This window comes from Ascaphus truei, chromosome 17 (assembly GCF_040206685.1).
Source record: "Ascaphus truei isolate aAscTru1 chromosome 17, aAscTru1.hap1, whole genome shotgun sequence".
NCBI classification, from domain to species: domain Eukaryota; kingdom Metazoa; phylum Chordata; class Amphibia; order Anura; family Ascaphidae; genus Ascaphus; species Ascaphus truei.
Genome location: NC_134499.1, coordinates 39,675,433 through 40,106,345, shown reverse-complemented (window position 1 = coordinate 40,106,345; position 430,913 = coordinate 39,675,433). Strand labels below are relative to the sequence as shown.

The window sequence follows — 430,913 nt, the reverse complement described above, 5'->3', positions numbered from 1 at the left end:
GGGAGTGGCGATAGGGAGAGAGGGGGGGGAGGGGGAGGGTGGAGGGGGAGGGGAGGGGGGGGAGGGGGAGGGGAGAGAGGGAGGAGGGGCGAGAGGGGAGAGGGGGGGAGAGAGGGGAGGGGGAGAGGGGGGGAGAGAGGGGGAGGGGGAGAGGGGGGGGAGAGAGGGGAGGGGGAGAGGGGGGGGAGAGAGAGGGGAGGGGGAGAGGGGGGAGGAGGGAGGGGGAGGGGAGAGGGGGGGGAGAGAGGGGAGGGGGAGAGGGGGGGAGAGAGGGTGAGGGGGAGAGGGGGGGAGAGAGGGGAGAGGGGGGAGGGGGGGAGAGAGAGGGGAAGGGGGGAGAGAGGGGAGGGGGGAGAGGGGGGGGAGGAGAGAGGGGGGAGAGAGGGAGGGGGAGAGAGGGGGGGGAGAGAGGGGGGAGAGAGGGAGAGGGGGGGAGAGAGGAGGGGGGAGAGGAGGGGGGAGAGAGGGGAGAGGGGGGGGAGAGAGGGGAGGGGAGAGAGGGGGGAGAGAGGGAGAGGGGGGGAGAGAGGGGGGAGGGGAGAGAGGGAGGAAGGGAGAGGGGAGGGGAGGGGGGGAGAGAGGGGAGGTGGGAGAGAGGGGAGGGGGGGAGGGAGGGGAGAGGGGGAGGAGGGGAGAGGGAGGAGGGGGAGGGAGGGGAGAGGGGGAGGGGGGAGGGAGGAGAGAGGGGGAGGGGGAGGTAGAGGAGAGGGGGAGGGGAGGGGGAGAGGAGGGGGGAGAGAGGAGAGGGGGAAGTGGGATAGGGGGGGAAGTGGGAGAGGGGGGGAGTGGGAGAGGGGGAGGAGGAGGGGCAGAGAAGGGGGGGGGAGAGAAGGAGGGGAGAGGAGGGGGGGAGGAGAAGGAGGGGGAGAGGGAGGGAGAGGGAGGGAGGAGGGAGAGGGAGGACTGGGGGGAGAGAAGGGGGAGAGGGAGGGAGAGGGAGGGGGGAGGGGGAGGGGAGAGAATGGGGAGAGGGAGGATGGGAGGGGGAGAGGGGTGGGAAGGAAGGGGGAGGGATAGGGGTGGGAGGAGAGGGGAGGAGGGGAGGGAGAGAAGGGGGAGGAGAGAGAGGGGGAGAGGGAGAGGGGAGGGGAGAGAAGGGGGAGAGGGAGGAGGGGGAGAGGGAGGAGGGGAGGGGAGAGAAGGGGGAGAGGGAGGAGGGGGAGGGGTGGGAAGGAGGGGGGAGGGTGGGAAGGAGGGGGAGGGGAGGAGAGGGGTGAGGGAGAGGAGGGGGTAGGGAAGAGGGAGAGGGGGGGAGGGGGTGGGGGAGGGGAGGAGATGGGGAGGGGAGGGGGGAGTAGGGAGAGGGGTGGAGAGAGGGGGGATGGGAGAGGGCGATGGAGAGGGGGGAGGGGGAGGGGAGAGGGAGGGAGGAGGGGAGGGGAGAGATGGGGAGAGGGAGGATGGGAGGGGGAGAGGGGGGAGGGAGAGGGGGGAGGGAGAGGGGTGGGAAGGAGGGGGGAGGAGAGGAGGGGGTAGGGAAGAGGGGAGGGGAGAGGGGGGAAGGGGAGAGGAGAGGGGGAGGGGAGAAGAGAGGAGATGGGGAGGGGAGGGGGGAGAGGGGTGGAGGGAGGGGGGATGGGAGAGGGTGATGGAGAGGAGAGGGGGATGGGAGAGGGAGGGAGGAGGGGAGGGGAGAGAATGGGGAGAGGGAGGATGGGAGTGGGAGAGGGGGGAGGGAGAGGGGGGAGGGAGACGGGTGGGATGGAGGGGGGAGGGAGAGGGGTGGGAAGGAGGGGGGAGAGAGAGGGGTGGGAAGGGGAGGAGAGGGGGAGGGGAGGAGAGGGGAGAGGGAGGGGAGGAGGGGAGGGGAGAGGGAGGAGGGGAGGGGAGAGAAGGGGGAGAGGGGGAGGGGTGGGAAGGAGGGGGGAGGGGAGGAGAGGGGGTGGAGGGAGAGAAGGGGGAGGGAAGAGGGAGAGGGGGGAGGGGAGGAGAGGGGGGGGAGGGAGGAGAGGGGGGGAGGAAGAGGGGGAAGGGAGAGAGGGGGAAGGGGAGAGGAGAGGGGGAGGAGAGAGGAGATGGGGAGGGGAGGGGGGAGTAGGGGAGAGGGGGTGGAGAGGAGGGGGTGGAGAGAGGGGGGATGGGAAAGGGCGATGGGAGAGGGAGAGGGGATGGGAGAGGGGAATGGGAGAGGGGAGGGGAGAGGGGAGAGGGGGAGGGCAGAGGGGAGGGGGGAAGGGAGGCGGGAGGATAGGGGGAAGGGAGGGGGGAGGAGGGGAGGAGAGGGGAAGGGAGGGGGGAGGTGAGGGGAGGAGAGGGGGAGGGAGGGGGGAGGAGAGGAGGGAGGGGGAGGAGGTGGGGGGTGAGTGGTGGAAGGGAGAGGAGGGAGGGGAGGAAGGGGGGAGGAGAGGAGGGAGAGGGGGAGGAGGTGGGGGGAGTGGTGGAAGGGAGAGGAGGAGGAGGAGGGGAGGGGGGAAGGGGGGAGGGGAGAGGAGAGGGAGGAGAGGGGAGAGAAGGGGGCGAGAAGGGGGAGGAATGGGAGGGGAGAGGGGGGAGGGGAGAAAAGGGGGTGAGAGGGTGGGTAGAGGGAGGAGGGGAGGGGAGAGAAGGGGGAGGGAGGGGGAGAGAGAGGGGAGGAGGAGGAGATAGGGGAGGGGGAGGAGGAGGGAGAGAGGGGGGAGGGGGAGGAGAGAGGAGGAGGAAGAGAGAGGGGGAGGGTAGAGGAGAGGGAGGAGGAGAGAGGGGAGGGAAGGAAGGATAGGGGGAGGAGGAGGGGGGAGGAGAGGTGGGGGAGGAGAGGGGTTGGAGGAGGGCGGGAAGACGAGGGGGGAGGAGGAGGGGGGGGAGGAGAGGGGGAGGAGGGGGATAGGAGGGGAGGAGGAGGGTGGGAGGAGGGGGATAGGAGGGAAGAGAGGAGGAGGAGGAGGGGGAGGGAGAGGAGGAGGAGGGGGAGAGGAGGGGAGATGGGGGAGGCGAGGGGAGGAGGAGGGGGGGAGGCGAGGGGGAGGAGGAGGGGGGAGGAGGAGATAGGGGGAAGGGGGGAAGGGGGGGGGTGGGAGGAGGGGAGAGGGGGGACTTGTGGGTATCTTTGGGGACTTTGAATCTATCGACCTTCTCTTCCCTCGACACATTACAGCATTCATGTACCGTTCCTTATCTTCTGCGGACAGGTTGGTACTAATGGGAACAGGGGCGCATATTTCCGGTTCACTCCGCTGGTGGAACCGGATGTGATGTCATCATCCACCGATGTCGCAGAGTCCCGGTACAGGTACAGGTCCTGCACCGGAAGTACATCGTCCACTGGACGCTGAACCGTAAGTTCGGCGTGATTCTCCATACGCAAGTGGTCACCGGACTGGGCCTCATCTGTGGACTCCTCCATCGTAGCCTGCCGGGAGCAAGGTGGTGGTTTCTCACCGCTCCGCTGACTTGCGATGATCTTTGGTTCCTACGGAGCAGTCTCAGGTCCCGTCTCCGCCACACTGGGAGTCGCCACGGCCGTGGGACTTCTACACGGCTCAGGCCGCACCAGCGCCTGCTGTCGGGGAATCTCCGGACTCATCTGCTCCACATTACATAAGTGACTCGTTTTTAGCAGCACCACTGTGGTGGTCCGCCGGTTGGCGCATCACCACCGACGAGATACTGGCACACTCGTCGTCCGACGAGGTAGGCAGGGACGTTTCTGCAGGGGAACGACAGCGGGGCTCCGCACTTTGACTGGAGACTTTGGGCATGAAACGGTCCCATTCCAGCACCACCATCAGCAGCGATCCCCTTTCCCCTGGGAAGTCACCTTCTCTTTAGCGAGTTCCGGCAGCACAGTCTCCACCACAATAACCGACTCTAGGACAACCGGTAGGGCTCACGAGCCAGAACTGGAATCCACCTCAAGGTTGTCCACCTCTGTCAACGTTGCTTGTGGGCCGTCCGGCTGGGCAACGACAGTAGGAAATGGATCTACCGGCCATATATACAGTCGATCCCACACTGCGGACACTGGGCAGTGGTACTTGGCTCAGCCCCAGGCAAGGCCTCCCACCTCCACCACCAGGAAGCCTCCTGGAAGTTGATAGGTGGTAACATGGCACATTGCCATACTGCTAGCTGTGGGAATAGTAGACAGCTCTGCAAGACTGAAGGTTATGCTTACATACATAGGGGCCAGATGAAAATACCCCGCTTTTGGTCCAAAATTGCCTTGATACATAGATCTTTTGAATTTGGTCATCAGAGTGTTCTTGTACATTACAAACAGCTAAGTACCTCCACCCCAGAAGATGAAGCGTGGTTCTTTAAATGAGGAATCCAGTGAAAAAGAATAAGAACGTTTTGCATGTGATATATTATTTATTAGGGAATGAAGGTAGTGCACACACTCAAACAAAAAGGGTGAAAGTGGGGAATTTAACCGCCGGTGCGCTGGTTCTGGGGAGCTCCTGATGTCCCAAACAGATCCAGTGAAGAAAAGGAATCAGGCGCACGGTCTTAATCATCAAATGAGAAGGGGTTTAATGTGCCAAGGAATCCAACGTTTCGGCAGTAATACGCTCTAATTCTAATTCTCTACACCTTGAGAAAGGCAGTATCACTGCCGAAACGTTGGATTCCTTGGCACATTAAACCGCTTTTCACTTGACAGGAAAAGTCCGAGTTATAATAATAAATGGTTGCATTAAATTAACAAAAGTGATACACATTCCATTTACAGATAATTTATGGACAGTCAAAGATATGCCCATAATCATTAGTAACATTTACAGACAGGATTAAATTGGTTTAAGAAGAGGCCCTGCATCAATGTGCTTACAATCTAGAGGCAGGGTAAGCAGTGGCAGACTTACCTATCTGCCGTTAGGGGCGGCCCCCCGCCCTAGCATAGTGACGTTATGTTAAGTTGCGGCATCATTTCACGTCGGGTTGCCATGATAATGCAACGCTACAGGAGGGGGACGCTACAGGAGGGGGGCGCTACAGGAGGGGGGCCCGCTCCAGAAAAGGTAAGGCTTCCTCACATTTTCTCCCCCAAAAATTCCGCTCCAGGCTGTAGCCTACACGGCCTAATAGGAAATCCCCACTGAGGATAAGTTGACATTGGGTACAGGAGATGGGAAGGTCATCATGGGACTGAAATCAAGTATGAAGTAGTGACGTTTCATTGTTCTGGTTTATAGATAAGAGTATACTTAGTAATGCTTATGATCCACTATATGCTAGTCAGTTTCATGTGATGGTATTGCGGTGTTTGTATGTACGTGATGGGTTTTGGTTTGTGTAATTCCTTTTTTCTGATACTAAACCATTTTCTATCAAAATAAATGCAGTCTAATGAGATTAGTAACAAGGCTTTGCTTCTTGCATCAGGTATTCCCTAATCACAGAAATCCTTTGCAACAGAAAATAATATACTTTCCAGAATTATTGGGCGGCGTCTAACACCATCAAGGGAAGCAGGTGCCCCACCCTCTCTATACCAGGATACATTTTAATACCGAGGTAGATATATGTATTAAGATTGCGCAAACATTTTTAATTCCCCATATGGATAAAGCCTTTTAATCTTGCTTCTTACATTTGGTGAGATTCTCGCAGGAGCAGAGATTAACCCTTACGGTACAGCACTTGGCACCCCAGAGGCCCTTATAACGTAGCAGGTACATCATGGAGAGCAGGTGAGTTTTGTGGGGGCTGATTGTTATGGAAACGGCGCCCCCTGGCAGGCGGGTGCGGAGATGACAGACAGCCTGCCCCGGAAAGATTAACTAGCGCTACAGTTGGTGGATTCATTTGATGCAAGGAGATAAAGTGCACCAGATACAGTGAAATATTATAAGATTATAATGTATCAGAATTTGCACCTTCCTCGTCCTATAACCACTCCTGGAAATGGTCACTGGCTCAAGTGAACAGACTTAGGGCCAGCACCTTGTTACATTGATACCCAGTGATGTCGAGTTTAGATCAGTGATCTCCAACCTTTTGCCGTAAGAGGACCGGCAAAAAATAAATACAAAAAATCGGAGAACCGGTTAATACTAGAGCTGGCATTTTAAACACACTTCTGTATATATAAATATAAAAAATTACAATCAAATAAACTTTTACATTTAGTTTTCTGATTAGTATTGCGAATTGGAACAAAATAATACTGTATATGTTTATAAGATGGCTTTCAGTTTCCCAAAGATATTTTTTTAGTAGGAGGCTGTGTATGTAAAGTTGGTCCCAAGTAAGTATATAGAATCTGTATATGAAAATAATTCCTATAGAAAGCAGGAGAATGCTCCGTAATACTGTGCCTGCCTGAGAGCAGGTCGTGGTCTGCAGTACAGCAGCTCTACTGATGATGTTACTGTAACAGAGATCACTGAGTATTGTAACTGCATACACCTTGGCTCTGACGCTCTGTGATAAACACAAGTAAGACTCCTGCAGGAAAGCCTTTGAAATGGGGGGAATAAATGGAGTTAACCCCTTCCCTACCAGAGGTCTGCAGCTCAATATCTCGCAGGCCCCTCAAGGGCTGATTAGTGTAATGCTTTTTTGAGACACCGTTACTAACAAGCAATAACAATGTTGTATTTTTAAGCAGATGTATCTAACACAGTGTTTTTCAATAGGCGTTCCCCATGCACCCCCAAAGGGTTCCCTGTAATAATCAGGTCATTTGAAAATTGTAGCAAATACAGAAGAATTTACAATGTATCTGATCTCAGACACGCTATTAGAGAGGGTTGGGGTTCCTTACAATGCATCTGATCTCAGACGCGCTATTAGAGAGGTTGGGGTTCCTTACAATGCATCTGATCTCAGACGCGCTATTAGAGATGGTTGGGGTTCCTTACAATACATCTGATCTCAGACGCGATATTAGAGAGGGTTGGGGTTTCTTACAATGCATCTGATCTCAGAGGCGCTATTAGAGAGGGTTGGGGTTCCTTACAATACATCTGATCTCAGACACGCTATTAGAGAGGGTTGGGGTTCCTTACAATGCATCTGATCTCAGACATGCTATTAGAGAGGGTTGGGGTTCCTTACAATGCATCTGACCTCAGACGCGCTATTAGAGAGGGTTGGGGTTCCTTACAATGCATCTGATCTCAGACACGCTATTAGAGAGGGTTGGGGTTCCTTACAATACATCTGATCTCAGACGCGCTATTAGAGAGGGTTGGGGTTTCTTACAATGCATCTGATCTCAGAGGCGCTATTAGAGAGGGTTGGGGTTCCTTACAATACATCTGATCTCAGACGCGCTATTAGAGAGGGTTGGGGTTCCTTACAATACATCTGATCTCAGACACGCTATTAGAGAGGGTCGGGGTTCCTTACAATGCATCTGATCTCAGACGCGCTATTAGAGAGGGTTGGGGTTACGCAGAATGTCACAATATAATAGGGTTTAAACCCACTGATCTAGGGCCTAGTAATACAACACGTTGCCCCTCCAGTAACAAAGTGCTTAAATGCAATGTCAGTCTGACAGGATCACGGTAACGCAGAGCATCTCATGCATATTAAACAAGTCATTTTATTTTCTTCTTCGGAGTCTTAAGCTGCACGATGTCAATCACTCGCGTATAAACCTTGGATGTCACACATTAGAATTCCAACTTTCATACGAACATTATTCAAATCACTCACCGTCGAATCTTATACAACAGGCTGACATTTCAACATTAAGTGCAGTTATATAAATGCAGACCCGGAATTTCCATTCGGTGAATACCGTAAAGGTGCAATCCATTATATGTGATAAACAAAACACATTTTCTGCTGCTGTCGCCTTTTAACAGAACTTTCTGTCTGTATACCATAATTGTTCCATCTGCTTTTCCTGATCGGTCCCCCGGGAGATACTGTAACTGCAGGTACTTTGTGGGTATTTAGGTACAAAAATGGCAACTTTTCCATAAACCAATGAGAAAAATGAAAAAACTAAATGGGTGTTGAGTATTTTTATATGTTTCTCACAAAAACATTTAAAGTAGTTTCACCTGTAATAATTTTAGACACTTATTCTGAACAGTGGATGTAGTCGTAAACAACCAGTAATAAATAATCATTAGTAAATATACATTATGAAATAATGGCTGAAATGATTACCATTGGGACAAATTAGCCATCTTATTTTCTATAATTAGGGAGGAATATTATTGTAAAATAATATTCTCTGTAGTCATTAATATGATTAACATTAATCACTGCAGCTTAATACTATGGATAAGTCACCAAGGTCCATTGTGGGTTAATGCAGGGTGCGCAAACTGGGGGCTGCGCAAACTGGGGGCTGCGCAAACTGGGGGCTGCGCAAACTGGAGTCTGCGCCCCCCTGAGATTTTTTAGGGGGGGGGGATAGGGCGCGGCACTTACATGAAATGCCGGGGGATTGCGTGAGGCCTCTGTAACTTCCCGTATCTTGTCTCCGGTGATGCGCCACCATGGCAACGCGGTGTCAAATGTCACCAAAATGACTTATAAAAAGTATTACGAAATCATATATAATGTAAGTGTGCCCTAGACAGGTGCTCTGTCAGGTGAGGGGAGTTTCAATCCGGGCCGAGTACTGTTTCTTGTGTTTTATAATACATCTCTTGGTCGTGTTTTTATTCTTTAAATCCAATCCTTGTGCAGGAGAGAGCAGCAGTTTAAATATTAAGTGTCCGGGAAGGTCAAAATGGAGCCGTGCTGCCTGAGGTTATCATGGTAACACAAGAACCTACACCAAGTGTTGGCAGCGCCAGTCCTCAAGGGCCACAAACAGGTCAAGTTTTCAGGATATCCCTGCTTCAGCACAGGTGGTGCAGTCTTCCACTGAGCAACTGATTGAGCCACCTGTGCTGAAGCTGGGATATGGAGGGCTGGAGTTGCCCACCCCTGCATTAGACATTATGAAACAGTGATTTTTTAACACTACAATAAAATAAAAAGCAAGACATACTCAGATACAAGACGCTAACATTACAAGAGGTCTCCTGCTCGTTCTGGGGGAGCTTTGGTGCTTCAATCTTCCCAGGTGAAGGGAAGTCGTCTTCACAGCCCATTACATAGAGTTGGGACAATAGGCGGGGAGTCATTAATGCGCCATTCGTGCTATCGCGCCCAAATCGGCGATATCTGCACTTGACTTGTACCAGCGCATCACGCTTTCATGGCTCCCGGGCCACGGAGTCTCACCACGTGGTCCTGATACTGTGAGCTCCCTGTTCTAACGCCACAAATCAGACGCTTAACGAATGCGAAGAAAAGAACCATAGAGAGCTTGTGATAGTCATTCCCAAACAGCAGGGGGAGAGGGGTCCAGGAGAAGATACCCAGATAAGTGGTAACCCCCTTCTTTCCAGCAGTACATGTCCTGCAGGCATGTGCATGTAACTTCATATTACCACGCTTTCCCCCCAAGCATAACCTTTGTATTTCCTGAATTCTTCCCTGGCAGAGTTATTGATGCCTCTTTTTGGTTTCCTTCTGTGGATTTTACTTGAACTCCTAGCAACCATTTTAATTTATCCCAGGGGGCCCAATTTTTCAGGGCCGTGTATCTCAGCAATGGGAAATAGCACAAACATACAGAAGCACCATTGGAGAGAGTGGGACCAGCAGCTACACAAGATATAAACATGATATAAACATGAATGCCCTGAGCAGTAAAGGGTGTTGCAGATCCCTTCAGTAGAGAGACAGCTTCTGTGTACAGTGTCACAATGAGACAGGCAGCATTGCTTTTGTAACACTGCTACTGAAATGCAATGCTCTATTTCAGGTCACTATCACAGGGGCGGGCAACTCCGGTCTTCAAGGGCCACCAAGGGGTCAGGTTTTCAGGATGTCCCTGCTTCAGCACAGGTGGTGCAGCCTTCGATTGAGCCACCTGTGCTGAAGCAGGGATATCCTTAAAACCTGATCTGTTGGTGGCCCTTGAGAACTGGAGTTGCCCGCCCCTGCCCTACTGAAGAAGCTTTCAATGAATTGATGCACCGTAATGTCTCGAATGAATATTACATGCCGAGTACAAGCTTTTACACACAAAGCGGAGTATTAAAATCACTCTGTTATTAATGGTGTCACTTTTGTTCTAAGAAACAAAAGATGACACTGCTTACACTGCGGTGAGATTTATCCTCTTAGGTCTTTTGAAATATGAAAGATAATGAAAAAAAAACAACTTTGCTAACAGTATTGTGCAGAGGGAATTCTGCATATTAACGGGGAAGTCTTGTAGTCCCTGATAACATTTGTGCATAAAAGCCAGTCTTTCCTGCCGGTCCGGTGTAAAGCATTGTGCAGTCTTTCCTGCCGCTCCCGTGTAAAGCATTGTGCAGTCTTTCCTGCCGCACCCGTGTAAAGCATTGTGCAGTCTTTCCTGCCGCTCCCGTGTAAAGCATTGTGCAGTCTTTCCTGCCGCACCCGTGTAAAGCATTGTGCAGTCTTTCCTGCCGCTCCCGTGTAAAGCATTGTGCAGTCTTTCCTGCCGCTCCCGTGTAAAGCATTGTGCAGTCTTTCCTGCCGCTCCCGTGTAAAGCATTGTGCAGTCTTTCCTGCCGCTCCCGTGTAAAGCATTGTGCAGTCTTTCCTGCCGCTCCGGTGTAAAGCATTGTGCAGTCTTTCCTGCCGCACCCGTGTAAAGCATTGTGCAGTTTTTCCTGCCGCTCCCGTGTAAAGCATTGTGCAGTCTTTCCTGCCGGTCCGGTGTAAAGCATTGTGCAGTCTTTCCTGCCGCTCCCGTGTAAAGCACTGTACAGTCTTTCCTGCCGCTCCCGTGTAAAGCACTGTGCAGTCTTTCCTGCCGCTCCGGTGTAAAGCACTGTGCAGTCTTTCCTGCCGCTCCGGTGTAAAGCATTGTGCAGTCTTTCCTGCCGCTCCGGTGTAAAGCATTGTGCAGTCTTTCCTGCCGCACCCGTGTAAAGCATTGTGCAGTCTTTCCTGCCGCTCCCGTGTAAAGCATTGTGCAGTCTTTCCTGCCGCTCCCGTGTAAAGCATTGTGCAGTCTTTCCTGCCACTCCCGTGTAAAGCATTGTGCAGTCTTTCCTGCCGCTCCCGTGTAAAGCATTGTGCAGTCTTTCCTGCCGCTCCCGTGTAAAGCATTGTGCAGTCTTTCCTGCCGCTCCCGTGTAAAGCACTGTGTATTCTTTCCTGCCGCTCCCGTGTAAAGCACTGTGTATTCTTTCCTGCCGCTCCCGTGTAAAGCATTGTGCAGTCTTTCCTGCCGCTCCGGTGTAAAGCATTGTGCAGTCTTTCCTGCCGCTCCCGTGTAAAGCACTGTGCAGTCTTTCCTGCCGCTCCCGTGTAAAGCATTGTGCAGTCTTTCCTGCCGCTCCCGTGTAAAGCATTGTGCTGGTTATATTTGTATTATGGAACGCTAATTCCTTCTGCAATGAGGCATCACAAATATCGAATTAATTAATGCGCATGGATGGAATGAAAAATACTAGTTAAAGATTTTAGATTGTATCAAATCAACCCAAATAACAACCCGCAATCAAATAAATAATAATGATGATGATCAGCTCCCGATCAATACTGATTTAACCCCTGCACTGCCAGGCTAGCCAGTTGCTGGCGGTAAAGGGGTTAATAATACATCAGATAATGCCTTGACCAAGATGTACCATTTCCCCATGAATATAGTCGCTATGCGATCCTTTTTATTGCCTAAAGGGAGGCGCATGTGGCTGACATTTTCACAGCCCCATCTTTATTCATGGTATTTGCATCAGTGATATTGGTAGACTGCAGTGAAGGGCACAGCGCATTTAAATAAGGATTTGTATAGTTATCTGTGCAGAGAAGGGCGGGCCGCTGTGCTGCCCTTTCTTCCATGTAGTAACGGAGAAGGGAGAGGGGGGTAAGGGGTATGAGGGTATGATAACTTTTATTGGACCAACAGGTAGTTGATATGTTACAAGCTTTCCAACCTCTCGGGGTCCTTCCTCTCTCCCCCCTTTGTTACTACAGTATATAGTTATCTGAAAGATAGTTGTTCAAATTTTCACCTCCTAACAAAATGAGCATTAACTAATATTTAACACTCAAAAGTAATTCGTCTGATACAGTATATGTGTATGTATTTGTATATTTCTATAAATATATATATTTTAAGTTATTGTGAGTGAAAAAGGCAACAAAAAACCTCCACCGTTAGCATATAGCCAATTAAGAATATCACTTGTGAGCACAGTCACATGTCTTAGACAGGTCTGCACCCTGCCTTTCAACCATTATCACCTAGCATACAGTGCTTCCACTGCAGCAAGGGATTCTGGGAAATGACATGCAAATGAGCTCCATGTGTTTGGATATTCCAGGCAAAAGGTGGCACATTGTGTGCTCATTTGCATGTCATTTCCCAGAATCCCATGCTGCAGTGGGAGCACTGTATGCTAGGTGATAATGGTTGAAATGCAGGGTGCAGACCTGACTCAGACATGTGAATGTGCTCACAAGTGATATTCTTTATTGGATATATATATATATATCTATATAGCCAATAAAGAATATCACTTGTGAGCACATTCACATGTTTAATTATATATATATATAATCTCAAATAGAAATATTACTGTGTGCTCATTTGCATGTCTTTGACAGGTCTGCAACCCTGCCATTCACCATTATCACCCAGCATACAGTGCTTCCACTACAGCAAGGGATTCTGGGATATGACATGCAAATGAGCACACAGTGCCACCTTTTGCTTCAAATCCATATGACATGGACCCCTATAAGTTTATGCTTGCTGCATTGCACACACATATATATATATATATATATATATATATATAGATAGATAGATAGATAGATAGATAGATAGATAGATAGATAGATAGATAGATAGATAGATAGATCTGTGTGTATGTATGTATATATTCCACATATGGTGCAGGAACCTGGCATCAAATACATAGTTTTTTTGTTTATCAAGGTAAAGTATAATATTACGCCCAGCTATGTGCGTTTGTAGGGACTGGCTTACTGCTTCGCGAAGAGTGAGAAGTTTCTTAACCTTTAGATCAGGGGTTGGCAACTCCAGTCCTCAAGGGCCATCAACAGGTCAGGTTTTCAGGATATCCCTGCTTCAGCACAGGTCGCTCAATCAGTGACTCAGTCGAAGGCTGCAACACCTGTGCTGAATCAGGGATATCCTGGAAACCTGGCCGGTTGGTGGCCCTAGAGAACTGAAGTTGCCCACCCCTGTCTTATGAGTGCCCTAATAATTTGCCAGTGATGTTTAAGCCATCGCAGAACTGCTTTTAATAAAGAGAAGAGAAAACAATAACTTACATAAATGCCACATTTTCCAAATTTTCTACATTTTCCACATTTTCTAAATTGTCTCCATTTTTACTACTATTCCATTAGTCTATTGAAAGACGCAATGCACCTTTAACTTCTTCAGTGCCAAAGAGGCCATTGCATTTTGGAGCAATGCGTTGTTGTCACCTCCAGCACTGCAGTGGTTAAGGAATGCGATGACATTATCCCACTGTCCCCAAAACACAAAGCCAGGAGCTGGATGCCTTCCACTGGTGACCCTGCCTCTGGCAGCTGAGGTCACTAGCGCCACCTAATGGCACATGTTTGTCTTCCGTTGTGTTTTATTTCTCTGCAATGCAGCTGTCCCAGGGAGCAGCTCGCTGAGCGCTATGCAGACAGCTACACAAACCCTTTATCTCCTGCATGTGCACTGACAATCAAATGGACGTATCTTTCCATTTGGGAAGAAGGCAAAAGTGATTCCATGTTCAATGCTTACTTCTTAATTGGTGCATTGAAACTTAAATGTACAGTTCCTCTAATACACAGATACACACACATTCAGTGTGTGTGTGTGTGTGTGTGTGTGTGTGTGTGTGTGTGTGTGTGTGTGTGTGTGTGTGTGTGTGTGTGTGTGTGTGTGTGTGTGTGTGTGTGTGTGTGTGTGTGTGTGTGTGTGTGTGCGCACACAAGAAAGCCTGCAACTAACTGAACTAAATGACTTAAATTGCTATAATCAAAAAGTAGGATCAAATAAATTATAATAATGACCTAATGACGGTGCTAGGGACACAGAAGTATATGAAAAAAAAGGAAGAGAATGAATCCCATCAAAAGCACTCTAGCAACAATAAATAATCATAGAATTTATTCAATAGAAAAATACATGAATTACGCAATATAAAATTAAAACAGTCCCCTCAGAACCCCAAAAAGGAAAATATGATTCCCTGGTGAATACACCCTTAATTGGATTGTGTACTGAATTAATACCAAGAAATTGGAGTAACCTGCTCATATAACCCAAGACCGGCCGGTCAAAAAAGGAGGGTTAGTAAAAATTGGACACTGGATCTATATATGAATAGTACCACTCAACAACCACGATACAATTGTGTATAAAATAAACACAATACAAGAATCAAGCTGTGTAGCTGTATACATACAATAGTCACCACTGAATGGTAAGTGTGGAAATCCTGTGAAGAGGATGGAGTGAAAATGAGATCTGTAGAGGTCAGTGTCCACTGAAAATCCTGAGTCTGGTTGGGGGGTTCCAGGGGAGTACAGACAACAGCCCCGACGTACGTTTCGCTACCCCTGCTTCGTCCGGGGGCTTAAATTCATGGCGTCCAGTCAGGCTTAAAAAGGACACCTAAATTATGTATAGTCCAATAGAGCTGCGAGCAGCAAAGCAGCTGACAGTTTGTGTCCAATAAACGCTACATCGTGGTGCAGTAGGTGGGTATCATGGAGTCTGATGACCATAATGACGTAACGAGGCGTCGGATTGGTTCCCTGAACGCCGTCTGACCAATTGAAATTGAGGAGCTTTGAAATCCCGCGAGAGTTCGAGTAACAGATATAAACACATTCGTATGGAGGTAGGAGCCACGATTCTTCACTGATGTCATCTCAGTAAGAATGGCTGTTATTGGTTACTACTCCGCTCAGAAGCCAATAGGGGAAAAGGAAAGGAGGATGTGTTATGGTCATCAGACGCCATGATACCCTTCCACTGCAGCAAGGGATTCTGGGAAATGACATGCAAATGAGCACACAGTGCCACCTTTTGCTTCAAAACCATTAACTTGGTTCCCTATAGGCTTAAGCTTGCTGCATTGTCACAGCTTTGAGCACAGCCAGGGTTAAGATACATAGCCAGTAAACCCACCCACAGACAGGCGTTTCGACCTTAATGGGTCTCCTCAGTGAATGGTGAAAGGCGGGGTTGCAGACCTGTCTAAGACATGCAAATGAGCATACAGTAATATTTCCATTTGCTATATGCTTTGCTGTGGAGGGTTTTTGTCACTTTTTTTTACCCACCATAACGTAACTAAGTGTGGTAAAACCTGTCCTTGCTTCATTTTTGCATAGCCAGTATAGCCAACCCCACACTGAGGAGACCCATTTAGGCCGAAACAGCTGTCTGTGGGTGATTATATACATGGCATTGCACATATCTTTTCCAGGGTGCTGGGTAGTGCAGGGCCGGCCAGGATGTTTGTGGGGCTCAGTGCAGAGACATGTGCGGGCGGGGCCGCCGACAGGGGGGGGGGGACAGGTGTTCCGGGCCTGGTGGCAGCGGGGGGGAGAGCAGCAGAATGTAGTTGCAACAAAGATTGTAAATAATTGATCTCAACTAATAATGCAACATTTTGTCAATTCAGAAATACACAATACTAGTTACCTCAGAAACCAACACCCACAGTATTACATATTAATATACTTAACCCAGCAATCCAGGGTGTATTGCGTATTTTGTGTGTGTTTTTCTTTGCTGTAGGATGGAAGCAGGGGGTCTATGGAGCTGAACCCCATTAATTTCAGCTCTGGAGACCCCCTGCTTAGAAAGATACTGACCTCCGTAGGAGGTGCTGGTATCTCTGTGAAGTTTAAATGTCCAGGTCACGCAGGTCAATAGGAAACCGCAAGGGAGGATGTCACTGTTTCCCACTGGCCCACGTGATGCTGGACACTTAAACACTGCTATTATGTTAGACCCACAAGTTCCCTGGCTGCAATTACCGGCGTCCACTTTGGAGGTAAGTATCTCTAGACGCAGGGGTCCCCGGAGCTGAAATGAATGGAGTTCATCTCCATAGACCCCCCGCTTCAATCTTATAACATCAACAAAAAATACACAAAAAAATAAACAATGCACCTGGATGTCTGCTTTTATAGAGAGAGAAAGAAAGAAAGAAAGAAAGAGAAACAAGCATAAGAACCTCCCTAGCATTGGAGTGAGAGCTACCAGGGGAAGAAGCACAGAGTAACTTTATGATTTGCCCCCAGTTAATATGTCTGATGGGAAGTGTCCTTGTATAGCGAGCCTTATAAACTGATGTAAATAAAGTTCTTCTTTGTACTATAAAAGTTCCTGGCTCCCATCTTTAATCTATCTGCATATCAACACCCAGCCTGCACCCACCCAGCACCCTGACCAGGTCTGTGAGACTGAGCCCAGCCTGCACTGACGCAACACCCTGACCAGGTATGAGAGACGGAGCCCAGCCTGCACTGACCCAGCACCCTGACCAGGTCTGAGAGACTGAGCCCAGCCTGCACTGACCCAGCACCCTGACCAGGTCTGAGAGACTGAGCCCAGCCTGCACTGACCCAGCACCCTGACCAGGTCTGAGAGACTGAGCGCAGCCTGCACTGACCCAGCACCCTGACCAGGTCTGAGAGACTGAGCCCAACCTGCACTGACCCAGCGCCCTGACCAGGTCTGAGAGACTGAGCCCAGCCTGCACTGACCCAGCACCCTGACCAGGTCTGAGAGACTGAGCGCAGCCTGCACTGACCCAGCACCCTGACCAGGTCTGAGAGACTGAGCCCAGACTGCACTGACCCAGCACCCTGACCAGGTCTGAGAGACTGAGCCCAGCCTGCACTGACCCAGCACCCTGACCAGGTCTGAGAGACTGAGCCCAGCCTGCACCTACCCAGCACCCTGACCAGGTCTGAGAGACTGAGCCCAGCCTGCACCTACCCAGCACCCTGACCAGGTCTGAGAGACTGAGCCCAGCCTGCACTGACCCAGCACCCTGACCAGGTCTGAGAGACTGAGCCCAACCTGCACTGACCCAGCACCCTGACCAGGTCTGAGAGACTGAGCCCAGCCTGCACCGACCCAGCACCCGGACCAGGTCTGAGAGACTGAGCCCAGCCTGCACTGACCCAGCACCCTGACCAGGTCTGAGAGACTGAGCCCAGCCTGCACTGACCCAGCACCCTGACCAGGTCAGAGACTGAGCCCAGCCTGCACTGACCCAGCACCCTGAGCAGGTATGAGAGACTGAGCCCAGCCTGCACCAACCCAGCACCCTGACCAGGTCTGAGAGACTGAGCCCAGCCTGCACCCAGCACCCTGACCAGGTATGAGAGACTGAGCCCAGCCTGCACTGACCCAGCACCCTGACCAGGTCTGAGAGACTGAGCCCAGCCTGCACCTACCCAGCACCCTGACCAGGTATGAGAGACTGAGCCCAGCCTGCACTGACCCAGCACCCTGACCAGGTCTGAGAGACTGAGCCCAGCCTGCACTGACCCAGCACCCTGACCAGGTCTGAGAGAATGAGCCCAGCCTGCACTGACCCAGCACCCTGACCAGGTCTGAGAGACTGAGCACAGCCTGCACTGACCCAGCACCCTGACCAGGTCTGAGAGACTGAGCCCAGCCTGCACTGACCCAGCACCCTGACCAGGTCTGAGAGACTGAGCCCAACCTGCACTGACCCAGCACCCTGACCAGGTCTGAGAGACTGAGCCCAACCTGCACCGACCCAGCACCCTGACCAGCTATGAGAGACTGAGCCCAGCCTGCACTGACCCAGCACCCTGAGCAGGTCTGAGACTGAGCCCAGCCTGCACCGACCCAGCACCCTGACAAGGTATGAGAGACTGAGCCCAGCCTGCACTGACCCAGCACCCTGACAAGGTATGAGAGACTGAGCCCAGCCTGCACCTCCCCAGCACCCTGACCAGGTCTGAGAGACTGAGCCCAGCCTGCACCTACCCAGCACCCTGACCAGGTATGAGAGACTGAGCCCAGCCTGCACCCAGCACACTGACCAGGTCTGAGAGACTGAGCCCAGCCTGTACTGACCCAGCACCCTGACCAGGTCGGAGAGACTGAGCCCAGCCTGCACTGACCCAGCACCCTGACAAGGTATGAGAGACTGAGCCCAGCCTGCACCTCCCCAGCACCCTGACAAGGTATGAGAGACTGAGCCCAGCCTGCACCTCCCCAGCACCCTGACCAGGTCTGAGAGACTGAGCCCAGCCTGCACCTACCCAGCACCCTGACCAGGTATGAGAGACTGAGCCCAGCCTGCACCGACCCAGCACCCTGACCAGGTATGAGAGACTGAGCCCAGCCTGCACCGACCCAGCACCCTGACCAGGTATGAGACACTGAGCCCAGCCTGCACCGACCCAGCATCCTGAGCAGGTATGAGACACTGAGCCCAGCCTGCACCGACCCAGTACCCTAACCAGGTATGAGACACTGAGCCCAGCCTGCACTGACCCAGCACCCTGACCAGGTATGAGACACTGAGCCCAGCCTGCACCGACCCAGCACCCTGAGCAGGTATGAGAGACTGAGCCCAGCCTGCACCGACCCAGCACCCTGACCAGGTATGAGAGACTGAGCCCAGCCTGCACTGACCCAGCATCCTGAGCAGGTACAGTATGAGACACTGAGCCCAGCCTGCACTGACCCAGCACCCTGCACAGGTGTGAGAGACTGAGCCCAGCCTGCACCGCCCCAGCACCCTGACCAGCTACGAGAGACTGAGCCCAGTCTGCACCGACCCAGCACCCTGAGCAAGTCTGAGACTGAGCCCAGCCTGCACCTCCCCAGCACCCTGCACAGGTGTGAGAGACTTCTACATTCCAGGTATATAGTTCCACTCGGTGTAAACTCCTTTAGAGCCGGGCAAGAAGAGTTACATGAAGAATGTAGCAAGCCCCCACAGTGTGCACACCTGTCCCAGGTGCATATAGTAGCACACCTCCTGCCATCCACTTCAACCAACTTTTCAACCGCCAAAATGTCCACTCAACGTTTTGAGTGGATATGTGCACCTCATTATATCTGTGCAGAGTATACTATACCAGGGTATTCCTCTCCCTATAATACCCTGGCCTGTCTTTTTTCATGTTGCCTCTCCATCTCTGCAGCTCTCCATCTCCCTTTGTCTTCCTCTGTCTCTCTCTTAATTTGCTACCACCCCTGCAGCCACTGCTCGAACAGCTCCATTGCCCCCAGCGTCAGAGAGTGCCTTTAACGCATATCTAATGGCTGCACAAAGCCGGAGCTGGTCATTTGCAATACTTGAATAGACAAATATCTTACCGCATCTCATTGACATTTGATTAATCACTTGTCTTTTCCATACTAAATGATTATTTATTACATTTAACTTTAAAATAATGCGTTGGTACAATGTGTTCTTTCATGCAATAACACATTAATAAAAAACCCAATAAAACTAACGCATTTTGTTATCCTTATCTGAGTTTAGGGCATTTAGACCTTTTCCTCTGTACATGAGTTAAAGATTCAACCAATTGTCACAACACGGTAATATTTTATGAGATATAACTATTTTTGTTTGGAAATGACTAGTACAATGCTTATAGGATACTAGGAGTTAAGGTAACTTACAACAAGCAGCTATGCTAATGGAAAATCTCATGCGAATTGCAGACATGAGTGGTTCACAGAGACCTTACACCTACAAGGCTTAAAGCACCACAATAAAGGTATATTCTAATGATAGGTAATAAGAAATGTAAGCATAGTTAATAGTTACCTAATACCATTAAAGTGATACAGCTGGTACTCTTGGGTGGGAATAATGAAATAAATGTATTCTCTCTAGCTATTTATTCTATGGAATAAACTAATTTCATTATTCCCACACTGACGTGCCAGCTATATTCATGCTTATTATACTACCATTTCTTGAAGGAGACATAAGCTGGGCACTCGTGGAGTTTAACACGTGGTTTGGGGTGCTGCCCTCTTGTCCTACTACCGTTTGGTTAAATATTATCCGGCAGCTTTTTTTCAAATCTTTACAGTGTCCTTATACCAGGTACGACATGGTCCCTAGCCCGCCTATACCTGATACATCATGGGCCCTAGCACGCCTATACCTGATCCATCATGGGCCCTAGTACGCCTATACCTGATACATCATGGGCCCTAGCACGCCTATACCTGATCCATCATGGGCCCTAGCACGCCTATACCTGATACATCATGGGCCCTAGCACGCCTATACCTGATCCATCATGGACCCTAGCACGCCTATTCCTGATCCATCATGGGCCCTAGCACACCTATACCTGATACATTATGGGCGCTAGCACCCCTATTTGGCGTTGTGCGCTGTTTCTTTTGTTTCCATTTCTTAGAGTGTGGGGGGTGCTGAGCCACCCCCTGTGTTTATAGCAGCAGACGCCTCTACAAATACACGGTTATGTGATATAATTTTCTTCATATATACACCCTCACTGTGGTTATTGTGATTTATTTCTTGGTCACTTATTTATGTGGTTTAGTCACTGCACTATATTTATATTCTAAATTCTGGGTTAGATAGTAGCGCACAGTATTTTCACTGTTTTTTACTAGCACCCCTATACCTGATACATTATGGGCCCTAGCACGCCTATACCTGATACATTATGGGCTCTAGCACGCCTATACCTGATACATTATGGGCCCTAGCCCGCCTATACCTGATCCATCATGGGACCTAGCACGCCTATACCTGATCCATCAGGGGCCCTAGCACGCCTATACCTGATACATTATGGGCCCTAGCACGCCTATACCTGATCCATCATGGGCCCTAGCACGCCTATACCTGATACATTATGGGCCCTAGCACGCCTATACCTGATCCATCATGGGCCCTAGCACGCCTATACCTGATACATTATGGGCCCTAGCACGCCTATACCTGATACATTATGGGCCCTAGCACACCTATACCTGATACATTATGGGCCCTAGCACGCCTATACCTGATACATTATGGGCCCTAGCACGCCTATACCTGATACATTATGGGCCCTAGCACGCCTATACCTGATACATTATGGGCTCTAGCACGCCTATACCTGATACATTATGGGCCCTAGCACGCCTATACCTGATCCATCATGGGCCCTAGCACGCCTATACCTGATCCATCAGGGGCCCTAGCACGCCTATACCTGATACATTATGGGCCCTAGCACGCCTATACCTGATCCATCAGGGGCCCTAGCACGCCTATACCTGATACATTATGGGCCCTAGCACGCCTATACCTGATCCATCATGGGCGCTAGCACCCCTATACCTGATCCATCATGGGACCTAGCACCCCTATACCTGATACATTATAGGCCGTAGCACCCCTATACCTGATCCATCATGGGACCTAGTACGCCTATATATGATACATTATGGGCCCTAGCACGCCTATACCTGATACATTATGGGCCCTAGCCCACCTATACCTGATCCATCAGGGGCCCTAGCACCCCTATACCTGATACATTATGGGCCCTAGCACGCCTATACCTGATCCATCATGGGCCCTAGCACGCCTATACCTGATCCATCATGGGCGCTAGCACCCCTATACCTGATCCATCAGGGGCCCTAGCACCCCTATACCTGATACATTATAGGCCCTAGCACCCCTATACCTGATCCATCATGGGACCTAGTACGCCTATATATGATACATTATGGGCCCTAGCACGCCTATACCTGATACATTATGGGCCCTAGCACGCCTATACCTGATACATTATGGGCCCTAGCACGCCTATACCTGATACATTATGGGCCCTAGCACGCCTATACCTGATACATCATGGGCCCTAGCACGCCTAGAACTGATACATTATGGGCCCTAGCACGCCTATACCTGATCCATCAGGGGCCCTAGCACGCCTATACCTGATACATTATGGGCCCTAGCACGCCTATACCTGATCCATCATGGGCCCTAGCACGCCTATACCTGATACATAAAGTAAGACTTGGAAAGATAATATTCAAACAAGATACCAGGTGGCGCCATTGATCTATGAGAAATACACCAACCCATAAGAAGTCTTTTAAATTATGAAAATGTCAGGTACAGATATAACTTATTAAACTTTGAAGCCATATGCGGAGAGTAGCTTATTTCCTGCATGGTTTTGAGAAAGGTTTTGTACAGTGCAATTTAAACCTTTCACACGATAGGCCCATACCCTATCTTAATGTACATACCAAGACAGGCCATGTGTGCAGCTTGGATGTCCCCTGCTCATATACACCAATGGGAACATGTTCAATATAATCAAAGTGATCAAGACAAGCATCAGATTTCAGAACAGTGCTTCCAAATTAGGGAACTTTCTCATTCAGACCTATAAAGTATTTTTTATGTAGTTAGCAAGTAGCTACAGTATGAAGGGAACATCAACAAAATGAATCACTAAAAGCAATGAACATCAATGAACTTTTGATGAACAACAGTTTGCTGGTTAGTTCTGAATTTGACTCCAGTGCTTTATGTTTGGAGAACAAGCGCACAGTGACCTTGAAAGGTGACATAATAATACATGATTTATGGTACTCATATTGGTCTTGGAGAAGTTTAGATTAATTGCAACCTGATACTTTTAAAGAACACGAGTAATCTTTATAGATTTACATGAGCTTTCAAGAACTTACAAGGTTTAGATTTGCCTACAAAAGGGTATAGGTGAAGGGTTAAAGACTGCAGTTTGGGGATACTTTCAGGACAACACCAAAGACTGTTATAAACTACCTGAAGGTAACTCGACTTGTGATGCAATGAAGTGTTTGTAAAAAGATATCCCTGAACTTTCGTAAAACTGTTAGAACGAAGTCTTTACATTAACCTGTCAAAAATGGGTTCTCATATTACTGTATTTGCGACAAACATTCTTCAGTGCAATTTCACTACATGTTGAATACAGCAATCCTAAAATATTGAGCAATAATAAGACATTTTTAATCCATTCCAATAATGTACGAAGCACACCCAGAAACTGTTCGATTCTTCTCTGTGTGGCCAGTTTTGAGACCATATTATGTTATTCTTTGTGTGTATTAGGTCTCAGGATTGAAGGACTAATGGGCCTGTTTTGGTAACTGGTTTGGTAGCTGTTTGTTCTGGCAAAAAAGAGCCTACAAAATGCTAAATAACAAGAGATTATTTTACCAAATGTCACAGAGGGAATATCATGTATACAGTACAGTATGTCCCTGTCTTGAAAGCAAACACCTAAACCCTTGTAAAGCATCCCAATACTTTACAATGGCCGGGTAAAGTAATTGTAAAGGTATTGTATGCTAAAAGATAATGGGGAAGGGCAGGGTTGCAGACCTGTCTGCGGCATGTGAATGTGCTCACACGTGGGGTTTTTACTTGCTGTACACTGTTCCGTGTAGGGTTTTTGTCATTTTTTTTACCCGCCATAACCTATTTAATATGTGGTTAGCACCAAAATGAAAACCAGAACGCTAAGCCAAGTGTTCAGAGTCCGAACAATGATACAATCTACCAAGTGTGCAATCAAGAGTGCTAAATTTACTAATTTTGGGGGTGAAGTGGAAATCTTGGGTTGTTTCTTGTCATATATTTTTTTAATTATTGTACGTTTTTCAGTTATATTATTATACCTTCCTAATTTTTTTTTATTATGATTGTATACTCATTTTAATTAGACTAATGCTTTATTATCCTATTTTAGCATTTTCCGGCCTATTTTGAGTTTTTATTTTACATCATTTGGTAAAAATCCAAAGCCACAACCAAAAGGAAAACACAAAACCGGCGTGAAAGTGCCCACCCTTATTTGTAAAGTTAGTGTGGACACGTGGTAGGGTGAAACTTGCGCGTAGTTTGATATTCGCTAGCTCAGGGGTTCTCAACTCTCATTCTCAAGATGCCCCAACAGGTCAGGTTTTCAGGATATCCCTGCTTCAGCACAGGTGGCTTAATCAGTGACTGAGTCTTGAGGACTGTAGTTGAGTATCACTGCTCTAGTTCTCTCTTTCGTATATCGCTGTGTGTTGTGCAAGAACTTGCACGGGCAATGTACCCGCCCTTTGTCCGTCTCTTCCCTGGACCTTTGGCAGAGACAGGGTGAACGATGGATAGATGAAACCCAACACAGAGACATGTTAAAAAAAAGAAAGATTTATTTTGCTGCCAGTATTACAGCGTCATCCGAATGCTACTGGATCTCTGGGATTGCTGCCACATGATCGCTTGGTGTAGGGATCACCGGGTCATCGGCAGACCACCAATGATGTGAATCAAATTGGATCCCCCTCTGATGGAAAGGTGAATGCAACTGCCCCTAAAAACAAGCGAATATTACACAACGGTCCCTATACGTCATAAGGCCAGCATAAGGCCGCGCTTATAGTGCCGGCGACAGCGACCGATGACGTCACCCGTCGCCATTGCGAAAGTTGCATTCCACATTTAGGCGACGTAGCTGGCTACAAGGCTGGTGATGTCAGAAAAGGGGGAGGGCAGAGGCACAGAGAAGATCCTGATCGGACGCAAGGGGAGACCGTCGCCGAAAAAATCAAATATCAGTGACTACCAGATTTTTGGTAGCTCTGTCGCTCCGTGGCGTTGACGCCGGCGCGTGCACTATAAGCGCGGCCTAAGGTTCATTTACAGGGAAATCAATACCAAAAGGTTTTCTTTAAACTTGATTGCGTTTGCTTAAGATGTAAGGTTTGAAAGAAGGAGGTGTGAGAGCTGAACAATATTGTACCCCCCTTTCCTTCCCTATAAATTACTTCCTTTTCCTGTACTCTTATTTTCTATTCCTCATTTTGTATCTTGTTACCTCTGGATAAAATGTTTTTTTTTTAAATTAAAAATATTTCCTCTATATAAAGTAGGATTTAAACGTTAAACATGTACTATTTTGTAATACTATTTTACCAGTGAGGTATTTGTACATTTGCTTAGAATAAATAAGTTGAAATAACCTAGTATAAGTATAGTTCTGCGATGTTTTTATCTTCTTCCTCTTGTCACTTTGCTACCCCCCATATAACTTGTGTTTGTGCCTGGTTGTACTGTATCTTCTTCCTGAAATACTGTATGCAACTTGTTCTTGGTTTCTTGGAATGTTCTCAGAAGATACGACTTCAACTATTTAAAATAGCACGGGAAATTCTGACTTCTGCATTAGTTCCTACGTGATAAGGATGCGGGACATGGAGGGGTGCAATTAAAACATTCTCTATCTTAACCTTTTCTCTGCCAGGAGGTAGCCACGTGGCGCCGGTCCATTTCTCCTGTATCCCACCACTTTTGCCTGGTTCCATAGTCCCTGGTGCGTTTTGGTAAAATATGTTTTATATGATATATGGGGTGACTTTAAAGCCTGTTAGCTAAAACTGTTTCTTTTTTTAAAAAGTTTGTCGTTCAGTTCTCTAAAAATGACGTTAATCGAGCAGTAGAAACGTATGGACAGCGCGGCCGAGATCCAGACCCTGGTTTGGAAAAGATTTGAAGCTATGACTTTAGGTGATTTAATCATTAAAAAGATGGAAGGAAATGACTCATATTTTGTTTTTTATTATAATTATTTTTAAACCTCTTTTTTTGCGATTTGACAACAATTATACAATGACGTGTGTTATATATGGAAGAGGAAAGGAAGGGGGGGGGCAACAAGTTATTGGGGAGTGACTCCATGCGCCCAGCAGCGCGGGGATCTTCTGCGTACATCACACATCGCACAGCACGAGCGCGGAGCCCGTAATCTTTATTCAACATACATCGATAGAGTTCGTGCCATTAAATTAGCGTAACGCCACGTTCAGTAACCGCTTTGCGAATCTTAAACTGAGCAGACAGAACATTTCTCAGAGTTCATGGGCTCTGTTTATCAGAGGGCAAATTCCGGTGTAAAGTCGTTATTTTGTCGCAACACTGAAATATATGACAGGCAGCGCACGCCTGTGCCTGCTTTGGTTAAGATAAGAGCGAGTGGGAGGAGTTAGGGGGCAAGTTACATTTGCATGTTGGCGCTTGTACAGTATATGTATTAAGGAATGTGTCTTACGTTGTGTTCCTTTATGTCAAAGCTGCTAAGTCCCCCCCCCCCCTTTAATATGTGGATCAATACAATCTACACAGTCTAAGTAATTAGCTAAGTTGCCGATCGATCCGTTCTCCAGTGATCGATTGGCGAAGATTCGGCTCGGGGGTTCATTAAATGGCTGCAGAGGAGTATTCTGCAACCAGTGGAATGCATTTGTATATTAATATGACAAAGTTCTGTGCGGAAGATCATGTGACCAGGCACTCACTAGATACAATTGGTGCACTGCTAGAGAGAGGGCAGGGCTCAAAGGGGTGTGCCAGAGCCTGTTTCAGAAGAGGAAGGGGATGTGACTTTGGAACTTGTTGCTATAGAAACAAAAAATGCTTGTTACATTATAATACATTAAAAATGTCATCTAGAGTTGTTGGGTTTTTTTAATTAAAAATGCTAAAAGTATTTTCTCATAGTGCAGAACTGATATTGATTGGGCTGCAGTTTTAAAAGGGTGGGGAGTCTTTTTTTTAGCGCAGAATACGTGCGCCGCATGCTAAAACAATAGAAATGCACTTAATTAATATGTTGCATTTGAGACAGAGTAAAAATATACATTTTTGGAAACGCCTGCACAGCAGACACCTCTTACAGCCCCATGTGTAAATCTGCAGTGTTAGGCCTCGGCCAGGGTTCCTGCTTGCTGGCGGAGGCGCGATGAGGAGCGCTTCTGCTCGGCACTGAGCCCCTACAGCCGCAATGAGAGCGGCTTTAGTAGGGGCTCGCCTACGCTTCCGCGCGCTTGCGGAAGCGTAGGTCTTAGGGAAATTTTACATTTCCCCGCTTGCCGGCGCGCAGGGCCGGTCATGTGAGCGGTTCGCCCAATGAGGGCGAACCAGCTCCGTAACATCACTGGCCCGCCCGCCGACACGCCCCCGGACGGCGCGCTGTCTAAGGCCAGGGAAAGCACCCGCTTTCCCTGAGCCTCAGCGCGCCTACGCCAGCGGGAACCCTGGCCGAGGCCTTACTTGTGGTCTTACAACAGCTTGCAAATATTATGGTCTCTTATGTTCTCTTAAACAGAAGCATTTAACAGAGTCTCTCTGTGTCTTTCTCTCTCTGTGTCTGTCTCTCTGACTCTCTCTGTCTGTCTATGTGTATCTCTCTATCTGTGTCTGTGTCTGCCTCTCTCTGTGTCTGTCTCTCTCAGTGTCGTCTCTCTCTGTCTGTCTCTGTGTATCTCTCTATCTTTGTCTGCCTCTCTCTGTGTCTGTCTCTCTCGGTGTCGTCTCTCTCTGTCTGTCACTGTGTATCTATCTGTGTCTGTCTCTGCCTCTGTGTCTGTCTCTGTGTCTCTGTGTCTGTCTCTCTGACTCTCTGTGTATCTCTCTATCTGTGTCTGTGTCTGCCTCTCTCTGTGTCTGTCTCTCTCTGTGTCTGTCTCTCTCTGTGTCTGTCTCTGTGTATCTCTCTATCTGTGTCTGTGTCTGCCTCTCTCTGTGTCTGTCTCTCTCAGTGTTGTCTCTCTCTGTCTGTCACTGTGTATCTCTCTGTGTCTGTCTCTGCCTCTGTGTCTGTCTCTGTGTCTCTGTCTCAGGAATTAAAGCCTTCATTTTGAAATCTCATATGGTACATCAATATGACCTTTCAATAAGCAGTTTGTAAAATAGAAAAAATAGTTCACGTTCCATCTTTAACATAATTGTTCCGCACACACCACATCCTTGGTGAATCTTCTCACTTTAAGATGCAGGAAACAGCTCAACACCCAGACTTATTTTGTTTTTTTGTTACCACAAAATATAAATTCATACATGACTTCAACAAATGTTTTCTTTGTTAATGTATCAATTCTTGTCATTATCAAACGCAAGATATTTATTCTCTTGAAAACATAATTATGTAAGCGCTGACGACATGTTTAGTTATCAGAGGATAATAAAAAAAACTGTCATAACTTTTATCAACATAAGGTTTAAAGCTGCAGTTCAGGCAATATTCTGCATGTGTGTTTTTTTAAATAAATCAGTTCTGTAGTAAGAAAAAATACCTTTAGCATTTTCTGTTTTAAAAAACAACAACTTTGAAAGACCAATTTTCTTGTATTCTATTTTAACAAGCATGCTTGTTCCTATAGCAACGATTTACATTCCCCATATTTAAAGATGTCGCCAAACTTTGCCGATCAATAGACGGAGAACGAATTAACGGCAGCTATGCAGTTTTTTAGGTAAGTAGAGATTGCCCCGATAAAACTATTGAAGTTAAAAAAAAAAAATTAAAAAGGGGAGCCTGAACTGCAGCTTTAAGCTCGCCCCTACCCACTTTCCAAGTTGGCAGGTCAGTTTCTTTTTATTTTTAGGCTCTTATAAGGTAAAATCCTAAAGTCAAAAATACCTTCTATTGTCTGAGTTGCAGGTAACTAAAATGTGCCGGAGTATAAGCATTAGCAGGAATATAGTATATAATATAATCACAGAAATAACAAAAAGGAAAATTACAATTTTATACCATTAGTGGCGATTTCATTCTCTATATACCAAATACTACTCAGCCCATAATTATCATAATAACCATGAAATTAAAATACAGAAGGGTGTAGTAAAAGAAAAAAGACCCCCCTAATTCTCTGTGCGTCCGTAGTATAAAGAACTACTAGGAACTCTTCAACAAAGCCGTCATTTAATCGCCAGGCACAGGGAGAGAAAAAAAGGGAAAAATATGGGCGTATGTAGAAAGCGTCGCAAAAGGCGTTTTGGCCGTAAATTTTAGTCAAATATTTGGCGCTCAGTAATATCATGCGCTTGGCGAACAGGGGCAAATGATATGATTAACGAAAAAGTCTGTTTATATTGTTAGCGCAGAACTACGTTGCTATGTATCAGGCAAAAATTGATTTTTGTTACTTTTATGTCTCAAGCACTTATTTTATTATTATTATACTTGTTATATTATTATGTCGCGTGTATTAGTTCTGTGACGTGCTATGTAAATAACAATATACACATACATGTTACTGATTTCCTACTGTATCTACAGCATCCCACCCCAAAAAAAATAGTTCCTGCCGATCCTAAACCTAAATGGAGGTGCACACAGAACCCAGACTCTGCAGCCACACACACACCCCTTTAGTTTCTGGGCTTCTGAACCCCTTAGCAGCTGAGGATGGGAAATAAAACACACCCAGGAGATAGAAGTATATATATAGGAGAGTATATAGTGCAATACTGTGTCATGTGAAACCCCAGCCTGCTGACTGACACACTTCGCAATGCTTTTGTTTCCTGTTATCCAATTATTTTTACTTTCACTTCTGGTCTCTGGGGGGAGACATGGGGATTATTCATCACTTCCCTCCTGCACTGAGCTGCAGGGAGAGACACTTCTTCCCTCCTGCACTGAGCTGCAGGGAGAGACACTTCTTCTGCACTGAGCTGCAGGGAGAGACACTTCTTCCCTCCTGCACTGAGCTGCAGGGAGAGACACTTCCCTTCTGCACTGAGCTGCAGGGAGAGACACTTCCCTTCTGCACTGAGCTGCAGGGAGAGACACCTCCCTTCTGCACTGAGCTGCAGGGAGAGACACCTCCCTTCTGCACTGAGCTGCAGGGAGAGACACTTCCCTTCTGCACTGAGCTGCAGGGAGAGACACTTCCCTTCTGCACTGAGCTGCAGGGAGAGACACTTCTTCCCTCCTGCACTGAGCTGCAGGGAGAGACACTTCTTCCCTCCTGCACTGAGCTGCAGGGAGAGACACTTCTTCTGCACTGAGCTGCAGGGAGAGACACTTCTTCCCTCCTGCACTGAGCTGCAGGGAGAGACACTTCTTCCCTCCTGCACTGAGCTGCAGGGAGAGACACTTCCCTTCTGCACTGAGCTGCAGGGAGAGACACTTCTTCCCTCCTGCACTGAGCTGCAGGGAGAGACACTTCCCTCCTGCACTGAGCTGCAGGGAGAGACACTTCCCTTCTGCCCTGAGCTGCAGGGAGTGGCATACTCCTGCGCACAGAGGTGGTTGGCAGTGAGTGCAGCTCCCTGCTCCCGGATCTCTGCCCCTGGCTATGGGAACTCACTCAGAAGCCGTGGAGCTGAACGGGAGGCCGGCCCGTGTGCAGGACGGGGAGGTAAGGGGGGGGGGGGGGGAGGTGGTACAAGGGGGTGTAATGGGGGGGGGGAGGGGCAGGCCCGGTCCCAGCCCCCCCTCCCCCCCCACCGGGCACCCCGCCGGGAGAGAGCCGCTTCTGGTGAAACTGTATCTCCCCGGGGTAACAAGGAATCCAGATCTGCAGCGCTATTAACCCATTCAGCACTGCATGTATACTCGGTGTATTTACTTAACCCTTGCACGGCTGTCCCGTATATCATTTTATGGGTTGTGGGAAAGTCCGCTGATATAATTTTATATAGGTGTGTGTGTGTGTGTGTGTGTGTGTGTGTGTGTGTGTGTGTGTGTGTGTGTATATATATATATATATATATATCATCCTTGTGTGTTATTCTGCAGCAATTAGATGGATTATACACAGCTAGTTCTGCTCCCGGGTTTGCATGGCAGTGACTTGCATTCTCTGACACCAGTATGCAGTATAGAGGGGGATTTCCACCCTCCTGCCCCAGCCCTGGCTCTGCTCTGTAGATATGTATGAAGCTGAGACCTAGTCACCGTGGCAGCAGCAGCAGCAGGGTAACGTGGCGGGTTACAGTGGCAGCAGCACAGGGTAACGTGGCGGGTTACAGTGGCAGGTTACAGTGGCAGCAGCACAGGGTAACGTGGCAGGTTACAGTGGCAGCAGCACAGGGTAACGTGGCGGGTTACAGTGGCAGCAGCAGCACAGGGTAACGTGGCAGGTTACAGTGGCAGCAGCACAGGGTAACGTGGCAGGTTACAGTGGCAGCAGCACAGGGTAACGTGGCGGGTTACAGTGGCAGCAGCACAGGGTAACGTGGCGGGTTACAGTGGCAGCAGCACAGGGTAACGTGTGTATGTCTTTATTTATATAGCGCCATTACTGTACATAGCGCTTCCCGGCAGTAATACACGTGACAATCATATAGATAACAAATAATACAAATAACACGTAATGAGAAGAAGCGATTCAGACATAAACAGTTAGGAAAAGGAGTCCCTGCTCCGAAGAACTTATATTAACAGTTACAGGTTACAGTGGCAGAAGCACAGTGTAACGTGGCAGCAGCAACACAGGGTAATGTGGCAGGGTAACATGGCAGGTTACAGTGGCAGCAGCAGCACAGGGTAACGTGGCAGGTTACAGTGGCAGAAGCACAGGGTAACATGGCAGCAGCAACACAGGGCAATGTGGCAGGGTAACATGGCAGGTTACAGTGGCAGCAGCAGCACAGGGTAACGTGGCAGGTTACAGTGGCAGCAGCACAGGGTAACGTGGCGGGTTACAGTGGCAGCAGCACAGATTAACGTGGCGGGTTACAGTGGCAGCAGCACAGGGTAACGTGTGTATGTCTTTATTTATATAGCGCCATTACTGTACATAGCGCTTCCCGGCAGTAATACACGTGACAATCATATACAGGCATACCCTGCATTAGCGTACGCAATAGGACCGGAGCATGTATGTAAAGTGAAAATGTACTTAAAGTGAAGCACTACCTTTTTCCCACGTATCGATGCATGTACTGTACTGCAATCGTCATATACGTGCATAACTGATGTAAATAATACATGTGTAACAGGCTCTATAGTCTCCCCGCTTGCGCACAGCTTCGGTACAGGTAGGGAGCTATTATTGCTGTGCAGGACGTGCTGACAGGCGCATGCGCGAACTACTGTTTGCCTATTGAGCGATATGTACTTACTCGCGAGTGTACTTAAAGTGAGTGTCCTTAAACCGGGGTATGCCTGTAGATAACAAATAATACAAATAACACGTAATGAGAAGAAGCGATTCAGACATAAACAGTTAGAAAAAGGAGTCCCTGCTCAGAAGAACTTATATTAACAGTTACAGGTTACAGTGGCAGCAGCACAGGGTAACGTGGCAGCAGCAACACAGGGTAATGTGGCAGGGTAACATGGCAGGTTACAGTGGCAGCAGCAGCACAGGGTAACGTGGAGGTTACAGTGGCAGCAGCACAGGGTAACATGGCAGCAGCAACACAGGGTAACGTGGCAGCAGCAACACAGGGTAATGTGGCAGGGTAACATGGCAGGTTACAGTGGCAGCAGCAGCACAGGGTAACGTGGCAGGTTACAGTGGCAGCAGCACAGGGCAACGTGGCAGGGTAATGTGGCAGCAGCAGCACAGGGTAACGTGGCAGGTTACAGTGGCAGCAGCAGCACAGGGTAATGTGGCAGGGTAACGTGGCAGTTTACAGGGGCAGCAGCACAGGGTAATGTGGCAGGGTAACATGGCAGGTTACAGTGGCAGCAGCAGCACAGGGTAAAGTGGCAGGTTACAGTGCCAGCAGCAGCACGGGGTAACGTGGCAGGTTACAGTGCCAGCAGCAGCACAGGGTAACGTGGCAGGTTACAGTGCCAGCAGCAGCACGGGGTAACGTGGCAGATTACAGTGGCAGCAGCAGCACGGGGTAACGTGGCAGGTACAGTGGCAGCAGCGTAGCTTTTTTCTGTTGTCCTGGTTTAATCCTCCAGCAGCAGCACTAATGCCACGGGGACTTCTATGAGTCGGTGCAATTGTTTTCTGAAGGTGAAAGGAAGTTGTATTCTCCCTGACACCTTCCAAGTAATCCAGCGGCTCCAGGATCATCTCTCCACAGGTGGCCTAAGATTTAGTAGGGCCAGGCTAGGTGACACCATTTCCCAGGTGTCCTTTTCAGTAGCGGCTTGATCCTGCGGCCTGCAGTGTTTTTCTCTCCCGTTGATACCTCGCCCCCATATTGTGAGGGTGCTGAGATACCGAGTGCAGCAAAACTGCATTCTCCAAGTTTAAAAATATAGCAAAAAAAAGCAACTTTCTCATTAGCACTATTTTGACGAGTGTTTCATTCACAAAGATGACAGACCAGGCGAAGATTTTGTTTTGTCTCGTAAAGGTTGCGCAGAAAATAATGTAAATAATCTTAGACTTGTCAATCAGCTACATGTAAAGTACATGTAACATACATGTAACCCTCACTGTTCCCTTTCATCCTAGCAGACACGGCTTCTTCTTGTATCACTTCCTGCATTACTGGCACTGCCTTGTCACGTGAAGGACTATCGCTCTTTAGGGCTTCATTCTATATACACCAAACTATCCTTTCACCAAAAATCCCAATAGACTCAATAGGAATGTTCGGCTGGAAATGGCCACTTCGTTGTATGTAAAAAAAAGGCCCTTAGTGTCAACTTTAAATGTGACACGCATAAAAAGAGACAATCTGTTTAGAAAGTGATGGCAATTTATGCTAAACTCAGAAATACCGCTCACACCGAAAACAAACACCGCGGAAACCATGCACTTCCTATAATAAAAGGCTAGTAATGCCTGCACAATCTTATGTCACTGCATTTCCTGCATTTCCCGCAGTTCATGAGACTCTTTTGATTAATGCGTCTCCAATAACTACAGTACATTATTGGTATATCGGCTGCATCCTTATATAGATTCTGTATGAGAGGTCACTCTTGACCCAAGTAAATTCTTGTTGATTCTTGCGTGGTTTTTTGGGGTGCTCAAGCAATTTGTCTGTTTTATCTAATGTTTGTTTCTAAGAGATTGTTGGACGCCCTCATTAAACTCAGCATCCCTTATTTCAAAGTAGTCACCATTCACCGATTCTTTCATGCATCCTGTGGACTTTTTCTATGAGTACATTGCTCTGAGTGTGCTCGGTGCTGTTTCCAATTGCTCCATAATCTTTTATTATAATTCTCGATATATAAATATTATACAATGGTCATATGAAAAATCACAGGACACCAAAAGATGTTCAAATAAAAGGCTGCACTCAAGATAAATAACACATTGTAATAAGATCGCAGTCACAAGTCCTAAAACGATGATTCCAATATACATGTAATGTGTAAATAGTAATTACCATGAAGAAAGACTAATGCAAAGTCTAAAACACTCGATATCAAAAATAGTACCTTTCCAAAAATGTGGGAGGTTAGCAGACTGACACCCTAGTGAAAGGAACTCGACGTTTCGGGCTACACATCACCCTCTATCAAGAGACTTGATAAAGGGCGATCATAGTTTGTATTTGTAATATACCACGCATCGGGTTCCTGATCTGCGTTAATTCCAGCACCCTGCTTCCGGAGATACTTAGCTCCTCCGTAGGGGGCGCCAGTATCGCCTTCATGTTTAAATGTCCCTCGTCACGAGAGCCAATAGGCAGTCGCAAGGGATGACATCACGGATTCCTATTGGCTGGCAAGACGTGGGACATTTAAAGCTGCCATTATGCTAGCCCGTTAGAGCTTCTACCTGCAGAGGTACCGGCACCCCATATGGAGGTAAGTATCCTGGGAAACAGGGGGGCCCCTGTGCGCTCACAAGAGACCTCTGCTCTCTCACAGGAGACCTCTCCGTGCTCTCACAGGACACCTCCGCCTCTCACGGGAGACCTCCACGCGCTCTCACAGGACACCTCCGCCTCTCACAGGAGACCGTCACTCTCTCACAGGAGACCTTCGCCTCTCACAGGAGACCTCCCCGCGCTCTCACAGGAGACCTCCCCGCTCTCTCACAGGAGACCTCCCCGCTCTCTCACAGGAGACCTCCCCGCTCTCTCACAGGAGACCTCCCCGCGCTCTCACAGGAGACCTCCCTGCTCCCTCACAGGAGACCTCCCCGCTCCCTCACAGGAGACCTCCCCGCTCCCTCACGGGAGACCTCCCCGCGCTCTCACGGGAGACCTCCCCGCTCTCTCACGGGAGACCTCCCTGCACTCTCACGGGAGACCTCCCCGCTCTCTCACGGGAGACCTCCCCGCGCTCTCACAGGAGACCTCCCCGCGCTCTCACAGAGACCTCCCCGCGCTCTCACAGGAGACCTCCCCGCGCTCTCACAGGAGACCTCTGCTTACATTGTAACTGATGGGAGATACATTAAGCTTACCTGGATGCACAATTTGTTTCTCCTGATTGTGATGTTACTGTATTACCTAATCTTGCATATATATAGGAAGGTGAGCATCACTTCAGACCTGGCTCAGCTTGTGTGTGTGATTACAATTAACCCTTTGAGTGCTGGGTGTGTCGCGGCACCAGAGATCACATGATCACGACATCACTATTTATGCGAAAGGAACATCACACAATTTACCCGCATCCTGCTAACTAGTGAGGGGGGTGACTGTGTCAGAGCCCGGCCCGCAAACGTTTCGACAAACTTTTTTTGTTCAAAAAATTGTGCAACTTCCCCTATGATCCTATTACCCTGTGTCCCGCGGAAGTACTATTTTTAAAGTTCACTTTTCCAAGTTTTTTTTATTTTTTTACTTTTAATGCGAATTTTAACTTTCGCTTAGTAAAATGTTCGCATTGCTTGGTAGCGCACATGTTTATATATTGGAGAAAGTACCTTCATACAAAGTCTAAAATAGCCACGAGATTACAGTGCAGCAGTGCTCAGAAATTGCACTGATACTGTGTATCTCACTGGGCCATAGTGCAGGTTCAGCAGGAGGGCAAGTCGTAGTCACTGGGGCGTTCAGCTCGTCAGCGCTGAAGCAGCACCATTGCGCTTTATCGGAAAAACCCCTTTTGTTTTTAGCTTCTTCTTAAATTCTGGACACAACTCTAACGCATGAAGTCTTACGCACGAGGCTCATGGAAGTCATAAGTGTTTCATTTCAACCCCGACTTCTAGGAACGTGTTGCACAATTTATATGTAGAGATAGCAGCCTGTGTGTAATGCTATGCTGTGGTCCTGCTGCTTCATTGCCTCTGCTTTTACCATTAACCGTTCTACGAAACCTGCATACTTCTCCTGGTATAGGAATTACTGTAGTAGACTGGACTCTGATCTAAATTAGGAGTGGCCAGTGCTGCTTGTAGACAACAGGCTTAGCAATAGTGCCCAATGTCATGCAGTAGCTGCAAAGGCAAATAAGATCTTATCTTGCATCAAACGGGCAATGGATGGAAGAGAAGTAAACATAATTATGCCCCTTTACAAAGCATTAGTAAGACCACACCTTGAATATGGAGTACAATTTTGGGCACCAATCCTAAGAAAAGACATTATGGAACTAGAGAGAGTGCAGAGAAGAGCCACCAAATTAATAAAGGGGATGGACACTCTAACTTATGAGGAGAGGCTAGCTAAATTAGATTTATTTACATTAGAAAAGAGGCGTCTAAGAGGGGATATGATAACTATATACAAATATATTCAGGGACAATACAAGGAGCTTTCAAAAGAACTATTCATCCCACGGGCAGTACTGTATAAAGGACTCGGGGCCATCCCTTAAGGTTGGAGGAAAGGAAATTTCACCAGCAACAAAGGAAAGGGTTCTTTACAGTAAGGGCAGGTAAAATGTGGAATTCATTACCCATGGAGACTGTGATGGCAGATACAATAGATTTGTTCAAAAAAAAGTTGGACATCTTTTTAGATGGGAAAGGTATACAGGGATATACCAAATAAGTATACATGGGAAGGATGTTGATCCCAGGATTAATCCGATTGCCAATTCTTGGAGTCAGGAAGGAATTAATTTTTCCCCTTAATGGGGTTTTTTGTTTGACTTCCTCTGGATCAATAAGTAAGTATAGATATAGGATAAAGTATCTGTTGTCTAAATTTAGCATAGGTTGAACTTGATGGACGTACGTCTTTTATCAACCTCATCTACTATGTAACTATGTAACTCCAGTCCTCAAGTGCCACCAGCAGTATTGAACCGGACTGTCCTATATTTGGACACTCTGTCCAGTGAAAAATGTATGTGTCCGGTATTACCTCTATGGACATAGTGACCTGACTGGCTTGGGGGCCCGCGGGATTTCCCCCAAGCACGGAGAGAGCAGGGCTGTAACTAGGAGGCTGGCCAGCTTTCTCCATTCTGATAGGCTGGTGCTGGGTAATGCAGCCAATCAGGAGGTGGTCCAGCCTGGAGGTGGGGCCAAGGAGACGAGGAAACAGCATGGAGTGTGTGTGTGCGTGCGCATGTGTCTCGAGCGCATGTGTGTTTGTGTCTTGAGCGTGAGTGTGTGTGTCTCAAACGTGTCACACCTTTCACCATTGTGTCCAGTATTTTTGGAGAAGCCACCTGGCAACCCTAAATGACACACATACACTTACACACAGACGTGTGTGTGTGTGTGTGTGTGTGTGTATATATATATTTATTTATACGGTACGATACTGTTTGTAATCTGGAATCAAGAGACAGCACACAAGGGGGTAGTTGAGAAAAAAAGTGTATTTAGTGAAAGTGTTACATCATAAACCAACGTTTCGGTCCTCGTGGAGGGACCTTCCTCAGGGTGATGTTGGCTGATCCCTGGTTGATGTTATGGCATTTTACACAAGGGCTTTTCGGCTTTGTAGTTCATCTATCTGTAAATACTATACAATTGGAAGAGGCGCAGGACTGCAACACCCAGAAGGCCCTGCAGGGAAGAGAGATCACATGACAGGCAGCAGCATGAAACACACGCACCAGGAGTGGATTTTTAGGCGCCTGGTCTGGGATTTTTGCAGCCAGCCCTACTCGTTTCGCTGATAGCAGCTTCATCAGGGAAGATAGAGATTAAATTATATAAATGTAGATTTTAAACTACTACACTGTATTTGCAATTCAATGTTTTTCTTCTAACTCCGGTTCAGTTGTGCTACCTTTCTATGGCATTTAATAAATAGACAGTAAAACAATTACTTCCTATTCCAGAAAATCGCAACATTTGATATACCTTGTGCACTGTGAGAGAGAGGGGGAAGAATGATTGTAGAATAGGTGTGGGCATTGTGTATTTTTAATTATATAGTAGCAATCATGTAGCCCGTGCTTCATAAAAGCGATATTGGAGTTCATGGCTATGAAACATTAAGTGCATATAACATAAAAGCAAATCAAAGGGAAAGGAATGCCTGCCCCAAAGAGCTTACAATCTAAGTGCTATGTTGGGAAACTTACGTAGAACGTACAGGGTGCCTTGCCAAGATGGTTAATAAATGAAGTGTGGGTATAGGGAGTATGAGTATTTTAGGGGTGTGTTTACAGATTGGATTTGAAGTTGGGGAGAGAAGGTGATTGGTGTATACCAAGGGTAAGGGAGTTCTGCAGGTAGGAAGCAGGGAGGGAACAATGTTTTATGTGTGAGAGAGGAGTAGAGACAAAAAGGGGGAAAAGGAGGCCGCCTTGAAAAGAGCAGAGGTGTAGCGAGGGGGTTACCATGGGTATAGCAAGGGGGTAACCAGGGGTATAGCGAGGGGGTAACCAGGGGTATAGCGAGGGGGTAACCAGGGGTATAGCGAGGGGGTAACCAGGGGTATAACGAGGGGGTAACCAGGGGTATAACGAGGGGGTGACCAGGGGTATAGCAAGGGGGTAACCAGGGGTATAGCGAGGGGGTAACCAGGGGTATAACGAGGGGGTAACCAGGGGTATAGCGAGGGGGTAACCAGGGGTATAACGAGGGGGTGACCAGGGGTATAGCAAGGGGGTAACCAGGGGTATAGCGAGGGGGTAACCAGGGGTATAGCGAGGGGGTAACCAGGGGTATAACGAGGGGGTAACCAGGGGTATAACGAGGGGGTGACCAGGGGTATAGCAAGGGGGTAACCAGGGGTATAGCGAGGGGGTAACCAGGGGTATAACGAGGGGGTAACCAGGGGTATAGCGAGGGGGTAACCAGGGGTATAACGAGGGGGTGACCAGGGGTATAGCGAGGGGGTTACCAGGGGTATAACGAGGGGGTGACCAGGGGTATAGCGAGGGGGTTACCAGGGGTATAGCAAGGGGGTAACCAGGGGTATAACGAGGGGGTAACCAGGGGTATAACGAGGGGGTAACCAGGGGTATAACGAGGGGGTAACCAGGGGTATAACGAGGGGGTTACCAGGGGTATAGCGAGAGGCAAAGGAATCTAGTGCTAGTGTTTACAAAAAGACTTGTTAACATACACAGCTGAAATATGTTTCCTAAAACTGAGCGTCACATTCTGTGCCTCTAAATACAGATATAGCGGCTTCATGGTTCTCTCTTGTGGTATTTTGGGGTATAGTGCCGTATTCTGTGGCAACATTATCATTGAATCCTAGAGTAACTGTGATATTGCGAAGGATGCCTGGGTATGTAGAGGTATGTCAGGGAGCAATGTCACTCTTCATTAAATCAAAGCACGATTAAAATATAAATTATAAATGATTATTACACTATTACAAATATCCAGCGTCAGCGTACACATAAGGTTAGCATTTGCCTTCTTGTCGGATAATTTATCCGCCATTTTTGTTATTCAGAAAAAAGAAAATAACGAAAATGTACAGACTTATTATAAAGAGAACTATTTAGAAATCTTGTTATTGTATGACACAAACCCCAACAATAATTATATTACTTTTTATTTGCAAGGAGTTTACTTCTGGACTGGACATTAATGAGGTTGAATGTTTTCTTTCCAATGCTCTCTTGCCCTTTGGTCAATTTATGACGTGTCCACTACCTGAGGTGAACCTAGCCGTGTCCTGGGATACTGATAGCTTACCCATTCCTGCCTGTGCCCTGCAGCTTAAAATAAACGCAGCAGGACAGATGCACTGGAGAGGCCTACGTAAATATTTTACACATTATAATATATTATGTATATCAGTCAGAGCGCCTGAAAAGCCTGCAGAATGACGAGGAATACATCATTCACCACACAGGCAGTGAGTAGGCAATTCAATGCACTGCTGTCCCACATTGCACAAAGGGGTTAAAAATGCTATAGAACAGGACTGGCCAACTCCAGTGCTCAAGTGCCGCTAACAGGTCAGCTTTTAAGGATATCTCTGCTTCAGTAAAGGTGGTTCAGTCGTTGACTGCACCACCTGTGCTGAAGCAGGGATATCCTTAAAACCTGACCTGTTGGTGGCCGTTGAGGACAGGAGTTGGCCAGGCCTGCTGTCGAAGATGTTAAGCTATTTATTGGCCTTTTTTCACTCAATGGGTTATACTGTAGCAGCATGGACATTGTTCGCTGACCAGCAGAGTAATTCCTACGCAGTCTTCAATGTGATAAGGAGTGATGGATCCCCAGTATATCAGCCTGTCAGGCATCTCATTCCCCTCTGTGAAATACAGAAAATCCGAAAACCCTAACATAAACCCACATCCTCGGTCCCCCGTCTCATAACCTGACGTTACCTAAAACAGGAATATTCTATGCAAACCAATGTCCGAACGGCATCTCATTTACATAGGCCTGACATCGCGTTATCTTCCAATAACGTGACGCTACGTACATCTTGGTGTTACGCGCTATTAGAGAGGTTGGGGTTCCTTACACTGCATCTGATCTCAGACGCGCTATTAGAGAGGGTTGGGGTTCCTTACAATGCGTCTGATCTCAGACACGCTATTAGAGAGGGTTGGGGTTCCTTACAATGCATCTGATCTCAGACGCGCTATTAGAGATGGTTGGGGTTCCTTACAATGCATCTGCTCTCAGACGCGCTATTAGAGAGGGTTGGGGTTCCTTACAATGCATCTGATCTGAGACGCGCTATTAGAGATGGTTGGGGTTCCTTACATGGCATCTGATCTCAGACGCGCTATTAGAGAGGGTTGGGGTTCCTTACAATGCATCTGATCTCAGACGCGCTATTAGAGAGGGTTGGGGTTCCTTACAGTGCATCTGATCTCAGACGCGCTATTAGAGAGGGTTGGGGTTCCTTACAATGCATCTGATCTGAGACGCGCTATTAGAGATGGTTGGGGTTCCTTACATGGCATCTGATCTCAGACGCGCTATTAGAGAGGGTTGGGGTTCCTTACAATGCATCTGATCTCAGACGCGCTATTAGAGAGGGTTGGGGTTCCGCAGAATTTCACAATATAATTATAAGGTTTCTTAACCAAAAATGGTTGGAAACCACTAGTCTAGGTTTATGTAAACATGTCTGATAACAGATCTGTGTCTCATGTATATATTTACTAAGCAAGTTACTTACGTTTAATATAAACACAAGTAGGAAAAAAACAACAAATTCACCCGGGATTTTAATATAGGACGGCCTAAAAGTTCATTTTATTCCCGTGACTGTCTAGGTTAGTTCTACCAGGTGTGCTTTATTTAGGAAGTTTTGCTTTTAATAACGGTTAGTTCTTCCCATAAAATGTTTGCATAGGGCTGGCCAGACTAACTGTATCACCTTCCAGATAAAGGGTGAGATCAGCTGCTTGCTAATGTATTTGGACCACACCTGTCTCATAAACCTCGTTAAAGATTACAGTACAGATGCTGCAGCATGTGTAATATAATACCCTGCGGCACTAATCTATTCAGTCTTGTTAGAAAGAAAAAAACCTGTAGTTTAAAATAAATGTGTATAGTAAAGAGGTTGTATGAGCACAACGTGATACATGCAGAAGCATTATAATATGCGGCGAGCTTAATATGAAAATAATAACCTGGAATGTAGTTCGCATTAACATTTACTACAATGAATATTATTTGAAAGCTGCATTCCAACCCTGCCCCCCCCCCCCCAAAAAAAATCGGTATGAAGCAGCGGGTGTTCAGAGTAAAACCGCGTGCATTTCAGCTCCTGGGTCACGCCGTTTCCAGAGATACTTACCTCTGTAGGTGCTGCAGGTACTTCCAGGAATTTTAATCTCCCGCTGCACATGGGGCATATACATTGTTTGCATGCAGTGTACGCAGCGCTGTACATATCGCGATATCATCATATTGGTATTTTACCAAACTCCCGTTCCTACTCTTCACCAACATACTCTGCCTCTGTTGGAAAAGGGGTCTGTGTGTTCTTGAAAGCGGCATCGATAAATATTTTGCAACCCAATACAAGTATCTTCTATATATATACGAGAACCAAATCCTTTTATTTGTGCACGGTAAAGATGTTGTGCGAAATACATTCAACACACGAAATGTGGGACCCTGATCCTCACGAGCCATATTGTATAGCAGTGGGGAACAAAGCATGGACTGTCTTCCTATGGGATGGGACATTGAGGTCATGTGAAATGAACTCATGTCTTTCCATCACAACACTCCCACAGTAGCTGTGGTTACAGGGGCAGATAGTTTGTGACCAGGCACTGTATGTGTTTAGCCTTCACATGTGTAGTGGAGATATTGATGTGTATACAATATGTTTGCAAGTCTTGCATTGCTTAGTCAGGTCATTCTGCCCCAGGGACCTTCTGTTTGTGTTCATCTTTTTGTTAATATTTATGTTGTGAGATTCTTTGTAGTCTGGCATAGATAGTGAATATTTTCCTGGGTGAAATGCCTAATAAGTTATATACAGAAACACACATAATAAATCCGCTCACAAGAACAATATTCGGGGATACCAAACGCAAATTGCAGCTTGAAGTGTTCCAGTCCAAATCTTTAATGAAGGTCGGGGGTCGTGTTTGGTGAAGGATTCTTCTGGGCTTCCTAAGAACAAATAGTTATGCAGAGAAACAGAGCGCAGGACCGGGGCACCTCAGTGAGACATTATTATCCTTTTAACTTTTATTTGTGAAAGGATTTGAGGTTCCTGTCTGGCGTTCTCTGTGTCCCTGCAGCCGTGTGTGTCTGTCCTCCAAGCCTCGCTTCCACCTACCTGTCCTGAGTGGTAGATGCTATGGGAGCAGTGAGGCCTCTCTCATTACCTGGGCTCGGAGACACTTCAGAGCACAATGTCATTGTGTGAGGCGCACTAAGCAGGCACCTTAATGATGCAATCCCACCTCCAGCAGGAAATTTTTACTTTTTTTGGTGCCTATTCTGGAAAGCTGATCAATCGTCTCTCTATTGGGGTTAGAAAAATAGCACATTTATTATATAGCAAAAACATATCAATGTTTAGGTCCCACCGCCCGACCTTTGTCAATATCTTGGTAATGGTCTGAAACGTTGATATTTTCTGCTATATAATATACATTTGCTATTTCTCTAAGCCCAGTGGAGAGCCGATTAATCTTTGGCAGTAATCTTCTCCCTGATGCTGCGCTTATGGTGCCGGCGACGGCGACGTCACCCTGCGGTCGCTGGAAAAATCAAGTTGAGATGACTGCCATCGATCGCAACCAAGCCATCGCTCCGTCTATAAGCGCACGGCGGCAATGCATTTGTTTTGACGCGACGTTGCTGCCACCGGCACTGTAAGCGCAGCCTTACCCGGCACCCGCCGTTATTGCGGGGGCTTCTTCTGTCTCTTTTGTTTCATATTCTGGAAAACATAAAGCTTAAAAATCACCTGTTCCCTCCAGCCGTGGCTTACTCTACCCCAGCCACATTAGGACATAAACGTAACCGTGGATTTCAGAGGACCACGCTAAAAGCTGGTTGAAATGCCCTTAATTACTTAATGTGTCATTGCTGTTTATTTTGGTGGAAGGAAGCACCGCACGGTTATCCGGTCTCAGTGCAGCGTTATCCGGTCTCACCGCACGGTTATCGGTCTCACCGCACGGTTATCCGGTCTCCCCGCGCGGTTATCCGGTCTCAGCTCAGCATTATCCAGTCTCACCGCGCGGTTATCCGATCTCACAGCGCGGTTATCGGTCTCACCACGCGGTTATCTGGTCTCAGCGTAGCGTTATCCGGTCTCACCGCACGGTTATCCAGTCTCAGCTCAGCATTATCCAGTCTCACCGCGCGGTTATCTGGTCTCACCGCGCGGTTATCCGGTCTCACCGCGCGGTTATCGGTCTCAGCGTGGTGTTATCCGGTCTCACCGCACGGTTATCCGGTCTCACCACACGGTTATCCGGTCTCAGCGTGGCGTTGCCTAGAAAATGCAATAGCTGCTAGTGTATTTTTTATCGTTTTCTTTTCCCTGTAGAAGAAAGTGAGAGCTAATAATAAAACTGTCGCACAGGAAATATCACAGCTCATGAAATGACACATTTCTTGTGAATAAACAAACAGTACAAATCGCTCAGAACTACAGCACTTACTTCCACACCTGCTGTCTCTGTAAGTTTCCCATTAAACCTCTTAGATTGTTAGCTCTTCGGGGAAGGGATTTCCTTTGTTATTGTCTGATTTTGCTGCACTTATTGTATAATTATAATTCCCTGTACTGTATTCTTTGTGAAGCGCTGAGTACACTTTTGGTGCTATATAAATAAAGACATACAATACAACTAACATAACACACGTATACTTATCTGTAACTATATATATATATACATACACACACGTATACTTATATGTATCTATATATATATATATATATATACATACACACACGTATACTTATCTGTATCTATATATATATATATATATATACTCTGACAGAAACCAGGGTATGGTAATAAATTCCATATATAGGTCTCCCAGGATACTGAACAGTTTCTATCCTGTTTAGGCTGGAAAGTGCAGCCTCAGAATGCATGCACTCCATCCCACAGTTTAGCAAGTGCTGGAACTGAGGGATGAGGGATCCAGACCAGAGTTTGTCTGCTGCCTGATTTCTGTCACCTGTCCTGCTAGTTAGAAATCAGGTATTTAAGGCTGATTTCCTGGTTCCTCTTCCCTCTCCCCAAGAGACTGGAGGCAGGAAGGCTGCTGGAAGCAGAGAGGGGAAAAGCCTCTCCCCAAACAGGTTAAATCATTTTGTACCTTTTATCAAATTGCAAAGTTCCTTATTTTTGTTTATTGGAAGCGGATAAGCCGCCCCAATTCTAGTCAGGAAAAACCTCAGTTAAGTTATTGCTCAGGTGAGCAGGCTTTTGTTTTGCTTGTGTTTCTTGTGGATGCAGTGTGGCAATCTCAGTGCCTGGGACTGAATAAACCAGGCAGTAGCCTGTTTAAAGGAACAGCACGTTACGCCTCGTCATTTAACCTACCCTAAAAGACCGTGTTCTAACAGTCCCGGACAGACGGTGGAGCCCCGGAGTAAGCCGTTTGTCACAATACACACACACACGTATACTTATCTGTATCTATATATATATATATATATATATATATATAATAATGCAAATATAACTGTATGCTCATCTGCATGTCTTAGGCAGGTCTGCAACCCCGCCTTTCCCCCATCATCACCCAGCATACAGCACTTCCACTGCAGCAAGGGATTCTGGGAAATGACATGCATGTGGAGGGTTATTGTCACTTTTTTTACTCACCATAACTTAACTCAGTATTATGGTTTTTATATATATATATATATATATATATATATATATATATACACACACACACGTATACTTATCTGTATCTATATACACACACACACGGGAGATCGCTCCGCACAGACACATGGTGTAAACCAGGACCTTTTCCAGTTACTGAACGGGGTCATGAGCCCTTATTAAATGTTGACATTTTGATGCTATATGTGTTAAAAAAAAATATATATATATATATATATAAATATATATATCTATATATATAAATTCGAAAGGTTAGTGCTAGATGCGGTGAATCTGATTGGTCCTCAGCCTCTGGCCAATCAGATTGGTGGCTCTATGACGTCACCCAACTGCCACTCTCTTCCCCCTCGGCCTCACCACACACACACACACACCTCTCTCCCCCCCCCCATCACACTCACCCTCACGTGCGCCGCCCTGCACCGCTCCCGGACGGAGGGGAAGCGCGGCGCGGCCCTCCTGCCCATGCCGCCAACTTCAGGCTCCTCCCCCCTCGCTCCCAACCGGCTCCCGGATGGAGGGGAAGCGCGGCGTGGCCCTCCTGCCCCAGCCGCCAACGCTAACTTCCCTCCCGGGCGCTCCCTTACCTCCGGTGGCCGCGCGGGCCGGGACATGGCCGCTGTGGAGCCAAGCAGCCTCCTCGGATCTGCGCCAGTCCCACTCTCCACCACCTCTCACTCCCGTCGTGTGTGTGTGTGGAGAGGGACATTTTGCTGCTGCCAACAATTTGTGCCTCAGCCGGTAAGATGGCGACGCCGAGTGGGCAGGCAGCCTCCGGAAGTACCCCCTTCCTCCTGCAGCTGCCCCCGGTAAGATGGTGGCGTCCAGCGGGCACGCGCAGGCGCAGGGGGGGTGGGAGTCAGGGGTGGGGAGTCAGGAGAGGGGTGGGGAGTCAGGAGAGGGGTGGGGAGTCAGGAGAGGGGTGGGGAGTCAGGAGAGGGGGGAGTGTCAGGAGAGGGGGAAGTGTCAGGAGAGGGGGGGAGTCAGGAGAGGGGGTGGAGAATCAGGAGAGGGGGGGGGAATCAGGAGACGGGGGGAGTCAGGAGAGGGGGCGGAGTCAGGAGAGGGGGGGGAATCAGGAGAGGGGGGGAGAGAGAGGGAGTCAGGAGAGGGGTGGGAGAGAGAGGGAGCCAGGAGAGGGGGGGGGGGAGAGAGGGTGTCAGGAAAGGGGGAAAGAGTCAGGAGAGGGGGGGGGGAATCAGGAGAGGGGGGGGAATCAGGAGAGGGGGGGGAATCAGGAGGGGGGGAATCAGGAGAGGGAGTCAGGAGAGGGGGGGAGAGAGAGGGAGCAAGGAGAGGGGGGGAGAGGGGGAGTCGGGAGAGAGGGGGAGTCGGGAGAGGGGGGGGGAGAGAGGGAGTCAGGAGAGAGGGGGGGGAGAGAGGGAGTCAGGAGGGGGGGAGAGAGGGAGTCAGGAGGAGTGGGGGGGTGTGAGGGAGTCAGGAGAGGGGGGAGAGGGAGTCAGGAGAGGGGGGGGAGAGAAGGAGTCAGGAGAGGGGGGGGGAGAGAGGGAGTCAGGAGAGGGGGGGGGAGAGAGGGAGCCAGGAGAGGGGGGGAGAGAGGGAGTCAGGAGAGGGGGGGAGAGAGGGAGTCAGAGAGGGGGGGGGGAGAGAGGGAGTCAGGAGAGGGGGGGGAGAGGGAGTCAGGAGAGAGGGGGAGATTCAGGAGAGGGGGGGGGGGGAAAGCCCACTGGCTGACAAACACTCACTCACTGACACACACTCACTGACTGACTGACACACACTTCCCCCCCCCCCCAGTCAGCTCAGCTGCCAAACACATGGGGGGCACGGAGCTGTGAACAGGGGGGGGGGGAACGGAGCTGTGAGCGGAGGGGGGGGGGATGGGGGAAACAAAGCATTGAATGGGGGGGGGGGGGGAATCCGAGCTGTGAACATTGGGGGGAGGGTGGGCGCAGCTCTGAACAGCTGTGAAGAGGGGGGGAAGGGAGTTGAGAGGGAGGATTGGGGAGCCAGAACATTACATCACGGGCAACGCCGGGTATATCAGCTAGTATATATATATATATATAAAAAAAACAAACAGGGGACAGCGTGGCTCCCTTAGCATAATACTGTTTTTTAATAGAGATATATGCTGGGGAATTAAGAACACTTACAATGTGTATGTTGATTAAAAGCAGTGGTTAGAAAGTTGTAGGCTTCACCCGTAGGACCCTCCGTGTGTGGATCCGTGGTGGCAAATCAATCCGGCTCCTGCTGCGGACGTCAGGGAGATGCGCGCGCACAATCTCCTCCTGGTGCTCAGATCCCGCGAGAGTTGGCAGCCGGGGACGCGACTGAATACCGACACGGCAGGCTCTGCAGAGATTGCTGATAGTATAGGGATACCGCAACGGACGGGCTCCCAAGTGTAACTTCAATAAATAAATGTACAGTTTAAAGTCCAGTAAGACACCTTCCCTACGCGTTTCGTCTGAGCAGCAGGAGGAGATTGTGCGCGCGCATCTCCCTGACGTGCACAGCAGGAGCCGGATTGATTTGCCACCACGGATCCACACATGGAGGGTCCTACGGGTGAAGCCTAAAACTTTCTAACCACTGCTTTTAATCAAAATACACATTGTAAGTGTTCTTAATTCACCAGCATATATCTCTATTATAAAACAGTATTATGCTATGGGAGCCACGCTGTCTAGATTGAGAGGAAGTTGGTTCATCCTGAGGACCAGCAGCTGGTTGCAGACACTTTCGTTTTTCTCTTTGGGGCACTCTTTTTCATTTTCCCCTTTCCCTCCTTTCCCTTTCCCCCCCCCTTCCCCCCCCCTGTTTTTTCCTTGTGTGTGTATGTTGTTGTTTTGTTTGTTAGTCCATTTTTGCATACTGTTATATTATTTAGTTTACACTGGTTCACCTGGTTAATAACGATTTTATTTGTGGATTCATCCATTTGTCCGGTTTCCAGGCAACGCAGCTGTTCTTTTCCCCCTTTTTTTAATATATATACTGTATATATATATATAGAGAGAGAGATATAAAGATACACACACACACACACACTTATCTGTATCTATATATACACACTAATGATTTATTTTTATATATATATAAAATATATAGCGCCTACCCAATTAAAAATGTAGGTAACAATGTTTATGTGCTTGGGCATGTCACATTCTTTCCTGTGAGCACGGGCATCCCAAATAAACACGTCTCATTTAACCACTGGAGAGATGTCTCATTTGTTGTTTTTTCTATGATGTCTAATAGGCAGAAAATACACTCTCACTGGGCTTTTCCAGAACTAGGGAAGAACCAACCCAATTCATCACATTCTTCGGCTATTCTTCCCGTTCCTGTGAGCGTTGCCCGTGAGCCAATGAATAAAGGCGCAGTGGCTCCTCTTAACCAGGCCCATCAAACTCGGAATAGATTGGCGGCAAGTCTTAATAACGACTACAAGACCCGCGCCGCATCATCAGAGGAGAGGGAGAAAGTAGCCTGCGGTCTGACACACAGTTACTATATAACACACTCTTCTCTCCCCTCAAATCTCCCCCTCCCCCTCCCCTTTCTCCCCCTCTCCTCACCTCTCTCCCCCCCAATCCCCTCACCTCTCTCACCTTCCCTCCTCCCCTCTTTCCCAGGCCCCTCTTCCCCCGTACCTCTCTCCCCCAGCCTCACCTCTCAACCCCCCTCACCACTCAACCCCCCTCCCGGCCTCACCTCTCAAACCCCCTCCCCTCACCTCTCAATCCCCCCTCCCCTCTCTCCTCACCCCCCCCCCCCTCACCTCACCCCCCCCCCCCCTCACCTCTCTCTCCTACGGATGAGCTGTTTCGTTTTTTGGGAGCCTCTCTGTGACAAGACAAAGAGCAAGCTTGCTCCGGCAGGCCTCCTTGGTTCAACTTAAACTAATTAAATACAGATTGGGCAATTACAGCTTTGCTTTGATATTAAACAATAAGGATCTATGTACTAACCTGTATATATTGCGTGTCTCTGTATAGTACTAACCTGTATCTATTGCGTGCCTCTGTATAGTACTAACCTGTATCTATTGCTTGCCTTAGGCTGAGCTTATAGCGCAGGCTACATTGATGGCGACGCGACCGGTGACGTCACCCGTCGCAAAACTTGTAATTCGGTGTTTCGATGTCGCTGGCTGCAAGGGGCGGTGACGTCAGGCTGAGGCTCTGTGATTGGCTTATTGCAGTCACGTGGTGCGGCCATCGCGGTAAATATCAAAATCTATAGTGTTGTGCGGTCGCGGCAACTATAGGCGCACGCGACAGATTACATCTATTTGTTTTGCCGCGGTGCGCCGTTGCTGTAGCCGGCACTATAAGCGCGTCCTTAGGCGTTGGAAATAATTGTTAGTCGGGCATGTTGGCGCAGGCGTGTAAATGGTAGGTACTAAGCAATTTTGATATATTTGCGTCAACAAAATCGTCGAAACTGCAGCAAAATCGTGTGATATGTTGATCCTGGAATAAGTCTGTTTATATTGTTAGTGCTAAATAATGCACAAAATAACGTGTACGTTATCTCCTAAACGCCTGTGTAATAACGCGCCAGCATTACCGCCACATCGCGTTACCGGGAGCGGTAACATCTACTACATCGGGACATTAGTGGATCCAAAATTAAAGCAGCCGTCCAAGCTGCAGTTTTTATTTTCCCCTTTAATATGCGCATCAATACAATCCACACAATGATGAATAATTAGCTAAGTTGCCGATCGATCCGTTCTCCTGTGATCGATCAGCGAAGATTCGGCTCCGGGGGTTCACTAAATGGCTGTCAGTGCAGCAGAAGAGGACCAAAGATGCAAAGTTCTGTGAGGAAGATCATGTGACCAGGCAGTCACTAGATACAATTGGTGCACTGCTAGAGAGAGGGCAGGGCTCAAGGGGTGTGCCAGAGCCTGTTTCAAAAGAGGAAGGGGATGTGACTTTGTAATCGGTTGCTATAGAAACAAAAATGCTTGTTACATTATTATACATACAAAATGCTACAAGTATTTTCTCATAGTACAGAACTTAGTTATTATAAAAACAAACACACATGTAGGATACAGGCATACCCCGGTTTAAGGACACTCACTTTAAGTACACTCGCGAGTAAGTACATATCGCCCAAAGGCAAACTGCATCTCACGCATGCGCCTGTCGTCACGTCTTGAACAGCAATACCAGCTCCCTACCTGGACCGAAGCTGTGCGCAAGTGGGGAGACTATAGAGCCTGTTACACATGTGTTATTCACATCAGTTATGCACGTAAAAGACGATTGCAGTACAGTACATGCATCGATAAGTGGGGAAAAAGGTAGTGCTTCACTTTAAGTACGTTTTCACTTTACATACATGCTCTGGTCCCATTGCGTACGCTAATGCGGGGTATGCCTGTATTGCTTGTTCTGCAGCTCTTAATGCAGCAATCCCCAGATTCCCTCCCCTAGATCTCCCCCCTCGATTATTGCGAGCTCTTCTTTACTGATCATCATTGAGCCACATGTGCTGAAGCAGGGATATCCTGAAAACCTGACCTGTTAGGTGGGCTGGAGGACTGGAGTTGAACCCCCCTGCCTTATACAAAGAAGTAATTTATTCTACTTGTCAATATCACTACATTCTATATTATCAAACACTTACTGGAAGCGGTTACATGCGTGAAGCGGTTACATGCGGGACGCAGTTACATGCGGGACGCGGTTACATGCGGGACGTGGTTACATGCGGGACGCGGTTACCTGTGTGAAATTGTTACATGCGTGAAGCGGTTACATGCGGGACGCGGTTACCTGTGTGAAATTGTTACATGCGTGAAGCGGTTACATACGTGAAGCGGTTACATGCGTGAAGCGGTTACATGCGTGAAGCGGTTACCTGTGTGAAATTGTTACATGCGTGAAGCGGTTACCTGTGTGAAATTGTTACATGCGTGAAGAGGTTACATGCGTGAAGCGGTTACATGCGTGAAGCGGTTACATGCGGGACGCGGTTACATGCGTGAAGCGGTTACATGCGGGACACGATTACATGCGGGACGCGGTGACATGCGTGAAGCGGTGACATGCGTGAAGCGGTGACATGCGTGACGCGGTTACATGCGTGAAGCGGTTACATGCGTGAAGCGGTTACATGCGTGAAGCGGTTACATGCGGGACGTGGTTACATGCGTGAAGCGGTTACATGCGGGATGCGGTTACATGCGTGAAGCGGTTACATGCGTGAAGCGGTTACATGCGTGAAGCGGTTACATGCGGGACGCGGTTACATGCGGGACGCGGTTACATGCGTGAAGCGGTTACATGCGTGAAGCGGTTACATGCGTGAAGCGGTTACCTGGGTGAAATTGTTACATGCGTGAAGCGGTTACCTGTGTGAAATTGTTACATGCGTGAAGAGGTTACATGCGTGAAGCGGTTACATGCGTGAAGCGGTTACATGCGTGAAGCGGTTACATGCGGGACGCGGTTACATGCGTGAAGCGGTTACATGCGGGACGCGGTTACATGCGGGACGCGGTGACATGCGTGAAGCGGTGACATGCGTGAAGCGGTTACATGCGTGACGCGGTTACATGCGTGAAGTGGTTACATGCGTGAAGCGGTTACATGCGTGAAGCGGTTACATGCGTGAAGCGGTTACATGCGGGACGTGGTTACATGCGTGAAGCGGTTACATGCGGGACGCGGTTACATGCGTGAAGCGGTTACATGCGTGAAGCGGTTACATGCGTGAAGCGGTTACATGCGGGAAGCGGTTACATGCGGGAAGCGGTTACATGCGGGAAGCGGTTACATGCATGAAGCGGTTACATGCGGGACGCGGTTACATGCGTGAAGCGGTTACATGCGTGAAGCGGTTACATGCGGGACGCGGTTACCTGTGTGAAGCGGTTACATGCGGGACGCGGTTATATGCGTGAAGCGGTTACATGCGTGAAGCGGTTACATGCGGGACGCGGTTACCTGTGTGAACCGGTTACATGAGTGAAGCGGTTACATGCGTGAAGCGGTTACATACGGGACGCGGTTACATGCGGGACGCGGTTATATGCGTGAAGCGGTTACATGAGTGAAGCGGTTACATGCGGGACGCGGTTACATGCGGGACGCGGTTACATGAGTGAAGCGGTTACATGCGTGAAGCGGTTACATGCGGGACGCGGTTACATGCGTGAAGCGGTTACATGCGTGAAGCGGTTACATGCGGGACGCGGTTACATGCGTGAAGCGGTTACATGCGTGAAGCGGTTACATGAGTGAAGCGGTTACATGCGGGACGCGGTTACATGCGGGAAGCGGTTACATGCGGGAAGCGGTTACATGCGGGAAGCGGTTACATGCGGGAAGCGGTTACATGCGGGACGCGGTTACATGCGTGAAGCGGTTACATGCGTGAAGCGGTTACATGAGTGAAGCGGTTACATGCGGGACGCGGTTACATGCGTGAAGCGGTTACATGCGTGAAGCGGTTACATGCGTGAAGCGGTTACATGCGCGAAGCGGTTACATGAGTGAAGCGGTTACATGCGGGACGCGGTTATATGCGTGAAGCGCTTACATGCGTGAAGCGGTTACATGCTTGAATCGTTTCCACCTTCTCCTTTGCCAAATATCTCTGTTTCTATTGCAGAATACATTCGACAGAGGGAGAGGAAACCTGAACATTAACCACTATGCGAACAAGAAGAGCGCGGCAGAGAGCATGCTGGACATTGCGCTGCTTATGGCTAACGCGTCTCAGTTGAAAGCGGTGATTGAGCAGGGACCAAGCTTCTCATTCTATGTCCCCCTTATCATTCTAATCACTATCTCACTTGCACTCCAAGTGATTGTCGGGGTGCTGCTCATATTCCTGGGTTAGTATCATATTCTGCTGTACTATAATGTTATATATGTATGTATATATGTATATATGTATGTATATATGTATATATATATATATATATATATATATATATATATATATATATATATATAGTTCCCTGTTCTGTAAGTTTGCAGATAAGCTGGAAATGTCATTTCGTGACAATTCACTCTGGACTGGTTACAGTAATTCAAACATTTTTTTTTACTCGCTGATTCTCTCCTCCTTTACTCACTGAGTCTCTCCTCCTGTACTCACTGAGTCCCTCCTCCTGTACTCACTGAGTCTCTCCTCCTGTGCTCACTGAGTTTCTCCTCCTTTACTAGCTGAGTCTCTCCTCCTGTACTCACTGAGTCTCTCCTCCTTTACTCACTGAGTCTCTCCTCCTGTACTCACTGAGTCTCTCCTCCTGTACTCACTGAGTCTCTCCTCCTTTACTCACTGAGTCTCTCCTCCTGTACTCACTGAGTCTCTCCTCCTGTACTCACTGAGTCTCTCCTCCTGTACTCACTGAGTCTCTCCTCCTGTACTCACTGAGTCTCTCCTCCTGTACTCACTGAGTTTCTCCTCCTTTACTCGCTGAGTCTCTCCTTCTGTACTCGCTGAGTCTCTCCTCCTTTACTCGCTGATTCTCTCCTCCTGTACTCACTGAGTCTCTCCTCCTTTACTCGCTGAGTGTCTCCTCCTTTACTCGCTGAGTCTCTCCTCCGGCCGGCATTGTTAGTAGGCTAACCTGTGAAGACTATTAACATTCAATAATATCCTTTTACCGGAAAAAACACTGAATCACTTCAATACGAATCTCACTGATAGTACTTACCTTTTTCCTTATAGTGAACATGTTCAAAAGACACCTACTGTAACAGCCCTTCCAGAAGACTGCTTAGTATATGTGGCCCTAATCCAATGCCCCTACAATATAACAAAGACTCAGCAGCGCACCTGCGATGTTCTACTCAAACCGCTGGTATTATTTTACATACAGAAATACGACGCTCGATGGTTGGCCAACGTCTCACTCTTTAAACGGGACCTTTCCTCGGAACCAGCACTGGTTTCCTTGGAAGGAGTTTTCACCAGTATTGGCTCCCTGAGGAAGGTCCAGTTTGGGTGTGAAACATAGTAATTACTGTGTGAACTTTTACTACGAGCTTTGTGGTTGGAACGCTGTGGAATTATTAACGTGAATAAGTTATGGTTTGTAAAAAAAAAAGGGACAGAAACCCTTCACCATCCAGTAAATACAAATAGCGCTGGCAGGGTATTCACGTCTCAGGCACGTCCACAACTGGTGGGGTCGCTTGTCTGGTTATACCCACGTACCAGCTTCACGCTGCAGAGCCAGCAACTAACCTCGCACTGAGGAGGCCCAATAGGTTGAAATAGCTATCTGTGAGTAGGGCTACTGGCTCTGTACTTCTTTAACCCCGGCTGTGCTGAAAAGCTGTGAAATACGGCAGGCATACGCTTATAGGGGTTCCATGTTAAAATGGATAAGAAGTAAAAGAGTGACACTGTGCTCATTTGCATGTCATTACCCAGAATCCCTGGCTGCAGTGGAAGCGCTGTTTGCTAAGCGATAATGGGGAAAGACAGAGTTGCAGAGCTGTCTGAGACGTGCAAACGCACCACAGGCGGTATTTGTACAGTATTTACTATACCATGTATAAGTAAAACCTGTTTAGAGCTGGATTGTTTAAGAATATAATAGCATGTGCTTGAATGTCCACGTTTGAGATATAATGTCCCCAAACCTCTTTTTATCCTCATTTCATTCTCAGCAGATCCGCGGCGTGGGTTTTGCTGAGAGACATGTTCTGGGTTAGGTTCCCTTTCAGGTCTCCTATTTATATAAAGCAGGATTTATTCATGTGAGAATGTAATAACAATGTTTGTTTCTCTTTCTAGTGAAGTACGACCTTAATAACCCTGCAAAGCACGCAAAGCTGGACCTCCTCAATAACATCGCAACGGGCCTGGTGTTCATCATTGTGGTGGTGAATATCTTCATCACGGCCTTCGGAGTTCAGAAACCAACAGACAGTTTATCTAAACAGTAAAACGAACCAAGGTAAGAGGCCAACCTCAGACTCAGACTCATCTCACACTGACAAAATGGCAGACTAGACCAGCGTGGGCAACTCCAGTCCTCACGGGCCACCAACAGGTCAGGTTTTCATGATATCCCTGCTTCTGCACAGGTGGCTCAGTCAATGACGACACACCCCCCTGTGCTTTAGATGGGATATCCTGAAAACCTGACCTGTTGGTGGCCCTTGCAGACTGGATTTGCCCGCGCCTGTACTAGACTAAGGCCCAGATACACTGCGCACCATTTAATGTGGCTTTAACATTAAGGTAATAGTAACGCTGCTCCAATACAGAGAAGAGCCGGCTGTTAACCCAGTTTTACTGATGTAAATAGCATTTTTATGGACGTTTACCCTAACAGCGCATACCCACCCAGGCCCGTGGAGGTTACCGCTGGGATTTAACATGACGTTAGTTAAGTCGTACCTAACTTGGCGTTATTCACACCCAGACCCTGAAAAAGAGCAGGTGGGTGGCAGAGGAGGAGTGAAAACACCTGAGAAAAAGGTCATTTGAATATGCAAAGTATAGTTAAATTATATCAATTCGCATATTTCCCAGGTGTTTTCAAAGGTGAAAGCAGTGCACGTAGGCCCATGTTTACCAAGCGGTGCTACTCCATAAGGCACCTCGGGTGTCAAAAAACACTGTATGGCCATTGAGGTGAGTAGGCTATACGGTGTCTTCCAGCGCAGGAAGGTTTCTCACGGCATAACACTGCGTGGTCAATCTGTTCATTTTTAAGTCTGAAGCACTTATTCCCATGACCTGTTATTTGTATTATTTGTTATTTATATGATTGTGACCTGTGTTACTGCTGTGACGCGCTATGTACATTAATGGCGCTATATAAATAAAGACATATATATAATATGCCCCTTAATCATCTAATACCGCTACTATTGTTCCATACTGCGCTGTGTGTATCCATAATGTGCTGTCTCCATACGGCGCTGTGTCTATCCATACTGCGCTGTGTCTATCCATACTGCGCTGTCTATCCATACTGCAGGGTTAACGGCCAGATCGCATTTTCTTTTAACCAGATTTTTTTAAAGATGTAATTGACAATTATCTTTTGTAATTACTCTTTAGGTGCTGAACCTATCTGGCAAGTGAAGGATTAAAAGACTCGCTATGTTTTCACAGTGTGTGATGTACAGGAAACAATACAGCATGGACAAACCCTATCGTTTTGACACATATAATGAAGCAATTGTAATCGCTGTTCTTTGATCCTTCTTCACATAAACGGAAAACGACACATGAAGAGTATAAGGATCGCAGCAGAAAACTTTCCGAAGTGGGCATTTCTATTGGAAAAAAGCGTTAAAGACAGATCCAGAAACGGCAAAATGTTCCATTGTTTCTTGTGCTTGGAACAGAACCCGGGAAATATAATGTGTCTCCCACTTCCATTTAAAAGAAGGATTGTTCGCGGCACTGAGCAGCAGTACTGAGACTTCGGCGATCGAGCACACAATGCCGTGAAGACGCAGCAGTGTGCAATCGGGATTCTTCGCTGAGCGGGGGCTATTTAATCAGACGCCCCTGTTGGGACAGAACTGAGGGTTTATTCTTCAGCATAGAAATTACTGTCAATGAACAATTAGGTTCAAGTAGTTTGTAAAGTGGTGTGATGGGCATTTCCCAGCAGTGGAAACAGAATCGGGACTCGCTCGCAGCACAGAGAATACAACGAGCAAAACAAGCAGTGCTGTGATACTCTGCAGTGCTGCACATTTCCTCCTCGCTGTCTCAATGTGCTGCGCGGGAATATTTAACTCCTTCACTGCTGAATGGGCTTACAGTGCACAAAGGCATTGTAATGGGTTAAAGCAGCAACAAGTCGGCCTCAAATGGTTAAAGCGGCAACAATACAATGCACTCACCATGCAGCACTTTCTGTGTTATTGTAAATGTGTTTTATAGCATGACTTAGGGTTATTATCTCTGCAAATATAGGCGCTGATATTGTTCCACGATTTGAAATATTGTCTTAATGATGTGAATGCTTTTATCCTGCCCCTGGTTGATTTTTACATGAATAGATAATGTGCACTTAGATAACAAGGTGGCCTTTAATACATTTCAGTGGGAAAACCTTCTCTTCCTTTCCGGCTTCTGCGTACTATTGGGCACATTATATTATATCGTCGGTTATGTTACAGTTCTAGAAGCAACATAACTACAATAAGGTTACAAAATCCCATCTTCAAGTGCCTATAATTTATCTATGGAGTTTGAACGTGTTTTCAGCATTTAATGGTGAGGAGAAGCAGGTAAGATCACTGTTTCTGTGTTAAACAAGACAGCCAACCTGGTGAGAAATACGGTATGTCCCTATTTTAACAATTATAATGAACATGGTTGATTCTTGATTCACTATAAGGACAGTAAATGTCATTGTGTGAAGGAAGAGACGTAGACTCCAGTCTCTCCGATGGTCTCAGTGAAGAAAAACAGGCTGGATCCGAAATGTCGATCCAATCTAGGAGCTTTGACAAAAGATCTGAATAAACTTTTTATTCTTCAGTAAGACAATAAAAGTGGCTGGATACTTATTTCCTTCCTTCACTCAATACACACGTTTCCTCCGTGGGTACTTGACCCGTGGCAGGACCACAGTACCATAATTACTCCCAAACTTGAACAGGGACTGAAGGAATACACACCAATTTTATATATAAAAAAGGCAAGAAAATATGATGCCATTGGCATAAGTCTCCTCTACTTAATGCAAAGTAAATATGATGTAGTACTTTTTATCGCACATAATATATCTGTAACCACTTGCAGTTTTTATATGCTCTGTATTCGAACGGCCATGTTGGTTTATTTTTTAAAAGCTTATTTTTCAGAAAACTGTATTGTTCATTCAGATTTTCAGCTACTTCAAAATAAATATACTATGTACAACAATATGTATAGCATGTGAGAGTTCTTACAGGTAAATCTCAATGCTTTGTGTGTGATTATAACTTCACCTTGGGTTGTGTGTATAAATTCCCAATCCAGGTAATGCAATTTAGCAGAATAAATTATATAATTGAAGCTACTACTAATTCTTGCAGAAATACCTGATGTACTATATACAGCGTTCACCTTTATTGTCACCGTTACACGGTTTGTGTTTTTGAACCTTTAATCCAGAGGTGGCCAACTCCAGTCTTTAAGGGCCACCAACAGGTCCGATTTTAAGGATATCCCTGCTTCAGCACAGGTGGCTCAATCAGTAGATCAGTAGAAGAGCCAGTCGTGCGAGAAGGTAATATATGATAGAAATATAATTATTTAGATACCAAGCTTTTCAATCCCCAAGGCAGAGTCCCGAGAAAGAGGGCATCCATATTGAAATAACCCAATCTCTAACATTTAATGGAATAGTTTCTCTTCTGTGAAAGATAATAAGGGGTTAGATTATGCGCCCTTATCTTTGCACATGTACAAACTTAGCTTTAATATTATTCCAAGTTTTCTTAATGAAAATAACTCTTGGCCTATCACAGTGTGTCACTGAGAGAAGGGATAGTAGGACACTGTGCTTTGTTCCCGATTGAGGGACGGGTATCAGCGGAAGAAAGTGCAAACAGAAGTTTATTTTCACACATTGCTCCATATTCTGCTCGCGTTTGGGTCACGTGAATGAAAGTGTTTCTTATATGATGCAAATTGTTGGGCAGAAATGTTTGTCTCCTTAAACCTAGCTGAGTATTTTTGACGCAAATACAAGATAGAAAAGTGACGCAGTTTGCTACATCTCATTATAATTTGTGTCATGTAACTCCTCCCTCACGCCTCCTACTGTCACTCCCCAAATCGCAAGCTGCTGTAAACTGGCGCAAAACACTGGAGAAAAGACCCTGCTACAGACGTGTAAAATGAAAATGACGCAATTTGCAACAATTTTGCTATGATACATCAGCCCCTTTGTGCCGGATTTGCAGCTATTTCCAGCTTCACAATACAGAGTCCGTGACCAAGACCAAAAGGATGCAAAAGCTGTCGTTCCGGGGTCCCACTGATTCTGTATCTTCCTTGTCCAAGACAGCTGTAAAAACAGTTTAATAACAGCAGGCAAATGCTATGGGGAATACACATAATAAAGTAGATCGGAAGCTGAAAGTGAGAAATCTATTTGGGGCTCATTTGCATGTCACTACCCAGAATTCTCAGCTGCAGCATAACAAGTGTATGACATTATCCTGGAACCAGGGTCACGTGTGGTGAATGAATGGCTCCAGTTAGCGTGTGGTGTATGAATGGCTCCAGTTAGCGTGTGGTGTATGAATGGCTCCAGTTAGCGTGTGGTGTATGAATGGCTCCAGTTAGCACGTGCTGTATGAATGGCTCCAGTTAGCGTGTGGTGTATGAATGGCTCCAGTTAGCGTGTGGTGTATGAATGGCTCCAGTTAGCGTGTGGTGTATGAATGGCTCCAGTTACCGTGTGGTGTATGAATGGCTCCAGTTAGTGTGTGGTGTATGAATGGCTCCAGTTAGCGTGTGGTGTATGAATGGCTCCAGTTAGCGTGTGGTGTATGAATGGCTCCAGTAAGCTTTAACTCATGTCTTCCCTCTTTCAAAGCAGGACAAGTCCTTTTGTCTTTCTTAACTTTATTGAAGGAAAGTCCTAGGATGAGAGGTACTTGCAGATGTAGTGTGGGTAGAGAGAGCGCTTCTCTATATGAAGTGCTAATATCAGGGTAAGACTGTGTATAAACAGAAAGGCCTTGCTGGGGCAAATAGCAGGCAGGCACTGTACTCACTCAGTGTCCTGGATGGAAAGGAAGTGAGGGCTGAGTGTCACACAGGAAAAGTATGGGGCTGAACTAACTGTTAGCAGGGACAGGGGGGGAAATAGATTAGCCCATTCTAGGAGAAAAGCTGAGGTTGCTATAGCAACTCACTAGCTAGGGCTGTGGAAGGAAACAATGAAACAATGTAGCCTTCTCACAGCTGCTAGCTGCTGGGACAGAAGAAATGACAGGCAGCTGAACTAAGGAGACAGCAACTGTCTGAGCTGCAAATGACACAGGAATAAAATAATCCTGTTCCAGGACAGACATGAAACAGCTTTGGGGACATGCAAACACACTCATGGCTATTCTAGCTTTCTAATACTCCAATTCAGCCTTCACAAACATATAGAAAAGTTATTTGTTTACTTATAGGGATATATTCACTAAATAGCGGAAGACAGTATTAATAATTAACGGCTATTTAAGCAAATTTAAGGAAAATTAACGATCAATAATGAATGTGCCTGATGAAGCTCCTATTTCGATTTTAATCAGAACAGTATATTTACAGACCTGCCAACGTTTTGTTCGTTTCCCTGTTATCTCCCCACCCACCCACGCAATGAGGCAATTACTGTACCGTCAGCACGCCCCGTCCACTCCAGAGAGATGACAGGCTTTGTATCAGCACGGCCCTCCCACCCCAGAGAGATGACATGCTTTGTATCAGCACGCCCCGCCTATCCTTGAAGAACTTAGCCCCACTTTGTAAAAGAACCCGTTTCATTGTCTTTCGTTCTGATTTTTAGTATCCACCAGAAGACTGTGAAAAGTCGTTAAAAACGGAGTGCATAGGTTTCTATTTATAGTGCGTAAATAATTAAAATTTTGCTTGACAACATTCAATGTGGGACAATTCCACAGATTTTATAACCACACAGCCAAATCAAGCATATTTGCCTATTCAAGAAGTTTACATTTTTAGAGAACCTCTTCTATTTCCCATTTATAAGGCATATTGAGCAAGGGTTGTGTGTCTTTTTCTGTACATTCGGTTGAAATGTATGTAACTAAAAACTCACTTTAAGGTCACTTTAAATACACAAGTGCAATTATTCATTCCTTTCAAATATACAACTGCTTCAATGGGCTACAAGACATTGAAAATTGTTAACAACTACAACTTTGCTGATGACACTAAATTGTGTAAGGTAGAAGGTAGAGCAGGGTGCAATATCTCTACAGAAGGACTTGGGTAAATGGTAACGTGTGCAGGTAAATGGTAGATAAGGTTTAATACAGATAAATGTAAGGTTATGCATTTGGGAAGCAAGAATAAACAGGCGTATAAAGCAAACAGAACAACATTAGGTCAATCCTTGATGGAGAAGGATTTAGGAGTGCAATAGTGCTCAATATCAGGCAGTAGCTGTAAAGGCAAATAAGATCTTATCTTGCATAAAATGGTGTTTGGTTAGTATGGCACACAGCATAATTTTATCACTGTATAAATTCTTGGTAAGACGGCACGTTGACATTTTGGTCATCACTCTATAAAACAAGACATTATGTAACTGGAAAAAGTGCAGAGAAGAGCCATCAATTGAATAAAGGTTATGAAAGGTCTGAGTAATGAGGGGAGGCTAGCTAAATTAGATTTGTTTACATTAGATAAGTGGCGTGTAAGAGCGGATTTCATAACTATTTACAAATATATTCAGGGTCAATGCAAGGGATTTGAAGAGAACTGTTCTTCCCAAGGACAGTACAAATGTCAGGGTGATCCCTTGAGATTGGAGGAAAGGCGATTTATCCAGCAGAAAAGGAACGAGTTCTCTGAAGTAAAGGCAGTTACAATATGGAATTAATTACCCATGGAGACTGTGATGGCAGATACAATAGATATCATTAACAAAGGGGCAGAAAGAAAAGGTATACAGGGTTATACCAAATAAGAAAAAATAGGAAAGATATTGATCCAGGGACAAATCTGATTGCCAGTACTGGAGTCAGGAAGGAATTTATTTTTTCCCCTTATGAGACATATTTATATAATTTGTCACTGGGTTTTTTTGTTTGCCTTCAGCTGGATCAATATACTATAAATACATATACCGGATGAGTATCTCAGTTGTCTAAATCTATCATAGGTTAAACATCTTTTTTTCAACCCCATCAACTATGTAATTATACAATACCTGATATATATATAATATATATATATATATATATATATATATATATATATATATATATATTTTACAGGCACTCAAGGGTTTTGTGAAATGCAAAGCTTGTGTTTTTATTCCGTAATATCAATGTTTCATGCCTATCCATCCTATTTATGTAACCCCCTTTGTCACGCAGAATGGTGACAGGCTAAATCTCCTTCTGCCTGTATATGTGAAGAGATTAAAGCGCCTGCGTTTGCGTCTCCGGTTTCTGACCAGATACTTTTCTTGTCCTCTGATGAGGAATTGACTGATACAATTGGCGCTATTGTGGTGCTGTCACCAAGTAGGGTTGTATGCACATAGGGTGCCTAGTATGTCCTTCCAGGAAATGAATGGGTTAAAGAATTATATAAACGCACAGTCACAGAACCCACAAACTGGTAAATAAAATAAACTTTAATGGAAACTGATTGGCAAGACAGAGAAATGTCAAACAGTAATAATAGCTTTGTCAGTTCACAAAACAGATAACATTCCCATGTACTGGTTACTACCTAACCATATATCCATATTCCCATATAGCTGCGGTAATGAATATACAGGCGATCGGTCTGAAATCTCACATCATTCATTTCCCCAGGTCTCTGCACATGTATTGCAATGAGAAATAGCTGCATCATTCAACAAAACAACATATAAAGTGATGGGTATTGTTAAGGTCATTCTTTCTTGGCCATGGAACCTGGAATACAAACTGTCCTTCATGTAAAGCTTGGCCCTGATCTGGAAGTCTATAGGGAGCACAGGGGGTGTGACCAGGTTTAATTTCCTTAAACAACATCAGCTGATCAACACGCTGATGGTGAGAGAGAAAGAACTGCCCCCAACTTTGTGATGTTGCATCATATTGGCTAATAGTGGAAATGCCACCTGTACAGTATATATTTCACTGACACAAAAGGTTCATGAGAACAGGGTCTATTTATAGACCTAATGCACCTGCTAGTCTTAGCAAATCACCAAAATGGGATCATTAACTCCCAGCTTCACATTGCATCGCCAGTAACTATCCTCACACTGGGCAGACCCAAATGTTTGAAAATAGCTGTCTGTGAGCAGGGTTACTGGCTCTGCACTTCTTTAACCCAGGCTGTGCTTAAAAGCTGTGCAATACGTCATGCAGAAGCTTATAGGGGTGTCCACGTTATACTGGATAATAAGTAAAGAGTGACACGCTATGCTCATTTGCATGTTATTACCCAGAATCCCTGGCTGCAGTTAAAGCATTGCTTGCTAAGAGATAATGGGGAGAGGCAGTTTTGTGAACCTGTTTGAGACGTGTGAATGTGCTCACAAGTCATAATTTGATTTTCTGTACATTGTACCCAAAGGGTTCCTGTTAGTGGTGCACCAGGTCCTACGTTTTCTGAAAACCGGGTAACGGTTAACCAGGGAAAATGAATCATTTTACCCCGCCGGGTACCCGGTTACCCAGATGGCACTTACCTGCAGGGTGAGGAAGAACGCGGCGACATCTGAGAGCAGCAGCAGACGTCCTGGTGGCGGTGACAGCGGCAGAAGTCCTTGTTCAGCCGGCGGGAGCAGCGGAACACAGCACACAGCTGATACCAGTGTGAGCCGGAGAACCATGTGACCGGAGCAGGAGCGTTCCTATTAGACAGCCGGGGAGGAGCAGGAGCGTTCCTATTAGACAGCCAGGGAGGAGCAGGAGCGTTCCTATTAGACAGCCGGGGAGGAGCAGGAGCGTTCCTATTAGACAGCCGGGGAGGAGCAGGAGCGTTCCTATTAGACAGCCGGGGAGGAGCAGGAGCGTCCTATTAGACAGCCGGGGAGGAGCAGGCGCGTTCCTATTAGACAGCCGGGGAGGAGCAGGAGCGTTCCTATTAGACAGCCGGGGAGGAGCAGGAGCGTTCCTATTAGACAGCCGGGGAGGAGCGGGAGCGTTCCTATTAGACAGCCGGGGAGGAGCGGGAGCGTTCCTATTAGACAGCCGGGGAGGAGCGGGAGCGTTCCTATTAGACAGTCGGGGAGGAGCAGGCGCGTTCCTATTAGACAGCTGGGGAGGAGCAGGAGCGTTCCTATTAGACAGTCGGGGAGGAGCAGGCGCGTTCCTATTAGACAGCCGGGGAGGAGCAGGCGCGTTCCTATTAGACAGCCGGGGAGGAGCTGGCGCGTTCCTATTAGACAGCCGGGGAGTAGCAGGAGCGTTCCTATTAGACAGCCGGGGAAGAGCAGGAGCATTCCTATTAGACAGCCGGGGAGGAGCAGGAGCGTTCCTATTAGACAGCCGGGGAGGAGCAGGAGCGTTCCTATTAGACAGCCGGGGAGGAGCAGGAGCGTTCCTATTAGACAGCCGGGGAGGAGCATTCCTATTAGACAGCCGGGAGGAGCAGGAGCGTTCCTATTAGACAGCCGGGGAGTAGCAGGAGCGTTCCTATTAGACAGCCGGGGAGTAGCAGGAGCGTTCCTATTAGACAGCCGGGGAGGAGCAGGAGCGTTCCTATTAGACAGCCGGGGAGGAACAGGAGCGTTCCTATTAGACAGCCGGGGAGGAACAGGAGCGTTCCTATTAGACAGCCGGGGAGGAGCAGGAGCGTTCCTATTAGACAGCCGGGGAGGAGCGGGAGCGTTCCTATTAGACAGCCGGGGAGGAGCGGGAGCGTTCCTATTAGACAGCCGGGGAGGAGCGGGAGCGTTCCTATTAGACAGCCGGGGAGGAGCGGGAGCGTTCCTATTAGACAGCCGGGGAGGAGCGGGAGCGTTCCTATTAGACAGCCGGGGAGGAGCGTCCTATTAGACAGCCGGGGAGGAGCAGGAGCGTTCCTATTAGACAGCCGGGGAGGAGCGGGAGCGTTCCTATTAGACAGCCGGGGAGGAGCGGGAGCGTTCTTATTAGACAGCCGGGGAGGAGCGGGAGCGTTCCTATTAGACAGCCGGGGAGGAGCAGGAGCGTTCCTATTAGACAGCCGGGGAGGAGCGGGAGCGTTCCTATTAGACAGCCGGGGAGGAGCAGGAGCGTTCCTATTAGACAGCCGGGGAGGAGCGGGAGCGTTCCTATTAGACAGCCGGGGAGGAGCGGGAGCGTTCCTATTAGACAGCCGGGGAGTAGCAGGAGCGTTCCTATTAGACAGCCGGGGAGGAGCAGGAGCGTTCCTATTAGACAGCCGGGGAGGAGCGGGAGCGTTCCTATTAGACAGCCGGGGAGGAGCAGGAGCGTTCCTATTAGACAGCCGGGGAGGAGCGTCCTATTAGACAGCCGGGGAGGAGCGGGAGCGTTCCTATTAGACAGCCGGGGAGGAGCGGGAGCGTTCCTATTAGACAGCCGGGGAGGAGCGGGAGTGTTCCTATTAGACAGCCGGGGAGGAGCAGGAGCGTTCCTATTAGACAGCCGGGGATGAGCAGGAGCGTTCCTATTAGACAGCCGGGGAGGAGCGGGAGCGTTCCTATTAGACAGCCGGGGAGGAGCGGGAGCGTTCCTATTAGACAGCCGGGGAGGAGCGGGAGCGTTCCTATTAGACAGCCGGGGAGGAGCAGGAGCGTTCCTATTAGACAGCCGGGGATGAGCAGGAGCGTTCCTATTAGACAGCCGGGGAGGAGCGGGAGCGTTCCTATTAGACAGCCGGGGATGAGCAGAAGCGTTCCTATTAGACAGCCGGGGAGGAGCGGGAGCGTTCCTATTAGACAGCCGGGGAGGAGCAGGAGCGTTCCTATTAGACAGCCGGGGAGGAGCGGGAGCGTTCCTATTAGACAGCCGGGGAGGAGCAGGAGCGTTCCTATTAGACAGCCGGGGATGAGCAGGAGCGTTCCTATTAGACAGCCGGGGAGGAGCAGGAGCGTTCCTATTAGACAGCCGGGGAGGAGCAGGAGCGTTCCTATTAGACAGCCGGGGAGTGTTGACGTATTTTCAGCTACTTTGAAATGACCCGACGCCGGTTCCGGTCCCAGCCCCCTGCTGCCGCGTCCGGGTAATTTACAGGTAGCTGAAAAAGCGCTGGGTAAGCCGGGTAATTACCCAGTGCTCAGTAAATCATTCGTTTCTGTCCCTTTTTTTACTCGCTGTATAATTAATTTGTAAACTCTTCAGGGCAGCGACTAGTTTGCTGAAATGCTATATATTATCAGAACGCGACACCACAATGCCCTACAAAGCCAATAACCATTTTGATGGGAATTTAACAAACAAGAATGCGGACCATGAACCCGCTTCATGAGGACATCAGGTGTATGCGTGTTGGTGATTTAATGTAGACCTCCAGGATTTCATAAAAGAGAAAACTCCTGAAGAAGTAGCAACCCCAATCCGACGGTCAGCCATGGAAACCATCACAGCTCTAAGGTACCTGGGAGAGGAAGTGGCTCAGTGACTGACACTGAGATTGCTGCAGGGGAGCCTGGTTCAATTCCCGGTGTCGGCTCCTTGTGACCTTGGGGGAAAGTCACTTTATCTCCTTGTGCCTCAGGCACCAAAAACATAGATTGTAAGCTCCATGGGGCAGGGATCTGTGCCTGCAAAATGTCTCTGTAAAGCGCTGCGTACAATTAGCAGCGCTATACAAGAACATGCTATTATTATTATTATTATCCCCAAGGTTATAAGGGTAGGCTTATCAAATCGTGTGCTGCACTGCCTGTCTTTTTATACACTCTCTGGAACACACAGGTGTTACTTGTGGTAACCATGTGCCAGTTTATACATAAAATGCTTTAATCTCTGATCACTTAACACTTTCTGGTGATACAATTTAGGCAATTATATGTGAACAGAGCTGTCGGATTTCTCACATACACGTCTGCTGTCATTGTGATGTGATTCATTGTAATGGTTTGGTCCACTAACTGACTAACAGGGCGATTATAAAGACATTATTGACATTTTACAAACTTACTACACTAGATATCCCTTTTCATCCCTTTTTTGTCTTGCCCATTTTTTAAAATCTTTTTTTTCTTCTGTGTATAAAGAATTGTCTTTTTAAACGAATTGAAAGTGTGTTGCATCAACAAATCAATCTCGTAGAAAAAAAAACGAGTGCTGTACAGCCAGGGAGCCAGGTGTGGAGTAAAATAACTTTTCTTTATTGCAGCATGGTGAGAGACAAATTCACCCCCTTGGGGGACACAGACAGGGACCTCCTACGCGTTTCAGACCAACTTTTTTTTTTCTACTGGATATCTTTGGACTCTGGATCCTTCTTGGCTTGCACGCCGGCAGAAAAAACCTGGAGATGACGTGAGTGGGGTTTATTGGCTTAGACTATTATAGTTGGGTTTGACAGCAAACAGTCAATATTATACCTACATGTCTTTATTCTGCCTACCCACTCCCATTGGTATCTCCAGGGGTTATCAATATTTATGCCTTTGGATGGAGTTACTGCGGGTCTGAGCACCCCAATTCCTTCACCTGTCTAACAAATCAATCTCACCTGAAATAATTAGAGGCGCATATTGTCATTATTCATGTTCTTATATTAGACGCACACTTTCTTATTCTGTGTATGGCGTGCGCCACGTTCATTCATATAAATGCATTAAGAATTGGTGGCGTATTCCTGCATGTCTTTCATGCCAAGAACAGACTGACTGATCATTTTGATGCATTTCATGCGTGCAACTTTTTATACAGATCAATTGCAGTTGCGCGCTACCAAATCAGAGCTGCGCGCCCGGATCTGTGTGAAGTTCTGCACAGATCTGCTCCGGGGGACAACTTTTTGTAGGTGTTTTTAGATGGATGATTCCTATGTTCTTGTCTTAGGGATATCCTTAAAACCTGGCCTGTTGCTGGCCCTCGAGCGCTGGCGTTGCCCACCCTTGCGCTGTAGGATGCATTTTTGATCGTGGCCCTGGTAATATATAGAGGGACAGCTGTAGCCAATGTTACACGTGGCACATACAGAACGCGCCAGCAGGAGAAGCAGCCATTGTTTTGAATCAGTCACATGTGAGATAAAGCATTTTTTTCAGACCTTTGAAATAATTTCAATACTCGGAAAACATGTCCCCAGGACAGGTTAATCGCACGGCAACATCACTAATGGTTTCCAGGCCAGGAAGCGGCCATATTGTCAATGGAGGGGAGAATATAAATGTTATTTCACTGCAAGCAAAGTCAATAACCAATCATGTGCTAGGAGACAGGATGCTCCTGAATAATTACAATAAATATAAAAGACTGGGCTGTAATATTTAATAAGCACTGATAAGTTTGCAGTTCTCACAATTGTTCCTTTAACCACATACCAATACATACAATATTTGTTCCACCTCATTCCAAGTTCCATAGGAAATCTGAAACTCACACATTATAAAACCATACAATATCTGTACAATGACCCATGAGAGCCCAATAAAAGCCACAGACTTGCTTCATTTTACATTTCCAAAACCCTGAGTGTGCTTAAATTTAACATGGTAACAAGCGCATATTTACACGCTGCGAAATCCTGAATGGGCGTGTTTTCCACGCTTATAATTACCGTCCTGGAAATGTGACTCTTATTTTATACTGTAGATCAAATGCCAACGTTTTGTACACTAAAAAAATAACATTATCTGCCAGATTTATTACGCTTATTTGAGCACAGGCAAATCTTAACACTGCAATCAACCGGAGTCAGTTCTGATAAAATCCTTAGTTATGGGTCAACAATTTTAAGAATATTAAACCTATTCGCTTTAGTACATTGCATTTAATGACAGAAAACACTGTTTTGTGCTATAAACAATTTCAAAGAGACTTATGGCGCACCTCATATCATGCATCCTAATGAAAATGAACATGCTGCAATATAAAGCAGTACTGTGTAGCTGTTCACGTCCATGGATTTAAAACATCTTTGGTTTACAAAATCCATATCCAAAAACACGACAGATTCACACACACCACACACACACACACACACACATACCCCCCCCCTAAAATACAGAATATGTTGGTTACAACTGTGATCTAATGAAGCAAAAAAATAACATTTTAGGCACATTAATGGTTGCCACTTTTTGCTTTAAGTTGCGTTTTTCTTCAGACTGGAGTAATTTAAGGCTTAACGTATATAGAGATTTTCAGCATCCTAGTGTATGGTAGATTCATATTCAGGCAAAGTCCGATGCAGCAGTTTAATGTAATCTGACATTGACTTATCTGTTCTCATGGGCAAATTATCCACACACTACATTATGTTTAAAAGGCCGGTTGAGCGTGATATATCGGGTAGTTATGACTTGAAGAATCAGATGTACTTATATCATCATATTTCAAGGCACACTCCATGTACACTGGATTTATCTTCATCATACTTTGAAAAAGACTAATCGCAGTCTTTAGATAGTAGTCTTCTGAAACAAGCCTTCATTTTTCCTCCCTTTTTTGCCAGCAACCAATGAAAATAGCGTCTGGATTCTTCTGGAAACAAACTATTCACACCAACTTTAATCCATTCTAACATGGCAACGTTTCAATGCCATCACGTGCCTTCATCAGGATCAAACCGACGCATTGATTTATAATAAACATTTTCTACCACTAGCCGGGGATGCCTACAGTTTATGTACTAATATGAAGGGTGGGTCGCGTCGGTCCATTCTTCCAGGCAGTAACACAGGAGGGAGCGGGAGGTGGGGTATGATACCTTTTATTGGACCAACAAGTAGTTGACATGTTACAAGCTTTCCAACCTCTCAGGGTAAGATCCGATGAAGGACCCCGAGAGGTTGGAAAGCTTGTAACATATCAACTACTTGCTGGTCCAATAAAAGGTATCATACCCCGTACTCCCGCTCCCTCCTGTGTTACTGCTAATATGAGAGAGACTGGCAATTTCTCTTCTTGTCCTGGGCTCTCAGCGACAGAACCCCTTTACTCAATTTAAAAGGATTTTTAAACTTAAGCGTTATCTTTGGTAAATAGAACCATCTTTATCAATATATGTCAAAAACAAACACTACTGACTGGATTACAACGTTAAGCATGCAATGTAAGGCCTCAGCCAAGCTTCCAGCTGGCGTGCTGAGGCGCGCTGAGGTTCAGGGACAGTGGGTGCTTTCCCTGGCCTTGCGGGTGCTTTCTCTGCGCGTCTTCAGGGGGCGGACCAGTGAGGTCACGGAGCTGGTTCGCCCTCATTGGCCGGCCCTGCGCACCGGCAAGCGGGGAAATTTTAAATTTCCCCAAGACCTACGCTTCCGCGCGCTTGCGGAAGCGTAGGCGAGCCCCTTCTAAAGCCGCTCTAATTGCGGCTGTAGGGGCTCAGTGCTGAGCGGGAGCGCGCCTCTGTCAGCAAGCAAGTAACATGGCCGAGGCCTTAGAATGAATACTGATTCAGTATGTGCGGGCGAATGTAAAAACATTACACTTTGTTTTTTCTAATTCAATTGTCACCATGGGCTGAGTAAAGACACTGACCGGCACTGAGTTTGGAACAGTGAAACCTGGTTCAATTCCGGTGTCGGCTCCTTGTGACCTTGGGCAGTCACTTTATCTCCCTGTGCCTCAGGCTCCAAAAATATAAATTGTAAGCTCTACGGGGCAGGGACCTGTGCCTGCAAAGTTTCTCTGTAAAGCGCTGCGTAAAACTAGCATCACTAGATAAGAACAAATACTGGTTAACCCAGGGTTTCTCAACTCCAGTCCTCAAGCCCCCCCAACAGGTCAGGTTTTCAGGATATCACTGCTTCAGCACAGATGACTGATTGAGCTACCTGTGCTGAAGCAGGGATATCCTTAAAATTTGCCCTGTTGAGAGGTCTTGAGAACCCGTGGGTTAACCCAACCAACAGTAATTAACATAATAAACCATATATCTGTCAAAACCTATTTCTAAAACTGTTAAAACTTAACACAGACTGTGACTAATAAGACAATTGTGCATTTAAAACATACGTGTAAAAGCATCTAGCTCCCCCCAAAAAGCAATGCAGAAGGTAAAAGGATGCAAGCTGACCCATGTTTGCTTTGCAGGAATATTTCTCGTATAGTTGCATCAAAAATGAAGATTCTTACAGTAATATGTGTAAAAGTGTGTGGATTTTTTGACCCTATTTTATCATATTGTTATAAAGACGTGGCTGAACGCTGACAGAATGGCTTTGCTGTATCAGTAAGTGCATAGCAAAACAAATGCATCAGTTTATCATCTGCAATGTTCTTTGGTCCTTGATAAATGTCTTTATGGGGCGGCAAATCTCATTAAATGCCCCATAGAAAACACAAGCCATCCCCCGATATATTAGCCCCATTAGCACGTTAGTGGTCAGAGAAGAGGCAAGACCGCCGGTCGCTGCACAAGTCCCGGGTTTCTCTTTGGCGTGAGTATGTAGTGCATATTCAATGTCTTGCAGTGCAGGGATCTGAAGGGCAGCTTTTATACACCCCTTGCCCCTTTCAATTCTTCTTTGATGTGTCCTCCACGTAGGAAATTAAAATATTTTTGATGTGCCGTCCGAACCCAATGGCCGTGAATCCCATCACCGTTTTGGCTGCATCAGTAGATTTCACCTCTAAAAGAAACATCAGTAAATAAAAGAAGCAAAACCCCCCGATGTCTCTGTTCATTTGTGTTTGCACCCGTGTAACGGGGGGAACGCCAAAGCTGAACAGGGCTACTTTACGCTGCTTTAAGGACGCCTTAAAGCGCCCTCGGTTTAGTTACCAGTGCTCCCGCATGGGCATTTAAGTAGGACGCCTAAGTCATCCCGCGATGACGCGGCTGTTTCCTGCTGGCACACGGACCCCACAAGACATGGTGGCCATTCTGAAATCCCCAAGGAAGAAGTCAGTGGCCACTAAACCAGTATCTCTGCAATCAGATGGTCCCGGAGCTACAAACAGCGCAGTAACCCAAAAAGTAAAAACAATGGCTCAGTACACAGGATTTCTGCTTTAAACAGAGGTCCAGTTAGTCTATTAAAAATTCAGCAACTACACAACTCCTTTTAAGTCCATTCTAACTTGTTCTGCACATTTTAACCTCTTTACTGTAATGCATTGCTGGCCCATCTAGCAGGTTTTCAGGAGATCCCAGCTTCAGCACAGGTGGCTCAACCATCAACTGAGCCACCTGTGCTGAAGCAGGGACTGATTGAAGCTCCTGTGCTAAAACGGAGATATCCTGAAAACCTGACCTGTTGGCGGGGCCTTGAGGCCTGGAGTTGAGCGCCCTGCTATAAGCCTACGATTATAGCAACACTTCTGGGTGAGCGAAACATTTTTTAGCCCGCTGGATATTTCCTTTCCCAGGAAACATGGACCGCTGAGTAGCCGCGGTGTGCAAGCCATCATCATATTTAATATATTTATTTTGTGCGGTATTTAAAAAAATATATCAACTCGGTGGTCTTGACTGTAAGATAAAAAGGAAGATAATGAAAGTTAAGTGCACCTTGTGACTATTTAACTACTATGCTAACCTTTCCAACGATCGATCATATTTCCCCCTTTAAGATGTCATGTACCAGCGGCTCAGTATCATTATAGTATATTAAGATTTCAACTGAAAACTCTCCTCTAGAGGAAACACTTAAGTACCATTTATCCTGACACTTAATCTGGTTCTACTTCTCCCTGCACCTACAGCACATTATCTCTATAATCCACTACAGCAATGCATCGAAACCTCTGCCCTTACTACAGTGTTTGCGTTCACACTAACACATCACGTACGCGTGTAATCCTACTGTACTGTATGTCTACAGAACATTTCCATTTAGGTCTGTGCACCTTACCTGGGTTATTGTAATGCATTAGGAACGCCAGCCCCGCAGCTACACTAAAGCAGGCCAGGAAAAAAACAGGTCCTGTAAAACATAGAACACGTTCTAATTATTATATAACGTATTATAATGAAGCGTTACAAAGAACAATGTAAATAAGACACCCCCCCCCCCCCGGCTATTTAAGCAGTCATTGTTTTCTGCTCTTACTTGTCACGTTTCTTCTCCTTTGTTTGTGAATTCTCTAAAGTAGAAGAACTATGCCTGTCCGATACTCTCCTTCCCTTCCCTGAGAGAGGATCTCTTAACAAATTAAAACAGACTTCCTCCTCTTGCTAGCATGGATTAAAAACCCAGGTAGTCTGTCTTTGTGACTGCAAGAGCATCCTCTGTCTCACTGCCGAAGTGAAATCTGTCTGCACACGCTCCCAATCACAGGTGTACGATAACCCCAGCGCTACAGCGGTGGGTGAGTATTGTGTCTCTCTGGGAGTCCTACCGGCTCGCACCGGCTTGTCCCGCTGGGGCAAGTCTCCCTGATGCAAAGTGATTTGCAAAGTGTGCACACATGTCCCAGTGATATACTGTACACACACAGTACAAGTGCGTGTTACACTGACACTGCACCGCCATACTCACCCTTGTCATTTAAAATATATTTCTCCAGGTCAGTGCTTATATCTGAGGGATCCGAGGTTTCTAGAACAAACAGAAACACGCGGTTAGTTTGTAGCATGTAGGAAAACAGCTGCAGACAAAGCAAAGTATTTCATATGGGCGACGTCCTCGGAGGAGCCTGAGAAAGCGCCGTGAGGTCGGAAATGTCGCCCATAGTATCTCTGTCCTGTTCTGTTTGATGTATTACATTTATACCTTTGATATCATACCACAGTGAGTGCTGCAGACCTTTTTGCTATACACACACACACACACACACACGCACGCACACACACATTTCCTTTCTAAAAAATGCAAGCGTTTTTGTTGAAGATATCTATTGTATCTGCCATCACAGCCTCCATGGGTAATGAATCCCACAGTGTAACTGCCCTTACTGTAAAGAACCCTTTCCTTTGTTGCTGGTGAAATCTCCTTTACTCCAACCTTAAGTAATGATTCCGTGTCATCGGTACTGCCCTTGGGATGAAAAGTTTTTTTGGAAGCTCCTTGCATTGTCCCTGAATATATTTGTATACAGTTATAATATCCCCTCTTAGATGCCTCTTTTCTAATGTAAACAAATCTAATTTAGCTAGCCTCTCCTCATAAATCAGATTATCCATCCCCTTTATTAATTTGGTGGCTCTTCTCTACACTTTGTCTAGTTCCATAATGTCTTTTCTTAGGATTGGTGCCCAAAATTGTACTCCATATTCAAGGTGTGGTCTTATTAATGCTTTATAAAAGGGGCATAATTATGTTTACTTCCCTTCCATCCATTGCCCGTTTGATGCAAGATAAGATCTTGTTTGCCTTTGCAGCTACTGCATGACATTGGGCACCATTGCTAAGCCTGTTATCTACAAGCACTCCTAAATCCTTCTCCATCAAGGATTCCCCCAATTTATCCCCATTTAATTTGTAAGTCGCCTGTTTATTCTTGCATCCCAAATGCATAACCTTACATTTATCTGTATTAAACCTCATCTGCCATTTACCTGCCCACGTTTCCAGTCTCTCAAAGTCCTTCTGGAGAGAAATTACATCCTGCTCTGATTCTATTACCTTACACAATTTAGTGTCATCAGCAAAGATGGAGACTTTGCTCTCGATGCCAACCTCAAGGTCATTAATAAACAAGATAAAAAGCATAACATAACTCCTCTTCTGAACAGATTAGCAGAAACATCACCCCGTGACATGGTGCAGTGTAGTTGTAGAGAAGCAAAAATGTGTAAAAAGTGACTGGATTTCTATTTCTGCCAAACACGTACGTGATACAATGACAAACAGTGCACAAAACAGAGATTGCAGATAAGGGTGGGGTCCGTGCTGGCCCTGTCTGCCATGCAGCCACAAAGGAGGGAGAGGGAGTGTGGGGTACCATACCTTTTATTGGACCAATAAGCTGGACTTGGTGGTCCAATTCAAGGTGTCATACCCCCCTGATCCCTCCCCCTCCTTTGTAACTATAAAACAAAGATTGTATCCAAGAGTGGATTCAAATTCTGTATGCTACGAAATAACTAGAAGGGTGTGAGCACCATCTAGTGGTGGGCAAGGCAAACAGTTTCCCTTATTGCTGTTCCGACAGCATCAACTTCCCATTCAGCCTGGTTTCAATGTTACTGCATTCAATCATATTCTATGGAGACATACCAATAATATTTTGTTCCTATGCTTATTACAGAGGGCCCTTTATTGTGATTTTCTAAAATCTTCTTTAAAACTTGACCCATGTGGCAGATACTGAGCATTTTTGCTGCAGTCCAATATTCGGGATATTTTTGCCGTTACGAGGTTAGACCTGAATTTGAAAAGTTAATAAATGTATCTTAAATTCTGGATCAACCATTAAAACTGATAAAGAATAAGTGATGTACATCACTTACTTTCTGGGCAAGCTACCTGCCCATCTGCACAAGCTCCTCACCCCTACCGCACACAGCACCGGTCCCCTGAGATCCGACTCCAAAAGACTGTTCATGGTCCAAAAGGTTCAACAAAGAATCCGCATGCTCCGCCTTCTCTTACCGTGCACCCCACAGCTCTCAAAGTTGCCTCCAGTAAAAGTAACTTCAAGACTTCAGCTGTCTCACATTTTAATCCGGTCTGTAACTGTTACATACGCCTATAACATATATTATCTTTAACTGTCCTGAAATGTCTGTAAATGTAATGTGTAACCATGTATTTTCATCTTAACGCTGTGCCCAGGACATACTTGAAGTGTCGCAAAGTGGAGCATTGCTCCTGAACAAGTATAAATTGCAGCCTTTTCAATTTACTCTGGGCTAACGCATGTAGCACAAACGCATTGCGTGGGCAAATAGCCAGTTTACCGCTCATAAAAATAAGAGCCAAATTTACATTTCGACAAAAATAGGAACAGAAGACAGTTTTTGAGGGGTCATTTACAGAACGTCTTAACAGTCAAAGTATAGGTGTGTTTATCATCAATGTATTTAAATTAGCTCACCATGGACATACACACATTTAATAGCACCTATCTTGTATTAGTGTCTAATTTACAGCTGACTTAATGGCTGTTCTTAATTGAGGACCCCTTCTTAATTATGCGCCTATAGGGTCCTGGTGCTAATTACATTATACTATAAAAACCCTGCACGTGCGACATACATTTTCTAGAGCCCTGGCCTCATTTGCTGCTCTATTGTTGGGCAGACACTATATGGCAATGCTTGCTATTCGTGAGAATAGAACAAGACCCCGGAGAAGGGCAAACAAATGGTAGGGCTCGAGTTAATATATTTGGCATGTCTGATTAGGAGTTACTCCAGAGGAACCGCCCAACACCTTATATCACCACGGGCATTTTGAAGCTGATTCAGGCTGATCTGGAGCCTAAAATACACATTAGAACAGCTATCTCCGCTGGCCGCAGTTCTGCTATGTTCTCAATCACATTAACTTCCTCTCTTAAATTTGAGTTTGCTTTTCCTCTCATCTTGTCTCCTTCCTGCTGTTAGGCTCCGTTGTCCCCCGGAGGCCCCGATATTAAGGGTGTGTGCTGATGTAATTAAGCACAAACATTACGCAGACTTAATTATTACATAATTGCAAAATATGTTAACATTACGCACAGCTAATAGTGCTAACCTAAGAACTTGGTATCATATTTAAAGACCAGCTGCAGCGTGTAACACTTAATCGGCTCATTTCAGGAATAGTGATAGCGTCAGCCTAGATTTAACTCTACAGCAATTACCTCTAAACTCTTAACGAGCGTCGATGTACCGAGTGCTTTGTTCCATGTTTGCACCTCTAGTCTCAAACATAAGCGCGCAAAAATCTTTTGTAGAATTAAAATGTTGATCCATTAAAAGGGACAGTATGAAGTATCTTTCTCTGCGATGTTTGCTCCAGTTGTTACTCCACTTGCCGCAGTGACTATTTTGGGGAGAAATTGTAGGGGGCGGCAGTTCATGGAACCGGCGTATATATCTCTACCTGCGTGCACACGAATTAGCGGCGCAAATACCGTGCTGGTGAGTAAGAAGTGAGTAAAACATAACAAGTCGATATAAAATAATGGAACTTAAAAAACAAATACAACTAAAAAAATGATGGTCACGGCGAAGGAAATGTGAGTATAGAATTACAGAATGGTAATCAATATCCCCTATAATAATAATATATACTGCAGATTCAGTCCTACAAATATTGTGGGTCAGTGTCACCCAATCTACTAGTGGTAATCTATCCTTGCAGTGGTCATCTTGGATTGAAGTAGAAAGATCAGTGTAGCTGCTTACAGATGGACTATGAATAGATGATCTTGCTGAGCATAATTGTTCACTCTGGATAGAAAACAAGACCTGGCAGATAATGTGTGTAACATATATCACAATTAAGCACTAGATACTGGGATAGCCTGTCTCACAATCAGATGTGGGTTATATCCAATTTAGGGTGGAATGGATTAACAGCTGCTGTTATACAGGATCAATCCCCGAGTGTACGAACACGTGTGTGCTCATGAAATCTTTATTGATAAGAATCGCAGCACTTCACTAATTAACTAGTTATAGCACCATAAAATCACACATTGAGATACAGTTTGCAGCATTACCATTGATTCAGTTCAACTCCAGTAGTTATTAAGCGTGTGTATTTGTACACTCAGGGATTGACCCTATATAACAGCAGCTGTTTAAAAGAAAATACGTAGGACGTTGAATGAAATGTGGCTTTCAGTTGGTGTTCACCTCTGCTGCCAAGGCCTCGGCCAAGCTTCCCGCTGGCGTGCTGAGGCTGAGGGAAAGCAGGTGCTTTCCCTGGCCTTAGACAGCTCGCCGTCAGGGGGCGTGTCGGGGGCGGGCCAGTGACGTCACGGAGCTGGTTCGCCCTCATTGGGCGAACCGCTCACGTGACCGACCCTGCGCTCCGGCAAGCGGGGAAATTTTAAATTTCCCTAAGACCTACGCTTCCGCGCGCTTGCGGAAGCGTAGGCGAGCCCCTACTAAAGCCGCTCTAATTGCAACTGTAGGGGCTCAGTGCTGAGCGGAAGCGCGCGTCAGCACACCTCCGCCAGCAAGCAACAACCCTGGACGAGGCCTAAGAGATCTGCAGGAAGTGTAAGAAGCAAGGTGAAGGTTTCCTGCATCTGCCACAGATAACAAACAAATGATGTTTAGGAACAAATTGCAATCTTTATACATATCCCCCAAAGTGTCATAGTGATAAGGTCCGGACATGTACTGGAATATCTGTACACGTGGGACTGCAGCGAGCACACGCAAACTTACTCGTGTTGGTCCTGCTGGGCAGGCTGGCATACAGTGTGTCCGCATTGTTCTGTACACGTGGTACTGCAGCGAGCACACGCAAACTTACTCGTGTTGGCCCTGCTGGGCAGGCTGGCATACAGTGTGTCCGCATTGTTCTGTACACGTGGTACTGCAGCGAGCACACGCAAACTTACTCGTGTTGGTCCTGCTGGGCAGGCTGGCATACAGTGTGTCCGCATTGTTCTGTACACGTGGGACTGCAGCGAGCACACGCAAACTTACTCGTGTTGGTCCTGCTGGGCAGGCTGGCATACAGTGTGTCCGCATTGTTCTGTACACGTGGTACTGCAGCGAGCACACGCAAACTTACTCGTGTTGGTCCTGCTGGGCAGGCTGGCATACAGTGTGTCCGCATTGTTCTGTACACGTGGTACTGCAGCGAGCACACGCAAACTTACTCGTGTTGGTCCTGCTGGGCAGGCTGGCATACAGTGTGTCCGCATTGTTCTGTAACGCCCGGTAGAACTCCTGACACTCTCGGTCCCCTTTCCTCTGTAGATGCTTCAGCAGGTCAGACAATCGCGTACGGAGAGAGGTTTTTGGATTCCTAAACTGTAAATGAAGAACCTTTTGTTAGAGATGTATTGTATGTCTTTATTCATATAGCGCCATAAATATACATAGTGCTTCACAGTAGTAATACATGTTGTAATCATATAAATAACAAATAATATAAATAACAGGTCATGGGAATAAGTGCTTCAGACATAAACATAACATTAAGGAAGAGGAGTCCCTGCCCCGAGGAGCTTACAATCTAATTGGTAGGTAGGGAGAACGTATAGACTCCAGTAGGAGGGAATTCTAGTAAGTGCGTCTGCAGGGTGCCAAGCTTTATGTATCATGTGTGCAGGATTATCCACAGTACAGTATATAGTACGGTATAACTTGATGGAAATCTCACTTTGGGGCTAATTCCATTAATACCAAAGCGGCCGTTTGGAACGGAAATCCCCAATGGGATTATCGGTCAAAAATGGGCCGCACGGTGACTCGGGCACTTATTTAATTATCCCGTTATCTCCGAGATACCCGCACCAACAACTCCAGTGGCAAAGAGACTCCAGGTACAGTGCACCCAGCAGCATTATACTGTACGAGAAAACATTCAGAATGGTTATTACTGCAATGACATATTCCTGAATTGGATGCTAAAAATCAATACAAAAACAACCATTTTCTTCAAACGTTATATTTTCTACAAGATTAATATAATTGACTGAGTGGCACAAAGTGGAATCCGCGCTGGTGAAACAGTGATAGAATGCCTGAACCCCTCGCAGCCGCCGGCAGCAGAAACGCCAAAATCTCCTAAGTGAGATCTCCCGGAACCAGGAAAGAAGAAAAACAGCGCACTGCGGGTCAGTGTGAAGTAAAAATGTGTTTTTAAAGAGTCCACCGAAATTGTGGACCTCACAATTTAATAACATACATATACATAAAATAATAATTATAGACAATATCATATCTACATAATATTAAAGATACAATATAAACTACAATAAACACCAATACATACATTATTGTTATTATCAGGTTATATTTAATTATACTGAAATGCAGTAAAAGAAGTGCAATAAGTAAGTGGGTGTGCTGAGCGGGCAGTGGTCAGCAGCTGCCCCACTGCCACTCCGTGTAATTTATATTGTCTCTAATATTATGTATATTTGATATCGTCTTTAATTGTTATTTCATGTATTTGTATATTTTTACAATGTGTGGTCCACAATTTCAGTGGACTCATATTAAGACCACAAAAACACCCTTTTAACTTCAAACTGTCCCGCAGGGCGCTGTTTGCATCCTTTTCTTCTTTCCATAATGGATTGAGTGTTTTGTTAGACAAAGCAAATCAAAGGGGTTAATATATCACATTTAAAAAAATTGAATTTGTTCACGATTGTTACTGTGGAAATAGAAAACTGTTTATACGTCAACGCATCAAGACGCTTCACATTGATTTGACATGTTTTAGCATCTTGTGCTTTACTGAGTGATTTACGGGACTTTTTTGGAGGAATTACTATACTTGACATAGTATAATAGGACACTTTGAATTTTGAGATATATATATATATATATATATAGATATATATATATATATATATATATATATCTATATATATATATATATATATATACACACACACCGTATTTCCTCTATTCTAAGACGCACCTTTTATCCCATTTTCACATGTGTGAGATTGGAATGCGTCTTAGAATCAAGCTTCAGGCGACCCTCTGACCGGGAAAGGGGTGGCTGGTGTGCGCACGGGACCTGCTAACTGCTCTCCCCTCACCCACACCACCAAACCCGTTAAACCCTTGAAGGATGCGGCCGCCATACTGTTGCCCGGGAGTCGATGGGCAGCAGCGGGAACTTGTCCTCACCCGTCGGAGGTGGTGGGGGGGAAGATAAGCGGTGCAAAGGGAGCGCAACATCGCGGAAAACCCGTGAATATCACATGATCTAATGAATGAATGTAGAAAAGAAGGGAAGCTGAGCACACCGAAAGAAATGCAATAATTATAAAAAGTTCATTTTATTGACTGATTACAGTTACAAACCATCCAACGTTTCGGTGTACATCATCCCTGAAGAAGGTGTTTGTACACCGAAACGTCGGATGGTTTGTGACTGTAAACAGTCAATAAAATGAACTTTTTATAATTATTGCATTTCTTTTGGTGCGCTCAGCTTCCCTTCTGTTCTACATGCAGTTACCCTGACTAGGTTTTTTCTGCTTGCAGCACCCACTACTATTCCTGTTTGTTGCTCTTGTTCCCATAGAGTTGGGGCATCCCAAATTGCATTTATCTTGACTCTTGTGTGTTTCGCTAATGAATGAATGACCATTTTTTCCCCCTCACATTTAATGGGGGTTTTCTTTCCAACCCCCCACCCCCCCTCAATTTGTTATTAAATTAATGGTACGTCTTAGAATTGAGGAAATACAGTATATCTTATCCCTGACCTACAGAAGCATAAATCTCTGACAAACATTCTGCCGCAGATGTATGTATGTATGTATGTATGTGTATGTATGTGTGTGTATGTATGTGTGTCACGTGGGCACACAGGGAATGATGTGACGGCTTCCTATTGGCCGGCAGGATGCGGGACTTTTAAACCATCATATTGATTGCCCTGTCATGCACCTAAGGAGGTATCTCGGGAAGGAGGGGGTCTCCGGAGCTGAAATCAACGCGGTTCAGCTCCGGAGACCCTCTGCTTCAAACAACATTTTAAAGAAGTGTTGCCAGGGGCACTGCTTTAAAGTATATGCATATCTTTTACTCTTTAAACAGAAGAATTGAAAGGAATTATTACATATTGTTAAATAAAAATCTTTGTGTAGGTCCAAGTTATATAATGTGGTGTTACTAGTGAGAAAGTGTATCCACGATCTTTAATATACATGTATGCTTCATGCACTTAAAAGCAATTATAATGCATAAATATAACGTAGACAGGCGTAATGATGCAAAAAGCATACCTTTTCTGCTTCTTTGTTAGAAAGAATCTGAGGATAAACTCGGTTTAGCTGCAAAATTATTTTATCGACTAGTTGCTCATCTAGCCTGCCGTTGCTTGTTAAAAATGGTGTGTCTTGTAGCAAACGATCATAGAACAGATGGTCTAAAAATAAAGAAAGTCATTGTATTAGCAAAAACCAAATGGTTCAGAAAAAGTATACAATTTATTTGCACTAAATATCTCAAAATGAAACAATACAATTGCTAGTTATGACAGACAGAAAGTGAAACATACATAGAAACCAGTAATTATTTAAAAGGTGCAATCCACCCCGATTTGTATTCTTTGTGTGTTATACTTTTGTTATGGGCCTCACTGAGACATTGGGTGGAAAGAACATGGTTTGCAGTGACAAAAACAGAAAAGCCAGCGCATCATACAAAATGACACAACATAGTTTCCAGTGACTTCCTAGGTCAACAATCCCACGAGTTTTAAGGTGGTGGAGAAACCAGGCAGTATCGCAGTGATACTTAGTACTTGTTTTCAAGAATCAGTAAATACTTTTCTAGATGTAAATGAGATCACATGGCAGCGCTTCTCATCCCTAATGTCAATGCCGCTCTGAATTGTCGCTACTCTCAGTTAACGTTATGAACAGGTTATAGAAAGGGGAAAAAAACTGAGGATACAAAGAAAGAACTCAAAAATAGTGAGAAAAGGGGAATAAACAGGTGTGTGAGTTTGAGAAAAGGGTTCCCACGAAAACCTAGAAAATCAAACAAATAAACTTTGGTGTGAAGGAAACGGTGGAGTGTATAATTCAAAAATCAAGAGGTAAAAGATCACCTGAAAATCACTGAAGTTACGTTTAGCAGGAGGTCTTGGTTTGAGACAAAAAATAGCTCGACTTACTTTGCAATCAGGGACTAAAGTAGCATGATGTATAGCTAAACACTATTTAGATCATGATTGAGCCACCTCTTCTGAAGCAGGGATATCCTGAAAACCTGACCTGTTTGTGGCCTTTGCGGACTTGAGTTGGCCACTCCGGATGTATAAAACATTTTAGTGAACATGAGAATCATTATAAAACATTGGCTAGATTCAAAATCCATTTTTGTTTCTTTCATGTCTTTATCATTCCCGGTAGGACCAGGACTTCCTCCAACATTCTGAATTCCTGTATCATACCCCAAAGACCAGCGTCATCGCAATTAAACTCCATTACATTCAAATCTGGCAAAAATATTGAATACTGTAGGGGTTTTGTGTAAAACGCAGGGTACTAATCACGTGTTCATTTACTATTCTGTCCTTGAGTCATGAAATGTCACTTTATACGCTTCACACGTTTTGCCGCAGACAATCTGCAGATGTTGCAGCCGCCCTTCCGCGTTGTAGCGGGACACGACACGCCAGCAGGAGCAGACGCCATTGTGTTTGAATTAGGGGCGGATGCGCATGCTAGGTGTGTCCACGGGAAAAATAACGCCTACTACATCTGTATATTTTTTTGGGAGGTTTGATCCAGAGGACCTTTTTATCTTACACTATGACTGACAAACAGAGATTTCATTATTATAAAATGTAGTTAGTGAGAACTCCCAGGTAAATGTCACGGATAGGCTTGATGTACAGTATATATATATATTTGTATAGTACCATCTATGTACATATCGCTCCACAGCAGCAAGAAACGCTGACTTAGTAATATGAGACATAATGGGAATAAGCGCTCCTCTGAGGAAGCCAAATTATTGGTGAAACGCGCAAGGTTTGGAACCTGCAGCGTTCCGTAGAGACTCTCTGGCGGTCTTTCTTCAAACCCTGCGTTGCACGGCTGAGACGCTGACCGCGGCCGTCCGTCTGACGCTCGAGGTCTGTGGAGCCAGCAGGGAGAAAAGACTGCAGTGACAAAGGAGAGCGCGGGGGTCCCTACATAACACCCAACGTCAATCTGATATCGGCATTCTGTACGTGCATTTCAGCTATTTGGGAGCGTGTCACTCTAGTAATCAGATTACACCATGTCTTTTTTATTCTCTTGTGATCTTTGTTTGTGATACCTGCACAATCCGGCCATCTCTGCAAAGCAGATTCATTGCTTTCTAGAACCTTCATTTCATATCGATTGTGAATGAACTTTGAGTCTTTTATTTCTTCTAACATTACTGTAAACATTAGGGAAGAGGAGTTCCTGTTCTGAAGAGCTTACAATCTAAGTTGTATGTAGGAAGGACTTGTGGGGAGAAGCAGAAGCTGGGAGGAGGCTTCAGTGTGCTCACACGTGGTCACTGTGGCAGGATCACGAGAAGTCAAACCGGGCACTACTGTTGGCCTGGCGAGCCTCACGATAGTTCCTGCTGCAGTTGAGCGTGGCAGCAACATGGGACGGCGTTGGAAGCAGCGCAGGACCCGGACAGTCCCCAACGCAGGACCCGGACAGTCCCCAACGCAGGACCTGGACAGTCCCCAACGCAGGACCCGGACAGTCCCCAACGCAGGACCTGGACAGTCCCCAACGCAGGACCCGGACAGTCCCCAACGTAGGATCCGGACAGTCCCCAACGCAGGACCTGGACAGTCCCCAACGCAGGACCCGGACAGTCCCCCAACGCAGGACCCGGACAGTCCCCAACGCAGGGCGCACCAAAAAGTTATTATGTGAACTGACGTTCCATGCCCTGCGGTCCTGCGCTGCGGGCCGAGCCCGGCAGCCAGCATGCGGGTTCCTGCTCAGCGGGCTGCATGCGACTCTGCAGGCTGAGTTCAGTGAGCTGCATGCGGCCCTGTGGTCCCGCTCGGCGGGCTGCATGCGGCCCTGTGGTCCCGCTCGGCGGGCTGCATGACGCCCTGGGGTCCCGCTCGGCTGGCTGCATGCGGCCCTGGGGTCCCGCACAGTGGGCTGCATGCGGCCCTAGGGTCCCGCTCGGCGGGCTGCGGGGGCTACATGCGGCCCTGTGGTCCCGCTCGGCGGGCTGCATGCGGCCCTGTGGTCCCGCTCGGCGGGCTGCATGCGGCCCTGTGGTCCCGCTCGGCGGGCTGCATGCGGCCCTGTGGTCCCGCTCGGCGGGCTGCATGCGGCCCTGTGGTCCCGCTCGGCGGGCTGCATGCGGCCCTGGGGTCCCGCTCGGCGGGCTGCATGCGGCCCTGTGGTCCCGCTCGGCGGGCTGCATGCGGCCCTGTGGTCCCGCTTGGTGGGCTGCACGACGCCCTGTGGTCCCGCTCGGCGGGCTGCATGACGCCTTGTGGTCCCGCTCGGCGGGCTGCATGCGGCCCTGTGGTCCCGCTCGGCGGGCTGCATGAGGCCCTGTGGTCCCGCTCGGCGGGCTGCACGACGCCCTGTGGTCCCGCTCGGCGGGCTGCATGCGGCCCTGTGGTCCCGCTCGGCGGGCTGCATGCGGCCCTGTGGTCCCGCTCGGCGGGCTGCATGCGGCCCTGTGGTCCCGCTCGGCGGGCTGCATGCGGCCCTGTGGTCCCGCTCGGCGGGCTGCATGCGGCCCTGTGGTCCTGCTCGGCGGGCTGCATGACGCCCTGTGGTCCCGCTCGGCGGGCTGCATGACGCCCAGTGGTCCCGCTCGGCGGGCTGCATGCGGCCCCGTGGTCCCGCTCGGCGGGCTGCATGACGCCCTGTGGTCCCGCTCGGCGGGCTGCATGCGGCCCTGTGGTCCCGCTCGGCGGGCTGCATGCGGCCCTGTGGTCCCGCTCGGCGGGCTGCATGCGGCCCTGTGGTCCCGCTCGGCGGGCTGCATGCGGCCCTGTGGTCCCGCTCGGCGGGCTGCATGCGGCCCTGTGGTCCCGCTCGGCGGGCTGCATGCGGCCCTGTGGTCCCGCTCGGCGGGCTGCATGCGGCCCTGTGGTCCTGCTCGGCGGGCTGCATGACGCCCTGTGGTCCCGCTCGGCGGGCTGCATGACGCCCAGTGGTCCCGCTCGGCGGGCTGCATGCGGCCCCGTGGTCCCGCTCGGCGGGCTGCATGACGCCCCGTGGTCCCGCTCGGCGGGCTGCATGACGCCCTGTGGTCCCGCTCGGCGGGCTGCATGCGGCCCTGTGGTCCCGCTCGGCGGGCTGCATGCGGCCCTGTGGTCCCGCTCGGCGGGCTGCATGCGGCCCTGTGGTCCCGCTCGGCGGGCTGCATGCGGCCCTGTGGTCCCGCTTGGCGGGCTGCACGACGACCTGTGGTCCCGCTCGGCGGGCTGCATGCGGCCTTGTGGTCCAGCTCGGCGGGCTGCACGACGCCCTGTGGTCCCGCTCGGCGGGCTGCACGACGCCCTGTGGTCCCGCTCGGCGGGCTGCACGACGCCCTGTGGTCCCGCTCGGCGGGCTGCATGCGGCCCTGTGGTCCCGCTCGGCGGGCTGCATGCGGCCCTGTGGTCCCGCTCGGCGGGCTGCATGCGGCCCTGTGGTCCCGCTCGGCGGGCTGCATGACGCCCTGTGGTCCCGCTCGGCGGGCTGCATGACGCCCTGTGGTCCCGCTCGGCGGGCTGCATGCGGCCCTGTGGTCCCGCTCGGCGGGCTGCATGCGGCCCTGTGGTCCCGCTCGGTGGGCTGCACGACGCCCCGTGGTCCCGCTCGGCGGGCTGCATGCAGCCCTGTGGTCCCGCTCGGCGGGCTGCATGCGGCCCTGTGGTCCCGCTCGGCGGGCTGCATGACGCCTTGTGGTCCCGCTCGGCGGGCTGCATGCGGCCCTGTGGTCCCGCTCGGCGGGCTGCACGAGGCCCTGTGGTCCCGCTCGGCGGGCTGCACGACGCCCTGTGGTCCCGCTCGGCGGGCTGCACGACGCCCTGTGGTCCCGCTCGGCGGGCTGCATGCGGCCCTGTGGTCCCGCTCGGCGGGCTGCATGCGGCCTTGTGGTCCCGCTCGGCGGGCTGCATGACGCCCTGTGGTCCCGCTCGGCGGGCTGCACGACGCCTTGTGGTCCCGCTCGGCGGGCTGCATGCGGCCCTGTGGTCCCGCTCGGCGGGCTGCACGACGCCCTGTGGTCCCGCTCGGCGGGCTGCATGCGGCCCTGTGGTCCCGCTCGGCGGGCTGCATGACGCCCTGTGGTCCCGCTCGGCGGGCTGCATGCGGCCCTGTGGTCCCGCTCGGCGGGCTGCATGACGCCCTGTGGCCTCCTGTTCGACACCCCTGCTTTACAGAATAATGGCCTTAATCCTCATTACACAAGTAACAGTTGTGTATATAAAATACTTCTCTAAGCTGTACAAATTCTACCGCCCTTTCTTTAAATGAGTCACACACATTAACTCATAAAACAGAGGTGACTCACTCAATGTAATCGTTTCAATATGAAGAGCAGAGATATTTTAAGGTGGATTTGATGCATAAATGTCAAAGAATTCTTCATGACCATTCAATCCCTGCATACGTATAGTGTATGTATATATATATATATATATATATATATATATATATATATATATATATATATATATATATATATATATATATATATATATATATATACTGTATCTATAGTACAGAGGCAATTAGTAACGCAACATACAACAGTTAAGAGTTTAAGATATGATGGTATAAAGACAGAATATTCCACGGGCCAAAATACATTTGAAAAAATAAAATAATTTATATATATATATATTTTGTATCGATTAAGGTTTATATTCACTAAAGCAGCGATGCGCAAACTGGGGGGCGCAGGGTTTACAGAGGCCCCGCGCGCTTCCGAACGCGCTTAAATTAAGTGCCGGGGAAGCGGCGAAGGCCTCTGCAACCCTCACTTACCTCGGCTCCGGTGGCTTCCTAGACATGTCGCCATGGCAACGCGGCTTCGTCATGTTGCTATGGCAACGTGACATCACGACCCAGGGCTCCCTTCTCCCTGCTCTCTCCTCACACAGACAGCTTGCTCTCTTCTCCCTGCCCCCTCCTCACACAGGCAGCCTGCTCTCTTCTCCCTGCCCCCTCCTCACACAGGTCACACAGGCAGCGTGCTCTCTTCTCCCTGCCCCCTCCTCACACAGGCAGCCTGCTCCCTTCTCCCTGTCCCCTCCTCACACAGGCTGCTTGCTCTCTTCTCCCTGCCCCCTCCTCACACAGGCAGCCTGCTCTCTTCTCCCTGCCCCCTCCTCACACAGGTAGCTTGCTCTCTTCTCCCTGCCCCCTCCTCACACAGGTCACACAGACAGCCTGCTCTCTTCTCCCTGCCCCCTCCTCACACAGGTCACACAGGCAGCCTGCTCCCTTCTCCCTGCCCCCTCCTCACACAGGTCACACAGATAGCTTGCTCTCTTCTCCCTGCCCCCTCCTCACACAGGCAGCGTGCTCCCTTCTCCCTGCCCCCTCCTCACACAGGTCACACAGGCAGCTTGCTCTCCTCCCTGCCCCCTCCTCACACAGGCTGCTTGCTCTCTTCTCCTTGCCCCCTCCTCACACAGATAGCTTGCTCTCTTCTCCCTGCCCCCTCCTCACACAGGTCACACAGACAGCCTGCTCTCTTCTCCCTGCCCCCTCCTCACACAGGTCACACAGGCAGCTGGCTCTCTTCTCCCTGCCCCCTCCTCACACAGACAGCCTGCTCTCTTCTCCCTGCCCCCTCCTCACACAGGTCACACAGGCAGCTGGCTCTCTTCTCCCTGCCCCCTCCTCACACAGGCAGCCTGCTCTCTTCTCCCTGCCCCCTCCTCACACAGGTCACACAGGCAGCGTGCTCTCTTCTCCCTGCCCCCTCCTCACACAGGCAGCGTGCTCCCTTCTCCCTGCCCCCTCCTCACACAGGCAGCCTGCTCTCTTCTCCCTGCCCCCTCCTCACACAGGCAGCTTGCTCTCTTCTCCCTGTCCCCTCCTCACACAGGCAGCGTGCTCTCTTCTCCCTGCCCCCTCCTCACACAGGCAGCTTGCTCTCTTCTCCCTGCCCCCTCCTCACACAGGCAGCCTGCTCTCTTCTCCCTGCCCCCTCCTCACACAGGCAGCCTGCTCTCTTCTCCCTGCCCCCTCCTCACACAGGTCACACAGGCAGCCTGCTCTCTTCTCCCTGCCCCCTCCTCACACAGGCAGCCTGCTCTCTCCTCCCTGCCCCCTCCTCACACAGGTCACACAGGCAGCCTGCTCTCTTCTCCCTGCCCCCTCCTCACACAGGTCACACAGGCAGCCTGCTCTCTTCTCCCTGCCCCCTCCTCACACAGGCAGCCTGCTCTCTTCTCCCTGCCCCCTCCTCACACAGGCTGCTTGCTCTCTTCTCCTTGCCCCCTCCTCACACAGGTCACACAGACAGCCTGCTCTCTTCTCCCTGCCCCCTCCTCACACAGGTCACACAGGCAGCTGGCTCTCTTCTCCCTGCCCCCTCCTCACACAGGTCACACAGGCAGCCTGCTCCCTTCTCCCTGCCCCCTGCTCTCTTCTCCCTGCCCCCTCCTCACACAGGCAGCCTGCTCTCTTCTCCCTGCCCCCTCCTCACACAGGCAGCCTGCTCTCTTCTCCCTGCCCCCTCCTCACACAGGTCACACAGGCAGCCTGCTCCCTTCTCCCTGCCCCCTCCTCACACAGGCAGCGTGCTCTCTTCTCCCTGCCCCCTCCTCACACAGGCAGCGTGCTCTCTTCTCCCTGCCCCCTCCTCACACAGGCAGCGTGCTCCCTTCTCCCTGCCCCCTCCTCACACAGGCAGCGTGCTCTCTTCTCCCTGCCCCCTCCTCACACAGGCAGCGTGCTCTCTTCTCCCTGCCCCCTCCTCACACAGGCAGCCTGCTCTCTTCTCCCTGCCCCCTCCTCACACAGGCAGCTTGCTCTCTTCTCCCTGCCCCCTCCTCACACAGGCAGCCTGCTCTCTTCTCCCTGCCCCCTCCTCACACAGGCAGCTTGCTCTCTTCTCTCTGCCCCCTCCTCACACAGGCAGCTTGCTCTCTTCTCTCTGCCCCCCTCCTCACACAGACAGCTTGCTCTCTTCTCTCTGCCCCCTCCTCACACAGGCAGCCTGCTCCCTTCTCCCTGCCCCCTCCTCACACAGGCAGCCTGCTCTCTTCTCCCTGCCCCCTCCTCACACAGGCAGCCTGCTCTCTTCTCCCTGCCCCCTCCTCACACAGGCAGCCTGCTCTCTTCTCCCTGCCCCCTCCTCACACAGGCAGCCTGCTCTCTTCTCCCTGCCCCCTCCTCACACAGGCAGCCTGCTCTCTTCTCCCTGCCCCCTCCTCACACAGGCAACCTGCTCTCTTCTCCCTGCCCCCTCCTCACACAGGCAGCCTGCTCTCTTCTCCCTGCCCCCTCCTCACACAGGCAGCCTGCTCTCTTCTCCCTGCCCCCTCCTCACACAGGTCACACAGGCAGCTTGCTCTCTTCTCCCTGCACCCTCCTCACACAGGTCACACAGGCAGCTTGCTCTCTTCTCCCTGCCCCATCCTCACACAGGTCACACAGGCAGCTTGCTCTCTTCTCTCTGCCCCCTCCTCACACAGGCAGCCTGCTCTCTTCTCCCTGCCCCCTCCTCACACAGGTCACACAGGCAGCGTGCTCTCTTCTCCCTGCCCCCTCCTCACACAGGCAGCTTGCTCTCTTCTCCCTGCCCCCTCCTCACACAGGTCACACAGGCAGCGTGCTCTCTTCTCCCTGCCCCCTCCTCACACAGGCAGCTTGCTCTCTTCTCCCTGCCCCCTCCTCACACAGGCAGCTTGCTCTCTTCTCCCTGCCCCCTCCTCACACAGGCAGCCTGCTCTCTTCTCCCTGCTCTCTCCTCACACAGGCAGCTTGCTCTCTTCTCCCTGCTCTCTCCTCACACAGGCAGCTTGCTCTCTTCTCCCTGCCCCCTCCTCACACAGGCAGCTTGCTCTCTTCTCCCTGCCCCCTCCTCACACGTCACACAGGCAGCTTGCTCTCTTCTCCCTGCCCCCTCCTCACACAGGTCACACAGGCAGCCTGCTCTCTCTCCCTGCCCCCTCCTCACACAGACAGCCTGCTCTCTTCTCCCTGCCCCCTCCTCACACAGGTCACACAGACAGCGTGCTCTCTTCTCCCTGCCCCCTGCTCTCTTCTCCCCGCTCCCTCCTCACACAGACAGCTTGCTCTCTTCTCCCTGCCACCTGCTCGCTTTCCCTGCCCCCTCCTCACACAGGTCACACAGGCAGCCTGCTCTCTTCTCCCTGCCCCTTCCTCACACAGGCAGCCTGCTCTCTTCTCCCTGCCCCCTCCTCACACAGGCAGCTTGCTCTCTTCTCCCTGCCCCCTCCTCACACAGACAGCCTGCTCTCCTCCCTGCCCCCTCCTCACACAGGCAGCCTGCTCTCTTCTCCCTGTCCCCTCCTCACACAGGTCACACAGGCGGCGTGCTCTCTTCTCCCTGCCCCCTGCTCTCTTCTCCCCGCTCCCTCCTCACACACAGCTTGCTCTCTTCTCCCTGCCCCCTGCTCTCTTCTCCCTGCCCCCTCCTCACACAGGTCACACTGGCAGCCTGCTCTCTTCTCCCTGCCCCCTCCTCACACAGGCAGCGTGCTCTCTTCTCCCTGCCCCCTCCTCACACAGGCAGCCTGCTCTCTTCTCCCTGTCCCCTCCTCACACAGGCTGCTTGCTCTCTTCTCCTTGCCCCCTCCTCACACAGGTCACACAGGCAGCTTGCTCTCTTCTCCCTGCTCCCTCCTCACACAGGTCACACAGGCAGCTTGCTCTCTTCTCCCTGCCCCCTCCTCACACAGGTAGCTTGCTCTCTTCTCCCTGCCCCCTCCTCACACAGGTCACACAGGCAGCTTGCTCTCTTCTCTCTGCCCCCTCCTCACACAGGTAGCTTGCTCTCTTCTCTCTGTCCCCTCCTCACACAGGTCACACAGGCAGCTGGCTCTCTTCTCCCTGCCCCCTCCTCACACAGGCAGCTTGCTCTCTTCTCTCTGTCCCCTCCTCACACAGGTCACACAGGCAGCCTGCTCTCTTCTCCCTGCCCCCTCCTCACACAGGCAGCCTGCTCTCTTCTCCCTGCTCCCTCCTCACACAGGTCACACAGGCAGCTTGCTCTCTTCTCTCTGCCCCCTCCTCACACAGGCAGCCTGCTCTCTTCTCCCTGCCCCCTCGTCTCCTCCAATACAGGCGTGGGGAGGCGGAGCCTGAGGACTGTGACATCAGGATGCAGGGAAATCTGCCGCCTTATGCCGTGCATATAGTGCCCGTGACGCGACTAACGTCACCCGTTGCCATCGCCAACCACAAAAGTTGAATTTTGCGATGCAGCGACCTGGCCATTGATTGGTTCAGAGGCGGTCACATGAGGCGACAGCCTCTGAAAAATCAAATTTGACCGGCTACCAAATTTTTGGTCGCGCCGTTGCTCCCGGCGCGTCGTGCTTACTATAAGCGTTAGCGACGATGCATTTGTTTTGGAGCGACGTTGCGTCACTGTCGCAAGGTACTCTAAGCGCAGACTTAGGCCGTGTTCAGGGTGCCAGCTACGCGACATGCGCACGTCCGTCGCAATTTCAGGTTGTTCGGTCGGAGAGTCCAAACTGAAAACTCCACCGGCGGCACAGTGCAGCGTTGACGCTGCTACATTTTGCCGCTACAACCAAAAATGATATTTGGGGCGGCAGTCGCGTCACGTGAGCTGGTTCAGCAAACCAGCTCTGTGACACGTTCGCCCCGCCCCCAAACGCCGCGACCCGTCTCCTGCAGCCTGAACACAGATCGCTGGGCTGCAGGAGCACGCGGGGGAGGCGCGCACTGACGCTCGCGTCCGTAGCAGCCACCCAGAACACGGCCTTAGGCCTGGGCAAATCTAACACTGGGCCTAAGACAAAGCCTGGAGAGACCCCAACAAAAAGTGAAGAGGAGGAAGCACCAGAGAAAGAAACACTGAAGAAGCAGATTGGCAGGACGTGAACCAGGGCTGGGGCACGGAAAGGAGCGCGCGCAGGAGACGCGCCGAGGAACAGTGTCAAATCCCGGAGAATAAGTCAGGATAATTAACCCTTAGGCTGCGCTGTAAGTCATCGGCCCCTTTTGTTAGCGCTGTCTGTGCGGAGGGTGCACCAGACTGCAGAGAGAGAGGGAGAGAGAGGGAGAGAGAGAGAGGGAGAGAGAGAGGTTGAGGGAGAGAGGTTTAGGGAGAGAGGTTTAGGGAGAGAGCATGAATCATACGGATGTACAAAACTGCTCGGGTAGCTTGGAGGCAAACGGAAGGAGAGAGATGGGGTGTTAGCTAGAGATGGGGTGTTAGCAATAGATGGGGTGTTAGCAATAGATGGGGTGTTAGCAATAGATGGGGTGTTAGCAATAGATGGGGCGTTAGCAATAGATGGGGCGTTAGCAATAGATGGGGCGTTAGCAATAGATGGGGCGTTAGCAATAGATGGGGCGTTAGCAATAGATGGGGCGTTAGCAATAGATGGGGCGTTAGCAATAGATGGGGCGTTAGCAATAGATGGGGCGTTAGCAATAGATGGGGCGTTAGCAATAGATGGGGCGTTAGCAATAGATGGGGCGTTAGCAATAGATGGGGCGTTAGCAATAGATGGGGCGTTAGCAAGAGATGGGGCGTTAGCTAGAGATGGGGCGTTAGCTAGAGATGGGGCGTTAGCTAGAGATGGGGCGTTAGCTAGAGATGGGGCGTTAGCTAGAGATGGGGCGTTAGCTAGAGATGGGGCGTTAGCTAGAGATGGGGCGTTAGCTAGAGATGGGGCGTTAGCTAGAGATGGGGCGTTAGCTAGAGATGGGGCGTTAGCTAGAGATGGGGCGTTAGCTAGAGATGGGGCGTTAGAGAGAGCTGCGCTAACAGCGGAAAGTTTAGAACAGCTTTATAAAGATTCATGGAAAGGTCAATTTTTTTAATGCGCAGAATCAAAAATATATGTTCATTATATATTAATAATCACAGATAACTATTCTTGTAGTTATATTTATAAGGCGTCAGTAATCTCTACTTCTGTTTTCCAGCGCCATATGTAAGAAAAGTCTGTTTCTTCAAGTTGATCCACTTTTAGGGGCGAGAAAGGCTGACACCATCTTTAACATATACGTGTACTATATGTGCATCAAGTAAACGCATCCTTAACCAATCTCTGCTGTTACACAACACGTCTTACATCTTGCACATGCAAGTGGAATAAAAAGCAAAGTACTGTATATTGTGCTGTAGTAAGTACTGTATATTGCGCTGTAGTAAGTACTGTATATTGTGCTGTAGTAAGTATATTGTTAAAGGATTATTAAAGACAGCTACGAAGCTTAGACATACACCTTTACAGCTGTATTTTATCAGTAAGTGACATGCAATGAATCCAAGTCACGGCGATGAATGGATAACGACGCGTTATGGAATTTGTTTACAAAGCTCAGGAATGTGATGACCAATAAACCTTCAAAGTAAAATATTGAGTTTTATGAACTTACATACTAAAAAAATAAATAAAACATGATTACTATAGCTGATAAAAAATGTTTTAATGCTGATTGGCCGTAACTGTTTAATGGTAAGAAAGGGTTCGTGTTGGAACTTGTTTGCTTGTAGAATGTATTTTCCACCAATGTTATGAAGTTGTTTTTGTACAAAAAAAAACCTATCAAACACTTCACAGACAGCCACTAAACGTGAATTACAGACGGGTGAAGGAAGCACTTTCTTAAAATGTAATGTCATATTTTGGGACTAAGGGCGTGGAAATAATTAATTAGGTCATTGAAGTAATTAGTTTTGTCTGCCATGTTGATTTTTGTTTTTAAACATTTAAGAACTCAATATGATTTTGATTTTATGATCATATTTGTCATTTCAAAATACGAAGCATTTTGTTGTGGAACTTTAAAAAACAAAAAAAAATTTTCTCTAAATATAATACAACCGCAAATTATTTTTGGAAATACTTGTTTTAATCATGTGATTTCCGACATGGAAAGTTGTGTTAATTCCACTTCAAAGCAAAAAAAAAAAGGACAATTGTACAATGTAAAATGAGGCAATTTGTGATACAGGATACGATTAGTTGTCAGATGTCACAGCGCTACTTGTGACCCCGTCACAGCGCGTGGTTCCACAAGGACAAACTCAGCGACTAGAATATCCCCATTGACGCTAAATTCTATTTTGGTTACTGGCTATAGTGTTACTATGCCCAGACAATGCATAGCTAACATCTGCGATGGACTGGGGACAGCCACACAGTTTGTAGGAAACACTCTTTCCCTTCTTTCTCTCAATTATACTGCAGAAAATACAAACATATTTTAAACAACTGCAAACAGCGAGGCACCTAAAGCAGCCGCAGGTTATTAAAAAAAAAAAAAAAAAAAAGTGAAATCTAGATAGAAAATAGGCCTACAATAAGCCTTAAATCGGAATATTACATAGACAAGAGGTGGCCAACTCCAGTCCTCAAGGGCCACCGACAGGTCAGGTTAAGGATATCCCTGCTTCAGCACAGGTGGTACAATCAGTGGCTCAGTCAAAGAAAAAAAAATGAGAGGTAATACTGGATGTGGATGTGTATTACCTCTCTGGGCGTGTACGTGTATACCGGTATTACCTCTCTGGGCGTGTCTGTGTATACCGGTATTACCTCTCTGGGCGTGTATGTGTATACCGGTATTATCTCTCTGGGCGTGTATGTGTATACCGGTATTACCTCTCCTTGGGCGTGTATGTGTATACCGGTATTACCTCTCCTTGGGCGTGTGTGTATACCAGTATTACCTCTCTGGGCGTGTATGTGTATACCGGTATTACCTCTCTGGGCGTGTATGTGTATACCGGTATTACCTCTCTGGGCGTGTATGTGTATACCGGTATTACCTCTCTGGGCGTGTATGTGTATACCGGTATTACCTCTCTGGGCGTGTATGTGTATACCGGTATTACCTCTCTGGGCGTGTATGTGTATACCGGTATTACCTCTCTGGGAGTGTATGTGTATACCGGTATTACCTCTCTGGGAGTGTATGTGTATACCGGTATTACCTCTCTGGGTGTGTATGTGTATAGTGGTATTACCTTTCTGGTCCTGTATGTGTATACCGGTATTACCTCTCTGGGCGTGTATGTGTATACCGGTATTACCTCTCTGGGTGTGTATGTGTATACCGGTATTACCTCTCTGGGCGTGTATGTGTATACCGGTATTATCTCTCTGGGCGTGTATGTGTATACCGGTATTACCTCTCTGGGCGTGTATGTGTATACCGGTATTACCTCTCTGGGCGTGTATGTGTATACCGGTATTACCTCTCTGGGCGTGTATGTGTATACCGGTATTACCTCTCTGGGTGTGTGTATGTGTATACCGGTATTATCTCTCTGGGCGTGTATGTGTATACCGGTATTACCTCTCTGGGTGTGTATGTGTACACCGGTATTACCTCTCTGGACGTGTATGTGTATACCGGTATTACCTCTCTGGACGTGTATGTGTATACCGATATTACCTCTCTGGACGTGTATGTGTATACCGGTATTACCTCTCTGGACGTGTATGTGTATACCGGTATTACCTCTCTGGGTGTGTATGTGTATACCGGTATTACCTCTCTGGACGTGTATGTGTATACCGGTATTACCTCTCTGGGTGTGTATGTGTATACCGGTATTACCTCTCTGGACGTGTATGTGTATACCGATATTACCTCTCTGGACGTGTATGTGTATACCGATATTACCTCTCTGGACGTGTATGTGTATACCGGTATTACCTCTCTGGGTGTGTATGTGTATACCGGTATTACCTCTCTGGACATAGTGACCTGACCGGCTTAGGGGGCTGCGAGATTTCCCCGAGCAGGGCTGGTGCTAGGCAGGTTCCTCCATCCTGATTAGCTGCATTACCCATCAGCAGCCAATCAGGAGGTGGTGTCTGGAGCCCATGGATGGAGAGGAGGAAACAGCATGGAGCAGAGAGCTGTGTGTGGCGCACTTGTCACCATTGTGCGCAGTATTTTTGGAGAAGCCCCCCCCCCGGTAAAATATATATAGTATGGTATTAAAGCTGCCAAAGTGACCCAGGCAAAAACGGTATGTAGTGATGCTCTGTAACACTATAGAGTGCTGCGTTTGCATTTTCATAGATAGAGATGCACTTTTCATATAAATGCAGCTGCCATTAGGCTAACTGACATAACATTTATAGTACATTATAAGACAAATAATAGTTCATTGAAACAGTAGTTTGGAAGCTACAAAATATTACTATCAAGACAGAATACATATTCTAAGAATGACTTGTTAATAAAAAAAGTGAACATTAATAAAGCTATGAAACAGCTGCCGTGAGCAGAAAGATACACACATTTATAAGAATAGTTCATAGAGAAAATGATAATGGCAGAAAAATGTATCAGCTAGAGCGGTATTAACACAGGGGGGCTCAAGCCCCCTCCCCCAGGTCAGGGTTTCCAAGATATCCCAGCTTCAGCACAGATGGCTCAATCAGAGACTCGGTGGAAACGGCATCACCTGTGCTGAAGCAGGTTATCCTGAAAACCTGACCTGTTTAGGGGGGGGGGGGGTTGAGGACTGGAGTTGAGAACTGGAGTTGAGAACCCTGTATTAACAAATTAACAGATCGACGGAAGCAAATTATTATTATGTAATCAACAAAACTTGTACAGTGCCGAGTAAAGATGAAGAAAGGCATTACTCCATAACCCGCAGTGAAAGGGTTACACTCTCCTGTGCATTGCACACTAGCTGCCCCTGCAGACAGCAGTGAAAGGGTTACACTCTCCTGTGCATTGCACACTAGCTGCCCCTGCAGACAGCAATGAAAGGGTTACACTCTCCTGTGCATTACACACTAGCTGCCCCTGCAGACAGCAATGAAAGGGTTACACTCTCCTGTGCATTACACACTAGCTGCCCCTGCAGACAGCAATGAAAGGGTTACACTCTCCTGTGCATTACACACTAGCTGCCCCTGCAGACAGCAGTGAAAGGGTTACACTCCTGTGCATTGCACGCTAGCTGCCCCTGCAGACAGCAGTGAAAGGGTTACACTCTCCTGTGCATTACACACTAGCTGCCCCTGCAGACAGCAGTGAAAGGGTTACACTCTCCTGTGCATTACACACTAGCTGCCCCTGCAGACGGCAATGAAAGGGTTACACTCCTGTGCATTACACACTAGCTGCCCCTGCAGACAGCAATGAAAGGGTTACACTCTCCTGTGCATTACACACTAGCTGCCCCTGCAGATGGCAATGAAAGGGTTACACTCCTGTGCATTGCACACTAGCTGCCCCTGCAGACAGCAGTGAAAGGGTTACACTCTCCTGTGCATTACACACTAGCTGCCCCTGCAGACAGCAGTGAAAGGGTTACACTCTCCTGTGCATTACACACTAGCTGCCCCTGCAGACAGCAGTGAAAGGGTTACACTCTCCTGTGCATTACACACTAGCTGCCCCTGCAGACAGCAATGAAAGGGTTACACTCTCCTGTGCATTGCACACTAGTTGCCCCTGCAGACAGCAGTGAAAGGGTTACACTCTCCTGTGCATTACACACTAGCTGCCCCTGCAGACAGCAATGAAAGGGTTACACTCTCCTGTGCATTACACACTAGCTGCCCCTGCAGACAGCAGTGAAAGGGTTACACTCTCCTGTGCATTACACGCTAGCTGCCCCTGCAGACAGCAATGAAAGGGTTACACTCTCCTGTGCATTACACGCTAGCTGCCCCTGCAGACAGCAATGAAAGGGTTACACTCCTGTGCATTGCACGCTAGCTGCCCCTGCAGACAGCAATGAAAGGGTTACACTCTCCTGTGCATTGCACACTAGCTGCCCCGGCAGACAGCAGTGAAAGGGTTACACTCTCCTGTGCATTACACGCTAGCTGCCCCTGCAGACAGCAATAGTATATCTCTCACACATCAATAATATCAGCCTCATAAACTCGGACCAGTGGCCGGAGATCTGTGTCCCATTCCTTGGCAGTTAGTCACTGATTTGCAATGCCTTGCTGGCCCAGCTGGAAGCCAAGGGGTTAATGGGGTTAGATGCCCAGACACCAGAAGGGTGCCCGGTGCCCTTCCCTGCAGATCTGCACAGGCACTTTCATTTGGGGGAAGAGAGTTACAGTAAAGTCTTATCTGGCTGCCCCTGATCCCCCCCCCCCCCCCTTATTCTGCACAATGCCTGGCGAGGAGTTAGGCTCAGGGGGTCACTGACCTGCCATGGTGGGGTGTGGGTGCTGTACAGCAGCACCTCCCGGACTCAGCACCCCTATCCAGTTTAAGCAGCTCCCCAGGAGACTTCCTTATTTGGCTGCCTGGCTGTCCCTCCCATGGCTGCTGAGTGGCAGCACAGCAAGTCCCAGAGCCGCCAGGCATCAGGTTACACCCAGAGCCGCAGCCTCCCTGTGCCAGGGCCACTTAAGGTGGAACTGCAATTAGAAGGTGACCCCCCCCCCCTGCAATTAGAAGGTGACCCCCCCTGCAATTAGAAGGTGACCCCCCCTGCAATTAGAAGGTGACCCCCCCCCTGCAATTAGAAGGTGACCCCCCCCCTGCAATTAGAAGGTGACCCCCCCCTGCAATTAGAAGGTGACCCCCCCTGCAATTAGAAGGTGACCCCCCCCCTGCAATTAGAAGGTGACCCCCCCCCTGCAATTAGAAGGTGACCCCCCCCTGCAATTAGAAGGTGACCCCCCCCCCTGCAATTAGAAGGTGACCCCCCCCCCTGCAATTAGAAGGTGACCCCCCCCCTGCAATGGAAGCTGCACTTGTACTGGGGAATTAACCCTGCAGCTGCCAGAGGAGCCCGCAATGCATGGCTGTAGAACTAGCACTGTAATTATGACACAACTCAGAACCTAATTTGCTTTTCTCTAAAACAAGAGTCACAAACCTGTGAATTGTCATTTTTAAACATTCTCCCTGCAAATCAGTGGGCATTGTATTATACTGTATTGTATCTCTTTATTTATATAGCGCCATTAATGTACATAGCGCTTCACAGCAGTACTACACGTGGTAATCATATAAATAACAATTAATACAAATAACAGGTCATGGGAATAAGTGCTTCAGACATAAACGTAACATTTAGGAAGAGGAGTCCCTGCTCCGAGGAGCTTACAATCTAATTGGCATGTAGGAGGAACGTACAGAGACAGGAGGGGGGAATTTTGGTACACTGAAAGCCCCCAAGGGGTGATTACCAGGAAAGGGGGGGGGTGACATGGGACTGGAGAAGCCCCCCCATCCCATCAGATGTATCTCTGTGACATTGAGTAAACCTGTCTGACCTGTTGCTGGGGAATGAAGGGTTTAACCAGGGATGTAATGTGATGGATTTCAGGGCATTGGCTGCTGGGTGAGCAGGGAGAGGTGAGCAGGGAGAGGTGAGCAGGCAGAGGTGAGCAGGCAGAGGTGAGCAGGGAGAGATGAGCAGGGAGAGGTGCCCATTACGTCATTTATTCTAAATTTCACTCCAAACATGCACCAATTTGCATTATTTCATATTCTATTTCCTAAACAAATCCTCGGAAGGGCGCTCCCTCCCGCTCCCTCCCGCTCCCACTCCCACACCCTCCCACTTCACGAAACAGAATATAAATTGGTGCAAATGGGTGAATACTTGGAGTGAAATTTAGAAAAAATAACAGTCAGGTCATTTATAAATAACATTCTTCCTCGCCAGCGCTTCTCGCGCGCGTCGCACCTGTCACCATTTTGCCCAGTATTTTTGGACAAGCCACCTGGCAACCCTAGCTGCGGCTTCCTATCGGCCCAAGTGTCGCGGGAGTTTTACAAAGCAGAGCGAAACCGGCACTTCCTTGTGAAATATCTGTGTAACAGGGGGTCCCGGAAGTGAAATTAGTGGGGTTCAGCCCCAGAGACACCCTGCTTCAATCCTATGTTAATCTCATGCTCCTTAAAAAAATAAAAATGAACAAAGTCCACGTGGTACCATCTGTCATTAATATATATATATATATATATATAGCAATGCTCATCTGCATGTCTTAGGCAGGTCTGCAACCCCGCCTTTCCCCATTATCACCCAGCACACAGCACTTCCACTGCAGCAAGGGATTCTGGGAAATGACATGCAAATGAGCACACAGTGCCACTTTTTGCTTCAAAAACCATTTTTAACATGGTTCCCTGCATACCCAGTTTACCAACCCCAGTGGGGACCACTGATGAGACCAATAAAGGTCGAAACAGCTGTGTGTGGGTGGGTTTTCTGGGTATGCATCTTAACCCTGGCTGTGCTAAAAGCTGTGACCATGCAGCAAGCTTAAGCCTATAGGGAACCATGTTAAAAATGGTTTTTGAAGCAAAAAATGGCACTGCGTGCTCATTTGCATGTCCTTTCCCAGGCTCCCTTGCTGCAGTGGAAGTGCTGTGTGCTGGGTGATAATGGTGAAAGGCGAGGTTGCAGACCTGCCTAAGATATGCAGATGAGCATACAGTTGTATTCACACACACACACACACACACACACACACACACACACACACACACACACACACACACACACACACACACACACACACACACACACACACACACACACACACACACACAAATAAATACTCTGTTGGTGAAATGTTAGTTGTGTAAAACGAAGGGACGTGTGTCATAAGAAAAAGACAAGGCATCATAACCACAACATATTTGCATTGGACATATACAGTATAATATCCAACAAATGTATAGCAGAAAATAATCTTTACTATACAGAATATAAACATATAATTTTTATTTTCCTGAGACACGTGTCCCTTCATTTTCTTTAATGTAAAGAAATAACATTTCACCAACAGAGCATTCATGTATATACACATTCAAATATTTCCCTTGGATGAAAACAATATTGGCTTTATTAAGTAGTAGACATACCATCAAAGAAAAAAAAGAACAGCGCACGACTCTGTGTTATCAACAAAAATATATTGACATAAGGTGATAAATGCACGTACAAGAAAAACGTAATTTCAGGCAATACATGAATTTTGGCACATGTTACCAACTGGAGCAGCGTTCACACAGATTCCCTCTCCAAACAGCACTGGGACCCGGTATCCGTTTGGTAGTCTGGACAGCCCGTCCTCTGCAGGCACCGTCTTTCCTCCCCGACACCGACTCGGCTCCCGAGATAAGTCCCACTCTCACTCCGGCATTGAGTCCCACACTGAGCCTCTCACTGGCGCCCGCTTGACGTCACTGAGTGCTCGTCGGGTGTAATCGGGCAGATAGAGTAAAAGTACCTGCGCTGCGGGGGGTGATCGCAGGCGCTGTCAGGGACGAGCGGCAGACCCGCTGGCACTTAGGAAGGTGGGGGCTGAGCAGGGAGCGTTCCTGAGGATCCGCGCGGCCCGATAGCATAGGGCGCCGCCATGTTGTGTCTAGCACATGCGCAGTACCATGTGCGACGGGAGGCACTGAGGAAGTTTGCGCATGCGCAGTGAATAGTGCGCGAAGGCTGGCCAATAGAACAGAGGCTCTGAGCTGGGACTACAATTCCCATGAGCCTCAGCAGGGACATGTGATGCCAGGGAGCGAATAGGAGAGGAGGATTTGCTGGCAGGAGGAAACGGAAGCGTGGGGGAGAGACCACGATAGCAGAGGGTCCTGGAGGAGCAAGGGGAGTGGAGGTGTGTGTTGCAGGGGGTCAGTGACCCACCTGCATAGGCCAGAGGTTCCCCTTAGGCCCCAGTGCAGACCCTGAGTCACCACCAGCTTGTGGTACTGCAGGGAACAGCCATATATATAGGGACAGCATACCCGTTACTGTACTAGCAGACAGGGACACAGTATTCTTCCTGCGCTGCTGTGCGGTCAGGGGTTTGGGATCAAGCTGTTGGAGACAAGCAACTACTCGTGGGAGACTACGCTGGATCGGCGGATCCTTTGCGCAGTACAGTTACCGGCTGCTGGAGCGGCCGGAAGGTATTATAATAAGTGCACCAACACCGGTACCTGCAGGCGCTGATCCCGCCTTGGGGGAGGGTTCTTTGGGGACACTGGGTTGAGTGACCAAGGGACTGGTCCAGTACATTGGACACTGTGTGGGGTACCCGCGGTGGTGGGAGAAGGGGACATTGCTCCAGGTGAAGTGTGGCAAGGCCACAGGTGTCTGATTGCTCAGTACCAGCTACTCATGCACTGTGATTATATGTGTTATATGTGTGATTATATGTGTTATATGTGTGATTATATGTGTTATATATGTGATTATATGTGTTATATGTGTGATAGGTGTATGTTTAGGTTTTGCATTCACTTACTAGTTAAAGGTTACAACGTTGAGGCTTATTATCATTATTCTTGCCTAGGGGGATCTTACTTATTGGGGATCCTGGGTAAGTGGAGGCGCTGCCAAGAACATATTGTTACCCCAGTATCCCAGTTAGCGGAGGCCCAGATCTCGCTGAGCCAGCAGGTATATACAGCATTAGTAATCTCTCTATATCAGCATTAAAGAGGGCTACACAGGTAACAGGCAAAACTAGGCCTACAAGATAGGAGACCGTATAGCCTTGTGCTGGATGGAAAATCGAATCTATATTAAAATCCCATGGCTAGCAGCCAACTATACGTAGCTTGTTAGTACATAGAGTAATAAATCATATTTAGCAGAACAATATCTTCTCCATCAGTATACGTCTGGGCGTAATGCCCACACTCCTATATGGCCTTTTGTACCCAAAATGTTCTGTAAATAATTCACTGGTTCTAACCTAGGAGTGGCCAACTCCAGTCCTCAAGGGCTACCAACAGGTCAGGTTTCCGGATATCTCTGCTTCAGCAACTTTCCGGATATATGTTAAGGTTACACATCTTAGCAAATAAATCCCATTGTACCTTTTGTGCAGTAACATGCTTTAAATGCTAGACAGAAAAAACACCTTTCAGCTTCATACATCAGTTTGCGCTTATCTGGAGCTGAGTGAGGTGTCCACAGATGCCATGGGACAGGGTACCCCACAGATGGCCAGGGAAAGAGGACCCCACAGATGGACAGAGAAAGAGGACCCCCCATCCCTGTCCCACAGATGGCAGGGACAGGGGACCCCACAGATGGCCAGGGAAAGAGCACCCCACACATGGCCAGGGACATGGGACCCCACAGATGGCCAGGGGACCCCACAGATGGCCAGGGACAGGGGACCCCACTGACAGGGACAGGGAACCCCACAGATGGCCACGGACAGGGGACCCCACAGATGGCCAGGGACAGGGGACCCCACAGATGGCCAGGGACAGGGGACCCACTGATGGCCAGGGCCAGGGGACCCCACTGACGGCAGGGACAGGGGACCCCACTGACGGCAGGGACAGGGGACCCCACTGACAGCAGGGACAGGGGACCCCACTGACGGCAAGGACAGGGGACCCCACAGATGGCCACGGACAGGGGACCCCACAGATGGCCAGGGTCAGGGGACCCCACAGATGGCCACGGACAGGGGACCCCACAGATGGCCACGGACAGATGTGCACAGACTTTGCAGTTACAAAAAAAGCCCTTTTATCAATATCTTAAAACGTAGTAAAAAGGATTTAGCGTTCCTGCTTTTAAAACTGTAACAAGTCTACTTTCTTAACATTTCAAGCACGGGGTGCATCTGATGCTGGGAAAGTTTACACTGATGTACTGTTTGTCCCACTTAATACACTGCGCTGTACAATGTCACCGGGAGGGTTAGAAATGAGAAACAGGAAACAAGATCACGTTACAAACTTGTATGGGAACAATGAGAGTTTAATCATCAGAGATACACGAAGAAACTGTTTAACTGACCAAGAGCCAGCTCTAAACCTCCCAGCACCCCCAAACTGGAAGGCTGGTCCCAGCACCCCCAAACTGGAAGGCTGGTCCCAGCACCCCCAAACTGGAAGGCTGGTCCCAGCACCCCCAAACTGGAAGGCTGGTCCCAGCACCCCCAAACTGGAAGGCTGGTCCGCAGTCATTGTCCCCTTGACCTTGGGATTTCCAGCCCTGTTCTGTAACCCCCCCCCCCCCACATTTCATATCACTTCCCCCCTCTGCCCTCATGCTGGATAGCACCCAGTACTCACAGTGCCTGGATCTGGGGATCATCATTCATTGCTCTGAAACCTGCTGCTGTCACATACACCAGCTCATGTCACATACATCAGCTCATGTCACATACATCAGCTCATGTCACATACACCAGCTCATGTCAGCAACTGGCTGTACAAAGCCGCTCACAGGGAAGGAAGTGAAAGTATGAGACATGTAAACACGGCAAGCTGGGTCCCACAAGTATGTCAAACTGCCACTAGTGATGTGTCCAGCAGAGGGCGCCTGGGAGGGATTGATACAAAGCAGTTACTGGAAAGAGTGCTGGGCTCAGACATTCTGTTACTGCCTGTCTTAAAGGCACACCTACCAAGTCTCCTATAGGCCCATGTTCTCTAAGGGGTGCTAGGCTTTAGTACATCTAACTCCTATTCAGATGTATTGGAGTAAAGAAATGCTAAAACTTAGCCCCCGTTAGTGAATATGGACCTTAGGGAGTAGAGATGTTCAAACTTGTCCCGTTTTGGTTCTCAAAATTGCCCCTCAAAACGTTAAAAAAATTTTTTTTTGACATTTTGCTGAACGTTTGCTGTATTATATAAAATAAAAATAAAAAACGGGGGATTGGTGCCACTCTCGTCCAACGGCGATAAGAACGTCATCAAAAAAGGACTAAGTGTAATGTTTTCAAAAGATGCGTTAAAAATACCAAGGTCACGTGATGTTGCGAGTTGTTTTTTTATGCGAATCTTTCCACAAATCGTTTAGCTAAAACAGTTTTCACACCTCTGTTAGGGAGGAAGTCAGGTCAACTGTCCAGGATCCCAAATTCTTCAGTAGTGCATTGTTTCTTGTCCATCAGATATATATAACCGAGACTGTAAGCTGTGCGGGGAAGGGACTTTCTTTCCTTTTATCTTTGTTCCAGTTATTGTATTCTCATGTTTTGCAATGTATTGTCTCTTTTGTACATTGCTGCGTCCATTGGTGGCGCAAGGGCCGGTTTAACCCCTAGTGTCCTGGAACAGAAATGTTTATTTTCTGTGTACTTTTCCAGCTCTCAGGCTGCCAGCTCTCCCCAGCTAAAGTTAGGCTGAGTCCCCGCTGGCGCTGAGCGTGCTCATGCTTGGAGAGCGCTCCAAGCAAGAGCGCCGGGTGTCCTGTCATTTACGCGCGGGGGGGTGGGGTATTGAGCGTGCTGGAAAGTTAGATTTTTTTTGTTTACATAAGGGCCGAGTGCCGGTGAGTGTGTGTGCCGGTGCGCGCACTGCATGAGCGGGGACTTACATATTTCTATATATGTAAGTAACCGCGGCAAGCGCCGCCCTCTCAGCGCTAGCGGGACACAGCCTAACATGTATTTCCCTGATCTGAAGCAGCCAGAGCTGTGTATATTGCAACATAGTCGTTACAAGTAATCCCCTTTTACACAGCCTCTAGTCAGTTGCCCTGGCAACCTACCAATACTCACAGTTTGGGATTGGTTTAGTCCTCTCCCCCTGCTAAATCTGCATATTGTTATGCCCCTTAGTGTGTTCCTGTCTGACAGGAAAGTGTGCTCTCTCTTTCCAACAAGCAGCCAAAGTGAGTAGACACTTCTTCCACTGCTCCCTCAGAAAGGGAATCCTTTTTACCTTCCCCTCAGAGAAGCACTCCCCCATAGCAGGACACCTTCCTCTCATAGGTTATTCTCCAGACAAGAGAAATCTGCTAGCACAATCCTCATATAGAACCTTTATATTTCTGTTAACTCCCCTCAATAAAGGTGAAGAAAATAGAAGGACTTTGTGTGCTTTAAAAGGGGACGAGTTAAGTTGCATGGACTTACGCGCATGCTATATATGAGCCTGGGTCCAGAATAACTAGACAAAGTAGGCGGTCCCATAGTGCAGCAACATTTGAAGATTTCATACAGTAGCAGGGGAGGGGGTGAGGCAGGGGGCCCGGGCACCCTACCGGCAACCCTAATGTGATAGAACCACAGAGTTGCCTCTCAGGGGGGCAAAAGAAAAGGCTGCACTCAGCATTTATAAAGGAATAGATAAATCTTCAAAATATGCTGTAACATTCAGCGTAGTCCTCTCCACGCGGCCCAGTGATATATAGTCGAGGAAGGCTGTATGCAACACTGAAATAATCAAGCACAATTTATGCTTCAAAAGTCATTTACTAGAAGCTTCGAACTGATAACGTTTCAGGGCAGCAGCCCTTTTGCCAGATCACCCCCTGCAGGAGGCCGGTGGTACTGACGGGCACCTCTGCAGTGCGGGCCCCCTCCATCCAGGTAACCTCACTATGCTCCCCCCTCCCTCGTGGCCCTCCCTGCCCCCAGGCCCATGCCTCCTCTTCCCAGGCACATAACGACCCTCCTCCCCCCCAGGGTACATAACTACCACCCCACCCCCCAGTAAATTGAGACTGTACGATTGCTATCATATTCCCCTTAATAATGTAAAATTAAACGGTCATTCTAAATGCAGACTTTATTCAATATTCATTTTCGCAAGTTAATTGTAAGGAGGGGGGAAGAGAGGGGGGAAGAGGGGGGGGGGGGGAGAGGGGGGTGCAAGGTTGAAGGTTCGCCCAGGGCAGCTAATACTCTTTAAACGTCCCGGCGCTATCTGAATAAAAATATACATACATAACATTTGGACTTCTTCATTTGGACAACTACATGAATCATAAAGGGACAGAGAGTATGGTTTAATCATCCTTAAAAAGTGACCATTTTACCTACTGTATTTGTGTCTTGTGACCAATGAATACTGCACATGTGTTTGGATTAAAGTGCTGTGTATATGGTTGGAGCTGTACAAATAAAAATACAAGTATTCATTTTTAATTAACAAGTCAGTGTAATTGTGGCTTAAACTCCAACTCACTGATAATTATTTTTTAAAACCTTTTATCCATGTGTAGCACATGTACCCCACCCTCTCGGAGATACGCGTTATTCATGTGTAGCACATGTACCCCGCCCTCTCGGAGATACGCGTTATCCATGTTTAGCACATGTACCCCGCCCTCTCGGAGATACGTGTTATTCATGTGTAGCACATGTACCCCGCCCTCTCGGAGATACGCGTTATCCATGTGTAGCACATGTACCCCGCCCTCTCGGAGATACGTGTTATCCATGTGTAGCACATGTACCCCCCCTCTCGGAGATACGTGTTATTCATGTGTAGCACATGTACCCCGCCCTCTCGGAGATACGCGTTATTCATGTGTAGCACATGTACCCCGCCCTCTCGGAGATACGCGTTATTCATGTGTAGCACATGTACCCCGCCCTCTCGGAGATACGCGTTGCGGCTGCTAGCTGTTGTGGTGCGGCGTACCTCTGAGGGTCCTGGAGAACTGAGCTGTCTGCGTTGTACTGGAGACCAGGACAGGCTTTTGATGTCATCTGAGATTCCTCGGGTGTTCAGAGCCTCCAGTTTTGTTGAGCTCCAGGGTACCCAGAGTCAGCCCCCACCAAAACACAGATCTTCCCCCCACCCCCCCTGCTCAAATGGACGTAACACCCAAGCAGGCGTATATAAAAGCAAAAGGGGTTATTGTTGTGGCAGTCGCTGCAGCTGATCTTATACAGCGGTGCATGATGGACAGAGGATCCCAGGCCTCTGGATGGTGCGTGCTCACTGAGTCCGGGGCTTAAGATCTTTCATGGCCAGTCAGCCATGAGGGCTGACTGGCCTCTCACACTCCCAGTTGGGAGGAGAGGGCACTCACATCCACCTCTTAGGAAGGAGTGAAACAGACTGACTAACCAATTTTCACTTCCTCCCTGAGGACCAGAAGGGGCGGGCACAGGATCTGTACCATGATAGGCTACACACAGATTCCTATGTCACCACCACTTATGTCACTCAGGGAGTCAGAATGAAGGGGGTCAAAAGCTCACAGGATTGCCTGCCACAGCCTGTAACTATCAGGGCTTACATGACAGGAGGCAGAGAGGCAACCTGGACCAGCCCTGTTACATATGTTTAATTATCTGAATCTCCGGCAATATAGGAAAACGCAGACATGTTAACTGTCACTTTCGCCATTTTTTTTCTCAGACTTCAGTGTAGTGTCTCTGATAAAAATCACTATTTTTCCATAGAGATTCGCTTCTTTTGATCTGGTGCCAACAAACCTTCTTGTGATTGGGAATCTGGGCTATACTACATTCTGACACTAGGTGGCACCTTTTCCCTTTCTAATTTTTTGTTTTTTTTTAAACAAACGTGTTTTTCCCTTTTTTTTATTATTCAGAAATGTTCCAATCAGAAAAAGTTGGGAAAAAAATTCTGTTTAAGGAATCCTATAATTTTATTGTGAAATTCTGCAGAGCCCTAAGGCCGTGTCCAGGGTGGTGCTGAGCGGGCGCGTGCGCTCACGCTGGAGACGTTGCAACAATGCACGTGGCCTGCTTGAGCGGGCGGGCGCGCCTACTCGGCGCTCAGCCGCTTGCCGAGCAAGTACAATTGATTTGCTGCTCGCCAGCGCATCATGTGAGCGGTTCGCATCCCAGGTGCCCCCGACTCCATCCACCCTGCACTGCGCCCCTCAAACATCCCAGCCACCCCGACTCCAGCCACCCTGAGCCCTGCACCCCGCAAACATCACAGCCACCCTGAGCCCTGCACCCCGCAAACATCCCAGCCACCCTGAGCCCTGCACCGCACCCCGCAAACATCCCAGCCCCCCCCCCCCGACTCCAGCCACCCTGAGCCCTGCATGTACATGTAATCTCCATTGTTGTTGGATTTACATGTTGTCCTTCTAGATGGGGAGGTACAGACATACAAAACGTTTATCTATTACCAACATGATATCTTTGTTTTGCGTTTTCTTATTGCGTCGTTTTATGGTTCTGATGAATCTAATGCATTGCGCTGCTTTGTGTGGCCGGAGTGTTATGATTGTTAATAAAGTTTCTAGATTCAAAATCTTTACTCAGGCGCGCTGACGTCATACGCTCCGCGTCATCAGGACGTTCCCCAATGGAGAGTGGAATGGTGGCGGCGGCGCGTCGTGAGGGTTTAAAAACACTCCGGTTAGTATGTTATTTTAACCTTGCTAAAGCGCCTCGGAGTGAAACGCGTAGGTGTGGGCTATGTATGTCAATATGATATATTAAACTTTGTTCATTTTTTTTTATCTATGGGAACGCTTCTCTCATCATTTCAAGCCTGCATATAGGGAGTGCTCTGCCTATTTTTATTGAAGGGTGATTTACATGAATTAGAGATAGGGATATCTAATAAATGTGTTAATGTTTAGTAATTATTTGTTTATATTAACAACTCCTACTTATTTCATGCATTTGCACTTTTTCATGTATGTTTTGTTTTGATGACATCATTTGATTTATTAAGAAAGGCTGAAAGTTATTGACATGTTATTGATTGGGGTATATAATACAGCGCAGAGAGTTACGTGGTAACCACCAGATGGAGTGAGTTACGTACCACACCTTGATCTCACAGGTACATTTTCTGTGTTGTCGTTGCTAGCACGTGACTCAGATCCGGTGTCCCGGAATGGTCCTATTTGCTGAGGTGTGTGAAAGCAGCTGACCCCGCATCCATGGACGCTGGTCTGTATCTCCCACCCCCTGGTCTGTATCTCCCACCCCCTGGTCTGTATCTCCCACCCCCTGGCCTGTATCTCCCACCCCCTGGTCTGTATCTCCCACCCCCTGGCCTGTATCTCCCACCCCCTGGTCTGTATCTCCCACCCCCTGGCCTGTATCTCCCACCCCCTGGTCTGTATCTCCCACCCCCTGGCCTGTATCTCCCACCCCCTGGTCATGAAGGAATATTAACTACTCCCCCGTTTGAGGTTGTGGAGAGACTCGTTTTGGAATACGTGAAAGCAGAAGCAGGGCCGGTTCTACCATTAGGCCAATTAGGCGGCAACCTAGAGCACAGAATTGTGGGGGGTGGGGTACAGAATTTGGGGGGTGGGGTGCATAATTTGGGGTGTGCAGATTTCTAACACCGCAGGGGGATTTCCCTGACCAGGGAGAGAGCTGGGCAGCTTCCTACATCCTTATTGGCTGCATTACCGTGTGTGTGTGTGTGTGTGTGTGTGTGTGTGTGTGTGTGTGTGTGTGTGTGTGTATGTTTTTGGTGTGGGTGTCACTGTGTTCTCTGTCTTGATGTGTGTGTGTGTGTGTGTGTGTGTGTGTGTGTGTGTGTGTGTGTGTGTGTGTGTGTGTGTGTGTGTGTGTGTGTGTGTGTGTGTGTTTTCTGTGACTGTCCTGTATGTGTGTGTGTGTCAGGGGGAGAGAGAATGACAGAGAGAGAGGGGTGATAATGATAGAGGGGGGGGGGGAGAGAACGAGGGAAGGGGCAGAGAGGGGAAGAGACAAGGGGAGAGTGACAGGAAGAGAGTGGGAGAGAGAATGACAGGGAGAGAGAATGACAGGGAGAGAGAATGACAGGGAGAGAGGGGGGGAGAGAACGAGGGAAGGGGCAGAGAGAATGAGAGAGGGGGAGAGACAAGGAGAGAGTGACAGGGAGAGAGTGGGAGAGAGAATAACAGGGAGAGAGAGAACAAGGGAAGGGGCAGAGAGAATGAGGGAAGGGGCAGAGAGAATGAGGGAAGGGGCAGAGAGAATGAGAGAGGGAGAGACAAGGAGAGAGTGACAGGGAGAGAGTGGGAGAGAGAGTGGGAGAGAGAGTGACAGGGAGAGAGGGAGGAATGTGTATGAATTTTAGGTATGACATTTACATTTTTCAGTTAAATAGAAAAAAATCTGAAAGTTAATTTGTGTGTGCGTGTGTGCGTGTGCGTGTGCGCGCGTGTGTGCGTGTGCGTGTGCGCGCGTGTGTGTGTGTGTGTGTGTGCGTGTGCGTGCGTGTGTGTGTGTGCGTGTGTGCGTGCGCTGGGGGAGGGGGGCGCACAAGCTGAAGGTTTGCCTAAGGCGCCAAATACCTTTGCGCCGGCCCATCGTGAAAGGTAACTAAATTATTGTTTATTGGAGCTGCGTTTTTACTATTTTTTTTTTTTTTTTTTGCTAAATCAAAATGTGTTTTGTTTACACCCCGTTCTGGCGCGCGTTCTTCTCACTTCAATCATTACCGCCATTGTTTGGGGCTTCCTATTGGACGGCCATTTAAATATCCAGGAAGTATCTCGGGAGCCGATGGGGGCCCTGGGGCTAAGAATAGCACCGTTAAACCCCGAAGAAAACCCGGCTCCAATGCGGAGAAATAAAAATAGTTATTTGGTGGGATTTCTGCTTTAACCCCTTAGTTACCAGGAGATAAAGTGTATTTTGCATTTTTAACAAAGAAAAGCAACAATCTTAGCACAATACTGTAACACAAAAGGAGCTCAGTACCACATTTCTTAGAGGCTCAACCACACTAGGTTAACTTGACCCTTCCCGCCCGGCATCTTGGGAGATTACATCGGCGTGTTATGTTTGGCGACTCCGCACGGGTCACCCTGACTCGGGCTGGTTTCAGGCGTCCGGGCGATGAGGTAGCGAGGTTCTACAATAATGGGCGCCAGGATAAACTCTCATTTATTTGTGCCCCTACACACAGGGACGCCCATACACACACAGGGACCGCTCACACACACACAGGGACCGCTCACACACACACAGGGACCGCTCACACACACACAGGGACCGCTCACACACACACAGGGACCGCTCACACACACACAGGGACCGCTCACACACACACAGGGACCGCTCACACACACACAGGGACCGCTCACACACACACAGGGACCGCTCACACACACACAGGGACCGCTCACACACACACAGGGACCGCTCACACACACACATGGACCGCTCACACACACACAGGGACCGCTCACACACACACAGGGACCGCTCACACACACACAGGGACCGCTCACACACACACAGGGACCGCTCACACACACACAGGGACCGCTCACACACACACAGGGACCGCTCACACACACACAGGGACCGCTCACACACACAGGGACGCTCACACACACAGGGGCCGCTCACACACACACAGGGACCGCTCACACACACACAGGGACCCTCACACACACAGGGACCGCTCACACACACAGGGATCGCTCACACACACACAGGGACCGCTCACACACACAGGGACGCTCACACACACAGGGAAGCTCACACACACAGGGACCGCTCACACACACACAGGGACCGCTCACACACACACAGGGGCCGCTCACACACACACAGGGACCGCTCACACACACACAGGGACCGCTCATACACACAGTGACCGCTCACACACACACAGAGACCGCTCATACACACAGTGACCGCTCACACACACAGGGACCGCTCACACACACACAGGGACCGCTCACACACACACACACAGGGACTGCTCACACACACACAGGGACTGCTCACACACACAGGGACCGCTCACACACACACAGGGACCACTCACACACACAGGGACCGCTCACACACACAGTGACCGCTCACACACGCAGGGACCGCTCACACACGCAGGGACCGCTCACACACACGCAGGGACCGCTCACACACACACAGGGACCGCTCACACACACACAGGGACCGCTCACACACACACAGGGACCGCTCACACACACACAGGGACCGCTCACACACACACAGGGACCGCTCACATATTAACAACGTTGTAGTGTATTTTATATCAGACCTACATGAATATGGTTCTTCCATTAGGCCCACTCTTAACACTCGAATGGAGGTACAGTTACATAGTTGCTCTACGTAGCTGTGGGACCCGACCCCCCTTGTTACTTCTCGATATCATCGGCATTAATCCGATTTCACTAGACCCCTGCGGGAGTGCTGACAGGTCTTTCGTACATGACCAAATACCTTTCGCCTGTTTGGGAACTGCCACTTCCATACAGACTGAGGAATATTAGCGCCGATCCGCGTTTAGAGCTGATCCGCCGGCACTCAAGAGCCATCTTTCCTGAGACCTTCTTTGCGTGCCGAATTGCTTTTTATTACTTATTCCGGATTCCATTCCTTCTTTCGGGCATTCTAACTTCACAGGTACTGTCCCTATCTACAACATAGATCTATAATATTACGTTATAAATATTACTGATCTGCTCTCCCCAAGGCTCCTCTCCTCTTGTCCTCCTGGAACCTAACCTTCTAGAATAGTCCCTCCTCCTTAAAATACCCCCCCCCCCCGCGTGACGTCTCTATCCCCATAGCAACCCAGGCTGGGGCCTAGCATACAACAGCCATGTTAGTCACCCTTTAGGAGGAGGTTACATAAACAAAATAGGTCATGTACAGCAGGGGGCGCTAACTGCAGTCCTCAAGCACCCCCCTACAGATCAGCTTTTAAGGATATCCCTGCTTCAGCTGTGGTGAAGCAGGGACTGATTGAGCCACCTGTGCTGAAGATGGGATATCCTTAAAACATTACCTGTTAGGGGGTCTTGAGGACTGCAGTTGAGCCCCCTGCTGTACAGTATCAGATTTAAGAACGTGCGAATATCGTTAGTTTGAAGTTGGCGCGTTGCTAAATTTTCTGTTTGCGTCTATTGTACAAAAAATGTTTCCTACATTTTGACGCATATTATTGGCCAGAAAAGTTTACGCCACTTCAAACTTGGTCGGTTTTTTTTGGGCGCTGTAATGTAGCTGGATATATCTTCAAAATAAATGGTTAGGTCTATTTAATTCTAACCGCACACGAGCATTTTATCTCTTACAGTTCTTCCTTATTACTATTCCTTCTTATCTGAAACATTTTCATTTTTTTCAAAATGCATTGAATTATTACGAATATTATGTATATTTTTTAAATATATATGTTAAATAATGCTAGATTTATTTTCGAGGTTCTCACCTATTATTGCATTTGGTTATTTATTCACAGGCTTTCACAGGCACATAATTCATGTTTTAGTACTAAGTGATTTCAGTAATAACAGCGCTAATTATACACTCTCATTGGGCTCATATAATTAATCTAGATATTTATATTATAATATCACCTTTATACTTGCACAGAATGATAATTATCTCATGATTTCCTTTGGAAAGATGACTAAATGTAGTAAAAAAAAAAAAAATGATAAACCTTGAAATCTTAAAGGACGTTATTCATTGCCTCACTGCTGCCACTGACGTGGCAGGCAGCCATTTTAATTTCCCAAAAAAGGCAGTTATGAATCCAGGTAAATATTTTCCAGACTGGGGGCTCCAAGAGTAAGTCCTCGGTCCCGCTGCGCTCGGTGGCGCGGGCGGCCACACGCGAGTTCCCCACCAGCAGGGGAATCCTGCGGAGCCGGTCCCGGTCCCCCCTGGCTGCACAGCTTACTACACGCTGTGGCGCGTCAGCCGCTATGTGATACAAGAGAATGGTGTTCCCTAGCGTTGACGCGTCAAGTGGTGTGGCTGTGAGCCAATGGGGAGGGGAGGCTTCGGGAGGAGGAGAGGCTTCGTGGAGCGGGGAGGAGTGTAGAGTGAAAGCAGCGTGAGTGTGTGTGTGTGTGTATGTGTGTGTGTGTTGCTTTACTTACCCGAGCCGTGGAGGGAGGGGGGGGAGAGTAGCGGGTCCCTCCGCTCAAGCCACGCCCCCCCTCCCGCTCAAACCTCCCACTCCCGCCCACCTCCGGCTCCTGCTCCCTACAGTCCGCATATCGCGGTCTGTGTATGTCAGCGCCCCGCCTGTCTGCAGTGCGGGCGCGCTGACTCTGGGAGCGGGGCCTTAGCCTAAGACGGGCAGGGAGGATTGTTACTTAAAGGAGAAATTCATGAAGCAGGGGGTCTCCAGTGATGAACCCCATTAATTCTAACCTCCGTAGGGGGTGCCGGCAGCCGCTCCGGCTGGGGTTTAAATCTCCTGTGTCCTGGGTTTAAATCTCCTGTGTCACGCGGGCCAATAGAAAGCTGAACCTGATGACGTCACGCCTTCCTATTGGCCAGCAGAGTGCGGGGCCTTTCAAACGTTGCCGTGACGCTAACCCTGGTAGCAGAGCAGCTACCGGCACCCCCTACGGAGGTCAGTATCTTTAGAAGTAGGGGGTCCCCGGAGATGAAATTAATGAGGTTCAGCTCCGGAGACCCCCTGATTCACTCCAATGGGTGATAAAATGGAAAAAAGACATGGGCTGCCACTTTAAACCTCATTTTTTGGGTTGGCGGGGTGATTTGTTTTTACTTACCTGAACCATTTGTAGTTTCATTGGAGAGAAACTAGACTACAAAATATGTAATGTTAAATGTACCGGCAGCTGAGGGTCCCTGGAGGTGGGAGCTGCTTTAAAGGGACAATCTGGAACCAAAGTGAAATAATAATGGTTGGATTATGTATTTTATAAGAGTAGATGATTGATGTATCTTTAAAAAAAATCTACTTGCTCTCTCTTGGGGTTTAGTGTTCGTTGAATGTTAAGGCCGCCAGCTACGGATCGCCTCTTCAGCAGGCGCATGCGACGCAAATCGCTCCATCGCGCTCGTTGAATGTTAAGGCCGCAGGCTGCGGATCGCCTCTTCAGCAGGCGCATGCGACGCAAATCGCTCCATCGCGCTCGTTGAATGTTAAGGCCGCAGGCTGCGGATCGCCTCTTCAGCAGGCGCATGCGAAGCAAATCGCTCCATCGCGTTCGTTGAATGTTAAGAGCTCAACCCAGTGGTGGAATTCAGCCGGTTTGCACCGGTTCGTGCGAATCTGTTACTAAAATGTCTTAAGTTTGCCGAACCGTTGCTTAGATCTCTTACCGCGGGGCGGCCTCTCCCAGCATCTTTCTGCTGTATATCTTCTCAATATGGCCGCGCGGCGTCAAATGGTGCCGCTTTGCCATGCCAACGGGTACGCCATGTTACACCCGTTGCTACGGCAATGAGACGTGACGTCACGACGTTACGCTGCGTCGCGTTGTCATGGCAATGCTGCGCAGCCATTTTGAGAAGATATGCAGGGAAAGGATGTTGGTAGACGCCGTACGCCAAGGTAAGAACCGGTTATTAAAAATGTTCAATCCCCCCACTGGACTGACCCCTTGAGGGCCGGAGTTGGCCAGCACTGCGCTCACATGTCTCCAGCCGCACCAGTACGGTTATTACAAATAATATTACACTAACAATGGATATTTACTGATACTTGTTTTAAATTTAAATACAGATAATTCTGTTCTAATTTAACTGGTATCAGACAGGTACTGTCGTGGCCGAGTTTATTCTAACTTTTTCCTGGTCTCGGCCGCGACAGAAACCGGACGCGTGCCGGGGTGTCCCGTGCGCGCCTCGGAGGATCGGTCCTCCGATCGAGGCACCCCCCTCCCTTCTCCAGGTCCACCGTGACACCCGGAGCCCCCCACCACCGTCCCACACATTAGAGGACACAGGGCTCCCTTCGGGGATTCGTTTTGAAAGCCGGGAAACCTCGCGGCTTGCGGCTCTAGCCGTTTTAGAATAAACTTGGCCGTTAGAGGCTTCCTATAGACCCGCCTGACATGGTGGATTTAAAGGTTCAGTTTGCTTCCCCTGGAGGGGACTGCACCTGCAGTTCTGGGGTGCTCCCCTCAGAACTAATGTGGAGATCTTTCTTTGCCAATTTAAATACATTATCATGGCCATCCGATTACTTCTAGTTCTTTACTGCTACATGAGAATGTAACTGGAACCTCAGTACTCGATAACACAGAAGCCAAAGTCGGTTTTGTTTCCAACAGATGTATCGTGTCACTGTGTATGAATCATTATTGTAGTGTGATCTGTGATTCAATAAGCATTATGCTATTGAAAAGCGAACGATTCATTTCTAAAGAGATGCAAAGCAGGCATCTCCTGAACAATTACAATCCATGCAATTTATATTTTGTGATTGTACACACACCATTCTGACTGCATGCTACGTTATGCCGCATCCAGAATAGCCATGCTCCAGGTAATGAAATAAAAGAAACTTCCAGAACACCAATCTGCATTGCATGTACACTCTGATTGCAATATGTACATGGGTAGGACCAGAAATGTTTTATCTTATCTTGGCTTTGAATAGTATCAAGAGTTCTCATCAAACTGTGGTCCGCAGACCACCAGCGTTCCCTCCCCAAATATTCAGTTCAGACGCCCCTCCTGTGGCATTGATGTCACTGTCTGGAAATCAGTGCTGAAGGTTACGAGTTTGCTTTATAAATAGAGGTCATCTCACAGTGTAAAGATACATCCACGCGATCTGTAACACACCCTTATAACCCATTATCTCACCTAATACTTATTGAACTGGGGGAGATCTGAGGGACTGGGGGAGATCTGAGGATGAGAGAGAGAAGCTAATCATGATGAGGGGGAGAAGCTGATGAGGGGGAGACCTGATGATGATGAGGGGGAGATCTGATGATGAGGGGGAGAGCTGATGATGATGAGGGGGAGAGCTGATGATGATGAGGGGGAGATCTGATGATGAGGGGGAGAGCTGATAATGATGAGGGGGAGAGCTGATAATGATGAGGGGGAGAGCTGATAATGATGAGGGGGAGAGCTGATGATGATGAGGGGGAGAGCTAAGGATGATGAGGGGGAGAGCTGAGGATGATGAGGGGGAGATCTGATGATAAGGGGGAGATCTGATGATGAGGGGGAGATCTGATGATGAGGGGGAGATCTGATGATGATGAGGGGGAGAGCTGATGATGATGAGGGGGAGAGCTGATGATGATGAGGGGGAGATCTGATGATGATGAGGGGGTGAGTTGATGATGATGAGGGGGAGAGCTGATGATAAGGGGGAGAGCTGATGATGATGAGGGGGAGATCTGATGATGATGAGGGGGTGAGTTGATGATGATGAGGGGGAGAGCTGATGATGATGAGGGGGAGAGCTGATGATGATGAGGGGGAGATCTGATGATGATGAGGGGGTGAGTTGATGATGATGAGGGGGAGAGCTGATGATGATGAGGGGGAGAGCTGATGATGATGAGGGGGAGATCTGATGATGAGGGGGAGAGCTGATGATGATGGGGGGGAGAGCTGATGATGATGAGGGGGAGATCTGATGATGATGAGGGGGAGATCTGATGATGAGGGGGGAGCTGATGATGATTTTTCACTATGAAAGGGCGGTAAGGTGACAGAATCGGTTGCTAATATTTCTGGTACATACATACAGTACATATGGTACATACATACAGTAAATACAGTACATACATACAGTACATACAGTACATACATACAGTAAATACAGTACATACTGTACATACAGTACATACATACATACAGTAAATACAGTACATACACACAGTACATACATACAGTACATACATACAGTACATACACAAGAGAGTTGAGTATTTGTGAGTGGAAAAATAAAGGCTTTTCACTCCAAATTTCCTTGCAATAAATTGAATTATCCCAGCGGGATAAGACCCATAAAATAAAAAAAAGCGCTGGCCCTTCCTGTTACCCAGCCTGGGGAATAAAGGGGGAGGGTAAAGGGAGAGGGTAAAGGGGGAGGGTAAAGGGGGTGCAGCGCAGACTCTTCTTCTTATCACACAAAAGGAGGACATTACATTCCCCCCAAGTCTCATCTCATCATGTTTATCAACTAACAACATGATTATTAAAAAACACTTACAAGTGTCAGACATTCATAAAGAAAAAATGCATTCATAACCCTGATGTAACCCATTGAACGTGTCAATCCATTAGTACATTTTTGTCCTAGGCATTGTCCCTTTAAACAATTATATTTTAATAGTTAGGCTTTTTTTTAAAAACAATAAGGGCTTCACATCTCAGGATCATAAATATTGACCATTTTTTGATTGACTCAGAAGCAGTCATCAAGATTAGATCAGTCAGAAGTACTCATTTAAAAAAAAATAATCTTTCTTTATTATGGTCATCAGTATTGCTGTCAGTAGCTGGGCTTATAATAACCATTGGGAACTGTGACAAATAATACACCTGGCAGAGTGACTGGCACATAACAAGGCATACATTCTGTGTTTGAGTACAGCCTGGTCTCCGGAGACAAGAGAAGCTTTCAAACACATCACAAGCCATTACTCTGCACTTCAACTACATTTAAACATAACGTTGACAACAGCTCTTTTGTTGCTCAGATTCACTACTTTATGTATTTCAGCAAACTCTAAGTACACTGTTCTCTCCGGTCCAGCTTTACTACACAGTGTGGGGGCATCTTCTAGCCCGTCCTCTTGAATTCAATGGACTTTTAAGATGTGCTAAGTTTTGCACCATTAATTAAATCTGATCCTCTGGGTTTTCCATAAATCCAGTAATAAAGTCAAATGAAGATTTTACAATGAGTTTGTGTAAACATGTTCTTGTAGTACATCCGTGTCATGATTGTATGTGGTGTGTTAAAGAGAGCAGACACTTTTTTGCGAATTTGATGAGACTTCTAAAAAAAAAAAGCCTTTTCCGCACGGTTTGGGGAGAAAAGCTTAGACTCAGAGAATAGCAAAACATGCAAATCCGATCGGAAAGGGCTGTTTCTGCACGGATTGGCATAGCTCGCAGTTACCAGAATATGCCCCGTTGTCCAGAAAGGGTTTTAAAACCAGACACACATACATTTAGTATAAGACCAGAATAGCAGGGGCCTACATACCATTTTTATATATTCGTAGTTATTGCTAAAGTTTAAAAATATATTTTTCTAAAGTTGTCAAGAATACACATGGTGCATTCTCCAATCTGGCAAGGGTTAATAGAACCATGTCAGTGTCCCAGTAACGTGACGTGGGACCCTGTCTCATGCATTTCTGTAACATATTCCATCTCAATGAGAATATGACCCAATCCACTAAACACACGCATGCATCCATCTTTACTTCAACACTAGTAGAATCACTCTTATATAATAATAGCAGGAGTGCTCAAATCCAGTCCTCAAGCCCGGCCAACAGGTCAGGTTCTAAGGATATCCCTGCTTCAGTACAGGTGGCTCAATGGGTTGCTAAGTCGAAGACTGCACCACCTGTGCTGAAGCAGGGACATCCTTAAAACCTGTCCTGTGGGGGGAGAGGGGGTCTTGAGGACTGGCGTTGAGCACCCTGGTCTATACCACGTGGCAGTTACTGAGTGAAGCAGAGACGGGTGGGGCCTCATTACTATTAAAGTGAAGATAGGCATGGGGGTGGGGACCGAGGCTTCTGGCAGGGCTTGTTCACAGAGGACTTTTCTGTGCTGCTGCGGCCAGTCGTTGCTGAGACAATTATAACAGCTCAAGCTGAGTAGAGCGAAGTTTCTGGAACTCTGTAGGCTTCCTGACATTCAATCTGCGGATTGATCTCTTCAGAGCCCTGACCCCATGTGGACAATTTCAAAAGATCTTACCCTGTAAATATTTTATCACTTCGCCAGCTCTTCCAGACTGGAAAAAAATGGCCACATTCTGTGGACCCCGAGACGGGAGGGGTTATTCATTAATCCGGGAGAGTGGCACTGCCTCACATAAACTCCCATTGGAGTTTGCATGCAATAGTGCCCTGATCAGCACTATCGCAGTTTAATGACTAATCCCCTGAGTGTCAGTGGATAAAGTGAGATTTAAATTCATAGCCTTGTAATATCATTTTAGATTATTGTGACATGCAGCATAAAATGCAAACAATACAACAATGCATTTAATCTAAACGAGAGAATGAGCTGTGAGCGTATATTCGGAACTGATCTTGCATGTGCAGGAAACCCCATTACAAACGCAGAGAAGCTTCGTTTCTTTAGGGGTTCACTGTCATTACTTAATCAGAGCCCTGCGGGGCCGAAGCCGTGGTCTCATAAAGCTGGAAGGGAAGGGTTTCTTCTCGCCCGCGATTTCTCGCTACCTGCTGCTGTTCCAGTTTGCTTGAATACGTGGCAGTAATGAAATGACTCAGCTGCTGCTGAGACTGGAGAACCATCTGCCACCTTCACTGATTCCTGCAGTCACCAGTGTCTGTAATGTCAAACTTTTACCCAATTTGCTGAGTGCAGGAAAATATCAAAGTTACACGATGAACAGAATATAATGTACTAGCTATGGAAGAAGATATAAGACTCCAAACGACACCCAGAATGATGAACCTGACTTAATATAGCACAAGGAGTACAGTGTTTAATCCCTACAATAAACAATGCATCTTAGGCTCAGGCGCACAGACGCCCGTTATTGACTTAGGCCTCGTTCAGGGTGCCAGAGGCAGGAGTTGGAGGGCGGGCGTTCGCGAGGGCGGGCGGCAGTCTGCTGGGCGATGTGTGTTCATCCTCCCAGCAGATTTTTTCAGGATTTGAGGAGGCGGGGAGGGGGCGGGGCTACAGACGTGAGGTTAGGGATCCAAGTTGCAGTCTTGAAATCATTCTCAAGAATGATTTCATTGGCTGCCGAGGTCCCAGTGACGCTGCTGCAGCTTCAAAAAACGATTTGGTTGTTTATTGAAACTGTAGCCAGCGTCAACTCCGGGCTTCGGAGACAGGGCAGCTGCTACCCTGACAACCAGTATTCGATTTGAATACTTTGTGTCCCACGGCAGCTTGCACGGCAGCACGCCCTCCCTCCGAAGCCTGCACCCTGAACGAGGCCTTAACAAGATGATAACCTCAGTTAACACCACATTCTGCTTCCATGTATCTTCAAATCTTAATTACGTCATCATGTTTGTGTCCGGAAAGGGCATATACAAAAGAGGCGTTCCCTCGGATATGCAAAGTTTATTCAAATGGTCCAAATTAGCATATTTCCCAGGTGTCTTTGGTGTGTTCAGTTTTGTTCACAGATATCTCTCCACGCGTTGTATGAAGGCGTGTGTGGGAAGGTATATAAGTCACTTGGTACTTTACACAAACAGGGCTATCGTTCTCTTCTCTCTAGCACAACTGATATTCCAGGGTCTGATTGGGAGTAACGCCACATCTTGGTAATACATGCCTAACGCCCCGTGTATTACATGAAATGATCACAAGGCGGTGCTAAGTGTGGGGTAAGGGTAAATAAAATACTTGGTGCACAAACACCTCCCTATTCAGAACCCCTAAGAAATTCTATTTTTAAATAAAATAAAAAAATGAAAGCAGGCAAATCTTTGCAATTAGCATGGCTAGATTAGAATCAGGAAGCCATTGCAACTGTTACATTCTTTACAAATGTTTTTCTTCTTCTCAGTTACACATAATTGCATCTTTAATTAGCTAAATTCCTCAGCCACAATCTAGTCAAAAGGGATCAAGCTCCGTTACAGGTTAACCCATCCAAACGGGTATTAACTCTCATTGTCTTGAACCGTTCCAGTGTGTTAATCCATAACAGAACTTGATAAATAAGCTCTGTAGAGCCAAATGAACAGAGGGGATGAGCCTGACTGCCCAATGGACCAAGCCCAGGTGGTACTGGAGTATTAGGTGTTCGAGAGGACAAATGAAAGACACAGGACTTCTTATTTCAGATCCATCTCCATTTAAAAAAAAATGTTGTTAAATATAAATATGTGATAGTCTTAAACACTAATAGGAAATTAGGACTAAGGGCAAAACCGGGTGTCTGAAATTATACCTACTACAACCTTACAAAATCAAAACCCTTAAGATTTTTAGAACCAAAACCCCACAATGACTTCGGACCAAAAGCAAACATTAAGTTATGGCAAATCCAGAACCAAATTCAAAACATAAAAACATTTTTTAGAACCAAATCCAAAACACGAGGAACTGTGCACACTGACAGCAAGGGGTCCAGGGACAAGTAAAATAAAGGTTAAGCCGGGCCGGGCCCCTGCCGTCCTTCCCTGGGGCTCATTTGGTCACCATACCCCTTGGATACCCCGCCTTTAGATGCCCGGAAGCCCCTTCAAATGATGTAAAAAATGTACTCTTTATCCCTGTGTGTAATGTAACTGCAAGTATAAAAATGTGTCCAGTGCACCAATAAAGTGGGGCCAAAGTCTCTGGCCATGCGGGGCTGAGAAACACTTAGTGCTGCCCACATGTCCAGAGAAAATGGTGCTGCTGGGACTGGAGGGGGAGGAGAGGTGCAGGGACAAAGGAGAAAGTGTCTAGGGGCGGAGATCAGCCAGCAGGGCTAACCGCCCGAAAAGTGGAGCAAATGGTTGCCTCCCTAGTCAGAGTGGCACCAGCCCAGCAGGGGAGAGCCTGTTGGCTGGGTGAAGCCATTGCCGAGTCCCTCAGGTAGGTGCTGCTCCCATTGGCCCGTTTGAATGTCCCTCCACAGCCCTTTAACTTTCTAAACACGCCCCTTCAGCCCTGATTGGCCAATGCAGACAAGCCCTCTGCTCCAGATTGGTCCGTGAATAGCATCCATGCTCTGATTGGTCGCCAGTCCCTCTGCCATGCTTTCCTATGGCACCGGGGAAGCTATATAAGGGGAAACCGATCAGAGCTCCAGCGCTCATTGTGACCCTGACGTGTAGGTGATCTAAGCGGTGTGCTCGAGGCTGTGCCGGAGACTCCTGAAAACAAGTGCTGTGCGCTACGGGACTGTGTATTGCCGGAGTAGCGGAGAGCGGGACTTTTCAGCGGGAGATGTGAAAATATTCTGCCGCAAATTGTACCACAGAGGTCTGGACGGTCCCTACCTCATCGGGGAGTGAAAGTAAGCCCTGGGCAAGCCTTCAATGGGACGCTCGGCACCTAGAACGCGAGGATTCCTCCCGTATACCCCGTTTTCTGAGGGTAGCTCGGATTGTGGTTTTTGTGCTGTGCTTGCTGGTTCCGGCTGGAATAAAAATGATTTATTGAACTGCTTTTTCCTGTGTGGTGCCCTGGTCCCTGGTTACGTTCTGGCCTTCCATGACACACACCCTTAATTATTAGGTTGATATAGAAGTGATTTTAACCAGGACTGTATCATGTACATCAGGGGTGACAAACACCAGACCACAAGGGCCACCAACAGGTCAGGTTTTAAGGATATCCGTGCTTCAGTACAGGTGGCTCAGGCGTTGACTGAGACACTGATTCAGCCACCTGTGCTGAAGCAAGGATATCCTAAAAACCTGACCTGTTGGTGGCCCTTAAGGACTGGCGTTGCCCATCCCCGATGTACATGATGATTTCTCCATTATAGTATTATAATTTTTGCTGGGACCTGCAGCACTGACACGGAATGGGGTTCGGCTTCTTGTTTGTTGTTACATGTTTCCTCCTTACTGCAGTCAGAACAATCTTCGCAGTTATAATATCATTCTGTTGCTACTTTCTATATTCTTTCTTCAGTCAATATGATATAGTGTAGATCATTTAAAATAATGAGATGAGCATAGTAATAAATCAGAATTTTATGACTTCGCCTTAGGTCTTTGCACCTACAAGTTACTGTAAATATTATATCAGACCTGTTTTCTCTTTCAGATAAATAAAATATGTATACATTGCTCCAATTTAAAAATAAATAAATAATAAGCTGTGCACTATTTTACCATTTACAAGTCAGAAAATTAATTGTCTACAAACCCAATACAACATACTGTCTATTTATGTTTTTTTTTTTTTTTTAAAGGTGCCAATTACCTAACATATTAGGCATGCCACGCTTCTTGGGAGATACCCTTCAAAAGTGTAGACAGTTAATAGAAAGATAGCTTCCAATCTCATGTAATTGTTTTTAATATACTACCATTAGAGTTTAATAATGATAAAAGCCTGAGGCCATTTTCACTGCCAGGCACAAGCTTTCATTAATCTTGGTGATCGTCATTTATTTAGCCATCACTGAGACATGACTACTCCCAATGACACTGCCTCACCTGCTCAACTATCCCATGGTGGCATCTCCTCCACTCATACCCCCAGATCTGGTGACAAACATTGCAGGGCAACCTTCTCTCTCCTTGGTGCACTTATGTCACATCTGTTTTGTTTTTGGAAGAAGAACAAGGATCTACTGTATGTGTTTTTCTGGCTGATGATAACAGAACAATAAGAAACGTTTAAAGGAAATATCGGTGGGGGTGGGGGGGGGGGGGGTGAATGCAAATATACAACTGTGCGTAAAAAGTTTTTTTATTTGGATCGCCCACTGAATATGTGCAAAAATATGTTTTTAATCATTTACAAAAAAAAGTACAGATATAAGAATTTTGCACCTTTTAGCATACATTGTTTGTTTTACGTGTTCATTTAAATGAAGCTCATGTTCAAAGTAAAGTGTGGTCCAATTGAAGCCGCTGGTTAGGATTCTGTACGGCCCCCTTGAAAATGATCCTGCTGCATTGTATACTGGTGGCCAACTCCAGTCCTCAAGAGCCAACTGGTCAGGTTTTGAGGATATCCCTGCTTCAGCACAGGTGACAATCAGTGACTCAGACCAAGACTGGCCAACTCCAGTCCTCAAATGTCACCAACAGATCAGGGTTTACGGATACCCCTGTTTCAGCACAGATGGCTCAATCAGTGGCTCAGTCTTTGACTGAGCCACTGATTGAGCCACCTTTGGTGAAACAGGGAAATCCTGGCCTGTTGGTAGCTCTTGAGGACTGGAGTTGGCCACCCCGGATCTAGAAGCTTCCAGTCTCCCCGGGCTCAAAGTCTTGGCAGTCCAAATTGAAATTAAAGATACCAGCAGTCTGCAGATGGTCGCTTTGCCCAAAGTACTGATCTTGTCCCTTTACCTGCCCGGAGACCCACATGGGAGTCTTGTACCCCGGACAAGCAGTGGGCTCAGCACTGGCAACCATTAGAAAGAGACCATGCTTTTTGGGTATTGCTCTCTAAAGGAAAAACAGAATGTAGATAGCTGGAAGTACATAGGTACGCACAGCATTACTATATAATGCAACAAGTCAATGTTCAGGTGGGGACACCACAATATGAACCGAAGCTTTAAAGCCTGGGAACGTGACCTCACCCTGACAATATATGTGGAGCAGATTGACGTGAATGAACCTTCTTGTGCAAACTCGCACATATTAATATCTCTTCCATCCTCCATTACTCTGCGAAATATTGTAGACTTCTTCCGAAGGGTTAAAACCTGTTGAGTATGTATCAAGTTCCTAAAAATTCTGGTTTTGGTGTTACATTGTTGCGAAGGCCGATATTCACTAAGCCGTGATGCGGTCTCCCCTTTTGCTCAGTAACATGGCAGCTTATTTTGTTGAGCATGGGCCTAAGAGATCAGTTTGCTCCCCCTGCATCAGTAAGCAATTTGGGGGATGTTAAAAGCGAGCCAATGGAATAGGGATGTTCAGAGAGGGAATTGTCTGACTCCGGGCCGGATTCAATGCATTCCCTAGCAGCAGAGCACAAGAGAGTCGCAGTTTTCAGAACATATGGAATCAGGCCCATAGTCTAACGCAGGGGTGGGCAACTCCAGTCCTCAAGGGCCACCAACAGGTCAGGTTTTCAGGATACCCCTGATTCAGCATAAGTGACTCAATCAGTCCCTGTTTCAGCACAGGTGGCTCAATCAGTGCTCAGTTTTTGACTGAGCCACTGATTGAGCCACCTGTGCTGAAGCAGGAATATCCGGAAAATCTAACCTGTTGGTGGCCCTTGAGGACTGGAGTTGCCCGCCCCTGGTCTAACAGGATGGAACAAGGTTAACGTCTCGAGCCCCCAGTATGAAGTGGTGTAAACCTGTTTGGCGAACAGAACTGTATCGAACACAAGGAACCTGATTAACACGTTTCTTATAGGGGACACGGATGCTCGCACTGGGAAAAAACAAAAAAAGGAAATATTGACACTTGTTGCACTTCTGAAACGTGACATAGAGCCCTCTTTGTATTTTAGTTCCACTAAAATCAGGTGAAACCTGAAAGTATATTATCATACAATGACATCTGAATGTGATCAGACCTACAGGATACTTCCAGTTGTTTTCTAAGGCACGTCGTTATCCCCAATAATATTCCATAGTGGTCCTATGCACGGTGTTTGGTTCTTCACCTTGTACTTATCCAGGTATATGGGATTCAGTTCTCCGTTGAATATCTTTATCTCGTCCATAAATTTCAACAACATGTATTCCACTCACTGTCTGTATTGCCACGCTGCCCCCCGCGACGCCATGTTTATCAGATCTTTCTTTGTGCGGGCAGACCCTTGGATCTTCTTCCCTTGAGCAAACAGTCGGCATATCCCTAGTCCATGGTTCATGACATCTGTGGGCAAAGAGAAATTGTCATTTGTATGCAGCTCGGCACATCAAAGGCTGGAATATTTCAACTTCATTTCATTTACTCGTCTACGGTTCAGCAAACAATTCCTACATTAACATATGGAGTCATTTCTCTCGTGTTTAAACAGTTGGTTGATGAGATGCAATTTTATTTATTGAAAACACGAGTAGTCCATACAATTGGTATTTTTATGGCTTAAACCTGTGCTCCTTTCACTCCAATTGTCATTTTCAATATAATCTTAACAATAGCTTTTCAAATAGGCTGTGCTGACTAAGGATTACTGTTGACAAATAATACTTAATAAATTGATACATTGAGACATACTTAGATACAGTCTTAGCTGTTGAATTAATTGTGGGATTTCCTTGGGATGGCACTTGGTCAGAGAGTAGATCATAGAGGCTTACAGGTTTAGGACACTTAAGAAATGGCCCGGCTTGTTATAATATGATTGGTTTTAAAGCTTGTTTGGCTGCGGTTTTGTTTTATATTAAGCAATTGGTAAAGTATGTTAAATTAAATCAATACACAGCAGTGCGTAATGTATCATACTGGGAACCTAAAATGTACAGTATGTTGGTACCATCATGCACAGAGTTTAAAAAAAAAAATCTACTATCCGTATTTAATGGAGAACGGGCTCTTATGTGACTCTACAACTGCAGGATTTTTAGCACAATCATGTTTGTCTTTCATTCTAATTAGAATATGTATGTGACTCTCCCCCCTCAAGTTGAAAGAGAATTATTCTAATTGTAGCTGTGCTCCATTTAAAGTATTGATATTGAAGTGGAACAAAGGATGTCATACTAAAGAGATTCTCTAATTGTACTCTGCAGACAACTGATGGTCCCTCAAACGCAGGACGCCTTCTCCTGCTGCGTCCGGGCTTCTGTGTCACTCTCGTTAGCGGATAGATATTGAATACTGTGACATAGTTACAGATGTTTCTACGCTGGCAAGGGACCCTCATCCGGGCTTTTTTATAAAACAACTTAAAGGTTTAATTATTTCCACTGCTTCTGTATCTCTGCCATCCTGTCAGTGCTAAGGGGCTATCGGTGCCGGCATCTTTATACATGCAGGTACAGTATGGTACTTCTCTGCACCATGAGTCACACCGACGTGGTCCACATTAAGGAAAAGTGTGGACACCCTTTCGTAGATGACATCATAAAAAAACAAGAAAAATGGCTACACGTATGTCATCTAGCGCAATGGGGCTCAACGCCAGTCCTCAAGATCCCCTCAACCGGTCAGGTTTCCAGGAAATCACAGCTTCAGCACCTGTTTAAGCACAGGTGGCTGAATCAGAGGCTCAGTTGTGCTGAAGCAGGGATATCCTCAAAACCTGACCTGTTGGGGTGTTTAGCACCCCTGATCTAGACTACGGTGAGCACAACATGTATTTTTCATAATGACAGCAATGTTTGCCGTCTTATGTATTGGCACTGATGAGGTTAACGTGTCTTTTTTCCATTAGTAGGTCAGCAATTTGAACAGCTGCACGTCAGATTACTCAAACCACAGAAGCTGTGTATTTCTGCTGAAGGAGAGTGAAAGGAGAAGTGTGCTCTGGATAATTATCGCAGCCCTTCCCTTTGCCGCTGTGCATCTGGTTGTGTAACGGAAATGCTGCCCATGCAAAGGCCCCCTTCAAGTTTGTAAATCTACACGATTGCTAGAATTGTGTGCAAATAACGTGCAAATGGTAGTTTCAATTTGAGGAGGTTCCCGGAACACCTGCAAGAATACTTTGAAACTTTCTTTGGTTTCCGGAACGAGAGCTTGTGGGTGGTTTTTTTTATTGCAAATGCAATTTTGCTGTTGTTTTGTCTGTTAAAAGCTGCGTTATGCGAGACATCTTTAACCTTTCCTCAATGAAAATATGGGATCATTTTGATCTATTCGATGAATCGTTGTTTCACTTATTCTAGCCCGTCTCTTCGGGATTCATGATACCCTTGTCAGAGCATAGTACTGTATATTAGAAGTGACCAACTGCAGTCCTGAAGGGCCCCCAAGCACAGGGTCCCCCAGAGCTGAAATGAATGCGGATCAGCTGGGGAGACCCCCTGCTTCTAATGTCGGCCCAAATCCAGAAAAGGGTAAGAAGCTTTAGCACGCTATTACTCCCATTCATATGAATAGGAGTAAAGGCGTGCAAACTTGGCACCCTTTTCTGGATCTGGGTCTTAGTACAAAAAATAAACCCCAAGGGACATATAATGAAAATGCCTCTTTCAGTATAAATGCAATGCTAACAGTTCCTTAACTCAATGCATAAACGTTTAAGCAAAGCAAAGATGAAAATAAAAAAACCAAAAACTATTGCCTGATCAGAGCGATGAGTGTTCTCTGCCCAATCAAGATGTTGGCGTGGGCTGTTCTTAAAAGCGAGTAGGGCAGTGTCCCTCTGGTTCACCGGTGCTTAGTGCAGTCTCGAGACATTTCAGGAACCGATGGTGCAGCTCTCTCCCCGTCCGCCACGCTGGTCCCACGCTTGTTCTCACTCGGGGGGTGTCGCATAATCTCCTGAAATCCCTCAGGGCGCAGCCGCTGGTATCCTGGCATCCTGGTTGGCGTCAGCTTCCTCTCCTCTGACGCGCTGCTCCTCACTTCTGGTGTTCCGATACAAAGAGTTTTATCTCTTGCATCTCAAGGAGAGTTTCTTTGCTTTTCCCCTGAGGGAACTGGACCTTCATCTACATACACTTGGTCTGCGCATACTCTTACCATTTGTCTTCTACCTACACCCCAGATACAATGCTAGCGTAGGTCAGGGTATACATTGCCCCTTCATTAGGCTTGGTCCATGTCATTTGACATACATATTTTGTTGTAGTGACATTGAGAGCTTGTTCACTTGGCAAACTATTGTAGTCCCTTTGGACATTGGTGTATACACTGATTTACTCACCTATAATAGCTGTGTCCTGTCTAGCGCACCCTTCCCGATATCCCCCTCCCCATTTGTTTATTTAGTTCCTTAACTCCCATAGATAAACTCCCAAGATATTATATTCAGAAGTGCTTTGGTAACCTTCTACTATACTTTAAAATAACCATCAATATCTTTTTTAAACCAACAAGATACCTAGAACAAACTCTACACTTTATACGGTAATCACTCATTTTAATCCTGAATATTACAGAAAACTATATCTCCATCCTACATCTTATTATTGAGGAATTCCTGACTTCTATTGTAAGGATTTGAAAGTCGTTTTTCAAACACGCTCTCCCATAACGCACAATCCACCCATAATAAATCTGGGTATAGCAGCAGGCTGATCTAATTAATGAATAAAATAAAGAAAAACAACAGCTTTTGCTAGATTAATTCCTGTCAGCTAACTTAACACTGTTTATATGTATGACTGTTTGACTAACATATTCGTACAGAAATATCCATGAAATGACAGCTTGAAATAACACACCTACATTTATACTTATAAATATATATATTAATCGACTGAGTGCCAACGAGCACAAAAGTAATTGGTGGTAATTGAGTCTGTGGGGACTATTCTAGTAGCTCCGATTTGTGTCAATCGGTGTCAAAAGAGCCCTTTGCTATGGGATTTGCAGGCTTTGTTATTCTCTATGCCCTTCTCGTATGTACAAGCCATGTGGAAAAGGCCTTTTTAGAAGCAGTTTCATTGCGGCTCTACTAATCCGAGCGCAATGTCCAAACGCGCATTTTTTGCAAACTAGCTGAATTCTAGTAACTCTGAAAGGTGCAAAAGGCTGAACTGCTTCAAACAACTCGCATTTTTGAAGTGAAACTTCTTTTGCGACGTTCATGTGTTGATTGGAGACGGAAGTCAGTGGTGACAGAGTGACAACACACACACACACACTCTCTCTCTGCTAAACACCCTCTCGCTGTACCTCCACTGCAGGGTGGGGGGGGGGGGGAGGGGAGAGGGGGGGCTGGCTCGGGGCTCACAGACTCTCCAGACCACTGTTGGGAGAGCCTGCTTCAGATCCTCCCCCCTCCCCCCCCAAACACACAGACACACACTGACACTGACACACACAGACACTGACACACACAGACACTGACACACACAGAAACTGACAGACACTGACACACACAGACACTGACACTGACACTGACACACACACTTACACACACAGACACTGACACACACAGACACTGACACACACAGACACTGACACACACAGACACTGACACCACAGTGGTGGTGGGGGTGGTAGTGGTGGGGGTGGTGGTGGTGGGGGTGGTGGTGGTGGTGGGGGTGGTAGTGGTAGTGGTAGTGGTGGGGGTGGTAGTGGTGGGGGTGGTAGTGGTGGGGGTGGTGGGGGTGGTAGTGGTGGGGGTGGTGGGGGTGGTGGTGGTAGTGGGGGTGGTAGTGGTGGTGGGGGTGGTAGTGGTGGTGGTGGTAGTGGTAGTGGTAGTGGTGGGGGTGGTGGTAGTGGTGGGGGTGGTAGTGGTGGTAGTGGTGGGGGTGGTGGTGGTAGTGGTGGTGGGGGTGGTAGTGGTGGGGGTGGTGGTGGTAGTGGTGGTAGTGGTGGTAGTGGTGGTGGTGGGGGTAGTGGTGGGGGTGGTGGTGCTGGTGGTGGTGGTGGTGGTGGTGGGGGTAGTGGTGGAGGTAGTGGTGGGGGTGGTAGTGGTAGTGGTGGGGGTGGTGGTGGGGGTAGTGGTGGGGGTGGTGGGGGTAGTGGTGGTAGTGTTGGGGGTGGGGGTGGTGGTGGTGGGGTTGGTAGTGGTGGGGGTGGTGGTGGTGGTGCGGGTGGTAGTGGTGGTTGGTGGTGGTGGTAGTGGTGGTGGGGGTGGTAGTGGTGGGGGTGGTGGTGGTAGTGGTGGGGGTGGTGGGGGTAATGGTGGTGGGGGTAGTGGTGGGGGTAGTGGTGGTGGGGGTGGTGGTGGGGGTAGTGGTGGGGGTGGTAGTGGTGGGGGTGGTGGTGGTGGGGGTAGTGGTGGTAGTGGTGGTAGTGGTGGGGGTGGTGGTGGTGGTGGTGGTGGGGGTAGTGGTGGGGGTGGTAGTGGTAGTGGTGGGGGTGGTGGTGTGGGTGGTAGTGGTAGTGGTGGGGGTAGTGGTGGGGGTGGTAGTGGTGGGGGTGGTGGTGGAGCACTAGAGATGGGGGAAACTGACAAGATTTGCTTTGCTGAAACTTTTCCAAAGTTCTAAAAATCTAATTGAATTTTTGATGCCAAAAGTTCTACTGAAATGGCCAAAATTGTTAAAAATGTAGTATTTCGTATTTTTTTAAGTTTTCTATTTCAATCTAAAAATGAAAGTAATTGAAGTTGCAATGCCCACTGACGTTTTAGCGTTAATCAAATTTGCCACAAATGGATGTATCGAAACAAACTTCTTCGTCGAATCGAAATAGGTCATAGTCGCCAAGTTCGGCTAAGCATGTGAAAAGTTTGCACCTCTCTGGTTATCCCCCAATAAGACCCCGATCAATGTTAATGTCTGTATTTATTGGGTAAACTAATATGGAGAATACAGAAACACTGATAAAGAACTGCTGTATGAATTGCTCCAAGTCTAGTCCTCCATAACAATCTACACTTGATCCACTCCAATCCTCAAAATCATGAGGAGCTGCAAATTTGGAGAATGGTCAACTTGCTTGAGAACAAACCTTCCAGTAAAGGTGGAAGATACCAATGTATGGAATGTTCAGTGCATTCCATTGGCCACATTGTGGTGACATCACCAAAAATGATTAACTTGCCAACAAAGGAAGATGGTTGCTGTTTTCAAAAAGTAAACCGGTCAAAAAAAGTCTTTAGAGCTTGGAAATCCCTATACTAATAGGATTATAAACATTCAGCCAAAGGATGTAGAGACACAGGTAATTATTGAGTGTCTACCGTGAAGCGATGTTGAGGTTATTCCTTAAAGAGCAGTAGTGCTAATTGGACACTACTGCACAGAAACATCCATGGATAACTCCCCTTATTTAAGTGTGTCTAAGCATCTGTTTTCCTACAGTCAGCAATCTGCAACCTCTTCCTGGAAAGTTGGATGGGTGAACAACCTTCCTGGCCCATCTCTCCTTGCTCCCCTTATCCTCTGTATACTGTATGAGACTGACATCGGCTTAATGGTGCCGTCCCACATAGCAACTAGAAAACAACCTATTGTAAAGAAACAGTTTAAATCCGGGGTGGCTGACTCAGCCACCTGTGCTGGAGCATGAATATCCTGAAAACCTGACCTGGTGGTGGCCCTTGAGGACTCGAGTTGGCCACCCCTGGTCTAAATGGTTTCCCAAGTTGTGGCTGCTTTCATTTATTTGATTTTTTTTAAGTTGAATTTCATGGGGCCTCTGACAGGGTGTTTGGCCAATCAAGTGTTGTCTTTAACCTTGGCCCACCCTGTCCTTACCAGAGAACTAACGTAGATGAAGGATGTGGGAGAGAGCAGGTAACACAGTAACATCAGACAGAAGGGAGCAGCCAGAGGAAATCAGTCCCCTCCCACCCAGCTCACCGTCTTTCCATAACAACTTTAAAATGATTTTAAAAATACGTATAAGATTTAGGTGAAAAAGGAACAATCACCTAGATTTAACCCCTTGTACATGTCACTGGCATTGGTACACGTTCGTCCTTGAAGGGTTTGCCCCTATAACCGCTTTGTTCGCAGGTCTCCCCAAAAACTCCTTTATTCAATACATGGAGATACCGGTGAACAAAATGGAAGACACCTCAGGTACCTGGGATGCAGCTAATTTGGATATGCAAAGTATAATAAAATTAAGATTAGAATATCTCGCAGGTACCTCAGGTGTGTTTAGTTTGGGGAAAACAAAAAGGCCATGATAATGTACCACAGATTCATCATGTCAGATATCAGTACACCAACTCCTGGGGCACAGCAATTTTCCTCAAGCAGGACACTGATTGTCTGACATGTATAAATGTATGTATGTCTTTATTTATATAGCGCCATTAATGTACATAGCGCTTCACAGTAGAAATACACGTGACACGTGACTTCCACATGTTAATTCTCAAAGGAAATGTGAAAAACACACAGGAGAGAAGGATATGGGGTGTAACTCTATTCAATGTCTGGATTCCAAATACAACTGGCTTAAATCAAGATACTCGATTCAGGAGACAGGAAGTCAACATTTAATCCACTTCCTGTTTCACATTTTAGAGAAGGTATGAGCATTACAACCTGACACTTCTTCACACCTCTACTATTCACCCACCTCTAAAACCTACTCTGTAGCATAATTAGCTCCTGCTAATTTATTGTAATCCTCTCTACGCTTCACTTGTAGACTCACTTCAGAGGTTATCGCCAACCCTACTCATCAATTTAGGATAAATATGTTTCCTTCTAACTATGCTGCACTTGTAGAAGAAACCTATTCGGTCCTGAAAGACCTATACAATTTAATTTATTCTAGGAGGAACGCTTATATTAAAAAGCATCACAAACTACATCGAATCTGCATGTCTCCAAGATCAATAAGCTACTACTCTTTTCTTGACCTAAAGTGCATCTAGACACTCTGTCAGGGACGGGGTTAGAAGTGTAATAATTCAAGTACTACCATTATTAAATGTATTTGTTCTTTTTTTAGAATAAGAGTGAATGCAGCTTTTAAGTGTCAGAAATATCCATTTGCAGTAGAATATGCCTAGCGAGGTTAATTTACAGTGTGTACCCGACGCACATAATTTTTTTGCTGCTTCACTTGTTTCAGATTTATTATAGCTTGTTCACGATTTGAAAAACAACCTCCGTCGGATGTAAAACATTTTTAATGGCACGTTCTATTTTGTGCTGCTGATCAGAATCTTTTGAAAAGGTCTTTGTGATGAATAAAAGTTTGTGCCTCTAATTTACACAGGCCCCGATTCGCTAAGCAGTGTTAGCCTATTCACTGTAACACGACGTTAGCCTACGTTAATGCATGTTAAAATGAACGTAGTACAGTATGCACTACAGCAAATAATGTGGCGTTAACTCATTTTTACTACTACCGTTATAAGATTGGTGTTATTTTTACTCCCGTTATTTTAAATGAGATACAAATGAGCTAAAGTGAATAAAGCCCTTTTTGTGCTTTAAAAGTTCCTGGCATCCGTCCTTTTTCTATCTGCATATCCACGGGCGGCCTGCACGGACCCAGCACCCTGGACAGCAGCCTGAATGAGAGACTGAGCATTGCGGTGTGTACAGTACAAGCAATTCTGTGACTGCCAGGTAAGGAGGGCTACATAATATATTACACAAACAGAATGACATACAAATAAGGACAAGCAGATACAGAAGGTAATGCCCTGATCCGGAGAGCTTACACTCTAGAACGAATAAGGGGCAATGTTGTAACAAAAGGTAAAGTGGCTGCCCATAGCGGGAGGGAGTATGCCTCAGGGTGGCATAGTATAATATAGTGTTATTTTTTACTGATTTAAAGCATCTTAGTGAATCTGGGCCACAGTTTATACCTTCTTTGCATCAATGAAATCCAGCAGGTGTACAGTGGGATCGTCCTCTGCACTTCCCCTGTTTGATCCCAATTAACTCATCTCGGTGTTAATGACCTATCGTATTGTAGTGTAATTGTGTGAGGAGGTGCTGAGACCCATTACCTTTTACATTCATACAGTACAGTACCTAAACCCGAACCCACATGTTGTTAAAAAAAAAATATGTCATCTGCTTTATAAATGTGCTTTCTGCTCTTATCACATGAATTTACCGAAACGAAAATGCTTTAAACACAGTGCATTTATATTTCAATGCCCCTTCAATCCATGATATGTAGCAGGGGTGGGCAACTTCAGTCCTCAAGGGCAACCAACAGTAGTCTTCTACTAAGCCAATGATTAAGCCACCTGTGCTGAAGCAGGGATATAGGGTAACCTGACCTCTCTGTGGCCCCTGAGGACTGAAGATGCCCACTCCGGCTCCATAGCTTCCTGGAAAATGCTTCCTCTTCTACAGAATACAAACTAATGAACCATTCTCTTTTATTTTTGTAGTGGATGTGTACTTGAAGCTTACCTACAAAATCCTTGGTTCTCATACGCCATATTAACCCACTCATCAAATACTGGCCTGTTCCCGAGTTTGTTGTTATTATTGTTTCTGCCTTTCATTCCAAAATACGCAGACTGCATATTTTCCAGTTCTTCACGTTCTAATTGATGCCACAGAACCTTGTCTCTGCAGAAAACAAGTGAACAAAAAATAATTACAGAGGAATGCACATTCGCAGAAAGACAAGTAGGAAAATGCATATTTTTCAATCTACTGTCTTTGTTAGAGATATCAAAATATGACATTTTTCAATTCCATATTACATTAAGAATGCATCGTATTTAATATTACATACTATTTATATGCAAAGAGCGATTCTGTGTATTAACATGAAGCTATTGTGAGCACATATAACCTTCTCTTTCAAGATTTATAGAATTATTCTTCGGAAGCCCAGAAATATTTTCACACAATGGAAGTCATCAAAATAAGGAGACATTAGACACACTGGTCAAGCTAAGTATAAACACAAAAAACGTCCAAGTTGAATGGACAGTCAAGGGAAAAGGAGGGTAATTCAAAGGTTGATTCACTCTTTGCTGTAACTCAAATTGCCTTTTCTGATAATATTCTTTCTTAAATGCCATCTGTATTGTAGCTGATGTACTTTCTTAAAATAAAAAACAACAACTTTGATTAAAATGAGAGCACAGAATGGAAATTACTGAGAATCATGCAACAATAACCCATCATAGATGGGGTATTAAAAGTAGCTTATTTGCATATTAAAATAATGTGTTCTCTCTCTCTACGTTCTAGCCATGGTAAGTTTGAAAGAAACACAGGTGAAAAACATTTGAGCAAGTCCGCACATCCCTAGTAAACCCCTCCAGCTTGGCTCACGGGTGGCACTTTAAGGTACAAGGGACATCATTATGCAGCAATCCAAAAATATAAAAACGGGGAAGATATGAATTGTCTACAAAAACATATGAAGTGCAAAGCCCCTGTTAGCTTTTTGGCTGCAGTATTGTCCAGGGGGCTCAACTCCAGGCCTAAAGCCCCCCCCCCACCCCCCCCCCCCCACCCCCCAACAGGTAAGGTTATCAGGATATTGCAGCTTCAGTACAGGTGGCTGAATCCGAGGCTCGGTCTCTGACTGAGCCTCAGATTCAGTCACCTGTTCTGAAGCAGGAGCTTATTGAGCTACCTGGGATATCCTGAAAACCTGACCTGTTGGGAGAGAGGGGAGGGGGGGGGTGTTGAGGACTGGAGTTGAGCACCTCTGCTATAGACCATATTTTCTAAGTGGTGCTATGCCATACAATAGCTTCCAGCGCCAGGAGACACTGCGTAGCCCATTCAAGAGAACAGATCATGGGGCGGTAGTGGAAGGTGATTTATGTAGCACTGCTCAGTAAACATGGCCATCTTTTGCCTGCATTTTGCAGCACAGAGCTGCTTAACACCCCAATTGTATTTTTTTATGAATTAAGCATATCACTGTAATTAGTTTAATCTGGCGCTATGTACCACTGCACCGTAATCAACTGGAGCGGACAGATTTAACTGTATAAGTGATCGCTGCTCAGTACTTTTAGAAACTCTTTAATTGTCATCTTATTGTCCAAGACACTGCACTGCACACACTCTAATGCAGGGGCGGCCAACGCCAGTCTTCGAGGGCCAATAACAGGTCAGGTTTTCAGGATATCCCTGCTTCAGCGCAGGTGGCTCAGCCAATGACCTGTGCTGAAGCAGGGATATCCAGAAAACCTGACCTGATGGTGGCCCTTCAGGACTGGAATTGGACACTCCTGCTCTAATGCAATCCCATCACGTACTAGGATTCGATTTAAAGGGGAGGACCAAAATAAATAGATACAATAGCAACATGTTTAAGGCATTCATTTAAGCAAATATTCCCTGAGACCACTGTTAGTGTTGGCAAATAGATACTTTAGAGAAGTGGTTCTCACACGTCTTCCCTGAGACTCGCAGCCAGGCTGCCCCCGCGGGGTGAGAAACAACAGTGCGCTGGTACACAGGCGAGTGCCCCTGATGTGCAAGGTTGGGGGATTGCATTAGAAACCTGGGCTGGCTAAAGGGTCCAGAAGAGGGAGTTGCTTTAGAGCACAGGTTCCCAACTCCGGTCCCCAAAGACCACTAACAGTGCAAGTTCTAAGCATGTCCCTGCTTCAGCACAGGTGGCTTGGTAAAAAATGAATGGGCCACCTGTGCTAATGAGAGGATAGACTTAAAACTTGGACTGTTAGTGCTCCTCGAGCACTGGATTTGGGCACCTCTGCTTTAGAAGGTTTGTATGATTTGTATCACACAACTCTGTGTGTAGCACTGTGTGTAGCTCTGTGTGTAGCTCTATGTGTAGCACTGTGTGTAGCACTGTGTGTAGCTCTGTGTGTAGCTCTGTGTGTAGCTCTGTGTGTAGCACTGTGTGTAGCTCTGTGTGTAGCTCTGTGTGTAGCTCTGTGTGTAGCTCTGTGTGTAGCACTGTGTGTAGCACTGTGTGTAGCACTGTGTGTAGCACTGTGTGTAGCACTGTGTGTAGCACTGTGTGTAGCTCTGTGTGTAGGTGCATCCCACTAGTTTTTTTTCTCTTCTTCTCCTCGGGTAGCAATTATGATACTGTTAGTTGCCAAACAACAAATGGTAATGAACGATAATACGATACACAATTACAGTATTCAATTCTATGTAGAGTAGAAAATCTGACGCATTTTTCATAGAACACAACAGTTTATGGTTTTCACTTTAAAGATGATTAAATCTTTTTAAGGAAGATAAACAAACAGGATTTGTTCTTTAAAGCAACAATCCAGCTTTCCTTTTTTATATAGTTATAGGATTGAAGCAGGGCAGCCCCTGACACCGTAGGGGGCGCCAGTAGCAGTTCCGACTGGGCTATTGAAATGGTGGATTTAAAGCTCCAGCGTCACGTGGGCCAATAGGAAGCCATGACATAATCCCTTGCGGCTTTCTCTTGGTCCGCGTAACCATGACATTTAAACCTGTGCAGCTTCTACCAGCATCACCTACAGAGGTAAGTATCTCCGGAAGCAGGGGGTCCCCGGAGCTGAAAGGAGGTAAGTATCTCCGGAAGCAGGGGGTCCCCAGAGCTGAAAGGAGGTATCACAGGAAGCAGGGGGTCCCCAGAGCTGAAAGGAGGTATCACAGGAAGCAGGGGGTCCCCAGAGCAGAAAGGAGGTATCACAGGAAGCAGGGGGTCCCCGGAGCTGAAAGGAGGTATCACAGGAAGCAGGGGGTCCCCAGAGCTGAAAGGAGGTATCACAGGAAGCAGGGGGTCCCCAGAGCAGAAATGAGGTATCACAGGAAGCAGGGGGTCCCCAGAGATGAAAGGAGGTATCACAGGATGCAGGGGGTCCCCAGAGATGAAAGGAGGTATCACAGGAAGCAGGGGGTTCCCAGAGCTGAAAGGAGGTAAGTATCACAGGAAGCAGGGGGTCCCCGGAGCTGAAAGGAGGTATCACAGGAAGCAGGGGGTCCCCGGAGCTGAAAGGAGGTATCACAGGAAGCAGGGGGTCCCCAGAGCTGAAAGGAGGTATCACAGGAAGCAGGGGGTCCCCAGAGCTGAAAGGAGGTATCACAGGAAGCAGGGGGTCCCCAGAGCTGAAAGGAGGTATCACAGGAAGCAGGGGATCCCCGGAGCTGAAAGGAGGTATCACAGGAAGCAGGGGGTCCCCAGAGCTGAAAGGAGGTAAGTATCTCCGGAAGCAGGGGGTCCCCGGAGCTGAAAGGAGGTAAGTATCACAGGAAGCAGGGGGTCCCCGGAGCTGAAAGGAGGTAAGTATCTCCGGGAGCAGGGGGTCCCAGGAGCTGAAAGGAGGTAAGTATCCAAAAGCAGGGGGTCCCCAGAGCTGAAAGGAGGTATCACAGAAAGCAGGGGGTCCCCGGAGTTGAAAGGAGGTATCACAGGAAGCAGGGGTCACCAGAGCTGAAAGGAGGTAAGTATCACCAGAAGCAGGGGGTCCCAGGAGCTGAAAGGAGGTATCACAGGAAGCAGTGGGTCCCCGGAGCTGAAAGGAGGTAAGTGTCCGGAAGCAGGGGTCCCCGGAGCTGAAAGGAGGTATCACAGGAAGCAGGGGGTCCCCAGAGCTGAAAGGAGGTAAGTATCACAGGAAGCAGGGGGTCCCCAGAGCTGAAAGGAGGTATCACAGGAAGCAGGGGGTCCCCGGAGCTGAAAGGAGGTAAGTGTCCGGAAGCAATGGGTCCCCGGAGTTGAAAGGAGGTAAGTATCACAGGAAGCAGGGGGTCCCCGGAGCTGAAAGGAGGTAAGTATCTCTGGAAGCAGGGGGTCCCAGGAGCTGAAAGGAGGTAAGTATCACCAGAAGCAGGGGGTCCCCGGAGCTGAAAGGAGGTAAGTATCTCCGGAAGCAGGGGGTCCCAGGAGCTGAAAGGAGGTAAGTATCACCAGAAGCAGGGGGTCCCAGGAGCTGAAAGGAGGTAAGTATCACCAGAAGCAGGGGGTCCCCGGAGCTGAAAGGAGGTAAGTATCTCCGGAAGCAGGGGGTCCCCGGAACTGAGATTAACACAGTTCAGCTCCAGAGACCCCCTGCTTTCCACCAAGGGAAAACATTTTTTGGGGGGGGGGGGGGGGTGGGGGAGGGGGGAAGCATCTGCTCCTTTTAAAGAAGAAAAAACTACAGGCCCTTGGAGAGCATCGTGACTCTAACTCACTTTCCCGTGGCTTCACTACCAATAGGAGGCCTTCGTTTTGTTTCCCGGATGAGATCTGTGATTGTTACAACCAAATGAAGACTATTTTGCTACCAGAGCCTTGTAAAGGAGTTTGGACAATTCAAATGTGCAAGGCAAGTTCTACTTATTAGCCTACTTATCCCAAAATGACCAAGTGGGTGCCATGCTGCTTAAATGAACCAAAAAATTACCGGAGGCTCAGAAAAAAAAGCACAAAACAACTCTACCTATTAATCCATTCGCAGGCACCGGAAGGTTCACAGCGTTAAGGGCCTGTTTCGGCACAGGGTTTTTTAGCTTCTGTTTTTCTTCTCTTCATTTATTTTTTAGCCGTAGTTTCCAGTTAATTAACTTTAATGCAATTTCAATTTAAGCCTACTGAAAACATAATGTTCTCTAGGCCAACTAAAGCAAAGTCTTAGCCACGGTCACTCTCTCAGGTGTCAGAAGCAAATTAATTGGCTGTGGAGATATTTAAACTCATACTTATCACACTTGGCAATAATTGAGAAAGGGTGCTCATTCTCAAATGATTCTCTAATGTTGCAAAGCATTTAGTTTCTATTCAGAACTATTTAAGGCAGGAGTCTGTGTTTGGCAGAGCTGACATGTGTAACCTATAGAATATGATGAACATTTTATATTCTTTTCTTATAGTGTCTGCACATTGCAAATAAAATGTCACAATCATATTGCCTGAGATAAAGTCCCCTGTTCAATATCATATACTGAGATCATATTTACATTTTTATTGTGTGTCAAAATGTTTGTGCTCAAAAATAAATTTAAACAGAATTGTGTATTTTCTTTATTTATAACTAGTATTATTTAATATATATTATTTATGTAATATTCTCTATAATGGCCATCGTTTGAAAATAAGACATTTTCTTATGCTACAATATGTTTACCAGGAAGTAAAACATTGAGAGTTACCTCTCGTTTTCATGTATATCCTGGGCACAGAGTTAAGATGACAAATAATACATGGTTACAAATACAGTTACATAAATGAACAGGGTATACATTATATACAATACATTGCATGCACAGTTAGAGATAATATATATACACTGGCGACACACTTTATTCGAGCTCTGCTAGTCCCACGAATTCGGGTATACCCGGGTGTATTGAGGTTTGTGACTGTTTTCTGCCCGAGTGCATTGGGTTATTTTCCAGGCAGGGATTGAAGCATTTTATTCCCGCTGGCTGCAATACTGCACAGTATATATATATATATTGCATTACAATTCATGAATTTATGCCATCTGGTAGACACGCGAAGCATTGCAGCCTATTAAATCCTAATCATTATCATTTAACAGATCAGCCGCCCGTCAGCCAGGCATGAACCCAGGCTGGGAAGGCAAATGCAACGGGGCTTGTCAGAGGTGAGGAGCGGCGCATTCCAGGTATCTGCCAGGTACATACTGGGTATTTGCTCGAATAAAGTGTGTCGGTGCAGTAACAATATGAAACATTCGTGCTGCGTCAAATGTAATTGAAACCTTGCAATTTACTGTAATTCTGCGCTGATACAAAACAGACTTTTAGGGTCAACGCCAAGTTAAATTTGGGGGACACTTTTGACTCACATTTACATTTTTGGGAACGGACATACATACTTCTTTAGTATGTACCCTTTGCATCTGTATGCCCAGCGCCGGCCATTTCTATTCAGGCAGATTGAGAAATGTCAGGTTAGTACAGAGGCACAATATAAAATGAGATTTTCGTGCGCCTATTTTGCGATAAGAAAGCCATTTGCGATGCTTCGTACACAGACTAATCACTCGTTCTTCTATAAACATCAATAGGCCATCAATGTTTTATCGTGTAACTAAGCTTCTATGATAACTAGTAAGATGAATCCATTGGAAATAACAACACAGACAGAAGGAAAGGAATGATCTTATTAGGACGGTGGATTTTGATCCGTAATAAAATTGATTGCGCCTGTAAGATTGATTTCTGCCTCCTTACCTTTCAGAACGCCTTCGCTCACTTTTCTTGACACATTTGACAAGACAGCACGTTAAAAAAGCCATTGACATCAGCAGGATGATAGCGCAGCTGACAATGGAGGCGATAACTGCCACTTTAAATCCAAATGTCTCATATTTTGATAGGGCTATAAAACAAAAGAGAAACAGCGGGTACATATTTAAGATGTAAAAGCTATTAAATTCATCCCTGACATTTTCATTAAACCATTGCTCAGTCTGCGTGCTGCCTAATTTTGCCGGCACCGCCGAGGAACCCGCTTTAGCTTTCGGAATGACACTTTGAATATTTTTGGTCTGAGTTCAAACCAGTGATGTCTTGAAGCCGACTATTAGTATGGTCCTATTTATATTAGTATGGTCCTATTTATATTAGTATGGTCCTATTTATATTAGTATGGTCCTATTTATATTAGTATGGTCCTATTTATAACATTGTATTGCAGAGTTCTCAACGCCGGGCCTGAAGAGTCCTCAACAGGTCAGGTGTTAAGGACATCCCTGCTTCTGCAGAGGTGGCTCAATGAATGGTTCAGTCGAAGAGCTTGCTTCAGCACAAGTGATTCAATCAGACTGAGCCACTGATTGAGCCACCTGTGCTGAAGCAGGGATATCCTTGAGGACTGGATTTGAGAACCCCTGTTGTAATGGATTGTTCACAAGCAGCTTGTGAGAGATATCAATCAGATACAGTGCTGCCAGCAATCGCACACCTGGGAGATGTAGTCATGCAGGTACTTTGCTGCAACACATGCACAGAAGGATCACTCCTTCACTGCAAGAGGAGCCAGCGACGTCTCTGGAATTAACTTACAATCCTCATGTTAATCACATCTTCCATATCAAATAAACTATGTTCATGGGGGCTAGAAGTGGGGTGGGGTAGGGACTGCAGCACCTCCCACCTGGATTTATACATTATGGTAATGTATGTATGTTACTAATTTTGAATGTACAGGATTCCCACCCAAAAACTAGTTCCTGCACTACTAGCTAAGTTAGTTATTTATCATATTCTCCACAATCCCAAATTCAGGCAATACTGGAATAAAGAAAATTCTACCAGATTTATTAATGTACCGCGCGAGAAGTTTGACAGCAAATATTGAATAGAACGGATTATGGAGTAATAGCCTGCAAAGTCAAAATTGATAATGGAATTATTTGTGGGGCTGGTATTGCTGTATAGTGCTGGCCTTAGCTTTTGCAGGGGCCCGAGGTGGCATGCTGGCAGCAGGGACCCTCCGGTGGAAGTGGTGGGGGCACTTACCTTGAAGAGCGGCCCTCCTCCTGCAGCGTCGCAGCGTCCCGGTGGCATGAGACGTTGCATTGTCATGGCAACATGTCGTCATTTGACATCACGTCATAGCAACACATCGCCATGTAACGTTGCGGCATCAGTTGATGTTTGGGTCGCCATGACAATGCGACGGTGAAGGTGGAGGTCCGCTCCGGAGAAGGTAAGACCCCACACGCGCACACACACACACACACACACACACACAGCACTCCCCTTGCGGTGAGGAGCGGTCCTGTGCCGGTCCAGGGATTTTCCAGCTCCCTCCTCCGGTCGGGTGGGAGCTGGATCCCGGAGCCGACAGGGGAAGGGAGATGGAGCCCGGGGCCCCAAAGATCCAAAGTCAACCACCTTGCCCTGGGGCTGGCCCTGGCCACTGTGTCCGAGTATATGCCCATGCAAACAGAATAGTCATTCTGTATAATGACTATAAATATATTTATAAGAAGTCTGGGGACATATTTTGTTGCAACGTTTTAGTTCGTGAGGATTTCTGCATTTAGCATTTAGTCGTGAGCTGTAGGCAGGAGAGACAGATGGAGAACAGTGTTACTGCCGGTGAATCTGCTTCTAGGACTGCGCTGATTCATTAAACACCTCATCCTTGATGATTAATTAAAAAACAGCTCTTTAGTATTATACACACTAAACCTTATTAAAGCAGCATAGCAGGTTTATATCTAAATTTAACAAACACTATATCTTAAGAAAGATGTATTTGCCAGGGACTGTCTAATTCAGTGTTTCTCTTCCACCCAGGAGTGCCACAATCCAACCTTAAGGGTGTCCTGTGGGAAAACTAATTACCATGGGCAGAGGAGGAACATTTACCGTGGGCAAGATCCACCAACTGCTCTCTCCCCTCCCCAATTTATAGAGCCATGGCAAAACAATTCTGTAATTGTTAACTGTATTTGTGAACAGTAGCAAAAATGATTATGGGATGATTGTCGCAGAGACTGCAAAAGTACCCCAAAATAACCCCTTATAGTGCACTCAACCTACATATGTCGATATAATATACAATCAAACAGTACTGTATGTACAGTGGTGTGAAAACTGTGTGTATACACACACACACACACACACACACACACACACACACACACACACACACACACACACACACACACACACACACACACACACACACACACACACACACACACAGTGTTGAGAAAAATCAGAACCCCCCTTTTATTTTTTGGCATATCTTGCAGAAAAATCAGTACATTTTCATGAAAATGTGCGCAATTATAGGTCTGTCACAGTAGATTATTACATTTATGAATTATTTGATAATGTAATAAATATTATTTGGAATTGGTGATGGCGTGATGACCTCATAACATGCGTAGTTACAAAATAGTGTTTAGCGAAGAAGATAAGCACATTATATTTCTCGTTTAATCAACACGAACCTCCCGCAGTGCATCTGTTAACATAATAGTGACATCAGTTTAGTTAACATCAGTTTATTGTCTACATCGTGCTTCTTATATACTGTTAATCTACATAACAGACCTACAATTGTGCGAGAAATATATAAGATTTGATGAAAAACGAATGGGGTCCCGTTCTTCCTAAACACGGTGCATATATAGCATGTATAAAAATAAACTTGCCTGGCTGCATTAGCATGAGCAAGCCATACTCATCGAAAATCGAAACTAAGCACTCACGGGTACTTTTAACGAAACAAAAGGGATTTATTTAGTCCATCGCCGTTTCGGTCCAATTACAGGACCAATGGAAAGATTTTCATTTTCTGAATTTTATTGCAACATGACGTTACAACTGCAAGCAAATAAGATCCATGAAAATATACAATTCCCTATAGGAAGCAATTTTGGGGGAAAAGACAGAAAATCGAAGAACTGTTAAGCAAAGGCCTTCTCAGAAATACCGTACGATAATAAGCACGCCGTCTGTCTGCACATATCCTTACGTTTGCATGTTGGGGTCCCTGCTGTCCACAAAGTAGTGTTTCCCTTCCAGACACAGGTGCTTAATCCTTCTCCAGTAAGTTGATGCTTGGAGGAACATTGAAACATTATGACTGTGCCAACAGAGGAACCATTTCCATGCACAATGTGGAAAGAGCCCGATTCAGGTGGTAGCAATCTTTTACACTGACCTGGAAATGAACACAGTAAAGGGAATGATGACTACATGGATTTGTTGCTTTAATAATCAATAAACAGGAGGTTATGCATTTAGGGCATAAATAAGAGATTATCACTGAGCAATCCTATAGAGTTTCGTGCTTCGTTGAGCAGAAAAAGTGTCTATACAGCACTCTGAAAAAGCACTACCCTATGTTCTGCGCGAGGGACCTGCAGTGCATTGCAAGCAAATGCTGGGGTGTACATGGCCCCGGTAACGCACGGATTATTGAGCGCAATACCGCTTAGCACGCAGCTGCTCCATTTCAAAACACAAGGTAATAACTTTTTCTGTTTGGGACTAGAAAGTCAAAATGCAGCACAACATGAAACCCCACAGAGTATACAGTGCGCGCTTCTTTCGGGGGGCTAGGTGCGAGCTTTCCATGAAGGTAAGAGACAGGCATCTTTTAGCATCGATGCATTATGGGAGGTTCTCTGGTGAGAAACTGGAGGAGTGGTTATACAGGGGAGGAGTTAGGGCAGGGTTGGGCAACTCCAGTCCTCAAGGTCCATCAACAGGTCAGGTTTCACTGCATCAGGCTGAGACTGAGCACTGATTGAGCCACCTGTGTGAAGCAGGGTATCCTAAAAACCTGGCCTTTGTGGACTGGAGTTGCCCATCCCTGCCCAAGAAGGCTGCGACGTTGCATTGAGCAGGAGTGAGTTCTAAGCAGATTCAGGGAACCTTCGCCTCTCTGGACGATCATTCCCAAAGTACAGAGAACGTGGTCTTTTTATTTTACATCAACATTTCTTCTCGGGATAAAAACGTGAATGGTGTTCTGTCATAAACAGAGTAATCTTCCAATAAACAAGTGTCACAGCATGAATAGGGGTCTATATATATATATCAGATCAGAGGTAGTTTAAACCTCTGTATCTAAAAGATCTGAGTCAATTAATGAGCCTGATTAACACCTTTTATACATAAGATAGACCTAAGCAGAAGAAATAATAAAAGTTTGATGTGTATCGAGGGGCACAATTTGGGAGTTTAATACAATGGTCCATTCAATCATCCAACCCTGACTCGCTGATACAAAGTGCGGTACTGCTACATAATGCAACAAACATGTTTTTAGATACTGTGCATCTCACAGAACTTAACACAGAACCACGTTAAAGCAGCTGGTCGTTCTTTTAGTCTTACCAACACTTGGGGGTCTCCTGACCAGGGCCGCTGAGTGGGGGGGACAGCTGGTGTCCCCCGACCTCTGGCCAAGCCCTGCTGCTGGTCGTGGCCAGACCCCGGCTCCCAGCTGCCTGCAGGACCTTTCCTCTCTCTATCCCACGCTGCCGAGCTTCCACAAATTGTTTGCATTGGGGGATGGGAAGGTTTTTTTTTCGGGGAGGGGTCAGAACTGTAGTCCTGGGCCCCGGAAAATCTGTCTGCGGCCCTGCTCCTGACACCCGAGGCCTCCTTGGTCCTGGAGATATTTGTAGTATTTTTGTGCCTGTTTTAATGCAACAAAACTACGAACATGGTCACCAAAAGAAAACCACAATATCATCTTCCAACGACGTTACCTCTTTCCTATCGGCCCAAGGAACAAACCCTGACCTGGAGGCCATATTGTTTCCCTAGTTTGCCTGGCGGACCGTGGTGGTACCGGCCTCAATGCTGTGGAACCAGGAGATACACAGACATCAGGGAAAGCACCGATGAGCCCGGTTCACGTAATATGTGTAAATATATAAAAACAAACATCGTATACAATGCAGGATTGCTGCTGTAACTTCAGTGTGCGGCAAGTAACTCAATTAAAATGGCTGCCCTCATAACGCTGAGGTAATCAGGTTATAAAGGATTGTCTAGTGCAGGGATGGCCTACTCCAGTCCTCAAGGGCCACCATCAGGTCAGGTTTTCAGGATATCCCTGCTTCAGCACAGGTGGCTCAATCATTGACTCAGCCACTGATTGAGCCACCTGTGCTGAAGCAGGGATATCCTGAAAACCTGACCTGTTGGAGGCCCTTGAGGACTGGAGTTGGCCACTTTTGATCCACTGACCGTGCCAGAGAAAACAGTGCAGAGAAAATATTTCCGGCCTGCGTCTCAAGGTCTCAGCGTCTTCTTTGTAAGGGAATCTTCCACCTTGTAGACTGCAGGACATTATGTATTTACTTACTGTGCTATATATACAGTATGAAACATCATGTGAGCCACTTAAACAATGACAAGAAAGTCAGTAACAGAGCAAGGATGTGATGTGTTACCCAGAGACCCTCTCCCGTCTCCCAGAGACCCTCTCCCGTCTCCCAGAGACCCTCTCCCGTCTCCCAGAGACCCTCTCCCGTCTCCCAGAGACCCTTTCCCGTCTCCCAGAGACCCTTTCATGTCTCCCAGAGACTCTCTCCCGTCTCCCAGAGACCCTCTCCGTCTCCCAGAGACCCTCTCCCGTCTCCCAGAGACCCTCTCCCGTCTCCCAGAGACCCTCTCCCGTCTCCCAGAGACCCTCTCCCGTCTCCCAGAGACCCTCTCCCGTCTCCCAGAGACCCTCTCCCGTCTCCCAGAGACCCTCTCCCGTCTCCCAGAAACCCTCTCTCCTGTCTCCCAGAGACCCTCTCCCGTCTCCCAGAGACCCTCTCCTGTCTCCCAGAGACTCTCTCCTGTCTCCCAGAGACTCTCTCCTGTCTCCCAGAGACCCTCTCCCGTCTCCCAGAGACCCTCTCCCGTCTCCCAGAGACCCTCTCCCGTCTCCCAGAGACCCTCTCCCGTCTCCCAGAGACCCTCTCCCGTCTCCCAGAGACCCTCTCCCGTCTCCCAGAGACCCTCTCTCCTGTCTCCCAGAGACCCTCTCCCGTCTCCCAGAGACCCTCTCCTGTCTCCCAGAGACTCTCTCCTGTCTCCCAGAGACCCTCTCTCGTCTCCCAGAGACCCTCTCCCGTCTCCCAGAGACCCTCTCCTGTCTCCCAGAGACTCTCTCCTGTCTCCCAGAGACCCTCTCCCATCTCCCAGAGACCCTCTCCCGTCTCCCAGAGACCCTCTCCTGTCTCCCAGAGACTCTCTCCTGTCTCCCAGAGACCCTCTCCCGTCTCCCAGAGACCCTCTCCCGTCTCCCAGAGACCCTCTCCTGTCTCCCAGAGACTCTCTCCTGTCTCCCAGAGACCCTCTCCCGTCTCCCAGAGACCCTCTCCTGTCTCTGCTGTGCCTGAGGTTTGTGTAATAGTTTCTTTCTGGTCTGACTGTCAGTAACGGTCAGAGCGCAGTGTTCCGTTGTCTTTCACTCAGTTCCTATTGGTGGAAATTCCGAGCCTTCAGCTAATGAGAGCACGTGTGTTACACACTTAGGCCCAGATTCACAGACCCTCTCTCCTGTCTCCCAGAGACCCTCTCCCGTCTCCCAGAGACCCTCTCCTGTCTCCCAGAGACTCTCTCCTGTCTCCCAGAGACCCTCTCCCGTCTCCCAGAGACCCTCTCCCGTCTCCCAGAGACCCTCTCCCGTCTCCCAGAGACTCTCTCCCGTCTCCCAGAGACCCTCTCTCCTGTCTCCCAGAGACCCTCTCCCGTCTCCCAGAGACCCTCTCCCGTCTCCCAGAGACCCTCTCCTGTCTCCCAGAGACTCTCTCCTGTCTCCCAGAGACCCTCTCCCATCTCCCAGAGACCCTCTCCCGTCTCCCAGAGACCCTCTCCTGTCTCCCAGAGACTCTCTCCCGTCTCCCAGAGACCCTCTCCCATCTCCCAGAGACCCTCTCCCGTCTCCCAGAGACCCTCTCCTGTCTCCCAGAGACTCTCTCCCGTCTCCCAGAGACCCTCTCCCGTCTCCCAGAGACCCTCTCCCGTCTCCCAGAGACCCTCTCCTGTCTCCCAGAGACTCTCTCCTGTCTCCCAGAGACCCTCTCCCGTCTCCCAGAGACCCTCTCCTGTCTCTGCTGTGCCTGAGGTTTGTGTAATAGTTTCTTTCTGGTCTGACTGTCAGTAACGGTCAGAGCGCAGTGTTCCGTTGTCTTTCACTCAGTTCCTATTGGTGGAAATTCCGAGCCTTCAGCTAATGAGAGCACGTGTGTTACACACTTAGGCCCAGATTCACAGAGCCCATGAAGTGATTTAACGTGGCGCTAACCTGGTGTAAATGTACATCATGTATGTTATTCCTCAATGTGTATCCTCAAATACCATCATGTTAAGTCATGTTTTCATCCGGAATCAGCATTGCGTTATCTATAACGGCCGTTCCCACTCACATCCCATGTCCACCAAGCTCTGCTAAGGTTAACGCGGGGACGTAACGCGGGGACGTAACATTACGTTAGTGATGTCACACCTAAAGGTGGTGAGGGAGATCATTTGAACCCCTTACTCTCCCAAAACCTATATTTCAGGTACTGGGTGGCTAATACTTAACACAAAGTTACTTATTGCCGGATAACACAATGTTGTGCTACAGTAGCGTAATGTTATGCTAATGAGGTGTGCAATGCCTGTTTTTGCGTATATATATATATATATATATATATATATCTTTGTGAGGAAATAACGGCTGTTAGGATTTACATTAGGTAACATGATATTGAGGCCGGACTTCGGGGTTCTGACCCTTAGGCCTCGGACATAGCACAGACACGCAAGCTCGCGACCGAGCGCGTGACATCACACACGCCTGTACTTGCCGAGATCTGTGTCCTGCAGGGTTGGGCGGTGGGGGGCGTGTTGAGGGCGTGGCGAGGGGCGTGCCCATGACATCACGTGAGCGGTTCGCCCTCTCTGGCTGGACCATGCACGTGACCCAGCCGTCACGCGGTAAAGACAAACCAGCACGTGTCCGCCACGCATCGGCCGCCTAGGCGCTCACGTGCACACACTATGGACATGCGCATTGGCCTCCACTGGTTTGGATTTGGCGCGATCGATGACGCTCGCGCCGTCTGATCCACTATGGACGCAGCCTTATGTGGATAAAACGCATGCAATGTTTTGCACATGTTCAGCAAATATCAGTCACCATGTTGTAACACAGCGGTGCGCAAACTGTGGGGCGCGCCCCCTTGGGGGGGCGCACGATTATGTAGGGGGGGCGCGGGCTGCATGCGGGGAAACCTGGGGGCGGGCAGAGCTGTGCACGGGCGGCCAGAAGCTCCGTGCAGAGGCTGCTTCTGTGTGATGTCTGCCTTGCTGTGGGGGCGGGGCTTCTCTCTGCACACAGACAGCCCCTCCTCCTCCTGTCCCAGTTTTCAGCGTACATGGGGGACTGAAGCAGGCTTAAAAGTGAAAGTAAGTATTTGTGTGTTGTGTTTGTAGAGGTGGGAGACATATTGGGGGGAGGGAGAGAGAAAGAGAGCCATGGAGAGGTGGGAGACATATTGGGGGGAGGGGGAGAGAGTCATGGAGAGATGGGAGACATATTGGGGGGAGGTGGAGAGAGACATGGAGAGGTGGGAGACATATTGGGGGGAGGGGGAGAGAGACATGGAGAGGTGGGAGAAATATTGGGGGGAGAGATATGGAGAGGTGGGAGACATGTTGGGGGGAGGGGGGAGGGGGAGAGAGACATGGAGAGGTGGGAGACATTGGGGGGAGGGGGATGGAGAGGTGGGAGAGAGACACTGGGGGGAAGGTGAGAGAGAGACACTGGGCAAGGGGAGGGAGAGACACTTGGGGGAGGGAGAGACTCAATGGCTAAACAGTGGGATGAAGGTCAGGCAGAGATGGCAGAATTGAGGGGCTTGGGAGGATGAGTTTTGGGGGGCTGAGGGTTCTTCTTTGGGTCAGAGGGGTCACTTCGGAGTATTGATCAGCAGGGGAGATTCATCAGTACCCCCCTTGAGTTTGGTTATGGGGTTCCCTGATCCCTGGGCAACGTTTAAAACAGGAATAAATAAATAATACATAAATCTGGTAGGTAGGAGTGGATGACACTGGGGAAAGCAAATGGGAGAGGGAAGGGATGTAGCTAAGAGGTGGATGAATGCCCCCTCAAATGGACTGCCTTTGTGCACCAGAAAAAAACATATTACCAGAGGCCAGCAAACAATAAAATAAACAGTGATCCAGTACTAGTATACTGCCTGCGCGCACGCCTGCAGCCCAAGCGATTTGTGAATTTGGCTGCAGGAGATTGTAGACGCGTGGCGGGGGCGTCACAAAGCGGGTTCGCCCTCATTGGCTGAACCAGCTCACGTGCGCTGACGTCATGTGATTTTGATTACATCAGGCAGGGGGGGCCCGAGAAATTTCATGGATGAAAAGGGGGGCTCGGCATAAAAAGTTTGCTCACCCCTGTTGTAACATATCACACAGTGATAAAGCTGCAGGTGAGAATTCCCGGTAATGAGCGCAGTAAGTGCATCACTTTTGGCTATCCATGTTCACAATGGGGAGGTAGCTAAACGACACTGTGCTTATTTGCAAGTTATCACCCAAATCCTTCTATGTGGTTGTATGACTGTCTGATAAAGCAGGGTGCTCAACTCCAGTCCTCAAGCCACCCTCACCCCCATCCTTCCCTCAACAGGTCAGGTTTTCAAAATATCCCAGCTTCAGCATAGGGGGTTCAATCAGAGGCTCAGTCAAAGACTGCACCACCTGTGCTGAAGCAGGGACTGATTGAGCCACCTGTGCTGAAGCAGGGACTGATTGAGCCACCTGTGCTAAAGCTGGGCTTGAACACCCCTGTAATACAGTATATGCAAGTGGGGCAAATCAGGTTTTAGGAAACTTGTGCAAGACACACAAATGCTTCCCGTGCAAACTGTACTTTGTGCTCTGCCGTTTGTCACCATGAAGTTACTCTATGCGTCACGCCCAGTGTATTTATGCACTAAAAGTGCATCACAATATTCCCTTTGATTAAACTAAAACGCTTCTTAGGAAGTATAAGGCTAAGCCCCCTCTGCACGCGCCCGCACAGCCGCCTTGCTTGCCGGCGGCACGTGCAATTCACTGTACCGCGATCTGCGGTCTGTAGTGAATTTTTTACGGCGCGGGGGGCGTGGCCAAAACGGGTGGGGGGCGCGTCCATGACGTGAGGGGGGTGGGACCATCACACAGCCCCACAGCACAGCGCAGCACTACAGCCCCTCAATCAGCCCCTCAGCAACTCACACACACACACACACGGGGGGGGGGGAAATCGGAGCTGGGGGGGAGATCGGAGCAGGGGGGGGAATCGGAACGGGGGGGGATCGGAAGGGGGGGATCGGAGCAGGGGGGGGGGGGAATTGGATTGGCTGCCTTGCGTGTCATGTGATGCAGCACTCGCCGAAACCACAAGCTCCTTGTAGCTCCGGCTGGCTGACGTGTCACAGCACGCAGTCAGCCACGCCGGAAGGAGCCAGCGGGCACATCCAGACCGGAGGCAGGCAGCTGGTGGACCGCGGCCGCAGCGGGACCAAAGCCTAACATGCTGTACAAAGCTTTGCAGGAGCACACGTCATGTTCAGCAGCCCCGATGGGACAAACTTGGAATATCTGTAGGATAACAACCCAAAAGTCGCTGATGATCCAAATGCTACAGCACCTCCGAGTCTGTTTGCTGAAAAAGAGGTTCTGCACAGGAATTTAAATTTGTATTTGTCAGATCTATAAAATCAAAGGCAATCTTCTTTAGGCATATACTCATTGCGATTCATACTCACGTGTGGGCAGCAATGTTCGAGGATACAAGTGGAATTAGAATTCCAAGCACAAGTTAAACTAATGCTTTGATTGCAATCATTATCAATTGCATATTAGTTGAGTGATACAATAACCAATAACCTATAATTACAGTATTATGATGTCTTCTTGAAGCAGCAATCCCCCTTATAAAGTATAGATTTGGAAGCTTGCAGGGCTGACCCCTGCTTGCCTGACACTCAGGGACCTCCGGGCCCCAGGATACTTGTACTTATTTGTGCATGGCACGTATAGCCAACAGGTCACCAGGGGAAAGCTGCACTGCTAATATTGCAGATAGCATATTGCCGCTACGGATCGAGGATAAGAAAGGAGATATATTCTGTCCAGTAGGAAATATTCTCCCCCTCCCCCCGGACAAAAGGAGCAGGGTCTCCCTTCTGCTGATATTTTTCACAGTGCCTTTTCTGGGGCATGAAACAGACAGATGTAATCTGGCTCAGCAGTTTACAGTACTTCACCTGCCTCCTTCATCTTACAAATGGTATCTTTGTTTGGCAGATGTCTGCTCGGACTGCAAGATTTCGGGATATCTGTTCTCACTAATTCACAGAAACAATGCGCCCTTCTACTGAAAGCCTTTATATAACAACCCTGGAGACACCTCCTGGAATTACACATAGAAGAAGAATCCTTTTTGCATTGAAGATCAACCTCTGAATGCAATCCCTTCAGGTGTTAATCTTATGTTACTATAGAACTGTCAGGCTGCGTCCAGGGTTGCAGCAGCCGTATGGAGGCGCGCTGAGGCTGAGGGAAAGCGGGTGCTTTCCCTGGCCTTGGTTAGCGCGCCGCCTGGGGGGGGGGGGGCGGGCCAGTGACGTCACGGAGCTGGTTTGTCCTCATTGGGCGAACCGCTCACGTGACCAGCCCTGCGCTCCCTTGAGCGCTTGAATCTAAAATTCTCCTAAGACCCACGCTTGCGGAAGCGTGCGCGAGCCCCTGCTAAAGCCGCTCTCATTGCGGCTGCAGGGGCTCACTGGTAAGCACCAGCGCGCCTCAGCACGGGTCAGCGCCTAAGCGCTGACCATGCCCGAGGCCTCATTGATTAAGCAACATAAGAGGAATGCTCAGCCCCCCTGCCGCATGTATCTACCGGTACTATACAGAGGTGGGTGTAGCAGAATCAGGGACAGCGCACGGCACAGAGACTGGTACTATACGGAGGTGGGTGTAGCAGAATCAGGGACAGCGCACGGCACAGAGACTGGTACTATACGGAGGTGGGTGTAGCAGAATCAGGGACAGTGCACGGCACAGAGACTGGTACTATACGGAGGTGGGTGTAGCAGAATCAGGGACAGCGCACGGCACAGAGACTGGTACTATACGGAGGTGGGTGTAGCAGAATCAGGGACAGCGCACGGCACAGAGACTGGTACTATACGGAGGTGGGTGTAGCAGAATCAGGGACAGCGCACGGCACAGAGACTGGTACTATACGGAGGTGGGTGTAGCAGAATCAGGAACAACACCCGGCACAGAGACGGCCGGGTACTAAACATTCTGCACTAAAGATGAGATTTCATATATGAAAAAACAAATGACTGTATAATTTCCTATATTTCAAATTCAGTATACAAAAAACAGCACTGTCACAATAAATAATACTCAATACAATATAGAGAACAAATTCATAAACATATTATCCCATAAATACATGGATACATAATGACATTCTCATACACTGCTATAGCTGCTCGCCAGGCTTTGTGTAAAGTTGAGACGCCTCAAACCCTCAGTATGTGGATTCTCAGGCCCCGGGAAGCAGCGACAAAATCCATTTGGTCTCCTCAGTAACTGGTGTATACTGTTAGGCCCAAACTATGAACGCGTACTAGAATAAAGTCTTTATAATTATGTAATCCACGGCTTAGTTAGCATTGTCTCTCTCTCTCGTGCCGGCATTGTCTCTCTCTCTCGTGCCGGCATTGTCTCTCTCTCTCGTGCCGGCATTGTCTCTCTCTCTCGTGCCGGCATTGTCTCTCTCACGTGCCGGCATTGTCTCTCTCGTGCCGGCATTGTCTCTCTCTCGTGCCGGCATTGTCTCTCTCTCTCGTGCCGGCATTGTCTCTCTCTCGTTCCGGCATTGTCTCTCTCTCTCGTGCCGGCATGGTCTCTCTCGTGCCGGCATTGTCTCTCTCTCTCTCGTGCCGGCATTGTCTCTCTCTCGTGCCGGCATTGTCTCTCTCTCTCGTGCCGGCATTGTCTCTCTCTCTCGTGCCGGCATTGTCTCTCTCTCTCGTGCCGGCATTGTCTCTCTCTCTCGTGCCGGCATTGTCTCTCTCTCGTGCCGGCATTGTCTCTCTCTCGTGCCGGCATTGTCTCTCTCTCGTGCCGACATTGTCTCTCTCTCGTGCCGGCATTGTCTCTCTCTCTCGTGCCGGCATTGTCTCTGTCTCGTGCCGGCATTGTCTCTCTCTCTCGTGCCGGCATTGTCTCTCTCTCGTGCCGGCATTGTCTCTCTCTCGTGCCGGCATTGTCTCTCTCTCGTGCCGGCATTGTCTCTCTCTCGTGCCGGCATTGTCTCTCTCTCGTGCCGGCATTGTCTCTCTCTCTCTCGTGCCGACATTGTCTCTCTCTCGTGCCGGCATTGTCTCTCTCTCTCGTGCCGGCATTGTCTCTCTCTCGTGCCGGCATTGTCTCTCTCTCTCGTGCCGGCATTGTGTCTCTCTCGTGCCGGCATTGTCTCTCTCTCGTGCCGGCATTGTCTCTCTCTCTCGTGCCGGCATTGTCTCTCTCTCGTGCCGGCATTGTCTCTCTCTCGTGCTGGCATTGTCTCTCTCTCGTGCCGGCATTGTCTCTCTCTCTCGTGCCGGCATTGTCTCTCTCACGTGCCGGCATTGTCTCTCTCTCGTGCCGACATTGTCTCTCTCTCGTGCCGGCATTGTCTCTCTCTCTCGTGCCGGCATTGTCTCTCTCTCGTGCCGGCATTGTCTCTCTCTCTCTCTCGTGCCGGCATTGTCTCTTTCTCTCGTGCCGGCATTGTCTCTCTCTCTCTCTCTCTCTCGTGCCGGCATTGTCTCTCTCTCGTGCCGGCATTGTCTCTCTCTCTCGTGCCGGCATTGTCTCTCTCTCTCGTGCCGGCATTGTCTCTCTCTCGTGCTGGCATTGTCTCTCTCTCGTGCCGGCATTGTCTCTCTCTCGTGCTGGCATTGTCTCTCTCTCGTGCTGGCATTGTCTCTCTCTCGTGCTGGCATTGTCTCTCTCTCGTGCTGGCATTGTCTCTCTCTCGTGCTGGCATTGTCTCTCTCTCGTGCCGGCATTGTCTCTCTCTCGTGCCAGCATTGTCTCTCTCACGTGCCGGCATTGTCTCTCTCTCATGCCGGCATTGTCTATCTCTCTCGTGCCGGCATTGTCTCTCTCTCGTGCCGGCATTGTCTCTCTCTTGTGATGGCATTGTCTCTTTCTCGTGCCGGCATTGTCTCTCTCTCATGCCGGCATGGTCTCTCTCTCGTGGCGGCATGGTCTCTCTCATGCCGGCATCGTCTCTCTCTCGTGCTGGCATTGTCTCTTTCTCATGCTGGCATTGTCTCTCTCTCGTGCCGGCATGGTCTCTCTCATGCCGGCATCGTCTCTCTCTCGTGCCGGCATTGTCTCTTTCTCGTGCCGGCATTGTCTCTCTCTCGTGCCGGCATGGTCTCTCTCTCGTGCCGGCTTTTTCTCTCTCTCGTGCTGGCATTGTCTCTCTCTCTCTCACGTGCCGGCATTGTCTCTCTCTCTCACGTGCCGGCATTGTCTCTCTCTCTCACGTGCCGGCATTGTCTCTCTCTCTCTCGTGCCGGCATTGTCTCTGTCATGGAACAGGTATACCCCTGTCTACACTTCTGTTTCACCCCCCCTTTTTCCTCGCAGCCCTGCTTGTCAGCTCTTTAGTGCCAGCTGTATGTGTTTGGCTCTGCACACAAATACAGTGCCATTTCCCCTCTCCCAGCAGCTTGCTGCATTAAAGATGCTACATTATTGGTACATGTTGTAGCTTCCCCAGACACTCCTTTGAGTTGCCATGGCAGTCCCAGCCTTTCTCTCTAATGGGCTAGTCTGCTTTCTCCCCCTCTGCTCTGCCCACAGATGGTCTGTCCCCAGACTATCTTACTACCCAGCATACATTGCTTTTTCCTTTTCCACCATTGCCCTGGACTCGTGAGTACCTCTCTGTAACCCCTGTAATGGTGCTGCAGGATTATCTTTTCACCTCCCTTTACTACTAAGCACACACAGAGATTTAGACCTACACCTCTACACAAGAGACTGTATTTCCCTGCTTTCTCCAAAATAAAGTAAGAAAAGAAACAGACCTTGTCGTGCTTGGAAAAGAGGGCGAGTTGACACTATCTGAGCTAAGTCATCACCACGTGACCCTCTGGCTTCCAGAATAATCTCTCTCTCTCTCGTGCTGACATTGTCTCTCTCTCGTGCCGGCATTGTCTCTCTCTCTCTCTCTCGTGCCGGCATTGTCTCTCTCTCTCTCTCGTGCTGACATTGTCTCTCTCTCGTGCCGGCATTGTCTCTCTCTCTCTCGTGCCGGCATTGTCTCTCTCTCTCTCGTGCTGACATTGTCTCTCTCGCTCTCTCTCTCTCGTGCCGGCATTGTCTCTCTCTCTCTCGTGCCGGCATTGTCTCTCTCTCGTGCCGGCATTGTCTCTCTCTCTCTCATGCCGGCATTGTCTCTCTCTCTCGTGCCGGCATTGTCTCTCTCTCGTGCCGGCATCGTCTCTCTCTCGTGCCGGCATTGTCTCGCTCTCGTGCTGGCATTGTCTCGCTCTCGTGCCGGCATTGTCTCTCTCTCTCTCATGCCGGCATTGTCTCTCTCTCGTGCCGGCATTGTCTCTCTCTCGTGCCGGCACTGTCTCTCTCTCTCTCTCTCTCATGCCGGCATTGTCTCTCTCTCGTGCCGGCATGGTCTCTCTCTTGTGCCGGCATTGTCTCTCTCTCTTGTGCCGGCATGGTCTCTCTCTCGTGCTGGCATTGTTTCTCTCTCGTGCCGGCATTGTCTCTCTCTCTCGTGCCGGCTTGGTGATGCACCTCTAGCAGCGTTACCGTCCTCCTCCTCGTGGGACTCAGAACCCCCAGCTGTAAGCCAAAGCACGTTTTGCCACGTTTGTTACAGACTTCTTCAGGGGTTTCACTGATTTTAAGTTAATCCCGTTGGTTTTTAGCACTAGCAGACCACTAGTCTTCAATGGAGTCTCACCGATGGAGATACATACTTTACCATTAAAATGTCATATTTTGGTACACTCAACCCTCATTGTTTGACCTTTTTGTTCCTTCCTCACTGAGTCAGGGATTCATTGGTATAAACCATTGGGATTAAAATATAAGACAACGTTTTCATTCCTTTTACATCAAAATTATAGGTTGCTACGGTAACAAGAAATACTGAGGTATTAATGTTTGTTGCTGCTAGCAACCTGTTGCGGGCTCAGTCACTCAAACACAGGGATTCCCGATTTCAGTGCTCTAAATCCCCCCCCCACACACACACACACACACCCTCCCCCCCCCCCCCCACACACACCCTCCGCCCCACACATCTCCCCACACACACCCTCTCCCCCCACACACACACACCCTCCCCCCCACATACACCCCCACACACACACCCTCCCCCCCCCACCCACCCACACCCCTATCTCCACACACACACACACACCCTCCCCCCCCCCACACACACCCTCCGCCCCACACATCTCCCCACACACACCCTCTCCCCCCACACACACACACCCTCCCCCCCACATACACCCCCACACACACACCCTCCCCCCCCCCCACCCACCCACACCCCTATCTCCACACACATATACACACCCCTCCCCCCACACAACACCCCACACACACCCTCTCCCCCCCCACACACCCACCCCACACACACACACCCTCCCCCCCCACACACGCAAACACACAATCAGGATTATAATGTAATATATTAATTTGTAATGATGATAAAATAGACTAATTATGTCATACCTTTAAATAATGTTTACCCCTTAAATGGACTACACTGTACAGTGCTTTTATTCAGTCAGTTACCTAGACAGAGGCACGATCACAATGCCTTGCGGCAATGATCGCAGCAATGGAACGCGCGGCCGACAGCGCGAGGGGGCGCGAGGAATCAAATACATTTGATTCCACGGCGCAACGGCCAGGTTACGTGAGCAGTTCGCCCAATGAGGCCGAACCAGCTCCGTGATGTCACGGCGACGCCCCCCGACACACCTCCCCGTATCCCCGCTGCAGCTAAAAAGCGGGTGACGTTACGCGCACGGACACGAGCGTGCGGTCACCATGGACCCAGCCTAACACCCACATTTTAGAATTTGGGAATTATACCCATATTGTGCAAGTAGAAGCGCTGCTCCTTGTAGAATAGTGCTAGATTTCTAACGCCTCTCTGCAAATAATGACATTGAGTATACCAGCAGCACGGCATACAAAAGAATAGTATTTTAAAATAAATAGACTACACTGCAAAATAATCAGAAGCGCTGCTGTGCGCTTTATTCAACAGAACGACGGAAGCAGAGTTTGCATAACGGAATAAAACGGGCATCAGAAAATGCGTTTCATTTGTGGTGATGACAGCTTTCGAATTGAAATCCAAGAGTTAACGCAGCAGTTTATAGGGCAGAAGAAGAAAAGAAATCCCATTTTAAGCAGTGAGATGAAGACGAAGCTACAATGCTCTGACTTTTTCATGTAGACTCAGCATTTTTCTGGTGGTTGGTGAGCAATGTGCAAAATTACAAATCCCGAAATGTCCCGAGAATTCATAACAATCTACATTGGAATTGTTAAAAATGAGTTTCAGGGATATTTAGGGCTCTATTTACTAAGCAGTCTTTTGCCATAAACCTTTTTATAGGGACTAGGTCACTAGGATGTACAGTACTGCAGGTCTGTTCCAGCGCTGGAAGGTGTTTAGCGGCAGAAGACTGCGTTGTCTTGCTAGAGACGGAGCGCTCCCCGCAGAAACGGAATTGCAACCGTAACCACCATAAAACATTTTTACATAATGACTCTCGTTCCACCAAAAAGCAGCTGTTCCTGATTAAAAACAAAATTGGTGCATTGACCTGTAACCTTGGTATATTAGCTTTGCAACTGGTGCACCCTTTATTTCCTCGGGCTTATCGTTACATCAATGCTGTTTAGAGCTGCCGACAAGAGGGGAACGCCGGGATAACTGTCCAGGGCCGATCGGTGGATGGGGGCCTAGGTGAGAGGGCCCCTACCTCTGCCGGGTTCACTCGCGCTGAGTCATTTGCGATGGACCTTCCTCAGGTAGCAACCTGGAAGGACTAAAACTAGCATAGCGTGTGGTCACGAGCGCAGTGCACAGCGCTGCCAGTCAGAATTAGCATCACACAAAGTGCAGCGCTACGCAAAGCGCGGTGTGCCGCAGCAAGACCTTCACATGGCACCAAAACCTCTCCCAGGGTCAGGATCCCCCGCCACCACGCTACACCGTGCTTACGCACCCTGCTTACACACCCTGCTTACACACCCTGACAGTGGCAGATACAAAGCTCACACTCTAATATATAGGTATATAGGCACCGAGCTTACACTCCAATGTATAGATACAGAACACTAACATTACACTTTATATGTATAGTGGCACATAAAGAGAGAACATTCCTACCTGGTGCAGCCTATGGGCGAGGGCTGAGGCTATATGAGGAGAGGGTGTAATGTGTGAGCCCAGGGGGTAATGGGGCGAGGGGGGCAGCCGAGTAAATGGAGAGGGTCAGTGGAGGGTGGATGGGGGGGACAGTGGAAGGTAAATGCAGAGGGGCAATAGAGAGTGGGCTCCTGCACCGCCCTAACTGTGCCTTTCTAACCCCCGCATGCCTGCTCTTCTGCCCGAGTAATTCCGGGCTCAGCAACCGCCGCTAAGCACTGACAAATTGCGCCACACCATTTAAATCATTAGGGCACTGCTGGCAGGGGTGAGTTCCGGTACCTGTCAGCGCTCACAAATTCCGAGGCAATCACAGCGCTCTCCTGTGAGGCTGGAGATCAGGGAGAGCGGACAGCTTACTCTTACTATCTCTGTACGACTCCAACACTCCTCAGCAGGGAAGAGACTCTCTTCTCCCTATCTCTCTATCTTTACAGGGTTTCTCCTCCATTCCTGCCCCCCGAGAGTGTTTCCGACTCACCGGAATGGCGTTTCCTATGAATATTAATTTGAGATATGAATGTATTGTCAATGAACAATTAATATACAGTAGACATTTAACATAGAGTAAGCACTAAATTAAGTGGGTTATTTATCAGGCGTTATTGTTAAGGTTTATGAGCCACGAAATGCAGATGAGGAAAAAGGGAAAATCAAAACAATAATATAGTGCAGTAGTTCCAGTGATTAAAGTGCTAAAATTTCTCTAGTGCTTTAACAGCCCATAAAAAAACTTTCAGTGGCTCAATGTCTTAGTCACCAAATCCGCTGTTTCATGAAAGAGAAGAGATAAGAGACATAGAGCAACAATCACGAAATCAGAGTTATAGATACATCGGGCTACATCCTGCTCGGTAAGTCAGCGTTCTCTTCTGCATCTCCAGCTCTCCCTTCTTCACAGCGGCGGACTTACCTTTCTGCCACTCTTAGACTCGGGAGCAGCCCAACGCCTTAGTGATGTCACGGCGTCATGGCAAAGAGGCATCATGTGACATTATGGCATCATTTGATGTCGTGTCGCCATGACATCGCGACATTACAGGAGGGGGCCACTCCGTAAAAGGGAAGGCTCTCTCTCACACACACATTTTCTCCCCAAAAATTGCCGCTCTAGGCTATAGCCTACTCAGCCAAATGGGAAAACCCCACTGCTCCTTCCGCTGCCCGAGCCTGAGGAAATCCCTTCCGGTCTGGCTATTTTTTTTGTGATACCATGGAGTAATTTACCCAACGCATTTCTCCCTGGGGACTTCGTCAGGGTCTCAGAGTTTATGTCTCTCACATAGATCAAAGGAGCAACTTACACAGGTGGGAAGCAAGGGGTCTCCAGAACTGAACCGTGTTATTTTCAGCTCTGGTGACTTGTTCTAGAGATACTAAGCGGGAATGGTGTAACCAGTTACTTGCTGGTATGTAAAACCTCGCCTCAGACAAGGACCGGGATTTAGTTTTACCTGGAGGAGATGCAGTACGTATCTCGGGAGTCAGGGAGTCTCGGGATCTGAAATGAACGCGGTTTAGCTCAGGAGAACCCCCGGCTACCCACCCATGTTAAAAAAAAAAAAGGGTGGGGGTAAAAATAAAAACAAATGAGTAGAAGGAAACACTCCTGTAAGAGCCCCATACTGCATATTACAGCTATCTGTTATTGTTCAGGAGTTGTAGATGTTTCTGCTAAAAAGCCTCCGCTTGTGCTGGTTGTCTTATCGCACATAGAGGCATCTCCACAAACTGTAATTCTGTACGCCCTCTAAAAATATGAATATAAAAACATTCCTCAGTCCAGATACTGCGGTATATATGCGGTATATATGCGGTACTGTATATATGCGGTACTGTATATATGCGGTGTATATTTACAGCTTCACTGTCACATCTTGTTATTTTATCCTAAATAAAAAGCGTAAAAACGATTCCCTTTGGATAAGGATCACCACCCGCCATGCTCAAGGTTCCCGATATTTCGTTTTCCTAAAATAGATTTTAAATTTGGTCAGTCTTTCGCAATTCCTGTTAACCAGTTCAGTGCTAGAAGGCCGGCTCCTCCGGCAGCAGGTGGAACTTTGCAGGTAGCATCTGAAAAGATTAACGCAGAATACGGAGCCGCAAAGTACTGCAGAGAAACATTAAACATTACAGCCGGAGGTGACACAGAAAATCACGGTGTATTCCTTCTCTGCCAGCTGGCACAGTCATCACAGGAGGAGTCTTCAAACCCCAGTCTGCTTCCTGCAGTGAAAACTCCGCTGAGTCGGGAGTTTGAGCAGAAAACCTTCGTTTTATACGTTTCACTGACTTTTCCCACTTAAAGGTCAGTAGCCCAGATTCCCATTGCACTTATCTGAGGCTTGTGCAGCGGCTTGGAGCGACTGCTCGGGCTTGCAAGCAAGTTTGGGGGGGGGGGGGGGGGACCATCATGCAATACGTTTTAGCATTGGGAAGCAGGGGGCTGGCTGGAAGGTCCATAGGTAAGAGGCTGAGCGGGATTTCCTTCTTTTTGAAGCTAGATGGGAGGGCGGACGCTACAAAAGCATTTACAGTCAAGCAGGCCATAGTGGGAATGCTGAGGGGGGCACCGACTAACGATAACAGGAGGCCTGTTACCCCGGCAATCTTGGAGGGGCTGGTCCAGGTGATGGAACAGGTCTGCTTTTCAGTCTTCGAGGCGCGGCTAATCAATGCGGCCTTCTTCTGGGAATTGCGAATATCGGAGCTAGTCTGCGCCACTAAGAAAGGGTGAGGAAGTTTCCAGTCGGGGGACCCGGCGCTCAGGTCAAGTTCGTTGCAGCTGCATATTCGCCGATCCAAAACCCACCAGTTGGGAAAGGGAGCATGGGTTACGCTGCTAAGGCTTCCCGGGGAGCAGGATTTTCCCAGTGCAAATGCTGGGGGCGTGTTTGGGCTTAGGACCTAGCTGGACGGGGTTTTCTGCTCGCGCACGCGGACGGGATACCATTATCTAGGTTTCAGTACCTGCGGGTGTTCCAGGCATGCATGGAGATATTGGGTTTAGAGGGTGCAGGAGGGGTTGGAGAGGGTCCTTGTCTGTCTGGAGGTACGGGCCTAGTTTAAGGGGGGTTAACTAGGCCCATTGATGGCGACTCTTGGGGGGTAGGTGCTTGTTCTTGCCAGACTGGGAGCTGGGCTGTTTGAGCCCGGGGGAGTGCGAGTGGGCAGGGTCATTTGTCTCCTGCTTACATGCAGGTGACGTCACTGCTCATGAGCGCCAGCCCGCTCGCTCCGCTCTTCCCTTCACCCTGGACGAGGCCTAAGTGGGATTACTGCAAAAAAAATAACACTACAACATGGTGTGAACACTTTGTCATTTACAAACCTATAGCCTTGGGATTTTTTTTATAATATTTTAAGGGCACCTCCTTCCAGAAAAAAACAACTTTGGATTCTTTGCTTAGTTTGTCCATTTATTCTCTTGGGTTACAGGAATCAGCAGGGTTTTAGCATCTGATTGTGCCTATCTTTGGTGCTCTGTAGCGAGCTCTCTAAACCAGTGAAACACCTACTGCTTTATAGTAAACCACACACACACACATCTCCCACGTACACATAGATCTCACATGTGCACACACACCTCTCACACGTGCACACACACCTCTCACACGTGCACACACACCTTCCACACGTGCGCACACACATCTCAAGCGTACACATACATCTCACACGTGCACACACACCTCTCACACATGCGCGCACACACACCTCACACATCTCACACGTGTACACACACATCTCACATATGCACACACACACCTCACACGTACACATACATCTCACACGTACACATACATCTCACACGTACACATACATCTCACACGTGCACACACACACATCTCGCACGTGCACACACATACACATCTCGCACGTGCACACACACACAACCTCGCACGTGCACACACACACACAACCTCACACGTACACACACACAAACCTCACACCGCACACGTGCACACACACATCTCACACATGAACACACACACACATCTTACACGTACACACACACATCTCACACGTGCACACACACGTGCACACACACATCTCACACGTGCACACACACATCTCACACGTGCACACACACATCGCACACACACATCTCACACGTGCTCACACACATCTCACACGTGCACACACACATCTCACATGTGCACACACACATCTCACACGTGCACACACACATCGCACACACATCGCACACACACATATCACACGTGCACACACACATCTCACACGTGCACACACACATCTTACACGTGCACACACACATCTCACACGTACACATACAAATTCCCTGCCTACCTTTCTCTTTCTTGATGCCTTTGTGGTCAATCGCCCCAAATGTTTTCTCAACCGTGAGGCCTAATGGCTATTCTTGACTTGGCTCTTCTTGCATCTCTTGGTCACTCAGGGACAGCTGGTCATTAGCTATTTCTTAGCCTTTGGATATTAACCATATCATCACCACTAACATGCAGACTTCATGGTATGTTTAGAAATCCAGATCTTGAGGGGTCTTTTACACGCTGTGGGGGCGCACATGTTTTTCCGAGGCTCATAATGTCATTATATTCTGCTCACCTTCTGCTATTTCTTTTTATATAGAAAAGGATACACCCTATATACTAAGCATGCTATGTCATAATACACATTACAGTGCCAAAAGGTGTCTTGTGGCATAGCAACACTTAGTAAATATGTCCCACAATGTAAATCTTAATACTTCAAGCCACTATGTATATGGTTGAATGTATTGTACGCTAATCCTTACAATTAGTCCTAGGAAAGAGTGAAGGCAATGAACGGGCCGCAATGAAGGAGGTGACTGCCCCCAGTGCTGCTTCTGTAAGTACAATAATAAGCCAAGAACCATTTGGAAGTTGATTTACAACCTGTCAGTCACTGCTATTGTACAGTAACCGCCGCTCCCTGTTTGACGGCAGAAATGGTGCTGACCAATTGAAGGCTCTCAGCACAAATATATAACAGGTCTGTATACCCAGTGTAGGCAAAGTACATGGTGACTTGGTTACCATCAGTGGTGTGGCTCGTACAGGGAACGATCAGGCAAGGTCCAATAAAAAAGTTCCTAAACTTCACCCTGCTACTACTACTGTCCTGCTGTCCCCAGAAAATAAAGGGCACAATTAGCAGGAGTTGGGTAGTGCCACGATGAACCTTGGGGAGTGACTTCCCTGGACCTCTTTGGTAAAGGCTATAACTGCCAAACCACCAAACCCTGGAACATCGTGCCCCAGAATGCATTGCAGCACTGTGAACCCCAGGACACCTGGTGCTTCTTCCCCCCTAGCACGTTAGGTTATCTTTGGGCTTGAGAAAGGGAAATATTGCGCCCCATTGGTGTCCAATGACTGGGCAAGTCACAGATGCGTCCTAGGCTAAAGCATGACAGCATGGCATTCCTGATACGGTATGTGTGAGGTCATTGGGTTTTATGGGGCATTCCTGTGACATCAATGGTATGGGCATATGCCAATGCTAATGTGCTCAGCCTTGAAGCTCTATGATGATGAGTTGTATCAAATTGGTTTTCAAATGTAAGGAGTGCGATTAGGATCTTCCTTTTATTTAACACAAACTGATGTGAGAATTCTTGCACTATAACTTCGTAAAAACATCTGCATCATCAAATGTAAAGGTTCTTACCACAATATACTATATAAGTATGTGTTCCAAGCGTTCCCAACACTGAAGGAGTTAAAGTTAATGGCGCCTGTCATGCAAGACACATTGTAATGCTAACATTCAAAACAAGACATGACTAAGCAAATTATTCCACACGTTGGGAACTGATAAATGTTACAATTATCTCAACTTACAGAAGTGTTTTCGGAGCAAAGTTCTTCTTGTTTCTTCTGGGGCTTGACAAATATAAATTATTTAAGGCTTTTAACTAATCATGGTTGCTACTGCTGGCGTCCTCTTTTTTTTAACTAACATTGTAAACAAGTTTTATAGAAGATTGATCAGCAAATATAGCAGCCTTCACGTTGTTCTTCTTGTTCTACCTACCCTGTTTCTATGCTTCACTGTCTTTCATATATAATTAGTAACACATTCATTTACTGTTAGTTAAAATAAAACCCCTCTCCTCTTTATGCAAAACCTCAGCTAAAACCACCACCAACAAAATACACGGAAATCTCACTTTATATTAATGAAGCTCGGGCTCTCATGCAATTTCTGTGCAAAAGTCCAAAATATGATCGGGCTATTGTTTTTCTCTCTCTCCTCTCATATTTAGTATATCTTTATTAGGTGCACCGCCCCAAGTTAGGGGTATTGGGTCTTTGCTATTATTGTGATTATTAGGGTTATAGTGCTTTTCTGTACGCGTCTGCAAAAGATCGCCATGGCAGAAACAAATAATGTAAATGAACTTGCAAAGAAACCTGAAATATATCTGAATACATTTGTGTGTGCAATAAATGCTTGCAAAGGAATAACAACCCAGTAAATAGGAAGGCGTCTCCTTTTAGAGCTTGTGTAAATTAGTTATTCAAAGCTTTTACTTTGATGTTAAGCGAGAGAACTAGTGAGGAACCTGCCTGCTGTGCGCCCAACCTCTCTCTCACGCTCCCGAAGAAGTGTGGATTACTAGGGTTCCATAGTTGGGGATTTTATGCAACTGTCATATCCTTATGATGAAAAATTAATTAACTTGGTAGAGGGGAAGCAGCATGAAGCAACGCCTTTTAAGTTGTACTCTTATCGATTGAGATGCAAGACGAGTGTACAGGGCTATCTTGCTGCTGGAAGGCATGTCCTCAGTTCAGTGTACTGCAATAGTGCAGATCAGGGCACTAACACATGTAAACTCCCACTGAAGTCAATGGGAGATTACCGGCGATAGTGCCACGATCGGCACTATTGCAGGTTAATATATAACCCCTATAGTGTTGGTTTCTAAGATATAATTATACTCTGTTAAATAATGTATTTCTCCCTTTACTAGTAAATCTTTTTTTTTAGGATACATATCTAACAGACGGTACTCAGGCATGAAATAAGCAGTCCCGATTGCTAATATATAACATAATGAATCTAATAAAGCACACCCATGTAGCCCTGAACATACTAGTGAGCAGCGAACAATAGGGGTCGACGCCCCTACAGGGGTCGACATTAACAATTGGGGCTACTTGAGGAGGGGCAGGTAACAGCCAGGCCTGTCCTCACGTAGCCACGGGTAAAGGGCGGGCTTAAGGGGTATATAGCAGGGGTCCCCAAAAGTAGCCAGGGTGCGGGCTTAAGGGATATATAGCAGGGGTCCCCAAAAGTAGAGAGGGTGCGGGATTAAGGGATATATAACAGGGGTCCCCAAAAGTAGAGATGGCTGGATTTGGATCCACCACAGATCGGACAGTTCCTTTGGTCCACGAATTTCCACGAATCTCAAAAATCACCGGCAATTCAATCCACGACTTTCAGAACCCGCTGGCGGATTGCGGAGTGCTTGGATTGGCCAAATCCAATGGCGGCTTGTAATCCGCACGGAACAATCCGGCGACGGCTTTTACACCGCAGAACGGATTTGGAAGGGAAAGCGCTGGAAATTCTGCGACACGAATTTAGACAGTTTCGCCCGTCTCTTCCCAAAAGGCGAGAAATAAGGGCTAGAAATGTACAATCTGCTCTTCTCCCCAAAGCAGCTACCAGGACTTTCTACTTGTACAATGAGGGCGGCGGAAGATGCGGAAGGAAGGTTTCCTTCGTCTGCTCTACACCAGAGAGCAGGCCGCTCACTCACGGCAGATTTCAGCTGAGCGAACAAAATGATCACAGACTGGCTGCTACGAGATAAACTGCCCGGGTGAAAGATCAGCGTCCCAGTTAGAAATGTAGCTATAACTTCCTTATCTTCCCTGATGCAAAACCTAAAAAGCTAGAGCTCTCAACGTTAGTGTTACAGTAATGATAAGGAGGATTATCTCACTTTAAATGTTGATGGTGCCGTACAAATAGTGCAATATCTCTTCTCCGCTTGAGATGCTCTGAGCACCTCCTATGGACATCTAACTGCTGAAATGTGTGAATTCGAATGATAAATGATGCCGTTTCTGCCTTATTTAGGGCGACCTCAATTCATAATAACATTATTGTAACTAGCAGAAAACAGTACTATTTCCATACTCTGAAATGGCTAAAAGTTGCAGAGTAAATGGGGCTTCAATCAATTCAGTGCCCAATGGTTCATAATACATAGTAAGTCCCTAAACCCTCGCACTAACAGAGGTTGCACAGACAATGTGATGCACAATTAATTGCAATCTCTTCTGAGAATAAAGATGTTAACCCTGAGCGTGCTGATGTAGCAGTGTTGTCCTGTATGAAGTATGAAGTTACTCACCACAAGTAGTAATCTTAACAAGTAACAAGTGTAATTTATGCTAACAAAATGATCCATGCACGCAGCCAAAAAAGGTCAATTTTACCATAATAAAATATTATGTTTTCCTGCCTCGTTTTCAGATTAATCTTAGTCTGGTAATGAATGTTTCGTACATAACACGAGATCACTATAAATAAGTATGCACGAGCGAGCAGATTGTACACAATGCTACATGCAAACCTCCGCCCCAGGAAGGACAAATGCGTGGAGACCCAAATAAGACACAATACCCGCAGCTGGTCAATGATGGCATATTATTACTGCCACGTGAACACATGCCACCCCATATTCTCTAGTCTCAGACCTGGCTGCACAAAACCAGGAAAGAAGAGGGAGCGAAATGGCAACAAGAAGTTCAAATGTATCCTGGAAGCTATTCGGGGCAGACATTGCTTTTAATACTGTACGTTTCATTCATGTATTGTATTATACTTAACATTATTAGAAGTGTAACATTAGTTGCCCTATTTCTGGAAAGCTGAAACTGGACAGGTGCAGCCAGCAATATATTGGAGACAGAGCAAGAAAGTGATCTAAAAATGTCCATATTAATGTAATATTATAAATAAAAATGTAAATACGTTATCTATATAATGGCTGCACTTGAGCAGACATGGGATCCTTTTAATGTATTTTAGCGGCCTAACCCCTTTCTATTAAACCCTCTCTGGGCTTATTGATAACTTCACCAAGGATTTGTATTCTTAATCTCTTGTAATAAAACTTCTCAAAGTAGAGTGAATTATAATACTCTTGCCCAGATTGAAGGAAGGAACATAAGAAAGGAATGACTGGAGACGTGTGTACGAACGCGTTTCCTTTCTGTAGAGTGGAACGTACAGGTCACGGTGCATCTGTATCCATTTCTATTACTCTACCAGCCAATGCGTAAACATGAGACTAGGTGGATATGAAGATACTTCCTCACTAGGTGGTGGATACATAGATACACGGTGGATATGAAGATACTTCCTCACTAGGTGGTGGATACATAGATACACGGTGGATATGAAGATACTTCCTCACTAGGTGGTGGATACATAGATACACGGTGGATTTGAAGATACTTCCTCACTAGGTGGTGGATACAGATACACGGTGGATATGAAGATACTTCCTCACTAGGTGGTGGATACAGATACACGGTGGATTTGAAGATACTTCCTCACTAGGTGGTGGATACATAGAAAGGTTTTCCAACAGATTTGTTGGGGCAAATATGGTAAACGAATGCTGAAAAACACAGGAAACCCGCAAGGAACAAGCGATGCAAAGACGATGGTTTTGCTGGATGTATGAAGTCTAACGGATTAATTCTATACCCACAGAAGGAGCGAGTTGGGAACGTTTGGAAGACAATGGGTATTTTTGGATGAACACGGCGCAAAAAGTAGCTTCGGTGGATGTAGATCGTGGTCATCTGTAATGTTTCCCAGAATCTGTTATGGGGATACAGGTACAGGAAGAAAAGGGCACCCTTGTAATTTTAAGTGTAATTTTTGTGTACTCTGAGGTCATTCTTGCAAACTTTTGAAAACAAGAAGGTACCTTTGTGACCTGAAAAAATAAGGTGTAACCTAATACAGTACTTCATTTTATATGGTGCAATAAGATATATTATTGCTAATAAACAATGCAATTGAATTTGTATGGGATCAATATTGCTGTCAGTTTTAGCTTCACGTAAATTAACTACTATGTGCACTAAGTTATATATTTTGCATATAATGTAGCCCCTATAGTGCTATTGCAATATGCAACCATATTATGCTATTAAACAATATTAAAAATGTGGATCCTTAAAATTACTTTAATCATTAAAATGACCAGAATCTGTGGAGATCATTTAATAATACATGCTTTTATCATTTTTGCTTTATAGCTTTATAATCCGGTGCTAACTGGGGGAACCTACAAGAAGGGATTGAAGCCTTTTAAAAAGATATGATAGAGAGTTAGAAGTTTTTGACTGTATGAAAGATTTACATTGTTTTAGTTTACAGCAGGGACTCTGGGTGTGACTGACAATCATGGTTACTCCAGTCAACGAATAAAATAATCAGATTTATTCACATCTCTTGCATGCCAGATAACCATCTAGAATCACACAGCGAAGGACAGGGGAGAGATAAGACTGTTTAACATGACCCAACCTTGAAAAAAAACTCACTTTAAACCAGGGGTGGCCAACTCCGGCCCTCAAGGGCACCAACAGGTCAAGTTTTCAGGATATCCCTGCTTCAGCACAGATGGTGCAGTAGAAGACTGAGCCACTGATTGGGCTACCTGTGCTGAAGCATGGATACCCTGAAACCCTTGCCTGTTGGTGGCCCTTAAGGACTGGCGTTGCTCACCCCTGGTATAACCGTTAAGTCACAGCGTTGGCAAACTTTGCCAAAAAAAACAAAAAAAAAAAACCTTTTCGAAACAACAACTTGATGACTCTAATCTAATATAAATGTATATTAATAAAGATATGTCGATTACCTGATTTTAACCTATTAATTATATTTCTGGCATAGTTCCACTTGTTCTGACATGGAACGGCACTTTATGTAACAATCAATTGTATCACATGTATTTTTTGCATGACTTATTAGAACATCCTCATTAAATAGAACATACATATGTTAATTTGCAATTGATGCATATCCTTTATAACCCTTGTGTTCTCCCAGCAGTTAAGCTTTTCAGGATCACTGTCCAGTCCACATGACAACCAGTTGTAGCTGCAAAACGTGAACTGAAAAGGTGCATCAAATGCTTCCCTTAAATTGTAACCCAGATCTACTTAGCAAAAACTTCACTCATTTTGCTCACTCATAATAATATTCAACATTCTTTGGACCCCAGTAACCTCCTCTATATTGCATTATTGTCTTTGGCGTTGATGTCATATTTAATAAATTAGTTGCTATGCAAAGAGACACACCAACAGAGCCACTGTTTCAAGCTGATGTCAACTATGTCTCTTTGCTTTAAGGTACAGTTCTTTGCATACGGACTGTTTTTGAGTCATTTGTCCTAAAAAGCAGCACGGTGAGACTGTATTTACATGGCGCGATTAATTAGATAAGGAATAAACATTGACAAAGTTGAAAAGAAGATACAAGCCTTATTATGAGTAGTAATTTTCAGCTTTTCAGTAGTAACCTCTTTCCTGCCTAAACGGACTCGGCCCGTTGCACCACAATGAGTTAAATAAGCGTATATTGTGGTATTCCAGGAAACGTTGCAAACGATATATTGTGTTAACAAAGGTGTTTGAGGGAAAAAACGACTTATGTGCACCAGTATGAGTATACTTCCCAGTATGAGTATACTTCCCAGTATGAGTATACTTCCCAGTATGAGTATACTTCCCAGTATAGGGTATACATCCCAGTATGAGTATACATCCCAGTATGAGCATACTTCCCAGTATGAATATAATTCCCAGTAAGAGTATACTTCCCAGTATGAGTATACTTCCCAGTATGAGTATACATCCCAGTATGATTATACTTCCCAGTATGAGTATACATCCCAGTATGAGTATACATCCCAGTATGAGTATACTTCCCAGTAAGAGTATACTTCCCAGTAAGAGTATACTTCCCAGTATGAGTATACTTCCCAGTATGAGTATACTTCCCAGTATGAGTATACATCCCAGTATGAGTATACTTCCCAGTAAGAGTATACTTCCCAGTAAGAGTATACTTCCCAGTATGAGTATACTTCCCAGTATGAGTATACATCCCAGTATGAGTATACTTCCCAGTATGAGTATACTTCCCAGTATGATTATACTTCCCAGTATGAGTATACATCCCAGTATGAGTATACATACCAGTATGAGTATACTTCCCAGTATGAGTATACATCCCAGTATGAGTATACATCCCAGTATGAATATACTTCCCAGTAAGAGTATACATCCCAGTATGAGTATACTTCCCAGTATGAGTATACTTCCCAGTATGAGTATACATCCCAGTATGAGTATACTTCCCAGTATGAGTATACTTCCCAGTATGATTATACTTCCCAGTATGAGTATACATCCCAGTATGAGTATACATACCAGTATGAGTATACTTCCCAGTATGAGTATACATCCCAGTATGAGTATACATCCCAGTATGAATATACTTCCCAGTAAGAGTATACTTCCCAGTATGAGTATACTTCCCAGTATGAGTATACATCCCAGTATGAGTATACTTCCCAGTATGAGTATACTTCTCAGTATGAGTATACTTCTCAGTATGAGTATACTTCCCAGTATGAGTATACATCCCAGTATGAGTATACATCCCAGTATGAGTATACTTCCCAGTATGAATATACTTCCCATCCAACATAGTGTCCTGATACGTGTGCAACAAGATGAATAAAGACTGAGAGATCCAGGCTGTTATTCAGTCATCACTCTGTATTGTGAAAACCAGCGCTGTGATTCCCCAAATCCCCAGGGGTATCTTCCTCTGGGCTAAATAGTACAGCACATGTAAATAAAACCCTCTGTGTGATCTTTGCCTTCATATTGCTATGCTCAGCAAAATCATTTAACAATGCATACTGACATCACCTCAGACAGCATAGGGGGTTAAAACTTAGATTGTAAGCTCTTCGGGGCAGGAACACCTTTTTCTTATTGTTACTTTTATGTCTGTAGCGCGTATTCCCAGCGAGTTATATTATTATTCTCCCATGTATTACTGCTGTGAAGCACTATGTACATAGACGGCGCAGTATAAATAAAAATATACGTACATTATGGAATCCTATGTATTTATTGGTGTCAAATATCTCCTTTTATATTGTCATTTAAAAGGCAAGAACTGAACTGATACAACCACCATTGTCTGCTTGAGAAACTTGAATAAATAGTATCAACCCAACAAAGAGATATAATACAATTGTATTGTTCCTGGATAAAACTATGTGGATAATGTTTCCAGGTTACAACATTGGGGCAAAGAAAGTGCACAGAATTCACCAAAGAAAAAAATCCAATAGAAAGTAGTGGGGTTTGTGCTGTGTTTATGACTTTGTAGATAATTATATACTATTTGATGAACCTACATCTAAGTTATTATAATCTAATTAACAGACTTGTCTAGTATTAAAAGCTCATTTATGAGCTACATGAACTGTCAAGTGATTAAAAGTTATCCCTATGTATTTATTTCAATATTTTCACATGCAATATATTTCACTAGATACATTTAGATCTACAGCTTGTTTTTCCAAGTAATGTTTTTTGGAAGTCATGCCATACAGTATGTTGGTAAAGAATGACATTTGGAAATATTTGTTTCGCCCCCGTTTTAGGCTGTGTAATCCCATTTCACAGCAAGGGACAGAAATAGGGCAGAAGACTTAGACACATGCTGGGGAATTAAATTCAGCAGGCTCAGCAGTCCTCACCCTGAGCCAGCCTGCTCCTTACCTGTGCGGTTGGACACGTTGTCTCGCTCCTCTGTGATCAAGACAGTCCTTGAGAGATCCAGTACGGAGGCTGTAACTGTTTGCATGGTTCGGTCCTACAGTGCTCTGTCTTCATTCAATGCCAATAACACATAGGAAGAGAAATGAGAGAGCCCTCCCAGCAGGTGAGAAGGAATCTGCAGGGGATACAGTATGTAGATGCCTGTCTGTCTTGATCTCCAGCTCTGTAAGAGGTTTAATGATCCATCAAGCTTCTTTCTGAATGCATAATGACTGGAGGGACAGGCTGCCCCAGATCACGTCCTTCTATCGCATTAATCTGTAATCTGAAATGGACAGAAACTGTTAAGGAGTAAAATATTTGCTTAAGTCTTTGCAGCTGTAAGCAGCAGCGCCGAGTGTGTGTGCTGCAGGGAGCCGGTGCTCAGGAGCGCCCTCTGCAGCCAACTAGGAAGAACTGATTATTTCTCTGTGTGAAGCTCATAACGACCTCAGGGACAGTGTGTAAATGAAGCATCCTCCATCTGAGATGCCAGGACTGAGCTTGCAGATGGACAAGATACTTTTTCTCATATTCTTTCATTACAGAAGTGGAAAGGGGGAACATGTATCAAGCTGTGTAGCATGGGTAATGCAGGGTTAATTGTGTCCGGCTGTGCTACAGTTTGAGTACAAACTATAAAGTGGCAATTTATTTTGCTCTAATTTTACAGTGTAAATGATGAAAGGCAAAAGTATCCAGCTGCGCTACTGTTTTGGAGGCTGAATGATACATTAGGAGTGTATACGGCGGGGCTCTAGTTGCTGCTGATATAATAAGGAAAGATTTATCAAGATACGCTATTCTTCGGTTTTGCGAAAAAGGTACAATTACAGATTGCTGTATCACTTACCGTTTAGCTTTGCCAAAGTAATGAGGCCGAACTGGAAAGTTTTTGCAGCTGGGGCAAAACATTGACAATAAAAACAGTAGTGATACCTATATAATGACTTTAGCATCATAACAAGAGTTAGCACGTTCTAGCAAGTATGAGCGCCCATCCATAGATAACCTGGCAGCTGGCGCTGGAGAACATTTCGTCTGCGTTGACCCTGCATGGACTGTAATGTTCTTCAGCATGGTGAGGTGACAGTATATTGAATTTATAGGCATTTTAAATAGAGATGGGTCAATGTGCTAAAATTTGTCCCGCAAATATTTCGCCACATATCTGTTCATATTCGCTGCACCCGACAAATATATTTCTGTTAACAAATGTGTGCGAGAGTATATTTTTGTTAAATAAATCATGACACGGTGTAATATGTCATGTGTTGTTCATCTGAGGTTGTATTTACCTAATTTTAAGACCTGCTAAGGAACAGATGATTGTTATTATCTCCTGATATGTAAAACCATGTAATTCAAAGAGAGGAATTCACACAACTGTACATTCTACATCTAAAGTGGCCTAAACTCCTCTGACTAACAATGTGCATGAAATGTAATAAGAGTCCTGGTTAGCAGGGTTCTGACATTAATGCAGATACTGGGGAAAAGTAAATATCTATATACAGAGCCAGCGTCATATTGTGGTTTATCCTTTCAGGCAGGGGTTCCGAACTCCAGTCCTCAAGACCCCCCAACAGGTCAGGTTTTCAGGGTATTCCAGCATAAGCATGGGTGGCTCAATCAGAGGCTGAGGCTCAGTCCAAGACTTCTGTTTCTGTCGCGTGACGGCCGCGTCACGTGTGCGGTTTGCCCAATGAGGGTGAACCAGCTCCGTGATGTCACAGCCACGCCCCCGACACGCCTCCCCATTGCGTCTATCCCTCGGCCACAAATCTCTCCTGCTACAGCCGCGTGAACTAACCATGGACGCGCCCTTACTCGGACGGAAACATACTGTACGCTAGAAAACTCAACAACAACAAATAACTTGATGGGGAAGTGGTTCGAGGTGACTTTAATAATAATACACAGTTTGCTGCTGTTTTTCCCATTACGAACTACTACAAATAATAAAATAAGCATTTAACCCCTGTTCTACGGAGGCTTTACTGGACTCTGACAGTAAAGAGGTTAATGACCCTCATCTGACATCTCTTTACTTGCAGCGGCGGTGTGAGCAGGAGTTAGCACAGGTTAACTCACCCTGCCCAACAGGTCAGGTTTTTAGGATATCCCTGCTCCAGCACAGGGGGCTCAATCAGTCCCTACTTCAGCACAGGTGGCTCAACCTCTGCTTTAGCACAGGTGGCTCTGATTGAGCCACCTGTGCTGAAGCAGGGAAATCCTAAAAACCTGACCTGTTGCGGGGTCTTGAGGACTGGAGTTGAGCCTCTCCCCCCCCCTGGTTAACTAAATAAAACATCAAATGACAGCTATGGATTGCTGAAAAAAACAAACAAGGGGTTAGAAAAATGGTATGTAGCAAAAAAGGTTATTGTTTTGTTATCTTTTTTATTTATTTTGAATGCAATATAATTAATAATATAAACACATATAAAAGATAAGTGTGTGTCTGTGTGTGTATAAACATACTGTATATATATATACACACACACACACACACACACACACACACACACACACTGAGCAAAAATACAGCATGCCGTCCAGGATTTGAATATGGGCAGAAACAGAAAAGCCCTAAAACCAATATATATATATTTTTAAGACTCAAATGCATTGAAATATTTTCCTAACTCGGAATAGTATCTAGTTGCTTTAATATTTTTTTTTGTTTCATTTTTTTTGTACCACCCATCTCTTTTCCCCCTAAATATAATTTTTATTGTAATTCATTCCCAAAAATGATTTGTTTACATTGACACACCTTAAAATATTTTATTAACATCCACCGTATAAATGTGTCAATAACTCCAAATACCAGAAAGTGGCTTTCACTGACTATATTGATTCATTGTATTTATTCATTCAGTGTTATTTTATCTAGAACTGATTACAGGGAAAATACTAAATTGAAGTAACGCCTGAATATAACAGAAACATATAAGAAAAAAGATTAAACATAGTCTTCATATCAAAACATTACAATGTAATAAAGCGTATGAGCAGCTCCTCTGGCTGATACTATACAGCTCATATGTACTCACCGTGGTCCCTTGCAGACACACTTACCTTCACATCCTCGTACTGTCTCTGTAAGTTCTCTCAACTTACCACGTAGATTGTGAGCTCTTCGGGGCAGGAACTCCGTTTCCTAATGTTACTTTCATGTTACTTTTTCCCATTATGTGTTACATAATTGTGTAACATGTATTACTGCTGTAACACACTATGTACATTAATGGCGCTATGTACATAAAGATATACAGACATGCGGTGGCAGGATATAGTTAAATACTGTATTATCCAGAGGTGACCCAAGAAAATGTCTCCACACAATGAACTGTTATCTCCATCCATTCTAACAGCTATATTACTATGCCATATACCAAGTAAATATATGACTGCTGCGCCTAAGTGGACAATTTATGCCACTTTAAAATGTATATTAATTGTGAATCCATAAATCCCCCTCTCATTTCCATGACAAATATGCCTACTCAGTCATAATGTCACGAATGGTGTTGCATGCAAGAACATTTTATTATGATATTTTATAAGAAAGCTGACCATTAATTGCATGGCTGCGTTCTTAATCACATTCCATGTCTGGCATTGTTTTTTGCAGACGGTGCTAACTACAATGTTCATTATAGCAGCAGAACAAACGTCAATCTAAAAAGGGTTATCTGTGTTGATAGATACAGATTTAAAAAAGTGGTTACATGTTCTGTATAAGGCCATTCATTCATTCATACGGGGGTTTCATTCCTGGGAGGGTGTAATGTGCTTTTCTCTGGTAAAGGAAAATGTGTTCAAAGTCAAAGAAAAAAACATAAACTGGAGCCAGTACCTTATAGAAGAACAGTATGCCATACTGTACTGTATGTGCCGCTGCTTATCACTGACCCAGGGACTATTTCAGCTGTCTAAGCGCGGACATAGTTGGAACACTATGATTTGTACAAGAACGGCGACCACTCAACTTAATATTATCTTCAAAATACCAAAGTCACAAGCTGTGAAATCCGGCAAAGACTTTCCACAGTAACAGACGTTATTTCCTTCGGAGGTTAACGTGCAAAGCGAATTCTCTGCAAATATAACCGTCGCGGTACAACGCGTTCACATAAGCTGAATATCCCGTTATCGTAGCACAGCGCGGCGTTAGCTTCCAATAATGTGGCGGTAATTCTGTCTTCATCAGGAGGAGGAGGATGACGTAGACTCCGCCCCAGCAAAGCCGAATTGCAGGGTCTGGATGGGACTGCGTTTAGGTGTGACTTCCCTGACCTACCTCTTACCCCACCCTGGGGGGATTTCCCATTAGGCTGGGTTGGCTACAGCCTCGAGTGGCAATTTTGGCGGGAGAAAATGTGTGAGAGCCTTATCTTTTCCGGAGCGCGGCTCCCTCCTGCAGCGTCACATTGTCGCAGAGTGAAATGACGTCACTACGCTAGGACAGAGGGCCGCCCCTGAGCGGCAGAAAGGTAAGTCCACCACCACTGACCCCACCCCGTCTCCGATTCCTTCATTATCATTTTCTCTCACACCCAGTGGTAAAATTAGTACAAAAAGTCTGCACTCAATGTACAATTTTCCCCAAAAATGTATTAGGAAGTAAGTACAAGTCAGATAAGTATACAAGCGGTGTTTTTCCCTGAGCAGTTGTGAGTCGGGCTGAAGGGTGAGGGGGGCTTCGTCATCGGATTTTGCACCTTATAATTACCTTGAAGGTTAGATTACTTATTTTGAGTGCATTATTGCCCTTTACTGAGTATAATGTTAAAATTTCTGACTTTAACCTTTTTTGCAAACTCTCGGGACTCGGTTACCAGCATCACAAACATACAAGGAGCCTCCAGGCTGCCATGTGCTGCTCGTTCTCTGCCTGTTTGGGAACCCTGGAGCTCATTTTCTATGTTATGAGTTCATCTTTGTGCTGTTAGGCTGAGGTTATACCCAAGTTCTGCGGGATGTCAGCGCTATTCTGTGACGTCACCCAGCGCTGACGCCGAGCTGCATCTTGATTATACCGGGGAGGGAGAGTAGAGCAATCTTGGAGGCGTGGCGGAGGCGTGGCGGAGGCGTGGCTGTTAGCGATTCGCCCTCATTGGCTGAACCGCTCACGTGACGCGGCCGTCGCCAGAAAAAAACTAATTTCAGAATCTCTTTCACAGTTGTCCGCTTTGCCGTACGGCGCGCTGCGGTCGTCGCTTGCGGTATGAGCACTTCAATTGGAAGTTACTTGTTTTGGCGCTGCGCGCGTTTCTGGGGTATAATCACTGCCGACGTGTACTGTACTTTACACCTATGCTATTTGCACAAGTTTACGAGTGCCCTCCAAAGATAACGTTTGCTCACTGCATTACTTCACGTATATTCGAATATAATATAATAAGGAGCTATGAATCAGAATATGACATTATTACACAATGAATGCAGCTTCATCTCAAAAATAGGGTTTCCCATACTGTATATGGAAAAGGCCAGCCACAGGTAAGAATAGCTACAGCAAAGCTTAGACGCAGTATCCACTGCAGTCTCGCAATCAATATTTACTATCCTGATGACATAAAAGCGGTTCTACTTTAGGTAGAACGTCTGAACTAGTTTCCCCACCTACTGCCTATCATATACATTAGTAGCAAGTACCTGCAGCATTCATAAGCAATTAAGGTCAAACAGAAAGCAGTTTAATGCAAAGAGAATAAATCTGATAAGTAAAACCTGCTAACAGGACATTGTGAGAAGGCAGGGGTGCGCAAACTTCCGTCTGCACCCCCCGGCCTACTCTCCCCCCCTGCTCGCCCCCTCATTACCGGATCTCCGGCATCAAATGACGACACGTTGCCATGGCGATGCGTCACCGAAGACAAGGTACGGGAAGTGCAGAGGCCTCACGCGATCCCCCGGCATGTCATTTAAATGCCTTGGGGAAGAGCACGGGGTCTCTATAACCGCCCGCGCCCCCCCTGGAAAATCTTGCGCCCCGCAGTTTGCGCTCCCCTGTCTTAGAGGACACACTCCTCTTACCTGCGGGGCACTTTGGAGACGCGATGCAGCTGATGAGACGATCTTTGGATCCTTCCTACAAATTTAGCATCTATATGTTACATTGTAGCTACGGGACTCTTTTTGCCTCTTGAAGGGAAGTGCCACATTTTTGTGGGAAAAGGCCAACTTGCCCGGGACGAAGACGCCTCCCTTGATTTCTGGCTGGGTAGCACCTTTTTGCACATTGTGTTGTTTGCATGTTTTATAGAATGTCCATCCGCCACTCCTAATGTGAACGTGCACGTTAAGCAGGACACTCAGAATGCCTGCTGGACCCTCGGACCCTCTCAGCATACCTGCTGGACCCTCGGATCCTCTCAGCATACCTGCTGGACCATCGGACCCTCCCAGCGTACCTGCTAGAACCTCGGACCCTCTCAGCATACCTGCTGTACCATGGGACCTTCTCAGCGTGCCTGCTGGACCCTCGGACATTCTCAGTATGCCTGTTGGACCCTCGGACCCTCCCAGCATGCCTGCTTGACCCTCGGACCCTCTCAGCATACCTGCTGGACCCTCGGACCCTCTCAGCATGCCTGTTGGACCCTCGGACCCTCTCAGCATACCTACTGGAACCTCGGACCCTCTCAGCGTGCCTGCTGGACCCTCGGACATTCTCAGCATGCCTGCTGGACCCTCGGACCCTCTCAGCATACCTGCTGGACCCTCGGACCCTCTCAGCATGCCTGTTGGACCCTCGGACCCTCTCAGCATACCTGCTGGACCCTCGGACCCTCTCAGCATACCTGCTTGACCCTCGGACCCTCCCAGCGTACCTGCTAGAACCTCGGACCCTCTCAGCATACCTGCTGTACCATGGGACCTTCTCAGCGTGCCTGCTGGACCCTCTGACCTTCTCAGCGTGCCTGCTGGACCCTCAGACATTCTCAGCGTGCCTGTTGGACCCTCGGACCCTCCCAGCATGCCTGCTAGAACCTCGGACCCTCTCAGCATGCCTGCTAGAACCTCGGACCCTCTCAGCATGCCGGCTTGACCCTCGGACCCTCTCAGCATGCCGGCTGTCCTGCTTCACAATATGAAGTGTGTCGTGCAATAACAACAGGCGCATTCACATTAGGAGAGGCGGCCGGGATATTTAAAGATGGTGGCAGAGAATAAACATGAAGAAGAAGCGGCGACGTGTCCAGCGGCGAGTTTTCCCCGGTGGTGACTAGCGATGCGGCGGAGCACATAAGGACAGGGCTCATTCAGAAGCACATCGCGGGATACAGGGAAAGAAAAAATTTCCCCCATTCAAAGGCCCTTAGAAATTCAACTTACAACAAACGTCCCCCAAAATGTAAGGAGCCAAATCTTTGCTATTAGCACTGCTGTCCTCTATACAGTCATACTGCATGCAGTAAGGAAACGATCCTAAGGAACCACATTCAGATCAAGCACAGCTGCTTGTGCCTGGGAATATTCCTATTTGTGTAACATGGGAACTACGGAAAATAAACAAGATAACTTTGTTTAACAAAGATATAAGTAGCGACGTGATACTGTTTCTAGTCTGTCTCTGGTGGCAGCATGTGGATTAATGGGCAGTGTTATAGTTAGACCATACCACGTAATGACCCCTCCGTGGCTTTCTTGTGGATGACACACTGTTCAGTGTTCTGTGTCTCTCTGCCTCTGCGAGAAGCATCATTTGGCAGCAGCACGGGTGGGTGTTTGAGAAGATTAAGTTTTCTCATGGGACGGAGCAATGAGATGTGCCAACTGGGCACAAAACTCTGCAAACTCTGCAAAATTCATAAACGTCATGAAAAAAAAGCAGATAACCCCAAAAAAGGTGCAGTGTCTGAACCCCGATGTGCAAAGTCACGTGATCAATGTGTAGGTTACATTAGTCACGTGACCTCGCTTTCTATTAAATTAACAGAAATGGGGTAAATTGTGAAATATTATTATTGCACCCTGTTTTAATTTTTTTAAAGAAACGGGGCGACATTTTAGAAAAATTGCAAAATGTATTTAAAATGTGAAAAATAAATTTGCGAATTTAAATAGGATAATTTCCGCTAATGATCTATGATCAGTTTTAGAGGACTAGATACTACTAGATAATTAAGTTACAATTCTAGTCATATAAGGATAGTTCAAAGTGAAATGACATCGATGTGCCTGATCCGCAGACATTCCTCGTGTGACTTCTCCACATCAGCTCCATATATAACTGCATAAAAAAGTTTAAAAAATAACACTTTTTTACACTGCAGTTTGCCTTTAAAATATTTTTTAACAAGAAAAAAATGACCAACATCAACGACTAATAAATAATGATCTAGTATGATGTGGTTATAATCACTCTCAGGTCTGTAATAATAATAACTTTATTTCATATAGCTTTTTCTCCCAATGGGAGCGCGTCACAATTACAGTATAGCGCGCAGTACGCGGCACTTAGGATTTTTAGACACCATCCATACCCAAATGAGCTTACAATCTATGTTTTTGGTGCCCGAGGCACAGGGAGATAAAGTGACTTTCCCAAGGTCACAAGGAGCCGACACCGGGAATTGAACCAGGTTCCCCTGCTTCACACTCAGTGTTGATTGTTTTGAGAGTCCGTGTCTTTACTCACTGAGCCGCTCCTTCACTGTAAAAGTGTCTGTCTGAAATGAATGTTAAGGGATATCTTAAAGCCATATAAATAAACGTGGGTAATAAAACAAACTTTACTTATTACTCCAGGATTACTGATGGTCTAAACATCAGTCATGGCTTCTGGTGTCTCTCTGGGGGAGTGAGACTTGGTGAGGGTAGTGAGAGAGGCTTGGTGAGGGAGGGAGAGAGAGAGAGACGTGGTGAGGGAGTGAGTGAGAAAGACTTGGGGGTGGGGTAGTGTAGAGACTTGGAGGGGGTAATGAGAGAGACGTGGTGTAGGAGGGAGAGAGAGAGACTTGGTGGAGAGGGAGTGAGACTTGGTGAGGGAGGGAGTGAGTCTTGGTGAGGGAGGGAGAGAGACTTGGTGGGGAGGGAGTGAGAGAGACTTGGTGAGGGAGGGAGTGAGAGAGACTTGGTGAGGGAGGGAGTGAGAGAGACTTGGTGGGGAGGGAGTGAAAGAGACTTGGTGAGGGAGGGAGTGAGAGAGACTTGGTGGGGAGGGAGAGAGACTTGGTGGGGAGGGAGAGAGACTTGGTGGGGAGGGGGAGAGAGACTTGGTGGGGAGGGGGAGAGAGACTTGGTGGGGAGGGGGAGAGAGACTTGGTGAGGGAGGGAGTGAGAGAGACTTGGTGGGGAGGGAGTGAGAGAGACTTGGTGGGGAGGGAGTGAAAGAGACTTGGTGAGGGAGGGAGTGAGAGAGACTTGGTGGGGAGGGAGAGAGACTTGGTGGGGAGGGAGAGAGACTTGGTGGGGAGGGGGAGAGAGACTTGGTGGGGAGGGGGAGAGAGACTTGGTGGGGAGGGGGAGAGAGACTTGGTGAGGGAGGGAGTGAGAGAGACTTGGGGGGGAGTGAGAGAGACTTGGGGGGAGTGAGAGAGACTTGGGGGGGGGGAGAGAGAGACTTGGGGGGGGGAGAGAGACTTGGGGGGAGTGAGAGAGACTTGGGGGGGAGTGAGAGAGACTTGGGGGGGGAGTGAGAGAGACTTGGGGGGGAGTGAGAGAGACTTGGGGGGGAGTGAGAGAGACTTGGGGGGGGAGTGAGAGACTTGGGGGGGGAGTGAGAGACTTGGGGGGGAGTGAGAGAGACTTGGGGGGGGGGAGTGAGAGACTTGGGGGGGGAGTGAGAGACTTGGGGGGGGGAGTGAGAGAGACTTGGGGGGGGAGTGAGAGAGACTTGGGGGGGGAGTGAGAGAGACTTGGGGGGAGTGAGAGAGACTTGGGAGTGAGAGAGACTTGGGGGGAGTGAGAGAGACTTGGGGGGAGTGAGAGAGACTTGGGGGGAGTGAGAGAGACTTGGGGTGGGGGAGTGAGAGAGACTTGGGGGGGGGAGTGAGAGAGACTTGGGGGGGAGTGAGAGAGACTTGGGGGGGGGAGTGAGAGAGACTTGGGGGGGAGTGAGAGAGACTTGGGGGGGAGTGAGAGACTTGGGGGGGGGAGTGAGAGAGACTTGGGGGGGGGAGTGAGAGAGACTTGGGGGGGAGTGAGAGAGACTTGGGAGGGAGTGAGAGAGACTTGGAGGGGGAGTGAGAGAGACTTGGGGTGGAGTGAGAGAGACTTGGGGGGGAGTGAGAGAGACTTGGGGGGGAGTGAGAGAGACTTGGGGGGGAGTGAGAGAGACTTGGGGGGGAGTGAGAGAGACTTGGGAGGGAGTGAGAGAGACTTGGAGGGGGAGTGAGAGAGACTTGGGGTGGAGTGAGAGAGACTTGGGGGGGAGTGAGAGAGACTTGGGGGGGGGGAGTGAGAGAGACTTGGGGGGGGGGGTGAGAGAGACATATCTTGGTGTAGCTATTTAGCAGTGCTGGTATATCTTGGACATTGTCTCCTTATATATACATGGGGTACTTAACATAGGTTCATACTAGCACCTCTAATCACCTTATCTTCCGTTTCGCCCACATGGGGATCTTTTTAGTTTATAGTATATTAGTTGTCATTTTATGCATTTCGTCGTGTTTTAGCATGTAATAAAATTGTTTATTTCTGTGTTGTGCTCTAGTTTGGGTTGTGTGGGTAATTTCCCATTGGTCTGCTTTATTTTCATATTAGTGGTACTGATTATCTAACTGGTACTTAATGTAGATTACATTACTATCTATAATGAGTGCAACCTCTAGGGACTTTTAGTGACAATCCATGGTCACTTATCTGTGTTGTTCTTATTATACACGGGGACGTTATTATACGCGGGGACGTTGTTATACGCGGGGACGTTATTGTACACGGGGACATTGTTATACGCGGGGACGTTGTTATACGCGGGGACGTTATTATACACGGGGACGTTGTTATACGCGGGGACGTTGTTATACGCGGGGACGTTGTTATACACGGGGACGTTGTTATACGCGGGGACGTTGTTATACGCGGGGACGTTGTTATACGCGGGGACGTTATTATACACGGGGACGTTATTATACACGGGGACGTTATTATACACGGGGACGTTATTAAACACGGGGACATTGTTATACACGGGATATTATTATACACGGGATATTATTATACACGGGGACGTTATTATACACGGGGACATTATTATACACAGTGACGTTATTATACACAGGGACATTATTATACACAGTGACGTTATTATACACAGTGACGTTATTATACACAGTGACGTTATTATACACAGTGACGTTATTATACACGGGGACGTTATTATACACGGGGACGTTATTATACACGGGGACGTTATTATACACGGGGACGTTATTAAACACGGGGACATTGTTATACACGGGATATTATTATACACGGGATATTATTATACACGGGGACGTTATTATACACGGGGACATTATTATACACAGTGACGTTATTATACACAGGGACATTATTATACACAGTGACGTTACTATACACAGTGACGTTATTATACACAGTGACGTTATTATACACAGTGACGTTATTATACACGGGGACGTTATTATACACGGGGACGTTATTATACACAGGGACGTTATTATACACAGGGATGTTATTATACACAGGGACATTATTATACACAGTGACGTTATTATACACAGTGACGTTATTATACACGGGGACATTATTTTATGAGTATCAACAACTTAGGGAATCACGTCTTTGTAAATCAGAACATAGTACTTTGCTACATTGACACAATAAACCAGTTTTGCCCCCAAATTGGCTTAATACAGGGGTTCTCAATTCCAGTCCTCAAGCCCCCCTCCCCCCAACAGCTCAGGTTTTAATTAAGGATATTCCAGCTTCAGCACAGGCGGCTCAGTCAGTCCCTGCTTCAGCACAGATGGCTCAGTCGAAGAACCTAGTGAAGCAAGTTCTATCTTGAAAATCTTCCCAAATGTTGGGTTGGAATCAGCGTTCCACTTTAAAGACCAGCATCAACTCCACTAGACTGCTGTATTGTAATGTATGTGCTTGTTTGTACACATGCTAATTATAGCGTCTTCTGGCTCTGACTGGGATGTTACAGGGACAATACGTCCCAATAGTATAATGGAAATAAGCAGTATACCAGAAGGTCATATACTGAATTGTAACATATCCAGCAGTGAAACCGGGACATGAAGACTACTAAATATGTACAGGTCATTGAGCTAGATCCGTTTCTGCTGCTTTCTTCAGATACAGTGTTTCAATGTGTATCCCTGTTGAGCAAAAGGGATTAAAAATGATTAAGCCATCTTTCCCAGAGATGTGGAGCCATTGCATAGCTTTAGGGGAAATATATTAAGCATAATTTGTGCTCATTAAATACCCATTTCCCTTATTCTACTGCATCTCAATAAGAACTATTCAAACAGCATGGGTGTCACTTTAAAAGGAATGTATGATAAATGTCTATAAATACATTTTATATAGATATATATAGCTTTTTATTTTTTGTGCGACAAAAAGGTGGGGATACTGTGGTCCCCCAACAATCTTTCTGTGAGAGCTCGCACGTGCGCAGACGGCTGTGTTAATCGCTTATACAGGAGCGGACGCCCGATTATAAGGCGAGTATGGAATTTTTAATATGACTTTATTGACAAAAACCTCGCCTTCTATTGGATCAAAACTGGTACTTACATTTTATTTTTGTAAGTATGAAAAAGGGGGGGATGCAGTGTATCCCTATATATATATATATATATATACACACACACACACACACACACACACACACACACACACACACACACACACACACGTATAGTGGCGCCAAAAACACAAATATATCAAATAATGTGACAATGTGAACCAATATCTGTAGTGATCAAACCATGGTTATATCAATAATTAATTAAATTGTGTATAAATGTGACAAATAAACAAAAACAAACAATAAATGAGGAATATAAGAACCAGTCCTTAAGTATAGCCCATCCAATGATGAGTATTATATTCCAGTAAGGGGGCTATATATTGCAGCTCTCTGGTGGATCAACCAAATCCAATCAAAACCTAGGGAAAGACAAGAGAGCGCACACCCCATAGCATAATAAAGTAAATGTAATATTGGGATAGGAACAAGGGGGAAGAATATCACTCAGAAGGGTAATATAAAAATAGGCAATTGTGAATCAAATTTCGCCACCAGTCTGATGTCTCCACGAAACCTCCACTGTTAGAGTCTCACTTTGTGGGTTCAAAGAACTACCACGATCCACTGGAGGGCTGGGAGCACCGGGAAATCCACAGGACGTCTGTCTGGATCCTCAGTATCGCTTCCAATGTAATGCAGCCACAGATCTCTTTGTTGTATTTCGTTGCTCACCACTTTGCCCTTCCCCTTGGTCACCTTTCTTTGTATTTTTCCGTTCCCTTTTAACAAGAGTCCTGTATCACGTTCCAAATCTCTTGTGTCTTGGTTATTGGAGTTGTGGAGTGCTTTAGTTTTTGCGTCCAGCCCATCCCACGTTGATCTCTTGGTTATTGGGGCCTGATAGAGGTTTTCTTGTTGGTGCTCCGCCGCTCACCTGAACGCAGAGGGTGCAGGAATAGGTAGGAGTAAGGTAGCGAGAACTCCACCCTCCTTCCTAACCACCATACACTACCCGCAGGGGGGCTCAACTCTAGTCCTCATACAGCATACACGTACATACAGTATACACGTACATACAGTATACACATACATACAGTATACACATACACTCTCTCTGTGTAATAGCCACTAAAACACCAAGAGGCCCCTTCAAAGTTTGATGATCAAGTTCTTGCAGAAGAATCTTGTTAGGGGAAACATGCAATATATAGGGCCATATCTACTAAGAGGTGTTAAGGCTTAAAACCATTTACCGCTCTTTCACTTAGCAATTGAAGGGGCAAAACCAGGGAGTGGGAAAGAATACTCAAAATATACAAGATGACCAACTTGGTGAAGTTACTGTATGGAACCAATGAAGGAATGTCAAATATTGATTGCCACCAATCTCTTCCAAATAATTGGTTGTGACATAACAGTTGATTTGAGTGGGTGTTCTAATCTGCACTAATCAATGTTTAACATGGATAGGAAACTTAGTAACACATGCAGTTTGCTCATTTGCATGTCACTTCCCAGAATCCTTGACTGCAGTTTGACCAATGTATGACCTGACACTGAGCCACAGCAGGCGTAGAGGACCAGGAGGTGACTTTATTGTATCAGGTCTGATGGGGTACATAGAATAAAACGATTTCACTTCTGACTCCATTTTCCAAAGAATCACTCACAAACATCCTTCTTTATAATATGGGAATAAATAAAACTAAGGGCACAATTGACTGGAAATACGTAGAGACGAAGAGAGAACCAAGGAACACAAATATTACCTAGACATATTAGGCAGCCTATAATTACATGCCCTGTCAATATTGTATACAGTATTTTAAATTAATGAAAGAACCAAGAGACAATTGAAGGAAACGATGAATAAATCAGACAAAAATCCAAATGGTAATTTTGAGGAGACATTTATAGGGTAGAAAGAAAAATGGGTCCTGATAGAACGAGCCCAATGTTTCTATTATGATTCAGCATGAACGATGCCATATTTCTTCCACGAGGAAAACCTGGTTGGTGCGTGACTAGTAAACATATTTAGGCTCATGGATGGAAACGGGCTTGTTTATGCAGAGCTGCGCAGGAATATTGAACATGGCAGCTTACATGAATAGTTATTGGCATTAGTGCAGTAGTCACTCGCATTCTCATGTAGAGAGGACGCAAAGAAAAGTGATTCTGGAAACATCAGTCTATCTCAGGGGTGCTCAGCTCCAGCCCCCAAGACCCCTCCCCCTCACGGGTCAGGGTTTAAGGATATCCCAGCTTCAGCACAGGTGGCTCAATCAGTGGCTCAGTCTAACTTCTGCCCTGACCTTTATTGTGCCCCACTGTCCCCAAGCCCTGCTTCCTATTCTTCTGCTGGTGGTTACTGCAAGTTATTTATTTTATTTATTTATAAAATATTTTATTAGGACGTAATACATTGAGAGTTACCTCTCGTTTTCAAGTATGTCCTGGCACTATGTTAGAGGCACTGACAGCGTAAAATCAACATTTCAGTTTTGGCAAAAGTATTTCTGAAGATATTTTATTTATAGACGCATTTTGGGAGTACTAGTCTTCACACTGTTTCCAATTAAGGTTGGGTTCATAAACATACTGGGGCCTCTGAACTGCTGCTCAACCCTGTTATAGCGCAATCTGATACAATGCAGATCCGCTTATAACGCGGTGTGAGCGTGGCTACCAATAAATTACACAGTCACATACATAAGTACATTTATTATACAGTACCATAAAACAAATACCTGTATACTGCGGTATACTGCTGCTCAGGAAGGTGTGCTCTTGCCCGGTCACATGGGTGGGGCTGAGCGCTCTGGTGACGTGTGGCAGGCTGTGCGACATCTGGTGGATGCTGGGGGTCGGACTCCAGGACATGGAGCCAGCTGGAGCGGAGCATGCTGCTGTTGCCCCATGTCCGTGGTGTCGGATCCCCAGCGCGCTGCAAAGCTGTTCCGGGTAAGACCTGCGTGGGGGAGAGTTATCCCAGCTCTCCCACTCCGGCGGAAGCCCTGATCGCAGCCATTTTTTTTTGCGATCCGCTTATAACCCGATTGCATTGTGTGGACCCCATGCACCGCGTTATAACGGGGTTCAGCCGTTGTATCAAATAGATTTTTTATTTTGTGTCAAAATTATAGTATTTAAAAGTAATACAAATCTTCAGAAAACATGTGTTGTATGTATGAAGGCTTCATACACATCATTTGCATTTTGACCCATTGCATCATTGTGTATACATGACTGTGCAATTTTAATTAAAACAGAATGATGTATTATTTACTAGTGTTAGCAAATATAAACGATTAGTGTAATATTATTTATAATAGCCGTACTGTGAGAATAATACATGGTGTTAACCTATTTAATGAAACATCCAGGTTGCGTCAAATACATGTTTGGTTCGTACAGAGCAACTTCCCTCGGTGCTAATACTATAAACAGACTTTTTCGGGATTATGCCAAGTTGAACTTGACAAACAATTTGGATGCACTCTGTACATTTTTTGGCGCACAGAAACGTTATTCTTATTGTACGCATGTATACTGTACGCCTAGTGCAGTCTATTTCTGTGTGCCAAAAAAACAAAAACAATTCGTGGTGATTGTGCCGATTGAGAAATGCCAGGTTAGAACAGCAGTGCGCACAAGCGCAATTTCAAATGAAACTTCCATATTTTGTGTAAAAAACAATGAGTTTGCAATGCTTAGTCCAAAGGCACAAAGACGAGTTTCTCAGTGACTGGCCTTTTACACGGGGGAAAGTTTGGGAAGTTCTGACATATGTGGGCTGAACTAGAGATATCTGTTCTATGTTTAGTAGCAATACTATATGTGGATGGTTTAAAGTGTGATTTTATACATTAAATCTGCAATTCTGTTATAATGAGATTTGTATTCTACTCTGCATCCGTTTCCAAGTCAATGGTCACAAATCATTGGAAAGACAAGAGACTAAACCAGGAATACAGATTGTTCTGCGATACAGGTATTACAGTCTTAGTAGTTAAAATAAAAATGAACATTGGTTAACATTTTTACAATGGCATAGAAACTACTAAAGCAATTATAGTAAAAAAATATGTAATACACCTGCAAAGAAAACACTGCGAAAATGGACGACAATTCAGCATGCTTTATTTATAGTGCATACTGGGAATATCACATTTACAGAACACAGCTACACTTAATAAAATACAGAGATAACAGTTGCACGGTAATGTGTTTCGTTGATGAAAACAGGAGAATGTATTATTTAAATAAATGTATTTGTTTTCCACAGAGCAATATACCAAATGTCCATACAGCATGTTAGAACGGTATGCTTTTATTATCAATTATTAATAATCATTGAACATATTGTATTACGATGATACACATCTAACCTTCCCAGCTTACTATAAAGGAATACACATCGAATTGATCGGCAACAGAATGATCAGATTATACATTATAAGATCTCCATGGTATGCCTGTCTGAGTTGTATTGATTAGGCACGAACCCTCCCTTCATTTGTATTGTCATGTGGTTTTGTTAGAGTATGTAAGTCAGTCTGTATTGGCTGTGTCATATAAAGTGTCTGTGGAGTTAAAATTGGAGTGGAATTGGAGGTGAAGAATACAAGAGGAACGGTGCTGCATCCTCACCCTGCACCTGTGAGAATGTGGCTTCCATAGCGCCCTGAATTTGTATTACCATATTCCCTCCATTCTAAGATGCACCTTTTTTCCCATTTTCACGTCTGAAATCAGGATGCATTCTATGAAATAATAATTCATACTATAAAACAGCCTTCTAACTGGGGTATCCTCCAAGTAACGGTACTCTGAGGTCAGGAAGAAGAACAGGATTAGTGCTTCCAACTACATAATGTAGGCATGGGGAGGGCAACGCCAGTCCTCAGGGGCCACCAACAGGTCAGGTTTTCAGTATATCCCCGCCTCAGCACAGGTGGCTCAGTATTTGACTGAGCCACTGATTGAGCCCCCTGTGCTGAAGCAGGGATACCCTTAAAACCTGACCTGTTGGTGGCCCTTGAGGACTGTAGTTGTGCGCCCCTGATGTAGACGCATGTGCTATCCCACAATGAGTTTATTCTTTGTCATTCCCTTGGTAAATCTACTGATACTAAGATTGTTTGCATGAGAAGACATTCCTTATTGCCAATCCAAGCCTTTCCTTCACCAGTTTTGTGTTATATTCACGTGTTTGTAGATTTCAGTCCTGTCCTAACAAACCCTCATTTGTTACTTTGTGTGCCCCATTTATATATTTTGTAGACTACAATCATATAATCACATCCCACTTAATCCTCATTTTCTTTGGTGAAAACAATCCTGCTTCCTTTAAAGACTTCTTTTGAGTCGTGTTTTCTAAACCACATTTTCATTCTGACTCTTAGGCGTAAGATAAGCATCCTTATTGGTAACATGTTTGTTTCCCCAAGTGTTCTAAAGCCAATAAGGCATTTAATCGTAGCACACTAGCTTTGTTTGAATTATTTGTATCTTTTTTTTTTATTTAGGTTAACTGGCAAATTAATTAAACAACATGCTATCCTACCAATAACCAATAACAAGCTCAATTGGACTGCTTGCTAGTTGGGTATCCAGTGAAAGAAACATGATCTGAGCTGGGTACATACCTGTGTTAGACTAGTGATGAAAGAAGCTTTTGTGCAAGGTATTCTCAGGGAAGCACAGTTTCTCTGTTGCTTTTCCAAGCTGCGATCATTCTGCTCTAGTTCAAGTAGGCTTTGGACATCTCATCTTACCCAGTTTCAAGAGCTGCATTTACATCAGAACTTCCACTGAAGCTCTTTATTCCTCACAGCCTCCGGCCAGCCCGGCAGATGCAAAGCAAGCTCGAGGAATTCATCACATTTATTAACATCCCTTTGGGACCTTTGGTTGGCCACAGCAGCAATACAATGGTCCATAAACCAACACAAAGAAATAATTAACTCATTAATAACGAGGTCGCAGTTCATAGTAACTAGAAAGGGTTCGCTGGTTGTTCAACAGAACCAATACCAAAATGGGATCTGTTCATGTTTGTGGTATGTAAGTAAATAGTTTTATTACAGGTGCTGGTGAACACTTGTAACGCTGCAAGCATGCGATATTTATTTACAGTATACAAAATGTGTTACCAGGAAGTAATACATTGAGAGTTACCTTTTGTTTTAAAGTATGTCCTGGGCACAGAGTTATGATGACAAATACATGGCTACATAAAGTGAACAGGGTTATACATTATATACAAGACATTGCATGAACAGTTAAAGATAATATTATATTCGTATGTAACAGTTACAGACCAGAATAAAATGTGAGACAGCTTTAGTTTTCAAAGAATTTAGACAGCTATAGACATATAGTTTCACAATACTGTATGATGTACAGCAATAATAATAATAATACCATATGACCATACAGTAATAATAATAATAATACAATATGACCATACAGTAATAATAATAATAATAATAATACCATATGACCATACAGTAAAAATAATAATAATAATACAATATGACCATACAGTAATAATAATACCATATGACCATACAGTAATAATAATAATACAATATGACCATACAGTAATAATAATAATAATACAATATGACCATATAGTAATAATAATAATTTTCTTCTACAGTATCAAAATAACCATGTCAGAGCGAGGATAAACATTACACCTTGACGTAATAAACAGTCATTGCAACTTTAACATGTTACAGATAATTAACACATGCATTGTCACTACGTATTGCTCCGCAATTTGTGTCCGACTCGCTTCGCATTTTTAGCAGGGCTAATGTCACTTCTTATTGTCTGGCGTGTGTGTATATATATATATATATATATATATATATATATATATATATATATATATATATATATATATATATATATATACAGCCAATAAAGAATATCACGTGTCTTAGACAGGTCTGCTACACTGCCTTTCAACAATATCAAGCAGCATACAGTGCTTCCACTGCAGCAAAGGATTCTGGGAAATGACATTCAAATGGGAACACTTGTCACCTTTTGCCTGAAACCCATTTTTACATAGAACCCTTTAAAGCAAATGGCAGTTGTTCACACAGCTTTTTAAGCACAGCTTTTAAGCACAGCATGGGATTACATGCAAAGCCAGTCAAACCACTCACAGACAGCTGTTTCGACCTTTTGGGTCTCACCAGTGGGAGGTTAGTTGTACTGGTGTTGGCATTTTCGAGCTGGGTAGGTTTACCATACACATTATTTAATTTATGGTGGGTGAAAAAGGCGACAAAAAAACTCCACCGTTAGCACATAGCCAATAAAGAATATCACATGTCCTAGACAGGTCTGCACCCCTGCATTTCACTATTATCACCTAGCATACAGGGGTGCAGACCTGTCTAAGACATGTGAATGTGCTCACACGTGATATTCTTTATTGGCTATATGCTAACGATGGAGTTTTTTGTCGGCTTTTTCCCCCACCATAACTTAAATAAGCGGTGCGCAAACGGTGGGGTGCAAGATTGTCTCCGGGGGGGCACAGGGTTTACAGAGGCCCCGCGCGCTTCCCGAAGGCGCGTAAATTAAGTGCCGGGGAAGCAGCAAAGGACACTGTAAACTGCACTTACCTTGGTTCCAGAGACGTGTCGCCATGACAAAGCGGCGTCAAATGACGTTGCAAGGTCATGTGACGTCGTGTTGCCATGGCAACGTGACTTCATAACGCCAGCTGAGGTAAGAGGGGGGAGGCACGGTGAGAGGGAACAGCCGGCAGGGGAGGCGTAGGGAAAAAAGTTTGTGCTCCCCTGACTTAAATAATGTATGGTTTTATATATATATATATATATATATATATATATATATATATATATATTCAGGCTCTTTTTAAATTAAGTGTTCTACTTATTTTCAATTATAATAAAACGGCGCTTTGCCATTTTCTTTCAAATCTGCTGCGCCAACAATAGCCAAGCTATGAAAGGTGGCGATGCATAGCAGGCGTCTGTGAACTTAAAGTGTGAACCTTCCAAACGATTTTTAAAACGAAACCTAGTAACGTTACTTGAGCTAAACTGAAGCGATAACGTATTCTGGCATGCACTTGTGCAATGACATTTTCCCCTTGTGGTTGGGAGTAAGTGTTGGAGTCACTGCACACGCTTCAGCGATAACTCATTCATGATGGAGAAGATATCAGCCCCATTCTCCAGCACTGGGGCGAGGCTTCACAGCATGCTGAATGGGGGGGGGGGGGGGGGGGGGGGCGGGGGAATTACTCCTTCAATGAGCTTTCTTGCTCATTCATGTCAAATTCCTATGTCAATCAATATCTGTATTATTGTTACTGCCCATAAAAGAATAACGTCATGGTGTTGAGGACCCCCCCCCCCCCCACCTTTTTCCCAATGTTTTCTCCCTTCCCCCGCTACATAATACCAAGTATCATTACCTCTATGAAATTGCAATGTATCAAGATGACTATTGTACTTATCCAGTTGCATCCCCCTTTTCTTTTCTGTACCCCACTAAATAGGCTGAAAAAGGATATCCCTGCTTCAGCACAGGAAGGTCAATTAGTGGCTTAGTCTTTTCATTTATTTATAAACCTGGAAGTAATGCTGTGAGAGTTTCCGCTCATTCTCACATATGTCCTCAGTACAGAGTTATAACAATACATGGTTACATTAAATGAACAGGATTATACAGTCACTTCACAGACATTTCATGGACAGATAGGGTTGGAAAATTGGGTACAGGGGATAACAGGCTGGTGAGTTTCAGATTGAAATAAAGAAGCTTTAACATAACCAAATATCAGCAAGCGGCTCACACCCTTTAGCTGCGCCAAAGGCTGTCCACCTTGGGGCGATGCAGATATACACTGAAGGGATTCAGATTGAATGAAGCTGCGAATTCAAAGTTCTTTGTCCTCCTGGCTCATTAACATTCCAGTGGGTGGGGTTGACGTTCCACAAAGTACAAGCAAATGTTAACCCTTAGCACGCTTGTCCTGTGCAGAAGGGAGCAGCTCTTGGGGAGCCCCATCAGGCTGTCTGCCTTTGGGGCAACGCAGATGTAGACTGAAAGGGTCAGTCATTGACTGAGCCACTGATTGAGCCTGAAGCCGGGATATCCTGAAAACCTGACCTGTTGGTGGCCCAAGAGGACTGGAGTTGGCCGCGCCTGCCTTAGTACAGTGTATTATTGTAGTCAATGTGTCAAAGTAAATGTTAATAACTGTCAGAAACCAACTGTGGCTCAGTGAGTACAGACACTGACTGGCACTGAGTTTCAGAACCTGGTTCAATTCCCGGTGTCGGCTCCTTGTGACCTTGGGGGAAAGTCACTTTATCTCCCTGTGCCTCAGGCACCAAAAACATAGATCGTAAGCTCTACGGGGCCGGGACCTGTGCCTGCAAAATGTCTCTGTAAAGTGCTACGTAAAACTGGCAGCGCTATACAAGAACATGCTATTATTATTGGTAACATTTGAAGCAATTCAAAATATTATGAGCAACATTACCAGCCTACTGTATGTCACATTATTCTGGCATGGACTAAATGCCATTTTCTGCTATGATTGTGTTACCCCGTGCTGGGCTCTGTGTTACCCCGTGCTGGGCTCTGTGTTACCCCGTGCTGGGCTCTGTGTTACCCCGTGCTGGGCTCTGTGTTACCCCGTGCTGGGCTCTGTGTTACCCCGTGCTGGGCTCTGTGTTACCCCGTGCTGGGCTCTGTGTTACCCCATGCTGGGCTCTGTGTTACCCCGTGCTGGGCTCTGTGCTACCCCGTGCTGGGCTCTGTGTTACCCCATGCTGGGCTCTGTGTTACCCCGTGCTGGGCTCTGTGCTACCCGAGCTGAGTGCTGTACTACCCCCGTGCTGAGTGCTGCGCTATCCCCGTGCTGAGTGCTGCGCTATCCCCGTGCTGGGCAATGTACTACCCTGTGCTTGGCACTGCGCTATCTCTGTGCTGGGCTCTGTGCTACCCGAGCCGAGTGCTGTACTACCCCCGAGCCTGGCGCTGTGCTACTCCGTGCTGGGCTCTGTGTTACCCCATGCTGGGTGCTGCACTACCCCTGTGCTACTCCATGTTGGGCACTGCGCTACCCCGTGCTGGGCACTGTGCTACTCCATGTTGGGCACTGCGCTACCCCGAGCTGGGCGCTGTACCAACCCCGTACTGAGCTATGTACTACCCCCTGCTGAGCGCTGTGCTTCCCTGTGCTGGGTGCTGAGTTACTCCGTGCGGGGCTCTGTGCTGCCCTGATGCTCGGCACTGCGCTATCCCAATACTCTGTGCTGCGCTACCCCCGTGCTCTGTATTGTGGATTACTACTCCCCACACTACACTCTTTAACCAGGTGTCCTTAACAAATCTCCAGTGAACCAGCCTCGCTGCTTTGTGTAGCAACTCTTTAAGGTTTTGCAAAGCGGTGTAACGGTTGAAGCGCTGTCATGTGATGCAAACGGACTCACTTAGAACAATTTGGTATTCATCACAAAACAAATTAGAATATAGACAGCCAAGAGTAATAATAAATGGAATACATATTTAATGGTGTAGGATGATTATTGGAGTCACACTGAGACACAGGAATGATGTTCCCAGCAGCTGTATACAGCATGCTAAATGCTAAGTGTTTCTTTTTATAACTTCAAAAAAAATGTTAAACTGTTAATTAATGAGAGGACGCCCTTAGAATTTTATTGCAACAAAGATTAGTGCTGTATTTGGGCAATATGTGGTGTGTGTGTGTGTGTGTGTGTGTGTGTGTGTGTGTGTGTGTGTGTGTGTGTGTGTGTGTGTGTGTGTGTGTGTGTGTGTGTGTACAGATGTATCAAGACTGCTGGATGATACTAAACAGACAGCACCTAGGGAAAAGGATTTTAGTAGCCAGGGGCTACATACTATAGGTATATGCAGATGTATCGAGACTTACTGTTTTTGGCACCGGGGCAAGCCACAGGACCCCTAATTGCCCCAGTCCCCGAGAATTATTGTTGCGGGGGTCCGATCCGGATGCATGGACCCTCCGCAGTGCGACCACATCTGAGCTATCTCAGAAACCCCAGCTTTAAGCTCTTTCTGGGGCTCCAGAGACCGTAAGTCTTGATACATCTGCATATACCTACAATATGTAGCCCTGGCTACTAAAATCCTTTCCCCTAGGGGCTGTGTGTTTAGTATCATCCAGCAGTGCTAGGGTTAGGTCTCTTGCACAGGGTTAGGGTTAGGTCTCTTGCACAGGGTTAGGGTTAGGTCTCTTGCACAGGGTTAGGGTTAGGTCTCTTGCACAGGGTTAGGGTTAGGTCTCTTGCACAGGGTTAGGGTTAGGTCTCTTGCACAGGGTTAGGGTTAGGTCTCTTGCACAGGGCCTGCATGTCAGATGACCAGAGAGACACTAAGTAGCCAAGTGCCGCCAGGGAAGAAATAATGGTAACTTCACTAGTACAGTAAGTATCTGAGCAACCAGAAGCTAAAGAGAGGGCCGTTTAGTAAAAACTCCCAGATAAAGGGTTAAAAGGCCTAATAATTCATCTGGGTTCATGTGTTTTCACAACAAAATGCATCTCACCCTAGTCAATAAACCGTTCCCGCGTGTCTAAACTGTGCGATAACGCCATTGTTTGATGCATTTCCCCCCCCCCCCCCCCCCCAGTAGACTAGCCTGGATTGCTAAATGAAAGATTAAGCATTGTTCACTGTGCATTAATGACTTCTCAATACAGTATATTACATAGGGAGTTAAATCCTACGGGTGATGGATGATCCTGCTAGGTTAATGGCACGAGTGCAAGATATGGAATCAGAGTCATTAACTCTGGTATTAAAGTATATGAAATAGCATATTGTGTACTGTTTTATTAACAAATATGGATTTGTTGTTATGGTTAGAGGCCTACAGATAATCAGCCCACACTTTTTGGGGATTACATTGACAAAACAGTTGAGCCAGAATTCCATCAAGGTTTACACCGTCAGGTTTGGGTCCTACTATAGGTCCCATGTAGGTAACATATGGCAAGTTCCAGTGTTACAAGCCTCACTATTTAATTAGTTCAATCCACAGTCAATCAATATATTTTCTTTAAAAACTAACTTGAATTGATGTCAAGACTTCATGATTTCTGTCCTTGCTCTGAAGCTCCATTTAAAAGTCGTGAGTCCTACTAAACGGTTTAATCCATGACTTGCTTCTGAAATACTATACAAGTGCCCTGCTGCTCCAATACTGCAGCCAGCTCTTTGAAAGGAAGAGGGTTAAGCACAAGAGTAATTATGCACCTATATAGATCTGACAACTACATGCCCTGTTCACAATTAATTAACTCCAGGTAGGTCACATTGCTAAGCAAATGGCAATACTCTCCAGTAGTTAATTAACTGACAAATCACTTGGCTAAATATTGGAGAAAGAAGTCTACATGTGTAAGCTCTTCCCTGCCACAGATGCCTATAAGACATTGCTAAAAATAATAACCCATATTTAATAAGCACAGTGGAGTTTCATGAGGCTGTTGATGCTGCTAATGACCGAGATGTGATGTGATTGGTATAAGGCAGAGGCTCCCTAACGTTTCATGGATCACCCATTAATAATTGTCTAGAGCAACACACATATTTAGATCATCAATATAATAATAAATACAATTGATGTTCTGTACCTACAGTACCCGAGTGTACGAAAATGCTTTTCATCCAACTCCTCCCCTTTTAATTTTCTGTATGCTATGCCCCTCCCCCCAAAAGTTTAAAAAAAAACAATAAAACTCACGTTTCAAATTTAAATAAATAATTTATATTTCAAAACAAAGAGACGGAACTTGAGAAGTTATCTGTAAAATATGTTATCTTACTTTCTGCTACTTAAGGTTAAAGCTATTACAGTATAAGCAAGAATTGAGATGTGAGAAATTATCCAAAATGCAGTCGTTCCATTTTTAGGGTTTTATCCCCAAAATTTTATTCTGTATTAAAAACATTTTGCCAAGCCTCAAAGAGCGAATGTCATCAAATTAGTAAACTTCGTTGAAATATTGCCAGACAGTGAGTGAAACGTGTGTGCCTTATTCATAATATCAGCATTAAGCAAATCTAGCAACTTTAAAGAATTTTGCAAGTGAATGCAGTGCTTTTAGAGAATTTCACAAATTAGCACATTAAGCAAGACTGCAATGCACATTGACCTGATTCTCTGCAAATTGCTTGCAAACTCTGACACGGTCGTGATTTATTTGTATTTTTTGTGGCTGAAAGAGGGCAAATTTCACCATCTGGGGCGAAGGTTTCTCACATCTCCTAACCAGGACTAGATACATTGCAAGGACCTCGTGAGGAGGTTGGCTACTGAAGGTCAAGCATAATCACACCTTCTACTAGAGGTGTCCAAGCGATAATACATCCTTGACCCAGAGTTCACATGTTATTTAGATGGATTATTCATTTAAATGAATAGTAAAATGTAAAACAGATTTTCAAATATGAAAGGTCTCCAGAGTGTGACCCTATTTAAGTGCTACAGTACATCATTTAAATAATCTCGCCAGGTTGGGAACAGTAGGCATTTTAATCTTATATTTTATTTCATGTAAAGTAGAATTTGATCATGGCTTCAACACCAAAAGGTCTGTTTTTATAGGAAAGGTTACCTGGTAACTAATACAGATCCAGCCAGCATCTCTAACAGCGCCAGTATTCTTTCTGCTTCATGTCAGTTTAATGCGCCAGTATTCTTTCTGCTTCATGTCAGTTTAATGCGCCAGTTTGAGGGATATTATTTGTGCTGCTGTTAACCTCTGTGCTGAGATCAGCAAAACTCAGATAATACATTTCATAGATTTGATGTTAGTGACAATGTACGAGCTGTGAGTAAGAAATGATAAGTTACTCTTCATCAGGAGTGGCCAACTCCAGTCCTTAAGGGCCACCAACAGGTCAGGTTTTCAGGATATCCCTGCTTCAGCACAGGTGGCTCAATCAGTTGCACGAGTGAGAGAGAGGAGGGGGGATTGAGTTGAGCGAGAGGAGAGGGGTGTGTGAAAGAGGAGGCTGTGTTGCATGAGTGCGAGAGGGGGGTGTGAGAGAGGAGAGGGGGTTGCGTGAGTGATAGAGAAGGGAGGGTTGTGTGAGTGAGAGAGGAGAGGGTGAGAGAGAGGGGGTGTTGCATGCGTGAGAGAGGGGTGTGTGAGAGAGGAGAGGTGGTTGCGTGAGTGAGAGAGGCGGGAGGGTTGTGTGAGTGAGAGAGGAGGGGGGTGTTGCATGAGTGAGAGGAGGGGGATTGAGTTGAGTGACAGGAGGGGGGGTGAGTGAGAGAGGAGGGGGGTGTTTAGTGAGTGAGAGGGGTGTGTGAAAGAGAGGAGGGGTGTTGCATGAGTGAGAAAGGAAGGGGCGGTTGAGTTGAGCGAGAGAGAATGGGGTGGCTGAGAGGGTGGATGGGAGAGAAAGAAAGAAGGGGGAGTGACAGCGAGAGGAGGAAGAGAGGGGGAAGAGAGATGGGGACAGTGAGTGGGGTAGTGTAAGAGAAAGGGAGGAAGGGCGTATGTGGAAACTCTCGCTCCGGGCCCCGGGAAAGCTGCCGGCGCCCCAGGGTGCCTATATCAAGATGATTTATATTTACGCACAATTAAATTCTCCTCCTGATACACGCCTCTAAAACTTAAATTCATTTGTTGTAAAGTACTCCAGCTCCTTATCAGAGTAATCCTTTTTGAAAACAATTAGATATAAATAAATGTTATCGGAATTTCACAGTAGGGCAAAATAATGTTGTGATAAATGACTCCCGGGGCACCGCGCCGGTCTCTGCGTTTATATTTATTTTCTCCTGAAGGATACATTCATATCTTTAAGTTATGAAGATAAATGTACTGTGTAATATGTAATGGCTTTATAATGAGTCCCAAGTGTATAACACAATACATTGTGAGAGGGCTTCATTAATGTCTGTGTACACTGATATCCAGAACTAGGAACAGAACATGTTTTACTGGATTCAATACTATTTGTAACATACGTTTCGCATTAGGAAGCAATACTGCACATTTCCAGCCATTTACCTTAGAATTGGTGGTGACCGTCACGTACCCGCTCCCACCACGGTCCCAAACATGGAGATGACCATGTACCTGAGAATGGCACCACCAGCCAAACGTCTTTGTCCTCAGACGGCAAGGGAACCCTGCACTCTCTCCACAGGCGCCACACGCATTACCGGGGTCACTTGGCCCCCACAAGATCTGTGACCAACCACGAAAATACACTGCTTTCTAGAGACGATAAGGCCAATTAACAACTTAAAGGCTTCCCAAAAGCGAAAAAGCTTACCATTAAAATGCAATGGTTAATGTACACAGGGCCTGTGAAGAAACAATCAGCGTAGCAAGAGACAAGGACACAATAAAGTACAATACAATACAAGATACGCAATGCAGGGAAACAGATAATAAAATAAATATAAAAAGTGACTATGGTTTAAGATAGCGGTGGGGGTCTTTATTGGGAAGGTCGGTTGTCTGCCATCAGTGATCAGTGCCACTACAGTGATTAAAGGGGTGAGTAGTGTGGTCATAGAGCATAGGAATCATTGTATGGCTCCTTTCCCAAACCCCCTACACATGAGATACTGTACTCTGTCCCAAACCCCCTACACATGAGATACTGTACTCTGACCCACACACCCTACACATGAGCTATTGTACTCTGACCTAGTTGTGAGTTAAACAGCCTCTGTGGCTAGTTCCCATACACATAAACATCGCAGAATAGAACATCTACATTGAGTTGTTATTTGTTTTTTTTTACACAGAAATAGGATTGATTGCTTTAATGATTGTTAATTGCTCTGTGCACCTATGACCAGAAGACATTGAAAGAATACAGATCAGGGCCTTGGGTTCTCACGTCCAGCAAAGAAAAACTACAGGAGCTAAAGGTACCAATAATTTAAGCACAAATCACAGAAAATACATTGGAGACCCATTATTGTCTACTGTAAGTATGTAACACACCAAAGGATCCACTCAGGTTAGAAAGTCAATGTGAAACCAAATGAAATAAGACTAGACGTACAACCCCTGCAGATTTCAGACTAGCCGTGCTGAACCCTTCTCCTGCAGAGATTCCTGGGGCTTAAAGCTGCAGCTCAGGCTCGCGTTTTTTTTTTTTTTAGGTTTTTTTTACTTTAATAGCTTCATGTGGGCAATCTCTACTTACCTAAAAAAAACTGCATAGCTGCCGGTCAATTCGTTCTCCGTCTATTGATCGGCAAAGTTTGGCGACATCTTTAAATATGGGGAATGTAAATGGTGGCTATAGGAACAAACATGCTTGTTAAAATAGAATACAAGAAAATTGGTCTTTCAAAGTTGTTGTTTTTTAAAACAGAAAATGCTAAAAGTATTTTTTCTTACTACAGAACTGATCTATTAAAAAAAACACACATGCAGGATATTGCTTGAACTGCAGCTTTAATTATCTTGCCAACATTTCCATAGCTGCTAATTTCTACCAAAGAGCAATTCGCTTTACCATGAGCTAAATATAAAATCGGTTTCCTGGGAATGCTGTTGGACGCTTAGCCCCCCTTAGACCTCTCATGTCCTGAGTGCCCGACATCTGTGTGTTGTCCCAAATATAGTACAGAATACAGTATGAAACAGCACAATACAATAAGCGCAGTGCTCCTGAGCACTGTCCAGCCTGACCCAAGCTGAAACTCTGCTTCACACTGACCAACACGAAGCCCCGGACTGCTATCTTTACGTCCGGATATGGAAGTATATTGCCACGTGAAGAAGCAAATTAAATCATCTCCGAACCTTTAAATTATTATATTGTCCCTGACTATCCCCCCCCCCCCCAAAAAAAAATGGTGGTCACGAGAAAACTGGCTTAAAAAGAAGACTTCATAATAATCTACTTTTAATCTAATTTTACTTTTAGCTAAAGAATCTTTGGTATTTTCTGACATTTTATACAAAATAATGTAGACATTGGTTAGGAAACTAAAAATATATGAGTCTAATCATATAAAACACTCATATTGAAATGCCTGAATGATTAAAGTGGAGCCATTAATTTTACTTTTCCTAAAGCATTATCATAAACATTGAATTCCGAATCTTCCCATACAATGCGTTTAAATGGTTCACATCCTCCTCTGATATGCAATTTTAGATGAATTCTCTGGCAATTTTCATTTTAGCCGCCAGGCTCATTATGCTGGCAATTAAATTGTTTGATTTGAATGCTTTTTGCCATTTTTGTTGTGTTTGTGTTATAACTTGGATGATTACTACAATAAATCGTTCAAATTTGTCTTTTGGACAAAATAACCTTTTTATTATCAAACTTCTCCAGATATTCTCTATTCCCGCAGTTTCAAAACTCATGAATCAAACTTTGTGTTTTCTGAAGACTTTTCAGAAGTAACTTTGATTTGTGTAGAATAAACTTGTGTTTGCATGCCAAAATACCTTTATTACACAGAAATGTATGCAACAGAAGGTTTACTGTAGAAAGAATAAGGATAATAAAAAGAATTAAGTGGACGATTGGTTTGGCAAAGACTTCCCGTGTTTTACAGCCACGACTGTCGGATGCATCCCACGGCTCAGAAACAACATTGTATAATAATCTATGTTGAAGCAATTTCAGAAGTGAACAAGTGAACTGTAACATAGCGCAGAACTGAGACGCCCTGCACAAGGCCATCTTTCTGCTTCCACTGTGATAGCCTGTAATAACCTTCAAATAATAGAATGAATTGCAGAGAAAACGTGTTATTACCAGGCTTTAACGTATTAAAACACTCAACGTTGGAGATTCACTAAACTATGTAGAAAAGAAGGAGCACACACAATGCTAATGGAGAGTTAAATAAACTTCAACCTGTATTAAATCATCAGAGCTAATACACAGGTAACGTTTCAGGACTCAAGGTCCTTTCCTGGAGGTGTTGGGTCTGAGGAAAGGACCTTGAGTCCTGAAATGTTACCTGTGTATTAGCTCTGATGATTTAATACAGGTTGAAGTTTATTTAACTCTCCATTAGCCTTGTGTGTGCTCCTTCTTTTCTACATTGTTTACCAGCCTTTGGATCCAGCTTTGGGACGCCAGGATCATCAAGGGGTAAGCACCACAAGCATAATAAGTTTTTCTTAATTTTATCAACAGTGGTGTGCCACTTATATATTTACTTTTAGGTTCACTAAACTCCAATACTATGTATTGCGATTCCATGTTATCTGCCATTCATGTCAATGGCACTCAGTATCTCACTGCATCTGAACTGCCCACCAGGGAATCGGATGGTGGTCACATCCACCCGACCAGGACCAAACCCCCAGCATCCCCTGCGAGCCCCCTGCCCCTAACTCTCTCCACCCGCTGCTTCCTCCATAACAATGTGTGGCCCGCCTGACACAGCCCCGCTCACCTACTCCATTCCTCTTTAACAATGCACGCAGGCCACAGAGAGAATGAGAATCCTCAAGTCCCACCAACAGGTCAGGTTTCAGGATATATCCCAGCTTCAGCACAGGTGGCTCAACCAGTCCCTGCTCCATCACAGGTGGCTCAATAAAAGGCTCAGACTTCAATGGAGCCACCTGTGCTGAAGCAGGGATATCCAAAAAACCTTACCTGTTGGAGGAGGGGGGAGGCTTGAGGACGGGAGTTGAGCCCCCCTGTTCTAATCAAACCTATTACCTTCCAAGTGACTTCTCAGAAATGCTTTACCCTCCAGTTTTCTAAATTGGGATAGATTAATCCTGGTGGTGGCAGCATAATTGGGGTGGCTGGAGGGTTTTGGGGTGTGAGTACTTATTTGTAGTGCCCTGCGGGTAGGTACCGTACGTATGACAATTGGTCGGACAGTTGTTAATCATTTTCAGGCACACCAGTGCATGATGTAAAGCAGGGGGCCCAACTCCAGTCCTCCAGCCCCCTCCCCTAACAGGTCAGGTTTTCGGGGTACCCCAGTTTCAGCACAGGTAGCTCAATCAGAGGCTCAGTCGAAGTCTGAGCCTCTGATTGAGCCACCTGTGCTGAAGCAGGGATTTCTAGAAAACCTGTCCTGTTGAGGCCGGCTTGAGGACTGGAGTCCGGCACCCTTGACGTAAAGTTTATATGTGGCCGAGTAGTAAAGCAAAGAGCAAGCACTGTTTTTATTTTTGCAGTTGGTAGAATGTCAACGTTTTAGGGGTTTGACTTCCTGAATTCTTTGTATCTATTTGGGATATCAAATAATATTTGTTTTTGATCAAATAACTGAGTGCTAAGTCTGATCTTCCCAAAATCATGTCTTCCACTTCTAATAAAGAATAATCGCTTGTGGTGGTGCACCCCTCAAAATATAATAATGCAAAATATAATAATGCAAAAGTTAGGTGCACGTTCCCCTGTTATGGGCTCCCAGAGACGAGCATCAAAGCAGAATTTATAGCAAACGGAAGAGAACAACTCAAAAAGAGTCGTCACATTAGAAAAATGTTGCAATTTAGCAAAATATTTGCGCGAATAAGTTCACAGAATATAATACATCGTATTACATTCAAATACAAAAAGTTATCAAATATATGAAGAAGAAAAAAAGTGCTAAGCGTAAAATTCAAAAATATTGACACAAAATGGCTGACACCCCGGAGAGCTTCTCAACGTTTTGGGGAATTACCCTTTTTTAAAGAGGATTTCCTTATTGCTTTAATTTCTAGAACTGTACTGAACTTATCTTTTCAGTGATATTTAGGAATTGTTAAAAAATGAAAAACGAAAGATGCTTTGAGGGAAATGTTCATTTTTCAACGTTGAAACAGATCAGCTGCACACTCGATGCATTAAAGTTATATTCAACTAAATATCAACACAAAGTAGCATGTTTTAAACCGCTTTACTGCCGGAGATACATTGCAAGGTAAAGCAATTGTAATGAATATATTACAAAGCCATAGTAACCAGCAGCAAACACCTCACATAGCAATTGAAGGGTTAATACCGGTACTGTTTGTAATCATTTACATTAAATACATAAACTGTTTCAATTTAAAAACTGTCTTTTTTTCCCATTATGAAATGCTCACTCGTGTTTACAAAATGTACCCCAAAGCCCAATAACAGAATCTAATGTGATATTAAAACAAATAAGCTATCAGAATGCCCTTTTTCTGGGTCCTCTTTCAGGCTGTCAGTTAAACATCCGCTTTTAAATGTGTTCATCATTTTTCCTGAAACTAGACTGGCGTGCAGAGATATTGCAGAGTGTATTAGACTGGAAACATGCCATTTACTGAAATCGTGTTGCCTGTCTGAAAGTAATAATTATTATTATTGTCGAGAAGCAATATTTTACATTTCCATTTCCAAGCTTGTCCACGTCGACTCTTGTTCATATCATATGGGCAAAACAATTTTGTGAAATATGCGGCATAATGTGTAGAACCTGCAAAAATCATTAGCTGAACGATGAAATGTATCCAACCCATCAAAACAATCGCACTTTTTAAATGCTTCCCCATTCCGTGTGTGTGACTGCATTATGGGACATTAGCATTGGAACATGCAGATACATAAAGACGTGACTTGATGCAACCAAGTGTCCATTTAAGTCAATTCTGCCGCAATCTAACCAATATTCCAGCAGAAATGTGAGTTTGGATTATGATATAAGAAAAGTTGTGTGTGCAAAACAATACATTTCACCAGGGGTGCTCAATTCCAGTTCCCAAGGGCCACCAACAGGTCAGGTTTTTTCCGGATATCCCTGTTTCAGTCTTCGATTGAGCCACTGATTGACCCACCTGTGCTGAAACAGGGATATCATGAAAACCTGACCTGTTGGTAGCCCTTGAGGACTGGTTTTGTGCACCCCTGATATTTACCGGGGAAAGTGCCACCAGTACTGTCCTGTCCAGGGGAAACAAAATGGAGGTGTAAATGTCCCATGTCACACGGGCCAATCGGAAGCATTACACAATGGATTTAAAGCTTTATGAAGTGCTGGCAGCACTTTCTCTGCTGCTGTAAGTATCTCAGGAAGCAGGGGGTCCCCGGAGCTGAAATGAATGCGTTTCCGCTCCGGAGACCCCCGATTCCCACCCGTGAACGGCTGCTTTAATATGGGAGCATGCAAAAATAATGCTCATTCATTCTGTACATCTATGTATTTTGCCGGTCAACTCATTACTCATCTGTTTTACTGCTGGCGGTGCAGTCAGTCTGCATGAAAGCTTATCACCACTGAGCCATATGAATGAGCTCTCAAAGTAGCAGCTAAAACACTTTGCAAATACTTTCATCGCTAAAGAGTGCGGTTTCATTTAGATTTGAGAGATTTGTAACAAATATGAGAATGAGAGTTAAGCAAGAGCACCTGAAAAAATATTTTAGGCTTTTGTCAAGATGTGAAATGACACCCTTGTTGTGTTATAACTTTGGTTGTGTGGATATAATTACCCATAACTGTATATGATATAAGGGCAATAATGTATCAAACATGTACTGTATCAATAGTCTGCATTAACCCGAAAACACAATAGTGGAAGGAGAACTCCTGTGGCGCTGAGGCAAGGATAGGGATATGGTTGGGGATAAAGTTCTTCTCTTAGGCTAATACCTCAAGATAGGAAGACAAGACGTACAGAAAACACTGCAATAGTGCATTACCCGGGGACAAAATTGTAAAGAGAGCAATTTAATATAAAACAATTAATTATAAAACAATTGAACCAAACATTGTATAATGCAATATAAAAAACTTTCATGTGCTTGTGCACTTGGAAGATGAAACTTGCTCCGTCTTGATAAAAATTGAAATCCTACTCACCAAAGGTGACTAGGACATGCACATGTGTTTTAGGGTCTTTTCGCCAGGTATACCGCTCGCCGTGGGGTGAAATAAGCCAGTCACTGGGGGAGGATCGCCTTCTATACTCGGAGTCTGCTTGCTGCCAGAGTCTGGTCGATAATTTTTTTATATATTGTAAATTGTATTAATTTGTTTGCACGAGCGCTATATTGCACTTATATTTTCACCAGTCTGAAACACAATAGCACTAACATTATTTTACCTGCTCAAATTCGTTTGGATCAGAGAGACAAATTCCTCATCGTTATCACGTGCATGATTTCATATCCTTATCGCTATCACGTGCATGATTTCATATCCTTATCGTTATCACGTGCATGATTTCATATCCTTATCGCTATCACGTGCATGATTTCATATCCTTATCGTTATCACATGCATGATTTCATATCCTTATCGTTATCACGTGCATGATTGCATATCCTTATCGTTATCACGTGCATGATTGCATATCCTTATCGTTATCACGTGCATGATTTCATATCCTTATCGTTATCACATGCATGATTTCATATCCTTATCGCTATCACGTGCATGATTTCATATCCTTATCGTTATCACGTGCATGATTTCATATCCTTATCGCTATCACGTGCATGATTTCATATCCTTATCGTTATCACATGCATGATTTCATATCCTTATCGCTATCACGTGCATGATTTCATATCCTTATCGTTATCACGTGCATGATTGCATATCCTTATCGTTATCACGTGCATGATTGCATATCCTTATCGTTATCACGTGCATGATTTCATATCCTTATCGTTATCACGTGCATGATTGCATATCCTTATCGTTATCACGTGCATGATTTCATATCCTTATCGTTATCACGTGCATGATTTCATATCCTTATCGTTATCACGTGCATGATTTCATATCCTTATCGTTATCACGTGCATGATTGCATATCCTTATCACGTGCATGATTGAATATCCTTATCGTTATCACGTGCATGATTTCATATCCTTATCGTTATCACGTGCATGATTGCATATCCTTATCGTTATCACGTGCATGATTTCATATCCTTCTCGTTATCACGTGCATGATTTCATATCCTTATCGTTATCACGTGCATGATTTCATATCCTTATCACGTGCATGATTTCATATCCTTATCGTTATCACATGCATGATTTCATATCCTTATCGTTATCACGTGCATGATTGCATATCCTTATCGTTATCACGTGCATGATTGCATATCCTTATCGTTATCACGTGCATGATTTCATATCCTTATCGTTATCACGTGCATGATTGCATATCCTTATCGTTATCACGTGCATGATTTCATATCCTTATCGTTATCACGTGCATGATTTCATACCTCCTGTGGAAAATGTCTGTCTGGAGCCCTTTTAATTACAGTACAGTAATGATATATTTTCTTACATACAGGCATACCCCGCCTTAACATACGCAATGGGACCGGAGCATGTATGTAAAGCGAAAATGTACTTAATGTGAAGCACAACCTTTTTTCCACTTATTGATGCATGTACTGTACTGCAATCGTCATATACGTGCATAACTGATGTAAATAACGAATGTGTAACAGGCTCTATAGCAGGGCTGCACAACTGTGCGGCCCGCTATGACTCCGGCCGGGCGCCACTTAATTAAATAAATAAATAATAATAAAAAAAAAATTTAAATTTTTTTTTAAACGGGCTGGTGGGGGGGTGGGCTGCTGACATGTGAGGGGGGGGGTGGGCTGCTGACATGTGAGGGGGGGGTGGGCTGCTGACATGTGAGGGGGGGTGGGCTGCTGACATGTGAGGGGGGGTGGGCTGCTGACATGTGAGGGGGGGGTGGGCTGCTGACATGTGAGGGGGGGTGGGCTGCTGACATGTGAGGGGGGGTGGGCAGCTGACATGTGAGGGGGGGTGGGCGGCTGACATGTGAGGGGGGGTGGGCGGCTGACATGTGAGGGGGGGTGGGCGGCTGACATGTGAGGGGGGGATGGGCTGCTGACATGTGAGAGGGGTGGGCTGCTGACGTGACGGGGGGGTGGGCTGCTGACATGTGAAGGGGGGTGGTCTGCTGACATGTGAGGGGGGGTGGGCTGCTGACATGAGAGGGGGGGTGGGCTGCTGACATGTGAGGGGGGGTGGGCTGCTGACATGTGAGGGGGGGTGGGCTGCTGACATGTATGGGGGGCTGCTGACATGTGAGGTGCAGGGGGGAGAGAGTGATGTGAGTTGCAGGGGGGGGGAGAGAGTGTCATATTGAGGGGGGGAGTGTGTCATATTGAGGGGAGGGGGAGAGTGTGTCATATTGAGGGAATTGGGAGAGAGAGTGTCATATTGAGGGGAGGGAGAGAGAGTGTCATATTTAGGGGAGGGGGAGAGAGTGTCATATTGTGGGAAGAGAGACATGGGGGGGATGCTGACTTGGGGTGGGGGCTGCTGACATGGAATGGGCTGGGGATGTAGAGGGGGTATTGTGTGTTTGATGTGGAGGGGGATATTGTGTGGGTGAGGGGGAGAGATGGGGGTATGAGAGATAGATGGGGAGTATCGTAAAGGTTGATAGTGAGGGGATCTGGAGGAGACATGATGATGATTTAACGCGTGCGGCCCAAATTTTTTTCCTTGGAGCAGTTCAGCCCTTCTCACTTTACGAGTTGGGCAGGCCTGCTCTATAGTCTCCCCGCTTGCGCACAGCTTCGGTACAGATAGGGAGCTGGTATTGCTGTTCAGGACGTGCTGACAGTCCTTAAACAGGGGTATGCCTGTAGTGCTGTAGTGTATTCGATGCTGAGCAGAAAATGTGTGCAATAAAGTGTACAAGTGTACAATATTATTTTTGGTGCCCGTAGCACAGAGACTAAAATAGGTCTCTCTCTCTCTCTCCAGCAAACCCCATATTATAGCACAGGGCCATCTTAAGGCATGGGCTGACTGCAATGTAGCCAAGGGCATTTGACCTTTCGTCCAAGGGTCCCCGTCATTCCAAGGGTCCCCGGCCTTCCAAGGGTCCCCGGCCTTCCTAGGGTCCCGGGCCTTCCAAGGGTCCCCGGCCTTCCAAGGGTCCCCGGCCTTCCAAGGGTTCCCAGACCTTCCAAGGGTCCCCGGCCTTCCAAGGGTTCCCAGCCTTCCAATGATCCCCGGCCTTCCAAGGGTCCCAGACCTTCCAAGGGTCCCAGACCTTCCAAGGGTCCCCGGCCTTCCAAGGGTCCCCGGCCTTCCAAGGGTCCCAGACCTTCCAAGGGTCCCCGGCCTTCCAAGGATCCCCGGCCTTCCAAGGGTCCCCGGCCTTCCAAGGGTCCCCGGCCTTCCAAGGGTCCCCAGCCTTCCACGGGTCCCGGGCCTTCCAAGAGTCCCGGGCCTTCCAAGGGTCCCAGACCTTCCAAGGGTCCCCGGCCTTCCAAGGGTCCCCGGCCTTCCAAGGGTCCCCAACTTTCCAAGGGTCCCGGGCCTTCCAAGGGTCCCCATCTTTCCAAGGGTTCCCGGCCTTTCAGAATCTCCACAAATACTAAGGCCCATTATTTTATTTTAAATTCATAGTTCTAACTGAACGCAGCAAAAGTTACTTATCATTTTTTTGGTGTGATAGCACAGTATATGGCTTATAGTTTTATATAGCATAACGTTTTATTTAAAAAAAAAAATATTCAAAGATAATGTTCCTACCATTTTTCATGGAATGGGTCATTTAGTTTTTTCGGATACAGATTTAAAAAAAACAACGCACAACCTAAAACTATAACAGCCTGACAAACTGGAGTCAGCGTCTCCTAACGGGGAAATGGCGGTAGGAATTTTCCTATCAATGATTTTATCACAAACTGCGACGGCGAAAGATCTTTTTCAAAGTTGAAACTTAAAAACGATCTCCGCAGTCGCAGCTTTACCCGGGATTGAACACTCTTTTCTTGATGACAATCACATCAGATATACGTCATGAAAGTTAATTTGATTATATTATTTGTGATTTAGCAAATAAAAAAAACCCAGAAAGACACATGTAGATAAATAAAATGTTTGTGTTTGTAGTAATATTTGCAGAACTTCAACAAACGTTTTGAACATTATTCAATAAAAAGCAAACTGTATTTCTATTAAATGTGACCATTGTGTGTGGGGTCCCCAATTTATACTTAGCCCAGGGCCCCCCCAAAATTCTTAAAATGGCTCTGCATACCCAACATTAAACGTCCAAATCCAATCCCACATAGTTACTGTACATGAATCTGAATTACATTATATTCAAACAACTCGGGTGTGACTAGCACCAATTATGTGAGCGTGATTAGTCAAACTTCCTTAGTGTTAACTAAAAATAGATGAATCTTGCAACAATGCTACAAATGATTTAGAAATTCTTTTTATCAGCCAAAAGTTATGTGAGGATCAGAATTAACATTTGTTGAACTTCGGAAATAAGTTAAAGCTTTTTACAGAGCCTTCAGAATTCATAGATTCAACGCGTCTCTAATTTGCATATTCATTGCGCGGCTGTAAAAGGCATCATAAAACAAGTAAATGAGGCTCTGCAATATAAAACTATAACACAACATTGCTTAGGACTGGAAAGAATTGTTTCAATTATTTGGAATGACAATGCATGCAAATGAAGACGGCATTCCAAAAACGACTATGTCCCCGGGTTTTATTACAGTTATTTTATCCAAACTGCACAGACAGAATGTCATTTGGAGACGATAACAATTCATAAGCAATGGCAAGCCTGAATCCATAACTTCAGAAAATAAAGCGCTCAGTAGCACTTTGCAGAAGAAATATTATCTTTGCAATGCCGACTTTAATATGTGTAGTGAAAGTCCTAGCACTGCCGAAGGAAGACAGCGTGCAGATACCAATGATTGCAACGATATCGCCGTGATCGTCTGGCCATCTAAAATACAGATACTCCTGTACAGTACACACCCAATTTAGTTGCATTTAAACATCATCACGAGTGTGTGTTTACAGGTGGAATTACACATACTGTGTTTGTGCTGGCAATAAAATGCAATCATTGACACATTATATAATTTAGGACCTTATTCTAAATACAGTACACAGAAATTGCCTTTTGGGGTGTTTTTGGACAAAAATCCCCATTAAAGTGTATGGGTTCTTTTCCCCAGAAATAGCCCGAATGGCTACTACAGCATATACAGAATTAGGCTCCAGTGCAGGGTTTCTAAACCTGTGCTACTAAAGGTGTATGTACTCCTGTCTCGTGGCTTCTAAACGTTGGGTTAATTGAGAGAGATGAAAACAGAAGAATGTATTTTCTATGTTAAACCCTTAACATTTACCTTAAAGTAAGGAGAATATAGCAGTTCTCGCTATCTATGTACAGACATTTCAGCACACATACAGTACAAGTACCTGGTGGTACAGGAAATGCTACTTTGTTATTATCGTACAGAGCATTAAAGTAATTGTTACTCCGAATCCCTTAGCAAAATGCAGAAACCTTTCACTAGTCGGAGATGATAAAAAGTGTCAGTGATATTTTTATATTTTCAAAATAAGTTATATTTATTGTAAAACGTTTGAGGTAGCGAAATTATTTAGACCTGGATTTACTAAATGGTGCTAACCCTTTATGCATCGGACTGCCTACTCACCTTACTGAATAATGCTCTTAGTGTCGGGTGGAGGCTCCCAAAGCTCTGATAACAGGTATTGGAGCGCGATCGGTGTTAACGTCGATGGAGCTTCGATATCTGAACTTTGTGAATCGCCCACTAAGTCTTGTGATATAAAACCTTCACATCTAACGGTTTAAACCGGCAGCGTTACCTGAATGCGGAATATGAGGTTTGTACGCACAGTATGCCCTGTGCGCGGAGCACCATTTCACCCGTTTAATTAATGTACACCAGCTGCAGGTATTCTCGCGGAGCTCAGGACTTTGCACACAGAAGATTATCTGCGTTAAAATGCGTGTTCTCACATCTGTTCCCCGTTTCTATTTATTCCTCAGTGTTGCTAACCTTACTGCCTGGCTGAGCACTGTGTTTTTAGTTAATCTTTTTCTCTAATCTATACGTTTGTTATCCTGCCAGTATTAATGGAAAAGGCCCAGAATTGAACATCAAGCAGTGACCAAACGCTAGCATATGTTACACACGTGACCACGTTGTGGTAACCATGGCAAGCAGAGGTGATGGGAAGTGTGTGGATGCTGAGGCAGAGCGGTCAGACATATGACAACCAATCATAGGAAATGCCAGGATAAACATGTTCAATTTACTGTAAGATTCCTGCTGGATTCAGCGAGTAGGGAACTGACATTGACAAGTCCCAGCTCTGAGCTTAGGCTGGAAATAACCCCTATTACACAGTGTGAACTTGATTTGTTGATAGCGTTAGCTGCTGCTCTTTCATGTTTAAGATCAATGTAATGCACAAGAACTGCGCTAATTCCCACCTGTGTTCAGTCAATGATCGTCAGTGTTAAAGTGGCGCCCTACTTCCTGTTCCGAGCAAGACTTGGTTGCTTTTAATAACGGGAGTTCAGTATTATTACAAGACCACTGAATAGAAGAGGCTCTATTTAATGGTGCCTTTTAAGTAGAGATGGGCGGATAATCCGTTTCTCGGATTTTCGTGGATGTTACGCCCAAAATCGCAGTGTAAAATCCGCAAACGGATTTGGTTGGTTTCAATCCTTGCGGATTCATCAAAGACCGCCATTGGATATAATCCGGTGACCGATTTGTACAATCGAATCAGCGGATTCAGCGATCCGTTGGCGGATTCTTAAAAATCCGCCAACGGATTTGTTCTGGCCAAAGCACACCCTGATAGATGCATAGGGACAGACGGGTTAACTCAATCAAGCAAGGGAACCTTCTTACTGGCTGAAGTGTTAATTTGGGGCAACAACATACAAATAAAAAGGGGGGGGAAGTACTGAGGGAACACTGGGACATAAGATTAATGGAGGGGAGGGGGAGCTATGAGGGCAGTGGGATAAATGCAGGATATAGGGATAGGTAAAAATCAGTAACTTTCCCAGGATAGGAGAGATGACTGCTCAGGGTGGCTGCTGGTACTAAGAGACAGCACGCTGGTCTGGGCTGATGGGAAATTTACTGACATAATACCACCTGGCAAGGGGAGGGGGCGTAAAATACAACATGTGAAGAAAGAAGTAACCCACAAGATCAAAGACACTATGAGACGGTTGGTACTAACATGACCTATATATCGCCCATTTGACTTAAAATGGTGAAGAATTTAATGGCCGAGATAATGTTGCATTTTTCTCATAGACCATAAGGATTGTGTTGCCCAATAATTACAGTTACACAATTTTTTCATACCACAGTTTTGTTCAAAAACATGTTGCCGGTAATGCACCATTAAAGTGTTGAATTCAAAAATCTAGATATGGCTAAAAATGGGAATTGTGTTAATGTTTGGGGACGTGTCCCTAAAAATAGACAGGCAAAGGGTACCGATGCAGGGTGCAATGAGGTTATCTGCTTTTTACATGCTTATAACAGGTTATTCTAAATATAGTGGGACATTGTTTATGTAAAGCACAAATAACAAAAGAGATTACATAAATGATATAGTCAACAAACGCTAATATCTGCTCATAACCCAAAAAGATAGCGTGAACTGGTCTAGGGACTGACATTCTTTTTTGTTTAAAAAGCATGTTTCTCATTTTCTAAATCGTCTTAGAAAGGGCCACAATTCAATGTGCAGTTTCACACACAACATTGCATTCTGTACATTTGACATGACCATTTCCTTTTTGGGGGGGAATTTAGAAATGTAACACTCACCCTGGATCCACGCTGTCTGCAAACCAGAAGTTTCTTAAAGGGCTACAAAATGTCAAGTAACTCCAGATTTCAAAATAAAATGGCCTGTCAGACTTGTCTCTGGACAATAAGTGATTTTGATCTTCTGTAAAAATTAAGCATTTTTATGGCCAGAGACTTGATTGCTAGTCCTCGTCATAACTCAATCTTTGAGAGCTTGGATGAAGGTCAGTAAATGAGAGGCAGATCTTAAATCTTCCAAGGCATGACATGAACAAAATGAATTCTTACGAGAGTCTAAGTAATTATATTACCTTTTAGACTCAAAATAAAAGTCGTGTCCTAGATAAGCACAGTGAAGGAGTCAAATGGTCGTATCTCCAATCTTAAATCTCAAAAATAAGTCCAAGAGTAACTGTCCTGATTAAACCATGAAGATATTCAGCATTTTATTATACTGGCGTACAAATAGTTGATTTGAATTGCACACGTACCTTAAAAATACAAATAATTGTTTTTATGGCAGATCAAGACCTAGCCTGGTTTTTATGTTTGTCCAGCATGTATTGGTATCTGAGAATGACCATCCTGGGATGATGTGGGTGGCGAAATATGGCGTCACAACGTCTTCTGATTGTTTCTTTGTGCAATGTATCTTAAAAGACATTCTTTGGTGTTCAGCAGAATACAGTGTGGCCAGAACAAGTCTAAAAGATTGTGTAAGTTTACTAAACATAAAATATCATGGGTCTAACAACGATTCACGAGAATTACAGATGAATCTTTGTAACCGTTGCGATTAAATTAATACTAAGAATGACAGGTTGGCCGATGTTATATCTCTGATATTGGTTTTCTCATGCAAAAGTAGAAGTTGCGTTGGCATATTTGATATCTACGGGTGTATTAATTACAGAAACACAACAGTGAAGATGGCATACTTCTAAATATGATAGAAATTAAGTTTAGTATTTAATATATTCCGACAGCTTTTGATTGAAAAAGTTATTTCTTCTCCTCTAGCCATAAAAATATCACTGGGTGCAGATTGATGAAAGGGCGGCTGAGGACACACCCGGAGGTCAGTCACACCCGGAGGTCAGTCACACCCTGAGGTCACTCACACCCTGAGGTCACACCCGGAGGTCAGTCACACCCTGAGGTCACACCCGAGAAGCGTCTGATGAAAAACAGAACACGTGAATTCTCATATTCCAATCTCCACAGCCTCTCGGGGTAAATCATATTGTTATGTTGCAACGCGCAGGATTTCTGTTTGTTTATCTTTTTATTTTGAGGAATTTTCTGCATTTATTGTACTGTAAGTTCTTGTAATAATCTTTTTCTGTAACCTGAGCACTGTATTATTTTTATATATTAAACCTAAAATGTAATGTCTTGGGCTCTAACTGAACTTTGCATGTTTTGAAGAGTAATTACTTTTTCGGACACATTTTGCTACAATAGATTTTTGTGTGCTAAATACATATTTAGGGACCAAGAACTCAAACAATTTTTCTGTATCCTTGGTGGTAGAAGCGATTAAAGATATACTGTATATTGCGACGGATTGAGGGGGGGATTTGACTAATTTGAGGGACCCTGCAGGGAGATAGCTGTGTGTATTATAAACGTTGTCACATATACAAGTTCCGTGCTCACAGGTGTACTGTGTGTGTGACCGTAACCAGGGGCGAGGACAAGGGGAGAAAGCCGGGACAAGCCCAGGCCCAGTGGCTGTAAGGGGCCCGGCTAGCCTCAGCTGGAATTTGGGCCTTGCCATGGCTCTCCCCAGCAGCTGTGGGCCTCTGTTCCCCTCCCCCCCCTGGCCTCCCTCTCTCCCACATTGGCACCTCTCTGTCCCGCTCTGGAAGTCATGCCCAGCCTCCGGCACACACCGACAGTACAGAGGCACCCAGCATGGGAGAGAGGCAGGTCCAGCAGGAGGCCCGGCGTGGGAGAGAGGCAGGTCCAGCAGGAGGCCCGGCGTGGGAGAGAGGCAGGTCCAGCAGGAGGCCTGGCGTGGGAGAGAGGCAGGTCCAGCAGGAGGCCCGGCGTGGGAGAGAGGCAGGTCCAGCAGGAGGCCCGGCGTGGGAGAGAGGCAGGTCCAGCAGGAGGCCCGGCGTGGGAGAGAGGCAGGTCCAGCAGACGGCCCGGCGTGGGAGAGAGGCAGGTCCAGCAGGAGGCCCGGCGTGGGAGAGAGGCAGGTCCAGCAGGAGGCCCGGCGTGGGAGAGAGGCAGGTCCAGCAGGAGGCCCGGCGTGGGAGAGAGGCAGGTCCAGCAGGAGGCCCGGCGTGGGAGAGAGGCAGGTCCAGCAGGAGGCCCGGCGTGGGAGAGAGGCAGGTCCAGCAGGAGGCCCGGCGTGTGAGAGAGGCAGGTCCAGCAGGAGGCCCGGCGTGGGAGAGAGGCAGGTCCAGCAGGAGGCCCTGGCGTGGAACAGCGCCCCGCAGTGTTTGGAGAATCGCGGCTGCGATCAGAGGAGGGAGGTTTACGGCACTGGTCTTAACCACCTAACACCAGCTCAGGAGGCGCAAGCCGTGGACGGCAATTTGTGTCGTGCGTTTCTAGCAGACACATTGTGTGTTTTTATATGTATCTTCATAAAGAAATGTTTTAGCAGTGTTACACCAGGCACTCTTATTTTTTCATTTATTGGCAACAACGTGCTTTGAAGTGTTGGATAAGAATACACAGTTACAGACGAGATCGAGGGAGGCCTAAAGAGGATTAAAGGTGCCCTTTATATGCCTGCAATGAATATCCTTTCCTGTAAGGATTTGTGGGGTTAAAGTGGGTACCCTATCACAGGTTTTCATCACCCAGCATCTATATGAAGATTATTCAGTGGAGGAAAAAGAACTTTCTAAACCATCTGTGTGGCCAATAGGACTGGCATTCATTGTTCCAGTTTTCCACATCCTTACGGGACTGGTATCGTTACTGTCCTGTTATTTTGCGCCAGGAATTATAATTCTGTTTTATTCCATCTTTTTCTTTATCTAATGATTTTGGCTTCTCTTCCATATGACAAGAAGCAAGGAAATGAAGCGTACTCTTCAATGGTTGTTCCTGCATCATTTACTATGCATTTGCTCTTCTGGCTTTAATTCTGAAGACTTACCCACCTATGGTATTTAATAAGGAACAAGCGTGTGCATGAAGTCAGCGGGATTAGGCCGCGTTTATAGTGGGGGCACGCGTGTCACTCGAGCAATTTGTGCTCATAGGGTTTTTTTAAAATTTTATTTTTTAAATAGGTCGTTTTAAACTTGTAAACGTGAGAGAGAATGGGTTACATGGAGAATCTGGTTCACTTTATTGCTAATTCAATATATTTAGCCGAGTGAGAAAGGAGTTTTTAAATCCCGAAAAGGGAGTCGTAAAAGTGCGCCTATCTGAAGTTCTAGCATTGGTGCAAGCAGCTCCATCTGGACAGCGAGATACTGTATACAAAAGGAAACCGTGTGCCATTAACCACAAATACTGTACAGTATGTGCACCAAGATATGACTTAATCTCGTGCTTTATTTTCAGAACACTTCTAACAAATTCAATACTTGAATTGCTCGTCTTTCATAACTTTGGAAACCCCACACACTTTAGTTTTTTAATATTATGCATCTTTCCTATTAAGCAAACACACTAATTTATTCAATATTATTATATTAACACTGGCTGAGGTGCTATAAAAGCAGGAATATTATTACCAATAGCTGGGACACCCAAACTCTTCAAAAGGTGCAAACCATACAAGCAAAAACAAAGGGGCAAAGTATGGTTTTAAATGTTTAATACAGTTCTTAATAGTCATTTAATCTGCATTATAGGAACCAGGACTCTTACTTATTAGAAAAATGTTTAGATCTTTTAAACAAACAATCTAGAGAAAAAAAATAGAATTAAAAAAAAATAAGGGACAAAGAAAATAAAAAGTCTAATTTGAAAGCACAAAAAGCTCAGAATGGCAAATTGAAGCTTCAGAACAATTAATTAATTAAAAGGGAATAGAACTATTTTTTTTAAACAATTATTGTATTAAATGCTTTAAGAAAAGAACAAATTATTATAATATTTAATCTGTTAAACAGAACATAACAGATGACAAAGCAGAAAAAAAAGAAAGCCCCAGCCGCCGTGTGTGCGTGGGTGTGCGCAGGCGTGCAAAGCGCGGTGACACGACAGCCGCCGTGTGTGCGTGGGTGTGCGCAGGCGTGCAAAGCGCAGTGACACGACAGGCAAGAAAAGAATGTTGTCTTTCTTTGCAGCGCAGTGACGTGGTGTGACGTGGTGTGCAGGCAGCCAATGACAGGGCAGATATTGTGGACCAATAGGAGTGCAGGTAGTGTAGACCAATGGCAGTGAAGTGCTGTGATGTCATGGCCACGCCCCCTGCACAACCCATCGCTCCACAGACCACGGCTTTTACCCATGCGCGCGCTGCCAGGCGCTCAGATGTGCGCGCTGCCATGGCCATACGTTGAATTGAGAGCTACAGTACAAGCCCCCAGAGTACCCAGCAGCCTGGGTTACAAAAACCCTAGGGACTGGAAGCCTGGTATACAGAGGTAATGGTATACAGAGGTAATGGTATACAGAGGTAATGGGATAAACATGTGAGGTTTGTTATACTTTCTAAACTGTGTCAGCCATGAAAGGATTTTCATGGTCCACCCACTTCTGAAGTTCTTCTGCCTTCAGAAGACGCAGGTTTTCCTATACAATGTAATAAATCCGGGCGGGATCACATCAGCAGCTGAAATCCTCCATTCCCCACCAGGAAGAGGCCTCCTCCATGAGAACATTCCCCACCAGGAAGAGGCCTCCTCCATGAGAACATTCCCCACCAGGAAGAGGCCTCCTCCATTCCCCACCAGGAAGAGGCCTCCTCCATGAGAACATTCCCCACCAGGAAGAGGCCTCCTCCATGAGAACATTCCCCACCAGGAAGAGGCCTCCTCCATGAGAACATTCCCCACCAGGAAGAGGCCTCCTCCATGAGAACGTTCCCCACCAGGAAGAGGCCTTCTCCATGAGAACATTCCCCACCAGGAAGAGGCCTCCTCCATGAGAACGTTAAGAGCAGCGTGCGCTGCAGGAACCCGGCATACTGTATGCACTATACGACTGATCCAGAGTTTCTCAATACAGGTTCAACAGAAAGTTCTAGTGTGGGGTGAAATGGTAACAAATTGGCCCAGATGTTTGCCTCATTTACTCCTCTTCCAATGATTAACATCTCGATGTTGCTCTCCATGCCAACCTCTCACTGCCCATCTGAAGAGGTTAATATGATCTGAAAGGTTCATCATGACCATTCTTTTTACAGTACATGCATTATTATATTATAAATAAATGTGGAATAATGGCTACATGAAGAAACGTTGCATGGATGAAATCCTGGGCAGGCTATGTCAATGGGATAAAGCAATGCCAGTTGATATGAATGCCACTATTATTATTAGAATCTGTATACAGTTTATAATGCAGAACCATTGCCAGAATGTGACAATGGAAGGGATAAGAACAATATGATGGTTGGCGTTATTTAAATGTGTAGTAAAGATTTTATTTATCAGTGTTGTTAAAAATATCTTAGAAGAATACCTTTGATGCGGACACCCCAGACTACAGCTGCCAAAATTAAATTAAGCTAAAGCATTGCAGAAACCCAACAATCTGACAACGTTTATTCGCTTTAAATTAGCAGTAAATGTGCTTGTTACCAATAAACACACAGTATTGTTGCACTGTTAAATGGCAAGAAGATACCCACAAAAAACGTATTGTTTAACTCGAGCATGAAACTGGGTTTAAAATGGCTTCACATCACAGTAAACATAAATTACATAACTTTACACATAACCTCAGATGCTCTGTGCTAAACATTTTATTAGCTTATTTTTTAGATGTCTGAAAATATGTATATAACATTATTTACAAATCATAAATAAATCACAAATTACATTGGTTTAACCACAAATAATAATAATAAAAAAAAAACATGTTCCCAGCAGTGCTAAAAATGTTCTTGGTTAATACACACTTTATAAAAACATATCTAGGCCCATTAATACATGCTGGAGGTTCTTGGTTTTTGTTCCTTTAGTTTGTGTGGCTGTGTATGTTCCTTTTATATAAAAAACAGCATTGATTAATGCTTAAAGAAGCAATCCAAGCCTGCAAATTATTATAACTATATATAATTTTTTTAAAGCAGGGGTCTCCGGAGCCAGACCCGGTTCATTTCAGTTCTGAATTAGGTTCTGGTAATGCTCTCCTCAGCTGCCAGGGGTCACAATACGTCTGCTGTTAAAAGATTCTATATCCTGCGGACCAATAGGAAGCTGTGACATCACCGGTGTGGCTTCCCATTGGCCCATATAACACAGGAGCTTTAAACTTTAAAGCTCTGCTTGCTCAGCCGGAGCAGCCACCGGCACGTACAGTTATTCGAAGGCACGTATCTCCGGAAGCAGGGGACCCCCGGAGCTGAAATTAATGGGGTTCAGCTACGGAAACCCCCTGCTTTAATCCCATATAAAAAAAATTGCAAACTTGGATTGCTCCTTTAAAATGGATCAACATTATACTAGGAGCCTCTTGCGGGTAATTTTTTACTTTATCAGGTGCCATTTCAAACTATCGGAGACAAATGAGTTTTAGGAGAGCAATACTCAATATACAGTAGGACATGCACCACAGAAAGGCAATCCTGTATGGGCAAAAGAATAATGGATACGGGTCAGTGGCCAGCCACGATCGTTTACATCTTCTAACCCCAACCTGTCCGAATCTGAAGGGCAGGCAACACATTGCAGAACAGAAGGTAATGCTGTGATGGCCGCTCTGGCTTGGAAAGATTGAAAAGGCCGCATTTATGTAACTAATCACATATACAGTCTGCATGGAACAGCAGTAGGGATGAATTTTTTAAATACACATATACAGAAAAGGAGACCTGGAAGCAGAATCCGGTCACTTCTAAGGTTCTGATCCTTGCAAAGAACGAAAATACTTTGTCTGCCTTCAGGCATAAAACACAGACTACAGCAAGTCTCAACTCATTGTACACAGCAGGGGCTCAACTCCAGTCCCCAAGACCCCCCAACAGGTCAGGTTTTCAGGATATCCCTGCTACAGCACAGGTGGCTCAATCAGTGGCCCTTGAGCCACCTGTGCTGAAGCAGGCTTTTCAACTGAGCCATTGATTGAGCAACCTATGCTGACGCAGGGATATCCTGAAAACCTTACCTGTTGGGGGTGGGGGGGGGGAAGGGCTTGAGGATTGGAGTTGGCCGCCCCAGGTAGACACAGGGTAACCAGGACCGATATGACAAACATACAATGAAGGACCGCACAGTTATTCATACGCAGACACAAGAATGAAGTTACACGGATGTCAAAGTGCCACGATTAAAAGGTCCAAGTGGATGCTTACAGTCTGTAATAAAAGGAGGGGGGACGTGTAAGCCATGGTATTTCTAAGGGTTTTCAGTTGCTTCTGTAATATCATAAGTCTCTCCTTTTGCTGCTTTGCTGAGTATTTCCTTCCATTTCATTTGCAAGTCTTCGTCCTCCGCACTGAACAATAGATGCTGCTGTGACTGGCACAGTTTAAACACATGCTTCAGCTCCACCTTGTCACTGGCACTTGGCAAACTCACTTCATACCCTGGCAGCGGGATGGCACGTAGCGTTCGCCCGTCCTACAATGAATCAGAACATGTAAAATATTAGACCAATGGGTTAAACCTAAAGTAAACTTCGTATAATAATAATAGTTTTTTTAATTTAGTCGCAACAATGCACTTAGCTAAAGAGATGGCGCTTGGAAAATGTTACGAGTCCCTATCCTGAAGAGCTTACAATCTATACTTTTGACAAGAAGAGTCACAAGGAGACCCTGGGCACATTCCTCAAGGTGCAGAGATGAACCAGACACAGTGCAGCAAATCTGCAGCTCTGTGTTTATTGATACAATAGCTACCTATAATAATCCTTATAATTAGAAAAATAACATTTCATTTTAATCATCAGTCTTTAAATCCCAGAAGATGCAAACATCTAAATATCTTTAGTCTGCTCTGTTTATATAATGAGCGCTTTATAACCTCTCAGAAGAAGTCTTTAAACTAGAAATAGGATTCCGCTAGGATCAAAAGGAAATGTGCATCTGTGCGGAGCTTTGCAGTCGTGGTATTTAAGAGACGGAGTTAAACGCACTACGTACAAACGTTATATTTTATTGGTTGAAGGTTTGTGCATCATTCGTGAGAGAATAGGCAATAATGTGGTAATGCATTTGTATTTCTCCCCTTAGAGGTTACAGTAACAACCGTCGGGTAAGGAAGTAATAAGTCACCAGCAGCACCAATTACTTCTACCCAGCACAAAATAGAAACATTCTTCCAAGAATTCAGTAACTGTAAAATTGTTACTATACCAGTTATATATTTAGCTTAGTACTTCATTACAATGGCAGCAGTTATCAACAGTAAATAAATAAAACAGAAACATGGAGTAATACATATTTAAAAAAAAAAAAACTGAACTAGGAAATTAAAAATTAAATGTTAATAAAAAATGCTACAAATGTGAATGGTCAATCTGAAAAATCAATACATGGAAATGACAAAGTGTGCGGACAAACTTCTCCACCCCTACCTATTAATGTTTCCACCATAATACATTGCAGTTGTTTTGCATTTAAAAAAATATTGATGTGAAAACTTTTTATTTTTTACAGGGCCAAAAAAAAAGGAAGAAATTTTCTAAATATGGTTTTGCAAGTGGGCTCTGATAACAGCATCTCTAGAATTGCGGCTTTGGTCTCACGTACATTAGTACTGAGACACTTGTTGCCCTAACCAAACAAGAAATCCCTTATTGCATATATCTTTTTTCTATTGGGATTTTTACAGTTAGGGTTTTGTCCTTAATATTTGTAAGCTATTAAGCAAATCATAGAAAAACAGCAAAAACACATCATTGGTAAACTGCAACAAGACCTTCAGTTTCTTGTAACGATGTCTATATCTTTATATATCTATATATACACACATCTACATCTACATATATATATATATATATATATATATATATATATATATATATATATATATATATATATATATATATATATATATATATATAGAACTAAATGGGACTGCATCTTTAAACGCTATGTGCATGCTACACTATGCTGGGCATTGTGAACGTGCCCTAATAAAGCAAAAGAAAAAAGTATGTCGGACGGAGTATTTAGCTTTTTGGTAAACAGCCGCCATAACGGTTTCGTTGGTGCAATCGCACTGAGCCCCGCGGTTACAGACGCCCTGCGCTGTTCCCCACAAATTGATTGCCGGGGGAAAGCGTGGGGCCTCTAAGTGCCCCTTACCTTTCACTCGGCTTTGCCTCATTTCTGCGACACCACGTTGCCATGATATGAGTAAGGCTGCGCTTATAGTGATGGAGACAGCGACGTCACGTCAAAACAAATGCATAGCCGCCGTCGCGTGTGCTTATAGTAAGTGCGATGCGACGGCTTGGTCGCGATCGCTGGAAGTCATCTCAATTTGATTTTTCCATCGACCGCATCCTGACGTCGCCGGCACTATAAGCGCAGCCTTAGGTGCCGCCATGAAGCCGCTGAGATGACGACATGCCGGAGCAGGCAAGAAGCCCCGCACTCTCGCCACCTCTATTTCATTAGCACACGCTTGTGGAGATCTGCCTGTTCTAGATCACAGCAGTGAGGCGTACGCATCCACATTCCCATCAGTACGCAGAGCTCCCCACTAACCCGCTGCTATTCAATGCATTATTCTCCCGTGCTCACAACAACGGGACATTGCCCATAAAGATGAATCGCTGAAGTCCTCACACGTTTGTGTATGTAGTGAATACAGGTCAGACAGTTTTATGGCTACAGGAGAAGACAGGAAAGGAAAATAATACCCAAGAAGATAAAAGGCATCATAAAAACTGGAAACAATATGACATTGGGAATATCTGCAGGTACTGATCCGTCAGGGCATAAATTATCTTTACTCTTCCTGTCAATGTACATAAATCAACAGCTGATTTTTGATGCCTTGTGTGACTAGACTTCAGAAATTATATATATATATATAGAGAGAGAGACATATATACTGTAAATATATTTTATATATAGAAAAGGGATGACCAGAACTACTCCAATTTAAATATGCAGTTCGGATGTTCCTCATTGAGACCTTGACAAAGATGTTGATGGGGATCGAAACATAGATAAAAGTGCTTGGCGTGCAGATGGCAGAATGGCACATTTGGTCATGGCCGTTTCACCGCGCCCAATGGACCGCCGGCATTCAGCCGCAGATGGACCTTCCGCCGCAACAAATCAACCCGCTAAAATTCCAGCCGCCGGCCGTTGTAAGGTAAGTTTTACTGGTTCGCATAAGGGGTAATTTAAGGGGTTTTATGGATAGAGTAGGGGTTTTAGGGTATGAGCTGAGGCATTGCCTTTGCACCGAGCCTCGCGCTCGTCCCCTCAACAATTAAACCGATTGCCAGGGAGAGCGCAGGGCCTCTGTATCTCTCTTACCTTCTCCTTCCCCATATCTTCCTGTAGGGGCCCTCATCATGGCGCCACGATGTCAAATGGCGTCACGTTGCAATGACAATGGGACATCAGTCACGGCGTTGCCATGATGAGGGACACTGAAGAGATGGCGAAGGAGATGGTAAGAGGCCTCGCACCGAGCCCGGCAATATTCCCAGCCGGCCGTGTGCTTAGGATAAGGGCTTCGGCACTTACCTTAGCAGCAAAGCGGCTGGCGGCAGTTATTTGCTCGCGGCAAATGGTCTTGACCAAATGTCCCAGACCGTCCCCTAATGTCTCTGCTCCCTGCTAGAATACCAGCAAGCAGTGTCAGAACCAAGCAAATCCAAAACATGGACTTTTCTGTACCAAACCCAATACCAAAACTAAAAACACCAACGTAAGTACCCAGTATATAAACACACACACACACACACACACACACACACACACACACACACACACACACACACACACACACACACACACACACACACACACACAGTCTAGGGCAGGGGTGTGCAAAATTGGGGGGGGGGGGGCGGCAGCGGTTACAGAGGCCCGGCGATGCTCTCTAAGGCAATTAAATGCCGGGGGATCGCGCCAGGCCTCTGCAACTTCCCTTACCTCGTCTTCGGCGACACATCGCCATTGCAACCACGTGACGTCACGTGACCCGCTGCGTCATTTGACACCAAAGACACGGTATGGACAGGGGCGCGAGCAGTGGGGGGAGAGCAGACAGGGGGGCGCAGACTGAAAAGTGATGTTCTATAAGAAAGTTGAACCACTGGATATGTTTATGCCAATTTGTTTAATAATGTGTTTAATAGAAGTATAAGATCTATATTGGGTGTGTCTGGGGTTGCTGGGAAAAGCATAATTTCCATGGCAACTAAATTCTGGGCTGGATGCCAACTACCTATGAGTTGCAACAAAGTATAACTCCATAGAGACAACCCATTAGCAGTTAAACTCTGTTACTTTATCATAATTGTCTGTAATTTCTGGTGTACTATCCCTGAAAAGGTGCTCAGGATCTAAGAGGTTATTAGTGACAGCCTGTGTAGCCTCAGTTATTGGGTTACAAAGTCCTATGTAAGCGCGTAACACTGTAGCAGTCTGCGCATGCGCACGCTCTCACGCATGCGCTCTTTTCGGTCCTGTGAAAGCAAGAAACACAGTGGCCGGCATTGTGGTGCTGTGATCGGGAGGAGACAATTAACAACAAAAAGCTTTTTCTTTCCAGCTACTGGAAGTAGGGGAGTCGCCTAATATTTAGGGTCACCTTGTAATCAGGCAATACGGTACATTTTACAGTATAATGTAAGTTAGTAGTCATTTAAAATAAAAGACAAAATTAATTAACTTAGATCAACTCTCAGCTGATCCAAGTAGCTTTCCTGCTTTTTGTTGCTCTTCACAGGTGTTGCTGCTTTTCAGGTACAGATGAAACTAGTTGGCAGCAAATTGTAAGGCCTCGGTCCCGCTGCGCTCAGTGGCGCGGGCGGCCACACGCAAGTTCCCCACCAGCAGGGGAATCCTGCGGAGCCGGTCCTGTTCCCCCCTGGCTGCACAGCTTACTACACGCTGTGGCGCGTCAGCCGCTATGGGATACAAGAGAATGGTGTTCCCTAGCGTTGACGCGTCACGTGGTGTGGCTGTGAGCCAATGGGGAGGGGAGGCTTCGGGAGGAGGAGAGGCTTCGGGAGCGGGGAGGAGTGTGGGGGGTAAGCAGCGTGAGTGCCTGTCTCTGTCTGTGTGTGTGTGTGTTGCTTTACTTACCCGAGCCGTGGAGGGAGGGGGGGGGGAAGAGTAGCGGGTCCCTCCGCTCAAGCCACGCCCCCCCTCCCGCTCAAACCTCCCACTCCCGCCCACCTCCCGCTCCGGCTCCCGCTCCCTACAGACCGCATATCGCGGTCTGTGTATGTCAGCGCCCCGCCTGTCTGCAGTGCGGGCGCGCTGACTCTGGGAGCGGGGCCTTAGCCTAAGGCTGCGGCCAGGGTGAAGCGGGCGCAAGCGCGAGCGCGCTCGTGCTTAGAGCGATCAGACTGATTATTCTGAATGTGCTTGTCCAGGGTGCGGGTGCGTGCGCACGTGCCTGTGATCTTGCTGCTTGCCGAGACAGTCGAATTTGATTTTGCTGCTCGCTGATGCGTCACGTGAGCGGATCGCCCAATGAGGACGAACCAGCTCCGTGACATCATGGCAACGCCCCCCGGGCGCAACCAACAGGACATAAATCGCCGGAGCAAAATGAGCACCAGCGCGTTCTCATCCACCTAAAATGCTTTCCGGAGAAGGCAGAATTGTCCGTCAAAAGCATCTTTGAATTTGCCGCCTCTCTATTATCCTTACGCCAGATCTTAACGGCACTGGGCAAGTAGTGATACTCGGTACGATTAGACAAAGCAGTACATTCATTCTGATAAAAAGATAAATCCCTGAGCACGCACTTCTGCTTCAATGCCTCCAGCAGTGAGGCGGTTAAGCAGTTATTTGGCTTTATTTCGGCTTTCAGTGTAGTAAGGTCCCCAGTAAACCTCGCAGTACCCATGTACTAGTTACATAATGACAGCCTTGTACTAGAGATGAAAGACTCCCTCGAATATGCCGCTCTTAAAATGTAATAATTTATTGAAAACCATTCCAAAAAAAAAAAAATAATGAAAGTAATGTTCAAAAACAACTACACGGTTTTATATTTCGGTATAAAAGCTGCAAACCGTGACTGCCCAATTGGAAATGACGGCAGTCATAAAATTAGCAGACACACACAAGGCGTCTTGTAATTTTCAGAACCAGTTATATAACAAACAGAATTGTGTACTTACACAGCGCTTTAATGGAAAGCGCATTACGTACAAGTTACACATTTTATATTTGCACCGTTAGCAGTGGCATTTATATGATCACCGAGGGAAGGGTGGAAACGTGACAAGAACAATCACCAGGCTTCCCTTGCTAAGGGCATTGCCTTGGGTTTATGACACAAAGTTTATGATTTGCATCTGCAATATGTTGGAGAGGCTCTCACGTGAAGATTTGAGCCACTGATTGATCTACCTATGCTGAAGCAGGGATATCCTGAAAACCTGAGCTGTTCCTGGCCCTTCAGGACTGGAGTTGGCCGCTCCTGCTTTAGAGGTACTCTAGTTGCGGGCCCATCTGTAGGAATAAGAATGCTGAATCTGGCGGCGAGCCGACAAGATGGCCGCTTGATTGAGGAGCTCCATCAGTCCCGGGCACTAAATAGGAGCAAAAATCCACAGCGTGCATCTTGGACCGGCGCCAAACCGCTGACATCAGCTGCGGACCACCCGGGGAGATGAGGCAGCGACCGGAGAAGAAACAGGCAGCGCTGGAAGCATCACAATTCTTCCTAAGAAGTACACAGTGGAGACACACAGGATTCCAAGATGGCGGTGGCACGAGACCACACGCAGAGGCAGAAGCTGATGCTGAAGCAGGAGCAGCAGGAGGAATTGATGACAGTGCCAGACCCACTACCAAAGGTGATCTAGACAACCTATTAAAAAACATGGTGCAGAAAATGAAAATAGAGATGACCAAGGTAGTGGATGAACTAAGACGTGATTTGCATGGACTGGGAGAAAGAACCGACTGTCTGGAAGGAGTAGCAGATGAACTGATCTCAGCCCAAAATGTCACTGACCATGAACTGGTAGCTTAAAAAGCACAAGTAAACACCTTTGACGGAAGCGCTGGAAGATTCAGAAAATCGCGTCAGGCGAAACTATCTGATGTAGCCAGGTATCCCCATGGCTTCTAATCTGCCCTACCAAACATGCAAGCCCTGGTACAAGCGCAGGCAGTGTTAGGGTCAAATCTATGTTCTTGCTGCTGCAGCAGTAAACAACTCCCTTGAGTGACAGGGGGTGGCCCTAAGGCCTGGGTACTGCCATATCAGGGTCTCAGACTTTGAACCCTCCCCTGGGAACAAAAGGGGCTTCAGATCCAAATTTAGACAGATCCCCTTTCTCAGGGAAGTGGGAGAGAATTCCCTCCCTCAGGAGAGTGGGCACAGCGACCCCATATTCCACCAGGGGATATAGGAGTCAGGGATAGACCTTTGGGGGCTCAAGCCCATCTGATGAATGAAGACCATCCCAGAAAAAGAAAACCAGCTTTACAGGATTTTAATAAGCAAATGTTGGATATTGTTTTTGTACAGGAGACTCATTAAAGGAAACAGGATCAGCCCAGATTTTTCGACCGAGTCTTCTCTTCGGTGTTCTTCACATCAGCACACGTGAAAATAGGAGTGGCCACATTAGTGAGAAGGTCGGTACCATTTGCCCTGGAGGAAAGTGGCTCAGACAAAGAAGGTTGTTTTTTGTTCCTCGAGGGCAAACTCAGAAACACAACTATCACCTTCGCCAACATTTACGCTCCAAATGAGAAATCAGGCAAATTTTTATGAGACGACTTTTCCTAGATTATTGAAATTTGCTGAAGGAAAAATAATTATGGCAGAAGATTTCAACGCAGTATATGATATAAAAATAGATAAATCAAACCCCCCCAAAAAAACTCTTGAGCACACAAGACTCAAAAGATACAGATTTGATGAGATGCATACAAGACATAGCACTATGGGACATATGGATATATGGAAGGGAAAAAAAAGGAGTAAAGGGGACAACACAGAAGGAATAATATCTGGATCGGAAGAGGTATAGTCAGAATTAAAGATGCTATGTTTCTGGGGAAATAATATACATTTGAAGAAATAAAAAAAATATATATAATTCCATGTTCAGAATATTTCAGATACACACAAATTGGCATTTTATTATCTCACAATGTTTTCCACAAGGCAATACACACCCAACTGTATAGGAAGAGATGCGCACAATACAAACACATCAGAAAGGGATGATTTCAAATATATATTCTGTTCTGAGTTCTGTAGATAAGAAAAGCACTCGCATACGACTGTGCGAGAAAGATATAGGAAAATACATTTCTGGGGAAGAATGGGCAGAGATATGGGAGGCGGTGGCGAGCTCGTCTGTTTGTACTATAATTAAGGAAAACAGATATAAGATTATGATGAGGTGGTATTTAACACCGGAAAGATTAGCACATATTTATAAAGGAGCGAGTGCTCTGTGCTGGAGAAATTGTGGATGTAGAGGTATATTATATCATATTTTCTGGACATGTTCAAAGGCTGGTCCTTTCTGGAGAAAAAATGAGAGCGAGATCACCAGAGAACTTGGTGTTGTTGTGCCAAAGGATCCTGTAATAATGATTTGGGGGAAACCTGTACCAAATGTATCATATGCTACGAATAAAATGAATTGCATATCTTCTGACAGCAGCAAGATGGAAGCAGACAATGTACCGTCCTATCAGATCTATCAGGAAAAGGTAGGCATGTTCTAGAAATGGGAAAACTCACGGCATTTATGAACAACTCTACGGAAAGATTTGAAAAGACCTGGAATCCTTGGATAAGGGCCTTTCCAGAAGACATATCGACAGTACAAGATATACAAATCTAAATACATTTACGCAGAACAATTACTAGGTTTAGTGCCACTCGTGTCTCTTGCCACCCCCTCCCCCATATTTTGTTATTAGTACTGTTAAATATTATTTATTCTGTTATTATTAATACTATTATTTCTGTGTTGTATTGTTGATCTAATTATGTTGGTTTTATTGTCCCGCTTCTGCCTTTTCCCTCTTTTGTTCTGTACCCCTTCCCCCCCCCCCCAATATGACTGAAAACCAAATAAAAATTGTTTGAAAAAATAAATAATAATAAAAATAAATAAAAATAAATAAATAAAAGTATGCTGAATCTATACCGGGTCTCTAGAGAATGATCTGCCGGAGTGCGGAGCGCGGTATTAACAGCGACTGGTTTTTGATGACGTTCTTATTGCCTCCCATGAAAAACTGAAATGATCGGTGAGCAATGCATAGTGGGACCCCCTGAAAGCAAAGCAGACAGCCCACTTCCGAGAACGTTTATCTTCTTGTGAATGGGCCCGCCGATCGCTCTTACCGGACTGCACCCTTGAAGATAGAGAACAAGTGGTTCGTTCTTGGGAATGGAGACCCACACTTTGTGCCACGTCTTCCCCCTTTCTAGGAACAGAAGATTGCCACAGAACACACTGTTTCCTGGCGACAAGGAATTTCGCTTCTGAAAAAAAGAGAGAAAGAGATAATTCTTTAGAGTTTGACAGCGCAATGATTTCCCAGCTCACAGATCTCAATACAATCTGAATCATTTAACCCAGGGGGGCTCAACACCACTCCTCAACCCCCCCCCCCCCCTCACAACAGGTCAGGTTGCCAGCATCAGCACAGGGACTGAGCCTCTGATTAAGCCACCTGTTCTGAACCTGGGATATACTGAAAACCTGACCTGTTTGGGGGGGAGAGGGGGTATGAGGGAGTGGAGCCCCCCTGGGTACAATAAGGCTATGAATGCGCCATAACAGAATGAACCATAAAGTAGCGTGTCGCTTACAAACGTCTAAACCTTACGGTTATAATGAAAGTTTACGGTGCAAATTCATCAAGCGCCGGTGCAGTTTTATACAACCTGATCCGGCCATAACGCCTATTGTCTTGCAAAGGCGTGAACACCAGATCTGGTGTGCCAACCTGTACCCGAGCTGGGGAATCAGCCGTTATCACAATGTTGGCAATGACAACTTAAAAGTACTTCACTAGTTATAACATAAAACGTCACGATTACACCAAATTCTGAACAACCCTTAAAAAAAATTCTCTCTTTTCTTTTTTAATATGCCATTTTTACTTTTAATGAAACTGGCAGTTTTTTTCTTACAAAATATTTTCAAAGGTAACATCATAGAATTTGGCCGCCTACGTTATAATAATATGCAACAACAAATAATGTGTTACAGGCCAGATTATATGCATCAGAGAAAGACAGGCTGTTTCCTAATCACAATACTGCACTAGCATTGGCTCATACAAATGTTGAAACCAATTTTTTTCAGGACTGCGTCGATATCTTTTCTTAGGCGCGACTGACAGACTAGAGTGAGCTAAAGAGCCCAAGAAACTATGAATTCACATTTTAAAGGTATTGGTAGAAATAGCAGTTGGGGATTAATAAAGCCGTTTTTTTTATTGAGGTCATTGTATTACTCTATTTTTTTTTACGGCTTGCGTGGCCCGGCTATCGGTGGTCACAGTGGCTTATAAATAAAGGCACGGTGTCGGATTTAATAGTAATCTATAGTTGTTAAACATCAGGGTAATGTTCGTTGGAATTATATTTTACAAAGATTTAAACAATTTGCTATAAAAATAAGTGCTGTGAAAATAAACACACAGATACCCAGCAAGCTCTAAGAAACCACACACACACACACACACACACACACACACACACACACACACACACACACACACACACACACACACACACACACACACACACACACACACACACACACACACACACACACACACACACACACACACACACACACCAATTGGAGTGCTACTGGGCGTGGCTAAATGTAGACAAAAAAAAAAGCTTGCCCCTCCCCACTTTCCAAGTATAAACAGTTCTCTTTTCATGTAGCTGGTTGTGACAGATTCAATGTGATCATTCTTCCTTTAAATATAGAGGTAAATAAGAATTGTAATCAGTTAGTGTTAGGACCTGCAATATTTGGTCATGCCTTGATGAGGCTAGCAGGCTTAAAATGCTTTGGCCAAAGGGTTTACTAAATTACCCTTTTTTCAAGAGATATATAGGTATTTCACTGTATATTTTTTGTCATATTTGGATGTAGCTTTGGGCTTCTTTGTTTTTTGCTGTTAAAATAAAGAGACTTTTGAAAATAAATCCCTCTTTCTAAATAAAATGGTTATACTCAAGGTGACAAAATAAAAAAAGTTGCAGTTCTGCGTAACACTGGAGTGGCCAACTCCAGTCCTCAAGAGCTACCAACAAGCCAGGTTTTCTGGATACCCCTGCTACAGAACACAATAATAGGGTAACCCCGCTACAGCTATAAGAGTGATGTATAACAGTGATGTTGGGAAAAGGTGCTATTGGGTATTGTGAAACATGTATACAAAAGAGAAGAAACCCAATTTTAGCACTCTAGATTCATATTCTGAGTGATAAGTGATATGCAAATAAAATAATACTTTATTGATCATCATTTGCATTTGCATTTGTTTTTACCACAACCTTATCTTGTTACACCCCTACTGTCCTAGAGACACCATTTTGTTAGGGTAAGTCTGCACATCAGATCCCTAGGGACTTTTGATTTAATACCACTCCATTGTTTCCTTTTTATTCTTGGATCCAGAGTACTTTATGTTCTCGACATTGGATTCGTGTGTGTGTCTACTGTCTACGATTTTAATCCCCCTTATTTTAATATTGATGATCAATAAAGTATTATTTTATTTGCATATCACTTATCACTCAGAATAGGGATCTAGAGTGCTAAAATTGGGTTTCTTGTTCTCTTTTGTATACATATCCCTGCTACAGGTTAGGTTTAAATGTCTCTGGATCTAAAGCTTCTACATGATTGTCCCTATCGCACCCTGTGCATTTAATAGCTTCTGTATAAGTGACTTGTGGAAGCATTGCATTTGAAGCTAACTCCAAGTTTTTGGAGTAGGCGCCTGCGTTCCTCTATGAGCTTAATTCTAAACCCAATACACTTGTAAAGTGGGTGTTTCTTGTGTATGAGACACTCCCTCTTTGGGTGCCCTGGTTTCTTGCTTGTAGCGATAGGATGGTTAGGACGTGTGCATGTTGTAGGAGACATATCTGTCCTGTGGACTGAGATAGGTGTTCTAGTTTGACCGTATATTGTGACTGATCTTTCCTTCTTTAAGTAGCTTGTACTAAATACAATTGATGTACCTAGGGAGAAGGCATGATTAATTTTCATTCTTGCTGTTTCACGAATGAAAAAGGAGGAGAGGTGACTTGCGTCTCCTTTTTGTATTTTGAACCTTGCGAGATCCATCTTCCTTGAAGGTTATGTGGCAGTTTCACCAAGATGGCTCTTACTCCACGAGCGGTGTCTAGAAAGTAGAGACCTGGTAGAAATGGATCAGCTTTTGCAGACTTATTCCCACAGCAGATCTCCGTGTTCTCCTAACCTTAGACTGTCTTTGCCTGAGATTTTGGGAAAGCTTTCAATACTCTTGAAGAGTGCGTCTTCAATTACTACTGGGTTGCCATTGCACTCCTCTAGTCTTTGCCATATTGAGCTAAGACATTCTTGAGGGCTGTTCATGTGTACTGCCCGAGTCTTCACATACTCTGAAGACTCTTTCCCCAACCACTTACTTAGCTGGCAGGTCAAGTTCTTCATTTGCGGTGATATACAGGTTTATTACGTTCCTGAACGTAGACCTCCACGTTCTTTAGTGCTCAGGATGGTCGTCAAACTTGGTACAGTGTCACGGGTTGACCAGTTCCCACCGGACCCAATACCTAGCTAAGTCTGTAAAACCTGATGCTTTAGTCAGAGTGTTGAGGAAGATATGGGTTGTTGTTGTATGGATCACAGCATTGAAGCATGTGGTAGAGTGGGGTTGGTTACATGCCTTTGGTGTGTGCAGGACATGTGTCACGTGCTTAGTGGAACCTTGCATTCGGGTCCTCCATGTGGTGGATGTGCAGTGACTGCATGTAAGTATGAGTTAGTACGTTTCTCTGTGCGATTGTACCTGGATTGTGAGCCCGGTGTCGTGCATCCGTACGCGCGTGAGCATGTGGATCACTGTGGTAGCTGTAGACATATGAAGCATAGGTTTTGAGAGGAGCAGCATCTACATCACATGGAGTCTCCATAGTTTCGGCATCTGTAATAACCTCCTAATCTGATAGAGATGGTAAATTGGCATACATACTGGCGTGACTTATTACAGAGTCTCTGGTGCGCTGCATCTTCTATAGCTATTTGATTGATACTCCCTGCCATTTTATCTTGCGGCTGCATCAAAGATTTTGGCTGGGGCTTCAGCAGCGGCCGCTTCCTTTTTTTCACAAAAGGCCTCAAAGATGGCTTCCAGCTCTGCCTTCCTACGTGTAGCAGCGGCGGCGGCGGCAGCGTCCCTTTGCTCCTTCTCTTCTATACGGACGCTCTCAAATTGCATGGCTACCTCTTTTTGACTAATCAGTCCTTGCACGTGTGGCCTCTGCGGCAGCTTGCCCCTTGGCGCATGTGCGTACGCTAAATATATTAGATTGCGCTGAGTTTGCTGACCTTGATTAATGACTGGATGCGCCAGAATGCTGTGATTCCGACTCCAGCAAGCGGTCCTTTTTCCGACTTCCGTGATTGCGCTCTGCACGCGGCTGTCTCATTCCAGATTCATTTCTTTTTGTAGCTTTCATTCTTGCAGGCGCTCTCTGGTATTGGTGCGCGTTGGGTAAGCCAGATAGGCCTCTGACAGCATTTGGTAACGTGTATGGCTGCACCTCTGGTGAGCTATAGACTGCTTAAGCTGCATTTCATGATCACTACACAATCTGGCGACACAGAGTTCTGCCATGCGGCAGGTGTTTGTAGGCCTTTGCCAATATGTGTGGCGTACGGTCTGTTACCTGTGTTAATGGTGAACGGCTGTCTCTGATAGTGGCGTTCAGTGTCCTGTAGCAGTCAGCGTAGTAATACCTGTACTTGTAGGTCTCGGTGGCTCTGATCCATGTCCTGGCTGGATGTCCGTATCGTAGCCCTTGATTGCCCTAGCTGTGGGAACGTAGCGCAGGGGTGGATCTGAGGGGCTTGTATCATGACTTGTGCACCTGGGCGGAGATGGCGTGTGTTTAATCACTTCTGCAGCGGTCTGTGCTGAAGCTGTGTGCAGCAAGGCAGTCCTTTACTGCAGCGGTCTGTGCTGAAGCTCTGTGTGCAGCAAGGCTGTCCTTTACGGCAGCGGTCTGTGCTGAAGCTGTGTGCAGCAGGGCTGTCCTTTACTGCAGCGGTCTGTGCTGAAGCTGTGTGCAGCAGGGCTGTCCTTTACTGCAGCGGTCTGTGCTGAAGCTGTGTGCAGCAAGGCTGTCCTTTACTGCAGCGGTCTCTGTGCAGCCTCTCTCTTGCAAAGCGGTTTTTTCACTGTTCTGTCCTGGGCCTCAGTAAGATTTTACAGACAGTTAAACTCATCACCTTCATGCAAAATAGAGTCCTCATTCAATTTCTGATAACATTTATTTACAAGCACAAATAGAAACTTTGGTGATGCATAAATTAGAAGGTGAAAAAACAATACTATCACAGGGGAGCCGTTTGGGGGAGACCAGTTAGCTGGCTGCAAGCTTTGCAAAGGAAGGCACTGCAGAGCTGGACAGACGGGAAACAGAGCTGGACTTTACAAAGTGCTAGGGAGGGAGGGTCATACCAAAACCCCAGGGGTCTGAACAGTTATAGCGAACTTTACATAGTATCAAGGAAGACAGAAACTAGGGTAAAGGTTAATGGAGAGACAACAGGAGAAAAAGCACACAGGCTGGAGACAGAACCCCCCAACATTAAAGGGTAAAGGTCCCAAAAGAAAGCAAAGGGGTATATGATCAAGAGGACACAAAGAGTTGCACAGAAATACAGGGGCAGTTCTGTTTTGTGCAAAACAAGTCTATAAATAAAAAAAACTATACCACCCAGGCCAAAAATCAGACTTATCAGAATCAATCCCAAGTTAAAAAACAAAAAAATCCCAGAATCCGTAATAGAAAAGACCAGCACCTGCTCAAAAGGACCGAGGTGTTCTCAATTCAACTGGGTGAAAATGACCAGAAAACTGGATTTTTTAACCTTTAGAGGGGTGACCATCTATGTCCGACCAAAATACTCAAATGGATAAATATTTAGATAAAAGCACGAAAGAAAGCAAAGGCGAAAGAGAAGCTATGGAGAATAAAGGTTCTGCATTTTTCTCAAGACACACTCATTGGTCCTAGTTGAAGAAGATATAACAAAGCAGGAGACAATCTTGCAGTAGAGACTGCTAGGTGCTGTATACACTGACAGAATATGACCAACAATTCTCCCCAGATCTAAATCTAATAAGCAAACTGCATATTCCACTGAAAAATATCCCCGGGGAATGAAGGAGAACCCAGTCACCGCTTCTACAGGGAGCCCGGCAACTGGAAAAGTAAAAGGACAAATTGGGATTGAATAAAATGATTTAGTTGCATCTTCCTTTGATGGGAAATATTTTGCTTTCTAAGAGGGAAAAGCTGGATTTCCACTTTCAATCTATGCAAAAAAAAAAGGCCTAAAACAAAAATCAGCAATTTCATAAATCAATTCGATCACTGTCAACTCGTTCCAATATTAAAGGGAAAATAGAAAGTGGAGTGCACACATTTTTATGCATATCTGCAGGCCGGGCATTATGTGCCAGATGTGCTGCTGGGTGTATCCAGGGCGATTTCAGAAACCCTTTGGATGACTTGAGATATTTGCCATTACAGCTTCGACTTCGAAATCTTTTCTGGTCCAGTTATACATTGTAGATTATACGAAAACAAAAAGGAGGGTTACAAAAATGGCAGGCAGATCTTCAGGACACAAGAATACAAGACAATACTTAAGTTGGTCAATAAAACGTTAAAATGAATCCCTGCCGCAATGTATCAAGAGATGATATATAAGCTGATGCGCAGAAGATACTGGATCTCACGCCCAAAGTAAGTCGTATGGCAAAAGTAACTGATAAGTGCAAAAAGTGCTCAGCTCTGGCTGCCGGGTTCCTGCGCCATTTATGGGATTGTGTGCGAACTTCTGCAAAGAAGAACTGCTCTGAGATGATAAAACTGAAATTTGGGCTTACTCTTAGCTGGGCTATTTTTGGGACTCTCCAAAACACTGAAGAAACAGAACATATAACAGACAAACGTATAATTACATTCTTAGCGATCATCTCTTTAGCTGCTAAGAAGGGAATATTACAATGGGGGATCAGTAACCCCACACCAGGACTAAATCTGGTCAAAGAACAGTTAATGTCCATCCTCATCAGATGGATCGGATAGAAAAACAGTGACAAACATAGACCGACAATCAGACAAATATTTAAATACATGGATCTATTTTATTAACACATTGCCAGAAAACACAAAACAACATATAATAAACAGGTTCAAATATACACATTGGTTCTCCTCCAGAAACCCGAGAGGGGAAAAGAGGGTTCAAAGTGTAGCAGAACTGTAGTAGGAACCACAGGTCTTTAACTCGAAGGCCGAGGTCAAGCGCAATTTCCTCAATATGAAGGACGCTGTATAGGAAAGCAGAATCTCTCTCTTCTTGTTTTGTGTTTTTAAATACTGTTAATGGGGGGGAAATGTGTACAATAAAAATGTGAAAAGAATGCTACATACACTGTATCACAATCAACATGCTGACTCTGTATCGTTTACCTTCCAATAAAAATAATAATATAGAAATAGGATGTTCCCAGAATTTAAGAGCCGATGGTGGCGCTGCGGTAATGTTACTGCCCTTGAAGCAGGTGAGCCCAGGGCACCTTCTCCTTGTGACTTTACGAGTCACTATCTCCCGGTGTCTCAGGCACCAAAATTAAATTGTAAACTCTATAAAGGGCAGGAGCGTTCCTTCATGGCGGGGGATTTAATGCCCTGGAGAAAGGACTACGTTCTAAAGTTAACACTCTTATATTGCAAATATGATGTTTTATCACCAATAATAAACCTGACCGTCATTTCTCCCTAGTGTAACACTCGAGTAGATTCTTAATGAATCTCTCCCCTCAAACCGACAGCTTTTTCATTTGGATCTCTGAATACTGGTACTGCTGCGGAGAAATAAGAAGCAGAAAAGAAATCCACCAACAGGCGAAGTATTCCTGCATTAGGTGGGTTTCAACACTACAAGCCCCTGTTTTTCCACCATTATTAATGCTCCTGGCTTAGTTATTGAGCATTTACTGTCCCCCTACGGACATCTGCCAATTATGAAAACAATTGCAACATAGAAAGTGGTCTCTCCCGAACAGGCACTTTTTTCTTAAACAAAAAATGCCAGTGTGAAAACATGGAAGTCGTGTACAAAAGTTTAGGTGGATTTCGAGATTATAAAGTGTTGCTGCATTTATGGTATAGGTCAGAGGTCGTAAACTCCAGTCCTCAAGGGCCACCAACAGGTCAGATTTTTAGGATATCCCTGCTTCAGCACAGGTGGCTCAGCGAAGACTCAGCCTCTAATTGAGTCACCTGTGCTGAAGCTGGGATATCTTGAAAACCTGACCTGTTGGTGGCCCTTGAGGACTGGAGTTAGCCTCCCCAGGTATAAGTGATACAGTTGCCTGTAACCAAATGTGAAGTTTCCCTCACTTGGACACGTGTGTGTATGTGCGTTTGTAACAGCATGTGTTGTATTTTGTGATTTGTGTTAGCTGTAAAGAGTTGGATTTCACAAGCAAAACATTTTTTTTAAAACTACCATTTATAAACACAAACTGCAAATCAGGCTTTCATGTTATAGAAGCTGCAAATTACATGTTTAATGTACCTTTAAAGCAGGATATGTCAGAAAACGACACGAGGTGATTAAAGGCATCTCACGAGTACACACTATAAATAAAACCTCGTCATCGGAAATGAAAAGTGGATTTATCAACTGTCCAACTGTCAAATCCAGTTTGTGTGTCATCCGTGGCATCCAAGATAAAGTGTGGTTATTAAGGGAGCAATCCAAGCACTAGCCCACGTGTGGTTTTATTTTTCTAATAAATCAGTTCTGTAGTTTTAGATAATACTACATTGTTTTATTTTAAAATTCAACTCTTAGTCCCATTTTTAATGAGTTTTAATATACTGAGCATCTTTTGATTTCTATACCAGGTTTTAACACACTTCCCCAGCAGCGCAAGAACTTTGTAACACTTTCCTGTTTGTGATAATTTGTTGCCAACGTTCCCAGCAGGTTGAGCTGTAAACTGTAACAATAGATCATTTAACCTTAGTATAATATAAGAATACATTGTAGCTGCTGAGTTACACTGACTGAAGGATTGATTTGAAACTGAAATGCAGCCATTTAGTGCATCCTGGGGAGCAGGATTTTGCTGATCAATCCCGGAAGAATGAATCGATCGGCAGCATAGCTAATTAGTTCTCAATAAAGGTAATCAAAGGCTGCATACTATATATATATATATATATATTTTTTTTTTTTTTTTTTTTTTAAAGCTGCTTGTATCGCCTTATTAAAGTTAATCCCACTGGTGTCCCTAATGAAGTGGCAAAAGGAAATTCTATTATTGTGTTGATGCCAATAATGGATTACACCGCTTAATTCATATCCTATTAAGAACTTCCTGAAATATTACCTCCAAGGTTGCTTTCTTCTTCACTTCACCAACAATCTCCGCTGCTCCTGCGTTACTCGGCGCTGCAGACGTCAGCTGGAAACACTCCTTACAGACTCGATTATGCCGACCGCTCTCTGCCAGCAGCTTGAATTCCGAACACTTTGCACAAATCACCTGCAGCAGAAAAACCACAATTATTATAACATACATGTATGATCAGACAGACAGACAGACAGGCAGACAGGCAGACAGGCAGACAGGCAGACAGGCAGACAGGCAGACAGGCAGACAGGCAGGCAGACAGGCAGACAGACAGACAGGCAGACAGACGAGCTACAGGATTTACAAAGTAACATTATTGTATCAAGAATCATTAAATATAATAAAGGAAAAAAACAAATATCAATTTAAGAGACGAACATATTAGTTAACATGAATTGCAACAATGTAATGGTTTTCTTACAGAGTACTGACAGTATATGCAGAGCACTGACGGTATATGCAGAGCACTGACGGTATATGCAGAGCACTGACGGTATATGCAGAGCACTGACGGTATATGCAGAGCACTGACGGTATATGCAGAGCACTGACGGTATATGCAGAGCACTGACGGTATATGCAGAGCACTGACGGTACATGCAGAGCACTGACGGTACATGCAGAGCACTGACGGTACATGCAGAGCACTGACGGTACATGCAGAGCACTGACGGTACATGCAGAGCACTGACAGTACATGCAGAGCACTGACAGTATATGCAGAGCACTGACAGTATATGCAGAGCACTGACAGTATATGCAGAGCACTGACAGTATATGCAGAGCTGTGTATGGTATTCTGCAGGTACAATGTGCACCTGTTCCCAAAACAAAAGTTGCATAATTGAAATATACCCCGTTCAATTTAGTCTTCACCCTCTTCCCATGTATACTTTCCCAAAACTGTACAGTTTAACATTATAAACCATACAGGATTTAATCAGAGACCCCAAAGTACAAGCCAACGCTTCAATCCTGAGGTCCCTACAAGCTTATTGAATGTGATCCATCTTTTTTTACATTAAAAGCAGTGACGGTAGCACCATTGTGACAGAAAGGTACTGTAAGTAATTAAGGGTTACAAAATACACAGTTTGAGTATTTGGGGGTTCCCTGAAAAGGTCTAGTACAACACAAATATATATTTCAATATATTCTAATTACCTTTTAACGTGAAACCCCAGCAAGCTCTTTTTGGGAACCCCTGAGCCCCCGCAAAATATATGTATGTATTTAAGTGTCAAAATGGAGTGCTATTGAGCGTGGCATATGTATACAACAGACGACAGAGAAGCCTAATGCTACATCCAACATGACAGAAATACACCGGAAAATACTTATATATTCTCTTGAAAAAGGGTCATTCAGTTTAACCCTTTGGCCAAAGCGTTGTAAGCCTGTGAGCCACGACAATGCAGACACCTGTTCACAAGTCCTAACACTACCAGATAAAATACTAATATACCTCTATTAGGATTAAAATTCTCATTTACCTCTATTAGGAGGGAGAAAGACCACATTGGATCTATATCCCTAGTTAGTAGGTCCTTTCATTCTACTGGATATAGATCCAATGTGGTCTTTCTCCCTCCTAATAGAGGTAAATGAGAATTTTAATCCTAATAGAGGTATATTAGTATTTTATCTGGTAGTGTTAGGACTTGCGAACAGGTGTCTGCCTTATCGTGGCTCGCAAGCTTACAATGCTTTGGCCAAAGGGTTAAACTAAATGACCCCTTTTCAAGAGAATATATAAGTATTTTACGGTGTATTTCTGTCATGTTGGATGTAGCATTGGGCTTCTCTGTCGTCTGTTGTACTGTATACCTTTTAACATGAAACCCTTTGCATTTGAACTGAAATGACAATGGTCAGAGTTCTGTATTTTTAGATAAATAATACATAAATTAAATGATAGATGTGAGTTTAAGTTAACGCAATGGCCAGTCAGGTTTCATTAGTGGCTTAGGGCCTATTCTGGTAGCTCAGCGGTCATTGCCAAACTTCCCGTTTTGGTAAGTACAGAAGAAGCAGAAGGAAGTGTGTGAAATAACAGTATTCTCTTTTGCAACACGCTTCTGTAATCTGCGGCTATAAAAAGTGACAAACTACACGGATTGTGCGCGCTTTAGAAGCGGAACACCCCAAGGTGCTAACTCCATCCCTGTCAGACTTATGGGGCTTATGCTCTCCCCATATTTCAGGCTCTGGACGTAACTCGCAATACCAATCTCGCCGCGCTTTAGGAGACGTTGACAAAATGCGAGTTTTTAGAAGCGGTTTGCATTGCGGAGCTACGAGAGTTGCAGTGGTGGGTAAAAAAAAAGGCAAGTTGGAGGCGTTTTTGACAAACTGGACACGGAGCGGCATCGGGACAGCTGGAGCCCAACCAGAGGTCAGGTCCAACTGTCAGCACCGGCAGGCTGGACCCCCCGAAGCCTCTGGGCATGAGACAACTGCCCCGGCTCTCCCCCCCCCTGTCGGCGGCACAGCCCACAATCTCCAAATAGCACCAGGATGAAGAAAAATAGCTTACCAAAAAGATTTGCATTACTCATACAACGAACGTCACATAATATACATTGTCTGTGTGGTACAATCCACTTAAATATCTTTCATAGTGAAGAGTTGGAGAAGCCCAACTAGTGCAGAAGAAACCCGAGTTCTTTTGCAGTTAAGTGATGACTTGTAACAGACGAGTTTTCTATTCATATAAATCAGTGATTCCCAACGCGGTTCGTGAGGCGTCTCCAGCGGTTTGTAAAAAATATGTAATAGTGGTTCCCAGGCAGTGCAGCGGGTTCCCAATCCGTGGGGGTCTTCGCACGAAGGCCCCAAACTGCACCTCAGTGTGTGTGGGTGGTATATTACAACAGGAGCTTCCAAAGTCGCTCCCCACAATGCTTTGCATTCACAGTGGCGAGGCTTTGTGGGGCTTTGGAAGCTCCAGAGCACCGATGTAATTGAAAGCTATACCCCCCACGCTGCCTGCGCACGCAGTTAGGAGCCTGATAAAGCGCGTGTTCCCCACACGAGCTCAGTGCACTATACTGCCTGGTAGAGATGGGGGAGAATCTTTTTGTCAGAATTGGATCCACAGCGGATCAGCCGGTCCCTTTGGTCCCCGGATTTCGCCGGATCAATTTCAAAAAGGGCAATTTGCATTTTGCGGCGTCTTTCATTATTATTACTACCAATAAACTCCAGATTCCGCCAACCGTGGCCGGAATTGTAGCATCCAATCCGCCGATTCAGCAACCTGTTTCCTGAATCCGCAGGTTGCATTCTACAAACCCGTCCACGGGTTGTATCCATCGGCTGTTTTTGATGAATCCAAGCGAATTGAACCCGACCGAATCTGTTTGTGGATTTTATACTGCAACACGGATTGGGGGGGGGAGGAGAGAAAATCTGTGACATGGAATTGGGCTGGCTCGCCCATCTTTACTGCCTGGGACCGGTCACAGTGTTCTGATAGCAACAGCCTGATGACTAAGCAATAAGATCTAGCAATTAGGGGGTTGGGGGGAGGGGGGCGAGAAGTGCACAGTGTAAAAAAGGTTGTGAACCGCTGATATGGATGTAGTTTATGCAACATTTACCATTCTCTTGTTTGGGCAGGACATCTAAAAACAATCATCGTGAGGCATCTGAAGTAGACTCATACAACACACAGTCTTAGCAACGAATGAAGGGGTATAAAATCCTATGACTTACTGCCGCACACTGCTTGCAGTGGTGTCGCCTCTTTGTAATGGAGTTGAAGCTTTCTCCACATCCTTTGCAACTCTGCTTTTCCTTGTCTCGTCTCGTTTTGGTCGATTTTCTCAATGTATCCGCCTATAATTTAGAACAACGTTTGCTGTAACTCATTACCAATGCCCCCAATATCGCCCAAACCTTTTCTTTTGTACAGTAAGTAACAGACAGACACTTACAGAAACTGCGGAAGGGAACTCCATTCAAAAAAATAACTCTTACAGACTGATCTGTCAATGTTTAAATGGGCAATCCCTCCCAGGACCAACGTGCAGGGGTGCCAGTGACATGTTTAGGGGTTTCCTCTTGGTAATTAATAATAGATACATTTTTTTATCCAAATTTCACACCTATAAGTATTTTAAATGTATTACTTAAAATGAGACTTGGGAGGGGTTTGATTTCCCCCCAACGAGACGTCACGTGACCACGCGGTGTCGTTTGACGCCGGGTTACCATGATGACGTATCGCTGGAAGCCAAGGTAACTTAGTTACAGAGGCCTCGAGCGGTCCCCCGGCATTTATTTTAAATGACTTGGGGGAGAGCGCGGCACCTCTGTAAGTGCCGCAACCCCCCCAAAAAATGTTGCACCTCCCCAGTATACAGTGTGAACGTGTAGATAAAACCGATGAAGCCAACTTTGCGCAAGGTACAGATAATGAAATCTCTCCCAAGAAAATATGAGCGGGGTGCGCTAAAGCACAGCCATGAGGTGTCTTATAGCATAGCACCGTTTGGCCTGTACATAAGGACATTTGACTATTTGAGTGCCAGAGGTTTGTCTGACTTTGTTTTTAAAGTATTTCATTTTCTGAGTGAGCTTTAATAAGCAGGTTACATGTCTGCTTATTACAGGAGTATAACTTTCCTTTAGCATGAAACCATTCTATCTTTAGGCCGAGTCCACGGTCCCTGCTGGCGTGCTGAGGCGCGCTGAGGCGCAGGGAAAGCGGGTGCTTTCCCTGGCCTTGCGGTTGCTTACCGCAAGCGCTCTCAGCAGCCGTCAGGGGGCGGTCCGGGGGCGGTCTGGGGGCGGGCGCGTCACTGGCCGGGGGCGGGCCAGTGACGTCACGGAGCTGGTTCGCCCTCATTGGGCGAACCGCTCACGTGACCGGCCTGTCTCGCCGGCAAGCGGGGGAATTTTAAATTCCCCCAAGACCTGCGCTTCCGCAAGCGCGCGTAAGCGCAGGTGAGCCCCTACTAAAGCCGCTCTAATTGCGGCTGTAGGGGCTCAGTGCTGAGCGGGAGCGCGCCTCAGCGCGCTTCCGCCAGCAAGCAAGTAACATGGCCGAGTCCTAAGTGTGTAATAACTCATGGGCACAACATAGAGTAGAACACAAGTAATGGATTTGCATAAGATTAATGCCTCTTCTTGGGATTCAAAGACCAAAAAACATTTTCTAGTATAATTTGGTGTAATACAACATTTCACATAAATCATAATAACACACACACACACACACACACACACACACACACACACACACACACACACACACACACACACACACACACACACACACACACACACACACACACACACACACACACACACACACACACACACCATCAGCGCTATGCAAGAAAAAAAAAACAATTATTATAAGAAACTTGCAGTGCATGGGGTTGTCTTCAAATTTAGACAATCACCACCTGTGTTAGATCGTATATTTCCTGGTAAACTTGTGGTCAAACACTAATACTACCAATCGCCCATTTCCATGATTAGTAATTGGTAACAATTAAACACTATTTATCAAATCTCCGGTAATCAGACACCAAATTAAACAGCTCTGAATTACATGTGCTGGAGTCAGCGGGAGACTTCCACATGCCATATTTGCTGTAAACTCATAAGCTGAATCATCTATATCAGATACATTTAATGTTCGCTGCCTTTGAGACCAGTACTAATGCACATTTAATGTTTGCTGCATTTTCAAACTATCTCACATGCATCAAACCTTCCAGGTATGTTCATTATCAGCATTGCACACCGCTTCCTTGCTACCCGGTTTAATCACAAAGTGTTTTATTTAACAAACCAGTTACCAAACTCACTGGTTACTATATACTCCAGAGGCCGTCACTGTACAGTAGGCCACACACAGAAAGCACCACAAAACGTTGTCCCGAGTGTGACAATGCTAATACGTTGCCTATATAAAATAAAAGGGATTAAGTAAAGTAGAAAGTTGCCCGTGTCAAACTCATGGCAAGTTTGTGTGAATTGCTTTCTTCGCAGGCACGTCGTGCAGAGGTTAAGGCAGGAAGGGTGGGGGGCCGGGTTGGTCCTCTCTTCCATGCAGTAACACAGGAGAGAGTAGGAATGGAGGGGGGGAGGGGGATGATACCTTTAATTGGACAACAAGTAGTTGATGTGTTACAAGCTTTCCAACCTCAGCTCCTTCATCCATCTGTGTGTGTGTGTGTGTGTGTGTGTGTGTGTGTGTGTGTGTGTGTGTGTGTGTGTGTGTGTGTGTGTGTGTGTGTGTGTGTGTGTGTGTGTGTGTGTGTGTGTGTGTGTGTGTGTGTGTGTGTGTGTGTGTGTGTGTGTGTGTGTGTGTGTGTGTGTGTGTGTGTGTGTGTGGCAAGTGGGGACATGTGGCCATTTGCAATATTTTTAAGAAAACTCCTGAAACAAAAACACTGAATGCTTCCTCCTGACTATGACTGCCACCAAGTGGTATACAGGGTACATGTAATAATAATGTGGAGAACTCTACATTTCGTTTACAGTATGTGATTCAATCTTACCCACCAGTAACAGCTCTCGCACGCCAGTGAATAAATCCCTTATTCTCAACCAGAGCCACAATCAATACACTTTGTTTGGAATTATTTTGAACCCCATGCAGTGGCCTAATAGAAGGCTTCAGAGCAGGGGGCTCAACTCCAGTCCTCAAGACTCCCCAACAGTTCAGGTTTTCAGGATTTCACTGCTTCAGCACAGGTGGCTCAATCGGCCCCTGCTTCAGCACAGATGGCTCAATCAATGGTTCATCCTTTGACTGAGCCACCTGTGCTGAAGCAGAGATATTCTTAAACGGACCGGTCATTGGTGGCCTTGAGGACTGGAGTTGCCCATCCCTGCTTTAGAGGAAATGAAATTAAATCATTACCCTTTTCAAAGGACAATAAATCCTTTGAACGTTAAATAAAGTAATTCCTGCATGGCCCATAGGACTAAATCGTACACATGGGCTTTCTTTTAAAAGTAACTCACTTCGGACAATAAGGGAGGAAATACGGGCTTTATAAATGAAAGCCTTAACCAGATGTACTTGTTAAAGACACCTTACTGCCCCGTTCCAGTGAACGGCCCATAAGATTTTTCCCAGAGCAAGAAGATAGAATTGCAACTCCTCCTGAACAAGAGCGGTTAGGTTTGCCCAACGTACGACATGTAATTACAGATAGAGATAGAGAAATCATGCAGAGCCTAAAGGGTTAAAATGTAAGGATCACTTAAAGTGCTATGTATGAGCTACCGGGCAGTTCAAACCGGGTAAAAAACAGAACTGCCCTAATAATAATAGCTAAAATATATATATATATATATATATATATATATATATATAATCAAAAAATAAATAGATGATACCGTTCTGTGGCTAACGAAATGCTTTTATTTGTGCGAGCTTTCGAGATATACTGATCTCTTCTTCCGGCGATCGCCGGAAGAAGAGATCAGTGTATCTCGAAAGCTCGCACAAATAAAAGCATTTCGTTAGCCACAGAACAGTATCATCTATTTATTTTTTGATTATTGAAGTTCGGCTAACACGGTACTGATACCTCTACATGTATATATATTTATATATATTTATATACATACATGCGCACACACACGCACAACACACGCACCTCCATGTTCCCTGGGGAAAGAGGTCTCTAAGTAAGCTTTTCATTTTCACGTGTCCCGGGTCCCACACAGTCATAATAACCACGTGGTGACTGATAACGAGCCCCACAGAAATCAGCGAGTGATAGACAAGCGCACGCCGATTATAAACAGAGTGAGAAATTAATAATATCCGCATGTATAGTGTGCACGCTGTGCGAACGTCGCCGGTTACACAAGTACAACTTACTTCTGTACCGCTGATCATTCTCTCACTTTATAACCAATTACCATAATATGGACTTTGCACAGAAACACACATTCTTACAGACTGAAGTTTGTAATGAAAAACTTACTCCTCCAGGAGAACTGCAGCCGTCTGATCCGGGTGCGGACTCGAATGAACTGGCGGCAGCTATCTGGGGCAGAAACAAATCACGGACAGGTTTAGTTTGTTTCCCCAAGATTCTCCGCTGGGTAAGAAAAACACACTATGAATTATTTACTATACAAAGCGGCATGGTTAGATTGCTACAAAAGTACAGATCACCAGAATGTCTCTGGATGGATGAACCTGGGATGTGTTTATTTAGCAGAGTTCAGCGGCAAATTTTCCATTAGCCTAGGACGGCAAAATGTTGGGACGGCAAATTTCCCTTTCTCCTCCCACCCATATACGGAGGCCCCGCTCCCTTCGACACGCATTGCCGAGGGAGCACGTGGGGCCTCTGTAACGTTCATACCTTCTCCTTCATGCTACCCTCTTCCTTCAGTGTAAAACGATGCTGCGATGTCACGTTACCGTGGCAACACACCGCGTGACGTTACGTTGTGTGGCAACGCCACGTGACGACGCAGCATCATTTGACACTGAAGGAGGCGCGCGACACCAGGTAAGTGCCTACGGTGGCAGTTTGGTGAGCCAGTCACTGGCAGAGTTGGAATATCAATGTGTATAGGCCGAGTTTGTCCATATACAGTAGTCCGGGAAGTGACGGAAGCTTAGAACAGGGCAGTCTATAGTGCTTTAGTAATACATCATTCGTCATCATATGCTTTGTATATTGTAATGTCTGTCATTTAACCACGAAGAATATGAGGCATACTGTAGATGAATCACTTTTTAGTTTTGAAGACCACAAATTATTTCTGAAGATCTGAACATTTATTTCACATTTCCAACCCTTGATGATCATTATGTAAAGTAAAACAAGTGTTGAATTCTTACACTTTCTCACACAACTTTGTGTCTAACAACTGACACACGTGTAGCTGCTTTTTGTGTCTTTTATACTTACGTTCAAGCAAACCAATTATAAACTGTAAATAAAATACTACTCATCTAAAAATAAATAACTCAATGTCTAAATGGTAAGAAAGGTGGAGATCTTTATCATTTTATAACATACATACTTTCAGATTACATCATACAAAGTCCTGTACAGAACAGTAATCTGAACCACGTAGTGTGAGAATGAAGAAGTTTTCCCCCTTGAGTGAAGCTAAAATGCTTCTCCTGCGTGGGGAACATGGGGAACGTATGTTTCCCACATACTTAGTAAGGGCCTTGGCTGTCCATTCCGCCAGTGAAGCAGACTGATTAACATGCGTGTGCATAACTGAAAGAACCAATCATGGAAAATATTGAAACACGACAGTCATTTAAGTTTTGTGTCTGATACTTACAGGCGAGTCTGGACAATGTTCATCCTCTCGGGAAAAGGAGCTGTTAAATGCCCTGAAAGTTTCACTGTTCTGCTTGTGTTTTTCAATTGTTGCTTGAATAACCTGAGAAAGTAGCAGAAATGGCCATCAACAAACTTACAATGTGGATTTTTCAAATGCATTTCCACTTCAGGAACCCAGAACTTGGAGAGCAATATTCTGCAGTGTGAGGACACACGTGGTATGGATTCACACGTCTAACCGTTGGCAATGACCTTCTGCAGTGTGAGGACACACGTGGTATGGATTCACACGTCTAACCTTTGGCAATGACCTTCTGCAGTGTGAGGACACACGTGGTATGGATTCACACGTCTAACCTTTGGCAATGACCTTCTGCAGTGTGAGGACACACGTGGTATGGATTCGCACGTCTAATCGTGGCAATTACCATCTGCAGTGTGAGGACACACGTGGTATGGATTCACACGTCTAATCGTGGCAATTACCTTCTGCAGTGTGAGGACACACGTGGTATGGATTCACACGTCTAACCGTTGGCAATGACCTTCTGCAGTGTGAGGACACACGTGTTATGGATTCACACGTCTAACCGTTGGCAATGACCTTACATTGAGGAATGCAGCGAATAGTCCTCCTACTCCCCAAATCATTTCCTCCTGACGTCTCAAACAAAGAAGCAACCCAAAATGTGGATAAAGGATATTTCCATTAGTTAGTACTCTGTACTGAAATACTCTGCATCGGTATACAATACAACATCATTGTCTGCATTCGTTTGAAAAAATAAGGGCATGCCACGCCTTTGACAGTGTCCACAGAGCGTTGTTCAAGTAATCTGGTAGTCGGAGGAATGTTTTTAGTTATCAGTGCTGTTCATCACTGTTCCCTGAGGCACTTCCAGAAGAAGCCTTAAATATACCAATTATTTGCTATATTTCATTCCATGGAAGCGATCACCGCCACCCTTCTTTTTCATAACGATTAGGAGTACCATGCAACTGGGAGGGGGGGGGGGGGGGGGGGATTCGTCTAAAATTAGATGCTCAGAAAGGTCTGATAAGAATAGTAAATTCTATGGACTAAATAAATTGCACAACATAGTTGCTCTTTTTGAAACCTTTGATTATACATAAGCTGATAATATTGGGAAAATAAGTAAATGGTGAATTTGGATGTTTACATCATTGCACGTTATTTATAATAATCTGATAGTTCGTTTTGCTTTTTCAAATTCAGTATAAATAGATAATACCTTAAAAATAAAATCAATAGTACAGAATAGAAAAGGTTTAGAATAGAAACATTTGGGGGTCTATACCAGGAGTGCTCAATCCCAGTCCTCAAGCCCCCCTCCCCCCACAAAGGTCAGGTTTTCAGGATATCCCGCTTCAGCACAGGTGGCTCAATCAGACCTGTTGGGGCAGGGGGGAGGGGGGTGGTGCTTGAGGACTGGAGTTGAGCAGCTCTGCATTATGTCAAATTTGGCAAAAAAACAGGGCATTTTATCCCATAAGGCAGCGTGCGCAAACTGGGGGGCACGAGATTAACTGCGGGGGCGCTGGGTTTACAGAGGCCCTGCGCGCTTCCGCGAAGGCACTTAAATTAAGTACCAGGGAAGTGGCAAAGGCCTCTGTAAACCTTACTTAACGTGGATCAGCCAGCATCTGGAGACGCGTGGACCATGGCAACGCGGCAATGTGACGCCATGTTGCTATGGCAACATGACGTCGTGACGCCCAGACGCCGGGAACCACGATAGGGAGGGGGCAGGTGGAGAGCAGGACAGCCGGCAGGGGGGCTGAGGGATTGCGCTCCCCTGTCATAAGGTGTCAATGTGTTTTGCACCAACTTTGGGGGGGGGGGGTTGATTTGTAGGAGGAGTTGAGGAAGTTCCATGGTGCACAGATTATAATGAGATGTGTCACATTCTGCGTCTCTGCCCCAGTTTGCACCTTGGGGAGAGTCAGTAGGAAGAGTTGGGGGGGGGGGGGAGTTACATGGTGCACAGATTATAATGAGATGTGTCACATTCTGCGTCTCTGTCCCAGTTTGCACCTTGGGGAGAGTCAGTAGGAGGAGTTGGGGGGGTGAGGGGAGTTACATGGTGCACAGATTATAATGAGATGTGTCACATTCTGCGTCTCTGCCCCAGTTTGCACCTTGGGGAGAGTCAGTAGGAAGAGTTGGGGAGAGTTACATGGTGCACAGATAATAATGACATTATAAATTACATTTTGCATCTCTGTGCGTCGTTCTTTTACCATTTTGTCCAAAAATGATCTACCATATCAGAAGTGGTGAAAGTGTAACATTCTGCACCAGTTGTAAGAAGCTGATCTCGCCTACAGTATGACGCAGCTCGCTCCAAAAATCAGCGCAGTGCGTTGCGTCTAAATGCATTGTATTCTGCATTGATGCATAGGCACCTTTACCTTCTTTGGCACCTGACGTTCTGAATATTCTAACTGCAAATTCCAATATAAACAATTGAAACTACTGACTCATTCTCTGAGCAAGACGCCTTCAAAATCAAAATCTGACATTAGCGATGAGGTAACAGAGCTGGGATATTTGACAAATTGAGTAGTCACTCATTCAGAAAGCCTGTCTACTTCAGCGGTAAAAGGTTTCAATCTCAATGGATACTTTTAGGTACACTGATGAATTCAGCCTAGAAGTAAAAATCAATTGTTTGCTTCACTAAATCGGATCCATTAGTGTTAGGTAGGAGACTTTGTGATAGACGGAGGTTTGTTCTCCTGCCATGAAGTCTTCTCAGCGGCGAGAGGCAGAATTGATTATTGAAAGTTCTTTCTTTGAAACGGAAATGGTAAATTCTAAGCAACCTTCCTTGGTTTATTTGCCAATGACCTAAACATCATCATGTTGCACTTTAGGCTGATGTAGAATGTTTGTTGCAGGTTGGGGCATATTTATATATGAAATTTTTTAGTCTATATAGTATATGCATTATTATCTACATCAGGTTTTCTATACCTCCCACGTTTCTTCCTTAGATCTGATTAAAATAACACTAGGTTATTGTTGTTCTAATACATAACCACATAATGCCGAAGGTTCTGTATGTAATCGATGTTGCGAGAATTGCTACATATTCTGCAACCAGACAGGACTGAGAAGTGTAATATACGTCTTATTCTGTATGCACTAGTGATGCCGTGTGTTGTGTGTAATGAAAACAACACACATTACAAGCAAGATCTTTGAAAAGAAGAAGAAAAAAAAAAAAAACTTATTAACCTGGATCCACTGTTTCTTTTCTTCTTCGGTTCTGCAAACAAACGAAAAACAATGCTATTTTTTAATATATGCAATCTACAAAAATAACCTGTTGATTTTAAATTAACATGTGCAGAAATACGAAAAATGAAGCAGCAGTAACATTCATGGACTGCTTTTTTATAAGAGTGGCCATGCATTTAGCATTGTAAGTCACTGTCTGCATTCATCAAATACTAAGTCATTGGGAGTTACCAGGGGTGATGTAATAATAATAATAATAATAGCATGTTCTTGTATACATGTATACAACGTATTCCTGTAGAGTGCCAACTGCAGACATCGTGGTCCTTATTTATTAAGCAGTAATATTCGATATGACAACCTCTGGCAGAGGGACACCTTCATTCAGGAGTGGCCAACTGCAATCTTCAGGTCAGAAGGATATCCCTGCTTCAGCACAGGTGGCACAGAGTGGCACAGTCAATGACTGCACCACCTGTGCTGAAGCAGAGATATCCTTAAACCCTGACCTGTTGGTGGCCCATGAGGACTGGAGTTGGCCACTCCTGCCTTAAATGAACCGGTGTCTTCCTGAGCCAGAAGCTATCTTCTAGAATCTGCCTTTTGTATCGTTCTGCGCTCGTTTGTCCTTATTTGGCCATTCCGCTGATGTAATCAACATCATTCCGTATCCCCAATTGTACTGCGCTGCGGAATAGGTTAGTGCTGTACAAGTAAATGAGAATAATAGAATAGCAATAGGTAGTAAGTATGGGCCGTATCTCTGGTTGATGAGCTGAAGTGACAGCCACGCTCTCGCCTCCCAATGTTTGATCGCCGGGGCTTGGGTTAGATGCTTTTTTGAGAGCAGGCTGTAGGCGGTGACTATTTATTTTTTTTAACCATAACAAAAATTATTGAATAATTGCAACATTTAATTATAACAAGGAGATCACACGTAAACAGAAACATATTGTGCAATAAATACCTTGCTTGCAGCTCCAATGATCTTTTTTTCCCTATTATCAAAAACGTACGAGAAGTATTTTGCTTGACAATTTCCTGGACCTAAAAAAAACACAACACATTTTTGGCCCAATCTGTATTACTTTTGTAATTTGTATGATCTTTCTACAAAGCTAAAACTCACCAAAATGAGTGGCGCGTTTTGTATAGTTTATAAACATGGCCAGTACCACACGAGCGGCGTAACAGAACTATTAAACAGTCATTAAACTGCGTCGTTATTAGGAAAATCAAATGACTTCAACGCACAAAGCCGCCCCCAAGCATAGGGCATAAATAACCAAATATAAAAACCTACGGTGTTCTGTAAATGAACAGAAGAAAGGTGCATGTTGGATACTCTGTATGGGGAAAGGTTTCTAAAACACAAGCTGGCTTCTTTGCTATCCATTAAAGCGGACGCACACAATGAGGTCACAATGAGGTCACAATGAGGTCACTGCTAAGGACAGATCACTGCACCTGACTCTTGCAACTTTGCATTACAATTCTGTACCCGGTGTTTCCCGGGGATGGACATCCGGATTGCACGTTTCTTCTTAGGGGCCACAATTGAAAGGCATCCTATCCTCTTTTATCCTCTCTATAATTAGGACGTACAGTAATCCAAGTTCCTATTTTCAGTCATACCAAAAGGGATCTATAGCAACAGTTCAAGTATCATATTTTGGGTGGTTTTGATAAGTGGTAGACAAAGTGGCACCGTTAAAAAAAAAAAAGTGTATAATGGTGTGGCAACTGTAGGTTGAATTTATTTGTTTGATGATTAATTTTGTGGTCTCTGAATTAGTTTATAGAATAGCAAATTTTTTTAATAATTTCCAAATAAATCAATATATTATTCTTTATTTCTAAGCAGATTTTTACTAGAAAACAAATTTCTAAAATACTTTAGCTCTAAATGTCTGGTCCTATAAATCATTTAAGCACATATACAAATTACAACGCTTCGAACTTGGGGGGGTGGGGGGGTGGGGAGAAAACAAATGATACTAACCTGAATGCCTGCTATGTCAATCTTTTCACGAACACTGAACTTCTGGCCCATAAGTCTCAATTTAGGCACACAGTATAGCAGCATACTATTAAACTGCAAGAAAACAAAAAGGCTTCTTATCATCATATCAAAATAACTAGCCTAACGCCCCCTCTAAAGAGCTCAGAAAGGTTCACTATAAGCAGTTCTGAACAGAGATCCGCCATTGTAAGAGTGGATTATCCAATGGCAGAGTTTTTAGTTTTCAGAGTAATAGGAACATAAAAACAAGGGGTCACCCTCAAAATGTTGAAGGTAGCCACATCAAGGTAAACATAAAATAGCACTGGGCGGCCCCCCAGCTGAAGTGGTGGGGGTTACATATGGTGAAAGAATGAAAATAATGTTTGGTACAACAAAAGTCAACTATATAGAATTAGTACATATAAAACAGTCTTTGGTGGACCAAATCGTGCCTTTCCCACTATCAATTTCTATATCTCATTATCTATGGATTAGATAATGACTCAAATGTGCTTTGGCAGCAGAAAGTATCCTACATTCTGCCTCCACCTCTAATTCAGCCCTAATTCAGCAGTGCTCAGTGCCACTGGCTCCATCATTTCTGTCCACATGCGCTTGTTCACAACTACTAAAAAAAGCTATCTAACTCTAAACCAGCATCTCCAACTTTTTCACATACTGTATATACATTTTGAAACCCCACTAACCACAATATCCTGTGGCATGGATTTAAATCATTGTTGGTTTTAAACAGTTGCATTACTACCTTCTTTGTCAAATATACCCAGTTACATTATTTGCGGTAACTGCAGCATTTACCAGGACTTAGAAAATCAATCGTTAATGTTCTCTTGTTTAATCTTGTATAATATAGAACGTTTGCTATGAAGGAAGCAGGCCGGACATCCCCGTCCCCTCCTGATGCCGGACATCCCCGTCCCCTCCTGACGCCGGACATCCCCGTCCCCTCCTGACGCCGGACATCCCCGTCCCCTCCTGATGCCGGACGTCCCCGTCCCCTCCTGACGCCGGACATCCCCGTCCCCTCCTGATGCCGGACGTCCCCGTCCCCTCCTGATGCCGGACGTCCCCGTCCCCTCCTGATGCCGGACGTCCCCGTCCCCTCCTGATGCCGGACATCCCCGTCCCCTCCTGATGCCGGACGTCCCCGTCCCCTCCTGATGCCGGACATCCCCGTCCCCTCCTGATGCCGGACATCCCCGTCCCCTCCTGATGCCGGACGTCCCCGTCCCCTCCTGATGCCCGACGTCCCGGTCCCCTCCTGATGCCCGACATCCCGGTCCCCTCCTGATGCCCGACATCCCCGTCCCCTCCTGATGCCCGACATCCCGGTGCCCTCCTGATGCCCGACGTCCCCGTCCCCTCCTGATGCCCGACATCCCCGTCCCCTCCTGATGCCCGACATCCCCGTCCCCTCCTGATGCCCGACATCCCCGTCCCCTCCTGATGCCCGACATCCCCGTCCCCTCCTGATGCCCGACGTCCCCGTCCCCTCCTGATGCCCGACATCCCTGTCCCCTCCTGATGCCCGACATCCCCGTCCCCTCCTGATGCCCGACATCCCGGTCCCCTCCTGATGCCCGACGTCCCCGTCCCCTCCTGATGCCCGACGTCCCCGTCCCCTCCTGATGCCCGACGTCCCCGTCCCCTCCTGATGCCCGACGTCCCCGTCCCCTCCTGATGCCCGACATCCCCGTCCCCTCCTGATGCCCGACATCCCCGTCCCCTCCTGATGCCCGACATCCCGGTCCCCTCCTGATGCCCGACGTCCCCGTCCCCTCCTGATGCCCGACGTCCCCGTCCCCTCCTGATGCCCGACGTCCCCGTCCCCTCCTGATGCCCGACGTCCCCGTCCCCTCCTGATGCCCGACGTCCCCGTCCCCTCCTGATGCCCGACGTCCCCGTCCCCTCCTGATGCCCGACATCCCCGTCCCCTCCTGATGCCCGACGTCCCCGTCCCCTCCTGATGCCGGACATCCCAGTCCCCTCCTGATGCCGGACATCCCCGTCCCCTCCTGATGCCGGACATCCCCATCCCCTCCTGATGCCGGACATCCCCGTCCCCTCCTGATGCCCGACATCCCAGTCCCCTCCTGATGCCGGACATCCCGGTCCCCTCCTGATGCCGGACATCCCCGTCCCCTCCTGATGGCCCGACGTCCCGGTCCCCTCCTGATGCCCGACGTCCCGGTCCCCTCCTGATGCCCGACGTCCCCGTCCCCTCCTGATGCCCGACGTCCCGGTACCCTCCTGATGCCCGACGTCCCGGTCCCCTCCTGATGCCCGACATCCCCGTCCCCTCCTGATGCCCGACATCCCCGTCCCCTCCTGATGCCCGACATCCCCGTCCCCTCCTGATGCCCGACATCCCCGTCCCCTCCTGATGCCCGACATCCCCGTCCCCTCCTGATGCCCGACATCCCCGTCCCCTCCTGATGCCCGACATCCCCGTCCCCTCCTGATGCCCGACATCCCCGTCCCCTCCTGATGCCCGACATCCCCGTCCCCTCCTGATGCCCGACATCCCCGTCCCCTCCTGATGCCCGACATCCCCGTCCCCTCCTGATGCCCGACATCCCCGTCCCCTCCTGATGCCCGACATCCCCGTCCCCTCCTGATGCCCGACATCCCCGTCCCCTCCTGATGCCCGACATCCCAGTCCCCTCCTGATGCCGGACATCCCCGTCCATCCCCATGCCGGACATCCCAGTCCCCTCCTGATGCCCGACATCCCCGTCCCCTCCTTGAAATGTGCCTGCTTTTTGTAGCCTGTTATCTGACTTTGACCTGAACTGACCCATAGAAATTATTGTGGAACGTTGTAATTAAACTATTTGAAAAAGGAACCATTTCAAACCGTTATCTCCTGCATCAATTAAACCCGTTGGTTATGGTCAGAGAAATTGATTTTCTCTATTCGGATATAACCTTTCCCTAAGGGACGGAAGTTTCTGTGGAGAATATTTGCATGTGAATGTTGCAGCTGTAGATGTTTTTTCAGAGGTTCGTTAATGTAGTGCTAAGGTTTGCAGAGAAAAATCTCTCCATATTTATACAAAAGAGAAATAAAGTACAATAAACTAGGTTTTCCAGTAAGCCAGAGACGTATTGTGTTTGTACAGGCTCATTGCCGGATTGGGTTTTGTTGCCAGGGTTCAGATGTGTAAAGCAGATTACCGCTTATGAAGATATGAATAAGTGTGACTTACTCATGGTAACATTTCCCACACCCCTAAATAAAAAAAAGAAGCCCCTAAATATTCTGTGGCTTTTCGTACATAACTGTGGATGCTTTTTATACAGATGAACCCAACGTGTGGAGAGGAATCTCTGTGGAATTAAGGCCCCGGTCTGGAACACTCAGGGTAACAGATGCACACAGCAGTTGATGACACAGCGCAACAATGTAGTCATTCTAGTCTGCCCATATCGATCATCTGACCAATTTCTTAGCCCCTTTATCTCGGGTTGTAGATGGAAATTCCACCAACAATGTGATCCGGGATAAATCCTTATATCACGGTTTGCCTCAATTTACTGTGCCCACCTGCAGATTAGCAACAAATGTAAGGCAAAGACGGGTGGGGGGCCGTGTTGTTCCTTTCTTCTATGTAGCAACACAGGAGGGAGTCGGAGTAAGGGGGTACGATACCTTTTATTGGACCAATAATTAGTTGATATGTTACAAGCTTACAACCTCTCATGGTCCTTCATTGGGTCCTACACTGAGAGGTTGGAAAGCTTGTAACATATCAACTACTTGTTGGTCCAATAAAAAGGTATCTTACCCCGTGTGTAACAATAAAATCATCTCTTTCCTCCTTTTATTCTAATGTGGTCATATTGCACTGCAATAGCAGCTGCACAGGCATGGCGATAACGGGGGAGCAATTACAGTGTTTCAGTATACACAGATTAACTTTCCGAGATTTCCTTTAGGTGAATGGACATTTCCATTTACAGAATGTCCCGCACTAATTAAAAACGCACTTACCAGATATAAGTAGCGATCCTGAGCGGTGCCGTTCTTTGCAGACAGTTTCTGGATGTGCCCTTCTTTAATCAGTTCATTTGCTGGGTTAACGATATCTTCTTCCCCTCCAAGCCGTTCATATACTTCCAGCAGCTTGTGCATCTTTTCCTTTTGATAAAACAAAAAATAATGCTATTGATCTTGAATAGCGTATTTGGACTTCCGTTTGGGCTGTTTGGTTCAGTATGTTAGTTAAATGACAAACTACTTATCTCAGGCTATTTCATATGCATCTCCCATCTATTCTAGCCGATTATCGTCCTTTGGTGTGTCTAGTGTAATTACTCAACAGCATGGTAATTACCGGCATTCGGTCTTTCTACTTATTCCATTAAAGCACCTGATTAAAACAAAAAACACTGACCATGTGGTTATAATATTTCCTGTCCTTCATTTTTTAATATCTATTTTTTCCCTGTTATAGGCATTTGGATGTGTTTCCCAATGTTTAAAATGTTTGGGAGTTCTACAAAAATACCTTCCAACTGATTGAGGAAATATATTTGAAATTACCTTAGGGAGGTGAGCAATAGTGAGTGTTTGGCTTTTGCGGACACACACACACGGACACACACACACGGACACAGAGATACACACACACACAATAAGGCCAGCCAGTTATAAAATAAAACACAGCATATACTTTATCAAATTAAGTAGTTCTGAAACAGAAACCTCAAATTATTTGGAATAGGTCACCCTCCAGGTGGTCATGGGTTGAAAATATTAGACACGAAAAAGTCTACCCCCCACCCCAAATTGTATTTAGTCTTGTGTACCTAACACACAAATTCGTATACAGTACCCCACAATCCTTTGCTCTGAGAGTAAACCCAGACAGGGCTGTATGGGTCACTCTCCCTGGACCAGGGCCTTATGGGTCACTCTCCCTGGACCAGGGCTGCATGGGTCACTCTCCCTGGACCAGGGCTGTATGGGTCACTTTCCCTGGACCAGGGCTGTATGGGTCACTCTCCCGAGAGCAGGGCTGTATGGGTCACTCTCCCTGGACCAGGGCTGTATGAGTCACTCTCCCTGGACCAGGGCTGTATGGGTCACTCTCCCTGGACCAGGGCCTTATGGGTCACTCTCCCTGGACCAGGGCTGTATGGGTCACTCTCCCTGGACCAGGGCTGTATGGGTCACTCTCCCTGGACCAGGTCTGTATGGGTCACTCTCCCTGGACCAGGGCCTTATGGGTCACTCTCCCTGGACCAGGGCTGTATGGGTCACTCTCCCTGGACCAGGGCTGTATGGGTCACTTTCCCCAGACAGGGCTGTATGGGTCACTTTCCCTGGACCAGGGCTGTATGGGTCACTCTCCCTGGACCAGGGCTGTATGAGTCACTCTCCCTGGACCAGGGCTGTATGGGTCACTCTCCCTGGACCAGGGCTGTATGGGTCACTCTCCCTGGACCAGGGCTGTATGAGTCACTCTCCCTGGACCAGGGCTGTATGGGTCACTCTCCCTGGACCAGAGCTGTATGGGTCACTCTCCCTGGACCAGGGCTGTATGGGTCACTCTCCCTGGACCAGGGCTGCATGGGTCACTCTCCCTGGACCAGGGCTGTATGGGTCACTTTCCCCGGACCAGGGCTGTATGGGTCACTCTCCCTGGACCAGGGCTGTATGGGTCACTCTCCCTGGACCAGGGCTGTATGGGTCACTCTCCCTGGACCAGGGCTGTATGGGTCACTCTCCCTGGACCAGGGCTGTATGGGTCACTCTCCCTGGACCAGGGCTGTATGGGTCACTCTCCCTGGACCAGGGCTGTATGGGTCACTCTCCCTGGACCAGGGCTGTATGGGTCACTTTCCCCGGACCAGGGCTGTATGGGTCACTTTCCCCGGACCAGGGCTGTATGGGTCACTCTCCCTGGACCAGGGCTGTTTGGGTCACTTTCCCTGGACCAGGGCTGTATGGGTCACTTTCCCTGGACCAGGGCTGTATGAGTCACTCTCCCTAGACCAGGGCTGTATGGGTCACTCTCCCTAGACCAGGGCTGTATGGGCCACTCTCCCTGGACCAGGGCTGTATAGGTCACTCTCCCTGGACCAGGGCTGTATGGGTCACTCTCCCTGGACCAGGGCTGTATGGGTCACTCTCCCTGGACCAGGGCTTTATGGGTCACTCTCCCTGGACCAGGGCTGTATGGGTCACTCTCCCTGGACCAGGGCTGTATGGGTCACTCTCCCTGGACCAGGGCTGTATGGGTCACTCTCCCTGGACCAGGGCTGTATGGGTCACTTTCCCCGGACCAGGGCTGTATGGGTCACTCTCCCAGGACCAGGGCTGTATGGGTCACTCTCCCTAGACCAGGGCTGTATGGGTCACTCTCCCTAGACCAGGGCTGTATGGGTCACTCTCCCTAGACCAGGGCTGTATGGGTCACTCTCCCTGGACCAGGGCTGTATGGGTCACTTTCCCAGGACCAGGGCTGTATGGGTCACTCTCCCTAGACCAGGGCTGTATGGGTCACTTTCCCTAGACCAGGGACACTTATGAATCCACGTCTGGAAGGAGGAGGATTTTTTAATTTCTGATTTAAATCAGGGAGTATAAAATACTTACTCTCTCCGAGCAGTTATGGACCCGTATCATACACAGGGGAGCCTTCCCGGCGTATAAAGAAAATAGACATTTTCTACTCTACGTGTAAGTGCCGTTCGCATCATTTTTACACTGACAATTGTGTAAAGTCCCAGAATACATACAGTATGACATTAGTGAGAGTTTGGACAGAACTATTTTAAATAATTATTGACTTTAGAGTAAATTATGGTACGTGATTGAAACCGGGGTGTCCCCCTGATCTGAACCACAGTATTTCAGCTCTGGTGACCCCCCCCCCCGTTTCCCGAAAGCCTTACTGGTGAAGTTACCAGTATTACTTCCTGGTATTTACAGGGGATTTAAAGGGCCGTCCCATAAGAAGCCACAACCGATGATGTTGCAATTTCCTAGTGGCTAGAGTTTTGATGCAGCCATTTTGTTTCCCCTGTGGGAGATGAAACTGCACTTTTTTCACCAGTAAGTATCTCAGGAACCTAGGGGTCCCAGAGGCTGAAAATAGTGACACTTGGCTCAGGGGGACCCCCAAATCCCACCGTGTAAAAAAAATGGAGGCAACCGCCTCCCCCCCCCCCTCCCCTTTAAAAAAGGACGAGTAGAAGGAACTGCTCTGTTAATTATAAAGATATACTAACCCCAAGTAACCACAAGTTTGGTTTTTGGAAATTTACAGAAGGGGCTTTGAGGCTTGCCCCCCAGATAACAGCACAACCTGTGGGTAAATACACGCCCTCACTGACCTTTTAATATAAGCAAGTTGGTCCCTGAGAAAATAAAATGCAGTGTCTTCATTATTTAATTACCTGGCCTGAAAATTAAACTATGAAACTGCAACATTTAAAGACAGAGACCCTCATTGATGGAAGCAGGATAGACATACATCTAGTAAAAAAGGTTAACCTCTTGGTTGCCATAAGGCATCTACCATCCAATCTTTATATGGCTATATTGTACCAACTTTTTTTTTAAAGGGATTTAAGATGCAGAAACCTACAAGCACTGACTGGCTCGAGAGGAGAAGATTATCTTGCTACAGTGATGCAGTGGAGCTAATCATTCTCCATTTGCACCACTAACCAGGACTTTATAAATAGGTCTATACTATACGCCTAACCATATACCTGGCTACTCACTTCAAATGACCTTACCTGTTTGATTTTCTTCAATCAAGATAAGCATTGATTATGTTACAAACTTTCTACCTATAGTCATTAGAGCACTATTTACTGGACTCTGTTCAATTACAGCTGTAACATTCCTCATATTTCAATTGTTCCAACCCAATTATTGTATCTGCTGCTGTGTTCCAGCCGAGTCTGTGTCTGACCTCTTCCTTCTACAAAAGGTATTTATACACCGGAGACATTGAGGAGAAAATATCAATGAAGCAGCGATGCGGCATATTACAGACAGTCACAGAATGCTACGTATGAATGCTAGGTGGTATTAATGCTCCCAATACAGAGATGGATCACGGAGGATAGCTCGGAACCATTATTACTTCAAGAAAAGTTGGTAAAAAGTGTGAAAGTTGCAGTCCTAGTTATTAACATATATAGAAGTTAAAAAAAAACTGAAAGACCCCAGAGATAAACTGTACACACTTTAATGATTGATTCATTTTGTAATTTAGGTTATGAAACCTGAAGCGATGTTGCAGTAATTATTTATACACATTGATTCAGAATGCCCCCATTAATATAACGAATATACTGGGTAATGCAAGGCATAAACAAAATGTACATAACGTATGTAATCAAGATGAAGACACTATATTTTAGTGCACTGCGCCCTTACGGAAGAATTTAATATCAAGTGGCTGGAATTGAGGGTTAGTCATAAACATGATATAGCAGCAAACAGATATCCTAATCAATATGAATAACCATGATGAAATGTCTACGGCAACTGCATGTCTGCAAAATAAGGAAGCAAGAAAACAATAGGGTCTGTGTTTGTAGGTTTCCACAAAGGCCTTTAACGTAAGGTGACCACACAAGTTTGGGGGACAGGAGGGAACAGCCTTGTTTTTCAGATTACTTTTCTTCAGTAGAGGGGAAAAATAAATAGGACTATAAAATCCCAGAAGGCTTTGCGGGATCTTTCCATTAATGTACAATAATCAATATGGTTTGTTAATGGCCATTTACCTGAGCGGCCTTTAGCATGCTATAATGCCTAGTGCATTTTAGTCAATATATCCCTCAGACCACAAACAGAACCTTTTCAGCCTGTTCTCTGAAGTTGGAACCAGTCCACTAAAGCACCTGATTGAAAACAAAAATGCTGTCCATGTGGTTTATAACCTTTCCTGTCCACTCCCCGCTCCAATCTCAATGGAGTTGAGTACTGTATGTGGTACCAGACATTGTTAAACCTGCATTATTATTGCTTGATGCCTCATATGTTGACAATGGGTTGAAGTATTGTAATGACAGAACATGGTGGTATTTGACCAATCATTATGCTGAAAGAGTACCTCTACTTTTCAATCGCACCCCAGTCAATAACTTTACTAGCTTTTATACATAAACGTTTTTGTTTAAACATGGACCTGATGAGTCTAGTGTAAATGCAGTTTTCATGAACTACAGCGAGTGGTCAACTTCAGTCCTCAAGGAACACGAACAGGCCATGTCTGGGGAATTCCCTGCTTCAGCAAAGGTGGTTGACCAAGCCACTGACTGAGCCACCTGTGCTGAACAGGGATATCCACCTTACCTGTTGGTGGTCATTGATTATTGGAGTTAGCCCCCCCCGAGCTACAGCATACCATAAACTCAATAACGTTATTCAAATATTCGAGATCGACATACAGAATCTAGAAAGCTTCACCTACCATCTTTCGAATGGCTGCATTTGAGTGATTTGCTGCCGTTGAAATTAGCTCCAGGGATTCTGCAATAGGGATGATCCAATTACACACATTAAACATTCAGTCAGCATGCAGCACGGGATTCATTGGCCTGGTTTGCAACGTTATGCCAAGTTAACTCCGACATTTAGAAAAACATTTCAATGCGCGTCATTTGGGTCAAAATGGGATAAAGTGAAATAGGTTCTTTAGCGAAGCAGGTAACTATGAACAGAAGATCTCTGAAACAGAACATTCTTATGATGAATGCGAGCTGTCCTCTCGTGTATCACCATTAACATGCAGTTTTTTTGCCGATCCATTTGAATGAATTCTTACTTTCTGAGTCCTTCCTATCTGGGGAGTCCTCGGGAAGTTTCTTCAGGTAATCCTTCAGCAGGAGTTCATAGCGCGGAATTCTCTGCACTGGTTCAAGCATGTGGTGCTGTAATGTAAGGTTACCACATACGTCTTCCTTCTGTATATAGAACACAGCAATCCGTTACAAAGTGGAACAGAATAGGAAGTTGCAATAGAACACAGAGTATCATCCGATCGCATCAAATATCAAACCAAAATGGAGCTCAATTAATATACGTCATGTTTTACGCACCAGTGTCCTTTCAATATTTTGACTTTCCTTTACTTCCTTTAATAAATGAAGCGAGACGATGAGAAGAAATCCGTGAGATTTGGAATGCTCTTTATACGGTCATTTCCTCTATGAAGAACTCTCCCGTTGGTGCATTGAACAGTATCATTATAGAACTAGAGCTTTGCATTACTACTGGAAAAATACAACTTCCAGGAAAGTTATAAATAAACCAGAATACGGTTAGACGTGTAGCTTTGTGTTTACAGAACCCAGCACCAAAAAGGTTTCTTTATCAAAAAACTAAATTGAGATTTCTTGCAAAGTCTCGAAAGTTATCTTATACTATATTAGTGAAAGCACTGTATGTTTGCCTGCCTGCCTGGATGTCCGGTGTCCCTAGGGGAAATCTCATTGGTCCCTTGGCCCGCCCCCGCACACTTCTCATTGGCCTGAGGCGGAGTGACGGGCCAAAGGACACACAGGGACACACACACACACACACAGGGACACACACACACAGGGACACACAGGGACACACACACACACACACACACACACACACACACACACACACACACACACACACACACACACACACACACACACAGTGACACACACACACACAGTGACAGACACACACACAATGACAGACACACACACACACAGTGACACACACACACACACACACACACACACACACACACACACACACACACACACACACACACACACACACACACACTGTTACATACATTAGCGGGGCTCACAGTTAGCAGCACCCGCGCGCACCTCCTCCTCTCCCCGTGTCTCCCGCGCTTTCACCCCGACCCCCCCCTCCCCCGGCGCAGCTACATTCAGCGGGACACACACACACACTATTATTACCCCTTCAGCGCCCCCCCCCCCCCCACCCACCCAGTGTCAGCGGCCGTGCGAGACCCCCCCTCTATATCTCCCACCTCTCCCCCCCCCACACATATACATGCCCCCCCCTCCCCGGCGCTACAACTCACCCCTCCCCGGCGGGGGAACAGCCAGTGGCCAGGCAGGCTGCCTCGCGGCGCCGAGTGCCCAAGATGGCGGCGCCCGGGACACAGCGGGGGAGCGGCCACAACACGCTGCCTCCCGCCTCAGATCCACGTGGGACCTGCCGGATGGGTGAGTGAGCGGCCTTCACCTCCCCCTCACCCCCCCCTTCACCTCCCCCTCCACCCCCCCCTTCACCTCCCCTCCACCCCCCCTCCCCTCCAGTGTCAGTGTCTCCCCGATACCCCCCCCTACCCCCCCCCCCCCCCGGCGCCGCTACAGTCAGCGGGGGAGCGAGCGAGCGCCCGGGACACAGCGGGGGAGCAGCCACAACACGCTGCCTCCCGCCTCAGATCCACGTGGGACCTGCCGGACGGGTGAGTGAGCGGCCTTCACCTCCCCTCACCCCCCCATCACCTCCCCTCACCCCCCTTTCACCTCCCCTCACTCCACTTCTCCCTTCCACCCCCCCCTCACCTCCCCATTTACCTCCACCTCCCCTCCACCCCCCCCCTTCACCACCTCCCCTCCACCCCCCCCTTCACCTCCCCTCCACCCCCCCCCCCTTCACCTCCCTTCCACTCCCCCCCCTTCACCTCCCCTCCACCCCCCCACCTTCACCTCCCCTCCACCCCCCCCACCTTCACCTCCCCTCCCACCCCCCCTTCCCACCGCCTCCCCCCCCCTTCCCACCGCCTCCCCATCACCTTCCCACCGCCCCCCCCCCCTTCCCACCGCCTCCCCCCCCTTCCCACCGCCTCCCCTCCACCTTCCCACCGCCCCCCCCCCCCTTCCCACCGCCTCCCCCCTTCCCCCCCCTTCCCACCGCCTCCCCCCTTCCCCCCCCTTCCCACGCCGCCCTCCCGCCTCCCCCCACCCCTTCCCACCGCCTCCCCCCACCCCTTCCCACCGCCTCCCCCCACCCCTTCCCACCGCCTCCCCCCCCTTCCCACCGCCTCCCCCCCCTTCCCACCGCCTCCCACCCCCCCTTCCCACCGCCTCCCCCCCTTCCCACCGCCTCCCACCCCCCCTTCCCACCGCCTCCCCCTTCCTTCCCACCGCCTCCCTCCCCCCCTTCCCACCACCTCCCCCCCCCTTCCCACCGCCTCCCACCCCCCGCCTTCCCACCTCCTCCCACCCCCCGCCTTCCCACCGCCTCCCACCCCCCGCCTTCCCACCTCCTCCCACCCCCCGCCTTCCCACCGCCTCCCCCTTCCCACCTCCTCCCCCTTCCCACCACCTCACCCCTCCCCCCCCTTCCCACCACCTCCCCCCTTCCCACCACCTCCACCCTCCCCCCCTTCCCACCACCTCCCCCCTCCTCCCCCTTCCCACCACCTTCCCCCTCCTCCCCCTTCCCACCACCTTCCCCCTCCTCCCCCTTCCCACCACATCCCCCCTTCTCTCCCTTTCCACCACCTTCCCCCTCCTCCTCCTTCCCACCACCTCCCCCCCTTCCCCACCACCTCCCCCCTTCTCCCCCTTCCCACCACCTCCCCCCTTCTCCCCCTTTCCACCACCTCCCCCCTCCTCCCCCTTCCCCCCCCCCGCTCCCCTTCCCCCCCCGCTCCCCTTCCCCCCCCTCCGCTCCCCTTCACCCCCCTCCGCTCCCCTTTCCACCCCCCCCCTCCGCTCCTCTTTCCACCCCCCCCCTCCGCTCCTCTCCCCCCCCCTCCGCTCCTCTTCCCCCCCCCCTCCGCTCCTCTTCCCCCCCCCCCTCCACCTCTTTTTCCCCTTTCCCCTCCCACCCCCTCCCACACTTCCACCCCCTCCTCTAACCCTTCCCCCCCCCTCCTCTAACCCTTCCCCCCCTCCTCTAACCCTTCCCCCTCCACTAACCCTTCCCCCCCTCCTCTAACCCTTCCCCCCCTCCTCTAACCCTTCCCCCCCCTCCTCTAACCCTTCCCCCCCCCTCCTCTAACCCTTCCCCCCCCCTCCTCTAACCCTTCCCCCCTCTCCTCTAACCCTTCCCCCCCTCTCCTCTAACCCTTCCCCCCTCTCCTCTAACCCTTCCCCCCTCTCCTCTAACCCTTCCCCCCTCTCCTCTAACCCTTCCCCCCTCTCCTCTAACCCTTCCCCCCCTCTCCTCTAACCCTTCCCCCCTCCTCCACCCCTTGCCCCCCTCCTCCACCCCCCTCCTCCCCTTCCCGCCGCCCTTCGCCTTCATGCCCGCCTTACCGCCTCCCCACCCCCGCCTCTGCCTTTCACCCCGCCCTTACTCCGGCCTCCTCTGCCTTTCACCCACCGCCTCACAGCCGCTGCACGCACTCAACAGACACCCGCCACACTCGACACATACCTGCCGCCACAACACACCTGCTGCCTCCCGCCCCTACGCACCGACATCACTGACCCACCGCCTCACACCCTAGCAGGACCCCCCACTCACAGACAGCACTCACAACCCACGCGCCAGCCGCCGCCTCACACCCTTGCAGGACCCCCACTCACAGACAGCACTCACAACCCACGCGCCACCCGCCGCCTCACACCCTAGCAGGACCCCCCATTCACAGACAGCACTCACAACCCCACGCACCACCCCGCCGCCTCACACCCTAGCAGGACCCCCCATTCACAGACAGCACTCACAACCCACGCACCACCCGCCGCCTCACACCCTAGCAGGACCCCCCACTCGCACACAGCACTCACAACCCACGCGCCACCCCGCCGCCTCACACCCTAGCAGGACACACGACTCAGATTTTTACATCACTTATGGCACCAAAATATACATTGTACTGTGGTGTGGTTACAATAAACCATTTTTATACAACATCGTATTACATTTTCTTCCATCTTTCTTTTCAATATTATTATCCAACCTTTACAACAAACAGTCACCTATTGTTCCACCATTTATAAATAATACTACCTATTACGCATTTACATCCCGGGCAACGCCGGGTCTCTCAGCTAGTTATGAATAAAAAATTGATAGTGAACCGTCATATTCATTCATTAAAAAGGGTATGACAATTTTCTATACTCCAGAACTAATACAGTCACTAGAAATATTACAAAGACGCTATAAAGTTCAAGCATAAGACTGGGTATGTTCCACCAACAGAAATGGTGTTAGAAAGCTTCCTAATAATAGTTGGCCTGAGGAGGGGAAATTATTGAATGCCAAAGCCTGACGTTATTTATCAGGAGTGGGCCGGATGTAAGTTTACTGTATGTTTTGCAACAAAATATATAAGACAAAAATAGAAAGCGCAGGCTCCATAGCGCAATACTGTAAAATAAGATTTATTGGTGAAACAGTATAAAATGCAACTCACAATGGTCACAAGACTTATTTGTTGAGGTGTGTGTGCGTATAAATACAATGAAGGGTAAAGGAACAGCGCTCCACGTATTTCTAAACAAACTAATTTATTGCCAACAAGATAACTTGGCACACATATATATACACACACACACACACAGTATATTAATTGTATCAGAACTATCGACTTTTACAAATGATTTGCAGTGTTTCATTTTCCCAGATTACATTGATTTGGATACTAGGGATTTCTTTTACATAAATAGGTCCTAGTTGACATGTTGTCCGTTCATAGTTAAATCGGCTGCAGTAAAACTTTATGGTTAAAGAGTACATAATAAAGCTGTAGGAAAGCCCGATGTATTTCTCAGTTCTCAGTGGGAATTACACGTTGGGCACTGCTCAAGTGAATGTATTTCACATAATCCACATCTCCCCAATCTCCATGAACCTGCTACTCTTCAGTATTACTACTGTAGTCATAAAAAGGATTGAGAATCATTATTTTTTATTTCCAAAATGCAGTAGCAATGATTTTATTTGTTTAAAATAATCTAGTAGACACCATGGGGGTTATCCAAACCGTAATAGTGCAGATCGGGGCACTACTTGTCATTGTGCCCTGATCGCAATTTACCCTTCTCCTAAATGAAAACGCATGCTTCACACATGAACTCCTCTGTGTGACACTGGATGCATCACAGCCATGCTGTACTAATCCCACTATAGCCAATATTCCTGTTATTGCAGAATTGTATTTAGTTCCTGAATGAAGGATCACAATGGATACATTGCTTGTTTGAGGTACTGTATTGATTTGTACGGGCATAGCACAAGGCTACAGGACCAGTTCACCAATTGAGCAACCTAAGAAAGCAAGATTTGTAATAAGTAAACCATTGCATGTTTGGATTAGCGATGCCACAGTAGTTCATCAATAAAACATTACAAACAGAAAGAAATCAGTAACTTATACACGATTTATAAGCGTGCAACATGAGTGATCAGAACAGATTTGTAGCAGATTGACAGGAGCAGCCATTTCTTTTAAAGCCTCCCAAAAATATGTTACTGTGAAATGTAAGGAGGAAGCATGTGAGTAACATGAAAAATTACTTGTAAGGTCAGTTTGTAATGGGAAAAAGAACCAAGTAACGGAGACTAAGTACAAAAAAAGTGACGTTACGGCTTCTTAACAATTCGTACCAATTAAATGCCATTACATTGTAGCACCTTACATATGAACCCCCTTTCCAGTACCCGACCCATGAACCCCCTTTCCAGTACCCGACCCATGAACCCCCTTTCCAGTACCCGACCCATGAACCCCCTTTCCAGTACCCGACCCATGAACCCCCTTTCCAGTACCCGACCCATGAACCCCCTTTCCAGTACCCGACCCATGAACCCCCTTTACAGTACCCGACCCATGAACCCCCTTTCCAGTACCTGACCCATGAACCCCCTTTACAGTACCCGACCCATGAACCCCCTTTCCAGTACCCGACCCATGAACCCCCTTTCCAGTGCCCGACCCATGAACCCCCTTTCCAGTGCCCGACCCATGAACCCCCTTTCCAGTGCCCGACCCATGAACCCCCTTTCCAGTGCCCGACCCATGAACCCCCTTTCCAGTGCCCGACCCATGAACCCCCTTTCCAGTACCTGAATAGTGTGAATGACTTCTTTGAAGACAGACGAGCGCTGCGTCCATGTGTTCACCATGTCCATAGCTTTATCAAAGTTCTTGACATACTCCCCGTACATCTTCAGGAAGGGAGCGAGCTTCTGCAGGATATCTCCTATCCGCGGATTTGTATTCCTTTCAAAAGAAAAATAGGTGCCTTTTATTTCAAAAAGGAAGATTAACCAAATCAATGCGTCTTTTTTTAAAATTATTATCTATGGAGTACATAAACGTGAAGCAGAGCAGGGGTGGGCTACTTAAGTCTTCAAGGGCCACCAACAGGTCAGGTTTTCAAGATATCCCTGCTTCATCACAGGTGGCTCAATCAGTGGCTCAGTCGAAAAGCAGGGATATCCTGAAAACCTGACCTGTTGGTGGCCCCTGAGGACCGGAGGTGCCCACCCCTGTGGCAGAGTATAATATGTTAGCCATGAGTACATCTTAGGGCTCTTTAGGAGACCGTGACGGTCGTACAGCGCAATGTTGAAAAGGTTAACATAGTGACGTCTCTCCCTATGGGTGGCTGGCAATCCTTCCTCCTTATACCATAATAACCTTCATTCCACTTATAGACTGTGGGAGACTTTTCAGAACATGCCCACTGTGTCAAAAATGCTTCTGATGGCATCTTCTAAGAACACAATGGGAAGATGCACATAGCAGAGACCACGGACCTCTGCTAATGTGCTTTAGTGTAACAGACTTCAGCTGTGCGACTGTAACAACTTTCACCATTGCAATACGTTAGATCTAGAAAGGGCATGAATGCTCTAAAAACACATAATCCAGATTATAGCAATGTATTATTTAAATGGTGCCTGTAACACTTCATCCTTATGCAACATATCTGCAACACTCTGTTTACACATTGAAACGTCTACTGCATTTCCCTGCAAGAAAGTGTGAGAATTGGTCTCTTCCTCGGTGCGCCCTTCCTGGATATCTAGGCCTAATTTCCTTGCCTCGCCCATCATTTCTGTCTTGTCCAACATTAGCCTGAGTGCAAATAACTTCTTTTTTTTAACCCTCTGCCTTCCTTTCCCAATACGCCCAGACCTACATGCCTGCACTAGTTAGGGCTCCATTTATATATGATTTCCTCAAAGATCTAACAATCATCCATAAAATATATGTTTATCTTAAATCTTAACCAGTTTTACCCTCTTTAAAATCGTTGTAAATGTGGAATTTTTTAACCTCTTCAAATATATGTCACACAGCCAGCAGTATCCAGCTCATTGTTAATATTGTTTTCATACTCTGCCTACACATTGTTATGTGCTAGGTAAATCTTTTTACTAAGTGCTTTCTTTTCTCCTCATAACCCTCGATTTATACATATGTTCTTGATTCCTGATATAAATTTGCTGCACCCTGCAATCAATTGACAAACAAGAGAGTGGAGGATAGGTGTAATAATGTTTAAAGAGCTATTTAAACCTCACAGGTCATCTCTTTTTTGAGCGTGGTAGCAGCACAATAGGAAAGGAAAGAAATGTATAAACCCAAGGGAGTGAGAAAGGCAGGAGAGAATCTCTGCAGGGAGGATATAAGTGGAGTGATGAGAGGAAAACCTTTCTACGTAGAAATCTCTTTCGAGTTCTATTAAAAGGTACTGCAACCAACCAACCTACCTACACTTCTCCAAGACCGAAACGGCTACTAGAAGCTGGAGAACTAGAGAACTATTCTTTTATTATGTTGACTCATCAGCAACTTTCTCCACTCTTGCATACAATATATATGTTGTATATGTATATGAAGATCCTCTTCCTTGATCTCTCTACACTTCATCACATGGACCTTTAACAAAAAATGACTTTACTAGATTGGAAAAGCAGAGTGCTAGTAACTGAAAAGCAGAACTCACATTAAGTGCATTCAACAAGGAATTGTTCAAACATCCTCGATGTAGCAGCCAGAGATGAATAGGGAACCCTTAGGATAAATTGTGAGGTTAAAACATGTTTGGGCATATGTATGATAACTTACCACTCTTGTGTTATTCGCGTTTTAAGTTCTGGGAGGAGAAACTGACCATGAAAACAATAAATTGAAGAAATATTAGAAAAGATTCCTGTTGTCACCTCTTGCGGAATACCAGCGCCTACCAGCTTTGTGCAAAACACCTACGTTGGAAAAAAAAAAACCAGAGTGAATTCACGATAAACACACTTCAAGAATTCAATTGTTAAAATGGTTTTAAAGAATGGTATATTTTTATCTTACTGTGTTTTAAATCAGTTGTGTTATGCTTTGGATGTATAAGAGAACTACTCACAATATACAGTACAATAAATATGGGAAATGATATTACCTGGTCAAGTAGATGCAGCCTCTTGACATAAGCTTCTTCTGTATGGAGAAGTTCATTTGCAATATTAAACAGTTTCTGGGGTTCTGTACACTAAAAGCAAAGTTGTAGAGAATAGTTTGAGTCATATCACTTTTTGGCTTTCAGAGATAAATGGGAGTCATTAAAAGATGCCTTTGGTAAGTAGCTTGAAGTTTAACAATGTGGTCATAAGAATCAGTGACCACTTACCAGAATCATCTTTAAATATCCCAGCATATAGGGGAAGTTTCTGGATAGAGTAGTTTACTATCAACATATTCTATATATATTTATAGAAGCAATCCTAAAGCAAGGATTCTCAGCATAGGGGGTTTGCAAAACATATATGTAATGGTGGATCCCAGTCAGTATAACACCTCCGCGTGGGTGGTATACCTGTAGCGGTCAATTACAGCAGGATCTTCCAAAAGTCTCTCCCCACAATGCTTTGTATAGCTCAGTGAGTAAAGACGCTGACTGGCACTGAGTGTGAAGCAGGGGAGCCTGGGAGAAGGAGCGGCTCAGTGAGTAAAGACACTGACTGGCACCGAGTGTGAAGCAGGGGAGCCTGGTACAATTCCCGGTGTTGGCTCCTTGTGACCTTGGGCAAGTCACTTTCTCTCCCTGTGCCTCAGGCACCAAAAACATAGATTGTAAGCTCCACGGGGCAGGGACCTGTGCCTGCAAAATGTCTCTGTAAAGCGCTACGTAAAACTAGCAGCGCTATACAAGAACATGCTATTATTATTATTACTACACAACAAGGCATCGTGGAGCGTGACTTTGGAAGCTCCCGCTGTGACAGCTGTACCCCCATGCTGCCTGCACACACTGAGGGGCAGTTTATGTAGGGTGACCAGATGTCCCGGTTTAGCCGGTACAGTCAAAAAATGTTGTTCTATGTCCTGGTTTTTGGTTGCATCGGCACTTGTCCCGGGAAAAATATGGTCACCCCAAGTTTGGGGTCTTGTTAAGCGTGTGTTCCCCCCATGAGCTCAGGACACTATAGGATTGGTCACACCGTTTTGTTAGCAATACTCTGATGAGTAGGCAAGAAGATTTAATAATTTGGGGGTCGAGCACCCCCTGCAGAATGTGAACAAGGTTGGTAATCACTGATCTAGACCATTAAAATCGCTAGCCAACAAAATCAGTGTTTCCTATGCACACAATAGTAGTTCAGGACAGATTGTTTCCCTTTGTTTTCCCCAGTTAGAGAACTTATAAAATGTACATTATTAGAATCCTGTGCTTCGTGCATTTTCTTCCTAAAAAAAAAAAAGAATAACAGATTTCTTAAATTGCTTGATGCACGTGTTATGGGGAAATGCATTTATTCTGTGCTTTAAAAGCACAAGAACAATGGCATAATCCATAATACAGCCCATTAAAAGGATCCGCTTTCTGCTTTTTGAGATTTACCTTCTAATTCCTAGGCTAACATTCAGCTGGAGGCTGCCAAGACTACACAGGTTCTCTTATAGTACTACTTTGCTCTAAACATTTAACTGTTGGTATAAATATTTAATCAGTATATGTTGGGGTTTAGTGACCAATCTACCCACCCCCGGTGCAATAACAGAAATATAAACCCATTCATTAAAAAATATTGTCACGTCGTCAAAACTATGCAAGATTCCGTTCTTTAGTCTTTTTAATGCAATAAGATTGTTTTAGTTGTTGCGTTTCGGTTCAGTACTGCAGGGAATTCACGCAAGCAGAATGCAAATGGACTTGAAATTCCAAACATCTTACTGCAATTGCTATTGTAAAACTGTGCTTAATATTCTTAGGAGCTTATCAATCACTAGGATATATAAAATATATAGTTCATGAACAATTTATGGTCTGTGACAAATAGCTAACCAACAAGCTTGACCTCTCATAACCCACAATTAACACCTGATAAAACATGCACTGCCCATGAAAGCTCCAGGCATAAAGAATATATGCAAATAAAGTCAAAACGTATGAACTAAAATACCCCCCTTTAAAATGGCATTATATATACGAGAAGGAATAGCAGCACAGTATAGGGATACTGATATTTTCCAGTCATTTCCTTAAAGAAAAACAAACTTAAAGCTAAAACAAGCACTTTTATCGGGTCTGTGTGCGCAGTGATGCACACGCTGCATGATTCCCGGGGCTGTTTGTGCAGTAATGCACACGCTGCATGATTCCCAGGTCTGTTTGTGCAGTAATGCACACGCTGCATGATTCCCAGGTCTGTGTGCGCAGTGATGCACATGCTGCATGATTCCCAGGTCTGTTTGTGCATTGATGCACACGCTGCATGATTCCTAGGTCTGTTTGTGCAGTGATGCACACGCTGCATGATTCCCAGGTCTGTGTGCGCAGTGATGCACATGCTGCATGATTCCCAGATCTGTGTGTGCGCAGTGATGCACATGCTGCATGATTCCCAGATCTGTGTGTGCACAGTGATGCACACGCTGCATGATTCCCAGATCTGTGTGCGCAGTGATGCACACGCTGCATGATTCCCGGGTCTATTTGTGCAGTGATGCACACGCTGCATGACTCCCAGATCTGTGTGCGCAGTGATGCACATGCTGCATGATTCCCAGATCTGTGTGTGCGCAGTGATGCACACGCTGCATGATTCCCAGATCTGTGTGCGCAGTGATGCACACGCTGCATGATTCCCGGGTCTATTTGTGCAGTGATGCACACGCTGCATGATTCCCAGATCTGTGTGCGCAGTGATGCACACGCTGCATGATTCCCAGGTCTGTGTGCGCAGTGATGCACACGAGGCATGATTCCCAGGTCTGTGTGCGCAGTGATGCACACGCTGCATGATTCCCAGGTCTGTGTGCGCAGTGATGCACACGCTGCATGATTCCCAGGTCTGTGTGTGCAGTGATGCACACGCTGCATGATTCCCAGGTCTGTGTGCGCAGTGATGCACACGCTGCATGATTCCCAGATCTGTGTGCGCAGTGATGCACACGCTGCATGATTCCCAGGTCTGTGTGCGCAGTGATGCACACGAGGCATGATTCCCAGGTCTGTGTGCGCAGTGATGCACACGCTGCATGATTCCCAGGTCTGTGTGCGCAGTGATGCACACGCTGCATGATTCCCAGGTCTGTGTGTGCAGTGATGCACACGCTGCATGATTCCCAGGTCTGTGTGCGCAGTGATGCACACGCTGCATGATTCCCATGGTCTGTTTGTGCAGTGATGCACACGCTGCATGATTCCCAGATCTGTGTGCGCAGTGATGCACACGCTGCATGATTCCCAGGTCTGTGTGCGCAGTGATGCACACGGTGCATGATTCCCAGGTCTGTTTGCGCAGTGCTGCACATGCTGCATGATTCCCAGGTCTATTTGTGCAGTGATGCACACGCTGCATGATTCCCAGATCTGTGTGCGCAGTGATGCACACGCTGCATGGTTCCCAGATCTGTTTGTGCAGTGATGCACATGATGCATGGTTCCCAGATCTGTGTGTGCAGTGATGCACATGCTGCATGTTTCCCGGGTCTGTGTGTGCAGTGATGCACACACTGCATGATTCCCAGGTCTGTGTGCGCAGTGATGCACACGCTGCATGATTCCCAGGTCTGTTTGCGCAGTGCTGCACACGCTGCATGATTCCCGGGTCTATTTGTGCAGTGATGCACACGCTGCATGATTCCCTGGTCTATTTGTGCAGTGATGCACACGCTGCATGATTCCCAGGTCTGTTTGTGCAGTAATGCACACGCTGCATGATTCCCAGGTCTGTTTGTGCAGTGATGCACACACTGCATGATTCCCAGATCTGTGTGCGCAGTGATGCACACACTGCATGATTCCCAGGTCTGTGTGTGCAGTGATGCACACGCTGCATGATTCCCAGGTCTGTGTGCGCAGTGATGCACACGCTGCATGATTCCCAGGTCTGTGTGCGCAGTGATGCACACGCTGCATGGTTCCCAGATCTGTTTGTGCAGTGATGCACATGATGCATGGTTCCCAGGTCTGTTTGCGCAGTGATGCACACGCTGCATGATTCCCGGGTGTATTTGTGCAGTGATGCACACGATGCATGAGTCCCAGGTCTGTGTGTGCAGTGATGCACACGCTGCATGATTCCCAGGTCTGTGTGCGCAGTGATGCACACGCTGCATGATTCCCAGATCTGTGTGCGCAGTGATGCACACGCTGCATGGTTCCCAGATCTGTTTGTGCAGTGATGCACGGTTCCCAGATCTGTGTGTGCAGTGATGCACATGCTGCATGTTTCCCGGGTCTGTGTGTGCAGTGATGCACACGATGCATGATTCCCAGATCTGTGTGTGCAGTGATGCACATGATACAGGAAACCCTGTGGCCCCCCTGTAACACCCACAAGAACTTCCACTATAGTCGTTATATTCAATTAGCTGGTAAAGCAATTTTCCCCGCCGGGTGGAAGAGGCGTTCAGCCTGGTTCAAACTAATAGGACTAAAATGATGGTAAAGTTGGCTTCTCCGCATATTTAATATGGAGCCCTCAGAACTTGATGGCGTGTAGTAGCAATCAGTGGAAATGCTTTGCGGGCTCCAATACAGGCCGATATATGCATTAAGATGGTAATAGTCACGGATGGGGACATATTTACTAAGTGCTGCTACACTGGTGCCTTATGGTCGACCCTTCAACACATATTTTGTAACTTTTTAAATAGAAATAATGTGTGTTGCGTTTAGTAGGGGGTGTGCATGACGCACATAGTATGTCACGAGGGCCCTTGGCGTGAGGAAGTATGTTAAAATGTGAGTTTTATTACTGCCCTCCAACATCACGTATGTGGCGTGTGTATGTCATTATTTATATAGCGCCATTAATGTACATAGCTCTTCACAGCAGTAATACACGTGACAATAAAATAAACAACAAATAATATAAATAACACAAAATGGGAATAAGTGCTTCAGACATAAAAGTAACATTTAGGAAGAGGAGTCCCTGCTCCGAAGAGCTTACAATCGAATTGGTAGGTAGGAAGAACATACAGAGACAGTAGCAGGGCGTTCTGGTAAGTGCGTCTGCAAGGGGTTAAGGTTTATGTATGAGGTGTATAGTATGAGCCACAGAGCTCATATGCTTTCTTAAACAGGTGTGTTTTAAGGTTGGTTTTAAAGGTGGATAGAGAGGGTGCTAGTCGGATATTGAGGGGAAGGGCATTCCAGAGGTGCGGGGCAGTCAGTGAGAAGGGTTTAAGGCGGGAGAGGGATTTAGATACAAAAAAGGGGTAGAGAGAATATATCCTTGACCATGTGAAAGCAAATCTATTTACTCTGAAAGGCTTTTATACATGCAGCGGCCATTATTTTAACAAATCACGGCGCCGTTTGTGTGCGCTGCGGTACTCCACACGGCACATCGCCCCAGGCACACGCGTTTATCACAGTTGCTTTGTTTTAATTTAATGGATTGTGTGCAATTAAATGCAATGAAATTAATTCATTGTAATGTGTACAGTACTGTGCTACTGTATCAATTTCAGGTGTGTAAAAGCCACAACACTAAAATGCCATTTTCTGCACTCGCGTCTTAAGACGGTACGGATGGAAGCAATCCCGCGCCATGACAGGGGTATTCCGAGGTATATACCCCATGATTTGTTAAAATAATGGCCGCTGCTTCTGTATGATTTAGAAGGCATCACCTTCTAGCCTTGTACTACAATCATTGATTACCCAACTGCTGTTTTAAGCAAAAATCCATCTTCATTTTACACCCATTATTCCACATTAGTGAGAACTTGATTTGACTTACAGCATTTACAAAGTGTTTAATTAAAACGGAAAGGTAAATGTTGAATAGCTAAACCTCGTTTCACTAGAATTAGCGCAGACTTCCAGCAGAAATCGATACAATGGATTTGTATTGGCTAAGCGTAGCTGGCCAGCGTTACAGACTCGTGTGACTTACAGACGGGATCAGTACGCGTCCAGTTAGTTACCCCAGGGCAGTAAAACATAGTGCTGCAAAATACACAGAGAAAATTACAGCAGAAGAAAATCTGCCTAAAAAACGAATCATAGTGATCCTGGAAGCTTGCACTCTTTTAAACCATTTATTTATCATTTTAAAAAAATACCAGGAAGTAATATATTGAGAGTTACCTCTCATTTTCAAGTATGTCCTGGGCACACAGTTATGATGACAGATACATGGTTACAAATACACAGTTACATAAGTGAACAGGGTTATACATTATTTACAAGACATTGCATGCACAGCTAAAGATAATATATATTATAGGCGTATGTAACAGTTACAGACCAGATTAAAATGTGAGACAGCTTTGGTTTTGAAAGAACTTAGACTGCTGGCGGCTGTGAGAGTGTCCGGTAGGTTGTTCCAGTTTTGGGGTGCACGGTAAGAGGAGCGGCCGGATACTTTGCTGAACCTTGTGACCATGAACTGTCTCTCGGAGTCAGATCTCAGATGATAAGTGCTGCGTGTGGTAGGGGTGAGGAGCTTGTTCAGATAACTGGGTACTGTAGCTTGCCCAGAAAGTAATTGAAGGCAAGACAGGAAAGGTGAACTTTGCGCCTAGACTCAAGTGATGACCAATTTAATTCTTTGGGCATTTCGCACTAGTAAACCATTTAAAAGAGCAGTTCCCCCTGCTTCGATTTTTTATTTATTTTTAGCCCATAAATTTCGGTTCTGGGGACCTCCTGGTCGCAGAGATCTGTAGCGGGGAAAGAGCCATCCGTAGTTTCTCCCCCCCCCCCCCGGAAAACAAAATGGCAGTTTAAAACTCCCGACCTACGCAGGTCAATAGGAGCCGCCATGTCACCCGTTGCAGCTTACTATGGGCCCACGTGACACAGATTTAGGAAGTAAACAGTGGCCCATTTCCTTATAAGTATATCGGGAACCAGGGGATCACAGAACTGCTATTAACGGGGCCTAGCACTAGGGATCCCCTGCTTTCCACCTATAGAAGGCATCACTTTTTTTCCGACGTTGACATTATTGGTTATCCAGTTTGCGGCCATTTTTACATCCCAGAATAAAATACAACCACATTTTACAGAACTTGAAGAGTGCAGGAGGAAAAACCATAACATGTAAGCTCCTGGCTCGGATAATGTTAAAGCAGGGGCGGCCAACGCCAGTCCTAAAGAGCTTCCAACAGGTCAGGTTTTCAGGATATCCCTGCTTCGGCACAGGGGGTGCAGTCGTAAGACTAAGCCACTGATTCAGTCACCTGTGCTGAAGCAGGGATATCCTGGAAACCGGACCTGTTACTAGCTCGAGGACTGGAGTTGGCCACCCAGGTGTTAATGGAAAGAAAAGCAGAATAGCATCTCTCAATCACTACCAATCCGTATTCATTAAGAACCACAGAAGAATGGGGAACCCTACTGCGTCTCGTAAACTCCTACAAATGATTATACTGTCGTGTGTGACTGCCTTCCTTGCTTGTAATCCAGAGATATTACTATAAAAATGATTTATTAGCTTTTAAAGTAACCAGTACATTAAAACATGTAGTACTCTGGTGATACAATATGCATGAACCCATTTAGATCAGAAGCATCTCAGTCCCAAAGGTGGACGCCTGAAACGGTCCCCAAGAGCTGCCGCCCCCTGCACAGAAACGGCAACATTTAAAAAGATTTTTTTCCCTTTTAATATATGCAGCCTTTGATTACCTTTATTGAAAACAAATTACCTAAGCTGCCTATCAATTAATTCTCCTGTAAATCGATCAAAAGATGCTGCTTCCCAGGGTTCATTAAATGGCTGCCCTTTCGTTTCAATCAACCCTTCAGTCAGTGTAACTCAGCAGCTACAATGTATTCTTAAATTACTAAAATAATATCTATTGTTACAGTTTGCAGCTCAAACTGATGGGACTATTGGCAACAGATTATCACAAACAGGAAAGTGTTGCAAAGATCTTGCACTGCTGGGGAGGTGTACTGAAGTTTGCTATAGAAATCAGAGGATGCTCAATATATTAAAAGGCATTAAAAATGGCAATAAGAGTTAAATTAAAAAAAGGTGTATTATCCAATACTACAGAACTGAGATCGAGATATAGATATAGATATATAAATAAACACAGATGTAGGATATTGCATGGATTGCTCCTCTAACATGTACGTCGCCCAAAGGCAGCAGCCAAAGGGTTGTCACCACTTTTCATTGCACCTGTGAATACTACAGCCGTTACCTTGCTCTCCCTTTACCTGCGCTCTCTCACCTGCGCCTTTACCCCTAGCTACCACACTTTCTCCCCTAAATCATCCTTCCTCATCTCCCATTCTCTATTAACCTCTCCGTCATTATACAGCCATCAACTCTACCTGCTTCTCCCATCACATCCATCACCCCCTCCCATCACATCCATCACCCCCTCCCATCACATCCATCACCCCCTCCCATCACATCCATCACCCCCTCCCATCACATCCATCACCCCCCCCCCCTCCCATCACATCCATCACCCCCTCCCATCACATCCATCACCCCCTCCCATCACATCCATCACCCCCTCCCATCACATCCATCACCCCCTCCCATCACATCCATCACCCCCTCCCATCACATCCATCACCCCCTCCCATCACATCCATCACCCCCTCCCATCACATCCATCACCCCCTCCCATCACATCCATCACCCCCTCCCATCACATCCCTGTCACCCCTCCCCTCCCATCACATCCCTGTCACCCCCCCCTCCCATCACATCCCTGTCACCCCCCCTCCCATCACATCCCTGTCACACCCCTCCCCTCCCATCACATCCCTGTCACCCCCCCCCTCCCATCACATCCCTGTCACCCCCCCCCTCCCATCACATCCCTGTCACCCCTCCCCCTCCCATCACATCCCTGTCACACCCCTCCCCTCCCATCACATCCCTGTCACCCCTCCCCTCCCATCACATCCCTGTCACACCCCTCCCCTCCCATCACATCCCTGTCACACCTCCCCTCCCCCTCCCATCACATCCCTGTCACACCCCTCCCCTCCCATCACATCCCTGTCACCCCTCCCCCTCCCATCACATCCCTGTCACCCCCCCTCCCATCACATCCCTGTCACACCCCTCCCCTCCCATCACATCCCTGTCACCCCCCCCTCCCATCACATCCCTGTCACCCCTCCCCCTCCCATCACATCCCTGTCACCCCCCCTCCCCTCCCATCACATCCCTGTCACCCCCCCTCCCCTCCCATCACATCCCTGTCACCTCCCCTCCCATCACATCCCTGTCACCCCCCCTCCCCTCCCATCACATCCCTGTCACCCCCCCTCCCCTCCCATCACATCCCTGTCACCTCCCCTCCCATCACATCCCTGTCACCCCCCCTCCCCTCCCATCACATCCCTGTCACCCCTCCCCCTCCCATCACATCCCTGTCACCCCCCCTCCCCTCCCATCACATCCCTGTCACCCCCCCTCCCCTCCCATCACATCCCTGTCACCTCCCCTCCCATCACATCCCTGTCACACCCCTCCCCTCCCATCACATCCCTGTCACCCCCCCTCCCCTCCCATCACATCCCTGTCACCTCCCCTCCCATCACATCCCTGTCACCCCCCCTCCCCTCCCATCACATCCCTGTCACCTCCCCTCCCATCACATCCCTGTCACCCCCCCTCCCCTCCCATCACATCCCTGTCACACCCCCCTCCCCTCCCATCACATCCCTGTCACCCCTCCCCTCCCATCACATCCCTGTCACCCCCCCTCCCCTCCCATCACATCACATCCCTGTCACCCCCCCCTCCCCTCCCATCACATCCCTGTCACCCCCCCCTCCCCCTCCCATCACATCCCTGTCACACCCCTCCCCTCCCATCACATCCCTGTCACACCTCCCCTCCCCCTCCCATCACATCCCTGTCACCCCTCCCCCTCCCATCACATCCCTGTCACACCTCCCCTCCCCCTCCCATCACATCCCTGTCACCCCTCCCCCTCCCATCACATCCCTGTCACACCTCCCCTCCCCCTCCCATCACATCCCTGTCACACCTCCCCTCCCCCTCCCATCACATCCCTGTCACACCCCTCCCATCACATCACATCCCTGTCACCCCTCCCCTCCCATCACATCCCTGTCACCCCTCCCCCTCCCATCACATCCCTGTCACCCCTCCCATCACATCACATCCCTGTCACCCCTCCCCTCCCCCTCCCATCACATCCCTGTCACACCCCTCCCCCTCCCATCACATCCCTGTCACACCCCTCCCCCTCCCATCACATCCCTGTCACACCCCTCCCCCTCCCATCACATCCCTGTCACACCTCCCCTCCCCCTCCCATCACATCCCTGTCACACCCCTCCCCCTCCCATCACATCCCTGTCACACCCCTCCCCCTCCCATCACATCCCTGTCACCCCTCCCCCTCCCATCACATCCCTGTCACACCTCCCCTCCCCCTCCCATCACATCCCTGTCACCCCTCCCCCTCCCATCACATCCCTGTCACCCCTCCCCTCCCATCACATCCCTGTCACACCCCTCCCCTCCCCCTCCCATCACATCCCTGTCACCCCTCCCCCTCCCATCACATCCCTGTCACCCCTCCCCCTCCCATCACATCCCTGTCACCCCTCCCCCTCCCATCACATCCCTGTCACCCCCCCCCTCCCATCACATCCCTGTCACCCCCCCTCCCATCACATCCCTGTCACACCCCTCCCCTCCCATCACATCCCTGTCACACCCCTCCCCCTCCCATCACATCCCTGTCACACCCCTCCCCTCCCATCACATCCCTGTCACCCCCCCTCCCCTCCCATCACATCCCTGTCACACCCCTCCCCTCCCATCACATCCCTGTCACCTCCCCTCCCATCACATCACATCCCTGTCACCCCCCCCTCCCATCACATCCCTGTCACCCCCCCCCTCCCATCACATCCCTGTCACCCCCCCTCCCCTCCCATCACATCCCTGTCACACCCCTCCCATCACATCACATCCCTGTCACCCCCCCCTCCCATCACATCCCTGTCACCCCCCCTCCCCTCCCATCACATCCCTGTCACCCCCCCCTCCCCTCCCATCACATCCCTGTCACCCGCCCCTCCCCTCCCATCACATCCCTGTCACCCGCCCCCACTCCCATCCCATCCGTCACCCCACTCCCATCCCATCCGTCACCCCACTCCCATCCCATCCGTCACCCCACTCCCATCCCATCCGTCACCCCACTCCCATCCCATCCGTCACCCCACTCCCATCCCATCCGTCACCCCACTCCCATCCCATCCGTCACCCCACTCCCATCCCATCCGTCACCCCACTCCCATCCCATCCGTCACCCCACTCCCATCCCATCCGTCACCCCACTCCCATCCCATCCGTCACCCCACTCCCATCCCATCCGTCACCCCACTCCCATCCCATCCGTCACCCCACTCCCATCCCATCCGTCACCCCACTCCCATCCCATCCGTCACCCCACTCCCATCCCATCCGTCACCCCACTCCCATCCCATCCGTCACCCCACTCCCATCCCATCCATCACCCCACTCCCATCCCATCCATCACCCCCATCCCATCCCTGTCACCCCCCCCATCCCATCCCTGTCACCCCCCCCATCCCATCCCTGTCACCCCTCCCATCCCTGTCACCTCCCCCCCCATCACATCCATCACCCACCCCCCCATCCCATCCCTGTCACCCCTCCCATCCCTGTCACCCCCCCTCCCATCACATCCGTCACCCCCCTCCCATCACATCCCTGTCACACACCCCCCACACACACCCACACACCCACACACCCACCCCTCCCGTACACTCGTCCTCTCTTAACTATTACTGTACTCTATGGCGACATGACCCCTAATCCTGACTATATCTACTTCCCTCTGGTCTCTCTATATTCAGTGCAGGATCATTTGCCTTCAAAATATCCCTTACTTACTGAAAAATACATTTAAATCCCTTGATATATCTGACAGTCACATCTGCATCCTATTCACATCGCGCTTCAAGGATTGTTCAGTTCTAACTCACAGGAATCCTTAGAGAAGGTATTTAGGCCCAAATTTACTAAGCAGTGCTAAGCCATAAGACACCTTTAGGCTCATATAAGTCAAGGAACTGTGCATGCAATGTATAACCCTGTTCACTTATGTAACCATGTATTATTTGTCATCATAACTCTGTGCCCAGGACATACGTGAAAACGAGCGGTAACTCTCAATGTATTACTCCCTGGTAAAATATTTTATAAATAAATAAAAAACTGTATTGGGGGGAGGGAGCAGGAAAGGACCATTATGAACCCGTGGTACACTGTACTATTATAGTTCACCCATAGCCTATTCCAGAAGTGGCCAACTCCAGTCCTCAAGGGCCACCAACAGGTCAGGTTTTAGATATATCCCTGCTTCAGCACAGGCTTTGCACTGCTTATTAAATACGGTTCTTAATATTTGTAACATGACACGCCACATAATTACTCAATTCCAGCATGTTCCTACCTTAGTGGTATCAATATTCTCAGTCTTGGGCACGTCAGTGGTCTCGTGCTCTTCGCTGCTTCCCTCGTCCAAATCACTGTCTTCATCTTGGGTGGAGTCTCTCTTTTGATCCGCAGATGAAGAAGAATGAGTGTCCTTTTTGTCAGCCTCCATTTCTAGGACGTTGATGGGCAAGTTAAGCTTTCTCTGCTCCACGCTTTCTTCATTAGGAAACACCTCGCCTATTACACTGCACGAGGGGCTGTCAATCCCACTGTCTCGGTTGGGAATTTTACCATTATCGTTTTGCTCTACGGTTAAATCGTCATTCTCATGCTCTCTGCCGGGATCTTCAGCCACATTCACAGATGGGCGTTCCCCACAGTTTTTCATATCCGTAATGTTCAGTTCCTTGAATTTAAGAGCATCAGAATTGGACAATTCGGCATTGTGAGAAGCTGCCGGCTCCTTCTCAGGCAGTTGAGCTGTAGGATCTCCTCTGTAAACTGTGGCATCTTTACCAGAAGTACTGTGATATTTCGAGGGGCCCGACTGTGGTTCCATCTTCAGACGCAAATGCAAACAATTTTGTTTTACAAGCTGCACAGGTTGTCTACAAATAAAATTAAACAAAAACATAGATGTTGATCACTGAAATCAGTGGATTACTAAAATAATATTTAAACAGTTCAACTTTGATTTTAAATATCTTGGGTTGTATATAGAGGAAGAGAGGATTATGGTACACGTCATAATAAAAAAATAAACTTCCACAATTCGAGGTGTGTGATGTTTTCCCAAGTTCCCAAACCTGACATCATTTGCCAATATTAGTTTGCAAAAAAATGTCACAATGCAAATTTGCAGACATACGGGATCTGTTCACAGTGCCCTTTATACAATATTTACGCAAAATTCTGGGTTAAGTCAGGGAACAAATTCCCAGCCCTCCTCCCCCACACACAACTGCGAGCCCTCACCCTCCTACGCCTCCTCAACTGCATTGCAAAGGGTTTTATTTGCAAAGATTCCATCGAAGCTGCAGACCAAGCAATATCTTACATGTGTGTGTTCTTAAAATAAGTCAGTTCTGTACTAAGGTAGAAAATACTCATAGCAAAATTTTTTTAAACTCTGAATTACATTTTATATGTATTATAATGTAACAAGCCCTTTTTGTTTCTATAGCAACCATTTACAAAGTCACATCCTCTTCTGAAACAGGCTCTGACGCACCACTTTGAGCCCCGCCCTCTCTCTAGCAGTGCACCAATTGTATCCAGTGGCTGTCTGGTCACATGATCTTCCCCACAGAACTTTGTCATATTAATATGCAAATACATTCCACTGACTGCAGAATAATCCCCTGCAGCCATTTAGTGAACCCACAAGCCGAATCTTCGCCAATCGATCACAGGAGAACGGATTGATCGGTAACTTACTTATTGTGTGGATTGTATGGATGCAACATATTAAGGGGGGGGGGATAAAACATCAGCATGGACTGCTGCTTTAAACACCGAGAGCAGGACATGTATTGGTTTATACCAGTTTGGGAATGCAGTTTTACCAACAAGAAACAATATGAAAACTAGATGATATACCGAGGTTACACACAGATTAGTGTAACTTGTCACAAATCCCCAGGGATGTCACATAACACACAAGTGGTGCAATGAAACCACAAACGTTCCAGTAAATATCACTAGAAATAGGCGAGGGTGGATCTCGGGTTCAAGCTGGTAACGTGCGGTCAGCATAGAATGGTCAGCGTGTATTACTGGTCTCCTACTGACCAGTTGATACATATTTACCTAATACTTTCAAACTTCTCAATGAGAGAGCTGATGTCCGATCGCTCCGATTTCCGCGACGGGACCCCGGGGCGTCTGGGAGTTTTGGGAACCAAAGGCAAGGGCCTAGAAGGTGCCGGAGGAATTCTCTGGAAGGGCCTTTCTTGTCCTCCTGTCTTAAGATGGCCAGGCTTAGGAGGTACTGTGAACAAAAAGGAAGACCACAATAGGAAGGCAAATGGGGTTTAAATGGAATGAGAAAAGCAGATTGTCACCGCACATCGTTTTATTGGGAATTGTAAATTATTCTGTTACACACTGTAGCAAATCACATAGCTCTAGTTAAAAAAACGCACGCGCACACACACGCTAGAGCAGGGGTGGACAACTCCAGTCCTCAAGGGCCACAAAAAGGGCCGGGTTTTAAGGATATCCCTGCTTCAGCACAGGTGGCTCAGTCGAAGACTTGCCCACTTCACGGACTCCCCAGCCACATGCCCATTTTGTGGCACAGGGGAGTCCGTGTTTCATATTTATTAATTGATGTGCGCCAGACTGCAGCCCCTCGTCGCTCTCGAGGGGCCTCCTCCTGCAGGTCTGGTTGCCATTCTCCCTGCACCATTTTATTTTTGGGTGCCCAGTATCCCAGAACACTGGGGCCAGGGACCTCCTCACCAACCTGCTCCTGGCATTAGCCAAGCTGGAGATATCTATATCTATATCTATATCTATATATATATATATATATATATGCAAATATAGCTGTATGCTCATCTGCATGTCTTAGGCAGGTCTGCAACCCCGCCTTTCCCCATTATCACCCAGCATACAGCACTTCCACTGCAGCAAGGGATTCTGGGAAATGACATGCAAATGAGCACACAGTGTCACTTTTTGCCTCAATAACCATTATTAACATGGTTCCCTATAGGCTTAAGCTTGCTGCATGGTCACAGCTTTGAGCACAGCCAGGGTTAAGGTGCATACCCAGAAAACCACCCACAGACAGCTGTTTCGACCTTGATGGGTCTCATCAGTGTGGGGTTGATTTTACTGGGAATGCAAGAGAGGCTATGGGATAGGCTAAACCATAATACTGAGTTAAGTTATGGTGAGTAAAAAAAGTGACAAAAACCCTCCACAGGAAAGCAAATATGCAAATATAGCTGTATGCTCATCTGCATGTCTTAGGCAGGTCTGCAACCCCGCCTTTCCCCATTATCACCCAGCATACAGCACTTCCACTGCAGCAAGGGATTCTGGGAAATGACATGCAAATGAGCACATATATATATATATATATATATATATATATATATGTCCAGGAAGCAGCGTTTTGCTGGGGAGGTATCCCTTACCTGCCAGGCCCTATTCCGGGTGCTGGTGCGCTCCCATATCCTGCTTCAGCACAGGTGGCTCAATCGGTGGCTCAGTCTGTGCTGAAGCAGGGATAGCATAAAAACCTGACCTATTGGAGGCCCTTGATGAGTGGAGTTGGCCTCCTCAGCTGTAGATCCTTTCACATAAAAAATGAATGATCTGTAAAAGGTTTGAAATTATCTATGCAACTGAAAAAACTACACACACACCCAGGAAAAAAAGGGAAAAAACACAATCATAGGAATATCACCCAAAAAAATGTGTTAATCAAAATATAGGGTGTACCCGTCGGTGCTTTATGCAAGTCAGAAATTACAGAAATGAGAAAATCCAGAGCACACAAGTTTACGAGCTCAAACAAATACATTGTATATTACATATTCAAAAAGTGATGGAGGTCCTTGTGGACCGAAGAGTTGGATTCACTTTTTTGAATATGTAATAGTATACAATATATTTATGGAACTGCGACTTGTGTGCTCCGGATTGTCTCATCGAACGCTTTGAAATTATAAGTGTACATCTTGCATATGCCTCTTTCCTCCCCCGCGCGCCTCTTTCCTCCCCCGCGCGCCTCTTTCCTCCCCCGCGCGCCTCTTTCCTCCCCCGCGCGCCTCTTTCCTCCCCCGCGCGTCTCTTTCCTCCCCCGCGCGCCTCTTTCCTCCCCCGCGCGCCTCTTTCCTCCCCCACGCGCCTCTTTCCTCCCCCACGCGCCTCTTTCCTCCCCCACGCGCCTCTTTCCTCCCCCACGCGCCTTTCCTCCCCCACGCGTCTCTTTCCTCCCCCACGCGTCTCTTTCCTCCCCCACGCGTCTCTTTCCTCCCCCACGCGTCTCTTTCCTCCCCCACGCGTCTCCTTCCCCACGCGCCTCTTTCCTCCCCCACGCGCCTCTTTCCTCCCCCACGCGCCTCTTTCCTCCCCCACGCGCCTCTTTCCTCCCCCACGCGCCTCTTTCCTCCCCCACGCGTCTCTTTCCTCCCCCACGCGTCTCTTTCCTCCCCCACGCGTCTCTTTCCTCCCCCACGCGTCTCTTTCCTCCCCCACGCGTCTCTTTCCTCCCCCACGCGTCTCTTTCCTCCCCCACGCGTCTCTTTCCTCCCCCACATGTCTCTTCTCTAAAAGTGTGGTTTACCGCTTTTAACCTTCCTTCCTTCTTTGCTTTTATCACTATGCTTTGTGTAACCCCTTTAGTACCAACAGATCCTGCAATATACAGTAATTCTGAGTAAAAAAAAACACTATGAATAATTGTATTATTATGTAAGACTAATCTGTATTGGGGGGGGGGGAGGGGGGAGAGCAGTAAAGTACCGTAATGATCATGTTGTACACTGTATTATTATAGGTCGCCCATAGACTATTTCAGGAGTGGCCAACTCCAGTCCTCAATGGCCACCAACTGGTCAGATTTTTAATATATCCCTGCTTCAGTACAGGTGGCTCATCTGTGCCACCTGTGCTGAAGCAGGGATATCCTTAAAACCCGACCTGTTGGTGGCCCTTGAGGACTGGAGTTGGCCAATGCTGCACTAGTATTATCAAACTTCAACCACTGCTTTCAGCACAACATAAAACTGCATATTTCCTAAAAACGTTCCTCATACAAATTGTACATTCTGTTTAATATTAATACTCACACGTGGTATTGAAATTACAAGGGCCTGTCTGCAAACACAGTATGTCTCAATGTACTCAGACTAGTATGTCAAAACATATCACGGACATACCCAGCATGTGAAACACTTACCTTGGGGTTTTTCTAGAGGAGGCTTTTTGATTGGTGGAGGTTTGGTTTTTGGCTTCCTTCCAGTTTGCTGAATACATGGTATAGGGCTAATGTGCTGAAGCTTCCCACACGGACTTGATTCAATGCGACATTTGATTTGAAAAGTAGCACAACAGCAACCTTAATAAAAACACAAACAAGTGTCAAATGTAGTGTTTTTGACAAATAGCTACAGGCAATAGCTTTGATGGGGCTATGTATTTACCAGTGATTGCTGAATATTCTTATAGCATGGTTTTTCCTAGCACATTATTCATATTGAATAAATTTGGATGTACCATGGAATGCAATAGTAGCCAGAGTTAGAAATAATGGTCTGCAGTTGTACATGAAAGATATACTCGCTACCATTCTGTTTATTTCTGTATTGCATACAGTACATGTCATGTAGTGCTGAGATCACCAGCAGATGGCATAGAGGGAGATAATACAATTATCTTATTCACACGCTATCAAAAATGAATTTGGTAGCTGGAAACCGCTTTCTGGATACCACAAGTACCTCTAGATAATAGGCTATAGTCATGCTCCAATATTCATGAAACGTGAATAATATTTGTAGCAGAAACACCCAAACAAATATTCATATAGTATCATTAAGGAATCGTAACATACATCCATATAACCCACAGTTCCCCAGGTAGCTTCTTCGTACTCCATGAGAAAAGTACCAACACATCGGAAGCACTGGGTTTTGAATACAACTTTATGATTAAAATGAAATGGGATTGAAAGCATTTATATGTATAAAACAGTGATCAAACTACACTGGGAGATCAAAAAGAAGGCAGCATTATAGCTTACAAAGTACAGTACAACTTGTGGAAGTCCGACTTTAGTTACTGAATCACAGAGTAACTAGAAAAGACATTGCATTGTCATTTTACGTGTATCCACTGAAAAAGACATTTTAAATGGTTTTGACACAATTCACTTATCTTAACCTAATATGAAATGCAAGCATAGTTCATGCCTCAATAACCTAATAAATCTATTCCTTGTTGGGAAAATATTACCTTGTCAAGCATAAATTGTGCACCGTTCTTTAACACGCCGTATATACAGTACACTACAGTAACTTGTATATACACTACAGTAACTTGCTATTACTACAAGTACATTTTCTTTGGTTTCTTAATCTAACAGTTGTGGCTGACAAAGGTCAACATTCTGATAGCACAATGTCACTTTCCATCAACCGCTGCTGCAGAAGATAATATTTGGTACGTAAGATGGGACAATTCGGTATTTAAGTGGGGAAATAAAGGTCGCTTGTTGAATTATTTTTGTTTGAGCAAACCACAACTCAACCCCAACAGTCGCAGCCTCCCCAGCCAATGCGCACAATATGAACGCTGTATTTTATGATGTTGTTTTCAACGCAGCAGCCCCAACTTGTATGGCCTGACAACAGGTTATTCTACGGGGAGACATGGAACAGCACAAGACAGTCATGTCATTAGCACAGAATAAAAACCGGTCACAGTTCAGTTTGCTGACGAAAACGCAATGAAAAAAAGCTGCAAAGCACAATATTGAGGAGTCATTCTTAAAATAAACAAACACCTGGTCTTTTTCAGTAAACATTAAGTAAAATGCACTGGAGAAAGAAAGATAACTTTTTCAAGATAAGGCAAAAAAAAAAAAAGAAGATTTCTATCCTTCGACATCATGTCTCCTGCATACACAAACTTGTTTCCCGGTCCTCACCTGAGCAGGGGATGAGAGGGGACGGCATTTGCTTAAGCAATAACTTTTAGCATTAGTAAGATAGCAATAATTGAACCATTAGTACATTCATATTTATACATTAATACTGTCAAAATAAACAGAAACAACGTGCTTCCCTGGATCCAGTTGGTACAGATGCAGCGGCCGTTATTCTAAAAAATCACGGCGCCATTTTCATGTGCGCTGCTGTTCTCCACACAGCATGAACGCCGCCAATCGCCCCAAGCACACGTGTTTATTGCGGTTGCTTGGTTTGAATTTCATGGATTGTGTGCAATTAAATGCAATGAAATGAATGAATTGTAATGTGTACAGTACTGTGCTACTGTGCCAATTTCAGGTGTTTAAAAGCCACAACACTAAAATGCCATTTTCTGCACTCGCGTCTAAAGGCGGTACGGTTGGAAGAAATCTCACCCCGGTATTTTCTTAGATTTACATCTTTAAAAAAAACAAAATCATTGATTCTGACACGCAGGTTACATTAATCCCTTCCCTGCTTTAGGAAACAACACAGCCTCAACTTCACTATTCATCCCAAGGGCAGAACCGATGACACGGGGCCATCCCTTAAAGGTTGGAGGAAAGGAGATTTCACCAGCAACAAAGGAAAGGGTTCCTTACAGTAAGGGCAGTTACACTGTGGGATTCATTACCCATGGAGACTGTGATGGCAGATACAATAGAGATCTTCACAAAAAAAGGCCCAACATCTTGTTAGAAAGGAAAGGTATACAGGGATATACCAAATAAGTAAACATGGGAAGGATGCTGATCCAGGGATTAATCCGATTGCCAATATTTGGAGTCAGGAAGGAATTCTGATAGGACTCTGGGGTTTTCTGTTTGCCTTCCTCTGGATCAATATACTGTAAGTACGGATATAGGATAAAGAATCTGTCGTCTAAATTTAGCATCGGTTGAACTTGATGGACGCGTGTCTTTTTGAAACCTCGTCTACGACAGTATGTAACTGTCATGCGTGTTCTTAAACAGGCAATTCGAGCCGTTTTTTTAATACAGTATTGCAGCAGGGAATCTCCGCTGCGGAACCATATTAATTTCAGCTACGGGTACGCCTCGCTTCCGGGAGATACTTACCTCTGTAGGGTGCGGGCCAATAGGAAGCTGTGACATCATCAGGTGCGGCTTCCTATTGGCCCATGTGACAAATAAGCTGAAAACTGCAGCGATACCGGCACCCACTTTTGAGGTAAGTATCTCCGGACGCAGTGGCCTCCGGGGCTGGAATGAACGGGATTCCGCTCCGGAGACCCCCTGCTGCAAACTTGTATTTTAAAAAAATCAAGGGGAAAAAAAACTTGGATTGCTCTTTTAAGCCATAAACATCATAAAAAACGCTTTTAAATATAATTTCTGCTCATTTAGGAAGTGCGTTTTTTCATCCAAGCATCAAAAGAACATCGATTTCCTCACAAGCACTCGCCACCCAAGATGATTATCAGAACGTATATATATACCATCCTGCACAAGAACGACCGTCTGCACACATTCCGTTTAAATAACGGTGTAGTCTTTTACCTTTACAGCCTGTAGAATAGCTTATATCAGGTGCGGCCAACTCCAGTCCTCAAGCTACCAACAGGTCAGGTTTTCAGGATATCTGAGCATCAGCACAGGTGGCTCAATCAGTCCCTGCTTCAGCACAGGTAGCTCAAGCGGTGGCTTAGTTGAAGCCAGGGATATCCTGGAAACCTGACCTGTTGGTAGCTCTTGAAATCTGGAGTTGCTCTCCCCCCCCCCGGCCTAGGTCATTAATAACCACTTTCTTGTCCGTTTGTCCCATTTCTAAAATCACTGAATCAACGAGAATTCTGATGAAAGCCACAAACAGCTAGTTTAAACATATACTGCCACAATACAAGAAAGGGGGGGAAATCCACACTCTATAGGATAGGATAGAAGGCACACAATGCATGACAATGACAGAACAGCAGTTTTTGTGTCCTTCAAGTAGATGGAAATATGTAAAATAAGGGCATCTTATCTAGACAGGAAAGGCGAAACCAGCAATAGCCCCAAATTTTGCTTTGACGTTTAAAACCCCAAAAAATGAAAAATTGGAATTTTGGATCCTTCAGAGCTGAACTGGGCTATTCTTAGCTCCACTCTCCTCCCCGATTCCAGAGATGTACCTTTGTATCTGGGCTGAACTGGAACCTTCTCTTACTAGCCTCTCCCTACCTATGGAACGCACCTCCCTCTTTCACTAATCCCTCCCTACCTATGGAACGCTCCCCCCTCTCTCACCAACCTCTCCCTACCTATGGAACGCACCTCCCTCTCTCACTAATCCCTCCCTACCTATGGAACGCTCCCCCCTCTCTTACTAGCCTCTCCCTACCTATGGAACGCTCCCCCCTCTCTCACCAACTTCTCCCTACCTATGGAACGCTCCCCCCTCTCTCACTAGCCTCTCCCTACCTATGGAACGCTCCCCCCTCTCTCACTAGCCTCTCCCTACCTATGAAACACTCCCCCCTTCTCTCACCAACCTCTCCTTACCTAGTGATCGCTCTTCCTCTCAATATTCATCAAGCGCCTTCATTTTTCACATTCACCTGAAAATCTGCCCCTTAAAAGCAGCATCTCAATAATTGTTCTACGCCTCGGTTATGAACGCCAGATGCACTTTACCTCCGTCTGCACTTCTAATAATGCGCTTTTTACTCCTGTGCCTGTAAGACTCTCAGCAAGACCGTTAGATTGTAAGCTCTTTGGGGCAGGGTCTCCTTTAGCTTTATATTGCGGTTTACCTGTTGCACTTATTCCCATAATTCTCAAAGTTATCATCTTGTAAGTGCTGCATATATGGATTGAGCTATATAAATAAAGCTACACACACAATGAAACTGTACATTGGTTCAAGTGTCGTTAGTGGGAGGTCCGAGCAGCCGTATGTGTCATGTACAAGTGTAGGTTGGTTGCAGATTATGATTCATGTTAATGGGCCAAGAAAGGGGCTATTTATTTTTATAATAATGTGATGAAGAAGGGAGGGACCTGTGAAGGTTTGTAGATTCTGCACACACTGTGGTACCTACCAAGAACATCCATTAACAGGGGTCTGTGTCTGCAATAAAGCTACATCTTCATTTTGTATACTAATGACTTTTCTGTCCTTGCCCGTTTGTCTACTGTAACCAAACATGGAAATACAATTATATACTGTGTGCTCGTGACTCGTCTTAAGGGGGTTATTCATTAAACTGCAATCCAGGCACGGTGGCATGGAAACTCCCACCGACTTCAACGGGAGATTCAGTGCAATAGTGGCCCAATCACAGTTTAATGAGTAGCACCTTGAGGCCCAAACACACAAAGCTCAGTAAAATCAGGGCTCATAACTTGACCTTACCTAGAACAGAAATGGACAGCATGTTCCTAGAGGTTAAACGCATTTCATGAAAGCCGTCATGGCGACACGTCATGTGACGTCGCGGTCTCATGGTGACGTGTCGTCACAGGGATAAGATGCCGGAGATGAGAAGCAGGAGGAAACGCCGGAACTTACCCAGGGGCCACATGCTCTCCCCAGAAACAATCTGTTTAATAAGCGTTTAACTCAAGAGGAGGAGCCTTTGCTTGTTCTTTGTGGAACGTCAACCCCACCCACTGGAATGTTAATGAGCCATGAGGACATAAAGAGCTTTTGTTCACAGCTGCATTGCATCTCAGCCACTCACCCCAGTGTGCATCTGCGTTGCCCCAAAGGCGCACAGTCAAAGGGTGTGAGCCGTTTGCTGTCGTTCGCTGATGTCTGGTGATGTTAAAGCTGCTCTCTTTCAATCTGAAACTAACAAATTCCTTTATCCCCGGTACCCAGTTTTCCAACTAGCTGTCCGTGATTTAAATGTATAACCCTGTTCTTTTAATGTAACCATGTATTTTTTATAACTCTGTGCCCAGATCATACTTGGAAACGAGACGTAACTCTCACTGTATTACTTCCTGGTTAAGCATTTTTATAAATAAATAAATAAATAAAATAACAGACATCATTTAATGCGGCAAATAAGGTTATGTTCACCTGTGGTGTTTAACCAAACTATTTCAGGGCCTGGATGTGAGCAACGCTTAGGTTAGGTATTCCCTAACTAACGTATTATTAAGTCCCGCTTTAATTATAACAGACTTTTCTGGATATGCAAAGTTATGGTAATCCTCATTTGCAGGTCATTATCACTAACAGCTATTATAATTAACAAAATTCTCTTTACGGGAGCAAACAGGACAATGTTACATTATTGTTATTTGAAGATACATTACAGACATGTTAAGCCTGCCTGTGTCACAGAAATACAAAGCTACAAGTAAGAGTTTCTATTTTCCTTCCTGTGCTACAATTGTGGGTTGTTATTTTTTTTTGAAGCAGCACTGACACTGACACAAGAAAAAAAAGAAAGAAAAAAAAAAGCCAAAGTCTGTATTACACAGATTAAAATAAATTGGTTTCCTTATAACTTGGCCAGGAGAAAGGGGGCCAGGCCATTTCTCTGCACCAATTCTTTCCCCGGCGTGCGCTGTTACACGGCAGAAACGAGATCATTGACCAAATAAAGCACCAAATGGAAAATTGACAAAGCATGCACTACAGGAGGGGCGCTCAAATGAGTTAAATAGAAATGTGCGTCTTTTTACCCGAAATAAGATACTAATTTAGAAGTTGGACAGCAACGAGACAGCACGAGAGGTATTTAGGTCAGAGGGAAAGGAACAGCCTTAAGGACAATACTATGAACTTTTCTTATAGTGCACTTCTGTTTGTCATGGAACATATCACAGCAGCAGACATGTTTGAGTCTTGTGCCTGAAACACGACAAGAATGTTGCAGATAAAGGTTGGCTGAAATGAAACATTGTGTTCTGCGCTTCATTTTTCAACTTAGAAAATCTGTTCGTTTAACAAATGGGGTTTAACGTATTTAGTTTAATGCGAGTATTAAAATATCCTATTCCGTGTTATGATTTATTCCATCAAGGTATATATTTATATAGGGGGTGTCCTATTTTAGTAAATTACCCATTGACTTCTATACGTCTCAAAAACACTTCTCTATACAACACCTGGAGAGATGCCTGTAAACACACCTGAGATACCTCAAAGGCCAGCTAATTTGCATATTTAAAATTATTTTTCTGGTATTCCTGGTGAGTTCACAGGTATCTCTCACGCAGTTGTATAGAGGCGTGTTTTGAGAGATGTATACAGTCAATGGTTACCCTACTGATCAGGACTCACATCTATCACCCCTCTTTTCTCTCTCTCCTGCCCCCCGCCTTCCCCTCTACTCCAGCAAAAGACTTATTTTAAAGGTCTGGATCTCAGTGTTGTGACATTTTGCAGATGAAATAACTTGCAAAATGGCAACAACATAAATCAAAACAAAATCTTGTGACACATTTTCCAGACACCGCTGAGACAGGTTCACACATCTCTTAGTAAATATGCCCCAAACACCTTTCTAACCTAATCTGCTATTTTCCAATGTCCTTCACTTTCCATCTTTCTATGATAAGCACATCATGGGATCATTAGAGGGTTTTTGACTAAATATAATAAAATTAATAGTTTAGGTTTATGCACCAAAGCGCTGAATAGTTGGATGTCTGCATGGCCAAGAACATTTCAAATGATGGTAATGTAATGTATACATCTACAATGCACAGCGGTCACATTTAGAAAGCCAAAAATGGGATGAAAATCAAATCATCTTCAATTGGTTTGCATGTCTGCACAAATCACAAAAGGACCAACACTGGCAGAGTAATTTCCCTATGTACACTACTATTTGGCCATGAAGAATATATACAAGCCAAAAAACAGTTTAGATGTGAGAAGACTGTTCTGTACCTCTGATATCTGAATATCCCACACCAACGCATGAAACAATATGGAACTGTGAAGGCCTTGCTGTACCGGAAGCCCCTCTAGAACTTGTTATAAATCCCTTTAGCGTATTTGCAAAGAAGAAGAAAAATGCTAATCTGTGTTTTCTAGTCTTTGAATATCAGCCCAATCCAGTTTTGGGGTTGATCCCCCCCCTCCCTCCCCAACAGGTCAGGTTTTCAGGATATCCCTGCTTCAGCACAGGTGGCTCAGTCGAAGGGGGGTCTTGCGGCCGAGTGGAGAACCCCTGTATTAATGTATCACAGATTAATGAATGTGTGCACAACCCTCGGGAGGTCTGCGCTTTTTCTTTGTTGTTATAAATGGAAGGATTTTACAGTAAAATAAACCACACAGGACATTGCCATGAATTGCACCATCAGATTATTATTTGGGCAAAAGCAGGGACTTATACTTGGATGATAGCTTGGTTTCGGTCTTCATACATACATAGGCACACGCAAACTAGCAGAACATTCATTAATCGCTGCAATCTTAAGGCATCGCGACATTCTTTCTCCTTCCTTCTTGTTGTCTGGTAGTTTTCAGGTATTTAACGTGACATACAGTATTGTACAGTATGAAGCTCAAAAGAATTCCAGTTTTAGAAGCTATACAAGGGAATAATTTAAAGCCCAATATGAATGGAAGGTCACACACAGGCCAAATTTGACACTTCATAAATGGTTATATGCTAGAACATGTAAAAGGCAATGGGGATACTGTCTCAAACGGCTTAGACTTTCAAATGTTCAAATAATCAGTCCATTTTTTTTAACTAAAAAAAACAAACTGGTAGACTATATTTATTAAAAGGTAGCGCCTTCTTTATGGAATCCATAGCTTTGGTAATCTGTTATCACATTATTCACTCGTGAACATCGCAACCGGAAAAAATATTGTAACGGTTTGTAAAATAAACACAGAATTGGCGAAACACGCGGTCACCTGCACGCTTCGTGATATTCAGGGGTATTCTCTATGGTAGACTCCGTGGCTTCCTCTCATCAGCCACGGTACTGGTTTAATCAAGCTACTACTCCCAGCAAATAAGGAAATGGCATCCGTACAAGTGCGGCGGCGTCTTCCCATATATGCTGTAAAACGCTGGGTTGGAAATAGATACTTGTAGAAATTATAAATTGCTCTGCGATTAAAGTGCCATAATGCGATTCAAGCGCCTAATACAGTAGGAGTATATTTATCTACTCAACGATGGACCATGTACATGAAGTAGTTGGTCCATTAGATAGGATTGCAGCAGTGAGACGCCAGGTATGTGCTGAACTTGAAGATATAAAAAGGTCAAACAGATTGTCCAGAAAAATGTTGTGTACAGACGTTCAGCCTCCTCTCAGCACATTTAATACTAGTAGACGCCTAAGAAGCCTTCTACCCAACTACTAAAATCTGGACACATTCTGTCTGGCTGTCTCACCATCTGCAGTTTGATGTAGAAAAGGGGGTAGCCAACTCCAGTCCTCAAGAACAACCAGGTGGTCAGGTTTTCAGGCTATCGCTGCTTCAGCACAGGTGGGTCAGTCAAAGACAACCACCTGTGCAGAAGCAGGGATAGCCTGAAAACCTGACCTGTCGGTAGCTCTTGAGGACTTTATTTGGCAACCCCTGATGTAGAAGCATCCGTATAAGAGGTCCGAGTGCCGCCTCCCTCAGTTCCTGAGATAGCAGTTAAGGTAGCGCCGTTACTTATTGGTTTTGAACAAGGTCTTAAATCTAACGCGGGCCAATAAGGAGCCGCAACGGAAGATGCCGGAGCAGTGATGTAGCAAGACATCTGCGGGCACCCTGGGCAGAAAAAAAATGTCAGGGTCCCATGAGTGAACATATTCCGTAGATTCAGAGATTTCCATCAGCCCCCTGCCCCTCCCCCAGGATGTTGGCGGCCCTTCGAGCGCCCCTTCTCCCGATGCTTTTACACCTCTCTGCTTCATTCACCCCTCTCTCCTCATTTAATTATCTCCCCCCTATTACACCCCCTCCCTCACTACACCCTTTTCCCTCTCACAATCTCTCTCTCTGGGCCCTGCCTACACAACCACTCACAGGAATAAAAATTTAATTATTGATAAAATAAACTTATATTTCTTGGTACCACCAACAAAACCGTTAACTGCCTCCCGCGAATCCGTTACACTATTTCTGCGTCCATAACTTTGCAAGCAATAAAAACGGCAAAATTCGTAACAAGTCGTAATTTTTCTCCTTCTACGAGTTAGCGGGAGATTTGAATGTTGAGGCGGGTGATCGGAAAATTAGTGTTAAATCCTGGTCTGTGCATAGATTAGCGCGGGGCCCCTATGCTCGTGGGGCCCCCGGGCAACTGCCCAGCGTGCCCATGCGTTAAGGCGGCACTGGTTATAGCCGTGTATTGCACTTATTTTTTCGGGCACAGGATTGGTCCTGCAGGCCAGCGGGGACAACAGACACCCACGTGGACCACCCGAGGACCCCCGGAAAACACCCGAGGGACCCCCAGACACACGCGGGGACAACCCCCGGAAACCACCCGAGGACCCCCAGAAACCACCCGAGAACCCCCAGACAGCCACAGGGACCACCTGAAAGCCCCCGGACACCTGTGGGGACCACCCGAGGACCTCCAGACACCACGGGGCCCCCGGACACCCGCAGGGCCCACCTGGAAGCCCCCGGACACCTGTGGGGACCACCCGAGGACCTCCAGACACCACGGGGCCCCCGGAAGCACCCGCCGGCCTCTGGTATTAATACTGTCCAGAAAAAAAAATGATGCATGTCTCAGTCTCTTCTGCGCCAGCCTTTAGCTGGTGAAAAAAGATGGCAAGCTTTTACAGTACGATAAATGTATCGCTGCTTTGTGAATAGGCTCCATCGCCTAATTATACCGGAGGGGTTTCATTTTAATCTGTTTGTGTGAACACTGCTACATTTCAGGTAATCGAAGAGCAATGCAAAGAGAACGCCCATATAATTTTTAAATTAATATCAACAAAAATTGGTACAGTGGTAATAAAAATAATACCACGCATGGGTCTCCCTATATACGGTTATTGTGTACTGCACTATACAGAAAGTATGTTGTCTGAAAACTGCAACCACACATAGAGTACATGTCGTCTGTTAACCAAGCTTCCCAAACGTGGACCTGCTTTAAAGCAACAGAAAGGTCTAATGTTTTGAAATCCACACTCACATAGGGTGCGGCGTGGAGGAGGAGAGGAGAGAGAACTCAGGATAGAATAGAATCTAGAATAGATTTGAAGCACTCGCACTCCCAATGTTAAGTTGCTCCTCCATGGGCAGCTTGCAGGAAGTTCTGCAAGCACAGTCCGATGTCTATATGTGAGAGTAAAGGGACCTTGGTCTGAAATTACATTTCCGATGGTTCAATGCCTAATTCCTGCATAATTGCCTAAGTACTTTAAATGCCAATATGTAGCAGTAGAGATAGATAAAGGTTTCAAAAGTTGCTTTGAAAGAGTTTTTTTTTTTTTTAATGTTTGGACGGAAACAAAAAATCTAAAAATTTGTACAAATAGTTCAAAGGAACTTTTAGGGTCAAAAATGTTGGTGGAATGGTCACATTTTGGCAATTTAAACCCTTTTTTTTTTTTATAGGCCTACATTTTTATATTCCTTAATTTTCACTTTTTTTCAAGGATACCTACACATTTTCAAAACACATTTTTAAATGTTTGCTGCTGTTCAAGGTTTTTTTTTAGTTTAGATTTTTTTTTAATTATTTGGGGTAATTTTAGAACAAATTGCCGTTTCTGTGGCATATTGAAACTCCATGAAAATGTTTGCTTCTCTCTATTATTCAGTAGAATATCTGTTGACTGGAGTCATTAAAAGCATGCCATACACTGCCATACACAGAACTTATTGACTTCGAATGAGGATCTAAGATTTCTTGCATTCCATGAGAATCAATGTCCACACCTCGATATCTACATTAAGGAATGCAATACAGTATAGATAATGATGCCCCACCTGGGGTAAGACAGGGCACCTCTGATTAACTGAATAACAAATGTATATTTGCTCATTATTTCATGTAAAAATGCTGTGTTTACAATAACACGTGTGATTCTGAACAGGAAGTGAAAAGTCAATTTGACATGTACTGTATTTCGAAGGTCACAGAGCAATAAACTCTTCCTCCTCTGACTGAGCCACCTGTGCTGAAGCAGGGATATCCTTAAAACTTGTTGGTGGCCCTTGAGAACTGGATTTGGCCACTCCTGACCTAGACTATACCTACATAATATATACAGTTCACAGTTAGATAATTAGTACCATAATACTGTATAGCCACCAAAACCATCTTCCTTCAACCACTATACCAAAATGCCTTGCCATCATTGACTAGAGTGTAGATACAAAATATTCCTTTCATTAGTCAAACTAATGGATAGAATTGTTTTTTGACATGAAAGTATATTTAATGTAGGAAGTTTTTGAGTAACATCGACTGGTAGAGCAACAAATATAGAAATTATTGGCAGATAACCAAAAGGATAATTTACATTATTAACAAGGTAATCTTACCTGTTGCCAAATGATCTCTTTGAAACCAGTCCAGGAGCTTATAATTATATTAAAGTTTTGGAAAATACATGTTTATGTGCTTTACTAATGCATGGCCGAGTGAAAATGAGCAGAGAAAGTCATAAATTAGGCTGATTACATCAGAGTTAATGGCAAAGGGAAGGCTGTGTTAGAAATGATGATCTTAATACATTGCAGGAAAATGAACAGATACTGTACATCTATTACCCGTGTACAAAACTCATTGCTATGCCAAGTATCTTTGGCCCAACAAGTGAAATAGATTATGTTGCAATGTGATATCCACCGTAGTGATATAACTGACTACCTGCAGCCAATGCCTTAAGTACGGTGTCGATAATACCCAGCAGTGGTAGCAAAATGTAACTAAAATGTGCAACAGCGTAACCCAAAGACGTTATGTGTGTGTGCAGAATGGTGCATGGCTGTATGGAAGAGGATGCATCCATTCTCCTCACTTCCCAGCACCTTAATGACAGAATTAAGTTAGTTAGAACAATTAGCCCAATGATGGCTCCAATCACATTCTTGGATCTCCCTGCATTTGTCTTTACCCCAAATGTTCTCTTCGCCGTCTATTGGTCACTTTTTCAACCTGGTCTCTTTAGGCCTAGTCCTGGCCCTCCCTGCCTGGCTTCCACTGTCCTAATCTCGACTCTAAATGCTCTCAAGCAAAAAATGTATGGATCTTGCCTAATACTTTGACAGTATTGCAGTATTAGAATAATAGCAGGAGAAAAGTCAATAACCTAATAAATAAATACACACCGCAATCATCTCCCCCACTTTTCCAATTTAGGTAAAGTCTGAGAAAGAAGCTAAAAAACAGCAAGCTTGGTCTGGTACTTTGTTTATCCCTATATTCAGTAATATGACATCCCTATGATTTTAGCCTATTAGCATGTTAAGCCTGGTGTAAAAAAAAAAAAGTGTAAAGCCGGGAATCCACTGACTATTTCTGGAGACAACAGACTAATTCCTAATTGTACTAAAGTTTTTTTGTCCCTTTTCCCTTCACCAGAAACTTTTGGTGTCTCATTCGGTCTAAGAAATATAAGCAAGAAAAGATTAGGGAAGGAAATGAGTCATTCGTTTGTCAATTATCCAAGACTAGACAATCTGTCACAAACAGAAGATCCACCCACCTCTACAATATGCAATACTGGTAGTCATATTGTCGCAAGTCAATCTCCGAGTTTTATTAAGAAACGTACACATTTCAAAGACCGCCATGTTCAATAACCATGCCATCAATGGCCGCCATTCTCCATAAAGATAAAAGTCAGGCAACAAAATAATAAACAAGTGGCTTAGTAAACGTGGTACTTTTACTGGTTACATGGAGACTTTACAGGCGGAGATACAGGGCCACTCCAGTTCCTTCTTCAGATATCAAGTAATGACAAATATTTTACTTGAGACCGTTAAGTAGCTTCCAAGACATAGGAGCTGACATTCCAAATGAAAATGACAATAGTCACTTCTTTCTAAAAACGTGCGTTTGTGGGAAGCTGAGGAGTCCCGTACTGCCACCCTCTTCGATTCTACATACAAATACTCATTAAAAAAAACAATTAATCAAACAAAGTGTTATCTTATGATCATTCAAAAACAAACAGAAGTTGCAAACATTGTAAAATGTGGAAGTGGTAAAACAATATACCAAACTGCAGCACACAGATACTAAAAAAGGAACCCCAAACAACAGGACATAGGTTCAAGGGACATAAAAAAAGGCAAGTGAAACACTTTCAAACGCACATTAAGACAAACGAGATACTGTACTTAGACCCATCATCTAAATGAGACATATTTAAACGGTGTGTTCCTGATGCATACCTCCACTCTTGGCAATGGGAAGGATTAACACTTATAGTAGAAGAAGCCTGTGAGGCTTGTTGTTTATAGAAATACACAATATCATGCAGTAGGACATGGCGTTTTCACATATTGGCAGTGCCCAGCTTTAAAGCATGAAAATGAGGGTATGCATCATATGGGTACATGTCGGATGTTCAATATACTTCAGGTTCTGCTTCCATTCAGCTTTGGAATATGTTCCAAGATTTACAACGAAGTTAAAAATGTAAATAATTACAAAAGCTAAATCCTACAGTTTGACAGCCGTCATTCAGTTTTAATTGTCTGTAGTATGATGCACACCTGGCCCCTCGAATATCATATGCATTCAGGACAAACAGATCCCTTAATTCCCATTAACCTAGAAATGACAACAGGGGAAGGTATATCCCTTAAATATAGGAGGTGTCTGCAGACTTTCATGAAACCAGCTGTCAGAGAGAGGCGATTAGCAGTGATGTTATTGGTGCACTAATAACACTGCAGGAAACCATCTTGTCAGTTGCCATTAGTCCAAGAATGAAGGGGGGAGGAGGGGGGGGAGATGTATAATTGCTAGAACAAAGGGATTTTATCCTAGAGTAATAATTAACATGTCACAGATCAAAAGACCCCTTAAAGCAGCAATACTACTCTCCAACTTTTTTCCCTTTTATTATTTTTATATGTTAAGCATGTGACAATGTATAGTTCTACATTCTTACCTAAGCTGGCAATAGTTTGGTGCCCCTGTTATAAATCTATCAAAGTCCTGATTATGTGCCTAACATAATGGCTGCTTCAGTCAGTGTAACTCCACAGCTACAATGTATCCTTGTATTACCAAGGTAACGTTATCTATTGTTACCGTTTACATCTCAAACTGCTGGGAAGATTTGCAACAAACTATCCCAAACAGGAAAGTGTTACAAAGATCTTACACTGCTGGGAGAGGTGTGCCTGCTATAGTCAAAGGATTCTCGGTACATTAAAACTCAAAAAATGGCATTAAGAGTTGAATAAAAACAACAAAAAACACAGCCCCTGATCTACAGTACTGCTACGGAACTATTATTATTGTTTTTACAAAAATTGAAGAGTTAACATGTTTTAATTTATGTCCACATATGAAACTGCATTGCTCCTTTAATTTAAACTCATTCTTGAGACAGTACGAATGGAATATATATATATATATATATATATATATATATATATATATATATATATATATATATATATATATATATATATATATATATACACACGTGCGCTCCCAGTGTTACAGTACCTCTTTCAGATAATGACGACACTCGTGCTTATGCAATTCGAATACAGCAACATCCTCAGCCAAGTCCTTAATGGGCAGATATTTGCTCTAGTACAGTATGTGCAGGAATGAGTACACTTGCTGCTATGTTCTCTCATTCCTTTTAAATGAATTTGCTTTCCAAAGTGTTTCTTATTAACTCAAAAAACAAATACTGTAGGCAATGCCAGAGAAAGAAGTGGTTAGTCGTCTGAATTGAGGTCATCAGGGGCTATGCACCAAGGAGCAATCGCAATTATTGCTTGAAAATGGTAATTGATATGATTCATAATCAACCTCTATATATCAAAATATTAGCAGTTCTCATTTAGTACTGAATTAGTGCCGCCCCCTTTGATATCGTGACTGTATATTACAGGTCCCTTTATCGCCACTGAAAATTAGTATTCTGCCAGTATATACAGCAAGGTCCTGTAGCACATCAAAGTCAGTCTTAATGAGAAGGGTCCCTTTCTGGTGCTTAATTCCTTCTGGTAGGAAGCCCCTCTATCCTCCCCAAGAATATCACACATGGAGGCAAACCATATTAACTGCATGTAGAAAGCACAAAGATTAAGGTGTTTATTAATGTAGCAATCCGCCCATATTTCACTATTAATTTGGTTACAGGTTTCCTTCTGGTGGGCTTCATATTTAGCTCTGCGGACCCTCTGCTCCCCGAGATACTCATCGTTTTACTCACGTGTGTCCTTAATGGATATTGGTGCTCGTCCAATAGGAAGCTGCAACGCGATCACGCCGATGATGCGGCTTCCTATTGATCCTCTGGACCAAGGCTGGTTTGCAGCCATTTTACTTTCCCCAATGGGAGAAAAAAACACCACAAGCAGCAACTAGATGGGCAAGTATCTACATTAAATATAGTCTGGCTCATCTCCAGATAACCCACAGGTTCAAATTATTGGGGAGGGAGAAGACAGAATAAAACAAGTAAGGGGGGTTGGTGCATTTTAGGGCTACTTGGCCCTGTGTTTGGGTATTGTCCTTAGTGGGCACTATGAGCAATACATGAAGTGGCGAAGTAACACTTAAACCAGGGGCGGGCAACTCCAGTCCTCAAGGGCAACCAACAGGTCAGGTTTTCAGGATATCCCTGCTTCAGCACGTGGCTCAGTCAAGGACTGCACCACCTGTGCAGAGGCAGGGATATTCTGAAAACCTGAACTGTTGGTGGACTGGAGTAACCCACCCCTGCCTTAAACACAGCCCTGTGCTATTTAAATTATTATAAATACTTCCCTACTTTTTGTACTACATAGAAATGGGGTGATACAGTATCCTTATGAAAAATTATTTGTAATAATGCAAAAAATAAAAATAAAAACAACATTCCAGGAACACAGAAAAAAGAAAAAAACAGCGCAAAAAGACCTCATAGTGTAGTATTTAAAGAATATTTATAGAGTAAAAAGGTGATTATTGCACGTACATCAAGAAAAAGCATATATCAACAGGACATGTTTTGGACATGTTACCACTCTTGGGAACTGCTCCGTGAAGGCTCACTGTCTCTCTGGATAATCCTCTTTATCCTCAACAGCTGTCCCAGCGAGGGGTGCACACCTCGTTAGGGATTCGCCCCACAGTGTGAGTTTACTCCAAAGCGTTAGTCTCCAGCGGGTCACTCGGCGGGAAGTTCAAGCCTCTGTGAGGGATCTCCCATCAGCTGTGGTTGTTGCAAGCGCTGTACTCACACAGGCCTTTCCGGGTTGAACCGCAGTCGTCCTGACGTCATCAGACGGCGCCCTTGTATCACTCCCGCCTGCTCGCGGATGGTGAAGGCAGTGAAAGTCCAAAAACATGTGCAAGAAATATGCTATATATAAAAACCACATTGGGTATTGATAAAAATAATAATAAAGATGGAACGCGCCCTCTCCTACGCGTTTCGTAATCGATACTTCTTCAGGGAACATTCCCTGAAGAAGTATCGATTACGAAACGCGTAGGAGAGGGCGCGTTCCATCTTTATTATTATTTTTATCAATACCCAATGTGGTTTTTATATATAGCATATTTCTTGCACATGTTTTTGGACTTTCACTGCCTTCACCATCCGCGAGCAGGCGGGAGTGATACAAGGGCGCCGTCTGATGACGTCAGGACGACTGCGGTTCAACCCGGAAAGGCCTGTGTGAGTACAGCGCTTGCAACAACCACAGCTGATGGGAGATCCCTCACAGAGGCTTGAACTTCCCGCCGAGTGACCCGCTGGAGACTAACGCTTTGGAGTAAACTCACACTGTGGGGCGAATCCCTAACGAGGTGTGCACCCCTCGCTGGGACAGCTGTTGAGGATAAAGAGGATTATCCAGAGAGACAGTGAGCCTTCACGGAGCAGTTCCCAAGAGTGGTAACATGTCCAAAACATGTCCTGTTGATATATGCTTTTTCTTGATGTACGTGCAATAATCACCTTTTTACTCTATAAATATTCTTTAAATACTACACTATGAGGTCTTTTTGCGCTGTTTTTTTCTTTTTTCTGTATTAGTTGGACAGCTGAGCCATCCCCTAGAAACTGCAGCATAAAACCTCCCTATTAAGGTTGTATATTACTTTGTTCACAATATCACTTAACTATATATACCACTAATGAGCGCATTATCTGTTTTACTCACATTCCAGGAACACGCAAAAGGAAAGATGTATAATCCAAGTTTACACGCAAATGGGAAGATGTATAATCCAAGTTTACATGCAAAAGGAAAGATGTATAATCCAAGTTTACACGCAAAGGGGAAGATGTATAATCCAAGTTTACACGCAAAAGGGAAGATGTATAATCCACGTTTACGCGCAAAAGGGAAGATGTTTATCCAAGTTTCCGGATCAAAAAACTGGAGCATAGAAAAGTGCAAATAAAATAACATCGGGTGTCACTCCAGAGGTCTTTGTGAAAAAAGGTGTAGTCATTTATAAACGAAGATGATCTTGATAAAGGTCCCAGGTCGAACGAAACGTTGATCTTCTGTAATAAATGCCGAATTAACGTGCACCTGTGGCAGGTACATCTATAATACCGCGAGTCCGCTCCATGCTGAGCATAGAAAATGCACCAATAACAAGGTCACGTAGGATACAATGAGATGTTTTTCTTTGGTAAATCAAGTGCAGTTCCTCTGCTCCAGCATTGCAGCTTTGACCTCTGCAAACTGCACCAAAATCCCTATATTTACTAACAAACCCCGACTGTGTGAGAAATGGCTCTTTTGTGTGCAGTGTCCTTCTAACATACAAACACTTCAACCATGGCAACACTTTTCAGTTATATTTTCCCTTCAGTAGTAGGTGCAGTGGGCGGCCGGAAGAACATAGAAATACTCTACATTCATTGTACAAAGAACGGTATTTGTTTTCAAAAAAGAGGTGGTTAAACTTTCCACTCAAACCTACAATGCTGCTTAATAACACTGTGCAACATTGGTTCCAGTTCCCTGTCAGAGAAGAAACAAAAGCCTCCCCTCGTTCCATGCTTTAAACGATTGTGTCCAGTGAAACGTCACCAGCAGGCTCTCACAAGGCAGCATTAACACACAGTGCAGAACGCAGAATAATCTACTGTTTATTGTTTCAATAAACCTAAATATAAGCAACTCACCTTATTCCCCAAGCAGAGCTGCCTGTCTCTGTCAGACTGAACACTTCCTGCAACTCGACCAGTTCCTTCTTTGTAACTTAAAGAGCTGTGTTACCAAAATGACAGAGCATTTACATTTCTGGTATATTACGTGTGAACTTTAACTACCAGGAACTGCAGTGGTTATGCATATTTCACATGCATTGTAGATGTGTCACTGTGTAACACGAGTAAAACTGTCAAAAAGATTATAATGCGAAGCACGTAAACAAAGCTTTAATACCGTGCAATTCAGATACAGGCATCAATCCAGGGGGGAGAAATATTTGCCCAAATAGATTACGATCCCAGTCTGAAAAGCTATTTATCACAGGCGGTGTATGGGGCTAGGTTTTAAGAAACACACGGTGAGACTGTAACAATCTAGCAAAAGGTTTTATGCCAACTAACAAGAATAATATCGCATCGGTGAACTCCAGAGATATCTACTCGGGTTATTAAATTGCCGAGAGTGTAAGCCAGGATTCCTCGGCACGAACCTGAAGCCGAGAGACTCTTGAAACACAATATTTAGTCTACAAACAGAAGTCAAACACACGACACTTGTGTACATGGTAACAGAGAACTTTTTTTATTTTATTATAGCATTCGTATCTTTATTTCAAAACTCACGCCTAGCCTAGCCATTTAATAATCTTCTCCATGGCTTTTATAGCGATTTATTATTATTATTGCAGTGTTTGGGAACACTTGTACCTTGGTTGCCATTGCTTTACAAGGAGGTCATTCGTTAAACTGCGATCGTACCGTTCGGTGCACGATCGCACAGAAAATCCAACCTAAGGTATACGGGAGTTTTATTCACCTGCTTAGTTTTAGAGACCTGCACTATCGTAGTTTTTTGAAAAATATGCTTTATTTTATAATCTGTGAGAACCGTAGAAGCTTGTAGCAGCCGTGTTATCTGAAGAAGGGATCTATATGTTTTAGGGATTAGGTGTAGAACTTTACTTATAAAGACGGTTAGAATGCTCACATTGGTTCATTAACCCATTGGGTGCCACTGGGCCATGGGGTTCCTTTGCGATTGCTCACAAACCCGTTGGCCAGTTTGGGAACTGCCACTTCCATACAGGCTGATGAGGAATATGAACCTGCGGTAAGAGCTGATCCGCCGACACCCAGGAACGTGGCGTTTTCCTATCTTTAAAGATCTATAGAATTCCCAATGCTTTCATCGGGAATCCTAACTTAGGGGGACTGTCCCTATATTCAACCCAACAAAATAAATGGGACCTGGTCTGGGTTATTACTTTAGGAACATCTTTAGGCCTCGTTCAGGGTGCAGGCTTCGGAGGGAGGGCGTGCTGACGTGCGACACAATGTATTCAAATTGAATATTGGTTGTCAGGGTAGCAGCTGCCCTGTCTCCGAAGCCCGGAGTTGACGCTGGCTACAGTTTCAATAAACAAACCAAGTCGTTTTTTGAAGCTGCAGCAGCGTCACTGGGACCTCGGCAGCCAATGAAATCATTCTTGAGAATGATTTCAAGACTGCAACTTGGATCCCTAACCTTACGTCTGTAGCCCCGCCCCCTCCCCGCCTCCTTAACTCCTGCCGCTCGCCCTCGCGAATGCCCGCCCTCCAACTCCTGCCTCCGGCACCCTGAACGAGGCCTTATCTCTTCTCCCCCGAGGCTCCCCTCCTCTTGTCCTACCTGGAACCTAAACCTTCTCTATATACGCTCTGTGACGTCATGATCCCATGATAATACAGCGTAGGGTCCGATACACTCCAACCTTCTAGGTTGCCCCTTAGGGGGGCAGTTATACATGCATACTTACAGTTCAAAAGGAATTGCATGGAAGCACCAACATCCAGTAGAGGAACTACAGTGGTACCTATGTCTATGGGTTTGCAAAAATGGATTCCTGCTTAATTCTTCCTTTAGTCTTTGATATATACAAACTCTGATTACAACACGAACAGACCCTGGATAGAAAATAATAATAATAATATTATATACAATTTATTTTTTTCTGGGTATTTGTTCTTTTCTGAGATTGTCACCATGCAGCTTCCAGCAGGGGAACCAGTCATTTGGAGTGACATCATGGTCGCAAACACTGATCAACTTGCCGCCAGCGTCCTGTCAGTGAGAATCTCGGTGCTTTCCTGGGATGTATAAAGTCTGAAGGGCAATAGCAGTCAAACCAAGAGTCCCTCTGTCTAGTACTGATGGGTTCAGTAATGGGTCAAATTGCTAAACATAGCAAGATAGCAAAAGTATTATCGTCATTATTATTATTACAGTGTACAATGTATTAGAATCTGCAAGGAACCTTATATTGCCAAAAGGTGGTTTAATGAACCGTTATTTTAATTACTTAGCCCGGCCTCGCTTTAAGCACGTCTGTAACCACAGACATTTAATAGCAATATCGGTGTCCCAATATTATATAGCACATACTTGAAAATGAGCTTTAAATTTCGATGCATCTTAACTAGATATGGGCGAATTGATTCTACTAACCCATCCACGGGTCGTATCCAATGGCGGATTTTGATGAATCTGTGCAGATCGAAACCACCCGAATCCATTTTCCACCGCAAAACAGATTTTGTGGGTAACATCAGCAAAAAGGATTTCGGTGGATTCGCCCGGCTCTAATCAGAACTGGTAACATTTTTAAAAATGAATAAATATTTATTGAGGTGATTTACTTTGCAAAATATTATAGAATTCCAGAAACAGTAACATTGACAGCCAGTCTGGCCTGCGAGACCCTCTGCAGTGCCAGGGATAAAGCACGGACCCCTTTGACATCTCTGAAAGATATTAAGGCTATGTCTGAACAACTCAACGATAAATACCGGAAAAATACCAGAAAATGAACGTACCTTAGGGCAATGACAGACAAAGAATGCTACACGGGTTATGATGACTCATTAAGTCAAGACTGACGTGGCTATGTATATAGCATCATAAGTGATATTGTTGTACATCTGACACCATAATAGCATCTCGCTGCGCCAATCTATTCAATTGTTGTTGTGCGCGCCATTGTCTTGTTCACAAAAAAAAATTATGCCGTGGAGGAGATCGAGGCGGAGTTTGGATGCGGTTTGTGTCGCTCATGTGTAAAGAATATGGAATATTAAACTACAACCATGCAACACTTTTGTGCGTCATAATTACGCCAAAATTGTCAGTCAATTTTCTCTTGGCGCAAAAGACAAACCCAAATGACGCACTCCATACAAATAGATACTAAGAAAATGTGCGCCGGACGCAAGAACGACGTGGCAACATTTGTTGCTAATGATGTCAGGCGAGCGTATTACCGCAATGCGCGCTTTCATTCTGTTTTGAAAAAAACCAAGCCTTTTCTACATAGCTTCCAAGTTTAGAATCATAAAACCAACTCAACCGAACGGAGCCAACAATTACAGGAGATCAAGAACATTTAATATATTCAACTTTGTTCCGCTGAACAAACTAAAAACTAATAGATAAAAAAAAAGGGGGGGGGAGAAAGGGGGGGGGAGAAAGGGGGGGGGGAGAAAGGGGGGGAGGAGAAAGGGGGGGGGAGAAAGGTGGGGAGACCAAGAGAAAAGAAACTTTGTGCCATGTTTTTTCAAACTGTTGCTATTTTCATATAGCAACATAATCAGTGTTATCCAACTGGAATACACCCATTACAGCAATTGCAAGAAGAGTTATCCAGTTTGTCAGAATAATTTTGATGTCAATTATCATACTGTTATACACTGTAACTAAAGGCTGCTGAGTGCACCCATGTGCCCAAGGCGTTGCTCAGATCATGCATTCCATCGTGCAGGGCTCTAGTTTTCCGAAGGTGCCGGATTGAGGGGAAAATATGCGGGAAGGCCACAGGAGTCGTGCCATGTTATTTAAGTGTAACCCTCCTTGTCCGGCCCTAAAGGAGTTTACATCAAAACTTATTCTTTACACATGGCAATGCGGGCTCTCATACCTGTTCAGGGTGCTGGATCCGTGCCACCTGGGTGAGGATATGCAGATAGAACAAGGACGGGCGCCAGGAACATTTATAGTACAAAAAAAGCTTTATTCACCATCCGTTTAGAAGGCTCGCCATACAAAAACAGACTTCACACTAGACATGTTAGCTGGTGGCAAATCAAGGTTACTCCATGCTTGTAATGTGTGTTTCCCTTATTATTGGTTAGATTGGCAATCTTCTGCATAGCCGGAGTCTCCCATTACTGTGTACTGCATACCTCGTTCATGCATAATTGTGTCAGGAGTTCACCGAGGACCTCCCAGGTGGGGCCAGTCCGATGATGCCCCAGGGCTACTACTCTGAGAACTCCTGCTAAACTCACTCCTTTTCCAGCATGAGAACAATCTTGGTCCATTACTATATAGGCGTTAACTATATCGGGCACTTTCCTTAACTGAAAATAATAAACAGGGACAGAACACTCTTAATATACACAACTATACAATTAAACATATTTACAGGACTCACAGTGAGCCCCCCTGTCAGAACGCTGAAGAACCGGTTTCTAGAACCGTGGGTAGAGCTATACATACACCCTTCTAGCTCCCTATGGTGACATCACTGGTCAAAAGACATGCAAGGGAGGGGCAATCCTTGCTGCATCACGATTGGGGAAGGGCAATACCAGAGTGATAAGCAATTAAGGCCATTAAAACCCCAAAAGAGAGCTACAGAAGATACATTTACACACACATATAATGCATTATATTTGGCAAGTATTTGTATGCATTTCATATATTTACATTAACTGATCTTAAAAGCTAGTGTATCAAAAATTGGATTTGGCCAGCGAGACACCGGTATGGCGCCCTGCCATAGTGGAATCAATTCTCTTATCGCCATGACTTGTTGATTTTAACCTTATGAATACCTTATATCAAAATATTTCTAAGACCTCCCACTCCGCGATTCTAGTTTACAGAGCCCTCTTCCTCACTTTCTGCCATGAACACCATTTGTCTCTTGTATTATCTGTGAAATGTTTCTGCAAATTCTCTAACCACTGTGCAATTATGACGTTAATTGTTTGGTATTGAATTGCAAGCCATACACTGGCGACACACTTTATTCGAGCTCGGCTAGTCCCACGAATTCGGGTATACCCGGGTGTATTGAGGTTTGTGACTGTTTTCTGCCCGAGTGCATTGAGGTATTTTCCAAGCAGGGATTGAAGCATTTTATTCCCGCTGGCTGCAATACTGCACAGTATATATATATATACTGCATTACAATTCATGAATTTATGCCATCTGGTAGACACGCGAAGCATTGCAGCCTATTAAATCCTAATCATTATCATTTAACAGATCAGCCGCCCGTCAGCCAGGCATGAACCCAGGCTGGGAAGGCAAATGCAACGGGGCTTGTCAGAGGTGAGGAGCGGCGCATTCCAGGTTTCTGCCAGGTACATACCGGGTATTTGCTCGAATAAAGTGTGTCGGTGCAGTATAAAGAAAAGGACAAAAAATAAAAAAAAATAAAAAAGAGAGAATAGCGTTTTCTCCATGTTCTGCATTGCAATAAACTCTGGATTTCTTGTTGCGTTGGGCTTGAACATTCCAATCTGCCAGACACAGCCTAACCTCACCAGCTGTTTTCTTATCATACTGTACTCTTTCTTCAGGACAACTCAAATGCAGCTTAATTGAAACTGTAAAGATTACACTAGGGCTATGCGATTTTAACCTTGTTATGGATATTTAGGAATACAAAATAAGCGTGAGATAGAGAGATACAGCACTCATTTATTCAATGGGCAAACCTGTCTGGGTGCACTGAAACTAAATAATGTAGAGAACAGGCGCTCTCAGGAAGGATCTATTAATATGGGGAAAAACAGGATCAGGATAAATAACATCTCGTAAAATAATTCATTACTAGCCCTAAATAAGTTCATACACACACACACACACACACACACACAAACACACACAAACACACACAAACGGTTAAGTTATGGTGGATAAAAAAAAAAGTGACAAAAACCCTCCACAGTAAAGCATATAGCAAATGGGGGCCAAGTTATATGGCTTTGAAGCAAAAGGTGGCATTGTGTGCTCATTTGCATGTCACTTCCCAGAATCCCTTGCTGCAGTGAAAGCACTGTATGCTGGGTGATAATGGTGAAAGGCAGGGCTGCAAACCTGTCTAAGACATGCAAATGAGCACACAGTAATAATAATATATTATATGAGATCAGTGTATCTCGAAAGCTTGCACAACTAAAAGCATTTCTTTAGCCACAGAACGGTATCGAGTATTTGTTTTTGATTATTAAGCTCGGCTAACACAGTACAGATACCTCTATATATATATATATATATATATATATATATATATATATATATATATATATATATATATATATATATATATATATATATATATATATATATATTGTGACAAACGGCTTACTCCGGGGCTCCGTCGTTTGTCCGGGACTGTTTAGAACACGGTCTTTTAGGGTAGGTTAAATGATGAGGCGTCACGTACTGTTCCTTTAAACAGGCTATGCCTGGTTTATTCAGTCCCAGGCACTGAGACTGCCACAGTGCATACAACAGAAAACAGATCAAAACAAAAGCTGCTCACCTGAGCGATAACTTAACTTAGATATCCCTGACTCAGGGTTGGAAGTGGCTTTTCCACTTCCAACATCAAAACACAGTACTTTTGCAGTCTTACACAAATGAACAGAAAGATTGAACCTGTTTGGGGAAGAGGCTTCTCCCCTCTGTAGTTCAGCAGCCTTCCAGCCTCCTGGCTCTTGTGGGGAGACCAGAGCAAACAGGAAATCAGTCTTTCATACCTGATTCCTAATTAGCATGACAGGTGACAGAAATCAGGCAGCAGACAAACTCTGGTCTGGATCTCTCATCCCTCAGTTCCAGCGCTTGCCAAACTGTGGGATGGAGTGTATGTATTATAAGGCTGCACTCCCAGGCCAAACAGGATAGAAACTGTCTAGTATCCTGGGAGCCCTATATACGGAATTTATTACCATCCCCTGGTTTCTGTCACATATCCTCCCCCCCAGCTCAGACCTCGAGGGATGAGCGACCATGGATATTAGGGAGTGCATCCTTGACAACCCGTCAGCATTGCCATGTTTGTGCCCTGACCTGTGTTCCACAGAAAATTTAAAGGGTTGTAGGCTTAGGAACCACCTGGTCACTCTAGCATTCTTTTCCCTGTTTTGACACATCCAGGTAAGGGGTGCATGATCTGTGACCAACCGGAATTTTCTCCCCAACAGGTAGTATTTGAGCGTCTCTACAGCCCACTTTATTGCGAGACACTCTTTCTCTACTATGGAGTAATTTTTCTCCTGGGGATTTAGTTTCCTACTTAAATAAAGGATGGGGTGCTCCTCACCTTGAGACTCCTGGGAGAGTACCGCCCCCAGCCCTACCTCAGATGCGTCGGTTTGGACTACGAAATCTTTGGAGAAGTCAGGTGTGACCAACACTGGTTGGGCACAGAGAGCTTCTTTCAGGCTTCTAAAGGCCTGTTCGGTTTCGGGGGACCACTTTACCATTAGCGGTCCTCTTGCTTTTGTGAGGTCAGTTAGTGGGGTTGCCTTAGTTGCAAAATTGGGAATAAACCTTCTATAGTACCCAATTAACCCCAAAAAGGTCCTTACTTGTTTTTTTGTAACTGGCCTTGGCCAATTTTGTATCGCCTCCACTTTGAGTGTTTGGGGTTTGAGTAAACCTCTGCCAATAGAATATCCCAGATACTTGGCCTCCTCCAGACCAATAGTGCATTTAGCGGGGTTAGCAGTTAGTCCAGCAGACCGGACTGCGTCAAGCACAGCTTGGACCTTTGGAAGGTGGGATTGCCAATCTTCACTATGGATTACCACATCATCCAGGTAGGCGGCAGCATACCGAGCATGTGGTTTTAAAATTTTATCCATCATTCTTTGGAATGTGGCGGGAGCTCCATGTAAGCCAAAAGGCAACACCTTATACTGAAAGAGGCCGTCTGGGGTTGAGAAGGCTGTCTTTTCTTTTGCCCTTTCTGTGAGGGGAACCTGCCAGTACCCTTTTGTTAGGTCTAGGGTTGTGAGATATCGGGCTTTGCCCAGTCTCTCTACAAGTTCATCTACCCTGGGCATAGGATAAGTATCAAATTTTGACACCGCGTTTAGTTTCCGGTAGTCATTACAAAACCTTGTTGTACCATCTGGCTTTGGGACTAAGACTATAGGGCTGTTCCACCCACTTTGGGATTCCTCAATTACACCTAGTTTTAGCATTTTTTTAACCTCTAAACTTATAGCCTTTCTTTTGGCCTCTGGGATTCGGTACGGTTTAAGGTTAACTCGGACCCCCGGTTCAGAGACTAGGTCATGTTCAATTACGCTAGTTCTACCTGGCCGTATAGAGAAGATTTCTTTGTTTCTTTTCACTAAATTCTGAACCTCTCGTTTCTGATGAACAGACAGGGTTTCAGCTATGCTAACCTCTGGGTCAGTTTCTTGATTCTCTGACGGACCTGGGGGTACTAGGGTTAACAAGACTTCTCTATCTTTCCAGGGCTTGAGTAGGTTTATATGGTAAATTTGCTCAGGTTTCCTCCTACCTGGCTGTCTTACCTTATAATTTACTTCTCCCACTCTTTCCAAGACCTCATATGGCCCATGCCATTTAGCAAGGAATTTACTCTCCACGGTGGGAACCAGAACTAGTACCCTATCACCTGGAGAAAAAATTCTGACCCTAGCACCCTTATTATATGTATTCCTCTGTGCTTCTTGAGCTTTCTCCATGTGTTCCCTCACTATGGGTAGGACTGCAGCAATGCGGTCCTGCATCTGGGCAACATGCTCTATTACACTTCTGTAAGGGGTAACCTCGTGTTCCCAAGTCTCTTTGGCTATATCCAGTAAGCCCCTTGGGTGTCGGCCATACAATAGTTCAAACGGGGAGAAGCCTGTGGATGATTGGGGAACTTCCCTAATGGCAAATAACAGGTACGGTAACAAACAATCCCAGTTTTTCCCATCTTTATCAACCGCCCGCCGTAACATGCTCTTTAAGGTTTTATTGAACCTTTCCACTAAACCATCTGTTTGTGGATGATAGACTGAGGTTCTGAGATGCTTGATTTTTAGGAGTTTACATAGCTCTTTCGTTACTTGGGACATAAATGGTGTTCCCTGGTCAGATAGAATCTCTTTAGGAATCCCGACCCGGGAAAACAGAACTACTAACTCTTTTGCTATGTTTTTAGCTGAGGTGCTACGTAGGGGAACTGCCTCCGGATATCGGGTGGCATAATCTAATATTACCAATATATGCTGATGTCCCATAGCAGACTTTATTAGGGGTCCTACTAGATCCATAGCAATCCGGTCAAATGGTACCTCTATTATGGGAAGGGGTACCAATGGGCTGCGGTACGCCTTGAACGGGGCGGTGATCTGACATTCTGGGCATGAGGAACAATAATTCGTAATTTCTGCCAGAACCCCAGGCCAATAGAAGCTTCGGAGAACCTTTTCTTTTGTCTTTTCCACCCCTAGGTGTCCCCCCAATGGATGACTATGTGCGAGGTGTAATACTACGTTACGGAATGTCCGTGGTACCAACAATTGTTTAGTTGTAACTGATTTCCTTTTATCAACCCGATATACTAGGTCGTTCTCTACCTCGAAGTAGGGGTAAGCAAGTGACCTATCTGGTTGGCCAGGAGTACTATTCTGGTCCCGTATATTTCCCCTTGCTACCGCTAATGTGGGGTCCTCCCACTGGGCCTTCTTAAAACTCCCAGGACTGACCTCTAGGTCAGCGAGGGTCTTATCGGGTTCTGGGTTGGTAAGTGTCTGCTCAACATCTTGATTTGGGGTATTCCCTACCAAAGTAGTGATGGGGAAGGGAATTTTACAGCACTCCTCCTTTTCCCCCTTCTTATTTGGGCCCTCGTCAACCTCCATTTCTGAAAAAGGGAAAGGATTTGTTTCTTCTAATACTTCGTTATGGTCCGCTATTGAACTCTGGGCGCTATTCTGAGCGGGGGACCACATTTTTAGAAAATGGGGAAAGTCGGTCCCTATTAACACATCATGTGCCAGTTTGGGTACAATACCCACCTTGAAATCTAAAGAACCAAACTCTGTTTCAAAAAAAACATCAACAGTGGAATATTCATGATTATCCCCATGTATACAACAAATTGCCACTCTTTGTGAACTGTTTCCCTGTTTCTTCTTAATGGGCAAGAGGTATTCGGACACTAGTGTGACCATGCTCCCAGAGTCAAGAAGTGCCCGAACCCTCTTACCATTAACCTTTACAAATGCCCACAGATGGTTATTCAAGGGGTCCTCTGGGCTAGGGCCCATACATTGGGACAACAGCGAATAAGGTTCCACGCTGTTGCATTGCATGGGCTCATCATTTAGTGGGCAGATTTTTGCTGTGTGGCCCCTCTCATGACAATTTACACATTTAGGTACATAGTCTGTGTCCCACTTAGAGCCTTTTCCCGACTCCCCATGTTGGCTATTGCCCTTAGTGTGCGAACCACTGTTGCTGGTGCTGCGTGAAGGTGGTCGCCGCTCTTCAGCGCCCCTTAACCCCGGTACCCTTTTACCGTCTCTGGAAGAGTCCTGGAACCTCGGGTAGTGGGGTTGCTCCACGACTGTGGGTTGCGGGTGCTCTTCTGCTGCATTGTACCTTTCTATGAGGGCCACAAGCTCATCCGCATTGTGGGGGTCACTCCGACTGACCCAACGGCGTAAGGCAGAGGGAAGTTTCCTCAAGAACTGGTCCATGACCAACCGTTCCACGATGTGGCTGGCTGAGTTGATCTCGGGTTGTAGCCACTTCCGGGCGAGGTGGATGAGGTCATACATCTGGCTTCGGGTGGCTTTATCCATCGTGAAGGACCATGCGTGAAACCTTTGGGCGCGAACAGCCGTGGTTACGCCGAGGCGGGCGAGGATCTCAAACTTCAATTTTGCATAGACGTTAGCTTCGGCTGGCTCTAGATCAAAGTAAGCCTTCTGGGGTTCGCCGCTTAGGAAGGGTGCGATTAGACCAGCCCACTCAGCTTCTGGCCATCCCTCTCTCTGTGCCGTGCGTTCAAACGTGAGAAGATAGGCTTCCACATCATCCGAGGGTCCCATTTTTGAAGGTAGTGGCTTGCCCTGGTCATTTTCGGAACTGGGGCTGCCACTGCCAGTGGAAGGTTACTGATAGTCCCCCTCAGGATCTCGAGTTCCTGCTGTAAGCCCTGAGCGAACCGCTGTTGCTCCTCTCTCAGCAAGCGGTTTGTCTCTTGCTGGTTTGCATTCGCGTTTTGCAGGGCTTCATTCGTCTGTTGCTGGTTTGCATTCGCCTGTTGCTGGTTGGCATTCACCTGTTGCTGGTTGGCATTAATCTCTTGCTGGGCTATTAGCAGCTGTTGCTGGGCTGCATTCGTCTGCTGCTGGTTTGCATTAGTTTCTTGCTGGGCTATTAACAGCTGTTGCTGGGTTTCATTCGTGTCTTTCTGGGCAGCGACATTGCGTACCAGTGCACCCACCACGTCTTCCATCTTGTTTGCAGAGGAGGAAAAAAACTTTTTTTTTTTTTTTTCAAAGTTCTTCAACCCGCAGACCCCCTAGTGCTCTGCCCGCATTCTCCACCATATGTGACAAACGGCTTACTCCGGGGCTCGGTCGTTTGTCCGGGACTGTTTAGAACACGGTCTTTTAGGGTAGGTTAAATGATGAGGCGTCACGTACTGTTCCTTTAAACAGGCTATGCCTGGTTTATTCAGTCCCAGGCACTGAGACTGCCACAGTGCATACAACAGAAAACAGATCAAAACAAAAGCTGCTCACCTGAGCGATAACTTAACTTAGATATCCCTGACTCAGGGTTGGAAGTGGCTTTTCCACTTCCAACATCAAAACACAGTACTTTTGCAGTCTTACACAAATGAACAGAAAGATTGAACCTGTTTGGGGAAGAGGCTTCTCCCCTCTGTAGTTCAGCAGCCTTCCAGCCTCCTGGCTCTTGGAGACCAGAGCAAACAGGAAATCAGTCTTTCATACCTGATTCCTAATTAGCATGACAGGTGACAGAAATCAGGCAGCAGACAAACTCTGGTCTGGATCTCTCATCCCTCAGTTCCAGCGCTTGCCAAACTGTGGGATGGAGTGTATGTATTATAAGGCTGCACTCCCAGGCCAAACAGGATAGAAACTGTCTAGTATCCTGGGAGCCCTATATACGGAATTTATTACCATCCCCTGGTTTCTGTCACAATATATATATATATATATATATATATATATATATATATATATATATATATATATATATATATATAATGGGCTACACACCAAGTATCCTAAAGAGGGTGTCTGTGCTAGATAGAGAAAAATATATACAATTAAAGAAAAGACCAGAATGATCTAATTATCATCATCATCAGACAAAATAGATGCAAAAATAAAGGGTATTTATCGACCCATAACACACAGGGCTCCTGGGTCAATAAACACCCTTTATTTTTGCATCTGTTTTGTCTGATGATGATGATGATGATGGTGATGATGATAATTAGACCATTCTGATAGATATACATATACAGCACAGGACTGCATACTGTACCACTTTTTATTGCAAGAAAAATATATCTGTTTTTGGTACAGCAGTTTGGTGCTTTTCGTGTGTGTATTTTGAAATTGCTTAATATCTATCGCAAATAGATGTAGATATAGCTCTTCAATAGACATTAAGAAATTTCAATACACACATGCATATTGAAGTTGCTTAATATGTATGTATGCATGTATATACATACACAGACTATGTATGACGTCGTCTTCAGTTTCTGATCATAATTAAAAATATGTAACACTGTTGCAAAGTGAAGGAAGCCAGGTTTAAAAAAGTATCATCCTTAGACACCTTACTCAACATGCCGTGAATCTGTATCCTCTGGGGTAACATTTTAGCCCCATCCATTGGAACGCTTTCCAGTATCGGGGAAGAACAAAATTTTGTGTAGTCTTCACGTACCAGTTGGGTACTACTTTGATGTTTTTCAAGGTGTGTAAAAGCCTCGAAAATGTCCCACGCCCTCCTTAATTCTTTCATGTAGCCGATGTCCCTTACTCTTTCATTGTAAGTTTTAAATTCACAAATATGTTACTTCTTTATTCATGTCTTATAGACACCAGCTGTGTCCCGGGTGCTTTTAATATTGAAACACTAGCACAACAACATGGAGCTAGAAACAGTTATGTGAAGTGACGAGCACCATGTAGATAGTCTTGGGAAATAGAGGATGGCACCTCGATAGCCATTAGAATAGACAAACCCACGTAGGATAGAAGCGATACCTTTAATGGTTAACTTGTTGTTATAAATAGTGCAAGCTTTCAGAACGGCAAAGGTCCTTCTTCAGGGTCATACTGTATCTTGCCTGAAGAATGGACCACTGTGGTCCTGAGAGTATAAATCTACAAACCTAGACTTTCCTATTGGCACATGCACGTATTCATTGATTTGCCACCTGGATGTTAATGATCACAGAGCCAGTTGAATACATTGTATACTAATGTCAGTACCAGATATATTGATGATTTTGTACTTAAATGGTTTTATTAAGCCTTCAATCTCAAATTGCTCAAAAGATGCAATTACTGCAGTACTACGGTTGTTATTACTGACAAACCATAATTGGGACTCATTTCATCTCCTACAGAAGGATGAAGGACTAAGTAAACATTTCTGGAATCTGAACCTGCAATCCAGATGACACAAAGAGGCTTTAAATAGAATCACAGCCTACCTGCTATGTATGAGTTTGTTTAATAGGCCTAATACTGGCCAAGATTAGTACAGAGATTATGTTGGTATGTCAATGCATATTGCATGACTAAGATTCATCATGTTTAATCCAGTACAAATGGCAATTTTCATTATTTTCCATACAGACATCATTTCTTTGGATTAGGGTTCCAAATGATTTGATTTCAGTCCTGCTGAAGGATCATCGAGTGTTCCAAAAGGAATGGAGTTATTGACAATTATAGGTTATATTGCCTGATGCAATACTCTGCCTAGGATAAAATGACCGCCGCCGGGACACTACGCCACCGGCCACTTCGCCGCGAAGGCAAGTCACTAACCTTAACCCTTACCCTAAAACCACCGCTACCACCTACTCTAAAAACCTTAACCCCTTACCCTAAAACCCTTTATCCTACGCCCTTACCCCAAATTGCTAAAACCCCTACAGTTAACTCTCAAACGTACCTTCTTGTTGAAGTGGCCGGCGGTGGAGCGGCTGTAGCGGAGGGACCCCCAGAGGCTAAACGCCAGCGAGGAGCGGGAACGCCCCGTTCCGTGCAATGCCATGTGGCTTATTCAATAAAGCGACATGAATGGGCTTTTCCGTGCAGGAACGCCGAATCGGCGCGCTTGCAGTTGACTGAATAAACCCTGATGTCTTTCTATACGTGACCTTTATTACAAAGCAAAAATGGACAAACAGAACACACATGTATCAAAGGCATTCTGTTGGAGAAAACTGGAGACGGACGGTTAAGACCGGCAAGCGCACGGAGCGGCATCATTTATGGAATACTCCGTTTGGAATGGAGTAACCATCACTCTATGCCAGGAGTGCGCACACTTCTCCGTAGGTGCCCCCTGCCTGCTCGCCGCCGCCCCCCACCACCTTACCTGTTCTCAGGTGTCCTCTGATGTCATGTGACCCCCGCTACATCATTTGATGCGTCGCCAGAAGCCACCAGAGACCAGGTAAGGAAACTTAGAGGCCTCCCGCGCTCCCAGTCATTTAGTTTAAATGCTTTGGGGAAGAGCGTAGGGCTTCTGCAAGTGGTGCGAATCCCCGAGAAAATTTGACGCCCTCCAGTTTGCGCACCCCTGCTCTATGCCCTCGAGTCAGCAACGCACTATCCACTATATGGAGCACGAATCGGCGATATCTGCCAGAGACTTTAATGGGAGATATTGCTAATTCAGAAGCGATATAGCGGATCGCGCTTTGATTACTGCAGGACATAGAACTAGAAACCAATTCCTTATTGATCAGGGAGTAGACAAGCATTGCATGTCTGATCATTTGCTTTGATCAGGCTTTCCATTTACAGAACACCACAAATGTAGAAACATATACAATTTGCAGAGCAATTTACCTACTCTGCTTCAGATCAGTTAACGATGAATGCATCATTTTATTTTGTGTTTTAGAAGCTTATCTGGTTATGCACAGTATAAATGACTCTTGATTAAGCATGAAAACTAGGGTCTACCAATGGAAAACGTACACAGAGAACACGGTGGGACTGGTTTGTTGGCTTATTTAGTAGGTTCCGTTGAAGTTTACATTTGATTAGCCAAGAGGCTTTAATATGCCCTATATCATGATATGGCCATGGGCACATTAAACCATTCATGCCAACACAATTGGTGCTTTGGAGAATTAGTAAATAGGTTTTTGGAGAAGGGTGTTTAATATTGAGTTATCAAGCAGCTCATTGCTCAAAAAGATATGGAATAAAGGGATTAACCCCTTCATTGTCAGAGGTTAATATTTGCTTCGTCGAAATACCTCTGACTATCTGTCCCTGTTTTCCCGTGGCCTCTTCCTTGCAGCACTGCAGTGGGGGGAGGGATAGAAAAATGTGTGTGTGACGTTTCCCATCTCTAGGGAAACTGCCCTGGAAAACATCCTTAGGACAGAAATGTAATCCTTGACAATCTCTCTAATTCTCACACCTTAACATCCCCATTCATTGCTTCAGTAAACTCATACAGTAGTATGGCCTTGGTATGCTCTGTTCTCTTCGAGTATTGTGTTTCATGGTTTTGTGTGTGTCTCCTATTCTTGGGAAATGATTGTTCAGAAAATGTCCTTGATTTTCTCCTGTCTTACCCTTACACACGTCTGTCAGGTTCTTGCTCTTCCTGTCTTAAGCTCAATTGAAAACTCACCTTTTTCAAAGCCAAACTCCATAGCATTGAAGGATTTATACAGATATTCCATCATCCCATTAAATTCTCTTGCAAGTGCGTTATATCCCACAGATATCCTTAAAGCGTGTATACTTGTATCCCTTCAGTCTCTGTATGCCCCCCACCCAACTATTTAGGCTATAATCTCTTCAGGGGAAGACAGACCTTCTCCCCTCATGTCCACTTCTGTTTTGTTATCTTTTTCTTATTAGTATCCAGACAATTATATGTCACGCGGTCTGCTTGTGCTTTACACTACACTGGCTTTCTATTAGGAACACAGTCACAGCGATGGCACTTGATGAGCCCTAATTCGTTATTCTAATGTATTCTTACTTACCAGTCATTTAGAAAGGCTACAATTAAGACCATCAAGTCAACTGATGTTTGGTCACTACTTAATAGGGTCATATTTTAACTAGTGACCCAGGGGTAATTGGCTTTCAATCAGCAATGTATAGTGCCTCAGACTGCCATTGTACCAGATGAAGGCCAGGCAGGCCCACCAGGGTAGTATGGACGCTCTTGATGGGCCCATTCTGCCCCGATTAAGAGAAATAAAGACGAGGGTGTGTGCTACTGTCCTTAAAACAGCAGCTCCCATTCTAGAGAACATTTTTAACCAAACACCCCCCATTACAAACATACCACCCAGTACAATAATGTTGAGCACATTGCCCTGAATGTTAAATAGGGCCCCCTAGTGGCCGAAATGCCTAAAGATAGAATCCTTCGTCTGCTTAGAGTTTCACTATTGAAGTACTACTGGATTGAGGTTAATTGCTCCGTAAATATTGCCTCAGAAGCTGAAAGAAGCCGTTATTATAGATCAGTAGCTGTGGTTATAGAACTAATGTTTCTTCAATCTCTGTTTCAAATTGAATACAAATGTAAAAAAAATCGCCCAGACATGCCCAGTTATACTTCATACTAATGTATACTTCAACATGATCATTGCCACAATGGCAATAAACATGGAGTACAGCTTCACAGGAATCGCAAAGATATTAAGCAGGAACAAAGGGTGGAGGAAAAGTATTTACAATAATATCAATAACCGGCTTTAAAATAGATATGACTAAAATCCTATTGTTTCGTATGGGATCATCCAACAAAATACCTTATAAAATCTTGAATAACACATGGTTTGGGTCTTCATGGCAGAGAAACCTATGAAATCTTTATATAACGTTAGACATCATTTTAACATCCCATAAAGCACCATACTGTACTTACGAAGCAGTGCTATGCCATGGGGCATTTTGCGGGTTGGAGACCCATTCACTGGAATGGACTTAGGGCATCTTCTGGCACAGCACTGCTTAGAAAACATAGGCCAAAGTTTCTTCCAAGAAACAGGAACATAGGAGTAACAGTTTTGAGTTTTAATTTCCTGTGAAGAATGTGTGTGTTATAATATAAAAGTGTACAGTCTGCTATGACCTCTATTTTATTGAAAGTCAAACTAATGTGTTTAGTTAGCTGCAGGCACAATAACATGTAGCAGCACATAGCTGCCCTCCCTTATTCATGTACAAGAGAATATTCAGGAAGACACGTACATAGCTTTCAAATCTTTAAAGGGTAATTACTCTTTACCAGCAGGGACTTCAAAGAACTGTCCTACTTTGCACCAAATATTAAAGATTGCAATAAAGTAAAAACCCTCTAAAACGAAAACTTTTTAACATTTTAGCTTGTTTAATGAATCAAGATATGCTTTAAAAAAAAAAAAACTAGTGGTATTGTGCAAACATTCAAGAAATTCTAGAAAACATTAAACGTTGGGTGAAATCTCTGGGCTGGATTTTAGCACGATTTAAAACATGTATGCTTTAAATGAGGCTGGATCTCTGCAACCACCGCGCACTTACCCCCCCCCCCCCCCTCCAGAAAACCGGGTACGCCCCCCTGTTTTAGACTGCAGTGCTGCAATAGAGCAGTCATTCCCAACAGGTGGTTCAGGAAGTGTCCAAAATGGGTTTGCCAAACAAAATCTTAATGGCGAATCCCAGACAGTGTAGCGGGTTCCTGAGCCAGTGGGGGGACTGCGCACTTAATAAAGGCCCAAAATATAGCCGTCTATTACAGCAGGACCGCCCAAAGTCGCTCCCCACAATGCTTTGCATCCACAGTGGTAAGGCATTGTGGGACGTGACTTTGGAAGCTCCCGCAGTGAGTGACAGTTATACCTCCCATGCTGCCTGGACACAAAAATGTGCAGCTTGGGGCCTTATTAAGCGTGTGTTCCCCTCACGAGCTCAGGACACTATCCTGCCTGGTATCAGTAACAGTTTTATCAGCGATAGTCTGATGCGTAGGCAATAAGATTGATTAATTAGGGATTGGAGGGAACAAAGATTTTCTATCAGGGGTATACAGTGTAAACAAAAAGGTTGGGGACCCCTGCAATAAAGGTTATAAAGCTTGGATCTTGTACCCTGTGCTTTGGAAAGACTGATATATAACATACATGGGAACTATGGTGACTATCTAATACTTATTAGGGCAGGTTTAGCCAGTCCTGGTTATTTAGCTCTTCTAAATACATACCAGTGAATTTCCCCCAGTGAAAAACCTACTGTGATGAGGATAACATATAAATAAGTTGCTGCGTCAATCCCTGGCAATCAGGATATGGTAATGGCATGAATTAAAGTTTTTTTTTTTTTAATTTATTTTTCAATAGTTTCATGTGTGCAATCTCTAATTACCTAAAGAACTGTATAGCTGCCGGTCAATTCGTTCTCCATGTATTGATAGGCAAAATTTGGTGACATAATTAGTGAAGGGATCTGTTTATATTCTGCTTGTCTGTCAGTGGAAGCTCATGAATATTCATGAGCACTCCTGCACTGACATGTGCTAGAGGGAGGGCAGGGCTGACAAAGGGGTGTGCCAGGGCTTGTGACAGGACATGAAGGGGCAGTGCCTTAGCAAATGGCTGTTAAAATAGAATACAAGAAAATTGGTCTTTCAAAGTTGTTTTTTAAAAACAGAAAATGCTAAAAGTATTTTTTCTTACTACAGAACTGATTTATTAAAAAAAACACACATGCAGGATATTGACTGAACTGCAGCTTTAATTACAGGCCAAAATTAGCAATTAAAACATTTGCACAAAAACACACAACAGTAGAATTAATATAGTTGAAAAATAGGCCAAGATGACTCCCCCAGAGACCAGACTTCTCTCCCGCTGTGTCCTGTAGATAGATGTGTAACCTTGGTACAAAATGTCAATCAAGAAAACATTGCATAAGTTTAAACAAGACAGATTCTCCCCCAGGCTCTTTGTTTGACCGACAAACCTAAATCATATGGAGCGGATGACAGCTTAAATAATAATACACGAGGAGATCTGCTAGGCACAGGCCCTGCAATTACAGGGGGTGCAGCTCTTCAGCCCATTGTCACCTCTTGGGACAGTGTGGTAACATTCACATAATGCAAGGGCGGCCAACTCCAGTCCTCAAGGGCCTCCAAGAGGCCAGATTGTGAGGATATCCCTGCTTCAGCACAGGTGGCTCAGTTGAAGATTGAGCCATCTGTGCTGAAGCAGGGATATCCTTACAACCTTGTCCTGTTGGTAGGGTTGCCAGGTGTCTTGTTTTGAACGGGACAAACCGGTAATTTGCCCCTCCATCCGGTAAAAAAAAAATACGAGAGGTAATATATGTATATGCCCGGTATTACCTCGCTGAACGGGCAGCGCGAGTGCTAAGGTGCAGGGCGCCCGCTCCTACCTCGGATTCAGAAGCGGAAGCGCGAGTCTCCTGTAGGATGCGGCATCTGGTAACCCGGGCAACGGGTGGCATCATCTTCCCCCCCACCACTCCCCCCCCCCCCAAGCCAGGAGAAGACTGACCAATGGGAGGGCTCTACGTCATTAAGGAGCTCAGCTCCCCCCGTAAGCATGCTGGGAAATGTAGTTTCCTTACAGCTTTACATGTGGGAGAGAAGAGGAGAGCTCTCCACTGTGTCCCTGTCTGCCAGGTGAGGGAAGAGGAGGAGGATGGTGGTGGGGAGGAGGAGGAGGAGGAGGAGGAGGAGGAGGAGGAGGAGGAGGAAAGGGGAAGAGGCGGAAGGAGGGGGGTGGTGGTGTGAGATGAGGATGAGTGGGGGTGAGAGATTGAGGAGGGGTGAGAGGATGAGGGGGGGGATGAGGATGGGTGAAGATGAGGGGGGGTGAGAGGGAGGATGAGGAGGGTTGCAACAATCTTGGAAGTAGTGGGAGAGGAGCAGTAAGATCAGTATAGCTTCCTGTATGACTGCAGGTTAGTTATTTATACATTCTCAGACCATCACGCATTTTTTTTCTAAATTTCACTCCACGTTTGCACCAATTTGCACCATTTCCTATTCTATTTCATAAAAAATGCTGGGAGGGCTCTCAATCCACAAACCCCTCCTAAATTTTTTTACGAAATAGAATATGAAATGGTGCAAATTGGTGCAAACGTGGAGTGAAATCTAGAAAAAATTGCGTACTGGTCGGAGAATGTATAAATAACTGACCTCCCCACCGACATTTCCAGAGCGCCGCATTTGTCACCATTGTGCCCAGTATTTTTGGACAAGCCACCTGGCAAACCCTACCTGTTGGTGGCGCGTGAGCTGGTCGCCCCTGCGGTAAAACGAAGGTCAGCCATGTAATTATCAACGGTGAAAGGAATCGGTGGGGAATAATATTACTGGAGAGATTTGCTTCCTCCACAAAAAGGACATTAAATTATTATTTATTTTTTAATTTCCCCACGGTTTGTGTACAATGTAATGATGGGCAAATGTGGCGTTATTCTTCTTGAATATAAAGGGGACATTGAAAGCGTTCGGGTGGGTCAAAAAAAGAAACCCTCCCCCGTACAGAAAATAAAATACCACATTCACGTCTCAGACAGGTCTGCACCCTGCCCTTCCCCATTATCTTAGCAGACAATGCTCCCACTGCAGCCAGGGATGCTGGGTAATGGCATGCGAATGAGCACTCTTTACTTCTTACTCATTTTAACATGGACCCCTATAAGCTTATGCCTGCCGTATTACACAGCTTTTCAGCACAGCCGGGGTTAAATAAGTGCAGAGCCAGTAACGTACGCACAGACAGCTGTTTCCACCTTGAATATAAATCTTTGTTGATTTTAAATGACGGTAAGACCGCTTGAGATGTATTGTTCTTTACTGTACTTTTTAAATGTGCTATCCCGACTAATAGAAGTTTACTTAAACTGATAAATGCCAATTTATCTTGCACATTATACAATGTACTTATATAACGATCTGTACGTTTCTATAAAACAGGTCACAGAAAAGGGTTGTTCGTGGATATTAAAGGTGGATAGTGACTATAGGAGATGTGCAGAGAAGGAGTGGGAGAGAAAAAGAACATATAACAAGTCCCATTCACCACTACACATCTACTATATATTTGTGAAAGCACTGTATGTCTGCGTCCCTAGCGGCAATCTCATTGGTCCCTTGGCCCGCCCGCCCCCGCACACCTCTCATTGGCCTGAGGCGGAGTGACGGGCCAAAGGACACACACACACACACACACACACACACACACACACACACACTAGGGGGGGTGTTACATACATTAGCGGGGCTCACAGTGTTAGCAGCACCCGCGCGCACCTCCTCCTCTCCCCGCGTCTCCCGCGCTTTCACCCCGCCCCCCCCCTCCCCCGGCGCCGCTACAGTCAGCGGGACACACACACTATTATTACCCCTTCAGCGCCCCCCCCACCCAGTGTCAGCGGCCGTGCGAGACCCCCCCTCTATATCTCCCACCTCTCCCCCCCCCCACACATATACATGCCCCCCCCTCCCCGGCGCTACAACTCACCCCCTCCCCGGCGGGGGAACAGCCAGTGGCCAGGCAGGCTGCCTCGCGGCGCCGAGTGCCCAAGATGGCGGCGCCCGGGACACAGCGGAGGAGCGGCCGCCTCAGATCCACGTGGGACATGCCGGATGGGTGAGTGAGCGGCCTTCACCTCCCTTCCACCCCCCATCACCTACCCTCCACCCCCCCTTCACCTCCCCTCCACCCCCCCTTCACCTCCCCTCCCCTCCAATGTCAGTGTCTCCCCGATACCCCCCCCCCCCCGGCGCCGCTACAGTCAGCGGGGAAGCGAGCGAGCGCCCGGGACACAGCGGGGGAGCGGCCACAACAAGCTGCCTCCCGCCTCAGATCCACGTGGGACCTGCCGGACGGGTGAGTGAGCGGCCTTCACCTCCCCTCACCCACCCCTCGCCCCCGTTCACCTCCCCTCACCCCCTTTCACCTCCCCTCACTCCACTTCTCCTCCCTTCCACTCCCCTTCACCTCCCCGTTTACCTCCACCCCCCCCTTCACCTCCCCTCCACCCCCCCCTTCACCTCTCCTCCACCCCCCCCCCTTCACCTCTCCTCCACCCCCCCCCTTCACCTCTCCTCCACCCCCCCCTCTTCACCTCCCCTCCACCCCCCCCCCCTTCACCTCCCCTCCACCCCCCCCCTTCACCTCCCTTCCACCCCCCCCTTCACCTCCCTTCACCTCCCTTCCACCCCCCCCCTTCACCTCCCTTCCACCCCCCCCTTCACCTCCCTTCCACCCCCCCTTCACCTCCCTTCCACCCCCCCCTTCACCTCCCTTCCACCCCCCCCCTTCACCTCCCTTCCACCCCCCTCCCCCTCTCACCTCCCTTCCACCCCCCCCTTCACCTCCCTTCCACCCCCCCCCTTCACCTCCCTTCCACCCCCCCCCTTCACCTCCCCCCTCCTCCCCCCCAGCACTCACAACCCACGCGCCACCCGCCGCCTCACACCCTAGCAGGACACCCACTCGCAGACAGCACTCACAACCCACGCGCCACCCCGCCGCCTCACACCCTAGCAGGACACACGCCTCACATTTTTACATCACTTATAGCACCAAAATATACATTGTACTGTGGTGTGGTTACAATAAACCATTTTTATACAACATCGTATTACATTTTCTTCCATCTTTCTTTTCAATATTATTATCCAACCTTTACAACAAACAGTCACCTATTGTTCCACGATTTATAAATAATACTACCTATTACGCATTTACATCCCGGGCAACGCCGGGTCTCTCAGCTAGTGGAAAATAAATAATGACAGCCATGGAGAGAGGGGGAGAGGTGGGAGGAGAGAGAGGGAGGGAGGGAGGAGAGGTGGGAGGGAGGGAGGAGAGGGTCGAGAGGGCGAGAGGGAGGAGAGGGGCAGAGGGAGGGGGAGAGGGAGGAGAGGGGGAGAGGGTCACTTTTACACCTGAATTAAAACTTGAAAGGTCTCTCTAGTGCATAATTTAAAAAGGTGCACTCCCTTAAAGACAACCAAAATCCATTTTTTTTAGAAGACTTCAACAATCTCATTTGCCTCATTCAACACATGCGAGTAGACACACACACACACACACACACACACACACACACACACACACACACACACACACACACACACACACACACACACACACACACACACACACACACACACACACACACACACACACACACACACACACACACACACATTTAAAAGTCAATGAAGTTGAAAGTGCAAATAAAGTCCTATAAATAATCTGAACATAAAGATGAATGTGGTCACTAAAGCTAATGTCCATGTGTGGAGAAGGCAAGATTTGATACGGAAGGACTAGGCGAGTGCACAGAAATACTCGTCTCTAAAAGTGTAAGGCCGCTCACGTGACCTGGCTGTCGCAAGACAAAATGAAAACATTTTGGCTCGCTAAAAAACAGCCGCGCCGTCGCTCACGCGCGCTCTCTGGACGTTTGCATAGACTGTGTTTGATCGCGTGTGCGATGAACATGGACGCGCCCCAAGTGTAGTATTTCACGTTACAATCCACGATCCGAGTTATGCTATACTGTAGCTCATACCTGTGCAAACTGATGTGGGCACGACCTTCCCTGACCTTGTCATCGTTGTACTGTATGTCTTTGAATGACGGATATTACAGTAGATGAAAGTTGCTACAATAACTAGTGTACCCCAAAATTCTGTAAAAAAATAAAAAAATTACCTAAAATGACAAATTATGCTCCATGACGAAACAATGATTCAGAAGGATTTCTTATACAACATTTCAGTATTTTGCTGAAATACTTCAGATTCCAGATTCCACTCCCCCCCCCCCCCCCCCAAAGGATTGGGGAATTCTAGCACGCAAATATCTTGTTTATGCAACAGACGGCAGCATTAGGATTACAAATACTTTGGGAACAAAGGTTTTTATTCATACTTGACATACTTGAAAACGAGAGGTAACTCTCAATGTATTACTTCCTGGTAAAACATTTTTATAAATAAATAAATATTCAGAGTAAGAGATTTACAAAGTTTACACAATCTGACTATTTTTTGGAATGCTGCTTTTCGTGACCACGACTCAGACTTAATACGACAAGTCGTCTTCCAACTGGATCCCTGTTTCCAATCCAAATACTCTTAAAATTTAAGACAAAGCCTTTTATAGGTTAAACAGATCAGAGTCGATCCTCTTATGTGTTTCAAAGTTAGGTAGAAATAAGCACAGTATCATGCCAGCTCATCTAAAACCAAATACTCTTCCAAATAAATTCCAATGCTAAAGAGGAGGCTGTTTTCTTCCACCTACCGTAAGTGCAAAGTACTTACAGTATTGGGAACGAAAAGTTAACTTACCCATTTTCAACATCGGTTCCTCACAATTTATAAACTCAATAAATACCTCCTTATTCATTGTATTGTTTTACCTACTGTATACATTTCTAGTTCTAAATTCTGTATTAACGAGCTCGGTTATTTACATAGGATACAAACCTGGAAAATGTATCCTGGTTTAGCCCAATCCTCCTTTTCTGTAGTAAATCTATCCCAGGCCCTTTAAAATGTTCGCTGTTGGCCTTATAGCTAACCCTAAAAGTGAAACTTTGTGTTCCTTTCTAAAACGTTTACCTTAATGTTTTATTACGTTTTATGAAGTACGATGCAGTCTGTTGGACACCATCGCTCAGAAACTGCCATTCAGGTGAATGAGTGTCCAGATCAGTGGTTTTCAACCTTTTTTGGTTAAGGATCCCTAGAATTCTATTGTGAAATCATGTGGAACCCCAACCCTCTCTAACAGCACGTACGAGATCAGATGCATTGTAAGGAACCCCAACCCTCTAATAGCGCGTCTGAGATCAGATACATTGTAAGGAACCCCAACCCTTTCTAATAGTGTCTGAGATCAGATGTATTGTAAGGAAACCCGACCCTCTCTAATAGTGTCTGAGATCAGATGCATTGTAAAATCTTCTGTATTTTGTACCATTTTCAAAATGACCTGAAAATGACAGGGAACCCCTATTGAAAAACACAGATGCAGATAAAGAAATAGATGAAGTGAGAGAATTTGCCGTTTTTCTGCCATAACTGGGCATTGTTAGTAAATACACAAACTGAAGTTGCAGTCACCAAATATATTGTATTGCGATGATAATGTTTGACATATCCCATCCAAAGCCCCAGCAGCATTATAAATTACTAGGGTCGTGAATACGTACCAACATGTTAGAAAGTGTCAAAGAGAGAAAGGATCTCACTCGGACTGCATATTTTATATGTAAAATGTAAATCTGTCCATGGAAAACAGAGACATATATACACAAGAAAAACATATACAGCAAGTACGTTTTCTTTCAGTTAGCAGATTGAGTTCTGTTTTCTTGTTTAAATGACAGCACACCGACTGATTAATCTTACATAAAATCCAGATTTAAACAAGGTTTTCAATGAGCCATGATTAGGGAGTATTTAAACATCACTGGGATGGTCATCTCCCCTGCTAAGCATTAATTCTAGGGTATCCGATTTCAAGTATTAAACTAAAGATGCTTTGCTTTTTTTTTTTACTTACGGGGACACGATCAAATGAGAAGAAAGTCACCAGAGGACACCGGTTATTCATGTGCGGAGAGGTTCATCTGTGACAGGAGCATTGAAATGGTTGATGCAAAGGACGTAATAATGCATTTTATAAAGTGATATTTTGCTATGTCAGGGGCTTTTTGCTCGTGTGCTAGGGCAGGGGGGCGCAAACTTTTTTCCCTGCGCCCCCCTGACGGCTGTCCCCTCGCTCCCGCGCCCCCCTCAACCCCAACTTACCCGCGCTCCGGCGTAATGACGTCACGTTGCCATAGCAACGTGACGTCACATGACCTCGCAGCGTCATTTTGACGCTGCGTTGCCATGGCGACGCCGGGAGGAAGCCGCCGGAGCCACGGGTAAGTATGGTTTACAGAGGCCCTGCAGCTCCCCCGGCACTTAATTTAAGTGCCTTCGGGAAGCGCGCGGGGCCTCTGTAAACCCCGCGCCCCCCGTCGGCAGTCTCGCGCCCCCCCTGGGGGTCGCGCCCCACAGATTGCACATCCATGCCCTAGCACAGCGGTGCGCAAAGTGCGGGAGTGCGGGGGTGCGAGATTTTCTGGGGGGCGCAGTGCTTGCAGAGGCGGAGCTTGCAGAGTCCCCGCGCTCTTCCCTAAAGCAATTAAATGCCGGGGGAGTGCGCACGAGGCCACTGTAACTCACTTACCGGGTCTCCGGCGACACGTCGCCATAGCAACATGATGTCAGAAAACGCCGGCGATCAGGTAGGTGGGGGGGGGGCGCAGACTAAAGTTTGCGCACCCCTGTGCTAGGGGATATCGCGTTCTACAAGACCTTTCTTCTATATGCGTCACCAGTGACACCATGTGATCTTTTTCCGTGGAGGCGCTAAGGGTCACAGGTCATGCATGCCCTTTCCAACATGGTTTGTGATTTTTAAAATATGATGCTCTGGACAAGATACTTAGGCGTTTGAAATATAAAGTGTCCAGGAAGTTAAAATGAAGCTCTCCCCAGAGCTTAATATTGTCTAAACCAGGGCGGCCAACTCCAGTCCTGCAGTCACCAACAGGTCAGATTTTCAGGATATCCCTGCTTCAGCACAGGTGGCTCAGTGACACAAAGACTGTGCTGAAACAGGGATATCCTGAAAACCTGACCTATTGGTGGCTTTTGAGGACTGGAGTTGGCCATTGCTGGTCTAAAGGTTACCATGGTACCTAAAATGCTAGAAATTAAGAAAATCATGATATAGAGATATAGAGATATAGATATATATCTATATGTAGCACCCTTGGGGGCACGCTAAAGTTTTCCTAGTCAGTTCTGGTCTCTAGGGGAGTTCAGGGGTTAATTCTTTTGACGGGCCCTAGTATGTTGCATATTCCATGTAACTTATTTAATGTATCAGTTTAAAGGTTACATGTCTGGCTCCGCCTTGCTTCTAGACGTTGCTAGAGGAGTCACCCTGTAGGGCAGGGGTGTGTAAACTTTTCCCCCTGCGCACCCCTGCCTGTCCTCCTTACCGGCTCACGCCCCCCCTCCTCCTCCTGGTCTTCGGCATCAAATGACCACACGGCGTTGCCATGGCGACGCGTTGACCAAAGACAAGGTATGAGACATTGCAGAGGCCTCACGCGATCCCCAGCATGTAATATAAATGCTGCGTGCCCCCCCTGGACATTCTTGTGCCCCCCACTTTGCGAAACCCCTTCTGTAGGTTTTTAACCAGACAGCCCAGTATAAAATGAAAGGTAATACGGACATGTATGTGTCCGGTATTACCTCTCTCCAAACTCGGGGTGGATGCGGGGGGGGCTGGCGGCCGGTCAGAGCAGTGGCCAACATGTCCGGCTCTCCCCCCCCTGCAGGCTTCTCTTTCCCAGTCTGTCCCACGCCGAGGAGTCTGATGCCGACAGGGAGAGAGAGGCCTGCAGGTGGGGGAAGAGCCAGGCATGGTGGCAACTGCTGACCGGCTGCCGCCCCCCCCGCATCCACTGCCCTCCCTTCGCAGCCACTGCCCTCCTCCGCAGCCACCGGGCCCGACCTGACACCATCCCCAAGGTAAGTCTGAATTTGGGGAGCTGGGGGTATTTCATATATGTATTCGAGGGGGCGTGACAGTATTTATATGTATTCGGGGGGCGTGGGGGTATTTGTTATATGTATAGGGGATGTGGGGGTATTTTGTTTATGTATTCGAGGGGGCGTGGCAGTATTTATTATATGTATAGGGGAGGTGGGGGTATTTGTTATATGTATAGGGGATGTGGGGGTATTTTGTTTATGTATTCGAGGGGGCGTGGGGGTATTTGTTATATGTATAGGGGAGGTGGGGGTATTTTGTTTATGTATTCGGGGGCGTGGGGGTATTTGTTATATGTATAGGGGAGGTGGGGGTATTTTGTTTATGTATTCGGGGGCGTGGGGGTATTTGTTATATGTATAGGGGATGTGGGGGTATTTTGTTTATGTATTCGGGGGCGTGGGGGTCGCATCTTTCACCATCGTGTCCATTATTTTTGGACAAGCCACCTGGCACCCGTAGCTGTAGGGGATGGTTCTGTGTAGTAAGCCCACCCTTAATTTGCCCAATAACAGGGATGGGGCTGTAATATCCAAGGGGGCTATTTAAGGAGCTGCAAAAGCTTCTGGTCCTTAGATCCCTGGAGGAACCAGAGGAGGGGTCTCTAGGCTCTCTTAGCCTGTAAGGGGAACAACTCTATTGGGGTTTCTTTGTGTTAGGGCAATTATCCCAATTTAGGGGCCAGCATTTCAAGGGAAATGATATCACAGCAGGGAGTGGTTCCCAACCGCAGGGTTTAGAAAGAGACCTGGGTGAGGCTGCTGGGAATTGCTGGATGCAAGGGAGATGAGCTGCTACAAATCTCATGGTATGAGGAACAGAGTGCAGGTTTCCAAAGATGCTGAAAACCAGTCCTGTTGTCACCTGTTAATAAAAATTCCTGGCGCCCTTTATCATCATCATCATCATCATGAGCCTGCACAGACCTTCAGCACACACAGAGAACAAGGTATCCTGCTGAGCACCTGCATACCCACAAATAGGGTGACCAGGTGTCCCGTTTTAGCCGGGACAGTCCTGTTTTTTTAATAGCTGTCCCGGCTGCCCCGCATTTTTTTAAATGTCCCGTTTTTTTGTGGCTGTTCCGGATTTAGCCACCAGAGCAGGGGGGCAGCAGAGAGCACAGAATGCAGGCAGAGAGGAGGCCGGTCTGACAGCAGACGGTGGGGGCGGGGTTAGCTGCAGAGGGTGGGGGCGGGGTTAGAGGCAGAGTGTGGGGGCGGGGTTAGCTGCAGAGGGTGGGGGCGGGGTCTGACAGCAGAGGGTGGGGGCGGAGTTAGTGTCAGCGGAGCCTCAGCAGTGAGAGCCGGAAGTGAGGTGCCTGCTGCCAGCCAAGATGGCTCCCCCCCTCCATGCTCCACAGTGACAGGTAGGACACAGAGAGAGTGAGTGCGAGTTTCTCTGTGTGTGTCACTGTGTCTGTCAGTGGCTCTGTGTGTGTGTGGGTCAGTGGCTCTGTGTGTGTGTGGGTCAGTGGCTCTGTGTGTGTGTGGGTCAGTGGCTCTGTGTGTGTGTGGGTCAGTGGCTCTGTGTGTGTGTGGGTCAGTGGCTCTGTGTGTGTGTGGGTCAGTGGCTCTGTGTGTGTGTGGGTCAGTGGCTCTGTGTGTGTGTGTGTGTGTGGGTCAGTGGCTCTGTGTGTGTGTGTGTGTATGGGGGGGGGGTCAGTGGCTCTGTGTGTGTGTGTGTGGGGGGGGGGGGTCAGTGGCTCTGTGTGTGTGTGTGTCAGTGGCTGTGTGTGTGGGTCAGTGGCTCTCTGTGTGTGTGTGTGTGTGTGTGTGTGTGTCAGTGGCTCTGTGTGTGTGTGTGTGTGTGTGTGTGTGTGTGTGTGTCAGTGGCTCTGTGTGTGTGTGTGTGTGTGTGTGGGTCAGTGGCTCTGTGTGTGTGTGTGTGAGTGGCTCAGTGTGTGGGTCAGTGGCTCGGTGTGTGGGTGGGTGTCAGTGGCTGTGTGTGTGTGTGTGTGTGTGTCAGTGGCTCTGTGTGTGTGTGTGTGTGTGTGTGTGTGTTGGTCAGTGGTTCTCTGTGTGTAGGTCAGTGACTATGTGGGTCAGTGGCTCTTTGTGTCTGTGTGGGTCAGTGGCTGTGTGTGTGTGTGAGTGGCTCAGTGTGTGGGTCAGTGGCTCTGTGTGTGGGTGGGTGTCAGTGTCTCTGTGTGTGTGTGTGTGTGTGTGTGTGGGTGTGTGTGTGTGTGTGTGTGGTCAGTGGTTCTCTGTGTGTAGGTCAGTGACTATGTGTGTCAGTGGCTCTTTGTGTCTGTGTGGGTATGTGGGTGTGTGGGTCAGTGGCTGTGTGTGGAGAGAACATTTTTTTTAGATCTATTTATTATATATTTATTTATCTTGCCTTTGGCTGTATCCTCCCCTCCAAATTCCGTTAACATGGCCGCGCGACGTCACGTAATGCACATTGCCATAACAACGAGCCACTCCTTGACGTCACGCGGCATCAAGTTGACATGACAACGGGACGCATTATGGCGCCGAGGCATCACGTGATGCCACATTGTCATGGCAACATGTCACCGCCTGATGTCAGTGTCTCGTTGTCAAGGCAACGGGGTGCGTCATGTGATGAATTTATTTTATAAATAATTTTTTAATGTGTCCCGGTTTTTCATTTTGAAAATCTGGTCACCCTACCCACAAACCCAATTCTGTTTAAAGAGACAGTAGGATTCTTGGGACGGTTTGTTTTTGGTGTAGCGCTCTTCCCTTAGCCGGGGGCGGGAGGGTAGGGGGGGGTTAAATTTATTTTATAGAAAATGCAGGACAAGGTCAGGGAGAAAGATACCAACGCTGTATCAGTTGGAGTGATAGAACCATGGAAACAATTACAGCTATACACAAGTTCCAAAGTCACCGTTGTTCTATTCATGTCTTTGATCTGTGTTTTCATTGTAAAAAAAATGGGCTCAAATACCACTGAATTATAGGTGTGCGAATCATTCACTACTCATTAAAATCAGTTAAATGCACCAAGTTTCTCATTCGAGCAAAACGTGGAATAGTCAAAATCTGTATAGTTGCTTAAAACAGCACAATGAGAAGGGCCCATGTCTTGTGGCAAACACCGGTAAAGCCGCATTCTCCCCGCCCTGCACCTCTTATTTTTGCCAGGATGTCCCCAGGAAGTAAAACCTGCCGTTTGTAGCTCCGGGGGGGGGGGGGGGGGGGGCTATGGTTTCCGAGATGCTACCCAGTAACCTTAGCAATTTCTAGTAAAATTGAATTTTAAAAATCGCCCGCATCATGCGGCCAATAGGAAGCAGTCGTATAATCCATTGCAGCTTTTTAGCGGCTCATTTGCCGCCGGACCTGGAAAAACCAGGAGGGGGGGGGGGAGAGAAAACTGCTGCTTTAACCCTTTGAGGGCCTGGGGGGCCACGGTGCCAAAGTGTAGTGATTTGGGGCACCCAAAGGGTTATGTCCCCTGTCCCACCCCCTGACCACCACCACCCAGCTAAGCTGTCCATGTTACCGCAGACCAATTAATTTGGCCCTCATAGTAAAGTTACAAAGGGACACGATACTCTTATTTTTAGTATCCGCACAACCAGAACTGTGATAGCAGCTGTAACACGAAATGAGGTTTAAAAAAGGTGCAATCCGACAGTCGGCCGCTTGAATTTCTTCAGGCCTCTGAGTAGGGAAGTGTTGGTCAATCGTTTTTTTTTAGCCCCATCGCACCCTGTCCTGATCAGAGTCAATAAAGATAAGGGGAGGTGGGGAGCCGGGATTCTGGCTGTTCCAGCGCTCGCTGATCACACAGTGACATCACACAGTGACATCACACAAAAGGGAGCAGCCAGAGGAAATCAAATCCCTCCCATAGTGTATAAAAATATCCCTTATGCTCACATTCATGTCTCAGATTTGTCCACAACCTGTGCTTCCCCATTATCTCTCAGCCCAGGGGGGCGCAAGATTCTCTTGGGGGGGTGCAGCACTTACAGAGGCCCCGGGGGGGCGCGTGATGCCTCTGTAAGGACCCTTACCCCATCTATGGCGGCTTCGGGCGACACGTCGCCATGGCAAAGCAGCATCATGTGGCATCAGAAACGCCGGAGACAAGGTAAGAGGGGGGCAGGTGGGGGGGGTGGGGGGGAAGAGAGCTGGCAGTGGGGCGCAGATGGAAAACTTTGCACACCCCAATCTTAGCATACTGCTTACACTGCAGCCAGGGATTCTGGGTAAGTACATGCAAACAGCGGCGGATTTAGGAATTCGCCGCCCTTTGGCACATGCTTGTGTCTGCCGCCCCGCTTATCCTTCAGCGAGACGCCTTGTGACGTCCGCGACGCCATTTGACGCTCAATTTTGGAGAAGCGGGGTAGCAGAACGGAGGCAGCCGACACAGGTAAGTCCTTCCCATTCGGTCCGATAGCGCGGCAAATGCAAATAAGGGCAGAGATTGTTTCCGCCCCAAACTTTTCCTGCCTTAGGCTGCGTTTATAGCGACGGCGCGGCAAAATAAATGCATTGCCGCCGTCGCGTGCGCTTATAGTCGCGATCTCTGGAAGTCATCTCTATTTGATTTTCCAGCGACCGTCGCCGGCACTATAAGCGCAGCCCAACGGGAAATCTGACACTGCATGCAAATGAGCTCTGACAGTGGGTCCCTAAAAGGTCCCTATAAGCTTATGCCTGCCCTGCACAGCTTCTTCAGCCCGGGTAAAGAAGGGCATAGCCAGTAATTCAAGTGATAAAATCCCTCTGCCGTACAGCAAACGGAGGCTTCTCTCTCTTTTACACTCACCATAACTTACTTTGTGTCTGGTTGTTGCCACGACCAGCTTCACATGGCAGAGCCAGTATAACCAGCCTCACACTGATGGAGTTCCAAAAAGGTCAAATCAGCTGTCTGTGAGTAGGTATACTGGCTCTGCACTTCTTTAACCCCGGCTGTGCTGAAAAAGCGTTGTAATAACGGCAGGCATACGCCAATACGGCGCCATGTTAAAATGGATAAGAAGCAAAAAGTTACACACTGCTCATTTGCATTTATTACCCATAATCCTTCAGTTTTTTTTCTTCCTATAGAAAGTAATCAAACTGTTGAGTGTCCCCCAGCCATGGATTGCTCATATTGTGCACTGTGGTCTCTTTGCCATATAACTCCGAATAATAACCAGTAACATCACTTCATGTCGCAATGTTTCAAAGAATTGAGAGTGGATCATTAGAGGCAATAAATTGACGCGTGTAATTATTTGGCGCTTGCCAGCGTTCGATGTTAATGGGAAAGTAGCTGTAGAAAAGGGACATTTATAGTCCTATTGATTTTCATGGGGATTCCTTAAAGTGCAATGCTGCTGAAAGGGCATGGTATATTACAAGTATAAAATGTGTACATACACAAGCACACTAATATTGTTTTCTTGTATAGTGTATGTAGCGCTGTACAGATAATTTTTGCAGACACAGTCCCTGCCCCGTGGAGCTTACAATCTATGTTTTTGATGGCTGAGGCACAGAGAGATAAAGTGACTTGCCCTAGATGACCGGGACCAGGTTCCCTTGCTTCACACTCAGTGTCATTGTTTTCAAAGTCAGTGTCTGTACTCACTGGGACATTCCTTATAGACCAGGGGTGTCAAACATACGGCCCGCAGCCCGCCAACTAGTGACCGGGAGTGCAGCACGGGTCAGCAGCTTCTGGGGGGAGGCAAAAGTGGTGATCCACGCCCCCACCCTTTGCCGGGAAGTGAGGGGGGGGGAAGAGAAAGAGAGAGGGGGAGTGTGTAAGAGGAGGAGAGAAAGAAAGGAGGGGAACATGGAGAGGACAAAAAACAGGTAAGGAGAGAGGCATCTAAAAAGGAGAAGCAGGTGGGGAGAAGCTGGAGAGGAGGGGGATATGCAGGGAGAAGCTGGAGGGGAGCATGCAGGGGGAGAAGCTGGTGAGGAGGGGAGCACGTGGGGGAGAAGCTGGTGAGGAAGGGACTATGTGGGGGAGAAGCTGGTGTAAAGGGGAGAAGCAGGCGTATTTTGATAATTTATGGTACGTATTGCCCAAATTAAGTCTGGTGAAATCGGACCAGGCCCCTGATATGAGAAGCGGGTGTCACCCCTGTAATAGACGTTCTCAGACATAAATGCTCCTGGTTGTCAGTTTTCAAGTAGGTTGCTGGAAAAAAATAAATCAACATTCAAGACTCGAGCTGTAACAAGTATCCACATTTCTGACCATTAGACAAGCAGTTGGATTTATGCGCAGACAATTAAATTCCTGTCACTGCCCTAGTTCACACAACTCGCACAACCGCACTAAAAGCAGGCTCTGGCGTTTGTCAGGCAGGATTAAACAAGTATTTACAGGAATACAGATGGTGACAGTTTGAAAGGCTGCGTGTCATCTGTAGTATTAGAAAATAATTAACACGAACAGAAGCAGCAAGAAGAAGAAGAAGAAGAAGAAGAAGAAGAAGATTCCAGTAATCTTTACATGAAACACACACATTTTACATCGGGTTCCTTGTTGTCAGGGCAACTTTGCAGACAGCATACACGTCAAAATGAGATTTATACAGAGAAGTGAATTGGATACGTGTTTCCTACCACTCAACAGAAACATGCCATCATTAAAGAAACATTAATAATTCAATTTATTGATTATATTGCCATTCCTTCTTATTCACAGTTGATGAAAATATAAAATACAGGTTGCAGTAAGTATCCCAGTGGAATTTCTAAATGTACTCATGCAGAATTTTGGGTGGGTGAAGACGGTGTTATATTTGATAAAACAGGTCGTTCAAATATATTAGGTTAGCACATTTCCTGAACATGAACTAAAATACAGTATCTCATATTGTTATTAAAATGTAAGGTAATCAAGTTGTTCATTAATGAAGTTCACCTTAAGGTTAAATTGACCGAACACATCTGGACCCAAATATCTCTCCATTTTCCTGTATTCAGATATTAAAATTCTAGCCACAGCTGTCTACGTTGGTGAATCGGTTCGTGTCTTCCCAGCCTCATACACAGCTTTTACATTTAACCAAACAACACACTCTCTCTGGTTTGTCGAATGCACAGACCATGTCTCCAGCAATTTACATAGCGAGAGGTGTATAACGCGCTAGGATTATGTGCCGACAACCTGACGAGCGCCCGTCTCCAAACCTCTGAGTGAACGGTCCATTTGTAGACAATTAGAGCATCAAGTCAGAAATACAATGATGCAAAGAGCAACCTCTGAAGACATCTAGCAGCCTGCAAGAGACCAGGACTTGTAACAGAGCACACATTTACCCTTACCATATAAAGTACCAGCAGAGACCGGTCAAGCATCTGCCCTCTTGGAATTGTCGATCTCAATCCTCTCCCGAATAATGAGAATACCGCAAACCCGGAATGAATCAATGGACCAGTTTTGTTGTGTGTAAGATTGCAGCCTTCCTCGCTCGCAGCACGGCAACTAGGTCATTTGAAGGTTGCTAGTTTTCTTCCGGCGCCAAGGCCTGTGTGGTAGCCGTCCATCCTTCCTCTGCCCTCTCTTGCTCACGCACAGCTGTACGGGTGCACAGAGCCGGTGACAAAGCAGCTCGCGTGATGAAAAAGGGAAAGTAGTTTTCAGCCTGCAGAATGCCTTAGAATTGTTGCCATGGAAATAAATGTGCAAAGGGGCGGGAGCTGAGCCGATGACAAATGCGGCTACCAAACAGAGTGGGGCTGGAAGGAGAAAAGCTCTGGCAGTAATTTTACGGGGGAGGACGAGTTGACAAATATAGGTTTTGCTTCGGCTATGCAGATACACATGGTAACACTACTGTCCGTGTGTGTATACGATGGAAGTCATACCCTGTGCTTAATGTGCCTGTACCGTACGGCTGTACTACACCTTCTAACCTAAATCCTATGCACCCCACTGCACGGGGATCTAATCCTATGCACCCCACTGCACGGGGATCTAATCCTATGCACCCCACTGCACGGGGATCTAATCATATGCACCCCACTGCACGGGATCTAATCCTATGCACCCCACTGCACGGGATCTAATCATATGCACCCCACTGCACAGGATCTAATCATATGCACCCCACTGCACAGGATCTAATCCTAGGCACCCCACTGCACGGGGATCTAATCATATGCACCCCACTGCACGGGAATTTAATCCTAGGCACCCCACTGCACGGGATCTAATCCTATGCACCCCACTGCACAGGATCTAATCCTAGGCACCCCACTGCACGGGGATCTAATCATATGCACCCCACTGCACGGGATCTAATCATATGCACCCCACTGCACGGGAATCTAATCATATGCACCCCACTGCACGGGAATTTAATCATATGCACCCCACTGCACGGGAATCTAATCATATGCACCCCACTGCACGGGATCTAATCATATGCACCCCACTGCACGGAAATCTAATCATATGCACCCCACTGCACGGAAATCTAATCATATGCACCCCACTGCACGGGAATCTAATCATATGCACCCCACTGCACGGGAATCTAATCATATGCACCCCACTGCACGGGATCTAATCATATGCACCCCACTGCACGGGATCTAATCATATGCACCCCACTGCACGGGAATTTAATCATATGCACCCCACTGCACGGGAATTTAATCATATGCACCCCACTGCACGGGAATCTAATCATATGCACCCCACTGCACGGGATCTAATCATATGCACCCCACTGCACGGGAATCTAATCATATGCACCCCACTGCACGGGATCTAATCATATGCACCCCACTGCACGGGAATCTAATCATATGCACCCCACTGCACGGGAATTTAATCATATGCACCCCACTGCACGGGAATCTAATCATATGCACCCCACTGCACGGGATCTAATCATATGCACCCCACTGCACGGGAATCTAATCATATGCACCCCACTGCACGGGATCTAATCATATGCACCCCACTGCACGGGAATCTAATCATATGCACCCCACTGCACGGGAATTTAATCATATGCACCCCACTGCACGGGAATCTAATCATATGCACCCCACTGCACGGGATCTAATCATATGCACCCCACTGCACGGGATCTAATCATATGCACCCCACTGCACGGGAATCTAATCATATGCACCCCACTGCACGGGGTGCATCCAGCTCTGTATGTCGCGCACAGGTTAACGCTTCCCAGACGCACAGGGAGGGAACATTAACTGGCTTTGGGAATCTTGCTTCTTTCAAAAGACCACAGTTAACAATAAGCGACATGTTCCCTCTATTACAAATAAGCGCTTATATTATGTCCCACTTAGCAACACACATTCCAGTTGCTATTAAGCAAACGCAGTCCATTATGGTATCAATTCCCTATTATTTTAGCAGCGGCTTACCAACTTTAAACAGCAATCGCACCTAAAATCACATTGGTACTGGCGGATCCTCCAGAGAGGCTATTTTTAGCTTTGGGGAACCCCCATAATGTCTTCCCCCGCCAACTATTTTGATTTACCAGCTCTGCACTTCTTTAACCCATGCAGTGCTGTAAAAACTGTGTAACGCAGCAGGGATGTGTGCATTTGCATGTCATTACCCAGAATCCCCTGCTGCAGTGGAAGCATTGCATGCTAAGAGATAATGGGGAAAGGCAGGGTGCAGACCCGTGAATGTGCTCACAAGTGGGATTTTTGTCGATTTCCCTAAAGAAACCGGCTAATATCACGAGACCTCCCCCAGAGCCACAGATAGCGCGGCTCAGCGCTAGAGCCACAGATAGCGCGGCTCAGCGCCAGAGCCACAAATAGCGCGGTTCAGCGCCAGAGCCACAGATAGCGCGGCTCAGCGCCAGAGCGTCTCCTTGTTTGAATTCTGTCATTATATATTTACAAAAAAAAATTAAAAAGCCGTTCGGGTCGGTGGGATCGCGGCTTTTAACCTCAGTGTGAAAAAGTCCAATACCAGTGTCACAGAACACAATATATTTCTTAGTACGTCATGTAATTAGGGACTTGTATCCAATGGGAACATTAATGCAGCTTTTGTGCTAGTGTTGAATATGATTAGGGCTGCGTAAACAACACTTTTTTTTTTTAAGCACAAACACAAAAAGATCACCATTTGATTAAAACAGAAAATTGTACTGTGATTTCATGATGGAATCAGGGAGAAAAGATGAAAGTAAAAGTAATTCATACATAGATGCACACAGGCACTTTTGACCACTAGATTATGAGCGAGCTGAAGCAGTTCGGACTTCAGCATAGAAATGGTTAATAAGGGTACCTTTTCAGGGTCAACTTCATTAACTGTTCTCTGTTCACATCAGTCACACCCTGAAACATTGGGTTGAAATTGTATATATCAGACTGTCACTGAAGGTTAAGAGGATGTGCTGTCGGGACAATTAGCTACTGTACCCTTCAGCCGCATACATAAACTTTATCAAAATAATTGTTTTTTTGTAAGTCAAAAAATTAAGATGCACCAGAACCCAGCAATATTCAAGTAACATTCTTACAATGCTGTATCCGCTCCTAATGATGAATCTTACATGCAATAACAAAACTGAAACATTTAATAGATTATCCCTGGTCTCCTAGCAACAGAGGATTTGGACAACAGAGAATATAGAGAATAGAAGGGTGAGCGGAGTACCCATCCCCCAGCCTGCAAAGATCTGACTAAGGGGTTTTCGGATGCATTCATCCATCAAAAGGCCAAAGGACCATCCCCCGAGAGTCATCCAGCACTCCTTCACCAAACCAAAGCCACTGTGCTTTCAGTAAGGAATTCAAAATGTTAATGTCTCGTCACATAAAACATCATGATATTACAGCTTCATTTCAGGTGAGATATACCCAGATGTTCTTTATTAGTCAAATATGCAAGGAGCAAAGATCAAGTCTAATTAATCTATGATATTAGGCCTTCATTCAGAATTACCCTATATGCTCGCACGCACGCACGCACCTCGCTCTCTCAATCACACAAATGAGAAACCAATGGAAGAGATCCTTCTGACCTTTACCCTGACTCACTAACTATATATGGGACTACTGGGAACTATTTTATTCAGTTCTTAATGATTCTCCTTCCTTATCCTACCTTCTTTCTTATATATAATGTAACCCATCTTCCCCCACCCAAGGGAGATTTCCTGCGGTTATCTGTTGGTGCTAAACATCTGGCTCACAAAAAGCTCTGAGCATCTGCCGGTGGTAGTGGGGTTTATCAGGACAGGCTTTTGGTGCGTAGTACCTTCTCTTCTCGGTGCAGCGCCTCCATCCTGCAGGGACCCTATTAGAAACAGGGGTAACCTCCCCACAAGCATTTCTTCCTTCATAGAACACACAGTAGCAATGGTATAACTGGTTCTTTATTGCAGCAGATTGTACCTCTCTTGCATGGGACATGAGATGACTACCATAGGCAGCACCTGCTCCTATCCCTCGCATGTATCTGTCTGGATCAGAGCCTAGATCGCAGGACTCATCCCTGGACTCAACCCCCAGGGCTTGAGGCCCCAAAAGGTCTATCCTTGACTCCCACACTCACTGGTGGAGAATGGGGTAGATGTTCCCACTCCCCGGAGGGAGGGGTAGGAAGGTGAACCATACCCCTGCCCCACACTTCCATCTCAGCACAAAACCCCTAAATTTAGGCTGCAGCCCTCTTTTGTACCCAGGGGAGGGTCCTAAGTTTGAGCCCCTGATAGGGCAGTACCCAGGTCTTTGGCCCACTTCCTCCCCCTCCCTCCCGTCACTAAAGGGAGTTGTTTACTGCAGCAGCAAGGAGCATGGATTTAACCCTAACACTGCCTGCACTGGTACCAGGGTTTGTGTGTTAGGCAGGGCAGATTAGTAGCCCAGGGGTACCTGGCTACATAATATAGAAGGATGTGGCATTCCAAGGTGAAATGTGAGATTCTAATCCAGGGTTTCTAAACCTTTTTTCCCCCCACACGGGAGCCCTGTTGAGATGCTCCAATTGTTGGGGCAACTCATCTAATCAATTGTTACATATATAGTTATGCAACTGTGTTTCCCCCACCCCGGTGGGAGATTTGGCCATTACTACGTATGTGGTGCATGATACCAGCTGGTAACAGGAGGGCTGAGTCATCCGCTGAGGATAGTGGGGACACATGACTAGGCTTCTGGGGCTCATACCCTACATATTCATTAGCAGTGCAGCGCCTCCATCTGCCGTAGGCTCCAGGGAACTGAAGATGATCTCCCAGGGTAGAACCGGTTACCTCTACCCCTAGTAACATCAAACACCAGGCTGGAGGTATATGCAAACAGGAACGGTTTATTATCTCTTCTGTACAGCACAGTATACGGCAGGGTGCTGCCCAATGCAGTAACTATCAGCTACCCACTGAAGGATGGTCCCTGGAAGGTCACTACAGGCCAAGGGCATCCGCAGCCGTCCTAGCTCTTCCCTGCCTCCCTGGCAGAGGTATGGTCCACACTCGCACTCCCCCATAGGGAAGAGGGCTGGAGAAGGCCCAATAATCAGCCTCTAATGTGTGACCTGCATTCCTCAAGTGGGGAAAGGCACTAATGAATTTGGGGTGGCCCTGCGCTTAAGTACTGCCAGGAGGAGGGCACCAGGTCTGTCTCATGATTGGTGATGCCCAGGCCTGATGTCACCGCCTCCCGCTGTCACTCAAAGGCAGCTCCTCGTAGGGGAAAAACCCATATCAACTACTGGCAAACTGATTGTACCAGGGCTTACTGCCAGTACAAGGGCAGAATAGTAGCCATAGATGGCATGGCTACAGTTACCAGTGGAGAAACACGGTTCGAAACAATATTACAATAGAAGACATAGCTAATGAAATAAATGATTGGCTAATAATCTCATACATGAGATAGATATATATATATATATATATATATATATATATATATATAGCCTATAGGGAACCATGTTAAAAATGGTTATTGAGGCAAAAAGTGACACTGTGTGCTCATTTGCATGTCATTTCCCAGAATCCCTTGCTGCAGTGGAAGTGCTGTATGCTGGGTGATAATGGGGAAAGGCGGGGTTGCAGACCTGCCTAAGACATGCAGATGAGCATACAGCTATATTTGCATATTTGCTTTCCTGTGGAGGGTTTTTGTCACTTTTTTTACTCACCATAACTTAACTCAGTATTATATATATATATATATATATATATATATATATATATATATATATATATATATATATATATATATATATATATATATATATATATATATAAATCATGGCGTGTGTATGCTGTAAACATGTCAATGTTTTTATTTAAAAAGTATGGAGTTTTTTTCCCCACTCCGACATTTAAAGTAACAATCTGAATGGCTCCACTTCCAGCTCTGGTTCTCTTGTTCCTAAAATATTATCATTGGCTCCACTACGACAGCCAACAGAACGCCACATCGGTGACCCGGGCGGAAGTTTTCTAAAATATTTTTGTTTACTGGTAAATTACAATTGGAATATTTTAAGGGAACTGAGGGATTCTAGAGCTAGAAGAGGAGGAAGGGATAATCATTTTAAGTCACAATCAGGCCGGATTTTCCATATGGTCAAGCAATAAGCGCAGGAATAACTTATTAAAAATGCATGTTTACTGTAGCTCAGTCTCTTCAAATGGCGAGGGGTTAATAAAAGAAAATATCGCGGCTCTTCTTGAGCTCATTGGAGGTCACCGTACTTTGCTGGAAGACAGTTCTTTCCCTCAATGGCCAAAATTAAACATAAGCATATTAATAATTAATGTGTACCTTTGGTGTCCAAAGCACAGCAATAAAAAGTAACACGGTGTAAGGTTACAAGAATGGTGAAGATCTCACAAATCATCACATAATAAATCATCAGATCAATAACATTGGAACACTCCTTTTGATGCATAATAGATTAGTAATAAATAAGCTTTTTAGACCATATATACTTACATTTCCAGATGTAGGATTATTAGGAGCAAGTTGTCCTATATTTAGAAGTTCTCTAAGGGAACTTTCTCTTCCTGTGTGAAAAACAAGTTCTCACTAAAGTGATTGTTGTATAATAATTTTCTTCATTAACTTTGGCCCCTTGAGCGCCAGACAAAGCAATGCGTTGTTCCCCCTACGCCTCCCTCTGGCACTCAAAGATTTAAAGGATTTACTAAAAACCTCTTTATTACAATTTAAAAAAAAAAAAAAAAATCCAAATTGATCTGAAAAATATTGTAATGTGGATTACCTTAAACAAGAACTTGTATATGTAATTAAATAAAAAAACTAAAAAGAAGTTAAAATAAACCCTGCGCTCCAAGTACCAACTATTAAAATCTGTGACGTGTGCGTTATAATACTGTTATGCTTCGTAACGTAGATAAACTCAACAGGCAATCCCCAACTGACCCAGGGCGGACACGTTAATTTACTATGAGCACTATGTATTTTAACCTGGATAAAAGTCCCAAAATAGTTGGTTCAATCCAATGGAAGCCCTATTGCCATATGTTACATAAATGGGTTTAAGTACTAATTGGGTTGATATTTTTTTTAATTTGCTGGTTTAATTAAAACAATCACTTGTGAGCATATTCACATCTCAGGTCTGCAACCCTGCTTTTCACCAATATCTCTTAGCATACAGTACAAGGCTTTCACTGCAGCCAGGGATTCTGGGTAATGACATGCAAATAAATTAAACTGCACAGCGTATGGATTCTACAACAGTGGGATACATTGAAAGTTCTTACTTAAAATAATGGTAAAGCTCTTGGGACTGGAGCCATAGGTAACTGCCGAGTTTGCGTATACAGTACATGCAGTAACCCTTTACTGCTCAAGGCGACAGTAAAGAATGTGACCGAGTTAAGAGTAGATGTTTAATATTAATCACTTAGAGACATCTACTGGTCTTACATTGTATTACACTCAAGAGCTACACCAGTATAGTACGGTATAGTGTTTTTAAATAGGGGTTCCTATGAACAGTTCGGTTACCTGTCCATCCCCAATGGGTTCTCTGCAATTTTCAGGTAATTTCAAAATACAGAAAAATTTACAAATGCATCTGATCTCAGACGCGCTATTAGAGAGATTTGGGGTTCCTTACAATGCATCTGATCTCAGACGCGCTATTAGAGAGGGTTGGGGTTCCTTACAATGCATCTGATCTCAGACGCGCTATTAGAGAGGGTTGGGGTTCCTTACAATGCATCTGATCTCAGACGCGCTATTAGAGAGGGTCGGGGTTCCTTACAATGCATCTGATCTCAGACACGCTATTAGAGAGGGTTGGGGTTCCTTACAATGCATCTGATCTCAGACGCGCTATTAGAGAGGGTCAGGGTTCCTTACAATGCATCTGATCTCAGACACGCTATTAGAGAGGGTTGGGGTTCCTTACAATGCATCTGATCTCAGACACGCTATTAGAGAGGGTTTGGGCTCTGCAGAATTTCACAATATAATTATAGGAGGACCTTTAAAAAAAATTAAAAAATTTAAATAATGTTATAATAACCAGTTTCTACTTAATGAGCTCCCTCGTTTCGCACACACACACACACACACGCACACACACACGTATTTTTCTATGACACTTTCTTGGTTCTCCTCACACATATGGCGCCCTCCGTGTGTTATATAATACAAGCCCTCACGATGTGTGCATTAGCAATGCCTAGTGATGAAGGAGCTTGTATAGAATAATGCATTGATGCCTCACCCAGTAATAGAATAGGGAGCAGAAAGCAACACCAGCTGCAACATTACAAGCCTGACAAAAAGGTGTTAATATCTTCGTGTGCCATTAACATCAGGCTGGTAGCGCTGAAAACTTGGCCTGTTGATAGCCCTCCAGGACTGCAGTTTAGTACCCGACAAATCTAATGTTAGTAATTTCCCCTTCAAAGTATATAGTGACTGTAAATTCCACAGTCTGATGCAAAAATATAGATCTATCGCAAAAACCAGATGTTTACATCTAATATATTATGATTTCGTTCACCCATCGCTTTGAGAGATATGCTACAGTGCGGCGGCGGCGGCGTCTCACGATGACAACCCCAGCCAAGTCTTACAGCTGCAGCACAAAGCACTAATCTTTTCCAATATCCCAAGTCATTTAATCTAGCTGCAAACCAGGCACAGTGCATAATGTAGTTCATTGCAGGAAAGCGCGAGGAATAAATTAAACATCTCTGCCACTGCTTTAAAAATAAAGCAAGTTAAGAGTGCAAATTAAAATGTCAATTATATATACATAAATTCCAGGACAAGAAGCTGTAGCTGCAGTTTCAATGCTGCAGTTTCGCACAGAACACAACCAGGCAATTCTGCGAGGCCATTCACCACCCTGTGCGAAGGGGTTTGTTTGTTTGGGAGTTCTGGAAACAATGTTCCTATCAGGCTCAGGTTAATGGACTAGTGCAGGGGTGGCCGACTCCAGTTCTTCAGGGCCACCAACAGGTCAGGGTTTAAGAATATCCCTGCTTCAGCACAGGTGGCTAAAGTAGCTCAGTAAATGACTGACAATGTCTCCTCTAAGACAGAGATACAAAAGTAGAGCTCTACTCACAAGTTCATAATGCAATTCTCCACGTAATGTGACAGCCAACAACAGTGGAAAGACCACGTTTCAGGTCCCACGTGGACCTTTCATCAGGTGATGGCCATCCCTGTGCTAGCATCTTCAGTAAATAGTGTGTACAGGGCTTTGGAAACCTTGCACTTCTCGTCACAAGTTTCGTGAACATGCATGGGGAAAAAAACTACTCTGTTGGGAAATATAAAAATCTGAAATGTTTTTAGTTGCATTAAGTCCTGCGAGTGATTACCAATAACGTGCGCTGCCAGAGACCCTTGCACTGCATTCTTATGCATTACATACTTTTGCATGGCATTAAATGAAAAGGGTCAGTGACCTGGAACAGGATTTCATATTTTTCTGTCTCCCTTTGCAGCTCGTGTCTCCCTAGTTTGGCTGCCTGTTATTTTCCCTGTCCCAGCAGCTAGCTGCATGTGAAAGGTAACATTATTGTTACATGTTGTTTACACAGCCCTAGTTAGTGTTGGTTGCCCTAGCAACCTCCTATTCTCCTAAACTGAGAATGGGCTATTCTGCCCTCCCCCCTGTCTTGCTGACAGTTAGTTAGTCCCATCTCACTTCTAGTGTGACCCTTGCTCCTCACTTCCTTTTCCACCCAGGACACAGTGAGTACAGTACCTGCCTGCTACAGCCCCGGCAAGGCCTTTCTGTTTTACCGTAGTCTAACCTCATACAAGCATTCAGACAGAGAAGCTCTCTCTACTCACACTACACCTGCAAGTACCCCTTTGTTTTCTCCTTCTGCAATAAAGTTAAGAAAGACAATAATGACTTGTTATGCTTTGGAAGGGGGAAGACATGAGTTAAGCTATCTGGGTCTATTCATACACTGGCAGTAGAGGGAGAATGACTTCAGCGCGCCTGTCCTGCACAGGAACATGAAAAAACCTACTACTTAAAAAGTGGGGAGGGGTGCGCTTAAACCCTGGGAGGAGGGCCCCTAACCTCCAACCAACTGAAACCAGTTGAAAATGAAAATTAATAACCACACAATCCCTGCAATATCTAACCCCAACAACTATCAAATAAAAATACCACGTGTGAGCACATTCACATGTCAGACATGTCCACAAACCTGCCTTCCCCATGACCTCTTTGCAAACAGTATTTCCACTGCAGCCAGGTATTCTGGGTAATTACATGCAAATGAGCACTGACCGTGTCAACTTAGACAAGTTCCCTGAATAAGTAAAGTCCATGTATTTTTGTGATACATTTTCTCTACACCGTCATCTTCAAAATGAGGTAAACATAGCTAAAGAAGCAGAGTTACGATTGGTTTCATTATGGATTTACATTTGTTCACATGGAAAAACCATATCCATTCCAGATGCAAACTGTAAATAATAGGGAATTTTTCCCAGACTAAGAACTTGATCTAAATGGAAAATACTGTAGGTTACAAGCAGATAATTCAGCATCTCCGGCTGTGTGATAAAAGCACTCATCGTCACTGAAAACATTGAGCCTCGGATAAGGAAAGACCAGTAACGTAATGCTTTTATATCACTGCTTCAGCAACTGGAATGAATGGTCTAACCCTTTTCCTGTAAATAGGCGATGCAACCACTTATAGGATGAACTGTGTGATCAGCAGGATATGTACTACACCACACTGGAATGTGTTTTATTGCGGGATCACTGCTCAGCAAACATGGCCCATAGTTTCCATACAGATGAGCACCTGAACAGTTATATAATCCAGTCAAGTTGAACTTGATTAAAAAGGCATTTATTCATGGAGTCAACACTTGAAGTTATAATCTTGCAGTCAAAGCACCAACACCTTTCAAAAATGATTTTTTTTGTAAGGGTACCTGAACAGGGTGTGGCTTGGTCCCAGTAGGTCGTGGTCAGAACCACATCTGCTACAGGGTAAGCATTTCTTAAAATAAAAAAATTAAATAAAAAAACTCTTTACAGAAGCTTGGTTTTCTGTGCCTGCGAGAAACAAAACAACTACAAATATGGCCCTGTGTCACCAATCGAAGTTCTCTCCCGATTACATTGCGGCTTTCTATTGGCTGTCGGAGCAAATCCCGACTTCACAGCTATTTAGTGCTCCGGAGGCAGAATATCTGCCCTGGACCTGTTCCGCAGCACCACCTCCCAGATATAGATATAATGCAGAGTGGATTTCTGCTTCAAGAAGAATACTTTTTCAATGACTGAAGTCCTTGGTTGTCCAAATGTGAATCTTTGGACATACGTATCCACCTAAAATCGTAGTCAATGTGCTGTTAAACCATTAAAGGCATCTTCATTATCCACTTTTAGAATAGTGAACTGCATTAGTCAAAAAAGCAAGAGTGACAAATGAAGTGGATATTTACTTAAACCGCAACAGAGATTAACAGAAAGTCCCCTAAATGGCTGGTAACAATTAACAACAACCATCACAGTTTAGTAGAGAACACTGCACATTAACCTCACAATAAGGGTGTCAAACAAAAAAATGTGATGCTTGAATATAGTTCTCCCCAATTGTGAATGGAAGTTTTCCACGAGCCGTGTAATATGTATTATTGACCTGTACATTGAAATACTGTAATTCTATAATGGGCATTTAAAATAAAATTATAATATATGTCCACGCAAGACAGAATAGTGATCCAATATTGTTCCAACCCTCTATTATAAAAAAAAAATTTTTTTTTTGTTTTCTAAAATCTTGGTAAAGCTTATGCTTTCATGCACACCATCGTTTCATGTAACCCTTTGTATTTATAATTATCATTTGCAAACAAATCAAAATATAGTCTTTAAATCCTTTATTATTGATTAGTTTCTAAAATTATCACTAATATTCTCCAAATGTGGCATTTAAGTACAAGTGTACTGTAAATGGAAAAACTAAAATCAATGTTATCAGAACCAGAAGCATAAATATTAACAAATCCCAATTACAAAAATAGCTAGTAAAACTTTAATATCTCTGACTACAACAGTAGCGCCTTTTCCTACTGTACCATCCAGTACAATAATATATAGGAAATACTGTGTAATATTCATTAAAAAGGTGTCATTTTATAGCTGGGGTACATGTGCCTAAATAAACAGATGTTTGGGAGGTATCCCACAGCTTAGCAAACCCCCTTCCTGATGTCATCAAATGTGCAACTGACAGCCAGAAGATAAACAAGTTAGTTTCGGGGCTTAGTGAACACAAAATGGTTCACCAAGATTAAAAACATTCTGTTTTCCGCTTGATTATTATTTCAAAGCTGATCAATATCCCAACCGAGCACAAACTGAAGCAGCGTTTTCAGTACATGTCGGTAATGGAGTTTAATGCCTTCAGAGACACAGTGAAAACATATTCCATGGTGATCAGATTTTCCACTCTGCTGTGGATGGTTTTTCATGGTACATAAAAAATAAATCTACAACAATATTAATCTCTTGAGAGAGGTGGGGGATGTGCAAGTTGATGCATCCAGTTGGGCAGTCCTGGTTTAAATCAGTTCATAAAAAACAGTCCCAGCATTAATGCTAGAGCAGAAGGGCCTTTGTTGGTTTGTTTACCAATTTGCAAGTCAAAATGTTCATTCAACCATTAAAATTATTTATTTTTTTATGATTATTTTGCAGGATATCCCTGCTTCAGCACAGGTGGTGCTCTCAAAGACTGAGCCACCTGTGCTAAAGCCGGATAACCTGAAAACCTGGCCTGTTGATGGCTGTGGAAGACTGGAGTTGGCTTCCCCTGATTTAGGATAATTAATTTGGTCTTTTGAACATCAGCTTGCATTATTATTATTAGTGTGGGCCCCTGCGTGCATGGAGCTTCCTTCAAAGTCTCTCGGCTAAAGACTTGCAATGAAAGCTTATTATTGTGTAGGAATGATCTTCTTAAAACTACCCTCCAAGATTTGATGGAAGGCATTTCCCCAAAACTACAGTACAATAGTTAAATAATGTACATTCGGTAGAGTAACAGTACTCAGTCTCAAACTATTTTGAAGCAAGATGCAGTTATTCTGAAACAAGTCCCGGCACATTCATAACGGTAATATCTTCAAAATCAATATCCTGTAACCTTGTTTCAGGCACCATGAAAATGTACACACGGCCTACTCCAGTGGAATTAATTCTATTTAAAGACTGTTTATAAATGTCTTGATCATTGGTTACACAAAACCAATACTTTCAGTGTTATTATACTTTACAGTTGTGTGTATGTATGTGTGTGTGTATGTATGTGTGTGTATGTGTGTATGTGTGTGTGTGTATGTGTGTGTATGTGTGTGTATGTATGTGTATGCATGTGTATGCATGTGCGTGTATGTATGTGTATGTGTGTGTGTGTGCGCGCATGTATGTATGTGTGTGTGTATGTATGTGTGTGTGTGTGTGTGTATGTGCGTGTCTGTATGTATGTGTGTGTATGTATGTGTTTGTATGTGCGTGTATGTGTTTGTATGTGCGTGTTTGTATGTGCGTGTATGTGCGTGTATATGTATGTATGTATGTGTGTGTGTGTGTGTGTGTATGTGTATGTGCGTGTATGTATGTGTGTGTGTGTGTATGTATGTATGTGTGTATATATGTGTGTGTGTGTGTGTGTGTATATGTATATGTGTGTGTGTATTATATATATGTGTGTGTATGTGTGAGCTTCGTTGCTGCCAATTGCTTAAGATGGGATGTGTGCGCATTATACATTACATGGCTGATGACAGCCGTACAGCTGTCCAATCTGTGATTGCTATTCAGGTGCCAATAATTTTCAGTCTTGTGCTTAAAGGAGCACCCCTGCAATATCCTGTGTGTTTTCATTTTTTAATAAATGAGTTTATTATACAATACTTACTGCATTTTTTCCCAGCCGGAGCCAGCAAGCACAACACAATAACACAACCAGAGCGACACTAACACAGGTGTATACGGGAGGAATCCCACCTGGCTAGGTGCCGAGCGTCACATTGAAGGCTTCCCCAGGGCTTACTTTCACTCTGCGATGAGGTAGGGGCCGCCCAGACCTCTGTGGTACAATCCGCAGCAGAACACTTGCACATCTCCCGCCCTCTGCTTCTCCGGCAATACACAGTCCCCTAGCACAAAGCACTTTGAATTTCCCCCTGGCATGGCTCTCAGCCTCGTTTTCAGGCGTCTCCGGCACAGCCTCGGAGCACACCGCTTAGTCCGTCTGCATGACAGAATGAGCGCTGATAAGGTTCCCCTTATCTAGCTTCCCCGCTGCCATAGGAGAGTATGGTAGAGGGGCTGGTGACCAATGAGAGCACGAATGCTGCTCACGGACCAATCAGGAGGCAAGGGCTTGTCTGCATTGGCCAATCAGGGATGGGGGCAGGCTTAGAGAGTGAAAGGGCTTGTGGAGGGAAATACGAACGGGCCAATGGTAGTAGCACGTACTAGAGGGACGCGGCAACGGCTTCCCCCGTCCGACAGGCTCTCCCCCGCTGGGCAGGCAACCACATGCTCCGCTTTTTCAGGTGGATGGCCCGTCCGGCTGATCACCGCCCATAGATACTTTCTCCTCCCCCTCCAGTCCCAGCAGCACCATTTTCTCTGGACGTGTGGGCAGCACTAAGTGTTTCTCAGCCCCGCATGGCCAGAGACTTTGGCCCCACTTTATTGTTGCACAGAACACATTCTGATACTTGCAGTTACATTTTTACACACTGGAAACAGAGAGCACGTTTACATGGGATGCAAGGGACTAGTCAAGGGCCGGACTTGGGGCAAGGTGGCCACCTGGGGCCTACGGGGCCCCACACTCCCTTCTGTCAGCGCCGGGATCCAACTTTCAACTGACCGGAGGGGGGGGGGTGGGGAGCGTGGGGCCCCCGGACCGGCAGAGAGGGGGTGACTGGTTAGTGTGTGTGTCTTACCTTCATCGCAGCAGGCCGCCTCCTGCAGTGTAGCATTGCCATGGTAACCTGACATCACGGCGTGGTGTTGCCAAGATGCCGTGACGTCACGCCGCTGCAGCACTGCGGGAGGAGGGCTCCTCGTCTAGGTAAGTCCATCTTTCTTTATTTTATACAGGGCGAGTCCCGCAGCAGAATGCCACCGTGGGCCCCGCAAAGCCAGATCCGGCACCGGGCATGTAAGAACAGGGTAGCTCAGGGGTCTGGTGTCCTAATGAGCCCCAGGGAAGAACGGCAGGGGCCGGGCTCCGAGCTTAACCTCTATTATACTGGTCACTCGGCCCCTTTCTATCACAATAAGCATCCTTTCATTTCTATAGCAGGTTTTAAAGTGGCAATCCAAGCCCGAGAGGTTTTTGTAGGATTGAATCAGGGGTCTCCGGAGCTGAACCCTGTTACTTTCAGCTACGGGGACCCCCAGCTTTTGGAGATGTTTACCTTTGAATTAGATGCCGGTAGAAGCTCATTGGCTGCCAAAGATGACGTAGTGGGCGGTGTTCATCGATTTAGTGTCCTGCAGGCAATTAGGAAGCTGTGACATCATCAGTGCGGCTTCCTATTGGCCCATGTAACGTGGGAGCTTTAAATGTAGAAGTCCTGTTTCATCACGGAGGTAAGAATCTCTGGGAGCAGGGGGTCCCCGAGCTGAAATTAATGGGGTTCAGCTCTGGAGACCCCCTGCTTCAATCCTATATAAAAATGTAACAGAATTTGCAGGCTTGGATTGCTACTTTAGCACACTTCACTAGCAGTGCAAGATCTTTGCAACACTTTCCTGTTTGTGATAATTTGTTGCCAATATTCCCAGCAGTTTGAGCTGCAAACTGCAACAATAGATACTGTAATGTTACCTTAGTAATATAAGAATACATTGTAGCTGCGGAGTTACACCGACTGAAGGATTGATTGAAACTGAAAAGCAGCCATTTAGTGAACCCAGGGAAGCTGAATCTGCTATAACAATTACGGGAGAACGCATTGATCGGCAGCTTAGGTAATTCATGTACAATTAAAGGTCATCAAAGGCTGCAAATTAAAATATATATTTTTTTTTTATTTTTAATAAGTGCCACTTGGATTGTCTCTTTAATCTAAGTCATATCGACCTCTTTCTATTGACCAACCCTTCAATCACCAGCCCTTAGTTTGCTCAATTCCTTCCTCGCCATCCCATCACAGCTGCCAGCAGATATGCTGTTTGAGCCTGTTCTGCATTTGCCAACTGTGGAAATCAGAAGGTGCCCTACATCTGCCAAGTCTGGGGCTTCTATTTGCTCTACAGCTGTTAAAAAAGCAAATGTGCATTGCTGACAATCACACAGCTGTACTTTATGGGCCAAGCACAGCATGAATGGCAAAGAAGATCAAATTACTAGTTAAAAAGTCAAAATATATGTTGTGACAGTCATGTTGCTATATTACCCGAGTAAAAGCAGTGTCCTGAAAAGCATTGTGCACTTGATTTATTAATGCTCCGTCACACACGACGGTAAATTGTTGGTTGTTCGTATAGTTTGGCATTTCTGCTTAACATCGCACAATATTGGTCATAATACATTAAAATAAGTAAAATGTATTGTGTTGGAATGCAACAGCAAAAACCCGAATCCTAAACCTAATCATGTGCATTCTTTTTATCCCATTTTCAAAGGGATTTTAGGAAAAGGTAATATATTAAAGAGAGGAATTCCATGTTCTACAAAACTAGTCCTCGAGATACCGAGGTTAGGTGATGCTCCTACCGTCCTGTACCATTACACTTTGAGATCCGCTCTGTTCACAGCAAAATAGACGTGTTGGCACCAGAAAGTGTGTGTAGTGTTAGGGCTCAGTCCTGTGGATCAAATTTCAAAAACAGTTGCTACACAGATCTTTGCAAGAATATTGGGGCAGGGTTACACTGTACCCACATTGTTCTTCAATACACAGTTCTACATAGACTGCCGTCATTGCTATAACATGATATAAATAGATATATTATAGATAAATATAACCGACTATATGTATTCATCCAATATTCCCTGAAGTTATACAGTATGTGTCATGGATATATTCTCATGGTAAGTGTTGGGACTATATGTGTAAATGACAGCGGTTGTACATGAAAGATAGTTCAGCTGCCTCAAACACAAGACAAAAACTAAGCATCCAAAACGTATGGAAAAAAAAACCCCAGTAACAGCCAAATATTAATACAATACATGAGAAAACCTATTAAAAAGGAGTCAATATGAGCCTGCTGGCCTACACAAAGGAATTTACTAAGCAGCACTGCCTCTCCACTGACCGGTATAACCAAAGTGTCACAAACCTGCACCCATTACACACACACACACACACACACACACACACACCTCCAAAATTGATAATTAAAAATGCTTGGAAAATTCTAAGCAATATCAAATACATACTGTATCGGATTTCATTTAGCCAAATACCAAGTGTCCAAGGAATAAAGACATCACAAAGTTACCTTTATACCTGATTATTACATTTCTAAACTGTACAATTTGTAATCAGAATGTGGTGAGACTTCACACTTACTGTAACCACATGCCTGATAAGTGTTAGTATAACAGATTCCATGTAAACAAGGCTGTATATGAAGAAATAAATATAATACAGACTATCTGCACAAGTCCTGCTGTCCTAGGGAAGAAGAGCTGAGTGGTCAAACAAAGTGACCACATTTTGGAAGGTTTGACCTGGACAGGTTTCCGTGACGTGGTAATATATGGAGCAGAGAGTATGGGAACTGATCTAAAGTGTGATATTAATATTTTTTAAAGCATAGTATTGAGGAATGTATTTCGTTTTAAGATACTCCTGGGCTATTTGTGCGCACCAGGACCCTACTGGGTAAACCAGAACACTCAGATGCTTTAGTCCACCATGGAATCATTGTGGTTTTGTGTCACATTTCCAGCGTCGGAGTCGGGTATTATAGCAGCAATCCTGCGGTCCTTTAAAATATTTTTTCGCGTTATGATTGAAGCAGGGGGTCTCCGGAGCTGAACCGTGTACATTTCTTCTCTGGGAACCCCTGGCTTCCTGGGATACTTACCTCCATAAAGGGTGCCAGTAGCAGTGGTGGCTGGGCTATGTGGGGCTAACAAAATGGCGGCTTAAATGTCCTGCGGGCCGATAGGAAGCCGTGACATCATCCCTTGCAGCTTCCTATTGGCCCGCGTGACCGGGACATTTAAACCTGCGGAGTTGCTACCGGCGCCCCGTACGCAGTAAGTATCTTAGGGAACCCCTACTGCTGAAATGAACACCGTTCAGCTCGAGACCCCCTTCTTCCCACCTATTGGGAAAAACATATGTTCCTTTAAAAGGGCCACAGTGGAACAGATTGAAGGGACTAATGAACACGAAATTGACAGCATGGCTTGCACTCCTGCATACACAGGCACAGGGGTCTCGTGACACAGAGGGTATGCTATTTTTGCTCATTTTTTGTAGGGGGAGGTCCATTCACGTCCCTGTGGGCTGGTTGTGAGCACGCGATTGGTACCCCAAGAAATCACGTGACTGCGATTGTGGAAGATGGCGCAGACCGACGGTGAAGCCCATTTCTTAATCCTACGATTGCACATACAATTATGTATCGCTCTTAATTAGTACTCCGACTCCCGCTCTAACCTATAACAAGCTGGTCCAGCTTTCAAAAAAAGGAAAGTCAAATGTATTACTACTGTGAAGCGTTATGTACATTAATGGCGCTATATAAATAAAGACATACAATACAATGCGTTTATCTATGTCACGGAGAGCCACCGATTTGTGCTCGGTAACATACAGGCATGAAACGTGTCTCATATACAGACAGTGGGATTTCCGCTTATGCTTTGGCTCATTGGCAGCGTCTGGTTATAGGCTTGCCCTGATGTATGGCACCATCTACGTTCCCTTTCAGGGGCTATAATTAGTGTTTCGGTAAAATATTATCCTTACACACAGTCTAGCAGCCACAATTAATATTTACATTGTCACATTTGCATCTATACCCTTTGTTTTTACTTACACACTTTAAGCTTAAACACAAATGTAGCCAGTTTTAATTGCTCATGACAGCTTTGCCTATAATTAGTCTGTACGTTCTGTTGGCAACTACAGTTATAATTTAATACATTAAATTTCAGACAAGAAGAGCTATTGGTGCACAAAATATAATCATACCCTCTCGTAGAACAGCAACTTAATTAAACAAACTCATGGCTGAGAATCAATCCACACACCCTCCTGACATGTGTTAACTAAAGTGACTCAAAGCCATCCACCTGCCTATGTTCCTCCTTTATCATACTCACACACACTGGGTATTAATCTCATTATATTGATCTTCACACCAAAGGGGCAGCACGATCGTATTATAAATACATGCTCCACTGAATGGGTTAAAATGTCTTAACATCCGGAAAGAAATGCGCTTTTTAAAATGTATTATTACAAACCTTGCCAGCATGAAATACAAAAAAAGGCAAGAATAAGAGCAATTTAATCTCTCTCAATCACATATGCTAGTGCCTGCTTTTAACGTCCAGACCCGAGCTATAAGACAATATACCCTTTATTTCACAACAGAGGAATTTGTCAAATAGATCCCAATTATGAAGTCAGATGTCTAGGAGAATTGTATCTCCACTGAACAGGAACATCAGTCTTAAAATGCCTCATGGGCAAGTATAACCCAAAATAAAACCCTTAATAAGTTAAAGAGTTTTAGCTTAGACTTGTGCTTGCACTGAGAATGTCCCTGCACAGAACCAGTGTTGTAACTGCAGCTGTGCTCTCCCTGCACAGGACTCACACAGGAACAGCTGTGCTAAAGCCCTCCTCTACCCCACTAGCAAACCCTATGAAGGGCTTCACACTCACCCCACTAACAGAGGCAGAACAACACAAGTTACATCGCACACAACACACAAATCCATGCTCCCAAAAGCAGCTTACAGGCATACCAGTGTTTTCTATTTATTTATTAAACTTTCCCCAAACTTACCATCTGCCCCTGTCTGCATGTTGGGTCTGTTCCCGGTCATACTGCTCCTGCCCCTCTGCCTTCCTCTTGGGGGAATAAATCTCCTGGACTTCCAGATTGCTTTTTTTTTGTGTGTGTGTGTGTAAGCGGAAAAGGAAAACAGCCTCAAGAGAGGACTTTCCCCTTCATTCCCAGCTGCATGGCCACTCTCAGAGCGATGCTAAGTGCTGCCTGGCTGAGCTGCACCGTGACACTCCAGCAGCTCAGCTTCTCCCATCCCATTCCCAGAGTTAGCCAATCACACGTGGGGGAAGGGGGGATGGGGGGAAGCCCTTTGGGCTCTCATGGACAGTGGTTTCTAAAAGTAGTGGTACTGAGTACTAATTAAAAAACATATATACGCGTTAAATTGTTTGATTTGTATTTTAAGATGGAATATTTAGGCAGTAAAAAAAATGTTTTTTTAAAAAGAACTTGGGAGTGTATATTTGTGAATTAAAAAATGTAAAGGTATTTTTGGTGTGAAAAAGAAATAATAGCAACACCCCGTACCCCCAGATAATGTCAACTTAATTTTTTTAAATGACTAATTAGACTAAATCGTTTGGTCTTAATTAGAAATACACCTCAGATATTTTTCTATGAGATTTTAATGGCGATGTTAAATTGTGTCAAGGGCGAAACTGCAAAAAGTAAGTAAGCTAGGTCTTTGTGTGCTTGGACTAACAGAATAGAATTTCAACTGATTTCTTGCGCAAGGCGCGCCCCCTCCCGCCCGCGCAACGCATGAACGCGATCACTGCCTTAAGGCAATCTTATCGCTCAGCATGCGGACGCATCCGCACGGTCTGCGGCACCATGGCCCCAGCCTCAGTCAAAGACTGAGCCAACTGTGCTGAAGCAGGGATAAACTGGAAACCTTACCTATTGGTGGCCATGGAGGACTGGAGTTGGCCACTGTACTTATTTCTCTTTCGTCGATCAATTACCCCAGTATAACAGTACTCAGCATCAAGAGCCACCAACAGGTCATGTTTTTAGGATATCTCTGCTTCAGCACGGGTGACTCAATCAGTGGCTCAGTCGATGACTAAGTTAGGACAACACAGGGTTAACAAAAGCTGTCATGTCAATAACATGAAAACATATTGGAGTCAATGTCACGGGATTGCTATTGCTGCCGTCCCTTTCGGCAGTGATGGGGTTAATGATCCCCGCCTGATCTCAGTTGTTTATAACAAGAACAAGTAAGCCACATCAGAGGGATTTCTGCTGCAGATTGGGGTTTTTTTGTTTTGTTTTTTTACTCATGTGCTTTTACTGAAAAATATTAGATTAAACATTGTGGCAATTTAATAAAAAATATATATATACCGTATTTGGTACTGTGTTTAAAAGCAGTACGATACTAATAAGAGGGTATATTTATTCTAGAAGGAGCAGCGCAGTATATCCCATAATCCCCCCCCCCCCAAAGGAGTAGTGTGATTTAAAAAAAAAGCAGTGATGTGATCGATCGACAATCATTGTAATTATTACGGTTTCACTTGCAGCATAAAAAAGACTCTTATACATAGTGTGTTTTCTTTGCGCGTCGATAGCTACTGTACGTTGCGCTTTATTTCGAGGCTGAGAGGCCTTTATGGGACTTTTCCTCTGCTTCTGTTCTTGCCACGACCAGTGGCGGATTTCCCATGATGCCTGGGCCTAGGGCGGCAAAAATGTCCGCCCCCCTATAATTTTACCGCGCTCTCTGGCCTAGCGGGCCTGATGGGAAGCACTTAGCTGTTGCGGCTGCCCCCGTACCAGCCTCCCTCCTTCTCCTGCTGAACCGTAGCGTCAAATGATGTCGCGGACGTCACCAATGTGACGTCACATGGCGTCTCGTTGCTATGGCAATGCAACGTTGCAGCATCATATGACGTGACATCGTGTTACCATGGCAACGTAATGCGTCATTTGACGCTGCGGTTCAGGAGGAGGAGGGGGGCGGCAGGCAAGGAGGCGTGCGCCACAGGGAAGTGCCACGGGGTGGCGGGTAAGGAGGCGTGCGCCACAGTGAAGTGCCACGGGGCGGCGGATATGAAAATCCACCGCTGGCCATGGGCATAACTTGGCCACAGGTACCATCAGTACTGCCCAGCTATATCTCCACGTGGCAGATTAGATTGTAAGCTTGTCGCGTCAGGAACGTTGCCTGTAAAATTCGATGTGCCGCGCACTACATTGTAATTGTGCCGCGCTTTGCGTCTCGGGAGGAGTGACAGTATTGTATATTTCGCAATGTTTTCAGCTGAAAAGCTGCAGAAGTAGGGTTACCTCCTGAATAAGGTAAGGAAGGGGTGGCCAACTGCAGTCCTCGAAGGCCACCAACAGGTCAGGTTTTCAGGCTATCGCTGCTTCAGCACAGGTGACTCAGTCAGTGGCTCAGTCATTATGACTGCATTACCTGTGCTGAAGCAGGGATATCCTGCAAACCTGACCTGTTGGTGGCCATTGAGGACTGGAATTGGCCACCCCTGAGGGGTGAGGGAGAAGTCGCTGCTTTTCAATCCTTCTGCCAGTAGCCCGGCCATCACCATTGCACTCTCCGCCGACCGCCCGCCTGCACCCCCTGACCCTCTGCGCCCGGGGACCCTGCCCCGCTCACCTCCCCTAGTTCTGCCTGCGTGTGTATATATACTGACATACTCCACTCTGTCATTGCAACAATGCAATCCGACAGGCAGGGGTATATCATATGATAGCAGTTATAGTGTATTATAGGCTGAAGCTGGTAAATGCCGGGCATTATTAAAATCCCTGCTCTCTGATTGGTTAAAATTCCAGGCATTATCCAATCAATAATGGCCTTGAATTTTTGGCAGCTTGCCAAGTTTTTCAGCCAATCAGCTTTCAGCTTTCATTCACAGAGCGTGAAATTTGCACTTAGACAGGGGAGGTGATTGGACAGAAGGCAGCAGCCAGGCACTGACTCCTCCCCCTCCCTGCAGCCAGGCACTGACTCCTCCCCCTCCCACCCTGCAGCCAGGCACTGACCCCCCCCCCCACCCTGCCTGCAGCCAGGCACTGACTACCCCCCCACCCTGCCTGCAGCCAGTAACTGACTCCCGCCCCCCCCACCCTGCCTGCAGCCAGGCACTGACTCCTCCCCCACCTTGCCTGCAGTCAGGCACTGACTCCCCCCCCCCACCCTGCCTGCAGCCAGGCACTGACTCCCCCCCCCCCCCACCCTGCCTGCAGCCAGGCGCTGACTTCTCCCCCACCTTGCCTGCAGCCAGACACTGACTCCTCCCCCACTCTGCAGCCAGGCACTGACTCCACCCCCACCCTACAGCCAGGCACTGACTCCTCCCCCTCCTTGCCTGTAGCCAGGCACTGACTCCTCCCCCTCCCTGCCTGCAGCCAGGCACTGACTCCTCCCCCACCCTGCAGCCAGACACTGACTCCTACCCTCACCCTGCCTGCAGCCAGGCACTGACTCCTCCCCCTCCCTGCAGCCAGACACTGACTCCTCCCCCTCCCTGCCTGCAGAGAGCTCCGCACAGGAGAGTGAGGGGAAAGGGTTGTGTGTCTGTGGGTGTAGAGGGGGCAGCAGAGTATTTTATTAGTGTGTGTGTCTTCTGTTGGTGTGTGTTTGTGGGTGTAGAGGGGGCAGCAGAGTCTTTTTGGTGTGTTTCTGCTGTGTGTGTTTTGTTGGTGTAGAGGGGGAGCTGCAGTGTGTGTGTCTTCAGTGTGTGTGTCTTCAGTGTGTGTTTTGTGAGTGGAGGAGGGTGCAGAGTGTTTTGTGTGTGTGTATGTCTGCAGTGTGTGGGTTTACAAGGGGGCTGCAGTGGGTGTAGAGGGGGGGGGCTGCTGGTGTGTGTTTTATGGATGTAGAGGGGGCAGCAGTCTGTTTTGTTGGTATGTGTGTCTGCAGTTTGTTTTGTGTGTGTAGAGGAGGGGGGCTGCACAGTGTGTAGGGGGGACTGCAGAGTGTGTTTGTGTGTATAGAGGATGGCTGTAGTGTGTGTGTGTGTGTGTGTGTGTGTGTGTGTGTGTGTGTGTGTGTGTGTGTGTGTGTGTGTGTGTGTGTGTGTGTGTGTGTGTGTGTATATATATATATATATATATAGAGGGGGCTGTGTGTATGTACAATTTCCTTTTAATAAACTTGCAGTAAAAGCATAAGGCTGCGTCCAGGGTCAGCGCTTAGGCGCTGACCCGTGCTGAGGCGCGCTGACACTTCTCAGTGAGCCCCTGCAGCCGCAATGAGAGCGGCTTTAGCAGGGGCTCGCGCACGCGTCCGCAAGCGTGGGTCTTTTTCAAAAGATAGATTTTCACAGGGCCGGTCATGTGAGCGGTTTTCCCAATGAGGGCGAACCAGCTCCATGATATCACAGCCCCCCCTCGGGCCTTCACTCTTCCAGCCAGGGCATTATTGGCCAGTAATGCCCTGTTCTTCGGGGATTATTACTTAATTAATGTCTTATTGCAAAGCATTGTAATAAAAATAGTGAAGACTAAATGGATCTCTTCCAGTCTATCAACTTGATTAGCATTATGTCTTTTGGAAATGTGTAATGATATCCTAATGACTACGCATGACAATTAAAACCACACAGTAATGCTAACAGGACAGAATTATGCTCTGCTGAAAATATAGCATATATCATATTATATTCATCGTATTATATTCCTATCGCCTCAAACAACTGTTATAAACACTTAAACCTAAATTAATCTGTCTGAAAAAAATGCCAGCTGCAAACGTTGACATGTCCCGACTTCTGAATTTGGAATCTTCTGCGTTACAATGTTACCAGTTACTGGTGTGTGCAATTTCACTTATTGGGCTGATTTTATTTTCTTTGCACAAATTCCCTTTGCATCCCTTGTATTCTTTTGATGATATAGCTCATTATGAAATGATCTCCTGGTTTTATCAGCCCTGATCCTTAACATTTTGAAATTGGACTTCAAAACAATATTTACTGCATGTATATAATTGAATGTATGCTACCTGATATTTAAACTAAATAGCAGCATTAATGTTATTTCGACTTTTTGTATTTTTGAGTCATTCTCTGCTAATTTGAAGTATGTCCCCCAACTCCCAATCTGGGTCCCCTATTCAACGTACTGTGAAGACATCTACACTGCTTTGGAGAAGAGACCAGCTCGACTACAATAAGACGATTTTACAGTTTTATTTAGAGATGCTTATATATTGTTTCTAGAAGTTAACAAAAAATGGGAAATGAGACTTTGACATTAATATTGTTTAGTGAAAATGGTTCACTGCCTGCTCAGAAAGGTGCCCTAAAAAAAATCTGTGTAAGGCGACAGGCATAAGGTTATAGGGGTCCCAGGAGCTTAAATGTATGTAATTTCCCAGAATCCCTGGCTGCAGTGGAAGCATTGTATGCTAAGGCAAGGGTGTGCAAACTTTTGGAGCTGCGCCCCCCCTGCCTGCTCTCCCCTAGTGCTCGTGCCCCCCCCCCCTACCTTTGTGCCCTTACCTTTGTGCTGGCGTTAAATGACGCCGCTGAGTCACGTGACGTCACGTGACCCCACGGTGTCCTTTGACGCCGCGTTGCCCGAAGCCGTCAGAGACAAGGTAAGCGAGTTACAGAGGCCTTGCACACTCCGCAGTTTGCACACGCCTGTGCTAAGGGATGATGGGGAAAGGCAGGGATGCACACCTGTCTGAGACATGTTAATGTGCTCACAACATGGCATTTTAATTTGCTTTAAAAAATAAACACAATTCTTTAAAAAAAAAAAAAACTGGTCAGAATCCCCAGACATCTGTAATTATTTACAGTTAGGAGAATAAGCTTATTTGGTATCACTCAGACACAAGAACATAATATTATATTTTTTGGAATGATGTCATCTGTCTACTGTGTGATGCTCGTGATGTTACCATTAATTATGTGTGACAATGCAGAAAACACAGTTTCTTTGTGATGTTCTCCCCATTTTCTGAACTTAACGAGTTGGATTAATGTAGAAAAAAAGGCTCTGGGCTAAAATGAGCACAAATGGGGTTTAACATGTAAAATATGTTAACCCCTTGAGAGCAGGAAGGTTTTGTAACATGGTAACACTGGAACTCCCCACAAAGACACTGGGATGAGCAGATCCATAGAGCTGCGCTAGCGTCGTAACGAGATGTTAACGTAAGGTATCTTCCAAGCTCACTAACGCTGCGCTACGACAGGCCTTACGGCTGAAACGGCCCCTCATTAACTTTAACGCTCGTTAGTTTAAATGATATGCAAGTGAGGTGTGAAACACCGCCATACATATCCACAGCAGTCCGTTACAGTTAACACGGGTCTTAATGCAGGGTTCTTTTAGGTTATACACCTAACGCCAGGTCGCAGAACTTTTTTTTAGCCTTATCCAGGGTGCTGAAGTGGCCCACTTTGGCTTCCTACTGTAGGTAGCCTCAGCAATATAGGAAGCCAAAGTTAATACCCTGGACTAGGCCAAAATGCTTTGCCAAGACCTATGTATTAACACCTTGGAATCCATAGTGGCCATGGGGCATGAATTATCAACATCAACATCACCAAGGGAGCGAACCAATACCCCAACTACCTTACTACCATTATATGGCAGGATATATCCTGGATGCAAGCTCTACTAAGAGTCATGTTATTAAAGTCCCCAGGTAAGTCCCAGGGATGAAGGAAGCCGTAACCCAGGGCACTAAGCCAGCCTCTTCAAAATTGACACAGAGGCTGAAAGCGGGTAAGATCATATACTAGCCTGGAGAGACCGCAGGACTCAGCATTCAGCAGGATGGAGCTGGAAATGGAATCATCAGAGAATTAACTTTCAACAGAGGAGTCGTACACGTTTGATCTAGAGCGTATAGACCCACTTTTCAAAGCAGTAAGAGAGATCTTACAGATCGGGTTCCTTTGGGAACCTAGGGATCGTCTATTCGGGAGCCTACATAGGAAGCCAAGAACTTTCCTGGTTCACAATGTGGTGAAGGATAGGATCAAAGTAGAATGGTCCCAGCCGACGTCAACAGGACTGTCTTTAACGTTGGATCCATGTCTGAAGCGTGAGAAATTACGTTGATGCGCAGGATTGGTGAATTACAAGCCTTGTCCATAAAATTACCTGTTCTTTGTCCGTCAAGACAAAGTCATCTTAAGGCCAGTGCAGCTCTTCTTACCTAAGGTCGTCTTAAAAGTCCATCTCAACCAAGAGATACTACTACCTTAATTTTGGCAAAAACCGGCAAATGACAAGGAGCAGATTCTACACACGTTAGATGCAGTGAGGTGTTTAAAGTTCTACCTTTCCAGAACAGAAGGATATAGGAAATCAGATAGAATGTTTGTATTCTCAACGGGAACGAGGAAAGGACAAGCAGCCTCAAAGTCTACCATAAGTCAATGGATTTTAACTGCTATCAGGAAGGCCTATACTATTCCAGATTCCAGCCCCAGAGCTGGTAAAGGCACATTCAACAAGGGCCGTGGCCATGTCATGGGCAGCAACAGCGCAGGCTTCCCCTACAGAATTATGCAGGGCGGCAGTATGGACTTCAATTAATTGGGGTTTAATGTACTATTCTTTGGACGTACAGGCCTCAGCAGATGCATGCTTTGTCAGGAAGGTCCTGCAGTCAATTGTTACCATTTAAATAAAGGATCAAGTGTCAAGGAGTGTGGTGATTTATTCTAGGAGCCCCTCCATTTTTTATGTGGTTACTGCTTTGGCATGTCCCATTGGTGACCACTGCCATGTGGACAACCAGAAAAATAGAAAATTGATACCCTACTTACTGTAATTTTCTTTTCCTGGAGAGTACATCCATGGCAGTGCTCACCAATTTCCCTTCCAAAGTTATATCTATTTAGAAAAAAGCTGTGTGGTGCTCTAAAAACTGAAGCATAAGTGCTTGATTAGTGTAAGGAATCGGGGAACACGTCCTTTGCACCGTATTCCCTCCTTACCTGTCACACCACAGACCTCCGCTCTGGGACCAGCATGTGCATGCACCCCACTCTGCTTACAGAGCGTGCGCAGCTCTTCTAGTGTGCCACGGAGCTTAGCTCCACCCCCTCGGACGCGTTGTGCTTCTCTCGCGAGCGGCGTGCACATGTGATGCCGAGCACCGCTCCCCAGCTGCGGGGCAAGTTCTCATCTAGCCCACTTGTCTCCTGCAGCCAATCCTTGCCTCCGCAGAGGCCGCGCCTCTGCTCCGCCTCCCTTGCTACTGGTTCCTGTGTGCTACAAATACCCTGCACTTCCCTTCCTGCTTTGCTGAGCATAACTTGTTGTAGCCTTGAGCTCCTGCGTTTGTTGTGCCTTGCTCCTGTCTTGTGTTTCTTGCCGTTTGGATTCTACGTGTACCGACCCGGCTTGACTTTTGAACCCCTCTGGATATTGACCCCGGCTTACCCTCAACTCTGCTGACTTCTCCAACCCAGACCATGGCTATAGGGACTTCCACGATTCTGACCTCTCCAACCCCAGACCACGGCTTAACGTGCTCACTTAATGGAAACTGTCTTCACTAAATTACCCTACTCATCCTACGCTATCTCTGCTGCCTTTGATATGGTTAATCACTCTCTTCTCACTCCTATTCTTCACTCTCTTGGTATCTGTAACCAAGCTCTATCCTGGTTCTCGTCATACCTCTCCCAGGGCCAGCTGGGATTATCGTGGGGCTCGTTCAGGGACATGTGGTGCGGGGCTTCTTACCTTATTCTTCTGCATTTCCTCCTCAGCATCCCATCATCATGGAGCCGTGGTGTCAAATGGTGTTGTTTTGCCATGACAACGTGACAATACATAACATCGTGGCACCATGCAGCATCACATTGTCATCCCATTGCAGTGTCACAACATCACATTGTCATTGCAACACAACACCATTTTACATCGTGGCACCATCATGATGGGACCCTGCAGAAGTAGATGCCACCGGAGAAGGTAAGGGATGCCACAAAAAGCCTCCACCTACGCGTTTCAAGCGTTGGCTCTTTATCAAGGTGATAAAGGGCTAACGCTTGAAACGCGTAGGTGGAGGCTTTTTTGCCTGTGTATGCTGTATGTATCCATGTTGCTAATAAATTAGCTGTTTTTCACTTTGGGAACGCTCTCCCTGCCTTTTTGATAATTTCTACCTGCTGGAAAGTAGTGCTTTGTCTTTTTTTGTTCCTGTTTCTGCATTTGCATAAAAACATCAGCACACCTGTACCTGAGGACATGGAGGACGTTAATCCCAGGATGCTGCACTACATGTGAACCCTTGAGAATTAGATCTCTTCTACCATTCATCACACTATATTATTTCATATATGTGTCTGGACACTTTATTGTGTGTATACCTTACTACAGTGCCATGTGGGATACTATCAGTTGATTGGTTTCACAGGGGATTACCTCATCTATTGATACCTTAAGGGTACTCCAGCTAAAGGATTCTATTTATCTTTATTGCATATACTTGCTCACGCCGAGCATTGCACAATTTGTTTATCAAATGAATATTGTTATTATTGTTCCTTCCGGTCTTTCAGTGTCAGATGATTTGCCCGGGGAAGTATGATACTCAATGATATGTAAGATGTGAAAAAACTGCAGACAGCTGTAAGAAATATATTAACCTGATTTGCCCTTTCACATTTTAGACAAGTAAAAAGAATAAGAGAATAACATGTACACTATGTATAGCTGCACACGTGAGTCTATCCAGAATATTTTGAACAATTTTAATATTCAATAAGACACATTTTATTCCCCCAACTCTCTCAAATCTGACATCTTTAATGAGATATTTCCTGCTCTGACAGGCCTGACCTTATTACCCGGAGCTTCTTAATAGTGCCATTCAGATGACATCCGACGTATTCAAGCCTCCGGGTCTGTTTCCATTTGGGCTGCCTTGGCAAGGGGCTCAAGACATTGTCAGTATAATGTCTTGACGTTCTGTTATTACTGATTTACTACGACCATAACTTTCTATCACATCGCTGCTGTCAAAATAGTGTTTAAGTGTATGAGATGGAAGATAAAACAATGCGAACTCAAATCAATCTCATCAGTCCATTGGCAAAATAAAGACAACGCTGCTTAAGTTGCATCGAATTATTTTTTGGCCTCTTTCTTGAGAATAGGAGTACATACAGTTCCTTAATTGTGTCAGCTGGTGCTGTAAAGGACACAGTTCTGATGCAGATGTGTGCCATCCTTACCAAAGGAATACGTTGGGATGTCACTGAGACATTTTTCACACAAAGATTTTATGGAGTAAATTGCTATTGCAAGGTGCCATGTGCTGGGAAAGTTGCTATCTTTTAAATATTGAATTCAGGGCAGTTTTCCCACTTGCATAATTGGAGAGAATCTGAATGACAATCAGCTGTGCTTCACATTAGACACTTTGCTACTTTAACTTTATACCATGGCTGAGAGACTAATGGCACTTTCCCAAATGTTCCCCATGACATTACTGCGTATCCTGTTTCTCATAGCTCCCTATGCGCCTTCTCACTATGAGAATGGCTAAACTTGTGTCTGTCAAGGTCTTGGGTCCATTGGGTCACCAAGTCTCTTTTTTTAATTAGCCTACCGCATCAACCATTGCGGGCTTATACCCTGGTCTCTGCCAGGGGGGCTTGTAACGAAGCAATGTGTTACAGAGCACTTTAGCAATGAAAGGCTTAAGGCCCATAGTTACTAAGCAGTCTTCTGCCATACGCAGGGCTGCCGACAGGGGGGGGGGAGAGCCGGGATAGCCATCCTGGGCCCGGTGGCTGTAGGGGGCCCAGCCAGAGGTGTGCCTAGCATCCGTGTCCGGCTGCTGGGCCCCAACTCTCTCCCCCCACCCCCACCCTGCCGCAGGCCTGGTCTCCTGTACAGGCCCCGCCACCGGCGCCCGAAGTTGGGCCCACTCTGGCCTGTGAGTATTGGGTAGGGGATTTATTATGTGAATAGGGTGGGGGTTATGTTAATGGAGAGAGGGGGGTTATAATGTGAATGGTGGGAGGGGGATTATGTGAATGGTGGGGGGTTGTGTGTATTGGGTGGGTTTGTGGGAGAGGGAGGTGGGGGCTTGAGGGAGAGTTGTGGGCGTGAGAGAGAGAGAGGATGAGAGGGAAGGGAGACATCGGGTATGAGAGATAGAGGGGGTCTCACAAAGCTGCCAACACTGTGGGGGTGGGGAGGGGGGGAGGGCAGTGGAAACTATAGTCCTGGGCCCCGGGGTATTTCAGCATTTTAGCAGAAGACAAAGAGGCCTAGTGCTACATCTAACTTGACAAATATATAGTTAAATACTTATCGGTTTATCTTCTCATAGGCAAGGGTCATTTAGTTCAATTCTGGGACCAAAGTATTTTTAGCCTGCACCCACAGCACGGTATGGCCCACCTGGGGGACCTAACTCTGCTGTACCTGCAGAAAGCTCTCTCACCCTCTCTAGGAGAGCACTCTATAAGAGACCGGTTGTTCACCCGAGCTTTGTGCAGGTGCAGCAGTGCTACCGGCGGGCCATACTGTGACATGGGGGTAGGCTTAAAATACTTTGGCTGAAGAATTGAATTAATTGACCCTCGCTTATAAACAGATAAGTATTTAACTAATATGTCAAGTTAGATGTAGCACTAGGCCTTTTGTAGCACTCTTTTTGACTATATATATATGTTGGTGGCTTTGGGTCTTGCGTTACATGGGCTGTGTATTTGCATTTCAGCAGAAGACTGCTTATGAAATATGGCCCACGGTCCTTATCCCGACTTAAAGGCCAAGGATTACTGTAATATTTTATGGTCTGCTAAATGAATGTACTATAATGTTTGATTAAAATATGCAAATAGTTTGTGTGGTTAGACCAGCACTCAAACAGTTAAAATTGAAAAGAACTCCCTGAATCCTTCAAAAGTCCATTCTAAAAATACCGTGTTTAGTTGAAATGTTGCTTGAGGTCTTCACATGAAGGTATACAGTATAGATTGATGGAAAACAATTTAGGCACAAAATTGCACAAAGAAGCAGCGTCTCAGGTCTCCTGGCACGTTTCTCCGGCTTAACTCATTAAGCAGAGTTCTCCAGTTTCTCCTTGGTATTTTTTATTTTCCTAGACAATTGACAGATGCTCCCTTCAGACAAATCAAAGGAATTGTTAATTCAGATAATATTGTTACATGTGGAGGATATTTCTTCTCATAACCGCATTAGACAGTATTGCTGAAGCACAATCACTCGAGGATAGGAACAAACTTTATAGGTTAATGTTGAAAACTAGAACTATGGCGCCATCTAGTGGACATGAACTAGTAAAAGCTGTATACAGCTGTAGCAGATGTTTTTGCACCTGCCGGCTGTCGCAGTAATGCATTAGCCCCACCATTATCTGCTCCCGCTATTGTGTTCCCCGCTACAATAACCACTGCTACATCGCTGTGTATATATAGTGGCTCACTGAGTAAAAAGACACGGACATTGTATAAAAAAAATAACCCCCACTGAGTTTGAATCAGGGTAACCTGTTCAAAACCCGGTTGTTACCTTGGCCAAGTCACTTTATTTTATTTATTATTTATTTGTTTGTTTATAAAAATGTGTTACCAGGAAGTAATACATTGAGAGTTACCGCTCGGTTTCAAGTATGTCCTGTGCGGAGAGTTATCTCCCTGTGCCTCAGGTATCAAAAACATAGATTGGGTAATCTGGGCAGGGACTGTGTCTGTAATAAAGCTATTATTATTATTATTATTATCATCACACACATTTGGGGGGAAACATTTTGTGATCCTAAAAATGATTATACAATGAAGTATAGTGATGACAAGTATCTTCATGCAGGATGACAAATGTGCAGTGTGGAGATGCAGGTTTCATTGATTTTACCCAACAGGTGTAAGGTATGGGGTAGAAAAGTAAATTTGCGTGTCGTCAGCATAGAGGTGATATTTGAACCCAAGAGATGTTATTAAGTCACCTAGAGAGAGTCTGTACAGAGAAAAGAGAAGGGGTCCCAGGACAGAACCCTGTGGTACCCCCACAGAGAGATCGATAGAGGAAGAGGTGTTTGCAAAAGAGACACTGAAAGTACGATGGGAGAGGTAGGATGAGATCCAGGATAGAGCTTTGTTACGAATGCCAAGAGTATGGAGAATGTGAAGGAGAAGAGGGTGGGCCACAGTATCAAATGCTGCAGAGAGGTCGAGTAATATGAGCAGAGTGTAATGACCTCTGTCTTTGGCAGCATGGAGGTCATTAGTTATTTTAGTGAGGGCTGTTTCAATGGAGTGAGCAGTGCGGAAGCCAGATTGTAGAGGGTCTAAGAGATAATAGGTGTTGAGAAAATGGAGCAAGCGAGAGAATACAAGATGTTCAAGGAGTTTAGAGGCAGAAGGCAAGAGGGAGACAGGTCAATAGTTAGAAAGACAGGCAGGGTCAAGCTTGCTGTTTTTGAGTAATTGCATGTTTAAAGGAGGATGGAAAGGTATCAGAGTAGAGGGAGGAGTTAAAAATCTGTGTGAGCATAGGGATTATATTAGTAGTAGTAGGAGGTTTTAGGAGATGGGAGGGAATGTAATCAAGAGGGCATGTGGTAGAGGGAGAAGAGGAGATCAGCAATGACACATCCTCCTCCGTGGTAGCGGATAAAGAGTCAAGGAATGCAGGAGAAGAATTAGAAAGAGGTGTAGGATGGGAGGAAGAAACAGAAGGGATGGCCTGACGTATGGATTCTACCTATTCCTTGAAATAGTCGGCAAAGTCCTGAGGTGAGATGGAGGACAAAGAACAGGTTGCAGAGGGTGGTCTGAGTAGGGAGTCAAAGACAGAGAAGAGTCGGCATGGGTTAGATTTGTGTGTGCTGATTAGTAAAGAAAAGTAGGTTTGTTTAGCCTGAGAGAGGGCAGAGGTGAAACAGGACAGCATAAATTTGTAGTGAAGGAAGTCTGCGAGAGTGTGAGATTTCCTCCAGAAGCGCTCAGAGGAACGAGAGCCGGGAACGCAGCATGCGCGTTTGGGAATTTAGCCAGGGATATGAAATGTATTTCAGTCTATTACCTTTGTGGAAGGAGAATTTACTGTATCTTGCTGTGCTGCGATTCAGAACATAATCCTGTTTGTAGCAATATTTACTGCATTGAAAAACACGAGGTATGTTTTATAGATGAAGCTGAAATAACTTTTGCCTTAATGTAAATGACAGAAACCCCATCTCATCAATTCTGCATGTATAGCATGACAATATGATGTGTTTTACACTGTCTCCCATTGCACTATGCTGCAGAATAAGCTGCATTTGTATAAATAATAACACCACACCACAAAGAGCAATAATTAACATAAACCAGACAGAATGCCTTTTATCACCTTTATTGATACATGTGACTACCTTTACACAGAGAGCTTTCTACATACAACCTCGTATTAACATGTAATTAACACACTTCATTCACTAGACAAACCCTTAAGCGTTGGTATTGTCAGATGATGATCACCTCATTTTCAGACCTGTGTAAAGGTTAATTGGCAAAAGTACGTGCATATGACATTAAATGATCACTTTACCACTAAAAGTAATGCACATAAACATAATACAGTACTTTATGAAAATTTCAAATAAATACCCACATACAGATGACATAATTTGCAGTGACAATATTTTAAGGATCAATACTGTAAAAAGATGATGAAAATATAAAAGTCCCACAACTAAGATTTATAATATTGTTTTTCCAGCAAACAGAAATCTTTTAGTTTTTTCCCCGTCAACATTGTTTAAAATTTGCACCATTTTTTGTCATTATACAGAAATGACATTCATTTAATGAGTACCAATTAAAACATTCACCTTGGCCTCAACAAACAACGCCTTAACCATTCGGCCACGCTTGTTGATGCACTTTCAGTTTCTGTTTCCTGAAAGCAACAGCGATTAGATACAACATGCAAGAGCAGATATTATGCTGTTTTTCACATTTGCCAAAGATAATATGGTAAGATTGTGTCCACCACCATACAAAGCTAACAGAACATCCATATCCCCTATGTACAGTATCTTCTGTACTGCAACCACAAACGTGTTAATAATCTTGCTTTTAAATGTTCAAAGCTATGTGTTTTGGTTCACAAACTGTAATTTGTTTTTTTCTGAACCCCTGAATTAGCTAGGATCGGCATTTTAAAGAATCACTGACCATTTGGAATTTTTAACAATTTTTCTTTTGCAAATATATACTAAGATTATCCATTAAAATATGCAAGATGAGAGTTCTCTTTCCTCTTATTGCTCAACAATGTTTCAATTGTTTTTTTTTTTGTTTCTAGGTCAGAACAGCTTTCATTTTCAATCTAAGCTCGTCGAAGATCCCCTCGTTAATTATAAAGGCACTGCTGGCGTTGATTTATAACAAAGGAGTATAAACACTTGGTAACTGACAACTTTAGAATTTAACTTTCTATATGTACCATAATTTGGCACAATAAACAACGAAACAAAACAATTCCAATTTGGAATTTAATTGGTACAGTTGTATAAAATTCTGCTAATCAGTAATTCTCCTCGATTTCCTAAAAGCCAGATATTCTGGCATTTTTCGGTAATACTACTTATTCAACATTTTTCAAGTGCCTATTACGGTTTTATCCAAAGCAAGTCAAGTTTTCTTCTTGTTACGTTAAACTATTCCTAAGAATAATAATACAATATGAAATACCCCAGAATTTGAAGACCCTGGATTTTTTTTAATGAACATGGCAGTTAAAACCAGTAATTACAACATAAAAACAGAACATATTATAGTGAAAAAGCTGCAGTAGCACAAAACAAATATATTTGTATATACTTAACGCCAAAAGTGTGTGTTAAATCATAAAAACAACAAAATTCTCTGCAGCATGCTGATACCAAAATCAACACGCACAAAATGTAATACTAACAAGAAAATCCGTCATGTAGAGACTATTAATGCAGACTCTACATGTTCCAGAACACATCTACATAAAATATAAAGAAAGTAACATATTAAAATATCAAAAGTGCACAGGTTTAACAATCAGATACAAACAAGTTGAATATCTGATGTAAAATAAGAAGTTTCCCCTTTCCCTCGTGTGTCCAATACTAGCAATATCAGAAACAAACAGGTTGATCGTAACATTTTGCTCAGCACTTGTAAGCTATCTTCCTGCAGCAGCACTTAATGGTAAAGCTATCGGTTTCAGGATATAATGGGAAAACGTTAAAAAGCGAGAGAGTTTATAGGGATAAATATCAAATGAAAGGAGGATGAACAGTAGTGGGTTCCATTCATGTGTGCCATTGGCTATCACGGTTAAGGATAACTCGGACAGGCTTAGTGAAGCTGCTGTGCAACTCAATGCACTGGATGGAAATTTCTTCTCCGGGGACTATTCTACAACTGCAAAAACGGAAAATAAAATAAATATTAGATTCTCAATACTTTAACATTACAGAAGCGACGTCAAAACTGACAGGTGCTGCGTGGAGCAGGTTAGTTTGAAATTAAAGGAAAAACAGGCGACGGTTAGTTTCCAAAAGGAGAGGGTGGCCTTTTGCATGTCCAAGCACTCGAGCCATAACGTTTTACGGGGAGATACCAGTAAGTAGCAGCTGGTGCAGGTAGCAGATTTCTTACAAGTGTTGAGTGCAGCTGGTGAAGCTCGAACAAGTTACAGCAAGCACAAGAGAAGAATTTAGAAGTGAAGTTTTAGATCTTCAAAGACATGCAGGTCGAAGTTTCATGCAGGCTTACACAGAGTAAAGAGGCCAGTCAAACGGCCCGTGTACTCATTGAAAAGGAGAACCTGCTTGCAGAGGTAGGTAATGTATTATATGTTCTGCCCAAGCTTATTCCAAGCGGTGAAGATGAAAGGAGAAGAAAACCTCACACATTTTACAGTTGATACATTGGAAAGAATAGAAACAAATTAGATTATCTGTATATTTTCAATGCTAAACATGCTTGCGATTCATTCAATCAAATATATTACAAGCACACGAAGCACGGAAGAGTTAACAAATTCCCAGGAATGCGTTCAGAAGCTTTGTAATAGTAACGACTTCCCCATATACCAACTTTTTAAAACTAAAACACCTTTTAATACACAGGAAGCATCAATCCTATGTACAACATCACTTTCTAAACAGGTTAATAAAAACAGTGAGATGCATTATTAAAGCTGTATTGAAATACAAGAATATGGTAACATTTAGTACTCTGCAATTTAAATAAATGACAATTGAATGATGATAATTAAAAGCATTTAAGCATTTTCAGAGGACCTAATAAGTTGTTGGTGTGGTCAATCTCTAAAGCAGCAGTACCACTTATAGATTTTAGTTATTCTAAATATTTCCTTCTTTATTTCAATCTCCTCCACTCCCTTTATCCAGCAGCTCCTCTCACTAGGGACTCGCTCTCTAAACCATTGAGGTTGCTATGGCGATGGGTGGCCTTTGCTTTCTACTTGGTGGACTTGCAAAGTGGCTGTGCCTAAAGGGACCATAGCTATCACTGTAGCCTGTTGGATGGAATAACTGCATTATTGCCAACCTAACATCACGTCATCACTTTCCTGGCTTCTCATTCCTATCTCAAACTGTCCTGGTTCTTAACAATCCTTCACGTTCAGGGGAAATACAGAACCAGGAGTGTGCGTAGATATCCAGATGGCACGGAGCCAGCTAGATAATACGGGTAGCACTGCTGCACTTTTTTCCTTTTCACATTACCCTATACTCTGCTGCTTGAGTACAGAGAAGCATTAACAAGGCAATTAACAATAACATTGGAATAGATACAGAGAAAACAAAAATATACAAAAAATGTATTGAATCGCTACATACGGAATAGCTCGTTTTACAAAGACTCTGTTCAAATGCAATGAATAATGGGAAGAAAGGCCTTTGTGAAGGATTGTGCAGCAAAATGAGGAAAAGCAGGATTGAAAAAGGGTTAGTATTCTACTTTCAGTAACCCTACATTGTAGCAGTATTAAAGCTAATATTAAGGAGAATCCTGTTGGCCAAACGTAAGCAGTACACCTACCTTTTATTAGTACAATTTCATTTTTACCAACTGCCTTTCTGTATACTAGTTGAACAGCCCACAGACTTGAAAACCCCACATTACTTTGAACTCAATCAGCACGGAATGGATTAAAGCACTTTGAAATATTAACAATAATAAAGGAATATCTAATTACAATATTCAGGCTTGTAATTCAGGCAGATCATCAACACTTCCCCATTTTCTAGATTTATATTACAACCCAACCAATGGTTTAGTACATGAAGTGCTACATATTTAATGCACAAATTCTGCTGCCATGCAAAGATTCTGTGGGTTTTATAAGCCTTGTTATAAACCTGTCGAGAAGCAGAATGACAATGCTGTGCTCCTCCATTCAGAAAGCAGGCAGGTACTGTAGTATACTTGCAATTACCTTCCATTAACAATGGGAATTCTCCTGACTACTTATAGGCAGAGTGACGGGATACAGGAAGCAAGCTGCTCACAATCTATAAGGAATGGTAGTGAGATAAAGTGAAGCGAGGATGTGGCGCGGTTATTAGAATGCCTTTAGAAAACATTATCAGCAGGCAAAATCAGAGCAGTCGTAGGAAGCTACATGTACAAAATCAGTTTGAAACGTACAAAAAGAACAGGGCTTTACATCAGTAAAAAATGTCAAAGTAGGCACTTTAAAAAACATCTTTTTTTCCCCCAGAGAATGTGCCTTTTTTTCCCTCCTCCTCCAATTTACAATGCATTGTAGCTGAATATCCTCTGCTCTTCTATAGGCACAGTTTAGGAAATACAGTTTTTTTTTGCTTTACGTGAAATTATCCGATAGGGCTTATTAAGAGTTCATACATGTCAATTAAATTTGAGTGTAACCTACTGTACTTCAGATACATAAATGCAGTAGGTTTCCTGTGCCTGTAATGTAGAGCCCTGGTGGAATATGTGCTTGCATAAATAATGCCCTGTTTCCTCGTGTTGTTTTAAAGAAAGTTCAGTTCTGAGAACCCTACACTTTCGTTAATACGGAGAAGAAACGGCTTTGAAAATATTTACACTACTTACCATCAACTTATTATGTACAAATATGCTATGTGAATACTTCTTTTTACCCTGAATAGTATATTTTAAAAAAATGCATGTGTGATCAGGGGAAACTTTCAGTACTTATTCTCATAGCATATATTCAGTTTTTGGTAATGTCACTTAATTTCGCTATGTCAAAGTAGGAAAATCAAGTGCTCCTAAAACCCATACCAATATTTGGATATTATTAATTAGCTTAGTGACACACGTGTGCCTAAACTTAGCACCTTGTGGAAGTTAATTACCAAAAGCATTTTTGCCACTTTAGTTACCACATTTGGCAATTACCAACAGAAGCAAAATAAATACTAATTATTTAGAATACCAAGTTTGATTCTATAATAATTCAATTGTGCCGTTTTGAATGGGATAAAATTGCAGGTGTCAAACTTGCAAGTTTCATTTTTTAGCATTGGTGGAGCCAGACTTAAGTATAATGGGGGGATTTGGGGAGTGGGGGATTTGGGGAGTGGGGGATCTGGCCTCTAGGAGCAAATGTACTTTTGGTTTTGAAGTGTTTGCATTTTCATGCTACTCGTCTCACTTTAGGAGTTGCATTCCACAAGCCAAATATATAAGGTTTGCCTTATATATTTATTACTGTTCGAGGCATATTTAAATATTAACATTGCTAAAACCCTGACAAGGGGGTTCACATTTGTGCTATACAGAATATACTGAGCAACACTTTATCAGGCTAGCACAGGCGCGGCCAACTCCAGTCCTCATGGGCCACCAACAGGTCAGGTTTTCAGGATATCCCTACTTCAGCACACGTGGCTCAGTCAATGAAAAACCACTGATTGAGCCACCTGTGCTGAAGCAGGGATATCCTGAAAACCTGACCTGTTGGTGGCCCTTGAGGACTGGTGTTGCCTACTCCTGGGCCAGAATCATCTTCTATAGACCTGTAGGAGCAACATTAGTCTGAGAAGAGATACGTGCCGAAGCGGGTAACCAGCTTGTAGTTTGATACCACCGTATTATCATGGAAATAAAAGCAGACTTGGTATGTATAGAATACCCATTATGTATTAATGTGCATTTCAGTTTCCATGCTGAAGCTTGTGCGGTGCGTTATTTAGATTATGCGTTAGTACAGGATGAGTAACTGCGTTCACCAAGACATTGGACAAACCCTGTGTCGTGGACGACATCGCAAATCAGTCAAATTAAATAGTACGGAATAGATTTGTGATTTTTTCATTTATATTTCTGTGGTCTCAAACTAATGCCAGTTCTCCATCAACAACAGGTTAATTATGGAAGTGCTGCCATGCGTTTCCTTCCAGTATTAACTTGTTAACAGCCGTCCGACACATACATGTTACATACAGTTACGATCAGCATATTAATACTTGTTGCATTATACAGTTTAACAATATACCAGCATACTGTAAGTCAAGTTGCTATAATATTGTAGACCAGGGGTCTCAACTCGGTCCTCAAAAGCCACCAACCGGCCAGGTTTTCAGGATATCCAAGCCTCAGTACAGGTGACTGATTGAGCCACCTGTGCTGAAGCATGGATATCCCCAATAGCTAACCTGTGGCCCTTGAGGACAGGAGTTGGAGTGTGCAGCTTCAGCACAGGTGGCTTAATCAGTGGCTCAGTCGTTGACTGAGTTACTGATTGAGCCACCTGTGCTGAAGCAGGGATATCCATAGAAGCTGGCCTGTTGGTGGCCCTTGAGAACTGAGTTTGCGACCCCTGTTGTAGACAATGGGGCTTCATCCGGACTGTCCAAGCATAAAAACGATGGATTTCTTGCATGCCTTTTCTAGTCACAACAGATTTTAAATTTCTCAGTGCAATACACCTGGTTGTTAAGGACGGGCGCCTCCGAGCGGTCTGCACAGGAACGAATGTGACTTACACTTGGGTTACTGGTTTTGGTTTTGGATGCAGATTTTGTGCGCACTCTTCTGACCTGCTCGTGGTCAAGTTCCAGATGCTCCAGACGCTGGGTCAGTGCCAGCTTCTGCTGGATAGCCATTCGGAGCAAGGAGTTTAATGTCTTCTTCTCGTCTTCCGCTGCGGCCAGCTGCCGCTGCATCTCTTCGAGCTGAGTGACGTACTCATCACATCTGCAACAAAACAAAGCACAGGTCCCGAATGGCAAACAGAAAATCTGAATAGCGATCTAATATTCTGTTGTGAATAGAAATCAACAACTGCGGAAAAGCTTTTGATGTCCCAGTTCTACATTTTCCATTGATACAACAAGTTCCTTTTGAAAGTACTGGTACTGCTCCAGTATTGAATGGAACATAGAAAATATACTTACCATTACTATACTGAACCTTTTTTTTTTTTTTTTTTTTAAACAAGCAACACAATTGATTAACAAACTGTGTTTTTAAACCTTTTGGCAACAAAAAGGTTTCATATCCTGCAAGGACTCACATATTTTAGTGTGAACATTTAACATTCTAGGGCTAGAATACCTTATTATATGTACAACTATAATGAGGAAGGATGTGTGTCTATTAAAGACAGCTACACAGTAAATGCTGCATTTCTTGCTAGGAACAACGTACTATTCTGTGGTCCTTTTTATATACGCAATAAATTGTCATTCTTTGTTCTGTTGTACATTAGCAACCAATACAATTATATCTACATCCTAAAGAAACAAATGATTCTATCGGAATGGTCGACAATTCAGACACAATAAGGAAACAAACAGCACACCAAATATAATAAGTCTGGAAGCTTATTATAGTTAAATAATGGTCAGCAAATGTTGGTGTAAGATACAGATATATAAGGAGCGTAATAGGCACACCGCTTGTTTTTATAGTGACATTGTAAGTATTACATTATCCATGATAAAGGGCCATGAATATACAAAAATATATATTTCTCCACGGTAAATCGTATGCTTCTAAAATATGTTTTTGCGGCCATACATAACCTCTATTTCACATGTGAATCTATCAACTAGCTTTTTAAACAGAGTAAATGTTACAGTCTTGTTAGCTACTGTATCCATATATGAATTATTCATGCATAATTAAAATCACGACATCAACTTATACTGCCAGCGAATGTGATCTCTGTAATGCTGAAGGACAGGAATCCTCGGCTCAAATTGAATGTGCTCATGTGTGAACAAAAAATAAACAGCGCATATGAAAACTGTTAAAGTAATAACCCATTCTACAGGATTTAACAAACCAGATATGTAATAATCCAAGGCGTGGTTAATGCCTGTATTGCTAAAATACATTTCAGACCCTTTTATACCTTTGGGGTTGAATACAAATGGTAATATTAAGATGTCTGCAATTGGAACAGTTATTGGATTCCCGTATGGAAGCACATATTTTCGATGGTGTATTCCTTGAGGCCACATGTTTAAAGCTTATGTTCTGCTTGCATCGTTTACAGGTTTATACCAAGTAAAAAGCATAACAAATAATGTCCATCACTAACGATACTTGTTCCGGTGAATGAGTTAATAATAATACTTATGAGTAATTGTGGAACACCCAATGACAACTCGTTAGATGTCGCATTAACAAGCATATTGATGTAACCAGTATTTTGTGGGGGCCCTAATCTAGATTCTGTATCTTCTGAATATCAAGGATCCGAGGGTACCTTTTATTTCATTGTAACCTGCCGTCTCTCCAGCACTAAATAGGTTAAGCAATATAAAAATAACTTGGGTGAGCAGAACGCCCGCATCTCAAGTTACCTAAACGCTTCCCACATGTCCCTTATATAAGGAACTGATGCACTGTAGCTAACACAGGCTGGTTGCTATGACAGCAGCTCCTAGCAGAGATACTTTAATCTGCACACTACATTAAAATAAAATCCAGAACAAAGACGGTGTCACAGCCAGACTATGGTTCCCAGTGTGAGGGCCAAAAGTGAGGAAATTACCAATTATGGTTGGTCAGCGCTCAACATGTTTCAATCACATCTCTGTGAATTGAGGCAGGGTTTTATTATTTATTTATGGAATATTGTAACAACTTTACAGCACATCACTGTAATTCTGTGATGTTTTCTTTCCACTGTGTAATTTGGGATTTGCTAGACAAAGGTTGTGATGGCACAAGGAAAGCTTGTGAGCATCTGTACTGCATGTTATATGTACATCTTCAGCCCTACATATTCCTACACATTATCTGTCCCTAAAACAGCCAAACTCTAGAGGTCACTGGTCACCTCTGCATGCTGTTACTGTCCCTCTCTGGCTGATAAGCAGCATCACTATAATACCAATAATGTATAATAACGTGTATATACAGGCGGCAGCTAAGACAATCAATCAACCCACATAATCTGGCTATTTCCATTCTGCCACAAAATCAGTCTCCACCTCAGTGTGTGACCTTTATCTAAAAGCTCCTGTCTCTGGGGGGGGGGGGGGGTGGCGGGGGCTGGGGGGGATCACAAGCATTTCTGAGTTCATACATTGTAATTATCACTACCAACTCCCTCAGGGCAGAGATGCCTCTAGCCTACTGCTTAGTCTCTTTGGTACTAAAAGAGCTATTTGGCCATCACTGCACTTATAAGGACATACTTCTTCCATTTTAAATATGAAAGTACCGTCATCTATGTGGGGATTCCTATAAAGACTGCCACTGTGTCTGTCTAAAAAGTGGGATTTATCACACAGTGTGCTATAGGTCGTTTTTATTTTGCAGTTTGGCCCACAATATGGAAAGATCTTCCGATATGCAAAACGATAAAGATGAGACAAGGTGTTACATAACTGATTAAGTAATATTGCTGAAATGAAGATACTTTTGATATTACTGAAATGGGCTGGGGGGGGTCTCTGGAGAAGGATTGAATGCAATGTTCTGTTTCCATTTTGTCTGATTTTGTTATGTCTTTAGTATCCATTTTGTGTGTAAGAATGGGGTGTGAGTGAGTTTTACTCTTGGCAGATTTACGACTGGGCCTGTAGTTTACGCCCACATTCCTAGTATAAGGTTTTACCTGGTTTCTTTTACAGAGCTGTTTTAAGGAAGTTCTAACCATGTTTTAAGGAGCTACAAGATGATTGGTTTAAGAATGAAGGAGTGGTTAGTATATTGTGCCTGGTAACCTATTTTGAATAAAGGAATCAAAAATGTATAAAAAGGATGTTTTGGACACTCCCTAGCAGAGAGTCTTATAGACTTTTGAATGTGTATGATCATACTCTGCAATAAACTTCTCATTATCAAATGAACCCATGTTTGTGAGTTTGCAAACAACGACATAACTAAGGGCTTTTTTAATCATTATGTTGTGAAGCTAATTCCCATGATGGGGAAGATTTGTATTCATAATTACAAAATACAAAGGGTAGAACATTAAACGGCTTTTAACAAAACATGCAATTATAAAATATAGTAAAAGCTTTAAATTATGGAAATAAAGTAAAATAATAAGAATGTATAATACCAATATATAATGCACTTTATGTTGGCTTCCATATGTGTTGGTAAGGGGGCATCTTTATTAAGGAGGATTCCATAAAGGAGTGCAGTGTGTAACGGTGTATCATTTCAACGTGTTTACTCCGAGTGATCACATCTAGCTGGCTAATCTTATGCAGGGCAGTGATTGGCACAGATAGGCCACTGGGTTAAAATAGCTTTAGTGAAGAATTTCGTTTGATAACAATAGAGAACAGAGCTCAATTAGAACAATACCAATGGATTAGCTCAGTAATGGTTGAACACTATTACACATTTTGATTTATTCCATCTATCACCATATCACATTCAGATATATTGATGATGTGCATATATAGTAAAAGGAGAGCATTGAAGATGTCGTATAGGACCAAATTGAATTACTGTAATTACAGAGGTAAGGTAAAACTACGGGGATATGTATTGAATGTCGCAAAAACGTAACATCGCTACAGAAACAGGTGCAAATTGCTGCATCTTGGCTATATGTCACTTTGCGTCAATGTATCAGGGGCTGTGCTCCAATCTTGCTCCAGTTGTGCCAGTGTGTGTTTTGGGGAGTAATTATAGGAGGAGTTAGGGGAGGAGATAGAGCAGTATTATAATGAGATGTATGGACATTTGCATGGATAGTTGGAGCACTTCTCCTTTCTCTTTGAGGCAGAATTCCCCACTGTTTTGAATAAATTTGCTCCAAATACAAGAAACGAAATGAACATTTTCATGCATGTGTCACTTGATAAAAGGAAAATTATAGCGCAATACTAAAGTGATACTTTACATTTGGTGCACTTTCTTTCCCCCTATGTCACTTGGTGCAGTGGAGAATGTGTGGTCAGTGTTTTGGACCCAATTGTCCCATGTTGTCAATATCCCCCAAAGTCCCATATGCACTAAAGGGTGCTAAACTTTAGCACGTCTTAACTCCCATTCATTAGGTTGTGCTAAAGCTTAACAGCCTTTAGTGAATATGGGCCATAGTGTTACAAAAAAATTACGTCACATATATGTATTTGCATTTGGAGAGGGTAGTGCAACAAATCATTTTTTTAAATTAATTTTTAAACCTATCGATATCATTCAGGTGGTAACCCGTTTTATCGAAAAATGGATTATGTAGGCAGACAAGCAGACCACACCCTAGATGTATGGTATGCTGTGCTAGGATGTAGACAATTGGCTTAACAGAGCAGGGCTTTAAAAGGCAGGAAGTGGCTCCCTGTCAGTGCTACCTGTTCTAGAACCTGCAGACAGGTCAAAAAGCTGTTGGGGCTGTTCAGAAGAGTGTACCTGAGAGCTGCAGGACCCTGCAGCCGTGAACGAGGTTAGGAAGGAGGAAGTCAAGTCTCCCAAAGGTTGAATGGACTTGGACTTCCCTCAGCAGCCTAAAGTAAGGACAATGTAGTCTGATTTCGTTACACTGCCTGTGATTCAGCTATTCCTTAGTCTTAGTAAGCAGGGTAGCCTTCTGGGATAGTTAGGGGCAAGATGGGTACTGTGTAGTTAGTGCTCAGAGAGGAGCTGGGCATTTTGTTTTGTAGTTGCTTTGTTTTATGCCTGTAAGAATAAACCTGCTAACAGATTTTTATGCTTCCTGCCTTTATGTGACAGCAAAGATCCTGCAACGTGGCTGAGTTGTCACAATGGGAAAAAAAGAGTCCAAAGCATTTCGTTAGTAGGTGGACATGAATAATTGAAAACAATTATTAAAAAAGACTTGTTATGGTGTAAATTACCTTTATTTAACACATTAAACATGTCGCTGCCATAAGTTCACTTTGGGGTTTAGGGGGGCTTCCCTTTAATCCTTTAAACAAAATGTTTATATAGTCTTAATCTATTGAACATTTTAGTATGCATCAGAAAGACTAATATTTTATATCAACAATCTCCACATGACATGATCAGAAAAAGAGATTTTCTTTTTACAGCTGTACACTGGTGCAAAACAGGAAAAAGAAATCAGAGTGGTCATACCCCATATATCCCGGTTTATCTTTTTAAATGGATTTGTGAGGTTTCATGCCCATCATTCATGTACCTTCCTGCTAAATATGAATATCCTTTGAATTATAGGATGTAGTGATACTCTGTATTACTAAAAGTACAGTATTTTAGGGGGGACTAAAATGAATTGATGCTTCTCAATCACGCTTACCCTACAAGATATAGATAGCACTGCAGATATTTTGATGTTTGATTACTGATAGGCTCTACCCTATTCATGTTTATTCTTGTTGGTAGCTGTTAACCCCTTGCAGCCTGAAGAACCAGCAAGGCATTGCTTTCTCTTGTTCTGGGAATTCATGCAACAGTGAAGGTGTTAATATTGTTTATTCATAGCAATGGATGCCAGGTGCGGGTATATTCTCACGGAACAAAAGCCGTAAATTATTCTATGCGCTGATTTTCAATGAGGAACAATAAACCAGAATGAGAAGTGTGTTTTTTGTATTTTTTTTCATAAACCAAGCTTCAGTGGCATATAAATTGCAGGAGTCGTGCAGATAAAAGTACGCAGAACACGACTGTTCCTTTCATTTAGAGAATGATTTATTACATTACCAATCTGGAGTCTCAGAGGTTTGTTCCACGAAGTATAAAGACTCTGTTTCATACCACTATATCAGGTGTGGCCAACTCCAGTCCTCAAGGATATCCCTGCTTCAGCACAGGTGTAGTCATAATGACTGAGGCATTGATTGAGCCACCTGTGCTGAACCAGGGATATCCTGAAAACCTGACCTGTTGTGGTCCTTGAGGACTGGATTGGTCCACCCCTGCACTATATACTCTTACATACCTCACTGTAATCAAATAATACAATAAGTAATTAAGGGTGGTATTCATTTAGCTAATACTGTTCTACAAGAGCCATATGTACTGGAAATGTGTTGTAAAAGATAAATAGGGTTTAAACTATGTTAAGTTAGTACTTTTATCTTAGAATTCATGCTGCATCTGCACTTTTATTTATAAATAATTCACTTTTTTAGAGATCTACATTTAAAGCACGATACATCTCTGTTCCAAACACAGAACGCTTTTTCATTTTTCAAACGTTCAGAAAGGACATATTGATAAATCCTGGTGGCCATTTTTTTCTATCCCTGGCACACAGGTGTGTTTTATCGTCCCTGGAATCTTTGTTTTTTTTTAAGGATCAGTATATTGAAAAAGGTTCAAGAGAGCAAGTAGCAGCAGTGACAAATGATACATGAGACTCATGCAGTGCTATATGCTGCTCTGAACGGGACTGTGCATCCAGCTGAGGATGATAAGACACGAAAGCTTCCACTTGAAGTATGTTGGGGAGATACAATGTAGCACGTACATACTGAAGGTTTGCCTGGAGCTTGCAGATGTATTGTAGCAAGACTCACTGTCCCCGATGCCGCAGTGGAAGAAGCAAAAGTCTGCGGCGCCCGCGACAGTGTCTACCTTGTTCGAGTTGCGTGGCCTCCATGCTCCTGAATGGGGCCCCCTGCAGCGTTAATTCTCTGGTGCCGCGACCACCATGGTCACCTGCCAGCAGGTGGCAGCAGAACCGAAGACACTTAGGCTGCGGCCACGGTGAATGAGCGCACGCTGGCGCTTGAGCTCTGCGCTCATTTTGCTCCGGCAATTTGTGTCCTGTTAGTTGTGTGTTTCGGGGGCGCGGCCGTGACGTCCCGGAGCAGGTTCACCCTCATTGGGCGAACCGCTCAGGTGACGCGTCAGCGAACAGCAAAATAAAATTTGACTGTTTCGGCAAGCAGCAAGCTCACCGGCACGTGTGCGCGCACCCTGGACAAGTACTTTCTGAATTACCACTCTGATCACGCTAAGCACGAGCACGCGCACTTCGCTTCACCTCACCATGGCTGCAGCCTTAGTCTTGCTACATCTCTATTACAGGACAAACAGTAAATACGTTTTAATGTTACTGGATAATTAAATAAAACAACAGCCCAGTTCAAAGGGATCACCAGCACAGATCACCAGCACAGATCACCAGCACAGATCACCAGCACCGGTCACCAGCACAGATTACGTATCTTTGAGAAGTCTACATGATACTTTGCAGACAGTTATTAGTAATTTAGAAGCATAAAGGCAGAGCAGGAAGGAAAATAAAGAATTGCAGAAATATATATATATATATATGTTTACGGCACGCACATTTTGGTTCACAATCCAGGCTTTGTGTTTTACAGCTCGTGTCAGTCCTATGTTAAATTACTTACTTGCATCCTTTGTTTTCCTTGCTAACCATTTCAGTATAACCCACTTATAGTGCACATTATAAGCTGTGCATTGGGGCTTCACAACCTCATAAATTATGTTATAAACTGGTATAAAATGTTATAAACAAGGGTAAAATGTTACGCACACACAGTCCAGACACTTCGCCACATCAAAGCACTCAATAAAACCCTGTATAATATCTTATTTTCTATTATTAGTGCATCATTTATAGCACCATTATTAACTTTTTGAATGTCACCTATACTGTATTTGGAATCGGTAATTTAACCTATGGTGATAAAGCCATTTGTTACATACCGTGTGGCAAACATGGCCCTCAGAGAAGAGAACGTAGCAGCATCTTCCTTCAGCGCCTTCAGTTCGTTACGCAGTTTCATCATGGTCTCGGTAACCATCGCTTTCTCGTTCTCGTATTTGCCCTTCAAGTTGGCGAGAGCGACCTCTGCAGTCTAATGTGTAACCCAAACTAATTAGTCACCTTTACCAAACAGCTAAACAGAAACATTAACGTGACACCAAATCATGCACAAAGGTTAACACACACTGGCACCATCCATTGTTTAAAGGGCAGAGAACGCTGGGCATGGATACACAAATAAGCACATTAGTTGTGTCAGGGAGTTGCCTAAATATGTGCTTGCTACATAAAGCCGCTTGTGCAGCCTATTTTCCAATTGCTGTTATAAATTGGTTGCACAGTTCACAATATGAACCTGGGATTATATCCCAAGCCAGAAACAATATGGTGGTCAAAATGTATCCAACACTTCAGTCATTTAATGTGCATTAAAGACAAATCATTCAAACACCCGAACACACGCACATATTGAACTTGCATACGAACTACATTTTAACATCCGAGCATCATTCCTGTCAAATATTATGGCTATTTACACATGGAGGACTGCAGCACATTTGACTAATTTCATAAACAATATAATAGATTGCAAGATGGAAATCTCGTGCAGAGAAAATAATTTCATGACAGATTACATTTTGCATTCCCACAGTGGAAAAATAGATACACATATTAGCTGCTTTCTTAGCTTAATTGCAAATATACTTTACCATGCACAACAATTACATTTCTAACCTACTTTCTTTAGAGCATATCTCCCAACGAATAAAACATAATTGAAAATATAATTGCTTAAGCTCCATATCAAATCGCTACTCACTTGTTTGTTGGCTTTCAGTACTGTTCGCAGTGTAGCGATCTGCTCCCTCTTAGTACTTAGCAGAGACTTCAGCTTCAGGATATCTTGCATAAGGGCTTCCCTGTCCTTGTCCACAGCTGGCCCGAGTTCCTGGCTTGCTGCCTGCTGCCGGGACAGCTCTGTTGTCCTATCAACGGCAGCTTGCAAATGTTTGATCTGATCACGAATTATAGCAATGAGATTATAAATGTTCATGGGCTCTCTTCTTGGGTCAGAAACTGGAGATGAAATCGGAGATGCTGGAAATCCAGTGTCATTATGGCTATTCTCTGGGCTCAAAAGACCCTTAGAAAGCAAAATTGGTGATCTGCGACCTTTGCCTTCAGGACTGATGCGGCCCCCTTTCCCCTCTTTATAGTAGTCAAGCATAACTCTGTTGGGTGTCTCATTGTTACACATGCAGACATGATGGTACAGGTTGGCCAGCTCTTCACTGAAGGTAACGAGCTCATCTTGTGCTACCGTAAGGCTTCCCTGTGTTTCTCCAGCCAGGTCGCTCACTTTCTTCAGCTCTTTCTCCAGTCTCACCACTTGGTCTCGGTCTTGCCGAGTAGTCTTTTCTAACAAGAAAATCTTTTCCGTCATTGCTTGGGTTTCGTTCTCATACCGGCTCTTCTCCTCTTTGTATTTCAAGTCACATTCTTCATACTTGGACTTAACACCTTTGAGCTCTTCCTTTAGATCTCTTATTTCTAACACAGCGACTTTGTACTTGCATTCAAGGATCTCTGGTCCATTGATGTCAACCTCATAATAATCCCCATCTTCATGACTGTCACGGTCCTTCTCGTTGTCGAGCGCGGACTGGCGTTCCTTGGTGGCGTGGAGCTTCTTCATGGCGTTGAGGTTTTCTGTGAGTACGCTCACTTTGTCATGCTGTTCTGACAGGGCTCCTCTTGTGTTCTCCAACTGTTTCTGGGACTCCTGCAGAGTGGACAGCAGGCTAACTTTTTCTCTCTCCACCTAAAACATTATTTGTAAAACATTGGTCAGTGTAACATTAAAATAGCAAGAGCCAGGGAAAACAAAATGACATACATAAAACACGCTAACACACGCTAACACAGCTCCTAAAAGCAAACATGGATTTATCCCAATGCTCAGTTTATACAAACATATAACAGGTGTTACTCTCCACACTGAATATGAAATAAACAGTCGGTAATAATTTCACAGACTGAACAGCATCAAATGACATTAATATTGTAAGAACTGATTTGTTGCTCTGGTCCACGGGTGCGCAAATTATTCGCGCTGCGCCCCCCCCCCCCCCTTTTGCGCACCGCTGCTTTGGTACATTAGTACTTTTCTCAAAGGTCTATTTTTGCAAAGGGTACTATAGAAAGCCGTTATAATCTACAGCCGGGGCGGGCAACTCCGGTCCTCAAGGGTCACCAACACCTCAGGTTTTAAGGATATCCCTGCTTCAGTACAGTGGGCTCAATCAGTAGCTCAGTCATTATGACTGAACCAGTGGTGAAGCAGGAATATGCTGAAAACCTCACCTGTTCATGGACCTTGATATGTTCTACTGTTCAGCAGTGCAGTTTTTTAATCTTTATTCTTTTCAGGTTGCATGTCATGTTATTGCCTTTGCATGGAAATTGTTCGTAGATGTGGCGCGTGGGGTTAGAGACCTCCTCAAAAGGAACATTATTTGGCTTTCAAAACTCATGTACATTAAGATCGGAAGCAGAACAGGGGGGGGGGGGTGGCTGCCCTTGGCGCATCCTTTTAGGGGACGCATGTCGGGACGGTGGCACAGCTGATACGGTGGTGGAGGGAGGCGCAGTCCAATACAGAAGTCAGACCCTACCTCCTGTTATTCATGTTTCGGCAATACTGAATTGTTTTCCTGTTGTGCCAATAGAGCTTATTTTTATTTGATTTGAGAAAGGGGAGAGCGAGAGAGAGGAGAGAGAGGGGGAATAGACAGAGAAGAAGGCAAGAGAGGGAGAGGGCGGGAGAGGAAAAGGGGTGACTGGAGATGGTTCTATTAATTGGGGGGAGGGGTCGCAGTTGATGGAACTTGCCCCATGTGCACAAATACCTAGTTTCACCTCTGATTAAAACCTATAAATAATGTTTGTTCTAGAAAGGTATCAGAGTCTGCAAAGAATGTAGACCACAGAAAATGCTACATATCCTCTTACATTACTCCATGCACAGAATACTCTTACCTGCATCAATTGCTGTTTCAATTTCTGTATTTCAGAGATATTCAGCTCACTTAGGAGATCAGAAACTAAACTTGGTGCTGGGTCGCCAATGTCATTCTTCTTGGGGGTGGACATTTTGTTGTCACTGTTCATTTTGATGACACAGTTTTGCTCAAAACCATTCATGACATCATCATTGTTCGGCTCAGTCGTCTCGTCGCTGAACTTCAGCCCGTCCAGAGAGAAGTTCAGGTGGTTGCTGTACATGGAATCGTTGATGTTCATGTAGTGCGAGAGCTCTTTACGCAGGTTGTTCTTCTGCTCACGCTCGGTCTTCAATGTCTCCAAAGCTTCCTCCAGTTGTCGCTCGGATATTTCTTTCAACCGAATGGCATCTTCCAATTGACTGTTAAGAAATTCAGTTTCCTCCTCCAGCCTTTTGATCTCATGTTTAAGACCTTCAAACTCCACCTGGAAAACACGATTTATAAAAACACTGTACAAGGGAGAACGCAATCCACATTCAGATTGTCGTTGCGTATCTTAACATAAACTAATGGCCAAATCCTGCCGCTCATCATTTCTTTAACTGTAAGACTGATACATAACAGGGCCAACTTAAATCAAGGTGTTGGCACTGCCAGGCATGAAGGACCTTTAACTACAGAAATGCCTGTATCGGAAATATTCCCTTCATCAGATGTCGGTGTCGTTGCCACTGTGGGGAGTTCCATGGAGAGTTGCCGGTTGTGGTACCATTGGGGTGATCCAGTATTACAGATATCCAACTCTACGGTGCTGTAAGGGATATTTCACTGACCGATATGTGCAGTTCACTGTGTTTTGAGCTTCTAACTGGTTGACTTGCAGCATAGTTGCTCTGGCTCAGCACAGTAACTATGCAGCAATCTTTAAATAATCCCCTTTATTCACTCGTCATAATAAAAATGTACAAGATCACCTGACTTTCTATTAGTCCTTTGAAATCCTATGTGATCACTCTCCATTTATTAACAGGATACGGTATCAATACTCTGCGGCTGCATGTTTCAGAACTCAACTCATCCCGTTGCATGCAGCGGACTGAAAATGAGTTGCAGCATAGAGAAGGTATTAGGGAGCTGATGTGGGGGGTCATTACTGAACATTCAGCGCTGTGACTGCGTTACATGAGAGCGATTACTGACTCGTACTGGCACACACAAGGTTCACACAAAGCCAACAGATTGCCAGCACAGAAAACTCACAACTATTGCATTACATTTATATCACATTTACATTCTAGCTTATGGTAGCAGTAGTGACTTGTTATGAGGTTTTTAATACTCAGGTAACAATACTTCATTGTTAAATGCAATAAACCAGGGGTGCTCAGCGCCAGTCCTCAAGACTCCCCCAACAGGTAGTTTTAAGGATATCCCAGCTTCAGCACAAGTGGCTCAATCCATCCCTGCTTCAGCACAGGTGGCTCAGTCAGTGGCTCAGTCTACAACCGAGGCACTGATTGAGCCACCTGTGCTTAAACTGGGATATCCTCAAAACTGGACTTGTTGGTGGGTTTTGGGGACTGGAGTTGAGCCCCCTGCTGTAACTACACCTCAGTCACTAACTGTCTGTACAGCCTTATCTAACCGCGAAATATCTGCACACAACGGACTATGTCATCATTATAACAACACATAGGTTGTCAACATTGTGGCCCTGGCAAACGCCATCTCTTTCACGGTCACGCGTGCTAGTTACGGTAATCTCTTTCTCGGTTACGCGCGCTAGTTACGGTAATCTCTTTCACGGTTACGCGTGCTAGTTACGGTAATCTCTTTCTCGGTTACGCGTGCTAGTTACGGTAATCTCTTTCTCGGTTACGCGCGCTAGTTACGGTAATCTCTTTCACGGTTACGCGCGCTAGTTACGGTAATCTCTTTCACGGTTACGCGCGCTAGTTACGGTAATCTCTTTCACGGTTACGCGCGCTAGTTACAGTAATCTCTTTCACGGTTACGCGTGCTAGTTACGGTAATCTCTTTCACGGTCACGCGTGCTAGTTACGGTAATCTCTTTTAACGTTCACGCGCGCTAGTTACGGTAATCTTTCACTGTTACGCGCGCTAGTTACGGTAATCTCTTTAACGGTCACGCACGCTAGTTACGGTAATCTCTTTAACGGTCACGCGTGCTAGTTACGGTAATCTTTCACGGTTACGCGCGCTAGTTACGGTAATCTCTTTCACGGTTACGCGCGCTAGTTACGGTAATCTCTCTCTCGGTTACGCGCGCTAGTTACGGTAATCTCTTTCACGGTCACGCGTGCTAGTTACGGTAATCTCTTTCTCGGTTACGCGCGCTAGTTACGGTAATCTCTTTCACGTTCACGCGTGCTAGTTATGGTAATCTCTCTCGGTTACGCGCGCTAGTTACGGTAATCTCTTTCACGGTCACGCGCGCTAGTTACGGTAATCTCTTTCACGGTTACGTGCGCTAGTTACAGTAATCTCTTTCACGGTCACGCGCGCTAGTTACGGTAATCTCTTTCACGGTTACGTGCGCTAGTTACAGTAATCTCTTTCATGGTCACGCGCGCTAGTTACGGTAATACATGCCTGGTTTTGCTTAAGAACGGACACTTGTTTCTGGAGGGAAATGTTCTCCTCTTCAAGCTCAGTGTAGTCTTGTAGCAAACGGGCTTCCCGAAACTTGTACTCCTTGATGTCATCGCGCAGACGCGCTCTTTGCGCCTCCACGTTCTGGTTGAGCTGGAATTGTAGAAGGTGGAGAATATTACAATCTGGTTTAACATTTAGTTCAGTCCTGGCTATTAACATTAAAAAAAAACCACCTTATCCTGCGCTATTCCTAGGAAAAGTAGCACAAGGCCTGGGGGCGATATACTTCTTCCAAAGATCACCGGAGATACTCAAACTGCATAATTATCCTTATTCTTTAAATGAAAGAAGTTATTTCAACAATAATATCCAATATTAGCCATTTTGGGGGGGGAATTAAGTATACGTGAGGAGGGGGGTTCCATACAGCAGGCAAAGTAGCTGGTTCCCGAAGAAAGTTGTAACCACCATTATAGTAACGTTAACACGTATCTGCCGCTTGTGCAAAAATGAGAAGGTTTCTATTTTTTACATGTTTGCGTCAATCCAAATCTTATTGGGTAATTACTGGTATCATCATCATTTTAAACTAAACAACAAAGGTGGGAAAAGTCTGAATTAACAATTGACCTTTATGAACAACAGTTTACAAATAGAATTATCTCAAAAGACCATAAAGACCCTCAAAACGATATGGTTACTGTGGAGAAACTACAAGTTTAATAATGATTTAACAATACAAAGACGTCTGTTTTTTCTACTTAATGGTGACAATTATCTGTATCTAACACATAGCACAGCTGTGGTCCTAGAAGGAGCTGTCCCTTTAATGAGAACGCAATGATAGAGGTCATTCAGACAAAGCAATTACATGGAATGTATTCACCCCCCTAATGCTGCACATAATTACTGAGAATTTGCAAGTGTATACCGTATATCGATTCTGATTATTATTATAATAGAAGAAAACTTAACCACTTCCTGCCCTTAAAGCAGTTAACCCCACAAAATGACTTGTTAACCTTACAAGATTGGTGGACAACAGGCGTCCCCCCCAAGGGTCGCTCAACCGCTGCCCCCCCCCCCCCCTGCATCCCGCTCTCCATCTCCTCCCAGGGCAGAGGGAGTGGTGATGTTGCAAGTGTGGATTGTAACTTCTTCCCACTCCCTTAGCTGCCTAATGATAGTCCAATTTACCAGTTCCCAGTGTAAGGAGAGGAGGGGTACAGCTTTCATTACAGTGCCGGCATTAAGAAGCTGGCTGGAGGGAGATGCTACTACCGACAGCTGCAACGTCCCTTCTGCCTGTGCACTATATATGTGTGTGTGTGTGTGTAATGTGTGTGTGTGTGTGTGTGTGTGTAAGTGTGTGTGTGTGTGTGTATGTGTGTGTGTGGTGTGTGTGTAAGTGTGTGTGTGTGTGTGTGTGTGTGTGTGTGTGTGTAATGTGTGTGTGTGTAATGTGTGTGTGTAATGTGTGTGTGTAATGTGTGTGTGTGTATGTGTGTGTGTGTGTGTGTGTGTGTAATGTGCGGCCCTTGAGGTATATCATGTTGCCCATCACTCCCTTAGAAGATCCAGGGGGAGGGTACCACGGAGTTTAACCGTGATGACCCCCGGTTGCCGGTAAAATGTACTTTCAATGTTTTGCAGTTTTGCGTAACAATAAAAACAATATGGTGGCCAGAGTCACCAGCAGAAAGCCATTGGGAGATGACGTTGCAGCTGTCTCTTGGTGTCCAAGGCCGCAATATTTGAAGTTTATTTATTTTTTGCGAAGGCTGGCCCTGTGGCCATATTGTTCTCCCAGAAGTATTGTTGACCCGTACGATTTAAAGGATATTTTAGCGGCAGCCAAGAGGTGCCTACAAGCGGCAGTAGCGCAGTTGAAGTCTGCGGTACCTCCTGGAGTCCCTGGCGTGAGCAGGTCTGCTGCTTTCAAAGGGGTTCCAAGTGAAACGCGCGTTAAGACCATGATTTCTCCACATACAGCAAGACTGTATACACCACATATTACGACATCACGAGTGAAGATCATTATAACAATATTCCTGAGCAAGAAGCCAAGTATAGCAACTGCTAGGGCTCATGATGATTTGAAAGCAATTGTTCATCCAGCCAGGAGATTAGCAGAGGATACAGAAGCAGCGTTATTGGTTCAGCTGTGAAATGAAACAGACATTTATCACATTCCATCTGTATTGTCACAGATACCGGGAAACAGCTGAGAAGTGCTAAAGGCCACCTCGTTTCACAACTGTGTGCAAGCACAAGTGTGTGAAGAAAGGACGATGAAAATCATCATCTCACTTCTGTGGAATGTAAGTAGTCTTTTATTCCAGTGGTTCCCAAACGTTTTCACATTGTGCACCCCTCGTTAGACAATATTTGTTCTGTGAACCCCCAATTAATAAATCTTATTGCCTACTCATCAGAATATTGCCACAGTGTGACCGATCCCAGGCAGTATAGTGTCCTGAGCTCATGGGGGGAACACACGCTTAATAAAACCCCAAAAAGCTCCATAGTGTGTGCAGGCAGCATGGTGGGGTATAGCCGTCACTCACTGCGAGAGCTTCCAAAGTCACGCCCCACAATGCCTTGCTGCTGTGGAAGCAAACTATTGTGGGGGGCGACATTGGAAGCTATTGCGGTATTTGATAGCTGTACTCCCCATCCTAAGTTGCCGTTTGGGGTCTTACTAAGTGCGCAGTCCCCACAAGGGCTCACGCTATTCTGCCTGGGATCCACCATTAAATTTTTTAAGGGGCCCCTTGGAGGCATTTCAGAAACCCCTTTTGGTAATCAGTTTTTTTGCAAGCTTGCCACTGTAAGTATCATTAAGATATTTTAAAAATAAATAAACCAGTAGGACATTTAACAGTAAAATCTCAATAATTACATTTATCAAAGGAGGACACACTTTTTGTGAAAGTTCACAAATGTTATGAAAGTGAATAAAACCACTATTGCCTTGTGTGTTAGAATATAAACATGTTACACTGATGCATACGCACAAACAGTCAAACACAGCCAGGGAAACAAGCCCTCCGTCTTCCTGAGAAGTCTGGACAAAGATATATGGCAGGGCTGTTGAATGGGCAATTATAAAAATCACAGGGCACAATGCAAACAGGGTTAAGCCGAGAGTTCATGCCAGACACATGAATACGTCTCTCCAAGGACGGGGGACGTGGGGCCCAGTGGGGATCGGAGCTCCGGGACTTAATGATAGTTCATTCTCCTGTCAAACGGAGATAAAGCCGCACAAATCAAACCATTTATATTTGTAGCGTCATTTTCTTCTTTAATAGTTGAATATGGCCCTGTGGAGATAATGGACATTTGCCGACTGTTTGAAATATATAATTGTGCATGCAAATGAGACGAAATTACAGCTGACAGTAAGTTAACAAGCCCAGAGTTAACACTATTAATAGTTAACACTATTAGCGCTGAATAGCAACATGAATAGTCTTCGTCTGACTTCAGTTACCCCCATTTGGGTTCACTGTGGACATTGAAATGGAATGAAAGGTTTTAAATGTACAATCCCTGACAGCTGACCAAAAAAACGCCACTATGTTTTGTAAAGAATGTAATAATCTAATTGGCTTCCTCAAAGCAATGTGACCATGCCTAACCTTTTCACTTCCGTCATTTGTGTCATGTGATCGCTTCAGCACCAATCACATGACCACCGCCGATCACATGACCACCGCCACCCTCCACTAACGGAAACTCTATTGGAGCAGCCCCTGCCCGATCAGCCACATGAAAAAGAGTATTTCCCCAGGACGTACCTGATAGGACAATAGGGCTCCTGGTGTGCCAGGCGGGGGAGGGGGAGAGGGTGAGGGGTTGAGGGGGCCCGGTGGAAACTCTAGTGCGGGGTCGGTCGGTGTCCTGGTGCCACAGCCTGAGACGTACCAGGAACAACAAAAGGGCACTAAATATGTTAAGGAAAAAGAAGTGGGCAGAGGAACTCAAACACCTCCTAAAGCTGCGCTTATAGTGCCGGCGACGTCAGGCTGCGCTTATAGTGCCGGCGACGTCAGGCTGCGCTTATAGTGCCGGCGACGTCAGGCTACGCTTATAGTGCCGGCGACGTCAGGCTGCTCTTATAGTGCCGGCGACGTCAGGCTGCGCTTATAGTGCCGGTGACGTCAGGCTGCGCTTATAGTGCCGGCGACGTCAGGCTGCGCTTATAGTGACGGCGACGGCAACGTCAGGCTGCGCTTATAGTGCCGGCGACGTCAGGCTACGCTTATAGTGACGGCGACGTCAGGCTGCGGTCGCTGGAAAAATCAAATTGAGATGACTTCCAGCGATCGCCACCAAGCCATCGCTCCGTCGCGTCGCGCTTACTATAAGCGCACGAGATGGCGGCAATGCATTTGTATTGATGCGGCGTTGCGTCGCAGTCACCGGCACTATAAGCGCAGCATTAGTCTCACTCGCCATGCTTACAGACGGGGGCGTAGCTATAGCCAGGGCAGCCTGCGCATGTATAGCTGCGCCCCTGCTTACAGACTAACTCTAATACAATCATTTCCAATGGTGTCCGATATGTCAATCACTCGGAAGGAAACACCTAAATATGTCTCTTCCACGCGTACACTTTTGTCCCAGGAGGTGCTGTTACTTTAAAGGAAGCTTCTTTATTTTATCAATATTGGAAATAAAGATGAAATGCGGCATTTCTCTATTTCTGATGACTCGGGCCACCAAAGGGGAAGTGTCTGTCCTATGAACTACCACTGTTTTTGCCATTTCTTTTTCTGTGCCTGTACAATCCTATGCACATTGCTGCTCACCGCGCACATTGCTGCTCACCGCGCACACTGCTGCTCACCGCGCACATTGCTGCTCACCGCGCACACAGCTGCTCACCATGCACATTGCTGCTCACCGCGCACACTGCTGCTCACCGCGCACGTTGCTGCTCACCGCGCACGTTGCTGCTCACCGCGCTCGTTGCTGCTCACCGCGCACGTTGCTGCTCACCGCGCACACTGCTGCTCACCGCGCACACTGCTGCTCACTGCGCACACTGCTGCTCACCGCGCACTGTACTGTAATTGTGAAGCACTCTGCGTCCCAGGGGAGAAAAGCGCTATATAAAATAAAGTGAAAATGAGATGCTATTTATCATGTCAATATATGGAGTTCTTACTAAACCTATTATTATTATTATTATTATTATTATTAACCTGTCCCAAAGAGAAATGATGAACAATCGCATTAAGCGAAAAGACAACTGTGAACACCCTGTTCTCCTATGTGCTGTTTGCTATATATATATATATATATATATACACGTTGCATGTGGTTGCAAATAAGAGTATTTAAGAGCATGAGTCAAAGGGAACATGGACGACGAGTCAAAGGGAACATGGACCACGAGACAAAGGGAACATGGACCACGAGACAAAGGGAACATGGACGACGATACAAAGGGAACATGGACCACGAGACAAAGGGAACATGGACCACGAGACAAAGGCAACATGGACCACGAGACAAAGGGAACATGGACCACGAGACAAAGGGAACGTGGACGACGAGACAAAGGGAACATGGACCACGAGACAAAGGGAACATGGACCACGAGACAAAGGGAACATGGACCACGAGACAAAGGGAACATGGACCACGAGACAAAGGGAACATGGACCACGAGACAAAGGGAACATGGACCACGAGACAAAGGGAACATGGACGATGAAACAAAGGGAACACGGACCACGAGACAAAGGGAACATGGACCACGAGACAAAGGGAACATGGAACTTTTGTCCACATAATGTCAGAGTTATGCATCTTCCGAGGCCATTAGTTGCAAGCTTATATGTTGGGAGGATAAAGGGACCTTTCCAAATGAACACTGATGGTCGTGAAACGTTTTCCTGGCATGTGAAGCATGGGCACATAGTGCCACATTGGTACTACCCACTTAGCCCCACGGTTACAAGCTGAACGGTTTAATATTATTTGCAGGGACTGCTGTTGTAGTTTTAAGGTGTTCTCAGCCGTGTACAACACAATACCACACTGACTGTCTGCTGGACTACAAATGACAACGTATTTGGTATACAAACAATGGACAAGGCAAAAACACCAAACAGTCTTATCACCAAAACACATTATTAGATAAAGATTATTAAAACTCTTCAAAGCTTTTCTTTAGCAAGAAGAAAAGTCTAAAAAGATTATAAAAATATGTAAATCGTCTCCATGTAACCCATTAAACATCAGTGTCCTAAGTGCACAATAAATAAATGGTGTAATTGAATCTCTTGGACTCCTGCTCCTTTGATGCCTGTGCACGGAAACTCCCTAGGACTTTAATGAGAGTTTCTGTATGCTAGTGCCCTGATCGGCACAATCACAGGTAAAAAAAAAGTGTATTTGTTGGTGAACGTCAGGAAATACCCCAGTTAGACAATGTTTCCTAAAGGGTTTCAGTAGCGACTTTAATACTTTGTATTTGTACAGCTGCAAAGCCCATTACAAAAAGGAGGTACAACGTGGCAAACTGTTACTTACAAAAGGAGCTCTAGCTTTCTGCTACAATATAATGACTTCACAAGTCTCTAGTAATATTTCAGGTTCTAGAAGCAGAATCTAGGTATCTCTGCACATTGTTATGCAGTATGTTGGAATATGAACAGTCTTGGGCCGCTAAGCTCTGTATTCCCTGTGAAGGAGCGTTAACGGTTTCCTTGTTGTGCTCTTCTGAGGTTTTGGCCAAGCCTGTCAAACACATGTTAAATCATGAAACGTACTATAAATAAAGTGTACTCTCGCTGGGCTCCTGCCCAAGAAGGCTGCGACGTTGCATTGAGCAGAAGTGAGTTCTAAGCAGATTCAGGGAACATTTGCCTCTCTGGCCGATCATTCCCAAAGTACAGAGAACGTGGTCTTTTTATTTTACATCAACATTTCTTCTCGGGGTGGAAAAATGAACGGTGTTCTGTCATGCTAAAATATATACGGCATAGTAAGTGGGATTGCACGCTTAAAGGTTGTGCAATTTAAAAGAAACTAATCCATTGACTCTGTACTTACTCCAGTCCTCAAAAGCCACCAACAGGTCAGTTTTTCAGGATATCCCTGCTTCAGCACAGGTCTTTGGCTGAGCCACTGATTAAGCCACATGTGCTGAAGCAGGGATATCCTGAAAACCTTAGCTGTGGAAACAGACTTTGCTAGTGGTTTACATGCCTTCCTACGGTCCAGGCAGAGAATAATCCCTTTCTAAACAATGGGTTCGTGTTCTGCTGTGAAGGGTGAAAGGGAATATGAGCAACAGATGCCAGCTTATTACACACACTACCAAGCAGGAGAGAGCTGTGCTGGGGCCATACTTTACAGAATAAGAACATGCTAAAAGAAAGAATATTTGGAATGTCTTACTTACAGCCAAAAAATATATAATTTTATATATTTTATCGACTAAATTCAATCACCCTTAAGATGAAACTTTTACTTAATGGTGTCCTGTACAAATGAACATGTTTTTATTTGTGAGAGATTATTCGTGGCTATGTATTGCTCTTAAAGCATTTTAAAGCAGAATAACTGTCTATTGATACTAGATAGCAACATTCACATCAATACAGACATCATGAGGCTACTTTTAAAAATGTGGCAATATGTGAGTAATAATAGTTGCCAAATTAGGTGATGTAATGGCCACATTACGTTTGGTGTAAATAGTAAGTCTCAAAATGCCTAATTTGGAAATCCCCTCTGCTTAACTACCCTTTAACACCCACTGTCGGCAGCTAAAGTATCAAATCAGTTGTGCAGTATTAGATAATACTTACTGCATACTTTCTTACATTCCCACATCCACACTCTGCCCTTTTGAATGAGTTTTAGTGTACAACGCTTCCTTGGGTTGCTGTAGCGGCCATGTACAAAGGCACAGCACTCCCTCTTCTGAAATGGGCGGCCATACTGTGACCCCGGGAAGCAGGATCTTCACCGATCGATCACGGGAGAACTGATTGATCGACAGCTCAGATAATTACATTGCCTTAAAGGCCAGTAACTGCTACATCTATTAAAACAACCAACAAAATGGCAAGGGGCTTTACCTCTAGGGAGGGGGACGCTTCTTAGTGCCCCATGTGACGTGTGACCTTTAAACAGAATGCAGATACCGGCATCACCTTCAGCTGTAAGTATCTCAGGAAGCAGGGGGTCCCCGGAGCTAAAATGAACGCTGCTCTGCTCCAGAGACCCCCTGCAACACACCCAAGGGGGGGGGGGGAATATATATTATTTTTTAAAGGCAAAGCTCCTTCAAAGCCAAAGTACAACAATACCAGACTTTGCAGGGTGTGATCTGTATGGACCAGCAACAACAACCCTAGTGGAGCCAAAGGTAATGTGGGAAACCGTTCTCTCCCACAACAGCACGGAGATCCAGGCTCTGAGCTGAAGTGTTTCTCGTTAGTCAGTGAGGACATTAAACATCTAATAGCCAGCGAGAGGGTGTGCGTTTTACAGCAATCACCCTCAGAGAGACATATTCTGTTATTCCACCGATGCACAAAAATAAAAAAAATATTTATGGAGACAGAAAGCATTTTCTTTTAGATATAGTTATTTTCTGTTAGGAGACAGGATATCTGTTTAGCAGGCGAAGTAAAAAAATACTACATGTAAACATTTTAGATAGCAGGCCTGGGGCCGGCCTTAGGGCACGGCGAGAAAGGCGGTTGTCTTGGGCTAGCGCCTTCGGGAGCCACGCGCTCCCTCCTCCTGTTGGCGCCGAGATTCAACTTCCACCCTAACAGGAGAGAGGAGAGCTGGAGAGTCCCCGGGCCACAGGACCGCTGCTCACCCCAAGGTATTGTAGGTGCATCCTCTGTGTGCGTGTGTTATGTGTGTGTCTAAAGGGCGGGGGTGCGCCGTATCTTCTCCAGAGCAGCAGCGTCACCCCTCCTCCTGCAGCATCGCGTTCTCATGGCGACCCGACGTCATATGACAAGGTGACATCACGTACCGTCGTGATGTAATGACGTTGCCGGAGGAGGGGCCCCGCTGCCAGCATGCCACCGTGGGCCGCGCGAGAGGTAAGGCCGGCACTGCGACTAGTTACCAAGTTAGTACATATTATTGCTTTACAAATATCTTTATTTTATTCAGATTCTAGATTATATTGAGAAAATATACCGTAGTTTATACAATTTTAATGTTTATGAAATGTAACATTTGCTGTCATTCTAAAGTAAAAATACCCATGGTATATCTGAGGGCCGCCTGGACACATATGTAAGACTTATTAAATCACGGGCTAAAATTAACACGTTTCATCATATCAAAATGCATAAAAATTCCCTGTAGTGCCACCCAGCAAAATGTTGTGTTATTTCTGTATGGGCCCAGTTTCACCCCTGGGGATACCCACAGTCCAGATAATAATGTCTAAAAAAAATTGGGGCGGGATTGCTGCTTTAGACAACATTCCTGCTGTAACAGGTCTGTGCCACTACTGCAGGGGTGGGCAACCCCAGTCCTCAAGGGCCACCAACAGGTCAGGTTTTCAGGATATCCCTGCTTCAGTGCAGGTGGCTCAATCAATGGCCCAGTCTGTGGCCCTTGAGGACGGGAGATGCCCACCCCTGCACTATTGGGATTATTCAGAATTTGCTGTGAAAGTTCCAGGTAACTGTCCCAATGTAATGTAATGAAAGAACAAAACCACAGGCCATATAGAGAACATGTCAATAATGTCTCCTGCAAGATAGGAGACAGGCAAACTCAGGTTCCTTTTATTTAACTTGACCATCCACAGCAGGGAAATGTGAACTAAATGTTCCAGATATTAAAGCAAACGACACCATCTCTTCTGTTACTGACATCAGTGGGGAGGAAGGAGAGATCGCTACAGAAGTAACAATATGGTACAAGGCCCTGGACGTCCCTGTTACTCTGGCACTTGCATGGAAAGGGTTCATTCTTTTTAGACAGAGCTGCTAGATCTTAGTTTTATTGAACATTGAAAACTATGTTTTTTTGTGTTTTAAACTGTTTATGCCATAATAAACCAGAGCTCCTAAAAAAATAACACCTTACATTGAGGACAAGACGCCCTTAAAGGTGCAGTGCCACATAGTCAGCCAATTGAATTTATTAGGGGCCTTTAAATGGCGAAGTTGCAATCTAGTGTTTTCTTTCCCCTTATTCCCTCCTGTCCTCATCAGAGAACCAATAAAGATAAGGGGAGGTGGGGAGACGGTACTCTCGCTGTACAAGCGCTCGCTGATCACACCGTGACATCACACCGTGACATCACACCAAACGGCGCAGCCAGAGGAAATCAAACCCCTCGCAAGTCTCACTTTTAAAAATAAATGTAAAAATATTTATTTGGGTAAAACAATGCCAATTACCGCGATGAGGCCCCTTAAACATGTCACCGTTATGCCCCTTTCCAATGTGTGAATCTGAACAAGAATAAAGGGAAGTCGAGTTGTTTTGGGATTGAACAGATACTGAGCTGAGTCACTGGAATCATTTCACAAACATTAACTGCAGCTGATGAGATCATCTTCCTGTCCCCAGCAGGCGAGCTTCAGATGCCGCCCCATTCATTAAACCAAGAAACAAGAAAAAGCTGCAAGATTCTGTGTATTCCATGTTCCTTTTAAAGCTGCAGTTCAGTCAATATCCTGCATGTGTGTTTTTTTTAATAAATCAGTTCTGTAGTAAGAAAAAATGCTTTTAGCATTTTCTGTTTTTAAAAAAACAACTTTGAAAGACCAATTTTCTTGTATTCTATTTTAACAGCCATTTGCTAAGGCACTGCCCCTTCATGTCCTGTCACAAGCCCTGGCACACCCCTATGTCAGCACTGCCCTCCCTCTAGCACATGTCAGTGCAGGATTGCTCATGAATATTCATGAGCTTCCACTGAGAGACAGAAGCAGAAGAAAAACATATCCCATATCTAAAAACATGCCAGCTCTAATTATGTCACCAAATTTCACCTATCAATAGACGGAGAACGAATTGACCGGCAGCTATGCAGTTCTTTAGGTAATTAGAGATTGCACACATGAAACTATTGAAGTAAAAAAATAAATTAAAAAAAAAAAAAGACTGAACTGCAGCTTTAAAGTGCACTGTCAGGTAGCTCTATGTTTTTAGTGGCATAGAGTGCAAGCTCTTGGATGCAGTGCATGGCACTGAATAGGCTGCTCTCAAACGTCCAGGGAATGAATGTAACAATCTTCACAAACACAGTCACATATTCCTCACGTCCCCATAGAAATGGAAACATTCCAACACCACTTTTAAAGAGGAAGCTCCTCGTAGGGTTTCTTTTTTTAAGCATTGGTGGGAAAAAAAGGGGATCTCCGGAGCTAAGCCTCGTTCATTTCAGCTCCGGAGACCCCCTGCTTCCCGAGATACACCCCCCGGTACTGTGCACTCCAGGGTGAGCAATATGGAGGTTTAAAACTCCTGTGTCACGCAGGCCAATAGGAAGACGCCACATCATCCTTTGCAGCTTCCTATTGACCTGCGTGACGTTGGAGCTTTCAAACTATGACAGAAGGGCACAACCTTTCCCCGTGCGCACCCCTGTCTGCTCTCCTCCGTCACATGACCCCGCGGCGTTATTTGACGTCGGGTTAGCATGACGACGCATCGCTGGAAGGTAAGATGCGTTACAGAGGCCTTACGTGGCCCTCCCTTGGGGAAAGCGCGGGACCTCTATAACTGCCGTGCCGCCCCCTCCGAATCTTGCGCCCCCCATTTTGCGCCTCCCCTGCTCCATGAGATACTGCTTAACACCTTAAGAGGTACGTATTTCATGAGGTATGTTGTCTCCGGAGCTGAAATAACTGCGGTTCAGCTCCGAAGGCCCCCTGCTTATTTCCTATGGAATGTTCCTTTAAGTACAGTATGGCGAGGCTGAAATAAAGACAACAACATGTTTTTTTGTCTAGAATGGTGAGGTCCCCTGGAGAGCGAGGTCATCTCCAACCACTCACATCAGTAAGATTTGGGGGTTCCGACCCAAAGCCATCATATCAGTAAGAGTTCATTGAAGTCTAGGAGACTGAGGATACTGCAGCTCACCGAGAGGCGACATTCCTGGGTTTGTCACAGGATACTTATTACTGCTCCTCTGCCTTTGCTAAAAATCTTTTAAAAGAAAGAAACTTTAATTGGCATGAAACGGACAACCTGAAGGTCGCGTCCTTGATGCATAAAAGAAAGTAGGCAAGTAGTTTGAATCACTATCAGCAGAGGTCCTAAAGGAGGGTTAGATTTGTTTATTCCACCCCACCGAGAACCTAATGAGATCAATTCCAGCCTCACCTGGAAGGGGAGAGGAAAGGGTGTTTAGCATGCAGAACAATACAATGCAGAGCAGAAGGGAACTAAAACAATCCCCAAATCTGAATTTACAAGAGTCGCACACATTTACACAACTACTGACAACATTAACCCTATCACTGCTGTTTCATTGTATAAAGTCAAGTTGCCGGGCATCATGGTATTACATAGTTTGCATTGTTCGCTGAGTGGGTATTTTTTCATTGAAGCTCATTCTGGAAATGTCGTGGTTTGGCCAAACGTTAAGATAGAACAGAACCTACTGTTCTTAGAGTGGAGTGCTCCTAAAGTGTTTCTTTCTTTATCAGATCAGCCATTGAGTATCACAAAGTATGTATGAAATGCACTGCTGAGTGATTTTACATAAAGAGGTTTGTTTTTTCACTTCCAACTATTTGACTCGATTCAGAAGTCGTGAAATACTTCAGGTTCACCTTCAGCTTCTGTTTCCAAACCTACCTTGTAAGCGCTGCAGGGCAAAGCAAAGCAGGAATTTATTCATCAATTCACATGAACATAACAGACATGTCAACGGTTAGCCCCAGATGCACTGCGCTCAGTGGGATCAGGGCAAACAGCGTTAGGTTACCTAAATTAGTAACAGATGTCATTTTCCTTGAGTTTAACTCAAATCCACTAAGCTAATTATATGCAAAATCAACGGCTGTCGCTTAAGTAATTAGCATAGGGATAACGTTAGGTTATTTCAGCACTACCTAGTCTTAGCGTGAAATAACCTGACATTACTTTGTGTCAGGACTGAGAGAGTCCTAAATGCGGAGAGACAACAGTGCACAAAAAAATGACCACCCCTGAGATACCTGGGAAATATGCTAATTGGATATGCAAATGACCACCCCTGAGAAACTTGAGAAATATGCTAATTGGATATGCAAATGACCACCCCTGAGATACCTGGGAAATATGCCAATTGTATGTGCAAATTACTGCTATTAGCATATTTCCCAGGTATCTCAGGGGTGCCCACTTTCTCTCTCACACTCTCTCTCACACCCCATATTTCAGGGTCTGGACAGAGCCAACGCCACCTTTAGGAATGACCTCAATAACGTCAGGTTAATTCCCTGTACTAAAAGGAGCGCTGCTGAGCGTGGCCAAAAGTATACAACACAAGACAAAAATACCCAATGCTACATCCAAAGTGACAAAATACATAGTTAAATACTTCAGTGTTAGTATTCTCGTGAGTAAGGGTCATTTAGTTAAATAAACCCTTTGGCCAAAGCGTTATAAACCTGCAGCCAAATCACGACATGACCAGTATATACAGGTCCTAACACTACCTGTGAAATTAATTTAGAATTGGCCAAAATAGGTTCTGAGCTTACAGGGGCTGTGTGCGTTTGACAAACATATTAATGTACTAAATGAATTGTCAGGGTGAATGTCACATTGGGGCCCTTTTTGTCTCTTGTATTGTTACTTTGTGAAAAAAAAGTGAAAGAATTCCCTTAAGAACGTACCATGTTAACTTTCAGGGACATCACTTTTTCCCCCGTGTCGTCAGCACATTTGTGAAGTTTATACATTAGAACCGAATCCAATTACCCAGAGTAATGTAAAATCTATTATCGCCCAGACAAACCATTTCTGTCTTTAATGGGGATTTTTCTAAGAAAAGTCGCCACGAAACAGGAACACAACGCTAAAAACAGCTGCAGCGTGTTTTATCATGTTACAATGTGAGAATATTATCTCAATTAATGAATCACTGGTTATTATATTGTCCTCAGAATAATAATCATAATTACATGTTGCACAGCATTTTGCCGGAAGCGCTTGGTAAAGCACTCTGTTATTTAAGGATGGCTCTGATCGTGCGGAATAGCTTTACAATTCACCCCAACAACGATTAGAGATCTCCGGAAATATCCGACCTCATTGTCAAGGTTAAAATTATAAGCCAACTTGGTTTTCAGTTTTCCAACCGTTAAGCAGAAGACGAAACAATATATGCAATTAGTACAGACAAGTTGATCGATTTAAATTTCTAACCGTTTTCTTTTCATTGGGTTATAAAGAACAGAATGACAATATCTAATCTCAGGCCTTTACGGAACGATTATACAATGTTTAACAATTATTATGGACCAAAAAAAAAAGGCTGATATTCAGAGGCTAAGCCGTTATTCATAAAGACATTTCTGCTACAGAATTGGGGCAACAAATTACTGCTTTTCTTTATAAATACACACTGCAGCATACTGCAGGAGAAATAGGGTAATGTCAAATTAAATCAAATATTTGAGTTCATAATAACTATATCACGGGGACTGGCAGGTCAGGGACCACAGAATATAGTCACTATATCACGGGGACTGGCAGGTCAGGGGCCACAGGACAGTCACTATATCACGGGGACTGGCAGGCCAGGGGCCACAGGACAGTCACTATATCACAGGTACTGGCAGGCCGGGGGCCACAGAACATAGTCACTATATCACAGGTACTGGCAGGCTGGGGGCCACAGAACATAGTCACTATATCACAGGTACTGGCAGGCCGGGGGCCACAGGACAGTCACTATATCACGGGGACTGGCAGGTCAGGGACCACAGAACATAGTCACTATATCACAGGTACAGGCAGGCCGGGGGCCACAGGACAGTCACTATATCACAGGTACTGGCAGGCCGGGGGCCACAGGACAGTCACTATATCACAGGTACTGGCAGGCCAGGGGCCACAGGACAGTCACTATATCACAGGTAGTGGCAGGCTAGGGGCCACAGGACAGTCACTATATCACAGGTACAGGCAGGCCGGGGGCCACAGGACAGTCACTATATCACAGGGACTGGCAGCCCAGGGGGCCCTGGATATAGTCACTATATCATGCTCCAAGGGCTTGTTTGTCCAGGTTAGATCGCGTCCTGAGTTCCCATGGAGACCAGGACGCAATCTAACCAGTGAGGGAACGGAGGAAGATCCCTCCTCTTCTGTTTCCTACAAAATGGCTGCCGCGGTTACATCACCACTATTGACTGTAGTCACGTGAGCACGCGGTGTCCAGGAGGCCGTGGCACTCAGGCACCACGACCCATCAGGCACACAAAGGGTTAAAGTAACATTTGGATCTGGTTCTGAACATTCTGTACAATCTGATCACTGACAGACAAGTGAGAACAAATTCCAGCTTCAGCTGAATTGGTAGCAATGCTGATAAATCCGACTCCAAGCTGGCAGCTTCTTATCTGCATACATTAGTGACAGAGAAACATTCCAAAGATACATTGCATGTGAATATGTGCAAATTAATCCACGCAGAATTACCATTACAATCAGTTTCCCAGATAATTAGGGCAATTATCAAAAACTGGAATGAAGGACTATTAGCTGTCTTACACGTGTTAAATGAGTATGCAGAAGCAAAGAAGGAAGGAGACGGGAAAGTGTTTAATTACCTGGAAACAAAACCGCAATGTGACTGTAGAAGATGGGCACTTAGAAATTGGATTTATAAAAGGATATTAAATTAAAAGACAAGAAAAACATCTGTGGTTTGCAGGCATCTGCAAGAGACCGTACCAAGCGGCGGGCCGTTCTTATATGGATATAGCCACACTAGGACTTCCTGAGCAGAAGAAAAGATGGATAATTACTGCGTCCGTTCACTCGGACGTCCATACTCTAGTTTGGAGAAGGAGAAAACCCGCAGAACCGCTACAGGGACCAATGCGACGCTTTTAACACGCGACAGTAAATCCGTCCAAATCAATTTGCTGAGCATCAACCTTAACCCTTTATGCCAGAGGAACAACTCTGGTAACCTATTGCTTCTCTTTCAGTGTTTTTTTAGCCTCTAGTGCAGGGGTAGCCAACTCCAGTCCGCAAGGGCCACCAACAGGTCAGGTGTTCAGGATATCCCTGCTTCAGCACAGGTGGCTCAATCAGTGGCTCAGTCGTTGACAGGCCAACTCCAGTCCTCAAGGGCCACCAACAGGTTAGGTGCTTAGGATATCCCGGCTTCAGTTGAAGACTGAGACACTGATTGAGCCACCTGTGCTGAAGCAGGGATATCCTAAAAACCTGATCTGTTGGTGGCCCTTGAGGACTGGAGTTGGCCGGCCCTGTAATAGTTAAAAGTTCTAGTAGCCGTATTAGACCCGGACAAAAGCAGATTTGGTCTAAAACGGCAAGACTTGCTTTTTTTAGGAGGAGGCCGCCCAGGGGAAGATTTCTATGTATTTTTTTACTGCATTATGGAGCTGCGCCGCTATAATCAGTCACAGTATGCAGACTGAATCCTGGAGTATGGTTTTATAAACTGTCCTTGCTGTACTTCCGTTTGGAAATCAGACAAGGTAATACTGTATTTGTATTATATAGTTCTGTAATGTTTTTACAATGTAGCACCTTTGTACAGGCCCTGCCTTAAAGCATCACTCGTACATTCCCCTCCCCCACCCTTTTTCTCTTTTCTTATTTGTATGTGTAATGCGTGTGACAATGTATCATGCTACAGTCTGACCTAAACTGGCAATCGTTTGGTGCTCCTGTTATAAATCTGTCAAAATCCTGATTGTGTGCCTACCGAAATGGCCGCCTTCTAACATTGTGCTGCAGTCTGTAAAATGTTTATTACTAAAAAGTTTATTAAATGTTTATTACTAAAAAGTTTATTACTAAAAGTATGGCTAAATTACTTAAAGTTGAGCACCCCTGGTTTAAATTACCCATCAGGCAACAAAAGGGGTCATATTTGCTCCTAAAAAAAATCCTTGCTCAGCCTCTTGGAACATGTGGAGGCTCGAACAAGACTCCGAAAACAAAGCAGCAGAAATAGTGATGGAAGCTTTACTTCAGTAAACCGGTTTGATTTAGCTGCCAGGTGAGTTATGTCAAGTAGTATTTGTGGTCCTACTTTGTCATGTAATGTTACCTTCTATTTACTTCCAAGCACCCAGGTGTTTGAAGAAGGTCGTGTGGTAAATTACTTTATAACTTTGGCTTTGATTATTATGGGAGATGTAACAAGTTGTCCCTGATCGTTTCACGACGGCACTGGGGACGCGCACGATATGACAGATTGAACTTCGCGTAACTCTGCTATATTATATCAGCGCAAACCTTGATACATAACATTATTCTAATGTTCTAAGTAACTCCTCTCCTAACTGCTGCAAAACAATTCCCTAAATCGCTAACTGATGCAAGTGGAGCAAAATTGATACAAAGTACATTGTCAAAATGGTGCAATTTGCATCACTTTGAGCAATGCTCCACCTGCTCCACTCAAAACATGAGGACTGGAGTTCAGCACCCCAAGAATCCCCCACTCAGTGTGCGCCAGAAAAGGGGAGAGCAACATAACATAGGGCAGGGGTGCGCAAACTCTTCTCCCTGCGCCCCCCTGCCGACTCTCACCCCCTGCTTGCACCCCCCCCCCATTCGACTTCGGCGTCAAATGATGCCGCAGGGTCATGCGACGACACGTGACCATGACACCGTGGCGCCGTGGCGATGCGTCGCTGGAAAGTTAAGGTAGGTAAAGTTACACAGAGGCCTCGTGCGATCCCCGGCATTTAATTTAATCAGGGAAGCGCGGGGCCTCTGCAACCACCGCGCTCCCCCAGAAACTCTCGGGCCCTGCAGTTTGCACCCCCTGACATAGGGTATAAATAGACTAGTGGTCCTTAACGAGTCAGTTCTACGTGTACATTTTCTTGGTTAAGTTCTTCAAGTTCTGTTTTCATTTTGGTTTAGTGCTTCTATAAGCCAGCTGCGAGAGGACCGGGAAATGGAGAAGCCCGAGCGAACTCTTGCACGAAGAAATCCCCCCAGGCTGTGGAGTTCAAGGCGCTGAGAGGCGCTGCAGAGGTATGGCTGCAGTTTTAGTGCTGTGTCAGCGGCGTCAGGAGCCTCACCCTTTACCACATACAGTACCAGAAGGAATGTAACGTGACCGCGACAGAATACACTACGGATAACAAATTATTTTGTTCCCGTTTTAGAGACTGTTCGATAAAGAGTTTTATTCTTTAGAAAAAAAATCCTTGATGCTTTCATTTTGGTCTTCCCCAATTTGGTAGATGAGCGGAGAAATACACGGTTATAACACAAGCCGTGAATGCGCTATACCAGGCGCAAGTACGAAACGGCATCTTCATGCGCAGACTTCCTCTCCTTATTCAAAGAAACCGCTATCCGTGTTATAATGGATCTCTAATGGGTCAATGCTGATATAAAGCGTTCTGCCAGCGTAGCTTTCTCACGCTGTCTGTGGTGATTCTTTCCTTTTTTGTGCAGTTGGCTCCGGGTGCAAACATAGGAAAGAAGAAAAAAGCAGAGCAGTGCGCACAGCACCAAGGCGGAGGCTGGGCAAAGTATAGCCGTATGAAAAGGGTATCCGTGGACAAAAATCACATCCCCGCAGTCAACTCGAAGAGAGTAATACTTTCTCCAGCCTCCTGACAGCAGCGTCCCCCAACAGCGGGGCATCTCTCAGTGGGGAGGGGGTCCCTTCTGGTAGGACGGGTGTGAGGAAGCCGCTGTGTGTACCACGAAACGTTGTGCACCTGGTCTCTTGTTAATAATAATAATAATAATAATAAATTGTCTAAGTAAGGCCCTTTATTCCCATCTATAGAGTGTGCGTTTAACCTCTTATTTTATTTTTATTACTAAAATGAACAATCGGGCACAATAAAATGAAAGCAGCAAAACACCTCACACTACATTTGTATTTTTTAGCAATGGGTTGAAGCAGGGGGTCTCCGGAGCAGGGGGTCTCCGGAGCTGAACAGCGTTAATTTCAGCTCTGGGGACACCCTGCTTCCCGAGATACTTACCTCCGTAGGGGGTGCCGGTATCTCTGCAGCAAGGGAGCTTGTGTGCCTAACAAAATGACGGCTTAAATGTCCCACGTCACATGGCTTAATAGGAAGCCGTTACGTCATCCCTTGTGGCTTCCTATTGGCCCCCGTTACCTGGATATTTAAACTCCACAGAGAAAACAGCGCCAGCTACGGAGGTATCTCTGGAATCAGGGGGTCCCCAAAGGTGACATGAACACAGCTCCAGAGACCCCCTGCTTCAACCCTAGAACAAGGAAAAAAGATGTAGCACAAGGTGATTTTCTTAATCCTAAATATTGTGTCTACATAGTGTAGCGAAATAGTAGCCAATACAATATTGATACAAACCATTGTATCAAATGTAGCGAGCATGTATATAGTAATCAGCCGCTGCTAATCTTTCTTAGGAATTGCAGTTATGTTGCAAGTCAGAGCAGTCGCAGCGTGTCTGAGAGTGGAGATCACATAGTCACATAGTTACACAGTCACATAGTAGGAGGTAGAAAACCCCATAAATCCATCATGTTCATCCTATGCTATTATAGATGACACATCGTATTTCACAGATTTATTCTCTGTGCTGCTTTTTAGTTTTTTTTTTAACTTTATTGGTTAGTTGCAAGGAAACAGAATCCAAATGATCACTCTGTGTGCAGGTCACAGTCCTGGTGTAGCCTTGTATGTGGTGGGGAGTAAGACCACCCAAGTATACCCTCCTTCCAGCTGCTGGCATGCTGCACACAGACCCTCACTGATAATGCTGCACACAGAACCTCACTGATAATGCTGCACACAGCCCCTTACTGATAATGCTGCACACAGACCCTCACTGATAATGCTGCACACAGAACCTCACTGATAATGCTGCACACAGCCCCTTACTGATAATGCTGCACACAGACCCTCACTGATAATGCTGCCCACAGACCCTCACTGATAATGCTGCACACAGCCCCTTACTGATAATGCTGCACACAGACCCTCACTGATAATGCTGCACACAGACCCTCACTGATAATGCTGCACACAGACCCTCACTGATAATGCTGCAAACAGACCCTCACTGATAATGCTGCACACAGACCCTTACTGATAATGCTGCACACAGCCCCTTACTGATAATGCTGCACACAGACCCTCACTGATAATGCTGCACACAGACCCTTACTGATAATGCTGCACACAGCCCCTTACTGATAATGCTGCACACAGCCCCTCACTGATAATGCTGCACACAGACCCTCACTGATAATGCTGCACACAGACCCTCACTGATAATGCTGCACACAGACCCTCACTGATAATGCTGCACACAGACCCTCACTGATAATGCTGCACACAGACCCTTACTGATAATGCTGCACACAGCCCCTCACTGATAATGCTGCACACAGACCCGTACTGATAATGCTGCACACAGACCCGTACTGATAATGCTGCACACAGACCCTCACTGATAATGCTGCACACAGACCCTCACTGATAATGCTGCACACAGACCCGTACTGATAATGCTGCACACAGACCCGTACTGATAATGCTGCACACAGACCCTCACTGATAATGCTGCACACAGACCCTCACTGATAATGCTGCACACAGCCCCTCACTGATAATGCTGCACACAGACCCTCACTGATAATGCTGCACACAGCCCCTTACTGATAATGCTGCACACAGCCCCTTACTGATAATGCTGCACACAGACCCGTACTGATAATGCTGCACACAGACCCTTACTGATAATGCTGCACACAGCCCCTTACTGATAATGCTGCACACAGCCCCTCACTGATAATGCTGCACACAGCCCCTTACTGATAATGCTGCACACAGACCCGTACTGATAATGCTGCACACAGACCCTCACTGATAATGCTGCACACAGACCCTCACTGATAATGCTGCACACAGACCCTCACTGATAATGCTGCCCACAGACCCTCACTGATAATGCTGCACACAGCCCCTCACTGATAATGCTGCACACAGACCCTCACTGATAATGCTGCACACAGACCCTCACTGATAATGCTGCACACAGACCCTCACTGATAATGCTGCAAACAGACCCTCACTGATAATGCTGCACACAGACCCTTACTGATAATGCTGCACACAGCCCCTTACTGATAATGCTGCACACAGACCCTCACTGATAATGCTGCACACAGACCCTTACTGATAATGCTGCACACAGCCCCTTACTGATAATGCTGCACACAGCCCCTCACTGATAATGCTGCACACAGACCCTCACTGATAATGCTGCACACAGACCCTCACTGATAATGCTGCACACAGACCCTCACTGATAATGCTGCACACAGACCCTCACTGATAATGCTGCACACAGACCCTCACTGATAATGCTGCACACAGCCCCTCACTGATAATGCTGCACACAGACCCGTACTGATAATGCTGCACACAGACCCGTACTGATAATGCTGCACACAGACCCTCACTGATAATGCTGCACACAGACCCTCACTGATAATGCTGCACACAGACCCGTACTGATAATGCTGCACACAGACCCTCACTGATAATGCTGCACACAGACCCTCACTGATAATGCTGCACACAGCCCCTCACTGATAATGCTGCACACAGACCCTCACTGATAATGCTGCACACAGCCCCTTACTGATAATGCTGCACACAGCCCCTTACTGATAATGCTGCACACAGACCCGTACTGATAATGCTGCACACAGACCCTTACTGATAATGCTGCACACAGCCCCTTACTGATAATGCTGCACACAGCCCCTCACTGATAATGCTGCACACAGCCCCTTACTGATAATGCTGCACACAGACCCGTACTGATAATGCTGCACACAGACCCTCACTGATAATGCTGCACACAGACCCTCACTGATAATGCTGCACACAGACCCTTACTGATAATGCTGCACACAGCCCCTCACTGATAATGCTGCACACAGACCCTCACTGATAATGCTGCACACAGCCCCTTACTGATAATGCTGCACACAGACCCTTACTGATAATGCTGCACACAGCCCCTCACTGATAATGCTGCACACAGCCCCTTACTGATAATGCTGCACACAGCCCCTCACTGATAATGCTGCACACAGACCCTCACTGATAATGCTGCACACAGACCCTCACTGATAATGCTGCACACAGACCCTCACTGATAATGCTGCACACAGACCCTCACTGATAATGCTGCACACAGACCCTCACTGATAATGCTGCACACAGACCCTCACTGATAATGCTGCACACAGCCCCTTACTGATAATGCTGCACACAGACCCTCACTGATAATGCTGCACACAGACCCTCACTGATAATGCTGCCCACAGACCCTCACTGATAATGCTGCACACAGACCCTCACTGATAATGCTGCACACAGCCCCTCACTGATAATGCTGCACACAGCCCTCACTGATAATGCTGCACACAGACCCTCACTGATAATGCTGCACACAGACCCTCACTGATAATGCTGCACACAGACCCTCACTGATAATGCTGCACACAGACCCTCACTGATAATGCTGCACACAGACCCTCACTGATAATGCTGCACACAGACCCGTACTGATAATGCTGCACACAGACCCTCACTGATAATGCTGCACACAGACCCTTACTGATAATGCTGCACACAGACCCTCACTGATAATGCTGCACACAGACCCTCACTGATAATGCTGCACACAGACCCTCACTGATAATGCTGCACACAGACCCTCACTGATAATGCTGCACACAGACCCTCACTGATAATGCTGCACACAGACCCTCACTGATAATGCTGCACACAGACCCTCACTGATAATGCTGCACACAGACCCGTACTGATAATGCTGCACACAGACCCTCACTGATAATGCTGCACACAGACCCTTACTGATAATGCTGCACACAGACCCTCACTGATAATGCTGCACACAGACCCTTACTGATAATGCTGCACACAGACCTTACTGATAATGCTGCACACAGACCCTCACTGATAATGCTGCACACAGAACCTCACTGATAATGCTGCACACAGAACCTCACTGATAATGCTGCACACAGCCCCTTACTGATAATGCTGCACACAGCCCCTCACTGATAATGCTGCACACAGCCCCTTACTGATAATGCTGCACACAGACCCTTACCGATAATGCTGCACACAGACCCTCACTGATAATGCTGCACACAGACCCTCACTGATAATGCTGCACACAGACCCTCACTGATAATGCTGCACACAGACCCTCACTGATAATGCTGCACACAGCCCCTTACTGATAATGCTGCACACAGACCCTCACTGATAATGCTGCACACAGACCCTCACTGATAATGCTGCACACAGACCCTCACTGATAATGCTGCACACAGACCCTCACTGATAATGCTGCACACAGACCCTTACTGATAATGCTGCACACAGACCCTTACTGATAATGCTGCACACAGCCCCTTACTGATAATGCTGCACACAGACCCTCACTGATAATGCTGCACACAGACCCTTACTGATAATGCTGCACACAGCCCCTCACTGATAATGCTGCACACAGCCCCTCACTGATAATGCTGCACACAGACCCTCACTGATAATGCTGCACACAGACCCTCACTGATAATGCTGCACACAGACCCTCACTGATAATGCTGCACACAGACCCTCACTGATAATGCTGCACACAGACCCTTACTGATAATGCTGCACACAGCCCCTCACTGATAATGCTGCACACAGACCCGTACTGATAATGCTGCACACAGACCCGTACTGATAATGCTGCACACAGACCCTCACTGATAATGCTGCACACAGACCCTCACTGATAATGCTGCACACAGACCCGTACTGATAATGCTGCACACAGACCCGTACTGATAATGCTGCACACAGACCCTCACTGATAATGCTGCACACAGACCCTCACTGATAATGCTGCACACAGCCCCTCACTGATAATGCTGCACACAGACCCTCACTGATAATGCTGCACACAGCCCCTTACTGATAATGCTGCACACAGCCCCTCACTGATAATGCTGCACACAGCCCCTCACTGATAATGCTGCACACAGCCCCTTACTGATAATGCTGCACACAGACCCTTACTGATAATGCTGCACACAGCCCCTCACTGATAATGCTGCACACAGACCCTTACTGATAATGCTGCACACAGCCCCTCACTGATAATGCTGCACACAGCCCCTTACTGATAATGCTGCACACAGCCCCTTACTGATAATGCTGCACACAGACCCGTACTGATAATGCTGCACACAGACCCGTACTGATAATGCTGCACACAGCCCCTCACTGATAATGCTGCACACAGCCCCTCACTGATAATGCTGCACACAGACCCTCACTGATAATGCTGCACACAGACCCTCACTGATAATGCTGCACACAGACCCTCACTGATAATGCTGCACACAGACCCTCACTGATAATGCTGCACACAGACCCTCACTGATAATGCTGCACACAGACCCTCACTGATAATGCTGCACACAGCCCCTTACTGATAATGCTGCACACAGACCCTCACTGATAATGCTGCACACAGACCCTCACTGATAATGCTGCCCACAGACCCTCACTGATAATGCTGCACACAGACCCTCACTGATAATGCTGCACACAGCCCCTCACTGATAATGCTGCACACAGCCCCTCACTGATAATGCTGCACACAGACCCTCACTGATAATGCTGCACACAGACCCTCACTGATAATGCTGCACACAGACCCTCACTGATAATGCTGCACACAGACCCTCACTGATAATGCTGCACACAGACCCTCACTGATAATGCTGCACACAGACCCTCACTGATAATGCTGCACACAGACCCTCACTGATAATGCTGCACACAGACCCTCACTGATAATGCTGCACACAGACCCTTACTGATAATGCTGCACACAGACCCTTACTGATAATGCTGCACACAGACCCTTACTGATAATGCTGCACACAGACCCTTACTGATAATGCTGCACACAGACCCTCACTGATAATGCTGCACACAGCCCCTTACTGATAATGCTGCACACAGACCCTCACTGATAATGCTGCACACAGACCCCACTGATAATGCTGCACACAGAACCTCACTGATAATGCTGCACACAGACCCTCACTGATAATGCTGCACACAGACCCTCACTGATAATGCTGCACACAGCCCCTTACTGATAATGCTGCACACAGACCCTCACTGATAATGCTGCACACAGACCCTCACTGATAATGCTGCACACAGCCCCTCACTGATAATGCTGCACACAGCCCCTCACTGATAATGCTGCACACAGCCCCTCACTGATAATGCTGCACACAGACCCTCACTGATAATGCTGCACACAGACCCTCACTGATAATGCTGCACACAGACCCTTACTGATAATGCTGCACACAGACCCTTACCGATAATGCTGCACACAGACCCTCACTGATAATGCTGCACACAGACCCTCACTGATAATGCTGCACACAGACCCTCACTGATAATGCTGCACACAGACCCCTCACTGATAATGCTGCACACAGCCCCTCACTGATAATGCTGCACACAGACCCTCACTGATAATGCTGCACACAGACCCTCACTGATAATGCTGCACACAGACCCTCACTGATAATGCTGCACACAGACCCTCACTGATAATGCTGCACACAGACCCTTACTGATAATGCTGCACACAGACCCTTACTGATAATGCTGCACACAGCCCCTCACTGATAATGCTGCACACAGACCCTCACTGATAATGCTGCACACAGACCCTCACTGATAATGCTGCACACAGACCCTTACTGATAATGCTGCACACAGACCCTCACTGATAATGCTGCCCACAGACCCTCACTGATAATGCTGCACACAGCCCCTCACTGATAATGCTGCACACAGACCCTCACTGATAATGCTGCACACAGACCCTCACTGATAATGCTGCACACAGCCCCTTACTGATAATGCTGCACACAGCCCCTTACTGATAATGCTGCACACAGACCCTCACTGATAATGCTGCACACAGCCCCTTACTGATAATGCTGCACACAGACCCTCACTGATAATGCTGCACACAGACCCTCACTGATAATGCTGCAAACAGACCCTCACTGATAATGCTGCACACAGACCCTTACTGATAATGCTGCACACAGCCCCTTACTGATAATGCTGCACACAGACCCTCACTGATAATGCTGCACACAGACCCTCACTGATAATGCTGCCCACAGACCCTTACTGATAATGCTGCACACAGACCCTCACTGATAATGCTGCACACAGACCCTTACTGATAATGCTGCACACAGACCCTCACTGATAATGCTGCACACAGACCCTCACTGATAATGCTGCACACAGAACCTCACTGATAATGCTGCACACAGACCCGTACTGATAATGCTGCACACAGACCCTCACTGATAATGCTGCACACAGACCCTCACTGATAATGCTGCACACAGCCCCTCACTGATAATGCTGCCCACAGACCCTCACTGATAATGCTGCACACAGACCCTCACTGATAATGCTGCACACAGACCCTTACTGATAATGCTGCACACAGCCCCTTACTGATAATGCTGCACACAGCCCCTCACTGATAATGCTGCACACAGACCCTCACTGATAATGCTGCACACAGACCCTCACTGATAATGCA

General features: G+C 45.8%; 5 protein-coding genes and 1 long non-coding RNA gene across 15 annotated transcripts in view; 2 read left to right on the top strand and 4 right to left on the bottom strand.

The window, feature by feature from the left end:
* The first annotated feature begins 29,406 nt into the window (after nucleotides 1-29,406).
* Nucleotides 29,407-58,140, top strand: NINJ1 (ninjurin 1). Its single transcript, XM_075574908.1, has 5 exons — nucleotides 29,407-29,809; nucleotides 30,017-30,151; nucleotides 52,894-53,119; nucleotides 55,036-55,198; nucleotides 56,314-58,140. The coding sequence occupies exons 2-4, from the start codon at nucleotides 30,089-30,091 to the stop codon at nucleotides 55,185-55,187; spliced, it is 441 nt and encodes a 146-aa protein (XP_075431023.1). The 5' UTR covers nucleotides 29,407-29,809; nucleotides 30,017-30,088; the 3' UTR covers nucleotides 55,188-55,198; nucleotides 56,314-58,140.
* A 10,185-nt stretch (nucleotides 58,141-68,325) lies between these two features.
* Nucleotides 68,326-104,979, bottom strand: CARD19 (caspase recruitment domain family member 19). 3 transcript variants are annotated; one of them, XM_075574904.1, is made up of 7 exons: nucleotides 104,757-104,979; nucleotides 81,828-81,970; nucleotides 78,729-78,882; nucleotides 73,499-73,558; nucleotides 72,872-72,943; nucleotides 71,800-71,968; nucleotides 71,517-71,647 (listed from the first exon to the last, which is right to left on the bottom strand). In XM_075574904.1, exons 1-6 carry the CDS (start codon nucleotides 104,779-104,781, stop codon nucleotides 71,838-71,840), a joined length of 585 nt encoding a protein of 194 aa, XP_075431019.1. In that variant the 5' UTR covers nucleotides 104,782-104,979; the 3' UTR covers nucleotides 71,517-71,647; nucleotides 71,800-71,837. The 3 variants fall into 3 exon arrangements, with proteins under 3 accessions (XP_075431020.1, XP_075431019.1, XP_075431022.1); XM_075574907.1 differs by lacking the exon at nucleotides 104,757-104,979 and adding an exon at nucleotides 98,893-99,043; XM_075574905.1 differs by lacking the exon at nucleotides 71,800-71,968 and having other exon boundaries at nucleotides 68,326-71,647; nucleotides 104,757-104,974.
* Nucleotides 104,980-125,662: 20,683 nt separating this feature from the next.
* Nucleotides 125,663-176,653, bottom strand: SUSD3 (sushi domain containing 3). 2 transcript variants are annotated; one of them, XM_075574902.1, is made up of 5 exons: nucleotides 176,166-176,641; nucleotides 146,782-146,970; nucleotides 143,517-143,664; nucleotides 136,818-136,979; nucleotides 125,663-127,782 (listed from the first exon to the last, which is right to left on the bottom strand). In XM_075574902.1, the coding sequence occupies exons 1-5, from the start codon at nucleotides 176,248-176,250 to the stop codon at nucleotides 127,575-127,577; spliced, it is 792 nt and encodes a 263-aa protein (XP_075431017.1). In that variant the 5' UTR covers nucleotides 176,251-176,641; the 3' UTR covers nucleotides 125,663-127,574. The 2 variants fall into 2 exon arrangements, with proteins under 2 accessions (XP_075431017.1, XP_075431018.1); XM_075574903.1 differs by lacking the exon at nucleotides 125,663-127,782 and adding an exon at nucleotides 130,140-131,098 and having other exon boundaries at nucleotides 176,166-176,653.
* Nucleotides 176,074-219,886, top strand: LOC142468378 (uncharacterized). 3 transcript variants are annotated; one of them, XR_012788647.1, is made up of 5 exons: nucleotides 176,074-176,328; nucleotides 176,878-177,028; nucleotides 180,424-180,706; nucleotides 219,559-219,633; nucleotides 219,668-219,886. It is a non-coding gene; the product is annotated as an uncharacterized LOC142468378 (long non-coding RNA). The 3 variants fall into 3 exon arrangements; XR_012788646.1 differs by having other exon boundaries at nucleotides 219,559-219,886; XR_012788648.1 differs by lacking the exon at nucleotides 176,878-177,028 and having other exon boundaries at nucleotides 176,113-176,328; nucleotides 219,559-219,886.
* A 4,520-nt stretch (nucleotides 219,887-224,406) lies between these two features.
* Nucleotides 224,407-369,472, bottom strand: FGD3 (FYVE, RhoGEF and PH domain containing 3). Its single transcript, XM_075574901.1, has 19 exons — nucleotides 369,283-369,472; nucleotides 294,842-295,000; nucleotides 291,736-291,916; nucleotides 289,943-290,534; nucleotides 277,443-277,532; nucleotides 277,118-277,254; nucleotides 275,104-275,260; nucleotides 268,883-269,021; nucleotides 268,529-268,587; nucleotides 263,080-263,226; nucleotides 259,062-259,154; nucleotides 258,027-258,106; nucleotides 257,057-257,087; nucleotides 253,793-253,894; nucleotides 252,463-252,525; nucleotides 248,219-248,341; nucleotides 244,478-244,633; nucleotides 235,158-235,298; nucleotides 224,407-226,241 (listed from the first exon to the last, which is right to left on the bottom strand). The coding sequence occupies exons 1-19, from the start codon at nucleotides 369,320-369,322 to the stop codon at nucleotides 226,017-226,019; spliced, it is 2,715 nt and encodes a 904-aa protein (XP_075431016.1). The 5' UTR covers nucleotides 369,323-369,472; the 3' UTR covers nucleotides 224,407-226,016.
* Nucleotides 369,473-383,597: 14,125 nt separating this feature from the next.
* BICD2 (BICD cargo adaptor 2) overlaps nucleotides 383,598-430,913 on the bottom strand; it is a 109,631-nt gene continuing 62,315 nt past the window's right edge. The window contains exons 3-9 of one of the 5 annotated variants that reach the window (XM_075574895.1): nucleotides 404,028-404,180; nucleotides 401,449-401,898; nucleotides 399,230-400,231; nucleotides 398,349-398,500; nucleotides 390,251-390,461; nucleotides 387,709-387,784; nucleotides 383,598-385,661 (exon numbers count right to left, since the gene is read on the bottom strand). In XM_075574895.1, the coding sequence (XP_075431010.1) occupies nucleotides 387,737-387,784; nucleotides 390,251-390,461; nucleotides 398,349-398,500; nucleotides 399,230-400,231; nucleotides 401,449-401,898; nucleotides 404,028-404,180 (2,016 nt within the window). In that variant the 3' untranslated portion in view covers nucleotides 383,598-385,661; nucleotides 387,709-387,736. Of the gene's footprint in view, nucleotides 390,462-398,348; nucleotides 398,501-399,229; nucleotides 400,232-401,448; nucleotides 401,899-404,027; nucleotides 404,181-430,913 lie in introns of all 5 variants that reach the window. The other 4 variants (XM_075574893.1, XM_075574896.1, XM_075574892.1 and 1 more) reach the window with 4 other exon arrangements.

What these genes read in the sequence shown, in the direction of transcription:
- NINJ1 (XM_075574908.1), top strand. Translation starts at nt 30,089, where the DNA reads ATGGGAACTCACTCAGAAGCCGTGGAGCTGAACGGGAGGCCGGCCCGT. An exon ending in CCCGTGTGCAGGACGGGGAG is followed by an intron (nt 30,152 to 52,893) that starts GTAAGGGGGGGG and finishes TTTCTATTGCAG; the next exon opens with AATACATTCGACAGAGGGAG. An exon ending in GGTGCTGCTCATATTCCTGG is followed by an intron (nt 53,120 to 55,035) that starts GTTAGTATCATA and finishes TTCTCTTTCTAG; the next exon opens with TGAAGTACGACCTTAATAAC.
- CARD19 (XM_075574904.1), bottom strand. Translation starts at nt 104,781, where the DNA reads ATGATGATCCCCAGATCCAGGCACT. An exon ending in CTAACAAAGAAGCAGAAAAG is followed by an intron (nt 78,883 to 81,827) that starts GTATGCTTTTTG and finishes CTTCATTTACAG; the next exon opens with TTTAGGAATCCAAAAACCTC. An exon ending in AATGCATTACAATAACCCAG is followed by an intron (nt 71,969 to 72,871) that starts GTAAGGTGCACA and finishes CGCTGTTTGTAG; the next exon opens with CTCCGGGACCATCTGATTGC.
- SUSD3 (XM_075574902.1), bottom strand. Translation starts at nt 176,250, where the DNA reads ATGCAAACAGTTACAGCCTCCGTACTGGATCTCTCAAGGACTGTCTTG. An exon ending in CAACGTGTCCAACCGCACAG is followed by an intron (nt 146,971 to 176,165) that starts GTAAGGAGCAGG and finishes GTTCATTTCCAG; the next exon opens with GTCAGTGTAAAAGATTGCTA. An exon ending in AGGGACCCCAACATGCAAAC is followed by an intron (nt 143,665 to 146,781) that starts GTAAGGATATGT and finishes TTTGTTTTATAG; the next exon opens with CCCTATCAAAATATGAGACA.
- FGD3 (XM_075574901.1), bottom strand. Translation starts at nt 369,322, where the DNA reads ATGACCGGGAACAGACCCAACATGCAGACAGGGGCAGATG. An exon ending in GGCTGCATCTACTTGACCAG is followed by an intron (nt 277,255 to 277,442) that starts GTAATATCATTT and finishes TTTCCAACGTAG; the next exon opens with GTGTTTTGCACAAAGCTGGT. An exon ending in AGGATCGCTACTTATATCTG is followed by an intron (nt 259,155 to 263,079) that starts GTAAGTGCGTTT and finishes GTTTTCTTGCAG; the next exon opens with TTTAATAGTATGCTGCTATA.